Source organism: Ovis aries, chromosome 2 (assembly GCF_016772045.2).
Source record: "Ovis aries strain OAR_USU_Benz2616 breed Rambouillet chromosome 2, ARS-UI_Ramb_v3.0, whole genome shotgun sequence".
Classification (NCBI taxonomy): Eukaryota; Metazoa; Chordata; class Mammalia; order Artiodactyla; family Bovidae; genus Ovis; species Ovis aries.
In genome coordinates, this window is record NC_056055.1 from 132026837 (window position 1) to 132578096 (window position 551260).

A 551260-nucleotide genomic window follows, 5' to 3' on the forward strand; every position below is an offset into this window, starting at 1 on the left:
GGGAACACCAGACCACCTGAACTGCCTTTTGAGAAATTTGTATGCAGGTCAGGAAGCAACAGTTAGAACTGGACAGGGAACAACAAACTGGTTCCAAATAGGAAAAAGAGTACGTCAAGGCTGTATATTGTCACCCTGCTTATTTAACGTCTATGCAGAGTACATCATGAGAAACACTGGGCTGGAAGAAGCGCAAGCTGGAATCAAGATTGCCAGGAGAAATATCAATAACCTCAGATATGCAGATGACACCACCCTTATGGCAGAGAGTGAAGAGGAACTAAAAGCCTCTTGATGAAAGTGAAAGTGGAGAGTGAAAAAGTTGGCTTAAAGCTCAACATTCAGAAAACGAAGATCATGGCATCTGGTCCCATTGCTTCATGGGAAATAGATGGGGAAACAGTAGAAACAGTGTCAGACTTAATTTTTTGGGGCTCCAAAATCACTGCAGATGGTGACTGCAGCCATGAAATTAAAAGACGCTTACTCCTTGGAAGGAAAGTTATGACCAACCTAGACAGCATATTGAAAAGCAGAGACATTGCTTTGCCAACAAAGGTCTGTCTAGTCAAGGCTATGGTTTTTCCAGTGGTCATGTATGAGTGTGAGAGTTGGACTGTGAAGAAAGCTGAGTGCCGAAGAATTGATGCTTTTGAACTGTGGTGTTGGAGAAGACTCTTGAGAGTCCCCTGGACTGCAAGGAGATCCAACCAGTCCATTCTGAGGGAGATCAGCCCTGGGTGTTCTTTGGAAAGAATGATGCTAAAGCTGAAACTCCAGTACTTTGGCCACCTCATGAGAAGAGTTGACTCATTGGAAAAGACTCTGATGCTGGGAAGGATTTGGGGCAGGAGGAGAAGGGGACGACAGAGGATGAGATGGCTGAATGGCATCACAGACTCGATGGACGTGAGTCTGAGTGAACTCTGGGAGTTGGTGATGGATAGGGAGGCCTGGCATGCTGCGATTCATGGAGTCTCAAAGAGTTGGACACAACTGAGCGACTGAACTGAACTGAAAACTGTTCACTGCCAATCATCTAACTCCAGTCTTATTGTTGAGAAGATTGAGTTGAAGAATTGGGGCCCATTGCATAACAAAAAGCAACGGAAATATTAATACAAACAGCAGAGCCCTAACCAGAAAACAACTCCATCTTTGTGTTGCTAAGTTGCTTCAGTCATGTCCTACTCTTTGCAATGCTACGGACTATAGCCCACCAGGCTCCCATGTCCATGGGATTCTCCAGTCAGGAATACTGGAGTGGGTTACCATTTCCTACTCCAGGGGATCTTCAGGTCCCAGGGATCAAACCCACATCTTTTTTGTCTCTTGCATTGGCAGGCAGGTTCTTTACTATTAGAGCCAACAGGGATGTACTCGGTTCCCACAAGCAACCATGCGTGGTTTGAGGGCAAAAAGAGTGCAACTGTGGAGCTAGGAGAAATGTGAAAGCTAAAGTGAAAGTGTTAGTCGCTCAGTCCTGTCAGACTCTGCTACCCTTTGGCTCCCCTGTCCATACAATTCTCCAGGCATGAATACTGGAGTGGGTTGCCATTCTCTTCTCCAGGGGATCTTCCTGAACCAGGGTTCCAACAGGGATCTCCTGCATTGTAGAAAGATTCTTTATCCTCTGAGTCATCAGTTCAGTTCAGTTTAGTCGCTCAGTCGTGTCTGACTTTTTGCGACCCCATGAATCGCAGCATGCCAGGCCTCCCTGTCCATCACCAATTCCCGGAGTTCACTCAAACTCACTTCCATTGAGTCGGTAATGGCATCCAGCCATCTCATCCTCTGTCGTCCCCTTTTCCTCCTGCCCCCAATCCCTCCCAGCATCAGAGTCTTTTCCAGTGAGTCAACTCTTTGCACGAGGTGGCCAAAGTACTGGAGTTTCAGCTTCAACATCAGTCCTTCCAGTGAACACTCAGGACTGACCTCCTTTAGGATGGACTGATTGGATCTCCTTGCAGGACTCTCAAGAGTCTTCTCCAACACCACAGTTCAAAAGCATCAATTCTTTGGTGCACAGCTTTTTTCACAGTCCAACTCTCACACCCATACATGACCGCTGGAGAAACCATAGCCTTGACTAGACAGACCTTTGTTGGCAAAGTAATGTCTCTGCTTTTCAATATGCTATCTAGGTTGGTCATAACTTTCCTTCCAAGGAGGAAGCGTCTTTTAATTTCATGGCTGCAGTCACCATCTGCAGTGATTTTGGAGCCCAGAAGAATAAAGTCTGACACTGTTTCCACTGTTTCTCCATCTATTTCCCATGAACTGATGGGACCAGATGCCATGATCTTCGTTTTCTGAATGTTGAGCTTTAAGCCAACTTTTTCACTCTCCTCTTTCAGTTTCATCAAGAGGCTTTTTAGTTCCTCTTCACTTTCTGCCATAAGGGCGGTGTCATCTGCATATCTGAGGTTATTGATATTTTTCCAGCTTGCGCGTCTTCCAGCCCAGCGTTTCTCACGATGTACTCTGCATGCAGCTGCTACTGCTTAGTCACTTCAGTCGTGTCCGACTCTGTGTGACCCCATAGACAGCAGCCCACCAGGCTCCCCCATCCCTGGGATTCTCCAGGCAAGAACACTGGAGTGGGTTGGCATTTCCTTCTCCAATACATGAAAGTGAAAAGGGAAAGTGAAGTCGTTGTGTCCGACCCTTAGCAACCCCATGGACTGCAGCCTTCCAGGCTCCTCTGTCCATGGGATTTTCCAGGTAAGAGTACTGGAGTGGGGTTCCATTACTTAGAAGTTAAATAAGCAGGGTGACAATATACAGCCTTGATGTACTCTTTTTCCTATTTGGAACCAGTCTGTTGTTCCATGTTCCGTTCTAACTGTTGCTTCCTGACCTGCATACAAATTTCTCAAAAGGCAGTTCAGGTGGTCTGGTGTTCCCACCTCTTTCAGAATTTTCCAGTTTCTTGTGCTCCACACAGTCATAGGCTTTGGCATAGTCAGTAAAGCAGAAATAGATGTTTTCCTGGAACTCTCCTGTTTTTTCGATGATCCAAGGGATGTTGGCAATTTGATCTCTGGTTCCTCTGCCTTTTCTAAACCCAGCTTGAACATCTGGAAGTTCACGGTTCATGTATTGCTGAAGCCTGGCTTGGAGAATTTTGAGCATTACTTTACTAGCGTGTGAGATAAGTGCAATTGTGCAGTAGTTTGAGCATTGTTTGACATTGCCTTTCCTTGGGATTGGAATGAAAACTGACCTTTTCCAGGGAAGCCCTACAGTTCAGGTAAAGTGGGAAATCTGTACTGACTTCTAAAGCTTGTTGTTAATGGAACTTGAAGACCTGGGTTGCTATGAATGAAAACAGATAAATACTGTTTATTGTGTACCATCCATAATCCAGGCTCTCCGTAAGGATCTGGACATACAATGGAGAAAAGGAAAGACATGATGTTGACTCTCAGAGAGCTTTTCTTTTCTATTGTGGAAGTCTTGTAAGAAAATACATTGTGCAAACTAATACCAGATTGTGTTAAACGGTTTTGCCACTGAAGTGTATGAGCTTGGGCAAATTATTTCAAGTTTTCAACTTCAGTTTCTTCAACTGTAAAGCAAATAATATACCCTACTAAATAGCATAGTTGTTGAGCTTAATTAGGGCTTCCCAAGTGGTGCTAGTGGTAAAGAACCTATCTGCCTAATGCAGAAGACAAGAGATGCAGGTTTGATCCCTGGGTTGGGAGGATCCCCTGGAGGAGGGCATGGCAACCCACTTCAGTATTATTGCCTGGAGAATCCCATGTACAGAGGAGTTTGGTGGCCTATAGTCCATAGGGTCACAAAGAGTTGGACATGACTAAAGCAATTTAGCACATAAGCAAGCTTAATTAATTCATCCATTCTATTAGCTCAGGAATGTTTTTGACGGTCTGCTATGTGTTGGGCACTGTGCTATAATTGAGTGATATGTGTTAAATGATTCTCTCCTTACTTTATGAAATTAATAGATTGAGCTTCTCGAGATAGGATTATTTGAGATAAGATATATCGGGCTAATAGCCTAGTGATCAAATGAGATGTGTACAATGTACGATAGAAATTTAATTTCTTATTCCATTTGTCTATGGTGTACACTCCTCCATTCTTAATATTGTATAGTTGTATGATGGCAACTAGTTAGGGATTCTGGGTTCTCACTCAGGCTTTAGCACAAAATTGGTACAATCTTTCCTTGCATTACTTCCCACGTCCGCAAAATGAGGGATCTGTTTACACTGGAGCTTAACAAGTTAAGGAAAAATCTTAACTTTCCACTTCTCTTTGTCTTGCCCAGACCAGTCAAAGTGAATGAAAACAATGTCATAAGAGAATAATTTTATTGATGTAAAGAAAAGTGCAGTATAATAGCAATACTATTTGAACACTAGTGCCATCTAGTGGAAAATGTATAATTTTTTTAAACAGCATTTTCTGGGAAATCTCTCTTCTTTGTAAAACGAGATTACTGATTTGTATCCTGAGAATTTTAGAGTAGTTAATTTTATTTTAGAAGGAATGAAAGATTGGAGAGAACAAAGCCAGAGTCAGAAATATTGGGTGATGCTGAGAAAGCAAAATTTCTTTACCGTTTAATCATGTGAAATAATACCACATATTCAAGGAAAATAAGAAATTTACTTATAAATTATAGTGAATAAATTTTTCTTTGACTTGTCTATTTTAAACAGATTTATTGCTATATGATTCAAATATATGATTCACCCATTTAAAGAATCCAGTTAATTGCTTTTTAGTATTCACAGAGTTGTGCAACCATCTCCACAGTTGTAGAACATTTTCATCACTTAATAATGACAGATTTTTTTATGTTTCAAATCATATAAAGTCACATTTGACCATGAATCACATGGAAGTAAAACAGTTGAAAATTCTGAGATTTGAAAGAATGATTACTAATTTGTCTTATATTAGAGAAAAGATATGCTAGGCCATTGCAGATTAAGTGAAATAAAACATGTAGCCTACAATGCACAATTATTAGAATGATAGACACTGAATTTCACATGAAATTCAGATTTGACTTGAAATTTTTAATAAATTCTTACTAATCTGTTTTAAAAGTGATGATATTGTAACTTATTTTTGAAATGCAAGGATAAAACAATAAATTATTGTCATTGCTTTCCAAAATTTCTCTAAACTATGATCTAATTACAGTAAGGCTTATTGGTTATTGATATTAGTCTTTGTGTGCTAAGTTGCTTTAGTCATGTCCGACTCTTTTCAACCCTATGGACTGTGGTAATGACCACACATATATGAACAGGCTCCTCTGTTCCTGGGATTATTCAGGTAAGAATACTGGAGTGGGTTGCCATGCTCCTCTCCATGGGATCTTCCCGACCCAAGGATTGAACCTGGGTCTTCTGCATTGCAGGCAGATTCTTTACTGTCTGAACCACCAGGGATGTATAATTATAATGATTTATCTCATTAAGTAAAAGTGCTTTGCCTTATTTGCAAATTTTTACTGGATTTTAAAATATTTTCACTGATACTTATTGGTGATCAATTAGTAACTTTCAGATCGTTCTGCATGAATATGGTCCAGAGTCTCCATTTTCCCATCTATAAGTCTACAGGCTACTGACAACGTATGCAAGTGCCTAACCTGGCATTGGTATGCGCTCAAGAAATGGTAGTCTCCTTTTATTTCCTGAGTTTGGTCGTCTTTGAGTTTGAGAATAATATTTAAAACCAGATTTTTTTCTCTTTTTGACTCAATTTGATGACATACATCTTTTAAATATGTGGCTCACGGGACAGAACACATAGGTACCACTTAGTTTCATTCAACCATCTGTTAATTGTGGCTATTTAATTTAAAATTAATTAAAGTTAACTCTAAAATAATAAAAAATTCAGTTAGTCACATGAGTCACACTTAAAGTGCTCAAAGTTACTTGCAGCTGGTAGATGGGGTCCACGCTGAATTTTCCATCAAAGTAGAAAGTTCTATTGGACAGCACTCCAGAGAATATGGGTAAATCTTGCACTTACCTAACACTAAATTTAATAAGCTAGATTAATATTTTTATTTCTCTGTGAATAGCCTTTACCACTCACATCTCACTGAGGTAATCGTGTAACCACAGGTGAACTACTTTCCCCCTCACGTTTTCCTAAACACAGCTTTGGCTTTCTCACCTGTCTGCCTTCAATGCCCTCGTCTTCTTAAAGCTGTCTCAGTCCTCTCCCTTATATCTCCCTCCTTCGCTCCTCCAGGACTCATTCTGTTTCTATTTATACTCTTGTCTGCTGTTCTTTTGGCGATTAAACAGGCAGCTTGCAACTTTGCTGTCCGTTCTTATTTTTTGCACTTTTATGTAGCTCATTTATAATGACTTAACTTTTAATGTACTTTAATCTTGCCCCAGCTGGATTATACCTCATGGATAATTGGAACTTCAGAGTTTTTCCTTCCAAGGTGCTTGGCACAGCGTCTTGCCCCCAGTAAGCACTTGCCTTATTCTTTTATTGACATGATTTGACTCCCACAGTCAAACACTAATGAACCATTCATAAAATGTTGAGTTCCTACCTCAAGCAAGAACTGGTATATACTGTGAATATACACAGATAACTCGTAAGTTAGGTAAAAGTTAAAGAAATAAACATTTTGGCACATTTAGACTCGATCAGTAACAACCCTGCAGCGCCAGGTTTTTTTGCTCCTGCGAGAGTTGCGTTCCTGTGGGATTTGAGGACCAATCAGCAGTGCCGACGGAGCCCTGCCTTCCATTGGCTGGCGGCGTCCCGGAAGCACATGCTGGGCTGGGCCCGCAGTACAGTCTTCGAGGCGCTGCTGCGGTATCGCCAGCGTTGATCTCAGGACAGACTGTGGCTCAGCAGCTGCACGTTGACGCTCTAGGTTCTGCAGGGAGGCGGAGGACGGAGCCGCTGGCCCTGAGGTAAGTAGGACTAACTAGGAGGGAGTGACCTGCGACCTCATGTGATCTGAGCACCATTATGGACCACGATACAATTTAGGCCTGGGTTCACTCAGAGAGGAGTATCCCAACCGTCCGGGTAGTAAGAAGCTCTCCCTTAGCCCTAGCCAGGTGGGGCCTGAGTAGTCCTAAGTACAACAGAAGACTGTTTCTACCAGGGGCCTCGCTGCAGCCTTTCTGATTTCTGGATGGGACTGATTTTGAGTCGAACCTTCAGCCTATGTTTAGCAGAAGTCAGCCTCCAAAAGGAGGTGGTGGCATGCTGAGATTCAATTCAGTCTCTCAGTGTCTGACTATTTGCGACCCCGTGGACTGTAGCACGTCAAGCCTTCCTGTCCATCACCAACCCCGAGAGCTTACTCAAACTCATGTCCATCGAGTGCGTGATGCCATCCAACTGTCTCATCCTTTGTCCTCCCCTTCTCCCGCCTTCAGTCTTTCCCAGCATCAGGGTGTTTTCCAAGGAGTCAGTTCTTCGCATCAGGTGGCCGAAGTATCGGAGTTTCACCTTCAGCATCAGTCCTTCCAATTAATATTCAGGACTGATTTCCTTTAGGATGGACGGGTTGGATCTCTATTGCAGTCCAAGGGACTCTCAAGAGTCTTCTCCAACACCGCAGTTCAAAAGCTTATCTGAGGTTACTGATATTTCTCCCGGCAATCTTGATTCAAGCTTGTGCTTCATCCAACCCAGCATTTTGCATGATGTACTCTGCATATAAGTTAAATAAGCAGGGTGGTAATATAATATACCACCTTGACTACTCCTTTCCTGATTTGGAACCAGTCTGTCGTTCCATGTCCACTTCTAACTGTTGCTTCTTGAGATTCACACAGATTTCTCAGGAGGCAGGTCAGGTGGTCTGGTATTCCCATCTCTTGAAGAATTTTCCAGTTTGATGTGATCCACACAGTCAAAGGCTTTGGCATAGTCAATAAAGCAGCAGTAGATGTTTTTCTGGAACTCTCTTCCTTTTTCGATGGTCCAGTGGATGTTGGCAATTTGATCTCTGGTTCCTCTGCCTTTTCTAAACCCAGCTTGACCATCTGGAAGTTCACGGTTCACATATTGCTGAAGCCTGGCTTGGACAATTTTGAGCATTACTTTGCTAGCATGTGAGATGAGTGCAATTGTGCGATAGTTTGAACTTTCTTTGGCAATTAGGAGTTTGGAAAGCTGGATTCTTGTTCCAATTCACAGGTTCAAGTACAGCAGATTAGAAAGGAGAAAGGCTATAGAAACACCTATGCATGTGGTTCATAGACATGAAGCGATTTACCCAGGGTCACATCTTTGTGATACAGTCCACTCCAGTGTTTTTTCCCACTCCAACATGCATAATCCCACTTAGTTTTTTAAAGTCAGTGTAGTATTCATCCTTAAAATATTCCAGTGAACTTCTGTTTCCTCTTTCATCACTTCAGTTATATGGACTTCTTAGACTTTAATGGTATCTTAATTGTTCTTACCACATTCCTCTTTTTATGGGCAAAAATTAGAAATGTCAGTGGTATGTACCAGTATTAAAAAGTTTTTCATTTACTCCTCATTAAGTATTTTCACTCAGTTTAGCAGCTGCAGTGTGTCAAACATTATGTTCCACACAGGGTTGCCTCAATCACTCTTAGAAGGGAATCGTTGAAATTAAAAATCTAGGATTATAGATGTAATTCTCTCATCTTTCACCATCTCTCTCTACTTTTCATCAGCTTATGACTTGAAACGAGCTCTATGTGCTTCATTTTTCTCATCCATAAAAAACGGAGATGTTAATAGTATCTATCTCACATGGCTGACGAGATTAAATACATTAATAATGTGTACAGGCTTACACATTAGAATATGCCTGGCATTAAGTAAGCATTTGTAATTGCTTGCTACTCTTATCTTGGTCTATTTAGCTTTAGAATTCGTTTTTGGATGAGTGATCATTCTCATACCAGATGTCATATCTTTGTCTATTTCAGTGAGATATTTCTTCTTAATTACTAAGTACTAGTAGAGTGCCAAATGATTATAAGACAAAATGACTTCCCTTGAGATCCTTCCTGGTCTTCCTGTGTCCTCCCTCGCTGCCATTGCTGAATCTACTGGTTTTAATGCACTTTGAAGAGGGGTCTTAGATACTTGCACAGCAGTGATTAAAGACAGCAGCAGTGTTTTGTGTTAAATACTGATAGTTTGAACAGTGACAGTATATATTTTCTTAGTGACTTGCATGTAAAATCTGTGTGAATAAGCAATATATTTTGTTTTATCCTTTTTTAAAAGTCTAGTTTCCTGAATTACTGGTAAAATTTAATTGGTATAAAAATCAATCTGATCTTTCTGCTTTATATAAAAATTGGAAAGAAAGTTTCCTTTAGTACTGAGATGACATTTGGATTTTCTTAGATTCTTTTTAAAAATTTATTTTTAATTGGTGGATAATTGATTTACAGTGTTGAGTTGATTTCTGCCATACAACAGCATGAACCAGCCATAAGTATACATATGGCCCCTCCCTAACGTTTTTATATTACATAAGCTTTACTGGTATAGTGAATACATTTTACTAAAGGCCTTATGTTTGTTTTTGTGACTCAGGTTTTCCTCTCTATGTCCTTTATTCAAAGGTTCAGTGAATTCTGTACCTATCCAGAAAGCTGATAGAACTCACCTAATTATAAATTGAATACAGTATTCTGATTTAAGTTTGGAATTTTAAATTAATCTTCTCTTGGATAAAATGTTTTCTTATTTACCTTTGTATTAGACCTAAAGCACTGATTAACAGTTGAATTGTTTTGGATACTGCCCAAAGAAAACTTCTGTCTTCCGTTTAAGTGGATTATTAACACTGATTTGGGTTTCTACATAGATTAAAAAAAAATAGTCTTGGTATTTCTAGTAGTGCTGGTAGTGGTAAAGAATCTGCCTGCCAATGCAGTAGCTACATCTCTTGCCAGTGGAGAGCATAAGTTCGATCCCTGGGTCAGGAAGATCCCCTGGAGTGGGGCATGGCAGCTGACACCAGTATTCTTTCCTGGAGAATCCCATGGACAGAGGATCCTGGCAGGCTGCAATCCATAGGGTCCCACAGAGCTGGACACAACTGAAGCTACTTAGCATAGATTCATGCACATGGTACCTATGTATGAAATACTAGCTTCACAGTAATAGTTATTTTGAGTGCTAAGTCATTTCAGTTTGTCCCCATGGGCTGTAGCCCGCCAGGCTCCTCTGTCCATGGGATTCTCTAGGTGAAAATACTGGAGTGGGTTGCCATGCCCTTCTCCAGAATAGTTACTTTAGTTAAATAATGTTGTTTTTTCAATATCATCAGAATACCACAAACATTTTCTATTTCTCAATTGAGCTATGAAGGTAAAAATGTGCCTAGAACCTGTCAAAGAATTAGGAATTTTCATGATGTCTGTAACAGTAACTCTTAACGTTGGAATCCATCCCCACTTCCACTGCCCCAGCACCCATTCTTCAAAGAACAGAAGCTGCAGGAAAACAAAACCAGGGTACTGCAGCCATTAGCATTTTAAGCTACGTTTGTTCAATAAGTTCAAATTATTTTAGTTTTTATATCATTTTAGATGGATGAGGCATTTATTTAGGTACACAGGAGAGTTTTTGGCAGTCTTAACAAAAATATCTTTGTATAGAATTTATTGTGTATGTCTATCACTGTAAAATAAAATCTTTCCTACTTAGGACCACACATTTTCTGCTATGTATGCTAATACTGACTGAACTCAGTATTGTTAATTAATTATTTGCAGGTAATGCTTGATTTAGTCTTGGTAGATTTGTTTACTGCTTAGAGTGTAAAGGAAACATGAAATTATATATTATATGTATCTTGCCTCATTCCATATGTAGCCTCATTCTTCATGGTATTTTATTGTTTTGTCTATTATTGCAGGCATATACGTACTTATAATAAATATTGTTTTTAATCATCTTTCCAACTTGTTCTATCTTTATTTTTAAGTAAGGAAGCACCAGTTTAGGCATGTGCTTCACATAATTTTTTACACACATACTTTTTGGAAGTGGAAAGAAAAATAGAAGATAATTGATTTATGTAAATCACTATAATTGTCTGAAGAAGTGAAGAAGTGAAGTTGCTCAGTCGTGTCTGACTCTTTGTGACACCATGGACTGTAGCCTGCCAGGCTCCTCTGTCCATGGAATTTTCCATGCAAGAGTACTAGAGTGGGTTGCCATTTTCTTCTCCAGGGGATCTTCCCAACCCAGGGATCGAACCCAGGTCTCCCACACTGCAGGCAGATGCTTTACCATCTGAGCCACCAGGGAAGCCCATAATTGTCTGAAGGCCGATGTAAAACCAGGCTTATACCAACAGCAGTTTCTAAAGTAGCTATAGCTAGAAATTAAAAATAAATCTGATAAATGAGATAATTCTTTATAAAACTCAATGCTATGTTTGTGTTTTTGAGCACTCAGAATTCAAAGCACATGCTTTAAATTATATTTTGGTTTAATATCATTAATACTTCAGTCAAAGTGTTGAAATTCCTTTTTCTCCAGCTTTGCAAATCTGATATTTTCTTTGGTCTGTGGTTTTAATGTTTCATTGCAGAACAAAATGGCAGATGCTGAGGCAGGCAAGAAGATCTTTATTCAAAAATGTGCTCAGTGCCACACAGTGGAGAAAGGTGGAAAACACAAGACTGGTCCAAATCTCTGGGGCCTTTTTGGCAGAAAAACAGGACAAGCGCCAGGATTTTCTTATACTGAGGCAAACAAAAACAAAGGTAAAAGCTAGGCAGTTGTTGGAGCGAACCAGAAACTTTGTAACAAAGAAGAAAGCACAGGATTTGATATTATAATAATTTCCTAATTTGCAGTATTAAAAACAAAATCCACATGTTGATATTACAGAAATATTAGTGTATATCAAAAGATCTGTGTTTGGATAACTGGTCATGTTTTTATCAGCAAAATTAGCAATCCTCTGTAGCATTAATTTTTTGCCTATACAAGGCACTTCATTTTTTGTAATACATTTATTTTGAAAAAGCATAAACTAAATTTAAAAAATCAAATTATGTTTTAATGGCATAGTGGTAATTTTCTATTCGTGCTAGTGATTCTTAGCAGGGTGAAATAGTATATTCAATTTGAAAAAGTATATTCAGTTATATTTCAGCTTGACAAAGTATAGTCAGTCATTTCTTTGTTGATAGAAGGTATGTAGATGGCAGTGAATTTTAGGTTGAAATTAAAAATAGTTGCAAAAGACTGTAATATGTTTGCAAAGCAATTTATTACTCCTGGAGATATCTATATATATTTATAAATATAGTTAGCATTCACTTAAAAAATAAAGTACTGCTCTGTTTTGAACTGTTCTTGGGATCTCAGCATTTCTTCAGTTCAGTTCAGTTCAGTTCAGTTGCTCAGTAGTGTCCGACTCTTTGTGACCCCATGAATCGCAGCATGCCAAGCCTCCCTGTCCATCACCAACTCTCGGAGTTCACTCAGACTCGCGTTCATTGAGTCAATGATGCCATCCAGCTATCTCATCCTCGGTCATCCCCTTCTTCTCCTGCCCCCAGTCCTTCCCAGCATCAAAGTCTTTTCCAAATTTCAGATCACTACTATACTACTGTTTAGAAATATTTTTATTTTACTTTATTTTATATTTCTTTTTATTTTTCTAGTAGATGAAATTCAGATAAATACGACTAGCCATTTTGAAGTGTAAAATTCAGAAACATTTACTGTATCCACAGAGTTGTACAATCACCACCTCTGTAGTTTCAAAGCTTTTTTGTTATCCCAGAAAAACCCTTGTACCCATTAAATAATCACTCCTCATATCTAACTACTAGCCTTTGGCAATCACTTATCTGCTGGAATGGGTGAATTTAACTCAGATGACCATTATATCTACTACTGCGGGCAGGAATCCCACAGAAGAAATGGAGTAGCCATCATGGTCAACAAAAGAGTCCGAAATGCAGTACTTGGATGCAATCTCAAAAACGACAGAATGATCTCTGTTCGTCTCCAAGGCAAACCATTCAATATCACAGTTATCCAAGTCTATGCCCCAACCAGTAATGCTGAAGAAACTGAAGTTGAATGGTTCTATGAAGACCTACAAGACCATTTAGAACTAACACCCCAAAAAGATGTCCTTTTCACTATAGGGGACTGAAATGCAAAAGTAGGAAGTCAAGAAACACCTGGAGTAACAGGCAAATTTGGCCTTGGAATATGGAATGAAGCAGGGCAAAGACTAATAGAGTTTTGCCAAGAAAATGCACTGGTCATAGCAAACACCCTCTTCCAACAACACAAGAGAAGACTCTACACATGGACATCACCAGATGGTCAACATTGAAATCAGATTGATTATTTTCTTTGCAGCCAAAGATGGAGAAGCTCTATACAGTCAACAAAAACAAGACCAGGAGCTGACTGTGGCTCAGATCATGAACTCCTTATTGCCAAATTCAGACTCAAATTGAAGAAAGTAGGGAAGACCGCTAGACCATTCAGGTATGACCTAAATCAAATCCCTTATGATTATACAGTGGAAGTGAGAAGTAGATTTAAGGGCCTAGATCTGATAGATAGAGTGCCTGATGAACTATGGAATGAAGTTCCTGACATTGTACAGGAGACAGGGATCAAGATCATCCCCAAGGAAAAGAAATGCAAAAAAGCAAAATGGCTGTCTGGGGAGGCCTTACAAATAGCTGTGAAAAGAAGAGAGGCGAAAAGCAAAGGAGAAAAGGAAAGATACAAGCATCTGAATGCAGAGTTCCAAAGAATAGCAAGAAGAGATAAGAAAGCCTTCTTCAGTGATCAATGCAAAGAAATAGAGGAAAAGAACATTATGGGAGAGACTAGAGATCTCTTCAAGAAAATTAGAGATACCAAGGGAACATTTCATGCAAAGATGGGCTTGATAAAGGACAGAAATGGTCTGGACCTAACAGAAGCAGAAGATATTAAGAAGAGGTGGCAAGAATACACAGAAGAACTGTACAAAAAAGATCTTTGTGACCCAGATAATCATGATGATGTGATCACTAATCTAGAGCCAGACGTCTTGGAAAGTGAAGTCAAGTGGGCCTTAGAAAGCATCACTATGAACAAAGCTAGTGGAGGTGATGGAATTCCAGTTGAGCTATTTCAAATCCTGAAAGATGATGCTGTGAAAGTGCTGCACTCAATATTCCAGCAAATTTGGAAGACTCAGCAGTGGCCACAGGACTGGGAAAGGTCAGTTTTCACTCCAATCCCAAAGAAAGGCAATGCCAAAGAATGTTCAAACTACCTCACAATTGCACTCATCTCACATGCTAGTAAAGTAATGCTCAAAATTCTCCAAGCCAGGCTTCAGCAATATGTGAACCATGAACTCCCTGATGTTCAAGCTGGTTTTAGAAAAGGCAGAGGAACCAGAGATCAAATTGCCAACATCCGCTGGATCATCGAAAAACCAAGAGAGTTCCATAAAAACATCTATTTCTGCTTTATCGACTATGCCAAAGCCTTTGACTGTGTGGATCACAAGAAACTGTGGAAAATTCTGAAAGAGGTGGGAATACCAGACCACCTAACCTGCCTCTTGAGAAATCTGTATGCAGGTCAGGAAGCAACAGTTAGAACTGGACGTGGAATGACAGACTGGTTCCAGATAGGAAAAGGACTATGTCAAGGCTGTATATTGTCACTCTGCTTATTTAACTTATATGCAGAGTACATCATGAGAAACGCTGGACTGGAAGAAACACAAGCTGGAATCAAGATTGCTGGGAGAAGTATCAATAACCTCAGATATGCAGATGACACCGCCCTTATGGCAGAAAGTGAAGAGGAACTAAAAGCCTCTTGATGAAAGTGAAAGAGGAGAGTGAAAAGGTTGGCTTAAAGTTCAACATTCAGAAAACGAAGATCGTGGCATCTGGTCCCATCACTTCATGGAAAATAGATGGGGAAACAGTAGAAACAGTGTCAGACTTAATTTTTTAGGGCTCCAAAATCACTGCAGATGGTGACTGCAGCCATGAAATTAAAAGACGCTTACTCCTTGGAAGAAAAGTTATGACAAACCTAGATGGTATATTCAAAAGCAGAGACATTACTTTGCCAACAAAGGTCCGTCTAGTCAAGGCTATGGTTTTTCCTGTGGTCATGTATGGATGTGAGAGTTGGACTGTGAAGAAGGCTAAACACAGAAGAATTGATGCTTTTGAACTGTGGTGTTGGAGAAGAGTCTTGAGAGTCCTTTGGACTGCAAGGAGATCCAACCAGTCCATTCTAAAGGAGATCAACCCTGGGATTTCTTTGGAAGGAATGATGCTAAAGCTGAAGCTCCAGGACTTTGGCCACCTCATGCGAAGTGTTGACTGATTGGAAAAGACTCTGATGCTGGGAGGGGTTGGGGGCAGGAGGAGAAGGGGACAACAGAGGATGCGATGGGTGGATGGCATCACTGACTCGATGGACGTGAGTCTGAGTGAGCTCCGGGAGATGGTGATGGACAGGGAGGCCTGGTGTGCTGCGATTCATGGGGTCACAAAGAGTCAGACACAACTGAGCGACTGAAGTGAAGTGAAGTGAACTGAACTGAACTATCTTCTGTCTCTATGGATTTGCCTACTCTGGATATTTCATATGAAAGGAATCATATAATATATGATCTTTTGTGTTTGGCTTCTTTTGCTTAGCATATTTTTATTGAAATTGAAGCATGTATCAGTACTTTATTACTTTTTTTATTACTGCGTACTATTCCATTGCATGTACATGTGTGTCTGTATATATATATAATTGTTTTTATTCATTCGTCAATTGATGGACGTTTGTATTGTTTCCAGCTTGTACCTATTTTAAACAGTACTGCTGTGAACATTTGTGAAAAAGTGTTTGTTTGAGTCCCTGTTTTCAGTTACCTTGAATCTATATTTGGGAGTGAAATTGCTGGATCAGTTAACTACACTTACCTTTTCGAGGAAAAGTCAAACTATTTTCCACAGTGGTTGCACCGTTTTTCTTTTCTATCGGCATGGAGGAGGATTCTTACTTCTCTGTATTCTCACCCACACTTGTTATTTCCTCCTTTTCTTCTCTTTTACTGCCATCTTAGTGGATATGAGGGCTTCCCGGGTAGCTTAGCAGTAAAGAATCTGCCTGCAATACAGGAGATGCGGGTTTGATCCCTGGGTGAGAAGATCCCTGGGAGAAGGAAATGGCAACCCACTTCAGTATTCTTGTCTGGGAAATCCCATGGACAGAGAAACCTGGTAGGCTATAGCTGATGGGTCTCAAAAGAGTTGGACACAACTTAGCAACTAAAAACAACAGCAACAGTGGGTCGGAAGTAGCGCTGGTGGCTTTGCTTTGTGTTTCCTTAATGATCCATAGTGTTGAGCATTGTTTCATGTGCTTGTTGGCCATTTGTATATTTTCTTTGGAAAAATGTCTGTTTATCCCCATTTTTCATTTGAGTTGACTTTTTGTCAGGTCTTAAGAGTTCTTTCCAGGTGGTGCAATGGTAAAGAATCCACCTGCCAATGCAGGAGACACAAGAGACATAGGGTCGATCCCTGGGTTGGGAAGATCCCCTGGAGTAGGAAATGGCAGTAAGACTCCAGTATGCTTGCCTGGAAAGTTCCATTGACAGAGGAGCCTAATGGGCTACAGTTCACGGGGTCACAAAGAGTTGGGCACGACGGAGCACACGTGTGCTGCACTGCACTGCAAGAGGTGTCCATGTATTCTGAACAGTAAACTCTTATCAGATTAGTGACTTGCAGTTTTTTCTCTTTTCCTGTAGATTGTCTTTATTTTTAAAGATAATGTCTTTTGATGAACAGTGGTTTTTAATCTGTATGAAGTCTGTTTATTTTTATTGTTGATGTTGCTAGTGTTTTGGATGTTAAATCTAAGAATCTGTCACCATATCAAAGGTCATAAAGATTTACCCTATATTTTCCTCTAATAGTTTTAGTTCTTATATTTAGGTCACTGTCTTACCTCTAATTAATTAGCATTAACGTTTTATGTAGAGTGAGGTAGTGGTCCCGCTTTATTCTTTTGCATGTAGTTATTTAGTTGTCCTTGCACCATTTGTTGCAGAGATTCATTCTTTCACAGTTGAATGGAGTTTACTCACTTGTTGAAAATCAGTTGAGGTTTACTTTTGGACTTTCAGTTCTCTTCCATTTGTCTGTATGTCTGTTCTTGCAGACATACAGCAATGCAGCCTATTGCCTTTCTGTTCTTATGCTAGTGCCACACTGTTTTGGTTATTGTAGCTTCCTAATGAATTCTGAAATTCGGAAGGATGAGCCCTCCAACAGTGTTTTTATTTTTCAGTATTTTTTTTGGCTTTTCAGGACCTTTTGTAACTTCCTGAGTTTGAAGATCATTTTTCCATTTCAGCAAAAATGGCCTATAGAATTTTGATAGAAATTGCATAATATCTGTAAGTTGCTTTGGTGAGTATTGCCATTTTAACGGTATTAACATTATATTCTATGAACGTGGGATGCCTTTCCACTTTTTGGCGTGGGTGCTCAATCAGTCACATCCGACTCTCTGTGACCCCATGAACTGTATCCCATCAGGCTCCTCTGTCTGTGGAATTTTCCAGGCAAGAATACTGGAATGGGTTGCCATTCCCTACCCCAGGAGATCTTCCTGATTCAGGGATGAAACCCATGTCTCTTGTGTCTCCTGCATTGGCAGGTGGATTCTTTACCACTGCACCACCAGAGAGGCCATGTTGATCTTGTACTGTGCAACTTTGCTAAATTCATTTATTATCTCTAGTAGATTTTTTTTGTGATTGTTTATCATTTTCTATGTAGAGAATTATGTCACCTGTAAATAGAGATAGTTTTACTTCCTTTCCAACCTGAGTAGCTTTTATTTGTTATTCTTTCCTAATTGCTCTGGTTAAGACTTCTGGTAGAGTTCTGAATAGCTCTGGTAAAAGTGAGAATCTTTATCTTGTTCCTGATCTTAGAGGGAAAGGTTTCCATTTTTTACCTTGAATATGGTGCTAGCTGTGGGTTTTCCATAAATTCTGTTTTTCACATTAGGCAAGGTCCTTTCTATTGGTAGTTTGCTGAATGTTTTTTTATCATGAAAAGGTTTTGGATTCTGTGAAATGCTTTTTCTGTGTCTGTTGAGATAACCATGTGTTTTTTTTTCCTTTTGCTCTGTTAATGTTTTTGTTATATTGATTTCCCTGTGTTGAACTATTCTTGCATTCCTGGGATAAATCCCAGTTGGTTGTAGTGTGTAATTCTTTTGACAGTACTGTTGAATTAAACTTGCTAGTACTTTGTTGAAGATTTTTACATGAGAGATAATTGGTTTGTCATTTTCTTGTGATGTCTTTACTTGGTGTTTGAAGAAGTTTTAAATATGGATTATTGGCAGCTATGAGTCCTTTCATTAGTGATTTGAATTTAGTACTAAAAATTTTCTTAGTAGGTTTTATACTGCTTATATAGACCAAATTGGGCTTCCCTGGTGACTCAGTGGTAAAGAACCTGCCTACCAGTGTAGGAGATGAAGGTTCAGTCTCTGGGTTGGGAAGATCCCCTGGAGAAGGAAATGGCACCCACTCCAGTATTTTTGCCTGCGAAATCCCATGGACAGAGGAGCCTGGCAGTCTACAGTTCATGGGGTTGCAAGAGAGTAAGATACGACTGAGCGACTAAATGACAACAACAACATAAACTAAATTACCTTACTTGATTGAGCTTTGCAGACCATGTTGTAGGAGAAAGGCTTTAATATGGGTAGTTGGCATCTTATATACTATTTTTTATTTTCGAGTGCACATGTAATAGCTTGCTTTTTGTCAAAAGAAGGATTCTACTTATTTCAACCTGTATTAATGTTTCTAGTAAGATAGTGTTTGGGGTTGGTCTCAGCCTGTTATATTTCTTAATATGATTGCAAGGTGCACTTTACTTTAGCAACAATATCAGGAAACTGGAAAAAACCAAAGTTTATTACTCACAGATCCTTGAGGGTACACAGCATGCCTGGGGCCACACAGTGTGGTTGCAGGTAGAGAGAGAGAGCACGGGCTTGGAGTTTTGCTTTTATTGGGGTTGAGGATGGATTGCCTAGGGTTTTATGGGTTCACTCTTTACTGGTGAATTTAAAGTATAAAAGCACGAATTAAAGCATGGGAAGGGAAAAGCGAGAAGGTCAGTCAAATAGGTATGTGGGTCTACCAGAACTTTCTGAAGAAAGGGAACTTCATGGGTGGGCAACCTGGCTCTCCATCTACTTGGGTAGTTGTTGCTCAGTTGCTCAGCCATGTCTGACTCTCCATGACCCCATGGACTGCAACACGCCAGGCTTTCCTGTCCTTCACCATCTCCCGGAACTTGCTCAAACTCATGTCCATTTAGCCGGGTGATGCCATCCAACCAAATCGTCCTCTCTCATCCCCTCCTTCTCCTGCCTTCAGTCTTTCCCAACATCAGGGTCTTTTCCAGTGAGTTGGCTCTTAGAGGCAGGTGGCCAAAGTATTGGAGCTTCAGCTTCAGCGTCAGTCCCTCCAGTGAATATTCAGGATTGATTTCATCTAGGATTGACTGGTTTGATCTCCTTGCAGTCCAAGGGACTCTGTGTAGCTGGTAGTGCCTTTATTCAAAATGTATATATTTGAAAGAGTTGCCTCAGCAATTGAAAGCTTAATGTTCAGCACTTATATTACAATAAAAAGATTAATTGTGAGTTACTTATACTACAGATAGATAAGATGTAGTGAAATTTTTGTTATCTGGAATTTTGGAGAAAGAGACCTTATGGAGAGTCAAATGTTTTGAGTAAAAGAAAATTAACACATCTAGATTGCCAGCTTTTTCTGTGTATATGTGAAAATAAGATATTTTTCATTTTCTCAGAGCCTTGAGAGCAATGCCGTTTAGTAGGATGGAAAAGTGGCAAAGCCATTTGTTCCTAGACTTGGGTTCCCAGGCAGACTCTGATGAGGCGGGAAGTGTATGCTAAGTCTGTTTAGAGCACTACCGGTACATCTTAGCCTTGGAGGGCGGTAATAGTTTCCTAGGGCTGCTGTAACCAAGTACCATAATTTAGGTGGCTTAAAATAGTGGAAATTTATGGGTTCATAGCTCTGGAGGCTAGAAGTGTAAATCAGGAAGTCGGCATGGCCATGCTGTTTCTGAAGCCTGAGGACAATCCTCCCTTACTTCTTTCTAGCTTCTGGGTGTTTGCCAGTAAACTTGGAGTTTGGGGCCTTCCGCTGCATGACTCCTGTCTCTGCCTTCATTGTTACATTGTCCCCCTGTGTCTGCGTTCACATGGCCTTCTAGCAAGGATACTAGTAATACTGGATTGGGAGACCTGTCCTCCTCAGTATGGCCTGTCTTACTTTTCAGTTGTGATCATTGCTAATCACAGCCGCAATGACCTTATTTCCAAACAAAGCCACATTCTGAGGCACGAGAGGTTAGGGGTCTCAATACAGTTTTATTCAGGGGACACTGACAAAAAATGGCCACATACATATAAAATACATATATAGACAATTGATAAAAATTCTTATATTAAAGCAACATAAAGTTTAATCTTTGTCAAGTCAAGGGTGTTTATCACCTTTTTAAAACATCTGTGTAGTTGTTACATTACTCACATTCGGCTAAGTCACTTCAGTCATTTCTCTTTTTTCGACTCCATGGACTCTAGCCTACTGGGCGCCTCTGTCCAAGGGATTCTCTAGGCAAGAATACTGGAGTGGGTTGCCATTTCCTACTCCAGGGGATCTTCCCAATCCAGGGATCGAGCCCGCGTTTCTTAGGTCTCCTGCATTGGCAGGTGGGTTCTTTACCACTAGTGCCACCTGAGAAGCATAGTTGTTATAATAAAATATCATTGTATTTAGTATATGTAGAAATGCTGGTTAGTAGATATTCTTTAATAAAGAATTTGTCTGGTCTTTATCTCAGGTTCTTGGGAGGGATCTGTAAAACAATGGAATTTCCCAGTGATAAGACGGTTTGCCCTGGTGGCTCAAATGGTAAAAAAAAGTCTGCCTGCAGTGCTGGAGATCTGGGTTTGATCCCTGGGTCAGGAAGATCCCCTGGAGTAGGGAATGGCAGCCCACTCCAGTATTCTTGTATGGAGAATTCCATGGATAGAGGAGCCTACCAGGTTATATATAGTCCATGGAGTCGCAAGCAGTCAGACACAACTGAGAGACTAACACGTACACACACGCACACACACACACACACACATGAGTGTCTTTGCTGTTCAATGTTGGGCCTTGAGATTGCAGCCTGAATTTATGCTAATGAGAAAATTCGGTAGGGCTCTTGATAGGGCTGGGACTGGCCAAGCTGGAAAGACCAACTCTTTGGTTAGAGAATTGGGACTTCAGACTAGGTAATATCAGTCTAATCTCCAGGTATAGGGGGTAGGGGCTGGAGATTGAGTTCAGGCACACAGTGAGTGATGCAGTCAGTCAAGTCTATGTAATGAAACCCCAATCAAAAACTCTGACTGCTTTAAATTGGAAGCTCTGCTTGAGCTTCCTGTTGGTAAGCACATCCATGTACTAGAAGGGTGATGAGTCCTGATTCCACAGGTCCAGGACCCTCTGTGTTTGTGACTTTCCCAGAACTCACCATATGGGTCTCTTCACTTGGCAGGTACTGATTTGTATCCTTTATAGTAAAACTGTGATTTTTAAGTGGTGCTTTCCTGAGTGCTGTGAATTGTCTTACTGAATTATCATACCTAAGGGGGTCCTGGAAACCCTTAAATTCATAGCCAGTTGGTTAGAAGTTTGGATGGGCTGGGTACCCTGAACTTGCAACTCATCTGAAGTGAGGCAGTCTTGTTGGAAACTTTGGAGTCTGTGCTGACTCTGCACAGTTAGTGTGAGAATTGAATTGCACTTATTACAGGAAGTCTTAAACTTGCATTTATTATTTGCATTTATATGGCTCTTTAGCTTTTCAAGTAATATTTTTCTATAGTGTCTTTATTTTATTATCCTCTTATAAGAACAGTCAACTTTTAAAGTTCTGATTTTTAGAACAGTTATTATTGTCCCTCTACCTGCCAACATTTTAAAACTTTCTTTTTAACATTTTCTTTGCTTATTAATATTGATTTGAAATCATATTAAAACTTATCACAAGTATATCTTTTATTATAGGCTGTTGTCAAAGACAAAAGGCTTATAAGGCTTGTCTTTAACATTATTTAACAATTAGAAATAAAATTTTCCCAAGTGAGATTGTGTAAGTAGTATTTGTGACTTACTTGGGCATATAATATGAGTGTTAGTTTTACTAATGAAATAAGAATGATAAGTAGCAGAATGAAATTGGACTCTATTATATATTACTGACAAAAATTAATTTGAAATGCATTAAAGATTTAAAACTTTAAAACTATAAAGTTTCTTCTATAAAACTCCTAGAAGAAAAAAAAAAAGAAAGAAACTATAAAACTCCTACAAGAAAGCATAGGGGAAAACTCTTCCACATTGGTTGACAGTGGTTTTCTGGATATGACACCAAAGGCACAAGCAAAAAGAGCAAAAATAAATGAGACTATATTAATCTAAGGGCTTCCCTGGTAGCTCAGCTGGTAAAGAATCCACTGCAATGCAGGAGGCCGTGGTTCGATTCCTGGTTTGGGAAGATCCTCTAGAGACGGGATAGGCTACCCACTCCAGTATTCTTGGGCTTCTCTGGTGGCTCAGTTGGTAAATAATCTGCCTGCAGTGTGGGAGACCTGGGTTTGATCCCTGGGTTGGGAAGAGCCCCTGGAGGAGGGCCTGGTAACCCACTCCAATATACTTGCCTGGAGAATCCCCATGGACAGAGGAGCCTTGCGGGCTATAGTCCATGGGGTCGCAGAGTTGGACACAACTGAGCAACTAAGCACAGCACAGCATATCAAACTGAAAAGCTTCTGAACATCAAAAGAGACAATCAACAAGATTAAAAGGCACCCTACTGAATGGGAGAATATATTTAGAAATCATGTATCTAATAAGGGATTAATATCCAAAATATATAAAGAACTCATACAACTCAATAGAGAGAAAACCAAACAGCCAAGTTAAAAAATTTACAGAGGAAGGGAATAGATATTTTCCAAAGAAGATACACAGATGGCCAGCAGATACACGAAAAGGTGGCCATCATCACTAGTAACCCAGTAATGCAAATGAGATTGTCACCTCACACCTTTAGAATGGCTGTTATCAAAAGACAGGAAATAACAATTATTGGCAGGGATGTGGAGAAAAGGGAATCCTTTGCACTGTTGGTGGGAAACAGTATATAGTTTCCTCAAAAAGTTAAAAATACAACTACCATATGATCCAGTAATCCCGCTCCTGGGTATACATCCAAAGGAAATGAAAATAGAACCTTGAAGAGGTATCTATACCACCATGTTCATTATAGCATTATTTACAATAGCCAAGAGATTGAAATGACCTAGAGCCCATCAATGATGAAAGAATGAAGAAGATATGCTATTTATACACAACAGAATACTATGCAGCCATGAGAAAGAAGGAAATCCTGCTATTTGCAACAACTTGGATGAATCTTGAGCACATCATGCTAAGTGAAATAAATCAGACGAGAAAGACGAATCCTGTATAATATCACTTGCATGTGGAATCTAGAAAAGCCAAGCTTAGGAAAATAGAGAGTAGAATAGTAGTGACTGGGGTGGGGAGTTAGGGTAATGGAGAGATATTGGTCAAAGGATACAAACTTCCAGCTACAAGATTAACAAGTTCAGAGGATCTAATGTATAACATGGTGATTATAGCTAATAATCCTGTATTATATACTTGAGAGTTGATAAGAGAGTATATCTTAAATGTTCTTACTACAAAAAGCAATGGCAATTATGTGATGGGATGGAGTTTTTTGCTCTTGCTATGGTGGTAATGAAAAATCAATATATGAATGTATCAAATCAACATATTGTACACCTTAAACTTAGAGAATGTTATACGTCAATTATATCTCACTAAAGCTGGTAAAAATTAACAGGGTTTTAAAGTAATGTTATTTAGAATAAAATAAAGATTTGAAAAATATTTTAGCACAGCTTGATCAAAGACAGACTTGATAAGAATTATTATTGTCAAAATAATATTTTTGGAGTGCAATGATAATTGAGTAAATTTTAGAAATAAATTAACTCATGATTTGCCCAGGATTCTGTGCTATCAAGTGATATAACTCAGATTCAAACTCAGTTCTTCTTGGACCTTTAATGAAGTCATATCATGGGTTTAACATATTAGCTAAACTAACTTATTAGAGATTAATCTTTTTCCTTTTATCATAAAGAGACAGTAGGAGACATAAAATCATAAATGTACTAATCATTTAATAAATAGTTTGAAATCATTTACACTATCTGAACATTCAAATGGTTCCACAGGATATTCACCATATAAGTGATGCTCATGTCTCCCTGTCCTCCCCTGTTCCTTTCCCTTCACCGACTAATTTTATATGGTAATCATCTTCAAAAGCATTAATTCTCCAACACCACAGTTCAAAAGCATCAACTCTTTGGCGCGAAGAGTTGACTCATTGGAAAAGACTTTGATGCTGGGAGGGATTGGGGGCAGGAGGAGAAGGGGACGACAGAGGATGAGATGGCTGGATGGCATCACTGACTCGATGGACGTGAATCTGAATGAACTCCAGGAGTTGGTGATGGACAGGGAGGCCTGGCGTGCTGTAATTCATGGGGTCGCAAAGAGTTAGACACAACTGAGCGACTGAACTGAGCTGAATCATCTTCATAATTTTAGTGGTCGTATTCATACTTTAAGTTATATCACATGCCTCTATTATTTTCTTTAACTGCTTAATATCTGTCTGTTTTTCACTCTGGAGGATGAGAAAATCAAAGTAGTTGTACAACCTCCCATTTTTTCCATACTGTCTCTTAACTCTTGCTACTTACGTTTTTATTTCTGCTCTGACATGATATATATAATTTATGTCCTATGTAATTATAATTACCATAGTTGCTTTAACACTTGTCCTACATTTAGATTGGATTAGTGCTTATTCCCAGCTTTTACCACAGTGTCTGTGTTTATCTTTTGGTTGGTAGAAGGTTATCTAATCAGTAGTTATGCTAAGTTATGCTAATTACTGGGGCCATATTATCTTAGTTCTTAATGTTTGAAAGCATCCATGGATTCCCATTACACTTGAATATTTTGGCTAGACATAAAATAATTGGATGATTCTTTTAGTTCCTCAAGATTTTGTATGCTTTGTGTTGGATTATTCTTTGAAGAAATCTGAAGCCAGCCTGATTATTTTCCATTATAAGTTAATTGGTTTTATTTTTATTTTATTCTTTCCCCCCTAAGTTTCAGTAAAACTCTTATTAAAATTTAGTAACTTATTGGGTTGTGTGTAAGCCTTGATTCATCTGTTTCAGACTTTCCTGGGATAGTTCTTTCAGTTGGTAGACTCAGAACTTTTATTTTTGAAAGTTTTCTTGACTACATGTTTTAAAAATTTTATACTTTCTCATTTGTTTTTTAAAGAAATATTACTTGGGCCATCAGTTGTACATATTTGGGATATCTTTTGTCTGTTTATCTTCTGTAACTTATTTTCCTTTGATTGTTTTAAACTTTTAATTTTTTCATTTTTTTTTCTTTTTGCTGTCATTTATGTTTTCTGTTTTTATCATTTTCTCTTTGACCCTTTGTAGCTCTGCTGTAAACCCTTGCTTTGTAAAGATCTTTTTTGAATCCATGGGAGTGTGGTCATGATACTTCTGATAATTTCTGGTGTGCATATTTCATTTACCTTTTGGCTTTTTTTCATTTCTTCCTGCTGTGTGTGTGCGGGTTGTGTGTGTGTGTTTTTAGTGCTCTTTCATGCTGATTCCTTTTTGATTACTACTCCTCTTTTGATGAGGACGATTCATCAGGATGGATATTTGCAGAAGGTCAGTAAGAGTGAAGGTCTGAGCTTTCCAGTTGGTTATGAAGTCTTCCTTACCCACAGTTATATTTTAGAGATATGTGTATGTGTGAATGTTGGCTGAGGGGTTATTTGGCTCTTCAGCTGACCAAGTCTGGTAGTTCCAGGGTTACCCAGTACCTTTCTCTTCTATCCTGTAACAAGGCAGAATCTTTCTTTTAAAGATGTATTTTCTTCTTTAATCCTGGCTCCCCTGGCCCTCCATGATATCAAATTGAATTTAGACTTTCAAAGCCAGTCGATATATACTGTACTCTTTGGGGGCCAAAGGGTTATGACTCTGCCCCCTTAGGATTTGTCACCTATTCTGGGGAACTTTTGTCTTGAAGTTAGTGACAAGCGTCCTCTCACTCTGGTCCAGGTGTTATGTCCGTGGTAGTTTTCTAATTGTAAAACTTTGGTAATAAGAGGCACTCCCTCAAAAATGTTATTAAAAGTAGAATTAGCATTTCTATTTCTCTTTGTTCATGTTCTTTTTGACTGGTTTCAGAAAGGAAAAAAAGTTAGAGGCAACTTTTTTCTCTGGTTTTAAAACTGGATTCCTGAAGTCATAAGTTTTTGGTAGAGATCTAGACAGAGGCAGCTTGCTGTGATTGGTAAAAAACCAACCAACCAACCCCCCACCTCAAACATGGAAATATGAGTTACTAGTCACAGGTTCTTGACTCTGTGTAGCCTTGCCATCTTAAAGTAAGTTATTACCCTCTCTTTGGGTCATCATTTACTTATCTGCAAAATGAGGATTTGGGTCAGTTGATCTCTAAGATCTTTTCTAGATGAACTCTGTGACTCTAGGAGGATGGCATACTGCTTAGGCACATGTCTGGGTTGATGGTTCATTGGTGTACCTTAGATAATCTTAAACAGGATTGGATTTCTATAAGAAACCCAAACAGTAGATCACCAAAGGCTAATTTTGAAATTTTCTTGTAGGTCAGAAACTGTAAGTATTTTCAGTTATAATAGCATTCCTGTTGAGTCCAAAAGTAAGGTTTTGTTCACGAATGTAGATCACATCAGTAAGTAAATTTTATAAATGTAATTATGCGAACTTAAAACTTATTTTCACCTTTATAGGCATTATCTGGGGAGAGCAGACTTTGATGGAATATTTGGAGAACCCAAAGAAATATATCCCTGGAACTAAAATGATCTTTGCTGGTCTTAAAAAGAAGAGTGAGAGAGAAGATCTTATTGAGTATTTGAAACAGGCAACATCTTCATGAAATGTTCTTACAACTTAAGAATTATTAGTTATAAACCAAAATTTTCCAATTTCAAATACTACATGTTAAAAAAATTCATATTTGATCTTTCTTGATCAGCCTGTAGCAAGTTTAACATTTTAAAATAAAAGTTGATATTTTTGATTGTGTATAACCTACCCTTCAGAGTCTGAAGTTGATTTTGCCTGGTTGCTAAGGATGTGAGCAAGATCAGGGTGGAGGAAGAGAGAGAAGGAAACTGAAACTTACTATTCTTCAGTCGTCTGTACATGCACAAAATATTTTATATATCTAGCAGATAATGGAAATAGTTTCCACATACTTATTTCTCTGCATTTTAAGTGTAAATATAGCAGACATTAGGTTTAATTTTTCATTAAGTTGTTTTGGTTATATGTTTGCCTTTATAAACAATACTTAAAATAACTTCAAGGAAAAAAAAGTAGGGATAATGAAGTCAAATATATGATCTTATCTAGGAATGTTATTGGGGAAAAAATTGCAATTGTTGACCATAGGTGACATAAAATAAAACCTAGAGAGAAGGAGAAAAGCATGTTCCATGTTAATAGACATTTATATCCATAACATACATGTTTTCTGCGTTTATCTGTCAGCATTACAATGCCCTTCTAACCCTGAGTAATATAAGGCTGGACTGTAGGGAGGGATAGCAGGGACCCTGAGAGACAGGGAGAAAGAATAACAACCTTCACCCTAAACATGAAAGACCTTCCACCTCACAGTAAGTGGGAGTGAGGCCTGGTGGGGCAGGTCCACAGCAGGCCTGTATAGAAGGGAACAGTGGCTCTGCGTGGTGTGAAATGAGCTGTGTCATCTCCAGTACTGTCACCCGAATGATAGGGCCTCACAGAAGAAGCTGCTTCCTTGTTGATGGCATGGATAATGGACTGGTTAGGTTCATAATAGTTGAAGATAGGATAGCCATTATCTCATTTGCACTTCACAACATGGAAATTCCCATCTCATTTCCACTCACCACCACCCACCCCGCCCCCTAACACACATACACCATAAGGTGAAGTTTACCTTCTACAGTGAGACTTAGGTCTGGTGCCAGAACCAAAACTTGGATCTTCTACTCCAATTCTTGATAACTTTTCACCATATCATAGGGATATGTTAGCTAACATTAACAGATGCCACTGCCAAGAAGATATTCCTGTCAGAAGGGGAATACGGTTGAAAAGATGGTGATTTCCAGAAGGTTCCATTAAGTCCTTTAAGTGCCTAGGATGACTCTTAATTCTTCTAGCAAGTGGGAGAGGGTGTACTCCTCCTGGAGCCCAGGGGCCCTGCTGAATAGGAGAGTGTGTCCCTGGGGGCCAAGAGAGGGTCTTAGGCAAAGCTGACCTTGTGACTGTCTCCCTGGAGGAGTTCTTTGATGAGGTCAGAGACATCTGTAGGGACTCTCAGCTATATTAAGGATGTTACCAGTGTCAGAGCTGACTTGAGTTTGCAGTGATGTAGACCTGGGTGACATACCCTCTGTTCTGATCTGCATGAGACATAGAGCTCTGTGAGAAAGAGCTTGAACTCAATTCATATTCATAATCATAGTTCAGATTTATACAGTCCTGATAGATAAACTTGGTGGTACTGAGAAAAAGCCATGTTGCACAGGAGAATGAAGGCCTCCTGTTTGGAGTTTAAATACTTTTTGACCCAGGAGTAGTAAAAAAGATGGTAGTATGAGAAGAGCTGAAATGATAAAAGCCATTTGGTGGAAATGGAGAAGTATTAGGTGGATCTTTTCCATTTCAAAAATTGTCAGCTAGTGATAAGTTGTTGAATGTTGATTTACATTTATGAGTATCCAGGTAAGAGCAAAATAAGTATCTCTTTGCTGGTAGCAATGTTTCTAATATTAGGGAAAACATTTTGAGGGAAATTTTCAAATAAACACATTAATTAAAATTCTGTATTATTGTAGGCTTTATTACTGAATGAATATACGTTGCCTTTGAGAGGCTTAAGTCCATCTTAGGATGAGTTTACATGAAGGAACTTCTGGGCACTGTGGTTAATTTGGTACTGTGCCAACCTAGCTAAGTTGGAACTGTTTTCCAGAACTTTCTTCTCTGTATGACTCCTGGTTAGGACTGGTCACATGAGAAGTCTGCCTGAGATGTGAAGAGCAGCAGTTAGATGGAAGCCTTTACACTTGAATGGTCAGGGCAGGGTCCCACTCTGTTGACTGCAGCCTTTGGGTGGGGGGCAGCAGCCAGGCACTGAGCTCCCCTAGCTCCTACCACATCCCTTTCAGCTTTTTGGAGTCCCGGGCCAGGGGCCAGGGTCTGGGCTGTTGCGAGGGGAAAGACTTGGGTCAGGTCACCCACATACTCAAGGTGCGAAATGGTGAGAAGCAAGCAGCACTGGCTCCGGTTTGTCACGGGCGTTTCCTTGCTCTGCATGGTCCATCCTCAGTTTCCCAACTACCTGCTGGGCTGGCCTACAGCAGCTTCAGGTCGGTCACCAAGATGCAGAGCCAGTCACCCCCCGTCATCTTCTTTGGCTCTCTTTTGTGGTCTTAGGAACTTTGATCCTTTAGCAAAGAATAATTACCTTTCCAGTGATCTAATGAGGTCTTCAATCAAAAAGAAGGGTTCACATTAATAAGAGAACACATTCTTGTTACTATGAAATGTAAGAGAAAGTATGTATCCTTGCTTTATAGCACCATTAACAGGAACCAGGAGACTTCAGTGACCAGGAAATGTTATACTGTTTGCATTCCAACGCAAAGATACTTGAAAAGTATTGTAGACAGTTGGATGATTACATAAGATGTGCATTTATGAGTTTTAGTTTTATGATATATCTTGAGGATTTGGAAGAATAAAGTGTTACTTAATTAGAGTGAAAAAGTGAGATCACTTAACTTGGCAATTATTTGTGTGTCTCAGAAGGAACAGAGAGAACTCATCAGACAGTGGAACATTGTTAGTTCCTGCATTCTTAACATTTTTTATACTAGCGAGTGAAGTACATCCTAGATGTAAACTTCTGGTCAGGGGTTCTTGTGGGAAACAACATACCATTTATTACTTAAGTAAGTTTTTGAATTGAACGCTTGTGTCCTACAAGATGTCGTTTATAATAGAGCATGATTTTGAAAATATTTTATTGGCTTATTCTCTCTATCACTTCTAAAATATTAACATGGGTAGGAATTTAGAATTAGAGTTTCTTCTTTGTATTTTTCACTCCCTGATCATTGTCACCAACTTGTGAGTTTGACATCACAATCCCATGCAGTTCTTCATCTTGAATTCCTCATTCCCCACAAAGTTGGGCATCATTTAACCCAGAATACTATGCTCGTAGGGCAGCTGAGGATCAGGAGCCACTGTCAGGGTGGGGTGTCGTCTGAAGGAACAAGAGCTGATGACAGGCATGAAGAAGACAAAGGGACAAAATCTATAAAATTCCTCATCTATAAGATTGGGGACTTGGGCCAGAGCTCTCGTTTTCAAATAGATTTTATTTACAGGACCATTTGTTTAAATGCAGTCCTCCAAAGAAAACTCAGTATGTAAAATAATAGTGCTCTGACTGAGTAAGGGCTGGACACATCCCTCCTCCCCCATATCTTTTTTCCCTACCTCCAACTGCTTTTGAATAAAGGATATAAATGCTAGAAAATGTTTGGAAACTATTAGCTCTCATAATCTCATTTTACAGTTGAGAAAACTGAAGTTGAGAGACTTCCAAAATCAAACATTCAGTCAGTGTTAGTCTTCAAAGCTAGACACTTTGCTGCACACCTGAAATGGAAACGACATTGTAAATCAACTATACTCCAATAAAAATTAAAAACTAGGGCTAGAACCTGGGTCCTGATTTCCAAATAACTGATTTTTCAATTTTTTATGTGGGATTCTGGCTAAGTCCATACACTTTTAATTACTGTTATCAAACATACTTCCTCACATTTAATTTTCCTTAAACTACAGCAATGATATGAAATCAAAATATCTGAAATAAAATCTTTATTAATCCTGCCAAGAGCTTTATTTTTGGTTAATTTTCTTTTTTTTTTTTGGAATAGAGTGCGAAAATCTTAACTATATAAATGCTGTTTGATAAGGAAAATAAGGGGCTTCCCAGGTGGCTTAAGTGATAAAGAATCTGTCTGCCAATGCAGGAGCCGCAGGAGCTGTGGTTTTGATTTCTGGATCAGGAAGATCCTGTGGAGGAGGAAATGGCAACCTACTCCAATATCTTGCCTGGAAAATTCCATGGACCAAGGAGCCTGGTGGGCTACAGTCCATGGGGTTGCAAAGATTCAGCCACAACTGAGTAAGCACACAGTGAAAACAAGGGTGATGATCTTAAACCATTCTGTGTCCACAATAAGAATGTATTCTGCTACAGTGGAAGGCGATTAATAAATGAGCTTACTTAATAAATATCTATTGTGCATCTTGGCAGCCGATCTCCAAACATGGCTGTCAATAAACTGGCTTGCAGGTGCTCATGCCTTTGTGCAGTTCCTTCAAATGTTGACTCTGGGCTGACCTTGATTCGTTTTAATGAATAGAACGTGGTAGAAGTGATGCTATTCCAGTTCTGGTCTTAGGTCTTAAGAAGCCTGGAAGCTTCCACTTTTGTATTTTTGGAAGATCTAAGCCACCATGTAAGAAGTTTGGCCATCCTGCTGGAAAGACCACATGGAGAAACTTTGTGACGAATGAGAGGGCCTGAAACTGTACAGAAAGAGAGACAAGGAGAGGGATTGATTGATTGAACTGGGGGAGTGAGAGAGAAAAGTCAACAGATTCAGCTGTTCCAGAGTCCCACTGAGCCGAGACTTCAGATATCTCTATGAAGTGGCCACAGAGAGTGAGCCATCTAGTCCAGCCAAGCCCCCAGATGACTGCTGCCCAACAATTGTTTTATGTTTACTGTTCTTATATTTAACAGTCACAGTTCTTTTTAACATTTAAAACACAGTCCTTTTTCTTTTATTTATTTTCTAATTGAAGGATAATTGCTTTATAGAATTTTGTTGCTTTCTGTTGCACCTCAACATGAATCAGCCATAGGTATACATATATCCCCTCCCTTCTGAAACTCCCTCCCATCTCCCTCCCCATCCCACCCCTCTAGGTTGATACAGAGCCCCTGTTTGAGTTTCCTGAGCCATACAGCAAATTCCCATTGGCTGTCTATTTTACATATGGTAATATAAGTTTCCATGATACTCTTTCCAAACATCTCACATATCCATGTCTATTCTCTATGTCTATTCCTCCATTGCTGCCCTGTAAATAATAAAACACAGTCCTTATTTAAAATACAACCATCTCCAAACATCTCTTTGATATTTGTTCTTTTTGTTGATTGTACTTATCAGGGCTTTCATGGAGTCTTATTCTTTTCCTGAGTCCTTTCTTTGCCTCCAGACTATCTTATTTGACCTGTGTTGCAGAGTATTTTCAAATTTCATTTGAAATTGAGGTGAGAAACAGTTGTAGGTCTCAGGATGGCAACTGTAGGATTTCTGGGTCCTGTATTTTCCCTTGCATCTTGCTTATAGATAGGCCTGTTCTTTTCATGAGCTCATCTCTTTTGTAGAATTTTGTTAAATATAGCTGCTGCTGCTGCTAAGTTACTTCAGTCGTGTCTGATTCTGTGTGACCCCATAGACGGCAGCCCACCAGACTCCCCCATTCCTGGAATTCTTCAGGCAAGAACACGGGAGTGGGTTGCCATTTCCTTCTCCAATGTACGAAAGTGAAAAGTGAAAGTGAAGTTGCTCAGTCGTTTCCGACTCTTCGAGACCCCATGGACTGCAGCCCACCAGGCTCCTCCATCCATGGGATTTTCCAGGCAAGAGTACTGGAGTGGGGTGCCATTGCCTTCTCCGTAAATACAGCTAGGAGTGACCAAAGTACACTATTACCATTTTGTCTTACATTCTCTTCACCCAAAGCCATAAATGTATTAGGTTTATTACCTGTTGTTTACATTATTGCAGGTGAAAATTTCACCAAATTTTTGATACTTGCATAACATGAGTCACCATTTTTCTGGCTCCAAATAACAGTTTCCACGCCACCTGATATCTGGTGCAGAAGGTACGGCCACAGAGCAGCACCCTACTTCTAGGAACCAATTTCTGTATTAGTCACCTTTGCTCCAGTAACAAAATCTTAGGGGCTTGCAACAACAAAACATTTATTTTCTCTACATCTTTGCCAATACTTTTTGTTTCTTGTTTCTTGATAATAGTCATTTTATCATGTATGAGGTAATAGTCTCATTATGGTTTTGATTTGCATTGCCCTTAGGATTAGTGGTGATGAGCACCTTTTCATGTATCCGTTGGCCATCTCTATGTCTTCTTGGGAAAATGTCTGTTCAGTTCCTTTGCCTCTTTTTAAATTGGGTGTTTTTTCCTTTTTTTCCCCTGTTGAGCTGTATGAGTTCATCATATATTTTGGATATTAACCCCCTATCAGGTAGATGATTTGGAGAGTTTTCTTATATTCCATACACTGCCTTTCATTTTGTTGATGATCTCCTTTGCTGGCAACTTCGCTGCATTCTTATTTCTAGCTTCTGTACTTGTTTGCATTTGCTTGCTCCCATTTCAGGCTTGCTCAGTTCTGCATTCTGGCTTGTGAAACCATCAGCTTTGCTCTGCCTTGGCTCTCCTACTACTTCTCCAATTCTGATATGCAAGAGAGAGAAAAAAACAACGCCTTTGAAAATTCCAATTTTAGATTAACTCTATACTCATTATCAAATTATTGAGCAACTTTACTTGAAGCATGAAAAATTAGTTAACTTTGGTAGCTAGGACTAGATGATTCTATTCCACTATTATATCTGAGAACATTAGTGAACCACTCAAGAAGATAATTTATCATTAAAAGTTAAATTCTGATTTGGAAGAGACAATCACTTCTCTTATAATTCTGGATAGAATAAACATGGTCTTCCTTCTTGGAGTGTTAATTTTGCTTAAAGATAAAGGCCTTTTTTGAAGTTTTGTTCTTTTGAAAGGTTTTAATTTTTCTGATTTGGAAGGATATCTTTAATACACTGTTGAGTAAAGAAAGCAAACTTCTGATTAATGTTATAGACTTGTTCAATTTTATGCACAGTTTTTTTTTCTGTGCACATACAAAAGTATGTATATGTAAAGGTGTCTACACAGCTACTTGATACATGTTATATGATAAATGTGTTTCTAGGGAACAGGGATGGAAGGCTTTTACTTTTATATAATATTGTTATATTTAAGTTTTTACAAGTATATATTTTTCTAATAAAAAAGAAAAAAAGGCACTAAAATTCTGTTGCAGATATAACAGTAAAATCTGTAAATTCTTTTTGTGTGTCAGCAAATTTAAGTTTATAAAAATTTAGAAAGAAGAACATTTCCGTGCATAGTGAGTCATCGGGAAGCTTACTGCGTGTGTGTTTTGGGAACGTGGTGTTAGCCATACCACCTCTCAGAAGGCATGGTAGCTACTGTGGCTGCTGCTAAGTTGCTCCAGTTGTGTCTGACTCTGTGCGACCCCATAGACGGAAGCCCACCAGGCTCCCCAGCTACTGTGGCAGGGAGTAGTGATGCAGATACTTCCTAAGAGGGCTGATTGTGTTGATCTGCAAGACTCCCCTGAACAGGAGGGAAACCAGCACAGCCAGTTCTTTTGAAAAGCAAGTGTGTCAACTTTCTAAGCAGTATATTTTGTCTGTTGTTTTTTGGCTTCTTGCATTGGTTCAATTTCCTGCCACAATTGTGCTCCTTCACATGTTTAGTTATGTTCAATTCTCTTTCTCTACAGTGATTTTTTTCCCAATTACTCCCAACTAGCAGAAATTATGGTTTTAAAAATAATTATTAATGTTAGCATTTATGGTCTTTAAAAATGGTGTGTTCAAAAATTATATTTTTTAAGGAATATGGATTGGTGGTTCAAATAATGATAACCACAACAATAGTAGAATAGCTAACATTTGCTGAGAGCTTACTAAGTGTCAAATACTGTTCTAGGTGCTGTACATGTATGAACTCATTTCATCCTCTAGACAATTCTGTTAGGGAAATGATTACATTTTATAGATATGGAACCTGAGGCATAGAGAAATAAATTGCCCTGTCACAGCTTGGAGGAAAGTTCATATTTTCCTTGAACTAAGAAAAATATGCAAAATAGAAATTCTGACCAACCTAAAATCATAAAGGGCACTGGCAGAGAGGGTCTTGTGCTCCCCACAGTGGCCTTCACTGGGACCATGAAGGTGACAGGTAGCACGACCCCCGCTTCATCAGGGAATCTGCTCAACGAGAAGAACCAGCCTACCAAGCACGTAGTTAAGACATGAGCTTGCAATTTTAGAAAGAAAGGACCAGGTTAGAAGCAATACAATGAAATTACGATCACAAGCAAACAAACCAACAGAAACTGATGTAAATTCCCTCCAAGGTCATTTTCAGAGTATCCTAGGAGGCTCATTTAATAGGGAAAAATTGGAGAAGCCCATTGGAGAAGCCAATGAGCAGATGGATGAAAGAGTGCGAAAAAAAAAAAAAAAAAAGCAGCCAGGGTGAAAATGACACATTTTACTTTGCTCCAAAGAGTATTTGGATGAAAGACTGAAATTAACCTCATTCTTTATTTTATTATTATATTGTGGCATGAATTTAGTAATTTGGCCACTTTTTTGTTTTTCCTTTAAAATATCTATTTGCTATCTGGTAAGACATTTAAATTGGCTTATTTCTTGGTGGTAAAATAACTGGTAAAGAAATTTCCTACACATAGAGTTTCATTAAGATGGCAGGTTTTATGCTGGAAAAAAAAATATACACAAGTGAGAAAATCTTTCAGAGACTAAATTTCAGGGGAAATATCCAGCATCAGATTCTATCTTGGATTAACAAGTTTCCATGATGGCACAAGGCTGGGCTTCCCAGGTGGGGCTAGTGGTAAAGAACCCGCCTGCCAATGCAGGAGATGCGGGTTTGATCTCTGAGTGGGGAAGATCCCCTGGAGGAAGGCATGGCAACCCGCTCCAGTATTCTTGCCTGGAGAATCCCATGGACAGAGGAGCCCAAGCAGGGTTGCAAACAGCTGGAAAAAATTGGAGACAGCATGCATGCATGCACCAGGCTACACCCATTAGCTGTTCTTAAAGCACATAACAGTGATGCAATTCATTTCTGGAATTATAACTAATTACGTTAGCTGCTATCTTACATTATATTAAGAAGATTAATTTGGCAGGAGATTCATAGTTTCTCAAAGTTCAAATTATCTTTAATCTTCATATATTTATTTTGGGGAAGGTGAATTCTTACATTAAAACATTTATGTTTTATGGATAATATGTGGTATATTTTCAAAAAAGTTTATTTGAAACTTATAGCTTGGCCTTGCCCTCATTTATCATAATCACTTGAAAAATAAAAAATAATTAAGAGTTGACATGTTTGCTTTTTTGTGTTAGTTGCTGTTAAAGGTACTCTGGGGAGTAATATTTTATCCTTGAATCAAACCATAAATAACAGTATGAGACAAATGGAGACTGTCTTTTAAATGATAAGGCATCCTTATTCTGTTCTTATAGTGTTCTTCCTATAAGACATGTAAAACAATAACTGGAATGATTGATTACTTTTGATTTAGTGAATGAAGGCATGGCAATTAAGAAAAAAGGCATCAGGGGAATTCCCTGGCCGCCCAGTGTTTAGGAGTCCATGCTTCTGCAGGGGGCATGGGTTCTATCCCTGGTCAGGAACAAAAATCCTGAAAGCTGCCCTGAAAGGCCAAAAAAAAAAAAAAAAAAAAAGAGAGAGAGGAAAGTCATCATTATTTAATATTTATTTCTATCCTTCTTCTTATGTTAATTCCCTAAATGAAAACTAAACCATCTATTGTTGAATTTTCCTTCAATTTTTACCTCCTTTGTTCTGGTATTAGTAGGCCTATCCTTTCAATATTAATACTAATTATGAATTATTATTAAATATAAACAATACCATATGACACTTAAGAATACTTCTGGTTTCTTTTATAGATCTCTTTGTCTCTCCTACTCCATCAGTAGTATCTAGTATTGTCAATTGTGCTTCCCTGATGGCTCAGCTGGTAAAGAATCTGCCTGCAGTGCAGGAGACCTGGGTTCAATCCCTGAGTTGGGAAGATCCCCTGGAGAAGGGAATGGCTCCCCACTCCGGTATTCTGGCCTGGGTCACAAAGAGGCAGACATGACTGAGTGACTTTCAGTATGTAAATATCTTATCTCTCTAGCTAGATTATAGGTAATATTCTTTGAAGAAAGGGATGATCCTTTGACTGTTTTTTAACTAAACATTTGATTGCTTAAGATATTTTTAGCAAAATTACCTTTGTAAAGATTTAAGGAATTTTAAGAATATTGAATCTGTCCATTATCTGCTGTCTGAATCTCCAAATGCACAGGAAATACTTTGAGACAGTCGAAAGCCAGTCAATTTATTTTATCAACAAATCATTCTTCAGCAAGATACTTCGATTATTTCTGATTTTTATTCTGAGATAAAATACTCAGTTGATATTAAGGAGATGAGGAGAAAATAGAATATAGAAAATATTTATGGCGTGATATGGAATATTTTTGTTATTTTCTGCATATTTTTCTGTTATTCTCATGGGTCATTATTGTTCACCTAGGTATCTTTACATTTTTAAAAAATTTATCTTCTAGGTACTTATTACTCTTTAATACAGTTATGAATGCAGGTGGACTTTTTGCTTAGAGTTTTTTCAATTTCTAAATTGACAATAAAAAAGAGAAGTGAAAGAATACTAAAATGTGCTTTGAGATAAAACCTTTTAAAATGGAGAATTAAATGCATCACGTTGTGTTAAATAGAGACCAACTATTGAATGATTTATAGTAGATATATGACCAGAATGTATAAAAGCAGGAGGACAGGCCACACAGGAAGATGGAACACTGCTTCTCACCGTGGAGACAGGTAAAACCTCATTTAGGATGTGACATTTCAAATATAGGTCTTCACAGAACAGAGACGTTAAAGGGCAAGGCAGGGGAGAAGGACTTTTCAGGAAGAAGACAAGAGGACAGAAGGCATCTGCTTGGAGACTATGCAGTAGGGAGTAGCAGAAGATGAGAACAGAGATGAAACATAGAGATACAGTGATGGAAGGTCTTATATTTATTTCCCAGGGCTGTCACAACAAATTACCCCATACTTGGTGGCTTCAGTTCAGTTCAGTTCAGTCGCTCAGTGGTGTCCGACTCTTTGCGACCCCATGAATCACAGCACGCCAGGCCTCCCTGTCCATCACCATCTCCCAGAGTTCACTCAGACTCAAGTCCATTGAGTCAGTGATGCCATCCAGCCATCTCATCCTCTATCGTCCCCTTCCTCCTCCTGCCCCCAATCCCTCCCAGCATCAGAGTCTTTTCCAATGAGTCAACTCTTCGCAGGAGGTGGCCAAAGTACTGGAGTTTTAGCTTCAGCATCATTCCTTCCAAAGAACACCCAGGGCTGATCTCCTTTAGAATGGACTGGTTGGATCTCCTTGCTTAAAACTATAGAAACTATTCTCTGACAGTGCTGAAAGCCAGAACTCCAAAATCAAGGTGTGGGAAAGTGTTGGTTTATTTTTTTGGAGGCTCTGAGGGAGAATCCACCCCTCACCTCTCTCCTAGCTTGTGGTGGCTGTCAGCAATCCTTGATGTTCCTTGGCCTAGAGAAGTATCATTCCAATCTCTATCTGTCTTCACAATATCTTCTCTCTAATATCTCTATCTTCTCTTCTCTATCTTATAAGGAAAAGTGTCACTGGATTTAGGCCTAAGTCCAGGATGCTGTTATCTTGAGATCCTTAATTATATCTGCAAAGACCCTCTTTCCAAATAAGGTCATGTTCACAGGTTCTGAGATGGCATATCTTGTGGAAGGTTGTCATTCAGTCCCCTACATAGCTTTGACAAGGACTTAGCTTTGACAAGGACTTAAGTCTATAAACTTAAGTTTATCAAGTTGGACTTCCCTGGTGGTTCAGACAGTAAAGCGTCTGTCTACAATGCCGGAGACCTGGGTTAGATCCCTGGGTTGGTAAGATCCCCTGGAGAAGGAAATGGCAATCCACTCCAGTACTATTGCCTGGAAAATCCCATGGACAGAGGAGCCTGGTAGGCTACAGTCCATGGGCTCACAAAGAGCCAGACATGACTGAGCGACTTCACTTTCACTTTCGCTTAAGTCTATAAATCCTTCCCAGGTGGTACTAGTGGTAAAGAATGTGTCTGCCAGTGCAGGAGATATGCAGGATATGGGTTCGATCCCTGGATTGGGAAGATCGCCTGGAGGAGGGTATGGCAACCCACTCCAGTATTCTTGCCTGGAGAATCTCGTGGACAGAGGAGCATGGCAGGCTACAGCCCATGGGGTCGCAAAGAGTCAGACATTACTGAAGCGACTTAACATATATGAATGCAGAAGTCTATAAATAAAAGAGCTTATAATCAAGGCTGTGCCATTATCATACTTGTTATAAGACAGTACTGTTCAGCAGAGAATTATGCAGTTAATGAAGGTTTGAATTAAGGCAAGTAGGTTAAGAGAAGAGAATCTGGTTTCAAAGAGAAATTTCTAAAGTGAAATATATGGAATTGAGTGATTTAAGGTGGGGAGGAGTGAAAGTGATGTTGGGAATGTTAATTTGAAGTGCCTATAAGACATTCAGGAGCAAATGTCTTGCAGCAATTGGCAGTGTGGGTAGGAGATTCTGGAGAGAGCCGGTGTGGTTGACTGGTGGCTCCCAGGGTACTGCCCCAGTAAAGATTCACATTCTTGTCCCTCCTCTGCAGTTAGCTTGGCTATATGGTTGGCTTTGGCCAGTGGGACATTAAGTATGACAGAAAACTTAATAAGCTCTTGCACACTGGGCTTACCCTCTGGAAATACTCTTCCTTGGAACCCAGTGGCTACACAGTAAGGAAGGACAAGCTGTCCTTCTTGAGAGACAAGCCATATGAAGAAGAACTGAGGACGAGACACTAGGTAGAGGAAAGCTCTTGGAGGAAAACTGAGTAGCCCCAGCACTGAGGTCCTGGATGTGTGCAAGAGGCCTTTTCCCGTGCAGCACAGCTGCCAGCTAAATGCAGCCACAGGATTGACTCCTGCTGATTCCAAGTGGAACAGAAGAACCGCTGGTTAACCCACACAACTGCGATAAGTAAACAAACAAATCCTTCGTATTAAGCAACTGAGTTTTGAGGTAGTTTGTTGTACAATGTGTTATGGACTAAATGTTTGTGTCCCTGCAAAATTCATCACCTCCAATGAGATGGCACTGAGAAGAGGGGCCTTTGGGAGGTAATCAAGGTTAGGTGAGGTCTTAGGAGTGAGGCCCTGGTTTGAAGTGATTAGTGCCTTAATCAGAAGGGACAGCAGAGAGTGTGCTCTCTCTGCCATGTGAAGACACAGAGAGAAGGTGGCCATCTGCAAGCCAGGAAGTAAGCTCTCACTGGAATACAACCATGCTAGTATCCTGTCCTCAGACGTTCAGCCTCCAGAACTGTGAGAAAGTGAATCTCTGTTGCTTAAGACACTTAGTCCGTGATATCTTGTTGTGGGAGCCCAGCTAAGTAAGATAGCATCCACTGATAGAAAACAGAATCATCTTGTAGCATGACGTATGGACTGGGGACTGTGAAAACAAGAGGTGGTAACTACAGTTGTGGGATGGACCTTAAATGAGTAATTGCAGCCGTTAAGGAAGGCCACAGGAAGTGTAAAAACCAGTGAAATAAACTGAGACATGATGGTTAGTCACTGTTTTGAGAGAATGTAATTCAAATCCATTCAAATAATACAGAATTGGGAAATGGTGCTGTTGAGAGAAAGTTTCATGAACAGAGGATGACCATAAAACTAGTATGAAGATTAAAATGGGCCATTATATCTGACAGTTGGGAGGCCATTGAATGAAACTGGTAAATAAATGCAGAATCTTAGCACTGCAGATGGTCTTAGAGCAGCACTCTCAAATAGAACTTTCTTAAAGTACACGCAATCCAACATGGTAGCCACTAGCCTCTTATGGCCATTGGGCACTTGAAATGTGAGTAGTTTCCTAAAGAACTGACTTTATAATTTTATTTAATTTTAATTAATTAACATTTAAATTTAGCTAGCCACATGTGTCTAGTGGGCACTATGTGGGATAGCACAGTGTTAGGAGCACTCAATCTAAGGAAACTGAGGTCCTTGTAGGTTAAATATGAGAGCAATATTTTGTTCAAAGATAAGTTTTGGAGAAATAGCTAAAAATGTTAATAGTGAAGGGAGAGGGGGAAAACAATTGAAATGGAGTAAGAAAGAAAATTTAACATTAAAATATTTTAAACAATACGTGTACCATTGTAATATACTGTCTTTGATTATTGCTAAGAATATAAGAACTATTGAGGGCAACCTGTTAATTTGATTAGTGATACCAGGAATTAGGTCAATTATGCTTCGTAAATGCAGCTATATTTGTCCAGTGAAAGTGAAAGTCGCTCAGTCATGTCCGACTCTTTGCAACCCCATGGACTTAGTCCATGGAATTCTCCAGGCCAGAATGTTGGAGTGGGTAGCCTTTCCCTTCTCCAGGGGATCTTCCCAACCCAGGTCTCTCACATTGCAGGCAGATTCTTTACCAGCTGAGCCACTAGGGAAGCCCAAGAATGCTGGAGTGGGTAGCCTATCCCGTCTCCAGCGGATCTTCCCAACCCAGGAATCAAACCAGGGTCTCCTGCATCGCAGGTGGATTCTTCACCAACTGAGCTATGAGGGGAGCCATATTTATCTAGGTGGTGTGTAAATCCCAGGTGGCGCTAGGGGTAAAGAACCCATCTGGCAATGCAGGAGACATAAGGGACACGGGTTTGATCCCTGTGTAGGGAAGATTCCCTGGAGGAGGAAATAGCAACCCACTCCAATATTCTTGCCTGGGAAATCCCATGGACAGAGGAGCTGGCAGGCTACAGTCCATAGGATCACAGAGTCGGACATGACTAAAGTGACTTGGCACACTCGTGTGTAAATACATGCTTCAGAATTTACATGCACAACTTCTTCTTCTTCAGTAAAAGAAACAGACTTCATTCCCAGATGCCTAGCTGGACAGTGCTAATATAATTTACCCTGCCTGGTGTATATAAACCCACACTGTTGCTTTATATACTTAGCATTCTCTTGTGAGTTACTGTGGGTTATCAAGTTTCATGGATTAAGGTGAAATTACTAGGATAGACAGTGACAATTTAAACAGGCACATGTAGAGATTCTACACAAATAGAATAGGGAAAAGGCACTTGCAAAATTTAAAACCAGAGAAGACTGTTGAGAGTCCCTTGGACTGCAAGGAGATCCAACCAGTCCATTCTGAAGGAGATCAGCCCTGGGATTTCTTTGGAAGGAATGATGCTAAAGCTGAAACTCCAGTACTTGGCCACCTCCTGCGAAGAGTTGACTCATTGGAAAAGACTCTGATGCTGGGAGGGATTGGGGGCAGGAGGAGGAAGGGGACGACAGAGGATGAGATGGCTGGATGGCATCACTGACTCGATGGACTTGAGTCTGAGTGAACTCCTGGAGTTGGGATGGACAGGGAGGCCTGGCATGCTGCGATTCATGGGGTCGCAGAGTTGGACACAACTGAGCGACTGAACTGAACTGAACTGAAGTTTCCTATAATGGTTAATTTTATGGGACAACTTGAGTGTGCCATTGGGTATCCAGATTAAACATTGTTTCTGGGTGTGCCTAGGAGAGTATTTCTGGTTGAGACTAACATTTGAACTGGTTGACTCAGCAACGTAGTTCTTCCCAATGTGGGTGGGCACTGTCCATTCCATTGAAGGCCTCATCAATGGAATGGTGTTACATTGAATAGAACAAAAGGCGGAGGAAGGAGAATTCACCCTTTTCCTTCTGCCTCACTGCTTGAGCTGGGATATTTAATCTCATCTTCTCCTGCCCTCTGACTAGGATTTACATCATTTTCTCCTCTTGTTCTCAGGCCTTCAGACTCACACTGAATCGCCCTGCTGACTTTTCTGGATTTCTACTTTGCCGTCAGCGGATTGTGGGACTTCTCAGCCTCCTAATCATGTGAACCAATTCCCCCTAATAAATCAATCTTTACCTCTGTCTCTGTCTCTATCAACGTCTCTGTCTCTCTTTTCTTTCTCTGTACAGGCTTCCCAGGTGGCTCAGTGGTCCAAGACTCTGCCTGCCAAGCAGGAGACTTAGGTTTGATCCCTGGGTCAGGAAGGTACTCTGGAATAGGAAATGGTGACCTACTCCAGTGTTCTTTACTGGGAAATCCCATGGACAGAGGAGTCTGGTAGGCTACAGTCCACAGGGTCGTGAAAGAGCTGGACATGACTTAGTGGCTAAAACCAAACTGAACGGCATAATCCTGTTGGTTCTGCTTCTCTGGAGAACCCTGAGTGATACAGCACCTCAGGTTTGGGATTTGGTATAGGCTCTGACCATTTATGATGTATAGATTTGGTATAGATTTGATATAGACTATGACCACTTATGAAATTTCCATAAACATCTCTGTGGAAATTTTCATCTTTTTTGGAAGGGGAAAAAGCTGTCTTCTGTTTGATCCTGTGGAGTCCTATTTCCTAAAAGAATATGATGCCAATTTTATTTTTGAAGTGAAGGTTTCATTTTGAAGGTTGGATCAACCTATCTGATGATGTCTAATGGTCACAAAATGAAAGTCTGTTTTAGGAGATGGAATGATTAGGAGACAAGTTTAGGCAACAGAAGCTCATTGGCTTCAAGAGGTTGGTATTGAGTTCTGGATGTAGAGGTGGGATGGAACCAAGGGCAGATCAGAGGTTGTACTTGGCTGGTGACTTTGGAAGAGTTAGATATCTGCTCTGAATCTCAATTTCCACAGGCGTGAAATCAAAGTGGAGTATTAGATGATCTCTAAGGTTTCATCCAGTACTAAAATTTAATGGGTGTGCTTTCGAATAACAAAAGTTACCTTGGAAGTAACCCAGTGCTTTGCATGTTGCTCAGTAAATGCTGATTGATAATGACAGTGATAAAGTAATGATCAAGTTATACTTGAAAATGAGTTATTCTTGAAAGGAATAGGAAGGGAAGACCCCTTGATCTAGTCCAGTGAGGGGCTGCTTGGTCGATATTTCTAGTCTGGTGGAAGTATAGATAGGGAAGGAGCCTGCAGAGTTTCTCCCTTGAGATGACTGATCTCTCTTCACAATATCATATCTTTTCAGGGTGAGTACCATAGAGGGTTTTGTTGACTGCAAATGTGGGTGTAGGGTATATTATAGACAGTTCTGATGGAATTAGCAGGGAGCAGAAGAGGGCAGAATTATACAGAAAATTCTTCGGAGTTATAGCATCCAGTATTTCCTGAAGAGACTTCCTCAAGGTTCCATATTGGGCCAAATATTTTTCCTTTGCCCCTCCAGATATTACTCAACTCCTGCTCTACTCTCTGCCCAGGTGGGATGACATATGGATTCCATCCACAAGCTCCTAGCCTCTAGCTGGCTCTGGTCAGGATAGGAGAGACGGGGAAGAAGAAGATCAAGTTATTTATTCCTGATATCCCTCCTTTGAGGTCAGCTTGAGCTGTCCATGTCATTTGACCGGCTGCCACTGCTTCTCTCCAGGCTTAGTCAGTCTGCAAGCCTCTTTCCTGCTCTCATCGGGTCTAGGGGAGGTGACTTCCCTGTGGCTGTGAGCCCCAGTCCCTTCACGGTCGCTGTGGCTTACCTATATACTTCCCGTTTGTAATGAGTCCCTTTGTGAATTTACCCTCTTAGAATTACTTCGAGTGCACTCTGCTTCCCGCTGGAATCTTGACCAGAGCATATGCTATCCTACAAATGGAGCGTGATGAGGAAATGGCAATGGGCCGTATTGCCACACAGCTTACTGTGTCGCCCTCCACCACAGCCTCAGACCATCTTAATCGTGCTGTCTGCCACCTTTGCTTTGTCTTCCTCAAACCGACTCCTTTAGTGACTTCATGAGCCAAGCAGGGAATGAGGCTCCAGCCAATTCAAAACCCAGCCAGAAATGCTCAGTTTCCCCTCCTACCCTTCCCAGTATTCTACGCCCACTCCTCTTGGCGGAGGAGACTGAGATTCTCAATCAGAGGCAGAGGTTTCGTCTTGCTCATCTTTTGTTCCCAGAGCCTGGAACATAATACATGCTTAGCAAGTGCTTACATAATGAATACATGGAAGATGGAACCGAGGAAATGTCCATTTATTAAGCTCTGTTTCCAGGCAGCCCAGGGGTGGTCTGCTTCTCTCCCATCCTTGAAGCTCATTGCTTTTCTTGCCTCCTTGCACAGCAGTGCTGCTCTATTCTCACCAGTTGAGTGCTGGTAAATGGCTTTTGTTGTTGTTTTAATAACAGCTTTAATGAGATATAATTCACACTCCATACAATTCTTCAACCTTTTAAAGTGTACAGGTCAGTGGTTTCAGTATATTCACAGATCTGTGAAACCATCACCACACTTAGTTTCAGAACATTTTATTTACTCCTGCAAAAACCTTATACTCATTAGTGGTTACCCCCCGCCTCCAACTTTCCTACGTCTTCCCTTGCCCACATCCCTTAGTAACCACTAATCTATGGATTTGCCTATTTTGGACACTTCATATAAATGAAATCATGCAGTATGTGGTCATTTGTAAGTGGCTTCTTTCTCTTTGCACAAGGTTTTCAAGCTTCATTCAAGTTGTGGCATATTTTAGTATTTCATTTGTTACATATACATTTTTTCCACTGTATGGGTATACCACATTTTATTGATCCATTCATCAGGTGGTGGGCAATTGAACTGTTTCCTCTGAATTCTAGCAGGCATTTAACAACTAGCAATCGGGGCCAGGGGCGGGGGAAGTCCTGATTCATAGCATTTGTTGATTTCATGGTGTAAATACTCCCGTCATGGCTGATTGCAAGCTACATGATGTCACTGAACATGAAGTTGGAGAGATGCTAAAGCAGGCTCTTGTGAGCCCCTGCAAGCCAGCTCCAGTGTACCACTCCGCTCATCTCTACTGACGAGTCACTCAGGTTACCAGAGACGTGGCCGTACACTATTACTTTGTGGGTGTGTGCGCTCAGTCACTTCAGTCATGTCTGACTCTTTGTGACCGGATGGACTGTAGCCAGGCTCCTCTGTCCACGGATTCTCCAGGCACCAATACTGACCTAGGGATCGAATCGCATCTCCTGCGGCTCCTGCATTGCAGGCAGAGTCTTTATCGCTGAGCCACTGGGGAAGCCCCATTATTATTTTAGGAGAATAAGAATGATAAGAATAAACGTAATACAACAGGGGACTTTATTGAGCACTTTATTTGTATCAGGCACTGTGTTAAGAACTTTACCTCATTTAATTCTTGACCACAACCCATCCCCTTAGCAGTCTGCAGCTCCCAACTACCAATATTCTATGCTTGCTTCACTGTCTCCTAACTTATCTCTCTGCTGTTTCATAAATGCTCCCAACACATTACATCTCACAACTTCCGCACACTTCCTGGTACATTCTTTTCCACAGATATTAGCGTAGCTCATTTCCTCATTTCTACCAGATCTCTACTCAGGTAGAGACCTTTTCACCACCTCATCACTTTATTTAATACTTTGCCAAGTTTTGTTTTTCTTCATTGCACCTATCACTGAAATTCTGATTTTGTATACAGTTGACAGGGGCAGGAGGAGAAGGGGATGACAGAGGATGAGATGGCTGGATGGCATCACCAACTCGATGGACATGAGTTTGGGTGAGCTCCGGGAGTTGGTGATGGACAGGGAGGCCTGGTGTGCTGCAGTTCATGGGGTCACAAAAAGTTGGAGATGACTGAGCGACTGAACTGAACTGACCCTTGGACAAAGTAGGGGTTAGGGGTGCTGGCTCCTGTGCAGTTGAAAATCTACCTATAACTTATAGTTGGCTCTGTATCAGTGGTTCTGCACTCATGGATTTGACCAACCCCAGACTGTGTAGTACTGTAGTATTTACTGCTGGTAAATAACAGTGTTTTAGTGGATCTGCTGTTCAAGGGTCAACTGTATGTATTTCATTTGTTGACTGGCTGCCTCCCCAGCATAATGTAAGCTCCATGAAGGCAGGGTCTTTGTTCACAGTTGCATTCCCAGTGTCAAGGCTGTGCCCTTAATCATAGCACTAAGCTGGGATATTTGGAATTTTTGAACAAGTGCCTCTCTTCTCCCTCTCTGCTCCTCCCGTGGCTGTGAGAGGAATGTTTAGAGATCATTCTGCACCAGCCCCTGCATCTTTGTTACCAGCAGAGCTAGGATTCCTCTGACACAGGTGGGAGACAACCCACTGATGTGGCTGAGAGTGTGCCTCACTCTGGAGCCAACCTCAGTAGATTTGCACCCCTGCTCTGGCACCACCTCACTCTGTGCGCTGGGTACATTACACAACTTGGCAGAGTTTCCCATCTTTAGAACAAGATAATAAGAGCCCTCACATCATAAATTTGTTGTGAAGATTAACATGTTAGTTTAAAGTGATCAACATAGCAAGTGTTCGGTACGCTTGTTTTTGCTGCAAGGACATCATCTAGAGTAAGCTTTATTTCTGTGGAGGTCACCTGCGTGTCCCGCCACGTGGAAGCCCCATAAAAATGTCACTACCTGTTTCCTCTGCAGCTTTTCTATTACCCTGGTTGCTGGTGTTCTGTAAGAGCTCGTCTAGATTGTCCTGCTGTCCCAGGGAACTAGATGGTTCTCCATCTGCTCTTGTTTCTCACAAAAGAGAAGACCCTTGGCCTTCAAGAAGGGGTCACCAGGCTGAGTCTGTTTGCCAGGAAATTACCCAAGCTTAGCAAGTAGGTTGGAAAACGCCCAAGGGGAACCTGGTGTCATTCTTAGCCTAACTAGCTGAGACTAGCCAGATCTGGAGAATCCATGGGCTAGAGAAAGAAAAGCCTCCTACAGAGGAGAAAACTTTACCCACAGCCCTTGGATACTGAAATTAAAGGGAGCCTTGCCTTCTTTGCCAAACTCAGTGGAGAAAGAAGGAGATGGCAAGTCGTTCAGGAAAAGAAGAGTAGGCACTCTGTGTGCAGGACTGACTTGGAAGGAAGCCCCGAGGCCCTTAAGTCTACTTTTCCACGTGCTCCCGCTGGGCAGGGTTCCGAATCCAAGGGACTGTGTTTTACAGCCTCCTTCCGTGTACCACCCTCCTGTTCCCAACCCCGGGTCCATGAATTTGGTTAAAGTCATCAATTGCTCAGACGGGGAACTTCATGTAGTAATTTCCGTAAATCCAGTTCCGCACCTATTTACTGAACACCCACAAGGAGCTGGGCAGTATTAGCGGGCAGTCCCAGGAAGCCTAGGAGCCAAGAATTCACAGTCACATCCCAGAAAAATAATCCCCCTGTCTCTGAGCATCCTCATTTCCTCGGAGTCAGCGTCTGGGTCTGATCCTTGCAAAACATAAACACTTCCTAGTACTTGGGCTCCCACTGGGCTCCCGCGGGGCCTCCGTGAAACGCTGGAGGATTGAGGCGCGGGGAAGAGGGAGCTGGGGGGGTAAGGAAGGACGGAGGGGGACGGAACGAGGTGCGCCTCGCCTCTAATCTTGTCCCAGTCAGGAGTCTGCGGGTCGTGTTCCCGGGCGCCGATTCCGGCCGGCCGGGGACTCTTCCAGGAACCGCCGGGCATCCCGGCCGGGGACGCTGGCGGGGCTGGAGCTCGCGTCTGCCTCCTCCCGCCGTCTGCTCCCCGGGGGACCCGCGCCTCACTCAGGGGCGTGTCCTGCCCTGCCTCGCGTCCACAGCGGTCCACTCATCCGGTGCAGGCAGCCGCGGCGGCGGCGGCAGGCGGAGCGGGAGCCGCGGTCGCTCGGGTTTTCAGCGCGAGCCGCAGCCGCGGCAGCAGCGCCGTGGGGGCACCTGTGCGGCGCGCAAGTAGCAGGACCGGGGTGTGGGGATCCTGCCAGCCGCCGTCTGAGCCCGAAGGAACGGGCGCCTCCCAGCCCCTTGGGATTCCGCTGGTGGCAGAAGCTCGGGGCCGGCATCCTGGTGGGGTAGCCATGGGCAGGACCAGCTAGAGGCCGGAGCAGAGGCTCGTTTGGTCCCGGTGTAGAGAGGCGGAGGGAAAGCCGAGTCTGGGACCATGACGGCCTCCCGCCTGGACTTTGGGGAGGTGGAAACTTTCCTGGACAGGCACCCAGAGTTGCTGGAAGACTACCTGATGCGGAAGGGGAAGCAGGAGATGGTGGAGAAGTGGATGCAGAGGCACGGGCAGGGTCAGGGGGCGGTAGGCCCGAGGCCCACCCCGGCCGCCAGCGTGAGCGGTGGCCCCGGACCCGACGGCTCTGCCAGCAGCCAGCCCACCCCGGGCGGCGGGGAGTGTAGGGGGGCCCCCATGGGTCCCAGCTGGGCCAGTGGCAACCGGGGCGATGAGAGCCTGCAGCGGAGAGCTTCTCAGAAAGAGCTGAGGAAGAGTTTTGCCCGCTCCAAGGCCATCCACGTGAACAGGACCTACGATGAACAAGTGACCGCCCGGGCCCAGGAGCCCCTGAGCAGTGTGCGGCGGAGGGCGCTCCTCCGGAAGGCCAGCTCCCTGCCCCCCACCACCGCCCACATTCTCAGCGCCCTGCTGGAATCTCGGGTGAATCTGCCTCAGTATCCCCCTACGGCCATGGACTACAAGTGCCACCTCAAAAAGCATAACGAGCGACAGTTCTTCCTGGAACTGGTCAAGGATATCTCCAATGACCTTGATCTTACCAGTCTGAGCTACAAGATCCTCATCTTCGTCTGCCTCATGGTGGACGCAGACCGCTGCTCTCTCTTCCTGGTGGAAGGGGCGGCTGCTGGCAAGAAGAGCCTGGTCTCCAAATTCTTTGACGTGCATGCAGGAACCCCACTGCTGCCCTGCAGCAGCACAGAAAACTCAAACGAGGTGCAGGTCCCCTGGGGCAAAGGTATCATTGGTTATGTCGGGGAGCATGGAGAGACGGTCAACATTCCTGATGCCTACCAGGTAGGACTTTGCATTGTCCCCTTCCAGAGCCCCATTGGTCTGGGAGCCAAGCCTTCTGTTACCCATGGGCATCCACAAACACATTAACTTAGATTCTTTACTGTATGAATTTTGCTATTTAGATTCCTTCTGAGTTTAGATTAGTTTGAATGTTACTATACCTTCTTTGATAGAATGGTCTTTTACTAACACACAGTGGCTTGTGGAAAATTCATATAACACACAAGGATACATTTTTGTATCCAGTAATACCTTGTGTTTCTTTGTCAAGGGACCTTGTCTTTAAGAATATCAGTATATGGTTTTAGGATGCATTTCTTTTTAGGTGCTGGAAGAAGATGTCTACTCTAGAATTCCAGTGTTAGTCTGAAGAAAATGGGTATATTGGTGTCTCTGATGTCATTTGAGGACCATAATGCATTTCATTCTCATTCCAGATTGGGAGGGGATCAAAGTGCTTAGCTATTTCCTTAGCCCCTTCTCTTACATGAGTTCCAAGGTAAGGAAGATGAAGAAAAGAGGAGGAAAGTCAAGGGAAGAATGGGCCTCAGATCCATTTATGCCTTTTTTTTTTTTAGCACCTATTCTAACTGCTTCTGTTGTGGAGTTGAGAGAAGTTGGACAAATTGAAGAGTTATTTAGGTTTGAATCCAGCATTATCTGCAGTGGGCTCTTGACTGAGCAAGTAGGTTTTTAGTTTGTGAAGCAAATGAAAAATGGATAATTGTCTAGCAATTCCAAAGGCAATGAGCATGGTGAATGTGCTGGATTCAGGTAGAGAAGGAAGCCCATCATGCTGTTGTCTGGTGTTTCTAAGCCTTTCATTTTCACAGTGATTTGAACTTGCTGTTAGATCATGGTTCTGAAAGTCAGTCCATTCTAATTTCTTCAGTATCACTTCCCTGAACATAATGAACCCGGATGCCACTTTCTAGGAGACTTCTTTGGGGTTCATAATAATGGACAGCTCTATTCCTTGGTCATGAAAGTTTTGTTGTCATTTGATGAGCACTTCTAGTTGTCTAATAAAGCTGCAGGTTTCTCTTGAGTTTGATGCTGTTGCTCAGAATAGCAAAAGTGGTGGGAAGGACCCTAAAAGTAAATATTTTTCTGTTTCATCTGAAAGTTGGTAATATTACATAGAAAATTGAGGAGCTTGTCTTGAAACCAAGTTTCTTGTTTTTGTGGGATGTCTATCAATATAATGTTTTAATGTTAAGGAATGCCTATCACAATACCATTTTTGTTAACTTATTTACTGATTAGATTCATTATTCATTATATCCTTCTTAAAGACTTTGATCAGTTTAGGACAGACAAGCAATGGGTGATCTTTAATAGGTGTCTATTTCTCTATAACCCTAGAAAACCATGGGAAGAAATAAAAACATTTAATAATTGAAATGTTGAAGATTCTGTAAAAAGTTGAACAATCACAAACTTTTCGTTCTCATTATTTCCACATCCTTATTGTGTGCTTGGGTGAAGAAAAAAATCCCTTCCTGGTAGAATGATGCTTGTTATAGCCTGGAATTGCAGCCTTTTCTCTCTATTGCTTTTACTTTTCTTATTCTTCCCCAATTGATTTTCTCCCATTTCTGTAGCTTTTATTTTTTACTCCCTTCTGCTAGCTCCTAACTTTTATTTAGTACTGTTCATATATACTGTCTTCTCTTCAATAGCATAATTCTCAGTTTCCTCAGCAGTTAACTTGTCTTCCTGCTGCCTAGTATTTTGCTAGAGGTGTTATCACAGGCATAGAAAATCAGGCTTTCAGAAGTGGATGTTTCTTCTGGGCCCTACTCTTATTCTGAAGACAGAGGGTAAAGCAGAGTTACCTTTTAATACTGGAAACTGACATTGAGAATGAAGAGTTCTTTTTACCTTCCCCAGGTAGTAATGATGGCTGTAAAGACTGGGTTGGTGGGAGAACTGGCCAAAGACAGGAAGGGAAAAAGTTAAAAAATTATAGAGTTTGAGATCTTGATCCACTCCTTGTCTTCATTTTGATCTGCTTAGGAAATTTCTCTTGTCTTTCTCCATTGGTTTCTTTCAAAATATATTTTTTTGTCCTGGTGTGTTTTTCTTCATTTTTATTTCACTACTTTTCTTTGATAAAATTACTTTTTTTTCTTTACTATGGTACACTAGTCACCATTAGTGTGACTCTGGGAGAATTTCTTGATTTCTGAGTCTCAATTTACTCATATGTGAAATGGGAATAATAACACCTCTGTAGTAAAGATCCGGAGATGGCAATGGCACCCCCCTCCAGTAGTCTTACCTGGAAAATCCCATGGACGGAGGAGCCTGGTAGGCTGCAGTCCATGGGGTTGCTAAGAGTTGCACATGACTGAACAACTTTATTTTAACTTTTCAATTTCATGCACTGGAGAAGGAAATGGCAACCCACTCCAGTGTTCTTGCCTGGAGAATCCCAGGGACGGGGGAGCCTGGTGGGCTGCCGTCTATGGGGTTGCACAGAGTTGGACACAACTGAAGTGACTTAGTGGTAGCAGCAGTAAAGATAATTGTTTTGAAAATAAAGTGAGATGCTGCATTAAAGCCCCCCCAGCAGTACCTGGCACATTTCAGTTATTCAGGAAATGGTAACAGTTTATGATGACAACAGTGATATCTGGTTTACTAGTGTTTTTCTTTTTCCTCTTTCTCTCATTTTTAATTGTTTTTCTTCTTATCTGGGGCTGAGATATGAACTCAGCACATATTGACCAGCCTTATCTTTCCTTAAGTCATATTCCACCCTTAAATTAAATATTCTAGAACTAACTTTTCATTCAAGGAATATGGAAATGTCTAGTCTTTCACCCTCTGCTTAAGATTACTCTAAATGTGATTGAAAATTCTTGACCATATCTTATCCTATCAAAAGTTCTACATTTTGTTCCTTTTAGAGCTCATGCAATTTAAAACTTTTTATAGTGTTGTATTGATATCGCATCCTTCCCATGTTATAGTATTTTCCCTTATCCTTTCCATTTCCTGCTCTTATAGATTTCTCTTAATGAAAACTGACAACCTTCCAAATGCATGTTCTCTTATCAAAATATTGTTGTAATTCTGATCATATATGTAAACATCTTGAAGTTCCTATGTGGAAATATAACTATCCTCTCTGATTTTTTATTAACTATATTTGTAAGGCATTTCTTGCTTAGGTTCAACGAGTGTGCTTTTTTCCTTCAGGAGATGAACTTATCACATGGAATCTGAAAATTTAATTATTTAATAAAAGTGATGATCCCCTTAGAGGTTCAGTATGTGGATGAGAGAAAGGCACTGAAAATGCTTATGACATTATGATAATAAGCATGGCATCCTGAAGTCAAGAGTAGACTAATGAGGTATTAAAGTTGAGTAAAAGTTTTGAAAGCAAAAATACTCCTTAGTTTATTTCATTATTTTTCATTACTTTCCTCAATTAGTCCTAATTTCACCTTGAAATTAGGAGACAAAGAATTGCAAATTAAAAAAAAAATTCCTCTTACATATTCAGTGTAGCTCATAGTGACTGCAAGCTACCTTTTCCCCTGTCAGCTATAAGTTATTAAACAACCCACTTTAATATAGTAATGAAAAAATTGCCCTCAAGAGGTTGAAAATAAGAGCACTCAAATAACAGGTGTTCTCTTTGAAGTTATTCTACGCGTTCAGAGGATAGCACTTTAAACATTAATAAAAAGTGTGAGATGATATTTTAGTTAGTGTTGGTAATGATGCTACAGGTGTTTGATAGGCTTTGGGTTTGAAAACCAGTCAGGATGTTTTGTTAGGTGAGCTGAGAGGAGTAAAGGGGATGACGCAGAAGAGTTAACCAGGTGTGCCAGGCTTTCAGAAAACCTGATCTGTTTACACAACAGATTCATTTATTCACCAGTTCCAACAAACATGCACTGAGTGCCTGTCACGCCTAAGCCCCAGCTAGGGGGCCTGTGGGTGTACAGAGGTAAGAGGACTGGCTCCGTGCTTTCCAGGCACTTCCAAGTACAAGGTTGTGAACTGTTCATGAACAAGTAATGCCAAGCGGTACTAAATAAATGACACGAACCGAATGGCATTAGTTACAGAGGAAAATGGAGTCACACTGTGACTTGGCTCATTATAGAAGACTTCATGGAGGAGGTGTCATTCAAACTGGGACAAGGGTTAGATTTCACTGTTGGAGATAGTTGTGGAGTAGGAAAAGGCATCCAGGTCTAGCAAAAGGACCTCAGCAGAAACACAATACCGGGCAACCCAAAATGTGTATAGAGGAGAGCGTGTGGTTTAATTTGGCCAAAGTATTGCATATGCTACAGGATGAGTATGCAAAAGTAGGGTGACGGCAAAAGAAAGACTCTTGAGCACCTGACTGAAGAATTTGGGCTTCCCTAACAGTAAGCCATGGGGCTTCCCAGATGGCTCAATGGTAATGAATCCCCCTGTTAAGCAGGAGACATAGGTGTGATCCCTAGAGAAGGAAATGGAAACCCACTCCAGTATTCTTGTCTGGGAAATCTCATGGATGGAGGAGCCTCGAGGGCTCTAGGCCATGGGGTCACAAAAGAGTTGGGCATCACTTAGTTGACTAAACAAAGACAACAATAGTAAGCCACAGGAAACATTTGAGAACTTTTTAGCATGGTCAGAATGGTGTTTTGGGTAACCTGGTGGCAGTGGCTGAATAGACTGAACAAGGAGAGGCTCAAAACTGTGAAAATAATTTGGAATTATTATGACGGCATGGTGGAGCCAGATGAACTGCTGCACTAAAGCACGAAAAGTAGGAAAAGACAGCAGAATTATGTGGGGATGTCCTGCAGGTGTGAATATGGGCAAGGAGAGAGGGAAGTTAGTGATGACTCAGATTCTATACCTGGGAAATATGGAGAAGGGTAATGCTGTCATTAACAATAGAAAGAGAAGCTTGAATGAGTAGAGATTTTAAGTGGAGCCAGCTACATAATTTGTGGAGCTCAGCCAAAATGATTAAGCAGGAGCCTGGCTGGAGATGGAGAAGGCAATATTGCCTTCCCAAGGGTCTGCTGCCCCAACCCACAGCAGATGTGTGACCCTCAAGTGGTTTCAACTTTCATGCTGAGAAATTCTCAGTACCTTGACTGTGAGCGGGAGGCCCCTTTGAGTTGCCTGCTGAATGTGCCGTAGAGCTGCCAGCTCTGGGTGGGGATGACCACCGCCCTGTTCCTCTTCATGATGGAGTGGGGCATGCACCTGACCCTTGTCCCATCCCACCCCGACCCCAGCCAGGAGCAGAGGGCAATGGCCAATCAGTTGGGCCTCACCTCCAACTGCTTGGGGCTTCTGGTCTCAGGGCAGGGCTGACAAGGGGTATACTGGGTGGGGCTTGGGGTACCAGGCAGTAAGAATCAGTGGCCAAGAACCAGTCGTAGGCAGGCAGTGGGATGGGAGACTGACTGTGAGCTCTGGACTCATACACCATTGTCCTGTTGGACTTCATTTACAAAGCATGACTTCAAAGATAAAATTATTGAGAATTTCACACAGCCACAGCATTAAGCCTCAAGCAGGGAGCCCCCGTGCAATTGCACTGGTCACATGATTATGAGGCCAGCCCTGATTCTGAGTCGCACTGAGTCTTAGGTGGAAGAGTTCAATTTTATTCCAGTCTAGTGTTTACTGCTTTTGTATGGCCTCAGCTCCATCCTCATTAAATTCTGTGCTGTTTTCAATGCCCGAATAGTGCTTTTCTATTTCTGTGTTTTTCATCCTTTCTGCCAGGATGCCTCTTTCCCTATCTTTGCTCATTCAGGTCTTGCTTTGCCTTCTCATGATATAAGAAAGGAGAGCTGATTGCTTCTCCCTGAAGAGACAAAAAACCAAACAAAAAAATTATGCAGAAAGTTATATTTAAGAATGCATTGTACTATACTGCTATTATTAACATATATAAAATAGGAATAAAGTGATATATAATAACTCCTTTTCACAGAATGTCATTGTTCACTTTATTTTAGAATAATTTTCATTGAAATAATACATTTAAAAGTGTTTGGTTTCAGGAGGGATCAATTTCATGTGTATAGAAAATTCAGTGGTGAATATGCTTCATTTCCTGATAAGCCAGTGCTGACCAACATGGGTCTACAGCCCTGTGATTGAGTTGCTGAGATTTGCTCAAAAGGCAGATGTTCATCTCACCCCACACTAGAATTACAAAGGAGTTTCACGAAATCTTGTTTCAGCTTTCTACATGGTGTTTTAAAAATTCCCTCAAGTCGATAACCATGTTCACTAGCCCAGAACGAGAATTGATTTTGTGTTTGAAGCAGGAAACATTTGCTATTTCAGCTGCTCTTCCTGACAGACACACGATCATGATAAACACAGTGACAAATTGCATTTGCTGCTTTGAACATGAGGAGAGGTCACAGAAAAGTACAGTTCCTACAGAATCATGGAGAAGTTATTTAAGGCTAACTTAATTTTTTTTCCCAACCCATAAGCTAAATGTTTACTAATCTGACCAATTTATTTTGGTTCCTAAGGTTGAGGTCACCTGTTTATTTACAAGCTGGCTGAATTTGGAAGTCAGTGTTTCATGTTTAATATAGTGTTGAGGAGTCATATGAAGCTTTCCACTGAAAAAAGCTTTGAGTTGTTTCATAGGAAAGTCAACAAGATATTTGAGTCCATTACTCGCTACTTTAGTCACTTATTTTAAGGATGGTTTGCATTTAACCACATTCTTTTGGAAAGAGGAATTTGAATCATAAAAGAAGTAGTTTACTCATAAATAGTGGGTTGGATTTCTAATATTTTGGGAGAAACGTTGGTTTCCAGTCATTCATAGGCATTCAGGCTAAATTTATTTGTTTATTTATTTATTTTTAGGATTAAAATTGTTAAGAAATTTTCCTGGCATAAAAAGGGGTTTATTTTCTATAACTCCAAGAGTTTCCTATTAATTGGTTGTTTCAATGACTGAACAGTGTTTCATACATTAAGGATAAATTCTGTTTCCTTTCCTAAAATATAGTATTAGGCTGTTGCAAATTTAGTTGAAGAGATCTTTCCCACCGGAGTGAAAAAAATTGAGGAACCTTTTAGATGTCTTTTTAGGGTATCAATTTTTAAAAAACGTAAACATGATAGAAGGGAAACGGCAGTTCTGCTGTTGATTAAGAAGAACTCTATTTATGGAGCACCAACTAAGAGCCTGGCATTAGCTATAGAACAGGCATTGCCTCTTTTAATCCTCTCAACAATCCCCAGAGGTAGCTATTACCACTCCCATTTTATAGAAGAAGAAACTAAAGCTTGGAGAGGTTAAGAAATTTGCTGAAAGTCACTCAGCTGTTAAGAGAGGGAGCTGGGATTCAAGGTGAGGTCTTGGGACTGTAAAACCTTCATGCCAGGCACTCTTAGTGTGGTCTCTACTGACCATTGACTGCTGTGTGTATATTCCAGTCTGTCCCTTTGCCTTTTCTTTTTCTCCACCCATTTAAATTCTCTCATCCTTGAAAGCCCATCTTCATGAAACTCTTTCTGAACCCTGGCAGTTCCACCTTAACTGGGTATAATCTCTTCCTCCTTTGAACTGGCATTACTTTGCCAGCTAAGGTCCATCTAGTCAAGGCTATGGTTTTTCCAGTAGTCATGTATGGGTGTGAGAGTTGGACTGTGAAGAAGGCTGAGCGCCGAAGAATTGATGCTTTTGAACTGTGGTGTTGGAGAAGACTCTTGAGAGTCCTTTGGACTGCAAGGAGATCCAACCAGTCTGTTCTGAAGGAGATCAACCCTGGGATTTCTTTGGAAGGAATGATGCTAAAGCTGAAACTCCAGTACTTTGGCCACCTCATGCAAAGAGTTGACTCATTGGAAAAGACTTTAATGCTGGGAGGGACTGGGGGCAGGAGAAGAAGGGGACGACCGAGGATGAGATGGCTGGATGGCATCACTGACTCGATGGATGCGAGTCTGAGTGAGCTCTGGGAGTTGGTGATGAATAGGGAGACCTGGTGTGCTACGATTCATGGGGTCGCAAAGAGTTGGACATGACTGAGCGACTGAACTGAATGCTTTAAATCATGCTGGGCTGGAGGAAGCATAAGCTGGAATCAAGATTGCCAGGAGAGACATCAATAACTGCAGATATGCAGATGAAACCACCCTTATGGCAGAAAGTGAAGAAGAACTAAAGAGCCTCTTGATGAAAGTGAAAGAAGAGAGTGAGAAAGTTGGCTTAAAGATGAACATTCAGAAAACTAAGGTCATGGCCTCCGGTCCCATCAGTTCAGTTCAGTTCAGTCACTCAGTCATGTCTGAATCTTTGTGACCCCATAAACCACAGCACACCAGGCCTCCCTGTCCATCACCAACTCTCAGAGTCCACCCAAACCCAAGTCCACTGGTTGGTGATGCCATCCAACCATCTCATCCTCTGTCCTCCCCTTCTCTTCCTGCCCTCAATCTTTCCCAGCATCAGGGTCTTTTCCAGTGAGTCAGCTCTTCGCATCAGGTGGCCTAAGGATTGGAGTTTGGCTTCAACATCAGTCCTTCCAATGAACACCCAGGACTGGCCTCCTTTAGGATGGACTGGTTGGATCTCCTGGCAGTCCTTGCAGGACTCTCAAGAGTCTTCTCCAACACCGCAGTTCAAAAGCAACAATTCTTTGGCGCTCAGCTTTCTTTATAGTCCAACTCTCACATCCATACGTGACCACTGGAAAAACCATAGCCTTGACTAGACAGACCTTTGTTGGCAAAGTAACGTCTCTGCTTTTTAATATGCTGTCTAGGTTGGTCATCGCTTTCCTTCTAAAAGTAAGTGTCTATTAATTTCATGGCTGCAATCACCATCTGCAGTGATTTTAGAGGCCCCCCCCCCCCACCGCCAAAGTCAGCCACTGTTTCCACTGTTTCCCCATCTATTTGCCATGAAGTGATGGGACCAGATGCCATGATCTTTGTTTTTTGAATGTTAAGCTTTAAGCCAACTTTTTCACTCTCCTCTTTCACTTTCATCAAGAAGCTCTTTAGTTCTTCTTCACTTTCTGCCATAAGGGTGGTATCATCTGCATATCTGAGGTTATTGATATTTCTCCAAGCAGTCTTGATTCCAGCTTGTACTTCATCCAGCCCAGCATTTCCCATGATGTACTCTGCATAGAAGTTAAATAAGCAGGGTGACAATATACAGCCTTGACATACTCCTTTTCTTATTTGGAACCAGTCTGTTGTTCCATGTCCAGTTCTAACTGTTGCTTCCTGACCTGCATACAGGTTTCTCAAGAGGCAGGTCAGAGTCTGGTATTCCCATCTCTTTCAGAATTTTCCAGTTTATTGTGATCCACACAGTCAAAGGTTATGGCATAGTTAATAAATAGATGTTTTTCTGGAACTCTCATGCTTTTTCGGTGATCCAAGGGATGTTGGCAATTTGATCTCTGGTTCCTCTGCCTTTTCTAAATCCAACTTGAATATTTGGAAGTTCATAGTTCATATATTGCTGAAGCCTGGCTTGGAGAATTTTAAGCATCACTTTACTAGCGTGTGAGATGAGTGCAATGTGCGGTAGTTTGAGCATTCTTTGGCATTGCCTTTCTTTGGGATTGGAATGAAAACTGACCTTTTCCAGTCCTGTGGCCACTGCTGAGTTTTCCAAATTTGCTGGCATATTGAGTGCAGCACTTTCACTGCATCATCTTTCAGGATTTGAAATAGCTCAGCTGGAATGCCATCACCTCCACTAGCTTGTTCTTATTGATGCTTTCTAAGGCCCACTTGACTTCACATTCCAGAATGTTGGCTCTATGTGAGTGATCACACCATCGTGATTATCTGGATCATGAAGACCATTTTTGTACAGTTCTTCTGTGTATTCTTGCCACCTCTTCTTAATATCTTCTGCTTCTGTTAGGTTCCTACCATCTGTCCTCTATCGACCCCATCTTCGCATGAAATGTTCCCTTGGTATCTCCAATTTTCTTGAAGAGATCTCTAGTCTTTCCCATTCTGTTCTTTTCCTCTATTTCTTTGCACTGATCACTGAGGAAGGCTTTCTTCTCTCTCCTTGCTATTCTTTGTGGAAAATAGATAGGAAACAGTGGCTGACTTTTTTTGGGGGGCTCCAAAATCACTGCAGATGGTGACTGCAGCCATGAAATTAAAAGACGCTTATTCCTTGGAAGGAAAGTTAGGACCAACCTAGACAGTATATTAAAAAGCAGAGATGTTACTTTGCCAACAAAGGTCCGTCTAGTCAAGGCTATGGTTTTTCCAGTGGTCACGTATGGATGTGAGAGTTGCACTATAAAGAAAGCTGAGCGCCAAAGAATTGATATTTTTGAACTGTGGTGTTGGAGAAGACTCTTGAGAGTCCTGCAAGGACTGCCAGGAGATCCAACCAGTCCATCCTAAAGGAGGCCAGTCCTGGGTGTTCATTGGAAGGACTGATGTTGAAGCTGAAACTCCAATCCTCTGGCCACTTGATGCAAAGAGCTGACTCATTGGAAAAGACCCTGATGCTGGGAAAGATTGAGGGCAGGAGGAGAAGGGGAGGACAGAGGATGAGATGGTTGGATGGCATCACCGACTCAATGGACTTGGGTTTGGGTGGACTCTGAGAGTTGGTGATGGACAGGGAGGCCTGGTGTGCTGTGGTTCATGGGGTTACAAAGAGTCAGACACAACTGAGTGATTGAACTGAACTGAATGCTTTAAATATGCTTCTTTCTGGGTATGTAAATGACTACTTGACTGTGAACTAAATATCATGACTTTTTCAGCAGTGTAGGGCTTAACACAAGGTTTTCTATTCAATTGAATAATTATCTCTGACACCTCTTTATATGGTTGTTCAACCACCTCTAAGCAGAAATTTTAGCCTATTCAGCCAATATAACTAATATTATTCAGCGAATGTGGACAATTAAACCAGGAAATTCATTTCTGGGCACGTCTTTTAATTATTTGTACCTTATTTTATAGATTAAGAAAATAGGAGTTTATAAAGCCTAGATAACTGGTGAGTTATCTGAACTGCTTTTCTGCATTAATTGATTTTTACGTTGATTACTGGAACCACCCCCCATCTTTTCATCCCCTCCACTGTTTGTTTGTTTTCCTTTTACTTCTTTTCATGTGGAGACCATATTATATAGAAAGTGGACTGCCACTGACCAAATGATAACAACTAGCCTACTGCCAGCTTCTTCAAAGCAAAAACAGATTGGGGCATGATTGTTTCAGCTAATTGAACTTTCTAGTTTTCTATGATTTGGAGAAGGCAATGGCACCCCACTCCAGTACTCTTGCCTGGGAAATCCCATGGACGGAGGAGCCTGGTAGGCTGCAGTCCATGGGGTCGCTAAGAGTCGGACACGACTGAGCAACTTCACTTTCACTTTTCACTTCCGTTCATTGGAGAAGGAAATGGCAACCCACTGCAGTGTTCTTGCCTGGAGAATCCCAGGGACGGGGGAGCCTGGTGGGCTGCTGTCTCTGGGGTCGCACAGAGTCGGACACGACTGAAGCGACTTAGCAGCAGCAGCTGTTTTCTATGATTACCTCATTCATAAGAAATGAGGACGACAGAGGATGAGATGGTTGGATGGCATCACTGACTCAATGCACATGAGTTTGAGCAAGCTCTGGGCGATGGTGATGGACAGAGAAGCCTGGTATGCTGCAGTCCATGGGGTTGCAAAGAGTTGGACATGACCGAGTGACTGATCTGAACTGACTGACCTCATTCATACAGTATAACTTATTGAAGATAAAACACCCCTTCCAGGATTAGGTCTTGAAAACATTAGGATTTTTTCTTTGAAAATATCTTCAGATATGGGGGATTATATTGACCAACGTTATACCTACTTATAATGTGCTTATGGAGCTCTGTATTATATTGACCAACCTTTCAGGAACATTGAACTTTCAGGTTTATTGATTGCATATCTTATGTTTCATATACTCAACAGGTCTCATAAAAATTTTAACTTCTGAGATGATTGCATTTTACATCCTACTCTTCCCAAGATGTAGTTATTAGATGTCCGCTGGGCATGTCCAAGTGGAAGCCATCTCTTTCCCTTCTGTTCCTTCCAGTTATCTCACTAGTAAATTTAGCTGTTTGCTGCACCTCCTCCTCAGCCTTCCTGGTGTTTAAGAGTAAACAATACACCTACACTTGCTTTGTAGAAATGAACTGCTACTCCTAGATCTGAAGAGGAGGGTGCAACTCCCAGAGTCCTGCGAGAGTTACAGAGCTCTGTCTGTGCTTTCCCACAGGGCTGGGAGAGGAGCTCAGCCACTGGCGAACCACGACCTGGGCCAGAGGGGCCAGGGGAGGATTACCCTTCTCACACCTTCTATGGCCTGCCAGTGCCATGCACTGGTTGAGCCCAGGCTTGGTTGAGGCAAAGGGAGCCCCGGTACAGTGGGTCATAGGAGTCAGCCTCCTGTTACAGGACAGGGCAGTGAAAGGTGGCAAGGGCATCTGAAGAACCAGATGGGGACTATCCAGAGTCAGCAGGGATATTAGTTTATTCACCAGGGATGTAAATGTGTAGGGAGACCAAGTCAGGTAGGAATATCCTTCATTGAACACTGAGTTTCATGAGTCTAGAGCACAGAGATTGAAATCTGTTGAAAACAAGTTCGGAAATGCTCTCTTTGGCGCTCTTATTCTCTCCAAGCAGTTCTGGTTACTCCTGATGTCCTATGTCCCAGAAGAAATCCTAGAGGAGGCAGCCTGGGCCAAAGACACTCTCAGGCAAGAGATGACATTGGTCTAGTTTATGGAACCTCTTCCCTGCAATGCCTGATTAATCCCATTTGTTTGAGAATTGAATTCTTAGATCACTAATCACTTTGTTAAACTGTAAGCCACATCAGAGTGTAAGAGAACATGTTCTAGACTTGGCGACAGGAATCTTGGATTCTGTTCTTAATTCTGCCTTAGTTTTTTCAGTTATAACATAAGGATAAAATGTTCAGACATGTCTACCCCATATGGTATTTTGTGAGGATATAATCATTTGATTCTAATGAGATAGTAATTGGAAAGCATATTCAAAAGGGCAAAATAAGAAATGTAAGGCTTTATTAATATTTTTAACTGCAGAGTCTAGCAACATGTATTCACAGGGCCTCAGTCTGGTAGGGACCTTGCACATAAAAGAACTTTGACTTAAAACATGGTAGTACCTGCTGTACATGGTAGTATTTGCTGTATTTTCTTTCTTTTTTCATTTCTAATTTGCTCCCATCATCTTATTTTTAATTAAAAAACTTTAAAAATTTATTTTTTAACGGGAGGAACATTGCTTTACAGTGTTGTTTTGATTTGTGCTGTGCAACAATGTGAATCAGCCACAATTATACACATATCATCTCCTTATTGACTCTCCCTCCCTTCCCTCATCCTACCTTTCTGGGTCATCACAGCTACCGGGCTGGGCTCCCTAGGTTATATAGCAGCTTCTCACCAGCTATCTGTTTTACACACAGTAGTATGTATGTCGATGCTGCTTTCTCCATTCATCCCACTCTCCTTCCCCTACTGTGTCTGCAAATCCATTCTCTATTTCTGTATCTCCATTCCTTCCCTGCAGATAGATTCATCAATACCACTTTTCTAGATTATATATATATATATATGTTAATATACTATCTTTTCTCTTTCTGACTTACTTCAGTCTGTATAACAGGCTCTAGTTTCATCTACCTCAGTAGAACTGACCCCAATGCATTCTTTCTTATGGATAAATAATACTCCATTGTATATATGTACCACAACTTCTTTTTTTTTTAATTTTTATTTTTACTTTGTTTTGCTTTACAATACTGTATTGGTTTTGCCATGCAAAACCAATTGACATGAATCAGACACGGGTGTACATGAGTTCCCAGTCCTGAACCCCACTCCCACCTCCAACCCCATGTCATCTCTCTGGATCATCCCCGGTACCACAACTTCTTTATCCATTCATCTGTTGATGAATATCTAGGCTTTTTTTCTTTCTGCATTATTGGTATTCTTGGCATTTGGGACATTAATCCTGGAGAGACTGCCCCTCTGAGGGTTAGCTAATACCTGGTCATAGCAAATGACTTCCCTTTAAGTGCACCTTTCATATGCAAAGCAACCAATCCAGAGCCCACCTCCTCTCTTTTACAAACTCTTACCAATAATCTATTAAACCAATAATTGCCCGCCCTAAGACACTGCAGGACAGTGTCAGGCCTTGGACAACTGGGAACCACCCTAGGGACCACCCCTATAGTCCAGAGCCTGTTGATTTACTCAAATCATCCCCTAAACCTGTCTTGCCCGCTGCTTCCAGAGAGAACATCAGTAAAGATGCTGGACCATGCCCTACCCTCTCCCCTTCTGCTCTGGACTGACTCTGGTCCATCCTCATGTGGCCCTGCCTGTCTCCTATTTCTAGGGATCTGGGAGTATAACCCTCCTCATTCATGACAGTCATTTCTATATCTGCATGTCTTACCATACCTGATTAAGATGAATTCTGGGCACATTTTAACACACATAGTACATGATGCCTTATATACAGGTGATGACTACTTTAAAATATAAAGCAATCAAATGCTTTAAATGAATGTTAGACTGTCAGGATTTACTGACCATAGTACATATTCTATATTTAACAACCATAAAAATGTTGTGTTAAATTTTTTTCCACAATTGATCAGTATGCTTATTTTTCTACTTTTGCCTATGCCAAAGTTATCCACTGGATTTCTAGGCAATAAATTCTCATGTGAAATCTCCAGATTGATCATTTGTAGCTTTATTCTCAAAATCCTGGGGATTTGACAATATTTGAATCTACTGTACATATGTGCATGCTACTCTGACTCTTTGTGACCCCATGAACTGTAGCCCACCAGGCTCCTCTGTCCATGGGATTCTCCAGGCAAGAATACTGGAGTGAGGTGCCATGCCCTCCTCCAGAGGATCTTCCCAACCCAGGGGTCAAACCCACATCTCTTAGTGCCACCTAGGAAGCTCCTACTTGTGAACTAAATAAACTGTAGCATCTGACATTAAAGGGTAGATGAACATTAAATCTCAGTTCTTGTAATCAAGCTAGGTAGACTCTATGACATAATTTTAAATGTGTTGACTACTCACTAAATAAAAGATAGACTTTATCTTGTGGTTTTTTTGGTTAGGACTTGGTGTTAATTTTAGTGCTATGCATTACCCTTTTTGTACTTTTGCTGCATATATTACTTTGTCAGATTATCAGAATGTTTTAACCTTTTTTCAATTTAAAAAAGTTACATAGTACTCATTTTTCATTTAAATGACTACACATAGTTTAATGAGCTAATAGTTTCTATGGGTATTTGGCAACTTAATGTGCATGATTACATATTTAAAGTTTTAATAATGGCTGTGATGGGATTAAGAACTGTAGGTTTGGGACCTTGTGGAAAAGATTATCCTAGGGTTGCTAAGGAAACCAATCTAGATTCCTATTCTTTTCTGCATAGAGTACTCTGGAAAAGTAAAGCTATAACCCTTCTCTAATGGCCACCTTTATCGAGTAGCCACTTTGCCCCTTAGCCTCTTCCTCCTTTTGCTTTCAGAGGATCACTCAGTGATGGAGTGTGCCCTCTGTGCCGTGGTCAAGTCTGACGTCTTTTTTCCACCTTCGAGTATGAGTCTGGGGCCAGATTCTTCTCTTATTTCCTCTGTTTGGAGCACTGGCTTTGAAAGCCCAGGCCAGCCACAGCCTGGAGACCTTTTATTGTAGCCTGGAGACTCTCATGCAGCAATGCCAGGAGGAGAGGAGCCAGGGGCAAGGAGTGTGCCAGACATTGACCAGGCAGGCAGAGGAGTGCAAAATCTCTGGAGAGGAGGCTGATGGTGCAGCTGGGAGCCCAGGCATCTCTACCTTCTCTCATTTGTCATCCACATCTTAAATGAGCAAATGAGAGGAACAGCTTCTGCTGATTTGGTCCCTCCTTGTTACCGTGCCTGCTGTGAGTCTCATGGAATAGCCAGAAAGGAACCGGCACTCAGGGAGTACCTACTGTTTTAAAATAGAAAGGGCAGGAAAACATCTTTCCACCTCTGAATTAATCAAAATGAGATCTACTATGTTAAATTAAAGAATGAAAAGATCAATTGAGCAAAGAGGAGCCACTGTCATCGTAGGGATGTTCTATACTTGAGATCTTGGGTTTCTGTTAAAGAAACAACCAATTTTATTCTTTAGAGATTGCCCCAAAATAATTAGGATCGAGCATTCATGTATGTAGTAATATAACAATAGTAATCATTTCTTGTAGCGACCTTGTGTGTATAATTTAATGCAGGATTATATGGACATAATTTAATGCAAAATGATATGAAAAAATATGAAAGTATAAAATGAAATAGATGTGCTTTCTCTCTAGCAAGTGAAGCCAAAATTGACTTCCAGGCCACTTCTCTCTACTCCTGGGTGTTGATCTGACCTTCCTCCTCAATGCTACTTGAGCACCTACCACAGCATCCGGCACATAGGGAATATAGTAGGTTCTTTGTAAATCATATTTGAATGAATGGAAGAGACGTTAGTACAATCTTTATTTAATCTTAAGGTTGACATGCACTGAGGGGACCACTATGTCAGTTCGGGTGACGCTATTGACATTTTAGACTGGATAATTCTTTGTTAGGGAGAAGAGGGGCTCACCTGTGTATAGTAGGATGTTTAACAGTATCCTCTGTTTAACTCTGGCCTCTACCTGCTAGATGCTTGCTTGGTCTTGACAATTAATAATGTCTCTAGATATTGGCAAATGTCCCTCAGGGGTAACTTCTCCCATTTTTAGAAACCACCAATGTAGAATGATTTGGGAGTAATCATGTACTTCCTTAGGAATATTTATAACTTTTGATATAGCAATTCTAGATTGCCCTAAGGAAATTTTTATGGATATGTGCAAACATTTGTTTATATGAACACTCACTGCAGTCTTATTTATAATAGTGTAAAAATATCAACTCAAACATCCAACTAGAGGGTTGGATAAATAGACTATGGTACATCATATAATGGAATATTTAATCAGAGAAATTGCTCACAAACTATTAAGTGAACAGAGCATATTTAGAGAACAGTAGCATCCCACTTATCTTAACAATAACAACAAAAGCCTGAGGAAAGGGGTTGAGTTTGGAATCAGACAGACTGGATTCAGTTCTCAGCCCTACCACTAAGAGTTGCATCCTGTTTTACTTCTTTGGTTGTTAGCTTCTGCAGTCCTAATGTGGGAATATTTATTCCTGTCTTAAAAGGTTGTCAGAATTAAATGAAATTATATATGAGAAGTGCTTAGAATTCTGTTTGTTACCTTTTGAGGACTCAGTGAAAAGTGGAATAGTACCTGTAGAAAGGAAGGCGTTATTTGGAAGACAATAAGCCAAAATATGAACAGAGTGATCTCAGGGTGGTGGGCTTATTTTTCTCCTCTCTTTTGTATTTTTTATTTATTTTCCTGAAAGTTTTGCATATGTGTTAATTAATAGCGAAACTGTTGCAGCTTTCACAGATACACCTCCGAAGCTCAGTGTCACTGTGGTAACACAACAAAAGCTTATTTCCCACTCTTCCTGAGCTCTCCTCCTTATTGATAGGTGGCTCTCCTCCAAGGATTCCCTCCTTCCTAGGTCTTCACACCTTCGACATGGGACTCCCAAGGTTGGCCTTAGCATCAACATGGCAGATGAGGGGAGAAAGAACTGGACAAGTGAAGTGGGAGGATGTAGTGTCTGGAGATGGCCTACATCATTTCCTGCTCCCATTTCACTGATTTTCTAGGCTCTAGCACTCAGGCAGGTAGCCATACCTAACTGCAGGAAGGCTAGCAAGTATAGCATGTCCTTGTCCCAGTGTGGTTCCCAGCCACAGGTCCCATCTAACTCATGCAGGCAGCTCCACGTGCAGGACCTTCAAGTGGGTAGCCATCTCTTCTAGCAGATCCTCCTATTTTTCACAGGCTGGGACTCATGTGCATGCTTAATTGTCCACAGAAAGATCTGAGAGGGAAAATGAGTTGGGCTTTGGAAAAGGGACTTGAGAGTTGCGGGGGAGAAGATTTTTGCTGTTTTATCTGATGTTGTTGAGAATGGATTTGAGAATAGGACTCTACAGACAGGAAGTTTGCCAAGGAGATTGTTGCCTCTAAACTCAAAGGTCTGAGGGTTAAAAGGTCAAGGAGTGGGGCCAGACCTGGCTACATAATTTCTGGGACCCAGAGAAAAATTAAAATGGGGGTCTTGGCAGAAGTCAGGGAAGTCTGTCTCCCCAGCCCAGCCACCAGATTGCAATCTCTTTTAGAATGTTCTCTGTACCTGGGTCATGGGTGAGTGAGTGATCACTACAGAGGCTTACTGAATGCACCATGATGCTATCAGCCTGAGATGGGGACAGCCAGCACCTTGCCCCTACCCTGTGATACTGCAGGGCCCTTGACCCTCCTGGTATCTATGCCCATGACCTCAGTGGGAATGGAGGGCAACACCAGAATGTGGGCACCTTCCCTCCCAACACATCCCCCAACAACCAGATCCTGCTGTGGTCCTGAGTAGAAGGAAGTAGAGGACATCAGGCAGAGAGTGGGAGACTGTGAATCTACCGATAAGCCAGACAGTGTAAGCCCATGGGGCATGCTCCATCAGACTTCACCTACAAAACTCAAGTTCAGCTTCAGCTTCAAGTGGTGGGGCAGGAAGGGGGGATTCTCAACATGGGGCCCTGTGGCTTCATTGGATCATACCCATAAAGCCATTTTGCAGCAGCACCTACAGTTTGACTTTAAGAATAAATAATGAGGGGCTTCCCTGGTGGCTCAGTGGTAAAGAATCTGCCTGTCAATGCAGGAGACAGGGGTCTGATTCCTGATCCGGGAAGATTCCACATGACGCGTGGCAACTAAGCCTGGGCATCACAACTATTGAGCCTCTGCATCAGAGCCCAGGTTTGATCCCTGGGTTGGGAAGATCTCCTGGAGAAGGCCATGGCAACCAGTATTCTTGCCTGGAGAATCCTGTGGACCGAGGAGCCTGGTGGGCTACAGTCCTGGCGGACTGCAAACAGTCAGACATGACTGAATGACTAACACTGAGAACCCGGGAGCTGAAACTACTGAAGCCCGTGCGCCCTAGAGCCCATGTGTGCTCCAGAGCAAGAGAAGCGATGACAGCAGCCACGGCAACGAGAAGCCTGCACACCACCAGCTGGAGCGTTGCCCCTGCTTGCCGGAGCTAGAACAAAAGCCTGTGCAGCAATGAAGACCCAGGACAGCCAAAAGTCATTAAATAAAACTATATAAAAAAAGAATAAATAATGAGGATGGCAAACTCCCCATGGAAGTTTTTTTCCTACCTACTTCCATGGCGCTTTGCTCATATGACTTTTGCTATTTAGTCCATGTTTGAGAATTTCAATTTTGGCTCTCCTGTCTTTCTCTCCATTAAACTATGAGTGCCTTGGGGGCAGATGCTATGACTTCCACAGCTTTGTAGTGCCCCTGTGTGTGGCACAGTGCCTAGCAGGTAGTAGATAACCCCCAAACACTTGTTCTATAAATAAATGAAGAAAAGCAGTATAATTGAGAATGTGGTTTACAAGGGCAAATCGCCTGGGTATTGTACTAGTACCAGGTTACAAGGTCAATTACGACCAGGGGTTTAGCTAATAATACTGAAGTAGGCCACGTATAGGCCAAGGGGCTATCATATCTTAGCAGAGGGAAGGATTAGGGTCCCCAGGTCAAGTGGTCAGGCACAACACTCTAGTGGTCCAGGCTATGAATATTAGAGAGATGAAGGCACAGGGAACCAAGAACTGCATCTATTATCAATTTAAAAAAAAAGGAATTAGCAGATTTGGGAGGATAAATACAAGAGAAAAAGAATCAACTATGACTAATATAGTAGTCCAGGGGCTTTGAGAAAAGAGTGATTATGTTGTTAATAATGGCAGTGTTGAAGCAAAGGAGATATAGTCTGTTTTTCATGTGTTTATTTAAATGCCAGTAGTGGACTTCACTGGTGGACCAGTGACTGACTCCCTGCTCCCAAAGCAGGGGGCCTAGGTTCAACCCCTGGTCATGTAACTAAGATACCACATGGTGCAGCTAAAAAGAAAAAAGGATCCTACATGCTATAGTGAAGACCCAGTGGAGTCAAGTAAATACATAGTAAATACTTTTTAAAATGGTAGTAGTGATGTCTTTTGGGCAAGGCAGATCATTTGCTAGGGAAAGTGGGGTCAGGCGGGGATCTCTCAGGGTGATAATTTAAACCACATCCATGCATGTAGGGAGCCCAGTACCTTGGGTATGAGCAGTGCGCCACCACTGCTTGCACCTTCCCCTTGAGAACCAGAAATATTTATATTTCTTTAGCCTGTACTCCTTTCCAGGAAGCATCCTCCAAGATTGTCAGCCTCTATTCCCGACTCTAGATTTTTTTTTTTTTAATCTATCATTACCTTAGAAAAGAGTCAGTCCTTGGAGAAGTATGTAATTCTTCTAAAGTCATCTGTGACCAGTTGTGGTAAGTAGTTTAATGACATTTGCAAAGACAGGGATCACAATTGTTACTGCTTCAAAGTTCAGTGAAACAATATTGTCAACAAGCGTGTTTACAGCATAGTTCAGAATCCTCTGAGCTAATGGCTTGCCCCAGCCTCTTTCCTTTTCCTCAGTTTCCTCTCCTCTCTTGTTTCCCTGTCTTATGCTCCCCATTTCCTCTCTTCTGACACCCCATACCTGTCTCTTTTGTGTGTGACTGCTTCCCTTTTCCCCTCTCAACTTTCCTCCTCCTTGTCCTGTCCTCCCCTCCCCATCCTTCATATTGCCTATGTCTCTTTTTCCTGATTCTTTATTCCCTGTTCCATGTCTTCTTCTTGTCCTCACTGGTATTACTGACTTTAAAATAAAACAGATATAACATGAAAATAGTTTTTTGTTATCATTTCCAAATCAAAATTTAAAATCTCATAGACCTCCCTCAGAAAACACCTGTTTCATTTTTTACTTCCATGTGACCTGTGATTAGGATCTTTCTTTTGAATTTTAAAGTCAGATACATGAAATATTGGCCTTTCTGTTAAGACACACAGATTTTAATTACATTTCAAACTGCTACCCCGAGGGCCCATGATTATAATTTAGTTCCTGCAGATCAATGCCTTGCAATGTAAAAGACCTTGCCTCTGAAGTACATTATAAGTAGAACAAGCGACGGGAAAATTGGTATTTAAATACATGGTATATAACATTTAGGCTTTTATTAGAGTGAGAACAATGATAAATACTATTTTTTTGACATATCTCTTAGCCTAGTATCCACCAGGAATTCTTAGCAACAGCAACACAGAAGTTACCATGCCAGCAATTCTCAGGCCGACGGATTATTTGTGGTTTTGCCTCTGTTAACCTAAAATTCCTACTGGTGAAAGTCCCCTGCAGGGCTGTTTCCCCACCACCCCCCCTTTTGTAGTTGAAAAGAAATATTTTCCATCCTCCTGAATCCACCAGGAAGCATGTGGGATTTAATCACCTCTGTTATTATATTGCTTCTCCCTCAGTGTATTAATGCTCTGGAACTTGCTTAGTCATTTGTAAAATTCAGCCACAGCACTTGCCTCTGCCCTTCTGTGACAATCCATCAACGGCAAAGTCCACCAAACTTTGTGAGCTGTGTGACTGTCTTTCCTAGAGCTGATGTTTTCTCTTGACTGAAAGCCACGTTGAACCTCAACATCTGCATCTTGCTTCATTATTTCTAGCAGAATATAATGTCTGGCTTGTGTGTGTAAGTGTGTGTGTGTGTGTGTGTATTCTCTTAATTGGCATTCTAGCTTTATGAAAGAATTTTTCCCCATCCTCGATAAAGGAATCCATTCATTAGGAATGTGTTTCTAATTCTCAAATGCTGTATAAATGTACAAAGCTAGAGAATAGGACAGGTTTTCAATATTTGTAATAGGAAATTTGAATAAATAAGCATTAGACGACTTTTTTTTCTTTTTTTTTAACTACATGGCTTCACTTTTGGTAAACTGCTATTTGCTTAAGGAGACATATGTAATAATATGTATATAATTATTATTACAATGTAAATATTAATTTGTCCATTCCTGTATATTGCAGAAATCCCATTTTTAAGGTCCTTAGTCAACACCTTTGGAACTAAAAGTAATGTTTCCGGTATCTGAATATTAAATTGAGCCTGGCATTTTTACAGAATTATCTCGCATGATCTTCATAGTAATCTGATGGTAAAGGAAGACTGGCTGTTATGCTCTCCCTTTTATAGGTTAAGAAGCTAGCACTGAGGCCTTTAGGCCACAGGGCCATAAGGGTTAGATTTAGGATTCTCCATTCCTGTATCACTGTCTCTTCTACTCCTGGCTTTGAGAAGATCCAGTAAACATCTCCCTTTCTGACTGAGGTGAGAAATAAGACAAAAAATGAAATAAGCAGCCAGTTTTGCCCTGTTCTCTGTGAGGGGCGCCATCCCTTCACACCAGCCTCAGAACCTTCGTATGTAACATGAGGGATGAGGAGCTAGGAAAATGATTTCCAAGACTCTTCCAGCTCTAACATTTCATCTTAATTATGGGTCAAAGATCAGAAACCTTACAAAACAGTTCTGCCTCTGAGCTGTAAAATTAAGAGTTTGTAACAAGATCTGCTTAGTTTTGAATGGACCTCATGTCTGAGCCTAGAGAAGGAAGTGGCAACAGGCTCCAACATTCTTGCCTGGGAAATCCCATGGACAGAGGAGCCTGATGGGCTACAGTTCATGGGGTTGCAAAGAGTCAGACACGACTGAGCACACACACATGCTCGTGTCTGAGCCACTCATTGTGTTACGGGTGGCTGCTCCAGAATGTTACAGGAGAGGGGCTCGGGGCTGCCCTCTGGCTGGCAGCATAGTCTAGGGGGCCTGTAATAAAGTTCTGTTTGCACAGCTACCCATTGTCTTTATGTATCTTTGGTAAGGCTGGAGAGAATCCATTCCTTGGTATTGTCACTGGTTGATATCTTAAGGAAAGAAATGATTTAGTTCCATGGTTGCTTTCTGGGTCTTCCAATTAATTGCAGTAGAGGATATAGCCAACTATTATGTGATAGGAAATGAGTCTCTTTGTCTCCAAGTCCAAAATCAAAGAAAGTTTTTCTGTATAATTATTCCATTCTAAGAACGCTAGTAAAAGACGCTTACTTCTTGGAAGGAAAGTTAGGACCAACCTAGACAGCATATTAAAAAGCAGAGATTACTTTGCCAACAAAGGTCCATCTAGTCAAGGCTATGTTTTTCCAGTGGTCATGTATTGATGTGAGAGTTGCACTATAAAGAAAGCTGAGTGCCAAAGAATTGATGCTTTTGAACTGTGGTGTTGGAGAAGACTCTTGAGAGTCCTGCAAGGACTGCAAGGAGATCCAACCAGTCCATCCTAAAGGAGGCCAGTCCTGGGTGTTCATTGGAAGGACTGATGTTGAAGCTGAAACTCCAATCCTCTGGCCACTTGATGCAAAGAGCTGACTCATTGGAAAAGACCCTGATGCTGGGAAAGGTTGAGGGCAGGAGGAGAAGGGGAGGACAGAGGATGAGATGATTGGATGACATCACCGACTCAATGGACATGGGTTTGGGTGGACTCCGGGATTTGGTGATGGACAGGGAGACCTGGCGTGCTGCGGTTGATGGGGTCGCAAAGAGTCGGACACGACTGAGCGATTGAACTGAAGAACACTAGTGAGTCCACAGAAGCAAGATGGGCCTAGACAAAGGAACAGTGGGCAAAAAAATATCAGGCAATGATCCTTCCTCCAAACTGACAACTTCGCAGCCTATAATTCTATCACTATTGCTTAATTTCCCTCAGAATTTCTGGTTTTTCCAGCTGTAAGAATCTCCAAACATCTGAGAGCCCATCAGCTGTGAACAAGTTAATTAATAGTTAACACAAACAAAAATAAATCGACCACTTGATAGGAATAATGGGACCAGGATAGGTTTGAAGACTGAGAAGAGTCAAGGAAAGTCACCGAGGGACCAACACTGGACAGACGAGCTCAGCTTTGCTGAAGACAAACCGTGTTTAAGTCATGTCTGCCTGACTTGAGTGAGGCAGTTACCAGCCTTCCCTGACGAGATATCCTCTGAGCTTCTCCCTCTATGATTCTATCATTCTGAAGTTCTGAGCCAATTCTTACATCATGAAGACAAACAAGAAGCATTAGTAGAAAGGGAGCATGGATGATTCTATTCTATTAACCACCTTCTCAACATATTTCTATATATTTCTTAGATGAATTCTCCAGGATTGTTCTATATTATAAAGTTTATAATAAAAGCTTCCCAAAATGCCTCTTCATGTGAACTAAACCTGACATTATAACAGCACAAGAAAAGAGTTCTGTTACTGCTGCTAGTAAAACTTCATCTTTGCATTTTATCCTTAAAGTGTCAGGTGCTAATAGAATTTTTTGATTAGTACACAGGCAAATAACTAATTTTCAACTGAACTAGCCAGACCCCCTCCACAAAAAAAAAAAAGAATAGCAATAGCATATAACATATGCTAGGCACTGTGCTAAGATTTCGTTTTCTCATTTATTCCTCAAGAGCTCTGTGACACAGATATTGTTTTGTTATTGCTCAGTCATTTAGTTGTGTCTGACTCTTTGTGACCCCATGGACTGCAGCACAGCAGGCTCTTTTGTCCTCCACTATCTCCCAGAGTTTCCTCAAATTCACATCCATTGAGTCAGTGATGCTATCTAACCATCTTTTCCTCTGCTACCCCCTTCTCCTGCCCCCAATCTTTCCCAGCATCAGGGTCTTTTCCAATGTGTTGGCTCTTCACATCAGGTGGCTTCAGCTTCAGCCTCAGTCCTTCCAATGAATATTCAGAGTTGATTTCCTTTAGAATTGACTGACTTGGTCTCCTTACTGTCCAAGGAGACCAAACTCTCAAGAGTTTTCTCCAGCACCACAATTTGAAGCATCAGTTTTTTGGTGCTCAGCCTTCTATATGGTCCAACTTTCACGTCTGTACATGCCTACTAAAAAAACCATAGCTTTGACTATATGGACCTTTTGTCGGTAAAAATACCACTTCTTCCCACATTTTATGTCTGAAGAAACTGGACTTTGGGAGGTTTAGTAAGTTACCAAGGTTTTCACAGCTAGTAAATGGGAGAACCAGGATGCAAACCCAGGTTATCCAATTTTGTCAGGAGTCTATACTTTTACTACTATGGGAGATAGTTAGGATTATACTCATGCTTTGCTCACATATTCAAGGTTGTAATAGTCCTATACATGAAAGAAGTCTCTTTGATAGAATAAAAAGTTCAAAAATGTGTTAGAATGCCTTCCAGATGTTCACATTCATTGACGTGAGGTGTTGATTATTTACAGGCAAAGATCCCTGTAAACTGTATCATGTTTGGAGAGTTTGTGACAAGATGCCTCAGGAAATTTCACTGCTTGCAATAGAACCCATTAATGCCTGTGAAGGCAAAGTAGTAATAGCGGTAAGAAGTAACATTTATACGATACCTATTGTGTGCCAGGCATTATCTTAAGCACTTTATATAGCCAACAAAACAATTTTGTAGGACAGATCTATTATCAGTCCATTGCACAGTGGAAGTAACTGAGGTACAGAGAAGTCACCATCCAAGACCACACTGCTAATAAGTTGGAGAGGCAAGATCTGAACCCAGTTTTCTTGGGGCCACAATTTGTATTCTTAAGACCCATGATCTGTAGCCTGTTGTGGTGTAAACAACAAGTAATGAGCTCTTCAACATCTTTTCACAATTGTTGATGTTTAGTCACTCAGTTGTGTCTGACTCTTTTGGGACCCCACGGACTGTAGCCCACCAGGCCCCTTTGTCCATGGAATTTCCCAGGCAAGAATACTGGAGCGGGTTGTCATTTCCTTCTCCAGGGGATCTTGTCAACCAAGGGATCAAACCCACGTCTGCTGCATTGGCCGGGGGATTCTTTACCAGTTGTGACAACTTTGACATGGACCACACAGTTGGTATTTCTGGAAGGTGTGTAGTGAGTGTACAAGATGAATAAATAGTTCCTTTAGGATGAAAGGTTTAAAAAACATCACAACTGCAGCATGCTTGGGGCTGGTGCATGGGGATGACCCAGAAAGATGTTATGGGGAGGGAGGTGGGAGGGGGGTTCATGTTTGGGAATGCATGTAAGAATTAAAGATTTTAAAAATTAAAAAAAAAAAAAAAACATCACAACTGCTCAGTACCAAAACCTACTGAGAAAATTTGTTTACATCATTACGATTTAACTGGGGGAAATTGTTAACAGATCTCCCATGATATTTGAGTGATATTGATAATTTTAAAAGCAGAGATATAATTATTCTCTGAAGATCTTAAACTGCATATATTCATTGTAGAGTGACATGTACACTTGTTTCTGAGAAAAGAGCTGGAACTTTGGAGTATATAAGCAAAGAAATTATCCTAGAATAAATTGCTGTGAAACTTTTTGGAAACTATAGGTGAATTGTAAGTAGGGCATTGGTGTTATAACCATAACAGTGATTTATTGATCCAACTGCTCTTTCCTGTTTGACTAGAAGGGAAATCCTTTTGCGGCATTTGTTGCTTTAGTCATGGGTTTGTTTGATTGCTGGAGAGAGACACCCACTGAAGCAATCAGAAATAATAATTCGGGTGAGGGATAACATCCCAGAAATTACATGTAGGGAAATCGCACAGAACTTGAGACAGAAAGTCAGTCAAGCCTTATGGGGACAGAATTCACGAATTGGAGAGTTCCTAATGCTTCTACTTGGATTCCTGTTCTGTATTCTGAATGTGGGGGTATATTTGTGCGGAATTTATGATTTATAAAATGCTTTAATCTATGCTATATCAGTTCATCCTTACTGCTGTGGAAGGTAGGAGTCATTTTCCCCATTTAAAAAGTGAAGAAATGGAGGCTTAGGAAAATTAAATGACCCAGAAGTTTGGATCTAAACAGGAGCCAAAGCTCAGCTAGGGAATTCAGGACTTCTGGCATCACACCAATGTTTTTCACGCTTCCTGAGAACTTCCTATATGACTGTGGTCAGGAGAAGTTTCAAGAGCTTCTCTGTGGCTCAGATGGTGAAGAATCTGCCTGCAATGCAGGAGACCAGAGTTCAATCATTGGATAGGGAAGATCCCCTGGAGAAGGGAATGGCTACCCACTCCAGTATTCTTGCCTGGGAAATCGCATGGACAGAGGTTTAACTCAGGGGATATATCAGGCAATTGTACTTACATATCAATCTTCTGGTTTTGGAAAATTAAAATAAGGATTCTAACTCCACTTTCTTTGGTTATTTCATCATATCTATGAAATGGGCTTCACCTGGGGAAAGATATTTGCAGTTATGATGTGCCTTCTTATCGTGAAGCAAGAATTTCAAACTTTACAGAGGAATACTTAATTTATTCTGTGTTTTCCTTCTGCAGAAGTCAAACTTTGCTAATATATTTAATTATAGACTAGAAAAAATGTGGCTGTGGCATTGAACTGGCTAGCAAGAAAAAAGACAAACAGTATTCTGACTCTGTTCTAGTACATTAAGTTGAACATAAACTATTGTTTATTACCACTGACAGATCTTTTTATGGTTTTAGAGCTGCACTTAACACCATGGGCAGTGGCCCCAAACACAGACGGCTAACTCTTGAAGGTAACATAGTATGGTAAAAAGAGTCCAAGCTTTCGACTCAAGCATCCTTGAGGTATTAGCACTCTAGCTCAGTTATTGGTAAATTACTTACATGACGTAAGTTATTTGTGTTTTCATCTCAGGTTCCTTGAATGTATAATGGGACCAATCATACTCACTTGGCATTGCTGTTGTGAATATTATATGAATGTGAAACACCTAGTCCAGGTACTGGGTCCATGAGAAGCTCATCATTTTTATTATCTGAAGAATCAATTAATTCCATAATTACCTCAATTTCTTTACAGTTTAAATAGATCACAAGTCTTGTTTAGTAGCTCTGTTAAAGGGCAACCTAGCACGTGCAATGCTGGAATAATTGGTGTGACACTGTCTACTGTATGCTTGTCTGATGGCTTAGAAGACCAAGGTTGAAAGTCAGAGTAACGAACTGCCTGCTGCTGCAAAACCAGATTGCTTTGCAGAGCTGCTGTCTCTTGAGTCAAGTTTAGTGTCAATAGAATCCTGACTTGTCTTTTCTGGATGGATAAGTATATATATATATACATGGATAGATATGTAACGTGTGTGTGTGTGTGTGTGTGTGTGTGTGCATGTGTGTGTGTGTTTATATACTGGATTGGGCTAAATCTTGAACTTAGTGTGAAGAGAGGGACCTGTGGAGAAATTTCCTAAGGAATTCATGCTATTGATAAGGCATCAGTGTGAATCATCTGCCCACAAAGATACTATTTGTGAGGAAAATAGCATTAGTTCCTCTCAAAGGCATGCCATTCCTTAAATCCCACTTCACAAATACACACTGAATATCTAATGTCCACCAGGTATGATTATAATAGTATAAGGCCACATTGCACGAACCACAACCAGAAATTGTCTGCATGACAATATTAGTTAGAATCTGTCTAAAGTTTATAATTCATACTTATACTGTAAAAGGAAAAATAAAAACTATAAAATCTTCCTCTCCAGCATCATGAATGGGTTCCTCACCACCCATACCAAGGGGGCCAGTGTCTCAGTTTCTCACCACAGGGAACTGTTTCAGGAGTTGCTTTCCACTATTCTATGCCTCCCACCATATGTTGGGAATGTGTGGATGTGAATCCAGTCTTCTTTGCGAGTGTATCTAGACTGTTCCTCTTTTCCTTGTCCCTCTGATTGTCTGATTGACTGCCTTTCACACGCTCCTCTCAGGTTTCTTATTTGGCCTTCTTTTTCCCACTGCTATACTTGTTCATGACCCTCTTCTACCTTTTGATCTCAAGAAAGCACATGATACCCATCCCTCAGTTCAGTTCAGTTCAGTCGCTCAGTCGTGTCTGACTCTTTGAGACCCCATGAATCGCAGCACGCCAGGCCTCCCTGTCCATCACCAACTCCCGGAGTTTACCCAAACTCATGTCCATCCAGCCATCTCATCCTCTGTCATCGCCTTCTCCTCCTGCCCCCAGTCCCTCCCAGCATCAGGGTCTTTTCCAGTGAGTCAACTCTTCGCATGAGGTGGCCAAAGTACTGGAGTTTCAGCTTCAGCATCAGTCCTTCCAATGAACACCCAGAACTAAAACTTCTACTGTGTGCCACACAGGTCCAAATCCAGTGTCCGGAGCCCTCAATGGACTGTTGGAGGAGGTAGGGATAGAGTTTAGACTTCCTGTCATGAACCATCAGAAGCACTTACCTTTCCTTGGGAATTTATGAAAGAACCTTGGCCAAGAGGCATTGATTTTTGCATGATCAACCCATGGAAGATTATTTTAATAGTGATTATTCTATGTGATGATGGCTTTAAGGAGATTGAATTATCTCTGATTATTACTGCATGAAGTACACGTTTAAATCAGTTATTTGCAAGAATATGATCTGTAAGAATTATTCCTCATCTGCTTTTATCTTAGTTGAATTTAAGGGATTTGTGGCTAGGAAATTTATAAGCTGTCCTGATCCTATTTTATGCAGGAGGCCAGTCTGAAAAGATGGTGTCAAATATTAGGGATGCCCTTGGGTGGATGTTAGAGATGACAGGTCAAGGAGATGAGGCAGGTTTCTGTCCCTCATATGTCACTCTATGCCCTATGATTGGAATTAATCAGGATGAATTATTAAGGGCCTGAAGACCTCCATCAAGACTAAATTTAGGAACACAAGACAAAAAAAAAAAAAAAACAACAGAAAAATTTTCTTCCAACTGTAAGCCTTTGTTAGCTGCTGTGGGTCTGTACCAGAGTTGGTTCAAGTTTCTCTTCAGACCACATGCCATATAAAATCTGAGTCCACAGAGTGGATTTTGAAAATCACGCAGTCCTCTAGTAATATCCAGGCTCAGCACCGTTGGCTGCATGGCTTAACTGCTTATTGCTTCAGTTTCTGTATATGTAAAATCACTGCCATACGGCACTGATGGTATTCTTCCCAGCTGACAGTAGCAAAGTCATTAAAGGCATCAGGGTCTTCTGTCATTGGTGTTTTGGGTGTGTTTTTTTTGTATTCTGAACATCAAAATGGAGATGGGTGTTAGGACTGCTTGGAAGCTCTGGAGTCCAATGTTGGTGAATTGTTTGGATATTTTTACCCCTCATTTCCTGCTTTGGTGATTTAGTACGAGGTTGATACAGAGCAGTTTTTCAGGAAAAAGCTGTGTCTGGCTTGGTTACAGTTTTCTTGCTCTAACTGTTGTTTTAAAAAAAATTCTATGTGATCTGATAATAATTTTAGAGACTGCATAGCAGAATATCTTATATCATTTCGGGATTTTAAAATCATTTTTACTATTCTGAATATTACTTAGCAGAATCATATACCGAGCCCCATTATGGAGAGTGAAAGATACATCATCTAAAATGGATTACCTATACTTCAGTGTCTTCCTATACACATACAAGTTTGCTTATTTTGATTAGCCATCTACCCTTCAAAATTGTATCTGTAGGAATTTCTGTTAGACTTTTTATAACGTAAAATAGAATATATTAGTAATATGCATTTTAATTATATGTATCTTTAGGACTATTGCATATTTATGTTATATGTGAAGCCAGCTGAGCCTCTGTGACAAAACTACCACCTCTGCCAATTGTCCCCTTTGTTCACACAAGAAAGCATTCTCATCATTTGGATCCCTATAGAAACAGAAGAGGATAGCAATATTGATACCATTTCTTTAAATTTTTTTTGAATAAAAGCAAAAACTTCTTTTGTGGGAAAATTATTTTTGTGTGTTCATTGAAGTTTTTGTCAGGTGATAAATATGGGTCTTTTAAGAAACTTATGTTTAATGGAGTCTTTGAATTCCCAAGCTGGCTCAGCTAATTCTGTTGTAAGATCTAGGAGAGGAGTGCTTGAAATACTGTCTTTTCTTAGAGAAGAGGATATAGGGCAGGTGTGAAATTGGACAGTTAGTAGATCTAAAAGGGGAATTAAGTGCTTTGGTACTTTGACAGTGAGATCTGTCATACAAAGTATTACGGAGAAACTGGAGAACTATTGCCATGTGGACTCAAATATTGGGTTCTGCCACTTTTGAGAAAAGGTTGCTTTGTGTGTGAAAATAGTTAATTGTTGGTTTTATCCAATCAGAGGTTGGAGAAATAACATAGTTTAAAAAAATTATGATTGCTCATTGTTATCAATCTATATTTTTGATTAGATTATTAACTTAAAATTACATATCAGTAGTATTAAAGTCATAAAAGTTATCAGGACAGAGCAATGTGGAGAGAACTATAGAGAAGGAAGGCAGTTCTGTTTAATAGATTCAGTTCAGTCTCTCAGTCATGTCTGACTCTTTGCAACCCTATGGACTGCAGCATGCCAGGCTTCCCTGTCCATCACCAACTCCTGGAGCCTGCTCAAACTCATGTCCATCGAGTCAGTGATGCCATCCAACCATCTCATCCTCTGTCATCCCCTTCTCCTCCTGCCTTCGATCCTTCTCAGCATCTGGGTCTTTTCCACTGAGTCAGTTCTTTACATCAGGTGGCCAAAGTATTGGATTTTCAGCTTGCACATCAGTCCTTCCAATGAATATTCAAAATGTGGTCCACTGGAGAAGGGAGTGGCAAACCACTTCAGTATTCTTGCCTTGAGAACCACATGAACAGTTTAATAGGTTATCTGTAACCTATGGTAATGTCAGCACACTAAAAGAACGAGAAAAGTGAACAAATTGAGGTGTGTAGTTCTCTGAGTAAACATTCCATTTTAGTGCCAATAACTCCATGGAGTAAAGTTTTAGTTTAGTGGTTTAGCTGCAGTGTTCCCATTAACATCGTGAGAGTTGGGTTGTTAACTGCTCATGTACATTGCTAAAGCATACCCCCTGGACCCCTGTAAATGAAAGTAAAAACAAGATGTGTGCTGAACATATTGGCAACGACAAGAGCTGTGGATCTTCAGTTTTCATTACTGTCCATTGCTTTTCCTAAAAATTGTGAAATGTATCACATATCCAGAGGGGAGAAAATATGTATTTACAGAGTGAAAAATAGCTATAAACTGGACATCCTTCCTACTTCAGTTCAGTTTAGTCACTCAGTCGTGTCCGACTCTTTGCTGCTGCTAAGTCACTTCAGTCATGTCTGACTCTGTGCCACCCCCATAGATGGCAGCCCACCAGGCTCCCCCGTCCCTGGGATTCTCCAGGCAAGAACACTGGAGTGGGTTGCCATGTCCTTCTCCAATGCATGAAAGTGAAAAGTGAAAGTGAAGTCGCTCAGTCGTATCCGACTCTTAGCAACTCCATGGACTGCAGCCCACCAGGCTCCTCTAGTCCATGGGATTTTCCAGGCAAGAGTACTGGAGTGGGGTGCCATTGCGACTCTTTGCGACCCCATAAACTGCAGCACGCCAGGCCTCCCTGTCCATCACCAACTCAGAGTCCACCCAAACCCATGTCCATCGAGTCAGTGATGGACAACCATCTCATCCTCTGTCGTCCCTTCTCCTCCTGTCCTCAATCTTTCCCAGCATCAGGGTCTCTTCAAATGAGTCAGCTCTTCACATCAGGTGGCCAGAGTATTGGACTTTCAACTTCAAAATCAGTCCTTACAACAAACACCCAGGACTGATCTCCTTTAGGATGGACTGGTTGGATCTCCTTGCAGTCCAAGGGATTCTCAAGAGTCTTCTCCAACACCACAGTTAAAAAGCATCAATTCTTTGGCGCTCAGCCTTCTTCATAGTACAACTCTCACATCCATACATGACCACTGGAAAAACCATAGCCTTGACTAGACGGACCTTTGTTGGTAAAGTAATGTCTCTGCTTTTTAATATGCTGTCTAGGTTGGTCCTAACTTTCCTTCCAAGGAGTAAGCATCTTTTAATTTCATGACTGCAGTCACCATCTGCAGTGATTTTGGGGCCCAGAAAAATAAAGTCAGCCACTGTTTCCCCATCTATTTGCCATGAAGATGAAAACGTAAAATGTTGCCCTTACCCCTGAGGTCATGTGCTGCCCCATAACAATTTTATTGCCCTCCCTCCTGAACCCTACCCCTGTTATCACCACCCTGTAATTATTGCCTTGCTTTTTTTGTGTTATGGCTTCACCACCTATGTATGTTTTAAAATAAAATATGCAATTTTATTTTCTCTGTCTTTTAACTTTGTATAAATGGAATCATTCTATGTACATTTTTCTGTTTCTTGCTTTTTCTGCCCAAATGCATAGCCATAATATCCACTGATGTATAATATCCCTCTGGATAAATATATCACAATTTACCTATTCTATAATGGATAAACTTTCATTTCTAGGGTTTGTTGTTTTTTCTCTTATCAATAGTGCTGTTATAAGCATTTTGTACATGTTCCCTAGTTTACTTTTGTAGTATGTTGAGTAATAGCTTCTCAAAGATGTCCACATCTTAATCTTCAGAATTTGTGAATATCTTACCTTATAAGACAAGAGAATCTTTGAAGAGGTGATTCAGCTAAGGATCTTGATATGGGGAGATTATTATGGATTATCTGGGTGGGTCCAGAGTAGTAACAATGGTCCTTATAATAGAGAGGCAGGAGGGCCAAAGTTTGGAAGATGCTGTACTGCTTTGAAGTTCATTTGAAAATGGAGAATTGGGCTGTGAACCAAGGAGTGCAGGCAGTCTACAGAAGCTGGAAAAGGTAAGGGAATGAATTCTCCTCAGAGCCTCTGGAAGGGATGCAGCCCTACTGACCCTAATTTTTGAACTTCTGACCTCCTGAAATGTAAGAGAATAAGTTTAAATTGTTTTAAGCCGCTCAATTTGTGTTGATTTGTTACAGCAGCATAGACAACTAATACACGTGAGTGAGGTTTCTTCGGAGCATGTACCTAGAAATAGAATTCGGGGGGTCATAATTTATGCACATGTTAAAAGTACTGTTAATGACCAACTAGTTTTTGTGGGCTTTCCAGGTAGTTCTATTGGTAAAGAATGAACCTACCAGTGCAGGAGAGGTAACAGATGTGGGTTCGATCCCCGGGTCAGAAAGATCCCCTGCAGTAGGAAATGGTAACCCACTCCAGCATTCTTGCCTGGGAAATCCCATGGACAGAGGAGAGGGTTCAATCCTTGACTCAGGAAGATCACCTAGAGTAGGAAGTGACAATGTACTCCAATATTCTTGCCAGGAGAATCCCATGGACAAAGGAGCCTGGTGGGCTACAGTCCACGGGGTCACAAAGAGTCAGACACAAGTGAAGTGACCTGGCACATAGCACATTTTCTGAAATAGGGTTGGCCAACTGCACTCTCTAGCAATGTATGGGTCTCTGTCGCTCCACATTCTTGCTAACATTTGATATTTTCAGACTTTTTTTTAAAGTTTTTTTTGCTGATCTGGTATGTTGAGAATTGTATCTCATTGTGGTTTTAACATGTGCTTTTCCTTTTCCTGGTGATTAAAGATGTCAGTCAATCATCTCTTGCCTTTTTTCAGGAGATGGTGATACCATCAGCATGATTTATCTGTACTATAAAAACAGCAACACTTAAAATCATGCACATGATTTCCATTTCATGAAACTTCTTTTCAAAATTACATCAACTTTCCCAGTATAAAAGACTCCTCACAAAGAATTTGATAATATTAAACTGAAGAACTGACTTTGTAAAAGTAGGGAGTTATTTTCTAATTTTGGCTTTAAGTTTATTTTCCAACCTATTTAAAGAATAAAAAGTGTTGAGAAAGTAGAGACAAAAGAGTTTCCAGTTGATGGACCTGACATATTTGAAAACATAGAAGTAACAAAGGAAGAACTTCAGAGCAAGATGAACAGATGAGCAATTCTTGCATCAATTTCTCCTATGGAAGAGCTGTGTTCCTAAAAGATATTTGTCTACAGAATCTTCTGTAGGATAGTGTTGATTACCTCCAATGAGTACTAGATTGTACTAAACCAGTATTATAAGAGCCCATGTACTTTTCTAAAAGTTCACCCATTCTATCATTTAGATATTTAGTTTTCAGAATGTGTTCAATATTGGTTACAGCACTGCTATTATTAAGTGTCTTTGAGAGTCTTAACAGAAATGTTGCTGTTGTCTTATTGTGGATTGAGATATTCTATTTTTGTTAAATATGTGTATTTATTCCCCTTTACATGCTTTAAGAAAGCTACATTTTCATAAAAATCCATTTCCTGGACACCACTTTGACATTTGGATAACACTAGTTTGACAAATAAGTACATCACCTATGCAGTGCAAAAGTGCAGGGATCTCATGCTGTTGGGAGTTTATCAAATAAATTCTCATATCCTTTTTTGAACATGTCTTCAGATTCTTCCATAATTTTTTAAAATTTAGCTTTTGAGGAAGCTTGTTCAGCAAGCAAATTAGTCACTTTTTATGCTCTTCAGCCATGGAAAGGTGCTTCTCATCTCTGGTAAGAACTGATCAACTTCAAGAGCATATCTTTCCTTCAGTTGAGTATTTTTTTTTTTTTTCGCATGTATCTGTAACCAGTTTGCAGTTGTCAGTGATATTATGACATCCTGGGCATCTTTTTCCTTGTATTTACTTAGTGTCATAGCAAAGACTGTAGTGTCTGAAGTATGACAGCTTCTCCTTTGACAAGACCACAGATAATTTCCTCTATCTTTGTAGAATTCTTGGTGTGAGCTGAATGTTTCTGTAGTTTTAGCATCATTTTTTAAAACATCAGTGGACTCTTGATTAGTCGTTTCTTCACTATCCAACATTCATCTCCAAGACCTTGATCTTCCACTGTGTCTTCTCCTCAAGGTGGATGAGCATTGGGCCAGCACCACCACTACCAGAAGGTTGCAAACTCTGGCGCTTCCTACTGAGTCCACTCCCATCATAGCTGCCTGTTTCAGGGCCTCAGTCGCTTCGCAACCAGGAAAAGAAGAAGCCAGTTACAGCAGGCAGCAAGCTATACGCATGCTCCACAGTGAACCCTGTGAATATCCCCTTGAATCATCTTTTCATATATTTGTGGTTTTGTGTTTCCTTTTCTTTGAATACTTGTCCACGTCAGTTGCCTATTTTTTCTGCTAAGTAATCCTTTTTCTTATTGATTTGTAAGAGTTCTTCATATATGTATATATGCATAGATCTTTCAAACACCACCGCCATTACTGGTTATGAAAGTGTGTTAGTTGCTCAGTTGTGTCCAACTTGGTGACCCCATGGACTATAGCCTGCTAGGCTTCTTTGTCCATGAGATTCTCCAGGCAAGAAAACTGGAGTGGGTTGCTATTTCCTTCTCCAGGGGATCTTCCCAACCCAGGGATTGAACCAGGGGACTTCTCTGGTATCTCAGTTGGTAAAGAATCTGCCTGTAATGAAGGAGATTCCAGGGTTGGGAAGGTCCACTGGAGAAGGGATAGGCTACCCACTCCAGTATTCTTGGGCTTCTCGTGTGGCTCAGCTGGTAAAGAATCTGCCTTCAATACATGAGTCCTGGGTTTGATCCCTGGGTTGGGAAGATCCCCTGGAGAAGGGAAAGGCTACCCACTCCAGTATTCTGGCCTGGAGAATTCCATGAACTGTATATTTGTGTGTAGTGTATTACCATTTAAATTTATCCACATTGTTGCAAATTTCCTTCCTTTTATGGCTGAGTAGTATTCCATGTCAGAGAAGGCAATGGCAACCCACTCCAGTACTCGTGCCTGGAAAATCCCATGGGCAGAGGAGCCTGGTAGGCTGCAGTCCACGGGGTCGCGAAGAGTCAGACACGATTGAATGACTTCACTTTCACTTTTCACTTTCATGCACTGGAGAAGGAAATGGCAACCCACTCCAGTGTTCTTGCCTGGAGAATCCCAGGGACGAGGGAGCCTAGTGGGCTGCCATCTATGGAGTTGCACAGAGTTGGACACGACTGAAGTGACTTAGCAGCAGCAGCAGCAGCAGTATTCCATGTGCACACACACACACACACACACACACACACACACATTTACCGCTTACACAGACACACATCTTCTTTATCCTTTCATTTGTTGATGGATATTTAGGTTGCTTCCATATCTTGGCAATTGTAATTAATGCTGCTATGGACATTGGGGTGAAATTTTTGCTCTTTAAAAATTCTTTTCCTAAATGACATTGATACCTAAAAGTAAATTTTAGGGGGAAGGAAATTAGTATTAACAAAATTACTACTATGCACCAAATAGTCAACATAGGTTATCTCACTTAATCCTCACGACTATTTTATTGCTTAATTTTCTCAACATTTATTAAATAACCCTGATGTGTTAAGCTTTGTTTTTCGGGATTTTGTATGTAAGGGGTCATATCATCTGCAAAATAATGAAAGTTTTTGTTTCTTTTTTCCTAGTCCTTTAACTTTCCTTTTTCTTGATTTACTATGCAAGGACCTCCAGAACAGTGTAGAATACGATTGATGAAAACAGGCATCCTTATATTGAACCTGATCTTACCAAGGATGTGGTTAGAGTTTCATTGTTAGTTATGAGATGTCTGTGGGTTTTTTGAAATGCCCTTTATCAGGCTGAGAAAATGCCTTCTATTCCCAGTTTGCTAAGGAGGTTGTTGCTGTTATTTTTCACATCATGAAGAAAGTGAAAGTGAAAGTTGCTCAGTCGTGTCTGACTCTTTGCAACCCTGTGGACCATACAGTTCGTGGAATTCTCCAGACAAGAACACTGGAATGGGTAGCTGTTCCCTTCTCCAGGGGATCTTCCCAACCCGGGGATTGAACCCAGATCTTCCGTATTGCAGAACCACTAGATAGATGTAAAATTTTATCCAGTTTTCCTACCGTTATTAAGATACAGTATTTTTCACCTTAACATGTTAATGTGGTGAGCTACTTTAGTTGATCTTCTCATGATAAACCAATCTAGGATTCCTAGGAAATACCAACTTGGTCATAACAAATTACCTTTTAATTCACTGTCTGATTTGTTTTGTAAAAATGTTTATTTTTAAAGGCTTTGAATCTGTATTCATTAATTAGTGAGATTGGTCTATATTTTTCTTTGCTTATAATATCCTCATTTGGTTGTGAAAGCAAATGCATATCACAAATGATTTTTTTCCACTGTGGAATAGCTTGCATAAGATTAGAATTTCCCAGTGCTCAAATGTCTTGTAGAATTTCCTGGAAATCTGTCTGGTTCCTGTGTGTGTAAGTGTGTGTGTAGTAGAACTATTTTGAACTGGTAATTCAATTTCTTTAAAGCTTGTAGGACTCTTAATGTTCTCTATTTTTTTATGAGTTGTTTTTTTTAAACTGTATATATTGTTTATTTCATAAGTTTTCAAGTTTATAGACACAAACATGTTCATAATGTCTTATCTGTTTAATCTCTGTAGCAACTATAGCTTTGCCCTTTTTATTACTGATTTAAAAAATTTTATATCTCTCTTTTTCCCCTTTGATTATTTTCTCCAGAGATTTTTATGTTTTGTTACTTTTCTGACCTCTGTTGATCCTCTTCATTATATGTTTATTTTCTTTTTCATTAACTTCTGCTGTTATTTTTATTATTTTCTCACATTTTCTTGAGTTTATTTTGCTGTTCTTTTTTCTAATTCCTTATGGTCAGTTGATCACTTCATTAAGTTTGCTTTGCTTTTTAATGGAAGCATCTAAGATGAAACTTTAAGAACCTTTTTAATTATGTCCTACCATTTTGGTACATAATATTTAGTTATAATTTCCATTTTATTTATTTTTTGATTGATAGTTTAGAAATGTATTTTAAATTTTAAAATATTTTTCCTCTAGTTACATGTGTTTTAAATAAAGCGCATTGGGGTGAAATGATTATTCTGTGTGATACCAATTATTTCACATAACTATTTCAGATTGGCCAGCTTTATTACCTAGCTCTTAGTCAGTTTTCACCAATGTTCAATGTCAACTTGCCCGCTTATATGACGTGTCCTGTTGTGGGGTTTTGTGTGTCTCCAGATGTATCAGATGTACTTATATATGAGCATATGAGTGGGTGGTCATGGTGGGGAACATAATACCCGATGATGCCCATTGATAATCTTTCTTTTTAAGTAAGACAGAGGGACTCACTAATAAGTTTTAAAGTTGAAGTTTCCATAGATATCGGAAGTGTATTATTGCTCTGTCTAAAGGAGCATGTCTAGGGCTTATAGATCTGAGCAACCAAGGATTTGTTGTGGTTTCTGCTTTTGTTATTCCATCCTATGCAGTTCCTAAACCAAGGAAGAATTGTAGTTGGATTAATTGATTGCTCATTTTATTGAAGCATTTCAGAAGTAAATTATGATTCATAGAATGATCCCTGATTCTGTTTCTCCTGTAAGAGTGAGTGCTAGCCAATATGCCCAATCTTTCTAACCCAGCAGAACCCAGACCTGCAAAATATGATGAGCCGTATAACTGACTGGCTCTGCTAAGGGCTTGATCTAGTTCGTAAAAACACCAGTGTAGCATTCTGCCAGCTGGTCTAGGAAATATTTGGAACAAGGCAGTAGGCAGGAGACAAGGTCTAGGAGGCACTAACCAACTCTGTCCAGTGTGGAGTAACTTACACAAGGCTGCCAAAAATCAGGCTGACTCAGTTCTCCAGCCAGTGTGTCTGTCTAGAAGACTCCTACTTGCAAGCATGTTTTAGAGAGTATCCTGACACTTTATCCAGGAAAAGGCACCGTGGGTGCTGAGTCCACTCCTGTGTCTCTCTCGACTGTTTCTGAATGAGTCCTGCTGATGAAAACAGTCCTCTGGCAGAAACAAAGCATGTGTTGACACCTTTAGTTTGGTCCATTACTCTTCCTCTCAAATTTGAGGGCTAGAGATGCATGCCCCGGGTGTTTGGTGGAGCACATGGCCATATACCTTCTGGAGGGAATCTGAGTATTCTCAGCACAGCTGCTTGTTTGCAGCCAAGCTAGGGTGAGCACCAGGGAAATAAAGCCTGCCATGGGAACAGGAAATAGGCTTCAGGGGCACAGTGGCTGACAGTGGGGATGGGAATGTGTATGGAACCAGCCAGGCCCAGGAACTAACCTAGAAGATCAGAGGGGAGTGGTGACATGCGGCTCCCAAGTCCTGTGTGCAGTGAGTGATGCGGCTTTTTCTAAACTGGGTTTTCAGTGGTTGAACACACTCTTGTGTCTAGATTTGTTCCTATCATTTTCTTCCAAACTTACATCTACTGGTTTAATAGTTTGGTGAGAATTTTGTTTTAGAAACCAATATGAGGGTACTGGTTTTTGATTTCTAGTATTCATCCTTTTTGTAAATCCAATGTTTTCCATCATTATACTGTATATGCTATGCCACGTTAAGATGTTGTGATGTTTACCAGTTAAATGTGGAGAGGGTCAGAGTCTGAGAGAGTTGAAAGATCCATCCATTTCACATATTAGAACACTGCTCAGCTATAGTATCTTGGCAGTCTTTTTGTTCTTAGTTCTCTGTGATTTTTAGAAAATATCAAATTCCTTTGATATTCTGTGTAGCAATTCAATTTGGCTTAATTTTTATGGCAAAGAGCTTTATAGCCACGATGATAATGACTTTAAAAAATAACAGGGTGCTATGCCACTTTTCACATAATTTATTCTTTATGAAGATTGACGCACTCCCATCTTGAGAGTTGTTATTTGTTATATCTTACCTATCTATTTTACTTGCAACCCAATAGTATAATGACTTCTGTTTTTTTTCAGGGATACTTTTGAAACCATAGTGCTGTCCCAAATAGTAATCCCATCACTTTGAAGGAACTTTTTAAACTTTTTTCCCTTTGTCTCTTTCCCATGTCAGAATAAAATTATATATAGCATGTATAATAACCTATAATATTTTTATAGTAGTGATATATACCATAACAGTAAATTTTCTGTTGAATATTTAGATATTTTCATTTTTTACTTATGAATTTCTAGAATAAAACTACTGTATTGAAAAGTATGAAAATTTTAAAGGTTTTTATTACTTATTGCTATTTGCACACATGTTTCAGTCCTTCAGTCATATCTGACTCTTTGTGACCCCATGGACTATAGCCCACCAGGCTCCTTTGTCCATGGGATCTTTCAGGGAAGAATACTAGAGTGGGTTACCATTTCCTCCTCCAGGGAATCTTCCTGACCCAGGGATCGAACCCATGTTTCCTGTGTCTCCTACCTTGCAGGTGGATTCTTCATCTGCTGAGCCATGAGGGAAGCCCATACTTATCGTCCTCCATGTATATCGCACTAATTTGTATTCTCACTAGCAATGTAGTATACAAAAGTATTTCCACAAAAACTTTTGATTAAGTTAGGTATCTTGACACTTTAAATTTTAAATCTTTGCCAATTTTATAGAAAAACTATAACTGTTGTAACTTGACAGTTTTCATATATTTATATGAAATATGAAGCTTTTTTCCTATCTGTATTTTCTTTTGTTAATTTCCAATTCCTACCTATTGGTCATTTTTCCTAATTAATTTGTGAGAATTCTTTTGTCAGCCAGATGTGTTTATATTTTTTCAACTTTATTCTTAAGTATTTGCATTTTTTTGAGATTAAAATTTTTAATTTCTATTAGTCAAATCTCTCAGCATTTATGTTTCCTTCTTTTGGTATTATGGGTTGAGAGACTTCCCCTTAAGAGATGAGATAAATTTTCAGTTATATTTCTTCAATTCTTTTATTATTTTACTTTTGACATTTAATTTTTTTAATTATAAAAATGTGTTAATATAATTCTCAAGTAAAGTAAATGATGATTTTGTTTATTATGTCAGTATCCATTCTTGTACTGAAACTTTTCACCATTTGTATTTCTGATAAGAATATTAGCCAGAAAGAGAAAACAATGTTAGTTGAAATGAACAACTGAAAGAAATAGAATTGATCTTACTTTTACTGATTGTTTTGGTTAAAGTTTTGGTAGAAAAGAAGACCAACATTTGAACATAAGGCCGATGACTTTTTGAGTGAAAATTTAGGATTTATTTGATAATATGTGGGATCTATGCATTCTCATATTATTGGCTATTATAATTAATATTCAGACACTTTTTTCTCATAGTATTTTATGTTAAAATAAGAAATGTGTCTTGGCAGGGTTTGAGTAATCTGTCCCACATTTGCAGTTCATCAAGAGATGAGTATATTTATCTCTTTATGCAGCTTGCAATTAACTTTGATGTATAATGTGAGAAAAGAATCTTACTTTCCCCAAATGTGTGACTAACTGAATAACTTATTATTCTCTGACTGATTTGAAATTATACTCTTAATTAAATACATTTATTCACACACATCTATATATATGTGTATATACACATATAAATTTGACTCTCTATTCTCTTTCATCAATTTTATGAACCAGTATCATACTTTTAATTATTGTAGCTTTAAGATATATTTTAATATTAAGTAATCATGTATTTATAATCATGTTCTCACAAGAAAGAATGATTTAAAATATTTTTAAAAACATTTTTAAATGAGTTTAAAAATATTTTAGAACTTTTAGAACATTTAAAAGCAAATTTAAAAATTACTTTTTAACATAAGCTTTTGTCATACAGAAACAGTCACTTCCACTTAGTAACAGTAAAACCTAATTAAAATAAGTATTAAAATATAACATTTACACTTTATACTAGAAATTGCTATATTTTTCATAAATGTGGGAAAGTCAGATTCTGACTGATACAGCTGTTTACATTTAGAGGGCACTTTCCAGTTGTCTCTGTTGCCCAGAGTGGAAAGAACAAAAGGCTTTCTGTTGGAGGTGACCCCTGTTGGTTTTTGTTTTTTTTTTAAACCCAGAGCTTTTACTTAATCTTCTTTCCAGTTTTATCCAGATACAGTCGACATACAGCACTGTGTAAGTTCAAGGTGTACAGCATAATGGTTTGACTGAAATACATCATAAGATGATTACCACAATAAGTTTACTGAACATCTATGATCTTTTATTGAAGGCAAGAGGAAAAGGGGATGACAGAGAATGCGATGGTTGGATAACATCACTGACTCAGAGGACATGAGTTTGAGCAAGCTCTGGGAGGTGCTGAAGGACAGGGCAGCCTGGTGTGCTGCAGTCCATGGGGTCTCAGAAAGTCAGACACGACTGAGGGACTGAACGACAGCAAATGATCTTGTATAGATACAGAAGTAAAGAAATAGAGAAAAATTTTTCCTTTGTGATGAGAACTCTCAGGCTTTACTCTTTCAACAACTTTCATATGTAACATACAGCAGTGTTAATTGTTATGTTGTACATTACGTTCCTAGCACTTACTTGTCTAATAAACTAGAAGTTTGTACCTTTTGACCACCTTCCTCCAATTCTGCTCCCACCTCCCACCTCTGGTCGCCACAAATCTAATCTCTTCTCCTCTGGTCCTTGTTAAACAAGGGAATGAGGCCAAATCTCTAGTGTGTCACTGTTAATCTTGACTCCTGATTTAGACCTGGCTTTTCATGCATCGTGGTTTTGACCTTGGCTTTTCCTATAGTCCCTGGTTCCTGACTGTTTGGTGTCTGAACCACAACCCCATGTTGACAGTCCTTTGTCCATAGTCACAGACTTCTTAGCTTTCTTGGTTCTACCTGTAGGCTCACCTCCCTGATTCACCAAAGTCCTTAGATGGCTCCACTGTGCCAGGAAGAAAGGTGCTTCTATATGCTGACTTACCATGGCTGTCTCTTCATATGGTGATGTTTGGCTCAGACATATTAATTATACATAATAAATCTTATAGAGCATGGAGTTGCATTTTAACTCCACATACAATTTATCTGCACACTTACAATGGGTCTTTAACAGCTACCTGTCCCATCTATTAAAGAAATTTAAGATTTCATCATTTTGTTTCATACCCTACCACCTCACCAACTTTGGTTTCAGCTATGCTGTGGTTCTTCCATTTTCCTGTGTCTTGAGATATCTTTGTATCTCTTATAAGAAAGATAAATAATAATAGCCATGATGACAACAATAAGACAGGACCAAACAAAAAAGTGCCAACTAAGAGAAATGAAGAAAAGAGAAATAAGATCAGCAAACCAAGTTTGCTTTAGCAACACAGCTGAAGGAGAGTAACTTGGTAACATGTGTATACCAAGTCACTTCAGTCATGTCTGACTCTGTTACCCTGTGGACTGTAGCCCACAAGGCACCTTGGTCATGGGATTTCCTAGACAAGAATACCGGAATAGGTTGCCATGCCCTCCTCCAGGGCATCTTCCTGACCCAGGGATTGAACTAGGATCTGCTGCACTGGCAAGCGAATTCTTCACTGCCGAGCCACCGGGGAAGCCCAACTTGGTAATAACAATGATCAAATAGAAAAGTAACTTGGTAATAACAATGGCTGTTTCAAACCTCATCAGTTCAGTTCAGTTCAGTCGCTCAGTCGTGTCCAACTCTTTGCAGACCCATGAACCGGAGCACGCCAGGCCTCCCTGTCCATCACCAACTCCCGGAGTTCACTCAAACTCATGTCCAGTGAGTCAGTGATGCCATCCAGCCGTCTCATCCTCTGTCATCCCCTTCTCCTCCTGCCCCCAATCCCTCCCAGCATCAGAGTCTTTTCCAATGAGTCAACTCTTTGCATGAGGTGGCCAAAGTACTGGAGTTTCAGTATTAGCGTCATTCCTTCCAAAGAACACCCAGGACTGATCTCCTTCAGAATGGACTGGTTGGATCTTCTTGCAGTCCAAGGGACTCTCAAGAGTCTTCTCCAACACCACACTTCAAAAGCAAAGTTCTTAAAAGTTCAAAGGTTCTAAACCTCTGAAACACAGTCAGCTCCTGGTCTTGTTTTTGTTGACTGTATAGAAGTTCTCCATCTTTGGCTACAAAGAATATAATCAATATGATTTCAGTGCTGACCATCTGGTGATGTCCATGTGTAGAGTCATCTCTTGTGTTGTTGGAAGAGGGTGTTTGCTATGACCAGTGCATTTTCTTGGCCAAACTTTATTAGTCTTTACCCTGCTTCATTCTATATTCCAAAGCCAAATTTGCCTGTTACTCCAGGTATTTCTTGACGTCCTACTTTTGCATTCCAGTCCCCTATAATGAAAAGGACATCTTTTTTGGGTGGGTGTTAGTTCTAAAAGGTCTTGTAGGTCTTCATAGAACCATTCAACTTCAGCTTCTTCAGCGTTACTGGTTGGGGCATAGACTTGGATTACTGTGATATTGAATGGTTTGCCTTGGAGATGAACAGAGATCATTCTGTCGTTTTTGAGATTGCATCCAAGTACTGCATTTCAGACTCTTTTGTTGACCATGATGGCTACTCCATTTTTTCAGTGGGATTCCTCCCCACAGTAGTAGATATAATGGTCATCTGAGTTAAATTCCCCCATTCCAGTCCATTTTAGTTAGCTGATTCCTAGAATGTCATCATTCACTCTTGCCATCTCTTGTTTGACCACTTCCAATTTGCTTTGATTCATGGACCTGACATTCCAGGTTCCTATGCAATATTGCTCTTTACAGCATCAGACCTTGCTTCTATCACCAGTCACATCCACAGCTGGGTATTGTTTTTGCTTTGGCTCCATCCCTTCATTCTTTCTGGAGTTATTTCTCTACTGATCTCCAGTAGCATATTGGGCACCTACTGACCTGGGGAGTTCCTCTTTTGGTATCCTATCATTTCGCCTTTTTATACTGTTCATGGGGTTCTCAAGGCAAGAATACTGAAGTAGTTTGCCATTGCCTTCTCCAGTGGACCACATTCTGTCAGACCTTTCCACCATGACCTGCCCATCTTGGGTGGCCTCACGGGCATGGCTTAGTTTTACTGAGTTGGACAAGGCTGTGGTCCTAGTGTGATTAGATTGACTAGTTTTCTGTGATTATGGTTTCAGTGTGTCTGCCCTCTGTTGCCCTCTTGCAACACCTACCATCTTACTTGGGTTTCTTACCGCCACGGGTATCTCTTCACAGGTATCTCTTCACAGCTGCTCCAGCAAAGCACAGCCGCTGCTCCTTACCTTGGATGATGAGTATCTCCTCACTGCTGCCCCTCCTGACTTTGAACATGGAATAGCTCCTCTAGGCCCTCCTGTGCCCACGCAGCCACAGCTCCTTGGACCTAAAAGAAGCAGAAGATATTAAGAGAGGTGGCAAGAATACACAGAAGAACTGTACATAAAAGATCTTCACAACCCAGATAATCACAATGGTGTGATCACTCACCTAGAGCCAGACATCCTGGAATGTGAAGTCAAGTGGGCCTTAGAAAGCATCACTACGAACAAAGCTAGTGGAGGTGATAGAATTCCAGTTGAGCTGTTTCAAATCCTGGAAGATGATGCTGTGAAAGTGCTGCACTCAATATGCCCACAAATTTGGAAGACTCGGCAGTGGCCACAGGACTGGGAAAGGTCAATTTTCATTCCAATCCCAAAGAAAAGCAATGCCAAAGAATGCTCAAACTACCACACAACTGCACTCATTTCACATGCTAGTAAAGTGATGCTCAAAATTCTCCAAGCCAGGCTTCAGCAATATGTGAACCATGAACTTCCTGATGTTCAAGCTGGTTTTAGAAAAGGCAGAGGAACCAGAGATCAAATTGCCAACATTGGCTGGATCATGGAAAAAGCAAGAGAGTTCCAGAAAAACATCTATTTCTGCTTTATTGACTATGCCAAAGCCTTTGACTGTGTGGATCACAATAAACTGTGGAAAATTCTGAAAGAGATGGGAATCCCAGACCACCTGACCTGCCTCTTGAGAAACCTATATGCAGGTCAGGAAGCAACAGTTAGAAAAGGACATGGAACAACAGACTGGTTCCAAATAGGAAAAGGAGTATGTCAAGGCTGTATAATGTCACCCTGCTTATTTAACTTCTATGCAGAGTACATCATGAGAAACGCTGGACTGGAAGAATCACAAGCTGGAATGAAGATTGCCAGGAGAAATCTCAATAACCTCAGATATGCAGATGACACCACCCTTATGGCAGAAAGTGAAGAGGAACTAATAAGCCTCTTGATGAGAATGAAAGTGGAGAGTGAAAAAGTTGGCTTAAAGCTCAACATTCAGAAAACGAAGATCATGGCATCTGGTCCCATCACTTCATGGGAAATCGATGGGAAACAGTGGAAACAGTGTCAGACTTTTATTTTGGGGGCTCCAAAATCACTGAAGATGGTGACTACAGCCATGAAATTAAAAGATGCTTACTCCTTGGAAGAAAAGTTATGACCAACCTAGACAGCATATTGAAAAGCAGAGATATTACTTTGCCAACAAAGGTCCATTTAGTCAAGGCTATGGTTTTTCCAGTGGTCATGTATGGATGTGAGAGTTGGACTGTGAAGAAAGCTGAGCGCCGAAGAATTGATGCTTTTGAACTGTGGTGTTGGAGAAGACTCTTGAGAGTCCCTTGGACTGCAAGAAGATCCAACCAGTCCATCCTAAAGGAGATCAGTCCTGGGTGTTCATTGGAAGGACTGATGCTGAAGCTTAAACTCCAATACTTTGGTTACCTCATGCAAAGAGTTGACTCATTGGAAAAGACTCTGATGCTGGGAGGTATTGGGGGCAGGAGAAGAAGGGGACAGAAGGGGATGACAGATGGCTGGATGGCATCACTGACTCACTGGACGTGAGTTTAAGTGAATTCCAGGAGTTGGTGATGGTCAGGGAGGCCTGGCTTGCTGTGATTCATGGGGTCACAAAGAGTCGGACATGACCAAGGGATTGAACTGAACTGAACCACCTACCACACTGCTTCAGGTCCTAAAAAAGTAACACTTCAAAAACATACATATTTTGGGGAATATTTTGTAGTATTTAAAAGTCTATACATTTTGTTTGTGTGTGTGTGTGTAAAAGAATTCAGAGGGAAGATTTTTGTTAGTTGTTGAGCAATAACATTCTGTGAATACATATTAAGAACAACAGTGATAATTTTGCACTTTTTCTCGGCAAGTATCAAATTAGGATGCTCAAAGCATTAGCTCTCTAGTTACCATATGCCGTGTCTTTGTTTTTGTGCAGTGTATTCTCAAGCCTTCCATCAATTCAGAACAATTAATTATACTTCTTTGTATGGAGAAAAGCAGAATAGTACATTTCAAATTGTTAAAGACTAATCAAAATTTTTGAAAGCTTAGCTTTCCAAGCAATTTTGGGAAAATAAGTGCTGTTTATGATCAGTCATAAATGTGAGGAGATGCTTCTATGAATTGGAATTAAATGGGTGTTACTAACTGATGTACCAATAAAAGCACTTTTAAGCTTCAGACAGTTGGTCAATCTATTGGTTTGCATTTCAATGACTTATTCATTTTATATGTTGTATTTCCATTAACTTCTCCTCATTTGCAGCTCCATAAGCCATTTGAAAGAGGATGTAGATGAGATGTGGGACTGAACTTGGTCTTCAAACCTTCTATTGTTGGGAGAAGGGCAGTAGGGTTCTGGGTAAGATATGCAGGCCAGTGCACTAAGCCTATGAGGAAAGTTGGTGGAAAACATAACCAACCTAACCAAACCAAAGCTAACAAACAAATGTTCTGAAAACTCTAAAGTAGTAGTTCACAAGGCCCCTCAGACCCCTGGCAGCCTTGGACTTATTAAAGGACCTGTAATTCTGTGCTTCTTAACCCTGACCAACAGTTAGAAGTCAGATCCCCTTCTTAACCCCTCCTCCCACCAGTTATGATTTAATTGGTCAGGGTGGGGCTAGGGCATGAGTAGTTACCTAAAGCCCTGCAAATGATCCCAGTGTCAGGAACAGTTGCTAGCAACTGCTCTGTTCTTATGAACACCTAGCAACATCTGTAGACTGAAGTATTACTGTATATATACACATGTCATGTATTACTTTTCCTTTGTAATCTATGGAAAGAATAACTCAGATACAAATTCATTAAATGTTTCATGGAGTTAATAGAAGCTTTTTTTGTATTTACATGCTTTCTCATCTATGTCCCATCATGTGGACATTTTCAAACTTGAAGAGTTTGATAACCTTAGCTATGACCTTGGCTATGAAGGGCTCAGGGTAGAGTTGAGATTGTGGTTAAAACAATCACCCTTATAGGTGGTCAAGACTAGTTCTTGGCTAAATCGCAAGCGCTGGATAATCTTACTCTAAAGTGTTCGGGAGAGAGCTCTTAAACACAGAGAGGGTAAAGGAGATTTGTGTGATGCACCCTTGCTGTGATTCTGAGAACTGAATGAGATTTGTAGCTCTGGCTCCTGTCTTGGGGAGCCTTAAGTGGCTTCTTTGAGAAAGTGAAAAGAAGACAGGATAGATTCCCTTTTGCTTTGAGGCTTCTTACATGCCTCTGAAATATGTCTCCCTGGGGCAGGCCAGGTTTGTTGAGTGCAATGAACATAGCTCTTTCTTTCAAGGACCTGCAGGCTCAGACTGAAGAAGTTCTGTCTATAGCCTAAGGGGACCTTGTGGGTGGGACCTGCTTTCTGGGTGTGTTCTGTGGCATCACAGTTCAACCCAGGAATGTGCAGAGTAGGCTGCAAGCCCAAGATCCTGGCTCAGAAGTATATCTATCTATGGTTCTCTCTGTAGCGGGCACAGGTCAGTTCCATTGCTGCTGCTGCTGCTGCTAAGTCACTTCAGTCGTGTCCGACTCTGTGCGACCCCAAAGACGACAGCCCACCAGGCTCCCCCATCCCTGGGATTCTCCAGGCAAGAACACTGGAGTGGGTTGCCATTTCCTTCTCCATTGCTGAAAAGACAAAATTGCTTTTGGCCTTATGTCTTGATCTTTTTAAATATTAAAAATCATAGCTAGGTGTGAAATGCAAAAGGTAGTTCTGCACAGAAGGCACTGGGATCCCTGGACTTCTCAAGAACAGTTATATTTAAGATATCTGTGGTAGGAAAAATATTATGACATAATAAAAACACTCGAAGCAAGAAGAGTCTGCCACAATCATAAGAAACTCATTCCAGATTTTAACAACCTTATTAAAGAAGCTCTTACTTTAATTTATTAGAAATCTCTCCTGTTGTAGATCATTTCTTATTTTTTTATCCTCAGGGAGATGAATACAAATTGGACACCATTCTCTATGTGGTATTTCATTATCGACCTGGAGGCATTTCTTAATTTCCTATTTAAGTTTACGTCTCCAGCAATAAACAGGCCCAGTGTTTTTCTCTTCTTACTTCCCCTGTCTCCTCCTTACCTGGCCTTCTGTGAAGCTTTGCTGGTGTGTGTGGTGAACTCCTGAAGACCTCTGGTAAAGTTATTGAACAGAGTCCTTCATTCTTACCTAAGTACTCCCTTCTTGGGAACTTCCTGGTGGTCCAGTGGTTCAGACTCCAAGCTTCCACTGCAGGAGGCATGTGTTTGATCCCACATGCTGAGTGGCCAAAAAAAGGAAGAAAGAAAGAAAGAAAATTAGTCGCCTCTTTGCATTGCAAGTCCATTTCCTGAAATTAGAACACTTTCCTACCTACCTATCTCTGTCTCAAACAGGGCAGCGCCACCACCCCGTGAATGGCCCATGGTTAAACCGCAGAGCAGCCACAAGGGAACGCTTATTTCCCGCTCAGCGCTTGTCCCCTTCCTCTGTTCATCACTCAGTGAATCTCTGCACTGGACACATGGAGTTAGTTTTTTACATTAAATAGCATGAGCAACTTTACATCAAATTAATCAGCAAGTCCTATTGATTCTACCTCCTAAATGTCTTTCACCTCAGTCCTTTCCATTACCCCTCCCACCAGTAGCCACCATCCCAGTCTAGATGGTATCTCTCTCACCTGGATCTCTTATTTCCTGCTCATTCTTTACATTTAAGCCATAAGAACTCTTTCTAAAATGAGGAATCAGTAACATTACTCCCTCCTACCTTCTTAAAACCCTCTAGTGACTCCGCACAACCCCCTCTCAACCACCATGGTAAATTTACAATTCAAAACCCTGGTTACTAAGCACCCTTTTGTCAGCCTCCAGCTGCTGGTTTTGTTCCATCTCTGACTCTTCCCTAGAGCACCATCTTCAACTTCTTTCATTTCCTCAGATTCATCAGCTTTCTATTGCCTCCGAGTCTTAAATACTATTCCCTTTTCCTGGGACACTGATCCTTTGGCTGGCAGCTTAAAAATTTCACTTTCCTTGAGAGATCCACCCCCACCCCACCTGGCCCCATACTGTGTGTTCCAGAGTGCCCTAAGTTTCTCTTACTATTATACTCACTTGTGATCATTGCTTGGCTAGCAAGATCTATTTTTTGCTATCTTCCATTTTTAAGCTTTCATTCTTTCTACAATATCAGAGTAATATGTCCCTTTATCTAGTTATCCTTAGTTCTCTTCATCTCTGCCATTAATTTATACCTCAATTTTCGGCTCAGCTTTCTTAATTTTCTTAAATTGGAAATTAATCTAGAGGATTAATATAATTAGGGAAGTATGCAATTGTATCAACTCTTCTGACCTCTCATGAGATGAATTATATCAACTTTTGAGTTAATTTGGGAGAATATTCCCATAAATAATGTGATGAAGACATGGACAAAGTATGTTTTACCGTGCATTATATTTAAAAAACCATTAAGACTTAATGAAATGAATCATTCTTCTCGGCTTTTAAATTGGAAGATTAACACTTGCCACATATATCAATATAATTATCTTTTTCTCCTCTAGTTACAAGTTTATCAGGTGAATGGGGAGAGTTGAGAAGAGGGTGAAGAGGGTATACTATATTTTTGTTTCCCTTGGTCATGATTAGGCACCCCTATGTCTGTGGTCTTCATGTGGCTTTGGCTATGTTGGCAATGAATACCCCATAGTCTTGGTGGTTAATTAACTCAGAGTTGAACTGTGGTGGATGAGGCCCTTCTCCAGAGATACAGACCATCACAAAGATAAGAGCAGAAAGGCTTGCCTATTCCAGAGTAGATTTTCAAGTCCAGTCTCACAGGGTCCACATCACTAATATATAACCAACAAAATACATGCCATGACATCACCTTTCTTCCTTCCCATTTTAAGGCTTTTTTCTCATTAATGAACTTTATTGATCTTACTAGTGACTAAGCTCTTCATCATTTTGGACAATTGGTCTCATATGAGAATCATTTATGAACATTTAAAACCAAGTAAAAACCAAAGCTTCATACTGATTGATTTAACCTTCTCAGGTAATTCTCACCTGCAGCCAGAGTAAAAAACCACTGATTTAGGTCACGGGACACACTCACTAATTTATGAACCTTCTTTTTTTTTTTTAAATTTTTAAATGTTTTTATCAACCTTCTTGACTTTCTTCATATGTAGACTTTCACCTTCATCTCACCGTTCCCCATCCCAGTAAATGGTGCTTCCATCTATACAGTTTCTCAAATTAAAACCTGAGATTCTTCATCTTTCTTTAGTCCCCCATCCTCAACCAGTGTGTCAGGAAGTACTGTGAACTCAACATATCCATCTATTTCTCCTTACCTCCATTGCTTTCTTTTAACCCAGAACATCATCTTGCCTTACCTGGACCACTGACATTTCCTAACTGGTTTCTCCTATTCCAACCCAATCTCATCTTCCACAAAGTTCTTAACTTTTAAAAAATAGTCTTAAACTTTTATTGCAAAATATTTCAAACTTTTAGATAAGAATAGGCGGTCAAGGTTTATAGAGTCTAAACACTGTACTATATTTGCTTCAAAGTTTTTGTTGTTGTTTGTTTGTTTTTTAGTGAGGAAAAATTGGTTGTTAAGAGCTGAAGGCTCACCCTCCCTCTCCCTCATGCCATCTCCTCTCTTCCTCCCTGGAGCTAACCAACCATGCATATTAGTTTAGAGTTTATTATTCTCATACATGCAGTATACTTTGCTATATAATATTTAGCATTGTTTTTAAATATTGGTGGTATTATATAGATGGTATCAGATTGTAGCACTTTGCTTCATTTAACATGTTTTTGATATTTGTTCATGTCAATACAAGAAGCTTTAGTATATTCATTTAAATTGTTGTAGAGTATATCAAAACAAGCCATCATAATGTATCTTTCTGTTGACCATTCAACTGACTTCCAGGTTTTTCCTTTTCATAATTGATGTCGCAGTGAACATTTGTACATTTCTCTATGGTACATGTATTATAGTATCTCTAAATATATGCCAAGAAGTGAAATGTGAGGTCTCAGGGCCTTTTTAACCTTCTAATATTTTGTATAATTGCAATATAGTTTTTTTTTAAAGTTCTATTACTCAGGAAAAATGTTGTAGAGCACCTCTAGTATGCCAGTATGAGGCAGTAAATGAGAGACAAAAGCTCTTCTGTCTTAGATCTTATACACCAGTGGCAGGAGAGCAAATAAACCAAGATGATGCTTTCAGAGAATGCTGAGTGCTGAAATGAATCATAGCATCCTTCTGCTTCAAGACCTTCGGTGATTTTCCATTAGGAATAATGTAGCTTCTGCCTGGTCCTGTTAAGACTTGGCACTCCCTGGCTCCTGCCTTCCTCTTCCATTCTCCCTTTGCCTTCCTGTTCTCTTGCCTTTGACCTTCGAGTCTGGGGAAACTACTAAGCTCTCTCTTGCTTCTGGACCTTCACATGGGCAATGTTTCAGCTTCCCGTAAAGTTTTCCCCAGCATTCTTTGACTGACAAATTATTCCTTGTGAATCTAGTCTGAGCATACTTGTCCTGTCTTCAGAGAGACCTTCCTTGATCCCCAGAAAAATAGATGCCTTCTTTTGAGGCTGTCTCATGACACCTTGCTCTTTTACTCAGTATCAGTTCCCACAATATATGGTATAGAATTGTATGCCTGTCCCCTGCCTCAGCTGCTAGACTGCATGTGCCGTGACGGCTGGGATGATGCTCACAGCCTGATACATGGTGGCTCCTAAGTGGATGACAAACACAAAAGTAATAATGTAACTTAGTGTTTTTCTGAAAGTTTGGTTGCAGGCTCATTTTGAGCAGGCGATTTGGTTTTGCTTGGCTTTTGATTTCTGTCTCTCCTTTAGGGCTCCACTCTTCCTAACTCAGGGTTTAGAATGGCCTCCAGAAGTCCTGGACCAGAATCAGGCCTTCGTAGAAGAGGGCTCCAGTCCTTTTGATTATGGGGATAGCACAACACTCGTAGAAGGCCAAGAGTGTTTGCCCTGGGGGCTCTCACCTTGTCCACAGCCAGCCTCCCTAGGCCCTCAGACAGATAAAATTCATAGTTCTAGATGGTGGTAGATGACAGTGCTTTGCTTCTTATTTTTAAGCCTCTTTCAACAAGGGAATGTCAAGAGCACTGGGAGAAGCCTCCTTTCAGCCCCTAGCTTGAAACAGTGAGCCTGGATCCAGTTCATCTTCTTCCTTGGAATGTTTTTAGCCCCCATTACCCTGTCAGGAGCCAGTCTTTGCTCTCTCTCTCTCACTCTCTCCTTTCTTCCTTCTCTTTCCTCCCACCCTCCCTGCCTTCCTTTTCTCTTCTTTCATTCCTTCCTTTTTCTTGCTTTCCATTTGAAAGTAAATTGAAGGTATTATGACATTTCATCTCAAAATACTCTAGCATGCATATCCTGAAGATAAGAACATTCTCCTACATCATTACCATATCACTATCACACCCAAGAAATTATATATTGACACGATATTACGTAATATATAAAGTTCTTGCTTAACTTTCCCTAGCCATCTTCCCCCTAAATTGCACAACACGTTTCAATGTCATTTAGGTTTCAGATCCCTTCTGTCTTCTTTAAGCCAGCACAGCTCCCATGGCCTTATCTCATCTCTCATGATACTGACATTTTTGAAGCGTCTAGGTCAGGCTTCTGATAGAACGACTGGTGATCTGCATTCTTCCTAATTTTCTTTTCCTGAATGATCAGATTCAGAGGTTGGACGAAAGCATTCCACATCCTTGATAATGCTGTGTCCTTATAGCACCACATCAGGGGGGCACATGGTGCTATTTTGTCTCATTAATGGTGATGCTAAGTTTGATCATTTTTTCAATCTTATGTCCATCAGATCTTTTAATAAAAAGACATCTTTTCCTCTTTGAATTCAACGAGGAATCTGTGGGATAGCACTTTGAGACTAAGTGAATAACTTGTTTAACAGTAATTTTTCACCTAATGGTATTGGCATCTTGATTGGCATCGTTGATGAATGATTTTTGCTTGTATCCATTATTGCATTGGTAGTTGAAAAATAGGTATTACATAATTTTATCATTTCTTCTATGTTTTTAGCTAACATTCTGTAAAGAAACCTGTTACCTACTTCCTCCCCATTACATTAAAAACATTTTAAAAAGTATTTAAAAAGTATCAGTATGGGCTCATACATTCTATTTTTTTCCCACAGGATCATTTGACTGGAAGAAAAGTAGTGCTTTTCTGCATTTTTTAAATAATACTTAATATATTTATTATGTATTTTTCTTATATAATACTTTGTAGCCAGTTGTCTATGTGAAATAACATATTTTAGTAAATAGTATAGTGTGAGGTTCTATAAAAAACACTTCCCACTCCCCCAGTTTTGATATGTTGCTGTGGTGGGGTTTAAAGTTTCTCTTTTCGTTTACCATGGTTAACAACTCTGGGGGTAATTTGTTTTCATTTATACTCCTTTGGTGAATTCAACATACAATCAACTCTGTTCTTGTTATTAAAAATCAGTGAGGTGAGGTTCCCAACATAAGTTCTTATACACAGAAATAGACAAAAATACACTTCTCTCTCCTTCTTGACAACAAGGCACATACAATTAATGCCCTCTCTTGTCTTATTTTTAGGATCGAAGATTCAATGATGAAATTGACAAGCTAACTGGGTACAAGACAAAGTCATTGCTGTGCATGCCTATCCGAAGCAGTGACGGGGAGATCATCGGCGTGGCCCAAGCGATCAATAAGATTCCTGAGGGTGCTCCATTTACTGAAGATGATGAAAAAGTAAGACTGCGTGCATCTTGTGATTTGTACTTTTCTTCTTGATCACTGATTGCTATTCTCTCTGAAAAGGACAGGAATTACATGAATAGCTGTTGGATTGGACCATTCATGGATCAAATAACTTTTTCTCCTATTATATATAATATAATGGGAGCTTTTTTTTTATTTTTGCCATATCATAGAATGTAGTATGGTTGAAAATAATTACTTCATCTTCACCTTAACTTGCTTTTCATTGCAATCCCCAGTAGTTTTCTAGTTATTCCCTAATCTTTATATTCCTTATAAATAAGCTTTTTAATTGAGGATCATAACACCAGCACACACAGCCCAAGGGAAGATAGGGCAGATAAAAAGATTACTGTGTTTCAGAAACTCAGCCCTTTTCTTATATTTTTATAACCACTGTGAAGAATTATTTTCTCAGTTCTTCTATAAAAATCTCAATAAAATGAATGTTATTTAATTGTTAATCCAAATTGCTAATAAAAAGGACATTATTTTTGTCCCTGAAGAGCAGTTGACCTTGGTAGAAATGATGTACTCTTTGCTCTGAAATGTTGAATTTTCTCACCAGTATTTTATCCACCAGCTCATTTTAAAAGAGAGAGCTTCAAAGAGCTGAAGTTCTGGCTTCAAATCTCTTTCCATTCATGTTGAATAGAACCTGGTGGAATATTTATAAAATCTGTGGTAAAAGCAAACCTCAAGTTAATTTGTTTAGGTTTATGATTGCCATATTCCTGTTTGATTCTAAAAAGCACTTTATAATTTAACCTTCTGGCTGTGAGATTGCTGTTTGCCAGTGCTGATTACTAATGCATTAAATTAATACAAATGTTCTGATATAAAAGGTCAACATAAAATATGATTATAAGGAAAAAGATTTTTAAGAGTCTTTTATTGAGAGGTCATTTCTCTAGTCAGATTTACACAGCCCAAATCCCAGAAAAGGCTGATAAACTCTTACTGTGTGATGGGACCTCAGACAAGGTCTTACCCATCCAACAATCGGCTACAGTGTGAAGGTACTTAGGTTGTGGCCATGAGAAACAAAGGTAAATTCCAGATGTGCTATGCTGTGTGGTCTGCACGAGGAAGAAGGGGAGGTCAGCAATTAGATATTCTAGAACTGCTGTGAGTGCCTAGGAAAGAGAGAGCAGGCCCTCTCGAAGACTCTGAAGAGGCTTCTTGGAGGAGATGACCTCTGATTAGACCTCTGAAGAAAGTTTTTTTTAAGACAAAGCTTGGTGAGAAGGTGATGCTGTTTAGGAACACGTAAAACGTAGTCTACCTCATTCACTATGCATATATTTCCATGGAATGTGCAGAGAGAACAAGCATTTTATTTTGCTCCTTTTGTACCAAAGATGACAGTCTTATAATAATATACCTCCTATCAGGACTTACAGGCTTCGCTGATGGCTTGGATGTTAAAGAATCTGCCTGCAAAGCAAGAGACACAGGTTCAATCCCTGGGATGGGAACATACGGTGGAGAAGGGAATGGCTACCCACTCCAGAGTCCTCGCCTGGAGAATTCCATGGATAGAGGAGCTTGGCGGGCTACAGTCTGTGGGGTCACAAAAAATCAGACGCACAACTGAGCAGCTTTCACAGGGACATAATAAGGACTTATAGAAGGATCTGAGTTTGGTTTTTCCAAACGTAATAGCATCTCCCAAATAGTTGAGTTTATATACAGATATTATCAACATAGCTTGTCGGTAAAGAATCTGCCTGCAATGCAGGAGACCTGGGTTCGATTCCTGGGTTGGGAAGATCCTCTGGAGAAGGAAATGGCAATCCACTCCAGTATTCTTGCCTGGAAAATCCCATGGACAGAGGAACCTGATGGGCTACAGTTCATGGGGTCACAAAGAGTCTGACACGACTTAGCATCTAAACCACCACCATATACAGATATTAGTCTTGCTTTGACTCTATCTCCTTCATTTAAGAGAATTCCATTATATATTTAATTCTCATCTCTGATTCCATTTATGGTAGATTTATTTTCTGGACTTTTCTCAGTGGATTTGTACTTAGAATCTAGGACTTCATAAACTCTGGATGATTGAAAGGGAAGGTCTGCAGAGGCCTTGTTCCTGTCTAGAACAGCACCAGTGCTTAGCTCTGCTGAGAATGAGGGCTAGGCCCAAGCTTCAGCTTGGCTAAGGACAAGTAGCCTGCTTTGGGTGAGCCACTTAAACTCTGACATTCAGTTTCCTGTTTGGTCAACTAGACTATCTACCATTCTACAGCATGAGAGCTTAATAAGGTTATCACTAGCAAATACTTTGCAAAGTGTAAGAAACTAGGCAAATGTAAACATAATTTTTAAAAAAACTAACCTTTTCCCAAAGAGTTTCAAAGTGTTCCTCTATATTTGTCACTTATTCCCAGGCAGCTTATTTCTTACACTTAAATGTAAGAAATTTACTAAATTTAAAGACATTTAAATGTAAGTAGCATTTTATTTTCCAGGCTCCACAGTTTCCTCACCTGATTGAAAAACTTTACCCTAGTCTCACTTCTTGTAAAGAAACTTCTATCACCTAGGGCACATAGGTTATATTATTACAGGTGACAACTGGATGGAGAGTATTTTTTATCTCAAATGCTGTATCTGGTGACTGTTCTTTTTTTTTTTTTTTTGGTGATTGTTCTTTACTGCAAGAATTCTAGAGTAAACCAAACAGGAGCGGGGAGGAAGAAAAGCAGGAAACACATTCTAGAAATGATTAACAGGAAAGAATAAGATCTAGATACTTTTTTTTTCATGTAAGAGAAAACACTGTGGCCCAATGGGTCATACAGGCCAGATAGGGAATGTGGCGGTGATGTGGGTGTTCAGTTGCGTCCAACTCTTTGCAACGCCATGGACTGTAGCCCACCAGGCTCCTCTGTTCATGGGATTTCCCAGGCAAGAATACTGGAGTGGGTTGCCATTTCTTCCTCCAGGGGATGAATGTCCTTGGGTTGAAATTCCAACTCTGCCATAGCCTGTGTAACTTTGGGCAAGTTACTTAGCTTCTCTGTGCTCCAATTTTCTCCTTTTAGGAGAAAGTGAAGTGAAAGTGAAGTCGCTCAGTCGTGTCCGACTCTTTGCGACCCCATGGACTGTAGCCTACGAGGCTCCTCTGTCCATGGGATTCTCCAGGCAATAGTACTGGAGTGGATTGCCATTCCCTTCTCCAGGGGATCTTCCCAACCCAGGGACTGAACCCGGGTCTCCCGCATTGTAGACAGACGCTTTACCGTCTGAGAGCCACCAGGGAATCTCCTAAGACAATAGGGGAATTAAATGAAGAAATACAAGGAAAGAACTTGGAAGAGCACCTAGCACTTGGTAAGTCTTTGCAAAAGATTAGCTTGTACTGAAGCAACGTTAATCTGTGTGAGATACAGTCAGGTCTCAGTTAAAGGATCACCTTTGTATAACATAAGTCTGTAAGTTTTTATCAAGCACGATCTATGTTCCAGTTCCACTGTCTGAATTTCAACAACAAAATGAGGGCTATACTTCTTTATAAATTTACAGTTTTCTTATATGATTGTTTATGCACATACTGTTTTACTTGATTGTACAAGATTATACTTATACCAATTTGTATTCTACTTTCTAATTTAAAGTTATTTCTTACATATGTGTCCACATACAAATGTAGCCTTCATTTGCCATTTTTAGGGATTATAAATTTTCTTCTTTGTATAATCTAGCTTGCTTAGTCCTTGTCTTATTACTGGAAATTTGGGTTGTTTCTAGTTTTTCACTAATACAAATAACTCCTGAATGAACATCTTGAACAAATTACCGTTTTCTTTTGTGTTATTTCCTTGGGGTGTATTCCAGAGGCTGAAATTACTGAGTCAAAGAGCAAGAAAAGTTTTATAGCTCTTATTCCAAGTTATCAAATAGCTTTCAGAAATACTGAGCCCATTTATTATGGTAGCAGCATACCCATACCTCTCCTCACAGAGACCTGCCAACTTTGTTCAATTCACATTTAAAAACTCAAATTAGTTTTCCTTAGTCTGCCGGGCAGGCTTCAGAGAACCTCCTCCCACATTTACCAGTAGCAACTCCAGCAACAGAATTTTCATCGTTGCCTACAAGTAAGGAGACAAGGGAGGGAAGTGAAAGTGCAGTGTTCAGTGTTGGTGGGGGCACTAGATCAGACAGCCTTCCAGGCTTGTTCAAGTCTTTGCCTGGTATGGATTAGCAGAATGACCTTCTGCTAAGGTCAATTCCTCCTTGCCTCAGGACCTCCTGGGGTTGTTGTGAGGAGTTAAGTAGATGATAGATATAAAGCTCTTATCAATAATGAGCTGAAATCTCACCATCTACTCCAATCCAAATGAATAAAATTTGAACTATTTTGTTATTTTAGTTTATACATATAACTGCTATGTCATCATTCATATGCATAGTGGTAAATTTATTGCACATTTAGCATAATGTGATTTGTATATCCTGATATCTTAAAATGTCAACTTCTGGAGACTATCAGCTGTGTTATGTTTGGTGTGATTCCAACACATTTTGCCATATGAGAATTGGTAAGTTATTTGCCTGGGATAAATTAAAAATTAAATGTGGTACATTCATTTCTAGCCCATTTACATCTCTAACATAATTGTGCATAGGATCCTATTGTGTTTCTTAAAAACTCTATACATGCGTATGTTTCAGTGACTGTGCCGTATCATGTAATATTTGATGGTGGCCCCCAGAAAGGTCATCAAGTCCTCTTCCTACAGCCCCTGTCCTCATCCAGTGCAGGAATCTACCTGACAGATGGTTATCCTGGCTCTGCTTAAAAACTTCCCCTTCAATTATTTTAAATCATCATGTTATTTAAAGTTCTTACATAATTGGCAATAATTTGTTCAGTTATGGTCAGGGTTTATATGAACTATAATCTACCACTTGCACATAATTTAATAATTTAAATTACATAGTGACAGATTACTAGTTTGGCACTTCATGTTGCTAGTGCACTTGAAGGTGACTCATACCCAAGAAATGATCAGAATTTCCTGGTTCGCCTCATGATTTCCAGCATATGTTCCTGTTTTTCTGTGATACATATATACTAGCTGATTGAGGTGGTGTGATTAGACTCCTTGCATCCAATTAATTGATCACTGCATTATTCCTGAGTGAGTAAAAGGAGCTGTTACCTTGCAAAATAAAATAACAAAACCTGGATGGGAGCAAATATTTGGGATCTCTCAAGATGTATGGGCACAGCAGAGGAAACCTGGGATATGGAAATAAACATGGGCTCTCATCCGCCCTTCCTAGCTTGTCATTACCTGAGCCCCAAAGGAGCTGTTTATGATGGCATTGTGGAGTGAGGAATATGTCCACTGCAGTTACTTTCCAACAACCATCTTATAAGAAGTTCTTCTCTGGCTTATCTCAGGGTTTCTTTAGCCTGTGATCACTTCTCTCCAGCTTGTAGTTTGGAGTGTTCAGCTACCCTGCTGCTCTTCTTTGTGCCGGCATGTTCAGACACCCTGCAGAGCTGGGATGCAGCCAACTGAGGTAGGCTGTGCTGGGACTGGCCACATTCCAAGAACTTGTTATGGGTGATGCTGCCCTGCCAACTGGTGTTGAGGATGGTGCATGGATGATGCTAATGAGTCTTGCAGAAGCTGGAGTTTTGTTATTTGCAACAGGCCTGAGATAGCCACAGTCAGACAAAGTGAGGATTTCATAAGCTCTTGGTCTTACATTTTTAAATTGTTCCTGGTTTTATGAAGGCTAATGTTTAAGATCCTGGTGAGATATCAAGGGTTCTAAAGGTACTAAAGTTCACGTTAGTGGGGCAGAAGGATGTTGGGGTAACAAATTGGTGGTCCCAGAAGAGTGGAGGCAGCTCACAGATGTTTGTCTTGCATGGAGTTGGTCTGGTATAGAATTGATTTTTTTTTCCAGAAAGCCTTTAGATGTGCCTGTAAGCTCCAATTCTGCCATAATAGACAATCCCCAAATTACTAGTCAGTTTAATCAAATCAACTTAAGGAAGTGAAGATGGACAGGTTTCTTCTGTCATCTTATGAAGAGTTAATTTCTCTATGAAGGTACTTTTCAGAAGTGCTTTTCAAATCGTTATGTTTAAAAAATATTGTTACATGTGTGGCTAGTGGTATTATAACTCTGCTGCTGCTGGTGCTGCTGCTGTTAAATTGCTTCAGTTGTGTCTGACTCTGTGCGACCCCATAGATGGCAGCCCACCAGGCTCTGTCCCTTGCCTTGTCTCCAGGCAAGAACACTGGAGTAGGTTGCCATTTCCTTCTCCAATGCATGAAAGTGAAAAGTGAAAGTGAAGTCACTCAGTTGTGTCCAACTCTTCCTGACCCCATGGACTGCAGCCTACCAGGCTCATCTGTCCATGGGATTTTCCAGGCAAGAGTACTGGAGTGGGGTGCCATTGCCTTTTCCATAACTCTGCTAGGCAGGTTTATGTGTTTTCTTGTAATACTGTGCTATCATTTAGATACCCAAATACTAAACGAGCAGTAGTTCAAACAAACTAATTTGAACATGTGGCCTTTCGGTCCTCATCTCATTTCCCCCTCTTTCCTATCTATGTTCCAATTAAGATAGATTTTCAAAACTGTTGCAATAACATTAGAATTAAAAAATCAGTGTTTAACAAAAGGTTTAAAAAGTTTTAGAATACAGCTCTTTATTTCAAATTATATTTCATTAATAAGATTTCAGTCCTGGAAAAATTTGGATTGAATATCGTAGCTTGTTAATTGTAATGTCTTATCCACATTCAACCTGTTAGTCACTGTACTATTTGCCTTTGAATGTCTATTATCCAGGTCCTATGTGATCACTGTGAAGCTACAGAGCTTCAGAGACCTGTTTTATGTTCTGTGTATTCCCTGGACTAAATCTGACTGAGAATTTCAGCAATAAGCAAGATTTACAAGAAAAAACTATTACTAATAGAGTGCCTGTCAGAACTCTGGTTAAATTTCAAGAAGTTTTTTTCCCATTGGAGAACCATCTCAGACTTTCAGCACTATTCTCTGCCTCGTCCTTAGGCAGGATCTAATAGTGGGGTAAGAACGGGAGTCTGCTTGCCAGGGCCCAGGTTAAGGGTTATTGCTCTAAAAAACTGGTCACTCTGCCCCAGTTTGGACATGTGCTTCCTACTCCCATACCTTTACTTGTATTCTTATCTGACTGCACAAAATTCTTCTCTTCTTCATCCTCTTTCAAGGTTTAAGTCAAATCCTGTCATCTTAAGTAGACACTATTCCAAAAGCGATTATTATTTTTCCTTAATAGTAGTTCCTAATGTTTTATAGTTTAACATTTTTTTTAAGATGACCCCAATGATTGCAGTTGGATTTTAACTAACCATTCATTGAGCAAAGATATAATGACTAAATATTTAGGAACTAAGAAAATCAATGACACGCCGGTTGACAAAATGAAAGGCAAATACCTACATAGTGTATTTTGTATTTCAGATGCAAGTAATGTTTGGTATGTTGGCAGATATACATGTCCCTTGCAAAAATTACAGTGTCTTATGTTGGCTTTTATAACTTCCTGCTTTTTGAGCTTCTCTTTTTCTATTTCTAAGAGTTGCCAAGGAGATGATAAGTGCTTGCCCTTTCTGTTTGTTTCCATATACTTTGCAGAACCTTGTTTGGTAGTTTGCACTTAGCAGGGACCTGAACGAGCAAGATATAAATAAATGAACTAAGTAAGTTACAGGCTGTAACTGTTAAAATGCAGAAATCAGAGGGATTTTGAATGGTCATTAATCCGAACATCATTTTTAATGGCCAAATGATGTTTCACTGTGAAAGAGCTATGCATTCATTCACTATTTATTGAGTCTCTACTTAGTAAATACTACTATGTGTGAGGCACTATTCCAAGTATGGGAGTTTAGTTCAGTTGCTCAATCGTGTCCGACTTTTTGCAACCTCATGAATCGCAGCACGCCAGGCCTCCCTGTCCATCACCAACTCCCGGAGTTCACTCAGACTCATGTCCATCAAGTCAGTGATGCCATCCAGCCATCTCATCCTCGGTCGTCCCCTTCTCCTCCTGCCTCCAATCCCTCTCAGCATCAGAGTCTTTTCCAATGAGTCAGCTCTTCTCATGAGGTGGCCAAAGTACTGGAGTTTCAGCTTTAGCATCACTCCTTCCAAAGATATCCCAGGGTTGATCTCCTTCAGAATGGACTGGTTGGATCTCCTTGCAGTCAAAGGGACTCAAGAGTCTTCTCCAACACCACAGTTCAAAAGCATCAATTCTTCGGCTCTCAGCCTTCTTCACAGTCCAACTCTCACATCCATACATGACCACAGGAAAAACCATAGCCTTGACTAGACGGACCTTAGTCGGCAAAGTAATGTCTCTGCTTTTGAATATACTGTCTAAGTTGGTCATAACTTTTCTTCCAAAGAGTAAGCGTCTTTTAATTTCATGGCTGCAATCACCATCTGCAGTGATTTTGGAGCCCAAAAAATTAAGTCTGACACTGTTTCCACTGTTTCCCATCTATTTCCCAAGAAGCGATGGGACTGGATGCCATGATCTTCGTTTTCTGAATGTTGAGCTTTAAGCCAACTTTTTCGCTCTCCTTTCACTTTCATCAAGAGGCTTTTTAGCTCCACTTCACTTTCTGCCATAGGGGAGGTGTCATCTGCATATCTGAGGTTATTGATATTTCTCCCGGCAATCTTGATTCCAGCTCTTGTTTCTTCCAGTCCAGCGTTTCTCATGATGTACTCTGCATATAAGTTAAATAAGCAGGTTGACAATGTACAGCCTTGACATACTCCTTTTCCTATTTGGAACCAGTCTGTTGTTCCATGTCCTGTTCTAACTGTTGCTTCCTGACCTGCATACAGATTTCTCAAGAGGCACGTCAGGTGGTCTGGTATTCCCATCTCTTTCAGAATTTTCCACAGTTTATTGTGATCCACACAGTCAAAGGCTTTGACATAGTCAATAAAGCAGGAATAGATGTTTTTCCGGAACTCTCTTGTTTTTTCCATGATCCAGTGGATGTTGGCAATTTGATCTCTGGTTCCTCTGCCTTTTCTAAAACCAGCTTGAACATCAGGAAGTTCACGGTTCACGTATTGCTGGTCTGGCTTGGAGAATTTTGAGCATTACTTTACTAGCATGTGAGATGAGTGCAGACAGACAATAAACAGAGTAAATATGTGAGTCTATAACTTAAAGTAGTGATTAGAAATATAATTCTTATAATTTAGGTAATTCAACCATTTATTTCTGTAACTTTTATTCTTACAACTGCGCTTAATTATGTTTAGGTAAGATTAAAATGTTTGCAGTACAATAGAATCTTTCACTAGGCTGGAGCAAGATTTGAGCCAAAGCTTTCTCTTCAGTACCTATGTTAACCTGTGATGGACTCCTCAACTGAATCTCTTCCCTCTAAACTTCAGAAGTTCACACAAGATGTGTGTCCCTCTAGGCTGCCTTAATACTTGAAGTACAAAAAGTGTGGTCCATTATGTTCACCTCAGATATCTTGGTACTGCATCTTCTCATGGGTATCGAGCCGTAAGCACAGTATCAGTTTACCATCACCTGAACTGGAGAAGTTAACGAGACGTGATGATCTTGACCTGACATGGTCAGGCTGCTGACATGTAGTGCTGGACAGACATGACTCTGGGGCATATGGGAGGAAAAGGTGGAGGGCTGAGAGGAGTTCAGGCTATTCTGATTTTCAGAGACCAGTATGTCCATGGGTTTTAATATTTGGCAGGTTATGAAACAGTCTTATAATGAAGTCACTTCTAAAAGTGCAAAATGACAACAACAAAAAAACTGTCTCATAAACTGTATCTCAGATTTATACAGGGCTTAGATAAGGGAGAGTGATATGCAATCACAGATTGGAAATAAATAAGCACTTGTTGGAAAGAAGAATGATTATTAAAGAACTAGAACAGGGTATTGTGGATTCTTGTTTACTGGAGATTTCAAATTAAGACAGATAATATCTTCTTTGAATAAGTAGTGTTTTGTTGTCTGAATAGAAGAACAAGGTTACTTTTTTCACCTTCGAATGATGAAATACTTAAATTGGAATTTGAAAACTTAAGTCAAATTCTTTTAAATTAAAAGTAGACTATAATTCCAAATGACTACCTTTGATCTGAGCATATTTGTCTTTCTTGGTTTATTTCCCTTTCCTTTCATGATAATATTATTTTCTAATTATAAAAATAATACAAACTTATTACATTTTTAAATAAAAAATGAAAAAAATAAAATCACTTGTCATCCTAATTTGCAGAGAGAATATTGTTAATATTCTTGATGTATTTCCTTATATTTCTTTATTTTTACTTACAAATAAAGCATTATAAATTATGCATGACATTTTATCGTGCTTTGATTTTTCAAGGCACAATTCCTACATGTGCATTATCTTCTATCATGTAATTATGCAATGATTTATTAATCATCCCTCAGCATTTAAGTTTTTTCCAAAATCATGTTATAATAAAATTATAATTAATGAACTTTTTATAAATAAATCTAGGACTTCATCTTAGGATAGCTACATTAAATTGCTATTTTGTAGGTCAAAAACATTTACAGTTTCCTACGGTTCAAATTTAGGATTACTGGTTCAGGTAGTTTTTTGTTTTTCTTTTTTAAGTGTGAGTTTTTTTTAAATTGAAGCATATTTAATCTATAATATGTTAGTTTCAGGTGTACATCATAGTGATTCAATGTGTTTTTAATAGATGATACTCCATTTAAAGTTATTACAAAAATAATGGCTATATTTCCCTGTGCTGTACAATATATCCTTGCGGCTTATTTATTCCATAATGGTAGTTTGTATCTCTCAGTCTCAAGCCCCTGTCTTGCCCCTTCCCCCTTTCTCCTCCCCCTGGCAACCACTAGTTCTCTATATCTGTGAGTTGGTTTCTGTTTTGTTATAGCTTCCCTGGTGGCTCAGAGGTTAAAGTGTCTCCCTGCAATGCGGAAGACCTGGGTTTGATCCCAGGGTTGGGAAGATCCCCTGGAGAAGGAAATGGCAACCCACTCCAGTATTCTTGCCTTGAGAATCCCATGGATGGAGGAGCCTGGTGGGTTACAGTCCACGGGGTTGCAAAGAGTCGGACACGACTGAGCGACTTCACTTTCACTATTTTATTTTTTGGATTTCATAAATTAGTGATATATAGAGTATTTGTATTTCTTTGTCTGCTTATTTCACTAAGAATAATTCCCTCTAGGTCCATCCATATTGTTGCAAATGGCAGAATTTCATTCTTTTTTATGGTTAATGTACTGCATCTTCTTTATCCATTTATCTGTTGATGAACAGCTAGCTTGTTTTCATGTCTTGGCTATTATAAATAATGCTCCTATGAACATTTGAGTGCATGTATCTTTTTGAATTATTGTTTTCATTTTCTTTGCATACATATCAAGCAGTAGAATTGCTGGGTCATACAGTAGTTCTATAGTTTTTTTGAGGAGGAAACTTCATAGTGTTCCACAGTGGCTGCCCCAGTTTATAGTCCTACCAACAGTGTACTGGACTTTCCTTTTCTCTACATCCCAACCAACATTTGTTATTTGTTATTTGTGGTCTTTCTAGTGATGACCATTCTGACAGATGTGGGTAGTATCTTGCATTTCTCTGATGATTAATGATGTTGAGCATTTTTTCATGCACTTGTAGGCCATTTGTATGTCTTCTTTGGAAATTTTTCTTTTCAGGTCTTCTACCCATTTTTATTAATAAATCAGGTTATTTGTTTTGTTTTGTTTTTTTTTGATATAGAGTTGTGTGAGCTGTTTGTATATTTGGATATTAACCCGTTATCAGTCATATCACTCGCAAATATTTCCTTCCATTCAGTAGTTTTTCTTTTTCATTTTGTTGATGGTTTTCTTTGCTGTGCAAAAACTTAAATTTTAAATAGGTCACATTTGTTTTTTGCCTTTGTTTCTTTTGAACATTAATTTTTAATAAAAACCTTATTGGGATGTAATTCATATACCACACAATTCATCCATTTAAAGTGCTCAATTCAATGGCTTTTAGTATATTTGCAGAGATCTGTGACTATCACCACATTCAAATGTAGGATGCCTTAATCAACCCCAAAGCAACCCCATGTCCATTCATGGTCACTTTCCATTTGCTGCAAGCTCTTTTAGTCTTAGGCTACTGACAGTCTACTTTCTGTTTCTATGGGTTTGCCAATTTGGGGCAATTTATGTAAATTGAACCACGCAATGTGTGGTCCTTTCTGGCTGGTTTCATTCACTTAGCGTAATGATATCAAGATTCATCCATGTTGTAGCATTTATCTGTACTATTAGTATTTCTTTTTGTGCCGAAATAATGCTCCATTGTATGAACATACCACATTTTATTTGTCCATTCATCAGTTGATGAATGTTTGAGTTGTTTCCACTTCTTGACTGTTATGAATAATGCTGCTGTGAACACTCACATACAAGTTTTTGTGTGAACATATGTTTTCATTTTTCTTGGAGACAAATCTAGGAAGAGAATTGCTGGGCCATATGGTAACCCTAATGTTTAACCTTCTGAGGAATTACCAGACACTTTCCCAAACTGGCAGCATTATTTTACATTTCCACCAGCAATGTATGAGTATTCCAATTTCTCCAGATCCTTGGCAATACTCAAAATAAATTCATTTATTTTAATTGGAGGACAATTACTTTACATGTTGTGATTGTTTTTGCCATACATCGACATGAATTAGGCACAGGTGCACTGTGAACCTGAACCCTGCTTCGACCTCCCACTCACCCCATCCCTCTGGGTTGTCCCAGAGCAACGATTTTGAGTGCCCTGCTTCATGCACTGAACTTGCACTGCGCGTCTATTTTATTTTATATATGGTTATATCTACTACTGCAGGCAGGAATCCCTTAGAAGAGATGGAGCAGCCATCATGGTCAACAAAAGAGTCCGAAATGCAGTACTTGGATGCAATCTCAAAAATGATAGAATGATCTCTGTCTCCAAGGCAAACCATTCAGTATCACAGTAACCCAAGTCTATGCCCCGACCAGTAACACTGAAGAAGCTGAAGTTGAACAGTTCTATGAAGACCTACAAGACCATTTAGAACTAACACCCAAAAAAGATATCCTTTTCATTATAGGGGACTGGAATGCAAAAGTAGGAAGTCAAGAAACACCTGGAGTAACAGGCAAATTTGGCCTTGGAATGCGGAATGAAGCAGGGCAAAGGAAAATAGAGTTTTGCCAAGAGAACGTACTGGTCATAGCAAACACCCTCTTCCAACAACATAAGATATGACTCTACACATGGACATCACCAGATGGTCAACACTGAAATCAGATTGATAATTTTCTTTGCAGCCAAAGATGGAGAAACTCTATACAGTCAACAGAAACAAGACCGGGAGCTGACTGTGGCTCAGATCATGAACTCCTTATTGCCAAATTCAGACTTAAATTGAAGAAAATAGGGAAAACCACTAGACCATTCAGATATGACCGAATCCTGTATGATTATACAGTGAAAGTGAGAAGTAGATTTAAGGGACTAGATCTGATAGATAGAGTGCCTGATGAACTATGGACTGAGGTTCCTGACATTGTACAGGAGACAGGGATCAAAACCATCCCCATGGAAAAGAAATGCAAAAAAGCAAAATGGCTGTCTGGGGAGGCCTTACAAATAGCTGTGAAAAGAAGAGAGGCGAAAAGCAAAGGAGAAAAGGAAAGATATAAGCATCTGAATGCAGAGTTCCAAAGAATAGCAAGAAGAGATAAGAAAGCCTTCTTCAGCGATCAATGCAAAGAAATAGAGGAAAAGAACAGAATGGGAGAGACTAGAGATCTCTTCAAGAAAATTAGAGATACCAAAGGAACATTTCATGCAAAGATGGGCTCAATAAAGGACAGAAATGGTATGGACCTAACAGAAGCAGAAGATATTAAGAAGAGGTGGCAAGAATACACAGAAGAACTGTACAAAAAAGATCTTCATGACAGAGATAATCATGATGGTATGATCACTCACCTAGAGCCAGACATTCTGGAATGTGAAGTCAAGTGGGCCTTAGGAAGCATCACTACGAACAAAGCTAGTGGAGGTGATGGAATTCCAGTTGAGCTATTTCAAATCCTGAAAGATGATGCTGTGAAAGTGCTGCACTCAATATGCCCACAAATTTGGAAAACTCAGCAGTGGCCACAGGACTGGAAAAGGTCATTTTTCATTCCAATCCCAAAGAAAGGCAATGCCAAAGAATGCTCAAACTACTGCACAATTGTACTCATCTCACATGCTAGTAAATTAATGTTCAAAATTCTCCAAGCCAGGCTTCAGCAATATGTGAACCGTGAACTTCCAGATGTTCAAGATGTTTTTAGAATAGGCAGAGGAACCAGAGATCAAATTGCCAATATCTGCTGGATCATGGAAAAAGCAAGAGAGTTCCAGAAAAACATCTATTTCTGCTTTATTGATTATGCCAAAGCCTTTGACTGTATGGACCACAATAAACTGTGCAAAATTCTGAAAGAGATGGGAATCCCAGACCACCTGACCTGCCTCTTGAGAAACCTATATGCAGGTCAGGAAGCAACAGTTAGAACAGGACATGGAACAACAGACTGGTTCCTAATAGGAAAAGGAGTACGTCAAGGCTGTATATTGTCACCCTGCTTATTTAACTTCTATGCAGAGTACATCATGAGAAATGCTGGGCTGGAAGAAGCAGAAGCTGGAATCAAGATTGCCGGGAGAAATATCAATAACCTCAGATATGCAGATGACACCACCCTTATGGCAGAAAGTGAAGAGGAACTAAAATGCCTCTTGATGAGAGTGAAAGAAGAGAGTGAAAAAGTTGGCTTAAAGTTCAACATTCAGAAAACGAAGATCATGGCATCTGGTCCCATCACTTCATGGGAAATAGATGGGAAAACAGTGGAAACAGTGTTAAACTTTATTTTTTTGAGCTCCAAAACCACTGCAGTTGGTGACTGCAGCCATGAAATTAAAAGACACTTACTCCTTGGAAGGAAAGTTATGACCAACCTAGATAGCATATTCAAAAGCAGAGACATTACTTTGCCGACTAAGGTCTGTCTAGTCAAGGCTATGGTTTTTCCTGTGGTCATGTATGGATGTGAGAGTTGGACTGTGAAGAAGGGCTGAGTGCTGAAGAATTGATGCTTTTGAACTGTGGTGTTGGAGAAGACTCTTGAGAGTCCCTGGACTGCAAGGAGATCCAACCAGTCCATTCTGAAGGAGATCAACCCTGGGATTTCTTTGGAGGGAATGATGCTGAAGCTGAAACTGCAGTACTTTGGCCACCTCATGCGAAGAGTTGACTCATTGGAAAAGACTCTGATGCTGGGAGGGATTGGGGGCAGTAGGAGAAGGGGATGACCGATGATGGGATGGCTGGATGGCATCACGGACTTGATGGACGTGAGTCTGAGTGAACTCCTGGAGTTGGTGATGGACAGGGATGCCTGGAGTGCTGTGATTCCTGGGGTCGCAAAGAGTCAGACACTACTGAGTGACTGAACTGAACTGAACTGAACTGATACTTTTTGATGGTGGCCATTCTGAACAGCGTGAGATGGAACTCATTATTTTTTTTTATTTGCATTTCTCTAATAATGAGTGATGTTGAGCGTCTTTTCATGTGTTTATTAGCCATCTGTATGTCTTCTTTGGAGAAATGTCTGGTTCTTTTGCCCACTTTTTGATTGGGTGGTTCATTTTTCTGGTATTGAGCTGCATGAGCTGCTTGTATATTTTGGAGATTGACTGTCAGTTTTTTCGTGTGCTATTATTTTCTCCCATTCTGAAGGTTGCCTTTTCAACTTGCTTATAGTTTCCTTCATTTTGCAAAAGCTTTTGAGTTTAATTGGATCCCATTTGTTTATTTTCGTTTTTATTTCCATTACTCTGGGAGGTGGATCACAGAGGAGCTTGCTGTGGTTTATGTCAGAGTGTTCTGCCTATGTTTTCCTCTAAGAGTTTTATAGTTTCTGATCTTACATTTAGGTCTTTCATCCATTTTGAGTTTATTTTCGTGTATGATATTAGAAAGTGTTCTAGTTTCCTTCTTTTATGTGTGGTTGACCAGTTTTCTAGCACCTGTCATTTTGATTTTAGTCATTTTACTGGGGATAAACTAGTGTTTCATTGTGGTTTTGATTTGCCTTGTCCTGATGGCTGATGTTGAGGATCTTTTCATGTGCTCGTTTGTAGAACATTTTTTTTTAATATTCTTGATAAATTTCACCCATTTCCCCCCAGAAAATTGTATTAATATATAATGCCAGCAGCAGTATATCAACTCACTGAAACTTCACCAGCTTCAATATTATAATTTTTAAAAATTGCATTCCTTTGCTTTCTGATTTCACTTTATTTCCACTTCTTTGATTTATTCTGTGTGTGCACGTATTTCACAAGACTTAATTAGCCATTGGTCTAAGTGAACATGTGTCTTTAACTAAAAGAAAGGCTATCATAAAGCAAACTGACCTAAGCCAATTTGATCACACACAACTACTAGTTTATTTTTAATAGCTTTTAAATACATCATAATAGCTGCCCCAAAGCTTGCAGTTGATAGAAGATGACTGCTTTCCTACAACTTTGCTGCTTGTTTCTAATGAAAGCAGGTCTCAGACCAAAATCTGCTACATAGAAAGACATTTATCTAACAAAATGTATTGGCAAGTTGGGTCAAATATTGTCTATACCCTATTTAGTAAGTTTCATGAAATCCAAGCTCTCTTTGTTTTAGGTGATCTAAATACCACTGGCACTGTGTCAGAAGCAGAATCTGGTAGCTCTGGTGGTGGGCATCAGGCAGCCAGACCCTTTAACCCAGTGGCAGGATTGGACAGCCTCAGAGTCTGTCCCTAAGAATACATCACCTTTGGAATTTGCTAGATTTTTACATGTTATTAATACAAGTGTTGAAGGGTCTCTAGAATATTGTTACCAATATACGTATTTTGAATACTACTAGTTTCATAATTAGAGTCCATATCTAATACCCATTGTGCTGATTAACAAGCTACTAATTTCACCAGTGAAAGTCCATTTCTAACGCTGGTAAAAGACCCGCACTATTTTTGTTTTGTTTTGTAAATTAATTTATTTATTTTAATTGGAGGCTAATTACTTAACAGTATTTTAGGGGGTTTTGCCATACATTCACATGAATCAGCCATGAGCGTACATGTGTCCCCCATCCTGACCCTTCCTTCCACCTCCCTCCCCATCCCATCCCTCAGGGTCATCCCAGTGCACCAGTCCTGAGCATCCTGTCTCAAGCATCGAACCTGGACTGGTGATCTGTTTTTCACATATGGTAATATACATGTTTCAGTGCTATTCCCTCAGTTCATCCCACCCGCACTATTGATGGTAGGTAAAGATCTCTAGAGGGGCTTCCCTGATGGCTCAGTGGTGAGGAATCTGCCAGCCAGTGCAGGAGACATGGGTCCCTGAATCATTCCGGAAGATCCCCTGGAGAAGGAAATGGCCACCCACTCCAGTATACTTGCTGGGGAAATGTCATGGACAGAGGAGCTTGGCAGGCTACAATCCATGGGCTCACAAAAGAGTCAGAAATAACTTAGCAACTAAACAACAACAGAGATCTCTGGAGCACTTTTGGTAACCACATTTGAGTATGGTTTTTTGATTATTCCTGAAGCGTAAATTCTTGAAAGGGCAACTGTCTCATAGCATTTTAAACCTAGTCTGCTCTACATGCACACATAGTTTCACACTATCTTTGCTAAAGAACTTAAGGCAAATTATAGTCCTTAAAAGAGCATGCATTGTCTCTCAGTGTTTGGTTTTCTTAAAGAAGACAATAACAGAAACTATTTATTAAGTGCCTACTCTGTGATATATGGTTTGTATTCACTATCTCATTTAATCTGCAGCAAACCTTTGGGTAATTATTATTACTGTCATTTTATGGACGGCTTCCCTGATAGCTCAGTTGGCAAAGAATCTGCCTGCAATGCAGGAGACCCCTGTTCGATTCCTAAGTCGGGAAGATCTGCTGGAGAAGGGGTCGGCTACCCACTCCAGTATTCTTGGGCTTCCCTTGTGGCTCAGATGGTGAAGAATCCACCTGCAATGTGGGAGACCTGGGTTTGATCCCTGGGTTGGGAAGATCCCCTGAAGAAGGAAAAGGCTACCTACTCCAGTACTGTGGCCTGGAAAATTCCATGGACTATATAGTCCATGGGGTTGCAAAGAGTTGGATGCGACTTTCACTTCCACTTTTTATGGATGGGAAAACTGACTGTGAGAGATTTTAATAATGTGTCCAGGATCACCTGACTTGTGTGCATGCCCACGTGGCATGTGGAGATTCTTGGTGGGTGGTCTTTGTTTTCTTATTGTGTCATCTTCACTTCAGAGACTCATAAACACACAGATTGTGCTATATCTGATGCATGTGTAGGGATGTTTAATAAATTTGAGATTCTGCATACTTAATACACTTGGAGGAGAGTGTGTTATTGAGTGAAACATTCTAAATTACATTGCCTTGTGGCATTTTAGCTTTTCATGAATACCTGAAACAAAGTTTGAGCTTTATGTCTGTAAGAAATATAGAAAACTAACAAGCTAAGAGTTATAAGAATTATTATTATTATTTTAATGATTACTTTGAATACATTCAACTCTGAAGTAGATAATATTTTCCTTTTATCCCATTTTTATGTTTTCACTGACAAATAACAAAACATTTTAAGGTTAAGGGTTTTAATGTATTTCTCCCCCACCCCAAGGATGAAAAGGAGCTGAGGATCAGTTCTCATGCTTTAAAAAAAGTTGTGCTTCAAGCCAGAATTTGCAAATACAGTAGTGTTCAGTTTCAGTGAGCAGAGAAGTGAGGTGTTCCAGAGTAAATTACCCTGCAGCCTACTTTAGAGGGTTTTTTCTATGTTTAGCAAAATTATGGCATATTCTGTTTAAAGAAGCTACGTTGTATTCCTTGTTGGAAAATTTCAAATAGAAAATGACTTTGTAGCATACTCCATGGTTTTTAACAGTGTATTTTGATTTTTAAAATATACCTGGCTGTTTATTTTTTTCTTTTTCTTCTTTTCTGTATTGGAGGTGGAAATGAAGCCATTTCTTTTTGTCATTTTCCATTATTTCCTTTTATTTCTCCCACATGCACCCTGGATAATATCCTGGCTAGATATGATTACAGGCTATTTTCCCTGGCAGATTCTGATTCCATTGCCAATCAACAGTGTTAAGGAGCATTGCCCCCACCCCCTTCATATTCTGCATACTCCATTTAGAAATGAGAAAAAAATCTCAAAGGTAAGCACTGCTGTATTACAAAAGCAGGCAGCAAAGTACCCCCTGGGAGGCCCCAGGTGGGAGTGAGAGCATGTTAAGAGCAGGGGAAAGTAATGAACAATTTTGAAAAATGAGGTTATATAAGTTAGAGCTGCCCAGAGATGCTCTGAAGGTCTATTAGACACAATTCTCGAAAAGGGGTTTAAATGAACTAAAATGCAATAATGAAACTCTCTCACTGGAGAGAATTTAAAATGATTCCTCAGTAGAATTAATTGACACCATCAAAAGGCCAAAACATGCTTTGTCTGTCTGAAAAATGTGTTTGGTGTTTTGGAAGACTTACTTGTCTGTAGCGTATACTGAGTGACTGGGAAATCAATACCCTTTCTTTAAAGGTGCCACCCAGGGTTTAATAACATTCTGTAATTGTACACCCCATAGCATCTGAGAAGTCTTAACTCCATCTTCAGTGCTTGGTGATTTGGTTAATTTCATTTCCAAAAACATATCTGTTTTTTTTTTTTTTTTTCTGTCTCTTAAAAAAAAAGTGTTTCTGAGTAATTTTACAGATCCTTTCATACTGGCTCAATTTTGTCACAATTTTCCAGTGGTTTTTTTTGTTTGTTTGTTTGTTTGTTTGTTTAATATAATTGAAGTTTCTTTTAGGTATTTTGTATACATTTCTACTTTCAAATACAGGATGAGTCTTCAAAATAAGCCTTGAATTATTCTCCCCCATCATGAAGTCAGAGAATCACAACCCTTGAGGAACCTTTAAGTGTCCATTGCTCCTTTTCAATGTTTAACTAAATGTATTTTAAAGTCTCAATTTAGTAGTTTGACATGATACCCTCATACGTTGGGTAATCATGGAACATGATGGAGGGTTTGCAGTTCCTATTCTTTTAACCTGTGAGACAGGGTGACAGGATTTATTGTCTTCTTAAGCCTGAAGGCAAATTCATTTTGCTGTAGATCCAAAATGCCAGTTGTTTTAAGATTTGATCCCAATGTTTATGACTTATTACCATGGATGTTTCCATTGTTTTACAAATTAAGGACCCATCCAGTTATGAACAAGAAGACTGTACAAATCATGGCAAACTTATGATCTACGCATGAATTTCTTAAGTAAAAGAAAACTGGAAACTAAACTACTTATTTCTTTCTTGCCTTCAGATTGTTGCCAGGGGGAAAATTATGCACAGATCATTGGGTTAAACAAGGATTATTTTTCCCCCTGCCATACACAAAGCAATAAGTTATTCTCCTTCTTGAAATTACATCTTCTCTAGGATCAGTATGTAAAACACAGTTCCATTTGTGCTGGAAGTACAAGGTCACAGCCATTCACTTGGAAGATGATCCTTCACAGATATTCCCAGAAAAATACTTTGGAGAAATACTCTCTGCCCTTCATGGTTCAATGATATAAAATGTTTGTACTGCACTTGTTATGGGCTCTAAAGGCAGAGAGCTTATCCAACAGACAGACCTGTGTGTCTGGTGCTATATTTAGAAAGATAGTCATCGACTGGAAGATGGTAGAATACATGCCAGGTATATAGTTTGTTACATTTACTATCTTAGAAAGCATCAGTCATTATAATAATATCAGAATTTATATTTACAGAAACTGTAATCTTCACCCATGTATTAACTCATATGATTCTGTCAGTATTCTTGTGAGATAAGTAAGGTTACTGTGAAACTTTTTATTATAGTTGAGGTAACTGAAGCTTGTCTTGTCTAGTAAGAAGTTAATAGTGGAGTTGGGAGGTCAGTGTTCTTTCCTCACCTTTTGCCTGGCTTGTCATTTTTTTGTAAACAGCAAATTGAGTATTCCTACTACTAAGAAAGGGCTTCCCCCATAGCTCAGTCGGTAAAGAATCTGCCTGCAGTGCAGGAAACCTGAGTTCAATTCCTGGGTTGGGAAGATCCCCTGGAGAAGGAAATGGCAAACCACTCCAGTGTTCTTGCCTAGAGAATCCCATGGATAGAGGAGCCTGGCAGGCTATAGTCCGTGGGGTTGCAAGAGTCGGACACAACTTAGACACTAAACCGCCATCACCACTACTAAGAAAGAGGAGAACTCAAAGAAAAAGAGTACAAATGGGTTAATTGTAGCAGTGGTGCCATTTCATATGCCAGAATATACCACTTACCAATCAGTAGGAAAGGGAAAATCATAACAATGAAATCAGTTTTTCACGTAAGATGTGCAATGAGCTTGTTAAAAAGATAAAGGTGACATAAGAATCTTCCCTGGTACATTCTTACTGGAAAATAGTTAAGAACCATCTGCTCTGAGTGTATGAAAATCACAGAAAGTAAAGATACCTCAGAAATTGTTTTTGTTTGAACTCTTATTTTACAACTTAAAAAAGAAAACGTGAGAAATTTGAAATGATTTGCCCAGATCACACAACTGAAAACAGTAGAGCTAGGAGCTGACTCTGTCTTGAAACTCCAGTGTTCCTGGGCCTTACTCTGTACCTTGCAAATGTTCAGCTGCCTATAGGCAGAGGGTCAGACAACAGTGGTGTTCGCATTCAACTCTGGTTCTTTTGTCAGCAGCATCCCATGGTGTAGCCCCATTTTTATAGGTAGGAATTTCCTGGTTGACAAGTGTCTGGAGCAACAATTAGCAAGTCAGTGGAGGTGGCTCAGTGGTAAAGAATTTGCCTGCCAGTGCTGGAGATGCAGGAGATGTGGGTTCTATTCCAGGGTCAGGAAAATCCCCTGAAGGAGGGCATGGCAACCCACTCCAGTATTCTTGCCTGGAGATTTCCATCGACAGAGGATCCTGGTGGGATACAGTCTCAAAAAGTTGGACATGACTGAGTGGCTGAGCATGCAGGCATGCACAAATGTACACACAGTATGTCTCCCAAGTACTTCCGTGCCTGTCTTCTCACAGATGTTGGAACCTACAGTGTTTCTGCTTGCACAATAAAAAGAGTTTGTGAAGAATCTGTATTTCAGCCACAGAGGCTGAAAATGAAAAGAAGGAACTAAGAAAAGAAATCTCTATTCTGTAGTCAATATTGAAGTAAATTACATATTGTCATGTTCTATGAGTCACTCTTGCTGAAATTATGTTAAAATGTTCAGGGGAGATTCTAGGCTGGCATATTTCTGATGTTTTTAAGCTGATATTTGGATAGATCAAGGTTGGATCATGTCAAACCGAGAATTCTTGAAAAACTGTTATGGGAATCATAGCTTGCTTGCCTCAAAAAGTTTGAAATAGAGCTACAACTATTTAATTGTCTACTGGTGATTGTTGATTTTTGATGGTTAGCATGATGTATTTAAGAATAAAATGAACCATTGGAATAAAGTGGGCTTCCCTGATGACTCAGCAGGTAAAGAATCCTGTAGTGTAAGAGATGCAGGTTAGATCCCTGGGTGAGGAAGATCTCCTAGAGGAGGAAATGGCAACCCACTCCAGGATTCTTGCCTGAAAAGTCCCATGGACAGAGGGACCTGGTGGGCTACAGTCCAAAGGGTTACAGAAATACAACATGACTGAGCATGCAGAGATGCTGACAAGATGATTGGAATCAAGCTCTATACAAATGTACTCTTAAGAACCATGCGAAGTAAAAATTTTGGTAGAAATAGGTTAAGAGTAAGTAGGAGGCAGATTTTTATTGAAGAGGCAAATAGTATGAATGATAGGAATATTTTAGTAATTTCTCTTTATCAACTGTCTATACAGAGCATTTCAATTCAGGTGTTTTTGATGCAGGCATTTTGACAGAATTATAGCCAGCAGACACCCTGGCATCTAGTTCTGCCTTAATCCCCTTCCCAATTCTGGGAAATTTTTACTTTCCACTTTATTAATTTATTTGTTGTTTGGAAGCTTTTAAGCTTCAGGTTTATATTGCTTTTATTTCTGGTTTGAATCCCATTTGGTCGTGTATTAGAGTTTTGTTATATTGCTGGATTCAGTTGACACTTGGTAAATGAGATTGAGCTCTAACTTTTTCTCTACTAGTTTTATTGAGATAATGTTAGGCATATTATTTTGGAATTAAGAAAAAAGCAGTAAATATTGTTTAGTCTACTATAATTGGAAAGCCTCCAAAGGGTATCAGATACTCCCCCTAAAACATTTCTATAGGTGAGTTTTATTATAAGTGTAAATATGTTATTTAGAGAAGAGTTAGAAATTTAATTAAGGTCTCATACCATCTGAAGCTGAGAATAAGAGATTTCATTATGGTCCAAGTATCCTCCCTTCCCCGTGGCCCCCAGTATATACCAAATTAAAAAAGAAACACAGGATACTTACAGGGAGAAAATAACACTTTTGCTTTAGATAGATGTCTTGCAGCATTTTAAAACTCAAGCCTTCATAAGCATTTACAAGAAAGTTTGTTTTATAGAAACATTAACCGATATGTCCATTTCCAAATAAAAACCTGTATTTTGAACATTTTTTCAAACTATTCCCCCAGGAACTTATAACTGAAACTTTCTGCTGCAAATTTTTTAAATAAAAAGAACAAATTCTGTTATTGATCAACATCATTATTTAAAAGGCAAATGTAAATTGAATGTCACAATTGTGACACTAAAGGTGGAATTCAATGTCTGAGATGCAGAAAATTCAAGATACAAGTGAATTCTTGTTGTCGAAGCAGTTATTTGATTGGAAGAATTGATGTTTCCTTCTGAGGTGTGTGCATGAGTTCTAACCATACGTAGCTTGTACAAGTGAAACCGAGTCGGCATGGAAGACTTTCTGCCTTCCATTTCTTGTAGGCAAGACTCCAGCCATTATAACCTTCCATGAGTTCCAAGGGGTGATTGGAACAGTTGCTTATCAATGGAGGAGCAGTCAAGAAATCACTTGAGGCAAGATTAAAGGGACCAGAGAAGTTCATCAAGGTTAGGGGACCTGAGATGAGACTAAGGGAGCGCAAGCCTTGCTCACACCCCAGTCTTGCCAGAGATCTCAACTTTGACCCACTGTTATAAAAACTTTCATCAAGTTCATTGGAGTTGAGAGACATAGTTTTTGAGGCAGAAGCTGAGTCAGTGTGTCTCCCTTTACCTGGCAAAACAAATAAAGCTATCCTTTTCTGCTTCACCCCAATTCGGCACCGGTGTACAGACAGGCTGAGCTTTCACTAACACTGGGTTAAGGCTACTCCCATCCCCACCTATTTCTTTGGTGCTAGGGTGAGGTTTACCAGACAAAGAATGTCAGGTTTTGCCTATGGTTAATACGTGCATGTATGCTTAGTTGCTTCCGTTGTGTCTGACTCTTTGCGACCCTATGGACTGAAGCCTGCCAGGCTCCTCTGTCCATGAGAGTCTCCAGGCAAGAATATCAGAGTGGGTGAACATGCTCTCCTCCAGGGGATCTTCCTGACCCAAGATTGAACCCGAGTCTCCTGCGTCTTCTGCATTGCAGGTGAATTCTTGACTTCTGAGCCACTGGGGAAGTCCATTATTTAATACATATATGTATCAAATATGTATACTATATATATTATTTGATACAAATATAGACTATGTATATTTTAAAGCTGAAAGTGTAGCAGTGGATGTTTTGTTGTCATTATCGTCACTACGTTGTGTCTGACTCTTTGTGACCCCATGGACTTTAGTCTGCCAAGTTTCTTTGTCCATGGGATTTCGCAGGTGAGAATACTGGAGTGGGTTGCCATTTCCTTCTCCAGGGAATCTTCCCATCCTAGGGATCAAGTCCACAACTCCTGCATTGGCAGACGGATTCTTTACCACTGAGCCACCAGCAAGACCCAGTGTATGTTTTAGGTTGAATCAAAATTCCCTCTCTCCATCCTCCTACCCTCCCTCTTTTCTCCATTTCATTCCTTAAAGGATTTGAGATAACTGATGGGAAATATTGTGATATGTATAAAAGTCTCATGGCCAGAGTGAGGCGACAAGCTGGGAATTCTCAAAGGTTTTTGTTTTGAATGTAGATTTTGGGAAATATAAGAATCTCTAGCTGCTAGGATGTGATGGTGATCTGGGTACATTTGGTCTTCATCAGAATGTGTCATTGATCCACCCTGTCTCTCTGGCATGGGGGGAAGGCTGGAGGATTCCAGTGGACACCTGGTATTTAGATAGGTGCTCCCAAGTCTCAGGTCAGAGGAATTTGGACCAGGGGCAGTGACTCACTGAGAATTCACAGAACAAATAACACTATTCAGGGAGCTAGAACAGTTTGTGACCTGCCAACTAGGAACACTGCTGTCTCTCAAAGTGGAGAAATGCATCAGCTATAATGAAGAATCTTGCCAATGTACAAGTATAACTGTTAAGATTCTGGCCCCAGTGGATCAGTTTGTGGATTCATTTCCCCACTGTGTAAACGGCATACCTGCCCCCCGCCCCCGCAAGTTTGTGCGTAAAGAAATTCACAGAAAGAATATCCTCTGTTTTACAGAGGAAATGCGTATTCATTTCTTTTTTTATTTAGGGCTTGCCTCAAGGTGTGTTAGGAAGATTTGAGCCTGGGTAGAATATTCCTCTGAACCTCATTCATTCTGTTATGTGACTAATAGCTTTTCTTTTTTTCTTTTTTTTTGCTTTGCTCATTGTCTATATTTTTGTAAACATCTGAAAAATGTTTACATTTTTAAAAAATCCTTTTATTTATTTTTTAAATATAAATTTATTTATTTTAATTGGAGGTTAATTACTTTACAATATTGTATTGTTTTTGCCATATATCAACATGAATCTCCACAGGTATATGCGTGTTCCCCATCCTGAACCCCCCTCCCTTCTCCCTCCCCGTACCATCCCTCTGGGTCGTCTCACTGCACCAGCCCCAAGCATCCAGTATCATGCATCAAACCGGGACTGGTGATTCGTTTCTTATATGATATTATACATGTTTCAATGCCATTCTCCCAAATCATCCCACCCTCTCCCTCTCCCACAGAGTCTAAAAGACTATTCTATACATCTGTGTCTCTTTTGCTGTCTCGCACACAGGGTTATCCTTACCATCTTTCTAAATTCCATATATATGCTTTACTATACTGTATTGGTGTTTTTCTTTCTGGCTTACTTCACTCTGTATAATAGGCTCCAGTTTCATCCACCTTGTTAGAACTGATTCAAATTTATTATTTTTAATCATTGTGTATAGGTACCACAGTTTTCTTATCCATTCATCTGCTGATGGACATCTAGGTTGCTTCCATGTCCTGGCTATTATAAACAGTGCTGCAATGAACATTGGGGTACACGTTTCTCTTTCAATTCTGGTTTCCTCAGTGTGTATGCCCAGCAGTGGGATTTCTGGGTCATAAGGCAGTTCTATTTTCAGTATTTTAAGGAATCTTCACACTATTCTCCATAGTGGCTGTACTAGTTTGCATTCCCACCAACAGTGTAAGAGGGTTCCCTTTTCTCCACACCCTCTCCAGCATTTATTGCTTGTAGACTTTTGGATCACAGCCATTCTGACTGGTGTGAAATGGTACCTCATTGTGGTTTTGATTTGCATTTCTCTGATAATGAGTTATGTTGAGAATCTTTTCATGTGTTTGTTAGCCATCCGTATGTCTTCTTTGGAGAAATGTCTATTTATTTCTTTGGCCCATTTTTTGATTGGGTCATTTATTTTTCTGGAATTGAGCTGTAGGAGTTGCTTGTATATTTTTGAGATTAGTTGTTTGTCAGTTGCTTCATTGCTAATATTTTGTCCCATTCTGAAGGCTGTCTTTTCACCTTGCTTATAGTTTCCTTTGTTGTGCAGAAGCTTTCAAGTTTAATTAGGTCCCATTTGTTTATTTTTGCTTTTATTTCCATTATTCTGGGAGGTGGGTCATAGAGGATCTTGCTGTCATTGATGTCAGAGAGTTTTGCCTATATTCTCCTCTAGGAGTTTTATAGTTTCTGGTCTTACATTGAGATCTTTAATCCATTTTGAGTTTATTTTTGTGTATGATGTTAGGAAGTGTTCTAGTTTCATTCTTTCACAAGTGGTTGACCAGTTTTCCCAGTACCACTTGTTAAAGAGATTTTCTTTAATCCATTGTATATTCTTGCCACCTTTGTCAAAGATAAGGTGTCCATAGGGGTGTGGATTTATCTCTGGGCTTTCTATTTTGTTCCATTGATCTATATATCTGTCTTTGTGCCAGTACCATACTGTCTTGATGACTGTGTCTTTGTAGTAGAGCCTGAAGTCAGGCAGGTTGATTCCTCCAGTTCCATTCTTCTTTCTCAAGATTGCTTTGGCTATTTGAGGTTTTTTTTTGTATTTCCATACAAATTGTGAAATTATTTGTTCTAGCTCTGTGAAAAATACCATTGATAGCTTGATAGGGATTGCATTGAATCTATAGATTGCTTTGGGTAGTATACTCATTTTCACTATATTGATTCTTTTGATCCATGAACATGGTATATATTTCCATCTATTTGTGTCCTTTTTTGATTTCTTTCACCAGTGTTTTATAGTTTTCTATATATAGTTTCTTTAGGTAGATATATTCCTAAGTATTTTATTCTTTTCGTTGCAATGGTGAATGGAATTGTTTCCTTAATTTCTCTTTCTATTTTCTCATTAGTAGTGTATTGGAATGCAAGGGATTTCTGTGTGTTGATTTTCTATCCTGCAACTTTACTATATTCGTTGATTAGCTCTAGTAATTTTCTGGTGGAGTCTTTAGGGTTTTCTATGTAGAGGATCATGTCATCTGCAAACAGTGAGAGTTTTACTTCTTCTTTTCCAATAATTTCCTTTTATTTCTTTTTCTGCTCTGATTGCTGTGTCCAAAACTTCCAAAACTATGTTGAATAGTAGTGGTGAAAGTGAGCACCCTTGTCTTGCTCCGGACTTTAGGGAAAATGTTTTCAATTTTTTACCATTGAGGATAATGTTTGCTGTGGGTTTGTCATATATAGCTTTTATTATGTTGAGGTATGTTCCTTCTATTCCTGCTTTCTGGAGAGTTTTTATCATAAATGGATGTTGAATTTTCTCAAAGGCTTTCTCTGCATCTATTGAGGTAATCATATGGCTTTTACTTTTCAATTTGTTAATGTGGTGTATTATATTGATTGATTTGTGGATATTGAAGAATCCTTGCATCCCTGGGATAAAGCCCACTTGGTCATGATATATGATCTTTTTAATGTGTTGTTGGATTCTGATTGCTAGAATTTTGTTAAGGATTTTTGCATCTATGTTTATCAGTGATATTGGCCTGTAGTTTTCTTTTTTTGTGGCATCTTTGTCAGGTTTTGGTATTAGGGTGATGGTGGCCTCATAGAATGAGTTTGGAAGTTTACCTTCCTCTTCAATTTTCTGGAAGAGTTTGACTAGGATAGGTGTTAGCTTTTCTCTAAATTTTTGGTAGAATTCAGCTATGAAGCTCTCTGGACCTGGGATTTTGTTTGCTGGAAGATTTCTGATTACAGTTTCAATTTCCATGCTTGTGATGGGTCTGTTAAGATATTCTATTTCTTCCTGGTTCAGTTTTGGAAAGTTGTACTTTTCTAAGAACTTGTCCATTTCTTCCACGTTGTCCATTTTACTGGCATATAATTGCTGAGAGTAGTCTCTTATGATCCTTTGTATTTCTATATTGTCTGTTGTGATCTCTCCATTTTCATTTCTAATTTTATTGATTTGATTTTTCTCCCTTTGTTTCTTGATGAGTCTGGCTAATGGTTCGTTAATTTTATTTATCCTTTCAAAGAACCAGCTTTTGGCTTTGTTGATTTTTGCTATTGTCTCTTTTGTTTATTTTGCATATATTTCTGCCCTAATTTTTAAGATTTCTTTCCTTCTACTAACCCTGGGGTTCTTCATTTCTTCCTTTTCTAGTTGCTTTAGGTGTAGAGTTAGGTTATTTATTTGACTTTTTTATTGTTTCTTGAGGTATGCCTGTATTGCTATGAACTTTCCCCTTAGCACTGCTTTTACAGTGTCCCACAGGTTTTGGGTTGTTGTGTTTTCATTTTCATCCATTTCTATGCATATTTTGATTTCTTTTTGATTTCTTCTGTGATTTGTTGGTTATTCAGCAGCGTGTTGTTCAGCCTCCATATGTTGGAATTTTTAATAGTTTTTCCCCTGTAATTGGGATCTAATCTTACTGCACTGTGGTCAGAAAAGATGCTTGGAATGGTTTCAGTTTTTTTGAATTTACGAAGGCTAGATTTATGGCCCAGGATGTGATTTATCTTGGAGAAGGTTCCGTGTGCACTTGAGAAAAAGGTGAAATTCATTGTTTTGGGGTGAAATGTCCTATAGATATCAATTAGGTCTAACTGGTCTGTTGTATCATTTAAAGTTTGTGTTTTCTTGTTAATTTTCTGTTTAGTTGATCTGTCCATAGGTGTGAGTGGGGTATTAAAGTCTCCCACTATTATTGTGTTATTGTTAATTTCCCCTTTCATACTTGTTAGCATTTGTCTTACATATTGCGGTGCTCCTATGTTGGGTGCGTATATATTTATAATTGTTATATCTTCTTCTTGGCTTGATCCTTGATCGTTATGTAGTGTCCTTCTTTGTCTCTTTTCACTGCCTTTGTTTTAAAGTCTGTTTTATCTGATATGAGTATTGCTACTCCTACTTTCTTTTGGTCTATATTTGCATGGAATATCTTTTCCAGCCCTTCACTTTCAGTCTGTATGTGTCCCCTGTTTTGAGGTGGGTCTCTTGTAGAAAACATATATAGGGGTCTTGTTTTTGTATCCATTCAGCCAGTCTTTGTCTTTTGGTTGGGGCATTCAACCCATTTACGTTTAAGGTAATTACTGATAAGTATGATCCCGTTACCATTTACTTTATTGTTTTGGGTTCTGGTTTACACACCCTTTTTGTGTTTCCCGTCTAGAGACCATCCTTTAGCATTTGTTGGAGAGCTGGTTTGGTGGTGCTGAATTCTCTCAGCTTTTGCTTGTCTGTAAAGCTTTTGATTTCTCCATATTTGAATGAGATCCTTGCTGGGTACAGTAATCTGGGCTGTAGGTTATTTTCTTTCATCACTATAAGTATGTCTTGCCATTCCCTCCTGGCCTGAAGAGTTTCTATTGAAAGATCAGCTGTTATCCTTATGGGAATCCCATTGTGTGTTATTTGTTGTTTTTCCCTTGCTGCTTTTAATATTTGTTCTTTGTGTTTGATCTTTGTTAACTTGATTAATATGTGTCTTGGGGTTTATCCTGTTTGGGACTCTCTGGGTTTCTTGGACTTGGGTGATTATTTCCTTCCCCATTTTAGGGAAGTTTTCAACTATTATCTCCTCAAGTATTTTCTCATGGTCTTTCTTTTAGTTTTCTTATTCTGGGACTCCTGTGATTCAAATATTGGGGCATTTAACACTGTACTGGAGGTCTCTGAGATTGTCCTCATTTCTTTTAATTCGTTTTTCTTTTTTCCTCTCTGATTCATTTATTTCTACCATTCTATCTTCTACTTCACTAATCAATCCTATCTTCTGCCTCCGTTATTCTATTTGTTGCCTCCAGAGTGTTTCTGATCTCATTTATTGCATTATTCATTATGTATTGACTCTTTTTTATTTCTTCTAGGTCCTTGTTAAACCTTTCTTGCATCTTCTCAATCCTTGTCTCCAGGCTATTTATCTGTGATTCCATTTTGATTTCAAGATTTTGGATCATTTTCACTATCATTATTCAGAATTCTTTATCAGGTAGATTCCCTATCTCTTCCTCTTTTGTTTGGTTTGGTGGGCATTTATCCTGATCCTTTACCTGCTGGGTATTCCTCTGTCTCTTCATCTTGTTTATATTGCTGAGTTTGGGGTGGCCTTTCTGTATTCTGGCAGTTTGTGGAGTTCTCTTTATTGTGGAGTTTCCTCGCTGTGGGTGGGGTTGTACTGGTGGCTTGCCAAGGTTTCTTGGTTAGGGAAGCTTGTGTCGGTGTTCTGGTATGTGGAGCTGGATTTCTTTTCTCTGGAGTGCAATGAAGTGTCCAGTAATGAGTTATGAGATGTCAATGGTTTTGGAGTAACTTTGGGCAGCCTGTATATTGGAGCTCAGGGCTGTGTTCCTGTGTTGCTGGAGAATTTGCATGGTATGTCTTGCTCTGGAACTTGTTGGCCCTTGGGTGGTGCTTGGTTTCAGTGTAGGTATGGAGGCATTTGATAAGCTTCTGTCAGTTAATGTTCCCTGGAGTCAGGAGTTCTCTGGTGTTCTCAGGATTTGGACTTAAGCCTCCTGCTTCTGGTTTTCAGTCTTATTTTTACAGTAGTCTCAAGACTTCTCCTTCTATACAACATCATTGATAAAACATCTAGGTTAAAGATGAAAAGTTTCTCCACAGTGAGGGACACCCAGAGAGATTCACAGAGCTACATGGAGAAGAGAAGAGGGAGGGGGGAGTTAGAGGTGACCTGAATGAGATGAGGTGAAATCAGTAGAGGAGAGAGCAAGCTAGCCAGTAATCACTTCCTTATGTGCACTCCACAACTGGACTGCTCAGAGATGTTCACAGAATTATACAGAGAAGAGAAGAAGGAGGAAGGAGACAGAGGTGGCCAGGAGGATAAAAGGGGGAATCAAAAAGAGAGAGACAGATCCAGCCAGTAATCAGTTCCCTAAGTGTTCTCCACTGTCTGGAACATAGAGATTCTCAGAGTTGGTTAGAGAAGAGAGGGGGTAGGGAGGAGACACAGGCGACCTGGTGGAGAAAAAGGAGAGTCCAAAGGGGGAGAGAGCAGTCAAGCCAGTAATCTCACTCCCAAGTAAAAATGGGTACTGAAGATTGGGTTCTTAAAGGTATTAAATTGATAACAAATACCAAAAAGCAAAAATTAAAAATCTAGAGTAGAGTTTGGAATTTCAAAAATACAATATTAAAGAAAAGAAGGGGAAAAAAAAGAAAGAAAAAAAAGTCACAAAAATTATTGAATATATATATATATATATATATATATATATATGAAGTTTGCTTTTAAAAAATAGGGTCTTTTTTTTTTTTGCAAAGTAATAGTAGGTTATAAAAGTGAAAATTAGGCCTCGGGGACAGTGTCGCGATGTGGTTCGAGGTTCTCCCCGGGATTGCCGTCATGGGCGTGTGCTTGTTCATCCCGGGAATGGCCACCGCGCGCATCCACAGGTTCAGTAACGGGGGCAAGGAAAAAAGGGTTGCCCGTTATTCATATCAGTGGTATTTGATGGAAAGAGATAGGCGCGTCTCTGGAGTAAACCGTTACTATGTGTCAAAGGGTTTGGAGAACATTGATTAAGGAAACGTTTTCCTGGTTGATGAAGAACAACTCAGTCGTGCTCTTCTATCCCTGCTAGTAGATTATGCAGCATATTGTGTAGCATGCATTGTATTTTGTAATGTGTAATAAAAATAAAAAATAAAAAAAAAATTAAAAAAAGTGAAAATTAAAGGAGTAATAGAGGACTTAAAAATTTAAAAAAAATTAAAAAAAGAATGATCATAAAAATAGTAAAAATATATCTAGGACTTTCTCTGGTGTTGTGGGCATTGTGGGGTCAGTTCATTTTTGGATAGTTCCTTGGTCCGGCTTATATTTCTCAAGATCTATAGGCCCCTTCCTATGAAGTTGGTACTAACGACAGGGTTTTAATCTATTGCACCTGTCACTTCCAAGCCGGTTCCCTCTGTTTTAGTTTCTTCTGTTTGCTGGTCTTTTCAGTGTCTGACTTCTGCCCTGACACAAAGGGGGCAGTGGTGGACACTTTTTTAGGCTCACTTGTTCAGTCACGCTGTGGAGAGGGAGGGATGCTGCAAACAAATAACATTGGCGTGCGCTCACAGTGTCTCAGCAACACTGGGCCTGCCCGAGTTCACGGCGCGTGTCCCCTCCCTGCCCACACTGCTCAGGCTCTAGGTTGCTCTGCTGGGAACTGTCCAAGGCTGGCCCTGGGCTGCAAGCACCTCCCAGGTCTAAGCCGCTCAGGTTCAGGCACTGGGGTAGTCCTCAGAGGCACAGACTCGGTTGGGCCTGCACTTTGTGCCCTTCCCAGGTCCGAGCAGCTCAGGTGATGAGGTGTTTGGCAAGCTCGGTCGCTGCGACTTATCGCCTCCCACGTCCCTACCACTCGGTTTTCTGGGTGTACAACTTGCGCACCTTCTCAGGCGGATGTTGACTGTCCAGAACCCCAAGAAATCTTAGTTAGCAAAGAAGCCTGCTTGCAGTTTGGTAGATAATGTCTCTCTGGGGCTGCGATTGCCCCCTTCCGGCTCTGGCTGCCTGTCACTGGAGGGGGATGGTCTGCAGCCGGCTAGTTCTGTTCAGTCCTTTGTTCTGTACGCGGGCCTGGCGGTGTCTTGGGGCTTTTCGAGTGGTAGCTCTCCCACAGTCTGGTTTGCTAGCCCAAGTTAGTTCGCTCAGATTGCCCTCAGGGCATTCAGGCCAGATCCTTACTCTAAGCAATGCAGCCCGTGCCTCCCTGCCCAGCCCCCGCTTGCTAGTGGCGGGTGCAGGCGTCTGCAGTGCTTCTCCGCTGGGGGAGTTACTGTTGGGCTCGTAATCTGTGGGTTTTAATTATTTATTTATTTTTCCTCCCAGTTATGTTGTCCTCTGTGGTTCCAAGGCTCGCCATAGACTCGGCAGTGAGAGTGTTTCCTGGTGTTTGGAAACTTCTCTCTTTTTAAGACTCCCTTCCCGGGATGGAGCTCTGTCCCTACCTCTTTTGTCTCTTTTCTTGTCTTTTATATTTTTTCCTATCTCCTTTCAAAGACAATGGGCTGCTTTTCTGGGTGCCTGATGTCCTCTGCCGGCATTCAAAGTTGTTTTGTGGAATTTACTCAGCATTTAAATGTTCTTTTGATGAATTTGTAGGGAGGAAAGTGGTCTCCCCATCCTATTCCTCTGCCATCTTAGGCTGCTCCTTCCTCCCTTAGATCCAGGAGCCATAGCTGGACACATATCCTCCAGACAAGACAAAACAAAAAGGGCGACTAATAGCTTTTCCTTATAACCACATAAAAAAATGATACTGCTTTAGAAAAGAGCATTCCATGTCTCTTTGGTTGTTCAGACAATCGGGCATGTCTGACTCTTTGAGAACCCCATGGACTGCAGCACACCAGTCTTCCCTGTCCTCCACCATCTCCCAGAGTTTGCTCAAACTCATGTCCATTGAGTTGAAGACACCATCCAACAATTTGATCTTCTGTCATCCCCTTTTCCTCCTGCTTTCAGTCTTTCCCAGCATCAGGGACTTTTCCAATGAGTCAGCTCTTTGCATCAGGTGGCCAAAGTATTGGACCTTCAGCTTCAGCATCAGCCCTTTCAATGAATATTCAGGGTTGATTTCCTTTAGGATTGACTGGTTTGATCTCCTTGCTGTCCCTTGGACTCTCAAGATCTTCTCTAGCACCACAGTTTGAAAGCATCAGTTCTTTGGTGCTCAGCCTTCTTTATGGTCCAACTCTCACATCCATACATGACTACTAGAAAAACCATACCTTTGACTATTCAGACCTTGTTGGCAAAGTGATATCTCTGCTTTTTAATACACTGGCTAGGTTGGTCATAGCTTTTCTTCTAAGGAGCAATGTATTTTAATTTCTTGGCTATAGTCACCATCCACAGTGACGTTGGAGCCCAAGAAAATAAAGTCTGTCATTGTTTCCATTATTTACCCTTCTATTTGCCATAGTGTGATGGGACTGGATGCCATGATCAAAAAATGTTAATTTTTTGAATGTTGAGTTTTAAGCTAACTTTTTCACTTTCCTCTTTCATCTTCATCAAGAGGCTCTTTAGCTCTTCTTCTCTTTCTGCTATTATGGTGGTGTCATCTGCATATCTGAGTTTATTGATATTTCTCGCAGAAGTCTTGATTCCAGATTGTGATGAATCCAGCCTGGTATTTCTCACTATGTACTCTGCATAGAAGTTAAATTAGCAGGGTGACAATATACAGCTTTGACGTACTCCTTTCCCAGTTTTGAACCAATGCATTGCTCCATGTCCAGTTCTACCAGTTGATTCCTGACCTGCATGCAGATTTCTCAAGAGGCAGGTAAGGTGGTCTGGTATTCCCATCTTTTCAGAATTTTCCACAGTTTGTTGTGATCCACACAGTCAAAGGCTTTAGCATAGTTCATGAAGCAGAAGTAGATGTTTTTCTGAAATTCGCTTACTTTTTCTGTGCTCCAGTGAATGTTGACAATTTGATCTCTGGTTCCTCTGCCTTTTCTAAATCCAGCTTGTACATCTGGAAGTTCTCTTTTCACATACTGTTGAAGCCTAGCTTGAAGGATTTTGAGTGTAACCTTGCTAGCATGTGAAATGAGTGCAATTACGTGGTAGTTTGAACACTCTTTGGCATTGCCCTTCTCTGGGATGGGAATGAAAGCTGTCCATGTCTCTAGTGAATTGCTTATCTTTCTTAAAGCAGAGTGAATTGCATGCATTGTCATTCTTATGTATTTTCTAACATAAGTGAAAGTGTTAATTGCTTAGTCTCTCTGACTCTTTGCAATGCCATGAACTTCAGCCCACCAGGCTCCTCTGTCCATGATTCTCCAGGCAAGAATACTGGAGTGAATTGCCATTCCCTCCTCCCGGGGATCTTCCCGATCCAAGGGTCGAACCTGGGTCTCCTGCGTTGCCATAAGATTCCTTACCATCTGAGCCACCAGGGAAGCCTTGACATAAGAGAGACACTAAAGCTATTAATTGTTTGAGACTGTATGACAGATTTTGAGGACCACTTAAAAGAACGCTGTGCAAAACAATAGAATCAGACCCTGAGCTCACCAAAAAGTTTAGCATGTGCAGGGGGCTTTGAGCACAGTTAATAGACTAACCTCTTTTGCTGATTTTGCCAGGGTATCTCTCAGAAGTAAGCAGAAGTGATACATTTTTATGTGTAACACACATAACATTGGTGTACCTGGAAGATTCTTGTTAGTTTTGAGCAAGGATAAAATACGGTAGCTACAAAAAATGCCAAGAACATTTCAGAGGCTCTAATTTCAGTGTGTGTCTGTTATGGCCAGTACACTAGTTGTGGGAACAGGCTTTCCACAGCTTCTGTCTGTGGATCTTGGTTCCACTTGTCCTTTTGACTTAAAGAATTAATTCTTGGCTTAATCCCAGAGGCACAGCAGTGAAGAGAAAAATAGATTTTCACCTAGACAATTCAGACTCTGTGGAAGGACTGGCTACATAATTTGTAGGGTCCAGTGCAAAATGAAAATGCTGGGTTCCTTGTCCAAAACTTATTAAGAATTTTAAGCCTGTGACAGTCGGGCATTAAAGCAGGCTCAGGCCCCTTGAAGTACAGAGCTCTATGTGACCGCACAGGTCACATGCCAGGAAGCTGGACCAGCTCTTTGGTCTGGAAATATAAAGGTTGAGAAGGATTTGCTTAAATCTGCACAGTTTAGAAAGCAATAGCAGAATGGGTAAATTTTGTTTATGGAATCGCTCAATATTAAATTTATGGAAACCACTGTAGTTCCCAGGTGGATATTGGCAGCCACTCCTTCTATGCAAAAGAAGCAAATGCCTTCTTGGAGAAGCTGCACAGGGTGGATCTGAGAGTTTCTATATTTGTGGCAGCCACAGGTTCAGTAGAGCCACAGAGGGTCGAGTGGTGACCCCCGAAGGCTCAGTCTGGGTATAGTTGACATTCTTGAATTCCTGGGATAATCACAGAAGGCTGATAGTGAATGTTTTGTTTGTGGACCAGACCTGGGTAGCTTTCATTCTGTATATAGAGTGGCGGTTCTCACAAAACTTAGAAGAGACAGGAAAGCATTGCCTACAAGGTTTTGTGTGTGGCAGTGATGGGATCCGGTGACTTGCACTTAACTCACCGTGTGTTTATAGCCACTCTTCTCACTGATTCTTGGTTTGCACAGCTGGTCAGCTTTTACTGGATGGACTGTAATGATAGAGGAGAAAGCAGTAACTCTGAGGAATGTTTCAGAGCCATTGGGAAACTAGTAGGAGACTATTGCTTGGTTCTTTTTGTTATAACATGAAGTATTAAGCAAAACATAAATTTTACTAGATGACAAAAATCAAAACATAACAGAGAAATTTCTTCGGTATTTAAATCCACAAGAAAAGAGTAGATGCCATATTTTTAATGCAGTAGTCACATATAAATATTTGTTTCTAAACAAAATCATTCTTAGAGACAACATCTTACTCATCAAGATGTTTAATAAAACATCTATTTCTGATGAGAAAAAAAATAACACATGCAGGGACATGAAACCAACATTCGTGGAATGGCTTACTATATTAGGGTCTTCCCTTGTGAATCAGCTGGTAAAGAATCTGCCTGCAATATGGGAGACCCAGGTTCAATCCCTGGGTTGGGAAGATTGGAGAAGGGAATGGCTACCCACTCCAGTATCCTGGCTTAGAGAATTCCATGAACTGTGTAGTCCATGGGGTCACAAGGAGTTGGACACAACTGAGTGACCTTCACTTCACTTCACTTCACTGACTGTATTAGACACCTTCGTATGTAGCATCCTTAGTTTATGTGACTGCCACTCCGAGATAAGGAAGATGTGGCTCAAAAAGCAAACATTGCACAAACAATGTGCTTCTGTAGGATGTCAATTAATAGTTGTCCCACAATAGTCAAATGCTTGAGAAAATACTTGATGTTATCAAGCATTCGAGAAGGTTAGGAGACTTGGACTATATAATTGATATTCCTTTGCTGTTTGCTATTTTCCCTCTTCTTCCCCATGAGGTTTAGAGGTTTCTTCTGGCCCTGAGTTCTGACAGTAGGAAAAGCTGCTGTCAAAAAGCAATAAGGGAAACAGTATCATCTGTATCCTTGTAGACATCTGCAGGCTGGTGGGGGTATACTTGAAGGACAGAGAGTCTTCATGGAATCCCTGGAATTTTACTGTAAAGTTTTGCTATGTAAGTCAGACATCAGTGGCTGGATCTGCTTCTGTTCCCAAAAATATCCAGAGAGGTGTAGTCAGGAATGTTTGCTGGAGAACACTGGACACTCGGTATTGTAGTCAGTCTTTGGAGTTAGCATTTCAATTTCCAAGATTTGGCTCAGTTATCTAAATACAGTTTTTTGAGTAAAACAGATTTAGTTTTAGAGTTACTGTGTGCTCTGTAAAATCTGCAAGACATCCTCAGTTAGGTTGAAATAGGATCACAGTAATAAGAGAAGGCTTCTTATCTGGTATGATTAGGTCTTGGTTCGGTAGATGGTGCAGTGGTAAAGAATCCACCTGCCATTGCAGGAGATGGAAGAGGCCTGGATTCAGTCTTTGTGTTGGGAAGATCCCCTGGAGGAGGAAATTGCCACCCACTCCAGTATTCTTGCCTGGAATATTCCATGGACAGAGGAGCATGGCGGCCTACAGTCCATGGCGTTGCAGAGTTGGACACGTTGACCAACTAAGCATGCCCCCACGTAGCCCCAAATTCATTAAAATCACGAATTACTTAAAAGCAATACATATACATCTTAAACATTTTAATTAAAAATGTTAATGTACATCCATCAGACCATTTGTTATTGTCAGGCAAGTGTTCCCTTTGATTGAGGATCCATTAACTAGAGAATCACTTTGTTTTCTTTATATAAATGACACCCATAATGATTTATCTATGGTTGATAGTTTAGTTTGATTTAAAAATGGAGCTAGAGTTAAAAGGCACTTGTGAAAAAAATCTAGAATCCTTTTAGACTTTTATGATTTTTCTCCAATTTTTTATGATTTTCTTACCTACATCTAATTTGAGAGCTTTTTCTTTTGATGACATAATTTTATCAAACTCTCTGTATTTCAACTTAATTTTCCTAGAAAAAGAACAAATTTTCTTTTTTTATGTTGTTCAGTTTATGTAATAAAAATATATTTGCACCTGAACTTACAATAATAAGCACAATGGACATAAACAGGCTTGGGAACAGATACAATTAACACTTGGTAAACAAACACTCTCAGCTAGTAGGGCCGGGTGTATGCGTGAGCATTGGTCTCCTAGTTAAACCTTTCAGCATGCTATAGAAATATCGCTGTGTTTTACAGAGGTCATCAATTTAAGCTGCAGGTAGAAGTCGAAGTCATTAATAGAGCTTCTGCTGTGGTCACATTATATTTTTCTACTTTTCAACCACTTTTGATACTATGGTTCTTCAGTTCTTCAGGCCTTTCTATCTACTTCTGGGAAGCCCCAGAGTGATGTCTGACATGCGTTCATAAACAAGTCTTTTTATTTTCCTTAAACATTGTGGGCATCTGTTGGTCTATCTAGTTTTGGTCTAAGGCAGCATCCCTTAGTTGACAAAAGCTGGGCTGCTTCCTACCAGACACTTCATCATGTCTGGAAACTACTGTTACCCTGGGAGTGAAGAACTTTCATCCCCTAATGTAACAAGCTCTTTACATGTCCTATTCATGTCTTTGTTGGAAATCAAACATAAGTATATGGAGGCAAGGTCAGCCACAATTATGTCTGTCAACAAACAGGGTATCCTACTAGTCACTCACTTCCGCCGACAACTGAGGCATTGTTACAGGGCTGAGGTGTGGGCCTGAGTTTCTCTTCCCTTGGTTTAGTCACTAAGTCATGTCCGACTTTTCGACCCCTTGGACTATAGCCTGCCAGGCTCCTCTGCCCATGGAATTCTCCAAGCAAGAATACTGGGGTGGGTTGCCATTCCCTTTTCCAGGGGATCTTCCCAACTCAGGTATCAAACCTGGGTTGATTTTCTATCCACTGAGCCACCAGATAAGCTTATTTCCCAGGAGACTTCTCCATGTCTAATACAAATAGACTCCCAGCAGGTCCAGGCTGCCAGACATAGTGCAGACGTGGGCCCACAGCTCAGACATTTCTCAAGAGTCCCTATGATATCAGTTCTCCATTTTGTCTTCTGTTAATTGTGGCAGTTGTGGTACCACGGTAGGATAATCTAGTGAGGTATTAAAATCCCCATTTTCAAGAAGAGGAAACCAAGGCCCAGAGAGTAAGACATACAACTGGTAAGCAGTGAGTTGGGACTGGAACCATCTCCTTAACTCTCCCCATGTTTTTCTAACAGAGAATGCAGAGCATCCACCCGATTCATGAAACAGGGTCTGTTGTGGGCAGAGCAAGCCTGAGGGGGCTGTGAAAAGGCTCTCATCCACTGCCAGGGATGCTCCTGCTTGTCCTCTTCTCTATCCAAGTACATGGCTCCCCTAGGCTGACACTGCAGCAAGAGGAAAAGACATAGCTGAGGAATAAGGGAAGGGAGTCAAGGGTGTATTAGCCTGAAATCCTGAGCTTCCAGTGCAGGGGGCCTGGGTTCGATCCCTGGTCAGGGAACTAGAGCCCACATGCTGAAACCAAGACCCCACACAGCCAAATAAATAAATAAATCAGTTGGAAGAAAAAAAGAGTGTATTGGCCTGATGGTAGGTGCTGGGACTTCCCTTCCCTGAAAGTCTCAACATGGAAGAGGATGACAGGTATGTTCCCATTCCCAGGGACATGATGGCTAAGTCACTTCAGTCGTGTTCAACTCTGTGCGACCCCAGAGACGGCAGCCCACCAGGCTCCCCGGTCCCTGGGATTCTCCAGGCAAGAACACTGGAGTGGGTTGCCATTTCCTTCTCCAATGCATGAAAGGGAAAAGTGAAAGTGAAGTTGCTCAGTCGTGTCCGACTCTTCGCGACCCCATGGACGGCAGCTCCTCCGTCCATGGGATTTTCCAGGCAAGAGTACTGGAGTGGGGTGCCACTGCCTTCTCCACGGGGACATGATAGTTCAGTGCTATTATTCTTTCATTCCTTTCTGTGTCTGTAGTTGCATGCAACAGGGTGGAGTTAATCTTACTCTAGTTTTGGACAAAAAAAAATGAAGACTCTGAAAGTTTGAGTCTCTTTTCCCCTTTTTATATTTTTCTTGCTAATTGAAATAGTTTGGCAGTCTCTTGTTTGAGAATTTGTACTAGAGCAAAAGGTTTTTAATCTAAGATCATTTGGCTTATTTTTTTTAGGTAACTACTCCTTTTTCCAACATAATGTCTCAACTTTTTAATTTTTTTGTGGGAGAAGGAAGGATTTATTGGATCTTTCCCTAAGCAATGTCTCAATGTGTCAACTTTAAAGAAGCAAATATAAGCCCTGGACATTCTTCTGGCTCTTCATGTAAAGAACGAAGAGAACCCACGAATTTAACTCCTGGGTTCCCACATAAATAAATATTTTTGTTTTTACACTATAGCAGATCTTAAAACTTTAAAGTTCAAGAACAGATACCAGCACCTTAGGGACTCTCTGAGTCTGCCCAAGTGTCTATCAACACATACTGTACTCTTTTTTCCTCCTAATAAATACTTTACTGGTCTCACTAAAAAAAAGAACAGAGATTGTCTTACAGAGCGGGAAACTGAGTCAGATAGAAGAAGTGATTTGCCTAAGGAGACATGACTGGTTAGTAGCAGAGCTTGGATTAACTCAACATTTCTCAGCATTGAGTTCAGAGGTCTTTCTGCTGCCTTGTGTTGCCTCCTATGCCGCTGATGAGTGGATTAATGAATTGCTCTGTATATGGTGGCTGAATGCTCCAAATGCCTTTGAAAGTAAGAAGAGAGTATTATTCCTTACTGATTGTTTGGTTTAAATGAATCACCAGAAAATTATAGGAACCTCTCTTAAGCTTCTATATTCCCTGATTTATGCCACTTTAGCTCAAATCACAGATTTCCCAGTACTCCCCCCAAAGTATGGATATTTGGAAAATGAAAGCCACATACAGATTAAATTAAACAAGGTAAAATTGTGGTAATCCCTCAATACGATTTAGTAACGTTCAGACTCAGTAGTGCTCCAAATTATAGTTTTTCCAAAGGTTTACTGTTCATCTACATTATTCATTTCCGTTGCCAACCCTGCTTGACATGTAGACATGTATTAGATTTGTTGGAGAAAGCAAACACTGTTTTAACTACAATATCCTGAAATGCTAGTAGTCACAGCACAGTGTCACCTGTCAGAAGCCCCCAAGGACCGCTACTGGAAATCAGCTACCCACCTTATTTCAGTTCTATCAGATGCCAGTTGATTGATTTATTAGTCTATTAAAGCAGCTGGGGGATGTTTCACAAAAGGATTTATTTGTTTGGAGGTACCTGAGAGAAACTAGAAGGTTCTTAGTAAGAGATTTTGAATTTCTACCTTATGAACTGCTGGCTGGTATAATAACTAAATTGGGACACAGAATGCCTGAGTAATGTTCCAAGACCATAAAGCCAGTCAGCCTGTGAGCCAGAGAGACTTCAGGCCATGTGCCTGTAACCACTGTGCCTCTGCTTCCCCGCTACGAGGTGAGCAAAGGGTTTTGGCATAAAGTCTTCTTCTTCTTCTTTTTTTTTTTTGATTCAAAACTGGGCTCTGCTACTCAGGAGTTGTGGAAACTTGGCGAATTAACTTATACCTTTGTCTCCCCTTTGTTAACAGGCAGGGCATTAGGACTAACCTCCTGGGATTTTTTGGGTGAGGTTTATGTGAGGTGATACCTGCTTACCACAATAACTAGCATCTAATAAGACCCTAACCAATGGCAGTCTTTATTATATTATTGTTGTTATGACTGTGGGGGACTTAAAAATTAAGAGGTATTTTACTGAGTCCAAGGAACTTTTGATTTAATTGGGGACCGAAAATATAAGTAGGTGCAAATTAATGCAGAATCAAGAATAAAAGCATAAGAAATGAAATCCCATAATTTGAAAGTGTTCAATGGAGGCAGTGGTATAAACAACGTTTACCTCCTTTCTGGGTTTACTTTGACTCAGATAAAAGTGTCCATGCAAATTTTCCATTTGCAGTAACACAGATGGACTTGGAGGGTATTATGTTAATTTAAATAAGTCAGACAGAGGAAGACGAATACTGTAATGAATCACTCATATGTGAAATCGAAAAAACAGAATAATCCAGTGAATATAATATAAAGGAAACAGACTCACAGATATAAAGAATGAACTAGTGGTTACCAGTAGGGAGGGGCAAGATAGGGGTGAAGGGTTGAGAAGTACAAACTATCATGGGTAAAATAAGCTACAAGGGTATATTATCCACACAGAACACAGCCAGTGTTTTATAATAACTGTAAATGGAATATAACCTTTAAAATTGTGAGTCACTATCTTGTTCACCTGTAACTCATATCATATTGTACATATATCTCACATTTGTAAAAAGTGTACATGTATTATATAGATAAGTATTGAATCATTCTGCTGTACACCTAAAGCTAATATAATGTTATAGTCAACTATATCTAAATTTTTAAAAAGTGTACTTATGCCAGTCATACATACCTTCAGCAATATGCTATTGATTTCATGAGAAAAATTCTAGATTTTTTTATGTGGACTAACTTTTCATTTGCCCTGCTGATAACAGTCTGTTTTAGATGAGCAAGCAATTTCATGCATTTTTTGCTATGCATTATTTTTAGCTCTTCCATTCAGCACCAATCTAAAGTCAACATAGAATTAAGACAGTATTAAGTAGATCTTTTTCAGTAATTGGCAAATTTCAAATTTTTATGTAAATCACTTCTTTTCCTAAGCCCTGCAACAGTTATACAACAAGAGACAGTCATTTTGGTGTCATTGATAGGTTAAGTAGAAGTGAGAATTTCATATAAGGAAATATGAGTACCATTGCATTAAAGAAAAGATATGTTGCTGATTGGTTTTATTAATTGGTGCAACTTTGGGAGGTGAGTTTGTCATATACTCCCAAATAACAGCCCATCATCAGCTTCAACATTCTTGATCTGGAAGGTCACTTTTCTAACTTGTCAATGCCAGTTGCCTTGCTTACTTGACTGAAATAATCATATTATACAGACTTGATGACCAAACTTGTTTCCATTATGGCTATAACTAGTGAACTATTAATACTTAGTTTTCAGTCTGTCTTCCAAGTCAACTATAAATTCACTGGTGTCATGTTTTTCAAAATAAAATAATTAAGAAACCCATAACATATGAAAAGTTTCCTTCAGTCTGTCAAGTAACAAAACCCTCATGAATTTCTGTTTCATGTTTTAAGTAACTAATTCATTATAGTGAATAAGAGCAGTCTTTTGAATAGCTTCTTATGTGTAGTAGAACTGGATTGTGTTTTGGGTATGACAATTATAGTCAGTTTATTCTCTTTGTGTAATCTTTTCTTGTCTCCATTCTTCGCTGTAGTCTTAAGAGTTTTCCAGTTTTCTCTAGAACCACTTGGACTGGCTGGCTCCTTTTAGAATAGGTGCCGATTAAAATAAGCACCAGTAGCCCATTGCTTATAGTGCCACCTGGTGGCCTTGATCTATTACTACTGCTGATAGCAATGAAGCCAACCCTCAACTGGAGTCAGATCTGAAATTAGCAGTTTTTAAAAGAAATGTATCCCAAGTGCATACATTTTCATACATTATCCTGAGTGTATTCATTTTCAGATTATTAACTACTTGAGAAAACTGAGGTAAATGTAAACTATAATTAAGGGTTCTGTTAGAGAAGATCATATTTGAGTGAAGGTGGATCAAAGCAGCCCTGAACAAAAAATAAAAGGTGCTGGATTCACTACTGAATTTAGTCCTCAGATACTCCTACTTTTATTTCTTATGTTAATGTGAAGCCTTTGATATGTGTACCCATGGTTGCAGTGTTAAGAGATCAAACCTTCACAGCAGGGTCCAGTTTTTTGGGCAAAAATATATGTCGTTTTGTAAAGCATATAAACCAGAAATGAATGTGTAGTGTTTTGGTGTTATTTTTCATGATTCACTAGAGATGGATATTCTACAGTTTTAATGTGCTCTACTAACTTATCTCTTGCAAAATATCTCTAGCAAGACAATTTAGTGAGTCATTATTAGTCAAATTGTGTTCCCTTCAAAAAGATAGGCTGCAGCCGAAACCCCCAGGACTTCAAATGTGACCTTATTTGGAAATAGAGTATTTACACAGGTACTCAATTAAAAATGAGGTCATTGGCCGGGAGTAGGGAAAAGGGGGGTCTTCCCTAGCAGCCCAGTAATTGAGACTCTGTGCTTCCACTACAGGCGGTGGGTGAATTAAATCCTTGATCAGGGAACTAAGATCCCACTTGCTACAGGTGGGGTGCCCCCCCACCCAAGTGAGGTCATTGGGGGTGGGCCCTGATCCCATATGACTGGGGTCCTTATTAAAAGGGGAAGTTTGGTTACAGAGACAGACCTGCTCAGAGGAAAGACTGTGTGGAGAGACACGGGGAGAGCACCATGTGAGAGAAGGAGTTTTGCGGTCACAAGCCAGGCAAGGCAGGGCTACGGGAAGCCAGAGGAGGAAGAGTCCTTCCCCAGCAGGTCAGAGGGGTTAGGGCCCTCCCTGCTGGCTCAGCAGGCAAAGAATCCGCCCTCAATGCGGGAGACCTGGATTCGGTCCCTGGGTTGAGGGGATCCCCTGGGGGAGGGTATGGCAACCCACTCCAGTATTCTTGCCTGGAGAATCCCCATGGACGGAGGAGCCTGGCGGGCTACACAGTTCATGAGGTCACCAAGAGCTGGACACGACTGAGCGACTCGGCACACAGCACACAAGGTCTTTCAAATACCTTGCTAAGATAAAACACTTCTGTTGTTTTAAACCACTCAAATTGTGCTACTTTGCTATGGCAGTCCTAGGAAATGAATGGAATCATAATGTTGAAATAGTACTGATCACATTGCCCTGTGAGCACATTACAGGAATTGTCTTATTTCCACCTAATAACAGCCTTGAGCAGTCTATTATTATCTTCCCAAGATAACATCAGATGAAGTTACTAACTTACTGAGGTTAAATGATTTGCCCAAGATCACAATTAGTAAGTGAGTGAGCTGGGATTTGAACCCAGGCTGGTTTAATCCTAGACTCTGCTGTGTGTGTGTGTGTGTGTGTGTGTGTGTGTGTGTGTGTGTTGCAGCCACTGTCATACCCTCATGTCTCATCTAGAACCACTCACCTCCATTTCAGAGGAGAATTGCTCTTGGCATTAACTGGCAACTCCATTCTTCATCTTCAAGGGCATGAATGACTCTTCATTTCTCTGGCAATATTCTCTGGTCTCTTTGTAATTCAAAATTTATAACCTTATTGGCCTCTCCCCCGACACCTCTCCATTTCTTTCCACCTCTTTCCATCACCCAAGTCAAAGTTTAATATGTGTAACAGTGAAAAAACGACATTGAGTCAATTTTCTGCTTCGAAAGAATTTCTTTGAAAAATCTGCTTTGAACTGTGTAGATATCAGAGATACTAAAAACTGGGCTAACACTTAAAACTCAGGGTTTTATTGCTGCAACTTCATTCTCAGAGTGTAATTTCTTTTTCTATATAACAGATTATTTCTGCATTTCAGTTTAACTCTGCTAACTGATCAAAAAAAAATCAAGAAATTAGTTTATAAAGGGCCATGTATTGAAGCAGTTTAAAAAAGAAATTCTACTTAAACCAATAGTTAGACAGAACAGTTGATTGTACATGGACTTTAACAGCTCAAGCCATCAAACTAGATTTCTGTTTGCTCATTAGAGAAACAAAGAGAGAATTAGGAATCTCCGGTATCTTTGATTGCTAACCCCTGAAACATCCCCTTATCTGTATTCTTGATCTTGATTTAGCATGTCACCTTCTGCTTAGTGTTCTACACTGAAGTGGTAGCTTTCCAACTTTTTTGCCTACAACCCATAGTCAGGGGAGGAGTCCAGGGAGGAGGGATGGTAAACACTGTCAGCTGCTTCAGGGGGATTGAAAGGATGACTAACAGTGCTCCATAATTGGGAGATCAGTATTTATTGAAGCAAATGTGTTTGCTCTTGTTCGATCAAACAGTCATCTAGGGAATATCGGGGCAGGCATGAGTAATAAAGCTGCCAGAGGAGGGAAAGCCACTGGATTTGATAAGATTGTGAAGTCAAACAGCAAGAAACTCTGCCTGCCTGGTAGGTGTCCCATGCTCCAACGAACACTGCTGTGGAGACAAGCCATCCATTAGCAAGGCCTCAGGGAACTCACAAAACAGCAGTCATGCGTGCTGGATATCGGGCCGGCTATCTTATAACAACACAAAAGTAGTCCGCAACCGTCTACGGCACATTTCCTTTTACTTTTCAAATTGTTTTGTTTTTCTTTTCTGTACCGCATTGTTTATAAAGTAGAAAGAAGTTAGCAGTTTATGTATTTGGAGGTTAGAACGCATGAAGGTTAAACGACTATCTCAGGGCCCAACAGGTAGTTATACTGAGGCCGGGGAAGCTCAGAAGCCACCAGCAATGGTCCAGCCCCCTGCTGATCCTTTCTGTTTTCCGAGGCTTTTCACAAAACCCTGGACCTCAACCCTGCTACCTTGCCTGACTAAACTAAGTAAACTACGCTAAATTAAACCTAATGACGGAAGCACAGATTTGTCCTGACTTGAAGAATGTCAGGTAGGGACCCCTTTTATTGATTGGTCATGAAGAGGATAAAGTCTCATTGCTTAAGTCCACCAGAGTATTTCTATTCCTACCTATTAATAAAATGAAGAAAAAGGACAACTGTATAGTCTTTCATCTTAATTCAGAACTAGTGGGTAACACTAAGAAAATTCAATGAGAAAATTCTAAAAGATAGGAACCTCTAAGAAAATCAGGGGGGAAAAAGCAGTTATATAAGTAAGAGGGGATGTTACTATTGAGTAGTGACTTTTCGTCTGGACTGTAGAAACTAGAACCATCTAGATGTCAGTGAGATTCTCACAGGAAAGTAAGCAACAAAAAAGTAAGGCTTTTTTGCCTGTCTTTCTAACTTAGATAAAAGCAATATTAGCTATAGATATAAAAGCTAAAGCTATCAAAACTAGGTTTCTATAATAACTTATCAGAGCTACAAAGAGAGATTTAGGAATTTCAAGGTAAAAGTGATAGGTGATGCCATGGGAATGGAAAAGATCCTTTTTCAAAAAAATACTTGTAGACCAAGACTAGAAGAGAATTATGTAAAGAATCCTAATACTGAACAATAGGCCAAAAAAAAAAAAAAAGAGAGGCAGAGAAGAGATGATCTAGAGACCAGAAGACAATAGTGAGAGGAGGGCAGAAAGATTCAAAGCTGTATCTATTATGGCCTCCAGGTCAAGTGAGTGAGTGAAGTCACTCAGTTGTGTCCAATTCTTTGTGACCCCATGGACTGTAACCTACCAGGCTTCTCTGTCCATGGGATTTTCCAGGCAAGAATACTGGAGTGGGTTGCCATTTCCTTCTCCAGGGGATCTTCCCGACCCAGGGATTGAACCCGGGTCTCCCACCTTGCAGGCAAATGCTTTGACCTCTGATAATTCAAAGTATGCCTTGGGATTTGATATTCAAATTTTCCTGCAATGCAGGAGACCTGGGTTTGATCTCCGGATCAGGAAGATCCCCTGGAGAAGGAAATAGCAACCCACTCCAGTATTCATGCCTGGAGAATCCCATGGACAGAGAAGCCTGGTGGGCCCCAGTCCTTGGGGTCACAAAGAGTTAGACACAACTGAGTGACTCACATACACGCAACATGCTCAAATCAAATGATACATAATCTTGGTGAAAGCTTTCAGTGAATGACGGGGAGAAAGCCAAATAAAACTCAGGCAGAGAATAAATGGAAAGGAGTGGAGTGGTCACATCAGAGTAAAACCATCTTTTAAGAAGTTTGTCTCTGAAGGGAAGTTGAATTGAAAGGATATTTTATAAAGAGGGAGAATGATGCAAGGGGATGAGTTCAAGGAGAAGGAGAAGGGAGAGCTGAGAAAGCAAGCTTTGGGAAGAGTGGGTGGGCCCAGGGTCCAGTATGGATGCGATGGGCTTGGCTCCAGGTAGAAGGAGGACATTCCTGGGATAGAGGCTAAGTTAGGAGATTAGAGGTTGGAGCTTCCGCCAGATGCTTTCTATGAGCAGCCAGTTACCAACTGAGTGTGGGGCCTTGAGATGTCATTTAATCTTCACGAGTTCTAATCTCCAAATACGTAAAACTGCTAACTTCTCCTTTCTAGTTTATAAACAATGTGTTAGAGAAAAGAAAAGCAATATACTTTGAAAATAAAAAGTAAATGTCCTGTGGAGGGTTGCTGACTATTTTTGTGTTAAGATAGCCGGCCGGATATCCAGCGTGCATGACTGCTGTTTTGTGAGTTCCCCGAGGCCTTGCTAATGGATGGCTTGTCTCTACAGCAGTGTTTGTTGGAGCATGGGACACCTACCAGGCAGGCAGATTTTCTTGCTGTTCAGCTTTACAATCTTATCAAATCCAGTGATTTTTATTCCTCTGGCAGCTTTATTACTCATGCCTGCCCCGATATTCCCTAGATGACCATTTGATTGAAGAAGAGCAAACACATTTGCTTCAATAAGTACCCGCCCCCTAAGTATGGAGCGCTGTTGGCCATCCTTTCAATACCTCTGAAGCAGCTGCCAGTGTCTCCTGTCCCTCCTCCCTGAGCTCTTCCTCAGGCCTCCCGACTGCCTGCGGCACTGCTCCGGTTCACCTCCGGCCTCTGTTTCCCCTGTTGTACCTCCCCTGCTTCATTAGCTTCACCTGGACTCGAAGTGGTGGCCGCTCCAAAGGTGCTATCGTCTGCTTTCTCTGTCCTCCACTCTATCCCCTCAGGAGTCTCCCAAGGGGGTGCAAGCACAGCTGGCATTCTCGTGCTAAATGTAGGCCAGTCAGCTTATTTCACTTCTGAGTCTCCAAGGGTTCCGTAGATCCTTCTTCCGTTAATCTTCTGCTCTCTCCCCCGTGCTCCAAATCCCAAACCGTCTATCTCACTGCCTTTCTGCACAGGTGCCCCGACTGCAGTCTTCCTCTGGAGTTTGCTGCGTTACTCCACAGTATCATCCTTCTTTTAGCCACCCGGCTAGAGATGTAGCCATCATCCTTGATTCTACTCCTTCTTTGAATGTCGTGTCCAATATCTTAATTGGTTGTCAAATTCCATCAGTTTTACTTACAAAAGACTCTTGGTTTCATCGCTTTTAGAAGAGGGGGTTTCTGTCTCACTCTTGATTCTTGCTCTTTCTCATCTAGAGTCCTGTTGCCAGAGTTCTGTTTTTACAGTCCTGATCTGACCTTGCCACTCCCTGGAAATCTCACAGTTCTCTACTGTTTCCAGCATAAAACCCAGACGATGGCACTCGAATTGCTTCAGGATTGAGTCTCAACTACTCTTTGACCCTTGTCTGCCCATACTTTGTTCACACTTTAGTCATGCTGAGATTCCGACCATTGACAAGGACACAAATGCGTCTTTTCAACTCCTGATTTTTGCGTATTCAATTCCTTCTGCCCAGAGTTCAGTTAATATGGTTCAATTTTATTAAAAAGTTTCCTGTAGTACTACTCAATAAATTTTTGTTGGATTGAAATATAATGGTTAGCCTCTCTCCTAAACATAAATATCAGAGATCAAATCTTTTTCATCTTTGTATTTCTAGCAGTTAACAGAGATGGATAGTAGATACTCAAGAAATATTTACTTGGAGACAAAAGCTGAAGAATTACTGATCTGCATGGTTATATGTGTTTTTAATACCCATGTTTTCCCTAAGAAGGGCAATGTAGTAAAATAACCAGTTAAAGATATAAAATACACATTCTTTTCTACCCACCAGCATGAATTGTTATTCACTGGAGGAGTACAAGATTGGTACTGACATAAATAGTTGCAAACCGCTCTTTTAGTCCCTAAGATCTGATGTGGATAGTAATGAATATTTGCAGTAAAGAGCTTGCTTACAACTTTTCTCTACATGAAATCTTACATGTATAGGACCCTCGGGTTTCAGTATCATAGAGTATTTCAGGTGAAATATCTGTTCCCTACTTTCTGGTAGCTAAGCCTTCCAATATGAAACATTGGGTGTTTAAATATGTATCATAATTAACAATGAAGTTATGGCTATGTTGCAAACACTGGAGAGTTTTAGTAACTGAAAAGTTGGTTCATCCTGTAGGAATTCACTTGGCTGTGTATGAATAGAATATTTTGTTCTGGAAGTTTATTTTTTGAAACAGTTATATTCCTAAGCTTCAGTTTATTGAGCTTGTATACAGTAATTCTTTTTATCCTTTCAACCAGTCAGTATTGATTGGGAGAGCACCAGAACTCAAAATCGTTTTTAGTTTACTACAGAAAAAACAATTTCTTCCTTAGGATAATTCTATGATACAGATTAAATCAGAGTCAATCAAAGAAGATCTACCAAGTCAGAGAAATATTTTTTTTCTTAACTAAGTTTGTTGCTGTTGCCGACAGGTGCTCAGTCATGTCCAACCTCTTGCAACCCCATGGGCTGTAGCCTGTCAGGCTCCCTGAGTAGATTATTTTATTATTGTGAGAACTTTGATTCATTGGTGTTGGTATAAAAGTAATTGTATACATTGATAAACCTTGTTTTTTTTTTGTTTTTTTTGTTTTTTTTTTTTTAGGAGACAAAATGATCTCTTACAATTAAAGGTTAGAATAAAAATGGCCTCTGTGTCTTTTCAGTCTGTGGTCAAAATGAGCACTTTTTCTGCCTAAATTACCACGCTCCCCTTTGAGAAAGGTGGAGAGCGCTTCAGACTGGGCACTGGCATCAGGCAGACCGTGTCTGGAATTCTGCCGTCACCATTTAGTAACAGGATGACGTTGGGCAAATGACTTGGTCTCTCTCAGCTTCAATTTCCTCATCTGTAAAACAGGTATTCATCCATTCACTTGTTCATTTAGTTATTCCATAAATATTTGTGGAGCAACTATGATGTGCCAAGTTCTGTTAAAGGAATCTGGGTAGCAACAGTGAACACAACAGGAAAAATCATTTTTTAAAATTGAATTATACTTGAAGCATGCTATAATATAAATTACAGGTGTATAATATAGCAATTCACAATTATTAAAAGTTATACTCCATTTATAATTATTATAAAATATTGGCTATATTCCCTGTACTGTACAATATATCCTTGTAGCTTATTTATTTATAATAGTAGCTTGTAACTCTTAGTCCCCTACTCCTGTCTTGCTCTTATCCACTTCCTTCTCCCCACTGGTAGCCAGTAGTTTGTTCTCTGTGTCTGTGTGTCTGCTTCTTTTCTGTTATATTCACTAGTTTGTATTTTTTAGAATCTGAATATAAATGATATCATACAGTATTTGTCCTTCTCTGTTTGACTTATTTCACTTAGCATGATACTCTCTGAATTCATTCATGTTGCTGCAAATGGCAAAATTTCTTTCTTTTTTATTACTGAGTAGTATTTGATTGCATGTATATATACTCAATAAGGAGTTCATGATCTGAGCCACAGTCAGCTCCCGGTCTTGTTTTTGCTGACTGTATAGAGCTTCTCCATCTTTGGCTGCAAAGAATATAATCAATCTGATTTCAGTGTTGACCATCTGGTGATGTCCATGTGTAGAGTCTCCTCTTGTGTTGTTGGAAGAGGGTGTTTGCTATGACCAGTGCGTTCTCTTGACAAAACTCTATTAGCCTTTTCCCTGCTTCACTCCATATTCCAAGGCCAAATTTGCCCGTTATCCCAAGTGTTTCTTGACTTCCTACTTTTGCATTCCAGTTCCCTATAATGAAAAGGACATCTTTTTGGGTATTAGTTCTAAAAGGTCTTGTAGGTTTCATAGAACCGTTCAGCTTCAGCTTATTCAGTGTTCCTGGTTGGGGCGTAGGCTTGGATCGCCGTGATATTGAATGGTTTGCCTTGGAAACGAACAGAGATCATTCTGTCCTTTTTGAGATTGCATCTAACATGAACTCCTTATTGCCAAATTCAGACTTAAATTGAAGAAAGTAGGGAAAATCACTAGAGCATTAAGTGCAGTTCAGTTCAGTTCAGTTCAGTTCATTTCAGTCACTCGGTTGTGTCCGACTCTTTGCGACCCCATGAATTGCAGCATGACAGGCCTCCCTGTCCATCACCAACACCTGGAGTCCACTCAGACTCATGTCCATAGAGTCGGTGATGCCATCCAGCCATCTCATTCTCTGTCATCCCCTTCTCCTCCTGCCCCCAATCCCTCCCAGCATCAGAGTCTTTTCCAATGAGTCAACTCTTCTTATGAGGTGGCCAAAGTACTGGAGTTTCAGCTTTAGCATCATTCCTTCCAAAGAAAACCCAGGACTGATCTCCTTTAGGATGGACTGGTTGGATCTCCTTGCAGTCCAAGGGACTCTCAAGAGTCTTCTCCAACACCACAGTTCAAAAGCATCAATTCTTTGGCGTTCAGCTTTCTTCACAGTCCAACTCTCACATCCATACATGACCACTGGAAAAACCATAGCCTTGACTAGATGGACCTTTGTTGGCAAAGTAATGTCTCTGCTTTTGAGTATGCTATCTAGGTTGGTCATAACTTTGCTTCCAAGGAGTAAGTGTCTTTTAATTTCATGGCTGCAATCACCATCTGCAGTGATTTTATAGCCCCCCAAAATAAAGTCTGCCATTGTTTCCTATGACCTAAATCAAATCCCTTATGATTATACAGTGGAAGTGAGAAATAGATTTAAGGGACTAGATCTGAGAGACAGAGTGCTTGATTAACTATGGACAGAGGTTCTTGACATTGTACAGGAGACAGGGATCAAGAACATCCCCATGGAAAAGAAAAGCAAAAAAGCAAAATGGCTATCTGGAGAGGCCTTACAAATAGCTGTGAAAAGAAAAGTGAAAAGCAAAGGAGAAAAGGAAAGATAGAAGCATCTGAATGCAGAGCTCCAAAGAATAGCAAGAAGAGATAAGAAAGCCTTCCTCAACGATCAATGCAAAGAAATAGAGGAAAACAAGAGAATGGGAAAGACTAGAGATCCCTTCAAGAAAATTAGAGATACCAAGGGAATATTTCATGCAAAGATGGGCTCAATAAGGGACAGAAATGGTATGGACCTAACAGAAGCAGAAGATATTAAGAAGAGGTGGCAAGAATACACAGAAGAACTGTACAAAAAAGGTCTTCATGACACAGATAATCATGATGGTGTGATCACTCACCTAGAGCCAGACATCCTGGAATGTGAAGTTAAATGGGTCTTAGGAAGCATCACTATGAACAAAGCTAGTGGAGGTGGTGGAATTCCAGTTGAGCTATTTCAAATCCTGAAAGATGATGCTGTGAAAGTGCTGCACTCAATATGCCAGCAAATTTGGAAAACTCAGCAGGGCCACAGGACTGGAAAAGGTTAGTTTTCATTCCAATCCCAAAGAAAGGCAATGCCGAAGAATACTCCAACTACTGCACAATTGCACTCATCTCACACGCTAGTAAAGTAATGCTCAAAATTCTCCAAGCCAGGCTTCAGCAATATGCAAACCGTGAACTTCCAGATGTTCGAGCTGGTTTTAGGAAAGGCAGAGGAACCAGAGATCAAATTGCCAACATCCACTGGATCATCGAAAAAGCAAGAGAGTTCCAGATAAACATCTATTTCTGCTTTATTGACTATGCCAAAGCCTTTGACTGTGTGGATCACAAGAAACTGTGCAAAATTCTGAAAGAGATGGGAATCCCAGACCACCTGACCTGCCTCTTGAGAAACCTATATGCAGGTCAGGAAGCAACAGTTAGAACTGGACATAGAACAACAGACTGGTTACAAAAGGAAAAGGATTACATCAAGGCTTTATATTGTCACCCTGCTTATTTAACTTCTATGCAGAGTACATCATGAGAAACGCTGAACTGGAAGAAATACAAGCTGGAATCAAGACTGCTGGGAAAAATATCAATAACCTCAGATACGCAGATGATACCACCCTTATGGCAGAAAGTGAAGAGGAACTAAAAAGCCTCTTGATGCTAGTGAAAGAGGAGAGCGAAAAAGTTGGCTTAAAGCTCAACATTCAGAAAACGAAGATCATGGCATCTGGTCCCATCAGTTCATGGGAAATAGATGGGGAAACAGTGGAAACAGTGTCGGACTTTATTTTGGGGGACTCCAAAATCACTGCAGATGATGATCACTGCAGCCATGAAATTAAAAGATGCTTACTCCTTGGAAGGAAAGTTATGACCAACCTAGAGAGCATATTCAAAAGCAGAGACATTACTTTGCCAACAAAGTTCTATCTAGTCAAGGCTATTATTTTTCCTGTGGTCATGTATGGATGTGAGAGTTGGACTATAAAGAAAGCTGAGTGCCAAAGGATTGATGCTTTTGGACTGTGGTGTTGGAGAAGACTCTTGAGAGTCCCTTGGACTGCAAGGAGATCCAACCAGTCCATCCTAAAGGAGATCAGTCCTGGGTGTTCATTGGAAGGACTGATGCTGAGGCTGAAACTCCAGTACTTTGGCCACCTCATGAGAAGACTTGACTCATTGGAAAAGACTCTGATGCTGGGAGGGATTGGGGGCAGGAAGAGAAGAGGACGACAGAGGATGAGATGGCTGGATGGCATCACCGACTCAATGCACATGAGTTTAGGTGAACTCCGAGAGTTGGTGATGGACAGAGAGGCCTGTCATGCTGCGATTCATGGGGTCACAAAAAGTTGGAGACAACTGAGTGACTGAACTGAACTGAACTGATATACACACAGACACACAGACACACACACACACATCTTCTTTATCCATTCATCTGTTAATGGACACAGGCTCATCCCATATCTTGGCTATTGTAAATAATGCTGCTATGAACATTGGGGTACTTATACCTTTCCAAATTAGTATTTTTGCCTTTTGGTTTTTTTTTTTTTGGTATATATCCAGGAGTGGAATTGCTGGGTCATATGATAGTTCTGTTTTTAGTTTTTTTGAGAAACTGCCATGCTCTTTTCCACAGAGGCTGTACCAATTTGCATTCCCACCAACAGTGTGTGAAGTCTACCTCTCCTCTACATCCTCACCAACATTTGTTATTTGTGTTCTTTTTGTTGATAGCCATTCTTACAGGTGTGAGTTGGTATCTCATTGTGGTTTTAATTTGCATTTCTCTGATGATTAGTGATGCTGACCATATATCAGTTCAGTTCAGTTCAGTCTGACTCTGCGATCCCATGGACTACAGGACACCAGGCTTGCCTGTACATCACCAACTCCAGGAACTTACTCAGACTCATGTCCGTAGAGTTAGTGATGGTTAGTCCAACCATCTCATCTTCTGCCATCCCCTTCTCCTCCTGCCTTCAATCTTTCCTAGCATCAGGGTCTTTTCCAATGAATCAGTTCTTCACATCAGATGGCCAAAGGATGGAGTTTCAGCTTCAGCATGAGTCCTTCCAATGAATATTCAGGACTGATTTCCTTTAGGATGGACTGGTTGGATCTCCTTACAGTCAAGGGACTCTCAAGACTCTCCTCCAACACCACAGTTCAAAAGCATGAATTCTTCAGTACTCAGCTTTCTTTATAGTCCAACTCTAACATCCATACTTGACTACTGGAAAAACCATAGCTTTGACTAGATAGACTTTTGTTGGCAAAGTAATGTCTCTGCCATTTAATATGCGGTCTTGGTTGGTCATTGCTTTTCTTCCAAGGAGCAAGCATCTTTTAATTTCATGACTGCACTCACCATCTGCACTGATTTTGGAGCCCCCAGAAATAAAGCCTCTCACTGTTTCCATTGTTTCCCCATCTGTTTGCCGTGAAGTGATAGGACCAGATGCCATGATCTTAGTTTCTGAATGCTGAGCTTTAAGCCAACTTTTTTACTCTCCTCTTTCACTTTCATCACTAGGCTCTTTAGTTCCTCTTCACTTTTACCTTTAGGGTGGTGTCATCTGCACATCTGAGGTTATTGCTATTTCTCCCAGCAATCTTGATTCCAGCTTGTGCTTCTTCCAGCCCAGCATTTCTCACTATGTACTCTGCATATAAGTTAAATAAGCAGGTTGACAATATACAGCCTTGACGTACTCCTTTACCTATTTGGAACCAGTCTGTTGTTCCATGTCCAGTTTTAACTGTTGCTTCCTGACCTGCATACAGATTTCTCAGGAGGCAGGTCAGATGGTCTGGTATTCTCATCTTTTTAAGAATTTTCCACAGTTTGTTGTGAGCCACGGTAGTCAAAGGTTGGCCTAGTCAATGAAGTTGCAGTAGATGTTTTTCTCAAACTCTCTTGCTTTTTTGATGATCTAAATGATGTTGGCAATTTGATCCTTTTTCATATGACAACAGGCAACAATCTTGGCTCTCATAGAATTTACCTCTACTAAGTCAGTATTAGTACCTACCATGCATGGTTGTTTGGAGTTAGCTCATGTAGTGTAGGTAAACCGCTTAGCACAAGTCCAGCTCCTAGTACACTCACAAAGCTTAGGAAAGTGAGTGGTCTGGCTTGACAGGCTTCCTGAAGAGGATTTGGGAGCATGTGTGGCCTGGGGAGAGGGCAGGGTGGGGTCAAGGTATGTTAGGGTTGTAGAGGCTGAGGTTTTTTGAGTACGTACTATTTGTCAAACTCTGTACCAGGTGCTTTAAAGCTTACAGCAACCATATGAGGCAGATACTGGGAATAAGCTCATTCATTCCTTCAAAAAGCCTTTATTGAGGATCTTCTTTACAATAGGTGTTCTTCTGGGCACTGGAGATAAAAAGATACATAAGGTGCAGGGCCTTCACACTAGAATGCACTCACTAACTATGAAAGGTAAGCGGAGAAGATACCATTGTAAAGCACAGAGACTCCGCAGCACCTAATGCGATTTGAAGGAACAGGGCTGGGAGATGGAGACCCGTGGAGACAGCACAGCTTCAGGTACAGAGAGGCTCCAGCTTCCATCCAGCAGCCCTGCCCAGCCACCAAATTGTATTTGTGCCTGGTGAGATCCTCTCTTGACAGTCACCCTGAACTTGTGCTTTAAGGTAAGAGCTGGTGTAGATGTTGTATCTCTGAAAACAGATCTGGAGAGAGGAATAGGGCAAGAATGAGTTGGATGTCTCCATGGACCTGCTCTCTTACCTTTTCGGTGGACAAGTGGAGAAGGACACTGAGGTAGCTAACTGCGGCTCAAGGGGGCCTGTTAATGTCACTTGACTGGCCCTCATCTGCAGAATCAGGCAAAAAAACTTCTTTTCTTTGGGATCATTTTTGATACTTGAAGGAGTGATGCTTGAGGGTTGTTGAGATTGCTTTCTGCACATTTTCTGATTCACCGTGCTGAAGGTGGGTCCCTGTAGAGTCATACATCTTTGTGGGTGTGTGGAACACAAGGTTACGCCAGCACAAGCTCATGCACCATCCTTGTCAGTGATTCCCCTAAGCATCCTTGGAGAGCTCGTCTGGAAGATACAGGAATACTGGTGTGGCCAGGGAATGACTGATGCAATTGAGCAGGGACCCTCAAAAATAGAGCAGAAGATATTTGCTAAGATAATAAAAGGACAAATAGAGAAAGATCATTGACTGTTTTATTTAGTTTTCCAGTACAAATCATAGGGAGCTGGAATAAGTCCCACCACCTCAAAGAGTTTCCCTATTTAATTTCTTGTAGGCAACTTTTTAAATTGAAAATGAAAACTTTGACCTTTGGGAAGTAACAATTCAAAACTTAAACAAAAGATTTGGATATAATATTATTATAATTAAATCTCCAGTTCAAATCCAAAAATTCCTGGGATTTTTTTTTTTTGAAGCTTTTCCTCTCCCCCTGAATTTGTGTTCATTTTTAGGATAAAACACACCGTAATTTAGCTAATAAATATGTTCTCAAAATAGGAAATCAGATCAGATTTAAAATGTAGTGAGGATTTGCTATCTAAATTGCTTCTACTGTAAATTTATTTGCAGTATAAGTTATTTGACCTTAATTTATCTTTGATAGATGCTTGAATTTTAATCTATTAGGTTTGTCTAAATCGAAGCACGTCAGTTAATCTTTGAATCTATTCCTGTTTATTACTCTCATAAAAATCTAGAGCTATCACTTTGAAATCTTAAAATCCAGAATCTCCTGTGGTTAGCACTGTTACTGCTCACAGCAATATAGAGTTTTTCTTATTTACAATGTATTTTATATCTAAGATAGTACTATATGTATAAACTCAGTATATAATTAAATGGTCTTATTAAGTTTAACTGAAGGATTCAGTATCTTCATTTTACTGATTATATAACTGCAGATTATGACTAGGAATATTGATATATTTGTGGTCATTTATTAACTGAACCAAACATTTATTTAATATGCACCATGTGCCAAGCACTAGGCTAAAAACACTGGGAAATATAAGGTATAGTATATGATCTCCCTCGGAGACTTGCAGTTTATTAGGAGAAACAAGATACAAGCACATAAACAGTTACATGATATAAGGAAAATTGCAATATGAGACAACAACATAAAGTAATATCTCTCAAATTGTGGTATGTGAGATAATTTTAGGTAGTAGACATGAAGAAACTTTTTTTAATTAATGGTTATATGTACATTTATATAATGCAGTATATTTGAGAAGGGAATGGCAACCCACTCCAGTATTCTTGCCTGGAGAACTGCATGGACAGAGGAGCCTGGCTACAGTCCACGGGGTTGCAAAGAATCAGACACAACTGAGTGACACACACACACACACACATACACACACACACACACACAATGCTGTATATATATTTACAATCGCCCTCAATATCTGTGTAAAGTACTGTTGGCTTTCCATTATGATTATGATCTAAAATTTCCTATCAAATTAAATGTACTTAATTTAAAATATGGGAATTGGTTTTAAGAAAATGTTAAAGATGAAAACATAATAGGTAATATGTGAATATGAAAAAGGCAGTGGAAGGATATGTGAATACTGAGATTTGAGAGACTGATGAAGCAAATGATCTGGTAACAAGGTGCTATGTGCCATCAATGCTATGTGCTAGCGGAGGGAAAGGTCCTGGCAGGCTGGAGGGGCAGGCATCTTCCATGGAGAAGAATGGACTTAAGACGGGTGGAGAGGAGGGAGGGTGTCAAGGGTGTGATTCTCACAGTGATAGAAGCACCTAGAGGCCAGAATTTACTTTATATTAAGGGGCAAGTGGGCCTTAAGAAGCTCTGCTGTTAATAAAGCTAGTGGATGTGATGGAATTCCAGTAGAGCTATTCAAAACTCTAAAGGATGATGCTATCAAGTGCTGCACTCAATATGTCAGCAAATCTGGAAGGCTCAGTAGTGGCCACAGGACTGGAAAAGGTCAGCCCTCATCCCAATTCCCAGGAAAAGTAGTACTAAAGAATGTGGTAACCATCAGACAATTGAGCTCATCTCCCATGCTAGTAAGGTCATGCTTAAAACGTTGCATGCTAGGCTTCAGCATTATGGAACCAAGAACTTCCAGATGTCCAAACTGGTTTTAGAAAAGGCAGAGGAACCAGAGATCAAATTGCCGACATTTGCTGGATCATAGAGAAAAACAAGGGAATTCCAGAAAAACGTCTACTTCTGCTTCATCAACTACCCTTTATTGACTAAAGCTTTTGACTGTGTGGATCATGACAAACTGTGGAAAGCTCATAGAGAGATGGGAATACCAGACCATCTTACCTGTCTCCTGAGAAACCTCTATGCAGGTCAAGAAGCAACAGTTAGAACTCTATATGGAACAACTGATCGGTTCCAGATTGAAAAAGGAGTACGGCAGGGCTGTCTGCTGTCACCCTGTTTATTTAACCTATATGCTGAGCACACCATAAGAAATGCCAGGCTGGATGAGTTAGAAGCTAGATTCAAGATAGGTGGGAGAAACATCAGCAAGCTCAGATATGTGGATGATACCACTCTAATGGCAGAAAGCAAAGAGGGAAAAAGAGCCTCTTGATGAGGGTGAAGGAGGAGAGTGATAGAACTGACTTAAAACTAAATATTGAAAAAAAGAAAAAACACCCAAAAAACTAAGATCATCACATCTGGCCCCATCACTTCATCACAAATAGAAGGGGGAAAGTTAGAAGTAGTGACAGATTTCCTCTTCTTGGGCTCCAAAATCACTGTGGATGGTGACTGCAGCCATGAAATCAGAAGACGGTTGCTTCTCAGCAGAAAAGCAGTGACAAACCTAGACAGTGTGTTGAAAAGCAGAGACATTACTCTGCTGACAGAGGTCCATATAGTCAAGGCCATGGTCTTCCCAGTGGTCACGTATGGTGGTGAGAGCTGGACTGTAAAGACGGCAGAGCACCAAAGAATTGGTATCTTCAAACTGTGGTGCTGGAGAAGACTCCTGAGAGTCCCTTGGACAGCAAGGAGATCAAACCAGTCAATCTTAAGGGAAATCAACCCTGAATACTCACTGGAAGGATTGATGCTGAGTCTGAAGCTCCAGTATTTTGGTCACCTGATGTGAACAGCTGACTCATTGGAAAAGCCCCTGATGCTGGGAAAGATTGAGGACAGAAGGTGAAGAGGGTGTCAGAGGATGAGATGGCTGGATGGCATCACAGATACGATGAACATGAACTTCGGCAAACTTTAGGAGATGGTGAGGGACAGGGTGGCCTGGCATGCTGCAATCTATGGGGTCTCAAAGTGTTGGACACGACCGGGCAACTGAACAACAGCAGAGGGGCAGGGAGGGGGATTCCCTGGTGGCTCAGTGGTAAAGAATCCACCTACCAATTCAGGAGATGTGGGCTCCATCTCTGGGTCAGGAAGATCCCCTGCAGAAGGAAGTGGCAACCCACTCCAGTATTCTTGCCTGGTAAGTCCCAGGGATAGAGGAGCTGGCAGGCTACAGTCTGGAGACTGCAAAAGAGTCGGACATGACTTGCAATTAAACAACAACAAGGGGCAGGGAGCGTGTTTAGAGTGGAAGGGCTGTGTAAACGAGGATGGGAAGGGAGACTGAAAATGTAGGCTGAAAGGGGAAAATGGTCGAGGGCATTGATGTCATGCTGAGAAATCTGGACTCTTCCTGCGCTTTATAAGAGGAAGTGTTTTATTCTACTTCCAGCCATTGGGAAAATCTGAAAAGCTTTTTGCATCATGTACATTTCCCATCAGGAGATTCTCACCATTGTCAATACTGAAGGATTTGCTATCTGGGATTAATATCACCTTTACCACTGACTATGTGCACAAACCTAGACAGCATATTTTTAAAAACAGAGACATTACTCTGCTGACAAAGGTCTGTCTAGTCAAAGCTATGGTTTTTCCAGTAGTCATGTATGGATGTGAGAGTAAAACCATAAAGAAGGCTCAGTGCCACACTGTGGTGAACTGTGGTGTTGGAGGAGACTCTTGAGAGTCCCTTGGATTGCAAGGAGATCAAACCTGTCAATTTTAAAGGAAATCAGTCCTGAATATTCATTGGAAGGACTGATGCTAAAGCTGAAGCTCTAGTACTTAGGCCACCTGATGTGAAGAGCTGACTCATTAGAAAAGACTCTGATGCTGGGAAAGATTGAAGGCCAGAGAAGGGGACAACAGAGGATGAGATGGTTTGATAGCATCACTGACTCAAAGGACATGACATGAGTTTGAGCAAGCTCCGGGAATTGGTGAAGGACAGGGAAGCCTTCTGTGCTGCAGTCCATGGGGTCTAAAAAGAGTAGGATGTGACTGAATGACTGAAAGACAATGTGGTAAAGAACCTGCCTGCCAGTGTAGGAGACGTAAGAGATGTGGGTTCGATCCCTGAGTCAAGAAGATCCCCTGGAGGAGGGCATGGCAGCCCACCCCAGTATTCTTGCCTGGAGAATCAAATGGACAGAGGAGGCTGGTGGGCTACAGTCCATGGGGTCACAAGGAGTTGGACACAACTGAAGTGACTTAACAGCACATGGTTCTGTAGCAGTTAGTGACTTGAAAGGTCAGCAAGTCAGAAGGCAGCACTGGATATGGGTCCGTTTAAACAGAGGATGTGTAGAGCAGTGCTAGAATTGCTTCAAAACATGGGATGGTAGGGAACCCAAGGTTACTTTTTCTCAATAATTTTACTTGGGGCTGACCTGTCTTCTCCATACAGCAATATGGTACACAGACAAGAATTCCACTACTGTGTTATTGGATTTGTCATAGCGTTATAATGCATTTCCTATTTTCTTTTAGACTCAGCAGCTTTTCTGTTTTAGACAATTATACATGGCTATGGCAAGTCTCAAGTTCCTTTACAAACACAATTTGCCCTAGTTCTCTCATGTGATGTTACTTTGGAACAACCTGGGAGTTAATTTTCAACAACCTGGGTGTTCCCCTAAGTTTATTCTCAAGTATGCTTAAATAAAAATTTTACTTGGAAAAAAAAAAAACAAACACGTGAGATGACTCTGGTGTTTTATTTAAAAATTTAAAAGTTACTAATTTTGCTATTCAGTTGAAACCTCTTCATTCCAAATGAGTTCCAAAATGGTACCTTTAGCTTCTTGATAACCTAATGATATCAAAGTGGTACTATTTCAAGTTGTGTTCTGTTCTCTATAGTGGGTGAGAAGGAAGACTTTGGGTCCTGATCACTACTTCAACCACAGCAAGTCCGCTTTAATTTATTTTTTATATCTGTCCTCTAAAGACACTTTGAAACTCTAAAATAAAGATAAAAAAAAAGATAAAACTCTAATTCATAAGGTACTTCTCCAAGGGGTCCAGAGGTCAAAACAATAATGACAGTGATTTCCCATTACCCCTGCCAGGAGGTGACTGGATAATTACTAAGCCTTTTCTGATGTATTAATAAACAAGGCCATGACTATGATCAAGGCTGGACTACTTAGAAAAAGAAGAGTGTGTTTTTACTCAGTCTGTTGAAAGTATGCTGTAAAGATTTATTCTAATTGTAAACATCAACCAGTATTTAATTTAGAGAAATAAAAAATCTATATCTAACCTCCTCACTAATACTACTTGATAAATTTGTGCATGTATTCTTACCTACCTATCCAGATATCTACTTGATTTGACTTTTGGATATCTAATTGATATATCAAAAGTAATATGGTCCAAACCAAAATTTTGTATCCTCCATGTAACCTGTTTTCCCCCAAGTCTTCCTTATTTCAAAAAATCACCTCACCATCTACACAGTTACTCAATGCCCAAACCTTTTTCTCACTGCTCAAATCAAAACAACCCATAGGCAAGTTCTGCTGGCTAAAAATACACCCCAATCTCTCCTTTCTCTCCATCTTTACAGCTACCAACCTGGACATGATCCTAGCTCCCATCATTTCTTGCCTAGACTCTTGAGGTAGTGTTCTACTGGGTCCTTCTAATTACTAATGCTCCATAACAATCTGTTTTCTCCATATGGTAGCCAGAAAGGTCTTTTTAAAATGTATACCAGATCATGGCACCTTTCTGGTTCACACCTATCCCTTCCTTCTCACTCTATCCAAATTCCCAGCCTTGGTTACAAGGTCCTACACAATCTGGGCCCAGTCTTCCTTTGAGACTCTTCTCTTACTGCTTCCTTCCATGGTTGGTACTCCCCAGCCACAGGTTTTTCTATTCCTGGTACTTGCCAAGCTCATTATAGTCTTGAGTCTGTTAACCTCTTCATCCCTATTTTTGGAACTCGTGGTCCTCAGATCAGCTCTTCTTGTCACTTAAATGCTCTTTCAAAGTCTCCATGGGGAGACCTTTCCTAAATTAGTCCCTCTGTCCTCAAGTCACTCTTTTTACAAAGCAGGAAAATTATCGCCTTCATTTCCTATTTGTTTGTTTATTGTCTGTCTCTCTTCCCTCCCTATTCTAGAATGTAAACCACAAGAGAATAGCAACCTTATCTTCATGAGAACCACTTATTCCCACTAATTAGCACAGTGCCTGGAACATAACAGGGGCTCAATAAATTTTGTTTAATTAGCCAGTTTATGGATTCAGTATTTTTTTCTTCCTTTTATTTAGTAAATTTAAGGACAGAAACCTTTAGTTCTTTCTCTCAAATTCTGTGTGCCCTTACTGTTATAACATTTGCTAACTCTCAAGTGAAATTATATGAAGAGACAGGAAAAATATAGCACCTACTTCTTAACCCAGCTCTGAAAGTTGCTCAGTTTAGCGAATTATGTCTTTTCCTTATGACTTGAATCTGTTGAATTTCAGCAGAGATTTTAGCATTTCCCCTTTGATAGCTGTTCTTTCTACTTCCTTCATGAGGCAGAAACCAAAAGAGGGAAATTAATTATTCCCAGTGTGTGCAATAGTAATATTCCATGATTACCTCTTTAAAATTGCAAGGGAATAATTTACCCTCTCAACTTTATCTTATTTTACTTTCTAGATAGAGATTTGTTAGTCTGAGTTTTCTCTTTCCACATTCAAAATAAAATATAATTATCCAACAAGTAGGTAAAATTGCACAAAAGTTTAAAGTAGGGATAGAATGATAGTGGTTTCTTCTTCGAAGGGCTGGGTTTTGTTCTTGGGATGTGATTGTATTGCCTACCTCTGGTCCTCTCTGCAGGCCATTTAATCAAACTCTGCTATGCCTTTGCAAGTGCTGAAGGGAAGAAAGCATGATGTGATATTTTATGTATTCTTGGGTTCTAATTATGTTGAAAGTGCATTGAAGAAACAGAGGCAGGGAAGACATAGTATATAGGTCCTCAATATATAGTTTTAGAATCATGGATTTTTTAATATCTTTTAATATTTTATAAACTGAAAAATAATAGCATGTATTACTTTATTATTCTTATTATCAGAAAAAAGAATGCTCTAAAAGAGAGAATTATTGGCACTAAAATCCTCAGGTAGGCTATGAGCTGTGAGCTCTAGAACCTTTCTGTGTGACTGTCACTGAACTTCCAAGACTGGTCTAATAACCTGGAAGATCATGTAGCTCAGTGTGTTATTTCTGGTTCAGAGAAGCTGGTTTTAGGTTCACAATCTGTTTGAAGTATAATTCTTTTTTCCAGACAAAAACTGGTTTAAAAATCTCATTGTTATTTCATTTCTTCCTGAACAATATCACCCAGGGGAATTTTTTTGGTTTTGTTGTTGTTTTTAGGAGTTTAAAAAAAAATTGCTTCCACTGAATTGATAATGTTTGGTTCCATGAAAAGAAACACTATTGAATTTAACAGTTCTAACAATTGGAGTCCCTAGACCTTTGAAAATAAAGAATTAAGTTTTCCATCTTCTTTATCACTTTTTGTTGAAAGAAATAGCATGTGTTATACACAATATTAGATTTTCAAGAAAGGTAGAAATACTTGTACATTTATGGTCTTTGGCACATAGGAAAGCCAGTAATGTTGAGACATGCTTCCAAACCTTGCCATTCTAAATCTGATGTATGAAGCAGCTGATTAGAACTGCAGACCCTTGGGCCATCTGTATACCTACTGAACTGAACCAGAATCTGAGGTTCTTAGGTGATTCCTTTTTTTTTTTTTTTTTTAGGTTATTTTATTGAAATATAGTATTTTTTATTTTGGCCATGTCCTGCAACAATGTGGGATCTTAGTTCCTCTACCAGGGATCGAACCCATGTCGCCTGCATTGAAAGCTCAGAATCTTAACCACTGGACCACCAGGTTAGTCCCTATTGAAGTGTAGCTGATTTACAGTGTTGTGTTAATTTCTACTGTATAGCTGCTGCTGCTGCTGAGTCACTTCAGTCGTGTCCGACTCTGTGCGACCCCATAGATGTCAGCCCACCAGGCTCCCCCGTCCCTGGGGTTCTCCAGGCAAGAACACTGGAGTGGGTTGCCATTTCCCTCTCCAATGCATGAAAGTGAAAAGTGAAAGTAAAGTCACTCAGTCGTGTCTGACTCTTAGTAACACCATGGACTGCAGCCCACCAGGCTCCTTAGTCCATGGGATTTTCCAGGCAAGAGTACTAGAGTGGGATGCTATTGCCTTCTCTGGACTGTACAGCAGAGTAATTCAATTATACATATATACACACATATATATATACACATTCTTTTTCATATTCTTTTCCATTATGGTTTATTACGGGATATTAATATAGTTCTCTGTGCTCTACTGTAGGACTAGGACCTTGTTGTTTATCCATTCAATACATAATGTTCGCATCTGCTAATCCCAGACTCCCGATCCTTCCCTCTTCCACCCCTTCATCTTGTCAGTTTCGTGTGTCTGTGAGTCTGTTTTTGTTTGGCAGGTCATGTTTTAGATTCCACATATAAACGATAATCATGTGGTACCATATCTTCTTTATCCATTCATCTGTAGATGGACATTTGCCTTGCTTCCATGTCTTGGCTATTGTAAATAGTGTTTCTATATGGACATGGGAGTGCATGTGTCCTCCTGAATTATTTTGTTTTCTGGATGTATGGCTAGGAGTGGGATTGCTGGAACAGATGGCAACTCTATTTTTAGTTTTTTTGAAGAATTCGCACACTAGTTTCCATAGGGGCTACACCAATTTATATTCCAGCAGTGCGGAGTGGTTCCCTTTCCTCCACATCCTAACCAGCATTTGTTATTTGTAGACTTCTTAATAATGGCCATCCTCAACAGTTTTGATTTGTATTTCTCTAATAATTAGTGATGTCGAGCATCTTTACACGTGCCTGTTGGCCATTTGTATGTCTTCTTTGGAGAAATGTCTATTTAGGTCTTTTGCCTAAATTTTTCAATTGGGTTGTTTTTGTTGTCATTGAGTTCTGTGAGTTGTTTGCATATTTTGGAAATTAAGCCCTTGTCAGCTGCATCATTTGCAGATATTTCCTCCCAGTCTATAAGTTGTCTTTTTGTTTTGTTTATGGTTTCCTTTGCTGTACAGATGCTCCTAAGTTTGATTAGGTTCCATTTGTTTAATTTTGTTTTTCTGTACACTGGATGCTTTAGGCGATGCTTATGCACATGAATTAAGAGGCATAGTCCTAGTATATTTGGGGAATTTCCAGGTTCTACTTGCTTCATTTACTGCCCTTCCTCCTTTTCCTTCTCTCCAACCCCTGGTGGAAAAGTCCATAAAATAGGAGTTCTAAGCTAGGGTCTATGGACTCTTAAAGAATTGTAGGTAGTAGTTAGTGAACCCATTGCAATTCTGCATAAAATTATGTGTCCATATGCTTACTCATCCTTCATTAGATTCTCATGCAGCCCCACAAAGGTTACCTATTCCAGACTGAAAAAGGATAGATATTATGTTATACCTCAAAAGATGGACTAGAATAACGCTTGTAATTACAGAATTATTTCCCTTGCCTAGGAAAACTCCAGGAGAAAACATCACTGAATCTGTTCTAGTGTTTTAATTAAAAAAGCAAACTGACCAGAGAGTTGATCATAGAGACGAGGAGCTTTTGGAAACAACTTTCTAGTTCCCCCAAGCTGAAGTCCACTGCACTGTTCCTGATGTGTTTAGGTTAGGAGAAAATTGCCTGTTCAGTTCCCATAGGTCCTGCATACATCAGAATAGTTAAAGGAAATTAACTTCCCCATGATATGAGTTTGGGGCCTTTATCTTTTTGATTATTATTATTTCTAAGGACAGTGCTCTTCAGCCTTGGCTGAATATTAGATTCATCCCATGCCAGATGAATTGAATCAAAATCTTAGAATCTCTGGGGTGAGGACCAGGCTCACTGGGTTTTGTTTTAATTCTCCTTGGGTGATTTTAAAGTGTAACCAGGTTATGAACTGTTTGCACAGAGCAATGTGTTAGATGAATTCCAGAATGGCTTTCTTGGTGAATAGTGCATCTTTCGTATCTAAGAAACACTGATTCTGTTTCCTCTGGACAGTGAAGTTCTTTTTTCTACTGGAATGTTGTGAAATAAATACATGCCCTGCAGTGCTGCCTTCCTTCATGTCCCTGGAGGCTATATACAAAGAAGTTGTTCAAACCTGGAACTGATTCTAAGAACTATTGTATTTTTTATCTGCTGCTCTAATTATCAGCCCATCTCAGAAAAGCTCCCTGATTTTTATATTATGAGTGACTTTTCAAATACAGTAAATCTGAAAGGATCCTCTCCTAAGCTTCTTTGTGGAGAATACTTGATATGCTATAAGGAATGTTGAAAATGAGTAATTGTGCTACAACTAAATAATTTAATTATAAGTAACTTTTTTCCTCCATGTAGGAGTACTTGGCTAATATTGTACTTATGAAATGAACAGTTGCTGGCATTTTATGTCTAAGAACACATAAGAATCTGTAGGATTCAGGATTTCAAAGAGAACTAGAAAGAGCATATAGACTGGCAGTTGTTCACAGTCACTAGTAATGTCTCTCATTAAATAAAGGAAGTGAACTTCTATGATAGAGTTCCCATTTAAAAGATTGCCCCTAAGACACATTCACAGATTCATGAGGAATTTTACATATTCACATTTTTCTATTTTGTACCCTAAGCATTTCTAGCATTATTAGATTTTGTAGCCAGTCCTCTGAAAAATTACCTAAGAGTTTATTTGTGTATTATCCTTTTCTAAAGGAGATTTCTGGCAGTCTGAGTACTCACCTTCTCACTCTTTTGGGAATTTTCATGAGAATTAGTGGGATTTATGCTCAACTCATGTTCACCTCTGGGATGGATTCACCGAGGGTTCATTTAATCGCAGTTTCCTTCAAGATCATGAGAAAGCATGCCTGAGAATGATAAATCAGCTTCAACATCTTTTAGCGGGGTGGGAAATGGGGAATGGAATTATAGAATAATTCAAATCTGATGAAGATATTTTTGAAGTAGCAGCTTGTACTCAATATTAATGAAAAAAATTGGAACTGATTACTTTCCTAGTATTAATGCTTTAGTGTTCTCTGTAAACATTCAGAAGGATATCATGTAACTTGTATGATATATACTTTTCTTAACCTCCTTCTAGCTAAGGGATTGCTCACTTGTCTCCTAGTAAATGTATATAAACAAAGTGATTTTATGTTTGAAATAAAGAATGTATATAAATTATATTTATGCTTTTAATCTTTACATAAGATTGCTTAATTTTAGGAACCTCAACTGGAGGCTTTGTGGTAATAGTACTCTTCTTTCTGATGGGCCTTGGTATCAGAAATCTTTTTTCTTGGTGGAAGCTACAGTTTTAGCTATTACAAAGAAAACAGGTACTAACAAGTATTACTGAAGATATGCAGAAATCGGAACCCATGTGTACTGTTGGTAGGATTGTAAATGGTGCAGTGATTATGAAAAGCATTATGGTGGTTCTTCAAAAAAATTAAAAATAGGACTACTGTATGATCTAGCATTTCCACTGCTGGCTATGTATCCAAAAGAATTGGAGGCAGAGTTTTGCAGGGATATTTGCACACCCATGTTTACAGTAGCATTATTCGCAATAGCCAAGAAGTAGACACAAGTTAAATGTCACCAACAGATGAACAGAAAATAAAACACGCTATATACATATAGTGGAATCTTATCCAGCCTGAAAAACGAAGGAAAATCCTATTACATGCTACAGTGTGATGAACCTTGAAGACATTATGCCAATGAAATAAGCAAGTCACAAACACCATATGATTCTACTTATGTAAGATACCTGAACAGTCAGATTCATAGAAACAGAAAGTAGAATGGGGGTTGTAGGGTTGCGGAAGGAGGAAAAGAGGAGCTGTTTGATGGGTAGCGAACTTCAGTTTTGCAGGATGAAAAAATTCTGGAGATCTGTTTCACAACAAAGTGAACATACTTAACAGTACTGACCCATACACCTGAAAATGGTTTCGACGGTAAACGGTTTAGATGTGTGTGCTTTAGGGTGATGTTTCAATTACCATGGCCAATGGTAGTCATAATATACAATCATAATATGATTCAGAGCCATCAGTGTTTTGGAAAAAATCTGAGTCTCTACACCTGGAATGTTACAGGAAAAAGTTGCCCTGCTGCTAAATAACACATTTGCATCAGGAAAGCAGGATTTTAGGGATTTGGGTATTTAACTGGTGGGAGAATTTAGAAGAATTAGGAGAATTAGAAGAAAGTGTGGGGCTGGATCTGGTAAAATCTCAGCTTGGCCACTAACTAGGTAGAAAGTTTAGGGAATGCTGCTTGCTGTCTTCAAGGCATGGCTTCCTGGTCTGTTAAAATGAGTTAATGATACTCAACTCAGAGGATCTTTGTGAGAATTAAATGAGATATCTCTTCAAAATGCTTAGCACAGGATCTAGCTTGGAGCAGGCACTGGACAAGTGCCAGCAGGAGAGGTGAGAAAGTAACTCTCATTACCTGGAGGTCAGTCTTGGGGTTGTGAAGATTAAGAGCTCTAAACGTCTTGGCTGGTGCTAATTTTTACTACCTACCCCCTTTCCAATATGTCTTTCAGATTGACCTGGTCCAAAATAGGGTCACTCTAAGCTAATTTTGACTTTGATTAAGAAGTGTATAAACTTGGAAATGTTAGTATGTATCATAAAATACTATTTCCTTTAGGATCTGTGGAATAGAGGCTACACTGTGCAGAGCTGTGAAGCTCTAGGAAGTATGCAAAGCTCTGGGGCATACTCACCAGAGCAAGGTATGATAAGTACTGCTCAGCATTCTGTTTGATTCAGTGATTCCTAAACTTATTTGACAGAACTCTTATTAATATCATGCAGGTTAAATTTTTGAGTAATTTCTTGATTGTTGTGGTTCCTTATTGTTTGCAAAGAGAATTGCTAATATTTAAATAATAATTGTTTTATGTATCAGAATGTTTTCAAAATGAAATTGATAATGGTACTAGCTAGGAGCACAGCGGGCTAATAGGAAGGCAAATGATTATAAATAGGACTGGCATCCTTCATTCAAGCAGCTGCTGAAATCTCACCTCTTTTATTAAGCTTTTCTGGAATAACTAAAATAGCATAAATTCTCAAGACCCCATTCTTTCCTAATTATCATTTCATGTACTTGTTCAAATATAGTTCCAATATAATCAGGGCTGCCTTTTGGTCCAAATACCTTTGAAGAAACAGCCCAACAAGAAATAGGTGGCTTGAGTTACTTCAGATATTCTGTCTCTGAAGAAGATACTAAATTGGAGAGAATATTCTTAATGTATAGAAAAATCTTTTTTAAAAAAACCTCTTTATTATGGAAAATTTCAAACTTGTACAGATTAAACAGAATAGTATCAATATAATAAGCCCATCACCCAGTTATACAACCATCTACTCTGGACTCATTCTGCCTCATCCCCCACTTTTCCCTTCTCCCATCTTATTCTAAAATATCAAACATTACTCAATTTTTCTATAAATATTTAATTTGTATATCTCTAAAACAAAAGGATTCACTCTTTTACAAAACATAGTAATACTGTTATCACTCTGAAAAATTAAAAATACTTCCTTGCCTCATAACATTTTTTACTAGTTCATTAATTTGTTCAGAATAAGGTCCACATATTATGATTGGAATATAAGTTTTTAAATATTTTAATGTATAGATTCCCTCTCCGTTTCTTCTCTGCTCTTGCAGTTTCTTTGATGAAGAGATGGCTGGGATGACCATCTTGTTCTGGTTTGCCCATGACTTTCCCTATGTTAGTGTTGGAAGTCCCATGTCTTGGAAAATCCTTCAGTCCAAGAAGTTTGTCCTACAGTATCTCACAATATGGATGTGACTGATTGCATTCCTGTGGCAAACACGTTCCTCTGTCTATTTCTGTAAATCTGTAGACTAATGTCTTGGTTGAATTCAGGTTCAATTTTTCCTTCTTTTTGGGGGGCAAGGTTGCCTTATTGGTTATAGTGTTTACAGTTCCGTTGGGAGGTACACAATGCCTGGTGCTCTCTCTTTTTGTGATGTTAACAGTTGTTGATAAACAATGTCTAGATTAGCAAAACATCTTAAAAATGCTTTCCTGGCTCTTAATTCTTCCTGCATTGCAAATGTTCCCAGTTGTGTGTGTTACTGGTCAGCCCAGGCTGCCATAACAAAATGCCGTAGACCAAATGGATTAAGCAACAGAAATGAGTTCTTTCAGTTCTGGAGGCTAGAATCCCAAGATGCAGGTACGTTGTTTCTTGGTTGCTGTCTGTGGTATGTTAGTGACTGTCTTCTTCCTGCATTTTCATATAGCCTTCCTTCTATATGGATCTGTGTCCTCATCTTCTCAGGACACCAGTCATACTGGACCAGAGCCCACTTCATCTTATGTTAATTACCTCTTTAAAGACTAACTGTGGTTATATTTGGAGGTACTGGGAGGACATATAAATTTTGGGAGGACACAATTCATTCCATAGCACAAACTACTCCTTATTCCTCCTCCTCTGTTCTAATAGGAAACCATCCTATGCTTCATTACTGTAGGCTTCAGAGCCTCATTCTGAGCCCCAGGAGGGTGAATTATGGTTGATCTAAGCCATATGGTGGTCCTATTCTCCTTGCTCAGAAATGGTTTAAATATGGGAATAATATGCAGTTCTGGCCAGTGAGATGTGAGAGTCTCCTGGGAATCTTCTGAAAATTATTTTACTCACTTAGTAAAAAGATGACACACAGAAGAAATGGAGCTGCTTCTGCTGAAACACAAGGGGAGCAGGCTGAGCTGGCTGGCTGACAAAACACTCAAATGGACCTGGATGGCAGAGCACCGGGGTAAAGTCCTGGAAGGGACTGTGGAGCTTAGATTTCTGTTGCTGTTTTCAGATGCGTCCTAAGCAGTATATCCCTAAACTCTCCCATACCTTCAACAACCCCAAACCCAGCTGCGCTATGCTTCCCTCCTTCCCTCTCCTTCAGACCTCCCCTTCCCTTCCTGTTAGTGATTATCCCCCCGTCCACTCTTATTTTCCAACCTCTCCTAGAAACCTCTTATCTCCTATTTCCCCCAGGCTGAAGAAAAATGTTTGAATACTAACAATTAGGAATTTTGCCTGTCTTCATATATATATATATATACTTTTTTCTTTTTCATTGCACCTCGTGATTATGCCAGTATCTTTGGGTGGTTGGGATGCTCTTCAGAAAACAAAGAGCTTCCCAGGTAGAGCAGTGGCAAAGAATCTGCCTACCAATGCAGGACCCCCGGGAGATGTGGGTTTGATCCCTGGGTCAGGAAGATCCCTTGGGGTAGGAAATGGCAACCCACTGCAGTATTCTTGCCTGGAAAATTCCATGGACAGAGAAGCCTGGCGGGCTACGGTCCATGGGGTCACAAAGAGTCAGACACAATTGAGCATACACGCATCCATCATCCTCAGAAAACAAAATCTGTAGTCATACTCTCTATTCTTGGAAGCAGCCTTTGTACTGGGTAAGAGGTGAATCTGCTTGTCTGGGTAAACAGGATTTTCTCTTTACCTTGGAGCTCAAGGCAAAGTTAAAATGTTCTTCTTGCTCATCCCATGGTAGCTTTTTGCAAAGAAAAGCTAGAAAGCAACTTTAGGTCATCTTCCTAAGTAGATTTCACAAGATAAGAGCCATACTGTCTTGACAATAAAGCTTTCACTCTTGTTATTAAATTTCTGTGTTCAGTAAATTGTCATTCATGTCTCTTTCAGGGTTGACTTATGTAACTAAGTGTATTAGAGGTAGGGTGACCATAATTTGTCATTCAAATCAGAGCGCACTTCTGAAAATGAAAGGAAATGGGTCGACAAGCATAAGCCAGATCTCCCAGCCTATTGTGAAAAGGCATCCGTAAGTTTCCTGGGTAGAAGTGTATAAAGCGCTGCCGAGCAAATATTTTAGGGACATGGTAATTAGTCCTAGAGCTCAGTGGTAAAGAACCTGCCTGTAATGCAGGAGCCACATGAGACTTGGGTTCATCTCTGCGTTGGGAAGATCCCCTGGAGGAGGGCATGGCATACCCCCTCTAGTATTCTTGTCTGGAGAATCCCGTGGACAGAGGAGCCTGGTGGGGTACAGTCCATAGGGTCGCAAAGAGTTGAATGCGCAATTAGTCCTAACGGTTCCCCTGCAAGTCCAAATTGTCAAATAACTGTAGCTCCCAGGAATATCAGTGATATCAGTGATAATATCAGTGATATCAGGAGTATCAGTGGGTTGCCGTTTCCTTCTCAGGGGGTCTCCCCAGCCCAGGGATCAAACCTGGGTGTCCTGCATTACAGGCAGATTCTTCATCAACTGGGCCACTAGGGAAGCCCGAAGAATATCAGTGGGATCTTCAAAATAATAATACAAAAGAATTTGTGTAAAAGTATTCCTTGATTTTTAAAACCCTGGGAATAAGTAAATTTCTGATCCAAGGCACTTTTCAAACATTCATTTGTCCACAGAGCATCTGTGATGGGGCATCTTCAGGATCCAGTCCCTCTCAGCAGGTTTTCATATCAGGGAAGATCAGTGAGCAGTGGAGACGCAAGTAGGAGTTTGCAAGATGTTTTGTTTAAAGTGCGCTAAGGGCACAGGGATGGCTTTCTGTCCACGGCCTCAAAGCACGGAAGTAGAGTGACAGCTTTTTCTAAGAAACTGAATGAAAAAATAGGTCCAGGTGTCACTAGCAGAATGTGAAATGACAGGCTGTGACTGTAACTCTGACATTATCACACAAATGCTGAAATACAACCAAACTCAGAATAGATCAGGCACAGAAAACACTAGCATTGTGCTCTGGGAGAGCCAGGGAAAAAAAACAGTAAAAGAGCATTCTTTATTATGGTTCAAGACTCATTAACATTTTTCAGACTTACAGTCTGTCTAGTAAAACAGGCACTTGCCTTTTTTCTCTCTGTCAGTACCTCTTACTCCTCAAAGGACATCCTACTCATTTTTTTCCATGGTTCCCTAGGACAGTACATTAAGATAAATCCATGGATATCTACTGAATTGCTCAAAAGAGTGCCAGGAGAAAATAAAGCAAAATTAAAAATACTAGTGAGACAAAGCATGTAGACAGGTGATTTTACAAGCCACCAAATGGTGCAGGTTGAGAGCTGATTAGGTATTCTGACTTTTCTGTCCTGTGCTTGAGACAGAGAGGCTTATCACTGAGAGCCTTATTAACCGCTGTCTGATGTTAGTTGTCTTTCTCACTGTCACACTTCTGGTGGGTGTTATGGTCAGGGCCAGGACTCAAACTCAGATCTTCTGGCCCCAAGTCTCAAGCTTACTCTATCGATGTGCTTTGAGCAGCAGTTCTGGACAGATCTACCTCTGGTTTCTCTTCCCGCAGGATCCTGAGATGCTGCCCCAGGCTGGTAAGGATGAGGCAGCACCCCTGCCTCCCCTCCACCTTGATTATGGAAGGAATTGGTTTGGTTTGTAAAGTCTTTTGGGTATTACTTGCAGTTTGCTATGTGTCAGGCCTCTGAGTTGATCAATATTCACATCAAAACAAAAGCACTATCTTGAAAATTTTATACCTAGATCAACACAGAAAATTCACGTCTCCCTGTGACATTCACTATAGTTGAACTACTTTGGTTTTCTGCTGTTGCTGCTAAGTCGCTTCAGTCATGTCCAACTCTGTGCGACCCCATAGACGGCAGCCCACCAGCCTCCGCCGTCCCTGGGATTCTCCAGGCAAGAACGTTGGAGTGGGTTGCCATTTCCTTCTCCAATGTGTGAAAGTGAAAAGTAAAAGTGAAGTCGCTCAGTCGTGTCTGACCCTTACCTTGCAAATTTGTAGCCATTTTAGCTCAGTGATTCCCAGCATAGGAACTCCTCTCCCCTAGCAGTCCAAGAAGGCAGGAGTGGTGGGAAGAGCGGGGGATGCTGATTAGTGCTTGGTAAGATGTGGGAACCATGAATAATTTAAGCAATTTAAAAAGATTAACAGAGGGACTTCCCTGGTGGTCTAGTGGTTAAGTCTCTGTGCTCCCAACACAAGAGGCCTGGCTTTGATCCCTGGTCAGGGCACAAGGTCTTGGGTGCTCAAACTAAGACTCAGAGCAGCCAAAAAAGAAAAAAAGACTAACAAAGACAAAATGCCTAACCAGGACAAGTCTACATAGTAGACTTAAGTAAAACAAGATTTTAAATTTTATCAATATTAGGAATATTAGGTAGGAATTTTATCAATATTAGCAGAAGTCCTGATTGGCATTTATATATGTCTATAATGAATTAAATGATGAGAAACCAATGATTTATAATATTAAATTTAGAGAAAGGTGGTTTTAGAAGATGGGACCCATAAGGGGAAAAATTGCAAAAGATGTCCTCCCTAGTGAAAAGCACAGGAATCAGTGGATTAGCCTGTGACTAACTGAGTCCCAAGGAGAGGTAGGGCTAGCTAAGAAGCCCAAGGGCAGGACTCTCCTTGATGTGCAAGTTCTAGAGCTTTTCCAGTTAAGGTTCAGAGGCCAATCAACTGTCCAGTCCTCTATGGATCCTTAAAGGTCCCAGTTGGTTCATGGATCCTCTTTAGGATCCAGGATACTGTAAGGAGAGAAACCACCATTTGGGTTTTGTTCAGGATTCCCAAAGTGACTCTGGGTCTCGTATTAGTCAATGCTTATATATCAGTAGTAGCTTCCCTTTGGATACTTGTGGCATGAGTATCCTACCCATTCTGCTCTGCTCTGCACTGCGTTTCCATGTAGAGTAAGGTTCAGGCCCCAGGGTTTGGTGGTTATTCAGCATTCTGCTTTCAACACTAGTTGCCACTTCTGCCTTTGACCTGGGCTTCCCTAGGATCAATACTGCAACTCAGGCCCAGGTTGTATTTTTTGTCTTTCCTGATCTGGTCTCAGTTCATCAACAACTTCCCCAGGCATTGGATATGGCTCTTGATTACCTACCTGCAAGGCTGGCATTCTGCAACTGTTAGTGCAGTCCTCTAGAAGCATATATGGGCTGTCTACTGCATGCACTGAGCAACTTGTTTAAGGACTCAGTTTGCCTCTAACACATCTTCTTTAATTTATTAGAAAAATTAGCTTCACAAACACTAGTCATTTTATAACAAGCAACAGAAATATAAAATGATGTTGTAAAATAGCTGTTGAATTGAACATAATCAATTGATCAATTTAAACCTCAAAGAATGAGCTTCAAATTGAGCAATGAGAAATCTAAAGTATTAGCTGCCAAATCACATATGTATGCTGAGAAAGTGAACAGCCCTCTCTTATTCTATCAGACTTATAATGATGATTCACTCCCATTTCTTCTCAGGGAGTGCATTTTGTTTATTATAATCATATTTATCCTGGAACTTTGGTTTATTGAGTATATAACTTGTACAAAAGTGGGACTATTGTTCAAAGAACAGTTACTTATTTAGGAATTTTATGGCTGTCTTTAGATCCCTGCTTAGAAGGAGGCTGGAAGAAAAGCAACACTGTGCACTGCAATTTCTGTGCTGAGGGTTTAATGTGAGACTGAGGAGAGAGGGAGATTTATAAAATTCTAAACAGAATTTATCCAACTGCAAAATTAACTCTCCCTCCCCATACCCCCACATTCACCCACACACAGCCTCTTGAAGTATGTAATTGAGATTAAATGTAAAAGAATCCCCCCCAAATATGAAGTGTACAAATATGAAAAGAAAGAGAAAGAAAACCACAGAAGCTGCCTCACAGGAGTCATGAGCTGAAACAAGTCTTGTCCTTGTACGGATGAAGTTTCAATTTCATCCCCTCAGGCTTTTCAACTAATACAGTCTTTATGTGTCTTTTTTGTTTTAGATTTATAACATTTATGTAATTTTTACCTATTATTGTAAATTTAAGCACATATTAAAACATATAGAATGAAATTTTATATTTTCATAGATATCCATGAATATGAAAATATATTTGTAGAATATTTGAAAAACACACATAGAAAGTATGTCAGACTGATGGAGTCTTTAAAATACTGCTTTAAGATAAGGTTGTTTATTCAAGTATGGTAGTCTTCATTTCTCAAAGTTAATGCATTGCTAAATTTTCATTTAGTTTTGATCTCACCGACATCTCATCAGTGTTTCTAAACATTTTGTGCAGCAGACCAAGATTCTCAGGGAACTAAAGAATGGGCTCTTTCGCAGATGTAGAGAACGAACTTGTGGACCCAGTGGGGGAGGGAGGAGGGGACGAATGGGAAAAGAAGCATTGGCACATGTACACCATCATGTGTGAAGCAGACAGCTGGTGGGAGGTTGCTGTGTAACACTGGGAGCCCAGCCCAGGGCTCTGCAGTGACCTAGAGGGGTGGCTCACAGGCAGGAGAGGGAGGCTCAAGAGGGAAGGGATATACATATAATTACAGCTGATTAGAGTTGTATGGCAGAAACCAACACAGCATTCCAAAACAATCTTCCTCCAATTAAAAACTAAAAAAGAATGACTCTTAGATATGCTCTCCAAACCCCAGAGAATGTCTCCTCCTCGTGGAGGGCAAGGAAGAACACAGGGTTTGGAGCTGAGACCCCGTGGGCAGGTGCTCACTGCTTTGGGCAGTGGAGGGGAGGGGTAGAGAGTCCAGGCCCAGGCTGGTGACACCGACAGAAAGTGGTTGGGTCACCTTAGCCTTCACTTTCCTCACCTCCAACACTCAGATTTCTCTGAAAACTCTGGAAAGTCTCATAAAGGAAAAAGATTCCATTTTTCTATAAGCTTTTCCCTCCTTACTCATCCCTCCATTTTGACCTAAAGGAACACAGCTTAGGTATTCAAAGTTCTCAAATGCCTTTATTTTGAGAAACATAAAGATTGAAAACATAACTTCAAGATTTATAGACTATTCTATTGTTTTGAATAAAGTGAACTCTTCAGTTTCAATCAGAATTAGTTCTTACACAGTAACTGGAGATGCTGAATCTGTATTATAATTTCTATGATTTATTCTTAAACTCAAAGAAATAAAATCTCCACAACTGTCAAGTGATTGTCATGTAGCTTTATAAATATTTATTAGATGAGATTTATTAAATGGCATTTTCTCTATCTTCTGTTCCTTTAAAAATTGATCAACTTCAATTTTTAGAGCAGTTTGAGATTCACAGCAAAATTCAGTGGAAAGTACAAGGGGTTCCCACGTACCCCCTGTCCCCACGTGTGCATTATCCCACGTTCTCAACATCCTGCACCAGAGAGGTACAGTTGCTACAATCTGTGAACCTACGTTGACAGGTCATTATCACCCAGAGTTCATAGTTGAGTGTGGAATAGTCTATGATCCACCATCGCAGTATCATACAGAAAGTTTTACTGCCCTTAAAATTCTCTGTGTTCTGTCTATTCATCCCTCCTTCCCTCCAAGCCCCTGATCTTTTTATTGTCTCTACAGTTTTGCCTTTTCCAGTTTATACTTTTCCACAGTATAGTTAGAATCATATAAAACATAGCCGTTTCAGCTTGACTCCTTTCACTTAGTAATATATGTATAAGGTTCCTCCATGGCATCTTGTGACTCGATAGCGCATTTCTTTTTGTCAGAATAACATCCCATTATCTGGATGTGCCACAGTATATTCATCCATTCACGGACTGAAGGATATCTTCGTTACTTCTAAGTTTTGGCTATTATGAATAAAGTTGCTTTAAACATCTGGGTGCAAGTTTTGTGTGGACATAAGTTTGGGTTCATTTGGGTAAGGAGTGTGATTGCTGGATCCTATGATGAGAGTACTAATACTCATTTAAATGAAATCTACTGTAATAATGTATTGTGAACAATGGTAGCATTTTAAATCATTGCATAACTCTAGCTCTTTGAGACATTCCTTTACTTTAGGAAAGTAGTTACTATTGGTATTTCTCTTTCAGAAGCAGAGAGACTAATGCAAAGATTGAGATACTGAAATAGTTATTTTATTGTTCTATTTTACCAATGATCTGATATATTTTCAGCAAAGCACTTATGAGAATATGGGAAATGTGTTTTTCTATAACAGAACTCCTCTGTCTAATCATGTGCTTCGGCACTGTTATTACCAGCCACCTATCGAGCAGTTTCGCCTTTGACAGTGTGAGAGCCCACAGACTAGTAGCCTGGAGGGTGAGGGGTTGTTCCCGTCTATGATCTCAACAGTTAAGAGGCACATTTTCATCCTCTTAATGTTTCTACAGAACCAATCAATGCTGGAGACTGGTTATTTAAGAAGTACTTGCTAATTTGACTCTAATACCAGAAGTGGCAGGTTATACTTTAAGGCAGAGAATACTGGAGTGGGTTGCCCCAACCCAGGGATTGAACCCACGTCTCTGCATCTTCTGCAGTGGCAGACAGATTCTTTACCACTGCGCCACCTGGGAAGCCCCATTATTCTATAGATTGGGAAACCCCATTATTAAATCATTCTCTTATCTGTTAAAAATATATTCCTTGAGCAACCACTATGTACTAGGTATTAGACTGGAGGTTCTGAAATGTGAACTTAATGCTCTTAAGAACTCAAGAATATTTTCGGGAATAGATTTCACATTTATGAAGTATCAAATCTGTGAAGTAGCCGTGAAAATACTGTCTGACAGGAAAGTTAGTGATAATTTTCCCCAATGATTTTATAACATACCTGTGCACACTTTCTATTATTTTGGGTGCTCAGCATCTTGCTGGCTGGGCCTTCACTTTCCTCTGGAGAGCTAGCTACCCTATCCTTCATTTTCAGTCCTTGTTCCCATCCGAAGCTCAGTGGTGGGCTTATGGTTCAGTTCTGGCCTATCAGAGGATTGCTTTTCTTTGGCTTCAAGGACTGGTTCAGCAGTGATAATGTAACCCAACTTGGGCCAGTGAAGGCAAGGTCCAAGGCCCAGCAGTCTTGTGCGAATAGTCAGGGCAAACAAGTTCATCCTACATTGTTGCAGTTTTACATTGAATGGTATCTAGAGTGACTGTGTGTGTTTGAAAATAAAACTCACAGAAGGGGAGCTGAGATAAGAGGTGAGTTGGGGCAACATTTTATGAACTCATTTGAGCTCTGATCCAACACCTACACCTGTACTTTTTATTTTGTGGACAAATAAATATATATTTTAACAGACTCACCTGAGACAACTTTCTTTTTCAATTCCGACTTCCTGTCCTTCACACTTCCTTGTTGTTGGAGGGCCCACAGACATTTCTGGGACCAGTTAGGGAGGAAGTCAAGTTGAAAATATTTAGGTTGAGTTTAGTGACAATTAGAACTGGACATGGAACAACAGACTGGTTCCAAATAGGAACAGGAGTATGTCAAGGCTGTATCTTGTCACCCTGCTTATTTAACTTATGTGCAGAGTACATCATGAGAAACGCTGGGCTGGAAGAAGCACAAGCTGGAATCAAGATTGCCAGGAGAAATATCAATAACCTCAGATATGCAGATGACACCACCCTTATGGCAGAAAGTGAAGAGGAACTAAAAAGTCTGTTGGTGAAAGTGAAAGAGGAGAGTGAAAAAGTTGGCTTAAAGCTCAACATTCAGAAAACGAAGATCATGGCATCTTGTCCCATCAGTTCATGGGAAATAGATGGGGAAACAGTGGAAACAGTGTAAGACTTTATTTTTGGGGGCTCCAAAATCACTGCAGATGGTGATTGCAGCCATGAAATTAAAAGATGCTTAGTCCTTGGAAGGAAAGTTATGACCAAACTAGATAGAAAAGCAGAGACATACCTTTGCCAACAAAGGTCCGTCTAGTCAAGGCTATGGTTTTTCCAGTGGTCATGTATGGATGTGAGAGTTGGACTGTGAAGAAGGCTGAGCGCCGAAGAATTGATGTTTTTGAACTGTGGTGTTGGAGAAGACTCTTGAGAGTCCTGCAAGGACTGCAAGGAGATCCAACCAGTCCATTCTGAAGGAGATCAGCCCTAGGATTTCTTTGGAAGGAATGATGCTAAAGCTGAGACTCCAGTACTTTGGCCACCTCATGCGAAGAATTGACTCATTGGAAAAGACTCTGATGCTGGGAGGGATTGGAGGCAGGAGGAGAAGGGGACGACAGAGGATGAGATGGCTGGATGGCATCACGGACTCGATGGATGTGAGTCTGAGTGAACTCCGGGAGTTGGTGACGGACAGGGAGGCCTGGTGTGTTGTGATTCATGGGGTCACAAGGAGTCGGACACGAATGAGCGACTGAACTGAACTGAGGGAGGAAGTCAAGTTGGGAATATTTAGGTTGAGTTTAGTAACATATATGTACATGGTTTTCAATCCCTGTTGTGTAAAATTGTTGCTCGGGTTACATTGTAGGAATGGCTTCCTTGAACACGCCTTCCACCTACTCTCCCGAGTTCACTCAACACCTCGATGTGGATAGTCAGGGTCAGAGGTTGCATTGTGATATTAGTATCTTCTGTGGTATGTGGCCCTGGAAGTAGACACAGTGGGGGAGAAACAAGATTTGCAGTGTATGAAGCCAGAAGCTGGTCTGTGGAAAATTCTTCCATTCGTTAGTTTTGTAAAATTTGTTTCTCATAGATGCCTAGTCAAAGCAGAAGTTCTCTCCTGTCAGAGGCAATAATGCAGCACATACAGCGATAAACACACCATGTTTACTACATGCTTATTACTGTTAGGTGGGGATTATTGGAAATATAATTTATCAGGATTCCTGCATCTGTAGGACACAAACCTGTACTAGTACTAAAAATAGGAAATATATCCCTGGGTGAAGTTGTATGTGTTATGCATCCAAACCCTCAATATATAAAACAAGTTTTGAGTCATCATGCTAGACTAAATTATTTTTCTGTGTGTCTATACAAAACAGTATTAAAAAATTATCACATAGAAAGGCAGTCAAAAAACACAGTCAAAAATGTGGGGAAATTAATATAAGCATCATGCTTTTTTTCAGATGATGTAATGTGGTATTTGTTAGTTTATAAAAATGTATAATATATTGTGGTTTCTTACCTTATTCTAAGTAAATATTCATTTTATAACTGATTTTGGCTTCATAATTTTGTATTTTTTTAAAGGAGCTCCCTTCCCAAATGTATAAGCTTCAGGATTTACAAAATGTGAACTTACCCCTGGTAAAGACATGAGCACTTTTGAATGATCCTGTCAGGTTATTTTCTTGAGATAAATTTCTAAGAGTAGAATTTTAAGGACAAAAAGGCCTGTTCTTTTTTTTTTTTTTTTTTTTAAAGAGAGAATGGGGAGAAAGATCACCTTTATTAGTTAGGCCTGTTCTTTTTAAGGGCATTTGACACATTTTGCAAAATTGTTCTTCAGAAATGCTACACCAATTCATCTCCCTCAAGAGATATTTGTTTCCACATTATTATTACTTCTGGATATTAGTTTTAATTATAATATTTGTCAATAAATAGGAGAAATGTGATACATTGCTAACTTAATTTATATTTCTTTGATAATTAGTTCAGTTCTAATTAATGTACTGAAGATTTTTTCATATATTTTTCAGTTGCTTCTTTTTTGTATGAATTTCTTGTTTAATCTTTTGATCATTTTTATAAGTTTGTTTTTTCAGATTGGTTTGAGAGAATTCTTTTCCTATTTAGGGTATTCACAATTATCATAAACATTGCAAATCATTTTTCTCATTTTGCCTTTTAATATTATTTTATATGTTGAGATATAAATGTTTTCATTTGCAAATGTATCCAAAGTCTCTCATAGAATTTCTACATTTTGTGTTATAGCTGGAAAGGACTTTCACAATTAAAGACTATGTAAATATTTACAACATTTCTCCTATGATTTTTATAGTTTATCCTATAAACAAATATTTAAAAATCCTGTGTTTTTATTTTTTATCCTCTTTAATCTCTCTGGAATTGTTTTTAAAGTTTTTCTAATTTTTACCCCCAAATAGTGAACTGTTTATCTCAACATGATTTGTTGACTAAATCCATCCTTTTCTCCTCAATCTGAAATGCCACCTTTGCCACATGCCAACGTGCTGTATGCACTGTTCTGGACTTCTGTTCCATTATGTTATGTGATCGTTATGTCCCTGTGTTGTGCTGTACTTAGTTGGTCAGTCATGTCTGACTCTTTGCGACCCCATGGACTGACTGTAGCCCACCAGGCTCCTCTGTCCATGAGGATTCTCCAGGCAAGAATACTGGAGTGGGTGGCTTATCCCTTCTCCAGGGGATCTTCCTGACCCAGGAATCGAACCTGGGTCTCCTGCATTGCAGATAGATTATCAGCTGAGCTACCAGCTACCATTATGTCCCTAATACTACTCTATTTTGATCATCATATGCTTACTTACTTCTTATTTATCTTACTTCTTTTAATGTTGGTTACTGTACATGTTTCATTCCATTTAAATTTTAAAATTACTTAACTTTTCAAATTCTAACCATATCATTGCAATTTTCACTAGAATAAAATTTATAGGTTAATTTGGAGGGAAAATTTATTTGTTTTTAATATTGAGCTTTTTCATTTAGAAATATGGCATGTTTCTCCATTTAAATATCTTCTTTAATATCCTTTCTAGCTTATTAAAAATTTCATAGCAAATGATTCTTATCAAGTGACTTCTTAGAATATTAAAGTTATTCTATTTTTTCTTTACAAGTTAATATAGTTTATATTAATTGATTTTGCAGTATTGAACCATAAGTTCAGTGACTAGAGATTCTTGGTCATGTCCATTATTTTTTAATGTTTGGGTAAATTCAGTTTCTTGATATACAAATATGTATACAGTCATCCTTCAGTACCTGTGGGGGATTGGTTCCAAGGGCCCCATAAATGATAAGTCCATGGAGGCTGTACTTCCTTAAGCAAAATGGTGTAGTACAGTGAATACACGTATTTACTATATGAATATATATTTAATCTGCTAATATTTCATTTAGAATATTTCCTATCTGTTTTCATAAGGGACTTATTTTCTAAGCTTAATGTTTTGTGCTATTTTTATTGGAATATTGTGTCAGAACTATTGTATCTTCAAAAAATATTTGAGGATTTTCTATATTCCTCTGGATTCTAGAATAGTTCAAATAGCATAGGAATTGCTTTGTTCTTGAAGGTTTGAAAGAATTTGCCTATAAAACTACCCTGGCACATTTTCTAAGGGTGACTACATTACAACTCTCCCCATTCTTTATTTCCTCAGTAATTGTTTTACTCCATTTTTCTCATTCTTCTTGATTCAATTTTATTAATTTATATTTTCCTTAAAATTCACAACTTTCCATTAGGTTTTCAAATATATATTACATATTAGGATTATATGCAGAGTCTATTATAATTCTTTTATATCTCTCCTTCAGCTGTTATTAAATTTGCTTTATCATTTTTGTTTTAGTATACTTGTGGGCTTTCCACCTGTTTAAACTAGCTGGTGATTTATATGTTTTATTGATTTTCCTTACAAGAATCTTTCTTGGGATAATTTTATCAGTTTTGTGGATTGTTTTCTGACTAATTTTCAGTTTTTATTTTTATTAATTCCTTCTTCCTGTTTCTTTGCATTTGTATTTTTGTTTCTTTGGCTTACTCGTATGAAAATAAATTGCTGGATTATAAAGAGAAACAGGACCTACAGGAAGCAGTGAAACCCTGTTGCTGACAGACTGAATTTGGGCGGAAGTAGAAAGTGTGGGTGGGATGGGGGAAGTGAGACATTTTGCTTTTCAAGATGGCATCCTAGCTTGTCAGCTAGACTGTTGTAAGGTACAGAATGAGAGACCTTAGCTGAACTACTGGTGAACCACATCCAAAGCTTCCCCTTTGCCTCTTTGGGTTGATATACCACTCTGGTAATAAATGATTAGCCCTTCACAAAGTTCTCTTTGTTGTTAGGTCAAACTTTAAGCTCTCTCTGTGTTCAGTGTTATCTGTTAAGAATGTCCTGAATTTACTAGGTACCAACTCTGTGTTTTAGTTGCATAGACACAACTCACGGATCTGATCAAGGCTCTTACATTTATAATATTCATTTTAGGGTCCTATTACATTAATTAAATATTAATGCTCTAAGCATATTTTTCATAGCCTTCTCTGTATCTTCTCTACTGGAGAATATTGCTGGAATAAAATATAGTGTGGTTTATTATTCATGTCATTGGTGTTACATTTTGATGATAAATTATTTTTGGAAAATGAAAAAAAAAAGATAGATAAGTAGAAGAATCCCCTCTGGGTCTCATGCTATTTCTCTGAATAGCAATTTTATATTTCCTCACTGTTTTTCCAGAGATTATTGCATATCTTCCATAAGCATCTATAAAATACCTAGCCATGGTCTTAAAAATTGGAGATACTTTCTGAAGAGCTTCTAATGAGATTAAAAAAAAAATACTGTATGTGGTATAAAAATGCTCACACAAAAGTAGTTTTAAAAAGACATAGTTTTTACCATGTGTAGGCATTTATATAGTTTCTTATAGTTTTTACTTATGACAACCGTGCACATGGGGATGAACAGTCAGTGTGTTTAAACTCATGACTTTTCTGGATGGGAAACCTGAGTTTCATAAGTTCTTGACACATTATAAGGGTGACGGGGTCTTGGCTGCTGTTAAAAAATCCAGAGATGGTGATGGATGGCAGTTCTGGGCCAGAGAAGCTCAATGACATGGTGATAGAGGCTTCAAAAACTGCTGACTTGCTATGATGTGCTTAGGGCTATTTATGGACAACAATTGAAGAGGACTTCAAGGGTTTCTAACTGGGTGATTAAGTCGTTAATGATTCTTTTGGCACATAGGGCCTTTTAGAGGAGGAAACTTTTTCTTCAGGAGGACAGGGGGATTGAAATGACAAGCTTGGTTTTGAAATGCTGAGTTTAAGGCAGTAAACAGACTTCCAGGGTGAAATGTCTTATAGGCAACTGGTGGTGAAAAGCTAGAGCACAGAGAAGGGTCAGCACCAGAGTGCCAACTCTGAGTATCGTCCCGGAAGTTACCATTGAGACACACACAAGAGAAAGAGACTTTGGCACCTGTTTAGTTAATATGGTTGAATTCAGAGTTGAGTTCAGCCTAGGACCAGGAATGCTAAAATTAGACTGTAAGACAGAGGAAGCAAAGGTTTTCAGAACTCACACTGGTGAATTGGGATCAGAAACTCTGAAGCCTAAATCTGAAAAATAGCAGAGGAGGGCTGAGAAGAAAAGGGGTGGGAAAATCGGAGAGTGATGTCAGAGGCAAAATAAGTTAACAACAGACCAAAGAACAGGAGTGAGGCAGGAAAAGCAAGTGAGCAGAAGGAAGTTTCTCAGCTACCTTCAATATCTGGCTGCATCAAGTTCATCGTCTTTTCTCACTGACTCTTTGTCAAAGGTTAATCCTTGCATGGCCAACCCACCTTATTTTGTAGGACTCTTACATTGTAAGAGTAAGTCAATCCTTAGAGGGAGATGGTAAAAAAAGAGAATTAGAAGGGCAAACACTGCATCCAGAATTACAACTTAAATGGGGAATCAGAAACACAGAAATAGAAATAAGAGTTTATAGGGCAGGGAAACCAAGATTTTAATATCTTGCTGGTGTTTGAGTGTTAAAGACTTCAAAGAGGATTTAGAATAACTGATGGATCTTGTGATCTGGTGATTAGAAAGTTATAGACAAGACTGAAGATTGTAAGCTGGGTGGTAGAATGTGAGGACTTGAAGATGAGCAGATGTAGGTCACATAGTAAAGATGGAAACAGCAATGCCAGGCGAGGGGGATACGTTCCTCTTTGAAGGGAGAGGAGAGCAGCTGGACACAGGAGACAGAAATGATGATGATAGAGAGGAAGAGTCTTCAGAAAGGACAGAATGAAAAGCTCCGGCAAATGCCTTGTCTCCATAGACAAGCCATGCGTTTTCCCTTGGGCCTAGAAAAAAGGAGATGGTCTTGGGTGGACTTGAGATATTGAGATAAGGTTGACAGTAGATGAGAAAATATGTTAAAACTTTTATTAAGCCTAAATTTATCTGGAATCAGAATACAAACAAAACAATCTGATTAAGCTTTATACAAAAATAACGTGTGATATAACTGTGAATAACAGTTAGAACTGGACATGGAACAACAGACTGGTTCCAAATAGGAAAAGGAGTACGTCAAGGCTGTATCTTGTCACCCTGCTTATTTAACTTATATGCAGAGTACATCATGAGAAACGCTGGGCTGGAGGAAACAAGCTGGAATCAAGATTGCCGGGAGAAATATCAATAACCTCATATATGCAGATGACACCACCCTTATGGCAGAAACTGAAGAAGAACTAAAGAGCCTCTTAACGAAAGTGAAAGAGGAGAGTGAAAAAGTTGGCTTAAAGCTCAACATTCAGAAAACTAAGATCATGGCATCTGGTCCCATCACTTGATGACAAATAGATGGGGAAACAGTGACTGACTTTATTTTTCTGGGCTCCACAATCACTGCAGATGGTGACTGCAGCCATGAAATTAAAAGACGCTTACTCATTGGAAGGAAAGTTATGACCAATCGAGACAGCATATTCAAAACCAGAGACATATCTTTGCCAACAAAGGTCCATCTAGTCAAGGCTATGGTTTTTCCAGTGGTCATGTATGGATAATGACAGTTGGACTATGAAGAAAGCTGAGCACCGAAGAATTGATGCTTTTGAAGTGTGGTGTTGGAGAAGACTCTTGCGAGTCCCTTGGACTGCAAGGAGATCCAACCAGTCTATTCTAAAGGAAAACAGTCCTAGGTGTTCATTGGTAGGACTGATATTGAAGCTGAAACTCCAATCATTTGGCCACCTGACGGGAAGAACTAACTCTTTGGAAAAGACTCTGATGCTGGGAAAGATTGAAGGCAGGAGAAGGGGACGACAGAGGATGAGATGGTTGGATGGCATCACCTACTCAATGGACATGGGTTTGGGTACACTCTGGCAGTTGGTGATGGACAGGGAGGCCTGGTGTGCTGTGGTTCATGGGGTCACAAAGAGTTGGACACGACTGAGCAACTGAACTGAATTGAAAACTGCTCTAAAAATAAAGTCTGTTAATTAAAACAATTTTTAAAGGGATTAAGTACTGATGCATGTTATAACATGGATGAAGCTTTTTAACAGAATACTACATGAAATCAGTCAGCCAGACACAAAAGGCCAAGTGCTCATGATTCCATTTATATGAAATGTGCGCTGCGTTAAGAACCATGAGTTTTTTTTTTTTTTTTTTTAAGGGTGCTAGATAAATGAGATGGTAAAAGGAAGGTGTTAACTAAAAAGACGCGCAACATGAGAGCTGTGAGTTAAGTTTTATCGGGGGTAGAATGAGGACTGCAGCCCAGGAGACAGCACCTTAGATAGCTCTGAGAGACTGCTCCAAAGAGGCAGTGGGGAAAGGTCAGTATAGAAGGTTTTGGTGAAGGAGGAGTTCATTGCAATCGAGCATTTACATGAGGAGCTAACTCTGTTAGCTCCTTTATGTTAGTCACCATGAAGGGATTTTAGTGCTTTTCTAGGTATGAAGAGATGCAAAGATTGGGATCGTGAAATCAGTTCCTGAAAATATATTTCTAAAGATCCTTTCCACCAGTGTGGAACAGAGTGCCTCACCCTCCACCCAGAATTCTCCTCAGGGGACGTTGAAGGTCAGCAGTCGCAGCAGCTCAGGGCTCAGTTTCCGCAGAGGCAGATGGCAGATGCCCTTGTTGCTGTTGTTCAGTTGCTGGCAAATGCTCTTGGCAAGTGCCAATTCACAATTGACTGGCAAGTGCCAATTTGTGCTTGACAAAGGATGGTGCTACTAATGTGAAGAAATCATGTGAATATGTTTCAAATATAAAAAAATCCGTACTTCTTATCAGAAAATAACCTAAAAGGAATTTTTCTGTTCATACATTGATTGCAATACAATAGAATTTTTCTAGCATCAGGATGTTGAAACCATGACTAAATTACTGTGTAGTACGGCTTCCTGCATTTATACTTTTCCTTGGTAAGTGAAAATATCATAACGATGTTAATAGCTAAGACTCAGGAATGCCTGGATCAAACTGTAGCTCAAACTGATTTCTTATAGGAGCTTTTGAGTTACAAAAATGAACAGAGAAACTGGGAAGGCTGAGATATGTAGGTCAACCTACTTACAAAAATAACCTTGATGGAGTTACATAGGTGGATATTATTGTAAAATTTCTTCACACAGTGAGAGGGAGTTGGCCAGACTTACTGAGCCATATCATCTATTCATCTCAGACAAAGCAATCATATCTTGTAGACCCACTGGACTATATCGCATAGATGACAGTTGCTAATTATCAAGAAGAGTCATGATTTTCACAAAAGTCAAAGATGGTTAATATTCTTAGAATATAAAGAGTCCTATGAAGCAATAAAAATAGATAAATTTCCAATAAAAAGGAAGATAAATAGGCCACAATAAAAAGTATAGATAGCCAACAAATTATGAAAATTGTTCAATATCATTAATAATCTAATAAATATAAGTTAATGCAAAAATGAGTATTGATTTAATCAACAATATAGACATAATTTTAAAAGAATGATAATATCCAGTGTTCCATGAGTAGGGTATTACTGTTAGTGGTGTATAAATTGATAGCACTCTTTTGGAGGCTGATTTGGCAGTAACCAGTAACTTTCTTTTAAATGCACATATTCTGCAACCTTAAAATTTTAATTCTAGGAATCTGCCCGACCGAAGTATTGTCCAGGTGCACAAAGATATATTTGTAAGAAAGTTCATGGCAGTGTTATTTGTAACAGGGAAAAAATGGAAACAATGTGAATGTCTACTAATAGGCACATCTACCCCCTAGAATATTTGGCAGATTAAAAAGAATTAAGCGGATATCTTCGGAACTGACATTAATGATTTCCAAGATGTATTGCCAAGTAATAAGAAGGTGTAGAACATAACTTGCAGTCGGATCCCTCTTGTGTTTACCACCACTCCTAAAACTGAGTGATATATGCATGTGGTTCATAAAAAGGGATCCAGGAGAATACACTGCACATGCTAACAGGGGTTTCTCCTTGGGAGAGGAGAGGGTGGCAAGACAGGAAATGAAAGGGGATCTGTGGTTATTTTATTGTATGCGCTGCTATACTGTTGGATGTTTTTGAACAAAAGCTAAAAATTTGTTTCTTGTTAGGAGTTATTTACAAGTGTACACATGTCAGTGAATGAATACTAATACTAGTATTAATATTACAAATCATTTAGAATATTTCCGGGTACAGAGGAAGTATTGATGCCATTAAATGCGTGTTAAGCTAAATGCATTCAAATATTGCTGCTGCTGCTGCTGCTGCTGCTGCTAAGTTGCTTCAGTCGTGTCCGACCCTGTGCGACCCCATAGACGGCAGCCCACCAGGCTCCCCCGTCCCTGGGATTCTTCAGGCAAGAACACTGGAGTGGGTTGCCATTTCCTTCTCCAGTGCATAAAAGTGAAAAGTGAAAGTGAAGTCGCTCAGTCATGTCCGACTCTTCGCGACTCTGTGGACTGCAGCCCACCAGGCTCCTCCATCCATGGGACTCTCCAGGCAAGAGAGTACTGGAGAGGGGTGCCATTGCCTTTAGGGCTCTATTTGAAGAAAATAATCATGGGATGTGCAAAGATTTAATTGCAAGGCAACCACTAATCTACTTTTTTTCTCTATACATTTTCTTTTTCCAGACTAAACAATGGAATATTTTGCATTAATAAAAATTGGTTATGATAAGTTATAGCTGGTTATAAAAAGTAAAGAAATGCAGATATTACATGTAGGATTTTTATTATTATATAATAGGCCTATTTTAGTTTATGTGAAGAGAGAGAGAGAAGAAAACTTGAATGATGGTTTCTAAAATGTTAATAGTGGTTACCTCTGAGTGGTGGAAATATGAGTACTTTTATTTTCTGTTGAAATATTGTGACAATCCAAATTATCTTAGAAAGGACATGGCTCCCAAAATGGGATCTTTCAGGGTTTTCCCTTCAATGTCTGTGAGAGGGTGGAAATGTAGAAATGCCACAAGAGGATTATTTTTCCAAAGTCTGGAGGGTGGGGAATGGGGTCATATAGAGATAAGGGCTTCCCTGGTAGCTCAGATGGTAAAGAATCTGCCTGCAATGCGGAAGACCTGGATTCCGTCCCTGGGTTGGGAAGATCCCCTGGAGGAGGGCATGGCACCCCACTCCAGTATTCTTGCCTGGAGAATCCCCATGGACAGAGAAGCCTGGTGGGCTATAGTGCAAGGGGTCGCAAAAAGTTGGACATGACTAAACAACTAAGTCATGCACAGCTCAGCAGAGAGATAAGGCTGTTGGTTAATGTGACTGGTACCTGCATAATTCAAGTGCTCAGCAGACTAGAGCCTCTAAAAAGTCCAAGAGATTAGGTATTTGATACTGAACTGCAATTTGCCAGGAATTGAACTCAGCCTGTCTATCATGGAAAAGCTTGGAATATCCATACTCTTTGGAATATTTTAGCCTATACTAGCTTCAAGGAGAAAACTGAGAATAGTGGAAGGGTCCTCACTCCAATTCTTCCGGGGCCCAGCCTTAATACCCAGGGCAGAGGCAGAATCTCTAACATCCCCCCTCTGCTAAGAAGGGGAAGTGGAGGAATAGTGACCTTTTCCTTCCTTATTTGTGTCTTGTTCTCTCTCACCTTTTGTGAGTAAAATTCTCCTTCCACCCATTCTCATTCTTAAAGTGGGCAGTTTCAAAAAGTATGTAATTGGATCATCCATTCCAGATGCCAGTGTTTTATTTAAACGAATTTGTACTTTATGCCTCTGTGTATTTTTTGGAGACTTTTCCTCACAGAGGGCACAGCTCTGAGAGGAAAAGGCACGCTTCAGCCAAAAGTATATACTTTAGTTTGATCTGATAAGATACATGTATTATTCTGATTCTTGAAATAAAAACTCGACCTATTGTAGTTACTGAGTTTGCATAGAAAGATTACAGTGAACTAAACTATGCCCCTGGAAGCAGGATTTTTTTTTCTGGAACTTCCAGAAAGCTTCAAACTAATTATTCACTATTTCAAGTATTCTATTTCTAAAAGATGTGGAAAGTGTTTCATTATGTGAAAATCCTTTGACTGGTTCCTATTTTGATGCTTAATTTTCCAAATTACTCTATTTGAAGAGTTTACTTAGCTTTTGAATTACAACAGTTAGAACACCCCCAGTTCCAAATCAGCAGGGCTTGAATCAACGAAGTGCCTTATAGTTAATGCCTCAAGGCAGATCTCAGGATCTGCACAAAAAGCAAGGTGTAGGTCAGAAAACCTCCCCCCCCCATTAATTTGGCTGACAGTGATGGGACACCTCCAGCTGTGTTGCTTCCAGGAGTGGGGTTCATAAAGGAGATGGCCCCAGGCCTCTCACTCCAAGCATCCAGTGTAGACCCCCAGTGTTCTTTAATGATGTATAATTGGGCCAGACCAGACCATGGGGCTTGAATGGCCTTTCTCTGCAGTCAAAGGGCTCAGTACCTACTGTCTTTCTTTAGGACACTGATGGACGGTCCCAGTGCTCAGATTTTATGTTTATTAGTGATACTTTTCATGAGTTTCCAGGGCTAAAGTGACTTTTTCACACTGTTTAATGATTTTCAGTTTAACTCCCTTTCTGAGTGGGATGTTGTAAAGATTAATTAGCCAGTGTTCATAAAGTGCTTTCAAGCTGAAAAGTGCTGCACGAGGGTGTACAGACTCATTAGCTTCTTAGTCATTAAGGCTTTTTAGACCTTTTGGCCTTCAGAAACTAGATGGTGAAGACCAAATTAGTATTTTTTTCTTGGAGGAGGGGGACTTCAGAAAGAGCAGAATAGAACGGTATTTCTTTTTCTAAAAGAGACATGTTTTGCACTGGAACTGAAAAAGGATATAAAAATGTTTTTATCATCTCCTATTTCCATAATGCTTCAGCTCCTTCTTACTCCCTTCTTTCAAATTGTATTTGACTGTTTCTCTTGCATAGTATTAAGAAATTTTATACATTGTCATATAGGGATGGTGGTGGTGTTGGGGGTGGTAGATGTCGGGGGGACAGGGAGGCCTGGCATTCTGCTGTCTATGGGGTCACAAAGAGTTGGACGTGACTGAACAACAACAATGGAGCTAAGTCTGACCCCAGAAAGTGTTGAATTGTTGTGCCAGCGAATGGCACAGTATAGATCGTTCCCTTTGTAAGTAAAGATCCCCTTTTAGTTTATAGTGTTTCATGAAGGTATGGTATTGCCTCCATCCATAGTGATTTTTAGACATATAATATATAGAATTATATATACATATGTCACTGTTGTTCAGTTGCTAAATCATGTCTGACTTTTTGCAACCCCATGGGCTGCAGGGCAGCAGGCTTCCCTGCCCTTCACTGTCTCCCAGAGTTTGCTCAAATTCATGTCCATTGAGTTGGTGATGCTATCTAACCATCTACATATACACATATGTATGAGTTCTATATAATTCAATTAAAAGCATTTTACTGAGGATGCAAAAGTACAAAAAGACATAAAAAGATTATTTTTTTAAAAAGACAGAGATGAATAATTTACCAAGAATTAGATTGACAGTTGACTTTTCAACAGCATTAAATGCACATGATGGGGGAATATCTTCTAAGTACTGAGAGAAAACAGCTGTCAACTTAGAATTGTATGCTCAAATAAATTAACTTTTAAGTTCATAGAATAAAAACATTTTAATACAAAACAAAGCATTTACTACCAATGCTGAAGAATGTTCTAAAGGATTGTCTTCACAAAGAAAGAAAATTATCCTAGAGGGGAAGAAGGAGATACTGGAAGAAATGAACAGGGAAAAACTGGTAAACATGTGGACAAATCAAAATAAGCACTGCCTAATAACAATAACAAAATAATGTTAGTAGTAGTAGTAGTACTGTTTGTAGTAGCAAAACAAGATAGAACTAGGAAAAAAGGTAACAGGAAAAAAAAGTATATCAGGAAGTAGTATTGAGAGTTAAAGCATTCCAAAGTCCTTACCTTATTTGTGAGGGGACTAAAGATGTTAAATTTAGATTTTATCAAGTGTGTACATAAAATTTCTCTTAAATAAAGAAAGTGTAATGTAGTAAAGGGGAGAATCAATGGAATGAGGAAATAAAATCAGTAGCAACTGACTCAGTAAAGAAGAGAGTAAGGAAATTTAATATTGACTTTAGTAATTATTTGTGAATCTCTTGCCTTAACATGACATATACTAAGTAACTATGTGTGAACTTCCTACACACACACACACACACACACACACACACACACACACACACACACACACACACACCCCTACAGGGAAAATGAAAAAAAAAATAGTGATATGTGAACAGGTGGTTCTGGCTTGGGGTAAGATGTTTAATAACAACATTATACAGATTACAGAGGCATGCGTCACAGGAGGAGAACTTGAAATGTAGGGAACCAAAATCTTTTATAATAGACAGTAAACCTGCCTGACCTCTGCCTCAGAGAGAGGCATTATCTTCATTATACTGCATAGTAAGCATTTCTGCTGTTTGTTCTATTTTACAAGACTATTAACTATATAAACACTCTGGAAAGATGAGCCGTTGCCTTTGTTTGCAAGATGTGCGGAAATGTGAGAAATACATGGAGAATATTTCCCAACAATTTTGATAAATGTGTGAAGCCTCAGTTTTCTCATCTGAAAAGTAGAATGAATAGTGTGAGAATGTAGTTGTGAGGATCAAATGATACAGTGCATATAAAATGCTTAACATCATATCCAAGGACTTTGTCAATATAAGCTACTATTATAAATGACTATTTTTTAATAAGATGTGAGTGTGTTTATTGAATTCTTTGTTTTCTCTAATAAATTGTGAATCACTATGTTGTATATCTGAAACATATAATACTCTACATCAACTATATCTCAGTAAAAGCAATCGGGGTCTCAGCATTAGCTTCTACAGCCTTCTGAATTATTAATACTTTTAGGGACACTCTGTCAGAGTTGAGGATGCCCAAGTAGCCAAAGCAAGATTTTAATAGCAAAGAAATGATAGGAATTGTGAAGTTCCCTTCATCTCTAGACCACCTCCAGCCCTCTACAAAAGCACCTCCCTCTCCAAGTAGTTTCATTCTGGGTGTCCCAGTGTTGCCGAAATCCTGGGCTCTGTTCTCTGGTGCCAAACTGAAACACAGAGACAGGGTTTTGGGTGAAGTGGAAAGAGTAGCTTTTATTGCTTTGCCAGGCAAAAGAGGCCACAGTAGGCTAGCGCCCTCAAGACTGTGCCCTTTGGGAAAAATAGGAAGGGATCTTAGAGTTCAGGAGGGGAAAGGAGTGCTGCAGATAAGAAGTAGGGCAGATGCAAGCTTGCATTCTTCCTTCCTGTTGGAAAGCCTTTATGTGGTCAAAGTCGGGGTCAGGAGGTCTTGAGGGTTCCAGCAGTCCTTGAGGGTATCACATCTTGACTTTTTTTTCTGGAATAAAGAATTCTCACAAAAGAAGGGAGTGTTAGTGCTTCCTCAGAGAAGCAAACACCACGTGCACTGTAGAGCTCTGATTAGAAAGTAATTGTTTTCAAAATGTAATTAAGCAAGAGAAACATTTCGGAGATAATGGCTTAGTGGGCTTAAAAGAATAAGGCCTAGCATGTTGGAGGCAACCTTAACCAATTTCTACTAACACCATGAGTGTCTCACACCTGCTGCTGGGTGGATCCTCCCTTGCTGTTTTCATCCCTTACCCTCAGGGAGCTCTGCACTGCCCTCTCCTGGGCATGGAAGGAGCTGCTCGGTTTTGCTACTGCTCTGTACCTCTTGATATGGCATCGTGTGTGTGTGTGTGTGTGTGTGTGTGTGTGTGAGAGAGAGAGAGACAGAGACTGACTGTCATATAAAACATGCCCGTATGCCCTTTTGCCTCTACTTCAGAGAAGTCCCAAAGCATTGTCTCTTGTACAATGCCCTACATTGTAAAGAGTTTAGGGAAATAATTATTTAGTCTTTTACTTGAGACATTTCCTCTCTCACAGAATCAGAGATTCTGGAGATGAATTTGAGTGAGAGTGCCAGGAAGTACTGGAGATCATGAGACCTAGACCCCTTGTAATAAGAAAATTTTTCTTAGGATCAGGCCTGTTGCATGTGGCTGTTTGTTCCCATAGGAAGAATGCTCACCTAAAGGATCCCCAGCCTCTCCTGAAACCAGCTTCTGTAGCACCAGCCCACTGATCTGCATTCATGTCTAGTTATGTCAACAGAACAGTGGGTTCAATTTGAACTCTTCTATGTGAGGCTCCTAGGCCCCCTGACTCCTTGGTTCCTACCGGGCCCATCCTAACAGTCATACTCAAGCCTGAAGCTGGCAGGGTTCTAGGGTCAAGCTGAGATCCCTGCTACTGATACATATGTACAAAGAAGTTGGCTTATATCCTGCCTACTTCCAAGTGTGAGTATATGCCTTGCCTTAAATTTTAAATATATCAGACTTCCTCCATTTACTCATTGATCATTTTCATTGATCAAGGAAGGCATACAAGATGCCTTTAATACACAGTTCCTGGATCATAGCCATCCCAGTCTGTTTCTCATTTTATGTCCTCATAGATGCGACTGTCCCTAGTTAAAACCTGAGACTACACTATAGTTAACTCTGAAGAATATTCTTTCTGAAGTTAAGATATTAGCATCAACAGCACTATATTCAGCCTCTGTGGTTGGAAAAAAAGTGTTAAAATCAGGCATATGAAGGAAATGTGGAATCTGGCTCTGTATTTTTATGATTTAATGCTTTTAACACTCTCTTCGCCCCCAGGTCATGCAGATGTATCTTCCATTTTGTGGAATTGCCATATCTAACGCTCAGCTCTTTGCTGCCTCAAGGAAAGAATATGAAAGAAGCAGGGTGAGTAGAAAGAAGCGCTGCTGACAACCCTCAGAGCTCTTTGCCTTTCAAGTGTCTGTGAGTCATTATGTCTTTTAAAAACAGTAGATGATCTTTGAATAGTACAGGAACATTTTTTTTAATCTGTATAATCCTTCAGGTCTGTGGTTGATGATCCCCTTTAAGCAATAAACCCAAATAGAAATGGATATAAATCCTCTGTTGTGTGGGGGAAATAGCTTCTTTTAAAAAGGAAATTAATTTCACATCTATACTACAAGGCAAGAGATATATTCTAGCTTACTTATAGTTTTGAAACAATAACACAGATTAGTGATCTTTTTACAATTTAGTTCCTTTAAGAAGCAAGGTATGTTATAGGTGATTTCACCCCAACTCACAAATTATGTTTGTGAATTGAAAGTTTTCCTGGAAGAGGATGATAATGCTGCCAACACCAGCTTATAGGATTATAAAGAAACGTAAATATAGGGATTACTGTCATATACCTTCATCAGTTGTAGGGCTAAATAGTAAAAAACAAAGACTGGTACTCAAAAAATTGCTAAACAATTAAGTAGAGGTTAAATATATTAGACTCACTCTATTTTTAAATATAGGGACATTACTGTCACAATTTAGAAATATATTTAACAAGAAGATGTTCAGAAAGGTTGGAAACCCTCAGTTGATTAGTAATCAAACTGATAAAAGTTTCATTTACTAAGCATTATGATTTATGAATATTTCACAGGAAACAATTTACAACTACAGCCATCTTCTTTAGCACAGCATATGACCCCTTTTCTCTGATTTGGATCCTGTTTTCATCTTTAGCCGCGTGTCTTACCATTCTCCTCCTTTCATTGGGTGTTGAGGTCCTTTAATGGACTGGCATCTGGTGGTCTTGAGTCGACCAATAAGAAAGTAAAGGAGAGAGAAAGAGGCTGATATTCCTTGGTTTACGGAGAAAGCCAATGAAGTCCCTGACACGGGGCTTGCTCTGTTCGCGGAGGGCTCAGGCACTCTCTTGATGGGGTGAAGGCACAGAGCGCCTTCTCGAGAGGGTCTTAGAAGCCCAGGCAGGAAAGTGAACTCAGAGAGCCTCTGCGCTCCAGGAGATTAGCCTGAAAAAGAGAGAGAGGGAGAGAGAGAGAGGCAGAGAGAGACAGGGAGAGAGAGAGAGGAAAGAGAGAGAGAAAGCAAGACATGGGGACCAAAGCTCTGATGGAGCAAAGGTGTTTTATTCAACATTGTGTAGGTATTTATACTCTTACAAGATAGCTATATTCAGCAGAGATAAAATCAAAACTTACAAGTTATCAAGGAAACATGAGGTCACCAATATGAAAGAGAGAGGGTTGTAAATAATCACTTTTACCATATGATTCATAAAAAGGAAGAGGGTACTTATCACCGTATAGAAAAACTAACAAGGAAATGCCTGGATTCCTCAGCCCCCGGGAGAGGCTTGCCTCTCCTCTTAATTCATGAATATTCAGGAATTAATAAGGAACAGAGAATTCCTGACAGATCCAAAACAGCACACAGGAAGCCTCCTGTTAAATGTTTCCTGACAATTGGGCACTCCAGCAGTATAGGCCCCAATTTCCAGAAAACAGTCTGTTTCACTTTCTCATTCTCTCAGTAATATTTCTCCTTCTGCTTTCAATGCCTCATGTCCACCTTTTTCTCCCACTGCTTTTGCCTTGCATTTCCCTGAAGACCCAGCTCAGTGTTCCACTTAATCTTTCCTTCTTTACTTATTATTTTGTCTTATATTTACTGCCATTGTTTTACTGTGGACACTTATCCCACTGTATAATATTTATCAATGGCCCTTCTCTCCAACTACATTTTGAATTCCTTAAGGAACACTTCATGCATTATGAATCTTTGCATCCTCATGTATTAATTTACTCACTCAACAAATATTTATTTTGTGGTCCTCTTCAGACACTGTCCATTGAAATCCCTGCCTTCATATAACTTTATCATTTAGATGAAACAGTAGATTATAGACAAACAAGCAAATAAAAAATAATATAGTGTCAGGTGGTGGTAAGTGCTATAAAAAAAGAACAAAGTGAGATAATGGAATATAGACTGGTTGCTGAAGGGTAGTTTAGGATGATGTTGATTTCAGAAGGTGATCAAGAAGATCTCTATGAAGAGGTAATATCTGAGCAGAGAGCTAAATGAAATGAAGGAGCAAAGCTGCACAAATATCTAGGAAGAAGATTCCAAGCAGTGGAAATATCAAGTGCAAAGGCCCAGCAGTAGGAGAAGCTTTGGTCCATGTGTCTAAAGAGCAGATAGGAAAGACCTCACATAGCCAAAACAATCCTAAGGAAGAACAAAGTTGGGGGCATCACACTTCTTGATTTAAAACTATTTTTCAAAGCTATAGTAATCAAAATAGTATTGTACTGGTATTAAAAAGAGACATACAGACCAATGGAATAGAATTGAAGTGAAGTGAAGCTGCTCAGTCGTGTCCGACTCTTTGTGACCCCATGGATTGTAGCCTACAAGGCTCCTCTGTCCATGGAATTTTCCAGGCATGAGTACTGGAGTGGGTTGCCATTTCTTTCTCCAGGGGATCTTATGAAGCCAGGGATCGAACCCAGGTCTCTTGCATTGCAAGCAGATGCTTTACTGTCTGAGCCACCAGGTTAATTCCTGGAATAAAATTAAGAGCCCAGAAATATACCCATACATATAGAGACAACGTCTATTTGACTAGGGAGCCAAGAATACTCAATGGGGAAAAAGTAGTTTTTTTCAATAAATGGTTTGGGAAAACTGGATATTCACATGCAAAATAATGAGATTAGATTAGACCTCTATCTTACATCACTCACAAAAATTAACTTGAAATAGATTAAAAGCTTAAACTTGAGACCTGAAACTGTAAAACTCCCAGAAGAAAATATGGGTGAAACTCCAGTGATTTTTGAGGGGGTCTGATATAAAAGCTCAAGCAACAAAAGCAAGAATAAACAAATGAGATTACCTCAAACAAAAAAACTTCTTCACAGCAAAAGAAACAATCAAAAAATTCAGAAGTAAACTATGGAATGGGAGAAAATATTTGCAAATCATCTGTATTGATAAGGGGTTAATCTTCAAAATATATAAGGAACTCATACAACTCAGTAGCAAAAAACAAACAAACAAAGAAAAACAAACAACCCCCCCATCGCCCAATTAAAAAATAGAAGATTTGAAAAGACATTTTTCCAAAGAAGACATACAAATGGCCAATAGACACGTGAAAAGATGCTCAACATCATCAGGGAAATGCAAATTAAAACTATAATGAGATATCACCTCCTATCTCTTAGAATGGCTGTTATCAAAAAAATAAGAGATAACAAGTGTTGGTAAGGATGTGGAGAAAAGGGAACCCTTTGTACACTGTTGATGGGAATATAAATTGGTGCAACTACTATGGAAAACAATATGGAGGTTCCTCAAAAAATTAAAAATAGAACTACCATATGATCCAGCAGCTTCACTTCTAAGTATATATCCAAAGGAAATTAAATTGCTAGCTCAAAAAGATATCTGCACTCCCATGTTCATTGCAATATTATTTACAATAGCCAAGATATGGAAACAACCTAAGTATCCATTAATAGATGAATGGATAAAGAAATTGTGATACACTCATGCACACACACAATGGAGCATTATTTAGCCATAAGACAGAAGAAAATCCTGCCATTTGTGACAAAATGGATGAAACTTGAGGGCACTGTGTTAAGTGAAATCAGTTCAGTTCAGTCGCTCAATTGTGTCCGACTCTTTGCAACCCCATGAACCGCAACATACCAGCCCTCTCTGTCCGTCACCAACTCCTAGAGTTCACCCAACCTCATGTTCACTGAATCAGTGATGCCATCCAACCATCTCATCCTCTGTCGTCCTCTTCTCCTCTTGCCTTCAGTCTTTCCCAGAATCAGGGTCTTTTCAAATGAGTCAGCTCTTCGCATCAGGTGGCCAAAGTATTGGAGTTTCAGCTTCAACATCAGTCCTTTCAAAGAACACCCAGGACTGATCTCCTCTAGGATGGACTGGTTGGATCTCCTTGCAGTTCAAGGGACTCTCAAGAGTCTTCTCCAATACCACAGTTCAAAAGCATCAATTCTTCTGTGCTCAGCTTTCTTTATAGTCCAACTCTTACATCCATACATGACTACTGGAAAAACCATAGCCTTGACTAGACAGACCTTTGTTGACGAAGTAATGTCTTTGCCTTTTAATAAGCTGTCTAGGTTGGTCATAACTTTCCTTCCAAAGAATAAGCGTCTTTTAATTTCATGGCTGCACTTACCATCTACAGTGATTTTGGAGCTCAGAAAAATATAGTCAGCCACTGTTTCCCCATCTATTTGCCATGAAGTGATGGGACCAGATGCCATGATCTTAGTTTTCTGAATGTTGAGCTTTCAGCCAACTTTTTCACTCTCCTCTTTCACTTTCATCTAGAAGCTCTTTAGTTCTTCTTCACTTTCTGCCATAAGGGTGGTATCATCTGCATATCTGAGGTTATTGATATTTCTCCCGGCAATCTTAATACCAGCTTGTGCTTCCTCCAGCCCAGCGTTTCTCATGATGTCCTCTGCATAGAAGTTAGATAAGCAAGATGACAATATACAGCCTTGACATACACCTTTTCCTGTTTGGAACCAGTCTGTTGTTCCATGTCCAGTTCTATCTGTTGCTTCCTGACCTGCATACAGGTTTCTCAAAAGACAGGTCAGGTGGTCTGGTATTCCCATCTCTTTCAGAATTTTCCACAGTTTGTTGTGACACACACAGTCAAAGGCTTTGGCATAGTCAATAAAGCAGAAACAGATGTTTTCTGGAACTCTCTTGGTTTTCCGATGATCCAGCCTGTATTATTTCCATATATATTGGATCTGTGAAAGCGGAACTCAGAGAAGCAGAAGGAAGTATGGCGGTTTCCAGGAGCTGGAGTGTCCAGGAGAGGGGGAGATGTTGGTCAAAGTATACAGACTTCTAGTTATAAGATGAGTAAGTTCTGGAGATCTAGTGTTCAGTGTCATGACTCTAATTAATGATACTGCATTATGTACTTGAATATTGCTGAGAAAACAAATCTTAATGTTCTTACCACAAAAAAAATGTAATTATGTAAGGTGATGGATGTGTTAACTAACCTTAGTGTAGTAATCATTTTGCAATATATTGGTGTATTAAATCATCACATTGTATACCTTAAACTCACACAAAGTTTTATGTCAATTATATCTCAATAAAGCTGGGGGTGGGGAGCAATAATGTAGCTGAACAGTGAGAAGTGAGAGATTCTCCAAAAAATTTAGCAGTGAAATATAGAAGGCCTACTGATACGGGAAATGAATGAAAATGACTTTAGGCTTGTGCAGGTGGCAAATAAACAGTTGGATATGGGAGTTTAGAGTCGAGATTCCTATTTGGGAACCATCAGCATATAGATGGTATTTAAAACTAGGGTACAGGTGGGAAAAATATATGGATAAGAGAAGGGAAAAGGTCCAAGGATGAGTCCAGGAGCAAAAGAAGGTCTGAAGAAGGAGCTGGGGACATGCAAATGACATCGAGAAACAGGGAGTGTTCAACTGTGTGCAAAGCTTCCATGTCTGTCGCATTGCATGTCATCCTAGATTTTCTTCCCTTTTTTTTTTCTCCTGTTTTGGAGTCAGTCTGCATTGTTATTTGTGAAACTTTTATCACTTGTTAGTAAAGCAGCAATTTTTAATTAGAAACAATAAAATTACTATAATGCGATTTGTCAGTACAAAACTCAAGGCACAATTAGTTTTTCCTCTGAGATAAATGTTCCTGTATACAGGTCCCAGAGGCCCCATCCATGCAGTCACAACAAATTGAAAAGTTAAATATTTGTTCAGTTAATATGATCCATCTGAAGAACTAGTCTGGATGATTAAGGAAATAATGTCCCCTCCCTTAATAACAGGGGATTTTGTTGGTAATTATGCAGACAGTTGCCTCATTTTTAATATTATATTTGCACGTGAAATTACCACACATTGACCTCTTACAGCGATTTGCTGTCCAAATGCCAAACGGACAGAATACACTTAAAACTTTTTTCAACTCGTAGTGTTTCTCTTTGCTTTGGAATCACAGAGCAATGCATCGCCCTTAGCCACAGTCACAAGCTCTCTTTAGAGAAAACGCTGTCCAGCTTTAGACTCATTTCATGGATCCCTTAACTCATTCAAATATTTTTCTACCTCAATAGACTCAGAGAAGAAATTCTCATGTTTCAAATGGTTTCAGGACAAATCAAATGCATTACCAAAGTTGAAAATTAGTCAACACCACCTATCAGCATAGATGTGAATTTGAATACCCATGAAATCCTTTTGTGACAGGTCAGACTGGAGACATCATATTAAATTTTATTGAACAAAGCATCCACTGGCTGTGTAATTTTCTGATTGCACTCTGACAGAGGGAAAATATCTACTACCTATAAATGGCTCACTGTTCTTCAATCTCTGGATGTATCCATGTAATTAAAAATTCTAAAGAAATATTATTTCAGTGTATAAATTGCAAGCTATCTTAGCTGGATAAAAATGACATGTTATCACAATTTCAGTTTTAAACAAGTATACAGTTTTCAAGTTAGAATTTAAGTTTTTTCTTGAATTTTTATGCTTTTTATTTTATTTCTTTGATAAATTTTTAATGATGTTTTCTTTTTGAGATGTATAATGGCATTTAAATGTTCTCCTGGACAAATTTCTTGTGTAGAGGGGTTAATAGGGGTTTTATATATATATATGTATTTGAAGGTTTTGAAACTTAACTAGCATCCACTACTATAATTCTTTAATAGTTCTGTGAGAGATATATATTCATGAAAATAAGTCTTGAGTCTGACCATGAAGCTGTTTCTTCCAGATGGTGAGGAAGAGATGCTTTGTAATTTTCTGAAATAAATGGGCCTTGGAGAGAATCAAGTATTTGGTATTCATAAAATGTTGATTTTTAAACCCAGTCATGTTTCTTAAAACATTGCAGAAAAACTACTATAGGAGCAGAAAAGCCTGTCAGTAATGATTATATGAAATCATGTAGTCATTAACTGTATGGAATATAGTCATATAGCTATATGAGGAATTTATGTGGGATTATATGGACTAGTGGGCTACTGTCCATGGGATCATAAAGAGTTGGACATGACTGAGCAACTAAGCACACACACACACACGGACTGGCACTATTCTCAAGTTATATTTGATAATTCAAGATTGTGTTATGAAATGAAACTATGGAAATATGTCAAAACAACCATAAACACTTTAAAATTTAGCCACACAAAAATATTTATATTTTTATAGCAAAGATGAAATGGAATTTTTGAGAGACAAATTTTAATTCAGTCCCTTAGCCACCTAAATACATCCATTTTCTCTTTCCTAGGCTTTGCTAGAGGTGGTTAATGACCTCTTTGAAGAACAGACTGACCTGGAGAAAATTGTCAAGAAAATAATGCATCGAGCCCAAACGCTGTTGAAATGTGAACGCTGTTCTGTTTTACTCCTGGAGGACATCGAATCACCAGTAAGTCATCTTTCATCTGTCATCTGTGTTGAGGAAGTAAAGTTTAGTTTAGTTGTAACTAAGTTCGTGAAATTGCGACTGGAATCCCCCTTTTGTGACTCTTCTAACATGAGGTGACTTTTTATAAAAGTAAAGTTTCTATTTCCTGTATGTGTTTGTTCAGTCTTGGTCTGCTGTCATCTGAGAAACTCTGACGACCTTGAGGTCTAGCGGAGCTCTGTGTACACAGACGAGGCAGCTAAGGGATGGGAAAGTGAAAGTCGCTCAGTACTGTCAGACTCTTTGCAACCCCACAGACTTTACAGTCCGTGGAATTCTCCAGGCCAGAATACTGGAGTGGGTAGCCTTTCCCTTCTCCAGGGCATCTTCCCAACCCAGGGATGGAACCCAGGTCACCTGCATTGCAGGCGGATTCTTCACCAGCTGAGCCTCCAGGGAAGCCCAAGGGATGGAAGGGGTTGTCCAGACTCACACAGCTGAAGGGAAGAGGAGCTAGGCTGCCAGCCTCCCACTGAACCCACACAGCAAGGGAAGGCCCTCAGCACGTGTGGGCATGGACTGCAGTCCACACAATACTCCACAGCCCTCTTCTGGGGCTGCGGGTCGGGGAGTGGGCAGCAGGGCTCTCTGCGCTTGCGCTCAGTGGAGTCACCCCAGCCTCAGTGGGGCGGCACTCTCCAGCAGAAGTTTGTTCTGTTGCTTCCCACGTTTCTGCCTTCTTCTACTGCTGCCTCGGGCCTGTGGACACTAACTCAGTGAGCGCCAGTCAGGAGGCGGAGGCTCCTTCCCTCCTCATGCAGGGGCTACTTACTCTCACCTCAGGGGCAAGTAGCCCTTGGCCGCGGCCTCGGGCCTGCCTTATCTTGGCTTTCAGGGTCTTTTAGGTCCTCTGGCTCTTTGTGGGAAGTCTGCTGGGTACATACACAGCAATATTGAAAATAATGACCATCATCCATCTAACTTCTTGAAAGCTAAATGTCTACACCCTCAGCAGCAGTTTAATATCTTTGCCGTGAACTCTTTTCAAAGACCAGGAATTGTCTAGCAATGAAGTGCCATTTTAATACCCCAGAGAATGATGTTTTACTGTAGTTACTTAGAAAGGTTATTGTCTTTGCCTTTAGGTTTGAGTTCCCTAAAAAACAAGAACCTTGGGTAAATTTTGGAGATTTAATAATAAATATTGTAGAACATAAAATATTTTAAGTTTTTAAAAACATTTTGTTGATAGTTGATTTACAATGATGTGTTAGTTTCAGGTGTTCAGCAAAGTGATTCAGTTATATATATATATATCCTTTTTGGAATTCTTTTCCATTATAGGTTATTACAAGATATTGAGTATAGTTCCCTATACTATACTATAGGACCTCGTTGGTTGTCTATTTAGCATTAAGCTTTCAAAAATCTATATATGTTTAAAATGTTGAGGAGCATTTCCCCATATCTTAGCAGTTCAGTTCAGTTGTTCAGTCAGGTCTGATTCTTTGCGACCCCATGGACTGCAGCACACTTCCCTGTCCATCATCAACTCCTGGAATTTACCCAAACTGATTTCCATTGAGTTGGTGATGCCATCTAACCTCTCATCTTCTGTTGTCCCCTTCTCCTCCTGCCCTCAATCTTTCCCAGCATCAGGGTCTTTTTCAAATGAGTCAGCTCTTCGCGTCAGGTGGCCAAAGGTTTGGAGTTTCAGCTTCAACATCAGTCCTCCCAATGAACACTCAGGACTAATCTCCTTTAGGATGGACTGGTTGGATCTCCTTGCAGTCCAAGGGACTCTCAAGAGTCTTCTCCAACACTACAGTTCAAAAACATCCATTCTTCTGCGCTCAGCTTTCTTTATAGTCCAACTCTAGAGTTTGGTGTTATTTTTACTCAACAAATGTGGTTTAAACAAACAATAGCCTTGCAATTATCCTGTGGTTGTGTAAAACTCAGTATATCCTGGGTTTCCCAGATGGTACTAGTGGTAAAGAACCTGTCTGCCAATGCAGGAGGCATAAGAGACACAGGTTCGAACCCTGAGTCAGGAAGATGCCCTGGAGGAGGGCGTGGCAGCCCACTCCAGTATGCTTGCCTGGAGAATCCCATGCACGGAGGAGCCTGGAGGGATACAGTCCATAGGGTCTCAAAGAGTCAGACATAACTGAAGCGACTAAGCACACACAGCACAATAGATCCTTGGGAGAACACACACACATACATAGCCCATATATGTGAAGTGCTTCTGGATGTTTCATGAACCATTTTGGCTCATTTAATACTTACTGCATCTTATGAGGTAAATAGTATTATCATCCTCATTCATTGATGAGAAATTCAGGCTCCAAGAGTCGACTGACCTGCAAGAGTATTCCCCACCATCTGACAGGGAAGCCTCTGAAAGGAGTGGGAAGAGGTGGGATGCTAGTGGGTGCCTGGCTGGCTGTGGGCTCCGCTTGAGCAAAGGCAGGATGGAGAAACTGTTGGGGCTTGTTTCCAGGGTTTGCAAGCCACTCCCAGGTCCCCATGAGGGCAGGTGGCTGAGGGGCCAGGTGGAATCTGAACAGGGGCAGATTCACTGTTTGCTTGGTCAGTTAACAGGCATGGAAGTAATTTAAACCGGCTTAGGGTGATCATTTTTTTGCAAGTCTTCTAACATGGACTAACTTTTACCCTGTAGTCTTGCTCTTTGGCAAGTGAGATGAAAAAGAACAGATGACAGAAGATAATATGGAAGGTGGGGGCAGAGCTGGAGAGGATAATAGTAAGAACTTCAGGATATAAAGTAGGGAGGGGGTCGGAAACCACTCCCTAGACTAGATGGCTTGTGTGTGTTCAGTCGCTCAGTCATGTCTGACTCTTTGCGACTCTTTGGGCTATAGCCCACCAGGTTTTTCTGTCTCAGGGACTTTTCGGGCAAGAATACTGGAGTGGGTTGACATTTCCTTCTCCAAGGGATCTTCCCAACCCAGGGATCGAACCTTTGTCTCCTGGGTCTCCTGCATTGCAGGTGAATTCTTTATCTGCTAAGCCACTGGGGAAGCCAGACTAGATGGTAACATGTGGTAAAGGTGTTGGTGTAGTCGTGAAGGTTAAAAAGACCTTTTCTCTATCACAGCTGAACATTCCAAGATTTTCCGGAATGGCAGAGTCAGGGCAGAAAACCTGGGGCCAGTCTATCATTTCTTCTCTTTGCCCATCCCCTCCCTCTCAGAGTGAGAATGAACTTCAGTCCAGAAGGGCAAGGTCAGGGGTAAAAGAACTGTGTGCAAAAAGAGGAGACCCATCTGTTTGGTACCATTTGAGAAGCTGTAAAGAATTTTTATCAAGGTTGCTAGGCAGGCGGTGGGGGAGCTGAGTGTGGGGGTGGGGCAGCAATGGGGGCTGGCTTATGTATGTGGCATCACCATGCGGAAAAGTCATAATGCCCTGCTTTCCTTTAACATGCCTCTCACCAAAAGTTTCTTGAAACTTGAGACTTAAGGGGACTGATCGCTGTTTTGTGCACTACCCTGATTGTCAGGTAGAAAGGATGGGAAGGAAACCATATACAGTCACGCCATGTATAAGAGGAGAAGCCAGCTGAACAGGACACCAGCCGGCAAAAGCTAATGCTGGCACAGAGGTTTCAACAAACAGAAAACCCTGCCGATATGAAGTTCTCTGGCTGAGACTTCGTCACCTCAGAATGGATGGATTGGTAGTAAATTTTTTAGGCTTTGCAAGTCACATGATCTCTCTTACAGCTACTCATGGTAGCATGAAAGCAGTCTCAGTATGGCTGTGTTCCAATAAAGCATTATTTATGAAAGTAGGTGGTGGGCCAGATTTGGTTGCAGGCAGTAGTTTTCAGATCTCCATCCTAGATAATCCTTGGGTGGCCTTTACTTTCTTATGACACTGAAAAATGAGCTGCCCACTTTTTTGTCTTGTTTCTGTGAAGCCAGTATAAATTTCAGATGGAGCAAAGATTTGTGTAAAAAAAGAACTTAAAAATACTGGTGAGAATTGTTTTATAGTCATTCGGTGGGGAAAGGTTTTCTAAAACATTCACACAATTGCTTAGAGAATATAAGCACATTAAAACACTTCTATGATTTTTTAGCCATCGGACTGGTAAAGATTTAAGAGAATTATAACAGCAAGCATGAGTGTGGGTATAAGATAATGGACATTCTTATTACTGATGATGAGATTTTAAACTGGGGTAGCCTTTATGGATATGAGCTTGGTAAAATATGCTTCAGTTTTAAAAGAGCATAGCCTTTGCATTCAGCAATTTCTCTTCTTAAAATTTAACATAGTGAAAGAGATGGAGAAGAGTAAGAGCAAAATCAGTATATAAGAAGTTTTACTGCAGTATTTATAGTTGTAAGAATATAAATCAAATAGCAACAGAAGTTTTATATAATGAAATGCTATATATATATCCTTTAAAATAATGATGTTGATCTATATGTACAGGAACAGTATCCTTGATATATTTTTAAGCAAGTAATAAAGGAGGAAAAACAAATGTAAAAGGAAGTGATTTTATCAAAATATGGGTACATAAATGAGATCATATTTTCACAGTTATTAAATTGATTGAGTCTTAATTTTCTCCCTTGGAGTTATGTTATCTTGCATCTTATCCTCCCAAGCAGAGTTAGAATTTATCATCTCATGGAAAAAGGGGGCAAGTACTGGACCTTGCAGTGAGAGAGTGAACTTGAAAGTCAAGGTGTCATGAGAGAGGATCTGCTAAATGGAGTTTTATTACCTTCTGCTAGTTAAGGACCAACCTAAAAACACCAAGGACAAGAAATAAAACTATAATTCACAAAAGAAAAAGCATTCATAACTCTGCTCCAATCATCACCCCACACACGGCTCGCATAGCATAGTGAAAATTGGGCAGGGTACAGTAGAAAGCTGACTGCGGCCACCTGCATCCAGCCTTCTTGGATGGAGTACAGTGTTCATCACAACAAGGAGAGCATAGCTCACCTGCGTGGAGCAGTACGGATGGGTGCCTGGGCAGGCTCAGAATGTTTCTTGAGTCCTCCTTGCTGCCATAGAGTGGCGGGAGAGGTGGGGTGGAACAAGAAAATTTCAGACAAGCTGTCTTGGAAACAAGGCTGTCAGGAGGGTTGACAATGTGACTGGCAAGTCACCCTGCAGCTGCTAATCTTGGTCTCCTGGAGAGCATTTAAGGCTTTCATCACACAAAAATATCTATGTTGTATAGGACTTCATAGTAAACAAGGGTGGTCTGTGTTAGGCAGGAGTTGCCTGGAAGAGTGTGTTGTTGAAAAAGCGCTCAAAGACAATAGACCAAAATTCAAGTGCAGTCATCCTTACCCATTGTCTCGATGTCACCCCGTCTCCATTATTTACTTAAAGATGTGGTGTGTGTGGGTGCTCAGTGTCCAGCTCTTTTGCGACCACATGGACTGTAACCCACCAGGCTCCTCTGTCCATGGAGTTTTCCAGGCAAGGATACTGGAGTAGGTTGCCATTTCCGTCTCCATGGGATCTTCCTGACCTAGGGATAGAAACTGTATCTCCTGCATTGGCAGGGGGATTCTTTACCACTGTATCAGCCTAAACAAAAAGCCACCAGCCTGGAGCTTATGCAAAAGTATCAAAAGAAGAAAAGGAAGAAAATAATGTAAAAATAAACACCAGTTGAGAAACACACACCAGAAAAATTGCTAACAATTCTCCATGAAATGAAATTCATAGTGTGATCTCTCAGGGGAAAAGTGTTCAAAGAAGAGATACAAGGACTCAAGGAATAAAAGATATACAGTAAACAGATAAGAAAACTGAGTTGGCAGAGCTTAGAAAGAAAGAGGAGAAAATATGTAACCATACAGAAATGGACATTACATTAAAACCAGAAGAAAGAATTTCTAACATATTTTCAGAGGCATGGAGGATAAAATTAGAAGTGAAATGGAAAATAATACAGTATAAAAAGATAAGATAGAATGAGAAATATGGAGTAAAAAGAAAGTCCAAAATAAGGAAACTTGGTATCTCTGAAGAGAACATGAGAAATTAGACAGGAGAAAAAAAAAAGAAGAAAACTGTATGTGATTAGAACCAGACATGGAACAACAGACCAGTTCAAAATTGAAAAAGGAGTACATCAAGGCTGTATATTGTCACCCTGCTTATTTAACTAATATGCAGAGTACAGCATGAGAAATGCTGGGCTGGAAGAAGCACAAGCTGGAATCAAGATTGCTGGAAGAAATATCAATAACCTCAGATATGCAGATGACACCACCCTTATGGTAGACAGTGAAGAGGAACTAAAAAGCCTCTTGATGAAGGTGAAAGAGGAGAGTGAAAAAGCTGGCCTAAAACTCAACATTCAAAAAAATAAGATCATGGCATCTGGTCCCATCACTTCATGGCAAATAGATGGGAAAAAAATGAAAACAGTGACAGACTTTATTTTGAGGGGGTTCCAAAATCACTGCAGATGGTGACTGCTGCCATGAAATTAAAAGACACTTCCTCCTTGGAAGAAAAGCTATGACAAATCTAGACAGCATATTAAAAAGCAGAGACCTTACTTTGCTGATAAAGATCTGTATAATCAAAGCGATGGTCTTTCTGGTAGTCATGTACAGATGTGAGAGTTGGACCATAAAGAAAACTGAGCACCGAAGAAGTGATGCTTTCGAACTATGGTACTGGAGGAGACTCAAGAATTCCTTGGATGGCAAGGAGATCAAACCTGCCAGTCCTAAAGGAAATCAACCCTGAATGCTCACTGAAAGGACTGATGCTGCCTCCGAATATGAAGAACCGACTCATTGGAAAAGACCCTGATGCTGGTTAAGATCGAGAGCAGGAGGAGAAGAGGACGACAGAGAATGAGATGGTTGGATGGCATCACCAACTCAATGGATATGAGTTCAAGCAAACTCCAGGAGACAGTGAAGGATGGGGAAGCCTGGCATGCTGCAGTCCATGGGGTCACAAAGAGTCGGACATGACTGAGCGACTGACCAACAATAGTAAAAATAGGACATTTTACTGAAATGAAAGCAAACTTGAATATACAGACTGAAATAACACATCATAGGAAAAGCTGATGCTCACTGCTTAGTATTGAAACACATCCAGGGCTTATGGACTTCAAAGATAATGAAAAATTTCTGTAGGCATCTAGACAACATCGAGTTACCTGTTGAAGGAAAGTTCATTCTGGTGTTAGTCCTCCTGGTAGCACTCTCCAGTGCAAGAACACTGTATAGGAACAGATATCAAGTCCTCAGGGAAAGAAAATATGACTCTTTAATTTAAAACCCAGCCAAATTCATATTCAATTATATAAGCCACAGATAGACATTTTAAATATGCAAAGGAGAGTGTGGGAAACTTAGTTCCCAGAAGCCCTTCCTGAAAAATATGACAGGTTGAAATCAAGCCAAGCAAGCGATGGAGAAGACATAAGCATAGTATTGAGTACTGAATACATAGAGCTAAGGCTAAAAAGCTGTGGGTGTATATTATCCTTATAGAGGAACATTGTACTTGGAGAATAGACCCCTTTTACATTGACTGGTATCTAGCCTGCTGTTTGTCTGGGGGGAGATGATACCTCATTGCTCAGATGTTCCTGGTAAACACAATCCTGAGAAATGAACCGGACAGAAAGTAGGATGTTATGGGCTTGGCATACACAGCCAAGACTGCAGTCAGTGCTATTCCTCTTCCAACAGGTATCTTAGTTGCATGGACTATTTTAATTTTAATGTATCAAATTTATCAATCTTCCTTTTTGATTTGGGACATACAGGTTTTGTTTCTTAAAATTCTTGACCTACCTCCATGCTATAATGACATTCTCTTTAATCTATCTGATATTTACGGGCTTTTATGTCCATCTAGAATTTATTTTTGTGTATAGTGAAAAGCTGTGTAAGTATAACCAGTTATCTCAGAACCACTGCCCCTTCTGTATCATATCAGGTTTCCATATATAACCGTGTGTGTTTCTGAGCTCACTATTTTGTTCCACTACTCTGTCTATTTCTGCACCAGTATCATACTTTCTCAGTTTCTATAATTTTATCACCATCTTTGATATTTGATAGGACAAGTCCTCAGTGTTGTTCTTCATTAAAATTGGCTTGCCTATTCTTGACCTGTTGCTCTTTCATATAAATTTTAAGAGCAGCTTCTCCAGTTTCATGAACAACTGTAGATTTTGATTAAAATGGCTTTAATCTATAGATCAAGTTTAAGAGATTTCTGCAAATAACAGAATCCACAAGGGAAAATGGTTTGAACAGTAAGAACATTTGTATCTTACATGATAAGAAGGTTCTGGGAATGGAGCAGCAGCAGATGATGTAATCAATGACCCAGACTCTGTCCATTTTCCTGTCTTAGTGGTTAGCCTTCCCTAGCTGGCTTCCACCTTCAGGGTCCAGGAACCTGGTACAGATCCTATAAATGTATTCCAGGAGAAGAAGGGAAACTTCTTTTTACATATTCTTCTTTTCCTCAAGGAGGAAAGTCTTTCCCAAAAGAATTTTTTCTAGTTGACTTTTCCTCCAGACCCTAATCAAGAACAAGATGTTCAAATCATTTATATTCTTAGTATTTTTTGTTATCCATCTATCATTCTCTGATAGAAGTATGTTCAAATCTTCAGTGTAACTGATTTATCACTGTTGTCTTATCCAGTTCTTTTGGTTGTTGATTCAGTTAGCTATATTAATACTAATTGTTTGTTTTTTCATTTGGGATTGGAGCTCAATTTAATGGGAGGGTGTTTTGTTTATACCATTGGTTTCTTTCATTCTCTCTGGTGCTCTTCCCTCCCTGTCTAATAGTTTGCACAGGTCCTTAGCCCCTAATCAAGAACCAGGTCCTTATTTATACTGGTGGCTTGGATCTCCTGCTGTGTGGTAATATTACATTACGCCAGAAGCAGATGGTTCAGTCTCTGGGGGTGAAACTAGGCCACCTGTCTCAAGGAGGTACTTTTAGTTCCCAAAGCCCAGTAGTAGATGCCTGCCTGTTTCTGGACTTGGAGCACAGTAGGTCTGAATCTTCATGTTTGAGACCTTAGAGATATTTTTTTCTCTCTCCTATTCTCCCCTAATCTTTTCTCTGCCTTTAAATTTCTATATGTCTTTCTGACTTTCTGTATTTTATTAATCTTTGTTTTTGGAAGAGAGCAGAAGCATGAACTTATAGCACCATCTCTACTGGCATTTCATACACTACTTTTTACAATCAGAAAAAGAGTATCATTTTAGGGAAAAAAGAATCTCCTCAGTTTCTGTCCTCTGAATATAACTTTTCCTCTTCTCTATTTTATTAGAATCATTTCTGGAAACAAAACCTTCTGGTTTTTTTTTTTTGTTTGTTTGTTTGTTTTTTGACTGTGTGATTTGAATACTCTTAAAGGCTAGTTATTGAGAGGAAGAGGGAAAAACAACATTTAAATCTAGTTTGTAGAAACTCTGATTTGTCAAGCTCTTAACTCAGTGTTAAGCCTGCATTTGTCCTCTTTAAACTGGGCAGTCAGGTATAAACTGACCGGTTTACTCAGTGGATGGCAAAAATAGGAACGAGGAATGCCTATTAGCCCATCTCTCCTGCCAAAGTTAATATTTTACCCTCCTTTGCTTTTCTTTAGTGTTTTAGTCAATCAACCTTAAGTGACTTTGTCAATGGCATTTTCCACTAGACTGAAAAAATAAGAAGATTGTTCCATAGCTAGCTGCTGTCAACATTAGGAACTACCTAGTCCTATGAGCTGAATATTCCCTGCTTAATGTTATTCCATTCCATGAACCTGTCTAAGCAATTCCTATCACTTCCCTTGGTTCTTTTCTTCTCAAGCCCATATACTTACTATTATCTCTATTTCTTGGTGTGCTTAGTCGAGGAAAGCAAGAATGTAGACATTTTAATCTTCTGTCCTGAGGCGCTGTCTCAGCACTGGTGTTTCCGTGTGTTCTCGTTTCATGGATTATCCCAATGGCTGGCAGCTATTTCGTGTTCAGAACACCATGAAGTACTTTATAGCTGAGCTGATCAGTATGAGGCTGGCTTATTTTCTAAACCATGAAGCACAAGCTCCACTTGTTTTCTAATGTGTTCCTTAACTTCTTGCTTCTTATGTGAATACACATACAATTAAGCCATTGAATTAGGTGATCTTCCTGAATCCAGCACTTGAGAGGAAGAGATGAAAGTAGTAATGGTCATTTGATAGTTCTGAAACAGCCTCAAAGTGGATGGTAAAAATTGCTTCAGGCTTTCCTTTCTGTTTCACTTTCTTTTCCATTTCCCCGTCTTGCTTTCTTTAACTTTCCTTCTCCCTATAAGGAAACCAACTTAAAGCTTATTTGATTTTTGTTCCCAGTTCTTTTTTCTAGAGTGCAAAATGAAAGGCATTTAAAAGAATTCTGGTTATTACCCCAACAATCATTGTTTTGTATATATGTACGTATATACACATGTATATACTCACTTCAGTTCAGTTCAGTTCAGTCGCTCAGTCGTGTCCAACTCTTTGCAACCCCATGAATCACAGCACGCCAGGCCTCCCTGTCCATCACCATCTCCCAGAGTTCACTCAGACTCACGTCCATCGAGTCAGTGATGCCATCCAGCCATCTCATCCTCTGTCGTCCCCTTCTCCTCCTGCCCCCAATCCCTCCCAGCATCAGAGTCTTTTCCAATGAGTCAACTCTTCTCATGAGGTGGCCGAAGTACTGGAGTTTCAGCTTTAGCATCATTCCTTCCAAAGAACACCAGGGCTGATCTCCTTCAGAATGGACTGGTTGGATCTCCTTGCAGTCCAAGGAACTCTCAAGAGTCTTCTCCAACACCACAGTTCAAAAGCATCAATTCTTCGGCGCTCAGCCTTCTTCACAATCCAACTCTCACATCCATACATGACCACAGGAAAAACCATAGCCTTGACTAGATGGACCTTAGTCGGCAAAGTAATGTCTCTGCTTTTGAATATGCTGTCTAGGTTGGTCATAACTTTTCTTCTAAGGAGTAAGCGTCTTTTAATTTCATGGCTGCAGTCACCATCTGCAGTGATTTTGGAGCCCCCCAAAATAAAGTCTGACACTGTTTCCACTGTTTCCGCATCTATTTCCCAGGAAGTGATGGGACCGGATGCCATGATCTTCATTTTCTGAATGTTGAGCTTTAAGCCAACTTTTTCACTCTCCTCTTTCACTTTCATCAAGAGGCTTTTTAGTTCCTCTTCACTTTCTGCCATAAGGGTAGTGTCATCGGCATATCTGGTGTTATTGATATTTCTCCCAGCAATCTTGATTCCAGCTTGTTAGATCAGTTGTATTTTCTTTTTGGTAGCAGGAATATCTATTTGAGCCTAGCATTTTTTTAAAGCTGTTTTTAAATTTAAAAAAAGAAAGAAATAAAACAGAGAAACCAGGCCAACTAGTGCTTGATAAATATGCAAATCAAAAAGACTTCTGTCCATGGAGCTTTTCCAAAGAACAGTCAGAGATGCTTAGGGATATTTTGTTTACTTCCCTATGGCATGTGTAATGCCTTCCCCAGGGGGGTGTAATGCCTAGGGCTGATCAACAGCCAGAGGAACTTGGAACTGTTTGTTCAATTTCATTGACCTATAAGCCACTTCTGATGTTTCTCTTGTAGGATTCCCTTTTTACTTAGTGTATGTGTGCATTTATATATTTGTTTAATCTGTATTCATGTAGTGCATCTATAATAAAAATAAAAATTGGAATTAGAGAATAGATTTTTAAAATTTAGAAACTAAGAACCATTCGAATTGTCCAAGTCAAGAATAAAACATGTACTTTATTCTCATTTGTTTGTGCTTTCATCTATTTTTTATTGGTCATAACCTCCATGGTGACACTACATATCCCATTAGATTGTATCAAAAATTTTAGCTGTTTTTTCTGTTTCAGCTTTTTAACCCAGGTGTCTGACTATAAATAATTTTCAACTTGGGCACATTATATTTTTAACAAATTCCTCTTAAAAATATAAGTTGTTTGAGCCATGGCTGCCTAGAGTTTTGCTTTCAAACAAAGATATTTTTGAAAGTAAAAGGGGCTACTTTTAATAATTGTCCCATGACAATAAGTTCAATTAGAGTGGGATGGTCCCATGACAACTGGGACATATGCATGTCCTCAGTTATATGTCCCAACACTCATCCTGGTGCCTAAAATTTCTATCATTACAGTATTGTTTCAAATGAAAATATTTTGACTCCAGGAATCTTCTTTCTGAACTATAGATAAATTACATGGGAACACAGATACATTAATCTATCATTAGCCATTAACAGCTTGGCAGAAAATAACTAGCTAACTTGTTTCAGAGATCACTCTGGACCAGAAATAAGCAATTTTTTTTTCTGTAAAGAGCCAGCTGGTAAATATTGTCGACTTTGTGGCCCATGGAGTCTCTGCTCAACCCTACTGTCATAGCAAAAAGCAGCCATAGGTAATATTTAAACTAATGAGTGGGCTCTGTTAAAATAAAACTCTATTTTTAAAAACAGATAGTGACCAGATTTGTCTTACAGTGTTTTTTTACCTACTGCGGCTCTGGAGGAATGGGAAGCAAGCAGATGAGTTTACAGCTATATAAAACTGTATATATACAGAACTATAAAACGTCTTTGCCATTTATCTTGCTGTCCTCAAGGCCAAGGCCCATGTGTATGTTGCCTTAAGGGCTCAATATTCTGGTAACTTTGAGATTATAAGCTTAATCTCAGATTGCCCTAAATTCAGAAAATTTGTGAGGGAATTCCACTGGCAATGTTGTGTTCTTGAATATGTGATTTAGACTAAGATTTCTGTGACAATCTTGAGATTTACTCCAGAATGTTTCTGAAGCCCTTCGTGGACTGATGGTTTGGAGCCTGACTAACCTTATGCACCTGATGGAGTCAAGGATGGCGTTTTGCCACGTCCTTGATCAAATGTGGCTGACAGTCAACAGTGGGTTTGTCTTCAAAGCTTCATTGCTCTGCGTATATTTTATTACTCTCTGGATGGAACTCAAGACTTCTCTTTTATTCTTCTCTTTTATTCTTGCGTTGTTTGCTATCAGCTAATTGTTGTGTTTCTCTTACCCACTATTTCAGAGTCCCATCTATACCTCTGAAAAATATACTCTTTACACAAATTATTGGGGGTTCCCAGTTGGCTCAGTGGTAAAGAATCTGCCTGCCAATGCACAAGAGACTCGGGTTCAATCCCTGGGGTCAGAAGATCCTCTGGAGTAGGAAGTGGCAACCAGCTCCAATATTCTTGCCTGGAAAATTCCATAGACAGAGGAGCCTGGTGGGCTACTCTTTGCCAGGGGTGGCAAACAGTTGGTGGACTGAGCATGCACACACACACAATGGCCCATAATAGCTTTGTTCAGCTGTAGTTAATTTTACATAAGCAAATTTATGTTATATCATGTGTAAAAGTATTTTTATATACTTCCTACATTTTCCAAGTATGTAAGTACTTCATCTCCTTTTTGCTTATAGTTTTACTCAATTAATTGCCAAAAGCATTTAAGGCAACCTTCAGCAAAAATACAAAAATCATAGTGAACAAATATTTTCTGAGTGCTTACTGTATGCCAAACACATACCAGAATGAAAGGCAAACTTTCAAATCAAAAGGAAGAAAGAGAAAGTAGATGTAAGTAAAACGAAACCAAGTCAACAAACTGCAAACCAAATTGTGCTGCAAGAGATGATATAACTTTGAACCTAGGGATTTTTTCTGAGCTTCTCAAAAGCCAAAGTAAACAGTAAAAATGACTAGATTTTATAATTCCTTTGGCTAAGTAAAAGGAACACATCAAGAAGTTTTCCTCTGCTGTTTTTCAGAATTAGGTTTCAGAGTGTCTGATCCCGAGTCACCAGTGTGAGTTCTGAAAACATTTGCTTTCTCTATCTTACAGTCTAATTTTCACTCTTAAGTTTAAGTTTTTTCCCTTTTTAAAATATTAATTCTTGGGAATTCCCTGGCTGTCCAGTGGTCAGAGCTGCATGCTGTCATTGCTGAGGGTCATGGTTCCATCCCTGATCAGGAAACTAAGATCCCGTAAGCCATATGGCACAGCCAGATGTTTTTAAGAAATTAGTTCTTTTAAGTTTAGAGACCTTATTTTATATCTCTCTATCTTTGGTATGATACACATTGGACAATCAATATTTAGCCAAAGATGCATCAAAATTAGTATTATCTTCATTTTTCTTCTAAAGACAAGATAACCTAAAATTATAAAAGATGTGACGTTAGGGAACATAATCTATAATACTGCCCTCGCTTCTGATACCAATTACAAGCTCAGGAATTCTCCAGACCATGCTCAAACTCCATAATTTGCTAGGAGGGCTCACAGAATTCACTGGAAGCGGTTACACACATGGTCATGGTTTATTATGAGGAAAAAAAATACAAATTGAAGTCAACCAAGGGAGAGACGCATAGGCAGAGCCCAGAAAAGTCCAAAAGTGGTGCTTCCATTTGTCATCTCTCCGTGGAGTCATGGAGAACATTAACTTCCCAGCAGTGATGTGAGACAACACGCGTGAAGTATTGCCAGCCAGGGAAGGTCACTCGAGCCTTGGCATCCAGAGTCTTAGTTGGGGCTTGGTCACTAAAACCTATTTGGCCACCCAAATGGCTGCCCTCTGTCTCCATGCCCTCTGGAGGTCAACTGATATCATGTGACCCAAAGCCTCCACCCTCAATCACATTGTTGATGTGGCTCAAAGCCACTCTGCTAAGTTATGTTGTTATTGTCTGGCTGGCCCAGGGCACCCAAGTAAGCAAAGATACTTTATCAAGGCTGCGCATTCCAAGGGCTTAGAGGTTACCTCCCAGGAGACAAGAGCACAGATCAGACCTTTCTTTGGGTAAGCTTACTTCTTTCCTACACACAAGGTCAACACCATGGTTAATGAATCCAATATCTGATATTGACCAGGAAACCATGGGCTGGTTTATTGGCTGTTTGTGACCTGCCAGGCTCCTCTGTCCTTGGGATTCTCCAGGCAAGAATACTAGGGTGGGTTGCCACGCCCTCCTTTGGGGGATTTTCCTGATCCAGGGATCAAACACACATCTATTACTTCTCCTGCATCGGCAGGCAGGTTCTTTACCACCTGTATCTTCCGGGGCTTCCCTGGTGGTTTAGATGGTAAAGAATCTGCCTGTAATGTAGGAGACCAGAGTTCAATTCCTAGATCAGGAAGATCCCCTGGAAGAGGGAACGGTTATACACTCTCCAGAATTCTTGCCTGAAGAATCCCATGGATAGAGGAGCCTGGCGGACTATAGTCCATGGGGTTGCAAAGAGTCAGACATAACTAACACTTTCACTGTCTTCCAGGACAATAAAATTTTAAATTATGGGCTTATCTTTTCTTCTGCACAGAAGCCATTCCCATTTCTACTTGAATAAAATTCATTTGCATTGCTACAGGACACAAATCATTTTCATAATGTCAAGTTATTCTTTCTTGCCCCAGTGACTTCCTGAGTGACAGCATTCACCCTCCTTGTTTTGATCTTCAGTTATTGCCCAGTTATTACTGGGTACCCATCCTCAGCATATGTGTTCAAACCACAAGCCTCATGATGACTTCCCTGTGTTTACTCCTTATCTCCTTTCCATGTAGACCAGTCACATTCAGATTACAAGGGGCAAGCTTCCTGAGTGCTACAAGTTACCCTCTGTATGACCCTCAATAAAAGCCCTTACCCAGCGGTCCTTGGTCTGCTCTCTTCCTTTTGTGACCTGTAGTGACCAAGCTTTGAGCTTCAGGTGGCTTTCTGAGGTTTTTTGGGCATGCTGTGCCCTCCTCTCCAGGACCTGTATGATAAATCATTTAGTTTCACATGCCTTTCTGAGTGTAATTTCTGTAGCCATGTTTAGGGTGAGCCTCAGACACCCCACAAAGGGGACTTACCCCTCCCCTCATTTACAATCCAGTTGATATCAGTTTTTCAGAAATTAACCTCTATCCTTTCAGAATTGTATTCTAATCAGTAGTATAAATTAAGCCAAGTAAAGTTCAGGTATGACCTAAATCAAATCTGTTATGATTATACAGTGAAAATAACAAATAGATTCAAGAAATTAGATCTGATAGAGTACCTGAAGAACTATGGATGGAGATTTGTGACCCTGTACAGGAGGCAAAACCATCCCAAAGAAAGAGAAATGTGAGAAGGCATAGTGATTGTCTGAGGAGGCTTTACAAATAGCTGAGGAAAGAAGAGAAGTGAAAGGTGAGGGAGAAAGAGAAAGATATACCCAACTGAATGCAGAATTGCCGAGAGAGCAAGGAGAGATAAGAAAGCCTTCTTAAGTGAACAGTGATTCTTGCCACTTCTGCCTAATCTCTTCTGCTTCTGTCAAGTCATTACTCTTTCTGTCCTTTATTGTGCCCATCCTTGCACAATCCTTGTATCATCCTTGGTATTTCCAACCTTCTTGAGGAGATTTCTAGTCTTTCCTATTCTGTTATTTTCCTCTATTTCTTTGTATTCTTCACTTAAGAAGGTTTTCTTATCTCTCCTTGCTCTCTCTGCAATTCTGCATTCAGTTGGGTATATCTTTCTCTTTCTCCCTTACCTTTCACTTCTCTTCCTTCCTCAGCTATTTGTAAAGCCTCCTCAGACAACCACTTTGCCTTCTTACATTTCTTTTTCTTTGGGATTGTTTTGGTCACTGGCTCCTGTACAGTGTCACAAACCTCCGTTCATAGTTCTTCAAACACTCTGCCTACCAGATCTAATCCCTTGAATCTGTTCATCACCTCCACTATATAATCATAAGGGACTTGATTTAGGTTATATCTGAATGGCCTAGTGGTTTTCCCTACTTTCTTCAATTTAAGCCTGAATTTTGTAATAAGGAGTTGATGATCGAAACCACAGTGAGCTCCTGGTCTTGTTTTTGCTGACTGTATAGAGCTTCTCCATTTTCATCTGCAATGAATATAATTAATCTGATTTAGGTGTTGATCATTTGGCGACATCCATGTGTAGAGTCATCCCATGTATTGTTGGAAAAAGCTGTTTCCTACGACCACTGTGCTCTCTTGGCAAATCTCTGTTAGGCTTTGCTCTGCTTCATTTTGTGCTCCAAGGCCAAATTTGCCTGTTTAATCCAGATATCTCTTGGCTTCCTACTTTTGCATCCTAATCCCCTATGATAAAAAGGACATCTTTCATTTTGGTGTTAGTTCTAGAAAGTGTTGTAGGTCTTCATAAAACCGATCAGCTTCAACTTCTTCAGCATTAGTGGTTGGGGCATATGCTTGGATTCCTGTGATGTTGAATGGCTTGCCTTGGAAACAAACCGAGACCATACTGTCATTTTTAAGATTACACCCAAGTTCTGCATTTTGTACTCTTGTTGACTATGAGGGCTACTCTGTTTCTGCTAAGAGATTCTTGCCCACAGTAGCAGATTTAATAGTTATCTGAATTAAACTTGCCCATTCCCATCCATTTTAGTTCACTGTTTCCTAAGATGTCAATGTTCAGTCTTGCCATCTCCTGCTTGACCACGAACGATTTACCTTGATTCATGGACCTAACATTCCAGGTTCCTATGCAATATTGTTCTTTACAGCATTGGACTTTACTTTCACCACAAGATATATTCACAGTTGAGTGCTGTTTCCACTTTAGCCCCACTGCTTCATTCTTTCTGGAACTATTAGTAATTGCCTTCTACTCTTCCCTGGGAGTTTTTGCTGGGTAATAAATAAGCCCCTAATTATTTACGCCTATGGATCCTGTGCATTTGGAGAGGGAATAGCCAGGATGGTTTCCCTCTTTCTAGGGTATCTGGGACCACACTTAGAAAAATTTAGAGATCATGGGTAACTTAATGGCTGGGAACTAGAATCGTCTGAAGGTTTGTTTGCTTATATGTCTAGCACCTGGGCTGGAAGGGCTTAAAAACTGGTGCTGCTGACCACAGCATCTACCTGTGACTGCTCTGGATGGTGGCCTCCCTTTTAGCATAGTGTCCTGAGGGTAGCTGGCCTCCTTACGAGGTGTCTCAAGACTCCAGACACAAGTATTCCATTCAGATGACACAGAGCTGCAGTGCCTTTTATGACAACCTCAGAAAGCACATTTAATATCTCTTCTATATATTCTATTTGTTGCAGGGGTCTGAAGCCCGCCTAGATTCAAGGGGAGAAAACATAGACCCTACCACTTGGTAGGAGGGTGGCAGGGTCACATTGTAGAGAAGAATGTGGAATAGGAGAGATTGCTGTGACCATCTTTGGAAAATACAATTTGTCACAGTGAGTGATTTTGCAGAGGCTTATTTCACATTAGAATATGAAATGAACTATGTCCTATAGTTGTGAAGGGTATTTCCCTTTCGCTGAGCTACTGTCACTGCCCTGCATTTAGCTAGTCACACGCAATTTTCTTTGTGATGGGCTTTTCTTTCATCTTTTTCCTAATGTTACATTTTCTTAGTTTGGGTTCATTACCTCACTGATAAAGCTGTTTTAATATTTAATCTATTCCCAGTTCCAAAATCATTTTCTCAAGTGCCCATCAATTCCTTATAAGTGGTTAATTTAAATGGCCTTTGAAGCATGACTGCATCTGGCTAAGGCAAATCTAAATGTCAACCTTGGAAGCATCCAGTGACATTCAGATGACTCCTTTCAGTACAGGGGCTCTTTTTCTGTCACGTGGTCTATCTTGTCAAAAGAGGGCCAGAAATCGTGCCTTTCCCACTCCATATTTTTAGTGTTGTTGAAAAAAAAATGGCACCCTAGAGGCATACTGCTGCTGCTGCTGCTAAGTCGCTTCAGTCGTGTCCAACTCTGTGCAGCCCCATAAACGGCAGCCCACCAGGCTCCCCCATCCCTGGGATTCTCCAGGCAAGAACACTGGAGTGGGTTGCCGTTTCCTTCTCCAAAGCATGAAAGTGAAAAGCGAAAGTGAAGTCGCTCAGTCGTGTCCGACTCTTCGCGACCCCATGGACTGCAGCCCACCAGGCTCCTCCATCCATGGGATTTTCCAGGCAAGAGTACTGGAGTGGGCTGCCATCGCCTTCTCCACTAGAGGCATACAGACCTGCTTTAATCCCAGTTGCCTCATTTAGTTGTGTGAAACAGTGCAAGTTTCTCAAAAATTATGGGTTAGTTTCCTCATCTATATACTGAAGGTAAAAATCCCCATTTTATAGAGTTGTAACAGGGAAATTAAATAATCAAAGAATCTTCTGATGTAGGGCCTAGTTTATAGGAAGGACTTAATAATGGCTAATGATGAGTTTGTAACAGGGAAATTAAGTAATCAAAGAACTTTCTGATGTAGGGCCTGGTTTATAGGAAAGACTCAGTAGTAGCTACTGATGAGAAACACCGCCTCTGCATTTTCTGTGCTCATAAATTCCCCATCAGTGTAATAGGTCTTATTCAGGCTCTTGCACCAATCATGCCGGTTTCACTAGACAGAGGAGGGAGGAAGTATCCACACTAGGGATGATCTTTGAAGAAAGTGTCTTTTTTAAAGTTCCCTTTTGCAGGTGGCAAAATAAAATTCACCTGAGAACAAGCAGGGAAGGCAACTTTAGGAGCCTGGAGTTGATGGAGGGCAACCTTTTGAAGGATATTTTGTCCAGATTCTCCATGGATGGTGAACTGGGTTGCTAAAAGGGCAGGAAAAAAATTATTCAAACAAGATGTCCCTTTGCCTGACCACCGCAGGATTTTTACACCTTATTGTAATTATATTAATATATACACATTTAGAAATATATTTAGACTTCAGAAATATGTGCCATATAAGAAATAAGTTACAAAATGTAGTATAGAATTTTCTAAAAAAAAAAAAAAAAAGAATTTTCTCTTGTCCCTCAGGATTTCTCCACTTAAAATCTGTCTTTAATCTCCAATTATTGTAATAGTCATTATAGAGATGAAAAATGTTTATTGGATTATTTTAAACTGTGAGAAAGCTTTAATTGGCTGACATTTATTGTCTTTCTGTGCGGCAGGTGGTGAAGTTTACCAAATCCTTCGAATTGATGTCCCCAAAGTGCAGTGCTGATGCTGAGAACAGGTAGGCTCGTGAGTTTCAGTTTTGTCTTTAATCCTCATCTGCGATCCTTGGTGTTGACAGCACTGCCTAATTTCTGAGGACAGGAGTTGTTCTTTCTTCAGATCATCAGGTGAAGCCAAATATCACCACTTTTCTGTATTTCAGAGTTTAAATAAAAACTACACGTAAAAATAGATGGGGAAACAGTGGCTGATTTTGTTTTTCTGGGCTCCAAAATCATTGCAGATGGTGATTGCAGCCATGAAATTAAAAGACGCTTACTCCTTGAAAGGAAAGTTATGACTAACCTAGATAGCATATTCAAAAGCAGAGACATTACTTTGTCAACAAAGGTCTGTCTAGTCAAGGCTATGGTTTTTCCAGTGGCCATGTATGGATGTGAGAATTGGACTGTGAAGAAAGCTGAGTGCCAAAGAATTGATGCTTTTGAACTGTGGTGTTGGAGAAGACTCTTGAGAGTTCCTTGGACTGCAAGGAGATCCAATCAGTCCATCCTAAAGGAGATCAGTCCTGGGTGTTCATTTGAAGGGCTGATGTTGAAGCTGAAACTCCAATCCTTTGGCCACCTGATGCGAAGAGCTGACTCATTTGAAAAGACCTTGATACTGGGAAAGACTGAGGGCAGGAGGAGAAGGGGATGATAGAAGATGAGATGGATGGATGGCATCACCAACTTGATAGACATGGGTTTGGGTGAACTCTGGGAGTTGGTGATGGACAGAGAGGCCTGGTGTGCTGCGATTAATGGGGTTGCAAAGAGTCAGACACAACTGAGCGGCTGAACTGAACTGAACACATAAAAAATACATGTTTTATATATATATATATATATATGTATCTAAAACTACTAATGAATAAAGTAGATTTTAGATATTCCCTAACTGCACAAATAACTTTTTTTTTTGCCTTATTTAGATCCTTTGTTTATCTTTCTCCTTTTTTTTTTTTTTTTGGCTTGTGTTTGACCATAAAGCCCCACGGAAAAGAGTAAGAGCTTCCAGTAATTCATGTTTTGTCCCGGTTGGTATCTGAGGCTCTAGCAAGGTAAAAGTAAGGGTTGGGGACAATCAGTGAGCTTTCTGTTAGCTTTGCATTACCCTCAATAATATTTAGCTGCTACAAAAAATATTGATTCTTTTTATTTTGGTCAGCTCTAGGAGAAGTGCTAAAAAGAGAAAAAAAAAAATAGTGAAATTGACCAAAATGCAAAAATATGGAGAAAGACAAATAAAGCATGATAATGATAATGATGACAATACCAGTGATGGTAATATTAGCTAGATAAGCTATTTCCATTTATTCAGGGCTGAGTGTGCCAGGTACTATTCTAAATACTTTATAAACGTCAAATCCTGCCAAATAACATGATGAAGCAGGCATCATTCCTCATGCATGACAGAGGAGAAAACCGAGGTTCAGTGCGTTTACATGACTTGTTCAAGGTCTTGCAGCCAGTAAATGGTAGTTATACCTCAGAACAAGAGCATCTGAGACCCTCTCAACCTCTGAATTTTGATCCCACTTCCACACATGGTCTATATGGAGTGAATGTCTGCTGGATTAATGTTGCCCAAACCTGGCTGGATCAACGAGAATCAAACCTGGAGAACTGAATAAAAACTAAAATATCAAGACCCACATGAACAATTTTGATTCGATATGCTGAAAGTGAATCCCTAAAGATCCATCTACATATTCAAAAGGTTCCCTAGGTAATACCTGTTTCAAGATGTAATTATTATGGGTAATTTGACTTTATATAACTATTGCCTTTAATTCAGAAAATAGAACTCAGTACATTATAATGAGCACTTCAGCTGCTTCACTTTTATCAAATATATGAAATTTAGTAAAAGAGTCCATTTATAATTCCATTTATATTCTTTTTTTCCTAATTTTGGCCACATCTCAAGGCATGCAGGATCTTAGTTTCCTGACCCACAAGGGATGAAACCCATGCCCCATCGGTGGAAGCATGGTGTCTTAACTACTGGACTGCCAGAGAAATGCCTATAGAGCATTTTTGAAAAAGCAGAATTATAGGAGCAGAAAGCAGATCAGTAGTTGCCAGGGTATGGAGGTGGAGAGAAGGGTTTACTACGAGGGGGTACAGGGAAATTTGGGGTTGTGAAGGAACCATTCTATGTCTTGCTTGTGGTGGCAGTTGTATAGCTGCATTTGCAAAAACTTGCAGTACTATGCACTTAAAAAGCATAAATTTTACTGTTTATAAATTATACCTTAAAATGGGAAGCAAAAGACCTTCTGGAAGAGGTTTTTTGTTTTCAGGAAAATATATGTTCACATCCATATTTAATGTCAGCTAATCTATACCTAAAAAAGATTTAGACATAAAGTTACTAGTGATGTATTCATTTTCCTAAAAATTTCATGCAAAGTAGCATGAAACATTGGGTTGGCCAAAATGTTTGGGTTTTTCTGTAACATTTTACAGAAATGTAAATGTTCTACTCATACTTACTCCTTTGGCTAAGTACCAATTCATACAGGTTCTCTCTCTCATATGTGAAGGGGAAAGATTTCCTTTGAAATTCTAATATTTTAATATTGTTCTTTAAAAAAAAATACTAAATATGCCCTCATGGTCACTACAGAGTTAAGTATTTCGTTATTTTTACTGCTGAGAGTACTTCTATGTACAAAATAAAATGACCCAAGGCCTGTACTGCCCTCGGCAAACTTCTGATAATAAAAAAAGAAAGAAAGAAAGGTCAGGTTTTCTTTTAAAGAGACATTTGAAAAGTGCCTTTGAACTTTGGCATTATGAGATCGTATTCTCCATCATTCTATTTGTGGCCTTTATGTACAATATCCATTTATCTCAGAAGACCTTTCCTGCATTGTCCAGTAATTGTCCTCTGGTGGATGTGGGATCCTTTGGTCATTTATTGAAAGTTAAAGGAATAAAGACAAGTGGCTCTAGCATTTACTTTGCCAGTGGCCACGGAAAAGCCATTGAAACAGGCTATGAGTCCACAGATCACAGCTTGCTCTCAACGTGTTGTAAATCTTTTCTTTAACCTTTTATCACTTAACATCTTCACTATAGATAACGTTCATTAGATACCTTAGTCCTCTGGACATCATTCAGAGTTATGATACGATAGCTCTTGAAGGTAATGTCTAGGGCTTCATTCATCAATGTTTCAGCACACTATTTTAATTCTGATAAATTAATTTAATATAAATTAATTTTATCCTCCTATTTAAAGCTTGCTGATTTTTATAGACAGTCCTTGAAGACTTTTTTAAAAACCAGTTCTGTTGCTGACTCATCATTTCTGCCTACTGTCTTATGTGGATAACTCTTTGGTTTTGACCAGTCTTCTCTTGGTCTTCATGTAATTAATACCACGCAGTTTGAGAGCTGGAAATGACTGATTCATCTCTCTCCATGTGTATCTCTTTTGAGACATTCTTGATGACTCTTCTAACTTTGTCATGGTGGGCTTTTTCCAGTGATAGGGAGTTCTAGTTGTCAGAAAGCCTTTTTATATTGAATCAGATTTCTGTGACTTCAACCTATTTGTCCTTTGGAGATAGTTATCCCTTCATTTGGTAATAAGGAGTTAATGATCTGAGCCATAGTCAGTTCCTGGTCTTGTTTTTGTTGACTGTATAGAGCTTCTCCATCTTTGGCTGCAAAGAATATAATCAGTCTGATTTTGGTGTTGACCATCTGGTGATGTCCATGTGTAGAGTCTTCTCTTGTGTTGTTGGAAGAGGGTATTTGCTATGACCAGTGCATTTTCTTGGCAAAACTCTATTAGTCTTTGCCCTGCTTCATTCCGCATTCCAAGGCCAAATTTGCCTGTTACTCCAGGTGTTTCCTGACTTCCTACTTTTGCATTCCAGTCTCCTATAATGAAAAAGACATCTTTTTTGGGTGTTAGTTCTAAAAGGTCTTGTAGGTCTTCATAAAACCGTTCAACTTCAGTTTCTTCAGCATTACTGGTTGGGGCATAGACTTGGATAACTGAGATATTGAATGCTTTGCCTTGGAGATGAACAGAGATCATTCTGTTGTTTTTGAGATTGCATCCAAGTACTGCATTTCGGACTCTTTTGTTGACCATGATGGCTACTCCATTTCTTCTGAGGGATTCCTGCCTGCAGTAGTAGATATAATGGTCATCTCAGTTCGCTGATTCCTAGAATGTCGACGTTCACCCTTGCTATCTCTTGTTTGACCACTTCCAATTTGCCTTGATACATGGACCTGACATTCCAGGTTCCTATGCAATATTGCTCTTTACAGCATCAGACCTTGCTTCCATCACCAGTCACATCCACAACTGGATATTGTTTTTGCTTTGGCTCCATCCTTTCATTCTTTCTGGAGTTATTTCTCCACTGATCTCCAGTAGCATATTGGGCACCTAATGACCTGGGGAGTTCCTCTTTGGTATCCTATCATTTTGCCTTTTCATACTGTTCATGGGGTTCTCAAGGCAAGAATACTGAAGTGGTTTACCATTCCTTCTCCAGTGGACCACATTCTACCAAATTCAGACTCAAATTGAAGAAAGTAGGGAAAACCGCTAGACCATTCAGGTATGACCTAAATCAAATCCCTTATGATTATACAGTGGAAGTGAGAAATAGATTTAAAGGCCTAGATCTGATAGATAGAGTGCCTGATGAACTATGGAATGAGGTTCGTGACATTGTACAGGAGACAGGGATCAAAACCATCCCCATGGAAAAGAAATGCAAAAAAGCAAAATGACTGTCTGGGGAGGTCTTACAAATAGCTGTGAAAAGAAGAGAGGCGAAAAGCAAAGGAGGAAAGGAAAGATATAAGCGTCTGAATGCAGAGTTCCAAAGAATAGCAAGAAGAGATAAGAAAGCCTTCTTCAGTGATCAATGCAAAGAAATACAGGAAAAGAACAGAATGGAAAAGACTAGAAATCTCTTCAGGAAAATTAGAGATACCAAGGGAACATTTCATGCAAAGATGGGCTCGATAAAGGACAGAAATGGTATGGACCTAACAGAAGCAGAAGATATTAAGAAGAGGTGGCAAGAATACATGGAAGAACTGTACAAAAAAGATCTTCATGACCCAGATAATCATGATGATATGATCACTAATATAAAGCCAGACATCTTGGAATGTGAAGTCAAGTGGGCCGTAGAAAGCATCACTATGAACAAAGCTAGTGGAGGTGATGGAATTCCAGTTGAGCTATTTCAAATCCTGAAAGATGATGCTGTGAAAGTGCTGCACTCAATATGCCAGCAAATTTGGAAAACTCAGCAGTGGCCACAGGACTGGAAAAGGTCAGTTTTCATTCTAATTCCAAAGAAAGGCAATGCCAAAGAATGCTCAAACTACCGCACAATTGCACTCATCTCACATGCTAGTAAAGTAATGCTCAAAATTCTCCAAGCCAGACTTCAGCAATACGTGAACCATGAACTCCCTGATGTTCAAGCTGGTTTTAGAAAAGGCAGAGGAACCAGAGATAAAATTGCCAACATCCACTGGATCATGGAAAAAGCAAGAGAGTTCCAGAAAAACGTCTATTTCTGCTTTATTGACTATGCCAAAGCCTTTGACTGTGTGGATCCCAAGAAACTGTGGAAAATTCTGAAAGAGATGGGAAAACCAGACCACCTAACCTGCCTCTTGAGAAATCTGTATGCAGGTCAGGAAGCAACAGTTAAAATTGGACATGGAACAACAGACTGGTTCCAAATAGGAAAAGGAGTACGTCAAGGCTGTATATTGTCAACCTGCTTATTTAACTTCTATGCAGAGTACATCATGAGAAACGTTGGACTGGAAGAAATGCAAGCTGGAATGAAGATTGCCGGGAGAAATATCAATAACCTCAGATATGCAGATGACACCACCCTTATGGCAGAAAGTGAAGAGGAGCTAAAAAGCCTCTTGATGAAAGTGAAAGAGGAGAGAGGAAAAGTTGGCTTAAAGCTCAACATTCAGAAAAGGAAGATCATGGCATCCGGTCCCATCACTTCATGGGAAATAGATGGGGAAACAGTAGAAACAGTGTCAGACTTTATTTTGGGGGGCTCCAAAATTACTGCAGATGGTGACTGCAGGCATGAAATTAAAAGATGCTTACTCCTTGGAAGAAAAGTTATGACCAACCTAGATAGCATATTCAAAAGCAGAGACATTACTTTGCCGACTAAGGTCCGTCTAGTCAAGGCTATGGTTTTTCCCGTAGTCATGTATGGATGTGAGAGTTGGACTGTGAAAAAGGCTGAGCGCCGAAGAATTGATGCTTTTGAACTGTGGTGTTGGAGAAGACTCTTGAGAGTCCCTTGGACTGCAAGGGGATCCAACCAGTCCATTCTGAAGAAGATCAGCCCTGGGATTTCTTTGGAAGGAATGATGCTAAAGCTGAAACTCCAGTACTTTGGCCACCTCATGCGAAGAGTTGACTCATTGGAAAAGACTCTAATGCTGGGAGGGATTGAGGGCAGGAGGAGAAGGGGATGACCGAGGATGAGATGGCTGGATGGCATCACTGACTCGATGGACGTGAGTCTGAGTGAACTCTGGGAGATGGTGATGGACAGGGAAGCCTGGCGTGCTGCAATTCATGGGGTTGCAAAGCGTCAGACACGACTGAGCGACTGAACTGAACTGAACTGAATCCCTTCATTAATTTTATCATTTCATTCAACAGCCATATGGTGAGTATTCTCCAATAGGTAATGGGGCTACTGAGAATTTATTTTAAAGTCAGCAGTCTCTGCCCTCATTGGATCTCAAAGCCAATAAAGGGGGTAGGAGGAGGTTAAGAATGTAATATAACCATAACCAGATTTCACCCGCCCTCTAGACCATGGCTATAAGTAAAGTCACAGTAACAGTGATAATTTATACTTGACTGCTTGGTCATTTCTCCCTTGTAGCATAAGAACCCAAGCCCTTTGCAAAAGCCACTCATGAAGTAGCTCTGGGAATCCCCAAGGTTTTTAAAAATTTTCGTTGCTCACTCATCATTTCTCGAAGTGTCCCTAAGTCCTCTTCTTCTAAGCATGACAGAGTGGAACCTGTTGGCATGGACTTCCTGACCCACTCCAGATTCCCATGGACCTCACTGGACCCCTCACCAGTGCTATACCACAGCTCCCCAGCATGTCTCACATGCACTGGTGGCCTTTCCAGATCCAGACAAGGCTGGGTAATCAGTGTACGAGTAGGAAGAAGGGTCACTTTCCCTACCATGTGTTACAGTTTGCTGTCTGACCCTCAATCAGTCCTGCGTGTACTATATATATATATTTTTTTTTTTTTTTTTAACCAATATTTTGGTTCTTAAAGCTTTTATCTGCCACCCTTCTTTCTCTATAGGACTTGGACCAAGTCCATGGGATCAGGCTTAGGACCGAGTCCTCAAACTGAGGGCCAGCCACTAAGTTCTTTTGATTTCCCCACCTTTCTTCCATCTCTGCCACCAGGCTCAGAGGCTCAAGACCTCTTCCTCCCAGGAAGGCCCTTTCCTTCATGCGCATCAATTTGTACAGATAAATGCCCCCCTCATGTAGAGATGTGTCCCAGATTAAGCTCATATGTCCTGCTATCAAGTAAATCATGATGGTAAAGCAAGTCAATATTTTCTGCAAAAATTATGTGTATGTATAACTGGGGCTTGCCTGGTAGCTCAGACAGTAAAGAATCTTCCTGCAATGCTGGAGACCTGGCTTCAGTCCCTGGGTTGGGAAGATCTCCTGGAGAAGGGAAAGGCTACCCACTCCAGTATTCCTGCTTGGGAAATCCCATGAGCTCATGGGTGACAGATGAGTGTAGATGAATGTCATCTGAGTGAGTGACAGATGAGCCTGGTGGGCTACAGACCATGGGGTCACAAAGAGTCAGACACAACTGAATGACTAACACTTTGACTTTTTTCATATGTATAACTGATTTACTTTGTTGTACACCAGAAACTAACACGACATTCTAAAGCAACTATACTCCAATAAAAATTAATTTATTGTACTGGTTGACATTTTAATATAGAGGAAGGGACACCCAACTCATCTGGGGAAAACTGAAAGGTGATCTTCAGGAAGCGCTTTCAGACATGGTGGAACTTTACTTAGGCCCTGTAAGATGATGGGAAGTTGGTGACACCACAACCTCCCAGGGAAAGGAAACACTGTAAACAGAAGCAGAGAAGTGGGAGAGAAAACATGGCCTGTTTCAGGATCTTCAATTAGGTGATGGAGAAAATGTGGTGTGTTTCAGGGTCTTTAATGCTGTGATCTGTTGTCACGAGGGTCATTGTAATTGATGGTGATGGCCCTTTGCTCCTCCTGAGGGCATCCAGCGCCCCAGAATGCCATCTGATGGGGATTTGGGAACTACCCAGTCCTTCTCAGCTGCTCAGACCCTCTTACTTGTCCTGGAGGCTGACTACATGCCTGCTTACTCATGGGAGAGTAAGCAGGTAGTGAGTGACATATTAAGATTTGTCTTGGAAAATCCTCTGGGCAACAGTATGGAAGGACCAGAGAATGGCAAGCTAAAGCCGCCAAGGATTAAATCTAGTGCCTTACCCACTTGGCAGTGGTTCAGTCCTGAAAGACTGCACAGATCCACTGTACTTACCTTTTCCAGGTCAGCAACTGCTGTTTTTAGACTATTTTCATATTTCATGGTCCCAGACTCTTTGCCGCTTTTTTTTACTTTCCTATGTATATGCCCCAGCTTGCTTGAGTCCTTCTTATTCTGGCATTTAAGAGTGGAACACAGTTTTCTGGTTTTTTCAGAATCATAACAAATTAGAAAGGACATGTGCCTCTCTTTTACAGAATATAATATTGTTGATGCATTTATTATTCCAACCTTCTGTGTTTATGAATACTAACTTTCAATACTGACTTTACAAAAAAATTAAGATCTTTTCTGATCTATTTGACCCTCCCCCTCCTCAGATCTCACTATAGGACCTCTCCTGTGAAGCCTGACTTAATAATATTTAGTGAATCGGCCGAATAAACTTTTTTGAATCTCTTACTCAAGCTTTAATGAACCTCTTTCTGCCCTCAATGGAAATAGGTAGTCTGAATTATCATATGTACCTGAAAGTAGGAATAAACAGACATGAACATCTTAAGAATTAGAAATTTTTATTTAGTATAAAATATATTTGGCCAGATTTTACTGATGTGTCACTTAAGTATAAATATGGACACTTTGGAAATTGCACTTTCTCAGCACTGCTACTTGAAGAATTTTTTTAAAAAAGTTAAATGTCTGTAATTTCTAGAAGTTAACAGCTGGCTAAAAGGATATTTTCACTTAATCATTTAATAGAATATAGTGGAAATAATTATTATTTAAAGCCCAAGTTTTGTAACGACTTCAGCATTTGGGGAGTAAGGCAGTTGAAGGGAAAAAAAATTTACTTCAATGGGAAGCAATCTTTTTTAAAGAAAATTTAATCTTCTTGCTATATTTTTCATTTAGTACAACTGGAAGGGGAAGAGGAAAATAAAACTAGAAATCTCAGAGCAGTTAAAAGGCAAGGCTTTCTGTTTAATGAGCCTGCCAGCATGCAGGTCAGCCTGGAGGGTGGAGAGCTAAAGCATTCTTTGAAAAGACAAAGGTGTATGTATGGTAGGCAGAGTAATAACCCCCTCAAAGATATCCAGATCTGAATATGTAGAATCTGTGAATGTTACTTGGCAAAAGGGACTTTGCAGATGTGATTAAGAATCTTGAGATGGGGGGATTATCCTGAATTATCTGGATGGGTCCAGTGTAATCAAAGTGCAGCATTTCAGCATGAGGCCATGCATAACATCAGATGGTTAAAACTTGCCATCATGTTTAATTTTAAATAACAAAGTCAAACTAAAGGTGGTAGACAGAATTTGGGCCCCCATGACCTTCACCTGCTCTGTCATATTCATGAATATGTTACATTACATAGCCAAAGAGACTGTGCAGATGTAACTAAGGTGGTTAATCAATTGATGCTAAAATAGGGAGATTATTCCGGGATTAGCTAGGTGGATACAGTGTAATCACAAACTCTTAAATACAGAGCTTTCTCCCAGTTGAGGATTAAAAAGGAAGTTAGATAGGTGGAAATCAGAGAAATTTGAAGTATGAGCAGAATTCAACACATATTTCTGGCTTAAATATACACAGGACCACATGTCAAGGAGATCAGGACCACCATGTTACAGCTACAGCAAATTGAACTCTTCCCACAACCTGAATGAGCTTGATTCTTCCCCAGAACCTCCTGAAGGGAATGAAGTTCTGTCAGCACCATGATTTTGGTCTCGTGAGATCCTAAGCAGTAAATCCAGCTGACAAACGCCATAAGTTTCTGATCTCCAAGAATTGTGCGATAACAAAAGAGTGTTGTTTTAAGCTGCTAATTCTGTAATAGTTTGTTATGCAGAAATAGGAAATGAATGCAGTGTTAGTGTATGAATCTGAACCCCATATCATGTAAGAATAAGATTGAACTCGATGTTGCTGTGTGTGTGTGTATGTGTGTGCACATCTTTTCTGCCCCGTGGAACACATGGCCAGGAGCCCTGCATGAACTTCCAATTATGTTAGGTCTTGACACAGTTTTCAAACATGTATCTGCACAGTCTAATAAAAGAATTGCTGGTGGCGTGGCTGGACAGCAGCAAACCCTTACAATTTCTGTCGACACGCCAAGTAAAGGATACTTGAGGAAGGAAGGTGAGTCTGGTCGTTATCTAAAAACCTGCCAATGAGCCCTCTTACCAGGTTCAGTAGAATGGCAGCATGGAAACTTGCAGGGGGGGGGTTGGCAGCTCGGAAGAGCGTCCTAAAGGTGATAGTGGAGCACTCTTCCAAAAAAGGCTGCATCCTGGTGACTCAAAGCTCGTTTCTGTGAACATCGAAGACTCTGTATTGAAAAGTGGTTCAGAAGAGTGACACTGAATTTGAAGCAATTTTAGAAATGTCTTGGTCAATTTCTTTGCTCGTAAGTTTTCCTTCTATATATAATCAACTTACATAGTTAAAATTTTCCTTCAAGAGTGGCATATGATAAAATGTATGTCTAACCTAAAAGATCTCTAAAGTAAGATGAAAATATTAATATTTTAAGTGAAAAGAATACATTGACTCATTGCAGCATTTTTTGTCTTCTTTCAGTGGTTCAAAAATAACAGTGCATTTTACAATTGATTTATTGCAGATTCAATGAAATAGTATGGCCCCTTCACATGTTTTTCTTGTGGCTTTTCTATCCCTTAACTTATCTACATCTACGCCCTGAGGGTACAACTCAACTTTAAGAAGTATCTTGGAGACTTTTAGGGTTTATTTCATTTCTCAGATTGGATAGCCCTATGATTCTTCTCAACACTAGTTTTCTGCATTGCATTTTTCGGGTCAAAATACTGAAACTCAAGTTTCAATGCCTTATTGATTTTTTTTTCTTTTCCTTTTCAATTTTATGTGGAATCTAGTTTTATAAATAAATTTTTTTCCTTGTAGCACTCCTCACTTCTCTGTAACCCATTCTTTTAGGCTTCCATCCCAAATCTGATCTTTTGAGAGGCAAGAAGGAACTGACTTCCATGAGATGTGACTATAATGAGACAAAACTATAGGATGAGCTCTAGCCTTGGGTCAAGTATTTGTAAACAAGACTCCTTGAGATGTTCTTTGTTTTCGTCCAGCAGCAGTGACATTTTCAGGAATAAACTTGGAATAGACTGTGTTAGCCTGGAGAGACTACGTATGATGAGGATTTTGTTTATCACAATTTACTGTGATTGTGTCTTACAGTCATAGTATACATTTTATAACTCTGACATGAACCTGGCCCAGGTGAGGTGATCTCCAGCAGTTGTCTAGATTATGAATATGATTTTGGGCTTGTGCTTCCAGGAAGTGTGATGTGACTCATCCCTGCTGCGACATTGCCACCGAAAAGCACGCCATCCCGATGATGCTCTGGGGAATTAGAAATTCTGCACCTGCCATGGACAATGTTGCTAATATCTTTACCATAAATCCTAACTGTGCCAATTTCACTGTGTATCCCCTAGCTTGTGAATTTCAACCTTTTCATCACAACCTACAGCAAAAGTAAACATTTTATATCCAAACCTAGTTAATGTATATAAAGATATACACAAATGCACACACACATATATCTAAAACATGTTTCTTGAAACTATGCTTACCTTTACTATTTATGTAACTTCTGATTTAGTCTATTCTTTTAAAAAAAAACACCTGCTGTCTGAACCCACAGAATTAATTTCATCATCCATTACATTGTTGTGACCCACAACACAACTTTAGACATTTAAGAAATTTTTGATTAACACTTGCAGTGTGTGTGGCCTCAATCAGTGCCTATGCTGGTTATTTTAAAATATAAGCATTGTGTGAAACTGATTTTCCCAAACATTTCAGAACTTCTTCACTCAAATACATTTTGTTGTTGTTATTGAGTCACTAAGTCGTTCCCGACTCTTTGCAATCCCGTGGACTGCAGAACGCCAGGCTTCCCTGTCCTTCACTGTCCCCCAGAGTTTGCTGGAATTCATGTCCAATGAGCTGGTGATGCTCTCTAACCATCTCATCCTCTGCTGCCCTCTTCTCCTCTTGCCTTCAATCTTTTCCTGCGTCAGGGTCTTTCCAGTGAGTCAGCTCTTTGTATCCAGTGGGCAAAGTATTGGAGCTTCAGCTTCAGCATCTGTCCTTCCAGTGAATATTCAGGACTGATTTCCTTTAGGGTTGACTGGTTTGATCTCCTTGCTGTCCAAGGGACTCAAGAATACTTTGCAGCACAATTCAAAAGCATCAATTCTTCGGTGCCCAGCCTTCTTTATGGTCCAGTTTTCACATCTGTACATGAATACTAGAAAAATCATCTGTATATGTCTACTAGAAAGCCAAAAACTACTAGAAAAAAAGCTTTGACTATATGGACCTTTGTCGACAAAGTGATGTCTTTGCTTTTCAATATGCTGTCTAGGTTTGTCATAGCTTTCCTTCCAAGGAGTAAATGTCTTTCAATTCCATGGCTACAGTCACTGTTCACAGTGATTTTGGAGCCCAAGAAAATAAAATCTGTCACTGCTTCTGTGTTTTTCACCTTCTATTTGCCATGAAGTGATGAGACCAGATGCCATGATCTTAGTTTTTTTAATGTAGAGGTTTAAGTCAGCTTTTTCACTCAAATACATATTGTACTTGGAATTAGGCACCTTGGGGAGGATTTGTTTGAGGTAGATATATTTTCATCTTTTTACTTTAACCTGTTTGTGTCTTTGAACCTAAAGTATGTCTCTAATAAACAGCATATAGTTGTTATATGGGCTCATGTTATTGTATCTGTTCTGCCAATCTTTGCCTTTTGTTTGGGGTGTTTAATTCATTTATATTTAAAATGATTACTTATAAAGTAGAATTTACATCTACCTTTTTTGTTATTTGTTTTCTACATGTCTTAAGTCTCTTTGTCCCTCTGTTTCTTCATTTCTGCCTTCTTTTGTAGTATCAGCTTTTAATGGGCCATTTAAATTATCTTGTCATTTCTTTTATTATTTTTTTCAATGATTTCCTTAGTGATTGCCCTGGGGATTGCAATTAACATCTTAACTTGTAACAGTCTAATTTGGATTAATACCAACTTAATATTGTAGCGCAAGAAAAGTTACTCATATAGTTCCCACCCTTGTGTTATTGTTGTCTTAAAAATTGTAGTTTTTACATTATAACCCCATAAATAATCATTATGCAGTTATCTTTTAAATGAGATAGGAGGGGGGAAAAAGGTTACAAACAAAAAATACACCTATGCTATCTTTTGTGTTTACTATAGAGTTACCTTTTTCAGTGCTCTTTACTTCTTCATGTGGGTTTAGATTACTCTCTCAGTTCAGTTCAGTTCAGTCACTCAGTCGTGTCTGACGCTTTGCAATCCCATGAATCGCAGCACGCCAGGCCTCCCTGTCCATCACCAACTCCCGGAGTTCACTCAGAGTCGCGTCCATCGAGTCCGTGATGCCATCCAGCCATCTCATCCTCGGTCGTCCCCTTCTCCTCCTGCCCCCAATCCCTCCCAGCATCAGAGTCTTTTCCAATGAGTCAACTCTTCGCATGAGGTGGCCAAAGTACTGGAGTTTCAGCTTTAGCATCATTCCTTCCAAAGAAATCCCAAGGCTGATCTTCTTCAGAATGGACTGGTTGGATCTCCTTGCAGTCCAAGGAACTCTCAAGAGTCTTCTCCAACACCACAGGTCAAAAGCATCAATTCTTCGGCGCTTAGCCTTCTTCACAGTCCAATAACTAGATGGACCTTAGTCGGCAAAGTAATATCTCTGCTTTTGAATATGCTACCTATGTTGGTCATAACTCTTCTTCCAAGGAGTAAGCGTCTTTTAATTTCATGGCTACAGTCACACTCTGCAGTGATTTTGGAGCCCAAAAAATAAAGTCTGACACTGTCTCCACTGTTTCTCCATCTATTTCCCATGGAGTGATGGGACTGGATGCCATGATCTTCATCTCTCGTGTTCTTTAATTTCAGCCTGAATGACAACCTTTAGTATTTCTTCTAGGGCATGTCTGCTGGTAATGAATCTTCTCAGTTCTTGTTTATTTGAAAATGTCTCAACCTCTCCTTTATTTTTAAAGTATAATTTTGCTGGATATACAGTTCCTCCTTAATGGTCTTTCTCTTTGAGCACGTTGACTGTGTCATTCAGCTGCATTCTGGCTTCCATTAGTTTTCAGTAGTCTGTTAATGTTATGTCTAGGTGTGGATCCTTGTGAGTTTATCTTACTTGGATTTTGTTGAGATCCTTAAATGTATAGATTAATGTTTCTTTTGGTCAATACCAAAATCAGATTGAATATATTCTTCACAGCCAAAGAAGGAGAAGTTCTATACAGTCAGCAAAAACAAGACCGGGAGCTGACTATGGCTCAGATCATGAACTTCTTATTGCCAAATTCAAACTTAAATTGAAAAAATTAGGGAAAACCACTAGACTATTCATGTATGACCTAAATCAAAGCCCTTGCGATTGTACAGTGGAAGTGATAGATTCAAGAGATTAGATCTGATAGAGTGCCTGAAGAACTATGGACGGAGGTTCATGACATTGTACAGGAGGCAGGAATCAAGACCATCGCTAAGGAAAAGAAATACAAAAAGGCAAAATGGTTGTCTGACGAGGCCTTACAAATAGCTGTGAATAGAAGAAGTGAAAGACAAAGGAGAAAAGGAAAGATATACCCATTTGAATACAGAGTTCCAAAGAATAGCAAGGAGAGATAAGAAAGCCTTCCTCAGCAATCAATGCAAAGAAATAGAGTAAAGCAATACAATGGGAAAGACTAGAGATCTCTTCAAGAAAATTAGAGATACCAAGGAAAAATTTCATGCAAAGATGGGCACAATATAAGACAGAAATGGTATGGACTTAACAGAAGCAGAAGATATTAAGAAGAGGTGGCAAGAATAGACAGAAGAACTATACAAAAAAGATCTTCACGACTCAGATAATCATGATGTTGTGATCACTCACCTAGAGCCAGACATCCTGGAATGTGAAGTCAAGTGGGGCTTAGGAAGCATCACTACAAACCAAGCTAGTAGAGATGATGGAATTTTAGTTGAGCTATTTGAAATCCTAAAAGATGATTCTGTGAAAGTGCTGCGCTCAGTATGCCAGCAAATTTGGAAAACTCAGCAGTGGCCATGGAATTGGAAAAGATCAGTTTTCATTCCAACCCAAAGAAAGAATGCCAAAGAATGCTTAAACTACCGCTCAATTGCACTCATCTCACACGCTAGCAAAGTAATGCTCAAAATTCTCCAAGCCAGGCTTCAACAATACGTGAACCGTGAACTTCCAGATGTTCAAGCTGGTTTTAGAAAAGGCAGAGGAACCAGAGATCAAATTGCCAACATCCGCTGGATCATCGAAAAAGCAAGAGAGTTCCAGGAAAACATCTACTTCTGCTTTATTGACTATGCCAAAGCCTTTGGCTGTGTGGATCACAACAAACTGTGGAAAATTCTGAAAGAGATGGGAATACAGACCACCTGACCTGCCTTTTGAGAAATCCGTATGCAGGTCAGGAAGCAACAGTTAGAACCGTACATCGAACAATGGACTGGTTCCAAATAGGGAAAGGAGTATGTCAAGGCTGTATATTGTCACCCTGCTTATTTAACTTATATGCAGAGTACATCATGAGAAATGCCAGGCTAGATGAAGCACAGGCTGGAATCAAGATTGTTGGGAGAAATATTAATAGCCTCAAATATGCACATGATACCACCCTTATGGGAGAAAGCAAAGAAGAACTAAAGAGGCTCCTGATGAAAGTGAAAGAGGAGAGTGAAAAATTTGGCTTAAAACTCAACATTCAGAAAACTAAGATCATGGCATGTGGTCCCATCACTTCATGGGAAATAAATGGGGAAACAGTGGAGACAGTGTCAGACTTTATTTTGGGGGACTCCAAAATCACTGCAGATGGTGACTGCAGCCATGAAATTAAAAGACACATGCTCCAGAAAAGTTATGCCCAACCTAGACAGCATATTCAAAAGCAGAGACATTACTTTGCCAACAAAGGTCCATCTAGTCAAAGCTATGGTTTTTCCAATAGTCATGTATGGATTGAGAATTGGACTATAAACAGAGCTGAGCCCCAAAGAATTGATGTTTTTGAACTGTGGTGTTGGAGAAGACTCTTGAGAGTCCCTTGGACTTCAAGGAGATCCATCCTAAAGGAGATCAGTCCTGGGTGTGCATTGGAAGGACTGATGCTGAAGCTGAAACTCCAATCCTTTGGTCACCTGCTGCTGGGAAAGATTGAGGGCAGGAGGAGAAGGGGACGACAGGATGAGATGGTTGGATGGCATTACTGACTCAAAGGACATGAGTTTGAGTAAACTCCAAGGGTTGGCAATGGACAGGGAGGCCTGGCATGCTGCAGTCCATGGGTCACAAAGAGTCGGGCACAACTGAGCAACTGAGCTGAACTGACTGAATGTTTATTTTAGTCAAATATGTGATATTTTCTCCTTTGTTTCTTCAAATATCTTTTCTTCTCCTTTTCTTGTCTCCTCTCTGTCTGAGACTTCCATTATCCATATGTTCATGTGCTTAAAAGTTGCTAAGACTCTTTTCTTTCATTCTTTTTTCTTTCTGTTCCTCAGACCAGATACTCTCTATCTTCAATTAACTTATCTTCAAGTTCTTTTGGCTTCTCATACCTCCTGTTCATCCCTCTTAGTGAATTTTTATTTCAATTATTATAATTTTCAATTCCAGAATTTTTTATTTGGTTCCTTTTATGATTTTCATCTCTTTATTAATATTATCTATTTGGTGAGACATTTTTCTCATGTTTTTCTTTAGGCTCTTTTTTGGGGGGGCAGGTCGGAGTATGGTTTCCTTTAGTATTTTGAACACATTTATATCAGCCAATTTAAAGTCTTTGTCTGGTAAGTCCAACATCTGGGCTTACTTGAGGCAGTTTCTGTTGATTGCTTTTTTTCCTGTTTATTTTTTTTATTTCTCTCTCTCAGTTTAAAATGGAATAGTTTAAACGAATACTGGAAATAATATCAGCTCCTGACTCATTCCATCCAGGCTTTGCTGTTGTTTATATTTGTTTCTGTTATTGTTGTTTCTGCTATTTGTTGTTTACTGGCTTTCTTGAACTATCTTTGTTGTGTGTGGCAACTGAATTCTCTCCTTAGTTAGCTCAGTTGTCAGCTAATGACTGGGTTGAATTTCCTTAAAGAAAAAAAAAAAGAACCAATAAGTCTTCCAGCCTTGCTGAGGGATCTGTGTGCATGTGTGGGGTACCTTCAATTCTCTGACAGGAAGTTTACTTAGCTTTCACTTCTGCTTTCACAGAACTTCAAGGTCAACCAGAGGTGGGAGTTTAGGACCTTCTCTGGTCTTTTCTGAGCATACATTCAACTCTATATTTCCAGGAATGTGTCGGAACTTTGCAAATCTCCCTAGTAACATCTTATTCCCATACTTCTTCTTTTAAGTTTTCTGGTCAGCTTCTTGTTAGCTGTAAGTGTTTCTCTGCCAAAAGCAGTTGTGATATTAAACAACTGCTGCCATTTTACCCCCCAACGAATGCTTTGGGATAAAGGGTGTTCTTAGTGAGCAAGCTCAAAGTCAGGTCAAATACAGAAAAGCTTTATGAGTGGAGGTTTCCATGGAGCTGCCAAATAGGTCAAATAATAACAATTCTCTAGGGGTGTGACTTTTGGGGAGCTCCAAACCCATTGTTCCTCCGCCAGTGGCTACTTGGCAACTGGTTTTCAAAGCTAGCGTGATTATGAGTCTGTTGGTTTTCACCACTACCCCAGAGCTTGAGACAGGGAGATGAGAATAAGGTAAGTTAAAATAACACACAACTTGCTGTCCTTATAGAGATTCAACTGTTTTTCTTGAATGAACACTCTTTGGATTTTTGTAAGCCTCTCTTTAATTTCCTCAGTTTTCAAAAAGTTGATTTTGACCATTTTTTGCTAGCATTCTCATTCTTTTATGGAGGGACAAACTTTTGTAGGCTTTACCAATTTGGAAAGTCTCTCTGTTCTACTTACCTTCTTTGAAACGTCTCGATTACCTAGAGTAGTAAGTTAGACAAACTTACACACTGATGTAAGACAGAATACTTCTATAGTATATCATGACTATATTCTCTTTTACTTTCTTGTTCGTGGATCTTCTTTCTTTAACTGCACCTCTGCTAGGAAGCATGTGATGGGTGTTTTGTAAGAATAAAAATGTGATACTTATTCTATTTTCAAGGAATGAAGAAAATCTTTAAAATATTAAACATTAAAATAGCATCATCACCACCATAACCAGTCATCTTTGAAATGTAAGATTTGTGTTGTTGTGTAACTTCCTATAAATGAGAACCTTAGGACATTCTTTTTTTTTAATTTTAATTTTTACTTTATTTTGCTTTACAATACTGTATTGATTTTGCCATACATTGACATGAATCAGCCAGGGGTGTACATGAGTTCCCAATCCTGAACCCCCCTCCCACCTCCCACCCCATATCATCTCTCTGGATCATCCCCGTGCACCAGCCCCAAGCATCCTGTATCCTGTATCGAACATAGACTGTCAATTTGTTTCTTACCTGATAGTATACATGTTTCAATGCCATTCTCCCAAATCATCCCACCCTCTCCCTCTCCCACAGAGTCTAAAAGTCTGTTCTTTTTGATTGTCCATCATCTGATAAATTCAGGGCTGCTGAAACTTATGCCAATATTTAATGTTGCTAGTTGAAAAGTAAAAGATCCAGATGGCCCAACTTCCTTTTGATTGTGTAACAAGGAAGTGGATCAGTAGCTCAGTCTTCCAGGTACCAGCAACTGAGCTCTGAGGCTTCCACTTGGTGCCAAGGCCGCTTATTTATCAGGAAGCTCCATTGTTAGAGTCATCTAGTTATATCCAACCTCCTTTTCCCACAAAATATAGAGAATGTTATATGGATGGAGTGTTGACACTGGAACAATTTATGCCTGACCTGATGCTTTTGAACTGTGGTGTTGAAGAAGATTCTTGAGAGTCCCTTGGACTGCAAGGAAATCCAGTCAGTCCATCCTAAAGGAGATCAGTCCTGGGTGTTCACTGGAAGGACTGATATTGAGGCTATAACTCCAATGCTTTGGCCACCTGATGCAAAAAGCTGACCCATTTGAAAAGACCCTGATGCTGGGAAAAATTGAAGGCAGGAGGAGAAGGGGACGACAGAGGATGAGATGGTTGGATGTCATTACTGACTCAAAGGACATGAGTTTGAGTAAACTCCAGGAGTTGGCAATGGATAGGGAGGCCTGGTGTGCTGCGGTTCATGGGGGTCACAAAGAATTGGACATGACTGAGCAACTGAACTGTGCAGGGATAATATCACTTTGATATTTCTGGGCTTAAATGGCCCCAAATCCCCCTCCCCAAATATAACCCTATTTTATAAATAACCTCCATGGCAGTAGTAATGTATGTGTCTATACCCCATTTGCATAATACTAATTATAATAATCAAACATCAGTGAGGGAGAGGCCATATTTCTAATAAACTTTTGTGTCTTCCAAAAATCTTAGGAAACTCAAGGAGACATTTCCCAAACATCTAGCTTTCACTTCTCAAATATATTTTAGTTATTTTTTTTCCTTTTTCCTGACTTAGAATATGAAGACTAAATGAAAGACAAACCTTCTCATTACCCTATGTATTTTGGATCAGTGGTCTTATCACTTTAGTAAGACTGTCACAGAGAAGGATAAAAGCTATAAAAACATTCCATGAAAACAAGGCACATGAAGAAGTACTGAGATCAAACATAAAATAGTAGCCTGTGCAGGTCAGCTGTCCCCTATATTGATGCCACACAGTAAACAGAATCATAGCAACTTGAAAGTTAATGATTGGTTTTTTTATGCTTTACTGTCTCATTTTTTTAGGTCTCTCATTTAACATGCCTTAGTTAATATTTTAACGCATTGAGTCCACTTCTTTCTTGCTGTGTAGACATATGCATAGGACTTGTGGGAAGATATGCTCTCAGTCCAGAGCAGACGGGTGGAGGTGCCCACAGGAGCCCCAAAGAGAGATGTGATAGGGCTACTTGACACACCGAGATGGATAGAATTTTAACTTTATCCTTTATTGTCAACAGTTTTACCAGCTAGCACATTTTTACTTCAGCACCCCTCCAAATCTGGCAACAATGCCACAGCCAAAAAAACAGTCACATCTTTCCTGTCCCAGTAGATAAACAGACTATACCTCACCTAGTGTTTTTAATAAATGAAGAATCTTTGGGCTACAAGGAACTAATAGTGAGAGCTTTCTATGTGTTATGCATTATTCAACATTACATTGTTGTATCCTCAAGACAACCCTGTAAAATGGGTTGTATTTCCCCTAATTTCTGTTATGGAAACTAACAGTCAGAGTTATTAAAATTTGATCTGTAGTCTCATAGCAAGGAAATGTTGGGCCAAAATACAAAGAAAAACAAAAAACAGAAACAACCCCCGAAAACCCAGATTCACTCCGCTATGAAACCAAGCAGTTGTCACTACCTGATACTAAATTGTAAACGCCAACTACTCACAGTAATGCCATCTGACATCCAGCTGAGAGGTGCAAGATGCTTCCCAAAATGACACCAACTCCTTGGAGTGATAAATCTCATCATTCCCATTGTACAACTTGAGGAAATGAAGGGCAGGAAATGTGTTATTTGGTGTCCATGTCTTAATTTCTGATAACACAATACCTAAAATGAGAAATACAAGTGTAATGAAGTATCCTCAAGATGGACCATAATTAACAAGTTCAGGTCATGATAAAATTCAGAAGGTCTGCAACTTAGAGCATCTTCCTCTCCCACCACAGTATAACAATTGACAGGCTGGTTCTACTTGCTAATTAAGTTCTCTCCCATTACCTTTTATGTCTAAGACTTATTTGGTAACCTTCAAAGATATGCTGAGGGCAGTAGGAAATTATTAATGTCCTAGATCTAGGCATTTGAGATTCTCCTGCTGGGGTCCTAGCTTTGAGTTCAACTGATATTGACTTAGTTCCTTAATCTCCTAATTAAAAGACAACTTCAAATAATGTTGCACAGCTCGAAGCTTCAGGAAGGACCCAGAGATAGACAGGTTTACTTGAGAAGAAAAAATAAAGGCATTTCTCTTTGTGAACCAAAAGTTCAGACTGACCTCTGGTCAATGGAGCAAGATGGAAACTAGTACCAGGTACAAGGTGTAGATTAAAAATCAGTTTTTGTTTACAAAGCATAAAAAAGAAATTTCGGTCTGGAAGAGTTCTTGGTGTTCCTGATTCTTCGTCTCTCTGAATCCTACCCCCACTGTATAATACTCAGCCTATCAGAGGGCAACTGATAATCAATCATGACCCGAAAATAAGAAAACAGATTGTGTCTATGTTGAAACTTCTATTCCTTACCCAATGATCTATTTTTAGTTAATGGTCACAGTTGGTTTTTTTTTAATGATTGTTAACACGTCAAGGAGAGTGTGTTAGTTCAATCTTGCAAATGTTAAATTTGAGATGTCTGTGGATAACCAGGAGGCAATGTCCAGAAAGTGCTTAGATGCATACATAGGGAACTTAGGACTCAATGGGCTGCTGACATGTGTGTGGGAACCATAAGTATAAATGTGGTTGTGTTTGTGCATGGAACTACGCAATATAGAGGCTGCCTCTTCTATTAGAGCCGTAGTCATCACTTCTGCCATTTAGTCTAAGTTTTAGCTCTACCATTCATTACACCAGTACAGAAAACCTCACACTTCTAAAGCTTGAGTCCTGTTGTGGTTTTGTCTGAATTGCTTTTTCCTTCTTTCTCTGCCAGATGACTCTTACTTATCCTCCTTATAAGATCAGCTTATACTAACTTCCTTTGTGAAGCAGTTCTCAAATATCATTCCCAGCCTAGACAGAACTGATCCTTCTTTTCTCTCTTCCCAAAATGTCTTTACATCTTCATTTAGGGCATCACAATCCATTGTCATTGCTTGCGAGCTTCCTGAAGGTGGGGCCTCTTTAGTTTCTGTCTATATCTCCTTCTGTACAGGTAGGGGGAGGAGCTGAGGAGACCATATGTATACAGATGGGTTCCCATGTATCAATTCCCTTTTGTCAGAAAAAAAGAAAAGACCCTTATAGATCATTTCATTCAAGATTCACTTATGACTTTCCAGCATTTTGCAGCAGCCCAACTAATGGTCATTCTTGAAAGAGTGAAGTATCGGGAGCCTCTAGGAAAGACAAGTCCCATCACTTCATGGCTAATAGAAGGGGGAAAAGTGGAAACAGTGTCAGATTTTCATTTCTTGGGCTCCAAAGTCACTGTGGACAGTAACTGCAGCCATGAAATTAAAAGACGCTTGCTCCTTGGAAGAAAAGCTATGACAAACCTAGACAGTGTATTAAAAAGCAGAGACATTACTTTACTGATAAAGGTCCATATAGTCAAAGCTATGGTTTTTCTAGTAGTCATGTACGGATGTGAGAGTTGGATTGTAAAGAAAGCTGAGCGCAGAAGAATTGATGCCTTTGAATTGTGCTGCAGAAGACTCTTGAGAGTCTCTTGGACTGTGGGGAGATCAAACCAGTCAATCCTAAAGGAAATCAGTCTTTCTGATTTTGAGAACAAAACCATCAATACAGACACAGTCTAATGATTAACATCATTTTATTCAGATATTTTGTCTTCTAATTTAGAGACTCATTTTGAGAATTAATTCTAAAAAATAGTCTTATATTTATTTTCATACAGTTTTCTATGTTTGAACCTTTAGCTGAGAGAGGTTTTTCAGACAATTAAACTTGGTGAAGTTCCTCATCCTGGGGTATTTTATTTGTCTGATTAGTTTTACTTGTATAGATTTCTCTCCTACGCTGCTTGGCACCTTGTCGACCTTGATGTTTGTATTTACTCACTGGGCCTCATTTCAGGGACAGCCACATTTCAGGAATTATGTGTTCTGTGCAATAAGACAATTCTCTTTTATCCCTCCACGGTCAGTATGTTTCAGCTCATGAAGTTCTCTTTGAGTCAGTGTGAATCTCATACTTGGAATCAAGATACCACTGAGGAAGAGGAATCAAACTGTAGCTCTTTACAGGAAACTCACTTAAAAACCCAAGCTTCCTATGCACCTGGTCCTAGTAAAATATAAGCTAAAGGATTTCTTTACTATTTTCTTGTTACTTTAAACTAATCTTAATCTTAACTCTTTAAAGAGTTAAAATAACCTAACTGGTTATTTTGCAGTTATGCACATGGCAACTGAGATCCACTGAGCTACCACAATCTCATCTGCACTCACAGCCTACGGAGGAATCAAATTTTTGATGTGTTTCCAAACTGCAGTGAGTCTCCTTAGATTGATTGTGAAAGTGTTAGTGGCTTAGTCATGTCCAGCTGTTTGTGACCCACCAAGGATCAAACCCCAGTCCCTTGCACTGCGGGACTCCCTGGTGGCTCAGATGGGAAAGAGTCATCCTGCAATGCAGGAGACACAGGTTCAACCCTTGGGTTGGGAAGATCCCTTGGAGAAGAAAATGGCAACCCACTCCAATATTCCTGCCTGGAGAATTTCATGGACAGAGGAGCCTGATGGACTACAGTCCATGGGGTTGCAAAGAGTCAGACACGACTGAGTGACCGACAGTTTCACTTTCACTCTTGCTTTGCAGGCAGATTCTTTACCATCTGAACCGTCAGGGAAGCCCTTAGATTGATTATGGCCCCAAATGACCTTCCTCAGTTCTCAGATCCGTGCTTAGCCTCCCCCAACCCCTACATATCTTTCTCATTTCCTTCCCTAGCTCATCCCCAAGGTCCCACCACAGCTCTTCTCACCACACTGTAGGTCAGCACTTTCTACACTGTTTCATCACAGAGGATGTAAAAAATAATTATGGTACACCAGCAGCACAGAATGAATCAACTGATCCATGAATCTCTGCAAGAAATGATCAGCATTCAGTCATACCCTTTTATAAACTGACAAATGACTTCATTAAATTGGATCCTTATATCAGGTCCATTTTCATGTTTCTTCCTGTTTTCTGCTTTCATTGTAGCACAATGTGAAATTTCACTTCTCATGGGCATAATAAACAAAATAAAACATGGACTTTTTTTGTTGTTCTTTTGCTTGTTTGAGAAAATAAAGAGCTTGTCTTCTCTTTGAAGTCCTCAGTCTTTTTACCTCTTTAATTTAGCCACCACCAGAGAAATTCACCTCTGTTTTTTATTAATGCTTTCATTTTCAGCTGGAGATCCATAAGGAATACGTTTATGTGCAAGTAACATTTAATACGCAATAAGGACTGAATAACAAGCATCACAAATCCATGTTGAACTTATCAGACGCAGACCAACGGTCATTACAGATGAGATGTATTAATGATGGTAAATAATGTCTGCGCTTCCCTCTCATTCACATAACCAGTGGACACTCCATGCCAGTTCCTGGCATTCCCAGTACAGCACAAATTCCACACAGACACATTATTGCATAATAACAATGACTGGCTCAGATGGTAAAGCATCTCCCTACAATGTGGGAGACCCAGGTTCAATCCCTGGGTCAGGAAGATCTCCTGGAGAAGGAAATGGCAACCCACTCCAGTACTCTTGCCTGGAAAATCCCATGGACAGAGGAGCCTGGTAGGCTACAGGCCATGGGGTCGCAAAGAGTCGGACAGGACTGAGCGACTTCACTTTCACTTTCTATGTACAGAATTTAGTGTTTTTCTTTTGTACACTGCAGCTCAGATTAAAAAGTCAATAGAGTTATTATTCTTACTATAGTACATTCATTAACATCTTCAGGAACCCAGGGTTCCACGGAATGTACTTTGAAAAGCATTGCCCTGTACAGTTACATTCATTTACGTAATTTCAATTATTACTGGCCACGCCATAAACCTAACATCCTCCAGGAAATCTTCCTTGATGTTGCTAATTTGAACAGTACTCCAGTTTGTACTTCCTGCAGCTCCTGGCAGTGCTCAGTAGGTACAGGAGGAAGAAATGATGGAGGGGAGGGATGAAGTGGGGAATCTTACTAATTCTTATGGCATTTGTGTAAATTTGACCTTTGTAGTGAAAGGGGCACAGAGGAAAGTTAACAAAATCATTTAACATAAAATTCCTTGTTAAAATCATACATGGATATATTTTAAATTATTAATGTCAAGGGTAGGGTTAAAACATTTCTCAGTAAGATTTTGTAAGTAGGAAATGTATTTTTGTTAAGAAATATACTCTGACACTACAAAAAATGGCTACAGAACACTAAGATGGAGTCTAGACACGCTCTTTTGCTACACTTCTGTAAATTTTCAATTTGTTTCTGAATTCTTCCTCACTCTTGGGTTTCATTTTCCCTAGTATCAAGCATCTAGTCTGCTCTGTTAAGAGGTGTGGGCTGAGGAGGGTGAGTGTAATTTATTATGCCGTGGCATTGGCATCTTATCATCAATTTTGGTCATTTCCGGATTATCTGTTCTACCTCTGCCTGCTTTGGGGGCTAAATAAAACCTAGAGTTGTCCTCTGGATCTTAAAGAATCTATCATTTCTACCCATGGAGCTGATTATTTTACAAGATAGCAGGTAAGTCATTTTGACGTAGCTGCTGCTAATTACCTTGCTATTGTTCTGTGACTAAAGTCACATGCCCCTTCTTAATGAGGATGGATAGTCCTGCTACAGGAGTACTTTTACAGGTTAGCTTTCAGGTAAACTGATGTTTTTCTCTTTTCTTTCTGCTTGCCTTGGTGTTCTGATAGTTTCAAAGAAAGCATGGAGAAATCATCGTACTCTGACTGGCTAATAAATAACAGTGTTGCCGAGCTGGTGGCTTCCACGGGCCTTCCAGTGAACATCAGTGATGCCTACCAGGATCCCCGCTTTGATGCTGAGGTAAGAGGAGGCCTCTGGTTGCAGTTTTAAGGTTCTCTTGTCACCCTGTGGATGCATTGCTGGCCAGAGCCCCAAAGGAACATCATGCAAATCCACAGCAACTCCTGAGCTGACTGGCAGTTCTTCTGAATCTTTCCCCTGTGATCTGACTTTCCACATCGCCTACTGCTGACTGACAGGCTTCCCTCATGGCTCAGCTGGTAAAGAATCCCCCTGCAAAAAAAAAAAAAAAAGAATCCCCCTGCAATGCAGGAGACCCTGGTTCGATTCCTGGACTGGGAAGATCTGCTGGAGAAGGGATAGGATACCCACTCCAGTATTCTTGGACTTCCCTTGTGGCTCAGCTGGTAAAGAATCCACCTTCAATACAGGAGACCCTGATTCGATTCCTGGGTTGGGAAGATCTCCTGGAGAAGGGAAAGGCTACCCACTCTAGTATTCTGGTCTGGAGAATTCCATGGGCTGTAAAATCAATGGGGTTGCAAAGAGTCGGACACAACTGAGTATAAATGCTGTGTTTGACAGGAAATCTTCCTTTCTCTACCCTGATTTGTGGCAAAATGGCTATATAGTTTCACTGCATATGTTTGACCCTGCCACTTACATTGTTCCATTTTACACACCGCTGAACTTTATATAATTGAATTTATACTGTATGTATTCTTCTGTGTCTTGCTTTTTCATTCCGTGTATGTTCCTGAGTCACATGCGTGTGTAATTCATTCATTCATTTTCACTGCTGCAGAGTATTCCACTGTATGAATCAGCATCATTTTTTAAATCCATTATGGTGTTGATGGACATTCGGATTCAGTGTTTCACTGTTAACGCACATAACTGCAAAGACACTCTTAACTCTCTAGCCTGGTGCTCTTTTTTACTATGAGGAACATTTTCTATTAAACATGTAGTTAAACCCATGCAATTAAATATATTCAGGCACATTTTATATTAAACATAGTTTATGTTAAACAATGAAATGGTTAGTAATAAAAATGTGTATGTAACATAATTATTTCCCAATAGATATTAGAACAGCTACCGTATTTTAAAAGATTGCTCCCAAGGAATGGTACGTTGGCTTCTGTTACTGTTTAAAGTTAATTATGTAGGCATGCATTGTGCTGATGTGCAAAATATATTAAGACAATGTAGATTCTGACTTGGCAGAAGTTTAATTCTAAGGTAGTATAGGGTATCATATAGATAAATTTACATGAACTCATAAAATGCCTCCGTGTGTGTGTGTGGTGTGTATTCAATAAATTAGGAGATTAAATTACTAGGTTACCAAGCTAAGGTCTGAATAGTAGCAGGAGTGTTATGGTGGTGACGATGGTGATGAGATATGTGTTCCAGGCAAGGCTGAGAGCATGAGGAGTCTGGGAACAGAGATGAATTAACATAGCTGGAGGGTCGGGTAGATGAGGCGGGAGGAGAAAGCAGGGGCCAGATCATCCAGAGGCTTTGACAGACGTGCTAAGAAGTTTGAGTATTTATAATGGGCAAGGGGAATCAGTAGTCAACTTATCAACACGGGAGAAGAAGGAGTTATACTTTAGAAAGATCACACTGGCTGCAGAACAGAGACTAGACCAGTAATGATAACTGAACATTTAACTGGAAGTGAGAGTTAGTCCTGGTTTCTCAGACTCCACTTTCACTTTTCACTTCCATGCATTGGAGAAGGAAATGGCAACCCACTCCAGTGTTCTTGCCTGGAAATCCCATGGACAGAGAAGCCTGACAGGCTACAGTCCATGGGGTCACAACGAGTCGGACATGACTGAGTGACTGAACATGGCATGGAAAGTTTCAATTCCTGAAATTTATGTTTCTATAGCTGCCCAGAATTCTCTTCCCCCAGGTCACATCTACTATGTATCCTCTATTTATTCTCCAGCATCTAGCTGCAATGCCTGTATCTTGGACATCCTTTCGTGAGCTCCCTGCCTGGGTTGGGTGTCTCCAGTGTGCTCCCTTAGCCACCCCAATGCTAACCACCCTCTGGCTAGCTTCAGTTTCTGATACATTATTTCTGAGCTTTGAGATACCTTCCTTGGGAGAGTAGACAATCCAGAATTTCTTTAGGTCTCCACCTGTAAAGAAAAACACCACCAACCTTGGTTCTGTGACTAGCAAAGCAGAAATGATTTACAGGTGTCAATATATGTGTTAACATTATGATTGGGTTAGGACTGATGTTATAAAGTTTTGCCTTTTGCTGTGCTTCTTTCCTTCTTGATTTCAGAATGCTGAACAACAGATTTGTAAACACACAGTTTTGTGAAGAAATGATCTCAGTATTCTATTATTAACATCAGTAGTACTGAACAAACTGAAAGGCTCACTATAGGAAAAAAACAGTTAATTGCCCATTCGTTACAAAGTCAACATATTATATTAGATAGTTAAGAGATGATGGTTGATTCTTACACCAAATTATAGTGCCAAGTTTGGTATGGATTGCTATTATTCTGCTCTTAGCTTTGGACCAAAAGTCAAATTCTGGGGAAGCAAAAAGAGTCAACATATTTACACCATTTTAAAAGTTGCTTCATAAGGCATATGCAAAAGTATAATAAAACATGATGAAGCTTCCCAATAAAACATGATAGAGTCAATGCCCACTACCCAATTTAAGAGAAAGAACTCGATCATTGCTTCTGAATCCTTGTATTGATCTTCCTTAGTTCAGTCTCCTTTATTTTCCCACACGGAGGTAAACCATTATCCTAATTTGAATTTAACAATTTTTTGCTTTTATGTATAGTTTCACTGGGGCTTCCCAGTGGCTTTGTGATAAAAATCTGCCTGCCAGTGCAGGAGACATGAGTTCGATCTCTGGGTTGGGAAGATCCCCTGGAGAAGGAAATGGCAACCCACTCCAGTATTCATGCCTGGGAAATCCCATGGACAGAGGAGCTTGGCAGGCTACAGTCCATGGGGTTGCGAAAGAGTTGGACACGACTTAGCAACTAAACAATGATAGTTTCATCATGTAGGTTTTATATATTACATTTTTTATATGTTATTACATGTTTTGCACATCTGTGAACTTTATACGAATTGAATTATTCTGTATGTCTTCTTCTGTGGCTTGCTTTTTCAAATTCAGTATAAATTCCTGAATCAAGAGCCCTTGTACTTTGTTCATTTGTTTTCAGTGCTGGTAAGTGTTCCACTGTACGAATGTGTCGCTCCATCCACTATAGTGCTGGTGGACATTTGCATGATGTTACATGCATAACTGCATTCTTGGCCATTCCTGTCCATACCTCCAGGTACACACGTGCAAGAGCTCTTCCAGCATCTGTACCTAGGAGAGTGAGCTGCTCAGTCTCAGGCTACAAGTATCTCCACCTTTAACAGGAGAATAAAAAGTTCTTGCCCAATCATTGCCCTTTTTCCTTTTGAAAAATAGCTTATGTAGCAAAAAATAATTAGTATCTCAAGAATGCTTCTTGCTAATACAATACAGTAAGCCTGAATATCCCATATCCTTATGTCTACGGGCAGACTCTTATCTCATCTCTTCCTGATTAGTGATTTACAGTCAATTTACATTTTCCTCCACACTTACAGCCCATTCCAATATAAGACAGCCTGCTCGCTCATTTACAAAAAAGAACAATTTGGGCTCTTGAGCAGAAATGCGACAGTTAGTTCTATGGGATTGAACATAAAAAATTCATGCTCTGATCCAGTAGTTAGAGGCAGTGATGTCTGAAGACAGTAAACTGTGGTAGGTTAAGTAGTGACCATTTTGTGAAATCACTTTCTTCCCTATGGTAAAATAAAGCAAGTACCTAGGCCACCATTGTTTCTTGGCCTTCCCCCTAAAAGGCTTTCGAGCTGCCGCACAACTAATACCAATTTAAATGCAAATCTGGCAATATGTCATGATTTCTACATGTTCTCTTTGAGTGGTGCTGAAATTTAAAATTTCCTTATGTTTCCTTTCTCATGCAGAGGAGGAAAATTGGAAAAGAATTAATCAATGCGGATAGAGGTGAAAGAGAGTGAGAATTCTGCCTAAATAGATTTGTCCTACAAATGTATGTGTGTTATGGTGTATGTGTTATGTATCATACCAGGAAAAGAGAATTACTTATCTGCTTAGGCTTCCTCCCTTTTCAAGAATATTTTGTTTCACTGATCCGTGTCAACTGCTTGTGTTAATGATGAATGAAACAGAGCCACAGTGCTCTCCCCCAAGAGGCTGAGAGGCATGAGCCTTCTCCTTTATTTTATTTTTTAAATTTTATTTTAGTTTTTTATTTTTTAAATTTTAAAATCTTTAATTCTTACATGTGTTCCCAAACATGAACCCCCCTCCCACCTCCCTCCCCATAACATCTCTCTGGGTCATCCCCATGCACCAGCCCCAAGCATGCTGTATCCTGCGTCAGACATAGACTGGCGATTCAATTCTTACATGATAGTATACATGTTAGAATGCCATTCTCCCAAATCATCCCACCCTCTCCCTCTCCCTCTGAGTCCAAAAGTCCGTTATACACATCTGTGTCTTTTTTCCTGTCTTGCATACAGGGTCGTCATTGCCATCTTCCTAAATTCCATATATATGTGTTAGCATACTGTATTGGTGTTTTTCTTTCTGGCTTACTTCACTCTGTATAATCGGCTCCAGTTTCATCCATCTCATCAGAACTGATTCAAATGAATTCTTTTTAACGGCTGAGTAATACTCCATTGTGTATATGTACCACAGCTTTCTTATCCATTCATCTGCTGATGGACATCTAGGTTGTTTCCATGTCCTGGCTATTATAAACAGTGCTGCGATGAACATTGGGGTACATGTGTCTCTTTCCATTCTGGTTTCCTCGGTGTGTATGCCCAGCAGTGGGATTGCTGGGTCATAAGGTAGTTCTATTTGCAATTTTTAAGGAATCTCCACACTGTTCTCCATAGTGGCTGTACTAGTTTGCATTCCCACCAACAGTGTAGGAGGGTTCCCTTTCTGCACACCCTCTCCAGCATTTATTGCTTGCAGATTTTTGGATCGCAGCCATTCTGACTGGTGTGAAGTGGTACCTCATTGTGGTTTTGATTTGCATTTCTCTAATAATGAGTGATGTTGAGCATCTTTTCATGTGTTTGTTAGCCATTCGTATGTCTTCTTTGGAGAAATGTCTATTTAGTTCTTTGGCCCATTTTTTGATTGGGTCGTTTATTTTTCTGGAATTGAGCTGCAGAAGTTGCTTGTATATTTTTGAGATTAGTTGTTTGTCAGTTGCTTCATTTGCTATTATTTTCTCCCATTCAGAAGGCTGTCTTTTCACCTTGCTTATATTTTCCTTTGTTGTGCAGAAGCTTTTAATTTTAATTAGATCCCATTTGTTTATTTTTGCTTTTATTTCCAGAATTCTGGGAGGTGGATCATAGAGGATCCTGCTGTGATTTATGTCTGAGAGTGTTTTGCCTATGTTCTCCTCTAGGAGTTTTATAGTTTCTGATCTTACATTTAGATCTTTAATCCATTTTGAGTTTATTTTTGTGTGCGGTGTTAGAAAGTGATCTAGTTTCATTCTTTTACAAGTGGTTGACCAGTTTTCCCAGCACCACTTGTTAAAGAGATTGTCTTTACTCCATTGTATATTCTTGCCTCCTTTGTCAAAGATAAGGTGTCCATATGTGTGTGAATTTATAAAGCCTGATGTAAGATGGTATAGATCATAACATAAAGACCATCAATTCAGATAATTTCTTTCGTTAACATAGTATTTTCCCCAAGGTAAACAAATACTCAGGCAAAATGGAATTGTTTCACCCTTTCACTAAAGGTAATTCTAGGATTATCTTAGAGGTAGAGGGTACCTTTTAGAACTGTGCTCTCTTCTTGCAAAGGTTTGAGTCCTCTCTTCTTAAGTCTGGTACATGGGTCCATAGTTTTTCCCAATAATTACAATGTCATTGTTTATCGGTGGTAGAATATAAGGAAATCATTTTTTAAATATAGGATTAATGGATTATCTCCAGTAGGTATCTCTATTGGAGAAAGCATGTGCTTTTATATTCTCTACATTACTGACTTCCCCAAATAATTTGAAGCTGGTTAACAAAAATCATAATTTGCAGAGGAGTTTCATGGGGAATCCTTTTCAAAGCATTTCCTATTTTTTTCTTATAGATTTTCTCAACATAAGTCTATTCTGAGCACTGGTATCTATCCTACTTTTCTCAGTGGCTCACTGGGTAATCCTGGCCACTTGGATTCTCTTCACTGAACATGAATAAGGACCCCAATCATTAGTAGTGAACTGGAATAGAGCTCCCCTAGTGGATTGGCCTTATTTCTGCCATTTCAGACTGTAGATACATCAACTTGCAGTTAATAGAAATATTAGAGATTTCTTTAATTTACAAGTGAAGAAGCAGAGGCTCAGAGAGCTGAAGTCACTTGCCTGAGGCCACACAGCTTCCTTGAGACAGGGCGCAGAACAGCCTGTGGACCTTGTGGTACCTAGTTTATTCCTCTCTCCCTAAGTGGCCTCTCAGGGGGACCAGCTACTCAGGGGCTGCCTGGAAAGCAGGGTTGCCACTGTCGTTTCTCCCTCCACAGAGATGTGAACTTGTAGCCAGAAGACCAACCTTTTTGTCTCATCTGCCCCAATCACCAGCTGGGTAGCCTTAGGCATACTACATTTATACATATTGTAGCATATAAAATTCTATATAAATGTTTTGTAAATCATGCTTATGGTTATATTCCTATAACTATATAAATATCTAAATGTCAGGTGAAGATTTTATTCTGGTTGAGGACTAGGTTTTTGGTTCTGAGGGAGTGCTGGAGGCAGGTGCTTTCTCTAAATGAGAACATCTTTACACGCAACCACAGATGAGTAGATCTTAATCATGGACAAACCAACGTGAATGTCCTCTTCCTCCAGAGACACAGTGGGGAAGAAGAGGAAAGTCTCTAGCTAAAGGGAGGATAAAGCATGATTGTTCATGGGAGTAAAGAAGAGATGGTGGCAATAATCTGATGACTTGTAGGTCTTCAAGAAAGCCAGGTCTTTAACCTGCCTGGCCAGAGAAGAACAATAGCATGTGTTAGCTACAAAGATGTACGAAGCTGGACACATGTTCTGTGGCCCGTGTGAGGATGTTCACCATATCCTCCCACGTAGGGACCAGCCATATGTGACCCTGGCTCTTCACAAGAATGGCTGGCCGGTTATCCAGGGGCCAGGCTACCTGTGCACATTGTTGTTTAGTTGCTAAATCATGTCCGACTCTTTTGTGACCCATGATCTGTAGCCTTCCAGGCTCCTCTGTCCATGGGATTCCCCAGGCAAGAATATTGGAGTGGGCTCCCATTTCCTTCTCCAGGAGATCCTCCCGACCCAGGGAACAAACCTGCATCTCCTGCATTGCAGGCAGATTCTTCACCACGGAGCAACCAGGGAAGCCCACCTATGCACATAAGAGATGCTCAGATTTGGGGAGCTGGCTACTGTCCAGGTCCAAGCAACCCACCAATCTTTAAAACATACAACAAAAATCCAGTGACTTATCAGAGAATTTATTCCATCAAGGTTTGCCTTAGCTGTGCTGTTGAAGTAGAAATTGTATTTCTAACTTCTTTGCCTTCCCTGTGTATGTGGTAAGTTGCTTTAGTTGCATCTGACTCTTTGCAACCCCACGGACTGTAGCCTGCCAGGCTCCTCTGTCCATGGCATTCTCCAGGCAAGAACACTGGAGTGGGTTGCCATGCCCTCCTCTAGGGCATCTTCCCAAGCCAGGGATCGAACCCAGGTCTCCTGCTTGGCAAGTGGATTCTTCACCACTAGTGCCACTTGGGAAGCCCTATTTGTCTTCACTATTTTGAAATCTCAGTTGTGAAACTATCAGTCCTCTTTTTGATAGAATCTACAAAGGGGAGTCATTAATGTGATGTAAACCTCCTCCCAGGTGCTGTCAGGCACTTGCTGTGAGGGCTGTGGGCAAGTAATCATCGTTGTCCACCTGCTGCGTGTTCTCTTTGTGATTGTTTTAAATATTTAATGGAGTCCCCTCCTTGTGGTGAACAGAGCGGCTTAGCCACCAAGGCACAGTGATTACTTGCCTCCTGCCTGCCTGTTTGAGTTGACTCCTAAGAGTGGTGCCTGCTGGGCTTGATAGCGAGCTTGGTTTTAAGGCCAAATTCTTTGATTTATGTGTGGGAAATTATGACAGAATGGTTATATAAGATAGTTATCAAGCCAGAATCAAATTTCCAGCATTTAAATTCTGTAGTCTTATGAAGATTACTGTATGTTTATTCTATTACAAGGTTCTGCGATTCTCGAAAAACAGAAAAAAACCTATTAAGGATAACTGATTATATTTACTTATAGTGACTCAAGAAACACTCATTTTCATGGGTTATTATGCTAGTGGGTTTTGTAGTCTAATCAGTTATTTGCTCCACGGTGGGGGTATTCATGCTTGGCTTTCTAAAGACATTGACAGGAATATCATGTATGTTAATTTTCTTTTGCTGTGTAACAAATCACCACAAACGTAGAAGCTTAAGGCAAACATCTGTTTATTATCTCACGGTTTCTGGCATGGCATCATTGGTTTCTCTGCTAGGGTCTCACGGGGTAGAAAGCAGGAGCTGGCCAGTGGCATTCTCACTTGGTCTTGGCATTCTTTTCAAAGCCTGTTCAGGTTGTTGGCAGAATTGGGTTCCTTACAGTTGCAGACTGAGGTTCCCATTTTCTTACTGGCTGCTGACCGAAAGTCTCTCATAGCTCCCTGAGCTTGCCCTCAGGTATAAGCCACATGGCCCTCTCACAATATGGCAGTTTACTTCTTCAAAGCCAAGAGGAAGAACTCCATTTGGCTCTCGCAGAGGCTCACATAATGTCAAGAGTGAGCATTTTATAGCATATAAAATTCTATATAAATGTTTTATAAATCATGCTATGGTTATAAGCTCAGAGATGGCTGTGCCATCACCTGCGCCTTATAACATGACCTAATCCGGGAAGTGACAGTCCTGTCATATTCACAGGTCGTGCCCACCCATACTTGAGGAATGGGGATTATACCAGATCTGTACAAAATGGAGAGTGGGCACGTGTGAATCTTAGCAGCCGTCTTTAGGATCCTGCCTACCACAGCATAATAAAGACTCAACCTGAGGCTATACAAAGTATCCCATGAAGTAATTGGTATGTCCTGATATGGAAAAATGTCCACAAGAATTAAAGCAAACATAGAGAAGTAAGTTTAGAATAATGTTTAAAAGTATATATAGAATAATATATGCGGGTATATTTTCTAAAAGACACCTCAAACCTAACATGTCCAGGACAGAACTCACAATCTTTTTTCTGCCAAGCTTGTTTTTTTGTTTCCCTATCTTTATTAAGGCAACTGCATGATGGCACCCCACTCCAGTGCTCTTGCCTGGAAAATCCCATGGATGGAGGAGCCTGGTGGGCTGCAGTCCATGGGGTTGTGAAGAGCCGGACACGACTGAGCAACTTCACTTTGACTTTTCACTTTCATGCATTGGAGAAGGAAATGGCAACCCACTCCGGTGTTCTTGCCTGGAGAATCCCAGGGACGGGGGAGCCTGGTGGGCTGCCGTCTATGGGGTCGCACAGAGTCGGACACGACTGGAGTGACTTAGCAGCAGCAGCAGCAGTCCTTCCTGGTGCAAGCCGAAAATGTTATAGTCATGATTCTCCTATGTTGCACATCTAACTCATTAGTAAGTGAAACTGGCTCTACCTGTAAAATTTATCCAGTCTGACCACTTGTCAACACTCAGCTGCTGCCACCCAGATCCAGGCCACCATCATCTCTGGACTATTTCATGGATATAACTTCATAATCTACTGCTTGGCTTCCACTCTTTCCTTCCACACCCTGTTCTTGATACATTAGGTGAGGTGAAGTCGCTCAGTCGTGTCCAACTCTTTGCGACCCCATGGACTGTAACCTACTAGGTTTCTCCATCCATGGGATTCTCCAGGCAAGAATACTGGAGTGGACTGCCATTTCCTTCTCCAGGGGATCTTCCCGACCCAGGGATCAAACCGGGGTCTCCCGCATTGGAGGCAGACGCTTTAACCTGTGAGCCACCAGGGAAGATAGCCAGAGGTTTAAAGTTTTTAAGTATGTTGTATCACAACTCTGCCCACAAACTCTTCACGGTCTCATTTCACTAGAGTAAAATCCAAATTCACAGTTCTTTCAGAGCCTTATAATACCTTACGCAACATGTTGCTTCATTATCTATCCCCAGACCTCATTCACACTTCTCCAGCCACACTAGTCTCCTTGTTATTCCTAGAACATACCACCCACACAGTGATCTCAGGGCTTTTGGACTGACTACTCCTCTGCTGAAATACTCTTCCTTCAATATCTGTATGGATCACATCCTTAGTTTTTATGGTCATTATTCAAACATTATCTGTTAGTAAGGTCTGACACCCTTGTATTTTTAATCCCTTTTATCCTGCTCTACTTTTTCCCCATAATTTTAATACCTTCTTACATAGAATTTATTTATATGTTTTTTTCTATTGTTTACCATCTGTCTTCTCTCACTAGAATGTGAGCTCAGAAAAGGTAAGAATTTTGTTGGTTTTACTCACTGATGTATCCCTAAAAACTAATAGGCATTATTGTTGAATATGTTCAGTATTGTTAAACATATTATCTGTTATTTATTAATAATTATGTATTATTGAATATGTTATAAATAGATATGTAACATATTAGATATTTTCAGGAAAAGATCCAGAACTTATCCCAAATGGTTAATAGTGGCCATTTCTAGAGATGGCAAGATTATAGCTTTTGATTTTAACAATTTCACACATGTATATATTATTTTTATAATCATGCAGAATTATAAAGATGTTTAAAAGTGTTAGACTTTTTATATCTTTCTGTGAAATTATATTTAATCAGGCTATTATGAGTCTTCTAAAAACTATAAACTGCCACTCAAAACCAGAATTTAGATAATGCAAGATCTAAGTACACTAACTTGCCTCGCTGTATCTTTGAGGCATTCAGATGGATTATTTTCTATTGCCCTTGCCAGCACAGTTTTGGTTGGATTTTATTCCAGGATCCTTGTCTGAGGCTCTCCCAGCAGCATGTATATAAACCATTTGCAGATGACCTGCCCTGTATCAGGTGGCTTCCTGAAGCACATTCTCTATTTATAAATGCCTTCACCATGAAGCATTTATTCTGGCCTTGCCTTTAGAAGGCATTGTGCTTGTGAACTCAACTCCCAATAATTAGTTGCACTGTAGCACATCATCTGTGCAGCTTTCTGCCCTTTTTTTAAAATAGTAGATCAAAAGAACACCTTAAAACAAGTACACTAATGCACAGCCAGCTATTATTTAGTCAATATAAGGTATACTACTCTGTTGCTTAATTTAATCTTTCCCTCCATTTGTATAGTTATGGGTAAAGAGTTTTCCGAGCCATTTCATGAAGAATTTGTTTTCTGCCTGCAAGAAAAATGAACAATTGAACCCAACATTTAAACAAGAAAAGCGTTCAGCGAGGGGAAAGGCAGAAAGTAACTAAGAAGCAGGGCGAGTCTTATGCACGGATGGTTTGGTGGTCTGTGTGTTACAGATTCAGGAGTGGTGGGAAATCCGTCAGCACCAGCTCTCCTGTGCCATGGGGAGCTGATCGCCAGAGTTACAGTTAAATCTGAGGCGTCAGGATATTGAGTCTCTCACTCTTCAGTCTCATGCAGTTCTTCCCTGTAAAGTTCTTTCTTTCTTTCTTTTTTATTAAAGCCTGTTATAGAGAAGTCAATAGTTCTTCCCCTTGCCATGTAGCACTTACGGATAATGGGGCTTCAGGCCCTGAGATCCTTTGACTTAGAGCATTAAAGCTCCTTTCACCTGCCAGATCTTCACAGCAAAGCGCTGCTGCAATCCGGGATGCTGAGTGCTAGCCCGGCAGGACAGCTCCTTTTTCATTCTTTATAATGCCTTCTGGTCTATCAGTTATGCTTCTGTTACAAAAGGAAATGTGCAGAAATGGAACCATTAAGAGACAGGGCTGTGTGAATCTGCCAAGGTGTAATTTGCTCCCGGTAATCTCTCAGTCGCTGACACTTAGTGTAAACCAGTTCGAGAGCCTTTCCAGAGAGTAGGGTTTGGTAGGGAAGACTGGACAATGGATACTGGATTTCCAGATGCCCAGGAGGACAAGCAGAGTCAGCAGAGTTACTGAGACTTGAATAAGGTGTCCAATGGGGAAGCTGTAAGTATGAGTTCCCATAGTTCTAAGTCAAACCGACTTTGCTGCCTCAGTGGTGGATATGATGCCTCTGCTTTAAGCCCAAAGGTTGGTTATTTTTGAAGAGTGCTTTTGTCAGGAATCTAAGAAATCATTTGTTGGCAGTGTTCTAGAAGCCTACGTGCAGATGCGATTGGCATAAAGAAATGTCCCTTTGTTTCAGGGAAGTCAGGGGACTGACTCAGAATATCTCCCTCCCTTGTCCTAGAGCCAGAATTTCCCACTGGTAGATTGGCATTTGAGGGGTAAAATATTACCTTAGATTCCTATTAAAGTTGCGCATATCGTTCTAGGGAAAGAAAACACAGTGAACGGTAATGAATGATATTATGTTATCACCAATTCTTTTAACATTGCCTTTGAGTGCCTTTGAGAGTCTGGAAAATATGACAGTATATTTTGATGGCTCCATGAGGTAAACAGTCTTAAATTATATCCATTAACTGGAAAGACCCAGTGAGGACAGAGACTAAGCAAAATTGTTAGTATATACATCTTTAATTGGAAAGAACTAGGCACCCCTAGATAATATATTTATTTTAATGATAGCCTCCTGGAAAGGCTACTTAGTCTCACATGGCCTAACATTTGAGATTCTAATGGTGTAAATTTTAATCTAAGAATGATGGAGCAGGGAACCTGTGGAACAATAGAGCAAATATTTCTGGAAAGGTGTTTTCTTTTAATACTAGTAATATTGTTTGGATGACAAAACATCTTACACAGTCTGAAGCCCTTTCACACACATAGTCTCATAAAATGACCTGGAAAATAAGAAAAAGCAGAAAGAAGAAATGATGAGAAGGTGCTCTAATGCCAACATCTGGAGATAACCAGTGTTAATAGTTCGGTGTGCAAGAGATAAACGTTGATGACAAAACTGAGGCATGAAGAGTTTGGGGACTTGGTTGGGACCGAGAGGCCAACAGCTATTTTTGAGCTCATTGACTGAGGCCATCTGCAGACCTGGGATTCCTGGTGCACAGAGATGACGCCTCCATACTTTCTTCTTCCTCCTTCCCCTGCTTGGCATTCATTTTTCAAGGTCTTGTGCTTCTACAATGGGCTTCATCTCCCGTCTCCTTCTCTTTCAATCCCTACAGAGGGATCACCAGGCACTCCCAGGCCTTGCTGTCTCATGTCATAACAGTTCAGTTCAGTTCAGTCACTTAGTCGTGTCCGACTCTTTGCGACCCCATGGACTGCATGCAGCATGCCAGGGTTCCCTGTCCATCACCCACTCCCGGAGCTGTAGTCATATACACTAACCTAAATTAGCTTAACTTTCCAGAAACAACGGCCATAGCCACAAACAGACAACCAGAGAATTGCTTTAATGATCTTAAAATCAGAAAATTCACTCTCATCACACTCTGTCGTCCTTTTCTCTTCCTCTCTCCCGTCTTGTTGGGCTCATCAGCAAGCAAATCATCACCTCCCCCTCTTCCCTGTTCTGATAGCCAGTTAGTGCTGCCCCACTTCCCTCCTTCAGCCACAGTGGGAACGACTTAGAAACATTCTCAGCGCTCTCAGCCACCTCTCCCCGCCTCCTGGGCTCAGCCCATGCAGGGCTCTAGCTCTGCTCACTCACTGTGGCCTTCCTCTCCTCCAGAACTAACCGCTTAACTTCTGTTCCCGATCCCATTCCTTCTTCCCTTGACTGTCTTTGCATTCAGCCATCTCCAACCAGTCCATCCTAAAGGAGACCAGTCCTGGGTGTTCATTGGAAGGACTGATGCTGAGGCTGAAACTCCAATACTTTGGCCACCCGATGCAAAGAGTTGACTCACTGGAAAAGACCCTGATGCTGGGAGGGATTGGGGGCAAGAGGAGAAGGGGACAACAGAGGATGAGGTGGCTGGATGGCTTCACTGCCTCGATGCACATGAGTTTGAGTGAATTCTGGGAGTTGGTGATGGACAGGGAGGCCCGGTGTGCTGCGATTCATGGGGTTGCAAAGAGTTGGACACGACTGAGCCACTGACTGAACTGAACTGAACTGATCCTGTGTTACTAAAGCCAGTAGCCCATTTTCAGCACTTATCCTATTTGACTGTTCTGCACCATTGAACACCATTGTTCCCCTTTAGCTCTGTTTAGAAAATAACCTTTTCTCTTGTATACAGATAATTAATTATCTAAAATTTAGAATATAGAAACAGGAGTTTAAAAAAACTCCCATAGGCAGGGTTCCTTCACGGCATATACATATATTAAATCATCGTGTTGTACACTTTAAATAAGTTACAGTTTTGTCAATTGTGCCTCAATAGAGCTGGAAGAAAAAAGGATCAGTGATTGCCAGAGGGATGGGTAGATGAGTAGGTGGCATGCAGAGGACTTTTAGGGCAGAGAAGCTACACTATATGATACTATAATGGTAGATAGGTGACATTATAAAGTTGTTAAAACACATAGAATGTATAGCATCGATCGTGAACCCTAATGTAAACCATGGAATTTGAATAATAATGATGAATCAGTGTGGGTTCATCAGTTGCAACAAATGGACCACTCTGGTGAGGGATGTTGATAGTGAAGGGCGTGTCACTGTGTGTATGTGTGGTGGTGGAAGGTATTTGGGAACTCTGTATTTGGTCTCATTAGTTATGAACCTATTTGTGTTTTTTTTTAATAAAGTCTATTTTAAAAGCAAAGAAACAAACACTTCCGTGGACAAACAATTCAAGGGGAACTATTATGCTTATAATTTTTCCATGATTTTCCAATGTGCGTAATATGTATTTGTACACCCACAGGCACTAAGGCTAGTGAAAGTGAAAATGAAGTCGCTCAGTCGTGTCTGACTCTTTGCGATCCCATGGACTGTAGCCCACCAGGCTCCTCCGCCCATGGGATTCTCCAGGCAAGAGTACTGGAGTGGGTTGCCATTTCCTTCTCCAGGAGATCTTCCCAACCCAGGAATCGAACCAGGGTTTCCTGCATTGCAGGCGGATTCTTTACCAACTGAGCTATCAGGGAAGCCCCAACTAGTAGCACTTAATATATTACAATTTTCCCTGTTTATAAATATCCTTCTACAGCATGATTTTGATTAGATGGATAATATTCCACTGTGCTGTGATTTACTTAACCAACTTCCTCCAGTGTAATGTTCAGATTATTTCTGGTACATCATTAGCACAAATAATGCTATGGCTTGATTTCTTTGGGATGTACATTGTTGTGATGTTTTAGCTGAAAAGAGACAGGCAAGTATATGCATTAAAATTATGTCTTTTTAAAAGTTACTTTTAAACACTTGTTATGAAGAGTGGTAAGCCATATATCAGAAATGGGTAGATAATATTTAATTTTAATTAATTACTTTCTTACGTCCTAGGCTGACCAGATATCTGGTTTTCACATAAGATCGGTTCTCTGCGTACCTATTTGGAATAGCAACCACCAAATAATTGGTAAGACATTACCCACATTATCAAACTTCTCATATTAAAACAAAAATGCAATTTACTTTAAAGTATATCTGTCTGTTTTTTAAATGTACCCCCTTTTCGTGTCCTTATCAACTTCCGTTTCATGCTCTTGTGTGATCTTACAAGTGAAGACTCCTGATGGATCAGCATTAAGCAGGACAATGCACAAATATTTATTCCTTTAAATAAGAACCGATCATTTTGAAGTTGGTGGGGATTTCAGAAAGCAGCTAACTGAACTCTTTTATCTTACTCTGTGGAAATTGAGGCCCAAAAAGAGAGAAAAGATTTGAATAAGGTCACAAAGTGAGTTATTAGCAGAGTCCCAAATAGGACTCAGGCTTCTTAATCCTAGTACATCTCTGTGTTTACATCTATGCTTTTACACATGGGATAAATGCAAAGACATACACTGAAATGTATGGTTTCTGCCTCGATGGTTCCAATATAGGTAATACTTTCCCCTGAATATGGAAATTGTGGGCCAGAGCAGTTTCCAATTTTTCTCTCCCTCCCTGCACCTTTCCTTTCCCTCAAAACGTCATTCAGGAAAATCTCAAACCTAATGTTAAGCAAGAAGTGGTCAGTAGTTAAAGTCAAGAAGCGGGGAGACAGCAGTTGTTTAAACATAGGAAAATGTGTCTTTCTTCTAACAGACATAAGGTAACTAATACATTTGGGAACTAATATAAATTTATCTCTTTGCTTCACCCTAAGGCTTCCTCTTAAACTCTAAGATAGTGGACTTACCAAAGGATTTAGTTTTCTATAAATATTAACACTTAGTTCTAAGAGAATTTTTTCATCAGCTTTCTTAATTTGCAGAAAATATTAGTGTTTTTGGACATAAAGAAGATTCTAAGATTTGAGAAATTGAATCTTTAGTACAAAGCCTTAAATTACATCATGTGTCAAGTTTTAAATATATTTAAGGTTTGCTTGTTTGTTTTGGCTCTGCTGGATCTTAGTTCCCCTATGAAGGAACCCCTTCCCTCAGCAGAGGAAGCATGGAATCCTAACCACTGGACCACCTTGGGAAGTCCCAGAATATATTTAAGTTTAATGAGAAGAGAAAGCCCATGAGAAACAGCCTGCATTATCTGCAGATGTCCAATGGCAATCTCACATGCAGTCTTAAATTTATTTCTAAGTATAAACATCTACTTTCTTTCACAAATAAGACTGTAGTTTGCCTGTAACACACTAAAAGCTTTGTATTTTATTATACATGTCTTCTACCATATGATGACATAGCTCCCTGATGGGAAGTTAGGTGTTTTTTAAAAATAAAAGCACTTAGAATTACAGTTTTAAATATATATATAAGTTCAGTTCAATCGCTCAGTCATGTCCAACTCTTTCGACTCCATGAACCACAGCACGCCAGGCCTCCCTGCCCATCACCAACTCCCGGAGTTCACCCAAACCCATGCCCTTTGAGTCGGTGATGCCATCCAACCATCTCATCCTTTGTTGTCCCCTTCTCCTCCTGCCCTCAATCCTTCCCAGCATCAGGGTCTTTTCAAATGAGTCAGCTCTTCGCATCAGGTGGCCAAAGGATTGGAATTTCAGTTTCAACATCAGTCCTACCAATGACACCCAGGACTGATCTCCTTTAGGATGGAATGGTTGGATCTCCTCTGCAGTCCAAGGTACTCTCAAGAGTCTCCTATAACACCACCGTTCGAAAGCATCAATTCTTCAGTGCTCAGCTTTCTTTATAGTCCAACTCTCACATCCACACATGATCACTGGAAAAACCATAGCCTTAACGAGACGGACCTTTGTTTACAAAATAATGTCTCTGCTTTGTAATATGTTGTCTAGGTTGGTCATAACTTTCCTTTCAAGGAGTAAGCGTCTTTTAATTTCATGGCTGCAATCATCATCTGCAGTGATTTTGGAGCCCAGAAAAATAAAATCAGCCACTGTTTCCACTGTTTCCCATCTATTTCCCATGAAGTGATGGGACCAGATGCCATGATCTTAGTTTTCTGAATGTTGAGCTTTAAGCCAACTTTTTCACTCTCCTCTTTCACTTGCATCAAGAGGGTTCTTCTTTAGTTCTTCACTTTCTGCCATAAGGGTGGTGTCATCTGCATATCTGAGGTTGTTGATATTTTTCCCGGCAATCCTGATTCCAGCTTGTGCTTCCTCCAGCTCAGCGTTTCTCATGATGTACTCTGCATATAAATTAAATAAGCAGGGTAACAATATACAGCCTTGACGTACTCCTTTTCCTATTTGGAACTAGTCTGTTGTTCCATGTACGGTTCTAACTGTTGCTTCCTGACCTGTATACGGATTTCTCAAGAGGCAGGTCAGGTGGTCTGGGATTCCCATCTTTTTCAGAATTTTCCACAGTTTATTGTGATCCACACAGTCAAAGGCTTTGACATAGTCAATAAAGCAGAAATACATGTTTTTCTGGAACTTTCTTGCTTTTCCATGATCCAGCAGATGTTGGCAATTTGATCTCTGGTTTCTCTGCCTTTTCTAAAACCAGCCTGAACATCAGGGAGTTCACGGTTCACGTATTGCTGAAGCCTGGCTTGGAGAATATTAAGCATTACTTTAGTAGCATGTGAGATGAGTGCAATTGTGCGGTAGTTTGTGCATTCTTTGACCTTTCTTTGGGATTGGAATGAAAACTGACCTTTCCCAGTCCTGTGGCCACTGCTGAGTTTTCCAAATTTGCTAGCATATTGAGTGTAGCACTTTCACAGCATTATCTTTCAGGATTTGAAATAGTTCAACTGGAATTCCATCACCTCCACTAGCTTTGTTCGTAGTGATGCTTCCTAAGACCCACTTGACTTCACATTCCAGGATGTCTGGCTCTAGGTGAGTGATCACATCATCATGATTATCTGGGTCATGAAGATCTTTTTTGTACAGTTCTTCTGTGTATTCTTGCCACCTCTTCTTAATATCTTCTGCTTCTGTTAGGTCCCTACTATTTCTGTCCTTTATTGAGCCCATCTTTGCATGAAATTTTTCCTTGGTATCTCTAATTTTCTTGAAGAGATCTCTAGTCTTTCCCATTCTGTTGTTTTCCTCTATTTCTTTGCATTGATCACTGAGGAAAGCTTTCTTAGCTTTCCTTGCTATTCTTTGGAGCTCTGCATTCAGATGGGTATGTCTTTCCTTTTCTCCTTTGCTTTTCACTTCCCTTCTTTTCACAGCTATTTGTAAGGCCTCCTCAAGCAGCCATTTTGCTTTTTTGCATTTCTTTTTCTTGGGGATGGTCTTGATCCCTGTCTCCTGTACAATGTCACAAACCTCCATCCATAGTTTATCAGGTACTCTATCTATCAGATCTAATCCCTTAAATCTATTTCTCACTTCCACTGTTTGATTTAGGTCATACCTGAATGGTCTAATTGTTTTCTCCATTTTCTTCAATTTAAATCTGAATTTGGCAATAAGGAGTTCATGATCTGAGCCACAGTCAGCTCCAGGTCTTGTTTTTGCTAACTGTATAGAGCGTCTCCATCTTTGGCTGCAAAGAATATAATCAGTCTGATTTCAGTGTCGACCATCTGGTGATGTCCATGTGTAGAGTGTTGTCTTGTCTTGTATATTTAGTGTATATGTATATATACAGTAGGGAATGTTTTCAAGATTGTTGAATTTTTCTAGTTAAACTTGTGTACTTTGATAGTGCCATGATCCCTGGGTCATGCCCAAAACATCTAGTATAATGTTGGACATGAACTTTGGAAAGAAGACCCACATAAGTTAAATTTTGTAAAACTAGTTTAGCCCCATTGGTAGCAGGCAACAAAACTAGCCTTCCTTTGAAGGTTAACTGTATCATAATTTTAACATTTCTTGAATGTTCTGTCCATGTGGAGCAATATGCTTTACAAACATTACTCAAATGTTATCTTGTTTAATCTTTATAACCCACTGAGATAGTTAACATTTTAATCCTCATTTTACAAATGAAGAAATTGAGTGTTAAGTAATGTGCTCACAGTAACACTGCTAACAATGGAGCTGAAATTCAAACCAAGGCTGTTTAGCTCCAGAGCCTGTGTTCTTAATCACTATGCCATGCTGCCTCATTCAAGCACTATGCTTCAGAGAATTGAAAACGTTTTAATTATATGTATTTTTAATTTGTATAATTTAATTTTTGTAGTTATATATGGCTTCCCAGGAGGTCTCACAGTGGTGAAGAATCTGCCTGCCAATGCAGGAGGTGCAAGAGATGTCGGTTTGATCCCTGGGTCAGGAAGGTCCCCTGGAGAAGGAAATGGCAACTCACTCCAGTATTCTTGCTTGGAAAATTCCATAGACAAAGGAGTCTGGCAGGCTACAGTCCATGGGGTCACAAAGAGTCGGACACAACTGAGAACACACACATACATACGTGTATATATATATATATATATATATATGCAGGTAACTGTATAAATGTGTACACCATGATATATCAATTACTGTACACAGTCATCTTGAAAACCATTTTTGGGGAATCTGGTTAATACCTGGTAGAACTCCAGGCTTCACTGAGACCTGGTCTGGATATCAGAGCTGGAAAATGGGCTGCATCCCTGTACACCTCACATCTGCTCTCACACAGGCAGCAGGTGTTAGAGCAACCTGGGATTAAGCTAAGTGTCTGCACTTAAAGGAGGCTGGAGTCATCTTACTGTACTGTAGGAATACGATGTCCAGTGTCAAAAATGACCACATCTCCCAACCTCTTCTCACAGGAGTGGCTCAAGTGTTAAATAGACTCGATGGGAAACCTTTCGATGATGCTGATCAACGACTTTTCGAGGTAAGAAAATAAATGTCTGAACCAGGGGTTATAGCTGAGTCAGTAGTAGCCTCCTGGTTATAGCTTGCCCACATTAGGAAGGATAAGTAATTATTAATTGACAATTTTTAATCATTATACTTTGGCAGCGTGATGAAATTTAAAGGAAGATTTAAAGAATGTATCAGTGTTTAGGTAAGATTTGATTCTGTTTTTCATGAATCAGGTTTTTTATTTTTTTTATCCTAATTGATTGCTTTCCATGGGACTGAATTGCCTTCTTCTTCTCTCTGAAGTGTAAATCATCTTATCTTTTTCTTGTTCATATGCGTTCAGCCTTGAGACCTCTAACCAGCTCTGCCAAGGGCACTGCCATCCCCTCTCTTCTGTTTCTAAGCTTCCGTGTATTTACTCCTGTCTGCCCTCAGCTGGAGAGGTTCGCCTTGAACAGGGTTCCCAGTAGACTTTGCACCATTAGCCAGCATGAAAACCCCTGGATTACTTTTCTCTAGCTGAGAGTACATCGGAGCTTCTTTACTAACTGGTTCAAAATGTAAATCCTCCGTCCCCTTAACATTTACCTTATGGATACAATCACTTGGTTTCTTTACCAAACTCTTTTATACCCTAGCTTTTGAAAGAGGTTGCTTTTGGTTAAATGGAATGAAATGACTAAAATCGGTTCGCAACCTAAATAAAGTAAGAACACATTTAAATGGACTATATTTTTCTAAATGTATAAAGTTATTTCTTCACAATAACATTAAATTAATAATTTTTCTCTTGTGCAGTGTGAGCGATAAAGCTGTTACATGACAATAGTAATTAAGAATTTCAACGTACATATTTCCCTAAGGCCTACCTCTGTGTACAATAAAATTATATTTTCTGGCCCATTCCTGATGCTTGTCTGCTTTTATATTAGATTATGCCAATGAGTTATTGCAATTTTTAATTAGTGAACTCTCTCTTTCCTAGGCTTTTGTCATCTTTTGTGGCCTTGGCATCAACAATACCATTATGTATGATCAAGTGAAGAAGTCATGGGCCAAGCAGTCTGTGGCTCTTGATGTAAGTGCAATATATTTATGTCAGAACTTATGCTAAAAGCTCTAATCTTTGAGGGGGAAAAGTCCTTGTTATGGAGTTTAGCTTTTCAATTTTTAATTATTTATTTATGGGGTCAAATTTTCGTGTCAAGGATTTGAATTTGATGAAAGCTACAGACCCTCTCTAGAAAAATACACATGTGCACATAGTTTCACATCTAATTTCAAGGATTATAATTCAGGGATGATCACAGATCCCCTGCAGCCCAGCCGTATATGTTGCATAATGCGTGAGTGCTCAGTTGTGTCTGGCCCTTGGCGACCCCATAGACTGTAGCTCGCCAAGCTCCTCTGTCCGTAGAATTTTGCAGGTAAGAATACTGGAGTTCATTGCCATTTCCTACTTTTTACCTATTCTTTACCATTGTACCACCTGTGTACGGTTATTATAAGTACAGATTTAAAATTTTAGGTTTATTAAAAGGGATGATCCCAAATTAATTTGTCAGGATTTAAAATATATTATGAATGTATTTTGAATATGTATAGATAATCTGGAAATTCACAACTTTTATTACTGTAAGAAAAAAACTCCACTGTGATAATGTGTGAGGCAGATGGGGCAAGCTGATCTTGTCACCATGCAAGCCCCCCACCCTTCCCCATCGCAGACATGAGCATCCCACTGAGAACTCAGCCCTGTTTCCCAGGCCTGTATTCCATCTCCCCTCAGACCCACTGAATTCTAAAAGTATAGCTCTGTATAGCTCTAGTCTCCCCTGAATCCCAGCTTGTTTAGACCCAATACCAATTTTTTTCCCAACTTCTATTAGCAAAGATTTTATTTATATCTATAAAATAAGTTTGGCTTCCCTGGTGGCTCATATAGTGAAGAATATGCTTGCAGTGTAGGAGACCCAGATTCGATCTCTAGGTTGGGCAGATCCCCTGGAGAAGGAAATGGCAACCCACTCCAAAATTCTTTCCTGGAGAACTCCATGGACAGAGGAGACTGGTGGACTACAGTCCTGGGATCTCGAGAGTCAAATATGACTGAGCAACTCACCCACATGAAATAAGCAGAGCAGATAAAATGTCAATGTCTAGATAATATTATATGGTACAGTATGATATAAGACATGTACAGTCTTCAAAATATTCCATGTATCAAGTGAGACACCGTTATGAAGAGAAAAACAAGGAAGAGGGTAAATAGGGGAGTCAGTGATACCTGCAGAATTCTGGTTTAAGGTTTAGAAGACTTAAAATTAACAGCCAACCATCTATGTGGGGCTTCCCTAGTATCTCAGCTGGTAAAGCAGGAGACCCCCAGGTCAATACCTGGGTCAGGAAGATCCCCTGGAGAAGCGATAGGCTACCCACTCCAGTATTCCTGCCTAGAGAATCCCCATGGACAGAGGAGCCTGGCAGGCTACAAACCGTGGAGTCGCAAAGAGTTGAATACTAAGCTTAGCATAACCATCTGTATACTTCTTCCCTTCCTAACCAGACCATGACGTCTGGAAGCAACAAGGATCTGTGTCTTTTTTTTTTTTGCAACCATATTCCCAGAGTCTAGCAGGGTACTTTGGCATTTATTGAATGGTTTTGGATGAATAGTTGAAGGGGAAAAAGGAGGGAGGAAAGAACGGAAGGAAGGGATTTTTTGCTCTCCCTCTGAGATAGTCCTGCTTTGTTTATATGTGACATCTCTCCAGTAAGAAATAAACACAAATATCTACAGGTTGAGTTAATTATACAGGTGAACTTTAAACATGCAGCCAGGGAATAAGAATCACTAGTAGAACATTAAGGTCTGTGTGCAGAACTGTCGTTAAATGCTGGCTCTGTCACCTGCCTCAGTGGTGAGAATTAAATGAGACGATACATGTGAAGATTTTAGGATGTGGTCAGTAAAACAGTCACTTTATTACTTATAATTGTATTTTTATTAGTGAGAAATTATCATGAGTTGGAAGAAAGAGCAGACGACAGGAATTTGGAACAGCAAATGTTGAGTCATGCCTCCTTCACTCTCATTGAATTCAGATCTCCAGAGAGTTACTTCATCCATTGTTTGAGAATTTCTGAAACTGTATAAAGGAGAACACACTATAAACTAGCCCCGCTTAAACCCTACTTCATATTGCTATGATGGAATCTTCTCTCTCTTTCTCCCTGTCTCTCTCTCTCTCTCTCTCACACACACACACACACACACACACACAGAGAACATCTCATCTTCTCACTCCTTGCCTACCTCCTAGTGGAGGGCTGAAGAGGGCTCAGATAACTGGGTTGAAGCATGAATGGCCGTTTACCAATGAAAGTCAGCATTCTCACCGGTTCCACTGCTTTTTAAAAATTGATATGTAGTTGATTCATAATGTTGTGTTAGTTTCTGGTATACAGCAAAATGATTCAGTTATTTAGATAATCTTTTTCAGATTCTTTTTCATTATAGGTTATTGTAACTTATGGAATATAGTTCTCTGTGCCATACAGTAGGGCCTTGTTCTTTATCTGTATTATATATATGGTAGTGTGTCTCTATTGCTCCCCCACCCTTTCCCCTTTGGTAATCCTAAGTCTGTTTTCTATATCTGTGAGTCTATTTCTGTTTTGTAAATAAATTCATTTGTATCATTTTTAAATGATTCCACATAAAAGTGATATAATACTGTTAGAATAGGCAAGCAGCTAGATATGAGCAGAGAAACGGGGGCACAGGCCAAATGGCAGGAAACCATACATCTTGTGAACAGCGGGGATCTGTGGGCAGACAGAGGGAAACAGGAACATCCCGACTGACAAGAAACCACACATTTTGGGGTGACAAAGGTCCTGGAGGAAAAAGATCTATCTGACTTACCTCGTTTTCACTGGTACCACTTCTTAATTATCTACCTACCCGACCTAGGGAACCCCACGACTCCCATTACCTAGAAAGTGCTAATATCGTGGTCTCCTTACCCACTAACTGACCATTTGAGTTCATAGTCAGCACCCTCTTGTCTGTGTGACTCAGATACTTCTTGTCCTTAGACACGAAAATTACTCCTGACACTCCCAAATTTTCAGCCCAACTCCGAGCCTTGTAACAATCTCACCTTTTAGAGGTGGATTTATTTGTGTGGACTTGTATGTCCCTTGTGCTTTATTTGTGCCAAAGTCAAAAGTAGCATTCCCAGGCAGGATTCTGGTGTTGCCCTCTTGGTTTTGTCCCTTTACCTCCACTCAGCCTCTACCCCACCAAGTCACCAAACTCTGTAATAATCAAGGAGTATCCACCGCCCTCCCTAGCCCAGGAATCCATATGCAAGACTATCTGGAAGGATTTCTTATCTCAGAACTGTATGAAGACGGTATGATACTTTGAGAGCAACTAAACTCAAACTGTGGAATGAGATCTACATATGCTTACATATGTACATATACATTAGCTTCTGAATGGATCTATAGTTTAAAATTATATATTTATAAATATTATACATGAATATGAATAGTGTAATATTTACATAAATATTTAAGAGAATTATGTATCCATATCTATGTACTTATGTCAGTGTAGTTCAATGAGGGATGTAAAGTACTTTGCAGGAAAACTTAGCAAGCCTTTTTAAGGGTGAAATAGCAACAGCAACAATAATAGCAATAACCGGGAAGAGTGAAAGAGAGAGAGGGAGAACATGAGAGCAAGTGAGAGGCCATGTAAGCCAGGGGGACAGAACCCTGCTGGGGACAGAACAGCAGTGCTCTCCTTGTATCATCTACACCAGGACAGGACCTGGGCTCATCCACTCCCCTTATCCCATCGTAGCCAAGCAAAGGTTCCCCGCTTGGATTGGGACAGGTTCCTCTTGTGTTGTCCCATATTTGCTTATTCTCTCCAGTTTCTATTCTTGTCCCAAGATCTGTGTCTAAGTGTGGCTTTCTCCTTCCCCTAATCTTACTGCAGTGTCTTTTTTTTTCAGTTGGTAATGAGAGTGGAAGGAAATCATCTAGGTCCCAGCCCCCAGTGACAGTATCCCCACCCCTAGCGCACCTCCCACCCCCTAACCCGTCCCCTCCCCAGAGGGAGGCGCCAGAGCTCCTGGCCTAGAGAGGTCCTGTGAATACACGCCTTCCTGCTGCCCTTAAGACTGGAGAGAACACACAACGTTCTCTTATTTCTTTCAAAAAGTCTTTCCCCAGGCACTTTAAATAAAAATACCCTTTTGGTACATCCTCAGGAAGTAAACCTCCAAATAAGTTCTCTGGGAAGGCTAATCCTCACAGGTGCTCCCAGAAATGTTCAGAGCTCACTAGAGGTACACTTTTAAGGCAGGGCCCCCACTCCCATCCATTTTCCCCTGCAGAAGGCGGCTTCGGGCTTTCTCCCAGGGAAAGGCCGTACAGGGAGAAGATTTAAAGCCTTGTCTTTGGCATTAGTCTGGTTAGTCTGGTTAGGATTGAATCCTGGTTTAGTAGCTGTTGATCTTGGACAAGCTACTTACCCTCTCAGTCTTAGTTTTTTTCATATGTTAAATGGATATGCTAAGAAAGTTGCTTTGACAGTTAAATCGAGCAGGATAAAAGCTGGAGAAAATAAGCAAATATGAGACAACACCAGAAGAGTGGTCCCTATTTGAGTGGGGAACCTTTGCTTGGCCATGATAGGATAAAGGGAGGGGGTGAGCCCAGGTCCTAGGGGAGATGTTACAAGGATAGCTGCATTGGTTCCGTGCCCCTGGCTTGCACGCCCTCTCACTTACTCTCAGTTAAATAATGCAGGGAAGTGTTCAGAGAGAACCTTTAGTTACAGTTAGCCATTCTATTACCTAGAGCACTCACTCTCCCTAATCAGCACTGAGTTCTGAGTCTGCTCAGCCCAAGATTTGCTGTAAAACTGCTGACTGAGGGGCTGGGCAAGAGCTGTAATTTTTTGACTCTTTTATTACAAAGATCATTTCCAGCTTGAAGTGTGAGCTGAAAACACATTACTCATTTCCTGATTCCTTGACAGAATTCCCCGTGTCAAAAACAGCATGTAAGTCATCAAAAGTTGCACATGTCCAAGGGCAAAGCCTCTCCCAAAAGACTTGCCATGCTGACAGTTTCAGCTCATTTTAGCTTACTTCACAAATGGTGAAAAATAGAACTATAAACATACAAAATATTTTCTACTTTTCTGGCCTTTAAAAATGAAGTGACTAACACATTATCTGGATTTTGCTTAACAGGTGAATTAGAAACTTTGTTTATAAACAGGTAAATTATAAATTACTTTTCTGATTGCTTTTCTTAATTGTTCATAATTTAGTTATGTAGTTATGTAGTTCTAGTTGTTAAATTCTTCTGTTCTTAAATATAGGAAATTAATACTCTGAGGCTTTTAGAGAACAGAAGTGCTCTTAAAGCTGAATAACAGAACAAAAAGAGGAATTTCCTATCATGTTTAATAACTTTACTTCTGTGAGCTTGATTTCCATTTTGCATGAGCAGCAGAAATTTCACAAGAAAGTTACTGATGTGTGTTTACATTTTCTGACAGTGAGGATCCTATGATCAGAGTGGGAAAACTTTACCTCTAAGTCTATAAGTAATACAGAGAAAATACAACACAACTGTAGATATAGGATATTACTTTTTCATTTTGAACATCAATTGTCCTTTGGAGTGTCTTTCATAGAGACTGCAAATGAAGAGATGAGAAATATCTAACACTGATGAGAAATTTTCCAAGAAATATTAAATCAGGATATTAGGGACACCTTATACACATAGGGCTTCCCTGGTGGCTCAGCGATAAAGAATCTGCCTGCAATGCAGGAGACCCGGGGTTTGAGCCCTGGGTCAGGAAGATTCCCTGAAAGAGGGCAAGGCAACCCACTCCAGGACTCCTGCCTAGAGAATCCCACAGACAGAAGAGCCTGGGAGTGCTGCAGTCCATAGGGTCACACAGAGTCAGACACGACTGCAGCAACTAAGCACCAGCGGCAGCATACACCTTTATGATCAAAAGAGGAAAGGAATGAAGGTCAAACAGGAAGTGTGAAAAGGACACATGCAATCAGGCACCAAGCCCCATTGATTCTCCGTCACAAAAGCCTCTTCCATCCATTTCCTCCTTTCCGATTGCTACAGCAGTCTTCCTACTTAAAGGCCTCATTGCCTCCTGACTGAGCAAATGTAATAGCCTTCTATTTGTTCTTCCTAAACCATATTTTAGATTGCATCATTCACCCACTCACAAAGCTTAAATTATTCCCCCATTACCTATCAAAGTACAAACTTCTGGCCTTTGAGGTCCCTGGTAATCACATACCAAACAGTCTTCCTGCCTCTGGCCCTCATTTCTCTTCTCAGTATTCTGTGCTAATTACAAAACTCAGCTACATCATGGTCTACAAATCAGCCACCTGCTCCTCTGCCCTCTGATTTTTGTTCTAACATCCTCTCCACTGTATTCTGTTGCAGTTATGCCATCTCCCCTCAAAATTGTCCCATCATTCAAAGCTTGATTTACATGTAATCTCTGTGTAAAGCTTCTGATCTCATGACTGTATGTTCCTGTTTGCCCTATATTGCAGTTAATGGCGAGTCTGTGTTTTCCTCTGTTAGAATATGTGTCCATCAAAGCATATGATCATGTCTTAGCCACCTTTTATTCCATTTGATGTTTTATATAAATATAATGGTACTCAATACAAGTATATTGAATAAATGAAGGTGTGCGGCCATGAATTTCTCCATGAGAAATCTCCTAAGCTCCAAGAGGAGATTTCTCTCTAACTGGGTGATTGAAAATGTTAGACTCCTAAGATGCCAGCAGAATGCCATTTGATTCTTTCTCACCCCTCTTCCTTTAAACTTACTCTGCTAAATCAGTCTTCCCCACTCCAGGGTGAACTCTGATAGATTCTACGGCTCTTCTGACATACTCAGGAGTTATACAGCCCCTGAGCTTTTCCTCTTGTTTGGGATAAGAAGCCTGTGGCCAGGAGAGGGTCACTTGTTGTTCAGTCACTAAGTCGTGTCTGACTCTTTGCGACCCCATGGACTGTAGCACGACAGGTTCCCTGTCCCTCACCATCTCCCGGAGTTTGCTCAAACTCATGTCCATTGAGTCCATTGAGTCAGACACGGAGAGGGTCATAGTGAGCCTTGTTACTCTTCCTCAGCTCACTTCCTCTCCCAAGACAGGTGCAGGGAGGTCGGATGAGAGGGCAAAGCCTTACTTGACAGATGCTGCCCTAATGTGGTTTCAGGGCCCTCTGTATCAAACACCAACATTCTGTTTTTATCGTGAGTTGCTTTTATGAATTCTTCAGAGGACTAACAAGTCTTTAGGACTAGCAACCTCCTGATGGCAGTGCCTGATATGGGTGTGCCTCTCCTGATGACTGGTTATAATCCCCCCTCAGCCCCTGGCTTCCAGGGGCCCATCCACACCCTTCTTCATGGGGATCACCTCACTCTTCCAGGAATTCCCCTTGGTCAAGGCCCATTTTTGTTTCTTATTTTTAACTGTGGTAAAATAGACACAGCATAAAACTTACTATTTTTAATTATACGGTTCAGTGACATTAAGTACTTTCACATTGTGATGCGACCGTCACCATCATCCATCGCCAGAACTTTTTCATCTTCCCAAAGTGAAATTCTGTGCCCATTAAACACTAACTCCTCATTTTTCCTTGCATGCAGCCCATGGCAACCACCATTCTCCTTTTCATCTATGTGTTTCTCTACTCAGGGTGCCTCATATAGCAAAATCTTAATTGTCCATATACAACTGGCTTATTTCACTTAGCATAATATTTTTAAGAGTCATCTATGTTGAAGCATGTGTCCAAATTTTCTTCCTTTTTAAGACTGATTAATATTCCATTATATGTATCTATTACATGTGTTCACTCATCTGTTGATAAACACTTGGGTTGCTTTCAGGTCAAAGTCCTTTTAAACCTGGACATCTTTCATAGATCCATTTGATCTATAGGAAAAATCACATGTTTTCAACCATTAGATTGAAGTGCAAATCCTCCTCAAAACACCTCTCTCTTTATGCTCACTAACTTCTGTAGGCTTTAGGTGTGAATCAGGTACCAGTCTCTGTTCCCACACTACACTAAGGTGAAAGACACAGTAGGTCCCCCAAATGATTGTCTGGAAGGAACTCTCAAGAAACCCTAAGATATCCTCAATACGCATACTCAGTTGCTCAGTGGTGTCTGACTCTGCGACCCTTTGGGCTGTAGGTCACCAGGCTCCTCTGTCCATGGGATTCTTCAGGCAAGAATACTGGAGTGGGTTGCCATGCCCTCCTCCAGGGGATCTTCCTGACCCAGGAATGGAACCTGTGTCTCCCTCATTGGCAGATGGATTCTTTACCACTGAGTCATCAGGCAATCCCATCTCCTCAGTATGGGGCTCTCATAAACTGTTATCCTTTTTACGCAATGCAGAGTGGGAAACGAGCACCTCAATTTGGAGGCAGGAGAACTAGTTTGGGGCACCTTCTTTCCAAGGCCTACAAAAAAGGCCTAGATGGCCCGGCACTCCCTTTAGAATGTAGTACCTATTGGTCGCAACTATAAACTCAGGCAGAAAGAGTCTCATTTAAACATTCTATTTTGTCTACCAAAATAGTTTTTTCTAGACCAAGTTACTGTCAGACCACAATCCAATGACTGCCCAAATGGTATCAACCCTGGAAAGACCCGTGTTTATTTGTAGGTACAGTGGATACAAGTTTGCAATTACAAAGCCAAATGCAATGCATCAGCAGAAATGCAATTATTCCCACTTGGAAATTCTTTTTAACTGACAATATGTTGGATTATGTAAACACTTCTTTCGGAGAAAAGTAAAAAGGAAACACAAATGACTCTGTTCAAATGGTTTTGTACTAATTAATTCCCTGTTGTGGCCACTACTACACCATTTGTTGTTCAGTGGCTCAGTCATGTCTGACTTTTTGCGACCGCATGGACTGCAGCACACCAGGCTTCCCTGTCCTTCACCATATCCCAGAGCTTGTCAAACTCATGTCCACTGAATCACTGATGACATCCAACCATCTCATCCTCTGTCATCCCCTTCTCCTCCTGCTTTCAATCTTTCCCGGCATCAGGGTCTTTTCAAATGAGTTGGCCTTTGCATCAGGTGGCCAAAGTATTGGAGCTTTAGTTTCAGCATCAGTCCTTCAATGAATATTCAGTGTTGATTCCTTTAGGATTGACTGGTTTGATCTCCTTGCAGTCCAAGGGACTCTCAAGAGTCTTCTCCAACACCACAGTTCGAAAGCATCAGTTCTTCAGTGCTCAGCCTTCTTTATGGTCCAACTATCACATCCATACGTGACTACTGGAAAAACCATAGTTTTGACTATATGGACCTTTGTCAGCAAAGTAATGTCTCTGCTTTTTAATGTTGTCTAGGTTTGTCATAGCTTTTCCTCCAAGAAGCAAGTGTCTTTTAATTTCATGCCTGGAGTCACCATCTGCAGTGGTTTTTGCTGCTGCTGCTGCTGCTGCTAAGTCGCTTCAGTCGTGTCCTACTCTGTGTGACCCTATAGACGGCAGCCCACCAGGCTCCACCATCCCTGGGATTCTCCAGGCAAGAACACTGAAGTGGGTTGCCATTCCCTTCTCCAATGCATGAAAGTAAAAAGTGAAAGTGAAGTCGCTCAGTCGTGTCTGACCCTCAGCGACCCCATGGACTACAGCCTTCAGGCTCCTCCATCCATGGGATTTTCCAGGCAAGAGTACTGGAGTGGGGTGCCATTGCCTTCTCCGCAGTGGTTTTTGAACCCCCCAAAATCAAGTCTGTCACCGTTTCCCCATCTGTTTGCCATGAAGTGATGGGACCAGATACCATGATCTTAGTTTTTGAATGTTTAGTTTTAAGCCAGCTTTTTCACTCTTCTCTTTCACCTTCATCAAGAGGCTCTTTAGTTCCTCTTTGCTTTCTGCCATAGGGGTGATCTTATCTGCATATCTGAGGTTGTTGATATTTCTCCCAGCAATCATGATTCCAGCCTGTGCTTCATTCAGCCTGGCATTTTCATGATGTATGCTGCACATAATTTAAATAAGCAGGGTGACAGTATACTGCCTTGATGTACTCCTTTCCCAATTTTGAACCAGTCCATTGTTCCATGTCTGGTTCTAACTGTTGCTTCTTGACCTGCATACAGGTTTCACAGGAGGCAGGTAACGTGGTCTGGTATTCCCATCTCTTTCAGGATTTTCCACAGTTTGTTGTGACACACACAGTCAAAGGCTTCAGTATAGTCAATGAAGCAGAAGTAGATGTTTTTCTGGAACTCTCTTGCTTTTTTGATGATCCAGCTGATGTTGGCAATTTGATCTCTGGTTCCTCTGCCTTTCCTAAATCCAGCTTGAACACCTGGAAGTTCATGGTTCATGTACTGTTGAAGCCTCGCTTGTAGAATTTTGAGCATTACTTTGCTAGCCTGTAAGATGAAGAAGGAAGTGGGAACCCACTCCAGTGTTCTTGCCTGGAGAATCCCAGGGATGGGGGAGCCTGGTGGGCTGCTATCTTTGGGGTCGCACAGAGTCGGACACGACTGAAGCGACTTAGCAGCAGTAGCAGCAGCATGTTGAGGTAGGTTCCTTTATGCTCATTTTTTGAAGTGTTTTTACCATAAGTGGGTGCTGAATTTTGTTGAAGGCTTTTTCTGTATCTATTCAGATAAACATGTGGTTTTTACCTTTCAATTTGTTAATATGGTGTATCACATTGGTTGATTTACATATATTGAAGAATCCTTGCATCCCTGGAACAAACCAGACTTGATCATGGTGTATGAGCTTTTTAATGTGTTGCTGAATTCTGTTAGCTAGAATTTTGTTCAGGATTTTTGCATCTATGTTCATCGGTGATATCAGCCTATAATTTTCTTCTTGTGTGTTGTCTTTGCCTGCTTTTGGTATCAGGATAACTGTGGCCTCATAGGATGAGTTTGGAAATGTTCCTTCCTCTGCAATTTTTTGGAAGAGTTTCAGAAAAATAGGCGTTAGCTCTTCTCTAAATGTTTGATAGAATTCCTCTGTGAAGCCCTCTGGCCCTGGGCTTTTGTTTTTTGGGAGATTATTATTATTATTATTACAGTTCAATTTCATTGTTTATAATTGGCTTGTTCATAATTTCTATTTCTTCCTGTTTCAGTCTTGCGAGGTTGAACTTTTCTAAGAATCTGTTCATTTCCTCTAGGTTGTCCATTTTATTAGCATATAGTTGCTCATAATATTCTCTTATGATCCTTTGTATTTCTGTCTGTTGTAACCTCTCCTTTTTCATTTCTAATTTTGTTGATTTGAGTTTTCTCCCTTTTTTTCATGATGAGTCTGGCTAGTGGTTTATCAATTTTGCTTATCTTCCCAAAGAACCACCGTTTAGTTTGATTAATCTTTGCTAGTATTTCCTTCATTTCTTTTTCATTTATTTCTCCTCTGATCTTTATGATTTCTTTCCTTCTGGCAGATGAATTCTTTACCAACAGTGCCACCTGAGAACCCAAATTGTGACTTTTAAAAAATCCCTAAGAAAATAATCATGCTAAATTTTTTGAACTTCTTTGATAGCACAGTAAAGATGAACTAAACAGATAGTGTGAGCTTCAAATTTTCATTTGCTGCTTTCTGTTGCCCAAAGAAAGGTCTCACAATGACACACTGGTTGAACTTTGGGGATATTCTAGCATAGCCCATGCATTAGAATAAACAGGGGTGCTTTTTAAAAATATTGGTGCTTGGACCCTTTTCTAAACTGACTGAATCAGAAATCTCTGAGAGTGGAGACTGAGCATATGAATCTACAAAAAATTCTCCATGTGATTCTGATGCATGGTACAAAGTGAGAAACATTGGTATAGAGTAATCTATTGATATTTGTGTGATAATTTCTCCAATACTTTCTTTCACAAAAGGCAACCATAGGATATTAGTACTTCCTTTATAAATATTTGTTGAAAAATTAGATTGAAGACAATAGGTGAATTGAAGTGAGGTTAAATGGTGCTGTCTCCTCCCTGCTCTGAATACCCATTTATTCTTTGACTCCTTCTAATGGGTTCCATCCTCACCTCTCTTTGGAGGTATCATCTGGAAGGCTATCAGTGAACACCTGTGTTCAGTTCCCATTCTCAGTTCTTAACTTCTCTTACCTGTTCATGCTGCTGACTCTTTTCCCCCAGTCACAGAAAAGAAAATAACCAGTCTACTATGGTAATTAACCTGCAAATGACTAGTTTATTTCATGGTCATAGGATCCAGAGCAAAGATAGATGCACCTTAAAACCAAGAAACAGCGCAACAATTTTAGTATTACAAGGCTCATTGTGCAATTTATTAGAATTTTATAGTTTTAAATTTTTCTTTAGTAAAAGGAGAAACAATTTCTATTCCAATGCCTGCTGCTGCTGCTGCTAAGTCGCTTCAGTCATGTCCGACTCTGTGTGACCCCAGAGACAGCAGCCCACCAGGCTCCCCCATCCCTGGGATTCTCCAGGCAAGAATACTGGAGTGGGTTGCCATTTCCTTCTCCAATGCATGAAAGTGAAAAGTGAAAGTGAAGTCGCTCAGTCGTGTCCAACTCTTTAATGACCCCATGGACTACAGCCTACCAGGCTCGTCTGCCCATGGGATTTTCCAGGCAAGAGTACTGGAGTGGGGTGCCATTGCCTTCTCCAATTCCAATGCCTAGAATAAGTTACCATCAGGTATAAGATTAGGTATGAAATTATGTTCATTCATAAACAAAGAAATAAATGATAACATTAAGCAAATACTTATATCTACTATATGTCAAGTATTAATACTTGAACATAATAATGAACATAATTTCATACCTAATCTTATACCTAATGGTATCTGAAGCATTTTGTGACTTACTAACAGCTTCTGTAAGCACCTGTTTTTGCAAATTTAGGATACAGTCTAGTGAAATATCTATGAAAAGTGTGATTGCCAGTTTATAACTTTGCAGATAAAGTCCACAAATTCTGTGAAGCTGGATCTGTGGGCCATTCCTTGAGCTAGCAATGAGGAAGTATATATGTTTTGTTCCTTTTGTCTCAATAATATCTGCTATAGATAATTAGGGTCACAAAGTATTTTTTAAAATCTTCTTGTTTGGAGGCAGATCAATCATAACTCTAGCAATTTTTCTGCTTTCTATGTTTTCTACTATACCCTCCCTTGCTTCTGTGACTCTACTTAAGTTATTCTTTCATTATTAAATCTCTTCAGCCCTCTTCTGAATACTCTTCGAGGTTGACATATGACCTATTTGCTCCTATTTTCTCTCTATACACTTTTTCCCTAAGCAATTTCAGCTACTCACTTGGCTTTAACTGAGATGACTCCCAATATGTATTCCTAGTTCCCTCTTTCTCTCTCCCTGAAGCTTCAGACTTTTATATCCTGCTAACTCTTAGCTCTTGTTTGTACCTCCAAAATTTCAGACTTAACATATTTAACAGTTACAATCCCCATTAAAAAAAGAATATACATATATTCTTTTTTAATATTTTATATATATATATATATATATACATATATATATATATATAATTAATAGAAATTGAGGCACTTCCCTGGCAGTCCAGTATTTAAGATTCCTTGCTTTCAATTCAGGAGGTGAGGGTTTGATCCCTGGTCAGGGAACCAAGCTCTGTATGCTGTAGAGTGCAGTCACATACATACACATTTAACATAAATAAGTAGGGCTTTCCTGGTGACTTAGTGGTAAAGAATCCACCTGCCCATGCAAGAGACACAGGTTCGGTCCCTGATCAGGGAAGATACCACATGCTACTAAGCCCGTGCACCACAGCTATTGAGCTGTGCTCTAGAGCCCAGGAGCCACAGCTCCTGAAGCAGGTGCACCTCAGAGCCAGGGCACCTGCAACAAGCCACCGCAGCGAGAAACCCACACAGGGCAACTAGAGAGAAGCGCCTGCTTGCCACTAGAGAAAAGCCCGAGCAGCAGTGAAGACCCAGCACAGCCAGAAGTAAATAGATAAATAAAAGTATTAAATAATAAAGAAATACGGTCCTGCCATCGAAAAAGACAGAACAGTGATATGATGGCTTCATTCACAGTGGTTTATCATTAACTTCTCCCTGGCTTTCCACATGTAGCCATTTGCCAGGCTATCATTTGGTTCCTGCACCATCTCCGTTTTCACTGCTATCTCTGTAGTGCAAGTCTTTATTTCCTCTTTCCTGTATTGATGCTGACAATCCTGGCTCTAGTTTCTTATTTGCCCTGTGCATAATCCTCACAATATTTCGATTTGTCTTCCTAAATCATAGTACTGGTTGTATCTGCTATAAAAAAAAAAAAATTAGTGACTTCCCATTGCATACAAATTAGGGCTTTCAAGATCCTCCGCTATTGATGACAATATTTTTTAACCTTAGTTTTCATTTTCTCCATCTAGGAAAAAAAAATCTCTATTATTATGTGTTTCTCAAAAATATCTTGAGATTCCCACTCTGGGTCCTTTCTGTATCTGCTTAAAAAAAAACTTTTAATAGACCTCAAATTTCACCTTTTCTTTTAATATTTCCTGTTGTGTCCCCAGTAGATGTGATTGTTCCTTTCCTTTAATCTCTATGAGGCTTTATTTAAAAGGTTATTGTCACATGAAATCTCTGCTATGTTGCTTGATCTTCAAATAGAAATATTTTGCAAAGACTGATAAAAACATAGTGCTTACCACTTAGATATTTGATAATAAAGATAAAGATTAGTCAAACTGATTCTTCTATACTAAGTGTGACCCATATAGGATATAATTATTTCTTATCTTTTAAAATGTTTTTAAGTTAAGTTTAAATAATTTATCATTATAGGGATATAAAAAGTCTTTAGAAGAAATCAAATCAGTGGTAACCCCTGGCTAGAGTTTACTACATTTTCATTTGGGTTGACAACTTTTTCTTTTTTTTTTTCCTTTCAGCCTTTTTAAGATGTCACTCTCTTACAGATTCTACTGTTACTAATGAAAACTCTGCCCTTATTTTTGTAAATGTGATGTGTCTTTATTTCTCATTTCTGTTAACATTTTCTTTTTAATTTTTGCTTTACAGTCATTTGATTGTGATGTATCTAGGTGTGTTTTTGTTTGTATTTCTTTTGCTTGGGGTTCACTGAGTTTCTTGGCTCAAAGGGTTAATAGCTTTCATAAATTTTAGAAAATATTTGGCTAATATCTCTTCAAATATTTATTTTTCTTTATTCTCTCGCCTTCTGGGTCCAGTTACATGCATGGTGAATCAGGTAATATTGGCCTACAGATCTCTGGCACGTAATTTTTTCTTTTTTTTTCCCCTCTGTGCTTCAGTTTGGGAGTTTTCCATTCAATTTTCTCAGAGTTTGCTGATTCTTTTTTCTTTCTAGTATTCTATAAAGTCCATCCATTTCTGATATTTTATGGTACTAGACCATCCCCATGGAAAAGAAATGCAAAAAAGCAAAATGGCTGTCTGGAGAAGCCTTACAAATAGCTGTGAAAAGAAGAGAAGCGAAAAGCAAAGGAGAAAAGGAAAGATATAAGCATCTGAATGCAGAGTTCCAAAGAATAGCAAGAAGAGATAAGAAAGCCTTCTTCAGCGATCAATGCAAAGAAATAGAGGAAAAGAACAGAATGGAAAAGACTAGAGATCTCTTCAAGAAAATTAGAGATACCAAGGGAATATTTCATGCAAAGATGGGCTCAATAAAGGACAGAAATGGTATGGACCTAACAGAAGCAGAAGATATTAAGAAGAGATGGCAAGAATACACAGAAGAACTGTACAAAAAGGATCTTCACGACCCAGATAATCATGATGATGTGATCACTCATCTAGAGCCAGACATCCTGGAATGTAAAGTCAAGTGGGCCTTAGGAAGCATCACTATGAACAAAGCTAGTGGAGGTGATGGAATTCCAGTTGAGCTATTTCAAATCCTGAAAGATAATGCTGTGAAAGTGCTGCACTCAGTATGCCAGCAAATTTGGAAAACTCAGCAGTGGCCACAGGACTGGAAAAGGTCAATTTTCATTCCAATCCCAAAGAAAGGCAATGCCAAAGAATGCTCAAACTACTGCACAATTGCACTCATCTCACATGCTAGTTAAAGTAATGTTAAAAATTCTCCAAGCCAGGCTTCAGCAATACGTGAACCGGGAACTTCCTGATGTTCAAGCTGGTTTTAGAAAAGGCAGAGGAACCAGAGATCAAATTGCCAACATCCACTGGATCATGGAAAAAGCAAGAGAGTCCCAGAAAAAAACATCTATTTCTGCTTTATTGACTATGCCAAAGCCTTTGACTGTGTGGATCACAATAAATTGTGGAAAATTCTGAAAGAGATGGGAATCGCAGACCATCTAACCTGCCTCTTGAGAAATCTGTATGCAGGCCAGGAAGCAACAGTTAGAACTGGACAGGGAACAACAGACTGGTTCCAAATAGGAAAAGGAGTACATCAAGGCTGTATATTGTCACCCTGCTTATTTAACTTATATGAAGAGTACATTATGAGAAACGGTGGTCTGGAAGAAACACAAGCTGGAACCAAGATTGCCGAGAGAAATATCAATAACCTCAGATATGCAGATGACAGCACCCTTATGGCAGAAAGTGAAGAGGAACTAAAAGCCTCTTGATGAAAGTAAAAGAGGAGAGTGAAAAACTTGGCTTAAAGCTCAACATTCAGAAAATGAAGATCATGGCATCCAGTCCCATCACTCCATGGGAAATAGATGGCGAAACAGTAGAAACAGTGTCAGACTTTATTTTTTTGGGCTCCAAAATCACTGCAGATGGTGACTGCAGCCATGAAATTAAAAGACGCTTACTCCTTGGAAGAAAAGCTATGAGCAACCTAGATAGCATATTCAAAAGCAGAGACATTACTCTGCCGACTAAGGTCTGTCTAGTCAAGGCTATGGTTTTTCCTGTGGTCATGTATGGATGTGAGAGTTGGACTGTGAAGAAGGCTGAGCGCCGAAGAATTGATGCTTTTGAACTGTGGTGTTAGAGAAGACTCTTGAGAGTCCCTTGGACTGCAAGGAGATCCAACCAGCCCATTCTGAAGGAGATCAGCCCTGGGATTTCTTTTGGAAGGAATGATGCTAAAGCTGAGACTCCAGTACTTCGGCCACCTCATGCGAAGAGTTGACTCATTGGAAAAGACTTTGATGGTGGGAGGGATTGGGGGCAGGAGGAGAAGGGGATGACCGAGGATGAGATGGCTGGATGGCATCATGGACTCGATGGACATGAGTCTGAGTGAACTCCGGGAGTTGGTGATGGACAGGGAGGCCTGGCGTGCTGCGATTCATGGGGTCGCAAAGAGTCGGACACGACTGAGCGACTGAACTGAACTGAATGTTGTATTAATATTGTATGTTTCAATTCTAGACATTTTGACTTGGTTCTTTTATACACTTTAATTTCTCTGCTTGAAATATCCCAACCATTATTATGTCTAACTTTTCCTTTAAACTTTTAACATACAGTTCTTCACAAGTTATTTTGTATTTCTCATCTTTTTTTCTAACATCAGGGCATCCATGTCTGCCTCTATTGATTGCTTCTTTTCTCAGTTAGGAATCATATTTTTCTGTTTCTTTGCCTGTCTTTATAAATATTTATTGCATACCAAACATCTTGTATAGAAGAACAAAAGTAGATGAAGTTTTGGGTGGATACTGTTTGAGCTAAACAGTTTTTATTGTGTTCTTTTTTTCCAGACAGGATATGAGAGGATATGTGATCTTATGCCAGAGAGATCTGACATAAAGATTGCTTAGAGATCTGACAGCTAGCATGAGGAGCTGATCATCCAAATTCAGCCATCTGTAGTGCTCAGCTGAAAATGGGTGAAGTTTTTATTAGTTTCAGTTTATTTCTGATTTCCAAAGAGACTGTGGAGATCTCCTTTTGCCCTTCAACCCAACCCCAACTGCTCAGGCTACACTGAGTGGGTGGCCACATTTAGGATCTGAGTTGAAGGAGTTTGAGTTGCAATGTAAGTTCATTTCAGTTCACTTCTGGGTTCAACTGGCCTGAAACCTAATAGGAGTGTAAGACTTCTATTTTCCAGCTCTGCACTCACCATCACTTTCACAGGAAACTTCCCATGGAGGAGAAATTTCAAGCTGACAATTTACATCTGTGGCTCTTCCAGATACTTGTATGTTATGCCAGCCCACACTGTTATTAAAAACTTGGCTAGCTCTCTTCCTTTCAACAGTCCCTCTACTGAGCATAGGCTCATCCTCCTGCTGGAAGCTTTGGTCCCAGCTATGGAAGCAGCCACTCCTTTCCATCCATTTATAAAGGATATCTCTTGACTGGAACGTAGTTCATTTGGATTTCTCTGTGTCCACCACTCACTCTCCGACAGCTTTAAAATGAAGTGTGAATTTTATTTTATCTTTTGTTCTTATTGCTATAAAGGGGGTAGCAATATTTTAAGATATTCTTTATCCTATTAGGAAGTGAAAACGTCTGGCCAGTTCTTTTTACTTTCCATAATTGATATCAATCTATTCAATATTAACTTTTTTTGTAATTTCATAGTATTTTTTCAGGAAGGGAGTTGAATATTTTTATAGTGTGCATCATCAATCTTCTGCTTGAATTGTTAATATTTCTTGCATTCTATAATTTTGATTCCATATTTCTTACAAAAATAGATTCACAACTGAGAATTGTTTCTTTTGCAGATTTGAAATTACTTTTTTTATTCTGTCGCTTTTCACTTTGATTTAGTTTGAATTAATGTTGTCATCTGCGCTTCTATTGTTTTGTTTATTGTATTTTTAAGAATACATCTATTCAATGAATATTGCCTACGTCCCAAGTACGTTTCTGGTCACTGGAGATAAAGCAACAAGCAAAGCAGACCTGAAGCCTTTCCTTACAGAGCTTAGAATGTGAAGTAAACAACAACAGAAAACGTCATGCAAGACAGAAGCTAATCAGTTGTGATAAATTCTATGTGGAAAAAATATAGGATGTCATAAGAAAATCTGGCATGGGATATAAACTGGGGTTTTAGAGAAGTCTTCTTTAGATAAGGGATGTATGTTTACATTGACACTTCTTTACTTATTCTTTTATTACTTCTAGGTAATTTTGTTTTAGGCATATTTCTTGTAAACTGCATACATCTGAATTTAACTGTTTACTCCATTCTGAGAATCTTTTTTTTAAAAAAAACAAGGGGTTTGTTTTTATGTCTATCATCTTATCTTTCTGAATTTTTACTATGTTTTTCATTTTCTGAGTTACTATATGTATTATATTTTGCTTTATTTGTTTACTCCAGTGAAGTGAAAGTTATCATGCTCCTTTGACAAAAGCATTCTTTAATCAATATATCTCTAATTAATAAAGACAAAACTGAAACAGTATCTTCTAACTCCCCGCTATGTAGGAAAATGAATTGAGTATGTGCTTACCTGTAGTTTGCTTGTTTTTGTTCATGTATTAAAGGATTTTAATTACATTATAAATAATAAATTATTGAGCTTACAAAATGCATTATTTTCCCAAGCAACACCACTTATATTTATTCATATTAATGTAACTGTATTTCTAATATTAATTTGAACATGATTTTGTTTGGTAATCTAATCTTACCTGTCAAACCACCCCAAACTTGTTAGCTTAAAATGACAGTTTGGTTATTTCTCAGTTGAAAATGCATCTTTTTATGTCATCACCCCAAAAAGTTCCCCTGTGCATCTTCCAAGAGACACACCCCCCCACCAGAGACAATTACTGTTCTAATTTTTCCACCAGGGATTAGTTTTATCTGTTTAGAATTTCATATAAATGAAACTATACAATATGTACTCTTTTGTATAAGGCTTCTCTCAACCAGCATCATGCATTTGAGATTTACTCATATTGGGTACATAAGTTTTTCCTCTTAATTGCTAAATAGTATTCCATTGTGGGATTATACCACAGGATTTTTTTATCCATTCTCCTGTTGATTGATACATCAGTGCTTCCAGATTGGGGCTATATGAATTATTGCTGTGAACATTTTTGTATACATATTTTTTGTGACATATCCTTTTATTTCTCTTGAGCTAATACATAGTATTAGAATTACTGGTCAAAAGGTCAGTGTATATTTAGTTTTTTGGTTTGTTTTCTTTATTCTCAACATCTCCCTAAAGAGTATCTTTTAAAAAAAATATTTAATTAGTTAATTAATTTGGCTGTGCTGTGCAGCTTGTGGCATCTTAGTTCCCTGACAGGGATTGAACCCAGGCTCCCAGAAGTGGAAGTAAGGAATCCTAACCACTGGACTGCCCGGGAACTCCCAGTGTACATTTAGTTTTACAAGAAATTACAAGGTTCTTTTTCAGAGTAATTGTACCATTGTAGTTTCCTACTACGTAACTATTAAAGTTTCAATTGTTTCACAGTCTCACCAATATTTGGTGCCATCATTGTTTTTAATTTTAGCCTTTCTAGTAGGTCTGTAATAGTATTTTATTGTGGTTTTCATTTTCATTTCTGTGATGACTAATAATGTTATATACTTCTTCATGTACTTATTTACAATGTGTTTATCCTCTCTTGTGAACACTCCAAATTTTTTGCCACATTTAATTGGACTATTTGTCTTTCTGTTATTGAGCAGTAGGAGTTCTTTATATGTCCTAGATACCAGTGTTTGATCACATATATGTATTGTGAGTATGTTCTCAAAATCTGTACCTTGCCTATTCATTTTCTGAAACGTGTCTTTTAAAAAAAGGTTTCTTCATTTTCTTTTTTCTGGCTCTGGTGGGTCTTGTGGGGATACGCAGGCTCAGTCTAGTTGCGGCAAATAGGGTGGCGGTGCTGCTCTACGTCGCCGTGTCTTGGGGCTCATTGTAGCGGCTTCCCGTTGCAGAGCATGGGCTCTAGGCGCGCGGGCTTCAGTAGCGGCAGCGTGTACGCTCAGTCGTTTGCTGCATAGGCTTAGTTGTTCTGCAGCATATGGGACCACCCCAAACCAGGGATCACACTGCATTGCAAGGCAGATTCTTTCCCACTGGACCACCAGGGAAACCCTGAAAAGGCATCTTTCTTTGTCTGTGTGTCTGGTTCTCTTGTGTGTGTCCAGTGACAGCACAATCCCTGGCCCATGGTAGACAGGCAAAAAATATTTGCTGAATGAATCCAGGAAAGTACAAGTAAAGATCACAGTTAAAGCACAGAAAGAATCTCAATCAATCCTCAGTATGCGCTGCTAGTAGGATTTTTATGAAGTACAATAGAATGGTTCAAAGTGTGGGCTTTAAAATCAGACTGTTAGGACTTTCATTCTAACCACTTTCTGTGTTCAGTTCAGTTCAGTTCGTAGTCACTTGGCCGTCTCTGACTCTTGGTGACCACATGAACCGCAGCACGCCAGGTCTCCATGTCCATCACCAACTGCTGGAGTCCACGCAAACCCACGCCCATTGAGTCGGTGACACCATCTAACCATCTCATCCTCTCTCGTCTCCTTTTCCTCCTGCCCTCAATCTCTTCCAGCATCAGAGTCTTTTCCAATGAGTCAGCTCTTCGCATCAGGTGGCCAAAGGATTGGAGTTTCAGCTTCAGCATCAGTCCTTCCAATGAACACCCATGACTGATCTCCTTTAGGATGGACTGGTTCGATCTCCTTGCAGTCCAAGGGACTCTCAAGAGTCTTCTCCAACACCACAGTTCAAAAGCATCAATTCTTTGGTGCTCAGCTTTCTTTATAGTACAACTGTTACATCCATACATGACCACTGGAAAAACCATAGCCTTGACTACACGGACCTAGATTGACAAAGTAATGTCGCTGCTTTTCAATACGCTGTCTAGGTTCATAACTTTCCTTCCAAGGAATAAGCATCTTTTAATTTCATGGCTGCAGTCACCATCTGCAGTGATTTTGGAGTCCCGCAAAATAAAGTCTGACACTGTTTCCACTGTTTTCCCATCTATTTGCCATGAAGTGATGGGACCAGATGCCATGATCCTAGGTTTCTGAATGTTAAGCCAATGTTTTCACTCTCCTCTTTCACTTTCATCAAGAGCCTCTTTAGTTCTTCTTCATTTTCTGCCATAAGGGTGGTATCATCTGCATATCTGAGGTTATTGATATTTCTCCTGACAATCTTGATTCCAGCTTGTGCTTTTTCCAGCCCAGCATTTCTCATGATGTACTCTGCATATAAGTTAAATAAGCTGGGTGACAATATACAGCCTTGACATACTCCTTTTCCTATTTGGAACCAGTCTGTTGTTCCATGTCCAGTTCTAACTGTTGCTTCCTGACCTGCATACAGATTTCTCAAGAGGCAGGTCAGGTGGTCTGGTATTCCCATCTCTTTCAGAATTTTCCACAGTTTATTGTGATCCACACAGTCAAAGGCTTTGGCGTAGTCAATAAAGCAGAAATAGATGTTTTTATGGAATTCTGTTGCTTTTTCCATGATCCAGCGGATGTTGGCAATTTGACCTCTGATTCCTCTGCCTTTTCTCTAACCAACTTGAACATCTGGAAGTCCACGGTTCATGTATTGCTGAAGCCTGGCTTGGAGAATTTTGAGCATTACTTTACTAGCATGTGAAATGAGTGCAGTTGTGTGGTAGTTTGAGCATTCTTTGGCATTGCTTTTCTTTGGGATTGGAATGAAAACAGATCTTTTCCAGTCCTGTGGCCACTGCTGAGTTTTCCAAATCTGCTGGCATATTGAGTGCAGCACTTTCACAGCATCATCTTTCAGGATTTGAAATAGCTCAAATGGAATTCCATTACCTAGCTTTGTTCATAGTGATGCTTCCTAAGGCCCACTTGACTTTACATTCCAGGATGTCTGGCTCTAGGTGAGTAATCACAACATCATGATTATCTGGGTCGTGAAGATCTTTTTTGTACAGTTCTTCTGTGTATTCTTGCTACCTCTTCTTAATATCTTCTGCTTCTGTTAGGTCCATACCATTTCTGTCCTTTATTGAGCCCATCTTTGCATGAAATGTTCCCTTGGTATCTCTAATTTTCTTGAAGAGATCTCTAGTCTTTCCCATTCTGTTGTTTTCCTCTATTTCTCTGCAGTGATCACTGAGGAATGCTTTCTTATCTCTTCTGTGTGTCTCTTGGCAAGTTACTTAACTTCTCTGTGCTTTGTTTTTCTCACTTCTCAACCTTGTTGGATCATAATGAAGAAAGGCTATAATGCAAGTGAAATCTTTAGCGCAGTGCTAATAAAAGATCAATAATAACTGTTACTTATGTTATAACATCTTCTCATCATACTGTTTTATTTGCAGTGATTCCATCCCCCAAGATGAAGGCTAATACTTAACAAACAGCTGCCATTCAATAGGTCATCTGATTAATTTTCTGGTTAGAGCAGACACTGGGTCTCTGAGTGAGAGCCCTGACAGCAGGGATGGGCAATGCCCCCCCTCCAGCTTCTTTCAGGCAGGGAATGCTTTATTTCGGGAGTGAAACATGGTTACACTGCCAGGTATTTTCCTCAGTTCAGCTGCCTCTGCCTTGTAAATGCGGGAAATCCTTCCCAGAATCTAGCAGTGTGTTGTCAGTTTTAGTGATGGTATCTGGATATTCATTTAGGCATTTTGTGCAAAGTGGGAGACCCTACATGGAAAATCAGCCAGGTAGCATTTTAAAAAAATAAACTCTGTTTTTAGGACAGTTTTAGATTGACTGGAAAACTGGGAAGATAGTACAGGGGATTTCTACATATGCTGCACTGAGTTTCCTCAGTTATCAGCATCTCATATCAATGTAGTATATTTCTTATAGTTAATGAACTGGTATTACTACATAACTATTAACTGCAGCCCATATTGTCTTCATATTTACTTATCCTTTACCTAATATCCTTTTTCTTTTCTAGGATCCCATTCAGAAACACCTATTACATTTAGTTACCATGTCTCAGGCTCCTCTCGGGTGACACATTTTCCTTTTTTGATGACTTTGATAATTTTGATAAATACCGATCAGGTATTTTGTGAAAACGTCCCTATGTTGTTATTGTAAGAGGTCATGTTAAGGTTACATACTTTCAAAATGTTCATGTGGACCTTGATCACTTGGCTGGGATGGTGCCTGTCAGGTCTCTCCACGGTGCACTTTCTCTCCCCGCCACCTCTCCATACTGAGATCTTGGAAGGAAGTCACTATACACAGTCACACCTAAGGAGTGAGGAGTTATGCTTGACCTCCTTGAGGAAGAAGTAGCTACATACATTATTTTGAATTGTTCCATACAGGATGTTTGTCTCATCTACCCACTTATTTATTCAATTATTTATTCATCTAAGTATGGACACAAGGATATTTATTTTATAGTTTGGGTTATAATATAATTTATATTATAATTATATTTAAATTAAATATATTTAATTTAAATATAATTATATTTATAATATAATTTTATAGTTTGGGTTATAATATAATAATAAATTTATTTATCGGATTTATTTTATAACAGAATCTAGTCATGGAACTTCTTAACGACAACAAAGAACTCATGGGTATAAAAAAGTGATACTTTTCTGCAAAAATAGTCAACTGGGAAGTCTGTGGGCTTCTCCCAGTAATCCTATCATCATTTAACTACTTCTGAAACACTTTAGAAAAGGCATAGGAACCAGAGATCAAATTGCCAACATCCTCTGGATCATCAAAAAAGCAAGAGAGTTTCAGAAAAACATCTATTTCTGCTTTATTGACTATGCCAAAGCCTTTGACTGTGTGGATCACAAGAAACCATGGAAAATTCTGAAAGAGAAGGGAATATCAGACCCTGACCTGCCTCTTTAGGAACCTGTGTGCAGGAGAGGAAGCAACAGTTAGAACTGGGCACGGAAAAACAGACTGGTTCCAAATAGGAAAAGGAGTACATCAAGGCTGTATATTGTCATCCTGCTTATTTAACTTACATGCAGAGTACATCATGAGAAACACTGGGCTGGAATAAGCACAAGCTGGAACCAAGATTGCCAGGAGAAATATCAATAACCTCAGATATGCAGATGACACCACCCTTATGGCAGAAAGTAAAGAAGAACTAAAGAGGCTCTTGATGAAAGTGAAAGAGGAGAGTGAAAACATTGGCTTAAAGCTCAACATTCAGAAAACTGAGATCATGGCATCCAATCCCATCACTTTATGGAAGATAGATCGGGAAACAGTGGAAACAGTGGCTGACTTTATTTTTGGGGGCTCCAAAATCACTGCAGATGGTGATTGCAGCCATGAAATTAAGACACTTACTCCTTGGAAGGAAAGTTATGACCAACCCAGGCAGCTTATTAAAAAGCAGAGACATTACTTTGTCAACAAAGGTCCATCTAGTCAAGTTTATTGTTTTTCCAGTAGTCATGTATGAATGTGAGAGTTGGACTATAAACAAAGTTGAGTACCAAAGAATTGATGCTTTTGAACTATGGTGTTAGAGAAGACTCTTGAGAGTCCATTAGACTGCAAGGAGATCCAACCAGTCCATCCTAAAGGAGATCAGTCCTGGCTGTTCACTGGAAGGACTGATGATGAATCTGAAACTCCAATCCTTTGGCCACCCCATACAAAGAGCTGACTCATTGGAAAAGACCCTAATGCTGGGAAAGATTGAGGGCAGAAGGAGAAGGGGACGACAGAGGATGAGATGGTTAGATGGCATCACCAACTCAAAGGACATGGGTTTGGGTGAACTCCAGGAGTTGGTGATAGACAGGGAGGCCTGGCATGCTGTGGTTCATGGGGTCACCAAGAGTTGGACACAACTGAGTGACTGAACTGAACTGAAACACTTTAATGGGAACTGTGAGGGAACTCAAATTTGCAAGAAGTAATCATTGTTATAATGAGTGGATTACCTGTTATGTGCCAAGAACTCTGGAGATAGCAATGGCACCCCACTCCAGTACTCTTGCCTGGAAAATCCCATGGGCGGAGGAGCCTGGTAGGCTGCAGTCCATGGGGTCGCTAAGAGTCGGACACAACTGAGCAACTTCACTTTCACTTTTCACTTTCATGCATTGGAGAAGGAAATGGCAACCCACTCCAGTGTTCTTGCCTGGAGAATTCCAGGGACAGGAGCCTGGTGGGCTGCCGTCTCTGGGGTTGCACAGAGTCGGACACAACTGAAGCAACTTAGCAGCAGCAGCAGCAGCCAAGAACTCACTTAACCCTGAGGTATATACATCCATACTTCATACAGTACATACTTTTTAATGACTCATGAAAACAACACGGCCTAGACAACATGTGAATTTCATAAGCCGTGGGACAATACTTCAAGTAATTTCAGTGTAGTAGAGGATAGGGACAGGTGACAGAGTGGTTGTCGTACAGGGTGATGAGCCCAGCCGAGGCTGAAAAGCACGGAGGGGGCATTTCTAAGGCAGAGAGTTCAGTTGTTGCTGCTTTGCAGAGAAGGTAACTTCTGAGTGACAGGTGTCAAGGAGCTCTACAGTTTTGAGAGACAACTCGCAGGAGCACTCCAGGCAGAAGGAGGCCTGTGGCAGAAGCAGGGAGGGCTGAGGGGGTGCTGTGCAGGCTGTCTCAGTGCACACCTGGACAGAGGCAGCGCCTGAGGCTGCAGAAGTAGCAGGGATCGGATCGCCAAGATGCCTGTGTTGCTGGAAGGAACTGGAACTGGATTGTGAAGGCTGTGGAGAATCGCTGGAGGAGTTTCAGTGAGAGAAAAAATGATCAGCTTGACATTTCAGAGGGATCATTCTGGCATCTGCAAGAGAAAATTCATCTCAGTACTTCATAGTCATCATACCTTGTTTTTTAGTGGAAAGTTGACCATGTTTTCATTTTATTTTCTATCCAGTGATATTTGGTGGTTTTCCAAAATCAAATCCATGCTCAAATGATTTGCCATCTCTGTTGTCTCAGGAGCATGCTTTGGAATCCTGGACAAGAGCTCCCAGACACAGCAGGAGGTTTGCATAGTGCCCATGCATGGTAACTCGTTCCGGCTTATTTGCTTAAACATTTTTTCTTTCATTAATTTACATTCTTACTCTTTCTCCTCCTTTGGTTGTTATTCTTTGGTACTTTTTATAATGCTACCTGCATTAATTGCCAAATGTCAGGCACTCTATTAAGTGATATGTGTATTTCAGTTCAGTTCAGTTCAGTTCAGTCGCTCAGTTGTGTCCGACTCTTTGCAACCCCATGAATCACAGCACGCCAGGCCTCCCTGTCCATCACCAACTCCCGGAGTTCACTCAGACTCACATCCATCGAGTCAGGGATGCTATCCAGCCATCTCATCCTCTGTCGTCCCCTTCTTCTCCTGCCCCCAGTCCCTCCCAGCATCAGAGTCTTTTCCAATGAGTCAACTCTTTGCATGAGGTGGCCAAAGTACTGGAGTTTCAGCTTTAGCATCATTCCTTCCAAAAGAACACCCAGGGCTGATCTCCTTCAGAATGGACTGGTTGGATCTCCTTGCAGTCCAAAGGACTCTCAAGAGTCTTTTCCAACACCACAGTTCAAAAGCATCAATTCTTCGGCGCTCAGCTTTCTTCACAGTCCAACTCTCACATCCATACATGACTACTGGAAAAACCATAGCCTTGACGAGACGGAACTTTGTTGGCAAAGTAATGTCTCTGCTTTTCAATATGCTATCTAGGTTGGTCATAACTTTCCTTCCAAGGAGTAAGCGTCTATTAATGCCATGGCTTCAGTCACCATCTGCAGTGATTTTGGAGACCCCCAAAATAAAGTCTGACACTGTTTCCACCGTTTCCCCATCTATTTCCCATGCAGTGATGGGATCAGATGCCATGATCTTAGTTTTCTGAATGTTGAGCTTTAAGCCAACGTTTGCACTCTCCACTTTCACTTTCATCAGGAGGCTTTTTAGTTCCTCTTCACTTTCTGCCATAAGGGTGATTTCATCTGTGTGTCTGAGGTTATTGATATTTCTCCGAGCAATCTTGATTCCAGCTTGTGTTTCTTCCAGCCCAGCATTTCTCATGATGTACTCTGCATAGAAGTTAAACAAGCAGGGTGACAATATACAGCCTTGACCAAATACTCATCTCAGTTAACCTTCATCAAAGCAGTATGAAAGAGACAATATCATTGTGTGCGTTCACAGTCATGTCCAACTCTTTTGTGACCCCATGGGCTATAGCAAGCCAGACTCCTCTGTCCATGGAATTTTCCAGGCAAGAATACTGGAGTGGAAATTGCCATTTCCTCCTCTAAGGAGTCTTTCCCACTCAGGGATCAAACCTGAATCTCCTGCGTTGGCAGGTAGGTTCTTTACCACTGTGTCACCAGGGAAACTCAGACAATATCATTACTATTTGGCAAATGAGCAAACTGGGGTTCAGGAAGATTTAGAATCATGCTGAGAGAGGTTTCATGGCTTGCTTTGCACAACTGGAAGTGGAGCCAGGGTTCAAGCTCAAGTCTGTTTCAAGGGGCCACACTGCAGATTGTGCCTCCAGGTGTCCTTTAGGGACTGCCCTGTCAACTGCAGGACCGCATTGACCACTGGAGCTTTCGACCTGCGCGATGGGGGTGGGAAGAGAGTCGGAGTAAAGGGCCTCTTCATGGGTTAAGGGACACATGATGAAGAAGAGCCAGTTGATCTACAAGCTCAAGTTGAATAAAGCACCTTGGGAGTGAATTGTCCTCCTCCTCTTCTGCTTCACTGAAAGTTAGGACCTTTATTTATCAGTAGGGAAACTGTTCCTTTCTGTCCTACAGCGCAGGGTCTGTGCTGAGCACCAGCAACACCGTCTTTAAGGGCCAGGTCAGTTGGCACGGGTACGCCTCAGTGGGAGAACTGCATTCTGCAGAGGAGCAGCCCTGCCCTAGGGCCTGCATCTCTAGTGGCATGCTGGCCTGTGAAACCAAGCTGAGTAAGAAACTGATCTTCACTCAGGCTCTGACTCCGGATATGGGTGCTGAGTGTCTTGATAGTGCTGTAGTACAGGGAGCAGAAAGAGGCTGCCGCTTTCAAAAGGCGGTAAATCACACCCAGGAACCACCCACTGGCTCCAAGCCCACAAAGCCTCCCTCCTCTCCACAGCCCACCAACTCCCTGCACTGGGCTCAGTGTGTACAAACAGGTGAGCCTCCCAGCCCACATGGTCCAGCCTCTGTCCACAGCCTGGCAAATAGCCCCCACCCAGAGGTGCACTCAGAGGACGCCAAACCTGGGGAAGAAGCCCACGCAAGCCCTGGCAATGGGCTGGGGCCTGCAGGGTGCCTGGGGGAAATTCTGGGGTGCCTGGAGTTTAGTCTGGGTGATGCCAAGTACCTGCTACATAGTCTGGGTGGACCGGTCCCCTGGACCCCAGGGACTTTTCTCCCCAGGAGGGTGGACCACAGCCCAGGAGCGCCAGAGCTGAGCCCTTCACTGCATAGTGCAGACTGGGATGGCCAGGGTCTCGAGCAGTACCGTTGTCTAAGTGTCACAAAGAGGAAGACAAAGCCTGGCCACTCCCACGGTTCTGGTCCTTTCTCCTCGGGTAGGGCTCTTTTTTCCAGATTCCACAGACCTTGATCCCCACTTCTACTGTCCTGGCCCAGCTGCTGTTCTCTCTCTCCCATCCACTCTTGTCTACCTCCAATCCATCCTGTATAGCAACTGGGATCATGTTCTACATGTAATGGGAATCTGCTTTTCTTAGTTTAGGAATAGGCAAAACTATGTAATATACCTAGGGGGGAAATGCCTTGAAAGTAGGGGTGGTGGCCACATCTGGAGTGGAGTATAATTGAAGAAGAGTGCATAAGGGGCTGCCCAGGTCACAGTCAATCTCTTGCCCCAAACTCCTCCGTGTCTTCCCACGGAGGACAATAAAAATCCTCTATTAACTTAGAAAGCTCTGGATGGCCTGGCCCTCCCCCCTCACCTCAGGTCTCCCCTGCCTCACCCACATTGCCCTCCAGGCAACTTCACCTTCCACCCAAGTACCTTGCCTCTGCCTCTTGCCCTGGCTAGTTCCTTAATATTTTCCGGGTTTGGCTTAAAGTTACCATCTCAGACAAGGCGTCCCTAACCCACTTTCCTGCCACCTTCGCACACTCTGCCCACCCCCCGTTGTCTCTTTCAGCATTTTGCTAGTTGACTTTATAGACATTATTTCAATGTACATGTTTGCCTGTTTAGTGTCTATCTCTACTGCTAAAGCAGAAGTTCCGTTAAGACAGGGACCATGTACACAGTGCTTGGTGCAAATCAACTCAGTAGATTTTTTTAAATTTATCTTATTGAAATATAGTTGATTTACAATGTTGTGTTAATTTCTGCTGTACAGCAGTGATTCAGTTATACACACACATATATATTCTTTTTTTATATTCTTTTCCACTATGGTTTATTACAGGATGTTGAATATAGTTCCTTGTGTTATGCAGTAGGACCTTTTTGTTTATCCGTCCCATATATAACAGTTTACATCTGCTAATCCCAAACACCGAGTCCGTCCTTCCCGCACCCTCCTTCCCCCTTGGAACCACAAGTCTGTTCTCTGTGTCTGTGTATCTGTTTTTGCAGATACATTCCATTTGGTTCATATTTTAGATTCCATATATTAAGCGATATTACATGGTATTTGCCTTTCTCTTTCTGACTTACTTCACTTAGTATTAGTATGATAATAGCATTATTTCATTCATTTTTATAACTGAGTATCCCATTGTACATATATACCGCATCTACTTTATCCATTTACCAGCTGATGGACATTTAGTGTGTTTCCATGTCTTGGCTATTGTGAATAGTGCTATGAAGAGTGTAAAGATGCATGTATCTTTTTGAATTATTGGTTTTTTTCTGGATACATGCCCAGGAGTGAGATTGCTGGATCATATAGCAACCCTTGTTTTGTGGGTTTTTGAAGGAAACTCTGTGCTGTTTTCCACAGTGACTGCAACAGTTTACACTCCCATTAATAGTGTAGGATGGTTCCGTTCTCCACACCCTCTCCAGTATTTATTATTTATAGAAATTTTTTTATTATGACAGCCGATATGACTGGTGTGAAGGGATACCTCATGGCGGTTTTGATTTATATTTCTCTACTAATTAGTGATGTACACTGCATATAAGTTAAATAAACAGGGTGACAATATACAGCCTTGACGTACTCCTTTCCCGATTTGGAGCCAGTCTGTTGTTCCATGTCCAGTTCTAACTATTGCCTCCTGACCTGCATACACATTTCTCAAGAGGCAGATCAGGTGGTCTGGTATTCCCATCTCTTTCAGAATTTTCCCCAGTTTATTGTGATCCACACAGTCAAAGGCTTTGGCATAGTCAATAAAGCAGAAATAGATGTTTTTCTGGAATTCTCTTGCTTTTTCCATGATCCAGCGGATGTTGGCAATTTGATCTCTGGTTCCTCTGCCTTTTCTAAAACGAGCTGGAACATCTGGAAGTTCACGGTTCATGTATTGCTGAAGCCTGGCTTGGAGAATTTTGAGCATTACTTTACTAGTGTGTGAGATGAGTACAATTGTGTGGTAGTTTGAGCATTCTTTGGCATTGCCTTTCTTTGGAATTGGAATAAAAACTGACCTTTTCCAGTCCTGCGACCACTGCTGAGTTTTCCAAATTTGCTGACATATTGAGTGCAGTGCTTTCACAGCATCATCTTTCAGGATTTGAAATAGCTCAACTGGAATTCCATCACCTCCACTAGCTTTGTTCATAGTGATGCTTCCTAAGGCCCACTTGACTTCACGTTCCAGGATGTCTGGCTCTAGGTGAGTGATCACACCATCTGGTTCCAGATCGGGAAAGGAGTACGTCAAGGCTGAATATTGTCACCCTGCTTATTTAACTTCTATGCAGAGTACATTATGAGAAATGCTGGGCTGGATGAAGCACAAAATGGAATCAAGATTGCCAGGAGAAATATCAATAACCTCAGATATGCAGATGATACCACCCTTATGGCAGAAAGTGAAGAAGAACTAAAAAGCCTCTTGATGAAAGTGAAAGAGGAGAGGAAAAAGGTTGGCTTAAATCTCAATATTCAGAAAACTAATATCATGACATCCAGTCCCATCACTTCATGGCAAATAGATGGGGAAACAGTGGGAACAGTGGCTGATTTTTTTTTTGCCAGCGGGGGGCAGGGGGACTCCAAAATCACTGCATATGGTGACTGCAGCCATGAAATTAAAAGACTCTTATTCCTTGGAAGGAAAGTTATGACCAACCTAGATAGCATATTCAAAAGCAGAGACATTACTTTGCCAACAAAGTCCATCTAGTCAAGGCTATGGTTTTCCAGTAGTCATGTATGGATGTGAGAGTTGGACTATAAAGAAAGCTGTGTGCTGAAAAATTGATGCTTTTGAACTGTGGTGTTGGAGAAGACCCTTGAGAGTCCCTTGGACTGCAAGAAGATCCAACCTTTCCATCCTAAAGGAGATCAGTCCTGGCTGTTCATTGGAAGGACTGATGTTGAAGCTGAAACTCCAATACTTTGGCCACCTGATGCAAAGAACTGACTCATTTGAAAAGACCCTGATGCCGGGAAAGATTGAGGGCAGGAGGGGAAGGGGGCGACAGAGGATGACATGGTCGGATGGGATCACCAACTCAATGGACATGAGTTTGAGTGAACTCCGGGAGTTGGTGATGGACAGGGAGGCCTGGCGTGCTGCAGTTCATGGGGTCACCATGAGTCAGACACAACTGAGTGGCTGAACTGAACTGAACTAATTAGTGATGATGAGCATCTTTTCAAGTGCATTTTGGCCATGCTATGTCTTCCTTAGAAAAATGTCTACTTAGGTCTTCTGCCCATTTTTTGGATCCGGTTATTTGGGATTTTTGTTATTGAGTTGTATGAGCTGTTTGTATATTTTGAAAATTAAGCCCTGTCGGTCACATAATTTGCAAATATTTTCTCCCAGTCTTTTTGTTTTGTTTATGGTTTTCTTTGCTGTGCAAAAGCTTATAACTTTGATTAGGTCACACATTTGTTGACTTTTGTTTTTGTTTCTATTGCTTTGGGAGACTGACCTAAGAAAACGTTGGTAGCATTTATGCCAGAGACTGTTTTGCAAGTCCTTAGTAGATACATCTTGAATGAATGGCTCATGATCTAGAAACTCAACGCTTGTATACTGTTCCCTGACTTACTCCCTCAGATCTAATCTTATCTCTGTAGCCACCAACCTTGCCCAGAAAGCTTAAAAGCTGCCCTTTTTAACTTTTACTTTTGGACTTCTCTTTCCTCCGTGACAGCTGTTTGCCTTTGTGGCCCCAGTCAGTTTGACAGTGACCCAAACTAGGCCTCGTCCCTTCTTACCCCTTTTGCTCTAGGGGTAGCTCCCAGCAAAACCGCACTGCTTCAGACATAAAGTTCTCGACGGTGTTCCTGCACAATCAGTGCAGATAATCAAGGTATTTCTTCCCAGATCATCAACCATGGTGGTCTTGTTGATTATGCAAAAACCATGAGAGGAGAGGTACAGAAAATAAACATATATTCAATAACAAGCTACTTTGAAATATGGCATTAAGTGAAATCAGATCTGGCATTAAGAAATGTCAGTTCCAAATATTTAAATTATAGATTTGAAAAAGCCTCGACACATATTATAGTTGTTTTAGAAACAGAAATAACCAATCCAAGTTGTTCAATTAGTCTGAAAGAATGCTATGTTCTCTTCTTTTGCTATTAACAAATAAGAAAACAAGTAAGCAATGAGTTCATTAGAAAAACACTGGTGAAATATTAATACTCTTAATAACCTACATGATTAAAAAAACAGCCTCACTTTCACACATAACGTGGGGAGTTATGCAACTGTGAGGAAGGAACATTTATTTTGAAACAGTTATAAATTATAGTGTAATATGCATATGTATAGAGCTATATTAAATTACCAGTAAGAATTAATCCAAAAAAGACTTTTGAATTTAAGTGTTAATGGCTGAGATCTTTTATGAGCGACAACTAAAAACTTTTTAAAAATTGGAATTATTGCCACATGCAACTTTCTGGAAAAAAATAGGCTATTTCTTTCACCCTAAGGACATTGAAGTGATTGAAATTGGTAGCTAAGCAGTTTTTAAAAGCTATGGAACTGCATTAACCCAATAATAACCTTTCAGTTGTAATAATTTTCTTCTATGGGTATCACAATGTGTTTAGTCAAATCAGTAGTGTTTAATGACCATATGCTACATGAACTACATATGTTAAATATAAAGAAGGTAATAAGGTTATACTATAATCCCACTTATATGAAGATCCTGTGTACCACACACAACTCTTTGAATACAGAAGAGAATCAGGAAAGAAGCAAAAATTGAAAAGCACCATAAAATGCATATGCTGTGGTTCATATATTAGATTTATTTGCCCTGATTTCCAAAACAATTCTAATTCTACCTGCTGTCTGACTACCGAACCATTGGGGTAATCTTTAGAGCCCATCACCTGCTGAGCCTGCTGTAGGGTTATACCTTCCACTCCCTTGAAGTTAAATAGAGCCATGGGACTTTCTCCAGCTAGTAAAATGTGAGTGGAAAATGCAAATATTCCCTGCCTTTTACTGATAGGTAAACTGAGACTCAGTGAGTTTAGATAATTAAGGGCTAGTGGACCAGGATCATGAACCCAGGCCATCTAATTCCAGCATCCCTGTGTTCAACCAACAAGTTATACTGCTTCCCAATGCTGGTGTACTAAGTGACCACAAAGTAAGAAGACAAAACTGAATGGAAAAAAATGACCTACTCTAAGAATGCTGTAGATAATCCATAGAGCAATTAATCTACACAAGCAAAATCAAGTACTACTACTGACCCCTATAGACAGGGAGAAAATGAAGTCATTCTGTAAACCAGTGCAATACAGGGGATAAATTCTGATTTCTGGGCCCAGAAATGTCAAAGAGTTGACTTACATGATGACATAGTTTTAAACAGGATCTTTGCCAAATTGCTTGCATAAGCCAAAGTGTTCTAAATAAATCCAATGAAACTAATCTCACAGCGTTTTATCTCCATTGTCAATGAAATTCAGAAGTTTAAAGAAATATAGTCATGAAAGCTAACTAGCAGAGTAAAACTAAAGAAATATTTCTAAGCCTCTTAAAAATAAAGCTATTCAAATCATACTGGGATTTGGGAGAAGACCCAAACCATTTTGTTTCTTTCATTTCTGCTCACTCCTCCCCTCTAATCTAGACATTTTAAACCTAGACTCCATCGATGGGAATCAGAACAGTGGTTCTTACAGTGTGGCTCCCAGACAAGCAGCATCAACCTCACCTGGGAACTTGTTAGAAATGCAGCTGTTAAGGTCCCACCTTAGCTGCACTAAACCAGGAATTCTCAAGGCAGACATCTCTGTTCTGATGCATGTTAACGTTTGTGACCCACTGAGCTAATGAATGACTTAAGAGGTATATGAGAATTTCTGAAGTGTAAGAATGTAGGTGAAAAATTATCTAACTTTGGCATTGGGATTCCATGGGAAGATTCTTGACAAGCCCTCCCAGGATAGTAAATATATGAGGAAATAAATTTTGACTGCCTCCAACAACCAGAGGGTATGGAAAACCATTCTCTATGAGAAAGCAATAGAATTCTGTTACTTTACATTTGAAATGGAGAAATAGGGGAGAAAAGGTGAAAAGCAAGGTTATATTGGAGAGAGCTCCTGCTGTTGTTGTTCAGTTGCTAAGTCATGTCAGACTCTCTGTGACCCCATGGACTGCAGCACACCATGCTTCCCTGTCCTTCACTGTCTCCCTGAGTTTGCTCAAACTCATGTCCATTGAGTCAGTGATGCCATCCAACCATCTCATCTTCTGCCACCCCCTTCTCTGTCTGCCCTCAATCTTTTCTAGCATCAGGGTCTTTCCAAATGAGTCAGCTCTTCACATTAGGTGGCCAAAATAATGGAGCTTCAGCATCAGTCGTTCCAATGAATATTCAGGGTTGATTTCCTTTAGGATGGACTAATTTGATCTCCTTGCTGTTCTAGGGACTCTCAAGAGTCTTCTCTAGCACCACAGTTCAAAAGCATCAATTCTTCGGTGCTCAGCTTTCTTTATGGTCCAACTCTTATATCCACACACAGCTTTATGGACCTCTGTTGGCAGTGACATCTCTACTTTTGTAATGTGCTGTATAACTTTGTCAGAGCTTTTCTGCCAAGGAGCAAGTGTCTTTTAATTTTGTGGCTGCAATCACTGTCCACAGTGATTTTGGAGCTCAAGAAAATAAAATCTGTCACTGTTTCTGCTTTTGACCCATCTATTTGCCATGAAATGATGGGACCACATGCTATGATCTTAGTTTTGGAATGTTGAGTTTTAAGCCAGTTTTTTCACTCTCCTCTTTCACCCTCATCAAAAGGCTCTTTAGTTCCTCTTCACTCTCTGCCATTAGAGTGGTATCATCTGCATATCTGAGGTTGTTGATATTTCTCCACACAGTCTTGATTCCAGCTTGTGATTCATCCAGCTGGATACTTAGCATGATGCACTCTGCATAGAACTCCTGCTGAGCTCTTCCTTGAAAATGAAATGAAAGTGTTAGTTGCTCAGTCATGTCCAACTCTTTGCAACTCCATGGACTGTAGCCTACCAGGCTCCTCTGTCCATGGGATTCTCCAGGCAAGAATACTGGAGTGGGTAGCCATTCCCTTCTCCAAGGGATCTTCCCGACCCAGGGATTGAACCCGGGTCTCCTGCACTGCAGGCAGATTCTTTACCATCTCAGTCATCTTAAACCTTAACAAAGCACTGTATGAAGCACAGTGCTTCATACAACTACCAGCAATCAAATAAAACTGAGGCCTCCAATTTCCTTGTAGCTCAATTGGGACAGAATCTGCCTGCAGTGCAGGAGACCCGGGTTTGATTCCTGAGTCAGGAAGATCCCCTGGAGAAGGAAATGGCAACCCACTCCAGTATTCTTGCCTGGAGAATCCTATGGACAGAGGAGCCTGGCAGGCTACAGTCCATGGGGTCACAAGAGTCAGACACAATTTGGTGACAAAACCACCACCAATAAAATGTATTTGCCAGGATAGGAAAAAGAAGACCAAAATATCTATCATGATGATTTACACATAGTAGGTACACAATACATATATGCTGAGGCGAACTATGAGTGTGGCCCTTCTTTCCTGCAGGTAGTAGTTAAAAGGCAGCTGAACTGACGTCGTCTGACAATTGACTGTTTTATTACCCTAGATTCTGCAGGAATCTTTTATTCTACTTAAAATTCCAAAAGATTTTTTTTAGAATATTAAAAATATGTTTTATGACAGATATAGCCCAAAGGCTGTGATAACAGGTCACTCAGGCAGACACAGTTATTTGAAGTCATCTTTCTGAACATTTTATTCCATTAAACAGCAGACACTTTCTTAAATATTTAACAGTGGAAACTGATGACTTCTCAGTCTCCCTGCATTCATTCAGTTGCAGCGTCTTTGAAGCCTATCACCCTCTTGTTAAGAAATCCTAGAGAATGGCTCTTCACTCAGATAGTCCTTCTATTAAGTCATCCCAAGTAAATTGGCTTTTCATTCCTTGTGTTTTGCCACCTTTGGCAGAGGCCTGCTGCTGATCTCAAAGTTTCTTTACGTCTTCTGAGCTCCTCAGAATAAAGTATTTGCAATTTTACCACAGACCACCTTGACTCTGATACCAGTTTCTTCCAAGAGCCACCAAGTACCACTTTGCCCCCTGAGCTGTAAACACATCAGTAAATATTCAGGCCTCCAGAGACAACTCGTCTGGGTCCTCAGCAAGGTCTGCATTCCTTCTCCCTGTTAAGTGGTTCTTTATGTTTGTACTTCTGGCAGCCAGCATTTGCAATGATTCATTTCTCATTCCAGGAGCAAACGGCTTCCTAGATCCGCAATAAATTAACATTCGGTACTCTCTTGTCAGAGGTTTGCCCTCTGCTACTTAGGGGCAGTTCCTGGGACTGCAAGGCAAGCGTTTGGCTCTGGTGTCGAACCGCATACGGCAGAGGGCAAGGCTTGCTACCGTGGTCCTATTTCATAGCTCTGCTCAATGTTTTCCTTTTGAAATGTAGTTAATTGTCTTTTCCTGCTGCGGAAACACGACACAAAAACATGACTTCTTTCATCTGTTGTGCATGGGTCTAGCAGTGGCTTTCTTTTACATTTTCTTGCCTCTGTTTCTTTGTTTTGCTAGGAACAAGTTCAATCCAAAAGATAATTAAAGTTGGCAGGGTTTTGCAAATAGTGATCTATTTTTGGAACTATAGAGATTTCTTCAGTCAGAGCTCACCAATGAAACTGAGTCACTAGATTTTACTTTAAAATATTTTCAAAATGAATACAGCTACAAAGATAAAGCTATCTGGAATAGACATTTTCTTGTGAAAGTTTAATGTTTGTTAAGTGCTTTGTGGGTCAGCTGTTTACTTTTGTAAGTAAACTTTATACAAATTCTGTTTAGCTATCAAAAAAATCTTGTGAGTGTGTATGTAATGGCTAAACTCTCATAAACTAACAATGTTCTTCATAGAGAAAGTGTATATGTAAGATTTGCAAATGCATCTTTTTTCAAAACCATTACAATAAATTCATTTAAAGCTTTTGTATTCTATCAAATATATTATTGCTGCTGCTAAGTTGCTTCAGTCGTGTCCAACTCTGTGCAGCCCCATAGACGGCAGCCCACCAGGCTTCTCCGTCCCTGGGATTCTCCAGGCAAGAACACTGGAGTGGGTTGCCATTTACTCAGAAATAAATAGTATCTCTAGCTCCTTGATCGGAGAAGGCAATGGCACCCCACTCCAGTACTCTTGCCTGGGAAATTCCATGGATGGAGGAGCCTGGTAAGCTGCAGTCCATGGAGTCGCTAAGAGTCGGGCACAACTGAGCGACTTCACTTTCACTTTTCACTTTCATGCTTTGGAGAAGGACATGGCAACCCACTCCAGTGTTCTTGCCTGGAGAATCCCAGGGATGGGGGAGCCTGGTGGGCTGCTGTCTATGGGGTCACACAGAGTTGGACACGACTGAAGTGACTTAGCAGCAGCAGCAGCAGCAGCTCCTTGGTATGAAATATATAGCTTAAGGGATTCTTTTAAAGTCAATATGCTCTAGAAACATGGAGGAAACTTTAACTTATCCAAAAGGGTTTAACAACAATAGCAGCTTAAAAAGTAAATTCTTTGTTTTTTTGTTCTCCACCACAGAAACGTGCATGATTTTTAGTTATCAGCTGTGCCATGTGGTCACACCCGTGTGCACACACACACACACACACACACAGATTCTCTTTGCAATATTGGTTATGCTATAAGTAATCAGGAATTACTTTGATCTTATTATATTTCCTTCAATGGCATCCATAGATTAGTCTCAGATCTTAGATTAGTGAGGTTATTTGACTTTGCTGAAAATACTCTAGACTTGAGATATTTGGTAGGTTTGCCAGAAAAAATGCTGGGAAAAAAAAGTCACTGGGAGGGCTTGAGTGAGGCACATGAAAAATTTTGGAATGTGGCTTAAAGTTTTCCATATTTTTTTTCCAGCCTTTTTAATTTGGAGAGAGGAGAAGTAAGGTTACTGGGTGAAAACAGAAAGACGCCCAGTTAAATTTGAACTTAAGATCAATAACAAATAATATTCTCAGTATAACTATGTCTCAAATAGTGCAGATATTAGTGATTTATCTGAAATTCAAGTTTGATGGGGTGTCCTGTATTTTTATATGTTAAAACTGGCAACCCTACCTACACTGTTCAGTTTATGCCCTAAGACATATTATGATTTTGTTGAGGAAAAGACGTAAATTAAGGCCACTAATAATACAAGCAGAGAAGCATATGAGAAATAGATTATTTTCTTTTGAGATTATTTCCTATTGCATGATTCATTAAATATTTGCTGAGTGCCAACTAAGTATCAGGCATTCTCCTAGCGACAGGATATCCGTTGGCAACCAAAACCAGATTTGATCCTTGCCTTCATGGTGCTTGCAGTCTAGAGGGGGAGGCAGGGGACAAACAAGCTAACACATAACTCCAACTGTGATAAGTGGTGTGACGGAAACAGCCTGGGAACACAGAGAGTAATGGTGAGTGAGCTGGTTTCTCAAGGCACTGACTGAAGACCTCATTGAAGAGGTAACATTTAGCCTAATTTCAGAAGGATGAAAATATCAACCAGGAGATAAGGGCATATAAGGCTCTAAGATGGAAAAGAGTGTGGTATATAGAAAACCCAAAAGGAGGTGAGCATGTCCAGAGAATGCAGCACAAGCCGTGTAATTTGAGAGGCCGCTGGGGGCCACATCGCGATGTTATTCTAAGTGTAACCGGAGTCGCTGATGACTGATGAGTTTTCAGCTGGAGGATGGCAAGATCTGATTTATATTTCTTAGGTATCACTCTGGCCGATGTATGCCAAAGAGATCAGGAGGGGTAAGGGTAGAAAGATTATTGTCAGGGCCCAGGTAGGAGAGGATGGTGGACTGGATCTGGGTAGTGGTGGTGAAACCGGAAAGAGTCAGGATACAGGAGTGGAAATGGTATGTTGTTCCCCTGGATTCAGTGTGAGCGAAAGAGGGAGGGGAATATCAAGGATCACCCTCAGGTTCTTCGGCTTTAAATAACTGATTGAATGAAGTTTCATCATGTTGCTGGGAAGACTGGGAGAAAAAGAGATTAGTGACATCCGTTTCCCATGGCTCCTGTAACGAGTTAGCACAAACTTTGTGGGTTAAAACAACAGACAGAACTTTATTATCTTGACGTTCTAGACGTCAGAAGTCTGAAATGGCTCTCCTTGAGCTAAAATCAAAGTGTGAGTAGGCTGTGTTTCTTCTAGGGGAGGCTCTGGAGGACAGTCTGTTTCCTTGCCTTTTCTAGTTTCTAGAGGCTTCCTGCATTTGTGGGCTCATGTCTCCCTTCCGTCTTTAGAGTTAGCAATGGGAGAGTCGATATTGCTTATGTCACATCACTGATTCTGACTCTCCTGCTTTCTTCTTTGACTTATAAAGACTCCTGTGACTACATTAGGTTCACCTAGATAATCCAGGATCATCTTCCTATCTACAGGTTAGCTGATGAGCATCCTTAAATCCGCTGGCACCTAAATTCCCCCTTGCCATGTAACATAAATATGTGCACGTTTCAGGGACTGGGATGTGGCCATCATGAGGGCACGAGGAGCATCATTCTGTCTACTAAAGATGGGAAAATCAGTGGGCATGTTTAGGCATATTAAATCTGAGATGCTACTGAGTCAGCCAAGTTGGAAGTTAGTGATGTAAACAGCAGGATATGTGAGTTTGAAGCTCAAGGAGAGATTAGGGCTAAATTTGAACGTTGTCAACCTACAGATGGCATATAAGGTCATGAGCATGTGTGACATTCCTGAAGAAGAGACTGAGTAAGTGTCTCCGTTTAGAGTTCAAGTAGAGGAGGCAGGCTAAAAGAGAACACAGAGAAAGAACAGACAGGACTGTGGAATGACAACCAAGATCGCGTGGTGCCAAGAGGACCCTCTTCAAAAACGGCAAGAGCAATCACCTGCATTCAGAGTTGCTGCGAAATACATTTGCAGAGAGATTTGATAGCAAGAAATCGAAAACCCTGATACAAGCTGTTTCAGTGAAATTATGAGGGAACAACCAAAGCTGATGCAGTTTGAGGAGTAAATGGACGTGATCCCTGACCACAGGTGATGAGGGAAAGTCCGATGTGTCCTCACAGCCTTTGTAGATGCCCATTAGGAAGAGTGACACCTTTGATCGGAGGCTTTGCTACAGTATGAAGCTAGGAGCTAAGCAAGGCCACTGTTGTGTATTTCTGTCTGGTCAGGGTTGCGTGGTATCTACAGCGATGGTATACGTGAAAGGGGCACAGATGTTACTAGGGTCTCATTGCTGTGCTCTGTGTGTAAAGCAAATCCTGAGGGTGACTGCAACAATGACACACGATCACCTTCCTGATGCATTCCAGGAAACCCTTTAGGACCAAACTGCAGAAACTGCTTGGAAGGATAAAATCAGAGCATTCTCTAGCAGGGCGCAAGGATCTCTTGTCCTGAGGAATCTGCTTTGCTGGCTTGTTGCCCTTCTAGGGATTCTCTGAGGGGACAATGTCGCCTCTTCCTAGACTGCACTTTACCAAAGGGCCTGCTCCTGCATGAACAAGGTACTCTTACTAGCTGATGATACATCCCTGCTCACCAACAAGAGACTGTCAGTTTCAGAAGAAAGGTATGACTTTACTTTTCAGAGGAAAATATGCACTGAGATTCTCTAAAGCTGTAGTTGAAGAGGGATTTAGCCTTTCTCAGATTGACTTGACATTTGTACAGATTAAGGATGGAACTGGCAGCATCTGTAGACTACATACATGGTGTTTGCGTGTGCATATGCCTCATAACATCCAGTATTGACTCAAGGAAATGTGAGTGTATCTGTTCTGCAGAACAATAAGTCTGGAACAAGGCAGACCAGGGTCGGCTTCATTTCTCTTTCCCTCTCTGCTCTAGATCTATAACAAGGCATCTGTTCACGCTTATGGCCATAACCTCAGAGGTAACAGATTTTGCTGCATGTCTAGGCCTTACAGCTGTTTTCCAGGGAAAACAAAGAAAGGATGCAGGCAGACCCCACACTCCCACATATATTTCGTCCATCAGAGGAATGTCGCACGGCCACCCCACATGACCACCCCTGGTGGCAGTGAGTCTGCCAATTGGGTTGTTGATTTTCAAACTCTATCAGTAAGTTAAGATGCGATGATAAAGCACAAAAGCTGATTTCTTGCTCATGTGACACAGCATCGGCAGTGTGTTGGCTATGGCTCAGCTCCATGCATCTTCTTCCCCTGGAGACCCAGGCTGAGAGGGGTAGCACCTCTCAGGGCCATGCCCTTCCATGGTGGAGGGAAGAGGATATGGCAGAACCACATGATGGCTCTTAAAGACTATTCTCAAAGGTGGCACCATCACTTTCCTCCACCACCGATTGACTAAAATTAATCATATACTTAGGCTGATGTCCATGAAACAGGTAAATATAATCCTCTTACAACAAACATTGCAGGGGACTTCCCGTATAGTCCAGGGGTTAGGAATCTGCTTTCCTATGCAGGGGACATGGGTTCAATTCCTGGTCAGGAAACTAAGATCCCACATGCAACAAGGTGTAGCCAATTAAAAAGAAAATTGCAGATGATTGGGAATAACAATATATCTTTCCTAGAGAACAAAAGCAGGCAAATGAGAATAGACCAGACATGGAAGTTGAGTCAGCAAGTTACAGTGTCTACCGCAGGACACACACATAGACACACACACACAAATATGCACATACATAGATGTGCACACACATACATATACCTTTTGATTTATTTGCATTTCAAAGCGTTTCATGGGAGAAATAGTCACACCTTGGGAGCTGTGGTCTCGAGCCACATCATGTCCCTTGGGTAAAGTAACTACTTATATAAACATCCTGGTATAAAACACGTAGCCTTTAACATGGACTGTCATTCCATTCCTCATTGTAATAGATTTCACTGTACTTGCACAGAAGATAATCTGTATCACAGATGGTTACTGGGAATTTCTCATCATACATTGAAGTGAAGTGAAGTGAAGTCGCTCAGTCGTGTCCGACTCTTTGCGACCCCATGGACTGTAGCCTACCAGGCTCCCCCATCCATGGGATTCTCCAGGCAATAGTACTGGAGGGGGTTGCCATTTCCTTCTCCAGGGGATCTTCCCGACCCAGGGATTGAACCCGGGTCTCCTGCATTGTAGACAGACGCTTTACTGTCTGAGCCACCAGGGAACCCACTATTATGTCAAGGTGGTATACTTGAACAAAGTTTAGTTTTGTGCCAGGAGAATTTCAGATAATTAAGTCATGTCTAGTTTTTGAAGTTTTTTTTTTTCCTTTGTTTCTGAACCAGGTGCTATCTTATCATGCAACATGTTCAAAAGCTGAAGTTGACAAGTTTAAGGTAAGGAAGCAAATAGTGTATGAAGTTAAACTTCCCAGGGCTTTTGGACCCTTTGTCTCTTGCCTCTACAACTAGTCCTGCCCACTGGATGTTGGGGAAATAGAACTGAGTAAGGCCCACTTGCATATTTCAGTTTTAGATGGGAAAATGAATTTATGTATAACTGAATGGCTCATTCCTAATCATTTAAGTGATTCAGTGTTTCTTTCTTTCCTTTTTTAAGTATGCAGGATATCAGGGGAAAAAAATCTGTGTAATATGATGAGAATCGGGATGCCTGATTTTGGCATTTGTCTTACTTCTAACTCTCTGTTCACTTAAAATCTTAGGGTGTATATCTTCATCTGTAAAAATAAGTAAAGAGATTAGGATAATACTCGCTACCATTCACCAACTGCTTACTATGGACCAGGTACAATACAAAGCATTCTATCTGTATTAATCTGAGTCTTATACTCCTATGAAGTAGGTATTATTTTACAGATGAGTAAACTGAAGCACAAAGGTATTGAGCAGACAGGCCAATGTCAAACGATTGTAAGGGGTATAGTCAAGCAATCTGGCCTTAGAACTGGAGTCCCCTAACCACTGTGCTACACTGCCACCCAGCAGGACCCCCTTCCAGCTCTGACATGAGTCTCATGTTCCTTTCCCTTTAGTCGCCCCCCTTCCCTTCAAGGCAGGTCAGGATTCTTGCTCCTCTCCCTGCCCTTCTGAGTGGTCAAAACAGGGGAGTATGGGCAACCTGATTTTCCCTCCTTTGGGAAGTTTAGGTGTCTGTCTTTTTCAGAGTTTTGCGGAGGTTCAGAGAATTATCGGGCTTCCCTTGTGGCTCAGCTGGTAAAGAATCCGCCTACAATGCAGGAGACCTGGGTTCAATCCCTGGGTTGGGAGGATGCCCTGGAGAAGGGAAAGGCTCCCCACTCCAGTATTCTGGCCTGGAGAATTTCGTGGACTCTATAGTCCATGGGGTCACAAAGAATCAGACACGGCTGAGTGACTTTCACTTCACTTCACTTCAGAGAATTATCAGCTAAGTTACTACAATCATAAGGAAAAATGTGTATTTGTAGTAACACTTGATGGTGGCTACTCTTGAGCATGTCATTTGAATGTAAACGCATTCTGTCTTCCCAGGAAAAAATGGCCTGGAGACCTTTGGGCCTCACGATTGAATCAGATTATTAGGGTTCAGTCACACTGCTTAAAAAAAGAAAACAAGGGAAGACCCTAAACTCAGAGCAGGGATGAGGGAATGGCTAGGAAAGTCAGGGAGCAACACGTGGGCAGCAGACAAAGGTGAGCTGCTTGGACTCCATTCAGGGATATGGTTTCTCATGGCTTGGAGAGATGCTTAGGAAAAGACCTGCCGTGAGGACCCAGATCAAGACAGCCACGGTGCCAGTGAGGTGACAGCAGAGAACAGGGGAAACGACGGGGGAACCGAAACCACAGCAGCCAAGGTCTGCTTGCTGTGGAGATCAACAGCCCACGTGTGTGAGCAGCAGCAGGGCAGGGCTTTGCATATACTTTGTTCACTGTTCCGTCTCTACCGCTGTTCACAGTTCTTGGAACATAGCAGCACTCAGTAAATACTTGTCAAATGCACGAATAAATGATTGAATGACTAAATCAACCCCCAGAGCTTTAGTGTTGTATAACGCAAAACAGTTAATTAAGAAAATGTTTAAAACTATGGTGATATATAATTATACTTTATTTATTTTTATATTTACTTTTATAGATTTTGTTTTTTTCTTTATTATTGAAGTATAATTACAGTTAGTTTCTGCCATATAAAAAAGTGAGTCAGCTATGTTATGTTTTATATTTTATATATATTATATATGTTTTATAAGCATGCCCATCAAAAATATTAAGGCTTTGTACTTTAATCACATTTAGTTATGTAAACATTCCATATACATATTTTACTGTTTTATATTTTTACTGTTTTATAATTATCATCATTGCTAAAAGATGGAAGGGGTAAGCAGGGAGATAAATAGCAAAGCTCATAATGGGCTAAATATGATGGCAAGAGCTATGTGATGTGACTTGTCTAGTCCTGAAGCACCCAAAATCAATAGCTGTCTACTTTCTAAAAGTCCTGCCCTATGTTCAGGCTTAACTCTTTCCTTAGAATAAAGAAAACACATCATCTTGGAATTTGCTGTGCTTTTTTATTTTTAGCTCACAAACATACTGAAAATATGAAGTATTTAAATTTGAGGGAAAAAAGCATTATTTCATCTTAAAATGATCCAGATTATTAACTAAACTGATTTATTCCAGATTTTTATCCTGTAAGATATTAGTGAATATTTTATTAGAATGTAATTGAGATATAGTAGATAATTTTAACTTAGTGGCTTTTTTTTCTTGAAATATAAAGTAAATACAACATTATCATAATTAGTAGCTGATATCTTATAATTGCAGCAATAACATGAAAATGTAGTGGGCTTAAAATAATCCTGCACATAGAAAAGTATTTACTGAAATTTCACACTAGAGTATGTGCAACGGCAGTTTCCTAACATTGTAGCTAAATAACAGTGAATAAGTGCTTTGTTTTACAAATTAATTATGCAGATATTAAAAAATATTATAACCTTGGCTACTGCAATAGTTTTTTTTAATGGAGCTGCATGCTAAGTCACTTCAGTCATGTCTGACTCTTTGCAACCCTGTGGACTGTATCTCTCCAGGCTCCTCTGTATATGTGTATATATATACATATACATATATATATATATATATATATATAATGGGCAGGGGAGCCTGGTGGGCTGCAGTCCATGGGGTCGTGAGGAGTCGGACACGACTGAGCGACTCCACTTTCACTTTTCACTTTCATGCATTGGAGAAGGAAATGGCAACCCACTCCAGTGTTCTTGCCTGGAGAATCCCAGGGACGGGGGAGCCTGGTAGGCTGCCGTCTATGAGGTCACACAGAGTCGGACCCGACTGAAGTGACTTAGCATATATATATACACACATAACTATAGTTATGGAGAAGAGGAGGGAGAGAAAGGAGAAATTTGAAATGTAGAATCAGAGTTATCCATGAGATTTCATACGTGGAAGAATGGCTGAGTTTCAATGTGTTGTATTATACCCAGTTGGGACCAAGCTAGTGATCAGTGATTCAGAGATTAGGTCAGAATTTGGGGAGAAAATGGTTTCACCATCGAGTGCTAAACAGATCTGGAGGTCAAATACTCAGGTCAGACTCCAATTGCAGCCTATGATTCACCACATCTGGGATTCAGACATGTCTTAAAGACCAGTGAGATGTGGTCTGTTTACATGAGAGTCCTCTAAGTAAGAAATTCTTCCTATTGGGAGCTGAGGCCATGGGCTTCAGTGTCTGGAGAATTCCAAGTTCACCATGGAGTCTGCCTCTTGGATTTGTCTCTTACTCCAGCCTACCATGGGTTCATGTTCTCAGCTAAGGACATGAGTGGACACAAAAGGCATGAACTTAATACGCTGCTGCTGCTGCTAAGTCACGTCAGTTGTGTCCGACTCTGTGCGACCCCTTAGACGGGAGCCCAGCAGGCTCCCCCGTCCCTGGGATTCTCCAGGCAAGAACACTGGAGTGGGTTGCCATGTCCTTTTCCAATGCATGAAAGTGAAAAGTGAAAGTGAAGTCGCTCAGTCGTGTCCTACTCTTAGCGACCCCATGGACTGCAGCCTACCAGGCTCCTCTGTCCGTGGAATTTTCCAGGCAAGAGTACTGGAGTGGGGTGCCATTGCCTTCTCCAGACTTAATATAGTTTCAGTGAATTAAATGCCCCCAAGAGCATAGGGATTCCAGAGTGTCCGTAGCACACAAAAGGATATACAGCAGCCCAATAGAAAGAAGCATTACTATGACCAGAGGCAAGGTGCCTGCCTACCAGTATGACCAGCAGAGGCTGAGGGACTCAGTGCAGACTAAGGGTCACATCTTCAGGACAAGAACCTTGAGAGATGGAGAGCCCAAAATCCTGGAGGGTGTGATACATACCATTAATCACTTTCAATTCACTGTTATCTGTACTCCTAGGTGATATGGCCTAAAGCAACACAGATTGTCTATATGATAAACCTGCAGTGAATCTTCAGTAAGTGTTCATGCTAGGCTGGTACCACCTTACTTTTCTTTGTATCTGATCTTCTGATTTCATACTCTTCCATGTTGGGGATTTCTCTTCCTATTCTAGAATGCCATAAGGTGGGGAGCAGTGTTTTCATTTCTGCTTTGTTCTCTTAATCCTATTTCTCCTGAAGGGAAAAGTCTCCATGGGGGTGTGTGGTGGTGGGCAGGGGATGGGTTAAAGAGTGAAAACCTTTCTAGAAGTGTCCCTAGATTGTCTAACCAAAATAAGTAGGTGAAACAACATATAATTAATCATCCAACAATGTCAGAACCTAAGCCCATTTTTTGTCTTTCTGATACATCATTTATACCTTGGGAAACAGTCCTTTCTGTAGAGCCACCTGTGCACAAGAAAGTTTACAGAACTTCCTTGAACTAATGAGTTAAGTTCTTAAGAGTCTGATTCAGGTTATAATATTAATTTATCGTTTAAGGGTTGATCACTCTATGCATTGCATGAGGAAACCAAGATCTAAAGAATGGTTTTTATCCTCATGAACATTACTGATCTTTCTTGAACTTGAAATAAGCAAGATGTGTCCAGAAAAATCTGTGCAGATTCTAATGCCTGTGTACTTCTGCTCTGTGCAAAGAGGAATAGTGCATAGAGACCATAATGACAATTAGATCTCCTTGAAGAGGACTGGTTTAAAGGCTTTTAATAACCTGAAGATGCCAGCTGTGATAACATAAGAAAATGAGTTTAGTGCACCAATTATATGCTCCCATAATTCTATGCACTTTCCTAGGATTCCAATGCAGGCCAAATAGTTATCACTATATATGTCAATTTACCAATTAAAATCAACTCATGGTCATCCTCATGTTATATTGCCACCCTCTATCATCCCTTCTTTCAATTCCAAACTGCAAGGGTTATGGCTACAATCAAAGCTAAACTCGTTTACAGCACTGTTTAACTGCCTCAGTAATTAAACACCAATAACTCACCTTGGGTATTTGTGTTTGGACTACCTCTTGCATATTTTAAGTTTTCAATGTTATTGTCTAGGCCACAGATTAATATCCTGGTAAAGTACCGAGAATAGGTACACCCTGTGGACTTTACCTGCAAAAATAGGAATGGCTACATCAAAAATATGGTTTCCTCTGTGAAAAGAATGCTGTGGGCCTGGCTGGGCAATGAGAAGGGCTGTGCTAGCCTCTTCTTTTGTTTTTTAAGTAGTCAAGTTTCAGGAGATGCGTTTGATCCATGAGATAGTCTGATGTTATAATAAGAAATTTCCGCCCTCAGAACCGTCCTTGCTGTCATGCAGGTAGATGTGTATGTCATGGGCCTTGAGCAAGAGTCCCTGCCTGTGCAATGCGCATGCTCAGTTGCCCAGTTATATCTACTCTTTGCAACCCCATGGACTGTAGCCTACCAGGCAGACTGTAGCCTGTCCATGGGATTTCCCAGGCAAGAAAACTGGAGCGGGTTGCCATTTGCTTCTCCAGGGGATCATCCCAACTCAGGGACTGAACTCTCATCTCCTGGTTGGCTGGCAGATTCTTTACTGCTGAGCCGCCGGTGAAGCCCTGCCTGCACAAAGGAGGCAGTAATTGGGACTGACCCCCCACCTGGCTGGCAGGTGCATGGGCTGCTGTTTAGGAATTGAGCCTCCAGAGGGCGCACCTTTTTCTAGTTGCAGGAAGGCAGGACATGTGCTGGCCATTACCTTTCCAATCTCCTTTGAGTGGAAAAGCCCAAGCCTTACAGCCACTTGTTGTAGAGGACAAATGCACCGTGTAGGGGGCCTAGAACCTTGACATTTACCCAATGCCAGGTGATGCAGCGGGGGAGGAGGGGAGAGCGGGGGAGGGCCTGGGACGCCTGTCCCCCACTCCAATCAGCAGGGAGCACCTTCCAGCTCCTCTTCCACAGGCGGGCTACCTTTGGGAATCTCAATAGCAGTGACCTTCCAGTTCACTCCAGCTTATTTCTAAGCTTGTTTATAGATGACCACACAGCATTATGAATGGAATTTGGGTATTATCTTACACCTAACCTATTCTGTCTCTTCTCTGAGCCCCCAACCTCTTGAATCAGGCGGGTTGTTTTGACTTTAAATAGGATTTATGCCAAGTTTAATATCTGAGTTTTTTTTTTTTTTTCATCGTCAGTGAAATTTATTGAACCTTCAGCAGGAAATTGACTGTAGGGGACATGGCTGAGTCAGCACCTTAAAGGGCACATCCTGCTCCTAAGGCAGCAGCCTGAGCTGATGGCCTTGATGCTTAGGACAGGACCATAAATATGTGGGTGCCTTGTGTTCAGATGTCTGCGTGTTCATATGGGGTTCTCTTTATGAATTGTCTCTTAATCCAGTGCTACATCAGAGAAAAGATGGCTATACTTTGTCACTCTTGAGTATTGAAAATATTGGGGGAGGGAGGTCATGGAAGAGAAGGCAGGGCTGCAAGTCCAGGCTGACCTTTTCTCCTGCTGAACTAAGCGGCTCTGCTTGGAGGGCTCTGCAAGGACCCACCTGGTCAAGTACATCCTGTGGTGACCCTGACCTCCTCTCAGATCACCTTAAATAGCCACTGTCTGTCACTTCTTTCCATTTGAAAACTGTCTCCCAGAGGACACTCTGCGTATCTGCTTTTCTTGGGAGAAGATTCTCCCATCTTCTCTCCTCCACCTATTATTCACACAGTGGGTTCAATTGCATTCCTCACTTGAGGACCCAGGGAGTCTGAGTCTGAGGGAATGTAACCAAAGGCAGTTCAGTTTTCATTTCAGAGCAGTGACAGCCCTGCCCATCCAGGGAAGACAGCTTGGAGGGCAACAGGGAGGCCAGTTAGAGCCCCACACAGTGAAGGGAACTGTAAAGGCCAAAGGGGTCAGAAGCGTCCAGAACACTAGGGCCTCTGGGCCTGGATCACTCTCCCTTCTTTCTGGTTTTCTCTAGTTAGAGCCATCAGCAACTACAGAGATGGAATCGGAACTAAAGAATTGATAGCCCCTCACTTCAGAGATGGGCTTCCTCGATGGCTCAGCGGGTAAAGAATCTGCCTGCCAAGCAGGAGAAGGGGCTTCCCTGGTGGCTCAGCGGGTAAAGAATCTGCCTGCCAAGCAGGAGAAGGGGCTTCCCTGGTGGCTCAGACAGTGAAGAACCTGTCTGCAATGCAGGAGACCTGGGTTCAATCCCTGGGTCAGGAAGATCCCTGGAGAAGGGAATGGCTACCTTCTCCAGCGTTCTTGCCTGGAGAATTCCATGGATAGAGGAGCCTGGTGGGATATAGTCGAAGGGTCGCAAAGAGTCGGATATGACTGAGCGCTAAGCACAGGCACACTTCAATGATATGGGTGGGGCTCAGCCATCACAGGGGTCTCTTCACTTTACCCAGAAACTGTGAACTCCTGACGCGTATGCTCCCCTCACCCTCCTCTTCAGAAGCCCGCTGTGGACGTGACTGTACAGTTATCTTTGAGTCCTCATGCCCCCCGCTTCCATGTGCTGTTCCCTCCATTCTGACTTGGAACATCTCTGATCACCGCAGTCACTGTAGTTCACATCCTCCTTTTCTCTCATGCTGACTTTCACTACGCAGCGCTCTCCTGTCCGGGCTCCCCGCTCCACCCCCAGATGTGTCCCTAATGGCTGCCAGATCAGCAGCACTCTTATGTTGGTGCCCGTTTCCTTCTCACAAAGCTTAGCATCTTCTTTAAGTCTTTAGAGTCCATCACTTCAACTTTCTTTAAATGGGCATTAAAAGTGCCCTGAGCTCTAACCTCCAGTTCACTTTTCCAGCCTGTTTCTCATGCTCCCACTTACCGACCCTTCACAGGAGCTGTAGTTGATGTTTCCAGTGCATACTCTGCCCTTCCCTATCTTTGTTCCCATCCCCATTCCTCTGTCTGCATTCTTAAAGCCTCTGCAATCCATCTGATCCTGCTCAATTGCCCTCCCCCATGAAGTTGTTCTCACTGTCCTTCAGGCGAAAGTGATCTGCTCATTCTTTCATTGTACTTATCATGTCTACCTTGTGATATAAATCTTTGTGCACCTGTCATCTGGTTAAACTAGGAGAATTTTTAGGTGAGAATACCCTTGTCTAATTCATTTTTGTAGCCCTTAAATCACCTAAAACCAAGCCTTGCTCCTGGTGCCGAAGAAATCGCTACCAACTGACCAATTCATTGATCTGTTTGCAATTTTGATGGCAGAGGAAGTTACATGTGAGTAGAATTCTGAAGCAGGGCTCTATGACAATGAGAAGGCTGCAAATCCTCTCAGCCCCTTGTTTTAAGTTCTTGATTTTTAATTTCCTGGGTTTCCCATGAAGCATTAAGTATATGAAAATAAAAGGATTCTTTGTCTTTGCTTAAGATGTTCTCTTTGAGTATTCAGTAATGACAATATCTGTCCTTCCCTCGTCTACAGTAGGGCAAACGTTCTTTGCCATTAATTCTTGGTTAATTCAGCAATTTAATATTATAGAAATTGCTGAAGTGAGAGTCTTTATTCATATGTCCCATTACCACTACTCTGCTGACTCAATTCTTTAAGACTATTATTTTCTTGAATCTTGAGATTTCTAATTCTCTTTAATTTGTATGGTTCTGTATTCTGTCCCTTCTACCTATTTTTGAAATTATGTACCACTTTGATAATTCTGTATGTTTTCTCTCAGTTGAAAATGGATTGATTCAAAATCTTACAAGCATGTACAAATCATCATTGTGTTGGTTCCAATGTACCATCTGAAACATGAAGTCAGGACACACTGTCTGGTCTAAGGGTTTTCTACAGTCTTAGTAGCCAGAGCTCCCCTTTTAAGACCGTCTTAAGGCTGCAGACACAGTAAAATAAGAAGGAGCAAAGATGGAATCAGACAAAGCAGCCCCTAGACCTCCTGGCTCATTTAAAATTTCCAGGCCTCAGATTTCCAATCTGAAAAACAAAGCGATCTCTAGCCATAACATGCTATCACTTTACGAGCTTGTAAAACTTATATCTAGGAGGGAAAGGGAAAATAAAACACAAAGCAACATAAAGTTGACAAAACATTTTGGGGTCCTTAGAGTTTCTAAATACCCAGTTTTAAATATGAGCTCTATTTAAAAATGTGAGTATTTGGTAGAAGACTTGGCTGAACTTGATGTAATTATATGAGTTCCTAAGCCCACCATGTCTCTGTTAACATTTGAATGGTAATATAGTATACAGCTGGGTCTTCCCCAGTGGCTTAGCAGTAAAGAATCTGCCTGCAATGCAGGAGCCGCAGAAGACATGGGTTTGATCCCTGGGTCAGGAAGATCCCCTGGAGGGAGGGCATGGCAACCCACTCCAGTACTCTTGCCTACAGAATCCCATGGACAGAGGAGCCTGGTGCACTACAGCCCATGAGGTTGCAAAGAGTCGGAATGACTGAGCCACTAAGCCCAGCACATCCCAGTACAGGCCGCGCTGCTGGTAAAGGATCCGTCTGCCTTTGCAGGAGACACAGGAGGTGCGGGTTCAGTCCCTGGGCTGGGAAGATGTGCTGGAGGAGGAAATGGCAGCTCACTCCAGTATTCTTGCCTGGAGAATCCCATGGACAGAGGAGCCTGGCAGGCTACAGTCTATAGGGTTGCAAAGAGTTGCACATGACTAAAGTGACTTAGCATGCACGCATAGTATACAACAATACTTGTGCAGACGATAAATGATTATTTTAGGGAAGACAAGAATCTCAGTCTCATCAAATAAAAACTTACACTTGTGCCACCTGTAAATGTTTAGTAATATCTTAAGTAATGACTCAGCAGTGTAGAAAAACCTTTTCTCTCATCTGAGTCTCATAAGCTCTTGGTGAGGGCTGCTTTATTACAGCTGCATTTTACATGTGAGACAACAAGCACCAAAGCACCAGAGAGAGCAATGCATGTACTTGGCTTTGATTTTTTTCCCTCCAGTGTTTTGTTTTGATTTGGAAGACAGTTCTTCTTTTTAAGTAGCTGAATAGGGAAATGTAAACAATATCATGGAATTTTATGTTGAAGTCACTTCTCTTGATTTAACTTTTATCTTGGAACTTTTGGGGCATTTCAACAGCCTGGGTACCAAACAAGCATGAATGGGGGATGATGTCTGAGAAAAAAAGAATTTTTTTGGCTGAATTTAGGCATTTAAAAAGAAGAGACTTGTCATGGTATTCTTTGGGCAATCAATATATTTTGTTATTAACTATTTTATTAGAAGGGTCTCTTTGTATTGTGGTTGTGCCATCCACGTGACTTCTTGCCCTAGGGTTTCACACTGCTTAGAAACCTAAGGAAATTGGAAATAGCAAACGTTATGAAGATATTGCATCATTTCAGCAAGAGGGTGTATGATCCATTATTCTGACATCTTGCTTGTCTTCTTTACAGTCTGATTGGTTATCTAGCTGTATAGAAATCTCTCGACATCTGGAAAGCTCAAAGGAAAAAAGAGCAGACCCACTTTATTATCCTGTGCTCTCCAGGCCTGCCAAGTACCCTATAAGAAAGATAACAGGGATATGAGATTGCAAACATCAGTTTAATGATAAAGCACTTGTCAGGAGATAAAGTCTTATGTTTAAGGCATGAGAACTCATGAGCTAGAGACTATTTGGGGAAGATATGAAGTAAAGAATGTGAGGCTGGGCTGATGTTTGTATGGTATTTCCTAGGGTGATGTATGACATTAGGGACATCACAGGCGGTGATCTGCATATGTGCACTGTGATGACTGTAACCCAAGACATTGATGGTAAAACTTTGAGGCTTTTTAGCAGTTACTCTGAATTAATCTCTGAATACTGCCCCAACTTGTGTGTGTGTGTGTGTGTGTGTGTTTGAGTGCACTTCAGCTTAAAACAGATAGTCAGGTGATTTGGAGCTTCAACTCTGGCTCTAGAATAAAGATCCTGTGGCTTTCATTGTTCCCAAAGTGAAAAGCCTACAGAAAAATCTTCAAGAAAACAAGATCTGAGATGAAACACTTTGGCCACTGGGTGCCATCCTTGCTCCACGCAAGGATTTGCTGAGCTGCCTTTCTAGGAAAATGGTTAAAACCCAAAAGACAGCAATTTAAAAGTAATTCCAAGATATAATAATGTTTGTGTGTGTGCATGACCTGGAATATGTTAGTGACACAGGCAGCTTATTCATTTGCCCAGGCGTGAGGCCAAAGAAGTGGGAAGAATCTCAGTTCAGCCTTTTCACCAAAGCCTGGTCCAAGCTGTCCGCCGGCTCTGTCCTGGCCAGTGGGTGGCAGGGAGCTGACAGTGAGGTGGTGATGATGGCGAGGGGGTGCAGTGGGTCTCAGGGAGTCAGCTCTCAGACGCTCCACTAATTATCTTTACTGCTGTGTGTAGCGCTGCCCGTGACAGGGCTTGAACCTCGACATCTGTGGGACTGTGCTGTCCCCTCAGATGCAGCCCTTTCATGACCAGACCCAGTGGACCTTTTCCTCACTCTCCTTCCTAGGAATGCTGCTCGATGGTGAAATAGTGAATCTATTTCTGGTCCTTTTTGTCTCCCTAGAAGCAATTCATGGAGTTCATACAGATACCATCTCAGAACCCCCGTAGTCAATAACACCGTATCCGTGCAGGATTTTGCTATCTTTGTATTAGACACTTCTATACAGAAAACCCAAGAAGTTAAACTTGGCATTATCAAGAATAGCCACAGGGACTATTCTCTGGCTGACATGTAATGAAAGGCTGATGTTTTCATCCAGGGTCTCAAACATTTGGTTGGGATTAAAAGGATTTAGGGTGTGAACAAGAATTTTAATAAAAATTGAAAATCGGTCAGTCACACTGTAACAGAGAAAACCCTAAAATCCTTTCTGTGAGATCACACTGTGGATGGGGTCCAAAGTCAAGATAGATTTTGCCTCATTCCCCCAGGTAGGGAACCGTGCAGCTGGCCTCCTAGTTGGCCCTCGAAGGTGACACAGTGATTCCTACGGGGACTTCTTTAGATTCACTGTAATCAAATCCATACCCGCATGAAAGGACAAAGGGTGAGAAGGGCTGATGAGAACTTACCAAAGGGCAGGCTCTCTTCAACCTATCCCGGGATAAAGGCTTATATACTATTCTGCTGTTAAGCATCTCCAGGTGGATGGGCTTTAGAATACATTTTCTAGGCTTACTGTAGGATAACCTGATGCCAATCATTTTCTAAAGATTGCTGTTCGCTCAAAGCAGTGCTATTATAGCTGTAGCATTCTTGCTGATCCCAAGTGCTTTCATAGCTCTTATTTCATTGAATGTTAACAGGCCTTTAAAGAAGCCTTGGTGGCCGTATCCTATTTATGGATTGGGCAGCTGAGGGAGAGACAGCTCACTGCCAGTTTGGGGGGGCATGGCTTCTCACTGCTGAGTTCCTTCTCCTCGACTCTCCTGCTCAGCACCTGTGCAGTCCCCTCCGTGTGGCAGTCACCTGGAAAACAACAAAGGTTTCATGAATGTTTTACCATGTGCCAGGTCTGTTTCCAGTGCCTTACCTATAGTAGCTCATTTAATCCTCAGAAAACCCCAGCATTATTTTTCATATTTTCTAGATGATGAAACTGGGGTACAGAGAAATGCCCAATTAATTATAGTGTACAGATTTTTAAAAAAACAAGGTGTAAGTTGTCACGCTGAATTTGTTATATTCCCTTTCAAAATGATGTGGAACCCTGTTTGTTTTCGGTTTTCTGGTCCTGGCTTGACCCTATCCTTATAGTCAGATTATGAATCTTTCTGTAACCGTGGCTTAGTTCCTTAATAGACGAGTTCAAATTTCAATAGTCTCTGATGCGGCTGTTTGGATTGGTTGGTTGGATTTTAAGCTTACATAGTCTGTGAGGTTACCTGGCCCTACTGTTTCAGCAAGGGCTCTTTCTCTGCCTTCAGCGTTCTGAAAAAGCAACTTCAAGGGTGAGGTCTGTGAGATCAAAAAGCAATTTTCCCCACAAAGGGAAAATCCCAAACATATCTCGTGCTGAATGATCCCATTCCTCTCGCTCCTGGGTTTATTTTCCTCACATACACTGTAATTCATCTTAGGCCTTTCCAGAGGTGGAAGGGAGTTCTGTGAAAACCAAGCTTGGTGATGGTTTCTGCAGCAACAGGTGGCCATCCTCACCCCTGGGCTTACATTTGTCAAACAACTCCATGAAGCACTGATGCTGGATCCTAAGGGAGGATACTTTATATACTTCCCCTCACCGTCCAGAGGAAAGCCCTAGAACTCCAAAAGAGAAAGACAAGAGGGAGAGAGGCTTTCTGTGAGTTCGTTGCTCCAAAATGAAAAATCATGGGAATCTGTCTCCCTTTAAAGCCATAGAGAAATTTATGCTCCTGCCTGAAACATCTTTCAAATCATCCATGACCTCTTTAAAAATAGCTTTCCTCTGGTTCTCTGAGAAGTTATGTGTGAGAGCAGAGGCTGGTTATTTTGATAACCCCCCTAAACACCAAAGGTCCACGTGTCATATTTTGGGGGGATATCTCTGTGTTTGCTGGGCAACATTCAGCATCTCCTCCACTGGAGCTTTATGCAGAGAGAGCCTGCACCATAATTCTCCCAGGAGGAGGCAGGATTGCTTAGGGTGTGAGGTCCCAGGTAAATACTCCTCTATGTGTAAGCTCAGAGTTCCTCCCGGGAAACGCTACAAACCGGAGTGTGTGTGTGCATGCGTGCTCAGTTGCAACCAATTCTTTGCAGTCCTCTGGACTGTAGCCCACCAGGCTCCTTTGTGCATGGGATTCTCCAGGCAAGAATACTGGAGTGGGTTGCCATGCCCTCCTCCCGGGAATCTTCCCGACCCAGGGATGGAACCTGCGTCTCTTGCGTCTTCCTGCCTTCTCAGGCAGATTCTTTATCACTGAGCCACCCGGGAAGCCCCAAACAAGAGTACAGGAAGATCTGCCCCCTGAGATTAGACTCGAGAAGCCACCTGACCGCTCCTGGTATGGGCAGCAGCAAGCACCTGGATATGTCCTCAAGCCAAATGGGCAGACCACATCACAGCAGCACTGAGCCCCTGGTTGTGCTGACTGCAGCCTGGCTTTGCTTTATAAAGGAGTCAGCATGGCTTCTATCAGGGCCTAAGTTTCTCATCTTTCAGCAGCTCCCTCTAGAAAGAACTGTTACCAAGTTCCAGTCTGGAGAATGTTAGGGAACTTTTCCACTTGGTCTGGTTTGGGCCGAGTGCCCATCCCAGAGCCAATCAACTGTGCCAGGGCATAGTCACTGAAGAACATGTTGGCTCCAGGTGCAAACATGGTGTGAGTGGAAGAAGGACCAGTGCCCCTGAGAGGAGAACAGTACTGGGTGGACAGTGTTGCAGCTGTCCTTCACACGGGAGTGTATCTGCATGGCACTCTCAGATTCCCTGACACAAAGGGGAGGTGCTCACAATTCATACTTTGCAGACACTGGGTGACCCCTGCCAGTGACCTACTTGCTGAAGTTTCTCAAGAGACTTTGTCTAAATCACATTATTAAAAAAAAAAAAATTATGTCCTCAAAGCATTTCTGTATCCACAGCTAATCCCACTGATGGTCACCCTGATTTGGCTCTCAAACTCACCCAAATCTGATAAGGCAAATAAATATATCTTCTAGATATGTACCAATTAAATTGGCCCAGGAATTCCTCTTTAACAACTGCTTCAGAACCTGGTCATCGCGTTAACAGCATCTTTCTATTGCACGTGGACACTGGAGGCTCTGATGTATACTATAACCAGAAAAGTCCCCTTCAACAGGATCCACCAATAATCCACAGATACGTTCTGGAATAGTTTTTTCATGAACTAATTAGGACCTGCTGCTGCTGCTGCTGCTGCTGCTGCTGCTGCTAAGTCGCTTCAGTCGTGTCCGACTCTGTGCGACCCCATAGACGGCAGCCCACCAGGCTCCCCCATCCCTGGGATTCTCCAGGCAAGAACACTGGAGTGGGTTGCCATTTCCTTCTCCAGTGCAGGAAAGTGAAAAGTGAAAGTGAAGTCGCTCAGTCATGTCCGACTCCTAGCAACCCCATGGACTACAGCCCACCAGGCTCCTCTGTCCATGGGATTTTCCAGGCAAGAGTACTGGAGTGGGGTGCCATTGCCTTCTCCAATTAGGACCTACTGAATGATTAATCAGATCAAAGTCTAACATCCCTATGTCTGATGTTTGAAACTCACAGTAAAATAGTTCAATTCCTAATCTACTTCCTGGCCTCATTAGAATTCAATTAGTAGAAGGACATTCTTTCCTAGAGGCTCTTTGGCAGATTTGTGTATGAACAGTTAACCTGGTGTTAGCAAAAGCAGTTATTTGTATCCAAACAGCTCTCTGGCAGCAGAGAGAATCCCAAAGCTGTTTAGACAAGACTTTGCTTGTCCTCCCACCAGGATGCAAATATTTTAAGTGGACAGAGAGGGATAAAATGCAGTCCATGCTGATCCCCACCCTGACCACATCCTGTGGCTGCCGGATTATTTGGACTTGAAGGTCAGGGGAGGAAGGTGAAGGAAGGGGCGCTGGAGACAAGGAGACAAAGAAAAATTTTAAAGGCCTCCTGACAGTGTTTAAATTATTTCCCTGAATAAACAAGTCTGGATTTTAAAATGTATCAACACACAACTACAAAAGATATGGAGAAATGCACATATATTTCTAGGTAGATCTGCTAATCAGACCATGAAAAGCAGGATATTGAGGGTAAGACAACCTTGAGGGTTTTTTTTTTCTTTCTTTTTTCCCGTAACTGTTCTTCAGATGCCTAAATGTAGACTCAGGGAGATTTATTTTTCTTCCACAGGGTATGTTATAGTTGTCACTCAGCCTTGAAATAGTTTTCCTCTCCAGTGGAACATCAGGCCAGTGATATATTTGCATAGCTGTTCCCACCTGTCACTCATGTCAGCCTCACGCGTCACCATGCATAGAATGCTCAACCAGCCAATGGCAGGCTTTTAAGCTGCTGCATTTACAGGACATGTTTTCAAAATATTCGCAGTCACCCAGCAACAGGAAAAGGCATTTCATTGGCTCCCTCCCTGTCAGCTAGGAAAGACAACAATCCAGATGGACTTTAGCTGTGAAGAACAAGATGAGGCAGTGGGAAGGTGGGGAGGCTAGATGCCTGAATACCCGAGCCACTCGGTGACAGATGTGATTGTTTATCAATACAAAGCATGATGCTTTTGTCCTCCCCACCCCCAGTAAATAAAAATCCAATGTTAAAAAATAACACTGTCATGAGGCACACAGTTTTCATCTGCAGGGTCATAAGGATGCATAAAAGATCAGCGTTGGCCCCCAATGTTATCTGCCCGATCAAAGGAAGTCTGCTGAACATGGAGCCTTCATGAGAAATAAATGCGGGCTTTTTGCTATGGAAACAATTAGCCTGTCTCTGCTAGAGGTGAAATGCCACCTCTAGTGGGTATTCTAAATGTGATATAGATCCCTTAGGTTACTTTACCAATATCTGAGCTTGTGAATTATTTTGCTTTTAGAAAGTTCTACCTCCTCTTCAGGCTACCTCTCCCCCAACCCACCCAACTCCCCACCCAGAGAAGAATCAAGGAGAGAGCCAAGGAACAAATCGAGGTGACCTGGGCCCTGAGCAGCAAGCTATCTGGCCACCCCAGGCTCCTCCAGTTTCCCCTTCACATGGTCCTGTGCAAACCACACGGGAAGACAGGATTTTCTCTTTGTTTCTGCACTTTTGTTGTGACTATGGGACAGCAAATTAATATTGACTGCATGCATAGGTGAAATCAAAGCAATTAGAGAACCGAAGAGCAAATCAAAGCTCCAAAAGGAACTCGCTGTAAACCAGACAAGGAAAAAAAATTAATGAGTCAACTGACAACGCCCAGTTCTTGCTGAGGTCCCAGCCTCCCTTACTTCAGGCTGCATGGTGGACGGGCCTACACTCTTAGTGATTAAACACAGCTAAACTCTAAAGGCTTCGATGCCAGGAATGCGTGGATATCTTAGTCACTGGTTAAGGACACTGGCAGAATGCAGAGCAGGCAGTGGGAACTGGAAACTTGCTCAGCATAACTCTTCCCTGCCCGCTGCCCTGAGCAGCAGCCACTCTTGGCTGGCTTAGGACAGCCAGATGGAGGGAAGGTGCTGTCTGCTCTTTCTGAGAGTCAGTCAGGTTGGAAATTAACACAGTCGATAGTGATTATAATGAACAAGCCCAGTATTAACTGGGCTTCCCTGGTGGCTCAGATGTTAAAGAATCTGCCTGCAATGTAGGAGAACTGGGTTCGATTCCTGGGTCAGGAAGATCCCCTGGAGGAGGAAATGGCAACCCACTCCAGTAGTCTTGCCTGGAGAATCCCATGAACAGAGGAGCCTGGCTGGCTACAGTTCATGGGGTCACAAAGAGTCAGACACAACTTAACGACTAACACAAACAATGTATTAATAGTAGATCCAACACTATTCAGTCAGTTAGTCTCTCGGTCGTGTCCGACTCTTTGCCACCCCATGAATTGCAGCACGCCAGGCCTCCCTGTCCATCACCAACTCCCGGAGTTCACTCAGACTCACGTCCATCGAGTCAGTGATGCCATCCAGCCATCTCATCCTCTGTCTCCCCTTCTCCTCCTGCCCTCAATCCCTCCCAGCATTAGAGTCTTTTCCAATGAGTCAACTCTTCGCATGAGGTGGCCAAAGTACTGGAGTTTCAGCTTTAGCATCATTCCTTCCAAAGAACACCCAGAGCTGATCTCCTTCAGAATGGACTGGTTGGATCTCCTTGCAGTCCAAGGGACTCTCAAGAGTCTTCTCCAACAACACAGTTCAAAAGCATCAGTTTTTCAGCGCTCAGCCTTCTTCACAGTCCAACTCTCACATCCATACATGACCACAGGAAAAACCATAGCCTTGACTAGACAGACCTTAGTCGGCAAAGTAATGTCTCTGCTTTTGAATATACTATCTAGGTTGGTCATAACTTTTCTTCCAAGGAGTAAGTGTCTTTTAATTTCATGGCTGCAGTCACCATCTGCAGTGATTCTGGAGCCCCAAAAAATAAAGTCTGACACTGTTTCCACTGTTTCCCCATCTATTTCTCATGAAGTGATAGGACCAGATGCCATGATCTTCGTTTTCTGAATGTTGAGCTTTAGGCCAACTTTTTCACTCTCCAATATTATTACATGCCTATTAATTCTGTAGACTCACATTAATAAATTAGTACATGAGTGTCATTTCTGTGTAGTTTTTATGGGTTTAAAGATAACACAGATTTGCCTTAGCTGGACTCTAAGCTACTTGAAAGTTGCTGTATCTTCAATGCCTCACAAAGTGCCTGGCACATGGTAGGTGCTCCATAAGTATTTCTTGAGTGACTGAAACAGTAAATTGATGACTGAACTGATGAATTAACAAATGACACAAAATCTATGAATCTGTGTGAGTTTCACAAATGACAAGCCTTGGAAAGTTGTAAAGCATTTCAATCTTCTTTTAATTGTTTGAGTCTGTGTGTCGGGTTCAGTTGCTCAGTCTGACTCTGATCCCATGGACTTCAGCACGCCAGGCTTCCCTGTGCTTCACCATCTCCTGGAGTTTGTTCAAACTCATGTCCATTAAGTCGGTGATGCCATCCAACCATCTCATCCTCTGTAACTCCCGTTTCCTCCTACCCTCAGTCTTTCCCAGAATCAGGGTCTTTGCATCAGGTGGCCAGAGTGTTGGAGCTTCAGCTTCAGCATCAGTCCTTGCAATGAATATTCAGGGTTGTTTTCCTTTAGGAGCGGTCCTGAAAAGCCAGCACATCATCAACACATGGGCTAAAGCTTCAGGAGCAATTATAATTCAGATGTGATCCCAAAGAAGGCCTTCTCTGGCACATCAGCGCTTTGGAAGGCTCTTTTTCTCTCTCACTTACCAGAGCTCTGTGTACTGGAAAGGAGGTAACTGAGCAGCAGGGGTGGCCTAAGTGGCAGGCCTAGGTCAGAGTGAGTGTCCTGCCTGGACATTAAATTCACCTAGGCACCAGAGCTCTTAAAAACAATACCAATGTGTGAGCATCACCCCCAGATGGTTTGGAGAGAAAATGGGGCAGAGGGCTAGTATCGGTATGTTTTAAAACTCTCAGTTCATTCTATGATGGAGCTAGGAATGAAAAGCACAGATCTCTCACAGAACACCATTCCATGGGATAGTGATAGGTGCCACATATCTACAAAAAGTGTTCTGGTGAATACTCAATGAAATAAAGTTAAATAGTTGACTTTTCTGAGACTCCACCCCCTCCTGAGCATTGTGCATCTTCTGGTAGGGGGCATACCAACTTTTGCCCAGCCAGTTTTGACCACATCTCTGTCCAAGGCCATCTGCTAATGGCGTCTGTAACAGGGTGCTGGGGAACACCAACCCGGACACCCTCTGGCCTGGGTCCACACATCATCAAAGGAAGCAAAGGCACAGAGTCCTGAGAAGAATGAGTCGGGGCATCCACCAGGGGTCATGCTCTGTAAGCTGAAAAGCCACGGAACATCCAGATCCTAGCAATGATACTGTTCAGAGGAAAAGCCTTTAACTGTTGTGCTTATTATTAAATAGTAGTTGCAATAAAGACTTGTCTCAGGAATTTCCAAAGAGCAAGTCACTTTAATTACAGCAATGTGTATTTCAAAGCTGTTCCCATTTTTATTGTCAGTATATGTACCCTGAAAAGAAAATATGTTGATGTTTTGAGTTGTAAATTGCCTCAAAGGATGGGAGCTCCTTAAGATTCATCTCGCCTTAGAATATCCACAGACGCCCAGAGAGCAGGGCTTTACCTCCAACTGGGGATCTTGGAAAGGAGGTAGAAATAAAACGGAATTGACGGTGATATCGAGCCCAAGTATGTGCAGGAATTAACGATGTACTAACTATCTAACTGCCTAAAATAAAAATTGGTAGTCGGTGATTTGTGTTTTACTGGGCAGAGGTGGCAAGGTTTCTTATGTGCCACTGAGCTTATGTACTGTTGTAAATGAAACCTCGACTCCAGCTTTCAGGGTCTGAGAAGGGAGCCATATGAGCCTGCATCTGCATCTTCCCTTCTGCCCAGGACATTCTCTGAATATCTGACCTATTCCCTTTTCCAGTGACCTCATCATTTTTCCATTCACAATGTCAGTAATCTATAACAGTCAGCAATTTCTAAGTCACAGTAAAATAGTGACGATACTCTGTGACAAGCATCCAGGGACCTCAGAAACTATTCAGGTCGTGTTTGTTTAAAATAATAGCTTTAGCAATTATTATTATTACAGCTATCATTTATTGGGCACCTACTGTGTCCCAGGCACCTTACATGTCGTATAGTAACTTAATCATCAAAATAATTCTCTGAAATTAGTGATTTGGCCCTTCTTGACCTGCTGACAAAAAAGATTTTCAAGACCAAGATAATCACAATGGTGTGATCACTCACGTAGAGCTAGACATCCTGGAATGTGAAGTCACGCCGGCCTTCGAAAGCATCACTACGAACAAAGCTAGTGGAGGTGATGAAATTCCAGTTGAGCTATTTCAAATCCTGAAAGATGATGCTGTGAAAGTGCTGCACTCAATATGCCAGCAAATTTGGAAAACTCAGCAGTGGCCACAGGACTGGAAAAGGTCAGTTTTCATTCCAATCCCAAAGAAAGGCAATGCCAAAGAATGCCCAAACTACTGCACAATTGCACTCATCTCACATGCTAGTAAAATAATGCTCAAAATTCTCCAAGCCAGGCTTCAGCAATACATGAAGCGTGAACTTCCAGATATTCAAGCTGGTTTTAGAAAAGGCAGAGGAACCAGAGGTCAAATTGCCAACATCCACTGGATCATGGAGAAAGCAAGAGAGTTCCAGAAAAACATCTATTTCTGCTTTATTGACTATGCCAAAGCCTTTGACTGTGTGGATCACAATAAACTGTGGAAAATTCTGAAAGAGATGGGAATACCAGACCACCTGACCTGCCTCTTGAGAAATCTGTATGCAGGTCAGAAAGCAACAGTTAGAACTGGACATGGAACAACAGACTAGTTCCAAATAGGAAAAGGAGTACATCAAGGCTGTATATTGTCACCCTGCTTATTTAACGTATATGCAGAGTACATCATGAGAAACGCTGGGCTGGAAGAAGCACAAGGTGGAATCAAGATTGCTGGGAGAAATATCAATAACCTCAGATATGCAGATGACACCACCCTTATGGCAGAAAGTGAAGAGGAACTAAAAGACTCTTGATGAAAGTGAAAGAGGAGAGTGAAAACGTTGGCTTAAAGCTAAACATTCAGAAAATGAAGATCATGGCATCCGGTCCCATCACTTCATGGGAAATAGATGGAGAAACAGTGGAAACAGTGTCAGACTTTATTTTGGGGGGGGCTCCAAAATCACTGCAGATGGTGACTGAAGCCATGAAATTAAAAGACGCTTATTCCTTGGAAGGAAAGTTATGACCAACCTAGATAGTATATTCAAAAGCAGAGACATTACTTTACCAACAAAGGTCTGTCTAGTAAAGGCTATGGTTTTTCCTGTGGTCATGTATGGATGTGAGAGTTGGACTGTGAAGAAAGCTGAGCACTGAAGAACTGATGCTTTTTTTTTTTAATTCATTTATTTATTTTTTTTAATTTATTTATTTTTTAATTTTAAAATCTTTAATTCTTACATGCGTTCCCAAACATGACCCCCCCTCCCACCTCCCTCCCCACAACATCTCTCTGGGTCATCCCCATGCACCAGCCCCAAGCATGCTGCACCCTACGTCAGACATGGACTGGCGATTCAATTCTTACATGATAGTATACATGTTAGAATTCCCATTCTCCCAAATCATCCCACCCTCTCCCTCTCCCTCTGAGTCCAAAAGTCCGTTATACACATCTGTGTCTTTTTTCCTGTCTTGCATACAGGGTCGTCATTGCCATCTTCCTAAATTCCATATATATGTGTTAGTATACTGTATTGGTGTTTTTCTTTCTGGCTTACTTCACTCTGTATAATCGGCTCCAGTTTCATCCATCTCATCAGAACTGATTCAAACGAATTCTTTTTAACGGCTGAGTAATACTCCATTGTGTATATGTACCACAGCTTTCTTATCCATTCATCTGCTGATGGACATCTAGGTTGTTTCCATGTCCTGGCTATTATAAACAGTGCTGTGATGAACATTGGGGTACATGTGTCTCTTTCAATTCTGGTTTCCTCGGTGTGTATGCCCAGCAGTGGGATTGCTGGGTCATAAGGTAAGAACTGATGCTTTTGAACTGTGTTGTTGGAGAAGACTCTTGAGAGTCCCTTGGACTGCAAGGAGATCCAACCAGTCCATTCTGAAGGAGATCAGTCCTGGGATTTCTTTGGAAGGAATGATGCTAAAGCTGAAACTCCAGTACTTTGGCCACCTCATGCGAAGAGTTGACTCATTGGAAAAGACTCTGATGCTGGGAGGGATTGAGGGCAGGAGGAGAAGGGGACGACCGAGGATGAGATGGCTGGATGGCATCACCGACTCGATGAATGTGAGTCTGAGTGAACTCCGGGAGTTGGTGATGGACAGGGAGGCCTGGCAGGCTGTGGTTCATGGGGTGGCAGAGTCGGACACGACTGAGCGATTGAACTGAACTGAACTGAACTGACCTGATGGGGCGCTATAGTTTAGAGAGATAAAATGTCTTGCTCAAGTCAGTATCAAAACTGGGATTAGAACTACTGTCTGTAAATGTTCTTCACAGTACGGTGTGCTCTTAAATGTATCGTATACCTTGTTCCATTAGTTAAGGGATATAGCAATTAATACAAAGGAGATAATGATATGTATTTATAACTTCATATGTGAACTCTTTTAGTAAATTGAGACTTTAATCTCTAAATATAATTTTACAGCACTTTTTTAATTTTTAAAAGAATATTTGGCATCATATAATTGTGGCCCTTATTTGCAAAATGGTTTAGGGGCTGAAAATAGCAGATTAGTGGATACGTATATGTTTATACAGACATGTGCCAACTTTGGTTTTGTCTAGTGAGCATCCTTTGATGTCTTCATCAGGGGAAGATGACTTTCTAGACTCATCTCTGTGACACGTTAACTCCTAGTTGTTTGGGGAGCTGTGATATCTGACCACATTCCTTTAATGAGCCCTTTCACGATACATTTATTGATGAGAAAGCTGGCTGAAGTGAGGACCCTGTCTGTAGCCGTAGAAAATAACAAAGCAAACTAGCTTCTTAATCTTGCTGTCCCTGCCTGGAAAGAAGAGAATAATTTTGACATCCTTCATCTGACTGAAGTATGAATCTAATGTTTGATGACCTCTGAAAGGAAGTGTTAGAAAGAACAGTAACAACAACCAGAAAAAAGGCAGTTAAAAGATGAACTCATATATGTCCAGCAAACATAATGGTAGACGGTGGCTAATATTTATTGTGTCTCATGAGAAACGAGTCTACTCTTGCCTATGCTTGCAATAACGTACCCGTATTTGACTCAAAGAAAATATCTTTTGGCATTTATCCACGTTATTTTTCACCACCTAATTCAAAAGCAAAAAATTTCTAGTTATTTCGATATTTTATTTTTATTCCCCAGAAAGCAGCTTCTGATGCCAAAGAATAGTTTTATCAATATAAATAATCTACCTTCAGGTGTTTTATATCATATTCAATGACAAACTATGAAATGTAACATTTTTCCTTTGACAGCCCATGAAATCCATCATGTGTTTTCATAGATCTTTCATTCAGAAAAAGATTTGAATTTTAAGGATTTATAGTCTGATCAGAAATATTTGATTTTAAGATTTGCAGCTTTTAAAGTCAATAACAGGATTTACTAGTAAAAATCTAAAGTCAGTGGGTGAAATGTTATTGTAATCACTTATCCTTTGTGACCTTTGAAAGAATAAAAAAATAACTGCTGTCTCATGCCTATAGTTTATATTCAGTCACACTAGATAAGAACAAGAAGCTATTTTACTTTACCTTGCAGTTCATGACTCTTCCAAGAATTGCTCATATACTGTTGCTAGGGGCTGAGCACACTGAATGATCTCAGTATTTAATAAGACATGAAGAGATAAAACAGAAAAGGGGCTTTACTCACCTGGTGTGTGTTTATAAGAGTAACTGGCATGATGAGAAATGTGACCTGATTTGTTTTTAGAATATAAATTCATAATCCGTTGACTCTCTTTTTTAGATGGGCTAGTGTACTGATCTCTTATATGGATCCATAAAATGGATTCAATGTAAAGTTTCCATGTAATCAAATTATTATTATAAAGGACAACTATTCTCAGAGGTAATTACAATTTTTAAGAATATTCTCTTTTGGATAAACTGTATTATTTACTCTTTATTAGATGAGTAAAAATGCTTCCATGTGCTGAAATTTCCCCAGTATAGAAGTGTAGCTATGACCGTGATGCTAAATGCATCATCTAAAATGCCTCATAGTCAAGGCAAAGCTGTGAAAGGCTACCGAGTAGGTCAGATCTAAGACAGAGAGCAGAGCACGCTGAATGTTTGTAAATCCTGCCTCAAACTGGATGCGCTGGACTGGGAATCAGGAGAGCCTGATCTTAAATCTGACAACAACAGCTACTCTCACCCTGGGCAAGTCATTCAACCTCGCTGGCATTAGACTAGAAGAAACCGGTCTTCTATTATTTACAGACTTTCCCAGTGATATTCAGAGGCCCACACCTTTTCTCCTTTGTCCCTAATATACTGAAATAAAGTTGAGACGAGGTCTCAAAGGCTCTCCTGAAGTCCCAGAATGCTACAGGCAATCCAATGAAAGGTAATTCACCCAAGAACTGCAATTCACCCAAGAACCCAAAGATTCTAAATGGAGCTCAGGATTAGAAGAACCACAGGGAAGGATGGAGGGACTCATGTCGGCTTCCCTAAGGATTTTAACTGGTCTAAGAGAGCTGTTTGGAACGCTCTCCTAGAACAATTCTGTCCTGAGTTTGGAGACCGGAGCCCCCTGAGGCTTGGCCCAGACTCTCCCTAGCAGACTCCCTATGCTGCCCTCCACCCATCTAGCAGTGAAGCCTGGTGACTCAGACGCAGGGAGGGCAGAAGCCAGCTGCTGAGAGTGCAGGGCCCACAGCAAACGAGTTCAGAGTGGAGCGCAGAATAGGGCAGAGCAGGGTAGACTCAGGCCACCTGTCAAAATGGGGCCCAGTTGAGGGACCATGCAGCAGTGAAGTAGGTCCCTGAAAAAATTTTTGGTGCTTCTCAAGCTATTTCTTCTTCACTACTGAGAACACCACCTCCAAAATACTTGGTATCACACGGAAGCTACAAGTCAACGTTTCCCACTGCATCTTCCAGCACCAGCTAAGTAAACCTTTCAGACATATCTGCTCCCCTCCCCCAACCAGCTGAGATTTGCAGGATGTTTTCTTCCCTGGTCTTCTTTCCTGTGCCCACCGACTTCATCTCCGTCATCCCCACCCCTCAGTTTTGCTGTCACAGTTGTGGATAGTTACTAGGTTTCCCCAGGCAATCAGTATCTATCTTGTTTCCGTAATATTTGACACTGGGATAATCCCGGTCAATCTTCTATTGTCTCTCAATGAGACTGAGCTCTTTGCATTGCAAGTTTCATTGTTCACCACCTTTTCCCTCTCCTCTTCATCTCTCACTCTCTCGGAATCTCTGTCCATACCCACTTGTTTGGTTAGGGGCTCTGAATCCTTACCTCGCATGAGTAGCTTTCTCTCTCGCTGGCAGGTGGAGCTCGTCTTTCCTGGTCTAAGAATCTAGAGTTGCATTTTCTGGGTCTCACTTGTGCACAGTTGTTATCTTTTTTGTGTTCAACGTTGTATTGAGAAATCAATACCAGTCGGATTATTTTTCCTTTTTAAGTTACTCCTGGTTTCTGTTTGGCAGCTTATAAATTTGGTTTTCCTTCAACCTTAGATTTCAGGAATTTTATCAGAACATGCCTGGATGTAGGCATCCAGATTTCATCATTTCTGTAAACTCTGGTCTTTCTTCAGTTTAGGAAGGCAGCCTGTTTCGGTTATTTAATCATTTCCTGTCCTCAGTAGGTTCCATATTCCCCTGCTGGAATTCCTGATGTTTGCTCATTTTCTTCCTGGATCTGTCCTCCAAGCATTTTGTTTTTCCCGGTAGATTTTCAAATGTTTGTGTTTTTCTTTGTGTGTCAAAATATTTCTTCGACTTGATCTTCCAACTCACTACTTGTAACAGGAACCATCTTCTTTATCTACCGAATTTTGTTTCTAAAAATTCATGTCTGGTCCCATTTCTCTGCTGTTAATCCTTCAGTGTCATGGTGATCATGGTGATAATCCTTAAATGTTGGTGGTGATAATCCTTAAATGTTGGTGGTGATAATCCTTAAATGTTGGTGGTGATGTGTGTGCGTGCTAAGTGGCTTCAATCGTATCTAACTCTGTGTGACCGTAAGGTCTGTAGCCCACTGGGCTCCTCTGCCCATGGAATTCTCCAGGCAAAGACACTGGAGTGGGTTGCCATGCCCTCTTCCAGGGGATCTTCCCGATGCACGGATGGACCCCATGTCTCCTGTGGCTCCTGCATTGGCAGGAGGATTCTTCACCACGGAGCACCGCCTGAGAACCCCCCAAGTGCTGACGGTGAAGTGCCAAGTGTCTTCCGTCTCCCTCAGCAGCTCTGTTTCTCTCTGGCTCCTGGGTCCCTTCCGAGAGCTGCTCTTTTCTTTTGTTCGCTGGGGCTTAGGTCCCGCTCCTGGGAGACTTCAGTAGCGTCAGTCCAAAGAGCATGGGAAGATGCAGAGACCCCCTGGGTGAGCAATGAGCTGCTAGGCAAGTTGTTAACCTCTGTGGGGACTTCAGCAGAAGGTCTCTTGGCTTCCTGGGTCCCTTGACTGACTGCTAAGGCTGATGCCATTGCTTCTCAGCAGTGGAGGAGGACTGAGCCCACCTGATAAGCCTGGGGAGAGGGTGAGGAGGAGCCTGGGAGGAAAGATATACTCATTTCATTGCTACATTCGCCCCCTCCACAAAGGGCCACAGGGGGGCTAGGTGTTCCTCAAACTTCAGGAGCTCTCCAGCACTGGGTCCAGACTGTCATCTGGCCCAGAGACGCCAGCCTCCAAGCCAGTCTTATCAGAATCCTGGCAGAGCCTGGGTTTTCCTAGCACCCTCAAGGGCCTACATGCCTGCCAGTGGACGGGGGCTGGTGGTAACTTCCCAACCCAATGTCTCATCAGCTAGAAAATAAGGATTCTAGGCCCCCCATCCTAGACTTACTGAATCAGAATCTCAAGGCACAACCTGGAATCTGTATTTGTAATCTACTCAGGGCAATGGCACCCCACTCCAGTACTCTTGCCTGGAGAATCCCATGGATGGAGGAGCCTGGTGGGCTGCAGTCCATGGGGTCGCTGAGAGTTGGACACGACTCAGTGACTTCACTTTCACTTTTCACTTTCATGCATTGGAGAAGGAAATGGCAACCCACTCCAGTGTTCTTGCCTGGAGAGTCCCAGGGACAGAGGAGCCTGGTGGGCTGCCGTCTATGGGGTCACACAGAGTCAGACACAACTGAAGCGACTTAGCAGCAGCAGCAGCAGCAGCAGGTGAATCAAGAGCAGAATTAAGTATTGAAGCCACTGATTTAAGCTGATGCTATCACCTAAGGGTGCTAAGAACCCATTCTAGATGTGCTAGGAGCTGAAGGTGCCCTGGTGAGAGTTCTGACTCTTGTGCTTTTCCACTCCAGGGTGCTAACTCACCTGAAGTCCCAGCATACACTTAGACTCTTTTTCTTTCTCAATAGCCAGTTTTCCTTTCTCTCCTTAGACCATGATTTTTCTATGACATTCAAAATCTGCTATAGTTGGGATAAGAATGAAAAATATTCCTGAATGGAAATAATCATCCTTTACTATGGACACCAAACCTGTAAAGCCAGGGTAATGTAAAATGAGGAGAGGGTACAGAGTAAGGGGTCATTATAGCAACCTTCCTTAGGTTATATGGAGGAAAGCACCACAACAAAGGTTTGCTCTAGCTCTCATTAGGCATCAGCTGTGGGTCAGCTGTAGCTCTGTGGCTCCTCCCACACATCTTCTTCATTCTAGGATTCAAGCAGAAGAGCTGTCAAAACCACACCACAGCCTTACAGATTTGCTACGTGTGTGTGTAGGGTAGGGTGGTACAGTCACCTCCACTCACCTTCCTTGGACCAAAGCTGGTCATGGCCAAGCCTGAAGTCAATGGGCAGAGAAGTATCTCCATTCCATGGGTGGAGCCAGGTCATTGGTGGTACAAGGGCACATTGAATCTTTTCACATGGACGTGGAGGGAGCAAATAATCAGGGACGACAGTGCCATTTACCATACTTACTGGGCAGGAAAACATCCCTTTCTGAAGTTATCCCAATTAAGAGGCCCAATAAGGAAAATTACCTGATAGGCAGTGACTGAATATGAGGATGAGTGGCCTGTTGTTCCTCCCAACTGGTGGATCTCAGGTCCTCTGTGGTTCAGGAAGAGGGGAAATGTTCTTTCTCTTGCCTTCCACAGCATGAATGTAGAAAAAGGAATTCAAAGAAGGTTTGAACATACTTTGGAGAAGGCAAGAACATACTTTGGGTTCATGCTGAACATTCTAGTGGTATTACTCAGACAAAAAGAGCATGGAGCATTCAGAGCAGTCCAGCCCTTCACCACTGCCCCACAGCACACAGCATCACTGTCAGACCTCAGGGACATCCCACTAGGGCAGCAGGTCATAGCTCTTCTCTTGCCTCCCAATCGGAGCTCTCCCACACACTCTTGTCTTCCCCTCCCCCAGTATCTCCAGTTTTGCTCTTTCCAGGCCTTCAAGATCCCCTCCTCCCTCTGTTTTCTAAGCTGGTGTCTCCCTTTTTTCTTAGGAATGTTGAAGTCTCCAGCCCAGCTCTTCCCTTCACTGCTGGGCAGGGGCAGAGGAGGGGGGGAAGGGAGGAAAGCCCCAAGGTGGTCTGGATGCCAGGGAAGCGATCCAGATGCCTAAAAACATGAGCTATCTCACCCAGCCAAGCCTGACATAGATTGTAGGCTCTCCTGCTCACACGTCCTCTCATTTCCAACTTGAATTTCATGCTTGGGCCAGTTCCATGATCTCTTCCTGATTTTTGGCTGTGAGAATTATATAACTGTCCAAATTCTTATTCTGCCCCCCACCCCTTTCCCTTTGGACTTTTCACATCTTTGTAACTTACTCAAGCTTCTTATCAACAAGTTGGTTAAGCTCTGTGAGACTCGTAGGGGTGTGATAGTCAATGAGAAATCATTGCAGGTGGGGTGTGTGTGTGTGTGTGTGTGTGTGTGTGTACACACACTCGGTCATGTCCAACTCTTTGTGATTCCATGTACTGTAGCCAGCCAGGCTCCTCTGCCCATGGAATTTTCCAGGCAAGAATAGTAGAGCGGGTTGCTATTCCCTCCTCCAGGGGATCTTCCTGACCCAGGTAGCCACTCAGAAAATGCTAATTCCCTTTCTATTTCTCTTCAAAGGATCTGAGTATACCACTGCTTCTTGGCCATCCTGAATCAGATGAGGTTGATTTTAGAGGCATTTCTACACTGTACTCTCTTATCGGATGCTTGCACAGTTCAAAGCATACAGTAGGTGCTCACTGAGCGCTTGATGAGCAGTGTCCTTTCCTCCTCACTCACCACCCTTCCCCTCAGCTCATCAGCTCTAAGCCCTCTCTCTGCACACGTCCTGTTCTTATCTCCGCTCCTTCACAGAGGAAACCCAGAGAGCAGCACTTGGACATCTGACTCATGGGTGGGGCTAACAGTCTGTGATGCTAATGGTCAGAGGTTACGCGAGTTTAACAGAAATCAGGAAGGCAGTAAGGCACCATTGTTGAGATCTTCAGTTCTGCTTCCAGCGTCTGTAGTGAGCGTCTCTATCAGGCATTGACTCTTCAGTCCCTCTCCTTGTCCCAAAGAGAACCAAAGAAAAACCAGTATAAATGGCTTTATCAAGCAACTTTTCACATCATTAAATCACTTTGTTGTTCATGTAGTGGCAGGACACAAACTCAGAAACACATTACACACAAATTGGAGTAGCAGCAGAGGAAAGAGCAGCTGCTCCAGAGCTGCCTGCTAACTGCGGACGAGGTTGACAATGAGGCTGGCCCCTAGCATGCGCCTCATGCTGGCTCAGCCACATCCCCTCTGACCCAGGGTCCCCTCTTTTCGAGTAGAAATAGAGTTGAAACCTCTGTTACCTCTCTTGCCCATTGGAAATGAAGCTTTTCCTCAAAACCCAAGATACCGCCTTCTTTACTTTGCTAACCACCTCTTCCTTCAGAGGAAACTGTTCTCAGAGAAATTAGCCTTTTACATCTGTCAATCAAATTAGGCTAACTTTTAGGGAAAGCCATCTGGATGGTGCGGAAATGAACATGACAGAGATCTATTCTGTCCTGCCCTCCAGGGGGTCCCTGTCTAGTAAGCTGAATGAACGCACATCTCTCTGCAGGTACCTGGCATACAGGAAGCCCTCACTAAGTATTTGTTGAATGAATGAGCGAAAGAATGACTGCACAGTAATTTTAAGAGATGGTAGCAAATGCTATAGAAGAATAAAAGACAAAACATACTGGGGGACTTGACTTGAGAGATGTTCTGGGGTGGGCTTTATGTAGGGAGAGAGATAAGACCAGAGCCTTGCAGATGGAGGCTGTTGAGCCTTGCAGGGTGAGACAAATTGAGGATGGCACACCAGGGCTGTCCTGGGGGAAGGAATCTTTCCTGGGCCTTTTCTCAGCAGCATAGCCAGGCAGTCATTTTCTAAATAGGGGAAGTACCACAATAGGAGCACAGGGATGCTAAGGCCTCACTCAACAAGATATTAGGCTAAAGCACAACACGGTCGCCAGCTCTCCACAAGAGGATCACAGCCCTGGGAGGATGGGCAGCCTGATTTCAGATTCGACAAGGTTACAGTCCCCTTGATCTTTATCTTTGGCTGGCAGATGGCTCCCAACTTGCGATGAACTTGAACTTGATGAATCATGTTTTTCTCCAATGTGTTTTGGATATCCCAGCCTAGAATACATTTCTTTGCAAGAGTTTGCTACGGAGAGGAAGCCTTTCTCGATTGTCTTCTCCAAGGAACCAGGGAAAGACGAGACTAGAAATGTCATTAGGATACTTTGGAAGAAGGCCACCATGGATCTGGCATGAATATTTATCTTGAGTTCCTGGAGATTTAGTATTCAGTTCATCTGCGATAATGGTAATTATCTGTTATGGATGAAATTGAATTTCCTTCCCCTCCTAAATTCATATGTTGAAACCCAACCCCTAGTACCTTAGAATGTGACTGTATTTAAAGATAGGGTCCTTAAAGAAGTGATTACGTCTAAAGGACATCATGGAGGGGGGGTGTTGCTAATCCAAAATGACTGGTGTCCTTATAAGAAGAGGAAGAGGCACCAGGGATGCACACTTGCGCACACATGCACGCACGCGTGTGCACACACACACACACACACACACACACACACAGAAGAAAGGCCATGTGAGGACAAAGCAAGTTGGGAGCCATCTGCCAGCCAAAGAAAAAGGTACAGCAGAAACCACACTTGCCAACACCTTGATCTTGGACTTCCAGCCTCCAGAACTGAGAGAAAAGGAATCTGCGTTGTTTAAGCCTCCCACAGTTCAGTCGTTCAGTCATGTCCGACTCTTTGTGACCCCATGAACCATAGCACACCAGGCCTCCCTGTCCATCATTGACTCCCAGAGTTTACCCAAGCTCATGTCCATGGAATCGGTGATGCCATCCAGCCATCTCATCCTGTCGTCCCCTCTTCCTCCTGCCCTCAATCTTTCCCAGCATCAGGGTCTTTTCCAATGAGTCAGCTCTTTGCATCAGGTGGCCAAAAGATTGGAGTTTCAGCTTCAACATCAGTCCTTCCAATGAACCCCCAGGGATGATCTCCTCTAGGATGGACTGGTTTGATCTCCTTGCAGTCCAAGGGACCCTCAAGAGTCTTCTCCAACACCACAGTTCAAAAGCATCAATTCTTCGGCCCTCAGCTTTCTTCATAGTCCAACTCTCACATCCATACATGACCACAGGAAAAACCATAGCCTTGACTAGATGGACCTTTGTTGACAAAGTAATGTCTCTGCTTTTTAATATGCTGTCTAGGTTGGTCATAACTTTCCTTCCAAGGAGTAAGCATCTTTTAATTTCATGGCTACAGTCACTATCTGCAGTGATTTTAGAGCCCCAAAAAATAAGCTCTGACACTATTTCCACTGTTTCCCCATCTATTTGCCATGAAGTGATGGGACCAGATGCCATGATCTTCGTTTTCTGAATGTTGAGCTTTAAGCCAACTTTTTCACTCCCCTGTTTCACTTGCATCAAGAGGCTTTTTGGTTCCTCTTCACTTTCTGCCGTAAGGGTGGTGTCATCTGCATATCTGAGGTTATTGCTATTTCTCCCAGCAATCTTGATTCCAGCTTGTGCTTCTTCCAGCCCAGCATTTCTCATGATGTACTCTGCATATACATTAAATAAGCAGGGTGACAATATACAGCCTTGATGTACTTCTTTTCGGTTGTGGCAGCCCTAGCATGTGAATACACTGATATATTTTGAGGGCCTCCTATGAACCTGGCAGAAGTATTTTATCTCAATTTTTTAATGACTATGAAATACAGTTATTGTTATATTCCTTTTTCAGAAGAGAAAATAGATGCCCAAGGCTACAGCTCTAGCAAGTGGTGCAAACTCAGAGTCTAAGGCACATCTGTCTGGCTCCAGACATGATGCACTTAGCATACCACTAACCCGCATTTGGGATGGAGCAGTCATGAAAGAAATACGAGGCTGTAATAATTGCTGACATCTGAGAACTTAATCCTTTCCTTATGGAACTTATGAATGATGAGAGACAGACTTACGAAGGTAAATAAATAAATAAGTACTGCCTGGACCAGACCGTCTGGAATCAATAACGCCATGGCAACGCCACAGTGCGTCTAAGCTGAGAGAGCATTCACATGACTGTGAAGACAGCATAAGGGAGTGGCTGCAGACCTAGGGCAGAGTCAGCAGCTTTCTAGTTACGGGAACTTAGGCATTTATTCTTACTCATATCCTTAACTTCATCAGTTTCCTCATCTGTGCTAAGGGGGCTAAATTGGGACTAATGGTGGAATATTACCCCCTGGGTTGTTGGAGGATTAAATATAAAGCACTTTTCATGATGCTTGGTACATAGTACATCTCAATAAATGCACCATGGTGGGAAAAAACATTCTTCTAATGCATATCTTACTAGATACTAACAAAAGAGCCAACCCATCTACATGTGTTGAATTCCTGTTTAAATGAAAATTCTAAATGTTGTTAAATTTATGTGTATTTTCACTGACACGTCTATGTTTCCAAATATAATTTTGTTTCCAAAATATGTTTGCCTTCTCAGGACATTCAGCTTAAATAAATACCAACATATACCATCACCAACACAGTCAAGGCAAAATTAAAATGTTCATCAGTGTGGAAGGACAGTCTGAAGAAAGGCAAGACAGAGAGGACTAATAAAATTGTGATAGAAGGCAGAGCAAATTAAAAATTGTGTGTGTGTGTGTGTGTGTGTGTGACACTGCGTGCATTGATGGACGTGTGAATGTGTTTTGGGGCACACCTGCGCCCATCTGAGAGTAAATGCAGGCACAGTTCTAGACAGTGAATTGTGCGTGGGGAGTCCGTCCCCGCCCTGCATGCCTTTCTTGATAGATTGCTTCTTCACTGCAGGTGATTGCTTTCTTCTGCCTCAAGAGTAGAAACTTTTTTATAATGCTTCCTGTGCTTTTATAGCAAAAACCAATATAAATATTACTGGATCTATAAGTAAAAGAGTATAAAGTCTTATTTATCTTGCTGCATAGAGAAGCCATGGAAAACGTGTGGAAAGTTGAGTCTATTTTTCTCCAGGAAGACATTCAGCTACACGCTGTGGCAAAGCAGAGATGCTTAATTTCAGAGATGACAGAGGGACTCTGTTATATTTTTGGTTCACAGGATTTTCATTGCTTCTGCATGTGCATGAATATTGAGATATTTCTCTGACCAATTCTTGGAAAATGATATTGCCTGGCCAACCACATATGTTTGCAATGATAGGTTGCACTCCCAACCCCAACTAACAGGCCACAATGATGGGGCTTCAGATGTAGAACAAGGGGAGAGAAAGTGGGACCAGGCCAATGGCATGAGTGGAAAACCCGAGCAAAGCCATGTCCTGGTCAGCGGCCCCACACGCTCCCTCCCAGTGCGGCCCCACTGTTGGCATCAGCTATGAGTCCCAACCGTCAGGTTTTGCCCCTCCCTGGTTCTGCTCCCATGGAGGGATGTGGAACTTTATAACAGGGTGTTGGGACCCATCTTCCCAGCACATGAGGGTAAGATCAGGTGGGACTTTTACCAGAACCACAAAAAGGGGAGGTTGAGGTCCCAGTTCCTTTTGATCCCCTGTCCTTCTCTACCCCTTCACAGGTCTCCAGGCTCCGTCTCCTTGCTGTCCCTTCTGCTTCAGGCACAGGATCATGGTTCAGAATTAGAATTCATTTATTTCTGTGATTCTCACTAGTGGAAATCCTTTGATAAACCTCTAATTTCAAACTGCAGAAACAAAACAATGTGATGTTCCTTAGTCTTTAGCTGTGTGTTAGTCCACTCAGTTCAGTTCAGTTCATTTGCTCAGTCATGTCCGACTCTTTGCGACCCCATGAATCGCAGCACGCCAGGCCTCCCTGTCCATCACCATCTCCTGGTCCTTATTGCGCTTAGTCGCTCAGTTGTGTTCGACTCTTTGTGACCCCATGGACTGCAGCCCACCAGGCTCCTCTGTCCATGGGGATTTTCCAGGCAAGAATACGGGAGTGGGTTGCTATGCCCTCCTCTGGAATTACCAATTCCCAAACCCAGATCCATAATGAAGAGCTGATGTCCTGGACAACCTCAACTCTTTCTTACAAAAGTTATTTCACCTTCTTTCTCCTTCATTCTTTTCTATCTGGTTGTCAAGTTGTTGTCACATTTCTTAGGGAATTATTCTCATTTTCTGTCCCGCTTTATGAGCCTTACCTTCCACCCCATTGCCTCCAAGGTATTTTCATTTTAATAGGGAATAATTCTCTGATTTATGTTAATGAAACTCTAATGATGATGTTTCAGGCAGGCAGAAGAGAGCCCTCACCTGGAATTTTAGATATTTCCTCCCAGCCTGGAATGCAAGCAGTTATCTTTTCAAACCATGTTGAAATCATATTTGTGCATAAAATCGCATTTTTTTTCCTTTGCACCATTCCCACCAACAGTTGGGAATTTCTGACCATCTATTATAAGTTTCTGTTTGTGAAATAAACATCTGAGTCTGCTCACTAAATTCAAACCTTTAGAAAACCTGCAGCATGCTGAGGCTAATAGCAGAAAAGTTAAAGGTGTTGGGTGAACTTTTTGTTTCCTAAGATGCCTAGATTGTCCTGAAGCTAATATAGAAGGGCTGTTAGTTAGAGTAGTTAGTATTTAAGCTGTAGGAAGCTAACATTTGAAGTGTCTTCTTGTAAATGGAGGCAATGTTGAGTAAGTCTGTATTATTCATTACAGACTCTGTATTACTTCGTAAATGATGGCCGAGGTTATCATCTATAAATCTCTTTAGTAATACTGTTTAATTTCCTACCCCTCTTTTAATACTCTTCAGGTGGACTTAGAGACTTAGATAAACCACCAGTGAGTGCAGAGTATACCCCTACCCATCACACAATTGTAGAGTCCCTGCCGTGTGCCCTGTAAGCTATCAGGCACCGTGGAGCATGGAAGAAGCACATCTCAGGCGAGGCTGCGGCTGAGAGGGGCAGCAAGGACTCAAGCAAAACCCACAGCTCAGCACGTCGAGGTGGAGGTGGGCAGGAAGCCACTAAGGTCCGATCGAGGGTATGAGTCAGAGAGGCAGTGTACACACAGGATGGTGATTCTATCAGAGCCAAGACTGAAGGTGACAGTTCACTGGGCTGGAAAGGCCATGCTGGACAGGCAGCACTTGGTTTAGAGTGTTCCTATCTCACAACTTTCTAACAGGTTGCCAGGTGATGTTGATGTAATCGGTCTGGGGTCCAGCTCTGAATCACTGGCTTGGGAAACTTTTCCATGAAAAACACAGAAGATATTTCTCTGTAGATTCAGAGATAGCATAGCTATGTCTCTGTGGGCCTTCTTTGCCCCTGCTTTTTTTTTCTTAAATCTTTTGAACACTGTAAATCATCTAATATATCAGAGTATCTTTGTAGTAGTTATTAGGAAGCCTGCAGACAAATTTCTGGCTATCCTTACAAATGCATTGATGGTGCTGTGGCATACATTTTGCTTAGTAACTTCACTTCTGATTGCTTTACATTCCTATCCTTAGTTTCCCTTTGCTTTGTCTTTCTGGCCTATTTTTTATTTCTTTTTTTCTCTGTTATTGCCTGGATCTTTGAAATCCACATTAAACATTTTTAAAGACAAAACAGGTTATGTCTCTTTCAATACCACCAGCAACAACAAAACAACACTTTGATATACTATATTGAGTAATCTTTATTAAGAAAGCAGTAAACTTTAATAATAGAAACATTTTTTTTTTTTTTCAAAGAGAAATTACTTAGGAATGCCAGCCTCACTTAGGGACCATAAGCTAGATGAACAGACATTTGAAATTAAAGTTTCAGATTAATTTAATTTGAAATTAAAGTTTTAACACATCATCTTCTCTTAAGGCTGGTTCTATTTACCAAAAACAGTGCTTTTAAGATCACTGTAACATACAAAATCCAAGGTGGATTGATCTTGTAATCTTACTTTTAAACAATCTTCTTTCATAAAGCACCTACGGAAAACATGGAAATATATAGTTATATACTATATCAACTGCATGTGTTAAAGAGGAAACACTTGATACCTTTCTTTTAAAAACTTGTACTAAATGGTTTTTAAGTAATTTTTATTTACTTGTTTATTTGTGGCTGTGCTGGGTCTTTGTTGCTATGCGAGCTTTTTCTCTAGTTGTGGTGAGCAGGGGCTAGTTTCTAGTTGTGGTGCCCTGGCTTCTTATTGCCATGGTTTCTTTCATTGTGGAGCACAGGCCCGAGGCACCCGGGCTTCAGGAGGTGCACCATGTGGGTTCAGCAGTTGCGGTCCCCAGGCTCTAGACCACAGGCTCAGTAGCTGTGCTGCAGGGGTTCAGTTGCTCTGAGGCATGTGGGATCTTCCCAAACCAGGGATCGAACCCATGTCTCCTGCCCTGGCTGGCAGATTCTTTACCCCTGGCCCACCAGGGAAGCCCAGTACTGAAGGGTTTTCTACTTTATTTTAAAGGTTATATACTAGGAGAAAAGAAAATCTCTTTTGAAATGACTTGTTTCTGTTGAAATGCATTATTTAAATTTTCAGTGCTGCTAATCAGAACTGTTTCTTGGACAAACATAAATAATGAGGGCGTATTATTGGTAGAACTCTCCAGGAGCCATGGTTGAAAAGACAGTTCACATAAGAGAAAGTTTTTCTATTTCAAAAGGAGGTAGTCCCCATGATGTTTCTTTTTCTTTTGCTCCTCACCATGACCAGAGAAATATGTGGGAATCACGCTTTCTCATGAAAGTTGTGTAGCTGCATGAAAGATAGCAAAGGCAGTTTCTGAGATTAACAGGAAACAGTTAGAGATAAGATTGTTTCACCAAAATAGCTTAAGGAGAAATAAAGGAAAGGCCCTGTGATTTTTAACTTATGGTGAAATTTCTGAAAATCACATATGAAGAGATGGTAGAAGTTTCATCCTTCTATTAAGAGGATCGAAGTGATAGGTCTGTTCATGCCTAGAAAACCAAAGTGAACAATACAATAATTGAGAATAATTAAATTTTAGCAAGAGAAGGGGAAAGTTGCACCCAGAGTTTGTATTTCTTTAAACTTTGCTCTCTTTTTCAATATAGTGATATTGACTACTAATCTTCCTTGCTTTTATACACTTAAAAAAGGCAAATATATAAAATGCCATTTGACTTACTTAGCCCTGTAATGGGAAGCTCTGCCATTCCATGGAAAGCTTAGGTGTTCACAGATACCAGGACACTAGGGGCAAACAGCCTCTAGGGAAGTTCTTCTCAAACACGAGTGCACATGAGGGTCACCTGGGGATTGTGTCCAGTTAAGAACCCATGTTAAACTACAGAGGAATCAGGAGAAACTATGGACCTCCTTCCCCAAATCACACATAAACACATTCAAGCCAATCTGCCTAGATGTTTCAGGAACCTAATTCCTACTCTAAGGGGTATATTTGAAAACCTCAGAGTATAAAGTGGCTATAAACATTACAGTGATCTATGCAACTGCAAGGAGATCCAACCAGTCCATTCTGAAGGAGATCAGCCCTGGGATTTCTTTTGGAAGGAATGATGCTGAAGCTGAAACTCCAGTACTTTGGCCACCTCATGCAAAGAGTTGACTCATTGGAAAAGACTTTGATGCTGGAAGGGATTGGGGGCAGGAGGAGAAGGGGACAACAGAGGATGAGATGGCTGGATGGCATCACGGACTCGATGGACGTGGGTCTGAGTGAACTCCGGGAGTTGGTGGTGGACAGGGAGGCCTGGCGTGCCGTGATTCATGGGGTCGCAAAGAGTCGGACACGACTGAGCGGCTGAACTGAACTGACTGATGCAGCTCCAGAGAAGGGCGTGGTGACTGTGGGATAAGAAGGAATGAGTGAATGGGATGAACTTCTACGGCAGATGAGACTTGAATTGCAGCTGGCAGAGTAAGGAGGAAGTCAAGCCCTGCGGGTGGAAGGGTAGAATAATCTGATGCTATGGAGGTAGAGATGAGAAAAAGGAGGATAAATTCCCCAGCCTGATGCTTCCATGGAAAACTAGAAGATGAAAACACTGGATGGGCAATGTGGGGCCAGTTTATGAAGATACTTGGATGCCAACTAAGAAATTCACTTCATTCAGCAGGCCACGTTCAGTCCTTAAAGACATTTAAAGAGGGAGTGACGTAGTAAAAACAGAATGGGCTGAATTAAAAGGATAAAGTCTAAGTTTTTACATATAAACATATACTATGTTTATTATTGGCTTTAGCAAGAGATAGAATAGGGCCTTGTATTTCTTTTTTAAAAACTATTTCTTGGCAATTCTTAGACATTTTTATTCACTCTTAGGTTCTAAATTATACTGCTCTGTATATAAATTTAGCCCATGAACTGCAGAGTTTGACTATACCATTGTGTGCCTGGCCCCAAGAACACGAGGAGGACTCAGATCTTCTCATCCCTGCCACCCGTGCCACCAGATGGCCTCCCAGCCTTTCGTAGCTTCTGTGTTGTGTGTAGATGAGTGAGCCTGTGTAGCCTGCGAATGTGCTGGGCCCACGCCGCCTTAGTCAACTGATGGTGCACTACCTAAGCTTCATTGCTCCCTCTTTTTGGAATTCTGTGTCTTTCCCAAGCTTCACATGCAGTAGAAATACCCCAGCTTTCCCTCTTCAGAAGTTGGTGTACGTTAAGTAAGCAGCCTCATATACTGTGCTGTGCTCAGTCCTGTCCAACTCATTGCAACCCCATGGATTATAGTCTACCAGGCTCCTCTGTCCATGGCGATTTCCCAGGCAAGAATACTGGAGTGGGTTGCCATTCCTTTCTCCAAGGGGTCTTCCCAACCCAAGGATCTCTTGAGTTTCCTGCAATCGCAGGAGGATTCTTTACCACTAGCACTGGCTGGGAAGCCCTCATCCTGAGATTCATAAGGAACTGTGTCCTCCTTTCTTGAGGAAGAATAAAATCAGTTACAACTTCTTCCTCCACCACCAGAGAGGGGACTAGGTACCATCCAAATTGCTAGTTACTTCTGGCTATCCTTACAAATTACTAGTTACTTCTAGTACTACTAGTCCCTCTAAAGCCTGACTGCATGTGTTTTGAGCATATCTCAGCTGTGTCGCAGACATCCAAGAGAAAGCTTCCTAGAGCCCCATCTGGTCAGAAGGATGCCTCATCTCCCTGCTCTCCACCCACCATCCCGCCTGCTTGCTGCTTCCCTTATTTTACTCTGCTACCTTGCCCAGCCGAGCATGGTATCAGAGTCCCACCAGTGCTCTGCTGGTCAGTGTGAGCTGAGGTCCTTTGCCTCAAGTCTGCCTCTGCTCCTGCAGAGGACAAGTTAGTTTTTTCAGGATGGTCTTGAGAGTATTGAGCTGATTCTGTGTTCACAGTAGTCAAAACAAAGCTAATATCTGGAGCTTATTTTAAGAGCCGTTGTGAGTTTAGAGACCTCCCCAAGTGGATTCATCCAAGTACAGATCAAAGCATTGTCCCTTCAAATGGATTCAGGTTGACCATCATAAAAAATGGATCAAGAGGCTAGTCATGCAGGAATTCTAAGCACTGTTCACGGTGCACCTAAGTTATCTGCACAACGCAGGCTTAGGAAACCCTTTGGCTTGGCAGCGGTCCATTTTTAGAGGCAGTCCAGTCCTCTTGCCTGGAAAATCCCATGGATGGAGGAGCCTGGAGGCTGCAGTCCATGGAGTCGCTGAGGGTCAGACACGACTGAGCGACTTCACTTTCACTTTTCACTTTCATGCCTTGGAGAAGGGAATGGCAACCCACTCCAGTGTTCTTGCCTGGAGAATCCCAGGGACGGGGGAGCCTGGTGGATTGCCATCTATGGGGTCACACAGAGTCGGACACGACTGAAGCGACTTAGCAGCAGCAGCAACATAGTAGTTAGGAGCCAGGCTCTAGAAAAGATGCCTCAGGTTCATATCCATCTCTACCAATCACAACTGTGCAAATGTGAACAAACTGTCTGTCATCTGTTTCAGTTGCCTCATCTGTAACATGGGATTAGGAATATTCCCTACCTCTAGGGTCCTTGTGAAAGTCAAATGAATTAATATACATACAGTGCTGGAAGAGTGCCTGTCATGTATGCAGTAAGTGCTATAACACTGCTGGCAAAACAAAGAACTTTGCAGTCCCTTCTGGATCACCACAGTCCAGGGTCCTGTCTTCAGTATTTCATTCATCCCAGGATCTTCTTGTCAAGAGGGATAAGTGGGTGAGTGGCTCGGACTGGCAACACAGTTCCCCTTTCAATTGCTAGGGCAGGACCACCATCCACTTTGTTGTTTCTTCCCATTTTCTGAGCATCATAAAATGTAATATTCATGTGTCAAGGGATCCAGGCTAGTATTTTAACATTTTACAGCCTCTTTGTAAAGCTACCTTTTCAGTTTTAGAGGAGGCAGTTTTATGACTCCCTTTGATAACCACTTAACTATGAAGACCCAAACAAAGAAGAGGAATGGTCAGAGGATATCAGGAACTCCCAGACAGCTAGAGTCCCACTTCTTGAACATTATTCAAATTAGCTCCAGGACTCATAATTCTGTGTTTTCATTTATTGCGGCAATAAAGTAAATGGTTCTTTTATCCAAATGTTATTTCCTGGCTATTAATTCAGTAGCTATTTTGGATTGTAGCACTCCTCTTTGATTTAGGGAAATGGTACCTTATAAATATTTAAAAGTTGAAGACTGACACTTGGAGAAATTGACTTTGATTTGTTTTGTTAATATCCTATGGCTAGACTCATTACAGGTTTGGAAGATGCGGCCCCATTCTCTACTTATAAGAGATGGGGTGCTTGTGGCTCTATAACGAGGAAATTTGGGGATGCTCTTCTCAAATCTTTTGTGGACTAGATCTCCGTGTATGCCTCCAAGGGACACACATGACTCTCTTCTTCATATATTTCTCCAGAAACTGCTCTTGAACTCAAGAGTGTAGTTGAAAACTGTCAATACTTCTCAAAATAGCTGAAAATGGTCAAAGGCTTGGGACTTTCTCTGCATCTACGAGTATCAGCAAGGGTTTACGACAGGGCCCAGAGTGATCTATACACTGGTATGATTTAACCGTGGATCAATCAACCTATTAGGGGAAAAAAGACAAGGTCAAGAAGGATGGGTCTTGGTGAACCAGAGGTCATCCTACATTTTTCAACCTAATGTTCTTATTTCCTTTCCATTAACATTTCATAATGAAAAAATGCCTATATTCTTTAATTTTTAAGATAATTAAGGGAATTTAGTGCCTTTGAAAGATAGAGGATTTATAATGGCATCAGGGAATATACTATAAATAACCCGCAAGACAAGGGCCACCTGGAAATCAGCAGTGCAGTCCCCATCATCATTGCTGCTTCTTGGCAACAAGCTGTAAGAGGGTTATCTTCCTTGGCCAGTGCAGAACCCAACTCTTCTCCATAGACCAGAAAGACCTGCGTGTTCTGGGACAGGGCTTCTACCCTCTTGGGAAGTGGTTTTCCAGCTGTATTTGAATTTGAACAAACTATAACAAACACAGAACATTCTAAGTACATGGCATTCTCTGTATGCAAAGCCCTGAAATGTGTGATGGAAGTAGACAGTCATTCTGGAGCTTCTCTAAGGGAAAGAAACATGCCATCTGCCTCTGAGATTGTTACAGCCTAGTGAGTGAGATCAGGATGACACATAAGAGAGAGGTCTACATGGTTGCAGCCAGGCTCATGCACATAGATTCAAAGGGACTTAATCCAAAGGCTGGCTTACGTGTGAGCTCTCCAAGCTGACCATTTAGTTTAGTTCAATTCAGTCACTCAGTCGTGTCCGACTCTTTGCGACCCTGTGAATTGCAGCACACAAGGCCTCCCTGTCCATCACCAACTCCTGGAGTTCACCCAAACTCATGTCCATTGAGTCGGTGATGCCATCCAACCATCACATCCTCTGTCATCCCCTTCTCCTCCTGCCCTTAATCCCTCCCAGCATCAGAGTCTTTTCCAGTGAGTCAACTCTTCGCATGAGGTGGCCAAAGTACTGGAGTTTCAGCTTTAGCATCATTCCTTCCAAAGAAATCCCAGGACTGATCTCCTTTAGAATGGACTGGTTGGATCTCCTTGCAGTCCAAGGGACTCTCAAGAGTCTTCTCCAACACCACAGTTCAAAAGCATCAATTCTTCGGCCCTCAGCTTTCTTCACAGTCCAACTCTCACATCCATACATGACCACTGGAAAAACCATAGCCTTGACTAGATGGACCTTTGTTGGCAAAGTAATGTCTCTGCTTTTGAATATACTATCTAGGTTGGTCATAACTTTCCTTCCAAGGAGTAAGCATCTTCTAATTTCATGGCTGCAATCATCATCTGCAGTGATTTTGGAGCTCCAAAAAATAAAGTCTGACACTGTTTCCACTGTTTCCCCATCTATTTCCCATGAAGCTGACCATTTAAGGCACTATTTAATAAAGATCATTTAAATGACTACTAGATAAAGATGGTACAGTAGATACACTCATTTTCTTTTGTTGAAGCCCAACTAAAATAACAACAAAAGGACATTTTTAAGGGCATGTATTCTCAAAAATATAGAAATTGGGCAAGGACTTAACAAAGATAAACTTTTTAAAGCTAGAAAACAGATGGATAAATATTAAGTAATTCAGCAAACCCAAGAAAGACAAAATAAGCTATCAGTGGGAAAAGCTGAAAGGTAAACAGGTTTATACCACAGACCCCTCCCCATCAAACAGCTCAGGAATTGGCTAAGTAAGTACCTTTGGAAACAGAGATGAAGGGAAGGCTATAAATAAGAAACAGAGAATCTAAGAAGCAGTTTGACCTCCAGATTCTTTATCCCACCCTCCACTCTGTAAAGACTAGAGGCTTATCCTCTGAAGAAGGTATAACAGCAGGCCTCTGGGATGGGGTTAAACAAGCGCAGAGCTTGAGGGTAGGAATGCAGGCTGAAAACAAGAGGACTGAATGAAGTTATAGACCAGTGCTGAGTTTCTTCTCCAATCTCTGTTCCTGTAATACCAGAAGATTCTTCTCTGAGGAACCTGAGTAGCTAAAGAGCAAAGACCCAAAGATTCAGACATTTGATGGCTTTCCCAAGGTAAGGGGTCAGTCAGATCCCTGTCCAGAGAAGCCCCCAGAAGCTCTTCTAAAAGAAGCTTTCAGGGCTCTGCTTTTAAACAGGGGCAGAAAACCAAAGATCACCACACAGCTGGGCAAAATCTCTATTACCTCGGAAGCCTCGCCTATGTTAAAATGATTTAAGGAAGGATAAGCTGATTGAGAAAGAGACTAAACTATCAACCATGAGTGGATTAAGAATGTATTTACCATTGTGCTGAATACCTAGAATGGAATATTACTCAGCTTTAAAAAAAGAAGGAAATACTTTTCTATGGTACATTGTGGTGACCCCTGAAGACATTTTGCTAAGTGAAGTAAGCCAATCACAAAGGGACAAGTACTGCATGATACCACATCTGAGGTATCTAGAGAAGTGAAACTCACAGAGACAGAAATAAGAATGACTGTTTCTGGCAGGGTTGGGGGTGGTGGCGGATGGAAAGTTGTTCATTGAGTACAGTTTCAGTCTTGCAAGATGAAAAAGTTCTACACATCTGTTATACAGTAAGGTGAATCTAGTAAATAATACTGTGCACTTTAAAAAATTTGAGAGGATAAATTTATGCCGTATTGTTTTAAGGGAAGCCCCAGTGGCTTGGTGGTAAAGAATCCTCCTGCCAATGCAAGAGACATAAGGGACACAGGTTCTATCCCTGGGTCAGGAAGATCCCCTGGAGAAGGGAATGGCAATCCACTCCAATATTCCTGCCTGAGAAATTCCATGGGCAGAGGAGCCTGGCAGGTTAAAGTCCACAGGGTCACAAAGAATCAGACAAGATTTGGGGATTAAACAATAACAATGTGTGTTTTTAACCACAATAAAAAAGAGAGAGGCTAAAACAAAATGAAGAGAGTGACATAAACTCTAAAGGGAGAAGAAAATGTCAAGTAGAATTATTGACATTCTCAGAGTGGTAAGAGAAGATATTGCCTCCTGAAACAAAATTAAGGTGCTATTAAAAAATAAAAATAAACCCAGACAAAGAGAAAACTCTAAGAAATGAAAGCTGTAGTATTAAAATATTAAGGAGAGGTTATATTTCCTAGAAAGAGTAAAAAGAAACAAAATTAAATACAGGACAGGAGGAAAAGGAAAAAAGAAAAAACAGTCCAAAGTTCAGATAAAGGGAATTCCAGAAAAATAACAGATGGGAAGAAATCATTAAAGAGTGCATTTTTCCATTTTTTCTAGAATTGCAGTTCATGGTTTTCCAGATTAAAGGACACACAAAGTACTTAGGGTTATACATGAAAATAAACTCACACCTCGGCACATTTTCATGACATTTCAGAACTCTGGAAGCAAAAAGAAGATCCCACAAAAACAGAGAGGGAGAAGGAATCATTTGCAAAGGTAATGAGTTCATAATAGCTTCTGACTTCTCCAAAGAAGATCTAAAACCAAAAGAGAATGCCCTCAACATTCTATTGGCATGACTTCCAACCTAGCAACTGACATATGGGCAAACCTTCCATCAAATGTGACAATAACATGAAAACATGCCAGACATGCAAGCTCTCATAAATTTACCTAGCACATACATCTTTTCTCGGGAAGCCATTGTAAGATGTGTCTCACCAAAATAAGGAGAGAGCCAGGAAAGAGAAAGATGTGGGGTATAGAAATAAAAGAGAGATGAAGGCACCCCCAAAATTATGGTGAAGAAACATCTAGAATGAAAGCTCTATGTCAGGCAGAGATGACTGCAAGTCCCGACTATAGTTCAGAAAGTTCCAACAGAGATTTCTTCATAAAACTATTGGAATACTCAAAGCATCTGAACATTTTCAGATGAGATGTAGATAATTAGTGGAGAGTTAATCCTGAAAGATGATGCTGTGAAAGTGCTACATTCAATATGCTAGCAAATTTGGAAAACTCAGCAGTGGCCACAGAACGGGAAAAGGTCAGTTTTCATTCCAATCCCAAAGAAAGGCAATGCCAAAGAATGCTCAAACTACCACACAATTGCACTCATCTCACATGCTAGTAAAGTAATGCTCAAAATTCTCCAAGCCAGGCCTCAGCAATACGTGAACCGTGAACTTCCTGATGTTCAAGCTGGTTTTAGAAAAGGCAGAGGAACCAGAGATCAAATTGCCAACATTCGCTGGATCATCGAAAAGGCAAGGGAGTTCCAGAAGAACATCTATTTCTGCTTTATTGACTATGCCAAAGCCTTTGACTGTGTGGACCACAATAAACTGTGGAAAATTCTGAAAGAGATGGGAATACCAGACCACCTGACCTGCCTCTTGAGAAACCTGTATGCAGGTCAGGAAGCAACAGTTAGAACTGGACATGGAACAACAGACTGGTTCCAAATAGGAAAAGGAGTACGTCAAGGCTGTATATTGTCACCCTGCTTATTTAACTTCTATGCAGACTATATCATGAGAAACGCTGGACTGGAAGAAACACAAGCTGGAATCAAGATTGCCAGGAGAAATATCAATAACCTCAGATATGCAGATGACACCACCTTTATGGCAGAAAGTGAAGAGGAACTAAAAGCCTCTTGATGAAGGTGGAAGTGGAGAGTGAAAAAGCTGGCTTAAAGCTCAACATTCAGAAAATGAAGATCATGGCATCTGGTCCCATCACTTCATGGGAAATAGATGGGGAAACAGTGGAAACAGTGTCAGACTTTATTTTTTTGGGCTCTAAAATCACTGCAGATGGTGATTGCAGCCATGAAATTAAAAGATGCTTACTCCTTGGAAGAAAAATTATGACCAACCTAGAAAGCATATTCAAAAGCAGAGACATTACTTTGCCAACTAAGGTCCGTCTAGTCAAGGCTATGTTTTTTCCTGTGGTCATATATGGATGTGAGAGTTGGACTGTGAAGAAGGCTGAGCGCCGAAGAATTGATGCTTTTGAACTGTGGTGTTGGAGAAGACTCTTGAGAGTCCCTTGGACTGCAAGGAGATCCAACCAGTCCATTCTGAAGGAGATCAGCCCTGGGATTTCTTTGGAGGGAATGATGCTAAAGCTGAAACTCCAGTACTTTGGCCACCTCATGCGAAGAGTTGACTCATTGGAAAAGACTCTGATGCTGGGAGGGATTAGGGGCAGGAGGAGAAGGGGACGACAGAGGATGAGATGGCTGGATGGCATCACTGACTCGATGGATGTGAGTCTGAGTGAACTCCGGGAGTTGGTGATGGACAGGGAGGCATGGCGTTCTGCAATTCATGGGGTGGCAAAGAGTCAGACATGACTGAGCAACTGAACTGAACTGAACTTAGAGGTTGAATTAGTGATCAGGGTGGAGAAAACTAAGCTCACATTAAAGAAGACAGTTTCTTAATTGTGAGAATACAAAATCCTATCAAGGAAAAGTAACCATAGTAAATTGCATGACTTAGCTGTGAATTTCTTTTACAGAGTCATTACACTATAAATCCTGAATATTTCTCTAAACAAAATTACTATATTACTATACTGAGGAGTGAGAAGGGATGGTATATGAGGTAGCAAAAATTGATAGATACAGAATAAGACAGCTTCATCTTCATTTCAACAGGGAGGAAGCTAACAGATAATGCTTAAAACAGAAAATCATTTAAAAATAAAATCACAAGCACCTTACTTCGCCAAATTAAAAAAATATGTATCTAGATGATTTGAAAGTGGTTGCCTCTAAGTAAGGGAAAGTTTTGGCACTCAAAGAGTTCTGCTAGTGTGCGTATGTCACTAACCTTACAGATCTAACTTACTCTTAAAACTATAGGCATGTATAACTTTGATTTTAAATTATTTCAAAAGAAAAAAACAACAGAAAACAACATAATAAAGTGCTTAGCATGAGTCCAGGAACTCCCAATAAGGACACCTCCACACAGAGACCGTTTCCATCACCACTGTGTTGGAATTTCACAAACCTTACCTTTTTCATTCTAAGGAGTTAGATTCTACAAATATGTTACTATAGTAAAGTGATTCACTGAAAGATAAGCCGACTAATTTTTTTGAGCTACTACTTTTAAACTGTATTTATGTATTCATTTTTGGCTATACTGGGTCTTCCTTGCTGTGCGCAGGCTTTCCCTAGTCGAGTGCGGGCTTCTCGTTGCAGCGGCTTATCTTGCTGCAGAGCGTGGGCTCGAGGGTGTATATGCTTCAGTAGCTGTGGTTCCCAGACTCTAGAGCACAGGTTCAATAGCTGCGGCTCAGGGACTTACTTGGTTGCTCTACAGCATGTGGGATCCTCCTGGATCAGGGATCCAACCTGTGTCTCCTGCATTGGCAGGCAGACTCTCCCCCACTGAGTCACAGGGAAGCCCCAAGTTGATTAGTTTTTTAAAATGTATTTATGGCTGCGCCACGGCCTCGCCACTGAGTGGGGCCTTCTCCAGCGGAAGTGAGACGGGGCCACTCTCTGCCACAGTGCCCTGTGCCTCTCATCACGGTGTCCTCGCCCCCTGCAGCATGCAGGGGCCTCAGTAGCGGCTCCGGAGTCTAGAGCGCAGCTCAGTAGCTGTGGTGCACGGGTTCAGTTGCCCCGCAGCATGTGGGATCCTCCGGGACCAGGGAGCGAACCCGCTCTGGCAGGCAGACTCTCCACCTCTGAGCCACCAGGGAAGCCCCCACACTGATTAATTTTTAATAAAATTAAACAGCAGAATAGCAGGCAGAGAGTCTGTCTGCAGTTGTTCATTGTTCTTCCACATTGTGGTGAATAACCAGTGCTTGGATTTTAGCCTAGAGATGTGTGTTTCTGTGGAAGAGAACAGGGCCGGGGAGGAAGGGTTGATTCAGTGGTTTCTGGGATGCTTATAGGGAGGAGAACTGGATTTTATTGCTCAGTCTCAGTGGTCCCAGAGCATAAATTACTCCTTGGATAATTTACACTCAGTGACTAGACTAGGACTATGAATACAGAAGGGTCCCTGATAATCTGAAAACATAGAAATGATTCCCTTACCAAGCGTGGCCCAAAGAATATGGTAAACCCAGTGAAACCAGAAAAATATTCCCAAAGAATTTTTCTTGCCTTTAAATTTGAGTAGGGTAACAGATTGACAGCTGCCTAACAGGAGTGTTTTGAAAACACTGAATCTGTACGACCAGTGTTATAACAACGTTGTGATGTTTTTATAGAATGACACTATATTGCAAATTTATTCCTTCAATGAAACACATGCCCTCATTAATCCTCCAAACATCTCTATCCTATGAAGAAACACATTTTGCACTAGAGATGTGTTGCTAATCCCTTCCACCTTTCTGAATATACAGAACGCATGTGTAACAAAGAGCAAGCGCACAGCGACAGCATTTAAGGCTGCGAGAAACATGGCAGCGCTGTAGGCCCCTGTCCTTCCCCCGAATAGTAGCAATTAAAATTCACAGCTGCTGGCTGCCCAGATGTTTCTTGCATCCAGTGCTCCGTAATATGCATCTGAATATACTGTCTGACTGCAGTTTCAGTAAACTAGACAGCTTTGTATTCTAAATTCAGCAGACTGGATCCAGTGTGTGTATTTTTTTCTCCAGATTAGCTTCTCTCCCTTCTCCCCTCCCCTCCTCTTCATTTGCTTGGGGCATTAGCAGTTCAGAAACAAAAGACATTTCTAGCTCAGAGTTTAGCTGTATCAGAGTGTAAGTGAAGGTCAGGTCTGATTTATGTGGCATGTCTGATAAGCAGGAGAGGAGAGCAGGATGAAGGGCTTGGAAAAGCTGGTGAACTTGGCTTGACTTATATCTTGTGCTTTTGTAGGCAGCCAACATCCCCCTGGTGTCAGAACTTGCCATCGACGACATACACTTTGATGACTTTTCTCTCGACGTTGACGCCATGATTACGGCTGCTCTTCGGATGTTCATGGAGCTGGGGATGGTACAGAAATTTAAGATTGACTATGAGGTAAGATGTTTGGTCATGGGGCTCCCAGGAGTGCCCCCAAGAACAACGTGGTAGCCACTTTGAGCCTTGGGTTTCCCAAATATTCATTGGGGATGATCATGCTTTCCCTGCATACCTAGTGGGATTACTGTGGGAATCATGTGAGATGTTTGTGGGAGGGCCTCAATGTTGAGGGTTCCTCAGACATAAGGTATCATTTTGATCATGGCCCACTGCAGACACATGGAACTGCCTGATGTAAACTTTCCCTTCCCATTTCAGACACTGTGTAGGTGGCTTCTGACAGTAAGGAAGAATTACCGAATGGTTCTGTACCACAACTGGAGACACGCCTTCAACGTGTGCCAGCTGATGTTTGCGATGTTGACCGTAAGTGTGTTCGGTGACAGTAGAAAGTCATCTGTCACTTGTGAGGACCTACTGGCTTCCTCTTCACATTCCCATTTCTCAGTCAAGCTGCCCTGTGATTAACTTTACGTTGGAACTTACCTACCCTGGTGACGGGAGTGTGTATTTCACAACGACCTCTGAGCTTTAAGGCTGTAAAATCACTGACACCTTGGAGCAGGTGTAGTCTTTGAATGATTGCTTGAGTCTCTTTTTAATGTTTTATCTTGGGAAACTGGTTATTTATAAACAAAAGAAATGCTTGGGATTTCAAAGCCACCTTTTTTGCAGAGAATATGGGGATGAATGACTAAACAAAGAGATCTGCTGGATAAGACCTCACAGGCTGGTGGAAAGCCAAAAAAGGGATGTGTGAACGTTACGCACAGGGACATGGGAATCCTGAGAGATGCTTATCTGAAGAAGGTCCAGGGAGGCCGTGGGAAGGAAAGAGTAGGAGTGTGTGTTCTCAGGGTTTAGGGCACACCAGGCTTCAAAGCTCTGCTCCAGGCGCTGTAACAAAGTGAAGGTGGCCAGTCTGTTTTATAGAAACAGCTGGGGCAGCTGGCCAGAGGTAAGCCTTGGAATTTAATCTAAAAGCAAATGTTTGTGGCAAAGACTAAAACAGAATCCTCTCTTCATCTCCATTTTCTGGTGAAAAATAAGGCTCATTTGGTCTTATTTCTACTTACACTGTCAAGCAATTATCAATTAAAATGGTTTCTGGCTTAAATATATTGGTTTCTTTAGCCTCAAGGTGATATATACATACATGTGTATCCATATGAGTGTATGTAAGCATACCTGCCACACAGAAAAAGAGAAGATGAGTTTAAGATTCTCATAACTTAAATCTCAATGCCTTACGCCTTTGCACCCAGATTAAAATTTAAACCCGAAAGAGGGAACGCCCAATGACAAACATTTTCCTTTGGTCCACGTGAAGGAGGATTTCTGCTCCTTCCTCATGAAGTACTCTGCGCTCTTCCCTGCCTACTAAAATTTTGCTCATTCTTTAAAATGCATTGATCTAATGCTGGTCTTCCCATGAAGTCTCCTTTTCCATAATCATCAATAATTTCAATAATCATCAAAAATTACTTATTTCTCTGCACTGTCTTGTACAACACATCTTTCTTTCTGCTGTGTATCTGAAGTTAAAGATCTCTCATTCTCCTATAAAGTAAGCAGCTTGAGGCTAAAGAAGTCATTTCTTGTTCTTGCAATAACCTTCATTTATTTGCTCAACATCTATCTGTTGAGCATGTCACCAGCACCCTGTACTCAATCCTGTACTTGGTAAGCTTTCAGCAAATTTGTGTTGGATTGATTTGAACTGAAATACACATATAGCATAAGAAGATGGGACCAAAATGTCTTCACTTTTACACTCAAGGACTTGTTTTTTTTTTTTTTTTGCAGGGGTTGGGAGGGGGTGGGGAGAAGGGTGTCCACAACTGCTTAAGGAGCAAGAAAAACAATCTGGAAAAATTGGACATCCCACTGTAACATACACCATGAAAGCAGGCAGCCAGTCAAATGAGGAAGGAAGAAGCTTTGAGCAAGACCCTTAAATGTTTAAGAACCAATGTTTCGTGAAAAAAAAAAAAAAAAACAACCCTCTCATTTTACTTTTCCAAATCAGATCTCATAGACAAGTAATAATTTTTTGTGTCCAGAGTTCATGTATATGGCTCTCAGAGGACATCCAATAAAGAAATTATTAACCTATTATTTTGGAAAACCTATGGATTTATGGTGAATCACCAAAATAAGTAAGCAGGAACCTTATTCATTGAAGGACTGAATTATGTCAAGTGTTAGTCGCTTGCCTTGTCCAACTCTTTGCAGCCCCATGGATTGTAGTCCAACAAGCTCCTCTGTCTATGGAGTGGGTAGCCAGTCCCTTCTCCAAGCAGGAAACTTGTTCAGTGAGCTATTAAAGATGTCATCAACAGAAACAGATTTTACAATAAGCCTTAAAATAGTCCATCCTAAAGAAGATCAGTCCTGAATATTCATTGGAAGGACTGATGCTGAAGCTGAAACTCCATTACTTTGGCCACTTGATGGGAAGAACTGACTCATTGGAAAAGAGCCTGATGCTGGGAAATATTGAAGGCAGGAGGAGAAGGGACGACAGAGGGTGAGATGGTTGGACGGCATCACCGACTCGATGGACATGGGTTTGAGTAAACTCCAGGAGTTGGTGATGTGTGACAGGGAAGCCTGGCATGCTGCAGTCCATGGGGTTGCAAAGAGTCGGACGTGACTGAGCAACTGAACTGAACTGAAAGAGCTGGGATAGAGGAAGCTGGTAAGAACTGCGTGGTCAAGTGGACATTTAGGAGAAAAGGGAATTCATACCCAGTGTTCTTTAGTAAATTTTTCCACAGTATGGACAGTCTTGATCCTTTTCAAGAAACAAGCAGGCAGAGCTCTCAGAATGTTACCGCCATGGAGATACTTGTTCTGCCTAAATATTTCAAAGGTAGAGTTGTTTTTGCAAGTCTGCTCAGCAAACTTGAAGAGTATCACTGTTTGAGAAAGTCTGGGTTTTGTTTTTGTATTAATGCTAGCTCAAAAAGAGAAGAATTTACTCTTAAAATTCTCTTGGCCAGGGGGAGAAGGGGCTAGAGGTTGAAAAATAAATGCATGACTTTGGAAAGAATACTTTGGTGAATGTTATTTTTTTCTCTTTTACACTGAATAGAATAGCCACATTTGGAAAAGATATTATTTTCTGTTCATTAAATGTTTCTGAACTAAGGGTTACCGTAGGTTGAAAATGTCAACTTTGTCCGTAACACAAGTATGCTCCTCTCCAACTTGACCATAGTCAGACTGGTTAATCAGAATTTTTTCACTAAGAAAGTAAATATTGAGATAACAGAGATTACTTGATCAGGAGCGAAAAAAAAGTGAGCGTAATTCACGCATCAATTCTAACTTCTGAAATACGACCTTGGTAGCCAACGTAGGCAAAATGATAACCTACTTATTTCCTTGAGTGGCCTCTAAGGCTTCAGGCTTCAGGTACTCCTGAATACTGTTTCACTGTTTTGCTCTCGTCAGTGATTTTATTTCCATTCTAGTTATCTTATATTCCACTTCCACGTGTTGAATTAGAACTAAAATTCTCTATTCATATGAAAGAAAAGTTATAATTAACCCCTGGATTCATTCAGCTGGAGTTACAAAGGTGAGAGAGCACGACGCGTGTGCGCTGAATTTTCCTCTAGATGGCGCTCCAAGGCAAAGTTTCCCAGCCAGTTGCCTGGAAAGAAATGGGGCGGATGGTGTTGATCTTGGCAACATTCCCTGAAGACGTTTCTTTTCTTCTAAGACAAGAAATACTGAGGCACGCACCCCACACTCTTTTCTTAAAAGAACCATCAGCAAGGACAGTGTGTCTGAAAAGAACCCTCCTATCAGGACAGACCTGTATTAGGGCTGTCTTCTTGCCTGCAGAGCTATTAAGTGCAAATAGCACGGCCCTCTCCTTGTGTCTTTCTGTGGGTGTGTGTTTTTCCAAGCCCATTGTCTCTAGGAATGGGAAGATGCCTATTTGTGTGTCACTGGTGAGCACACCGTGACACAGAGTACAACAGAACAAGCAAATTATATGTAAGAATCAGCTTCCTAACCTTTATAATCATTTCAAGTCCAGAAAATAGCTTGCTTCAGAATTGTGTTTTGCAGAAGTATTCAAGCTCATGTCTAAGTAACAAAAAGGTCTTGTTTCTTTAGAAATTAAAAAGAAAAGGAGCAAACTGCATCGTCGAATAGGCAATTTGATGTATAATGGTGGAAATTTAGTTCACTGGGAACCCTGCTAATGACTTATTAATTTATTACAAGCCTCTGGGGTAGAATTCCAAATATTAAAATGAAAATGTATCAGTCTTATTCTTTGCTTCTAAAGAGAAATTTAGGTAGTTAAAAATTACCAAATATTTTTAATTCCTCAGATAAATGCAGTATGGAGTGCCAGTTACTATTTGCAAGTTAAAGGAGGGAATAAAAACCTGCAGATAGATCAAGAGTAATTATACAAATTCTCTTTATTTATAGAAGCTTGTAGAATAAATATTCCATCAAGCACATACATAATGAAAGATAATAAGCACATTTCTTATATGTACAGTGTAGACCACATAAAGGAACCGACCATGCTTTTGTTTGTATTCTGGAAAATAAAAAGGCACGTGGTGATGCCAAGGTTGCAGAGATGTTTTAAGGTTTTATAAATGATGTATGAGCTCTGACAGATTTTCCAGGGGGAAAAAAAAGGTTTCTTTAAGAGTCAGTATTCTTTACTATCCCATAAATGTACTCATTAGCACTTTGGGGCATGCCCTGTATCCTGTAGGGCTCAATAAAGATTCACTGAAAGACTGGATTTAGTTTAGGGTAATATTATTCAGGGAACTATGCTGCTCAGTGTCCAGTTTTTTCAAAAAACTATAAAATGATGAACAACTATCATTGCTAGAAATCTTGTTCTTTCTTCCTATCACACTAAGGTTCAGCTAGGGTTCATATAGAATATTATGATCTTGCAGAATTCACTGGATATGAAAAGAGACGAGCACATGATCACATTAAAATTGATGGCGGTGCTGGTGGCTTGGTGCTGGTGGGGAAAGGCAGTTAAACACTAATAATAACCAAGTATCGCAGCAAACACACTGACAACCTCCTGACATTTACGGGGGCTTCTTAAATCTTAAATGTGGAGGTAGCGCGTTTAAGTCCGTATTTGGATTGTCAACAAGGTTATTTTCAGAGATAAGCCAAGTCGTTTTACTGATAATTCAAACTAGAGAGCAGAAGGGACGTTTAGGAAGAAAAATCCATCCTGTTCACTAGCTTGAGGATAATGTGCTGTCCTCTATCTGCCGTTTTCAGGGAAGTCCTTGATTTTTGAGGTAGACAGTTTCTTCTGCAAGGAGATCTTAGAAACACAATTAGAATTCCTTTCCCCCTTAACCCAAAGAAGGACAGAACTAGTTGAATTTTCAAATAAAATGTTTTTGCTCTATAACAAGACTACTAATCTCAATGGAAATCTAATTTCTTTGTAGATTGTAATGTTGTAAGGTACAAAGAGATCTATGGTTTTATTCTGTAACCAACAACAAAGGAACAAACAATAATTACATTTGTAATCATCAAACATCATTTTTACATTGCATTTCCTTATCAATATAAGTAATAACTAGTTATATTTACTTGAAAATTAATGGCAACATTATCCTAATAAAATCTGCATATTAGAAAAAACAATTCTTTGTCATGTAGGTAGACCTTGATTTCTGGTGTAACTTCAAAGAAAACACATTTTTAATTGAGGAATGGAGTGATTCTTTTATGTTTTTGCAGAATATCAGCACTGGGTGCTGTAAATTAACTAGGGAGCTAATCAATTTGAATACTGTGTCTAAATTACATTTAAGACTTCTGGCTTTTAGTCATTTAAGAAGGTTTCTATTTTTATTCTCTCTGGCCACCTCTCAGAGCTCCAGTGAGGCACTCCATGCTTCTACCTGACACTCCCTTTATCCACATTTATTTTACAAAAGGACAAAGGCAAAGCAGCACATAATTAAGAAACTGGTGTGCTAATAATCAAACATACAATTGGGCAGAAGGATAATCCAATCCACTTCCTCAGACAGGAGAGTAACCTCCATAACTCACTTTAAGCGCTGCCATTCATGAGTTATGGGTCATTCCCTTTCCAGTGAAAATAAATTCTCCTGCACCATCAGCCAGAGCTGAGTATTTTTCTTAGGACATGTAAATTGTAAAAGTGTATGAACATAATCATGCTGGCATTTGGGGGGAAGTGCAAGCTCTTGCCTATGGACACAGGCTTGTAAGGAAATGCGTGTGGTTTCAGGGCTGCGGTTGCCTGGTTACAATATAGGATTTTTTATTAAAGTGAATTTATTCCTGAGATTTTTATGGTGTTGGTAAACTGCTTAATCTGTCGCTCTGTATTTTATGACTCCAGCCAAATCCTGCAGGTCAGGGAGACCCGGCAGCAGAGCGATGGCCATTTATCACAGCCTCCATTTTCCACAGCTTATGACTCAGTAGTGGCACTTTCTTGAGGCTGAATGAAACCTGGCACCTAAGGGTGTCAAGCTGGGGACTTCATACAGTTTTAATTTTTTTCACTAGTCTCATGTTCAAGTTTAGCTCAGTGATGACTAGTGAAAATTTTGGGTAAGTTTTGAAGAGGTTTCATATTCTCAAAATTCATCAGTCTGGCTTCTTTGTGGCACGTGAAGAGGACTGTCTCTCTGCACAATTGATGTTCACCAGGTGATCTTCACTCTCTGTGCTCACACACCCCATGTTCTATTCAATTCACTGGCAGTTTATCATAAAATATAAACTATATTTCTAAACACAGAAAAGCAGGCCGTCTTTATCCTCAAAAAATAATAAAGCATATTCTTAGTACTGAAAGCAAAAAAACATTAGACATCTAATATGTTTTTCCTTTTGACTTTTTTTGAATTACTGTATGCTTGCTATATGCATACATGTAGCTTTGCTTTTGTATTACCTAAATTGAAGTAAAAATTCAACTTTTAAAGGCTTATTAGATATTTACTCTTTTTTACCATTTTTCTTTTTACCATTTGTATTTGTTCTCACACATTTTATCGAAATATGAGAGCAGAGATACATTGACTGATTTTTATTTGACCACATCATGACTTCCTGAGAATGAAATGAAGAGTATTGACAGATGCCAGAGGTTTGCTTTGAAATAGTCTGGCAAACAAACAGACCATGTGAAGGGGTAAATGAATCAAGGCAGCAGAACGTGGCTTGCTGCTAAAGTTAGGTAACGAGTACTTGGGTATTCAATACAGTATTCTATTTTTCATATATTTTTAACTTTACAAAATAGATACTTTTTTTAAATTAGGATAACAAGTAGGTTAAAATTAAGTCAAGGAGGTAGTTAAAACTAACTAAAATTATTAAAGTCAATTCATTTTTTAAATTCATGCAACAAACATTTACTCAAACATATATGCTTGTACCAGTTTTGAGAGGCTTCCCTGATAGCTCAGTTGGTGAAAAATCTGCCTGCAATGCAGGAGATCTTGGTTCGGGAATATCCCTGGAGAAGGGATAGGCTACCCATTCCAGTATTCTTGGGCTTCCCTTGTGGCTCAGCTGGTAAAGAATTCACCTGCAATGCGGGAGACCTGGGTTTGATCCATGGGTTGGGAAGATCCCCTGGAGAAGGGAAAGGCTACCCACTCCAGTATTCTGGCCTGGAGAATTCCATGGACTGTATAGTCCGTGGGGTACCTGGCCATTTTGAGTCTTACATGAGTAAGCATTTGCTATATTATTTGAGATTCAGAGAGAAGTTATGTCCAAAACATGACTTAGATTTTGCAATTTGATAAGTGCCTTCAAGAAGCTTCTGGTTGTAAAAGTACTGAAGTGTAGACTGTAAGGTCTTCCCAACTCTGAACTTGACAAGCAAAGAATCGTTGCAGACTTAAATCAGTGTTTAATCAATATTTGACTACATTCATCTTGAAAACGAAGAGAAGCAAATTTGATCAAAACTGTCCCATGCTTTGTACACCTGAAACTAACACAAGATTGTAAATAAACTATACTCCAATAAAAAACAAAAACAAAAACCCCCAAGCTATCCCCCCAAGTAAACCCAAGCTATCCTCCCGTGGAAACTAGACAAACTACAACTGGTTTGTATTGTATCACATGCTTTGGTAAAGGAGCCGTGTAAACATGGTGTTGGTTGGTGGTCCCCTAACAACGGGAAAGGTTCTGGTTTCTGGACCTCAAAATAGGACTGAAGTGCCGTTTCTTCAGCCTGGCAGATCCAATTATTGGCAGACAAACATTACTGTGAACAGCAATCTAGATCTAGATTTCGATGCAGTCTAGATCTAAATCTAGGTGCAACCGCTTATCCAGCAGGGTTTCTTCTTTAACAGGGTATTTACGTTTTGGCTGTGCTGGGTCTTGCTCGCTGTGCGGGCTTTTCTCCAGCTGTGGCGACCGGGGCCTCCTCTCTGGTTGTGGTGCACGGGTTTCTCCTTACAGTGGCTTGTCTTGTGTGGCAGAACGTGGGTCCTAGGGCACGCGGGCTTCCGTAGCTGCAGCTCCTAGGCTCCAGAGTACAGGCTCAGTAACTGCGGTGCATGGGCTTAGTTGTTTCGTAGCATGTGGGATATTCCAGGGATTGAACCCAAGTCTCCTGGATTGGCAGGTGAATTCTTTACCACTGAGCCACCAGGGAAGCTCTCAAGTAAGGCTTTTTCCTCCCCTCAATGGAAGATTGCATTGTGAATACCTGTTACGCTCCCTCTGAGCTTTCATCCCCCACTGTCTCTTGTTGGCAAAGAGAGGATCTATTTTAAAAAGAAGATAGGATATGGCATCAAGTATAAATTCATTCATAAGCACTCCTGGTAAGCAAGTGAAATCTACTTCCGTCTGAAAGCTTGAGAAAGTCCTCTGCTTAAAACCAATGCTTTGGAGCAAAGTGAACAGGTTGGTATCCATCAACCTGCCCCCAGGATTTACATGCTATACACGTATGTGTGTGTGCTCAATCATGTCTGACTCTTTGCAACCACATGGACTACCAGACTCCTCTGTCCATGGAATTCTCCAGGCAAGAATACTGGAATGGGTTGCCGTTTCCTCATCTAGGGGATCTTTGCAACACAGGGATCAAACCCACATCTCTTGTATTGGAGGCAGGTTAAGCCCTTACATTGAAAGGTGGCCATTCCATCTTGAAGCAGAAAATAGAGTCCCAAAAAGAAGCATTCTGGCTTGGCTGCAAATGCCTGTGAAGCCCAAACACGTGCCTTAACAATTCTTTTATTATTCTGATCCACTCAGCTGGGATGTGAGCTGAATTGGGAGGGTGATTGAGGCACCATTCTCATAGAACCTTCCGTCCTTGGTTAGGAGATCTAAGTTTCACGGACAGACACCGCATGTGACGGATGACCTAGCACAGCTGGACCAGCCATCAGCATTGCAGTCTAGGGTGTTCTTTGGAAGACGTGAGCACTCTGTATGTGGCATTTACAATGAAACCCTCAATGAAACGAGCACTCTTTGGCTACAGTAAATTTGATTTTAATTATGTACCAAACAAAGGCCCCAGACAGGGACCCTGCAACACTGCTGCTGATGTTGCTAAGTCACTTCAGTCGTGTCCGACTCTGTGCAACCCCATAGACGGCAGCCCACCAGACTCTGCCATCCCTGGGATTCTCCAGGCAAGAACGCTGGAGTGGGTTGCCATTTCCTTCTCCATTGCACACCAGAAATTAAGAAATACCAGAAATTAAATGCTGCCTTTCAGCCTCAAGCTCACATCACTCCTGGGGTATGAAGTCATGTTTAGATCAGTTGAGACATGATGACACGATTAGGGATATGGCATGCAGAGTCTTCTAGAGGAGGCACTTCCTTGAGAATGCACGTTCTTCAGAACGCCTCGGAATGGTCTGAGTGGCCCTCTTTGCTCTTCTTATTCAGAAGAAAGAAAGATGAAGAGAAGAAAGATTCTACAGAAGCCCATCACGTTCTCTCTCAGCCTCAGCCAGTGTGCTGATGGCTCTATGGCAGTGCCTGTCACCAGCATCCACGGAGGAGCAGTTGAGCCGAGGACCTTCTGGGACTATCAGGAATTTCCAGTACATCACTGGATTCCCTCCCTCTTGGTCCATCACCTGCCAGATCTCAGAATCAATAGGATGAACCTGGGAACTTTCTCATCATTCAGTACCTCTCACAACTGAGTTCAAGAAGAAACACGAAGGCAGAATTCTGCCATCACCTTCTCAGATTCCCATGCTGTGGCCACACAGGTGATGAGGGTCATGCAGACCACGATGCACCATCTCCAGAAACAAAGCAGGAGCGGCCAGCCACTTTCTCCATCGCTTTCTTCCACAGACTGCCACCGGCATTGTGATATGAATAGCTTCTCACTAGAAAAGGGGCATTGTTCTGATGGGCGCAAGCACGACCAGACTATACACACGACAAGGGCCAGACAGGCCTGTCTTCTTCAGGGCTCTGTTCTAGCCTGCAAAGGAGTACATGCTGAATCAACATTTGCTCAGTGAATGAATGAATGGACACTTTTTAGGATGTCACGATTTTATTCCAAGCTAGGACAGGTTGATGAGACATGGGCTTATTTCTAAAACAAAAAAGGATTTACACATACAAATTTTGGAGTGGGTAGCCTATCCCTTCTCTAGTGGATCTTCCTGACCCAGGAATAGAACCGGGGTCTGCTGCATTGCAGGCAGATTCTTTACCAACTGAGCTATCAGGGAAGCCCTACACATACACAATGTATATATATTCTAATGAATAAACATTCTTTAAGGAAATTTGCAGCACAAAGGAAAAAATCTAAAGTCACCTCTGATCCCACTACTAGTAACATTTTGAGGTACATCCTGACAGTCTTTTTCTATGAATGTATTAAGACATTTTGTAAAGTTGGGTGGTTGTACACAAACCATTGTCTCTTTCTTTTCTTTCTAAACCTCATTTAAAATCACTGTATATTATTAGCCACATCTTGATGCACCAGAGCTGTGTTTGGCTCAAGATGTCCAGTGGCTCTGCACTATTAACCTCTTACGATTCAAGAATAAACATCCATTGTTGAAAGTTCCCTGGTGACCTAGGGATTAGGATTCTGGGCTTTTACTGCCTTTGGCTCACATTCAGTTCCTGACTGGGGACCTGAGACCACCCCCCCACCCCCGCAAGCTGTGTGCTGTGGCCAGAAACAGACGATAAAGAATAACCCTCGTGGTGGACTAAAGCACCCTCCAAGTGATTCCTGAATATCCTGCCATCATTCTGTTATTACAAAGGTCTTTGAAAGCTGTGCAGCTGCTCATACACTCTCACCTTTGTGGCTGGGTTGCACAGGGAGGACACAGACTCGGGAGTCAGGTTTCCTAGAGTCTAACCGTCTCCGTTTCATTGCAGTGGTGTAGTCTGTTGCTTCGATATCTTCTTCTGTAAAAAATGGGAGAGATCAGAACAGCTTCTCCTTCAGAGAATTCTTGTAAAGGTTAGACTTGTAAGGATTAGATGGGTTAAGGTAGCTGAGGGTTTAGAACAGTGCCTGGCACATACTAAATGCTATAGAAGGGATATCTGTTGTCAGTATTATCCCAAGCCTCTTTTCTCAGATAGATCAATTACTTAACACACACTAGGGTTGGTTGCTCAGTCGTGTCTGACTCTGCGACCCCATGGACTGTGGCCCACCAGGCTCCTGTTGGCATGGAGAATTCTCCAGACAAGAATACTGCAGTAGGTAGCCATTCCCTTCTCCAGGGGATCTTCCTGATCCAAGGATCAAACCCAGGTCTCCTGCATTGCAGGTGGATTCTTTACCATCTGAACCACTAGGAAACCCACTAAGAACAGAACATTTTTGTCAAATGAGTGAAGAAGCCTCTATAGCACCACCTAATGTTATTATGGCCGTTGTTTTTTATACTTCTGGATTCTACAGAGCCACAGGTGTTAGTCGCTCCGTCGTGTCTGACTCTTTGTGACCCCACAAACTGCAGCCCACTAGGCTCTTTTGTCCATGAAATTCTCAGGCAAGAATACTGGACTGGGTTGTCATTCCCTTCTCCAGGGGGTCCTCCTGACCCAAGGATCAAACCCAGGTCTCCTGCATTGCAGGCAGACTCTTTACCACTGAGCCACCCGTGAAGCCCCACAGAGTCAAAAAGCAAATGTCAGTTTCACTCTGCCCATCATGTTCCTCTGACTCCACACAGGATCAGCTTTGCCATGGCGGCATAGCCTCACCGGTTTGAATTCTGTGTTGACTGAATGGCAGGAAATCACTGGCTAGTTTAAGAAACACTTCAACTCAGTCTTACTGTTTGGGTCCTTAAGAGTCCCAGTGATTATATGCTCGAGTGGTTGGGGGCAGGGTTACCCCAGCATGCGTCTAACCCAGCAGAGGACTGTTCCAGGAGACCTGCTCAGAGGGTCGTGACAGGCTTTTCTGGAGAGGGTGACATGGAAGCTAGCTCTGTATGCCTTGGTTATCTTTTTACTTGCTGCTACTGCTAAGTCACTTCAGTTGTATCCGACTCTGTGCAACCCCATGGACCGCAGCCCACCAGGCTCCCCCGTCCCTGGGATTCTCCAGGCAAGAACACTGGAGTGGGTTGCCATTTCCTTCTCCAATGCATGAAAGTGAAAAGTGAAAGTGAAGTCGCTCAGTTGTGTCCGACCCTCAGCGACCCCATGGACTGCAGCCTTCCAGGTTCCTCCATCCATGGGATTTTCCAGGCAAGAGTACTGGGGTGGGGTGCCATTGCCTTCTCCGATCTTTTTACTTAGATATATGATATTCTCTGCTTTACATTTCTGATATGGGCCATGAGGGAATACAGGTGAGAGGGTAGAGTAAAATAATGGTCAACGAAACTCATTATTGGATAATGGGTAGTTAGTTACTGGATCAGTAGCAACAAACGTATCATTTTATTTGAAAATAAAAATAGAATTAAGCATAGGAGAAACACATTAAAATGTACTTCCTGCTGCCACTGTGTTCTCTTTTGAAAGTATATTGTCTTCAGCAGGCAGCTGACTTTTTCTCCCCAGTGTGTGTCAAGTGTAGGTCAGAATGGATAGGACTAGAAAGAAGATGGATGGGGTGGGGGAGGGGCAATGGACACTCAGTGGCAGGTGGGCACATCTCAGGGCTGACGACCCTCAGAAACCATTTACCAGGCAGCGTTAAATCACAGTCAAGAGATAGGTACTGCTTCAGTAACTCAGGTATCACAGCCAAGAGAGGTAAATATGCTGCGCGTGACTGTGCTGTACTTCAGGGATTCTTTATTGGGAGGATCTAGAGGTGGGTTCCATGGCCTTTGAACACCATGAAGTTATAGAATAATTTCTGGGAAGAAGGTCCATGGCTTTTATTAAATTCTCAAAAATATCCATGATACAAATAGTCTAAGAGCTAGATGCTGAATTTCCAAGAAGGGGGTGGGGTAGTCAGCTGTGTAAGACCTTAAAGTATATTCCAACAGAGTATACGATGGGTGATAACTGATGGCTTAAAAATGATTCTGGATTTTGAATTTGAGTCTATTACATGGCATTCGATTTTATCTTCTAATTAAATTTCTAGTTGAATTATCTTATGTTGACATTATCCAGTCTCTATTCTTGCTGTTCCAGTTCATCAGCTCGTTCTAAACAGCAGCATTTTCACAGGCAACAATCTCTCTAAATTTCAGCACATCTTCATCGTGTTTACAGCACTGATTTCCAGAATACAGTATAAGTACTGCATGCTTGATAGACTTTCAGGATTTGCTTTAATGGCAACCCACTCCAGTGTTCTTGCCTGGAGAATCCCAGGGACGGGGGAGCCTGGTGGGCTGCCGTCTATGGGGTCGCACAGAGTCGAACACGACTGAAGCGACTTAGCAGCAGCAGCAGCAGCAGCAGCAGCAGCAAGATCCAAACCCATTGAAACTGTCTTACAGTTTCAAGATGACAGAGAAAGACACTTGCATCCCTTTCAAAAAACACCCCCGAGATAACAAGGAGAGTAAGAAATGGACACAAATTCCACTGTTTTCATCGGAGGAGGATGATTTGTAGATTAACAAAGAAAAGGAAGGTCCAACCCAAACGCCTTCAGGGTGAGAGAGTAGAGGAAGGGGTACACGTGAGAACCAGTACTCTCCTAGAAGCTGTCACAGCTCAGGAACTAGAAGGATCAGACGCCACAGAAATGGGGTGAGTGGAAGTGAGGGATGAGGAAAACACTGAGCCCCCTTATTTCTATCCCCTCTCCCTGTAGTCCAAGAATTACTCTTCCCTTGTCTATGCAAGAAGCCAGAGTATTTGCCAGAGAAACTGAGCCCCAGACTTGGGAACACCAGTAAAAGAAAAGTTAGGTGAGACGCACCTTGAAAGGAAGAGAATGAAGTGAAAGTCTCCATCTCGAGGGTGAGAAGCTACATACCCTTTTCTCAGAATTCCAGCACCTGTATTTATGCTCCTTCCGAGCAAGAGACTGGAAAATCCAGAAGAAGTGTTCAGAGTCTCTACACTGGCATGTGGGGGTCTGCAGCACCTGGACCACCTGGCCGTGTGCTCAACAGTGATGAGATCAGCCATGTGTAGACACCATCTCCATGCATGGGTGTGTGATGAACGTGGACTCCCATGCGTAAGTGGATGACCAGGGATAGCAGGCATTTGAGGAAACCACCACAGAGATAAGGAGTTCAGATGAAATAGGCAATTCAGGGAACAGAAGAGAATTTCAAAGCAGTTATCATCAATATCTTCAAAAGAGAAGAGACCGTGATGCATCCATGTAAGAAGAATAGTATGCTGTTAGAAAAGGAGCAGCAGGCAGGAAAATGCTAGTAAATTTAAAAGATTCTTACTCCTGGAAAGTAAGAGGAGAAAAGTCAACATGAGCAATGGGAAAGAAGAAATGGAAAATAAGGAAATGAATATAAGAAGTCCAATGTCAAACCAATCGGAGTGCCATTCAAACAGGACAGAAAAAATAATGAAGTCAAAATTATTAAGGGGAAGAAAAAAGATGACAAGAATATTGTACTGAATATTGCCTTCACATTGAAAAGGTTTACCAAGCAATGATGAGGAAAAGTCCCAAACCAAAGAAGATTTTTGTGAAATTGGCAAAGCCCAGGCATAGAGAGAAGATTCTAAAAGAGAGAAAATCAAGTAACATTCAAAGGATTAGGAACAAGAATGGTTTATGCTTCGCTAAGGCAACTTTGGAAGTTAGGAAAGAATAGAGCAGTCCTTCAAAATTCTGAGTGAAAATGTTGCAACCTAGAATTGTTAGGCAAGCCAATAATTGAGTAGCAGAATAGATTAAAGACATTTCAGTTGTACAAAGCCTTAAAAAAAATCAACTTTCTCAGTGTTAAAGAAGTATTAACATCCTTTCTCATGAAGATACTGGCAGATATGTTCCCACAAACTGAGAGAGGAAACAAGGAAAGAGAGAGATGTGGGATGCAGAAGACAGGAAGCCAACCCCAGGAGGGGGACGATGGCAGCAGTGGGGACGCTGGCAGCAGACACGAGAATCCTGGCCAAATGTCAGCACTGGGCCAAAGCAGGGAACCCCAGGACAGGAAGGGACCTGTCAAAGGTGCGACTGTTCAGAGTTGTGTAGGATGTAAGTCGACTTAGATGTTAAAAGAAATCTTGACTCCAGGAAGCTAAACATCTACATAACAAAGGATATAATCATTGGATACTGAGTGAATAATATTTAGAGATTGATCATCAGGTAGGCACTTTCTGAGACCCAGGGCACTTAAGTTTCTTTGTGCCTCAGTTTCCTCACCTCAACTGGCAGATAATAATAGTTCCTACCTGTTATGAGAAGTAAGTTGTTGTTGTTCAGTCACGCAGTCGTATCTGACTCTTTGCGACCCTAAGGACCGTAGCACGCCAAGCCTCCCTGTCCCTCACTGTCTCCTGGAGTTTGACAAGTTCATGTTCATTGCATAGGTGATGCCATCCAGCCATCTCATCCTCTCACACCCTATTCTCCTGTCCTCAATCTTTCCCAGCATCAGGGACTTTTCCAATGAGTCGTCTGTTCACATCAGATGACCAAAATACTGGAGCTTCAGCTTCAGCGTCAGTCTTTCCAGTGAATATTCAGGGTTGATCTCCCTTAAGGCTGACTAGCTTAATCTCCTTGCTGTCCAAGGTACTTTCAGGAGTCTTCTCCAGCACCACAGTTTGAAGGCATCAATTCTTTGGTGTTCTGCCTTCTTTATGGTCCAGCTCTCACAACCGTATGTGACTACTGGGAAGACTATTGCCTTGAGTATATGGACCTTCGTCTCGGCTTTTCTTTGTTTATGCAAAAGTAGGAAGTCAAAATATACCTGGAGTAACAGGCAAGTTTGGCCTTGGAGAACAAAATGAAGCAGGGCAAAGGTTAACTGAATTCTGCCAAAAAAAAAAATGCACTAGCCACAGCAAATATCCTTTTGCAATAACACAAGAGACAACTTTGCACACAGACATCTCCAAATGGTCAATACCGAAATCATATTAATTACATTCTTTGCAGCCAAAGATGTAGAAGTATGTTAAATGGTTACGGTTCTCTTAGGACAGTGTCTGGCACACAGGAAGGACTATAGTCACGTGGGAAACCCCTGAATAACCAAGGGCTAATGATGTGCACCTACTATACAGTAATATGGAGGAAAATACCTACCAAACTAGACCAAAAAAAGAAAATGGAAAGTGCTTGCCTTTGGGAATCAGGATAGGGGAAGGATGAGGGACTATTGGTTTTGGTTCTAAGTTTCTAACTACAATTGAATTTTAAAAACTATTGCAAGTAATGCCTTCAATAAAATAAAATTAACTTAAAACCAATAGCCAGCTCTGAATTTTAAAATGAAGGACACACACAGCTTAGATTATGGACTACTTTATCCTGCCCAGATAGTTTATAAACATTCCTATTTGCTATGCAGATGAAATTATATGTATTTCTAATGTAGAAATCTTTTAAAATAAAGTTGTCAACACAGAAACTTTCTTATTCAGTTATTTCTACAATAAAAACATAATTAACTAAAAAACAAAGTGGTCTTTGCTATAAGAGAACTGTCTTACAGATATTAGCTGGTGATCCTAGATGTGGAGAAAAAACGCAGATGAAAACGGAAGCAGTTTGAACTCTACCCTTCCCCTTCTCCTGCCCTCTGATAAAGATTTTAATAAGTACTGAACGGGGAGGCTTACAAGCTGAAGAGGAGGAGGCAGAAAGGCCTTAGATCAAGCAAATGCATAGCCCCGCATTTCTATAAGTTCCCTTTCTCTTCGAAACTAATGAAAGGCCCGCAGGAATCAGAGAAACACGGCTGCTCCTGGTTGTGTAATTACACCACCCTGCTCCCCAAAGATACCGCACCACACCTATGCATTTCACAAGCAAGCTGCCCGAGGATCCGAAAGAGCTGCGTGTAATGGATCCTCCACCTGATCCAACGTCTGGATCACCTAATCCTCTGCCAAATTCTAGTTTTCAAGACAGGCCCTGCTTATCTGAAATTTCACCTGTCCTCCAAGCTCATGTGAATTAAGGTATTTATAAGATAACTTCTAGAATATTATCATGTAACAATATGAGTACTTCTGAGTTGCTTTTTCTAATAGATACACACACACACACACACATATTTTTAAAGGCATTTTCTCTTGCCTACTTTCATTTAAATGGCATCTGGTGGCTACATCACTCAGTTCTAAACTCACAGCCCCTTCTCTCTCCCTAACCCTAGATGCTCATCATTTTGAAATGTCAAATCACAAAACACATTTTGCTCCAGGCCTTTGCCACACTGTCACTGTATCTAGACAGCGCAGCTTCTTCTCTGAAAAGGGAACGAAATAGTCTGAACTCTGTCCTGGTGTGCCAGCCAGGGCGGGCCACCGTGCCGGCTAATTCATCACCGCGGGGACCCTGGGCTGTGCAACCGACCACCCAACTCACTAGTCGAAGCGGTGGCAGTTAATCATTCCCTTAAATGATGTGGGTATGACAACAGAGCTGATGGTTGCTCAGCAGACGAGCCTCGGCCTTCCTCCCTGCCGCGAGCAGTGACTGTGGCCATTCTCCCATCTTCCCAGACCGCCGGGTTTCAAGAGATTCTGACCGAGGTGGAAATTTTAGCGGTGATTGTGGGATGCCTGTGTCATGACCTCGACCACAGGGGAACCAACAATGCCTTCCAAGCTAAGTAAGTGTTCTAATTGTTGTTATTTTAACGCATTTGCCTTTCTGTTCAGAGCCAAAGGTGACGCGCGCGCTAAAGAGTAAAGCATTAATTTCTGGCGTCTGAGGCCAAGGCCACGCAGGCCTGGGCGCGGGTGTCATGGGGCTCATCCATCTTTATAATTCCTTATTCCTCTTTTAATTGCAAATTTGCCCTTCATGTCATGCTTGTTGATTTGGTCTGTCTCTGTTGACCTCAGTCGGATAACAAAGCGCAGATTTTTAAAGGGCCTATTTTTTTTTTTCCTCCCAGAATGTTTGCCTTCATGGGATCATAAGGTTTCTTGGATTTGCTACCCTGGAAGTCTGGTTTTGAGACTATTAAAATAAAAGTGGAAATTTTATGAAACAAAAGATCTCCTCCTTCCCCAGTAGAATTTCTTCCAGGTTCTTTTGATGTCGGGTATTGTATAAACTGCAGTGAAATGGAGTGACATTGGAGGAGGAAGAGGGTCTCTGTCCCTGCCAAGCCTCATCCCACAGAAAGGTGGGAACAAGCCAAGCAGCTCCACCAACACAGGGGAGGTGGAGGTGCACACACTGGGCGTGGACAGAGCGGTCTGTCCCCGAGCAAGCAGGACAGGTCCAGGAGGCCACTGCTTGGTGGCTCCACTGGTGCCAAGGCCGCAGAACTCACCGGTGCTGGAAATAAAACCCAACCCAGGTCTCCTGGCTCTCGTATTCAGGTTCCAGTTTAACGTGCTTTTTACTACCTGTCTGCAAACAACATGATAGGGGACTTCAGAGGCTTGAGGGAAAAACATTGGGGATGGAGAGACTAAGGAATCTTCAACGAAGAGGTAAGATTAGCTTTCAGGTGACCAGTTTCCAAGCCCCCGGAGCAGGTCTTCCTCTATGATCTGAAACCCCAGCGGCCCACAGTGTGTCAACAGGGACCTTTCAGCTCACCACTTGTTTTTCCCCCTGTAACACCCACATACTAAGGCCTTGGAGCCCTGGGCCCTTTTACTCGCTCCTGATCTAGCAGGTGAGTATCGACTTTGTGACCTCTATCCATCCTGAATGCAGAAGCCCATCGCTTCCACCTGCTCTTTGCCATGTCCTGTGATTTCCAGACCCCCTTACCTTTCTGTGACAGCCACTCTGCAGAAACTCAGCTCTGGCTCAGTCTAACAATTCAGCTTCTTGCTCTTCTGTCCAGACTTTTAAAGGCTTTGGGAGAAAGTGTCACAGCTGTGAGCCTGAGGCATACCGAATAGGTACTCTCCCAACTCAGCTAGGGGCTCAGAACTCCCCACCAGCCTCTTTGGGCCCCTAGCCAGCTCCATCCCCCATTCTGATCAGCAGTTATAGAAACCAAAACGTTCCTCCTCCTAAACCACCTTCTATTCTAGCACCTCCCCCAATGCCACTCAGCAGATCACCTTGCCTCCCCCTTCACTGAGAAAATTGAGGCCATCAATCGAGAACTCCCTCAATTTCCTCCCCTGCCACGAACGAACTTATCTGTCTGGCCCCATCCTTTCCTCCTTCCCTCCTATCTCTGTGAAAAGGCTGTCCCTCCTGGTGTCTGAGGCTAATCCTTCCACCTCAGCGTTGGATCCCTTCCTCCCTCCCTCCTCCAGGACCTTGCTCCATCCATCTTCCTCTCTCTGCCCTGTATCTCCCATCCTATTAATATGAACAGTTCTCCCCGTCTTGAAAAACCCACTTCCACCCCTGCTTCTCGCTCGAGCTTCTGCTCCCTTTCTCTTCTTTCCTTTCCAGCCAGTCTTCTTGGAAACTTGTCTGTTCCTTGTTTTCACTTCCCTCCCACACAGCTTCCAGGTCTGCCCGCCAGGGGAGCAGCCCTCAGTAATGCCACCAAAGGCCCCTTTTCCCAAAGCCATAGGACACTCTTCCGGTCCTTTCTTGATCCTTCTTGCCATCACACTGTTTGTGATGCTCTCCGCCAAAGAGCTCTCTTTCTTCCTTTGTCTGGGAGAGAGACACCTTCATCCACCTTTCCAGCCTGTCTTCTCAGCTTGCTCCTCCTTCACTGCCCATGTTCTCTCCTCTTCTTCTGCTCTGCTTTACCTTTCATGCTGGACCACCTGCTGATCGGCCCCAAACCCATACCTATGGACCCTAATTTTTGGCTAATCTCCAAACACTTCTTCCAGCTGCTTGAGGAGCTCCTCCTATCTGAAGGCCCATCGTCACCACAACCCCAGTCTTTCTCTCTACACCAGTCCTTTTCCTCTTATTCCCCTCCCAATATGGCACCACCAGAAGTCCACAAGTCACTCAGATTCCCTCAGACTTGACACCTCTGCATCCTTATTGTAACCGCTGCTTCTCTGCCTCCCTCCAGGATTCCTACAACCAACAGCCCAACTCTCCTCCTCCAGTCTTCCCCATCGTGGCGCTCCAGAATATTCTTTTTAATTCACAAATCTCATCGGATTGCTCCCCTACTTAAAAGACGTTCACTGGCCTCTTGTGACTCTCAGGATAATGTTCCAATTCCTTAGTTTAGCCCGTAATGCCCTTCTCAATCAGGCTCTTGCCCATTTCTCCAGCGCAGCACTCACACCTGCCACCCCGCCCCGACCTATGCATCCAGGTTCAGACACAAAGGGCTACTTAAAGTGCTCAATGGGATCTAGCTAGTTCCCTTTTCTCTCCTCCCGGTCTGCTGTTTCCACAGCCCAGAACGCCCTTCCTCTTCTTCCCCCAGCCTCCTCTGAAAGCTCCAACCCCCACTCCCCAGATTCTATCCCTGATGACCTTCACTGCATCAGTCTGTGCCCACATCATGCCCTGGCTATGTTTCAGAATTGCACATCTCACACCACATTAGTTGCTGATTAACGGATGTGTCTCCCCTTCTTCTTCAGTACCTATGATGTGTACAAGCACCAAGAGCATGATAAACCCACAAGGAATGTTTGCTGAGTGAATGAGTGATAACTATTTTAATATTGCTTTTCAGTAAAGTTTCCTGACTTCTTAAACAAGTGCAATCTTTTACGGATCATCATAAAACACAGTTTTTACATACGTTGGTTTGATGTTGTACTAATAACAGTAGCGTCCCTGGGGCCTGCTGAAGTGTAAACTGTATACACTCTGATTATAGGGTCTGACAGTTCCTTGTGTTTGAGTTCCTGGCCTGCGTTTTGTTACTATGAGTATTTTAGGATACCTCTCTCTCAGGCCAGTGGCATCATCGTCACTGTGACTTCCTGGAGCACCCTACCGTTCTGCCACTTACACATAAAGAATTGTGTCTATAAAGCAATGGTGAGCACCTTGTAGGTTCTTTTAAAAAGAGTCAAGTGCACTATGTATGTACTCAAATAACAGCAGCCTCCCCCCTGGAGAGAGCCTGCGTATCACACCAGGAGAGCCAGGCTTTCTTGCTAGTTGACCTCGTTAGACCAAGGCTACACACTGAATCCAGACCCAGCTAATCATATCTTATCTCCCAGGAGTCTGGTCCTGGATTACCGGGATATCAACTCAGTTAGCTGTTGAGGTCCAAGCTGCAGGTCCATTTAGGCCTGGACACTGAGGCTGCATTTGGGGAAACCAGTGATGAACAAATCCCGAGTGGATAAGAGAAGCAAGAGAGCAAATCTGCAGAGAGAAGAAAGTCAGTATTCAGAGAGGAGCAGAGAAGATATTGTACAATTCTAGAGGAAGACAGAGATCCCTGGTTTTCCATGTCTGCTCCTACTTCCAGGAAATCCAGTCATGTTTGACAGTGGGGCTTGCTCAGAGGTCCCGGTTGCATTTAATCAACTGTTTTGTTTTTTTTTTTTTTAGTGAAAGTGGTTCTAATTCATTTCCATTCTTTGCTGTGAGTGGTCCCTGAGACAATGAGAAGAATTGCAGTTATTTCTCAAGTGCTCCACTAATATCCCTGTAGCTATTTGTCTCCATCTTACAGAGGGAACTGGGCCTCAGGACAGTAAGTGACTTGCCCAAATTCACCCATCCAGAGGGTGGCAGAGTAGTGTCTGGACCTGGACTATCTGACTCCAAGGCCATTTTTTAACCACTTTATTCCACCTTCTTTCATGACTTTGTGGTATGTATTTTAGGCTTTTGAACTTCCAGTTTGTTGGCTGGCTTGTGATATATGTGAGCTCTGGAAAACTAAGATGCATTTTGACATCCAGAAAATCAAGACGTGGAGCTATAAAAATTGTAGAACTCAACTAGATCTTGGTAGTCATATTCCTTAATTTTCAAAATTTTTTTCATATGGCTTAATTTTTTTAAATTGGAAACTGAGGTCCCCAAATCTCAAGTGATTTGGGTAATATTGAACAGTTTTCATACATATGAGATAGCTATAATATCTCTGATACTAGAATTCAAAAAAACTTTTTGCATCCTTACACCACATGATCAAAACTCTGCATTCTAAGATGGTCTGAGCTGTTTCCTCACAATGGTTGGCCTTTTACACAGTTTACCAGCCCATGGGACCTCCATCACCCTGCCCCTCCCTTACAGAGTCTCATTTGAGCTTAGAATACCAGATGCCACCACCATTCCACCTCAGTTAAGGTTTTCCTCAATAAATGCTGAAAAGAGACCCTTTGACATCATGGTGAAGGAACTACCATTTTACTGATTAGGATAAGATTTACTCAGCAAGGTTGCCATTGTTTAGGAAAATCCCTCAGAAGAAACCTATATCCTTATTTCCTTACTTATTCCCCATCAATTGAGTGCTTTCTAGATGCGAGGTACTGTGCGAGGCATTGTGGGGGAAATAAAGAAGCGTAACAAATAGTCCCTTTCCTTAAAGTATTCACCATCTAATTCCAGCCTTTTAAGTGATTTGGAAATGGGATTTAAATGCACCAATTATTATGTGACAAAGCATATGCTACCTTTTTTTTTTCATATGTAAGGCTATAAAGAAACAGGAGACATTTAGCAAGGGACAAATTACTATATAAAATGCAAAATGCCTCTACAATAAAAAGTTGTGATTTTAGTCACAGCACAGTGTGATTTATTCTCCTAGCCTTTCTGATAAGTGAACCTTCGCATTTTCATATTTTACTCTTAATTTTAAAGTATTGGAGTGCGTGTAGTGCATTACCAATAGGTAGACAGGGCAGCGATCCCATGGTGCTTTGAAACTGCTGGTAACACCTCTCTCCTATTTTCTCCAGGGACAGTGTTTCCCACTCATTGCCCTCCCTATTACAGCTGCCCCCGATGATTAAATATCAGTACCAAGCAGCTTTGTAGTATATGCTCCTAGGAGACTTCCTCTATTCATTTCTAGCATAATCTCTTATACTCATTTCTTGGGAATGAAAACCCATCTTGTCGCTTTCGGCCAGGTCCCAGAAGTGAAATACGGGGGCACATTAATCTGCCGTGACAGCCTAATCCCATTCCCCCCCACCTCCCAACAACTCTCAATTTCCTAATTACCTTCGGTCGTTTTCCTTCTGAAAGTTTCCTGTAAGCCGCAGCAGCACACTTCCATTAAGTCTGTTTTTCAAAGAATATGCATATCCAGGGAAGTTATGAGGGTCCATAGCTCATAGTTATGAAATTTCCTTTTGCACGCTCATTTTTGGTGCCTGTGCAAAGGGCTGAATGCCTGGGGGGGAGAGCCATTTTCACATTGACTTTCCTGTTATATAAGCTTCTCCTCAGTGTGCCTCCTGCCCCCAAATGAAAAACTTTAGTATGTTAGGATGACCTAATCAATAATGAGCATCATAAATAATCACAGGTATAAATCTTCCTGTGTGTAAAGGATCTGGAGCCTCTTCTCCTCTCCTCTCCTCTCCTCTCTGCATGTCTCCACACACCCTCCATGTATATGTAATATTTTTACAATTACAGTCTGTGTGCCCCAGAGCCACTGATATGATGGATATACTTACCACAGACAATTAAAACGAGGTGTGGTATTAAAGTCATTTTTTTTTCCATATGTGATTGATTGGAGCGTTTTTTCCACATTTTACATGAAAAAGTGTCAGCATGCCCTTTACACAAAGTACATTACATGGAACACATGTCGTCTTTAAAAAAATGGTTTAATGATCAAGTAAGTTTGGTTAATACTGCATAGTATGTTCCTTTCCTGCAGAATCAGAGCACATATGTTCACACCCTGATGCCACAGATAAATCCTACAGTATCTAAACAGTTTACCTTCTTAAACCCAGCATTTCCCAAGTGTATTTAACTCTGAGACCCTTTTTACTTCTGCCCATAATGCCATTTTACATCCCAAAGAACGCGTATTCTGTCTAATACTTTCTGATAAAGTTTAATCCTAACACTTTCATCAAGTTTTCTGACCACGGACTTCACTCTTGCAGTGCTCGGAGATTCCTAACATGTGTGAGTAATGGCAGGTGCAGGCAGCATTCTCAGTGAGCCTCAGCCTGAGAGAGAAGGCACCAGGGTGTCCTGCAGTCTCAGAAAATCTGACAGAGACCAAACCTAACAGTGTAATTGAAGCAACCATATGGAAATGGAAGCATTCTTGTTTAAATGATTTTATTCTAAAGGAAACTCAAAATAGAGTTAGTATCATGTTCCATTCTGTGAATACTAAGATGGCACCTTGCTTGCAGAAAGGTGAGCATTGTTAATGAAAGTGTGGACAAAGTCTCCTGTGCAGTTATAGGGACTGTGAGCTTCCCGAGGGTAAGAGCCATTCTTTATCTCCATACCCCACATGCTCACAGCCTCGCATCATAACAGTTTTCAGTCCTTGTTAGGTGAATGAATGAATGCATCGTTAGTCTGCTTCTGTTGCAAAATCTGCATACTTGTAATTAGCTCAGTATTGTGTGAGTGTGTGGAACATGTAAGATAGAATTACTAAAGGAACAGAGAGGATGGTCCTTTGTAAGGATGAAGATTCTTAACCCGTGGACCTTTAGATGCATTTGCACAAGCACTCTGAGAGTCCTCCTGATGAAACATAACAGTTCAGAGGCCACATGGACCTGGGGAGAGCAGAGGGCAGCATAGGAACCACCAGTTGTTCCCTGGTTAAAGGACACAAACTTCCTACTCATCCTGAAAAAAGAAAATATTTAGTGATTTGTGATCGACTAGCTGATTTAACTTTGTGAGGTCTGCTAAAACAACATGATAAAGGAGGAGGTGCTATTTTACATCTCAACCTCACTTTTACACCAATGATTCTCTTAGGATTCACACCAATAACTGGGGCTTGTGGCTGGTTGATAGAAACCAATCGCAGGAATCTGAGTCTGTAGTTAGCAGCTATAATGGGAGAATTCTGAATCAAATTTTGAAAACTTCTTTCAAAGAAGGTTTGATGACAACCAGCTTGGCAAAAATGGAGACTAGAATATAAGAAATACGGAAGTTCAAATTCTCTTTCTCATTATGTAATCAGAAAAACTTCATAATTTGAGTGCCAATCTAGAACTGGTACTTACTAGCTCTGTGACCTTGGAAAAGTAACATAACTTCTCTGAGCCTTGGTTTTCTTATCTGTAAAATGAGAAAATAATAACTTTCATGGTTGTTGACAGTACTAGATGAAGTAATATGTTGAGGTGTTAACATATTGCCTAGTGCATGATAGGTGCTTACTCATAGAGCTATTATTATTAATAATAGTATTTTAAAATATGTTAGCACACTAACTATCAACCTTCAGTTTGAACTGTAATCTCTAGACATATCAGCACAACCTTATTAGCCAAGTGGCTAATATTTTTTAAGCACCTACTCCATCCAGGCATTTTAAATACATCCAGGCATTTGGATTTTCACCCTAGATTTCATCCTAGATTTTCAAAAGTCATGAAAAAATACAACTAAGGCACAATACAGTGTGCATTTTGAAAAATGCATTTTCACAAAAATGAACCATATGTTAGAAAAATAGTAACTAACATTAAATATTAATCACATACTGCTAAAATTAGCCTAACAAATTGTCACTTATTAAATGATAATAGGGTAGTTCAAGATTGAAAGAAATAATACCACCTGATTAAAACTTACAGATAATTGAAAAGAATCCTTTCAAGTGTCAATTAACATTTTCATTTATTTTAAATGGAAATGTCTGTGTTTTAATTAGTATCGACTACAACCTACTTACGTGCTTGGCACTATGATAGACACTTAGAAATATTTTATTGTAGTCTCATAAATAGCAGGTAAGGTAGAGAGTATTATCATAATTTTAGAGACAAAGAAACTGATTCTCAAACAACCAAGTAATGACCCAAAGCTGTTACTGAGAGCTGAGTTCTGACTCCAAGTCCAGGGAACTTTCTGGAGTTGGACACTGCGATATCACAGTGTGACCATAGGTTGGAAAACCATAGTTGAAGCTTGTCAATCTTACATGTAAAGTGGATTAAATGGGTTCTACATAGTATTCGCAAGGTCTTCCCCATGGAATAGCAAATACATTTAGTATATGACATTCATCCTGGATACTCAGAAACTTTATAAGGTTTAGCTCATGAAGCCTACCCCGATCCCCAGAGCCAGGAATCACGTCTCTTGTCCTCAGAACACCGAGAGCTCTTTGATTGAACTGAAACACTTCTTAGGGCATTTATATTGTGTAGTCTGTCCATTATTTTCCCTTAGGACCACATCTCATCTCCCTACTAGTTTGTACATTTCTTGGCAGAGTGGACTATGTGTTTTCATGGTGGTATCACCCACTGTGTCTAGCCTAACACACAGCAGGTTCCCAAAAGGTTTACTTTATAGATTTGTGAACCCCACAAGTGGCTACCTGAGAATGTATCTGCTTGTGGTCCTTTGCAAAAACAGGAGAAGCAGTGTGATCCAAAGAGCCAGTGTGGGGGAGGTCGTTGATGTGGAAGGGCTGTGGTCACTCATGTGTCTATCCTCTTTCAGGAGCGGCTCTGCCCTGGCCCAACTCTATGGAACCTCTGCCACCTTGGAGCATCACCATTTCAACCATGCAGTGATGATCCTTCAGAGCGAGGTAAAAACCCACCATTCTGCTTCTCTCCTTGAAAGAAAACCAATGAAATGATGCTTCCTACTTCTCTTTCTTTGCAAGAAGAAATACAGAGAATCAGAACTATTGGACTTCTTCTTTGTGGCTTTTAAGAAATTCTTTCAGATGCCTGACCAAGGACCTTGTTCAGTTTCTTCCTGAGCTAATTCATTTGGGTTTTTATTATTGGTTAGGGGGCTTTTCAGATGCATTTAGAGCAGATTGCCCACTACCTGTCACCAGAACATGGCTTTACATTTCTTCGGGGTACAGAAGCCCAGTCACAGACCCCAGAAGTGAGTGACCCAACATTTCCATTTTGCGAAACCCATTTGAAAAGATGATGGAATCAGAAACGGGGTGAGAAAGTTACACTTTATTTACATAATTGAGAAACCTATAAAAAAAGGTGAAAGAGCTTAAAATTGCTGGTGGGACAGTTTGAACGTAAGAACTGTAACTAAACTTGAGACCCAAGCTCAGGGCCATATACCTTCTTTTGCTTCGTGCGGCATTGCGGGTGCTGGGAGTGGTTGGTCTTTTATACGTTTCGTTCTCCACAGAGAAAAAGTAAAGCCGCTCACTGACTCTAGCTGAGGCATCTGAATTTGAAATTGCCAAGAAAGGATCTGTTTAATTTTCTGCAGGCGTACAGACCTTTTTTTTTTTTTTTTTTTTTTTTGAGGCCAGGAAGGGATCATCTGTTCCCCATTATTTGTCAGTTCTCTAGCTGTGCCATTAATTATTATTATTATCATCATTAAGGCCCTGCTTCCCTGGAATAGCATCATTAAATATGGAGGTTTTTTTCCTCCAGCCTATCTTGAGAAAGCGTGTCTTTTGCAATATCACCAAAGCCTTCTTCGACCCCATAAAGGAGAGTCAGCACTCCGGAACCTGCCTGCAGCTGTGGAAGGCAGACCCATCGGGGGAGATGGATTTTCAGTTGAGAATGAAACATCAGGGTTAGGCTCTCAGTAACTCTGACAAAAACCAGTGTCCCAGCATCCGTGGCTCTGGAATTCTTCTGTGAAAGCCATGTTTTAGATGTGTGCAGAGGGGAATAGGAATGGGAGGAACTTGGGATCAGACTGTCTTTTTTATGCTGATAATATGATGGGCTTACACCCCTGAGGCCAGACGTTCACACCTGTGTAATAACTGATTATAAACAGGAGGTCAAGTTTTCTCAGAAGGTCCTTTGTTTGTGTCACAGAGCCCCGCTAACTCGGAATGTGTCTTCATACTAGCAAAATTCATCAGCTGCCCTTTGTGCTGGGGTTCTCTATGAGGAACGCAGAACAGCAGTAATGGAAACAAGCACTGATGTGTTCAGACTTTGCGTTGATGCCCCCCCTTCTCCCCATCCCCGTACTGCCCATCGGAAAGGCAAAAATGCAGATGTCATTGCTACCCCACTTTCCAAATGATACAGAGGCATAGGGAGGTTAGATGGCTTGAAGACAGTTGATCTAGATCTTTCTTCCTACACATTTCCGCCCCCCCCATCAATACCACTCCTCCCTAAACAAGAAACCGAAGTAGTATTTCAGGGAGACTAGTCTATTTTAGAGACCAAACCCTTGAGGCCCCATAGAAGGCCAGTTTGCATATAAACATATACTGATTACAAATTAACTTATAATTATTAAAGCTGACCTGGTTAGCTTTATCACTCTGCCAGCTATAAACTGTGTTAGTTACTATATGTCCTTTAAAGGTAGCAAAACACACTCTCACAAAATAATCAATGTTGTCAGATTCAGGCCAGCTTCCTCCTGGTCTTCACAGTAGAGTTTACTATAACTTGCTCCCAATAGCTCTGTTTCTTTCCCTGCAAAATTTTAGATGTGTGACTGGACCTAGGTGACTACTTTTCCAGAGCTCCAAACCATTTTTCCCCAGGCCCCAGTACACCAGCCTGTGACTGATCCAGGGGCAAGGCTCAGACAAAGACACCTGGGCAGAATTATGGTGTGGCATTCCTTCAGTTATTTCTCTTCTTCCTAATGGCTGAAGGGTCCAGAAGAGTTTGTTTGAAAATTATTATTAATACTGGACCTGGCCCCAGGTGGAACCAATATACTCTAGTCTTTAAGGAGTGATGGGTTCACCTAATGAGATAAATTAAACTCAAGGGGGCAGGCAATCATCTGGTGCCTGGTACGTAGTAATTTACTAATTGATATTCTGGTTCCCCAGAAGAATTCATTTACGTCTCATTGGAAAATGTTCTCAGGCAATCACTTCACTGCCTTTCTTTTGCACCATCTTCTGGTTCTTGATACTCGGTTTAAAACTGGTCCAGTTTCCAGACAACCTGTTGGTGAGTTGGTATCTCATGCTACGAAAACCTGATAAATGCAAAGTCCTGACTTTCAAAGCAAATTAAGTGAAGTGTCTGTCACTTTACAAAAAGACTTTTTCACTGGACTGAAAACACTATGGAGCTGTCTAGTGTAGCTAAAACAAAGTTGGATGGAGAAAAAAGTGTGCTTTTCTAAAGGAATGGAGATACAAGTGTATTTGTAGGTTGTTCTATGCAAAAGTCGCTCTTTTAGAGTCCTCCTCTGCCAAGAGCAATATTTTATACTTTCTAGCTACTCAGCAATTACTGTACTATAATTATTTCACACACTGCATCCAGATGTATCTTCATCTAGCCTAACACACCATTTCTCAGCTTCATCAGTATTGTCACTTTTGGGCCAAGTAAGTCTTTGTTGTGGGGGCTGTTGGGTGCATCGCAGCACACTTGGCCTCTGCCCACTGGACAGCAGTAGCACCATCCATCAGTGTGACAATCAAAGTGTCTCTAGGCATTGCCAGAAATGCCCGTTGTCCAGATTACCCCCATTTGCGTGCTTGCATGCTCAGTCGTGGCTGACTCTTTGCAGCCCTATGGACTGTAGCCCTCCAGGCGCCTCTGCCCATGGGATTTCCCAGGCAAGAATACTGGAGTGGGCTGCCATTTCCTCCTCCCGGGCATCTTCCCAACCCAGGGATTGAACCCATGTCTCCTGCAGCTCCCGCATTGGCAGGTGGATTCTTTACCACTTGAGCCACCTGTGTGCCACTGGTCTAATGTTTCTTCTCTTCCTTGAGTCATTTGTTGCAACACCAAGTACTTCCAAAATGCCAGCTTAAGTCTTTGCTAGCAAGACTAGTATGTTTTCAGGGGTCAGAAAGTTTCCCAGAAGTTTTGTCGATTTCTCTGCTCAGTGATCCCACAGGAAGTGGAGTTGTTGGCACAATCGTAGCCTTAGTAAGAGGAGTTCAAACACTTTCCAGCTTTCTCTTCAAAACTAGATGCGATAAAGTGTCCCTTGGTGGTCCTCCTCACCAGTGATTATGACTGCACTTCTGGCTTTGGCCTGTTTGCCAGGGAATCTGTTTGTATTTGCACAGAATGTCATTAAGCTTTTTAAAGAATTATTTTATCATGTTTCTAGACTGTTTTTGAAAAAAAGTGGAAAAAACATGTAGTTGCCAAGCTCGGATGTAATGCTGTCTTCTGTGGCTTTTTCCTTTCTCACTCCAGGGTCACAACATCTTTGCTAATTTGTCCTCCAAGGAATACAGTGACCTTATGCAGCTTTTGAAGCAGTCAATACTGGCAACAGACCTCACGCTGTACTTTGAGTAGGTATTGGCATTTGATCTATTTGACAAATGGATATCTAAAGTTTCATCCTGTAATTAACTTTCAGGTCCAAACTGGAGGTTGCCTGTTACTCTAACACTGATATCAATGTGTAGATGAGCTAAAGTTTCTGTTGTTGTTTTTTTCCTCATCTAAAAGAACCTCATTAGTGTGGTGTCTGTGAAATAAGACAGTCAGGACTATAATCACAAGATATATATTTTTCCTTCTGTTTTATGAGCCTTGTTTGGGACTACTGGCTGAAACTAAATGATGGGCATTTTTAGTTTAAAGACTGGCTACGGTTGCTATTTTATTTTTTTGGCCACTGCGTGAACTAGGTGGAATCCAGTTCCCCAGTCAGGGATGGAACCTGTGCCCCTTGCAGTGGAAGTGTCGAGTCTTAACCGCTGGACCACCAGGGAAGTCCCTAAGATTGCTATTGTAGACTGTTATTGGTGGTTAGATCTCTAATGGCATTGAAGATGCTAATAATGATGAAAAACTTGTGTTGCTGGAAGGATGACAAGAAATCCAAGCCTTCATTCTTCACCTCTTCTTTAGCTCTCTTTCTCAGAAAAGCCATCCTTCTTTTCCCCAAAGCTCAGGCTTCCCCCTGAGCTGGTGATTCCATCCTGCTCATTTCCTGTGAAACCTGTTCCATCAGGAACCACTGCTTTTGGTGGCCTGGTCATCTCTTCCTTCACTGATAGGCGCAGTTTTCTCTGACCTTAAAGACCAAGCAACTTCTCTTCCTTAAGAACTTCTTTGACTTGACCCTATGGTCTTTCATTGCCTTTCACCTTACCTTTCTTTTACTGCCTACCCTTTAAAATAAACGGAGCACAAGACTGCTTTTATTTTCCTAGCATCTAGGTGCACTTTGCAGACCAGCATCCACCTTCACATACTGCCAACACTGCACTTTCAGAGGTCAGCAGAGACTTCTGCTGTCCCCAGATGCAACGTCTTTTACTCATTCCTGGTATTTTCTAGCTTCTTTGAGACATCCGCAGGTTTACTGACTTCTTATTGTCAGTGTCTACTCTCTTTTTTTCCCCAGTATGCACCTGCCTTCCTCTCTCCTTTTCTGGATCTCTTATAGTTTTCTCTTCTCCTTGCTTCTATGTATGAGTTCCAGTTCTTCTTTCTCTTCTCACTCTCCTGGCCTCAACTCTACATTAATTCTATAGAGGCATAGAAGTGAAGTGAAGTCACTCAGTCGTGTCTGACTCTTTGCGACCCCACGGACTGTAGCCTACTAGGCTTCTCCATCCATGGGATTTTCCAGGCAAGAATACTGGAGTGGGTTGCCATTTCCTTCTCCAGGGGAACTTCCTAACCCAGGGATCGAACCCAGGTCTCCCGCATTGTAGGCAGATGCTTTACTGCCTGAGCCACAAGGGAAGCCTATAGAGAAGACCCCCAAACTCTTCATTCTAACCCTCCCTCACATGCTAGACATGAGTATCCAACTCCCATCTCAAAAGGCTTCAGTGGCCTCATTGCTTTCAAAGCAATCTCTAACTTTCGTTCATGTTTCAAGGTTCTCCCACCATAATCTGCCCCCAACCATTTTGCATTCTTATCTCTCATGTCTCTCCTACACAATTTGTACTTCCACTAGACTGGTCTAATGTTACCCTTTGTGTTTTGTTTTTCAGAAAAAACAAGTCTTTTTTATTAGTCAACTGCATGTTACCCTTTGAAAACAGCTTATGCAGCGCCCCTTGCTCTCCAGTCCTATCACTGTTCCTCCACTTGCCCATCTGGCTGAACCATTTCTTGCCACCTTTTCGAGGAAGCCTATGTCACTTCGTTTGGATCTTACTGCGCTTGGCATGGCGTCAGTGAGAATTAGCTTCAATTATAAGGCACAGGAAACCCAAAATCACAGTAGCTTACTTCTTTGTCATGTCTAAAGAGTCTGGAGATAAGCAACCGGCAGTTGGTGGAGCAGCTCCACTGTCATCAGGGACCCAGGCTTCTCATTCTCTCTGTGCATCCACATTCAACACCTAGTTTCCACCTTAGCCCAAGGTAAGGGCTGCCCGTGTTCTAGGCACAATGTCCACATTCCAGCTATCAGAAAGAAGAAAGGAACAAAAAAGAAAGGAGCCAAAGGTGATGCAAGTTATTTCTTAAGAGCATTTTCTGGAAACTTCACGTAACGATTCCACCCACATTTCACTGGCCATCCCTAGGTTAGGATAGGAAGGCTTGGTGTTGGGTAATTGTGTGCCATGCTAACGTCTAAGAGTTCTATTACTAAAAAGGAAGGCAAGAGACAGATTGGAGCAGAGAGCTGACAGTCTGTGCCATGGGTATTTGTTGTTGGTCTCTGCTGAATGGGTCATGACATGGCACAGTGGAAAGAGTGGAGGCTTTGGGGTGATATTGGTCTGGATTTAAGTCTCACTCTAGTTTAAACCTGGTATACTAAGCCCAAGCATCTATGTTTTCTCCCTTCTGAAACACCACTTAAACAGCACCGGGTAAATTTAAAAGCAAAAGCAAATCTACAAGGAGAAAGGGAGAGGACACACATCAGTTGAGAAGAGGTGTCAGTCTGTTTGTGGAAAACGAAGGCCCACTGATGAGGGTCAGATGTTCTGGCAGAGTAGAGTGGAAAGCAGGACGACTCTGAGAAGTGAGCTGTAGGCCCTGCAGAGCCTCACTTGGGGCTCAGAGACAAAAAGCACCATGGAAAAATGAATGTGACGCTCACAGCTTAAAACGAGTAAACTACTAGCAAGTCAGTTTTCAGGACACTCGGAGCCCATGAAGTCCTCCACCAATGCAGCCAGAACACCCTCTCCTCCATCCCCGGAGAAGGCCAGAAGTTCATCCTCTGGGGAGATGGAAGAAAGTGCTCTGGACTCAGAAAAGCTCAAGGTGGGAATGAGACGTAGAAGTCAGAAGAGGGGATGAAGTAAAATGGATTGAAAACTCGAGCCCACAGCCCAGTAGGCCAGAGGCCAGAATCCATAAGCCACATACCCAGGTTCCTCAGATTCAGCAAATGGAAGTACAAGAAGTTAAATTTGAATTTCAGATAAACTGTGAATAACTTTTTAGTGTGTCCCATGCACTGTGTGTGTGGGACATCCATATACAGCTCTGCTTAGCCTTTTAATGTCATTCTATTACACACAGACACCAAGGACAGAACATTTTATGAAAACCTCCCACATGAAACAGGGCACAGTTCCGAGGTGGCACAGTGGTAAAGAATTGGCCTGCCAATGTATGAGACGTGAGTTCGATCCTTGGGTTGGGAAGAGCCCCTGAAGGAGAAAATGGCCACCCATTCCAGTATTCTTGCCTGAAAAATTCCATGGACAGAGGAGCCTGGCAGGCTACAGTTCATGGTGTCACAAAGAATTGGACATGACTTAGTGACAGCGTCTGCCTGCAATGCGGGAGAACCAGGTTCGATTCCTGGGTCGGGAAGGTCCCCTGGAGAAGGAAATGGCAATCCACTCCAGTATTCTTGCCTGGAAAATCCCATGGACAGAGGAGCCTGATAGGCTACAGTCCATGGGGTTGCAAAGAGTCGGACACGACTGAGCCACTTCACTTTCTTTCTTTAGTGACTGAGCGTGCATGTGCACCCATATGAAAAGCAGAGGCCAAAACAGAAAATAAACAGAATTCAGAGACAACAGGGAGAAGAAGCAAACAAAAGCCCAAAACGATTGTTAACATCCTTAGAGACACTGTCCTAAGACACTGTCTCCATGAAATAAGAACAGGATGCTTGAAAAAATAATAGGAGCAACTATCGAAGAAGAAAGAGCTCTTGGAAATTAAAAGCATGATGGCCAAATTAAGAATCACACGGAAGCAGTGAGAAACACAGTCAAAGGACAGTGAAGCAGAAAAATGAGAAACACTCCTTTATTTCATTATACGCTTTCCAGTGCTGTTTCATTTGTTAACTATGTGTATGTATTACTTTTATAAATATACATTTTAATTAATTTTTAAAATAATTTTTAAAGTAAAATCCTAGCTCTGCCACTAGATAGCTGTGTGTCATCAAAATACTTACCTCTCTGACCCTGTTTTCTTCATGTGTAAAACGGAAATGATAGCACCTACTTTATCTGTCTTGTAAATGTCTTGTATGTCTCATAAATGGTGGCATCTACCACCTCATTTCCTTTACAGACTATTTATTTTGCATGTTTTGTGGCCTTCATTTTGACTTAAGTATCATGATGTTCCTTTTTCTTTTCTTTTTTTTTTTTTTTTTTCTGAATTGATACTCCTGGATTGGTCGCTTACGGAAACCTGTATACCTTTAATGTTTTTATTTCCCGTGTCTGACACTTGCAGGATTTCACATTATTTTTCTCAAAGGAGAAGCATTTTGCCAAGCCAAGTTTCCAAGTAACTTCTAAGGGAGGAAAACTGTCAACAGTAGGAGCCCATGCGTCAAGGCCTGTTAGGGATGTGACGAGCCACTGAGTGATGCAGTCAGGGAAGGTGGTGGCCCTTGTTTGCTCATTACTCTGCTCTTATCTTAATGCTACAGGCCCTGCTAATGTTTGCTGACTCCAAAGAAGCTGGCTTGTTCTCTTGCTGTGAGTGTTATTGTGTTTTGAGGCTCTGAATAGCTGCTCATTCTCTAATCTAGAGCTTCAGGAGGCTGATTCACTTGCCTGTCTAAAGTTGCATTAAAGTATTGCCATATTTTTAGGCAAGACAACTCCTCGGGTTAATGAGGGGGAAAGCAGTTACTACAAACTGTCTCCCAGTGACTTTTATTTCACAGAGATACAGCTGTGGAATTGAAAGGACTGTTAGCAATGATGTCATCCAACTCATCTCCTCTATTTTGTAGATCAGGTACTAAGTCTGTAGGTTAAATAGTGTAGCTTGGCTCACATAAGTAACTTGTGGATAAGTTGGAACCTCTACCTCTGGTTTCGAGGCTTTTCCACAAACTGTATTCTTTCTCTAAAGGAAGAATCAAGTACTTGTCATTTAAGTTGGGGATGCATTATACATGGAAATATTGACCTTCCCAGGTGTATGTGAACAAGTTTAACATGAAAACCAGCATGAGTTCCCTCCTCTCTCCCAAAGCAGAGCCAGAGACAAGAGCTTGCATGCACATAGTCTAGTTTTGGAAGTAACATCAGAAATGGGAGTCGGGGACCAAGAAAGTGAAATGGGGGAGGGAAGCTCTTGTAAAGACACTTCCACTTGTTGGCTGCCCCTGTGGTCAGTCCAGCTTGGTCCCACAGGGACTATCTGAAAAGTCTTATATAAACTGCACCTCAGAATTGCCATCAGCCTCCAGCCTCCATAAACCAAGGCTGTTCCATGGACATTAAAACTTCCATGCGTTTCCAGGACACACATCCCCAAGGGCTGGGGATTCCTACAGCCATTCCCCATCCCACACGTGGAGTCAAAGCAGCGCCAGGGCAGAAAGCGAGGGAGGTGCGGGGCAGCTGAGACAGGAGCCGTGGTGTTGGTTGGAGCAGAAATCGCTGAAGAAAGGCGGGCCGTGGGATGGCCTTGTACACTTTCTAGAAGTTTGGATTACACTTGGTTCGTCTGTCCTGGCTACTTAACTCAAAAGCCTTGATACAGTTGAGGCCAACCAGAAAGGAAGTTCACTGCTTTCCTCCCCTAAGAAGGGGCAAGTCACTCTAGAAGGGGTCAAGGTGGGCAGGGACGAGATCCAGGCCTTTGTGGGCAGGGGCTGAGGGTTATGACTCATTCCTAGTGGCAGGATATCCTGCCACATGCCAATAGGGAACAATGTAAAATTCCTGGAAATATGGAATTCCTTTAAAAACAACCACAAACCCTTGTAAAGTTAATTTCTAATGGCTTTGGATATGCTCAAGATTCTATACTACAAATGATGGGTGAAAGCAGAATTCGCAAGTTTAAAACAAGGTTTTAAAACAAGGTTTTGTTTGTTGGACAAACAAAAATCAAACAAAGCCTCAGTGTGAATTTCTAGGCTTCCCAACCGTAAGTCTGGGGGTTATTCTTCCGACTGGTTTTCCAACTCACTGAAAACATTTTCCAGTTACCACTGAGTGGTTTTCTGAAATTGATTTCTGTGCCTAATTCTGAGTCCCTGCAGTGAATACAGCTTTCATAATTAAATAGTAATTTCAGCATCTCAAGCAGGAATTAGATATCCCCTGTTGGTAACCAGCCATGTAGCTTTGAGAGAGTCACTCACTTAATCTCTCTTTGCCTTAGTTTCCTTGTCAGCAACATAGGGACAGGTACTTCACCCATACCCATCTCCTAGAGTTCTGGTGGCCAAAGGAGATTATCTGTATGAAAGATGAGGAAAATTTAAGTAACCTAAATAATTTAAATTTGATAACATTGACAATTTTAAGTACCTTATAAAGAAAACAATCATTCAACCAGAAAGGTTAATGAAATTTGGACCATAAAATATAGTCCTTGAAAAAAAAATAAGTAAATAAAAGCAACCGGAAGCAAAAAAAAAAAAAAAAAAAAAAAGATAGTCCTTGTTGGGGCAGACGGAGAGAGATCCAAAATTATAAGCGTTAAAACTTGGAGATGTCACAGTTGTCCTGGGCTGACTGTCTGCCTGTAAGTTAACAAAGATGACCTCGCATCTTCCACGATTAGTGGGAACAATACCGAAAATTCCCCGAGTGCTCACTTGGGAGTGTGATATACACATTATTCTGTTTAGCACTTAAAGGGGTTCTGTCAGAGCAGGTACTATTACTGACCCCACCATACACATGAGGAAACTGAGGTTGTGAGAAAGTCAGTGTATTGCTCACCATGTTGAGTGGTAAAGCTGAGATTGGAACCAAGTATTTGGACTCCCAAATGTCTTTAACTACTCTGCCATTCTCTCTGTAGATCTGTAACTGTTGGTTTAAGAGAACCAGAGGGGAAACTGAGGCCACTCCTGAGAACCAAAGACACCAAAGGCACCAAAGACAGCAGTGGCACAGTTCCAAACTCAGTAGATATCAAGCAGGTGCGACTCAGCCAGCTGTAGATGCCTCCAGCAGGCTGGGATGGGCTGAGTCGCCAGGTGAGTGTTGCCAGGAGACTCACCCATGGGGCTGAGACTGCAAGCAGAGGCTCCTTGTCTATAGCTGAGCTAAACTGGGACATAGTAGAGGTTGGTCCTTCTTTAGCTTTAATACCGTCACGGAAGGTGTTCCTCTAGGGTAGCAGGAGCCGTGTAGTTCATCCTCAGGAGGTTGCGACCCCAGAATTCTGTGTCCCTCATCTCAGGTGGCTGCTGCTCCTGCCCTGCACTGTTCTGGGATTACAGTCTCCTCTTGCATCACCTTTAGAGTGGGAGCTCTGTGAATGCAGACATCTTTCTCTGTAGCTCCCTCTTGGAGCCCCTACACCTGACCCACTGACTGACATAATAAATTTTCAAAATTTTAGCTCTCTGATATTGAACTGTCATATAAGCCTGCAAGGTAGATATTATTATCCCCATCTTCTAGATAAGGATACCTGGGCTTAGAGAGGGTACGTGACTTGCCCAAAGTCATCAAGGTTTCTGTGCTCATATCTCCATGCCACATTGCCTCAGATCATTATTTAAATAGAGAATTATCCAAGAATTCAGATTTTGTATACCCATTTTGGTGCTTAATGCTTTTCCGGTTGGCTTTCTAAATTAATCAGACTAATCTTCAAGCTGAAAATTTTTCACTTCCCTTTGTGCTCTGCAAACATTCATCAACAATTACAGAAAACGCCCAGTCTAATTGTTTCTTGGTCTCTGTCTTTCCAAAAGGATGCAAAAAGGAGCATTTCTCAAAGCATCTGATGATGACAACAAAAGGTACCAAATTAGCGTAGATTGTTAGGAGTTATAGTTTGACCATCTTTCTAAAAAATTAGACTAATATCTAGAACAATTTATTTTATAAAACACAATAAGAACCCAACGAATATTTCTACTGGTATGCAGATGGGGATAGTCATTCATTCATCATTCAACAAATGTTAAAGGTCCACTGTGGTCAGTGTTTTCAACCTCCACAGCTGCCTGCACTCAACTAGTCCCTTATTGGAAAGGAAGAGGATAAATGAATGCATAGTGAGGTGTAATGATTACAGAGCTTAACCCACTGTTCCTTCGCAAACATTCTCATATTTTAACAGAGCTGATTAGTTAACCCACAGAAATTACTCTAATGGTAGAACTACAGACTCAGTGACAGGTTAATGGAAGAAATATTTTGGTACTTTCTGATGAACATCAAAGCATTTTGTATCTATTCATCCTCATGAGTGAGTGAAATTCGCTCAGTCATGTCTGACTCTTTGCAACCCCATGAACTATACAGTCCATGGAATTCTCCAGGCCAGAATACTGGAGTGGGTAGCCATTCCCTTCTCCAGGATTCATCCTCATATCTCCATCCATATGATACAGCAACTGAATAAAACACGAGAGATTTATCCAGTAGCACTTACTGATGCCTTCTTTATGCCAGACACTGTGCTAGTTGCTGGGGACGCACACAGAGAGAAGGTATCATGCTTACCTTCACGGACTCAGAGCCCAGTGTGAGGGTGAGAGAAACAGTAGTACCCCACCTTGGGGAGTGCTACTCGCGTGCATGCTCACTCAGTCATGCCCAACTCTGTGTGACCCTGTGGACGATAGTCCGCCAGGCTCCTCTGTCCGTGGGGTTTCTCAGGCAAGAATCCTGGAGTGGGTTGCCATTTCCTACTCCAGGGGATCTTCCCAACCCAGGGATCAAACCCACATCTCTTGTGTTTCCTGCACTGGTAGGCAGTTTCTTTACCACTGCAGCATCTGGGAAGCCCATGAAGAGTGCTAGGGGCCACGTAAATGCAGGGGCAACTAGGGCACGCCCCATCCAGCAACCCCTTGAATCTCATCTTGGCCTGGAGGTTATGGATCAACGGAACTCACGTGTAGAGTCCTGTATTGTCTTACTTCTCTGCCATCATCAATACTGAGAGTTGTTCTGCTCTTGCCATTTCTTGCATTTGCCAGTTTTATTTGTGCTGTCAACAGCAGCACAGCCTTTCACAGATACTTTTATTCGGGTATTAATGCTTAGCTGATCCTTGTGTTATCGGTGCTAATCTAACACAGGGACACAATTTACTTTCAAAGTGAAACATATAACCTTTTTTTTCCCTTTAGTCATAATTACTGGAATTAACATCTGCCTGCTGATTTATTATTCCTCTGAGGTGCTTTTATGCCCAAAGTCCGGAAATCTCTCCAGAATCTGCCTTTAGGAACCAATTGCAGATGTATGGTTTGCCTGTTGAATGAACTGTAAGAACACTGAGAGAAGGGAATCCTACTCCCCCGTACCCATTTCACCCTGTCCCCTGCCACCCCATCTGGTAATTCTGGAGCTGAAATTGCCACCTTGACAGTAAAATTCTTCCTAACATTCAAAGACTTTTAGTAGATTCAGAACAGTTAGATCAATGGATAAAGAATATATGTACATACTTATATTACATGCTTATATAGAGAGTTATATAAGGTTATAAAAATATTCCCAATTAAAATATACACAGGATGGGTGGTTTCTCACTTTACAAACAAAAGGTGCATTGCAGATAAATTAGAAACAAGAAAGACTTTCAATGTAGTGACGGGTGACTGGTAACCAATCTTTAGAATTATTTCTGAGAGTAATTTTACCAGTTCTGTTCAAATGATGCATTTTTAAAGACTGCTATTTTTCTGAGTGGAATGTATGTCAGGAGAGCAGGATAAAAGCCTAATAAAAACATATCTGATTATAAATGAGATTTTCCAGTAAGTTGCTTTTCACTAGCCGAGGTATTTGCCATTGTCCTTGAAAAGCAAGGTTGCCAATGATTTGCCTGAAAAGTTAATGATATAGTTCCTCATGACAGAGGCGTCTGGATCCAGGGAATGTTATAACTCTGGATTTTCAAATGTTCATTTTAGGAGTCCCATGTTTTTAAAAGTGCTCCTAACAGTTTCATACATGTTGATTTTGACTCCGTATACTCTATATACACATATAGATGCTAAAAGGAGCCGCTGTGTGGGCCAGTTCCTTTCTCAAAAGTACAGTGAATTTCACATTGTTGCTTTGTAATGGTTATCACTAAGGAGGAGGTCAGAAATACCACCAAAGCCGAGGACCACAAACCTGGTCTGGGCGCAGCTCTTGGGAGCATCTCCTTGTTGATGGACACCTCTGTCTGGTGCTCCCCGTGGCTCAGTACAGCAGCCTGTGATTGCCACATCTGTGTCCAGACGCTCACAGCAGCAAAGGCTATTCTGCCCCCAAAGCTCATGCTACACACAGTTTATAAAGATGATCACACAGGCCACAGCTGGGAAGCTGGGGGCCTGGAATCTACCTAGACTGATTCATAACTGCCCTGGGATCCTGGGGAAATCACGTCACCTTCCTTCACCTTGAGTTCTCTGACCTATAAATCAGAGAATTACAGCAGCCTTTTTCAAAGGTTACATATGCCCCTAACAATCTATATTTATAAAGAAAACTCAAATTAAACATAGGAATCATTCTATGACCCAGCAATTTTGCTATACATTAGTGTATGAAGTGAAGGAAAAGTGTCAGCCATTCAGTCATGTCTGACTCTCTGCAACCCCATGGGGTAGCCTGCCAGGCTCATCTGTCCAGGCAAGAATACCAGACTAGGTTGCCATTTCTTTCTCCAGGGTATCTTCCCAACTGAGGGATCAAACCCAGGTCCCCTGCATTGCAGGCAGATTCTTTACTATCTGAGCCACCAGGGAAAGCCCTTTGCTGCTCGGGGCAACTGTTATTCCAAAAGCTTGTATTGTATCCGAGCTCTGCCACTTACCAGCTGGGGCCAGTACACCTAATACTTCTGAGCTGAATAAGGAAATGGCAACCCACTCCAGTTGTTCTTGCCTGGAGAATCCCAGGGATGGGGGAGCCTGGTGGGCTGCCGTCTCTGGGGTCGCACAGACTTGCACACGACTGAAGCGACTTAGCAGCAGCAGCAGCAATCCTTACTGAACAGCTACTGTGTGTCAGGCAGTCTGCTAAGTGTTTTACATAAATCCTCCCATCAACCCTAACCTACCCAAAGTCAGTCATGTGCTTAGTAAATGACAGAAGTCTGCCTGGAACAGTAAGGACCCAGGTGATGATGGGGACTCCAGACAAGAAACGGGAGCCAGTAGCACTCGGCCTCTTGTCCTTTGTCCCCCAAACTGCAATGAGTCAGCACTAAGTGTCCAAGATCCTACTCTGACTTCCACCATAAATGCCATGGTAGCGTTTTCCAAAGTGTGTTCTTTACAACATCAGTGCTATGGGAGTCCATGGTCAAGTCGAGTAGGCTTTTCAATGTCAGCGTTTTGTAGAGCCTTCAAAAGGCAAATGTGGGTGGTGAAACTTCAAGGATCACAGGAAGCATTTCTCAAACCCACTTAGCCAGAGCACCCCCTTTACCTGCAGCACCTCCTCAGACTAGCATTTTGTGGGGTGCACGTTGGGAAGCAGTGTGTCAGGATCCTTTAAAGAGCCTCTCATTAGGAAGTGCCAAAAATGTGAGACCTTGGGAAATGATTCTTAAAGAACCAAAGTGGTGATGTCTTTTTTTCCTTTCTCATTATAAAAATGAAAAATCATAAAACTAGATTAAACAAAAGTTTTGAAAATAGGAATGGCATCCTATTTTCACAACTTGAGAAGCTTCCCTTCTTTTCTTTTGCGTATCCACACATCTCTACATGCATTTCCACAGGCTTGTGCATCCACACTTAAAATGTGCTGATATTAATGCTAAACACATTGCATATCATCTTACTTAATCCTCACAATAACTCTGAGTCAGCAAATAGGACCCTCAAGTTACAGATTAGGAAATTGAGGTTCAGAGGGTTTAAGTGACTTTCCAAAGTTGCACAGCAAGAAGTGACTGAGCTATGGTTTAAACACAGTTATTTCTGACTCCATAGCTGATGTGCCTAAAGCCCTGAAATGATGAAACGGTTACTTTTTAACTTCTACAAAAGTATTTGTCCTGAATTTACTACCAGGGAGTTTATATTATCTTGGATGATCATACAGGTCAGTTCTATGTTGAATGATAAAAGAACATTCTGGAACTGTTCCCGCTTTTTATGTGTCCTTGCCTCCCTTCTCTGACTTTTTCATTAAGAGTCACAGGGCTTCACAGCAAGAAATCCCAAATGCGGGACCACACTGATTTCTGTTTTATGGCCCGATAATCTCTTCTGTTGTAAATACATTTGGAAATGATTGTGGCTTTTTGTCAAAGCCTCAACATTTTTTAAAAAGTGGTTTATTTTGATAGCACTTTAGCCTCATGATTTCAAATATTAAATTACTTGGTTGAGGTGGTCTTATATTTTCCCATTAATGTGTTTATATCACCACACAGACTGAGAATTTTCATTTGATTTCATGCAGGAGGAGAACAGAATTCTTCGAACTTGTCAGTAAAGGAGAATATAATTGGAACATCAAAAACCATCGTGATATATTTCGGTAAGAAAAAGCTCTTGTTTGTGTGTTTATTCAGTATTTGAAGATTTACTGATGCTTTTTTGACAATGCTAAGAGTGCACAACTGATGTTTAAAGTACCAAACCTTAGCTTGCATTCAAACCATTCAGAAACTAGTTGAATAATTACAAAAAAGATAGAGAATATGTCTTTTCATCTTCTGATTTATTTTATATTGCCTCTTCTCCATACATTTGCCTTCAAAATTAGGAGATGTTTGAACTAGTCGTGTTTCAGCAGGCATGCAAATTGCACTGGAGATGGGATTTTGGGACCTTGGAAAACAGTTTCACAGAACAAAGGAAAGTGGAGAGTTAAGTTGGGTTGTTTTGTTTTTAGAGATAGTAGACATTTTAGATGGAAAACCAATCAAAAGATTTTTGTGTTTGGAATAAGGAATCTGTTCTAGACTTTTCATGGAACTTCTTCTCAGTAGTTTAGGAAAGACAGCAGCAAAATCTCATTTTTCCTCGGCACGTTTTAACCACTTTTCCCCACTGCAGCCACTCCAGCTGGGTAGGCACTCTTCCTCTTTCCCTCTGCCCCGGCCTTCCACCATCCTCACCTCACCCATCCGCAGACTTAGTGCCTTAGTCCTGTTCCACAGCTGTTTAGTATTCCTGGGAAAGCTTGTGAGGCCAGGATTCTGGGCTCAGTGCATCTGCCCCACAGCTGGGCAACCACTGAAAACACCCCGGGGACCCTGGCCCAGCCCGCAGCCTCTGCCCCCGTCTCAGAACGCAGAGCCTGCCTGCCCCTTGCCTCCGCAGTTGACCCCCTGCTCACCGTCTCACCAAAGGGCCCTCTACCCCCCTCCTCTGCATCCATGCTTCGCTCTGTTATCGTTATAGATGACATTCTCGTTGTCCTTCCAGAGGTGGTATCGGGGGCCTCCTCTTGTCAACACCTCCATCTCAGCTTCCTATTCTAGGTTCCTATTCCGGGCCCTCCTCCCCCACTCCCCACCCCTGACCTCTGACCTGGCTGTGTCAGTTTTACTCCTTTTGACATTTTCAAAATCTGGCTTTTAGTTTTTTCCCCAACATGACCTTTCTAGGCTAAAAAACATGCTTCCATCTCCTCAGTTTTAAAAAAAAAACATCATCCCTAAAGTCTGCCTTCTTCTTAAGGTCCAAACATAGTTTTCTCCTGTCCTTCAATCCCACAGCTCAGCCACGCTCCTCTAACTTCGTACAAGGCAATTTCTTTCTTTTTAGATCACTCAATTCCACAATAATTGGAATACAATTTTCTGTAACAAATCAGAACATTCTATAATGTTCCTGGGGTATTACTCCCAGTTCCCATACTGTGCACAGCGTTGCTCTGTTTTTAATTCCTTGTTTATTTTCAGACTACTGTCAGAGCATTTCCACACATGTGTACCCATGGGAAACATACTATTTAGTGTCCATCTGTTTCTTCAACATAAATTATATATTTACATATCAACCTGAACTAGCTTCTTCACTCAACTGCATGCCTTGGAATTCTTTCCGTGTCCATACCAGCATCATCTTTGATTGCTGCATAGCATTCCAAAGTATATCTAGTATTTAGAGTAAATTCTTCGACTGAGGAATTTAGTTGCTAAAATGTGATCTCTGCACTTTTTGAAAAGTCACCAGTCACCTCCCAGGGATCATATCCTACGACCTTTGTTCTCTCCAGCTTCCTAGATCTCTTCACAGTCTGAATTGTGTTGGCCTTTCCTTTCTTAAAACTCTCTCCTGCCTTGGCTTCTGCAAAGCCCATGCTCTTCTGAATTTTTTGCTATCTTCTGACTCTCCTTTCTCCTATTTGTCTTTCTCCAACCCTTCCTTCTCCGTGTGTGTGTGTGTGTGTGTGTGTGTGTGTGTTAGTCACTCCGTATGTCTGACTCTTTGTGACCCTGTGGACTGTAGCCCTGCAGCCTTCTCTGTCCGTGGGATTTCCCAGGCAAAAGTACTGGAGTGGATTTCCATTTCCTTCTCCAGGGGATCTTCCTGATCTCCTGCATTGCAGGCAGATTCTTTACTGTTTGAACCACAGGGAAGCCTCCTCCTCCTTACTACTCCCCTAAATGTAATCTCCCCTCAAGGAATTCTTTTGTTCCTCAGTATCCTCCCAAATTGTCCTACCAGAACCACTGGGGTCTGGCCTCTCTCCGGAACACAGCTCCTAAAATGCCAGTGCTTATTGTGTGTTTCCACATGAGTATTTTCCCACAGAGGTTTCCAAACTTTTCTGCAGGGAACCCTATAGGTAAGAAAAATCTTATTTGGAGACAAAGTACACAGAGCAGAGATGAAGTCTGCAGGAACTCTCCTCTCCCTGCAGCTCCGCACCCCCCACCCCATTTCACAGCTGGCTTCTGACCATGTGCATGTCAAGGAGGGGGCGGTCTGGGAAACACCATCCCAGAGAATTTTAAAATAGTAATAAAACCAACTAAAAGTTAGCCTGCTTTTTATCATCACCATGTGCCTGCAATCTAAACAATGTCAACGATGAGACATGCATCCCAGAGAAAATTCTTTTGTTGGTATAAATTCTAAACAATTGCTGAGGTTACTGCTGAGTATCAAAATAATTGCTCTGAAAGCTTCAAATTAACACAGTATTACTCATCCTTCCATTGTCTATGGATTGTACACATGTAAGTTAATTCCCAAAACACCCAGTTTTCCCGTCAGCCCTAACACAGGTGGACTCGGGATACGCTTTCAAGAGCAAGTTCCTAACGGCTCAGAACCTGTTGACCTCACTCCACATGCAATTCCCCAGCCTTTGGGGATGTCACCTTTCTGCTTTTAAGCAGTATATTTGGAATAAACAATGGTATCGCGGTGATGGTAAAGCTAAACAGAACCTGAGTTACTTCCGTACTGTCATTTTCTGTTGGCCGTTTGGGATCTGTATTTGTGTGTAAAATTTAAAGCAGTGAGACAGATTGTCAACTGCAAGGTGTCATCTTTTTGTTTGGTAAACATAAAATGCAGTTCATACATGTAATCTTTCACTGAATTGAAAATATCTTTTAAATTAAAATGTATTCCTTTTTTAAAAAATTATTGAAGTATACTAATCTTTAAACACTGATTGACAATGTTGTGTTAGTTTCAGGTATAACAGCAAAGTGAATCAGTGTTTTTTGTATAAATATATATATACACACACATATACATATGTGAACTCTTTTTTAGATTCTTTTCCCATATACATCATTACAGAGTATTGAGCAGATTACCTATGCTCTACAGTAGGTCCATATTAGTCATCTATTTTATATATAGTACTGTGTATATGTCAATCCCAGTCTCCCAATTTATCCCCCTGCAAATAGTTCTCTTTTTAGTTGCAAATGCTTTTAAAACTAGAGAACAAATCAAGAAAGTTATGATTATCTCAAGATAATTATTGAGGCAATTTTGGCAACTAGAAGAGAGTCGTGGCAGCAGTGAGCCACTGGGAGTCTCAGACACTCTAGGGTCACATGACCTCTTCTGACCCCATGGCGGACATTCCTGGCCTTCATTCCTGCAGTGGCACTAAGCAGATTGCACCATCTAAGTGTAAATCAGACTAGAGTTATGCAGACATCGAGACACAAACAGTTGCTGCAAGCTCCCTCCCTCCTCTCTTATTCCAGAGATGGCCTTTTAAGGACAGAGACTGACTCTAAAAAATAAGCTAAAACTGCCCGTTCACCTCCTTCCGTTCTCCCCTTGTAAGTGCTCATGCTTATCCTTGCCTCTCCGTCCCCGCATTTCTTGGTTTTATGCCCTTTTTAGTTATACTTTCCTACCAGCCTCCTTGCTTCCACTCTCTCCTTCTTTAAACTATTCCCACATCTATTAATACCTCTTAATTAATAAGAGGTATTAAAGTCCTCTCCTTGAAGCTTTGGCCAGGTGCCTCCTTAATTGAGCCCCCAACCTTAACTGACTCCCTTCACCAATTGGATAAAGGTTTTAGACATCCGCCATCCTCCTCCCCAGCCTTTATTCTGTCTCCTTTCTCCATACAGACTTTCTGGCTCCACTGTATTCACTGCAAGTAAAGATGTTCTGTCAGACTGTTTGGATCCCAGCCCTAGTTTTGATACCGCCTAGTGATAATAACCTCAGGCAAGGTACCTAACCACCTCCCCCCACCCCGCCCATCCAGGAAGGCAAAACATTCTCTGCTTTGGAAAATGGAGATAATAATGGTATCTCTACCTCATATAGAGACGATATAAATCACTCTCTAATGCCTGTTCAACACGTGTGTGCTAAGTCACTCAGTTGTGTCCAACTCTTTGCAACCTTATAGACTGAAGCCCACCAGGCTCCTCTGTCCATGGGATCCTCCAGGCAAGAATACTGGAGTGGTTGCCATGCCCTCCTCCAGGGGTCTTCCTGACCCAGGGATTGAACCTGGGTCTCCTGCAGCTCCTGCACTACAGATGGAGTCTTTACCACTGAACCACTGGGGAAGCCCCATTCAATAAATGGTAGCTATTAGAATTCTCATCATCAGAGCACCTTGCAGATACTCAATAAATTTGTTGATTGACTGATTAATGTTGACGTGAATTTGAGAAGTAAGCTTCAAATTATTGAGTAGATGAGACTTAAGTAATGATCAACTATGGTACAAGTAGGCAAGCTCACAGAGATTTTATTTCCTGTCTGGGAGAGAGACTACAAAGTCCAACGCATTACCTACAGTTTTGTCCCTCTCTGGTCCCAGCAGAGGGTCCTAAAACGGTCCTAAAATGAAAAGCACTGGAGTGGAACAAGAGGGGTGCGGCAGCTTTGTGATAAGCACGGAATCCTGAATCCTTTCCTTCCTTTGGGAAAGTTACTTAATCCCTCCACACTTCCATTGACCTCTCTGCTGCTGCTGCTGCTGCTAAGTCGCTTCAGTCGTGTCCAACTCTGTGCGACCCCATAGACGGCAGCCCACCAGGCTCCCCTGTCCCTGGGATTCTCCAGGCAAGAACACTGGAGTGGGTTGCCATTTCCTTCTCCAAGGCAGGAAAGTGAAAGTGAAGTCGCTCAATTGCGTTGACTCTTAGCGACCCCATGGACTGCAGCCCACCAGGCTCCTCCGTCCATGGGATTTTCCAGGCAAGAGTACTGGAGTGGGGTGCCATTGCCTTCTCCGTGACCTCTCTGGAAACTAGACATAATAGCACCCTGTGATGAGGAGTCGCTTAGTGTGAGGTTCGTTAGTAGGTAGTGTGTACACTGCTTAGCAGAGAGGCAGGCACATGGTGAGGACTGCGGAAGCGCGTCACAGACCAAAGATGAACAATAGGCTGATGTGTCTCTCTGCACCGGTCTTAGCTTGGCAGTGTTTGGAGTTAGATGCTGCCTGCCTCCGAGAGCGCTGCTCCTAACTGGTGCTGCCTGAGTGCTCTTTGAAAGACCTATTGTTACCTGCCGGTCTGCCTTGCTCCCTGGAGTAGTTTCCTGGGGAAGTGACACAAACCTCTCACCACCATCCAGGCCTGCTCTGCCATCTGGGAAGCAGACGTGTTTCTAAGGCGTTCAGACCCAGCAGGGTATGAAATGTTAACACCTGACGTCAGGACAGCCCTCTGACCTTTAACAACACACCCCTTTCTTCCAAAAGGAGTGAGCCAAGATGTGGTTCCCCAGCTCAGATCCTTCACTACTCCTCATCACAGGCAGCTAGCTTTAATACAAAGAGAGATTTGGGGCAAAGAGTGTGCCTGATTTTTTTCCCTTCCCACCACACCCAGTTAGGAGCACCAGGGCTGCAACTGGTGTTGTCATAGCCTCCCTCTCTAGAACTCTCCAGGTGATGGTGTCTGTTTGCTTCTTTCCCCTTTTAACCCTTGTCTTGGTTTCTTGCAGACCCTTATCTGCCGATTCTTTATTCTTCCTTAAAGGTAGTCTGTTTAGGGCTGAATTGTACACTGCTTTTCATGGTTTGCATGATAACTTATGTTAATATGCTCATGTACATTTTAAGTTTTGAAACTGGCGTTCCCCATATTTTTTATATCCAGGGTTCAGTGTGGATTCTAGATAAACCAGTAGAAATCTGCCCCTCAAAGATCTGATCCGGATCTTGCCTGTATTTTCTTATGTGCTCAAATTAATAAAAGCTGTGGCTGAATATGTTTCTTCTTCGTAACGCTTGTAAAACAGGGTTGTAGCCAGGTAGTAAACTGGAGTGAAACCGTGTGTCTCTCCCTCGTAAATATTAGCTCTGTGGAGCCGATAAAAATGCCGGAGCCCCTAACAGGGCAGGCTATTTGCCTTTTGCTGTGGGTTTTCTTCCGTCCCCATCCATCAGTGATACTTTGGTAAATAGGTTCACCAGCTATGGTAGTATTATATACGGATTCCCTTGCTGAGTGTTAAAAATAAAAAGCATCGTCCATTACAAATTATTTTCAGCAGAACTTGCTTGGTTCAGGTACGGAGAAAGCAGGACTTGGCTTTCCTTGATCTACCGCAGGCAAAACAAAAGGGCCACCGAGAGGGAGCGCGAGCTTTGTCCTCCGAAGCAGTGTGGTTGCACGATGGAGATTTAAACATGGGACCATAAACAGTGCTTCCCTTGTGGAGGTAAAGAAGATGTGAGCTGGCCTTGGTCCCATTTTATTTATTTACGTATCTAGGACAGGTTTGTTTAGGAATGCAACAAAAGATTATTCAGGCTGTTTTGTTTGGTTCTGTTTTTCAGATCAATGTTAATGACAGCCTGTGACCTTGGAGCCGTGACCAAACCGTGGGAGATCTCGAGACAGGCGAGTGGTGATTAATGGCAGGGCTCAACCGAGGGGGGACTGGGGGGGACAGTATTCCCAGAGCCCTGTCTGCCAGGCACTGAAACCCGAGTCAATTTGCATCAGTATTAACGCGGTGTAAAAAATAGCAGGAGGCCGAGGGGCGACATAGTTTATTGCCCAGCCTTTCTTTATCATGCTTCCACTGAGAACTAATATTTCTGACTCTGTAAGATTTTTTTCTTTTAACACACTAAATCCAAATAACACTTTGGCCATTTCTTAAGGCAGGAGTTTCAAACGTAGTGTTTTTGAATAGGTAACCATGTTTTAGTACAAGGTCCAATTTTTCACATCTGGTGAAAAAAAAAAAAGGAGGTAAAAAGGAAATTTGATTTTTTTTTAAGCCTATTTAGAAATCAGAGGGCTCTTTGGCCAAAATATGAGGTATCTAATTTAATTTGTACCAAAAATTTAATGCATTTACTGGTTTCACTGTTCAAAAGTGTTAGTTCTAGAGCAAGAATAGTTTTTAATCTCATAACTACCCAATTTAAGATTTGATTAATTTAGTAGCTCTTTCCGGTTTATGAGGCAGCTCCTGGGTGGGCTGTGGGGTCTAAAGCAGTAACTTGTTATCTTAAGACTTGACATTTGAGGGAAAATAAGATACATTCACATAACAATAAAAACTAATATTTATTGACTGAGTAACTGTTAAATGTCTGCTTTGTAAGTGTTATAGCATTAAATCCTCTGAGGTGGGTGTTGTTACTGTAGGGGCTGAATAATGGCAACCCAAGGCCATCAGGTCCTAATCCCTGGAACCTGTGTTACCTTAGAAGGAAAAAGGGTCTTTGCAGATGTGATTACGTTAAGGACCATCATTATTATCATCTGGATTATTCAAGAAGGCCCTCAGTTCAGTCACAGGTGTCCTTAGAAGAGAAAGGCACGGGGATGGCACCTTCACAAGAGGAGAAGGCAAGGCAAAGACAAGGTGGAGACTGCAGCGGTATGGCCCCGGGAAGGAGGATGCTGGCAGCCACCAGACACTAGAAGAGGCGAAGGACAGACCCTCTCCTCGAGACTCCGGGGGGCCATGGCCCTTCCAGCACCTCAATTTCTGCCCAGTGAACTGATATTGAACTCCTGCCCTCCAGAACTATAAGAGACGTCATTTCTGTTGCTTTAAACCACCATGTCTGCGGTAGTTTCTGGCAGCCCTAGGAAACTAATTATTCCTATTTCACCAATGGGAAAAATGAGGCTTAGAAAGGATACATAGCCTGAGGTCACACAAGTGTAAGTTGCATAGCTAGGAATTCAAGTTCTAGCAGATTAAGTTCCAAAGTCCTTCTTAACAGTGTTTTATGCTTTCTTACATTAGGAGGCACCCGTTAACCTTTTTAAATAAGGCAAGTGTGCTGGCAGAATGGGCTGTGTTACCACTAAGCTCAAGATCTCGGTGGCTAAAACCAACAGATCACCTGGAGGCGCGTGCCTCCGGGGTTGGCTGGCGCCTCTGTCCTCACGCTGGACTGGGGCTGATGGAGCAGCCACTGTCTGGATCATTCCAGCAGAGGCCCGGGTGGGTTTTTCACTCACTGGAAGTTAAATGTCATGCCCCCAACAATTCATTGGCCAGAACTTACCACAAGACCCCGTCCAGCTAGGAAATGCTATCCTTCCCTGTGCCCAGAAAGTAGAAAGCGAGGAATAGTTGGTGAAAACATAACTCCCACAGTTTGCCCTTCTAATCACCAAAAATGTGGTTCACTCTCCTTCCTGCAAGCAAAATATACTCATCCTCCCCTCCAAGGGAGATGACCCAAACAGCCCATGGGTCAAGGGGCTAAGCTCAAAGTCCAGGATCTCTGGGTGATACGTGCGCACCCCTACAGCACATCTGGATGTAAACCAGAGGCCCAGACACACCCAAAATGCAGCACACAGCACACACCCATGCCGCAAAACACTCAGATGACACTTCCAGCTCCATGGGGCGTCCTCTGCGAGGGCCCTGATTCTCAGGGACATGCTCCCCAATTTGATATTTTCTATGGTTTTTAGATCCATCCTGGGAGATCATTCCTTTTCCACCGTCCTCCTTGGTGAGACTCAGAGGTCAAACTCTCTCAGCTTATTTCCCCTCTAAAGAAGGTTGAGTGCCCCAGGTTTAAGTTTTAGATATTCACAGGCTTGTGAGGGGGTTTTAGCACCAAAAGCCTCTTAAACATTGAGCCTCCTTCTTAGGTCTTTGATCCCAGTCATTTCCATTTGCTAATAAGCATTTCCACAGTTAGATCCTATACAAACTTCTTAGATCTGTATTTCTTTGCTTCCTTACATTCAGGAAGAAGGAAATAGAGCACACGTACATCTTTATTTCTCTCTTGACCGTTAATCTCTAGTATTTGGTGCCCAGTATTTGGCACCAGTGAGAAAACTGTGTAGTCAAAAATTATTTCTCTGGGCCATTTTGTCTAATTGAAAGGATGTAGTGTGTGTTCCCTAATTCATTCAAAGTTTTGTTTTTTTTTTAATTGGAGGCTAATTACTTTTCATTCAGAGTTTTTAACTGTGTGTCACTGGCCACACTCTCTATTTCATTCTTGTTGTGAGGCTAAGTAAGTCTTGAGATCTTTGTCATTCAAAATGTATCTCAATTTTTACTTTCACAGTTTGGGGTTAAGAAGCAGCTTCATATTCTATCCCTATAAAAGATCCAGAAGTTATGACTTTCTCTGTTCCCTTTCATTTCTGATTATACACCTGCCAACCCTTTTCTGAGCTCACTTCTTATAATACCGAGCAAAACAGTCAATAGCAGCCATCACGTGCTTTCTTTTTCAATCTCTTCCCCTAAGTTCCTTAGATTCAGTATTTGCTTTATTACAGTATTTGCGTTACACAAACTATTTTGCCACCATGTAAGATGGATCCTCATCCCTATAGCTTCTAACAACCATTTCCTCACTTTTTTATACTTGACTCTCGAGCCACATATTTTAGGGTTATTCCCTTTCTTTCTTTTCCTTCCTTCCTTTCTATGAATAGCAGTACCTCACTTCCATACCAATTTTTGTGTTAGTAAAGGCTAAGCTAGGCTTGACTGCAGTAACAAATATATTCTCAAATTCAGTTGCTGAACACAAATGAACGTTTTTATCTTGCTCACATGACAGCTTGGTGCAGGTGGCGCTGTTTTGCTACAGACTCTGCTCTAATAAACAGACTCTCTTCCAACTGAGTCTTGGTTTTCACTTTAGTGTGACATGATTGAAGTGGCTCAGACAGTTAAGAATCCGCCAACAATGCCAATAAAGGTCCATCTCGTCAAAGCTATGGTTTCTCCAGTAGTCATGTTTGGATGTGAGAGTTGAACTATACAGAAAGCTGAGCACTAAAGAATTGATGCTTTTGAACTGTGGTGTTGGAGAAGACTCTTGAGAGTCGCTTGGACTGCAAGGAGATCCAACCAGTCCATCCTAAAGGAAATCAGTCCAGAATATTCATTGGAAGGACTGATGCTGAAGCTGAAACTCTAATACTTTGGCCACCTGATGCGAAGAGCTGATTCATTGGAAAAGACCCTGATGCTGGGGGGGATTGGGGGCAGGAGGAGAAGGGGACGACAGAGGATGAGATGATTGGATGTCATCACCGACTCGATGAGTAAGCTCTGGGAGCTGGTGATGGACAGGGAAGCCTGGAGTGCTGCAGTCCATAGGGTTGCAAAGAGTCGGACATACTGAGCAAACGAACTGAACTGAACTGACAATGCTGGAGACCTGGATTCAATCGCTGGGTCAGGAAGAGCCCCTGGAGAAGAGAATGGCTACCCACTCCAGTATTCTTGCCTGGAGAATCCCATGAACAGAGGAGCCTGGTGGGCTACAGTCCATGGGGTCACAAAGAGTCAGACACGACTGCACGACTAAGCATGCACACACGCTTGTAGCTAAAAAGCAGGTTATGGTGGAGAATTTGCTGGTCGCGTAGCTTATTTCTTCATCTATGCCCACCTTTCCCTCCCTCATGTGGGATGGCCTCCCTTAAAATAAAGTTTGGGAATATAGTGCAGAGAAGATGTAGGTAGCTTTTCCAGATACTATATGGGGAGTGGCCTCTATGATAGGGGTGGAAGGTGGTGGAGAGTAGGAAACAGTTAGGAGGACCGAGGATAATAGAGAAGATTAGAAAGGGGATGGATGAGGGACGCTGTGCCAGGGCCATCAGGACCCCAGTGAAGTGCATGTCACAGATAAAGGAGCAGCAGCCCACCTGGGAGTCAGAAAGTGACAAAGTACTTGAAAGGAAAAAAGCTACTGCATTGAGATTATAGAATGAAGAGGCCCAATGGCCACTTGTAGGTGGTCTTCTTTGTCCCTGATATAAATATTATTTTATTTTCAAGATTTGAACGTCTGCTCACTGATGCAGAAACTCATGAGGTCAGGGAAATAAAACATAAAACCCTGTTTTTCTAAATGTTTCCATCAGAAATCTTGTCACAACTCTAAAGATCTCATTTTTGTCTCCAAATTGAATGAGTTAAATGTTTTCAAAAACTTACTCATTTCTAGTAGGATGTTAGGAAACAGTTGGACAGAAACAATAGAAACTTCTTTTTAAAATAGAAATATCTTTCCAATTTCCTGGATGCTGATTGTTTTTTAATTCCCTTTGAAGATGTTTTCTCACTGGAGTCTCTTTCACTTGGCCTTCCTTGCACACAGGACTCTAAGCATGCGGGTTTCCCCAGTCATCCCCCAAGGACTGATTAGCATCTCAATTTCCTTCTTTAATAAAAAATTCAATCAGGAGCCACTTTACCAGTTGTGACAACTGACATCAGTTGGTATTTTCTTGTAAGTGTACAAGATGAATAAATACTTTAGGATGAAAGGTCACAACTGCAGCAGTGCATGATGAGAGGTGGTTCATGTTTGGGAATGAAGTACAAAATGAAACCACTTTAGAAAGCTCAATACAAGGATTTTGTTTTAATTTCTTTGCTTTCCAGGGACTACTGACCTCTTCGGGACTCCACCTCGGGGTGACCTGCTATACACACGCACATTCCTTAGTGCAAAAGATCCACCTCAGAGGAGTCCGAGGGAGAGTTCTGGAGAGGCCAGGTCCTTAGAGGGCCACTTCTTCTCTAAAAGAAGGCCAGAGAGCAACAGGAGAGGCTTGGCGTGCTAATGTGAAAGGCAGTGGCAGAGGCTGGAGAGAAGTGAGCCGGAATCCCAGGAAGATTCAGTCAGTTCCACCTAGTTTTATGCTATTGAATTTTTTAAATGTTTAAAATCTGCGCTGGCCATTTCATTTGTTAATAAATGACTCTATGCTTGCCACTCTCAGATGTGTGTGTGATACATATTCTTTTTTGTTTTATCAATGGCTACCATTTATGGTTGATAAAATCTCTTGAGAGATATACTTAGGTAAATAATCTTGATTCTCTGCACTTGACCAAAATTAAGCCACTCTAACCTTTGCCAGACCTAAGAACCTCATCTTTATAAGAGCCTGGAATTAGCCTGGAAATCAGGTCTTCTTGCCATCAAGTTGTCTGAAATTTGTTTTCTGTTCTTTCAACATTTTGTAAATCCAGCTAGTTCATCTCAGAGATTTCCCAGATGTTCACCATGGTGTTGTTGAAAATATCCGGTCAGCTCTTATCTGTTATATCAGTTTTATTCCCATAAACCTATTGATAGAAGCACAGGACTTGGGGGGAAAAAAAATAATCTCTGTAAGTCTGACCATGATCAGCAGCTTCTAATCATCCATGCTAATAGATGATATGTAGAAAAATATATTTCCTTACTTTGGAAATATCTGTGTGGTTTACAGTAGAACAGCCATTCCATTGTGCTTGTTAACAACTAGAACCCACCATAAATAGTTATTTACTATGTGGATGGAGACAGCCTAAAACCAAATCACATTCTTCAAGTCATATCATAACATACTATAGGACTTTCCTGGTGGTACAGTGGATAAGAATCTACCTGCCAATGCAGGGGACATGGGTTCGATCCCTGGTCCAGGAAGATTCCACATGCTGCTGAGCAACTAAGCCTGCGCAGCTTCTGAAGACCTTTCACCTAGAGCCTTGCTCCACAACAGGAGAAGCCACTGCAGCAAGAAGTCCACACTCTGCAATGACGAGGAGCCCCTGCTCACCACAGCCAGCAGCCCCCCAGCAGCAGCCAAGACCCAGTGCAGCCAAAAACACATAAATAACTATTTTCCCCCCAAAATACCAGAAAGGTCTGGTATGAACAACAAATCTGGCATTAGTCCTGCCCCTTGACTGATTGCTACAGTAGGAAGCAAAGGGTGGGCCCTGGGGTTAACCCTTCCAGAGTGCACACAAATACTGGTAGGGGGACATGGTTAAAAAGTTTCTATGATGGCAGAATGTAGCCAGGCTAAAATATGTGTGCAACAAAGTAAAAAAATCTGCACAGAAACAACCAAAAAGTTGGCTGAATTATTATTACAAATATAGTATCATGATCTGTTATAATGTCAATTATTATTAGGCTAGTATTTGCTTCATTTTTCTGGATAAGAACATTCCCTCCCTTGAAAGTTACATATCCATGCCTCATCTGATGTGAGCTCTACTCTCAGAGATTGTCTATTGGCATATGTCTAAGGATTGCAACTGTACTTCACTCTATTTCAAGAAAAATAAATAAAAATACAATGCACAAGATCGAATTAAAAGGAAATCAGGTTCATTGATTAAATTCTATCATACTTTCAAACACAAAAGGTTAATGAACTTCCTCATAAGCTTTTCAAATGATAGTCTGTCTTGAGGGTAACTGCCATAGACATAAGCCAGAAATAACTTTTGTGTCTCATGATGAATTATATATGCCCATTAATTAAAATATTTTTGTGTTTCAGGTGGCTGAACTTGTAACCAGCGAGTTCTTTGAACAAGGCGATCGGGAGAGAGCAGAACTGAAACTTACCCCTTCAGTAAGATCGTCCATTTCTTATGATGTATTTACCCTTTCGAATGACATTTCAAAATAACTTCAGAGTGCACCTTGAAAGGCTGAGAATGAATTTAAGGAAGGACTCTTGAAAGTTTCAAACTTTAATTAAACTTAGATGCTAAACACTGTTATTCCCAGGTTTCTGATTAAGAGGGCTGATTACTTAACAAGCATTTCCTGTGTTCCCACCCTGGGAGAAGCAGGCACAAGGGAGGATTGCAGAGTAATACTTGAATAACTCAAAGCCCAGGGCTGATGCTTCATATGCAGTCAGTGGCTACGTTGAAACAGACAGACAGGAAAAAACAAAAACCTAAAGGCAAGCTGTCCAGCCTTGAGGGGCTAGAACAAGCAGGTGCAGTAAATAATGGATATTCTGGATTTTACTTTCCAATTTTGAACTTTTCCAAATTCTGAAAGCAAACCATTTCAAGTCTGTTTCTTTTTTTGCAAGATGAAAAGTTGCACCCGGGAAACAAGGTTCTGCTGATTGAAATGCTGCTTTTATTGGATTCAACCATTCAGTTACTATTTGAGAATGCTTACTGTAGGCTAAGGATGATTCTGTTTTTACCCATCAGGAAACAAAGACATAAATGCCCCAGTCGCCAGCCTCAAGGAGGCGGCAGTCTCTTTATTCTTAATGAAAGAGTAGCTCAAAACATATCACCCAATGATTCAAGAATGGTCCAGAGTATTCTAAAGTCTGCCAGAGCACAGAAGATTCAATGCAGCTCGAGGAATGTGTCAGCTATCAAGAGTGTCTGTTTATGAAGATTCAGATCAACTAGGTTTTGAATATTTGGAGTTACTTATAAGATCTTCAAGTTTTAAAACATTTTTATTTACTGACATTTAAAAACAAGGAAAAGCGGCAGAAGAGCTTCTAGCTTGAAGAGTTTCACCTGTTTGAAGTCAGAACTCAGACTTACTAATTTTGACTATTCTTTATTTATTGTTGACCCATAATAGATCAGGAGACTACATAGGTTAACACACCCATCAATTATTTTAATTTCCAAAGCAATATCTGTTTATACTGGTTTCAAAACATTCCTTTGTTCTTTTTTGGTGGTGTCATCAAATTTGGTTATAAAATAAAGATGCTAAATTGGGATACATAGTTAATGTGTAAAACGTAGTACAATCCAAATTTCTGCCACCTATTATTTAGTATATCTGTTTTCAAGTAAAAGCTTGTTTCCTCTTTTAAAAAACTGTTTCCAAGTCCTGCTCTGAAGGCCTTACACGGCAGCAATACTACAGGTCATTTAATTAAATGGAAAAAATATGAGTTAATTGCCAGCATTGACAGGCTGGCAGGTGTAGTGGCGCAGCACTAAGGAACTTTTGTAGAGTCAGGTAAGGGTTTTCCTGGAGACATAAATGAAATTAATTCTATGGTGGAAACATAGCTGTACGTGCTACTGTCTCCCCATAGGGGCCTACTTAATACAACTGATGACCATCTCCTTGGGAGGGGCCTAGCTGCTGTAACAGGAGTATCCCACATTAGTGCTTTTCCAGAAATGTCTAGAAATGTGCACAACCAGATCTGGCACCTTCTGTATCCATCATTCCTTGATATTTAGGGATAAAATTGTCCAAGGGCCCTTTCAGGTGTCATAGTCCTAAAGGTCAACAGAGTAACTTCATCCAGACTAATACTGGAAGCAGTGAGTCAGTTAACAGAACGTGCTTGACCACCTTCGAGTATTAAGCATGAAGCTGGACGCAGTGCATCAAGACAGGAGGCAGCACCATCTTCCCTGCCCTCAAGAAGCTTGTCAACTGGCAGGAAATATGGACATTAAATAAATTTTCGCTTAGGATCAATTACAAGATGCAAAATTTTGTAAAGGGAAATAGCACAAAGTGGTATCTCACACTTCCACTCATCAAACATTTGTTGAGAAGTGATTACTCCAGAAATGACCCCTTACAGATATGGCCCACTGATTTTGGGCAAGGTGCCAAGATAATGCAATCAAGAAAAAATCATCTCTACATCAAATGGTGCTGGGACAATGGACTATCACATGCTAATGAAAATGGACCTTCTCTTTCACCAGACTCTAAAATAAACTCAAAATGTATCATAGACCTAAATGTTAGAGCTAAAACTATAAACTCTCAGGGAAAAAACAAGATATAAATCTTCTGGATTGGATTCAGCAATGATATTTTACATAACATTACCATTTTTTACAGTTGCATTTACATATCATTACATATGATTCCAAAAGCATAAGAAACAAAAGATAAAATAGAGAAATTGGACTTCATCAAAATTAAAAACTTTGTGTATCAAAAGACTCTATCAAAAGAGTGAAAAGACAACCCACAGAACGGGAAAGAATGTTTATAAAGCAGATATTTGATATGGGCCTAACATCTAACCAGTGAAGTTGCTCAGTTGTGTCTGACTCTGAGATCCCATGGACTGTAGCCTACCAGGTTTCTCCATCCATGGAATTTTCCAGGCAAGAGTACTGCAGTGGGTTGCCATTTCCTTTTCCAGGGGATCTTCCCAACCCAGGGATCGAACCCAGGTCTCCCACTTTGCAGGCAGACACTTTACCGTCTGAGCCACCAGGGAAGCCTGCCTAATGTCTAGGATATATATAAAATACTGCAATATATGTAAGCTATTATATAAATGTATAAAATGCCTTATGAAATATATACTATATAAAAACTATTGCAACTCAACAACAGAAAGACAACACATTTTTTAATGGGTAAGGGATCTGAATAAACATTTCTCTAAAGAATATATATAAGTGGCCAATAAGCACATGAAGAAAAGTGTCCTAAATCATTAGTCATCAGGGAAATACAAATCAAAACCACAGTGAGGTACCACTTCACACCCACTAAGATGACTATAATCAAAAAGACAGACAGTAACAAGAGTTGGCAAGAATGTGGAGAAATTGGAACTTTGTACATTGCTGGTGGGAATTTAAATGATTCAGCTGCTTTGGAAACAGTTTGGCAGTTCCTCAAAACATTAAACACTAGGGTTACCATGTGGCAAGCAGTTCTACCTCTAATTATAACCCCAAGAGAAACAAAAGCGTACATCCACACAATAAAACTTGAATGTAGTAGCATTATACACAATAAAAGGTCGAAACAACCCAAATGTCCATCTACTGATAAATGGATAAATACAATATGGTATATCTATATGAGCGAATATCATTTGGCAATAAAAATGAAGTGCTGATGTGGGCTTACACAGTAAACCTTGAAAACATTATGCCAAGTTAAAGAAGCCTAACACAAAAGACCACATATCATTTGATTCCATGAACATAAAATGTGAGCAGACATTTTTCTGCAGAACAGACAAATCTATAAAGGCAGGAAGTGATTCTGTGAACTGCTTAAGTATTAGGGGATTTGGGGAAGAATGAAGAGAGATTGCTAATTGGTATGTCATTTTTTTTTCCTTTGGAGTGATAAAAATGTTCTAAAATTGACTGTTGTAATGGTTTCACAGCTAATTGTGAATATTTTTAAGTGAATTTTTTTAAAGTGTATCCTATGCACCAGAAAGAGTCATTAAACAAATAAGAAAATTTCAGATAACATTGAGAACTATAGACAGGGTAAAACAGAATGTTTTTTAAATGGCTTTAAAACATTTAAATGTTTTTAAATCTTGGACATATTGAACCAAGATCCACGTAGTTCACAGAAACAGCCCTTCCTCCAGCATGTTTCACAGTGTCTTGGAGTGCCTAGTCCTCCTTCCTGATATTTACACTCCACATGGCAGTCAAGGATGAGCGGGCCAGTGGGAGGCAGTGACCGTCTCCCTAATTTGGAGATACTTTCCTCAGCAGCACCCTTCTATCTTCTTGTGAGCCTCAGCAGCAAATGATTTGAGCCCCACACAGTCTCACCTTTGTTCCTAAGTCTAAAGGATACAGGATTTTTCAACATATATGGACCAAGGATGTGTCATGAGTCTGCCCTCATGACCTGTGTGAACACCAAAATGATGTGGATGCCACATTTTATTTAGAAGAAAGACAAAACCTACCATAAGACAGCAAGGCGGAGCGGGATTGCTTCTTAGACCCCGGCCTTACTCTTTAAGAATAAAGGAATTAGCCTTTACCTGTCCCTGAGCTGGTCATGTCCGTGACACACTTGATACAGCACCTGGAACCTGCAGCATACTTAATAATGTTATGCTGCTGCTGCTGCTGCTGCTGCTGCTGCTGCTAAGTCATTCAGTCGTGTCCAACTCTGTGTGACCCCATAGATGGCAGCCCACCAGGCTCCCCCGTCCCTGGGATTCTTCAGACAAGAACACTGGAGTGGGTTGCCATTTCCTTCTCCAATGCATGAAAGTGAAAAGTCAAAGTGAAGTCGCTCAGTCGTGTCTGACTCTTAGCGACCCCATGGACTGTAGCCCACCAGGCTCCTCCATCCATGGGATTTTCCAGGCAAGAGGACTGGAGTGGGGAGCCATTGCCTCCTCCGAATAATGTGTGACTCCTGCTTAATGCTTTACAGTAATAGCCATTGTGTGGGTGTCATCTAAGATAAAGACAATCTCATTTGTATCTGGGAAAAACATATTTCATGTGTATGTATTTAAAATTTATTGATAAGTTAAATCGATAAAAACTTGAATCTATAAGTTGAATCTGAAAATATGCCCTCTGGTTATAAAGCTTATATGCATAAAAAAAAGAACAAAGGGAGGGGCATTCTCACGGGAGGACACGGGGCAGTGTTTGTCCAACAGAAATATGTCACTTCTTTCTCTCAGAAATTTTCTAAACATCATAATATCATAAAGTTTAAAAGCTGGGAACGAGGAGAGAATGGGTACTTCCCCTCACTGTTCATCCCTACCAGTTTCCTCCGACCATGGGGTTTTCCAGGCAGGAATACTGGAGTGGGTTGCCATCTGTTCTCCCATTATCCATCCAATGATAGATAAAAATTTAGGAATTTGTTAATGACAGGACCTTATTGAAAAACACACAAAATTGTCCCCACTCTGAAAAATTAACACAAATAATTCCTATTCAAAATGACATTGCTTTTAAGGATCTTTTCCAATCTATCCCATACTCTCTCACTATAAAAATAAAAGCCTGCACTATTTTGTGGCAATAAAACATTCCCCCTTCCTTTGACTTGTACCCAGTTCCCAGTGACCTGATGACTTGATTTAGTAGCAGTTACCTATATCTGAAGACAGATTTTGGCCCCAAGGAGTTGCATGCTATAAAGTCCAAATAAATCCGCTTACAAATCTCATAAAAAGAGGTGAAAATACTTTATTTCTCATCACAGATAAAGGAAAAGAAAGTACGTGTAAATGTTGATTGTGATTTGTGAAGTGTTCAGTTGGTAAAAATAGGATCATTGTGGCAAAGTGGTTGACGAAGCACCCGTAACGTCTGTGGTGTAATAAAGCAAGGCTCTCCTCCCACATTACAGGCTATTTTTGACCGGAACCGGAAGGATGAGCTGCCTCGGTTGCAACTCGAGTGGATTGATAGCATCTGTATGCCTCTGTACCAGGTAATCACGATTCGAGAGGGTCTGTGCGTCTTCCCCGAGCCAGGAAGGGAAAGTGTATGCACCGCATTTTCACAAGTATTGGTTTTAGGACACCCTCCCAGGGTATGTGTATTGCCGAGAATGGTGGTTGCAGCTATCTTTTCTCGGATTTCTGATCAGTCCACGGAAAAGAGTGGGTACCCAGAATCCAAAGACCCGAGCTCTCCTTGGGCCTCAGCTCCCTCGTCTATAAACCAGGTATCGTAGTATTATCTCTCGGTATTTCTCAAACTGTGCCCCTAAGGAACAGAAGTGTCCATCCATAGCCTAGTGAATATCTTATCAGAAAGAGGTCTCAGGCTCAATAATTGGGGCTTCCCTGTGGCTCGGACAGTAAAGAATCTGCCTGCAACGCAGGAGACGTGGGTTCAATCCCTGGATCAGGAAGATCCCCTGGAGAAGGGCCTGGCAACCCACTCCAGTATTCTTGTCTGGAGAATCCCATGGACACAGGAGTCTGGCGGGCTACAGTCCATGGATAGGGTGGCAAAGAGTCAGACACAACGGACTGACTATCACTTTCACTTTCTTTTCCTGCACATTAAAATACTGAAGGCTCGGAAAAGTACTCCAGGAAAGAAACACATTTAACCTTGATTAATTTTGAATTTCTTAAACATTTGACCATGGACATCTCTTTCAGTTTTACCATTTTTCTTTTACTTTTATTAATATCATGTGAGACTTGAGAGTTCCATGAAACATAGTTTTCTGCTTTGACCCTATGGCCTGGGCCACAGGGTTTTGTAAAGCCTCTTCCATCTTAAATATCTGCCTCTGTCTGAGATGCGTGACAAATGGCATCCACTGAACCCTGAGTGGGGTGGTTTCCAGCTCTGCTGTGTGGGTTCGAGACTCTGCTTCTGGCAAGGAGACAGTGTCATCAGCTCTGGATGGTCACACTCCACTTTCTGAGTAGGAGCAGGGCTGACATCAGTTAACACTCACAGTTTAGTGTACACCGGCTTTTAATCCTACTTCTAAGCATTCGCTTTCATGTGAAAAACCTGGTAAGTTCTTTACCCCCTACCTACCTCAATCAGATTGAGCTGCTTTTTTGACTTCAGAGTGAGAAACACATGCAGGGAAAACAAAACGGCTTCATTTCTCACTCTAACTCCATTAAAAACACAGTATTGTTTTTTAAGGACTTCACAACCATTAAGTTTCAGGCTTATTTACCACTTCATTTCCAGCACTTTTAGGAACTGCTGAGCCCTGTCACATTATCCTAAAAAATAAAAAAATAAAAAAACATAGAATACGGTCTTGAGGATGGAAGTGTAATTTTTAATGACTATAAACAACAAAAGTAATTTCTTTTGTTTTATATTATCCATTAAGTACATGATAGCATAAAATCAGAGAAGTAAAGCTTTAAAAGAATCTAAAATGAATTATTTTAGTTATACATCGGACATAATGCTCTTTTATTTAAAAATGAAAGATTGGGTGAAATATCAAGAATAATGTCTACATTATTATAAGAAGATCCTCAACTCTCTTTTCTCCCATCCACTTCTGCCATCCTCACTCCTCTGGTATCTCTGAATAAGCTGGGTTGCCAGGTGTAAGGCCCATAGCTGTTGGGTTAGGTATATCTTGCTTTGCGAAATTGACCTCGACTACCCATGTCGAATTATTTTTTAATTTTACTCACTTTCCTGTGCATTCTTAGGCAATAAATGAGATTAATTTCTTGCAATTAATAAATTCCTTTTACTGTGGGTAAAGCTTAGGATGTATTTGTATGGCTGATAAATTTTTGGTGTTAGTCTAGAAAGCTACTTTGGAATGAACTCAACTCTACACAGCCTTCCTACGTGATTAGTTACCGTAAGTGCTGGAAAGGACTCTCGTGAGTTTTTCCATGTTAATTTAAATGTTTCATTGCTGGTTCACAATCACTTGGGCTTATTTTTATACTTCCCATTAAACACTTTAAAATCTTCAGGTTAAAAAGTAAGTTATTTTGAATTTAAAATGAAAATAGCCATTTCCAGAATGTAGGGGGCAATAGTACCCCATCATATTATCTATCATTCCTGACTTTTCACATTTTACTTTACCGCCTAGCTGTGATATTAGATACACTTGCTAGTTTTATTCACAGGAAACGGACATATAGAAAGTTCAAGTGACGCTTCCACCAGACTAGATTGTGTCCCACTCATCCGTGGCCTCGGTTTTGCTGTAGTCGCCTTTCTACTGCCTCATTTCACCTCTGTTGGATATTCACCCACAATCTTTTCTTACTAAACCAAATGGGGACAGTCCCAGCATCTAAAGAGGAACATGGAACAAACTGTTTATAAAAGTTCATATTCATACCTGCTGCTGTATCTTCCCAGTGAACAAAGCATGAAAGTCAGGCCCTTTTTTCATCTTATTTTTTAAAAACCTCATGGATTTCATATAAATTCTTTATAATATGTATAAATTATATAGAGAGAATTTGCATATTAATATTAATTTATAGACAATTACTGTATGTTTATATAGTCATATGACTACATATTTATATGAGTATATAAATTGATCTAATTTTGAAATCAACATTTCAGAAAGCCCTCAAACTGAAACCTTGTAGAGTGACTTTATTTACCCTCCTTGAGAATCCCTATTTTGTCCCATCTTGAGCACCTGGATGCTTTCCACTATTTAACTGGATAATCTCACATTAACTGTTGATGCTCTGCCATAGAAATGGAATCAGTCAGTGGGGAGGGCTCACCATGAGTACGAAGACACAAAATCTTGAGGAAATGACTCACCAAGCATGGACGGTCCCTAATGTGAGGCTAGTCAAATGTCAAAATGTCTGCAGGAATTCAGGTTGTTGCTGGAAGGTCAGTCTGGGTTTTTTAATGGGGAAATGCACTACTAAAGAGTCTGAGAGGATAAAGGCAAATGGGAAAGCATGAAGCTGGCAGGAACCCCAAACTGTGAGAGACGACATCATCTTCCTCCTTATGGAGCATAAGAATGCAGTGTGGCCTTGCTGAGTTAGTCTGGGCAGAGGCAAAATGACATGGAAGAGTAGCTATGGGACCTTTCAGTGGCCAGAGCCCTGACCCCAAGGCAGAGCAGGTTTGAGGGGCAAGAAACCTCACATGGAGCCTGAAGCAAACAGATATGTACATCATGATCAGAGACCTTCTTGCAGTCAGAGCAATGTAGAAAGATGAGGGCCAGTGAAGAGAGAAGCCAGCCAAATGCACTGTCTGGCTGAGGCTGCTGGGTGAAGCCCAAGACACGCAGGGGCTTGTGGAGGGGAAGATGGAGATGGAGCCCGGCAGTAGATACAGATATGGCTCTAGGGCAACTTTTTTACTTCATTGACTTCTACTGGGTAAAGTCCGCTTAAGAGGGTTGTGCTTGGTCAAAATAGATGAAGCACTTTCCATTTCCAGTTTGCTGAGTTTTGTCTCTTCTCCAAACAAAGGATAGATTATTAATACTCTGCAGTACCTGACGGAGAAGGCGATGGCACCCCACTCCAGTACTCTTGCCTGGAAAATCCCATGGATGGAGGAACCTGGTAGGCTGCAGTCCATGGGGTCGCTAAGAGTAGGACACGACTGAGCGACTTCACTTTCACCTTTCACTTCCATGCATTGGAGAAGGAAATGGCAACCCACTCCAGTGTTCTTGCCTGGAGAATCCCAGGGATGGGGGAGCCTGGTGGCCTGCCATCTGTGGGGTCGCACAGAGTCAGACACGACTGAAGCGACCTAGCAACAGCAGCAGCAGCAGCAGTACCTGAAGGCCTAATTATTTGTGTGCCTCGGTGGGAACCCACAAAAGTACACTGGTAGATTTTGAATGTCCATTGCACGTAAAATGGAAATTCTTACCTCTGAGACAACTTCAATTCCCAACTTGTGTTTATGCTGAAGGAAAACAATGAAAACCCCCAACCCCTCAAAATCTGTTCAACAAGAACTTTCCAGAGTAATCTAGTGATTGACTGAAAGTGACTGACAGAAAATATAAAAACATACCTCATAAAGTAATGGGTCGGGAAGGAACATGCAGAGGATAGTCCCAGACCCATGGATGGTTCTACAGTAGGGAGATGTGATGTGCCTATATACACGTTTATATGTGCACATAAAATTCTCTAGAACTTGCTCATTGTTTTAATCTTATGTTTCCAAACTTTTCCTTAAAAAGAATAGAAAATGGTCCCAGAAGTCATGATTTATCTGTGACAGCATTTTATTCAGGAAGCATATAGGAAGCCAAGAGTGGGCAGGGAACCATCAAAGCACGTTCCCCAAGAGAAGACTGAAGCCCTGGTTAGTTAGCTGTCCTAGCAGGGTATCTCGGAGGAACACATTGACATCTGATTCCTGCGCTTTCCGCTGTCTTTGCACCCTGCTGGGGATCCATTAGCCTGCTGCTCAACTTCTTTAGAGAAAGAAAAAACAGGAAAAAAAAGAACGAAGGAAAAAAACCCCAGACACCATCAAACTTTGAAGTCATTGCTGCACCAGCCTTAGGGATAAACAGAAAACCTGATAGAGCAGCATCACACTGAGCCTGTCTTTGCAATAGCAGGCAAAGCTTCTGCCCTTCATTTTCACTCTCGACTCAATCAAACTTCAGTGCACCTAGAATTTCAATGAGGTGCTATAAATCATTATAAATCTTCTGTGTATTAAGGGTTGAGAGAGTTAATTTTTGTTATGAACATAATCAGATTTTCAGCTCATCCCAAACTGGCTCTTGACTTTGGAGTATTTGATCAACAACAACAACACTTGAAAAAAAGAGCTTGACCTGGCCAGGTTCTAGCTGGAATAATGATCTCCTATAAAAGATTTTGGCTAGAGTGTTGCCTCTTTGTGAGAATGTCAAGGCATTTCTACAACAGGCAGGGCTTCTGAAGTTATGGTTATAGTAACTTCTGACTTTTTTTCTACCTTCATTTGTCACGGTTGTTTTGGAAAATGCATTCCACCTGATGCAGTTACTAACATGCTCTCTGAAAAGAAGGGAGGAAAAAACTCTTTAAAATACAGTTCAAGTTGTAGAACCTGGGAGTTAGAATTGATAAACTGGAAAAGAGGAAATAAGGTGCGACACCAAGACAACTTTTCTGGATACCAAGAAATGCACTTCAAAAACAACTCAGTGTTCCCCAGACGGCCCATGCCTTGTGTTCAGTTTAGAAAAAAAATAGAAAGAAAGAGTAGTGAGCCGCAGAGTAACTAGTTAGAACTTTCCTCTTAAAAGCCTACAAGGAATGGAATGGGGTTAAAGAGGGGAACAATCTTATCACATACTTAATAAAAGTAGGACACCGCCCAAATCAGTTTCTTATAAATGTTTTTCTCTACGACATTCAGTATTCCTGTGAATGAGAGAAAGGAATAGTTAAGGCTAACTTCTTATTTGTCTCTACAGAGTGGGGGACATATGTGGAATGACAGGAGTCCAAAAACTCAGGAAGAAAGAAAGGGTGGGAGGGAGGGAGGAAGGAAAGAAGATGAGGGAGGGAAGAAAATAACTTCCTATATTCTCTATAATTTATCTGGCCCCACCTTCTCCTGGTGATGGGTTGGGGGTGTTCAGGGACTGATTTTAAAGCATCTCAGTTCTTTCTGGTTAAAACAAGTCCTTGCAAGACTAAAATGTGAATTGTCCTCAGTCAGAACCATTCCTTCTCCCAGCTGACATCCAGGTGCTAGGGGAGCTTACCTGTCCTTGTCACGGTTCTGTGACTGGGGGGTGAGAGGGACCGAGTGCCCCGGCTGCCTGCGGGGTCAGGGCTCTGGGTGTGATGCGGAGTTGGCCTCTGGGTGTGTGGGGTGGCTGCCACAAGCACTTCGTGCAGGGTCTGACCGCTGGCTCTGGATGCAGCAGCTCTGGTCCCTGCAGACCATGGCGAGCCGCCACCTGCTTCCTGGTCAGCGCTCATCGGCTGGTTCTCTGTCATCACTCAACCCCTGCAGAAACACCAGCCACTTTCTCTTCACCCTGCCCCCCACACAGCAGCTTCCTCAGTCCTTTCCAATATGCCGCCTGGGTAGTGCCAGCTCATTCTAAGAAAGTTCTGTCATTTTCCTGAACTGGGCTCTGAGATTCGAGAGATGAGCCTTTGCCTCATCTTCAGGGTTTGACCCCCAAGGAGCATGGAGCCAGGACACTCACATCTGATCTCATGCCCCCCCCCCCTCCTCTTCTCCCTCTCTCCTCCTCTCCTTTCTCTAAGACAGGAGTGGGAAGTTTATGAATTTCCTTTTCCTAGTCTGATGGGAGCTCTCCTTGGATGGTCTCCTCTGTGCTCCCCACGTCTGAGCTTTGTAGTCACACTTGATCTGCTTTGGCCAGGCTTGGTTCTTAAGAGGTAAGAGTTCTGGAATTTAGAAACCCCCTTTGTGGCTCAGATGGTAAAGAATCTGTGTGCAATGCAGGAGACCAGGGTTCAATCCCTGGGGTGGGAAGATCCCCTGGAGAAGGGACTAGCCACCCACTCGAGTATTCTTGCCTGGAGGATCCCATAGACAGAGGAGCCTGGCGGGGGTCACAAACACTTTCACTTTCACTTTTCTCTCCACACAAAACCAGCACTGAGACTTACTCTCTCTGAAAGCTGGGTGATCAGAGCTTGCTGTTTCTAGCAGGGAGCCACCACTTGCTGAGAGGAGGAAAGTCTGTTGAGCTGATGGGCGGGGAGCTATGGGCATCATGGTTCAAGTAGAACAAAAATATATTGGTTTGATATTTTCAAATTCTCCTTGTTACATACAGGAGAGTGCTATCTGATGCTATAACCCAGTCTGAGCACTGACAGAAAAACCTGTTCAAAATTTTCTATGTATTATTAAATAAAAATGGAAGGGAAAATATACACATTCAAATGTATCAGTTTTATGTAGTTTATACCCTGTCTTCCAAACTTTTGCCAAAATAATCTTCATTTAAAAAAAAAAAAAAAACACTATATCATGGTATTCTCCTGCTTAAAAACCTCAGGTTACTACCACCATCTATAAGATACCTCCCAGACTCCTGGGTTAGCCCTCTCATTCTGAGGCCCCTGCCTCTTGACCTCATGTCATATCACCCAGGCACTTTTTGCCCCAAAGCACAGGGCTCACAAACCCTCTCAGCTGTCTTCCTTTGCCTTTGCTTATCCTTCCCTCCCTCTTCTTTTTGTCTGGAAGAAGTCATGCCAAACTGTCCCCTCCTCTGAGAAAGCTTCACTCCCCTCAGCGCGACTACAGCACTCTGCCGACCTCTGCATAACTACATGTAACTCTGTGTTGTGGTCCTCTTTCTGTCCGTCTTTTCTGTTTTCCTTCCGCATTAGTTTCCTGGAACCATCATAGTCCTGGTTCCCAGAACAGTGCCCAGTATATTCAAACTGCTGCTGCTGCTGCTGCTGCTAAGTCGCTTCAGTCGTGTCCGACTCTGTGCGACCCCACAGACAGCAGCCCACCAGGCTCCCCTGTCCCTGGGATTCTCCAGGCAAGAACACTGGAGTGGGTTGCCATTGCCTTCTCCAATGCATGAAAGTGAAAAGTGAAAGTGAAGTCGCTGCTATCAGTTGAGTAAATGAGTGAAGAAACAGAAGGTAAATAATGCAACGTGGGACCACAGAATTAATAAGCAGTGGAATGTACAAAGTAGGGTTATAGTGCCATTTTAAATTATCATCTATAAATACATAAAACCTTTCATCAGAGTGTGCACTGCTATATTCCTGCCCATAATCTGAAGTATATGGCCTATGCTGTCTTTTTACAGAGTGGTTTGGTTCTCATCATGGTTGAATTAGCCCTTAATTCTAGTGTAAAAAGACCAGTTTATAGCCATGAATTTTTCAGAGCTTTAACTTTTCCAACTAGGAAATACATAAAATTTTCTTTTCTTCCAGCATTGGCTGAAAATATAGTTATTTTAATATTCAAGTTAATAGGGAGAGCTAACACATTACACAGATTTCAAGAAGTTTTATAGATACACATGCAATTTCATGAAATTACAATACAATAAAACACTAAATTATCGTGATTAAAATACAACTTTCCATTGACTTAGAAGACTTTTCAGATCCTCCAGTGCCTGACAGTTATCAAAACAAACGTGAAATAGCAATGTGCTCTGCAGGACGAAGTGCTGAATAGCCGAGAGGGCTCATTCTTAGAAGAACATTCAAGTTCATGTCACTCCCTGCATCGGACATGGTATGTGGCCAGTGAAGGCATCACACACCTTTGGCTACATCTCACAGTTCTTCCTGAATACCTGGCATGCCAGACTATTTGATTTTGGAGAAAGTCTCCCACCTCCAAAAAATGACTATGAGTTGATAAAGCAACCAGCTCTGTGTATATATTTTTTGTAAACAAAATGAACTTTGATTTATTTCAAGTAGCTTTTAAAAACCTTTTATTTATACAGTAGGACTCAATTTCTATTCATATGTATTTTATGAGCCCCAAACTGCCATCATGAATCTATATTAAAATGCTGGAATCTGGTTTAAAAAAAAAAAAGTTCTAATACACTCCCTAATAAGGCTTTTGGAGGGTAGAATTTAAGATAAGATCTAATTCTCCCTATCCAGCTGACCAGCATAAATAACTCTTTTTAAAAGTGTTTCTGCTTTGAACTTATGAAGCTAAAAATCACTTAACCCCCAAGTCCATACAAGGCTTGGAATGTTGTCTTAAGTTACTTTCCGGTTCCTCTAGAAAGCATATTTTAAATGCTGATTTACCTCTTCGTGGCCTCTCTTCTCTTAAGAAGAAAATGGAAAGAAGGAAGAAAGTGAGGGAGGAAAGGAGAGAGGGAGGGAGTGAAGGAGGGAGGAAGGCAAGAAAAACAGGGTGGGGCGGGAAAGAGGGAGAACGAGAAGAAAACTTTCATTTTTCACTAGGAAATGAATCCAGTCCTCTTCCAAAGATTGATTTTTGCATTCTAAGGGTGCCTCTCCAAAATTTCTGCAATTTAATGTTCATTTGAAGGGTCAGCATTGTTTTTGCTCCTGGGAAGTGAGGCATGAAATAAACATAAAGCATTCTCATTATGCTGTTGCCAGACAGAATCCTCTATATTATTTGAAATGTTTCCTAAGAGAATTCAACGAGGCAATATCTGGATCCTCAGCTATCACTACTCTTATATTTAGTTATCAGAGCTGCAGCTGTAAAATATGAAATAAATCACTCAAGGCACATTGCCTCACCTTAGCAAGCAGATGCTAAATGACAGTGTGGCCAGAGGGAGCCAGGCTCTCAACCTCACGCACAGTGAACACGGCAGCTCAACCGCTGTGCTCACTGCTTTTCACCGTAGATGATGATTTAAAGTGTTGAGTCTGTTAGGCAGTGTCTAAACAAAGTCAAAGACGTCTATCAGACTGAGCTTTAGGAAAAGACTTTCAGTATTTCAGTCCAGAAAGATACAGAGCTGTTCCTGTACACACTGTCTCGGCAAGCAGACACCTGCTGAATGCTGGCTCTAGTGGGCCCTGGGTAAGGGCTTGCTTATATTTTAAAGTTCACAAGCATTGTAAGTTGACCCCAACTCTGTGAAGGAAGAAAATACTTCATTCTGGATCCTATAATATCTATGGTCTTAGTTTTATATATGAGGAAATGAAAATCTACAGAAACTAACGGACTTAACCAGAGTGAAGCGGTTAGTACACAGCAGAGCCAAAATTTGAAAGCCAAGTCCTCTTGGCCTTATTTTGCTGCTCTTTCCCACCACACTGCCCCAAGGAAGTGAAAGGCGATTCCATTTTTGTCCAGCAGTGCTGTACCTCAGAAACCTCCCATTTACAAAATAAAACTCTTGAGTTCTTCAGAGAGGAGGATACAAGGAGCTGAGTAGAGATTCTAGAGAGAGCAGTTCCTGGAGCGCTGAATGAGCTAATAGGTTCTGTTTAGCTGGTTACCAGAGAAATACTTTCTCAGAAAGATTTTATGTCAAGTTGTCCTTGACCAAACACTTTGATCTTCGATGGAGTTGATGTTGCCAGTTAACAATGGCAGATTGACCTCCCTCGTTTATTCCACATCCTTCTGGGAATTCCATTAATAAAATAACAAAGGAAAAAAATTTTTTTTGGAAATTTTTAAAGATCTAAACATTCTTGGGAAATGGAAAGAGGCTGGAAGAATTTTAAGGAACATGATAGAAAAAGCCTACCGTTCCTTGAACAGTCTGTAAGTAAGGATGTTAACCTGCTGTTGAGGACCCAGAAGGAAATCGAGGGTGTCAGGAGAGAAAATATATATGGCCTCAGAGAATACCTAAATCCTCAAGAGCAGATTGGGGATAAGTCAGGACTCACGTTCTCTTCTCCCTGTGATGCCCCCTCAAGCTGTTGTCCACATGCAAACACATTTTCATCCAGGAACACCAGTGTATTCTGCTCTAGCCACTTAACATAAACTTCAAAATGTGTTTCCAAATGCCTAACATAATTTGCATATTATCCTTTGAAATGGCAGCCTAGAATTCCAAAGAGTGACTTGTCACAATTTATTCAATCATTTCCTACTTTTTTTGGTTGTTTTGCTGTTTTTGCTAATTGAGATAATTATAAAATGAGCACTTTTAATATTTTATTGACTTATTTAATGCTATTAAGTGTGGTTAGAAATAGTAATGTTGCATTTCTTTAAAAAAAAGATATAAATTCTTAAAGACAATAGAATGTAAGTGGGCATAAAATATCCTCAAAATTGGAGGCTGGAAAGGAAGTTATGTCCCAGGGTGGCTACAGAAGGGGACATCAATAGGAAGAGAACTGATCTATCTTTCAGAAGGAGTAGGCTCAGGATGGCAAGGGTCCAGTTCAGCCAAGAGGGACTCTATTAATTTCCTACCGCTGCCTAGCAAAATACAAGAAACTGGGTGGCTTAACACACCAGAAATCTACTCTCTCACAGCTCTGGAGACTAGAAGTCAGAAATCCAGGGGCCAGCAGGGCCAGCAGGGCCAGCTCTTTCTGGCAGCTCTGCAAGAGAATCCATTCCCTACCTCTCTCCTGGCTTCTGGAGCCTTGGCATTCCTTGCATGTGGCTGCGTCACTTCCGTATCCACCTCTGTCTTCACGTGACATTCTCCCACGTCTCTGTGTCCCTGTGTCTTCATATGACCTCCTTATAAGGACACCAGTCCCTGGATCGCCGGCCCCCCCTAATACAGGATGTCTTTGTCTTAACTTGTCAACATCTGTGTGTCATGCCCAGCTGCTCAATCGTATCTGACTCTTTACGACCTTGTGAACTATAGCTCGCCAGGCTCCTCTGTCCGTAGGATTCTCCAGGCAAGAATACTGGAGTGAGTTGCCATTTCCTCCTCCAGGGGATCTTCTCCACCCAGGGGTTGAACCCCCGTCTTCTGTGTCTCCTGCATTGGCAGGTGGATTCTTTGCCACTGAGCCTGGGAAGCCCCTGATAACATCTGCAATGACTCTGTTTTCAAACATGGTCACATTCCCAAGTACCAGGGTTAGGAATTCAGCATCTCTCTCTGTTTTTTTGAGGGGAGGGTGTGTGTCACAATTCCATCCATGGTAAGGAGACTGAGGCTTGAGCCTGGAAACAAAGAGAGGTTGGGAATGGGGTTCCTGGAGTCCCCTACTCCCCACACAGCCAGGTAAATAGCCTTTGCAGCCACTGCCAACTCAGGAGACCAAAGGGCTCTTCTCTCAGAGCACTAACTGGGAGAACCTGTAACTGAAATTAGAAGTCTGTGGAATGACTGACTAGACCCCAGGAGGCCTTCCCATACCTCCCCCCACCCTGCCGCCCCGCCCTACTTTGCACTCAAGATGCCAGAGGCCAGATAGCCCCAGAGGCAGGCAGAAAAGTGGGATTCCTCTTCAGGGAAGGAGAACAGCTGCAGAGAGAAGACCTGTGTGTGTTTGCACTTGGGATTCCCTCAGTGAGAGTTTTGGCTCCCTGCAGAACGCCCTGAAGATGAAGCCCCACCACCACCACCTGCCAGCAACAACCGCAGCCTCTCCTGCTCCCCCGCCCCCCTTTACTCACTGCCCAGAACAAGTCTTTCAGTGCTGCGTGCTTAAATATATGCTAACAGATTAGGGCCACGGCATGTTTGAAAAGAGCTTCCAATGTGAAGGAATGGAAGTGCATCCAAACTCTGAATGAAAGAGAATTTCAGAGCATACAGGAGATGCGAAAAACAAAAGACAACTTCAGAAAGCCTCTACTATCATCAAAAAGACAAATATGTTATAAATTAGGACCTAATGCCTGATGTTTTCCTTCTCCAGTACTTTCTAGTTGCTGTCATGATTTTCTCCTCCTCTGGGACCTCCTATCCTGGGCTCTCCTGACTCCGCCCCACTGCCAGTGGCCTCCACTCAGACCTTGTCAGGCTCACAGCCCCTCCCCACTCTCCCCCCCGCTAGATTCCATCATTGGAACACCACCCTTATCTTCCTAGGGGAAATCAACGGTGGGCCCTTCAGATCCTCCCTTCCCGTCAGACAAGAAAAAACCTAAGCTGGCACACTGGCCTGCCCATGCTCACCTCCTCATCCTCCACCCTGAGCCGTCTGCTGTTGACACACCCACCACTGCTGTTGATCAGTCACCAAGTCGTGTCCGACTGTTCGCGACCCCATGGCCTGCAGCTCGCCAGGTTTCCCTGTCCCTCGCCATCTCCTAGAGTTTGTCCAAGTTCATGCTCATTCAGTCGGGGATGCCACCCAACTCTGTCGCCCTCTTCTCCTGCCGTCAATCTTTCCCAGCATCAGGGTCTTTTCCAATGAGTTGGCCCTTTGCATCAGGTGGTCAAAGTATTGGAGCTTCAGCATCAGTCCCTCCAAAGAGTATTCAGGGTTGATTTCCTGTAATCAACTGGCTTGATCTCCTTGCTGTCCAGGGGACTCTCAAGAGTTTTCTCCAGCACCTCAGTTCGAAAGCATCAGTTCTCTGGCGCTCTGCCTTCCCTATTGTCCAGCTGTCACATCCATACGTGACTACTGGAAAAACCATAACCTTGACTGTATGGACCTTTGTTGGCAAAGTGATGTCTTTGCTTTTTTACTCCCCTATTCATAGTCCATGCCCATGTCTTTGCCCACACAGCTGCCTCTGCCAGGCCCACCCTTCCCTCTTCTCTCCAACAAGTCCTTCTCTGACTGCAGGAATCTGCTCAGGTGACAAGCTGCCCCCAGGAGGTAGATATCCTAGTCTCCAGGGCCCACTGCATTTTTAGTTATTAGCACATTATTCTCATTTGCATTCCCCGTGTCTGTTACTCAGCCGTAATTCCTTCACACACTGCATGCCCCCAACCTCCGCCTTCCCCCGGCTAGAGCAGGGGTCTCTAGGCTGTGACTCAGCTGCCTGCCGTGAGACCCCTGGGGGCTGCCTCCATCGGCAACACAGCCCACATAGCGACAGGATGGGGAAGGAATGGGTTATTGCAAAACTGTTTGGAAGATCTTGCATTTCCCCAGCGTTGCGTGCCTTCCATGTTGCCTGACATAACCCACCATTCCTGAGCTGCCCTGTGGTGGGCTTTAGCATTTCTGTCTTTATTTCACAGCTGAGAAGCTAGGGAGGTTATACTTGCTGCTCAGAATCGCCCCAATGAATTAGGAGCTTCAGCGAATGAACACCTCCCACCAGCAAAGGAAGGCCTAAGCCACAGAACCAGAAAATAACAGAAGAGGGAGAAAGATTCTCCAAGTCCCTGACTTCACATGTCACCTATGATCATGCTACAGATGGTCTGAACAGCTGAAATCTAATAAGACACGAGAAAGAGAGCAACAGAGACATACAGAGAAGGAGGAGGCAGGGGGAAAAGAGAAAAGATGAACAACAAAGGCTGAACATTTTTATAAATCCCCCCTCCTTACTTGCAGTGAAGCCTACAGCTCCTTATCCTCCTCACTGTTTTCATGGTGATCACAGGCCTTCAGGCTTGACTGTGAAAGTATTAATAACTCCACTGTGCTACATTTCTAAGGCATTTGGCCTTACAACGTGACTTTCTCTTTTGGAGTAAATGGAACTGATGACAGTTAATATCAACCTTCCCAAGAGTCTGAACCAAGGGAGACAGGATTTGTGGAAATGCTTTTGGAAAAGTAAACTTTACATGCTAAAGCCCTCCATACATATGAGCCGTTATTCCTGTTATTAGCATTAATAGCATCTCTAAGCCTCAGTAGCCTCAGTTGGAACTTTGGATAAAAAAATAGCGAACTGCGGGTCTCCCCAAGATGTAGTGAATCTATAACAATCACATTTCCTGGACACTTCTTGTGTGCCAGGCACTAGACTGACTTCCCAAGTCTGATTAAATTTTCTTAACAAAATCAAGGATGGGGAAGGAATGCATTATCACAAAGCTGCTATGAAGATTTTGCATGCCTGATATAACCCACCACTCCTGAGCTGCCCTGTGGGAAAGTTTAGCATTTCTGATCAAGATTGATTTAACTTTCTTAGCCATATCAAGATAGATTCTGCTACCACCCCCCTTTTCAGATGTGAAAACTGAAGCTAGAGAGTTCCTATAACATGCCCAAGAGTACACAGACACTAAGTAACAAAGGTTAGATTTTTTTTTTTTTCAGCCTTCAAATCTGGGCTTAAGGTTGATAGAACCTTATTGCCACCTGAGAGGCTGTGTATGCAGGCATCGGTGGACAGACCTCAGGTCCTTACGGAATCACCTGAAATGGAAGCAACACTATTGTCATACCGAGATGCTTGCCTAGAAGCAAATTTGCAAATCACCTGTAGGGGAGTGAAACCCTGAAAGTTCCCTTGTGACCTGACTTGATGGTGGCCAAGCTACGTTTAGAAACCAACCTTTGACCTTCGGTGTAGGGTTTGTCCTGATACACTCTGCTACCTACACATAAAATTTGAAGCATATTATCGCCAAGTTTTCAAAGCTGTCCTGAAGGAACAAAGTTTAAAAAGCATATCTGTCTGAGTAGTGACGCAGATTTCAAACGCACAGCAAGCAGACGGAGGCAGGGAGTTTGTTTCGAAGGACAGCATGGTGAACCAAGATGTCTCTAAGAACAGGGGAAATGGAATGAAAAGTCAGCAAGCAAGATAGAAAAGACAGCCCTGAGAGGGCCTGAGAAACGGAACACAAAATCTGAAGGAAGATAAATGGATAATTTAACAGCCGTTCAGTTTTTAAGAAAGACAAAGAACAAGCTACATTGCATCAGAAAAGGCCTAGAAATGATGATGGATGGGGCCCTTCAAATGAGTGGTGAACACAACAGAATCACAGTCGCCTGCACAATTCCCAGCTGAGGGCAAATTTGAAGAACTAAATAAGGATATGAGACTGATACGGATTGAAGAGTTTTTCAAAATCCATTTAACGGCCAGGCAGGGGACATTGATCGCTTTTCAGAGGAAATGTTTAGAATCAATGAGTAGTCCGCGCTTATCGGAATGTGGATGGGGGAGAGGGACGGAGGCTTACACACAACGTTAGCATGCTGTGCATTAAGGTACTGAGATAATTGTTGAATTATGGTAGCAAAGCACTAAATTATTTTGATCTTTATGAAATAAGTATTTCTCTTTTTTATCCCGTACTCGTGAGCTTTATGAACAATGAAATGACTTGCTATTGAGTAATTCTAATACATGATCGAAAGTTTCTAATTATCAGTGCATGTTAAACTTTTAAATAAAATATTTTAGTGTTAAATAGTTGATACGTGCCCAGGGAACAAAATTCACAAAAGGCACAGAAGTACTAGAGAGAAGAGGTACTTCCTCATACTTCTGTCCCCGGGTCACCCGGCTCTTCTCCCTCAGGGCAACCACTGTTACCCAGTTTCATCCAAAGACAATCTATGTAGAAGCAGAAATACAGTGTTTTTTTTTTTTAGCTTTTTCTTTTATTGAGATATAGTTGGTGTATAATACACATATGGATACACACACACACGTATATTTGTGTATCTATATATGCACATATATGAATGTCTATCCTGCTCCATACATTATTTTTTTACACTTAATATATTTTTGAGATTATTCCTTTTTCATGTCCAGACAGCAGCTATCTCATTAGTTTTGATGGCTGCAGAATATCAGATTTTAAAGATGTAAAATGAATTATTCAATCAATAACTATTATTTCTGAACACTGATGTTGTTTCTAATAATTTGCTATTGTAAACAGAGTGCTATAAATATCCTTGTAAATGCATCATCTTCATACTTTATTTGTAAAATAAACACCTAGACGTGGAATAACTGGGCACTTGGCATATGGGCATTTGGAATTTTGATAGATATTGCCAACTTTCTCTCTGTGGAGCTGGAACCAATTTATATTTCCACCAGCAATGACTGAGGTGCCTCTTCCCCTATACTCTTACCAAGACAAGCTATTATCAAACTTCTTGAATGTTGCCAATATGATGGTGCAAAATCTATCTCCTTATAGTTTTAATGTGTATTTTCCATACCATAAATGAGTTTGATCATATTTTTAGTATAGATTTATTTACTTAGGAGTAATTGTATTTTTTTCTATAAACTCTCCACATTTTGCCCTTTTTTATTAGACTGGTGGTCTTTTCTTATTTGTAGGAGCTCACTGTATATTAAAGAAATAGACTTTTATCTGTAGCAAAAGTGGCAATTCCACCCCCACCCCAGATTGTCATTTATCTTTTCACTTTTCACTCTGCTTATGCTATATAGAAATACATTGATTTTATGCAGTCAAACTCGTCTCCTGTGACTTCTGGATTTTGTCATACAGATCATGGCTTTCCCATTCCAAAATTAGAAATTCTTTAAATTCTCAGAACTTCTTTCAGGACTTTATGGTTTCATGTGTTATATCTGTGACTCATCTGGTTTTACTTTATTGTGTTGGATATAAAGTTTTTAGATGGCTACCCAGTTTTCCCATCAGTTTTTTTACTAATCTTTCTCCTTATGATTTAAAAGGTCACCTTCATCATATACCAAATTCCCTTAAACAATTCCAGTTTAACTCTTTCTATTCTGGTCTATTACTCTCTCTGCCTAGTCGTGCTGTTTTAATTAATATTGCTTTAGATAATATGTATATATAGGATGTTTTCTGTATTTATTTTGGCTGTGCTGGCTCTTCCCTGCTGCGGGCTACTCTCTAGCTGTGGTGTGAGGGTTTCTTACTGAATTGGCTTCTCTTGCCGTGAAGCATGGGCTCTAGGGAATGAGGGCTTCAGGGTTGTGGCAAGTGGGCTCAGTAGTTGCAGTTCCCAGGCTCTAGAGCACAGAGTCAATAGCTGTAGCTTATCAGCTTAGTTGTTCTTTGGCATGTGGGATCCTCCTGGACCAGGGATCGAACCCGTGTTTCTCGCACTGGCAGACAGATTGTCCATCACTGAGTCACTGAGGAAGTCCCTAGAATATATTTTAATGATAAGCCTAGTTTCACCTTCCACGTTACTCTTTCAATAGTTTCTAAGTATTCTTACTTATTTTTCCATATAAGCTCTGTAATTTAATTCAAAAACAAATCTAGTTTGTCTCTTTATTGGGATAAATGATCAACAGCTGAAGGTTAAATGAATGCAAAACTTCCCAACATTGAGAAGATGAAAAATGGTGCCTATTAGGAAGTTTTTGTTCATAATATTTTAATGTTCTCTTCTTTAAACTGAACTTTAAAATTTAATTTAAAAATATTCAGAGTATTCGTCCTGCTGTTCCCACACATTAAAACTTTCCCCATATCTTAGTTTTGGGGAGAGTTAGCAATATAATACAGAGAAGGCAATGGCACTCCACTCCAGCACTCTTGCCTGGAAAATCCTATGGACGGAAGAGCCTGGTGGGCTGCAGTCCATGGGGTCGCTAAAGAGTCAGACACAACTGAGCGACTTCACTTTCACTTTTCACTTTCATGCATTGGAGAAGGAAATGGCAACCCACTCTGGTGTTCTTGCCTGGAGAATCCCAGGGACGGGGGAGCCTGGTGGGCTGCCATCTATGGGGTCGCACAGAGTCAGACACGACTGAAGCGACTCCACAGCAGCAGCAGCAGCAATATAATAAAGAAGCCGCAATAGCGTCTCTTCCCTCAGATCTTAAAGCTGACCCTTTCTATGGACAAAATGCCAGCTAATGATACACCCAGTGGAATGTGTAAAATATCCTTTGTCTTCTTATTCGTTCTCCCCCAAATCTTTATTTATTATGCTGTAAAATTAAGAAAAAGTAGTTTCTCTTGCCATATGGAAAGAGACCACTAAAATAATGGAGGAGTTTTGCCTCCAAGGAAGTTGATCTGAAGACAGCATCCCTCATGGATGCTTTGGTTCTGATTCTCTATTGATCTAGGGCAGTGGGATGCAGAGGCTTTGATGGTGCCCTCCCTGTCTCAGATCTGAGCCCTGGTTGGTGCTGACATGAGGACCACCTTTAAACTCACAAGAGATGCTCAGGCAGCATGATATTTGCCTGGCACTCACCAAGCAGGTCGTTAGTACGAATATCAGGTGAAAAACAGAAGAGCAAGTGTTAATAGGGTATTATACAATCCATTCGTGGAGGTACCTTGATAGTTTACTCAGAACACCACTTACACTAAGGGCAAGGAACTCCACATTTTTGCAACCCTCTCTGACTCAATGGACATAAATTTGAGCAAACTCCAGGAGATAGTGGAAGACAGGGAAGCCTGGCGTGCTGCAGTCCATGGGGTCACAAAGAGCTGGACACCACTGAGCAACTGATCAACAACAACCCTCTCCCACACAGGCACCCTAGCCATTATGTTTGGAGAACCTTGAGCCCAAGGCTTGTGCTGCTGCTGCTGCTGCTAAGTCGTTTCAGTCGTGTCTGACTCTGTGCGACTCCATAGACGGCAGCCCACCAGGCTCCCCCATCCCTGGGATTCTCAAGGCAAGAACACTGGAGTATACAAAAAGTACATAGGAAACAAATGCTTGCAGCTCAACAAACTAAAATTTTTAAATGGTTCTTTTTACACATTGAAATTTGCAAAAACAATAAATGATATATGTGTCTATGGCATCTCAAGTGGCATAGTTTTACTGGGAAATATTTTGGTGAATGGAGAGGTAGATTATTACCATGTGGCTGTGTTTTACTTACATGTTCCAACCACCTCTTACATGAGGCCTCATTCATCAAAGCCTATGGCTTCTGGGTCAGCAGCTTATTCCTTCCAAGACCAGATGTTGCCTGCACAATGAACATGATTGATTAGCTACCAATGTGCTCTGAAAACCCGACCAACAGGGTAACCTAGGACAGTCTCCTAGAGGGCTCATTATAACAGAAGCAGTGGTTCTCCTTGCTCCTGTGCGCAGGAGCCTCTTTAGGCTGGCCTGTGATTTACTACTTAAAACCCTCATTTTATTTTCCCAGGGTAAGCTCGAGTAGACGAGTCACAGATAAAAGACTCACTGTCTACACCTAATGCTTGGGAAGTGGTGCTTTCTCATTCCTTAGTGAGGCCACCTCCCTCCTGTGACTTTGTCCCCAAACAGTGCTGAGGACACACGGCCCAGACGCTGCGGCCACGTGTGAGACACAAGGCGTCACCAGCACCCTAGTGGAGATCCCTCAGGGGAGGCTCCAGAAGCTCTGTCCTCAGCCTGCATGCCATTCCAGCTCTGCTGTACACTTACCCACGGAAATGCTGACCCTTTTAAGCCGATTTCCCCCAATCTCAGGTTCCTTATCTGTCAAAACAGGGCCAACATCACCCATCTCTGCATTGTTGCGAGGTTTAATGAGCTCACATCTGGAGGGGCCCTAGGATGGCAGCGGAACACGGGACACACTCAGCACTCAGAAGTTATTAGTTCACTTTGGCAAAATGTGTTTTACTGTCTGTCACTGAGAGCAAGTGGGTGGCCTCAGAACAGACCCAGCCCCGTTTCATTCAGTTGAACACTGTTTATAAAAGTGTAATGTGTTCCATTTGCCACAGGCCCCACCTCTCCCAGCTGTATCTCCCAGCCTATTTCATTCATTAACTTTACTGACCTGGCTGGGTGGACATTTGAGTTTAAGATGCTTGCCCTATATTGTGGAAATAACAATGCTATTAATCCAAGGAGACTAAATTCCTGCCTCATTAATTCCTAGTGTTAATGTAATTTATAAATATCAATTTTCCACAAAGGAATCCCTTGAGCATATAAATAAAATAAAAGTGAAACAAGTAACCTCTGAGAGATTAAGAAGAAAATGGAAAGAGAAAGAAAAGAGGGAGAGAAAATTGCAATAGAGTATTTTCTCTTTTGCAGGCACTACTGATCTGCTTCAAACCTTGGAAAGAAAATGATCTCATTCTAAGTTATTACTAGTACTGTGATTAGCTTTCAGGAGATTAGACATTGATGCTACAAACATCAGTGTTATAACTGAGCTAGACTGTGCCCTTAGGATTCCAAGTATAGATCTGCCTCATTCTTACACTGGATTCCAATGAACTTGCTTGCCCTCCTCAAACCAAGTATCGCCTCTGTGGCTTTATCGTCTTTACTTACGATTCCTATCTGGGTAACTCTCTCACATTATTTCGATTTTAAGTTCTCAAATATCACTAACAAAACAGAAAGCTCTGACAGTAATTTTTGGCACTTGCAAAAATCAGACCCAGACAATCCGCTATTGCTGAATAGATCCTACAGCTGTTACTGCTGTAAGGAATCTGCCGAGTTAAGATCACATATAGAGAAAGAGTTTTCTCAGCTGGAAAGAGACTCTCACCTGATGTGATAAACGTGGAGTAATACTGAACTACTTCCTGTCTGAGTTCACTTGATTATTAGGAACAATCCAGGCTAAATGAATGCCAAGTCACCTCAGACCTTTGAGCCCTCCTTCCTTGCAAGGTGAAATCCCATAGTTCTGCTGACTTGCCACTAGGGGAGTTGGCAGTCTCTGCTTGTGTCTTGAGTCCCCATAGCATGGGAAACTAAGACTCAGCAGCCTTTAAAACCTTTTAAAGAGTCTATTTAGCAGACTCTAGTGGTTCAGGAGATAAGTGCTAGCTGCCCCTGACTCTAATGAACCTGGGTGGAGAAGGCTGACCCTTGAGTATTAGCAGCAACTTTTTAAAAATGTTTATGTATTTTTGGCTGTGCTGGGTCTTCATTGCTGTGTGCAGGCCTTTTCTGGTTGCAGAGAGTGGTGTCTACTCTCTAGTTGCCGTGTGCAGGCTTCTCACTGCTGTGGTTTCTCTGGTTGTGCAGCAGGGACTCTAGACACACGGGCTTCAGTAGTTGCCACACGTGGGCTCAGCAGTTGCAACTCACCAACTCCAGAGCGCAGGCTTAGTAGTTGTGGCTTACGGGCTTAGCTGGCCTGCAGCATATGGGATCTTCCCTAACCAGGGATCGAACCAGTGTCTCTTGCATTGCAAGGCGGATTCTTAACCACCTGAACCTCCAGGGAAGCCCAGCAGCAACTTTTTATTTTGGGAAAACTGAGACTCCCTTATGGCAGCCACCAATTCAAAGTCTCATAGGGGATTTCAACCTCAAGTAGTTCCTGCAGGTGACAGAGAACAATACGGGACAACAAAGACCCGGTGTTTGGAGCTCAGGAACTCCCTCAGATGAGTTTGAGCAGAAATGGGAATTTGCTGGTTTAAGCAGCTGGGAAGCTTGGAGGTACAGCTCACTGGGGGCATGTGGACAGATCCGGAGGACTCAAAGGCCATCATAAGACAGATGCCCCCATTTCTCTGCCTCTAGCTAGGTATGTTTGCCTTCATTCTCAGCCAAGCTTTCCTCACACATCCTGGCAGCAATAAGGTCACATGTTCATTCTAGGTGTTATAACGCCGAAAGGAAGAAGGAACAGAAAAGCTCATTTCCAGTAGTTCCAGGGGAAACCTTGCAAGACCTTTGATTTCCTTAGCTTGGGTCAATCTGATCCCCATCTCTACGTCAGTCACTGGTGTTGGTCAGGCCTGAATGATGTGCCCACTCAGAGCACATGAGTGAACTGTTCTTGAGGGAGGGTAAGGGGACAGTATCTAGCCTCTGCCGCCTACTACAGTTCACTTATAACCCACTGCCAAAGAAACTTGTCTCACAACTCCTCGATGCAAAGATCAATGTGTCCAAGTATCAAGATGGTTAGAACCTTTTGATACATACACAGGTAGCCATAAAATAGAGACCTACATCCTGACATCAATTCTCTCAATCAGGAATTGCATGTGGTGCTAGTAACAGAGATCTGCAACCACAATTCAGTTCAGTTCAGTCACTCAGTCGTGTCTGACTCTTTGTGACCCCATGGACTGCATTACGCCAGGCTTCCCGCCCATCTCCAACTCCCAGAGCTTGCTTAAACTCATGTCCATTAAGTCGGTGATGCCATCCAACCATCTCATCCTCTGCCGTCCCCCTCTCCTCCTGCCCTCAATCTTTCCCAGCATCAGGGTCTTTTCCAATGAGTCAGTTCTTCGCATCAGGTGGCCAAAGTATTGGAGTTTCAGCTTCAGCATCAGTCCTTCCAATGAACATTCAGGACTGATCTCCTTTAGAATGGACTGGTTGTATCTCCTTGCAGTCCAAGGGACTCTCAAGAGTCTTCTCCAACACCACAGTTCAAAAGCATCAATTCTTCAGTGCTCAGCTTTCTTTATAGTCCATCTCTCACATCCATACATGACTACTGGAAAAACCATAGCTTTGACTAGACGGACCTTTGTGGGCAAAGTAATGTTTCTGCTTTTTAATATGCTGTCTAGGTTGGTCATAGCTTTCCTTGCAAGGAGCATCTTTTAATTTCATGGCTGCAGTCACCATCTGAAATCACAATAGCTTCAACAAAATGGAAATTTACTCTTCTCTCTGATAATAATAATGCAAATAAGTCACTTCTAGGTTTCTGTGATATGGCAGTTCCATAACAGTCAGAGACCCAGGCTCTGTTTATCTTCCCTTAGGACGTGGCTGCCATACTCAAGATTGCCTCACAGTCACAAGATGGTCACTGTAGCTCTAACCATCATGTTAATATTCCAGCAGCAAGAAGGAGAGAGGGCCAAAGACAAACGGATGCACCTCCCAAATGAATATACTCTCATTTAAGAGTCTTCTCAGAAGCTTTTTTTCTAAATTCTTCTTGCTCCTCCCTGGCCATTCCTGAGCTTTGCTGTTGTTACTTTTTAGTCGCTAAGTCATGTCTGACTCTTTTATGACCCCATGGACTGTAGCTGCCAGGTTCCTCTGTCCCTGAGATTTTCCAAGCAGGACTACTGGAATGAGTTGCCTTTTCCTTCTTCGAGGAAGCTACCAGACTCAGGGATCAAACTCAAGTCTCCTATATTGGCAGCAGATTCTTTACCACTGACCAACCAGGGAAGTCCCTAAGCTTCAGTTCAGTTCAGTTCACTTGCTCAGTCGTGTCTGACTCTTTGCGACCCCGTGAATCGCAGCACGCCAGGCCTCCCTGTCCATCACCAACTCCCGGAGTTCACTCAGACTCACGTCCATCGAGTCAGTGATGCCATCCAGCCATCTCATCCTCTGTTGTCCTCTTTTCCTCCTGCCCCCAATCCCTCCCAGCATCAGAGTCTTTTCCAATGAGTCAACTCTTCTCATGAGGTGGCTAAAGTACTGGAGTTTCAGCTTTAGCATCATTCCTTCCAAAGAAATCCCAGGGTTGATCTCCTTCAGAATGGACTGGTTGGATCTCCTTGCAGTCCAAGGGACTCTCAAGAGTCTTCTCCAACACCACAGTTCAAAAGCATCAATTCTTCAGCATTCAGCCTTCTTCACACATGTGAGTCCAACTCTCACATCCATACATGACCACAGGAAAAACCATAGCCTTGACTAGACAGACCTTAGTCGGCAAAGTAACGTTTCTGCACTTAATGGAGGCTAAAATGCTTACTGGAAACGCAATTAGCAATCTCTGATAGAGATACCACAGCCCTGGTGGAGTAAATGACTCCCTCCCCAAATGGGAAAGAAGTCATAAACCTTTTAAACTCCATTGTGTTCTAGCCTGGGGAAAACCCAGCAGTACATGGTGCCTGGAGCAGGTACATGTGTGAAATATATAAACGATTATTATTAATTTTCCAGCCTGAGCCAATTACACACTAAAGGTTTGTTTTAAAGGTAGTATATTTAACGTGAATGTCTACAAACATTTATCCAAGAAAGTCTTGGTTCACTTCTGTGTTCACCATTATTGTTTGATTATTTGTTTTTCGAAGCAAGTTTTAAAATCTGCTGGAAGCCTCCTGTGGTAGTTAATACATTATCTTAAGCAATTTAATGCAAATTAATTTTTACACAACCTTGAGTTTCAGAGGCCATTGAACTGGGGAGGGAAGGAGTGAGGTTTAGGAGGAATCTGTTTGCTGCCTCCCATCTGGACCCCACAGCCAGCTCCATCTGGTCTCACATGTAGTAACTAACACTTTGGCTACTCTCTTGCCAAACACACCATGTGGAAGTTAGCTTATTTTTTACTCAGAAAAATGGTAAAATGTGCATTTCAGGTTTTCTAGAAGACTCAACGGGATTATTTTAGTGTTTCAAAATTTGGTTTTGTACTGCAATGCAAATTTTCCATTCAGCTTTATGGTTCTTTTTCTGTTTTATTTCTGGGTTTCATTATCTTTTAATGCCACAATTCTCCTTTTCTAGTAGGGTCTTGCAACACATTCATATCATATAGGAGCCACTGAAAGGTTCAGGGTAGAGAGCAGCAAGCTCAGATGTATGGTTTTGATTGGCCAGGGTAGCTGCAATGAGAGTTCATTGGACAGGACTCAAGGGAAGCAGGGAACCCAGGTAGGAGCTGGGGCGGTTAAGGCAGTGGAGAAGGGGAGGGTAGCCTGAGCTTGGGTGATTGAAATGGCACTAGCCTGACACACGGGGACACTTTGGAAGTAGGACTGAGAGGACTTGGTGATGGTTTGGATGCGGGGGAGAACAAAGATGTCATGATGACCTGTAGATTGCCGGGCTGGGCAGCTGGGTGGAGATGGTGATACTTAGTTCCCTGAGCGAGTAACCCTGACAGCAGAGGTGGGTTCACAGGAAGGCAATGAGTTGAGTTCAGGACAATTCACGATCTGGCCTTTACAACATGATGGAGGAGAAGGACAAGCCAAATGGGACTCTTAGCAACTACATCATTGCAACATGGCATGTGAAACTCAGGAATATGGCAGACGCAATCAGGACTAATCCTTACCTTTGAGAACCAGGAAAGATTAGCAGTTCAACAGCTCACAGATTGAAAAGTTGGGATTCGCTGCACAATTGGCCACTTCTCTCTGAAGTCACAAACCTTCAGTCGAAGCCTTCTTGTTTCTTGGAGATGCTCTTTACGCATGTGACTGGCCAGTCTTGAGAATTCTAAATAATTTCAGGTCCTGCCACCACGTGCATGCATTCTTGCTTCTCCTGTTGAAGGGTTGAGCAGAGATGACACTAGCTGGTCTTGCCACCAATGACTTTCCATTTCAAAATGCCAACCCCCAAGTGGGCTTTTGGACATTTTCATTGAGGAAGTTAAATGATCATGGTTGTTAAGTAATCACATCTTCATTACAAGGATATTGCCTCAAACAAGACATTTAAGAGGGGCTCCAAGTCTATTTTTAAACTTTACCCCCCCAAATTGGTATTTTTAAAATATTTTAATTTCTCTTTTCTCAACCATGCCATCATATCTGTTAGTCTCTGATTATTTCTCTTGAGTAGGGTGGGGAATGGAGGAAATCAGGAAATACAGTTCTTATTGCCAACACCCTGGGAATATATGAGTCAACAACAGGAAGTAAAAACCATCTTCTCTCTTTGGCCTTTAAAAAAATAAACAGCCAGCTCAGATAATTGCCTCAAAGTTTTTTTTTAAAAGGTATTAATGATGTAGTTGGACATTTTCAGGTTCAAAGGAAGTCTTTGAACTGCCTGTCATTTGGTGGGGTTCCTCTCTGCCCCTTTCCAGCAAGAATGTAGGAGTGGGGACTTCTAAGAGCACAGCTTCTGCTGGCTTCCTCCCCTGTAGCGCATCTGCTTTCAGCTGAGCTCCAAGAAGTGACTGTGGTCGACTGAGAAGCGCACACGGGCCAGATGATGGCAGACGTGGGTCCTGGTGGCAGAGGGAAAGAAGGCCAAACTCTGCCTGCTGGTATAAACACGGTCTCAGGAATTATGGCAGTAAGACAGAATGCTGTATTCATTTCCCAAGGGGGTCATGCTGGGGTTGTTTTTACAGCAGGATTTTGTAGCAGGTCAGAACGTCCTGACCCTACTCATCCTGACCTTCCCCTGTCTTCCTTCCACTGCTTTGTGGGCAGGGTGGAGGAGGGCTGCTGTTCCCAGAGCTAGAGATCCAGAGATATAGGCCTTGTTTCCACTCTCCCTTGGAGCCCATGGGCTGAGACCCAAGACAGAGTTGTTTAAAACCAATGATAGCAACTTCCACTGCTGGACCTTAGTCATAGGGGAGATAAAACACCAAAGAACCAAAAACAAACAGAAAAATACATAAAACGAGTTTTCAGACAGTGGACAACAGCAACATAGCACAGATTTGTGAGAAAGGGGAACACATGAAATGGGCCCGCCAGGTGTCCCAGCTTACTCCCTGGGGGCAGTGACCAGGCCACAGCACAAGGAGGGGCATCCAGGCAGAGTCAGGGGTCTCACTGAGATAAGGAGGCAGAATCAGGAGTCGAGGGAGGCCGAGGAGGCGAGCGTTCCGGGAAGAGTGGCAGAGAAGGGACGGCTGCGTGAGACAGCGCCAGAGATCTGCAGTGGCCCCTCGAGTCTTCGTGCTGTTCGCTCCCTGCCCATGAGGAAACCACGGAGGCTGGAAAGATCCAGCAAAAAGGAGCAAGCAGAGTAATCCTCAGAGTTCACACGGGCAGGGAAGCAGTCCATGCTTCCGCCACCCAGAATTTTAGAGAAAAACCTTGAAATATATGATGTTCTGGGCACAGTTCTCAGAAGATTACTGTCTTAGTAGTGGGGCCAAATTAGCCCTAGACTAAAGTTTGCTCTGGACCCACCAAGGGAAGCTTAAAGACAAGCCTCAAAGGATCACGTTGTTTCTGTTGCTGCTGCTGCTGCTGCTAAGTCGCTTCAGTCGTGTCCGACTCTGCACAACCCCATAGATGGCAGCCCACCAGGCTCCCCCATCCCTGGGATTCTCCAGGCAAGAACACTGGAGTGGGTTGCCATTTCCTTCTCCAGTGCATGAAAGTGAAAAGTGAAAGTGAAGTCGCTCAATTGTGTCCGACTCAGCAGCCCCATGGACTGCAACTCACCAGGCTCCTCCGTCCTGGGGTGCCGTTGCCTTCTCTGCAATAAAACTGAGGAATGTTTAAAGTAATGAAAGCACACATCCCCTGAAGAACAGAATGGCTACCCGTTCCAGGATTCTTGCCTGGAGAATTCCATAGACAGAGGAACCTGGGGGAGTACAGTCCATGGGGTCACAAAGAGTTAGACATGACTGAGCGACTAACACTTCCGCTTTTTGTCATATATATACATAATGTACATACTTATACTGACATAGGCATAAAATGTTTCTTGAAGGATGCCCAAGAAACTGGTAACATCAGTTGCCTCTAGGGACAGAAACTAAATCTCTGGGGCAGGGGGTGAAGGGAGATAGTTAACACTGTACATATCGGACCCTTTGTATTCACTAGACTACATGTCTAGTGAATGTATGATTTATTCATAAAATATGGAATACGTATGTACTGGTCACAAGTGGGCTCACGAGTGGAGCCTGACTGGAGTCAGGAAAGACATGAGGCCCCTCAGCCACCCGGATGGCCAGATGCCTTGGGCTGTGTACCCAGAGTGTAGAGGGTCCTGTCAGTGACAGGCCACTGACAGGGTGGGGGAGCTGAAGTGGGCGTGGGAGCCCCCAGTTGGGGGCTCATATGTAGCCCAAGTTGGGTTTTGAGGTAAATCAACCCTAACCTACACGTGGAGGTGCACAGGAGTCACTGGTTTACTGCCCAGTTCTTTCAGTTCAGTTCAGTCGCTCAGTCATGTCCGACTCTTTGTGACCCCATGAACCGCAGCACACCAGGCCTCCCTGTCTATCACCAACTCCTGGAGTCCACCCAAACCCATGTCCATTCAGTCAGTGATGCCATCCAACCGTCTCATCCTCTGTCATCCCCTTCTCTTCCTGCCCTCAATCTTTCCCAGCATCAGGGTCTTTTCCAATGAGTCAGCAGTTCGCATCAGGTGGCCAAAGTACTGGAGTTTCAGCTCCAGCATCAGTCCTTCCAATGAACACTCAGGACTGATTTCCTTTAGGATGGACTGGTTGGATCTCCTTGCTCAGTAGATTTGGGTTTAAAGGGAGAGCACCCCGAGGACTAGGACTGTTAGGTTGGTTACAGGGATACATAACTCAGTAGAAAGAACAACGTTCTAAAATCAAGATGAAGAGGAAATTGGACACACCCACCCAGGGAGGTCATGAGTTTACTGCCTCTGGACATGTCTAAACACTGAAAGGTCACACTGAGGGGATGTCACAGAAGGGACTCAACATCCCACAGGGGATGACACCACGCACATAATGCTTAGCATCCTTCTGCATGTATATGGAGAGTGAGCAGAAGGGTGACATGTCCCTTTTCTCTTCCGCTAAGAGAAGAGTTAGTCAAACAAGACAGATACCAGTAGCATTTGCACAGAATTTATCGGGTATCACTCGCTGATGAGAAGTTTATAGGAACACCTGTATCTTTCTAAATACTAGGAGCAATTCTCTTGCTGATGGTACATTGCACGTAATCACCGTAAACCTCGGAATTTAAATTTGTGGGTCATGCCTTGCCTTCCTAATATTCTAATAGTTCCATATTCTCCCAGCTAACTGCATTTATGTGTAACAAATTCATAGTGTAAGAATTGTTCTTTAAGATGAAGTTCTTGCTCCCTTTGCCTAGAACCAGCACCTGACTAGAAGAAAATGTATTCCAATATGGCAATTCTGTATTTAAGGAGAGTATGAAATAAAGAGAAAAAGGAATACTGAGAAATATGTACCACCCCCTCAAAAAACTTTATATTCAACACAAAGAAAGCAAGACAGAGAACAAAGAGCTAGATAAAAGAAAGCAATCTGTTTGGGGCTAAGCCAAATAAATTTAAATAGTTTTAGAAATAAATTGGTGGAGTAATTCGAATCATAGGCAGGTGCTATGAACGTAATTTAGTAAATGCTCGGGAACCTGCCAAGGAAGAGAAAAATGTGTTGCTTTTGAGATCATTTCCCAGCAGCTTCATAAAAGAAAACTGATTACAGGAATTTAATAAGTAAAACAGAGCCAGAACTATAGTAATCAAATGAGTTTTTAATTACATTTCATGCAGAAAAAAATTCCAATTTGTGCTCCTGGGATTAAAAAAAAAGTTTAGAGAAATGCTTTTGTAGCAGGAAAATAACATAAACACTAATTTCCATAGGAATTATAGTGGTCGGTTTAATTAAAAGGCTTGATCAGAGCGAAGAGGAGCTAGTGCCAGACTATACTAAAAACCAGGGCATTCGTCGGCCCCTCTCACACTATTGTCTAAATAAAATCGCTGCACTGAGCAGAAAGCAGGCACCTGCATTTTTCTCATGATGTAAAGGGGATTTTGATCACTGCCTGAATTATTATGTTGCTGTGATTTATTATCATATGGAATAACGAATACATCCAGTTTCAAATTAGACGTCATTGCTTGGTGTGATAAATATCACGATAATATGCTCTGTTTGGGGGAAGTGAATGTGAAGGGGCTCACCTAGGCCAGGGTGGAGTGCTCACTGCTCAGCAGTCTCCCTGGTTATTTCTGGACTTCCAGCCCCCACTTAACTTCCATCTAGTCACATCACACTTGTATCTCTGAAACTCCCCAGAGTAGAATGGTATTTAGGGAATGCTTCAGGTCTTCCTAACACACTGCAGTCATCATCAGGCCATTCCATCCTCAACAGAAACAGCTCTTCTTCCTGTTGGAGGACTTCGCTCTGGGGCGCCTGCCAACCACTGGTCAGGCTTGAAGGCTTTCCAGGAGGTGTCCCACAGTGGCGGCGGTTTAGTCACATGGTCACATTTTGCCTCCCTGGTGATGAACGGGACGCGCCTGCAGGGTGTCTCCATGGGACTAGAGGTATAATCTGTGGCCACACAGCGCTGATCAAGGCATTTCCAGGGGCTAAGCCCTCACAGCTCCATGATCCTTGCTTTATTCATTGCTGTGTCCCAGTAGAGCGGTGATCCAAGATTTGTGAGGCTGGACGTTTGTATTGTTTGGGAATAGGGGACCGTTTTTTTTTTTTTTTTTTTTAATGATACAAAATTAAGTGCAAAACAGATATTTAGAAGGGTCTCCTGCAAGTGAGGAGGCTGGATCCTGACCTGTCTTAGCCTTGGGGTCGGTCAGCCTCTGGCTACACCCTACATTTTCTCTTCCTCATTTCTTCCCCACGCCTCCATCTGTCCCTCTCTTCCACACTCCCTTTTCTCTCGGGTCTATTTCCACGCATGCTCTCAAGCTGATCTGTACACTGAGCACAGTTCCCTGATCCCATGCCTTAAAAAATGAGCTCCTCTCATTTCAGGACTTTACCTGGCCTTTCTCATTCAGGTGAATCCACCCAGAATCATCTATGGTAGAGCAAATGGTAGGTTTCTTTTTGTAAAAATTTCAGTTCCTGGTCTATTGAGATCTGGAGCCCTCCTTAGCAGGCAAAGATACACATATTGGTAGACATGTGTGAGCTGAATATTTTGTTTCCTATTTGATGTAAATTTAAAACAGGATCATAATCAAATTGGCTGGCACCCCCTGGAGCAGTACACAGACATCTGTCTTATTTTCTCATTTTCTCTGTAAGTTCTATTAATACAACACAGTGATGTTAAGTGCGTATTTGCTTCTTGTAAATAGCTCATGTTTACCAAAATAATCATCATTTTCATTTCTTACAGCCCATTTCCATTCTCCTCACAAGTGAAAGCTAGAAAATCATGGCCACGATTGGTTCATCTCTCCCCCACCTGCTTGTGTTTTATTGTAGGCACTGGTGAAGGTCAATGTGAAACTGAAGCCAATGCTGGATTCCGTGGCCACCAACAGAAGTAAGTGGGAAGAGTTGCACCGGAAAAGGCTGCTCGTCTCCACGGCTGCCTCCGCCCCCTCTGCCAACGTCATGGAGACCAGGGATGACAGAAACTAACCCTTCAGGCCAGCCGCTGCTGCAAGATGACTGCGCCCTGGAGAGCTGGCTTCGGTCCCGCACACCATTCTTTTGTTCCTTTAAGCTCAAACAGACATAAAACCTCAGGGATGTGCTAAGACGCATGCCTGGACTTTCACCTTGAAGTGTGGTGTCAGCAAAAAGGACAGAGGAGGAAGTGGGGGCAACAAGCACACCCCAGGACCCTCACCTTTCCCTGATGAGCAAGAAGATTCTGTGCTGAGACGAAGAACCTGGGCAGAGGGCAGCTGTGGGTCCAGGACCTGAGGGTGTTTGGCCCTGCTCACTCGGAGCTAAGGGAACACTGAACAGTGAAGGCGTCATTAGCTCTGCTTCATTTTGCATATGGCTATTCTGTTTGTGACAAGCCAAACAACGCCTGCCTTTGCTTCTTCTCCCAAGCTCCCTTTTGTGCCAGACTGTCCTTAGAATCCCAATTTGTATTCTGTGGAGATATCTTATTTTTAATCCTAAAGCTTCTTAACGATAGATCAGAGCCTTCAGAATTGCCTACCTAAAAGAGACACCTATATTATCCTTACAAAAACCAGCTATTCCCAGTTTCCCCTAAAAATGTCCATGGTAGGAAAACAGCAAATGTGTTTGTCTGATTGGTGTTTACCCAAGATTCGTAACACTGCATTGGGACTAAGGTCCCCTTTTTCAGTTTTTAGATTCAACCTTCAATGTAGATCAAGGCTTCTCCTAGCAGGAACGGATTGATAGACTTTAATTAAAGTCAGGATGAAAGAAAATCTATAGGTGGATTTACTATGAGTGACATAAGAACATTCAAAACTATTTCCAACAGTGAAACATTTCACAGGACACAGCAGAGCCACGGAGAATAATCATTGACAATTAATAAACCTTGAGTTCTAGTGATGAGTTTCAGCACAAAGTTTAAGGTTACTGCCAGTGCCAACTGAAAGCCAAATGGAGGGCTCCCCAGTTTTGGATTTTTCCTTAAGGATAAAATATAATGCTTGAAAGATTAAGAAATAACAGTCTGGGCAGTGAACAAATATCCTACAGAAATCCAGGTTTATAAAAGGTAAGAATGCATGCATGCTAAGTTGCTTCAGTCATAACTGACTCTTTGCAACCCTATGGACCGTAGCCTGCCAGGCTCCTCTGTCCATGGGAGTCTCCAGGCAAGAGTAGTGGAATGGTTGTCATGCCCTCCTCTAGGGGATCTTCCCAACCCAGGGATCGAACTCGGGTCTCTTATGTCTCCTGCACTGGCAGGCGGGTTATTTACTACTAGCACCAGTTGGGAAGCCCATAGATAAGAATAAGCTCTATTAAACAGATGCAGAGATTAGGACGCTGAGAGACTGAGGACACTGTACGCCCTATCCAAAGTCCCCGCTGTGGGGCTTTCCTGGTGGTCCAGTAGTTAAGAATCTTCCACCACAAAGGAACAAAGACCCTGCATGCCATGAGGTGCAACCAAAAAAAAACAAAACAAAACAATGCTGGGCTAGAAGCTAGGCTTGTACCCTAGCTCTGGCACTATTCACTGGATGGCTTTAGACAAATCACTTAACTTTTCCCTTTGTCCTCATTTGTCAAATGAGATTACACTAAGAAATTATTTTCAAACATAACTTAACCTTAGAACTCTTCGTTCAAATAAATCTTACAAAGAATCCCCAAGACCTAAAACATCTAAAAGTCCAAGTCCTCTGTTTGAAGCTGGGTTGGGGGAGCCCTATGAAGCCTCACCTCTTTGATTACATACCTAGCGGCCCATAAGGAGCCTCTGAGGAATTTGAAAATCTTTGGGCCAGATGAACCTTGAAGCCCAACCCAGTTCCAAAAAAATTTAAAATTTAAAACCACATCTGTTCTTGTTGTTGCTGGTCAGTGTCAGTTATTAACTTTACTCAGAGAAAGAGGGGCCAAGTTCCACCAAGGACATAGTCTTCCTGGCACATAGTAGACATCGGGGAAATGTTTAAAGAATGAGTAAATTAAGGAACCAAGACAGAAGTAAGGGAAGAGCAAGGTAACCATGAGGAAGAAGAAGGACTACATGAGCAGAAACGGAGGAAAAGAAAATCATTAACCAGGCAAATGGGGGACGAGGAGGAGGAAAAGGAGGGGAACCAAAAGAAAACGACTAACAAGGAAAATACAGGGCCCAGTGCAGGTGGTAAGAGATGGCCAAAGGGAGGGTGAGCATTAATCCAAACAAGGGAAAATGGCACTTGCTATCAAAAAAAATGAAGGTATGTCCTGTCATCAATTGCTTAGAAAAGAGAGATACTTGAGTAGGGACGGGATTGACAAAAGAGAGAAGGAAGGCGTGGGAACCCTAAAAAATAATGTTCCCAGCTACCCTCTACCACTGTCTCTGTGGGGAAGACTGGAGAAACTCAAGGAGAAAATAAGTGCAGAGAAAATTGCCTCTGCAGAGCAGGTAAGAGGAGGTTGTTCAGATTTATGGATTTTATTAAGCCAGTTTCCCGAGTCACTCAGCTATAAAGGAAAATAGCTTCTGCTGGGCTGTCTCCCTCCTTCAGGTGAGGAAAAAAGGGTGGGTGGCAGCAGGGGTAGACCCTAGTGTGTGTCTGTAGCTAGAAGCACTGCAGGTGTTTCCAGCTGTCGCGTCACATCACGTTCGTATCACAAGCGGGAATTGAACATCAGTCCGTGTGAGGCAGAGATGAACCCACATCTGTCATCCTCCCCAACGACAGATAAGTAAATAGCCCAGAAAGATGGATGCCAGTGTATCTAGAGCAAAATTTCAAAGCATGTGCTTTATGATAAAACTAGACCCAGGGTCCGATGGAGACTGCAGGCAGCTACACGCGCTGTGGCTACCCTGAATGTTGATGCTGCATATTGCTAAGGGGAATGTAATTTATAGCAGAAACCCTACGGCTTCCACTAAGGTTGAGTTTTCCTCTCATTTTCTTGCCTTTTTATTGGCTCCACTGCACGGTTGCCAATAGCAACATCCACCGGTGGCAAGGGGAGCTCAACACCACTGCAATCTGCCATCCAGTGGGGCCCTGACAATGTCAACCATCAATCAAGTGGCTGTTTGTAATTGCCTCCATCTATTTCTCCTGTCTCAAGGTATCTTTCCTATTGTGGGTCAAAATTCAGAAACTGCTGACTAATGCCCAGGTCTGTTCCTCCAGGACCATGCAACAGTAGAAAAGGAGGGTAGCAGGCTCCCAGGAGCCAACAACCCAGAAGGTGAGAGGTTGAACTTGGGAGTTTGGGGTATTTTAAATCTAAGTAATGTATACCTTTAGAAGAATTTGAGGTATGTGTGGTTACCCATATAATCTGCTTTCCCAAAACAGAAAAAGAGAAAATTTCCCAATTGTTATTATTAATGTTTATTTCCTATTGGAGGAAGGAATTTAAATGTGAACCTTCTTATAAAACCTCCAACTGATCAAATGTTCGGTTCTCTTGGCATTTATGGTTGAAATGACTTCATCCTACTTTGTCCACGAGGTGTATTTTTCTCAGGCAGGCTATTTATCATTTTATTAGTCAGTACGTGGATAATACATGCACAACCTACAATATAGCTGGCAATCCCGGCCAGGAGGGACAGCTTGGCAGACTGTAAAGGGCACCGCCCCAGCGCACAGTGGATGGGGCTCCCCCTGGCCTGGCTTGTTATCTTGGGACCCTCAGGTCTCGGATTTTCCACCTGTAAAATAAAAGCCCTGACTTTTATTCAGTTCAGTCCTATACAAAAGGAACAAGCTGTGTTTAACTTTAAAAAATTATTCCATGTAATTGTCTTATTCACTCTTCTCAAACAAGATAGGGATAAAGAGGTCATCTCCTCCCTAAAGACAAAATAAAAAGTTACATATATGGAGTAGATACAAAAACAACCTTAGCACAGATATGTCTGAGCCTGTCTCTAATGATCATAAAAGACATGGTCATCAGTATAATTTTTTTTTAATATATTGTTTTATTCCATAAAGGACAGCTTTAGATTATCTCATAGCATAGATATCCCATAAATGGTAGTCAGTTTAATTTCGAATTTATAAAGTGAGTCAAAAGAAGTTAAAATTGCATGTTTTCTGTTTCTGAAATCTGCAATGTCCACATAGTTCCAGGTATTTTATATTTAAATACCCAATGGGTTGGGTTAGAAATAATCATTAAAATTTTGTTAGTGAAATAACCCCATCTAATATGAATGCTACAGGAATTCAGTTGCTTTTTTCATGTATCAAAATTATCATATTTGATCCACTTACCTTAGGTCATTAAACAGAATCTGCTCAATTTACTTTGTGGTAGAATTATTTTAAAATCCATTCCTCCTGCTGACTCAGTGAATTACAGAAAGATAAAATACAGTGTCCTCTCCATTAATAGTGTGACAAACTCCTGCCAAGTGGGACAGAAATCTAACAGATTAAGGGGAGATTTACATATAAAGAAAAACGTTTGGGCTGGAAAAACAATATTCAAAAGGGGTTCATTAAAGCAAAAGAGTAAAACCTAATTTGGGAGCCTAAAATCCATGGCAGTGCCACTGCAGTGAAGCTTCACTGTCTGCTTCGGAATAACAGTCTCGGAAACAGTTGTCACGTGCTGTCAAGAACTCCCGAACCTCACACGTATCAGGAAATGCAAAGGTTGAGTCTGACTATAAGAAGCCAAAATTTCATATGTTCCATAAGTGAAACATATAGACGGCAGGAGTGACGTGTCTGGGGCGTTTCACATTGAGCGCTAAACAATGCCTGAGGCCACGCTTCCGTTGCTTGTGCCCCTTTTCCTCAGCTGGTAATCTTTTCTAATTTAATTTTGAATGTTCTTACATATTTAGTCCATCTCTCAATAGCACTAAAGATAAGTCAGTCACCTGCGTAGCACATCCCTACTAATATTGTTGAACATATACACTGGTACAAAAATATGTTTGTTTTACTGAGTGAATAAAGTATTTCCTATTAAAAAAAATGTGTTATTTCAGGCCACCATTTATCTTTGTGTTCATTTTCTGTGGATGTGTATTAGAATCTCGATTATTTTTTCTTTAGATTTAGATGAAATCATATTTAGATGAATTTTTTAAAAAACACAAATAGCACTGCATGGAAACAAGAGTTTAGGTCTTGGTGAATCTCATCCTCTTGGGGAAAAATATTTTTGCCATTTTATTTTGATGTACAATAATCTAAAAAGGACCCCCTACTGATTTGCTTTTAATTATTATTGTTTTACAGAAAAGAAGCAAAATATGTCTTCAATTGACTTATCGGACATCACTCCCTTTGTGTAGATTTCCCAGGCTGATGTGTCATTATAGGAATACTACATTATAAGACTGCTTGACCATTTCACAAGCATCTAATCCATGATTTTGAAACTGCTTTAAGGGAACTAAAGATCTTTGTTTTTAACAAAATGCTTAAAGCTTAACTAAACCTCTAAAATACTCTTTTATTTCCCTTGAGAAGGATGATTTAAGGGCTGAAAGAGACAGGCAGGCATCCGAAGACGTAGGATTTAAATTCTGACTGTCCATTTAGCCCATTAACTTTGTCTTCATCTGTGATGTCTGCTTGTGTAAGATGATAGTGGGACAGCCCTGTCCACGGAACGTCTTAAAGATGACAAAAGGTTCTTAGAATTACTGAAGTTTTTCTGGAGGGATAAGAGTCTGCAGCCCAGTGCAGACGAGTTCCCTGTGCCTGTTACAGACTGCTCAAATTTGCATGGGCAATTAAACAGGGGGATCGCATCAATGCAGGGCCGCCAGCCACTGACGCCATACAATTACACAGTGGCTTCGGTGCTTAAACTTTAAAATTCTTACACCATTGTGCCTGTTCTATTAGAACAAACTGCAGCAAATGATCCAAAGCGGATTCCAATGACTGGAGAGGAGGTGCTCAGGGGGAGAGGAAGAGGTGCAGTCTGGCCCCTACTGGCCAGCTTAAGCAATCACCAGTCCCCGCACGCTGACTGAGGCAACCACACGTTTCTTTGTGCTTTGTAGTCCATACTTTTCAGGTGGAGCCAACGGTAAGAATTACCTAATTCACAGCAGGGCTGTGAGGATTAATGAGGGAAGTTAGGCAAAGCAGGACCTGGTCCTGGTACAGAAAGTACTACATAAACACAGGGGCTTAGACTAGCTCTTTGTTTGGATGGTTGATTGATTTCATTAAATGCAAGTATCCACAGTTGTGCCTTCTCTGGTAACTGCATTTATACACAGCAATGTTATTGTGCTCTTCCTAATAAGTTAATTTCAATAATGACACCATAACCCCCCAAATATAAGGTACTTGACTTAAAAAAAAAAAAAGGTATAGCCAAGAAGGAAATCTAATTAAAATATTAATAAAGCTGGAACCACCAGTGAAAGGAGAATTCATGAGGTTAAATGTCTTACCATCTGAGCATAAATGTTCCCAAGTGTTGATCTGGTACACAATTTTTCCAAAACTCTTGGATTGAATAGATGCACCGAAAAGTCAATCAATTACATTTCCAATTTGACAAAAATTTATTATTTCTGCCCCCTTTGTGGTGGAAGATTTTGGGGGGTGGGAAGGAAGGTGCAAGGGGACTGAACCAATAAGGGGGCTGGCCACATCCTGAAGAAAATGGCTTGAGATGAGAGGGCTCAGACCTAACAACTGGAAAATGGTTTTGCAGGAAGTCTTCCTTTGTCAAAGAAATTGTCTGACCCCAGCTACGGTTGTTGAGATGTTCATAAATTACCAATGTTTATCAACAGGAAGTGATTACATTTAGAGGATAAATAAAAAAAACATACTTTCCAACTAGTTTTAAAAGAGAATGTCAAATAGATTATACATAAAATAGGATATGGAATTTGGTCACATTTGACAGGCAGAAATATAAGCATGTTAAGAACCAGACATCATGCTTTTAGCTCCTATCCATTTTGCCCAAATGAAATTCTTCTGTGTGGTAAATATGCCTCTCTTCATGCAGCAAAATCCACTCTTTTTACTGCAACCACCAAATGCTTTCTTATTGCTAGAAATGGTACAATACACTAACTTTTTGATACATGCTCCAGCTTTCCAAGATTGTCTTGGAAACAAAATGATCCTTTATGACATTTTATAATATCCCACCCCATTTATTGCTTTCCAGAATTTCTATCATTAATTAAAGGGCCTTCTTTCACCATCCCCTGCCCCTCCCCCCCAAACCCTAATCTATTCCCCAACTGCCTGTCATAGACTAAATAAAAGTCGGTCTATCACAGCAGCAGGCATGGTCATGCCAATTTCACAGTGTGATTTGTGCACTCATTTCATTTTGAAAATGACCCTGCCCTCCATCTGTCTAAGCCGAATGTCCTGCTTTTTCCAAGCCAGGCCTCAGGAGCAGCAGCACATGAAATAAGGAGGAAGAACGGCTTCCCTCCTGCCCACTTCAGCAGCCATGCTCCCAGACAGGTACCAGCACAAAGAGGGGTCCCTGCCTGTAGGGAGGGGAGAAGTCTAGGGGAGAGCAGAGGCCTTCTATTTTGCTTCCATTCCCAAGAGGCATTTGAAGGTGAATGCTTTCATGATGCAAATACAACCCTGAAAATCGGACTGCTTGATTAAAGATACAAATGATAATTTCTTATTTCCATATTCAATAGCACCTCACCCAAAGTATCAGATTACACAAAAGGATTTTAAAATGTTAATACTGAGCTTGAGTTTCCAAGGGACAAGTATAGTCAGGTAGTCATAAAGGTGAAGACCCTCCCCCAGCCACCCAGCCCACTCCTGGATTACTGAGCAGCAATAGCAAGCATCCCTCAGCCCAAGCACCTCCCTGGCTTGAAGGCCCTAAAAGGGTGTACCCAGAAATTGAGTTGAAAGAAGACTCAGAGTACAGTTATAGTGGACCTTATCCATTGCTTTCTCTGGGGATCTTAGGTGGGCCAGAATGCTATCAACCCATCTGAAATGGGTACAGTTTGTCCTTTTCTCAGTATCGTGAAGTGGAAGGTTTCTTGCCTGGTCCCACCCAGAAGAACAGAAATCTTGTCAATTTCTCAGCAAGGAAAGCTGAAAGAGCACAGAAATTCAATTGCTTTAGGATATAAGCAATGTCTCCTGCCAGCTGTACTAGGTGACTAGGAACTATACCATCCCCATTAGTTTCTTTCTAACACCTGCTCACAGCTACAATTCAGATATGGAAGTTCAAATGTCTATTGCACACACCAACTTGATTGGTTGTTTTAATGGAAGGAAAAAAGACACTACTTTTCCAGCACACAATGTGGCACCAAACACAGGGCCTTTACAAACTCATCTATACGAAATATATGGAATAAGTTACAAATAGTCACTATTTCCTACTGAAACTAGCTGCTGAATATCATGGCAACACTGCTGTGTGCTCTTGAGCAAATTCTTTGCTCAAAAAAAATTTTTTTTTGCTGTGTGGTCTTGAGAAAATTCTTTACAACTTTCTAGTACACAGATTCTATACCATGTAATAAAGAGAACACATGTGGTGATTAAGATTAGAAATAAGGTACATCAATTGTCTGAGGGCAATACAGTATGGTTGGTGGTGGCACTGGAATTTATACACAGAAAAGATGTTATGGGCAGCAAAAGGACTTGATTGACTCTTTAAGTATACAGGAAAGACATGATTTTATTTGTACACTGTTTACTTTGGTACTGGATAGACCAACGTAGATCATGAATGATCAATGGAGACGTAGGGGGATTGAGGAAGATTGGTTTCTTACATGTAGTGAAAGTTGGGGAGCCAGACCAATAGATATGACCAAGATTAAACACTAACATCTACTCAGTAATAACTGTTCTTTGTGGAGGGCGGAGGGAACACCTGGATCTAAAATTGAACGTCTTCCAGTACCAGAAAATATTCACAAAACCATTGCCCATCGTTAACTTGCGGAAACGACAAAAATAAGAATTATTATCTACTGCATATTACTTAGAACGTGTGCCAAGGCAGCTTAAAAAGAGAAGCTACTCTAATTCCAAAAGAATTCCGAAGAGATATTCCACCTTTTCTTCTCATTAAATTATAAAAACTAACCGCGAAACGACACCATGAGTATATATTGCAAAGTGTATAAGGCTAAAAACATAAGGGGCTTCAGATCGCAAACCTTTCTTCCCCCAGCCAGAGACAGGTGACACAAAAGCCGGCCAGCAATTTTAATAAACAACACTAATGGAAGGCAAGAGGGTCCGTCCTGCAGAGACTACGCCTCCCAGCATGCAGCGCTGCACGTCCCGACGCCAGCGCGATCGGACCAGTGCCTGCCGGGAAGTAGAGTTTCCGTTTCGGAACCGCCCCGAGGCCTTTGATGTATCGTGCGTGACTCACCACCTCCGCAGCCCGGAGTTCTCGGGGACTAATACAGTAGTTTAAAAATTCACTTCAGTGATTCTTTTATATTCCTTACGCAGTTTTCCCGTTGCCAAGTAATATCCGGACAAAACAGTTTTCCGTTTCCGGTTGGCATGTTGCCTTGGTAACTGGGATGCACAGCCGCGGAGGCAGTTATGGCGGGGCTGGGCGGTGAGCCCATCCCCGACGGGGAGTTCACCGCGGTTGTGTACCGGCTCATCCGGGATGCCCGGTACGCCGAGGCCGTGCAGCTGCTGGGCGGAGAGCTCCAGCGGAGCCCGAGAAGCCGCGCCGGGCTGTCGCTGCTGGGCTACTGCTACTACCGCCTACAGGAGTTCGCGCTGGCTGCCGAGTGCTATGAGCAGCTGCGCCAACTGCACCCGGAGCTGGAGCAGTACCGCCTGTACCAGGCCCAGGCCCTGTACAAGGCCTGCCTCTACCCAGAGGCCACCCGTGTGTCCTTTCTCCTCCTGGACAACCCCACCTACCACAACCGGGTCCTCCGTCTCCAAGCCGCGATCAAGTACAGCGAGGGCGACCTGCCCGGGGCCAGGAGCCTGGTGGAGCAGCTACTGAGTGAAGGAGGAGAAGACAGCGGGGGCGAGAACGAGCTGGATGGCCAGGTCAATCTGGGTTGTTTGCTCTACAAGGAGGGACATTATGAAGCCGCGTGTTCCAAGTTCTCTGCGGCCCTGCAGGCTTCGGGCTACCGGCCTGATCTTTCCTACAACTTGGCTTTGGCCTATTTCAGCAGCCGACAGTATGCATCCGCCCTAAAGCATATCGTGGAGATTATTGAACATGGTATCCGCCAGCACCCAGAGCTGGGTGTGGGCATGACCACTGAAGGCATTGATGTTCGAAGTGTTGGCAACACCTTAGTCCTTCACCAGACTGCTCTGGTGGAAGCCTTCAACCTCAAGGCTGCCATAGAATACCAACTGAGAAACTATGAGGCGGCCCAGGAAACCCTCACTGACATGCCACCAAGGGCAGAGGAGGAGTTAGACCCTGTGACCCTGCACAATCAGGCACTAATGAACATGGATGCCAGGCCCACAGAAGGGTTTGAAAAACTACAGTTTTTGCTCCAGCAGATCCCCTTTCCTCCAGAGACCTTTGGCAACCTGTTGTTGCTCTACTGTAAATATGAGTATTTTGACCTGGCAGCAGATGTCCTGGCAGAGAATGCCCATTTGACTTACAAGTTCCTCACACCTTATCTCTATGACTTCTTGGATGCCATGATCACTTGCCAGACAGCTCCTGAGGAGGCTTTCGTTAAGCTTGATGGCCTAGCAGGGATGCTGACTGAACAGCTCAGGAGACTCACCAAACAAGTGCAGGAAGCAAGACACAATAAAGATGATGAAGCTATCAAAAAGGCAGAGAATGAATATGATGAAACCCTTGAGAAGTACATTCCTGTGTTGATGGCCCAGGCCAAAATCTACTGGAACCTTGAAAATTACCCAATGGTAGAAAAGATCTTCCGCAAATCTGTGGAATTCTGTAATGACCACGATGTGTGGAAGCTGAATGTGGCTCATGTTCTGTTCATGCAGGAAAACAAATACAAAGAAGCCATAGGTTTTTATGAGCCCATAGTCAAGAAGCATTATGACAACATCCTGAAAGTCAGTGCTATTGTGCTGGCCAACCTGTGTGTTTCATATATTATGACAAGTCAAAATGAAGAAGCTGAAGAGTTGATGAGGAAGATTGAAAAAGAGGAAGAGCAGCTCTCCTATGATGACCCAGATAAGAAAATCTACCATTTCTGCATTGTGAATTTGGTGATAGGGACACTTTATTGTGCCAAAGGAAATTATGACTTTGGTATTTCCCGGGTTATCAAAAGCTTGGAACCTTATAATAAAAAACTAGGAACTGATACGTGGTATTATGCCAAAAGATGCTTCCTGTCATTATTAGAAAACATGTCAAAACACATGATTGTACTTCGTGACAGTGTCATTCAAGAATGTGTTCAGTTTCTAGAACACTGTGAACTTTATGGGAGGAACATACCTGCTGTTATTGAGCAACCCCTGGAAGAAGAAAGAATGCATACTGGAAAGAATACAGTCACATATGAATCCAGAGAGCTAAAAGCTTTGATTTATGAGATTATAGACTGGAATATGTAGTAATGTCTAATGATGGCTTTTATCAAAATGGCTCTGTTAACTTTATATATTTGCAACTCTTTTATCTTTGTTCTTTGGTGTTTTCACATTTGTTGTACATTGAAATTTGTACACTTGAAAATTATAATGAAAATAATTTAGATGTATCTTTTGAGAAACATCACAAAAGGATTATAATAAGAAGAACTTGAACCTTAGAAAGATTTATGAAAAATTCAAAAGTGAATGGGGAAATGTGTCCAATAGTATTTGTAATGCCTACATCTCCTCTCCTTTGTATCTTTTGTGTTTTGCTATACTCTGAAAATATCCTGCACGAGAAGATTATATCCTCCAGGGACCAAGCACTGTCAAGTCCAGAACTCAGTTAATGTGTAGGACATCTGGAGATTAATAATAATCTCAAAGATTTCATGTTATACTCCCAACAATTTATCTTTGAGTAACATTAATTTGTAATGCATATGTTTTGCATAGATTTTAGTATGTCTTGGCAGAATTTTCCAATACAATTGTAATGCTTTCTTTTTTTTTTTTTTGTAATGCTTTCTTTAACAAAAATTCTTTATATCCCAATTTTTTTTTTAACCTGCAAGATTTAGTAGGAAATTATACCATAACAAAACTATGGTGCTGTGGTGTGGAGACAATAAACAACTGATAAATTTTCATGGTTTTCTTTTGTCTATTTGTTAATAATTTGAATATATGATGTTATTCTTTTCTTTAACTGATTAATAACACATTAATAAAGTTCTAAGATACCCTTAAAACTTGGTTCTTAATTCTTGTTTCTACTTAGGACACATTAACACTGGACTTTGTTTTTATGTTGTAACCTCTTGGAAAAAGAAAAATATTCTACAAAAAAAATATTCTATTCCAGTCACCCCATCAAAGTCTTCTACTCATACCATAAAATGTTATCAATGATTCTGAAACCTTATGCCATTTAATACAAGCTACAAGAGCTTTATTATTTGTTTCCTCCACCCCTTATACCTTTGTTCTTCATAAAAGTGACTGGCATGGCCACTTAACCTGGTTTAGAAAAAGTCAACAACATTAGGTTGAACCATATGAAATTGCTGATTTTAAAAGTTTTCAGCCTACAAAAACAGCAGTTCCCATGGTTCAACCTAATAGCTTTCAATGAACAGTAGGAATTCCTACTATAATAATTTTTTTTTAATCTTCAGGGAGGAAAAAACTAATGGTACCCAGATGAAGCATGCTGAGAATAATTGTGTAGCATGACATCTTTGGGTACTGAAATTCTATATCTGTCTGAGAATTTGGCTGATTGTGAATTCTGCATGGGCTTGAAATAATGTCATATTTAGTCTGTTATCCGAGAAGACGATGGCACCCCACTCCAGTACTCTTGCCTGGAAAATCCCATGGATGGAGGAGCCTGGTAGGCTGCAGTCCATGGGGTTGAGAAGAGTTGGACACTACTGAGCAACTTCACTTTCACTTTTCACTTTCATGCACTGGAGAAGGAAATGGCAACCCACTCCAGTGTTCTTGTCCGGAGATTCCCAGGGACAGGGGAGCCTGGTGGGCTGCCATCTCTGGGGTCACACAGAGTCGGACACGACTGAAGCAACTTAGCAGCAGTCTGTTATCTGAGCTAGTACCATTTATCCAGCTGATGGTTATGGCCCCATATTTGGAAGGAAATTCTGAAGGGATTATTAAATGAGTTTATACATTGTACAATGTAGAAAATTTTCCATTTCCTTATGAAGTATAGATAACATGCAGTCTCCTTGCTCAAGGAAGTGACTCCTTTCCAAACCTACTAGTTCCAAATAAATTTCTGGAGCATGTTAAGAACACGTTTTGCAGTTTCAGTTTTCCTGTTGGCATGTTAACTTGAACAAACGATGTGCATACCTGCTGTTACTGAACTACTGCTGAAAGAAGAATGTGAATATTGGAAAGAATACAGTCACATATGAATCCAGACAGTTAGAAGCTGTGATTCAAGAGATTACGGCTCCCCAGTGGAAAATGCTTAAAGAGATGGGAATACCAGACCACCTTACCTGCCTGCTGAGAAACCTGTATGCAGGTCAAGAAGCAACAGTTAGAACCGGACGTGGGACAATGGACTGGTTCAAAATTGGGAAAGGAGTACGTCAAGGCTGTATATTGTCACCCTGCCTTTTTAACTTATATGCAGAGTACATCATGTGAAATGATGGACTGGATGAAGCACAAGCTGGAATCAAGATTGCTGGGAGAAATATCAATAACCTCAGATATGCAGATGCTACCACACTTATGGCAGAAAGTTAAGAGGAACTAAAGAGCCTCTTGATAAAGGTGAAAGAGGAGAGTGAAAAAGCTGGCTTAAAACTCAACATTCAAATACTAAGATCATGGCATCTGGTCCCATCACTTCATGGCAAATAGATGGGGAAACAATGGAAACAATGACAGACTATATTTTCTTGGGCTCCAAAAATCACTGCAGGTGGTGACTGCAGCCATGAAATTAAAAGATGCTTGCTCCTTGGAAGAAAAGCTATAACAAACCTGAACATCATATTAAACAGCAGAGACTTTGTCAACAAAGGTCCGTATAGTCAAAACTATGGTTTTTCTAGTAGTCATGTATGGATGTGAGAATTGGACCATAAAGAAGGCTGAGTGCTGAAGAGTTGATGCTGTTGAACTGTGGTGTTGGAGAAGCCTCTTAAGAGTCCCTTGAACTTTAAGGAGATCAAACCAGTCAATCCTAAAGGAAATAATTCCTAAATATTCAGTGGAAGGACTGATGCTGAAGCTGAAACTCCAATACTTTGGCCACCTGACTCATTGGAAAAGACCCTGATGCTGGAAATGATTGAAGGCAGGTGGAGAAGGGGATGACAGAGGATGAGATTGGTTGGATGGCAATCGTGAACCCCATGGACATGAGTTTGAGCAAGCTCAGGGAGCTGGTGAGGGACCGGGAAACCTGGCATGCTGCAGTCCATGGGGTCAGAAAGAGTAGGACACGACTGAGCAACTGAACAACACCATGAGACTATAGGTTGGACTATGTAGTAATGCCTGATAATGGCTTCTATTTAATTCTTCTTTAGCCCCATTTCACAAATTTTTTAAATCTATATTTATCCTTGACAACTTTTTTGTTGTTCACTCAGTCGTGTCCAACTCTTTGCAACCCCATGGACTGCAGCAGGCCAGACTTCCCTGTCCTTCACCAACTCCCAGAGCTTGCTCAGATTCAAGTGCGTTGAACCAGTGATGCCATCAACCATCTCTTCCTTTGTTGTTCCCTTCTTCTCCTGCCTTCAATCTTTCCCAACAACTTTGTAGTTGTTATATTTGAACTTTGTACACTTAGAATTATAATAACAAATATTATTTGATGGACTTCTCCATCTTAGTCAGGGTAGGGAGAACTTCCCTGGTGTTACAGTGGATAAGAATCCACCTGCCAATAGAGTGGATATGGGTTCAATCCCTGGTTCAGGAAGCTTCCACATGCTGGGGAGCAACTAAGCCTGTGTACCACATCTACTGAACCTGTGCTCTAGAGCCCACACGCTGCAACTACTGAGCCCAAACGCCACAAGCACTGGAGCCGGAGCACCCCAGGGCCCTCGGTTCACAACTGCTGAGCCCGTGCGCCACACCTATTGCAGCCCATGTGCCTAGAGCCATCCTCTGCAACAAGAGAAGCCACCACAATGAGAAGGCCGCACACCACAACTGGAGAGTAGCCCCTGCTCACTACAGCTAGGAAAGGCCTGCATGCAACAGTGAAGACCCAGAGCAACAGAATCAACGTGCTTTAAAAAGGGAACATACAATATAAGCTAAATCACTGTTGCATTCTCTCTGCCAGTAATAGTCACCAGATATTGGCCTCAAGCAACAGTTGCTAGAGTGACATCTTTATATAAGCAAGCAACCATAAAGAGCAATTTCTTTGCTACTTTAGGCTATAGAAAAGACTGTGGCATGAGCCAAAGAACTGTTAAGAGTGGGTGTGTTGGTACTACTCTGGTGACCTGGATATAATGGTCCATGGCTGGACCATTTCTTTTGGCAGTGCAACGTGGCATGCAGGACCTTAGTTCCCCCCACCCCAGGGATCAAACCCAAGCCCCTCGCAGTGGAAGTGCAAAATCTTAACCACTAGACCACGAGGGACCATTTCTTAATCAGCAAATAAATATAGGTTCATTGTGCTATCTCAGGATAGACGGCGCTGTCCAGTAAGACCAATTCTTATCAAAACTTAATGCCTTCACCCTATTTTTTTAGTCCTTCAACTTTGCGGATCTCAGCAATGCTGAGTTTGGACCCTGGGCTAAGTTCTTTAAGAAGTACAAGTACTAAATGAATAAGGACTGTTCTTTTCAGGTATGAAGTTTGGTTCATGACTTCATTTTTCTTCCATAATTTGGTTGCTTGATTGGTCTTAAGTTTTATAATCAAAATTTCCCTTCACATTCCATTTTTAATTTTTTTAGAATCGATTGTGCCTCCTTGTGAATACTAACAAATATCAAGAGTGGAGACTATAATGAGCTCAAGGTAGGAGGAAATGAGCACTGAACTGCTAATGAAAAGACTAAGGTATTGAGTTTCAGACTTTCCCCAGTCACGTTTTAGGCCTTAAGAAATTCACTAACCCCTTGAGGTCCCAGTCATTTGACCTCCTAGATGCTCTTCACAGCTACTTCTAGCTACAACATCTGCTTCTATGTAAGCCATACAGAAGAAAGCTGCCTCCTTTTATGACATGAATATATATTAATAAGTCACTCAGGAAATACAATATATATTTGTATTAACAAATATTTTCTGGTATTTTTATTTATGACAGTAAACATTAACCCCTCAGGTAAATGTTGTTGTTATCTCATTGGATGCATTAACATTCTAACAACTACTAAGAAATCTGGATTTTTGTCTTTTTTTTCACTTGGAGATTTGCTTATAGCTCTAGCTATGAAAATGTATTATAAGGCAATCCTCACTCTCTGCTATGGTTGTGCATAAATATTTATAAATTACTTCTCAATTTCTCTCTTTCAATTTATCTACTGATGTCTATTTATTGGAGAAGGGGATATGTGGTTTTAATTATTCCCTAAGATGATATACCAAAAATGATATATATTTCTGGAGTTTTATTAACAAGTTATTATAGTATGTATTTTTAAAATCAGTTATTCTTGAAATAATTAGAGTCTCTCATGCCCCTGAAGGGAGGCCTCCAGCTGCCAGTCTGCCAGAAATGTGGAAAGAAAGGAACATTGAGGTGAAGATGAAACAGAGCTTTAGCTATGTGATTTACTTTACAGCCCACCTTGGATCCCCTTCATGTCCAAATCTCGGTAGTTAATCAAATGTCTGCTGCCATTAACAGAACAGCAGTAATGGATAACAGAGTGGAAGTAACAGATGCCAGAGCTACTTCTGTAACTCACTCACTCGGTCGAGTCATCAGTCCTCACACCCTTGTTTTAATACAAGGAGGAGAGGTCATGCAGACTTTCAAAAGGACAAAGCCACAATGAACAGGAAGAGAATTCCAGTTTATAAAGCTTTCTTTTGGAGCGGTTTCTTTTTTTGCCTTCAAACGGTCTATTTAGGAGGTAGTAGTGTTTATTTATTTATATAATGTGATACATTATAAAATGTATCACAAGACAAGAAATGAAAAATATCTCTCCCTTACCACACACCCCCTTTTCTTTTTCTTCTTTATTTTCTGCCTTTTGTCAATTATAAAAGGGAGTAATTTTCTGATGGCTGGTGGTTGAAACCATAAGCAGGTATTAAACTTGCATATCAATGTTTTAGCAATGTATCAGGTAAGCTAGCACTACGATTATCAAGATGACTTTAGAACAGTTTAATCATGCATTTTTGCAAATTGAAATAACACATCAATAAAAAGTGATTCTTAAATTAGTAAAGTCAGGGGAAAATTTTAAAAGGAATCACTAAAAGCACTGGCTCTGTATAATTTGTAGAATACGGTGAGCTTTGTTTGTATACTTGCAGGAACTCCTATACTTTTTCTTAAAAAACTTTCTTTGATCTCAATAGAATAACAGTGACTTATGAAGATGTACAATACTGTTATTACTTAAAATGTTCCGTGACATTGGGATTAATTTTACCCTTAAGTCTAGAGCATACTTGCGTTTCTGTATCATAATCATTTTATATTGAAAAACAGAGCTGGGGATTAGCCATAAGGTAATTAATTCATTAGTTATAGGTATAGTGGGGTCTTTTTAAACATTTGCTTTATATTAGGTATAATGTCTTTTTTTAATATTATCTTGGCTGGAGACTGTATGGGGGCAGTTTGAGGTGATTACTTTGTACTTGAATCCCCCTCTAAGTTGAGGTTCTTTTGGGTGTTTAAATCAACTCCCTTGGATTTGGGCCAGGTTTGATCTATCACATACTGAACTCTTGTCTACAGCAAAATATGTACATATTAGAAAATGAATTGCCTTCATAGGGAAAAACTATTAGAAAATAGAGTTCTATGCATATTTCTAGTAAGAAAAATGAGCATTTGTTAAAGTAGGGTCAGTCAATAACTTGACTGTGAATATTATTAGGTGAACATGTACACTAAGTCCAAGTCCTTGCTCAAAAGTGCAATTTGCACATATTTGTGAAATTAAACATCATTTATCAATGACTGGGTACCTCAGTTCAAAAACTAGAAAATGGCTAAAACTGCATTGTGCTATCAGGACCCAAGTAAGCTGTGTGAGCAAGCATTTGTTGTTATTTTTATTTTATTTCCAATTATTTTAGTACAAGAGGCAAATGCCTCAGATAAATGACATATGACGAAAGGTTTACCAGCACTCGTGGCAACTGCTCTAAAAAGTTTGTCCACAGAGTATCCAAAGACTCTTAAAGATCTTGTCAAGACTTTCCAGGAAATTACTGGCTGGTTAGTATTTCTGTCTCTGCTATACATGGTGTGAACCTATTCTGTGAAGACTCAACCTCTTGGTCTCAGTTATTCCAAATTTGCCAAAGTCATCTCCTATAATTTATGTAGTTCATATACCAGAAAGGAGACTATATACGTTGGAGACTAGAAGACATTTAAATTCATCTTTAAGTCAGGAAATGCAACATATGTATCACAAGAGATGGTTACATCCTAATATTATAAAGTAAAAGCTTCAGGAATTGGGACTTCCTGGTGGTCCAGTGGCTAAGACATGGAGCTCCCAATGCAGGGGGCCCAGGTTTGATCCCTGGTCAGGGAGCTAGATCCCACATACCACACCTATGAGTCTGCAGGCTGCAAGTAGAAAAGACCCACATGCTGCAACTAAGACCCGGTGCCACAAGCAATCTTTTTTTAAAGTTTCAACAATCGAATCGTAACAGGAACAACTGGGAACTAATCAAAGTTAGATGTGTTTCTATAGTAAAGGAAACCATAAACAAATGAAAAGACAACCAATGAAACGGGAGAAAATATTTGCAAATGATGTGACCTATAAGGGCTTAATTCCCAAAATATGCAAACAGCTCATACAGCTCAACAACAAAAAACCAAACAACCCAATCAAAACATGGGCAGAAGAAATAAGTAGACATTTCTCCAAAGAAGACAACATATGGATGGCCAGGAGGCACATGAAAAAATGCTCACCATCACTAATTATTATGGAAATGCAGATCAAAACTAAAATATCTGAGGCTCACAGATATTACTAGACTAGTCCTAGAACAAATAGAGGCCATACCAGGATGAGAATACAGAGCTTCTGGCTCAACTCTTGTGCTCTTTCCAATCGACCTCACTCCACTTCTTAGGTACTTTTTTTCCCGCAAATTATTCTGACTCTATCAATGTTAAGCATTTCTTTTTCCAGAGCCATGACTTACTACTTCCATTGTTGCTGATTATTTAATATAATATTTAATATTTATAATATCTTATAAGTGGTTTTAACTGGTTTTAGTTGAGTTCGGTTCAGTCGCTCAGTCGATTTCGACTCTTTGCAATGCCATGAACCACAGCACACCAGGCCTCCCTGTCCATCACCAAACCCGGAGTTTACTCAAACTCATGTCCATTGAGTTGGTGTTGCCATCCAACCATCTCATCCTCTGTCGTCCCCTTCTCCTCCTGCCCACAATCCCTCCCAGCATCAGAGTCTTTTCCAATGAGTCAACTCTTCACATGAGGTAACCAAAGTACTGGAGTTTCAGCTTTAGCATCATTCATTCCAATGAAATCCCAGGACTGATCTCCTTCAGAATGGACTGGTTGGATCTCCTTGCAGTCCAAGGGACTCTCAAGAGTCTTCTCCAACACCACAGTTCAAAAGCATCAATTCTTCGGCGCTCAGCTTTCTTTACAGTCCAACTCTCACATCCATACGTGACTACTGGAAAAACCATAGCCTTGACTAGATGGACCATTGTAAGTAACGTCTCTGCTTTTGAATACACTATCTAGGTTGGTCATAACTTTCCTTCCAAGGAGTAAGCATCTTTTAATTTCATGGCTGCAATCACCATCTGCAGTTATTTTGGAGCCCAAAAAATAAAGTCTGACACTGTTTCCACTGTTTCCCCTTCTATTTCCCATGAAGTGATGGGACCAGATGTCATGATCTTCGTTTTCTGAATGTTGAGCTTTAAGCCAACTTTTTCACTCTCCTCTTTCACTTTCATCAAGAGGTTCTTTAGTTCTTCTTCACTTTCTGCCATAAGGGTGGTGTCATCTGCATATCTGAGGTTACTGATATTTCTCCCAGCAATCTTGATTCCAGCTTGTGCTTCTTCCAGCCCAACGTTTCTCATGATGTACTCTGCATAGAAGTTAAATAATCAGGGTGACAATATACAGCCTTGACGTACTCCTTTTCCTATTGGAACCAGTCTGTTGTTTCATGTCCAGTTCTAACTGTTGCTTCCTGACCTGCATACAGGTTTCTCAAGAGGCAGGTCAGGTGGTCTGGGATTCCCATCTCTTTCAGAATTTTCCACAGTATTTCTTGTGATCCATACAGTCAAAGGCTTTGGTGTAGTCAATAAAGCAGTAATAGATGTTTTTATGGAACTCTCTTGCTTTTTCCGTGATCCAGCAGATGTTGGCAATTTGATCTCTGGTTCCTCTGCCTTTTCTAAAACAATTTGAACATCTGGAAGTTCACAGTGCACGTATTGCTGAAGCCTAGCTTGGAGAATTTTGAGCATTACTTTACTAGCGTGTGAGATGAGTGCAGTTGTGCAGTAGTTTGAGCATACTTTGGCATTGCCTTTCTTTGGGACTGGGATGAAAACTGACCTTTTCCAGTCCTGTGGCCACTGCTGAGTTTTCCAAATTTGCTGGCATATTGAGTGCAACACTTTCACAGCATCATCTTTTAGGATTTGAAATAGCTCAACTGGAATTCCATCATCTCCACTAGCTTTGTTTGTAGTGATGCTTCCTAAGGCCCACTTGACTTCACATTCCAGGATGTCTGGCTCTAGGTGAGTGATTATACCATCATGATTTTCTGGGTCATGAAGATCTTTTTTGTATAGTTCTTCTGTGTATTCTTGCCACCTCTTCTTAATATCTTCTGCCCCTGTTGGCTTTGGATGCATCTAATTTGTTCTCTTAGTATGGACCACATTCATCTGGTCTTGTTATAAATATGAATTCCTCCAAACTTGACTCGAATCTCATGCGTGCAGTTATATATTAACATTCACCTTTTAAAATTTACATTGTAAATGCAACAATATTTAATGACTATAGTGGTTTATAATTCAGTATCCATTCCCTACTCCTATTCTGCCCCCACTTCTGCAAGTTTGGTCTAAATGTATGATTCTCAAATGCTTAGCTACAAATTAGAATCACCCACAGAGCTTTTAAAACTCTCAGTACCCTACACTGCATCCTAGGATCTCTGAGGATAGAACCCAGGTATATGTATTTTTCTCAACTTTCAAAATGCAGTTAAGAACCACTCATCTAAGCCTACTGTTGAAATCCCCCTTTTCGTGACTGATTTAGAGAAACCCATGTGAACCAATATTTTCCAAGGCATGGGAAGGGCTGCTGAGAAAGTTTTCTTCATCTCTTTAACAAAAAAAAAAAAAAGGATGTAAGAAGGATTTTTTCTTTCTCTGTGTGTTACAGATGTGAATCTGCTGCCACCATTGTATGACCATCACAGAAACCAATCTAAAGGGTGAGGGTGACTTTGAAGAGGTCAAAGGGAAAGAAAGAACTCGAGTCTTTGATGATATCTTTGAGCCACGGAAATGGTTGTTCTAGAGCCTGACTTACTTCTGGTTCTCCTACACAATGGAAAATATAACTGATTAAATTTATTCGAGCCAGATTTCTCTGTTACTTGTGTCTAAAAGCATCCAGACCACATTCACCATATTTAGGTCATACATTTTGAGCATCGTCCAGGAGGTGATGAATTTTTATCCATATTCCCAACACATTAGTCATCCAGTCGTCCTTGAGATCCAGCAGCATTCCGTAGGCACCAGTGATTCAGTTGGCCTTTGTAAAGACATCGCCTGCAACCTTGACTTCATTAGTGTTAACTGCTCATCCAGTCATTTGAAATTGCAGTGGCTACTCATCAGATTTGGTGTGCCTTCATATTCTTGGGTGAGTGTTCACTTATATAGAAGTACATGAGAATTGTTTTGCCCTGCCCAAATGAACTGCTGTAAGTCTAAAGCCTTGCTCACTGTTTCTTGGCAGAACCACAAGATAAACATCAATGTGTATAGTGACTCATGCGGAAAATATATTCCTCAATTTTAGAATTTCCTCCACATTTATGTAAGAGTGTTTCAGTAAAAGCACAGTTATAATAGAAGAGTAAAGATGAAAATGAAAACAACAGTAGTGTTTACTCATGAACAGTAAACCTATGCGTTAAAGTGAAGCAATCTAATCTTTTCTCCAGTAAGAAATGCTAATCTCCGTACTGCACAGTTTCAGCTTTGGCCCTTTCCAGTTATAAATCTAGTTACAGGGAAAACGTCATAAAAAATAATTACTTTAGTCCTTGATAATCCTCCAGTACTGTATTCCACCTATCTGTCCAACTTATTCTGAATTGTTGGCTTATATCAGTTCTCTACAAGAAAGAGAAAACTCAAATCCAAACCGGATGGTCCATATCACATAGGGGGATTGGGACAGTTGATTTACTAATACAATCTCTTTAAACATCTACTGGGAAAGGTTCTAAGACAGAATTTATTGCCTCCTTCTGCCATCTTTGGGCCTACAAAAAGCGAAGTAAAATCCTTCTATGAAATCTGAAACTCCAGTCCCTGATTTCCTGGCTGATGTCATTTCAAAGGCACAGTATATCCCTGTGATGGCTACAGCGGAAACCTGCCCCTCTATGGGGTCTCCATCTGTTTGCCATCAGAAAGCATCTCTTCAGGGAGCCAGGGTACATGCAAAGCGCCCACTCCTTGCAGGGGTCCTGGAGTCTTGCACTAGTGTTTTTAAAATCAATTGTTGTTAGGATTGAAGATGCTTAAATTTCCCCTTGAATAAGAAAGTATATAGAATCATATTGCTGTAACTTTAGTTTCAATTTATGTTTGAGCTTATCATAGGCTATTTTGTAAAAATTTTCCATATGATTCTGAAACTACTATGTAAGTATTACCAAAAGGAAAATTCAGTCACTGACACGCTTTCCTCTGGGAGAAGAGTTTTCTCTGCACTTATTATAAAACAGCTTGAATTGGGAACATCTCTGAGCTTAAAAATATAAATATTTCTGTCAAAAGGTTATTTATTCACTTATCATTAAGGGTCAACAGAGATGATACAATAGGTTAAACAAAGAAAATCGACGATAATGACAAGAGATTTCAAAACTGATCTTTTTCAGATCAGCTTCAATACAGATAATCCACTGTAAATAACGGGGGTTCATCCTGGCACCAAGTTATGACTAACTGGCAACTGAGCATATTCATCCAGCAATAAATGCATAATCAAGCCCTTTATTCTGGAAGAAACAAAGCTTGGATTAATTCCACAGGAATGTTTAATAAAGGAAAAGATTTCAGGAAGATCAAACTTTTTCTCATCTCCATTCTCCCCTATAGGTATTACAGCTTTCACACTGCCTGAACAAAAACACACTCTCCAGTATATTCTTCAAGGAATCATTTATAAAATGTGTTTCTATACATTGGACTTTCTGTGTTTATGTGCCATTTCCTCAGAGGAGGCTGACTATAAGGATGAAATAGAAATAACATCACTTTTCAATATTCCTCAAGCCTCAATTCCTAGAAAAAGGCAAGAATACAAAGGTCTTTCTATTCATTCTGTCAAATTCCAGTTTGTTTCAATATGCTTTCTTGGAGTTCGATATCAAATGAGGCACAGTCCCCAGTGGGCCATAGAGAGGGAAAGCTTTCCTCACCTCACTGGGGAAAAGGGAATGTGAATGCTGAACCCAAAGACTGAAAAAATGGAAAGGGGATGAAGGAAGACTTCAAGACGGGGGTAGGGCAGGAGGGAGAGGCCAGGTGAAGAAAAGCAATAAACAACTTGCCATTAATGGAAAAACGAAATTATGGTCACTATATTTACACCATTTAAATGAAATATATCTACCTCAGTGTTTTGTAAAGCACTTTATATATGAGATAATTCAATGAGATGAATTTAATTGGCACACAAAAAGAACATTGTTGGGTTTCCCTGGTGGCTCAGCGGTAAAGAACCTGCCTGCCAATGCAGGAGACCTGAGTTCGATCCCTGATCCAGGAAGATTCCACATGCCTTGGAGCAATTAATCCCATGTGCCACAGCTATTGAGCCTGTGTTTTAGAGCTGCGGAGCGGAGCCGCAACTAGTGAGCCCACGTGCCTCAATGACTGACGCCTGCGCGCCCTTGAGCCTGTGCGCTGCAACAAGGAAGCCACTGCGCCGAGAAGCCTGCACGCACAGCTGGAGAGCAGCCCCAGCTCACAGCGACGAGACAGCAGCCCGCACAGCAACAAAGACCCACACAGCCGAAACGAAAGTTAATAATAAAAAATTGTTTATAAAAAGTGGTTTACATCAAAAAATCTACACACACACACACACACACACACGCAACACAGTAAACTTGAAATTTCATGGATTCTATTGCACAGGACGTGATTGAAAGAAAAATATTAAATATTAAGACTGAGTACTTGGCTATGGCAAAAAGCAGCTCAGTGACTTGAATGACTACAGTTTAGAAAACCTTGGTTTAGCAAATGGAGTACAGAATTTCACGTGAAGGTGAGAGAACCATACTCTTCCCTGAGCAAAAATCGGGTTTGTATCCATTTTTGAGGGGCTTCCCTGATGGCTCAGCAGTAAAGAATCCACCTGCAATGTAGGAGACACAGGATTGATCCCTAGGTCAGGAAAATTCCCCTGAAAAAAATCCCATGGACAGAGGAGCCTGGCGGGCCACAGTACAAACAGTCACAAAAAGTCAGACACGACTGAACACACAACATTCATTTTTGACTCAGTGAGTACTTGTCAAGAGGCTTTTATTTTCAGAAAGCTAACTTCACATTTTAACAAAGAGATTTTTGCCACTTATATGAACATTTCCTCAGAAGAATGTTGCTAACAATTTTATGAGAAAAGTTTTAAGCTTTCTAGATCCATATTTCCTTGTCTGAAAAGTTGAGATTCTTAAACTAGCCATTTCTTCATGTTTTTTTGCAATTCTAATCTGTTCTGATCCTATGATTTTTTTTTCCCTCCCATTTCTCACAAACCTAACAAGTTCTGATTTTTTCGTCGACGATAGATCCTACCAGTAGAGGGCGCCTTATTCTACTTGAGAAGCATTCTGAAAAGTTAAAGGCATGGTTTGCTGTCTTGAAGAGGACCGACGGCCCATCCACTTGCAGTGCTTAACACCCTCTCACTTTTCTCTGAGTTAGTAATTTTAAAAGAAGCCCACTAGCCTACGGATCAGTCTGGCAGTGAATGTGCTGTCACAAATCCAGTTTGAGATCCAGCCTTCAGCTTTCTAAGGATCTGGTGAGCCAGTGTTCAACACTGAATGTTCTAATTGCTACGGTACTTTTCATTATGTGTGTTCTGGGCTGACTAGGCAGGGGTCAGGTTGTGTCCGTTTCAAGTTGGATTCAAATCTGTTCCAACGCCCTCACATCACAAATGAAGGATAGACACTCGAAGATCTGATGTCCCACCAAAAGACACTAGTGTGGAAACAGTACTGCTCAGCTTGTAGTTTTAAACAGGCACTTACAGCCTGTTGATCCTGACTGTCCCCTAGGAGCTGTGTGGCAGGTTATTTAATGTCAGGGCCTCAGTTTCCTTTTCTGCAAAATAAAGGCACGGGACCAGTAACCACTAAGATCACTTCAGCTCCATTTTATTAGACTCTTGGTCTCTAAATGATTATTGCTTCCATTTGCAGGCAGTTCTAAGACTTCTTGTTTATTGTTCATTCATCTCCTTTAAGTTTATAAATGTGTTTCACCTTTATGAGTATAGAAGGGATTGCAATTCAACTATACCAGGACAAAAACCTATAACTCCATTAAGAATGCACCAATCAAAAATACAATCCAGGACAATAACAGAATGTGGAAATAGTATTAAGGCTGAAAACAGTATTAAGGCTGTAGAATTATAAATTATTTGTCTTCTAAAATAATGTCTAGAATCACTGTGTAATGAACATAATTCAAGAGGATAAAAAATTCAATCTAAAAGGTAAAGTGGAGGTTAACAAGTACCAAACCATGACCAGGTAGAGATCTTAGAAGGGGGACTAAAAGCAATCAACAGACCCACATGCACGCACCCTCAAGTCCCCCACTCCTGGTATACTTCACCCTTGCAATAAAGCTTCCCATTTTTCAGGATATTAAATTTGAGTTCAGGGAAAGCCAGACATCATGTAATCACAGTTTGGTATTACAGTGTATATTTAATAAAAGCCACAGAACTTGCAAAAAAAAAAAAAAAAAGTCAGAGTCTTTTAAAGAGCTGTGTGTTTGCTAAGAAGGAGGAAGGTGGGAAAGAAATCATGTGTGAAGAAAGCCTTTTCACAGAACCAGGGGACCTCCAGACCAGGCACAGATACCAGTAGATCACGAAAAATGGGAACACCCACCCCCTCAAAAAAAGGAAAGTTCTCTAAAGGAAAGGAAGGAAGAAGAACAGGGACTCAGTTTCCACTACAGAGTAAAGACACCTTTGTTCAGAATGGATTCTGGGGAGGCCCACCGCCCATCCTCTTACCCCTCTGATATCACTGCTCTGTCAAGAGGACAAAGTTCTTTCTCTGACTGCTAGGTAAGATTTAGGCAGCAACGAGTTTTGATGGTCCATCCTACACATTTGGATTAATTCTGCTGGAGACACAGGGCCAATGCTATGGATGGCTGTACAATCACATAAGGCTGTACGCAGAGAAGAGTCCCTGTGCTTGCTTTAATCCTCTGCTGTCACTGTTTTGAAATTTTTAATAATTTATAAACAAGGGACTTCACATCTTCATGTTGCACTGGGCTTCAAAAATGAGGTAGCTGCTTTGGGCTGGGCATTTTTGAGGCTGTTCATATTATGGCATGTATTTCTTACCTGGTCGTTCTGTGTTTAGCTAGCCTTTTGAACACACTCAGCTGTGCCTTATGGTGAGTTCAAAAGGCTGCCTTTCTAGAGCTCCAGACAGCAGCCTGTGGGCCTTTTCTGTGAAGATGAGTCATTTCTCACCTTCTAAACTCCAGATCAGAGCCCATGTCTGTTTACATACCATCCAGAATGCTTTTTGTTTCTGCCCCGGCTTCTCTTTGTACTGTGGCCACACTACGGATACTCTACCCTCTTAGAACCAATATGAAAAGCAGGTGGGTCCTTTTAAAGCACTGCCTGGGACAAAGGTTAGTGTGCACGCCTGCTGCTGGGGGCTCCACCTTGACCTGAATCAGGCCTGCGTGTGGCGAACAACAGAGGATCCGGTGTCTTCCTGCGTCTTGCTTAAAACTCTGTTGACCTTTAACCTTGTCTTCTACTGATCAGGGTCTGCTTTAAGGCTGAAAGTGGTTCCTTTCTGAAAGGCTAAAATATAACAATTTAACTATAACTGTTTATTTCTACAGCCATATCCCATGGGCTAAGGCAAGAACCAGCAACTTTCCCACCCTTTGCTGTGCTTAGTCACTTAGTTGCGTCCGACTCTTTGAGACCCCATGAACTGTAGCCCGCCAGGCTCCTCTGTCCATGGGGATTCTCTAGGCAAGAATACTGGAGTGGGTTGCCATGCCCTCCTCCAGGGGATCTTCCCAATCCAGGGATTGAACCCAGGTCTCCTGCATTGCAGGCGGATTCTTTACAGTCTGAGCCATCAGAGGAGCCCTTCCCACCCCTTAATCCTTCACCAAAGGTCCCCAGGAGGCTGGGAAGGGCCCTTGGGCAATGCAGCTCCTTTAATATTCCAGTCAACTTCTTTCCACCCTGAGCTCACCCCAGGGTAGAGCAGAAAAACAAACACTGTTCTGCACGAAAATGGGGCTCACTGTCTCAGGGGAAGAGGAAGAGAGAGGGAAAGAGGGTGAGGAGAGAAAGGGACCTTGCAAATTTGAGAAATACTTCTCAAGATCAATTTAGACTGTGTCATCCCTGAAAATGAATGTGGCCATTGGGTGGGGCTGTCAGACACCACATATGGGGTAAAGGCATGAGCATGCTTGCAGCTCACCTTGATTGAGAACATGAAAAATGAATCTGACCAGCAGACTCCAGGCCTATTACCCATCTCCATGCAACAAGAAGCCCTCCTCCCTGGCTGCTTTGTGGGGTTTAAAGACCAAGAGGCATCACTAACCATTTTGCTGAAGTTCCAGATGGTTTTTGCAGACTGAATGACTGGGAGTGGATGGAAGTGGAGATTTCCCAAAGGAAATGGTTGTGCACTTGAGGGCTGATGAGCTAACAGGGCTCAGGTTGGGAGAAGTAATCCATAAAAGGTCTTGTTCCTTTGAGGGGGCCCACCTTCCACTTTAAAGTGGACCTCCTTTGAGGTTCATGGCAACTTCCAAATTAGCTAGCCCTGACTTTTCCTCTGTTAAGTTGTTCTTTCCAAAACCACGGAGCCTTGATGAACTCAAGGACAAACTGTTGATCTCTGGTCCAGGGGAGAGATTTTTACCTTACCAATTGGACCAGCTCTCAGAGGGCTCAACACAGAAAGGAAAATGAGGCTTTCTCCTTCTTAGAGAGAGTTAGCTGCCCTCTGAAAGAGGAAAGGGCTAAGATTGGACACTCCAGTAACCCAAAGATGTGCTCACTCAGTCGTGTCCAACTCTTTGTGGCCCCATGAACTGTAGCCCATCAGGCTCCTCTGTCCATGGGATTTTTCAGGCAAGAATCTCAGAGTGGGGTGCCACTGCCTACTCCAGGGGATCTTCCCCATCCAGGGATCGAACCCATGTCCCTGCATTGGCAGGAAGATTCTTTACCACTAGCACTACCAAAAGATACTGGGCCATTATCATGGTCTAATAGAGAAACCACACTGTTTTTGTTAACCATCCAAAGGAAGTCTGTGGAAGCAACATTTTGCACCAAATTGTCATCCAGTTTCTAAAACACAGATGACCAAGACAGCCTTAACATTTCCCTCAGCTTGATTAAACTCTGGATAGGTTTCTTCCTGGTTCTGGTCCCTGACTTCCCTTTTCCTAGTGCATTTTCTTTATAAAACTTAAAAGTTCTTTTTCTACCCCTTCAAGGTATATGTAAATCTTTTTTAAAAAGTCCCCTGACAGTTTGATAACCCAGGAATATACTTCTCAAGGACCTGGGAACTTAAAATCTAATCATTAAAGCACACAGCACCACCATCTTTTAGTTCCGATGGGAGAGTAAGAGCCCAACGTCTGCGGGTACCTCACCTCAAGACACAAGACTACCTCTCATTGTAAAGATATGATCATGGCCCAGGATCTCCCTTTCACCCTCAACGTTTTTTGTTTCGGTGGAGCTAATTTCAGCCTGAGTTCTGGCATGGCATCGCAATATCCTTGAATAGTCTTCCTCGAATGTTTAACTTTATCCAGGGCAATTTTTGCTTTGACGCCAACAATGTAAATACAATCAAACAAAATGTATCATCTTCCCATAGACTGCAATTGCTTTACAGACGGAAAAGATCAGGGGCCAAACTGTGAAGCAAAGTGTCTCCTGGTTTGTGCATCTCCATCGGGGATCCTGAGAAGCTACATGTGGGTCAAAGCTGAGAAGGAAGGAGGGATGTCACCTCTCTCCAAAACTGGGACACCATCAGGGAACAAGAAAGGGCTTGCTGGGGTTGGCTTTCTGCTGCCCAATGTACAGCCTCACTGGATTTGACAAAGCCTGATAGAGCCCTCACTTTGCACCAGGCACTGCCCTAAGCACTTTACGAATAATCACTTAATTCTTACAATAATCCATGAAGCAGGTTTTATTAACAGAACACCCTCACCTGTTCAGTAAGGCATACCTCTGACACCAGAGAAAACTTAAGTGAATTTGCTCAAGCTCACGTTGTTGGGAAGCATAGAGCCCTGGCATTTTGGTCCTAGCACCTGTGTTTTAACCACTGAATTCTATTGGCAAATTCTACAGCTAGAACCAAAGAGCACAAAATCCCAGGCCCAGTGAGACTTGACCAAGAAACTAGGCACATGTCCGTGAAGTGTCCAAGTGTCTGCCAGAAAGTAAGTCCCTATTTCAGAACTAAAGCAACCCATGATGGGCCACCCTACATCCCCATGATGTCTGCTCTCCCACAGGGCAGGGCTCTTCTGCATCAGTGTCCCCCCATTTCCTAAGGTCAGAGGGGATTCCTGGATAAAGGCTCTAGTAGATCCTGTCTGTAAATCTGCTTTTGCAATCGGCACAGGCAGGGCCATTCCTAGGAAAGGCCTGTTGTCCTGCAAAGGGTTGCACAGAGGCAGCAGTGTCTGAGATTCATTGAACGGTATCCAAGTTCTTTCTTCCCTGCAGTTCTGAAGCTCAGAGTGACTCTTGCTAATCTCTGTAGCACATGCTGAAAATGAAACAGCAGCTCTGGCTGCCTTCAAGGGCAAACCACAGTCCACATCCAGCGCAAACACAGAGGACCTTTTTTCCTCTCCTCTTGCTCCCTTCCAACCTACGTGGCTCCCTTCCTGCTTCAAAACGTTCAGGAGAAGACCTCTGGCAGGAGCTGATGTTTGCACAAAGGGAAACAGTACAACTGGTACTTGGACTACACAAAAAACGCATCCTTTCACTGGGTCCCCCTACATAGCCCCAGGAAGTCTGTGCAGCCAGTTCCCGGGGAGGCACGACTCACCAGCATTGTTTGAACTCTCCCTTCTTCAACTGTGAACAGCGAATCACAGAATCTGTGCTTTGTTCTCTCCAAGGCCGTTATGAGGCTCAAATGAGATAATGTATGTAAAGCGCTTTGTAAACTGTAAAATGCTCTACAAATGTAAGGGATTATTATAAACCACAATACAGCGATGTTTTATGCTTTTATAAAATTACTGGCTGGAACTGCAGGAAGGGGAATCCCTCTGGTGATTTTTATTTTGCAAACAGGAGGACGTGGGTTTGCCTCTTTGCCAGGAACTGGATTCCTGGCAGCAGCTGTTTATTCCATTTCGCTGGGCGACGCACATATGGCCGCCGCGCGCCTCCCGCGGAGCTGACAATATGTACTACTTTGTTGGAGCACATCAAGAAAAAGCGTCTTTCGCCTCCCCAGCTATTTCTAATTTGCCAAGTCTAACACCTAGGCATAGAGACTTTCAAGTCGCACTTCACCATGGCAGCATTTGTTTTTTCAGATGAGATTTTTTTCCCCTCCTCCTTAGCAACCAGAAATTTACAGCCAGACACCCCCATAAAAACAGCCTTCCCTGGAGCAGATTTAAAAAAAAACCACCAACAACAACTCGGGATGCTGCTTTTATAAAGCTTTGCCGTAGCTAAAATGAACATGATAGTAATATTTGTCCTGGGACTAAGTCTGGACCAGCTGGAAAGGATTAAGCTACGAACAGGTTCCTTTTTCCGCGTCTCAGCAGCTCACAGATAGGCAGGGCGCGCCGATGACAAAGCTCAGGTTTTCCGCGACGGTGCTGAGTGGCCTCAGCATCCTGCATCCCTGCTGCAACCTGCGTTGTTTTGAGATCACTGTTTGACGAAGAACTACTACTTGCTTGTAAATGTCAAGAGGAATTATGAACATTTGTAGAAAAGCAACTGTTTGACTAATTTCCGGTCCCGTGGAGCAAATACACTACCCTATGTATTCAATATTTAGAACCTGTTGCTGACAGCCAGACCGTGGCAAGCTTCAACATTATAGACTCGTAAATGGAATTAGATAACCCAGAGCGTGGCTCAGACTCCAGAACTTTAAAAAATATTATTAAAACTCCGGGGAGGGGGGGCAGGCAAAAAAAAATTGAAGGGAAAGTAAAATATAACAGACTCCCAACAAAGAAAGAAAAGGAATTCTAGACTACATGCTAGAATAAATAACTAGTTTAGAACAGGAAGCATAAAGAAACAGGTGGTGATTAATAGCTCAGAAAGATCTTCTTTTCTATTAGATTTGAGACATAGCAAAAAGAACGAAAAGAAAAGAAAAAGATGAAGAACATTTATTGAGAAGATCAGAATATGCAGGAAGAATTTGCAATTCCAGATAGCAGAATGCAGTGCATCACCTGGAAGCCTTTGCATTTTAAATTATCTGTTTCTTTTTAATTGACCAGATTAATTATTTCCACCTTGCCACTTGGCAGGTAGGTCATTGTTCCTTTTCACAGCATTAATGAACCCATTCACTTTTTCTCCATGTAATTAACACTGTGAGTTACAGATCACATTCTTAAATTGGCTTAGTGTATGGACAACTCAGTCTTTATTAAGCAAAATATATGACACATCAGGTATTTCTCATTGACAAAATGTTGACTTTCTACTGAGTTTTCCTCCAGTTGCTGTGAGAGTGGTGACTTTATGGTTTTTTGTTTGGGTTTTCTTTTTTAATATAAGACATAAAGACCTATAAAGGTTATAGCATCTAGGGAGGTGTTTCATTCTTAATGTACTTAAAGTCTGGAGACTTACAAGGCAGTTGATAGATTCAAGTATTTCTATTGCCACCAAAATTCTGACTGAGGTCTTTCATGAGCTATTTGAAAAGAAATAACTTTGCTAAAGTTAGTTAAGTGAAATGTATTGCTCTCTTCTGTTAGCTTTATTTCCAGGCCATTTAGGAAACCCTAGGAACATTAAGAGTTACTCAGTGCATTGAATACAGTAGCAGAACACAGTAGAGAAAGCTTTATTTGTGGTGTCTACAGCCCTCAGGAGACAAGTTTTAATTTAAGTCAACCCAAGCTGTCCCTCCCAAAGCATTCCATTTCATTCAAGACTTCTGGATCTCAACTCGCTTCCCAGAAAAACTACATTTAGAACTAAAGGTTAGGATGTTTTCATCTTTCAGGACTTGAACTGGGATTTGCTCCATAAAAATGAGTCTGGTGGAGCACCTCATCAAAAAGGAAGCTGTTGGACAGAGATCTTAATGGTGGTCATCATCCCTGGAAGCAAAAGACTAGCAACACAAATTCACCATAGTAACATGAATTCATTGTTTTTGCATACTGAACGCTTATAAGAAATTCTGTTTGCATTGTCTGAATACAATGGGACTGGGATCAAAGATGAAACAATGGACTTTTTTTTTCCCAGTTCTTATTCCATTTCTGGAATGAAATCTTTTAATCACAGGTAACAACCAAGCTCTTCTAATCTCTGTAAAAAAAAAAAAAAAAAACTACTCAAGTATGTAACATAATTTCCTAACTTTTTTAATGGAACTTATATTTTGCAATCTTTTGTCTCGCAGTTGTGAAACTTTATGGTGTTCTCCTTTTGTCTACTGAGATTTCAGGTGGTTAACTGCTATATTTCCTTCCAACCCAAACACAAAAGCAGTAATGATATCCATGTGCTTCAATAAAGGCACGCTGGCCTGTGGTTATGTTTTAAATAAGTGCCTAAACTCACATTCTCACACAGAGTCAAAGTCAGCTGGAATGGCATTTTATCTTGGTTCCACGTGTGGCAGACTGTGGTTGTGACAAAAAACACACAAAGCTAATTGCAGCATGGCTTAGCGTCGCTCTGTCTTTTGCACTCAAAGCGATGACTTAAATGTGCCTCACCCCTTGTTGGGGTGGCTTGAAACAGCATGCAGTCTTCATATGAACAGGGTATTTCAAATTCATGTCTTGGGCATGTGTGGGAATAGAGGTGATGGGAAAAGAAACATATCAATTTCAGGCACTGGAGTCTTTACACTCTCTGTTGGAGTCCTCTTTGGAGCCTGGACCCAAATTATTTTGTGCTGGGTAAGGCTGAAGCCTGGGGCCCTGGAAAGCACACTAATTAAGGGGAAACCTGCTTTCCATTTCCAGGAAGCTAACCAAACTAGGGGACCACCTCAACACATTACCGGTTCTGGCTGGCCAATTTCACCATGGGGACAGTGTCATGCTAAATGATAGTAAGTCTATCTCTCTGCTGTCTCCTTCAGGAATAGGCTGCCATGAAACAAAAACATCTGCTTTGAGGAAATCCTTGGGCATCATAAAAGCTCCCTGCTCCCTTCTTCAACAGGATTTTACTTCTGTGCTGGCACAAGACGGCTGCCAGACATAGCACTTAGAAAAACCTGCATATTATAACGGCCAGCTCAGCTGCTCTCACTTCTGGCTTGGCTCTCTGGAGCCACATCTTTAGCAACACCTCCCCGCTCACCTCTCTCCTAGCCTGTCTCCCTCCCCATCCCAGAATATGCTGGAGTCTGGATCAGGACTGAAAGCAGAGAAAATGGGAGCCATGACTAGAAGAGGTCTTAAGAACAATGCTCTGTATAAAATACTGTATAGGCCATTTTAAAATAATAATCATGAGGAATCTATCCAGTCACTGCAATACCAGCTTTCAGTTTTCTGATGTTTCATGTAAGATGCTATTTTATGTTCAGAAACAATGACATTTTTCTTGCTGTAATAACGTTACTTTGTTCATCAATTAACTGGGCTCTCTTGCCAGTCCACACCACTTGCCCCCTACCCCTCTCACCCCATCACCGATACCCTCACCACATGCCCTCCCAGCCCCCCGGGACCACGCAGCTTTTTTATCTCTACTGTGCACATCTTCCCATCCAAATTGCCAGTGGCTTAACTGGACTTGGTGGGAGGAGCCAGATCTCCCTACTAGGGACAGGGCAGGGTAAATCCCAAGGGGGCTCATGCATCCTGGTCAGTAGGAGAAAAATCATACTTCTACAACAGAAATTACTGGCCACATTGAAACAAATGCAGAGATGGGGATCCTGAGAACTCCAACTCAAGAAAGCCAAACATGGTGGAAGGATGATGTCCTGCTAAGCCAGTGACCCCAAAGGTGGCAGCTCCAAGGGGAATGCAGGGTAGAGTGGGGACGGGTACTGAAAGGAAACAGCTAAGCCAGGAGCAGACAGCATTTAAATTAGAATGGCAGCGTATACTTGTCATTTATATTTGCATGAATTAACATTTTTACTTGATATTTTTCAGTAAGTTAAAAAAAATTATACATGAAATATAGTGAATGTTTGCTTTCACCAAATTTAAACATTTAAAAAATTAATTCTGAACATTTTTTAATAAAATACTTTCCAGGAAGCTATTTACACAAAATAAATACTCCATCCCCAATCCTTGGTGGTAGTGTTTTGCTTCAGAATTGTGATTCTTTTAGGGAGACTTCCCCTTGCCCTGGGACCCAAGACTATCACATCAGAGACAGTGCTCACATAACTGATCTGTATTATTATAATTAAACCACAGAGTCCAACAGGGTACTTTAGAGCCATTTCTCTCCTTTTTATCAATTTCTCTTTCTAAAGGTCCCATTTCAACTGACAATGCTCAGAAAGAAAATTGAGAATCTTGGATTCCCTGAAATAAGGAACTACATTGCTGATTTATCCGAAAATACCTAATCTTGGTGTCTTGATATCTTTGGATCTTGGCTTCCCCAGGGGCTCAGCAGGTAAAGAATCTGCCTGCTGTGCAGGAGACATAGGAGACCCAGGTTCAATCCCTAGGTTGGAAAGATCCCCTGGGGAAGGAAATGGCAACCCACTCCAGGATTCTTGCCTGAAGAATTTCCTGGACAGAGGAGCCTGGCAGGCTACAGTCCAATGGGTTGCAAAGAGTTGAACACAACCGAGAGACTAAGCATCAGCACACTGATCTTGGCCATTTGGAGAGTCATTTCCTCTTCCTCCTCCAAGGTGGCACGGTGAAAAGATCCAGGCAGACTTGAGTCTGGATCTGGTTTGCCATTTACCACCTCCATGACCCTGAGTAAGTTATTTGATCTCGTTGGATAACAATCATCTCATCTGGAAAATGGTGATGATGTTATACATTTTTCAGGGCTCATTTGTGAGGACTGTGTAAATCCCAGATCTCAATGTGTGGCATTCATTCCCCAAGTAAATGATAGCTTTTGTTATTATTGACCCAGCAAATTCTACCTGAACTAGGATGATAGCCCACAGTACCAAGGAAACTATCATAGTTTCACATACAAGTCTTAGAATCACTGAACCCTCAGCCAAGGCACATAGAGTGTTGAAAATTTTGCTTCAAAAAGAAATGAAATGTTTTCAAAATCTACCTGGAAATAGATGGGCCCATTATTAACCAGGATAGGTGAAGTTTTTTAGCAGGAAAAAAATTCCCTGCACTTCAGTAGCTTATGACAACTGAAGTTTATTTCTTGCTCAGGCTGGGTCAGCTGCGGCAATGCCATACTTTGTCTCTATTCTAGGAGCCAGACTAATGGGACAGCCCTTGTACAGAATATTGACAGGCCCCTGAGAAAAGGAGAGTGAACATTGGGAAGCCACACAATGCCTCCGAAAGCTTCTGCTCGGAAGTAGCACATGTGACTTCTGGTTACATTTCATTGGTCAAAGAAAGTCGTATGACCAATTCTGACATCAATAAGGGGAAGAGTATAATTCTGCCCCAGAATGGAGCAGTAAATATTTTGAAAAATATTGCTATCTATCACAGGCCAACTAAACAAAACTATGAAGCTAAAAGTCTGGATATTAATGAAAATGAAAAGGGTAAGTTAGAGGAAATGAAAGACAAGACATTGGTCAAACTTGAGGAGCACTAAAGAAAATCTGAGGTCTCATCATAACAAGGCCACACAAGAGTTTAGGTCTCATGACTTACTTGGGATATTTTATAAATGACCTGGACAGAATCTGGCAGGACTGGCTATCTATAACTTAGTGCTGTAGTGCTCTGAGGTACGTCTGGTAATATGGTTGCAGAAACAGAAAAGTTATTGCCATTTGTTAATATTGGGGAGGGGAACTCTGTCATTTCTTAACAAACAAGAAATGGTTCTCTCTACAAAGAAAGACATCTAAGATCCCATGACTGTGCTCAGCAATTTGGTGACGAACAACAGACTGGTTCCAAATAGGAAAAGGAGTACGTCAAGGCTGTATACTGTCACCCTGCTTATTTAACTTATATGCAGAGTACATCATGAGAAACGCTGGGCTGGATGAAGCACAAGCTGGAATCAAGACTGCCAGAAGAAATATCAATAACCTCAGATATGCAGATGACACCACCCTTATGGCAGAAAGTGAAGAAGAACTAAAGAGCCTTTTGATGAAAGTGAGAGAGGAGAGTGAAAAAGTTGGCTTAAAGCTCAACATTCAGAAAACTAAGATCATGGCATCCAGCCCCATCATTTCATGGCAGATAGATGGGAAAACAGTGGAAACAATGGCAGATTTTATTTTTTTGGTCTCCAAAATCACTGCAGATGGTGATTGCAGCCATGAAATTAAAAGACACTTAACTCCTTGAAGGAAAGTTATGACCAAACTAGATTCCATATTGAAAAGCAGAGACATTACTTTGCCAACAAAGGTCCATCTAGTCAATGTTATGGTTTTTCCAGCAGTCATGTATGGATGTGAGAGTCGGACTATAAAGAAAGCTGAGCACACAAGAATTGATGCTTTTGAAGTGTGGTGTTGGAGAAGACTCTTGAGAGTCCGTTAGACTGCAAGGAGATCCAACCAGTCCATCCTAAAGGAGATCAGTTCTGAGTGTTTTAGAAGGACTGATGTTGAAGCTGAAACTCCAATACTTTGGCTACCTGATGCAGAGAGCTGACTCATTGGAAAAGACCCTGATGCTGGTAAAGATTGAGGGCAGGAGGAGAAGGGGACGACAGAAGATGAGATGGTTGGATGGCATCACCAACTCAATGGACATGAGTTTGAGTGAGCTCTCGGAGTTGGTGATGGACAGGGAGGCCTGGCATGCTGTGGTCCATGGGGTCGCAAAGAGTTGGACACAACTGAGCGACTGAACTGAACTGATAATATGGCCCAGAAAGGAGCATGCCACCTGGAATGAGGAAGAAACATTACAGTTGTAATGGGGCCAAGGGGTGGAAGCTCTATGAGCTAGGATATCTTTGACCCCCACCTTCTGTTGGTTACTAACATGCATTATTGACCTCCACATCCACTCAGCTGGTGGCCTGGAATAGGAATCCCCTTCCGAGATTCCACAGAAAGGGCTGAAAGGTCCCTTCCCATTTGCTTGAGCCTCACTCGGCCAGCTAACAGCTCTGAGCAGGCTGCATCTCCTCTGTCCACCACCCCTGCCCCTCTGGGAGATCATAAGACAGGTGTTTCCATCTCTGCTTCCATCTCTGCCTGGATTATAGCTGTTCAGCCCAGGAACCAGCCTGAATTATTTGTGTCTTCCTCTAAGGTTTTGTCCTTTCCTGGATGTGACTCTGCACTCTGGTACAACCCTACTGAGACCCAACTGCAGGCTTCCCCTGGGTCCTGGAAGGCAACCTGAGTGAGTGGCAAAGGGCACCGTGGCTCTCAGTTATGACCCTTTGGACTCTCATGCCCAGGAACACTTTAGCTCCATGCTCGCTCACAAGGGGCTGGAATCTGGTTGAAGGGGATGGGATCTGGTTGCAGCTGCTCACAGAACAGCACCTACTGTTAACCAGAAGTCGTGTAGCAGGCCTGTGCTGACAGGCCCTCACTGGCTCTTGGCCCTCTCCCCATCTGAGACGTGAAGATGATTAATTGCAAACATTCTTGTTAGAAACTCACCATCGGGCAGTGCCTGGCTATTCCTCTGCATGCATTAATCCCACCTCTGTGTATCCCAGGTCCTTCATGTAACTGAGATAACTGGTTTTTGAGGAGGAGGTCTAGAACTGCCCCAAGAAAAGATGAAGCGCACTGAGATGGATGAGTGGGGAGTAACTGGATCACACACCAGACCAGGTTCTAAGGTGAAAATGCCTCTAAGTTCAGTGACAGATATGCAGCAATGCCAGCCACGCTTATGCAGTGGGAAATCATAGGGATCTACTACTGTTATTTTTAAAATGCTTTTCTGCTCAGGACCCTTCTTCCGACACACACTCAGTCTTCTGGAAGGCCACGGGGGTGGGAAGATGTAACACAGTTTGGTCTAATCATAGTGCTTCATACGCTTGTTTCTAGTCCAGCTGTGACTAAACAGAATCTTTCTCGGAGATTTTTAAATAACTTGCTCCTTAGATCAGTGAACTAGGTCTCCACTAGAGGAGGCTAATTAAAGGAGTTTCACTCTATGAAGAGAGAGACTGTCTATTTGTCATCACTGTATTCCTTGCTGTTTAATCATTTCTTCCCCACAGTGTCAGCTTTCATGTCCAACCATGTTAGCGTACACAGGTTTCAGCCAACCATGGTTCCAATTCAACTTTAGACCAGCTTTATGCTCCTGGACTGCCTCCATCTCTCCAAGTCTCCAAATCAAACTTCCAGGAGCACAGATCAGATTGACATGACCCATAATTTACCACCAGCTAACTGAATGGCTGCTCTGGGTGAGGTACCCAGCCCAGATCCAGTCACCCGGGCTGCAGAGGCAGGTCACATGATATCATGTTGGGCTATCTTGGCAGGAGGACAGTGATCGTGGTATTTTCTTAGGGGATGGGCTGGCGGGGGAAGGGGCATGGTGAGTCAGTGAAGCAGGCACAGGACTGATACACCCTGTACAGGTCTGAAAAGAGAAAGAAAGAAGTAAGGACCCCATTTGATTCTTACCAGCATCCCTAATGGCCATTCAATGCTTTCATACGCATTCAATGAATGAATGAAAGAACACATGAGAGAATAAATGAAACTAATGAAGCAGAACAAGCGCTGCTCAGAAGACAATTACTCTAACACCAGGACGAGAAGGAATCGGGACACCGCACAGCACCCCTCCTGAACCGGAGCTGTTCTGGCATGCTCTTATGTTCCCTAACTCCAGACTTACCCCCTTCACAGGCTGCCCTCTCAGAGGGTGAGCCAGGAAAAACCCTGTCTGCCAGGTGTCTCACCCAGAACCTCCCTCTGGCCCTGAAAATTGCCCCCTGCCAACAACAGGAGTTTGACCCAAGAGGCATCTGGAGAGAGGACTTTATCTGCACTCCCTAATCAATCTCAGGTTTGGCAAGAGTGACCAGGCGTGTCAAAAATCTCTAGGCAAACAGATGCTTCTCATGAGCTCTCACAACTCACAAAGTTGTCAACTGTGTTAAGGAACAAGAAATCATAATACTACCTGAGTCCAGTACCCTTGTTAGAGACATGGAAGGGAAAGCATTGAGTTTGGACTCCAAAAAGGGTGAAGTTGAGTTTGAGTTTGACTTTGAACGAGTCACTTGATCTCTAAGGTGCTCGCTTTCTTCGGAAAGAAGGGTAATTACATCTATTCTCCCCACACCTCATTGGTTATAGTGAAGAATAATTTAGACAATATTTGTGAAAAGCATTTGCAAATGGGTGAAATGCTGTACAGATGTGAGAGATTTTACTAGCATGAGCACACAATTAACAAGTAAATGGATCGGTGGTGGCGAAATCCTCAGGGAAAAAGGTAAGTTAAGATGCTGCTGCAAGTCACCAGCTACCGGCAATGCTAACTTGAACCCAGGCAGAAGCACAGAAGCAGCGGGAATGGAAGAAAGCGGCAGGGACCCTCTCAATTTTCTGGCCCATATGAGGCATCTAAGTTTTTAAATAAATGAATCAAATATCTCAATTCATTATAAAGAAATCATCTTTTCAAAACATTACTTGTTACAGTAATTTCTGAAATTCTGAATTTGACTATTTTTGTAACAGCAGTGAACTTGACATGTATTTTATTATTGCATTTATCATCTCAATTTAATGTATTTGTTAAATTTTTCATCTCCTCTTCTAGACTCAAATCCCTGCAGGGCAAGGGCCATGTTTTATTAATACTGAAATCGCTCCTGGTATACCGCTTAATGCATAATAACAAGTAATGCGTGATGCATGTATGAATAATTAGTCATATCACTATGGATTTATTTATTACTGCAAATCTTCACAATAAGCTTGAAAGGCAGGTATTTTAATTCCCATTTTAAAGGTGAAGAACTAAGACCCAGAGAGGTTAAGAAAATGTTACCTAAGGTCCTAAAGCTGGGAGAGTCTGGATTCAAGTAGGCTGTCCCGGAGTCCACACTGCCTGTGCCCGTTTCCTCAGGGCCCGGCTACTAGTAATAGCCCTGGAGGGCTATGCCAGGGCTCATGTAAAAAATTTGTTGAACTCATATCCAGTCTGGGGCTTGTTCTGGTTGGACACACATTTCACTTTAGGAAGAAATCAAAGAGCCTCTGGGAGTAAAGCAATACTGTGAAGACCACAGGGAGGATTGAATATGCAAGACCACTCTCTTCTGAGAATGACCAGCTTTTTCTGGGCCAATCCTCTGGGATAATGCAAGAAAAAGACTTTTAAACAAAACTAAAGGAATTGTCCACTGCCCTGAACTTGAGGAAACCTGCCATATCCCTCCTTGTCCTATGGATTTTTTATCATTTCAAGACAAGGACAGCATGAAAAGGGGAGAAAAGGACTCTACATCTTTCTAGCTAGGAAGGCAGCCAGCATCAATTGTCCAGGTAGGAAAGGGGGCTTCTAGCACCCCTAGCAGTCCAGAATGTGTGGGTTTTTTAAGGCTGCGTGTCATTGATGAGGACAACCAAACTGCTCTTCTATGCTTGCTACGTCCTTGTGTTGTGTTACTGTTTTTTCACACTCATGAGCACATCCGACCGGCCTGGTCCAGCTGACACACTGGTGCTCAAACATGTCCCTCTAAAAGAGGAGCCAGAATTCACTGCGCTCTTTGTAGAACACCATTAGAAACTGCTACATTAAACTTCACTATGCAAACACATGACAACCTTCTTAAAAGACAAGGTACCAGGCACTAGAGATTTAATGGTATTTAACTAAACGCGGAGAGTAGGGAAAGGTATAAAATACGAATGTACAAAATGGCACAAAATGTATAAAAAGTAAGCGTCTTCTTCCTCAACCACCATTCATCTTACTCCTTCCCAGAGAGAACCACTGTTGACAGTTGCTTACGTATCCTTCCAGAAATGTTTCCATGTCTATATAAGCATATATAAGACATGTACATCCTTTAGCAGAAAAACAATAAGGAGTTCAAAATACAGATACCCTTTTGTACTTTGGCATATCCATAAACAACATACTATAAATAATAAAAGAACTCACTATTAAATGGTTTTGAAAGAAAGCATAAATGAATTATGAATCAGTAAATGAATGAGATATACCATCTGCCTTCCTGGAGAAGGAAATGGCAACCCACTCCAGTACTCTTGCCTGGAAAATTCCATGGATGGGGGAGCCTGGTAGGCTACAGTCCATGGGGTCGTAAAGAGTCGGACACGATTGAGTGACATCACTTTCTTTCTATAGTTCCTTTTGGAGAAGGAAATGGCAACCCACTCCAGTGTTCTTGCCTGGAGAATCCCATGAACAGAGGAGCCTGGTGGGGCTACAGTCTATGGGGTTGCAAGGAGTTGGACAAGGCTAAGCAACTAACACACACACACACACACACACACACACACACACACACACACACCTGCCTTGAAATGGCCCTCAAATGATCATTTAGCTGTAAACTATCCACAGACCCCATACTTACCTCCCAGTAGGTCCCACCTTCTAGTTTCTGAAAGGCACCCTCCTCTCCTCAGTCAAATAGGAATATTTGTGAGCACTGACTTCCAGCTTACTTTCTCATCTAGGAACCCCAAACAAAAGCACTTGGGAAAGACAGGAGAAGCAGGCTGGGTTTTTCTTTGATAACATAAACACCCACCTCTAAAATCTCACTAATTTGAAATGAGCCTGAGTAATAGGATAATTCTGTACATAGATTCTCACTAATACTAAAAACACTTTTTTTTCAAATGACATTCAGGCCAAGCCTGCCTTAATTCAAGAAAGAGCAAGATTCATATACTATTTGTTCAGTCTTTTGCTCAACAACTACAGATATTCTAAAACCCTTACATCAGATTCCTATTAATTACCTTAGCAAACACCTCTGGGCTGCTGGAACCAAGAACAACTTCATTCCAAATCAGTCAGTGCGAAGGAGTGAAATTTGACCACATTCCTGGCCGAGCTCGGGAGCTCCCAGGCTCGAACCCCCAGGTGGCTGTCGCACTCCCATCCTTCCACACGGGTTCCCTGGGGCTGGGGTGGGAGGGGGCACTGAAGGCTGCCCTAACCTAACCAGCACTACTGAGGTGCTGACCTGCAGCTGGTCCCTTACAGGGTGCAGACAGCCAAGGAAACTTCTAGAATCTCAACATGCTTCTGGGACCTTGGAGTGAGAAGCCCAAGCATGGCTAACTTCATGGTCCCACACCCTCGCTCTTCCCACAGGTGAGCTCCTGACTCCTGGCTGGCTCCCTCCACAGCCCCTATGATTACATCTGGCTAGCCAGGCAGCCGGGCATGCATATTTGTTCCCAGCAGCCGTGGCCCTCTCTACTGCCCATTCCGGAGACTCCCCCAAGATGCCCACCTCCACCATCCCATGCCGCACAATGAAGAAGATCTGAACCAATCCAAAGGCTCTGAGGGGACAGGGGACCTGGTACCTGGAAGGCTCTCCTCACTTCAGCTTGAGATCCATGGGAATAATGATTATAGAGCAGCTCACCTTTCCTCCAGGAAGGAATCAGACACAGGAATTTATATCCCGACTCCTTCACGCAGCAGACTCACAGCTGATGAGGTTACTGGACTTCTCTGAACCTTACTTTCACAATCAACAAAATGGGAAGAACAATACCTCCTTTACAGGACTGTTGTGACAATGAAACTGAACAGCATGGTAGCTCCCATGGCAGGTGGCAATACTAATATTAGTTTCCATATTATGGCTTTCATCTTTAAATTGGGAAGAGTCCGACACGACTGAGCGACTTCCCTTTCACTTTTCACTTTCATGCACTGGAGAAGGAAGTGGCAACCCACTCCAGTGTTCTTGCCTGGAGACTCCCAGGGACAGCGGAGCCTGGTGGGCTGCCATCTCTGCGGTCGCACAGAGTCGGACACGACTAAAGCGACTTAGCAGTAGCAGCCCCTAGGTTAACAAATCTCTCACCATTAAGAGTGATAATAATCACTCTTATCATGTACATTTATTGAGGAAGGGGGAATACATTGCCTGGACTCTAACTGAGGACAACTGTAATTCTGAGCTGAATTTGAGTCAAGTTTTAGACCTTGAGGTCAGTTACCTATGATGCAGCCTTGCTCCTCTACTAGAAGGGCAATCAAGTTCCTCAAGGGCTTCCCCAACGGCCCCTAGCATAGTGCTTGGAACATAGTAGGTGCTCAGTAAACGAGAAAGTAAATTCACACTCAAGGCTATCAGTGGCCTGCCATTCGATACTCAGCCAGAGCACACATGGGATAGATAGCAGCTGCTGACTCAGGGCAATTCTAAGATTATTGTTATTGCATTCCTGATATTTCCTTGTAGACATATATGGACACAAACATTTGTGTATGAAGGCTCTTTGACAGCTGACTTTTGGAGGAGGGTGGGCAGGGGAAAGGAAGCAGGAAGCCTCTTTGTTTAAAGGAAGCTCAAGGGGGTAGAGAGAGAGAGACAGGACTAAGTCCTGATCCAACTAGTGACAGACGTCCTGCAATCACTCCTGGCTTCAGAGACACAGAGAATTGCAGCTCCCAGGTGGCTGCAGACCTGCAAGAATGTGACAGAGAGGCCCATTTGTTAAAGCCCCCACACCATTGCCAGAGGCCAGATTCAGGGTTCACACTACCTGGGCCCTGAGGCCAGGAGGATTACCTTGATGGCCTCAGCAATTTGGCAGAAGTGAAAAGGCACTGAGATACTGGGCAAGCTGCTATCAATGACTGTGTCTGTGGTCTTCCGGCACTTGCAGCCCAGGCTGGCTGGTTTTGCAGTTTGCCCTGGCACTGAAACCTAGCATTTCAGAAAATTCTGGCAACAGAACCTGAGAAACAGTACCTTTAGAAAAAGGTGGAGAAAGCTACGTCGTGTTGGCAAAGCTCACCTGGGGCCACCTTCATCTGTCGCCCCCTTTCTTTGCGGCTCTCCATGTCTCCTCTTAGTTCCCAGTGCCTACGTTGTCCTTTCCAGGCCCTTGCTGGGGGGAGGCCTGTGGATGGCCTTTCACTGTCTACTGGTTTATGACTCTCTCTTCCTCACGGTTTGACAGCTGGGCAAGACAGCTGAAGCAAGTCCCGTATGAATTGTCAGCAAAGACTGGGGTGGGTGAAAATGGTTCAGACATGCAGCAGACACACCTAGCTCCTCACTGCAAATGGGCACAGGGGCTCGGGCAGAGAGAGCAGTGGCCGTCACGAGGCAGTGTGAGTGGGCTCGCGTCTCCTTCTATAGCCCACAGTGGCCCAAACAGAGCCAGCTGTGGGATACAGGGCCTTTCCTGCTACCCTCTAGGCATTAGCTAGGGTTCCCTTGCTGCAAGCAACAGAAACCAAGTAAATTAAGAAAAGAAGGTGCTGAAAGGATACCGGGTAGATCACAAAATCAAAAGAAAGGCTGAACAGCTTAGTCGTAGAAAGGGCAAGAAGGAGGGAAGGTCTTGAGACCCAGGTAACAGCAGAAACACACTTATTAATCTCTTTGAACCATTTTTTGGTCCCACTATCCAGCTGTTCCAGATTCCTGGCAAATGAGACTGGCTTTATTTGATTGACAGACCAACCAAGACTTCACAGAACACAGGGGAAGGCTTGTTCCCAAAGGGAAATCTGGGTTCTACCAAGAGACAGTTGGACAACAGCTGGGTGGCCAAAATGAACAGGTGTCCACCAGCTCAAACCACAGAACCCCTTTCTCTTCACTCGCATGCTTGCTCCAACTTGCTATCAACTAGATTTTACTATGAGATAAGTGGTGGAAAAGCGAAGGCAATCAAGAAAAGGAGGGAGCTCAGGTACTGTTGCCAACTGTCTGACAGCAGGCCTTGAGAGGGGAGTCCTGGAGCTGTTTCCACTTCCTTGAAAACCTGAATAGAGGAACAGTATTCATCTGAGTCACCTAGATGCCTCCCTTTTATTTCCTCTTTCCCCCCCAAGTCGAATTGGGTACCAATTTCTTTCACTTTATCCCCTGAACATTTCTCATCTCTACACAACCCTTCAGACCTCCAATTTTTCACCTGCCCAGGGGCAGAGCCTCCTAACTAGTCTCCTTTCGTCACCTCTTTCACCACTCAAAATTTCACATGAAATTAATGCCTGTTATCTGTCTGCTTTGAGGAAGTGGGTGAAAGAACAGTCTTCTCCCACTGTCTGAATACAAGATGCTGTGTCCTGGATTATGTCTCTGAAAATTCAGTGTGGAAGCCCTAATCTCCCATGGGACTGTATTTGGAGAAAGGACCTATAAGGCCGTAGTAAAGCTTAAGTGAGGTCACAGGTGAAAGACCCAAGCACAGTTAAGACTGGTAGCCTTATAAGATGAGTAAGAGAGACTAGAACTCTCTCTGTGTGTCATATGAGGGCAGTGAGGAGGCAGCCATCTGCAAGTCAGGAGCTCCCACCAGAAGTCAGACCTTTATCTGGGACTTCTAGCCTCTAGAACTGTGAGCGTGTATACATACACATGCACAAGCATGTACAGCCATCTCAGGAAGTCCATTACACACACGCACAGAGACACATAGGCCAGGGAGCCCACAGTGGGCCCTGCTGCTACAGTAGAGCTGCACAACACAGGTCTCGGCGATACCATGTCCATACCCATGTCCACACCCATGTCCATACCCATGTCCAGATGGTTGCTCTGGCAGAGTGGGACAGACCCTGCTCAGACCACACAGGGTATGCTTAGACTCTCCTCCCCAGCACAGTCCACAACCACCAGCACGTCCCAGTGCTTCCACCCATCCCTACTGCAATCTGCCAACAGGGAAGAAAGGGAAGCGATTCACAGATACCATTATCACTTGTGCAGCAATGTGGACTCCCCAAAACTGACTTTCTTGTCTGCCAAACGTGGGAACCAAGACAGCTCTTGCCCTGGGACAAAATCAAAGGAGAGAAGGATTTAAGAAAAAAAAAAAAAAAGAATCCTCCTAGACAGTAAGACCCACAATGCTCTGGGGCCACATCTAATTAGCTTACAGCCTCTGATGTCAACAACTTCCAAGGCTGGCATGGTGTATTTGCAAACACATTCCAGAAGGGTCAACATGATCTGGTGTTGACACAGGCCCATAACTGTCAAAGGCAGTAGATTTCAATTTATAGTTGCTGTAAAGCTTTGGCAATATGATTGCTACAATGTGTGGTGTGTTTTTTGACAAGAATCAGGAGGTGGGTGTTGGGAAGTATTGGCTCCACATTTGGTCATCGACTTGGGCTTCTGAGGGCAAAATTGTAGTGATTTCTCCTATGGCAAGACAACTGCAATAGTAGTTCCAAACAATGAACCCTAGAATGATATATGCTTCTTTCCTAGCAAACTCTAGACTTCTATGTCAGACCAAAGGCACATTATTCAACAGTAAACATTGATTACCACCTATCACACGCCAGGCACATAGTGCAGAATCGGCATCGTGGGAGCACAAGCCACGGGGGATAAATTTACCTCCAGGAGACTCAGTAGATGTTAGGGTTCATTGCTTCCAAGGACACTCCTGGAAGGACAACGATGGAAGAAAAATAAAAACAAAGGAGAGGGGTGGCAATCACAGCCACATCAGCCTTTGCTTCTATCACCTCAAGATGTGAGTGTCCACATTCACAGGTGTGGGACTTCTTTGTGTGGGTGGCAATAGGAAGAGTGACTTTTCATTGTCTGAGACCCAAAGATAATACTGGGCCTGATTATTGACCAAAATAAAACATCACCGAAAATATTCCTCATTAATTATCACTTATAGAGCGAGACCAGCATTTGGAGGTACTGAGAGTCTGGGGTTCAAAGTCCTGACAGTATGACTCTCGACTGTGCAGAATGGTGCCTGCTGTTTTTTTGTGTGTGTGCATATACACGTACATGTGTATGCACAGGCCTACGTGCTGCTCTAAACCTCTCCAAACAGATCCTTTATGGTTTTCAAAAGCAGAGGTAGCCAGATCATTGACAGCCATGCAGCTAGTAAATACTTGCTAAATACCTCCAAAGTGCCAAGCATGCTGCTGCCACAGAGAGGCCAAAGGGCAATGGTGTGACCCCCAGAGGTTAGCATTCATCTGCTTAAGAACAGAGAGAATATAACATAATTAGATTCAGATTCACACACTCATTTTCAGGCAATTCCAACCAGGAAAAGCTTTTTATCTTTACCAAAAGAGAAAAGGGAGGGTGGCGGGGGGAAATGGTTATCTCTGCCAACTAGAATGGCTAAAATTCAAAACAATGACAACACCAAGTGCGGACAAGACATGGAGCAGCAGGAACTCTCATACATTGCTGGTAGGAATAAAATGGAACAGCCACTTTGAAAGACAGGTTGGCAGTTTCTTACAAAACTAAACATACTCTTACCATAAGTTTCGGCAATCATGCTCCTTGGTATTTACCCAAAGGAGTTGTAAGCTTATTCCCCACCCCCAGAAAACCTGCACATCAATGTTTAAGCCAGCTTTATGCATAACTGCTAAAACTCGAAAGTAAACATAAACTGATTCTATCAAACATTTAGAGATGAGCTAATGCCTATCTTTTTAAAATTCTTTCAAAAAATTGCAGAGGAAGGAACATTTCCAAACTCTTTCTATGAGGCCATCATCACCCTGATACCAAAACCAGACAAAGACAACACCAAACAGGAAACTACAGGCCAGTATCACTGATGAACATACATGCAAAGACCCTCAACAAAACTGTAGCAAACAGAATTCAGCAACACATCAAAAAGCTCATACACCATGATCAAGTGGGGTTTATTCCAGGGATACAAGGGTTCTTTAATATACAGAAATCAATCAATGTGATACACCATATTAACAAATTGAAAGATAAAAACCATATGATCATCTCAACAGATGCAGAAAAAGCCTTTGTTTGACAAAATTCAGCACGTATTTATGATAAAAACTCTTCAAAGAATGGGCATAGAAGGAACCTACGTCAACATAGTCAAGGCTATATATGATAAGCCTATAGCAAACATTATTCTCAATGGTGAAACACTGAAAGCATTCCCTCTAAGATCAGGAACAAGACAAGGGTGTCCACTTTCACCACCATTATTCAACATAGTTCTGGAAGTCCTAGCTACAGAAATCAGAGAAGAAAAACAAATAAAAGGAATCCAGATTGGAAAAGAAGTAAAGCTCTCACTGTTTGCAGATGATATGATATTGTATGTAGAAAACCCTAAAGAGAGTATCAGAAAATTACTAGAACTAATCCGTGAATTTAGCAAAGTTGCAGGATACAAAATCAATACACAGAAATCATTTGCATTTCTATATACTAACAATGAAAAATCAGAAAGAGCAATTAAGGAATCAATCCCATTCACCATTGCAAAAAAAAAGAACTAAATATCTAGGAATAAACTTACTTAAGGAGGCAAAAGATCTGTACACAGAAAATTATAAGACACTAATGAAAGAAATCAAAGGTGACATAAACAGATGGAGAGATATGCCATATTCCTTGGTAGGAAGAATCAATGTTGTGAAAATGACTATACTACCAAATGCAATCTACAGATTCAATGTGATCCCTATCAAATTACCAATGGCATATTTCACAGAACTACAACAAAAAATTTCACAATTCATATGGAAACACAAAAGACCCCAAATAGCCAAAGCAGTCTTGAGAAAGAAGAATGGAGCTGGAGGAATCAAGCTGCCTGACTTCAGGTTATACTACAAAGCTACAGTCATCAAGACAGTATGGTAGTGGCACAAAACCAGAAATATAGACCAATGGAACAACATAGAAAGCCCAGAAATAAACCATGCACCTCTGGGTACCTTATTTTTGACAAGGAGGCAAGAATATACAATTGGACAAAGACAGCCTCTTCAATAAATGGTGCTGAGAAAACTGGACAGCTACATTTAAAGGAATGAAATTAGAATACTTACTCGGAGAAGGCACTGGCACCCTACTCTAGTACTCTTGCCTGGAAAATCCCATGGACGGAGGAGCCTGGTAGGCTGCAGCCCATGGAGTCGCTAAGAGTCAGACACGACTGAGTGACTTCACTTTCACTTTTCACTTTCATGCATGGTAGGAGGAAATGGCAACCCACTCCAGTGTTCTTGCCTGGAGAATCCCAGGGACAGGGGAGCCTGGTGGGCTGCCATCTATGGGGTCACACAGAGTTGGACACGACTGAAGTGACTTAGCAGCAGCAGCAGCAGCAGAACACTTCCTAACACCATACACAAAGATAAACTTAACGCATGTAAGAATTAAAGATATTAAAATTTAAAAATAAAAACTAATAAAAAATTAAAAATAAATAAATAAAATAAAATAAAATGGATTAACGACCTAAATGTAAGACCAGAAAGTATAAAACTCTAGAGGAAAACACAGGCAGAACACTTGATGACATAAATCATAGCAAGATCCTGAATGACCCACCTCCTAGAGTAACAGAAACAAAAACAAAAGTAAACAAGTGGGACCTGATTAAACTCAAAAGCTTTTGCACAGCAAAGGAAACTATAAGCAAGGTGAAAAGGCAACCCTCAGAATGGGAGAAAATAATAGCAACTGAAACAACTGACAAAGGATCAATTTCCAAAATATACAAGCAGCTCATACAACTCAATACCAGAAAAATAAACAACCCAATCAAAAGGCGGGATAAAGACCTAAACAGACATTTCTCCAAAGAAGACATACAGATGGCTAACACCTGAAAAGATGCTCAACATTGCTAGAGAAATGCAAATCAAAACTATGATGAGATATCACCTCACACCAGTCAGAATGGCCCTCATCAAAAAGTCTACAAACAATAAATGCTGGAAAGGATGTGGAGAAAAGGGAACACTCTTGCACTGTTGATGGGAATGTAAATTGATAAAGCCACTATGGAAGACGGTATGGAGATTCCTTTAAAAATTAGGAATAAAACCACCATATGACCCAGCAATCCCACTCCTAGGCACATACCCTAGGAAACCAAAATTGAAAGAGACACATGTATCCCATGGTTCACTGTAGCACTATTTACAATATCTAGAACATGGAAGCAACCTAGATGTCCATAGAACCAGACGAATGGATAAAGCAGTTTTGGTATATATACACAATGGAATACTACTCAGCCATAGATAGGAACACATACGAGTCCGTGCTAACAACGTGGATGAACCTAGAACCTATTGTACAGAGTGAAGTGAGTCAGAAAGAGAAAGATAAATACCGTATTCTAACACATATATACAGAATCTAGAAAAATGGTACTGAAGAATTTGCAGGGCAGCAATGGAGAAACAGACATAGAGAGTAGACTTATGGACATGGGGAGAGGGGAGGAGAGGGTGAGATGTATGGAAAGAGTAACATGGAAACTTACATTACGAAATATAAAACAGATAGCCGATGGGAATTTGCTGTATGGTTCAGGAAACTCAAACAGGGGCTCTGTATCAACCTAGAGGGAGGGAGCTGGGAGGGAGATGGAAGGAAGTTTCAAAAGGGAGGGGATATATGTATACCCATGGCTGATTCAACCCATGGTTAAGGTTTGACATAAAACAGCAAAATTCCATAAAGCAATTATCCTTCAGTAACAAATAAATTAATTTAAAAAAATAAAATAAACTGTGGAATATCCAGACAATATGATATTATTCAGCATTAAAAAGAATTGAGCTATCAAGTCATAAATAGACATGGAAGAACCTTAAATTCATATTGCTAAGTGAAAGAAACCAATTTTAAAAGGTACATATTATATGTTCCAATTATATGACATTTTAGAAAAGGCAAAACTATGGAGACAGTAAAAAGATTGATGGTTTCCGTGGGTTTAGGGGGAAGGAGGGATGAACATGCGGAGCACGAGATATTTAGAGCAGCGAAACTATTCTGTATGGCACTATAGTGATGGATACTCATACATTTGTTGAAACTCATAGAAGATACAATGTTGAATTTAATTTTTAACTATGGGCTGTGAGTGACATGTCAGTGCTAGTTCATCAGCTGTAACAAATGTACCATTTATTTGGTACATTCATTTGGCACATTGGGAGGTTGGTGAAGGGGTAGGTGGTTTATGAGAACTCTCTATACTTTCTGATCAATTTTTGTGAACCAAACACTGCTCTGGGCTTCCCTGGTGGCTCAGAGAGTGAAGCGTCTGCCTGCAATGCAGAAGACCTGGGTTTGATCCCTGGGTTGGGAAGATCCCCTGGAGAAGGAAATGGCAACCACTCCGGTACTCTTGCCTGGAAAATGACATGGACAGAGGAATCTGTTAAGCCACAGTTCATGGGGTCGCAAAGAGTCAGCTACGACTGAGTGACTTCACTTTCACTTTCTAAAATTGTTCTAAATATAGTCATAAGTAAATAAATAAGGCATTTCAAGCTGTGAACACTTGTAGAGTGGATATGATAGGTAAGTTTCTCATCTGGGGCACTCAACAGATTTCTTGGGTTCTTTTTGACATGAAAATACTTTACATTTTTACACTGGAAACGATTCCTTCTGAGAGCATACAGCCATGTTCGGAACTGGGATAGTGACTCCAATGAGTCTGTACCCAGCCCCAGGAATTAGGTCATTGCTTCCAACCCAGGAGCCAGATAAGGTCTACCCAAAGGAGCTGGTGCAGACAGGAGCTCTTAGTGTCCCGTGGCCAGAAAGAACTGTACTGAAGAGTAAGAATCCTTGACCAGGCACAGTAACATGGGCTGTGATAGATTAAGCGAAAACAAGTACTTTGCAAAAGAGCCTAAATGGGATGGTCCCAATTCCATTGGATCTTAGACAAAAGACATACCGATTGTTATCACTAGCTGTCTCAGGATGACAACCTAATGTGACTTTTATGCTTTGCTTTTGTGCACCCCTACATTCTAAATTTTTTACAACAGACGTGTTATTTTTTAATCAAGGGCAAGAAAGAGAAAATATGAGAGAGAAAGGCCATCCATCAACAGAGTCCATTGAGGGTTTGGGTTTATCAAGATGAAAAATGACCAGCAAAAAACCCCTCATACATCCAGCTTAGAGCTAGGTTCTGAGGGCTAGGATACACTTGTGTTAAAAGGGAAATGGTACACATGAGAACATAAACTCATATGTATTGTTTTTAAGCCAGTTACTTGGGCCACAGCAGTAAGGATCTGCCCAGTTCTTGTCCACATGCAGAAGAAGAGAATCAAAAGAGCACAAAGTATTTGAACGTGGCAGGTTTCCCCACCGATGCCCAACCTCTTTGTGTGTGGCAGGAAAAGTCTCTCTCTAAAGCAAAGGGCAAGAATGGTGGTGTCTATAGCCCCCAAACAGATACAGATTAGACAGCTGCAATTATGGGTCTGAGGATTTAAATCTTAATAGATTGAGAGTAGGGAGGTGAGGGGAGGGGAGAGAAATCAAATAAATCTGAACCACAGCCAGGGATCAAAACCTAATACCTTCTCCTTGATGTGATGTCTCTTCCAGGAGACTGTTAACACCTTGTAACTTAACTGACACCCACAAGGGAAACACATAATAATCCACACACCCAAAAGTGATCACAGGCCCTGGAGCAGGACAGAGAATTCTTTCAGAAAGTCTCAGCAGTGAAGAAGTAAGAGAAAAAGGGGATATTTCTTAAATGTCCCTCAATATTTCTGAGTGTGGTTTGTCTTTTCAAATCCTATTTCCTGGGAACGCACATTTTTGTATTTTAGTGAAGGGCTCATGTTTGATGTGTGAGGTAGTGGGTTTCCAGATTCTGTCTAGGGGGCTGGATGAGAAGTTGAGGATGGGCTGTGAATTCCAACCAAGAGTTGCCAGGTCCACAAAGAGGTGCTGCCAACTCTAGTCCTAACATGGTGAGAACCATTCTGAGTCAAAGTCACTGCTGAGGCTGGAGCGCTCAGTTGAAGGCCAGATCTGTGAAGCCAAGCAGGTATCATTCTATCTTGGGCCTACCTTAAAAAAAAAAAAAAAAAAAAAAAACTAGAGGGACTTCTCTGGTGCTCCAGTGGCTAAGACTCTGTGTTCCCAATGCAAGGGCCCAGGTTCGATCCTGCGTCAGGGAACTAGATCCCACACTGCTGCAACTGAGAGTTCGCATGCCACAGCTAAAGATCCTGTCTGCCGCAACTAAGACCCAGTGCAGCCAAATAAACAAACACATTTTTAAAAATAACTAGAGCTTAGGAGTTCTCAGAAGTCACATGAACTGACAAGATATTAGGGGTTGGAGAAGTAGGGTTAACTCTGTGTTTAATAATGGTCTTCTAGATTTTCATGATGTGTGAAGAACGTTGATAGTCACATACCCTGTATCCTCCACAACGAAGTTGTATGGGAAGTAACAGTGTCACTTCCATCTTATGTGAAGAAATTAAGCCTTGGGGAAAATGATTTCCTCAAGTTGGTGAGCTAGTTAAGTGACAGAGCTGGGATATGAACCCAGATCTTCTCATGCAGAATTCTGTTCACACGGCCTGCCCTAGGGCAGCTGTCAGAGCACCAAGAGTCTCGAGTTACTTCCAAGCAGGAACTCACGAACAGGGCTTGCAACGGGAGCCTGGACGGTCTGGGAGTCTCTCTCAGGACAGGGATCCTGCCCTGTTTTCCTCCGTTTCAGGGACTGATATATGGAAGACTCGTCATGAATGGCGGGTGAAGGAGGAAAATGGGTCAGGAACACCTGAGGTACCCAGTGGGACTCAGTGCCAGCTCACAGACTAATGAGTTTTGGTGAATTAGCATCATTCCCACCAGGGGCTCCATTAGGAGGAAAGCAATGAAACCTTCCACAGCAGCTGCAGCACCGTGGCTGAAGCTGTGGGCATATGCTATCTACCCTCCTTACCCTTTGAGGACTTTCAGAAACAACCTTGGGCCACCTCGGAGGTCAGGGCTGGGGCAAGTAGAGAGGTAGGAGGGAGACGTGAGCCACTGAAGACTGAAGCAGGTGATGTTTAAATTACTTTTGTGTTTAAAGATAGGATCATAGTTGAACTTACCAACCTATAGTGGGCATCTTTCCTAACCAGTAAAAATATACACCTCTATCACCATGGTAAATATCTATATTGTTCTTCACAATATATAAGAACACAATAACTTATTTATCTGACACCCTTTTGAGGTGTCACCCTTATATTGCTTCCTCTTTTTCTCTCTATTATAGCCATGCTACTGTGAACATCCCTTCAAACACAATTTTCAAACTTAATAAAAAGGACTGGATAATCAGAAGAGGAAAGGTGACTTTCAGCTTGAAGAGGAGCACTGGGGCAGGCTTCGTGGCACACAAGAAGTGTGAGCTGGACCTGCTGGTTAGGTACAGAGACAGTGAGGTGACGATGAGAAACAGGCAATCCAAGCAACCAGCTGAACTCCAGCAAGGGCTTTGGATGGACTCCGGGAGCTGGTGATGGACAGGGAGGCCTGGCGTGCTGCGGTTCATGGGGTCGCAAAGAGTCGGACACGACTGAGCGACTGAACTGAGAGCAAGGAGACAGAGGCAGGAAAGCATGAGGTGCCCACAGAGACTGAGAACATTGTGTGATGAGATTGGAGCACACAGTGAATGAAGCAGAGGGCCTGGAAATCGGATTCCCGAGTATGTTTGGACAGAAGTGAGGAGGACTTGAACCATCCTGCAAAGGGATTTATTACTATAGACCAACAAGATCATGTTCATCATCTTATAGGTAATTCAAAGTCAATTCTCCTGTTAATAATCACAATGAAAAAAGAATGCCCTTGATTCCAGACTGGAAGATTTAATAGAAAATTCAGACCCAAAAGTGAGATGAGTGAGATATGCGTGAGATATCAGTGAGATATGCGTGAAAGAACTTGGCATGCACTTGTCGCACAGGTAAGTGTTTAAGAAAAGCTAATTCAGTCTGAAAACAAGAGGTAATTTTTAAATTCTGGGATTCGGAACTGAGAAACTTAACTTTTTTCATGTTGACTTTACTCTGCCTCTTTTGTGATTTCAGTTTCCAGTAAAGTCACATGGGGGAGAAGACAAACTTGCTTCAAGAAGGAAAAGCCCCACACATCCAGGTGGCTCCTGGAATTAGTTTTCAGATTGTCTATCTCTTTAGTATTCAAACTCTCACCAACTGATCGTCAAATTCACTCCAGTCTAAACTGGCCTATGATTTTTTTTTTCTGTGTTTGGAGTTTATATTAGAAATTAAGATTTATTACATTTGCAGACCATTTTTAGCCTTTTTATGAAAAAAGTGGAGGCAATAAAGACCCACTTGTCCAATGTGTCATTTTCAACACGGTGGGCAAGCGGTGGGTGGCAGCTTTATTTATCACTGCCCGCTTGCTGGAGTGCTGGTAAATGGAATTGCTTGCTCTGCCAAGCACATGGGGAATAAGCGCAGCAGTGAGGCTGGGTTTTTACAGCAGCTCTGTGATCTTGAATTATGAAAGGATTAGACAAGATTTGAGAGAAGGGAGCCTCTGTTGTTTTTCTTCCCTTTTGTAAAGATTTGAGGGTGAGGAAAAGCCTAGTATAAAGACAATTTAGAAAGTCCACCAGATGATGGTCTTTGGAAAATGGGTTGGGAGATTTCTGATTTATTTCCTCTGGTTAACTGCCAAGTAAGAAATCACGATGCAAATAATGACTCCTCTCTCTAGAGTGAGGAATTCATTAGTATTTGACCCAAAGTCCTGCTGTGGCCCTGAAGCACAGCTTTCACCGCCAAGCTTAAGGCCCACATACTATTCTGTTTTCATGCATCTGAGTTGAGGCCCAGGTCTGCCTAACAACGTTATTAGTAAGTGAACTCTATTTTTTGGAGGTGCTTATCATTTCTAAATTTTATCAAATCCAATTGGTCTGCAAGCTGATAGTGTTTGGATATCTTTGTCAAGGAAGCTATGGATACCACTAGTACCATTTTTGGCCAACCTCCTACCTGCCTAACCTTTAGACCATGCCCACAGGTTCCTTTATGTGCATCCCATTATCTTCTGGTGCCTCTTCAAGGCAGGCCCAACCGAAGCTGACATCCCAACGTCCCAGGAGCCTTATTCGGGGGCGTTAGTGCAATGAGAGGTTCTTCCTGAAGCTCCAGCCTCCCTCTCCATCCTCTGCGGCAGCCACCAAGCTTCTTGAATATGTCATGCTCTATCTTACTCCTAGGTCAGAAATAAAGGCTGGGTCCTTTGGAAAGAAAAACCCATCTGTATCAATCAGTAGGAGCTCTCATAACAAAATATCACAGACTGGGTGGCTTAAACAACAGAAATTCATTCCCCACAGTTCTGGAGGCTGGAAGTCCAAGGTCAGGGTGCCAGCATGGTTGGATTCTACTGAGGACTCTCTTCTTGACTTGCAGATGGCTGCCTTCCTGCTCTGTCCTCACAGGGTGAAAAAGAGAGAAATCTCTCTTCCTCTTCTTATGAAGACACTAATCCCACCATGAAGGTCCCACTCTCATGACCTCATCCAACTCCACCTTCCAAAACCCCTTTCTCTAAATACCACATTGAAGGTTAAGGCTTCAACTTATGAATTTGGGGGGGCGATAGAAAACATTTGGTTCATAACCATCGAATATGCTTTGCTTTAGCACTTGATACTTCTGTCGGGAGAGTTTCCTAAAATGCCCAAGACTATGTTCTCTTACACTGTCCCATGTTTATCATGGTACTGACCACACTGTATTGCAACTGTTGGTACACCTATTACGTCTTCTCCTACTGGACTGAACTCTTTGATGGCAGAAAGTGTGTGTTATTCAAAGATGGGTCCCTTCTACCCAACATAAAACCATGCATATAGTCAGTATTTAAATGCCTATTGCCTAACTGCATTAGTCAGGGTAATGTTAGTTGTTTGAACAAAATTTAAGGCAGAGAAGTTTGGACTTTCCTGGCAGTCTGGTGGTTATTTAAGACTCCAAGCTTCCATCGAAGGGGGCATGGGTTTGATCACTGGTCAGGAAACTAAGATCTCACATGCCGAGTGGCAAGGCAAAAAAAAAAAAAAAAAAGACACAAATTTGTTTCTCATGCATGTAACAATCCAGTGCAGTTTTTCAGCAGGCAGCCTTCCACAGGGTGGTTGAAGACTCAGATTCCTTCCACCGGGTGGCTCTGGCATCCCCTAGACCTTTAGGGTACTATTTCAGTCAGCAGATGGGAAGAAAAGATGAAAATGATATACCTGCTTCATGATTATTTCTGCCTGGAAGTGACATGCTTCTTGTTCAAGCATATCACATTGGTATGAAATGGCCCCAGCTAGATGAAAGGGGTAAAGGGAGGTGGAGAGCAGGCTGAGAAATACGAACCGCATGGGCAGCTGCTTCCAAACAATCACCCTTTACTATGGGATGAATGAATGAATGAAAGAATGAAATCAAAGATATGGTATAGTGGAAAGAATGCACGAATGTGGTGACCAAGAGGGAAAGCATATTAAATCCCCAAACACTTTGATTTTATAAAAGCAAGAGGTCCAAACTAGATAACTTAAATCCTAATTAAATTATCTGACCCTCAGTTACACAACTATTTAGTGAAAGGCATGGTCCCATGGATGGAAGAGCAGGGCAGGCTACAGTCCACAGGGTCGCAAAGAGTCGAACACAGCTGAGCCACTAATACATTCGATGCATGGCGATTAAACTCGTGACTTTGGTTCTTATCCTAATTTGTTGAATGGAAAAGTCACTTCTCTCCACATCTCCATGAATCTGTATCATCATCTGTAAAATGAGAGTTTTGTGCCAAAGTTTCCTACGATTCAGCCCAGTAAAGGGACCACAAAACCAAGAACTTAAAGGCTTATTCTGAAAATGAAAGAAAGTGAAAGTCACTCAGTCATGTCCAATTCTTTGCGATCCCATGGCATTCTCCAGACCAGAATACTGGAGCAGGTAGCCTTTTCCTTCTCCAGGGAATCTTCCCAGCCCAGGGATGGAACCCAGGTCTCTTGCATTGCAGGCAGATTCTTTACCAACTGAGGCACAAGGGAAGCCCATTCTGAAAATGGTACAGTTCAAATCCCTGGAATCACACTGACAACCAGTTTAGAAGAGAAAATGCAATCCACGGACCAGCTGCTTTATCTGCACATCCTCTGTGCTGTGCTGTGCTTAGTCACTCAGTTGTGTCTGACTCTTTGTGACCCCATGATTGTAGCCCACCAGGTTCCTCTGTCCATGGGGATTCTCCAGGCAAGAATATTGGAGCGGGTTGCCATGCCCTCCTCCAGGGGATCTTCCCAACCCAGGGCTTGAACCCACATCTCCCACATTACAGACAGATTCTTTACCATCTGAGCCACCAGGGAAGCCCTTCAATGAAATGAACTACATGTGAAAGTGTTTAGAATCAGGCAGACAGAACACTGTGTATATATCTTTATTCATTCAAAAGTAGTCTGGGTTTGCTCTGAGGTCAATGAGCATGGCCTGAACGTCTAAGGTCGGGCAGACCTTAGACCATCACACAGTGAGAATGAGAATGACTGTTTCTCAGTTATTGGAGATAAGAATTTGACAGCTGATGGTTTTCTGATTGTTAATACCAACTCTGTTCTTTCTCTTTAAACAATTCTAACCAAGCATTTCATGCTATTCAGATGTACTTGAAGTCTCAAATTTTAAAACAACTGGGTAGAAAAGATAAAAAAGGGCTGAAGAACATGCTGACTTCATTAGAAGCCTGTTTTAGGAAATTATAAAAAAAAAAAAACACAAAAAACTTCTGTGATAGAAGTTTTCAAATGGGAACAAAACTTACTAGTCATTTTTCAGAAGTTACTGAGAAACTGCAAGTGTTTTTTGCCCTAAGACTTTATTTTTAGAATCTCATATAGTAAATCTCAGCTAGTAAAGAATCCACCTGCAATGTGGGAGACCTGGGTTCGATCCCTGGGTTGGGAAGATCCCCAGCTTGGGAAGATTCCCTGGAGAAGGGAACGGCTACGCACTCCAGTATTCTTGCCTAGAGAATCCCATGGACAGAGAAGCCTGGCAGGCTACAGTGCGTAGGGTTGCAAACAGTTGGACATGACTGAGCGACTAACACTTTCACTTTTCACTTAGTTGTCAAAGTACAAATCAGTAAGAATGTATCCTAAAACTCTAAGTTTTTATTTTCAATTAGATCATTATATTTCCTCAAGAGAAAAAAAAAAGGAACCCCTAGTGTTCTGAAGGCTGTACTTTCTTTCCCATGCATACGTCTCAATAAACATAACCAAATAAACATAAGTATCTCTTATATACCCCCCAGACTGTGGGAGTATCTCTTATATACCTCACTGTGACATCCTGTTCTGACTTATGTGTCTGACTTCCTTGTCCCAGTTCCCTTTTTTCCCCTTCTGTATCCCTTGGGAAGAAAGTCTTCATCCTGAGGAAGGCAAAAGGGTGGCAGAGAAATGATGCTACTTTGCAAATGACTGGCAAAGCACTCCCTAGGCTCACCAGCCGGGGGAGGCCTCCCTGCCCTACCTCAGCCCAACACCGCCATTTCACACAATTTACCTTCCACCCCAAATCTGGAGCACCAGTCTATAAAGAACAAAGGGAAAAGCAAGCTGTCCCTTGAAGAATTAAGGACTCTTAATTCTTTTTCATGGTATAAGGCAACATGTTACTGTGACTTTTGACCTCCAGGGGTTGGATTAGATGATTTTCCACATGGTTTATTGTGAACGGTTTTATTGCGCATTCACCTCACAGACCCCCCAACAATTTAAATGCCATAAAAATGGCTAACATATGTGGCAGGTTTTAAAAATGTCCATCCGCCAAATGGATTTGCTTCTCATGTGGCCACCCAGAGCTGGCAGCGTTTCCTCCACACACCTAGAGAAGGTTCTAAGTGGGAGGGCAGAGTCACTCTGATGAGCTGTAATGAATGTGGCTCCCAGGGTAGAGGTGACCGACTTTCTGCCTCTCTGACCCTCAGAGACACATCTTGGTTGGCTTTTTTTTTTTTTTTTTTTTCCCCTCGATACTGGTGGGAGTTTTATTTGTCTGCTTGCTTTTCTTCTTTGGGAAGTGGGTTTTTAAAAACATTTCTCTGTGGGTCACAAAAAATCTGTACTCCCAGATTCCATGAAGGTAGAATGAATTAACTTGGCCCACAGCCACTGTCTCAGTGGGCTATTTCAAATCTCATGCTCTCCCAAGTGTTCTCATTTGTAAGCTACCAACATTACTAACCTACCTGTTAAAAAACACAGGGAGAGAATTTATCGTGATTTACTAGGAGCAACGCAGTTCTTTTCCTTAGCAGGACGTCATTGTCTTTATACCCATTAGCTAGCAACAACAATACTAAAAAAAAAAATTACATACATGGATGCACTTCTGTTTTCATAACAGATGTGACTTCTCAAAGCAAGACTGCCTGCTGAGAATTCCTTCAAGGTCTAGTTAATTAATGCCTTCTTCGTAGATCCAATGATCGAGTATGATTTCTGTCTCGACCTCTTTTTTGGCACTCATCATAGTGTCCCCTAGATATCCCTAGGGACCTAAAAGGAAGCCTCATAAGGGTCTGAGAACCAGCCCGTTAACAGTGGTCCCCTGTCTTTCTTCAGCACTGGTTTCCCTCTGTCTGCCTACGATCCAGCCTGAAGAGGACACTACTCATCAGAAGAACACTTTTATCTGTGTGTGGGTGCCAGCCAGATATATATTCCAGGCACCAGAAGGAAGCTGGAGGTCAAGGAAGGCCTCCTCCTGTCCCCTCAGAGCCTCGCCTTGTCACTTGGCTTGGGCATCTCCATTGAGGACCAATGAAGTTTCACTTGGGCAGCTTCATCAGCTTCTGATCTTCAGCCGTTTCTACAGGGGCTTTAAATTAATCCAAAGGACCATCGATGGTTCTTCCATTTTTCATCCTCTTGGCTCAACTGGGATTTATGATTCCCATCTTTCTCCCCTTTAATAACAGCAAGGGGGAGGGAAACATTCTTTTAGAAATTAGTAGCAGAGCTCACCAGGTGATTTGTCTTTTGTTTATCAAAACATTTCAATACACCATTTTGGTTGAAGCAAGATGGTCCTCAGGACATAGGTGGGATGGAGACAAGAAGTTTATAAAGTGAGAATTTTTTAGTTTCTAGGAGCAGTGTTGGAGGAATGGGGTACCCAGGAAAGAGGATAAGCTAGGAGAGATGAGAAGGGATGGCCCAGCAATAGAAGGGAATCGATGATTCAAGAAAAAGAGAAAGTGAGTGAGAAACTCACAGTAAAGGATATGACAGATGGACTTTTTAGAATAGTAATGGTTAATGTTTTCAATATAAAGTTGTTTATTCTGTTCTGGACATCAGTCTCCTATTAAAAGAAGCAGGATTAAATCTGTTCAGTGAAACAAGCTACAGGTTTAAAAATAATGATCATTATTAATAAATGAAGATCATCTAAATTAGCTCAAGACAGCAAAAAATGTTGCACATATTGTTGTTTAATCGCTAAGTCTTGTCCAACTCTTTGCACCCCCCTGGAGTGTAGCCCACCAGGCCTTTCTGTCCATGGAGTTTCCCAGGCAAGAACACTAGAGTGGGTTGCCATTTCCTTCTCCAGGGGATCTCCCCGACCCTGGAATCAAACCTGTGTTTCCTGTATTAGCAGGCGGCCTTTACCACTGAGCCACCAGACAAGCCCACGCCATACATAGAGGCACCCAAACAAACTCAATTTCTTTTCCACACACACCTATACATTGTATCTCAGATAAGAGACAGAGTTTTACAGAGTCTCTTTAACACAGTTATTCTCACATATAGCCCCCTCTTCAGTGTTTCTCCTACTCAGTACCTGCTGGGAATGGAATCTGAGAGAGAGTAAGGAAAATGAGCGTATTCCATATTTGCATAAGACCATAAACCTAAAGGCTTCCCTTGTAGCTCAGCTGGTAAAGAATCTGCCTTCAATGCAGGAGACCAAGGTTGGGAAGATACCCTGGAGAAGGAAATGGCAACCCACTCCAGTATTCTTGCCTGGAGAATCCCATGGACAGAGGAGCCTGGCAGGCTATGGTCCACGGGGTTGCAAGAGTTGGACACCACTTAGCGACTAAACCACATAAACCTAAAGAGGGGATATGCAACAAGGAGTAACATACAAGAGAAATCAAGAATTCAGGGGAAGTGAGAAATCTGAGTACAAAACATTGGGGTGGAGTAGGGTCTCCAGATAAAATAAGGAAAGCCCAATTAAATCTGAATTTCAGATAAATTAGTTTTTTATGTCCCAAATATACTTCTCCTTATACTAGATGCCTTTAGCTGTATTTGAGGAAGTTGGAAGACCTAGAGTAGGAGAATTCTGGACTCTGTCAGAAGTAAAAAACATTTTAAATGTCATAGAAGAGTATGGCTTGGATACAGTGAACGTCTCGGTCAAATAACATTATACATTTTCAGAAGTCCTGGGTTTAGAATCAGGCTCAAAGTCCTTCACAAATTTGTATAAGTTACATGGTTTTTCAGACTATGAAACACATAATGTTAATATTCACTCTCAACGTCAACACTAACCATGAAAACGTCAAGGAGGTCCTAACACCACTCTCTTACTAACTGTCAAAAAAAAACCCCACTGGCTATTCTATCTCTAAAGGCAATTACTATTTAAACCCTTAAACGTATAGTGAAAATAATTACTAGAGAGGCAAGTGAATAGTTCCCCCCTCAGCTCCTTCCCTATAGGGTAAACAGAATGAAACGTAGCCCAGGGACCCTTACCTAACAAAACTAGGCCAGCTTAGTTACCATATAGTCAAGCAGGGCCCTGTCCACTCTCCTACTACCTGATTTTATCAGGCAATAACAATTGTGCTCTTAAAATGTTCAAATTTCCAAAAGATCCAAGCCATCCTCAGTGCAATGTGAAACAATAGGAAATACTTTTCAATTAAAGAAAAAGGTTATTACAAATGTGCTTAATAAAATACAAGGTAAATGTACTTAATAAAGTTACAGCTTCAAGTGAAATGCAGGAAACCTCTTTCATTTTTATTAAAGCTGGATTTACTGCTTTGGTTTATTGGTCTGCAGTCTCAGAACTTAATTTAGACTCTAGATGATTTGCTCAAAGGAAAATAGACGGGTCAGCTGTGTGTTGGCCTATCCCAGCCAAGTGGTTGTCATGGAGGTACTAAGTAATCAGGGCTGTGCCACATGTCCTAAACATACAAAACCCATTCAAAGAAATCTTTCCACTTACAGCACGTTTCAGCAGGATGAACTTTCTACAAATACACCAGATGAGGGTTTTTTCTTTTCATTTTTGCACTGCAATTCTACCTCTCTCTCAGATCTGCTAGCTTGACTCCTACTGAATCTTTAAGGCTTGTCCACAGGATCAGCCCACTTCTCCAGCCTGTCAGTTCTCAGTGGGTGCTGCACTACTCCAAGGCGGCACTTCAAATATTTGTGGGGATGCTCTTCTGGTGTTAGTGTGATTAAGCACTTATATATATTACACTACATGCTATTTTCCTGTAAGCCATTTTTCATCTATTTCCTCTTTATATTACAGTAGGATAATATGTTGATTTTTAAAAATTACGTATGGAAGGAAAAGTAAAAGACTAAGAAGAATCATAACACTTCACTTCTGAAAAAGGAAAGTACAGAGAGGTTTTTTCCCCAACCACCTATAGATTTCTAATGAAGCTACAGAAATTAAGACCATGTTATGTTGGTTGAAAACTTGATAAACTGACAGTGGAAAAGAATAAAGAGCCCAGAAACAGGCCTATAGAACTTTGTCTATTATACAAGAAGCATCCCAAATTGACGTGGACTGAGAGACTTCAATAAATGGAACTGAGAAAACAGGGTTACCTATTTGGGAAAAGAACCAAGCTGAATTTCTTTCTCACATCATATACAAAAATCAACTCCAGATGGATTAAACATTTAAGTGTAGGAACAAAACTTTAAAAATATATGTGGGAATATAATTTAGCCATAGAGTAGGGAAAAAATTCTTAAACAAAACATAAAAAGCACTGACTATAAAAGGAAAAGGAATAAATTTGACTACATTAAACTCAAGTACTTTATCTTAAAGAAAGTGAAAACATTACAAACTAGCACAAGATGTTTGCAATTCACACAGCTGATAAAGGATTAGTATCAAAGTACATAAAGAACTCCTAAATATCAACTAAAAAACACAACCTAACATGCGCTGAAGAATTGATGCTTTTGAACTCTGGTGTTGGAGAAGACTCTTGAGAGTCTCTTGGACTGCAAGGAGATCAAACCAGTCAATCCTAAAGGAAATCAGACCTGAATATTCATTGGAAGGACTGATGCTGAAGCTGAAACTCCAATACTTTTCCCACCTGATGCGAAGAGCTGACTTATTGGAAAAGAGCCTGATGCTGGGAAAGATTGAAGGCAAGAGAAGAAGGGGACGACAGAGGATGAGACGGCTGGACGGCATCACCGACTCCATGGACATGAGTTTGAGCAAGCTCCGGGAGTTGGTGATGGACAGGGAAGCCTGGCGAGCTGCAGTCTATGGGGTCCCAAAGATTCGGACACAACCGAGTGACTGAACTGAACTGACTGTTGAACTTTGCAGTTTGATATTGGAATACATTCTTAAATAAATGTGGTTATGTTATACACCATTTTAATGTGCATTTCTCCCTTTATGTTTTTCTGTCAATGATTTATTACTTGCTGTTTATTTTATATTTATTTAGACTATAGAAATGATGTTAGACAAGAAGCAAATTCAACCGATTTTCTTATTTGAGTTCAAAATGGGTCATAAAGCAGTGGACACAACTTGCAACATCAACAATGCATTTGGCCCAGGAACTGCTAATGACCATGCAGTGCAGCAGTGGTTCAAAAAGTTTTGCAAAGGAGATGAGAGCCTTGAAGATGAAGTATATAGTAGCCAGCAATTGGAAGTTGACAACCACCAACTGAGAGCATCATCTATGCTGATCCTCTTACAACTACACAAGAAGTTGCCCCAGAACTCAACGTCGACCATCCTGTGGTTGATTGGTATTTGAAGCAAAGAGGAAAGGTGAAAAAACTCATGCCTCACGAGCTGACCGAACATGAAAAAAATCATCATTCTGAAATGTTGACTTCTCTTATTCTACACAACAATGACGAACCATTTCTCAATAGGACTCTGATATGTGACAAAAAGGTGGATTTTATACAATAACCAGAGATGACCAGCTGAGTAGTTGGACCAAGAAGAAGTTCCAAAGCACACTCCAAAGCCAAACTTGCACCAAAAGAGGTTACGGTCATTGTTTGTTGGTCCGCTGCTGGTCTAATCCACTACAACTTTCTGAATCCCAGGTGAAACCATCACAGCTGAGAAGTATGCTCGGCAGATTGATAAGATGCAGCAAAATCTGCAACGCCTGCAGCTGGCACTGGTCAACAGAAAGAGCCCACTTCTTCTCCATGACAATATCCGACCTCACTTTGCACAACCAACACTTCAAAAGTTGAACAAATTGGCCTACGAAGTGTTGCCTTATCCTCCACATTTGCCTGATCTCTTACTATCACTTCTTCAAACATCCCGGCAACCTGTTGCAGGGAAAACACTTCCACAACCAGAGGGAGGCAGAAAATGCTTTCCAAGAATGCTGAATCCCGAAGCACGGACTTCTATGCCATGAGAATAAACAAGCTTATTTTGTTGGCAAAAGTGTGTTGACTGTAATGGCTCTATTTTGATTAATAAAGATGTGTTTGAGCCTAGTTGTAATGATTTAAAATTTCCGGTCCAAAACAGCAATTACTTCTATACCAACCTAACATACACTGCTAATGGAAATTGAATTAGAGCAACTATTGTGGAAAACAGTTGATTTTATCTACTAAAGTTAAAACATATCAGTACTCTAATGACACAATAATTCCACTTCTAGGTTTATATACAGGAAAACTCCTAGACATACATGCCAAGAGCTGTGTACAAAAATGTCCACAGCAGCACTTTCCAAATAATAACTATTGTATTTAGAAAAACTGAAATGCCCATTGACAGAAGAGTGAATAAATCATGGAATATTCACATGATGTTATACAGTGGAGTAGCTGAAACCACTGAACCACACTGCCACATGCAACAATATGGATAAATGTTAGAATTACAATATTAACTGAAAATAGAATGTGCTATGTAAGCTTTTTTTCTTAAGGCTGAAACAATTAAAATGAGAATGTTTAAGAAATTCATACAGATTCAGTGAAGTTATATAAAAAAGGAAGCAAGACACAACCAATATGGGATTCAGGGTAATGGTCACCTAAAACAAGGAGACAAGAAGATGACAGGAGGGATCTGTATCTCCAGGGTCAGATGGAGGTTACAGTAAAGGTCCTGTCTTTTCTGGTGGGTGGTGGTTTCAATGGTGATTATCACATTATTTAAAATACCTAGCTAAACAAACAGAAGACTAGAAGAGGACCATACACAGACCAATAATGGAGAGTGTGTCAATGACCAAGGATTATGATTAGTTATTTCATATACCTACAATTTAAGAGAAATAAGGAAAGAAAAATGAGACAAGAGAGAAAATAAATTATGCATGTAGGATGTTACATATTATATATAAACTTCACTTCAAAACAGTAAAGAGGGCCTTGGACAATATTTGTTATAAAAGGGAGGAGCAAGGTATCTGATAGGGTTGCAAAACGCTGCTTCAGGCAAATGAGGTTTATTGTTACTATAAACTCTGAACCTCCTTGTCACATTATATCATTCTTGCATGCATCCGTGCTAAGTCACTTCAGTCATGTCCAACTCTTTGTGACCCTATGGATTGAAGCCTGCCAAGCTCCCCTGTCCATGTGGTTCTCCAGGCAAGAATCCTGGAGTGGGTTGCCATGCCCTCCTCCAGGGGATCTTCCCAACCCAGGGATTGAACCCACATCTGTCTGGCAGATTCTGCATCTGTTGGGCGGATTCTGCATTGGCAGGCGGGTTCTTTACCACTAGTACCATCTGGGTAGCCCCATATCATTCTTAAAGCACTGCATATGCTGCCTGGCTTATGATTTTTTAAAAAAATGTATTCATAGTATCTCCCCTGGACTGTATGTATGCTCTTTGAAGATCCTGGACTCTCTACAATATGCAGTGCCTTGGGTAGAGTAAGCACTCATTAACTTGTTGAATAAATAAAATATAATTAATTTGGTGCTTTAATTTATGTCAGATAACAGCCCTTCACAGTCTGGAGTTTATCAGAACTCAGGAATACAACATCTGAAGTATCAGGAGAACATCTACTCCTGGATGGCAGATGTTTAACTCAGTAAATTTGTCCCATTTGTTTAAGCCAAAAATACTCTGATTCCAAAGAAATCTCAATAGCTCCATATACGTATTTACTACAGGCCAGTGTGTGTGTGTGCTAATTCGCTTCAGTCTTGTCCGACTCTTTGCGACCCTATAGACTGTAGCCTGCCAGACTCCCCTGTCCATGGGATTCTCCAAACAAGAATACTGGAGTGAGTTGCCATGCCCTCCTCCAGGGGATCTTCCCGAACCAGGGATCAAACCTGTGTCTCTTATGTCTCCTGCTTTGGCAGTCGGGTTCTTTACCGCTAGTTCCCGGGGAGCCCACTATGGGCCAGACGCTTTGTATCGTCTTGAACAAAGAAATGATTTTGGTCTCTTTTACCAGTAAGGAAGCCATGATTCAGTGAGGCTAAGAACCTTTTCCATGTCTACATTGTTGGTATGGCAGAACAGTGACTGGACTTCAGGTGGTTTTATACCAAATTAGCCTCTTTCAAATATGTTATGCCACCTATGGACATCTGCATGCCTTAATCAATTTTTGGTTCATTTCTTTGCTTTTTTGTTATTATAAGTCTTTTACACATGGAAGGGAAAGTCTCCAGGGTTCCATTTGCCAAGGCCAGAGAAGGACAAAAGTTAAAGGTTTCATGAGGTTCCCACAGGAAAACTCTTAAATAAGAAGGGAGATAAAATGCCTTAAAATCTTTGTAAGAGTTCCAGTAAGACATGAGGGAAAGCCATATAGGTATGCTGCAAATCTAGAAGAGAGATGGTGGTGGCAGAAACCAGAGCAATGGCAGTAGAAACTGGAGAGAAGTATCGAGTTGACATATTTCAGGGGCAGCATTGTCAGAACTTGAGTCTCTGGATGTGAGGAATGTGGGGGGAGGAGGCTTGAAGGACAGGCTTGACGTCTGAATTGGTCTCTTAGTCCACCAACACAGGCCCTGGATGTGTATTCCATAACCCTCCACAGAGAAAGTCTTAAAAAGGAGTATACTACTTTTCAACAGGATAGCTGGTTATCAACACCATCATGGATGGCTCTCTGAAGGAAAAACATTTTGGAGGCTTCGCATGACAGAAACGTGTTCAGAGGCTGATGATACTTTTCTTTTAGGAATATCATCTTTTAACCATATATTCAAAGACCTTTCCCATCCAATTTATTATTTTCATGGCTGTACTGGAGAAATGAAAACAAGCATAGACAGGATATATGTGAATATGAAGGGTACCAGTCTTGGAAGAAAGAAATGATACCATGAATCACTGCCTATTAGAACTAAGAGCAGTGAAAAAATGCTCAAATGAACTGATTTCGGTAGCAGCCTCAGCAGTGCATTCCATAGCACACTCTTAACTGCAGGGAATGAATATTTCAATGGCAGTACACAAAGTTGTGTGTTCTCTGCTAATTCCTTTTTATAAACCATAAAGTTATTGTGTTCTGCCTAATAAATTAGTCTGGATAATAACATCATAAACCTCAAAACAGAAATCATTTGATCAAAAGCAAAATATACCAAGGAAATACATTACCATCTAAAATATTAACAGAGCTAGAACTATTGGGGAAAAAAAGATTAAGCTCTCAGTCAGCTTAAATTTCTCACCATCTGAGCATAAATGTTCTCAAGTGCTAATTCAGCATACAGTCTTTTCCAAAAGTCTTAAAAGATTGAACAGATGCTCCTAAAGGTCAGTGAACTTCATTACAAAGTTGACACTAATTCATTCTTTCCTTCCCTGTTTTCGGGATGGAGGGGTAAGAGGCAAGAGGTGATGAAAGGAGGATCAGTTCTATCATTATCAATGGACACACAGGACAAAAAAAATCAAGCTGGTCTCTAGAGGAAGCAAGGAAATTGAGCCTCTTCATCTTCCACCCAGCATAAAAATGGTCTAAAATAAATGGAAGACAGAAATAACAACTTGGAAAATGATTTTGCTGAATGTCTTCCTTTCTCAAGATGTCTGACCACAGCTATGCTTGAAATACTCATAGATGAACAATATTTGCCCAAAAGATGTGGTTATTTTTACAAGGTAATTAAGAAACAATCATTTCCAATTATTTTTTAAAAGAAATGCCAAATAGAATATACATGGGATTTGATCATCTCAATTTTGACAAGCAGAAAGATAAGCATGTTAGGAACCAAACGCCATGCTTTTAGCTCCTATCCATTTTGCCCGAATGAAATTCCTGTGTGGTAAATATGCCTCCCTTTATGCAGCAAAATCCACCCTGAGTCCAACACCATTTTCCTAAAATCTAATTCCTTTCAACAAAGCACTAAATCTTTTTATTGCAACCACCAAATGCTATCTTATTGCTAGAAATGGTACAATACACTAACTTTTTGATACATGCTTCAGCTTTCCAAGATTCTGTTGGAAAGAAAATGATCCTTTATGACATTTTATAATATCCCGCCCCATTTATTGCTTTCCAGAATTTCTATCATTAATTAAAGGGCCTTCTTTCACCATCCCCTGCCCCTCCCCCCAAAAAACCCTAATCTATTCTCCAACTGCCTGTCATAGACTAAATAAAAGTCAGTCTATCACAGCAGCAGGCATGGTCATGCCAATTTCACAGTGTGATTTGTGCACTCATTTCATTTTGAAAATGACCCTGCCCTCCATCTGTCTAAGCTGAATGTCCTGCTTTTTCCAAGCCAGGCCTCAGGAGCAGCAGCACATGAAATAAGGAGGAAGAACGGCTTCCCTCCTGCCCACTTCAGCAGCCATGCTCCCAGAAAGGTACCAGCACAAAGAGGGGTCCTCAACTGATGCCCGTAGGGAGGGGAGAAATTTAGAGGAGAGTAGAGGCCTTCTATTTTGCTTCCATTCCCAAGAGGCATTTGAAGGTGAATGCTTTCATGATGCAAATACAACCCTGAAAATCGGACTGATAGACTAAGGATACAAAACACAATTTCCCATTTCCATGTTCTGTCTTGTTACCTTGATTTATAATAGCATCTTAACCAAGGATTGGGGGCAGGAGGAGAAGGGGACGACTGAGGATGAGATGGCTGGATGGCATCACGGACTCGATGGACGTGAGTCTGAGTGAACTCCGGGAGATGGACAGGGAGGGAGGCCTGGCGTGCTGCAATTCATAGGGTCGCAAAGAGTCGGACACAACTGAGCGACTGAACTGAACTGAACTGAACCAAAGTATCAGGTCATACATAAGTATTTTAAAAGACTGAGCCTTTTGGATAACTTTTTTCCCCAAGAGCTAAGTATCAATCAAGCAGGCATGAAGGAGAAGGCACCCTATTCCTTTACTACTGAACAACACTAGACAGCATCCCTCAAATCATGTACCTCTTTGGGCTGAAGACCAGAAAGGACTTCAGCAGAGATTCGGTCGGAAGAAGCCTAGGAGTCAGGTTACTGAGTTATGACCAAAGAAAGTCTTTCTCAGCTGCTTTCTCTGGGCATCCTGGGTGGCCCACTCAAACCCACTGGAAGGAGTGCAGTTTGACTTTTACTTGGTATTCATGCAGTGGACAGTTCTTTTGTCCAGTTTCATGCTTCAGCAGAACACAACTCTGGCAAACTTCGCAGCAAGGGAGAATGGATGAGAATATGAAGTCAATTTCTTGATAGCTTAGCATTCAGATGTCCTACTGAAGGCTCTTTTTAGCTATAATGGATGATTAGGAAATTCACCACCTCCCACTTATCACCTCCTTAACATCTGCTCACAGCTGCAACTCAGGGAAGGAAGTTCAAATTCTACCAGCTAAAGTTGCTTGTTTGTTTTAATAGAAAAAAATAACAACCAAGAAAGCAAGACACTATATTGCCTCAAAGCTGGGCCCTTATGTGATACATGTGTGTGTGCTCAGTTGCTTCAGTTCTGTCCGACTCATTGCGATCCTATGGACTGTAGCCTGCCAGGCTCCTCTGCCCACGGGATTCTCCAGGCAAGAATACTGGAGTGGGTTACCACTTCCTTCTCCAAGAGATCTTCCCAACCCAGGGATTGAACCTGCATCTCTCATATTGCCTGCATTGGCAGCTGAGTTCTTTACCATTAGCTCCACTTGGGAAGCCCCATACTGAGCACTATTAAATTCCAAAGAATTTATACACAAAGAGATCTTAAGGTAGTAACAGAATCTAGGGCATCTATTCCAAACACATAACAAAGGATGAAAAGAAAATCCAGCCACAGATTAAGTCGGCTGGAAAGTTAAAAGAGTAACGGTGCACAGAAAAGGGAAAACTGGAACGTTCTTCCTCCTCTCCTCTACCCTTCTTGGAAAACACGAGGTCGTAGATTTCTGCAAGGTTTTTCCACTTCGTAGTGAAATCTGGAGAGTCAAGACAGACCACAGGGCTAAGTTTAAACGCTAATATGAACTCAGTAATATTTGTAGTTACGGAAAAACGGGGGGAGCGGGAGGGGTGGGGGGAGCGGGAAGGGTAGTGGAAGCGGGAGCGGAGGCGCTTGAAACTAAAGCCAAACCTAAGTATCACATAAACTCCAAGCACTCTTTCCTGCTATCAACCTCTGAAACGACAAAATGAGAACTCCTGATCGCTGCACTATTTTGTTCTTAGAAAGTGCGCCCACGGGACGGTCCAAAGACAGAAAGTCTACTGTAATTCGGGCAGAATACCACACTGACTTTCCTTTTTTTCCATTCCCGTTTCATTCAAGAAAACAATGTGAAACAACACTATGTATACGCACTGCACAGCGTCTAAAGGCTCGAAAACGGAAGGGACTTCGAACCGTAAACTTTCCACCTCCGCGCCAGAGACACAACAGGCAGTCAACAATCCTCATTTACCCTAGGACGGAAGGTGACCGCGACCTCATCTCCCCTCACCCCAGGGTCCGCCCCGAGGACTACGTCTCCCAGCACGCAGCGCGGCTACGTCCGCTGGCGGCGCGAAACGGTGCACGCCGGGAAGTAGAGTTTCCGTCTTCGAACGGCCAGGAGGTCTTTCCTCTCGCGCCTAACGCCGCTCACACTCTGGAGTCTTCAGGGACCAGGCCAATAATTGGGATACACACATTAGTAACTCTTTTCAATCTCAGGTTGATCGTTCCGCTGCAAAGTACTTTAGCAGCACCTCCCCACCCAAAAAAAGCCCATTAAGAACACCAACCTTTTTCTCAGCCTTCAGTTTCCGGTTGTCTTGTTGCCCTGGTAACGAGCGTAAGCAACCTCGGAGGCTGTTATGGCGGGCCTGGGAGGTTCGCAGATCCCCGACGGGGAATTCACTGCGGTTGTCTACCGACTTATCCGGGATGCCCGGTACGCCGAGGCCGTGCAGCTGCTGGGCGGAGAGCTCCAGCGGAGCCCGAGAAGCCGCGCCGGGCTGTCGCTGCTGGGCTACTGCTACTACCGCCTACAGGAGTTCGCGCTGGCTGCCGAGTGCTATGAGCAGCTGGGCCAGCTGCACCCGGAGCTGGAGCAGTACCGCCTGTACCAGGCCCAGGCCCTGTACAAGGCCTGCCTCTACCCAGAGGCCACCCGCGTGTCCTTGCTCCTCCTGGACAACCCCGCCTACCACAACCGGGTCCTCCGTCTCCAAGCCGCGATTAAGTACAGCGAGGCAGACCTGCCCGGGGCCAGGAGCCTGGTGGAGCAGCTACTTAGGGAAGGAGAAGACAGCGAGGGCGAGAACGAGCTGGATGGTCAGGTCAATCTGGGTTGTTTGCTCTACAAGGAGGGACATTATGAAGCCGCGTGTTCCAAGTTCTCTGCGGCCCTGCAGGCTTCGGGCTACCGGCCTGATCTTTCCTATAACCTGGCTTTGGCCTATTATAGCAGCCGGCACTATGCCCCAGCTCTGAAGCATATCGCGGACATTATTGAGCATGGCATCCGCCAGCACCCAGAGCTGGGCATGGGCATCACCACTGGGGGCATTGATGTTCGAAGTGTTGGCAACACCTTAGTCCTTCACCAGACTGCTCTGGTGGAAGCCTTCAACCTCAGGGCTGCCATAGAATACCAACTGAGAAACTATGAGGCGGCCCAGGAAGCCCTCACTGACATGCCACCAAGGGCAGAGGAGGAGTTAGACCCCGTGACCCTGCACAATCAGGCGCTAATGAACATGGGTGCCAGGCCCACAGAAGGGTTTGAAAAACTACAGTTTTTGCTCCAGCAGAACCCCTTTCCCCCAGAGACCTTTGGCAACCTGTTGCTGCTCTATTGTGAATATGAGTATTTTGACCTGGCAGCAGATGTCCTGGCAGAGAATGCCCATTTGACTTACAAGTTCCTCACACCTTATCTCTATGACTTCTTGGATGCCATGGTCACTTGCCAGACAGCTCCTGAAGAGGCTTTCGTTAAGCTTGATGGCCTAGCAGGGATGCTGACTGAACAGCTCAGGAGACTCACCATACAAGTGCAGGAAGCAAGACACAATAAAGATGATGAAGCTGTCAAAAAGGCAGTGAATGAATATGACGACACCCTTGAGAAGTACATTCCTGTGTTGATGGCCCAGGCCAAAATCTACTGGAACCTTGAAAATTACCCAATGGTGGAAAAACTCTTCCGCAAATCTGTGGAATTCTGTAATGACCACCATGTGTGGAAACTGAATGTGGCTCATGTTCTGTTCATGCAGGAAAACAAATACAAAGAAGCCATAGGTTTTTATGAGCCCATAGTCAAGAAGCATTATGACAACATCCTGAATGTCAGTGCTATTGTGCTGGCCAACCTGTGTGTCTCGTATATTATGTTAAGTCAGAATGAAGAAGCTGAGGAGTTGATGAGGAAGATTGGAAAGGAGGAAGAGCAGCTCTCCTATGATGATCCAGATAAGAAAATCTACCATCTCTGCATTGTGAATTTGGTGATAGGGACACTTTATTGTGCCAAAGGAAATTATGACTTTGGTATTTCCCGGGTTATCAAAAGCTTGGAACCTTGTAATAAAAAACTAGGAACTGATACGTGGTATTATGCCAAAAGATGCTTCCTGTCATTATTAGAAAACATGTCAAAACACACCATCATGCTTAGTGACAGTGTCATTCAAGAATGTGTTCAGTTTTTAGAACACTGTGAACTTTATGGAAGGGACATACCTGCTGTTATTGAAGAAACCCTGGAAGAAGAAAGAGTGCATACTGGAAAGAATACAGTCACATATGAATCCAGAGAGCTAAAAGCTTTGATTTATGATATTATAGGATGGAATATGTAGTAATGTCTGGTAGTGGCCTTATCATAATGGTTTTATATCTGTTTTTCACTGGTTTTTTATCTCCAGTTAGCTAGTAGCATCTTTACATTTGTTACACGTTGGACTTTGTACAGTTTAAAATTATAATAAAAATGATTAGTATTTTTAAAAAATCTTCACAAAGTGAAATATAAGGACATCTAGAAAGATATATGAAAATTCAGAACTGCATGGGGACACTTTCTATTAGAACTTGTTAGCACCCATGTTCCCTGTTACCATTTGTGCTTTGTATTTTGAGAGTGACCTGCATAATGGTTATATTATCCAGGGACTTGGTACTAGTCCTATCAGGCCCAGAACTCTGTAGTTAATGTCTAGGATTTCTAGGCTTTTAATAATCTCAGGGATTGTGTGTTCTAATTCATAGTTTGTAATGAGTACATATTATATAGCATTAGGATGTTTTTCAGATTTTTCAATATAAGATACAATGCATTATATAAACAAACTACATTACACTATAAATATTCTTTGTTGCTGCTGGCTTTTTAATGTGCAAGTCAGTCGGAGACCTTGTGCCCTTAACAAAATTATGGTGCTGTGGTTTAGAGACAATAAACATTGTCAAACAATTTTACATAGTTTTCTTTTGTTCCACTTGTTAGTAATTTGAATATATAAGCAACATATAGTGTTTTTTATAACTCTGTTCTCATTTAACAGTGAGGAATAGCAGCGGTACCATGAGAACTCTGCTTACTTCCTATGTTTGTATTTGTGACTTAGGATATGTTAATGCTGGCGTTGTTTCTGGGTGGCAACCTCTCAGGAAAAGAAAAATCTAAGCTATTTCCATGACCCCACCAAACTTCTCTTCCACTTCTATCACAGATGAAAAGGTCAGTTCTGAAAACTCGTCTGGTAGATTGATAAGGCTGTTATGGCCACAACCCTTCCAATGAAAACCCCCCTCATTCTGCTTAGGCATTTGTATTTTCTGAACCATACAAGAGCTTTACTTTGTTTCCCCACCCCTTTTCTTTCCATAAATCTGTCAACCCCAACTCCTGACCTGGCTTAGAGAAAAACAAAGTACCTTGAATTACATGAAACTCCTGATTTTGGAAGTTTTTAAACTATAAAACTAGCAATTTTTTATGGTCCAACCTAATAGTGTTCTACTGAAAGACAGTGAACCCTGCCGTGATGTTCAGTTCAGTTGCTCAGTCATGTCCAACTGTTTGTGACCACATGGACTGCAGCATACTAGGCTTCTCTGTCCTTCACTATCTCCCAGAGCTTGCTCAAACTCATGTCCATTGAGTCGGTGACGCCATCCAACCATCTCATCCTCTGTCGTCCCCTTTTCCTCCTGCCTTCAATCTTTCCCAGCATCAGGATCTTTCCCAATGATTCATTTCTTCCCATCTGGTGGCCAAAGTATTGGAGTTTCAGCTTCAGCATCAGTCCTTCCAATGAATATTCAGGACTCACTTCCTTTAGGATTGACTGGTTTGATCTCCTTGCAGTCCAAAAGACTCTCGAGAGTCTTCTCCAACACAGTTCAAAAGCATCAGTTCTTTGGGGCTCAGCTTTCTTTATGCTCACATCCATACTGGAAAAACCATAGTGAGACAGACCTGTCAGCAAAGTAGTCTCTGCTTTTTAATATGCTGTCTAGATTGGTCATAGCTTTTCTTTCAAGGAGCAAGTATCTTTTAATTTCATGGCTGCAGTCACCATCTGCAGTGATTTTGGAGCCCCCCCAAAATAAAGTCTCTCACTGTTTCCATTGTTTCAACATCTATTTGCCATGAAGTGATGGGACTGGATTAACACCTGGAGTAACAGGCAAATTTGGCCTTGGAATACGGAATGAAGCAGGGCAAAGGCTAAAAGAGTTCTGCCAAGAGAACACGCTGGTCATAGCAAACACCCTCTTCCAACAACACAAGAGAAGACTCTACACATGAACATCACCAGATGGTCAACACCGAAATCAGATTGATTATATTCTTTATAGCTAAAGATGAAGCTCTATATAGTCAGCCAAAACAAGACTGGGAGCTGACTGTGGCTCAGACCATGAACTCCTTATTGCCAAATTCAGACTTAAATTGAAGAAAGTAGGGAAAACCACTCGACCATTCAAGTATGACCTAAATCAAATCCCTTATGATTATACAGTGAAAGTGAGAAATAGATTAAAGGGACTAGATCTGATAGACAGAGTGCCTGATGAACTATGGACGGAGGTTTGTGACACTGTTTAGGAGACAGGGATCAAGACCATCCCCATGGAAAAGAAATGCAAAAAAGCAAAAATGGCTGTCTGGGGAGGCCTTACAAATAGCTGTGAAGAGAAGTGAAAAGCAAAGGAGAAAAGGAAAGATATAAGCATCTGAATGCAGAGTTCCAAAGAATAGCAAGAAGAAATAAGAGAGCCTTCCTCAGCAATCAATGCAAAGAAATAGAAGAAAACAACAGAATAAGCAAGACGAGATCTGTTGAAGAAAATTAGAGATACCAAGGGAATATTTCATGCAAAGATGGGCTCGATTAAGGACAGAAATGGTATGGACCTAACAGAAGCAGAAGATATTAAGAAGAGGTGGCAAGAATACACAAAAGAAATGTACAAAAAAGATCTTCACGACCAAGATAATCACGATGGTGTGATCACTCACCTAGAGCCAGACATCCTGGAATGTGAAGTCAAGTGGGCCTTAGGAAGCATCACTATGAGCAAAGCTAGTGGAGGTGATGGAATTCCACTTGAGCTAATTCAAATCCTGAAAGATGATGCTGTGAAAGTGCTGCACTCAATATGCCAGCAAATTTGTTGTGGCCACAACACTGGAAAACGTCACTGTTCATTCCAATCCCAAAGAAAGCTCAAACGACTGCACAATTACACTCATCTCACACGCTAGTAAAGTAATACTCAAAATTCTCCAAGCCAGGCTTCAGCAATACGTGAACTGCAAACTTCCAAATGTTCAAGCTGGTTTTAGAAAAGGCAGAGGAACCAGAGATCAAATTGCCAACATCCGCTGGATCACTGAAAAAGCAAGAGTTCCAGAAAAACATCTATTTCTGCTTTATTGACTATGCCAAAGCCTTTGACTGTGTGGATCACAATAAACTGGAAAATTCTGCAAGAGATGGGAATACCAGAACACCTGACCTGCCTCTTGAGAAACCTGTATGCAGGTTAGGAAGCAACAGTTAGAACTGGACATGGAACAACAGACTGGTTCCAAATAGGAAAAGGAATATGTCAAGGCTGTATATTGTCACCCTGCTTATTTAACTTCTATGCAGAGTGCATCATGAGAAACGCTGGACTGGAAGAAGCACAAGCTGGAATCAAGATTGTCAGGAGAAATATCAATAACCTCAGATATGCAGATGACACCACCCTTATGGCAGAAAGTGAAGAGGAACTAAAAGCCTCTTGATGAAAGTGAAAGTGGAGAGTGAAAAAGTTGGCTTAAAGCTCAACATTCAGAAAACTAAGATCATGGCATCTGGTCCCATCACTTCATGGGAAATACAGTAGAAACAGTATTGGACTTTATTTTTTGGGGCTCCAAAATCACTGTAGATGGTGACTGCAGCCATGAAATGACAAGACGCTTACTCCTTGGAAGGAGAATTATGACCAACCTAGATAGCATATTAAAAACAGACATTACTTTGCCAACAAAGGTCTGTCTAGTCAAAGCTCTGGTTTTTCCAGTAGTCATGTATGGATGTGAGAGATGGACTGTGAAGAAAGCTGAGCTCTGAAGAATTGATGCTTTTGAACTGTGGTGTTGGAGAAGACTCTTGAGAGTCCCTTGGACTGCAAGGAGATCCAACCAGTCCATTCTGAAGGAGATCAGCCCTGGGATTTCTTTGGAAGGAATGATGCTAAAGCTGACACTCCAGTACTTTGGCCACCTCATGAGAAGAGTTGACTCATTGGAAAAGACCCTGATGCTGGGAGGGATTGGGGGCAGGAGGAGAAGGGGAAACAGGATGAGATGGCTGGATGGCATCACCGACTCAAGGGACGTGAGTTTAAGTGAACTCTGGGAATTGGTGATGGATAGGGAGACCTGGCAGGCTGTGGTTTATGGGGTCACAAAGTCGGACATGACTGAGCGACTGAACTGATCTGATGGGACTGGATGCCGTGATCTCAGTTTTTTGAATGCTAAGTTGACTATTTTTTTTTCCTTCAAGGAGAAATCACTTAGCCAGATAGGTACCCGCACAGGGACCCACATAAGTCCTCAGCATAAATCCTCTGTAGCATGGCCTTCTGGGTGCTCAAATTCTACTAGGTCTATGAGAACCTGGCTTATTATGAAGTCCAACCATTTTGAATTTATAGCAATTTTATTAATTACATAAACTGATACCATTTACCACTGATATTTGAACCCACACTGGGAGGACAATCAGTGTTTAATGACCCCTTTAGTGTATCCCTTAGTGCAATTCCATCACTGGGAAATGTTCTTTAACAACTTTAACAAAAGTGTTGTTACTTCATTGTGCAGTAGCTCTGTGCCCTCTCAATCTCCATAGCCCCTTAAGATTTGGAAAGTAAATCAGTTGAAATCTTATTTTTAACAGCCATGTTTTAAAAATACATATTTTTGCATATTTTCTCAACTTTTTTTCTTTAAAAGAAAAAAGCAGAAAGTGTAAGTAATGTTAACCACCCAAAAGTAAATGTTTTCCAGATTCCCTTTTGCAAATAGCAGTCTTTATTCAGCCACACTTTATTTACCCAGGTGCTGTGTGTTTGTGGTTTGCATGTATATGTAATTTAGCCTTTCAGAACATAAAAAGCTTTTCAGAACAGTTTTTAACCCCTTGCCGCTAGGCAGTTGGGATTTCCTGGTTAGTAATGCATCAGGAAATCCTGACTGCTCCTACCACTGAGTGAAGGAATAAAGGTCAATTATGGCATTTGTCCCCTTCCTTACACGAGCTCTCCAGAGAGGTACCCACCAGGACTGATAGATCCTGTTGCTGCCTGGCAACAGCCAAGCCTCCAAAACGGGCCAGCCGTCAGAGTCCTGGACGAGACTGTGAAGATCTAACTCCCCAGGCACTTACTGTCCTCTGGTTTTAGGATGTATTTCTTTTAAACTCGCCTTCAAAGTACTCACCTCTGCTTATTGATTTCAGTAGACAAATAACTTTATGATGACTCCATATTGCCATGTGAACAAAGGCTTTCATCCCTAAAGCTTTTTTCTATGCTCCTAGAACTCATGGACTCAGTGGTAAAAGCACTTTTCTCGACCAAAAAAAAATCCCTCTATTTCTTCAGCTTTTACTCCTTTAAGATTTCTCCATAATACCTGCACAATATATTTTAAAGGACTACATCCATTATTTCATAGTCTTAGTCAACCCACCTCCACACACGTTCAGAATATAAGCATGCTGTACACAAGTAGTTATTTCCATTTTCTCAGACATGAACAAAAACTTGCTCTGTGCAGAATGACCAAGTAGATTCATTTCATCAGTGACATGACACGCCTACAAAAGTATTCATATTCCTCACGACAGCCCCTCTTTGAATTTGGCCTTAGCTGTGGCCAAGATATTCACAGCAATGTTATTTGTGAAGGTTAGGTACTGAACAGTGGCTAACTCTGACCCATCCATGAGAAGCAGACAGCTGGAAACTGGGAAATGGCTGGGATGTCTGGCAGAGAGCATCGAGCAATGAGACGGCTGTAATCACAGATGACGCCCCCTCCCAGAGGGGTGAGACAGGAACGCACGGGCATGGCCTCTCAGACCTCAGAGGAGCACCTCAGGTGGAATCCTAATTGAACGGTGATAGGTTTGGCCTGAGGTTATTAGAACAATTTGTGTGTAGAAGGCTATGGGGTAGATGCCCAAATACTTACAAGGAAAAGTGAGATAAGAAGGGCAAAAGAAAAAAAAATTTTTTTAAGAGAGGGCAAATGGCTTGGAGGAGAAGCTTTATAGGAGTAACTTTTTGAGCCCTCTGCCATATATAACCACTGCTCACACTCATTTCCACACTGGCACTTGGAGGGTTAACAGTGCTGGAAGTCTAACCCAGGTAGACGGCAGCGTGTGGCTATCTGCACTACCTGATTTTAAAAAGATAATATCACCAAAGACAAATCTTTCATTTCTAGTGAATAGCAGCATTTTTAAATACAACCTTTGTCTTATGTTCCTCAGTCTTTTTTTTTTTAATGACTACCAGCAATCGGGAAACATCTGGGAGACTGTGCTTTCCTGAAGGTGCCTTCTGCCACACTGAGCAGCTTCCTAGCAATGGTGTAACTTGCAGCTCACTACCCACCATTCAGTAACTGCCTCTTATT

The 551260-nt window shown here is 41.2% G+C and overlaps 4 protein-coding genes and 1 long non-coding RNA gene across 7 annotated transcripts; 4 read left to right on the forward strand and 1 right to left on the reverse strand.

Annotated features, from left to right (window-relative positions):
- The first annotated feature begins 11579 nt into the window (after positions 1-11579).
- PDE11A (phosphodiesterase 11A) lies at positions 11580-474096 on the forward strand. 3 transcript variants are annotated; one of them, XM_042243674.2, is made up of 20 exons: positions 11580-11750; positions 106262-106420; positions 205155-205244; positions 212691-212831; positions 232863-232927; positions 259306-259438; positions 275091-275166; positions 279909-279976; positions 280934-281026; positions 324971-325021; positions 374925-375071; positions 375333-375440; positions 393225-393334; positions 402229-402319; positions 405876-405976; positions 418439-418516; positions 425222-425285; positions 432198-432272; positions 437765-437848; positions 468955-474096. In XM_042243674.2, the coding sequence occupies exons 1-20, from the start codon at positions 11589-11591 to the stop codon at positions 469111-469113; spliced, it is 2055 nt and encodes a 684-aa protein (XP_042099608.1). In that variant the 5' UTR covers positions 11580-11588; the 3' UTR covers positions 469114-474096. The 3 variants fall into 3 exon arrangements, with proteins under 3 accessions (XP_042099608.1, XP_004004601.4, XP_060265710.1); XM_004004552.6 differs by lacking the exon at positions 11580-11750 and adding an exon at positions 49248-50333; XM_060409727.1 differs by lacking the exons at positions 11580-11750; positions 106262-106420 and adding exons at positions 109486-109771; positions 111884-111973.
- Positions 138800-139144, forward strand: LOC114113123 (NADH dehydrogenase [ubiquinone] 1 alpha subcomplex subunit 1-like). Its single transcript, XM_042243673.2, has one exon. It carries the CDS (start codon positions 138818-138820, stop codon positions 139028-139030), a length of 213 nt encoding a protein of 70 aa, XP_042099607.1. The 5' UTR covers positions 138800-138817; the 3' UTR covers positions 139031-139144.
- Positions 379505-393309, reverse strand: LOC132659199 (uncharacterized). Its single transcript, XR_009599312.1, has 3 exons — positions 390939-393309; positions 386424-386534; positions 379505-385578 (listed from the first exon to the last, which is right to left on the reverse strand). It is a non-coding gene; the product is annotated as an uncharacterized LOC132659199 (long non-coding RNA).
- Positions 474097-478641: 4545 nt separating the features above from the next.
- LOC101104041 (intraflagellar transport protein 70A) lies at positions 478642-481441 on the forward strand. Its single transcript, XM_004004554.5, has one exon. It carries the CDS (start codon positions 478674-478676, stop codon positions 480666-480668), a length of 1995 nt encoding a protein of 664 aa, XP_004004603.2. The 5' UTR covers positions 478642-478673; the 3' UTR covers positions 480669-481441.
- Positions 481442-542902: 61461 nt separating this feature from the next.
- Positions 542903-545518, forward strand: LOC101104297 (intraflagellar transport protein 70B). Its single transcript, XM_004004555.5, has one exon. It carries the CDS (start codon positions 542913-542915, stop codon positions 544902-544904), a length of 1992 nt encoding a protein of 663 aa, XP_004004604.2. The 5' UTR covers positions 542903-542912; the 3' UTR covers positions 544905-545518.
- The last annotated feature ends 5742 nt before the right edge of the window (positions 545519-551260 follow it).

Bases quoted from the DNA above. Each gene is read 5' to 3' on its own strand.
- LOC114113123 (XM_042243673.2), top strand. From the start codon at position 138,818: ATGTGGTTCGAGGTTCTCCCCGGGATTGCCGTCATGGGCGTGTGCTTG.
- LOC101104297 (XM_004004555.5), top strand. From the start codon at position 542,913: ATGGCGGGCCTGGGAGGTTCGCAGATCCCCGACGGGGAATTCACTGCG.
- PDE11A (XM_004004552.6), top strand. From the start codon at position 49,461: ATGACGGCCTCCCGCCTGGACTTTGGGGAGGTGGAAACTTTCCTGGAC. The intron at 259,439-275,090 runs GTAAGAGGAGGC...CTTACGTCCTAG, and splicing joins ATCCCCGCTTTGATGCTGAG to GCTGACCAGATATCTGGTTT. The intron at 375,072-375,332 runs GTAAGATGTTTG...TTCCCATTTCAG, and splicing joins AATTTAAGATTGACTATGAG to ACACTGTGTAGGTGGCTTCT.
- LOC101104041 (XM_004004554.5), top strand. From the start codon at position 478,674: ATGGCGGGGCTGGGCGGTGAGCCCATCCCCGACGGGGAGTTCACCGCG.